General features: G+C 36.8%; 31 protein-coding genes, 1 long non-coding RNA gene and 1 pseudogene across 115 annotated transcripts; 13 read left to right on the plus strand and 20 right to left on the minus strand.

Moving 5' to 3' along the window:
• Positions 1-5,354: 5,354 nt before the first annotated feature.
• On the plus strand, positions 5,355-19,356 carry htra4 (HtrA serine peptidase 4). Of its 2 annotated transcripts, none has more exons than XM_079871796.1 (9): positions 5,355-5,973; positions 9,926-10,025; positions 10,377-10,581; positions 16,522-16,716; positions 16,817-16,849; positions 17,511-17,625; positions 17,704-17,761; positions 17,850-17,945; positions 18,996-19,356. In XM_079871796.1, the coding sequence occupies exons 1-9, from the start codon at positions 5,565-5,567 to the stop codon at positions 19,159-19,161; spliced, it is 1,377 nt and encodes a 458-aa protein (XP_079727922.1). In that variant the 5' UTR covers positions 5,355-5,564; the 3' UTR covers positions 19,162-19,356. The 2 variants fall into 2 exon arrangements, with proteins under 2 accessions (XP_079727922.1, XP_079727923.1); XM_079871797.1 differs by lacking the exon at positions 18,996-19,356 and adding an exon at positions 18,479-18,517.
• Positions 19,357-20,180: 824 nt separating this feature from the next.
• On the minus strand, positions 20,181-24,163 carry tm2d2 (TM2 domain containing 2). The gene is made up of 4 exons (XM_079871798.1): positions 23,646-24,163; positions 23,436-23,523; positions 22,752-22,867; positions 20,181-20,648 (listed from the first exon to the last, which is right to left on the minus strand). Exons 1-4 carry the CDS (start codon positions 23,912-23,914, stop codon positions 20,435-20,437), a joined length of 687 nt encoding a protein of 228 aa, XP_079727924.1. The 5' UTR covers positions 23,915-24,163; the 3' UTR covers positions 20,181-20,434.
• A 1,517-nt stretch (positions 24,164-25,680) lies between these two features.
• On the minus strand, positions 25,681-29,557 carry tbx3b (T-box transcription factor 3b). The gene is made up of 7 exons (XM_079873095.1): positions 28,999-29,557; positions 28,141-28,408; positions 27,742-27,888; positions 27,546-27,622; positions 26,927-27,060; positions 26,262-26,803; positions 25,681-26,034 (listed from the first exon to the last, which is right to left on the minus strand). The coding sequence occupies exons 1-7, from the start codon at positions 29,289-29,291 to the stop codon at positions 25,723-25,725; spliced, it is 1,773 nt and encodes a 590-aa protein (XP_079729221.1). The 5' UTR covers positions 29,292-29,557; the 3' UTR covers positions 25,681-25,722.
• A 17,281-nt stretch (positions 29,558-46,838) lies between these two features.
• lman2lb (lectin, mannose-binding 2-like b) lies at positions 46,839-52,029 on the plus strand. Its single transcript, XM_079872780.1, has 8 exons — positions 46,839-47,073; positions 47,618-47,736; positions 47,879-47,996; positions 48,092-48,174; positions 48,546-48,707; positions 48,942-49,056; positions 51,266-51,385; positions 51,489-52,029. Exons 1-8 carry the CDS (start codon positions 46,869-46,871, stop codon positions 51,629-51,631), a joined length of 1,065 nt encoding a protein of 354 aa, XP_079728906.1. The 5' UTR covers positions 46,839-46,868; the 3' UTR covers positions 51,632-52,029.
• Positions 52,030-53,931: 1,902 nt separating this feature from the next.
• On the plus strand, positions 53,932-61,566 carry LOC307159420 (leukocyte surface antigen CD53). Of its 4 annotated transcripts, none has more exons than XM_079872782.1 (9): positions 53,932-54,078; positions 56,390-56,486; positions 57,106-57,183; positions 58,860-59,048; positions 59,146-59,220; positions 59,301-59,405; positions 60,304-60,399; positions 60,536-60,619; positions 60,765-61,566. In XM_079872782.1, exons 3-9 carry the CDS (start codon positions 57,127-57,129, stop codon positions 60,831-60,833), a joined length of 675 nt encoding a protein of 224 aa, XP_079728908.1. In that variant the 5' UTR covers positions 53,932-54,078; positions 56,390-56,486; positions 57,106-57,126; the 3' UTR covers positions 60,834-61,566. The 4 variants fall into 4 exon arrangements, with proteins under 4 accessions (XP_079728908.1, XP_079728909.1, XP_079728907.1 ...); XM_079872783.1 differs by having other exon boundaries at positions 53,936-54,231; XM_079872781.1 differs by lacking the exon at positions 53,932-54,078 and having other exon boundaries at positions 55,510-56,486.
• A 1,838-nt stretch (positions 61,567-63,404) lies between these two features.
• Positions 63,405-75,158, minus strand: araf (A-Raf proto-oncogene, serine/threonine kinase). The gene is made up of 16 exons (XM_079872779.1): positions 75,081-75,158; positions 71,234-71,430; positions 70,956-71,059; positions 70,765-70,867; positions 70,143-70,297; positions 69,959-70,057; positions 69,720-69,864; positions 69,202-69,226; positions 68,877-69,004; positions 68,590-68,792; positions 68,234-68,410; positions 67,140-67,186; positions 66,562-66,680; positions 66,293-66,424; positions 65,310-65,444; positions 63,405-65,197 (listed from the first exon to the last, which is right to left on the minus strand). The coding sequence occupies exons 2-16, from the start codon at positions 71,339-71,341 to the stop codon at positions 65,039-65,041; spliced, it is 1,839 nt and encodes a 612-aa protein (XP_079728905.1). The 5' UTR covers positions 71,342-71,430; positions 75,081-75,158; the 3' UTR covers positions 63,405-65,038.
• A 281-nt stretch (positions 75,159-75,439) lies between these two features.
• On the minus strand, positions 75,440-80,187 carry imp4 (IMP U3 small nucleolar ribonucleoprotein 4). 2 transcript variants are annotated; one of them, XM_079872640.1, is made up of 9 exons: positions 80,149-80,187; positions 78,309-78,417; positions 78,137-78,220; positions 77,948-78,057; positions 77,635-77,767; positions 77,340-77,494; positions 76,071-76,165; positions 75,899-75,972; positions 75,440-75,792 (listed from the first exon to the last, which is right to left on the minus strand). In XM_079872640.1, exons 1-9 carry the CDS (start codon positions 80,170-80,172, stop codon positions 75,680-75,682), a joined length of 897 nt encoding a protein of 298 aa, XP_079728766.1. In that variant the 5' UTR covers positions 80,173-80,187; the 3' UTR covers positions 75,440-75,679. The 2 variants fall into 2 exon arrangements, with proteins under 2 accessions (XP_079728766.1, XP_079728767.1); XM_079872641.1 differs by lacking the exon at positions 80,149-80,187 and adding an exon at positions 79,423-79,503.
• Positions 80,188-81,776: 1,589 nt separating this feature from the next.
• LOC307158955 (uncharacterized protein) lies at positions 81,777-83,390 on the plus strand. Its single transcript, XM_079871985.1, has 5 exons — positions 81,777-81,871; positions 81,977-82,273; positions 82,448-82,537; positions 82,662-82,681; positions 82,900-83,390. The coding sequence occupies exons 1-5, from the start codon at positions 81,832-81,834 to the stop codon at positions 82,903-82,905; spliced, it is 453 nt and encodes a 150-aa protein (XP_079728111.1). The 5' UTR covers positions 81,777-81,831; the 3' UTR covers positions 82,906-83,390.
• Positions 83,292-95,780, minus strand: rabl6b (RAB, member RAS oncogene family-like 6b). 4 transcript variants are annotated; one of them, XM_079871971.1, is made up of 17 exons: positions 95,600-95,780; positions 94,682-95,101; positions 94,287-94,421; positions 92,212-92,259; positions 91,610-91,639; positions 90,638-90,690; positions 90,444-90,538; positions 90,197-90,337; positions 89,687-89,792; positions 89,400-89,503; positions 88,540-88,925; positions 87,793-87,958; positions 86,999-87,187; positions 86,206-86,539; positions 85,897-86,080; positions 84,863-84,918; positions 83,292-84,778 (listed from the first exon to the last, which is right to left on the minus strand). In XM_079871971.1, exons 2-17 carry the CDS (start codon positions 94,812-94,814, stop codon positions 84,587-84,589), a joined length of 2,352 nt encoding a protein of 783 aa, XP_079728097.1. In that variant the 5' UTR covers positions 94,815-95,101; positions 95,600-95,780; the 3' UTR covers positions 83,292-84,586. The 4 variants fall into 4 exon arrangements, with proteins under 4 accessions (XP_079728097.1, XP_079728098.1, XP_079728099.1 ...); XM_079871972.1 differs by having other exon boundaries at positions 90,444-90,535; positions 95,600-95,761; XM_079871973.1 differs by lacking the exon at positions 91,610-91,639 and having other exon boundaries at positions 95,600-95,764.
• Positions 95,781-96,495: 715 nt separating this feature from the next.
• tcn2 (transcobalamin II) lies at positions 96,496-102,197 on the minus strand. The gene is made up of 10 exons (XM_079871975.1): positions 102,057-102,197; positions 101,779-101,833; positions 100,307-100,490; positions 99,915-100,084; positions 98,722-98,874; positions 98,122-98,294; positions 97,865-98,039; positions 97,053-97,233; positions 96,803-96,921; positions 96,496-96,670 (listed from the first exon to the last, which is right to left on the minus strand). Exons 1-10 carry the CDS (start codon positions 102,057-102,059, stop codon positions 96,609-96,611), a joined length of 1,275 nt encoding a protein of 424 aa, XP_079728101.1. The 5' UTR covers positions 102,060-102,197; the 3' UTR covers positions 96,496-96,608.
• Positions 102,198-102,350: 153 nt separating this feature from the next.
• On the plus strand, positions 102,351-106,343 carry ccdc117 (coiled-coil domain containing 117). Of its 4 annotated transcripts, none has more exons than XM_079871976.1 (6): positions 102,351-102,550; positions 103,068-103,292; positions 103,392-103,442; positions 103,518-103,784; positions 103,962-104,108; positions 105,236-106,343. In XM_079871976.1, the coding sequence occupies exons 2-6, from the start codon at positions 103,150-103,152 to the stop codon at positions 105,483-105,485; spliced, it is 858 nt and encodes a 285-aa protein (XP_079728102.1). In that variant the 5' UTR covers positions 102,351-102,550; positions 103,068-103,149; the 3' UTR covers positions 105,486-106,343. The 4 variants fall into 4 exon arrangements, with proteins under 4 accessions (XP_079728102.1, XP_079728104.1, XP_079728105.1 ...); XM_079871978.1 differs by having other exon boundaries at positions 102,389-102,550; positions 103,962-104,102; positions 105,236-106,342; XM_079871979.1 differs by having other exon boundaries at positions 102,389-102,550; positions 103,962-104,094; positions 105,236-105,464.
• Positions 106,344-106,346: 3 nt separating this feature from the next.
• LOC307158948 (uncharacterized protein) lies at positions 106,347-118,364 on the minus strand. Its single transcript, XM_079871970.1, has 28 exons — positions 118,345-118,364; positions 116,856-116,910; positions 116,666-116,772; positions 116,505-116,565; positions 116,285-116,386; positions 115,757-116,005; positions 115,121-115,225; positions 114,919-115,026; positions 114,745-114,807; positions 114,431-114,500; positions 113,874-114,015; positions 113,648-113,740; positions 113,454-113,566; positions 113,263-113,335; positions 112,883-113,005; positions 112,557-112,682; positions 112,256-112,444; positions 111,616-111,678; positions 111,423-111,518; positions 111,232-111,333; positions 110,906-111,088; positions 110,320-110,552; positions 109,179-109,305; positions 109,013-109,096; positions 108,650-108,861; positions 107,710-107,785; positions 107,110-107,331; positions 106,347-106,891 (listed from the first exon to the last, which is right to left on the minus strand). The coding sequence occupies exons 2-28, from the start codon at positions 116,902-116,904 to the stop codon at positions 106,826-106,828; spliced, it is 3,237 nt and encodes a 1,078-aa protein (XP_079728096.1). The 5' UTR covers positions 116,905-116,910; positions 118,345-118,364; the 3' UTR covers positions 106,347-106,825.
• Positions 117,758-123,096, plus strand: rnf181 (ring finger protein 181). Of its 3 annotated transcripts, none has more exons than XM_079871982.1 (6): positions 117,758-117,825; positions 118,442-118,539; positions 118,993-119,126; positions 119,317-119,432; positions 119,917-119,991; positions 122,380-123,096. In XM_079871982.1, the coding sequence occupies exons 2-6, from the start codon at positions 118,454-118,456 to the stop codon at positions 122,437-122,439; spliced, it is 471 nt and encodes a 156-aa protein (XP_079728108.1). In that variant the 5' UTR covers positions 117,758-117,825; positions 118,442-118,453; the 3' UTR covers positions 122,440-123,096. The 3 variants fall into 3 exon arrangements, with proteins under 3 accessions (XP_079728108.1, XP_079728109.1, XP_079728107.1); XM_079871983.1 differs by lacking the exon at positions 117,758-117,825 and adding an exon at positions 118,085-118,359; XM_079871981.1 differs by lacking the exon at positions 117,758-117,825 and having other exon boundaries at positions 118,403-118,539.
• A 2,040-nt stretch (positions 123,097-125,136) lies between these two features.
• On the minus strand, positions 125,137-134,243 carry tmem150aa (transmembrane protein 150Aa). Its single transcript, XM_079872854.1, has 8 exons — positions 134,165-134,243; positions 130,283-130,528; positions 130,097-130,144; positions 129,931-130,017; positions 129,771-129,838; positions 128,500-128,627; positions 127,766-127,943; positions 125,137-126,082 (listed from the first exon to the last, which is right to left on the minus strand). The coding sequence occupies exons 2-8, from the start codon at positions 130,345-130,347 to the stop codon at positions 125,784-125,786; spliced, it is 873 nt and encodes a 290-aa protein (XP_079728980.1). The 5' UTR covers positions 130,348-130,528; positions 134,165-134,243; the 3' UTR covers positions 125,137-125,783.
• Positions 134,244-138,008: 3,765 nt separating this feature from the next.
• tango2 (transport and golgi organization 2 homolog) lies at positions 138,009-164,238 on the minus strand. 5 transcript variants are annotated; one of them, XM_079870301.1, is made up of 10 exons: positions 164,106-164,238; positions 162,849-162,958; positions 154,798-154,886; positions 152,559-152,678; positions 150,112-150,226; positions 143,344-143,411; positions 143,033-143,180; positions 141,863-141,967; positions 140,079-141,735; positions 138,009-138,428 (listed from the first exon to the last, which is right to left on the minus strand). In XM_079870301.1, the coding sequence occupies exons 2-9, from the start codon at positions 162,902-162,904 to the stop codon at positions 141,615-141,617; spliced, it is 822 nt and encodes a 273-aa protein (XP_079726427.1). In that variant the 5' UTR covers positions 162,905-162,958; positions 164,106-164,238; the 3' UTR covers positions 138,009-138,428; positions 140,079-141,614. The 5 variants fall into 5 exon arrangements, with proteins under 5 accessions (XP_079726427.1, XP_079726428.1, XP_079726426.1 ...); XM_079870302.1 differs by having other exon boundaries at positions 139,760-141,735; XM_079870300.1 differs by having other exon boundaries at positions 140,777-141,735; positions 143,033-143,183; positions 164,106-164,225.
• A 991-nt stretch (positions 164,239-165,229) lies between these two features.
• On the plus strand, positions 165,230-364,106 carry arvcfb (ARVCF delta catenin family member b). 50 transcript variants are annotated; one of them, XM_079870303.1, is made up of 26 exons: positions 167,933-168,007; positions 192,986-193,091; positions 240,574-240,686; positions 246,917-247,021; positions 248,377-248,610; positions 291,396-291,554; positions 292,549-292,569; positions 295,370-295,480; positions 297,791-298,410; positions 311,547-312,049; positions 318,129-318,312; positions 325,485-325,602; positions 326,918-327,089; positions 329,249-329,266; positions 330,229-330,258; positions 330,614-330,685; positions 350,651-350,778; positions 352,000-352,150; positions 353,198-353,390; positions 355,140-355,251; positions 355,825-355,912; positions 356,056-356,088; positions 357,305-357,358; positions 357,968-358,059; positions 359,937-360,049; positions 361,544-364,106. In XM_079870303.1, the coding sequence occupies exons 5-25, from the start codon at positions 248,398-248,400 to the stop codon at positions 360,036-360,038; spliced, it is 3,174 nt and encodes a 1,057-aa protein (XP_079726429.1). In that variant the 5' UTR covers positions 167,933-168,007; positions 192,986-193,091; positions 240,574-240,686; positions 246,917-247,021; positions 248,377-248,397; the 3' UTR covers positions 360,039-360,049; positions 361,544-364,106. The 50 variants fall into 50 exon arrangements, with proteins under 50 accessions (XP_079726465.1, XP_079726473.1, XP_079726468.1 ...); XM_079870314.1 differs by lacking the exons at positions 167,933-168,007; positions 192,986-193,091; positions 240,574-240,686; positions 246,917-247,021; positions 248,377-248,610 and adding an exon at positions 259,713-260,192 and having other exon boundaries at positions 361,544-364,104; XM_079870325.1 differs by lacking the exons at positions 167,933-168,007; positions 192,986-193,091; positions 240,574-240,686; ... (1 more) ...; positions 248,377-248,610; positions 330,229-330,258 and adding an exon at positions 259,713-260,192 and having other exon boundaries at positions 361,544-364,104.
• A 203-nt stretch (positions 364,107-364,309) lies between these two features.
• Positions 364,310-370,869, minus strand: naaladl1 (N-acetylated alpha-linked acidic dipeptidase like 1). Its single transcript, XM_079872900.1, has 19 exons — positions 370,612-370,869; positions 370,304-370,476; positions 369,998-370,119; positions 368,853-368,972; positions 368,525-368,714; positions 368,350-368,443; positions 368,152-368,256; positions 367,958-368,043; positions 367,626-367,745; positions 367,302-367,387; positions 367,142-367,205; positions 366,985-367,052; positions 366,812-366,897; positions 366,614-366,707; positions 366,439-366,520; positions 366,126-366,299; positions 365,878-365,965; positions 364,896-364,988; positions 364,310-364,748 (listed from the first exon to the last, which is right to left on the minus strand). Exons 1-19 carry the CDS (start codon positions 370,806-370,808, stop codon positions 364,571-364,573), a joined length of 2,220 nt encoding a protein of 739 aa, XP_079729026.1. The 5' UTR covers positions 370,809-370,869; the 3' UTR covers positions 364,310-364,570.
• A 545-nt stretch (positions 370,870-371,414) lies between these two features.
• erap1b (endoplasmic reticulum aminopeptidase 1b) lies at positions 371,415-380,343 on the plus strand. Of its 2 annotated transcripts, XM_079871223.1 has the most exons (20): positions 371,415-371,555; positions 371,689-371,715; positions 372,500-373,014; positions 373,100-373,238; positions 373,401-373,535; positions 373,672-373,792; positions 373,874-374,028; positions 374,527-374,640; positions 374,784-374,915; positions 375,003-375,134; positions 375,398-375,481; positions 375,574-375,731; positions 376,352-376,431; positions 376,865-377,048; positions 377,175-377,331; positions 377,996-378,180; positions 378,293-378,454; positions 378,531-378,671; positions 378,754-378,835; positions 378,941-380,343. In XM_079871223.1, exons 3-20 carry the CDS (start codon positions 372,521-372,523, stop codon positions 379,109-379,111), a joined length of 2,826 nt encoding a protein of 941 aa, XP_079727349.1. In that variant the 5' UTR covers positions 371,415-371,555; positions 371,689-371,715; positions 372,500-372,520; the 3' UTR covers positions 379,112-380,343. The 2 variants fall into 2 exon arrangements, with proteins under 2 accessions (XP_079727349.1, XP_079727348.1); XM_079871222.1 differs by lacking the exon at positions 371,415-371,555 and having other exon boundaries at positions 371,624-371,715.
• Positions 380,344-380,564: 221 nt separating this feature from the next.
• gtf2h2 (general transcription factor IIH, polypeptide 2) lies at positions 380,565-385,633 on the minus strand. Its single transcript, XM_079871224.1, has 16 exons — positions 385,571-385,633; positions 385,303-385,458; positions 385,021-385,098; positions 384,893-384,929; positions 384,703-384,789; positions 384,569-384,619; positions 384,433-384,487; positions 384,231-384,336; positions 383,174-383,264; positions 383,008-383,095; positions 382,803-382,910; positions 382,446-382,509; positions 381,689-381,792; positions 381,493-381,595; positions 381,379-381,418; positions 380,565-381,137 (listed from the first exon to the last, which is right to left on the minus strand). Exons 2-16 carry the CDS (start codon positions 385,356-385,358, stop codon positions 381,027-381,029), a joined length of 1,179 nt encoding a protein of 392 aa, XP_079727350.1. The 5' UTR covers positions 385,359-385,458; positions 385,571-385,633; the 3' UTR covers positions 380,565-381,026.
• Positions 385,634-385,981: 348 nt separating this feature from the next.
• On the minus strand, positions 385,982-393,846 carry oclnb (occludin b). Of its 2 annotated transcripts, none has more exons than XM_079872531.1 (9): positions 393,695-393,846; positions 391,072-391,200; positions 390,269-390,914; positions 389,887-390,054; positions 388,841-388,947; positions 387,356-387,454; positions 387,019-387,190; positions 386,733-386,774; positions 385,982-386,578 (listed from the first exon to the last, which is right to left on the minus strand). In XM_079872531.1, exons 2-9 carry the CDS (start codon positions 391,113-391,115, stop codon positions 386,480-386,482), a joined length of 1,377 nt encoding a protein of 458 aa, XP_079728657.1. In that variant the 5' UTR covers positions 391,116-391,200; positions 393,695-393,846; the 3' UTR covers positions 385,982-386,479. The 2 variants fall into 2 exon arrangements, with proteins under 2 accessions (XP_079728657.1, XP_079728656.1); XM_079872530.1 differs by having other exon boundaries at positions 387,356-387,457; positions 393,695-393,840.
• A 1,207-nt stretch (positions 393,847-395,053) lies between these two features.
• Positions 395,054-399,876, minus strand: marveld2b (MARVEL domain containing 2b). Of its 2 annotated transcripts, XM_079870353.1 has the most exons (9): positions 399,691-399,876; positions 399,206-399,278; positions 398,796-398,862; positions 397,242-398,434; positions 397,109-397,138; positions 396,859-397,031; positions 396,481-396,652; positions 396,128-396,178; positions 395,054-395,780 (listed from the first exon to the last, which is right to left on the minus strand). In XM_079870353.1, exons 4-9 carry the CDS (start codon positions 398,406-398,408, stop codon positions 395,661-395,663), a joined length of 1,713 nt encoding a protein of 570 aa, XP_079726479.1. In that variant the 5' UTR covers positions 398,409-398,434; positions 398,796-398,862; positions 399,206-399,278; positions 399,691-399,876; the 3' UTR covers positions 395,054-395,660. The 2 variants fall into 2 exon arrangements, with proteins under 2 accessions (XP_079726479.1, XP_079726480.1); XM_079870354.1 differs by lacking the exons at positions 398,796-398,862; positions 399,691-399,876 and having other exon boundaries at positions 399,206-399,322.
• A 1,283-nt stretch (positions 399,877-401,159) lies between these two features.
• ak6 (adenylate kinase 6) lies at positions 401,160-403,119 on the minus strand. Its single transcript, XM_079873014.1, has 5 exons — positions 402,875-403,119; positions 402,583-402,675; positions 402,406-402,464; positions 402,017-402,162; positions 401,160-401,674 (listed from the first exon to the last, which is right to left on the minus strand). The coding sequence occupies exons 1-5, from the start codon at positions 402,909-402,911 to the stop codon at positions 401,485-401,487; spliced, it is 525 nt and encodes a 174-aa protein (XP_079729140.1). The 5' UTR covers positions 402,912-403,119; the 3' UTR covers positions 401,160-401,484.
• Positions 403,103-408,284, plus strand: rad17 (RAD17 checkpoint clamp loader component). The gene is made up of 17 exons (XM_079873013.1): positions 403,103-403,238; positions 403,627-403,712; positions 403,888-404,136; positions 404,354-404,431; positions 404,562-404,724; positions 404,913-405,049; positions 405,289-405,341; positions 405,436-405,558; positions 405,731-405,800; positions 405,934-406,045; positions 406,158-406,349; positions 406,485-406,570; positions 406,663-406,809; positions 406,948-407,094; positions 407,190-407,310; positions 407,542-407,599; positions 407,682-408,284. Exons 2-17 carry the CDS (start codon positions 403,668-403,670, stop codon positions 407,926-407,928), a joined length of 2,028 nt encoding a protein of 675 aa, XP_079729139.1. The 5' UTR covers positions 403,103-403,238; positions 403,627-403,667; the 3' UTR covers positions 407,929-408,284.
• A 475-nt stretch (positions 408,285-408,759) lies between these two features.
• ccdc125 (coiled-coil domain containing 125) lies at positions 408,760-414,435 on the plus strand. Of its 4 annotated transcripts, none has more exons than XM_079872076.1 (12): positions 408,760-408,859; positions 409,067-409,361; positions 409,785-409,843; positions 410,039-410,125; positions 410,224-410,301; positions 410,401-410,486; positions 411,247-411,329; positions 411,416-411,528; positions 411,612-411,719; positions 411,869-411,956; positions 412,478-412,590; positions 413,964-414,435. In XM_079872076.1, exons 2-12 carry the CDS (start codon positions 409,076-409,078, stop codon positions 414,264-414,266), a joined length of 1,404 nt encoding a protein of 467 aa, XP_079728202.1. In that variant the 5' UTR covers positions 408,760-408,859; positions 409,067-409,075; the 3' UTR covers positions 414,267-414,435. The 4 variants fall into 4 exon arrangements, with proteins under 4 accessions (XP_079728202.1, XP_079728200.1, XP_079728201.1 ...); XM_079872074.1 differs by having other exon boundaries at positions 408,761-408,859; positions 411,869-412,022; XM_079872075.1 differs by having other exon boundaries at positions 408,784-408,923; positions 411,869-412,022.
• A 493-nt stretch (positions 414,436-414,928) lies between these two features.
• Positions 414,929-417,987, plus strand: fam151b (family with sequence similarity 151 member B). 2 transcript variants are annotated; one of them, XM_079873067.1, is made up of 6 exons: positions 414,929-415,123; positions 415,233-415,358; positions 415,511-415,670; positions 415,828-416,045; positions 416,850-416,985; positions 417,583-417,987. In XM_079873067.1, the coding sequence occupies exons 1-6, from the start codon at positions 415,018-415,020 to the stop codon at positions 417,731-417,733; spliced, it is 897 nt and encodes a 298-aa protein (XP_079729193.1). In that variant the 5' UTR covers positions 414,929-415,017; the 3' UTR covers positions 417,734-417,987. The 2 variants fall into 2 exon arrangements, with proteins under 2 accessions (XP_079729193.1, XP_079729194.1); XM_079873068.1 differs by having other exon boundaries at positions 417,589-417,987.
• A 1,316-nt stretch (positions 417,988-419,303) lies between these two features.
• On the minus strand, positions 419,304-428,397 carry ankrd34bb (ankyrin repeat domain 34Bb). Of its 3 annotated transcripts, none has more exons than XM_079872680.1 (3): positions 428,348-428,397; positions 422,028-422,311; positions 419,304-421,122 (listed from the first exon to the last, which is right to left on the minus strand). In XM_079872680.1, exons 2-3 carry the CDS (start codon positions 422,228-422,230, stop codon positions 419,670-419,672), a joined length of 1,656 nt encoding a protein of 551 aa, XP_079728806.1. In that variant the 5' UTR covers positions 422,231-422,311; positions 428,348-428,397; the 3' UTR covers positions 419,304-419,669. The 3 variants fall into 3 exon arrangements, with proteins under 3 accessions (XP_079728806.1, XP_079728805.1, XP_079728807.1); XM_079872679.1 differs by lacking the exon at positions 428,348-428,397 and adding an exon at positions 425,771-425,982; XM_079872681.1 differs by lacking the exon at positions 428,348-428,397 and adding an exon at positions 422,416-422,458.
• Positions 428,398-429,482: 1,085 nt separating this feature from the next.
• Positions 429,483-433,091, minus strand: dhfr (dihydrofolate reductase). The gene is made up of 6 exons (XM_079870460.1): positions 432,739-433,091; positions 432,273-432,322; positions 432,032-432,137; positions 431,810-431,936; positions 431,274-431,389; positions 429,483-429,716 (listed from the first exon to the last, which is right to left on the minus strand). The coding sequence occupies exons 1-6, from the start codon at positions 432,828-432,830 to the stop codon at positions 429,635-429,637; spliced, it is 573 nt and encodes a 190-aa protein (XP_079726586.1). The 5' UTR covers positions 432,831-433,091; the 3' UTR covers positions 429,483-429,634.
• A 360-nt stretch (positions 433,092-433,451) lies between these two features.
• On the minus strand, positions 433,452-437,937 carry LOC307159461 (uncharacterized protein). 7 transcript variants are annotated; one of them, XM_079872863.1, is made up of 6 exons: positions 437,523-437,547; positions 437,295-437,430; positions 436,798-437,041; positions 436,559-436,725; positions 434,263-435,428; positions 433,452-434,154 (listed from the first exon to the last, which is right to left on the minus strand). In XM_079872863.1, exons 3-6 carry the CDS (start codon positions 437,021-437,023, stop codon positions 433,764-433,766), a joined length of 1,950 nt encoding a protein of 649 aa, XP_079728989.1. In that variant the 5' UTR covers positions 437,024-437,041; positions 437,295-437,430; positions 437,523-437,547; the 3' UTR covers positions 433,452-433,763. The 7 variants fall into 7 exon arrangements, with proteins under 7 accessions (XP_079728989.1, XP_079728988.1, XP_079728987.1 ...); XM_079872862.1 differs by lacking the exons at positions 437,295-437,430; positions 437,523-437,547 and adding an exon at positions 437,861-437,937; XM_079872861.1 differs by lacking the exons at positions 437,295-437,430; positions 437,523-437,547 and adding an exon at positions 437,636-437,876.
• A 3,214-nt stretch (positions 437,938-441,151) lies between these two features.
• Positions 441,152-448,867, minus strand: bco2l (beta-carotene 15, 15-dioxygenase 2, like). Of its 2 annotated transcripts, XM_079870630.1 has the most exons (12): positions 448,519-448,867; positions 447,647-447,818; positions 444,311-444,522; positions 444,027-444,142; positions 443,821-443,923; positions 443,279-443,410; positions 442,888-443,048; positions 442,627-442,797; positions 442,385-442,519; positions 442,116-442,298; positions 441,913-442,023; positions 441,153-441,398 (listed from the first exon to the last, which is right to left on the minus strand). In XM_079870630.1, the coding sequence occupies exons 1-12, from the start codon at positions 448,556-448,558 to the stop codon at positions 441,282-441,284; spliced, it is 1,653 nt and encodes a 550-aa protein (XP_079726756.1). In that variant the 5' UTR covers positions 448,559-448,867; the 3' UTR covers positions 441,153-441,281. The 2 variants fall into 2 exon arrangements, with proteins under 2 accessions (XP_079726757.1, XP_079726756.1); XM_079870631.1 differs by lacking the exons at positions 447,647-447,818; positions 448,519-448,867 and adding an exon at positions 444,693-444,988 and having other exon boundaries at positions 441,152-441,398.
• A 4,327-nt stretch (positions 448,868-453,194) lies between these two features.
• On the minus strand, positions 453,195-464,030 carry LOC307158224 (carotenoid-cleaving dioxygenase, mitochondrial-like; annotated as a pseudogene). Its single transcript, XR_013824063.1, has 13 exons — positions 463,963-464,030; positions 457,603-457,686; positions 456,736-456,907; positions 456,428-456,639; positions 456,140-456,255; positions 455,957-456,059; positions 455,539-455,670; positions 455,170-455,315; positions 454,909-455,079; positions 454,684-454,818; positions 454,405-454,595; positions 454,206-454,316; positions 453,195-453,532 (listed from the first exon to the last, which is right to left on the minus strand). The product of XR_013824063.1 is annotated as a carotenoid-cleaving dioxygenase, mitochondrial-like (transcript).
• On the plus strand, positions 461,940-466,555 carry ela3l (elastase 3 like). Its single transcript, XM_079870632.1, has 8 exons — positions 461,940-462,146; positions 462,259-462,347; positions 462,675-462,772; positions 462,924-463,052; positions 463,671-463,807; positions 463,979-464,124; positions 465,721-465,873; positions 466,450-466,555. Exons 1-8 carry the CDS (start codon positions 462,074-462,076, stop codon positions 466,465-466,467), a joined length of 843 nt encoding a protein of 280 aa, XP_079726758.1. The 5' UTR covers positions 461,940-462,073; the 3' UTR covers positions 466,468-466,555.
• An 86-nt stretch (positions 466,556-466,641) lies between these two features.
• Positions 466,642-471,429, plus strand: LOC307158227 (chymotrypsin-like elastase family member 2A). The gene is made up of 8 exons (XM_079870633.1): positions 466,642-467,030; positions 467,143-467,231; positions 467,559-467,656; positions 467,808-467,936; positions 468,553-468,689; positions 468,861-469,006; positions 470,586-470,738; positions 471,315-471,429. The coding sequence occupies exons 1-8, from the start codon at positions 466,991-466,993 to the stop codon at positions 471,330-471,332; spliced, it is 810 nt and encodes a 269-aa protein (XP_079726759.1). The 5' UTR covers positions 466,642-466,990; the 3' UTR covers positions 471,333-471,429.
• On the minus strand, positions 468,928-470,005 carry LOC307158228. The gene is made up of 2 exons (XR_013821202.1): positions 469,912-470,005; positions 468,928-468,999 (listed from the first exon to the last, which is right to left on the minus strand). It is a non-coding gene; the product is annotated as an uncharacterized lncRNA (long non-coding RNA).
• Positions 471,430-479,471: the final 8,042 nt, after the last annotated feature.

The raw sequence follows: 479,471 nt of genomic DNA on the forward strand, positions 1-479,471 counted from the left end.
GGGGGATGGGGGAGGGTAAAACAATTTGCAACTTGCATGACAATAAGTGTATGTGGTTGTCAAAACATTATTTCAGTGACAACAATGTTTACATGGTTACAAATTTCACGATTTTAATTCAGTTCTTGGGATTTTATTCTGATCTTGATTCTATTAAGTTCAGTAGATACAGATACATGTTAATTTTTCTCAAGAAAAAAAAACTCACCTAATGCTGTGAACATACAGAGAGCCCTGTCAGCTGGTAGCCTATTATTATAAAAGGTTAAAAATAACAACTCAAATATAAATATAATGCGTTTTATTATAATAACAACGTTATAATATTCCAATGAAGTAAAAACATAATAAAAATGTTATATTGTTATACATGTATATTATGTTAACATGTTATACATAATCGAAATTATGTATGAGGCATACATTTCGGTGAGTTGTACTGCATCTTTCAACATAGGCCTATTGTTCATTCGTGTTTATTTACTAGTCTAGTTGTAAAGAGTATGTTTGGTTCACTGTTTGAGCTGAGGCGCTATCTGTCACATTTACAAGCACCAAAACGGCATAATTGTTGAATTTCGTGATAAAATTGACAGAATCTGAGTGCTGAGAATTTGATTCATATCAAAAGTAACCAGCTCTTTCTTGTCTGTTGGTATCATCAGTGTCTTTGCTTCGTGATTTTTCTCCACGTGAGAAATGTATGTGTGGCGTGATAGCGTGTAAAAAGTGTCAATTGCGTGAGTCTCACGCTGAATGCGTGAGAGTTGGCAGCCCACTCAGTATATTCATGTGTGAATTACTTTTGAAGTATAAAGCTGCAGCATCCACATCAAATCTGGAGTCAGCACAACTCACACACCCTGCCGGCAGAGCAAGAGAGAGGCAAAGTGAAATGCTGCTGTAAACACAAGATCAGAGGCAGGATTTTGTTGCTTCAGTAGGACACATCTCTGCACTCATTTACTGTGCAGTTGTTTCTATGTCAGCGGGAGTTAAGTGAACATGCCAAACTTTTCTTCAGGAATACTGCCAGAGGTTGTTCAAGAAGAAAAAAACTTCCCAGGTAGCACTGAATGATGCAATAAGCACAGCTATTTTTCTGAATAATTTGCATGCATGCAATGGTATTAGCCTATACAAAGAGACAAGATGATGCTCGCTGTCGTCTGAAAAAAAGGAGACTGCACAATGTAGCAGTCCACAAAAATATTAAGTTGCACAACTGTTGTCAACTTTTATAATAATATAATTAAAGGGTTAGTTCACCCAAAAATTAAAATGTTTACTCACTCCCATAATTTACTCACCCTCAAACCATAGGTGTATGAGTTTCTTCTTTCTGCCGAACACAACTGGAATATAATAAAAAAATATCCTGGCTCTTCTAAGCTTTATAAATAGGAGTGGATAGTAACTGAGATTTTGAAGTCCAAAACAGCACATCCATCCATCATAAAAGTAATCGGCTCCAGGGGATTAATAAAGGCCTTCTGAAGCGAAACAATGCGTTTTTGTACAACAACAAAAAATATCCATCCTTAGTTATAACTTTATGGACTGTAATCACTTGCTTCCAGTAAGGGCCGTCCGCGCGTTCACGAGAGAGTCGGGTTCCGGCGTATGACGTAGGATGTAGGTAAGCTTAGATGAGTAGTGAGTTTAAGCGCCTCTCGCGGTTAAAATAAATAGGGCTGGGCAACAAACTTAAGCTCCTTCGACAATTAAAAATTCTTGTTTAGTTTGTTCCATCATCTGCGCTTCTGTGTTCATCATATTCCAGTCCTTGATTCTGATTGGTCAATAGCTGTTTTATTCACGATAAAACGGCAATGACCGCTTACACAACACTCTTAGCAATGTAAACATTTTTCAATCTCATTGATATTTTTAATTGAAGCTAAGCTTATAGAGTAGAGTTTGTGAGAGATCGAGTAAGCGAGTTACATGCATTTACATATAGCATCTTCCTTCAGGTCAGTCCTGGCTATATTCGTTATAAAATTATGTCCGCTGCCATATCTTGCCTTTTAACTGGGTTTTCCTGTGCCATGACACTATTCATTTGTCAGTTGCACCTTGCTTCTCTGTGTTCATAAGTTTAGTCCTTTCAATATAAAAGACTTCTCTACGGCCTGACCTACTCATAAAGACAGTATTTGCCGCCATCGAATGGCGAAATAATGTAACTTATGTTGCTGTTCACGGTCAGGGTCTATTTTTTCCAGCGGAAGGAAGGCTTTTAGTGATTTTACTCCATGGAAGTTGCATTGATACATTTTTTGGCTTTAATATTTGTATTGTGTGGTAACCGTTTTCTAAAAGAAATATCATACAAGAGACCATGACTTATTCACGATACAGCACAGCCTCTCTAGTCTGGCTATCACCAGACCAAGCTCAATCTAATTTAACATTAGTCTGGGGAGTCTGCTCTGTATTTTCTACTGCACAAGAGGCGTGATCAACGGGCAGAAGCAGCAATTTTTGCAGGTTGTGCAACAAAAATAAAAACATTACAGTGAGTGGTATTTACACCCACTCGAGCGATTTGATTGCTAAACTAAAGAAGTCAATAGCCGCGTTTCCATTGTCGGGCCAGGGCCGGGCGTGCTAGTGCGTGCCAGTGCCAGTCGCGTTTCCACTGTCACTTCCGGGGCTTGATCGGGGCCTATACTCGGGGCCAACGGCCAGGATTGTCTGGCCTGTCGAATACCTTGGGCCAAAGCGGGCCAACTCGGGCTACGAACAGAGGAGGAGTTTACCTGAGTCTGGAGACGCCAGCGCCGGATGATTCTGTCAGCATTAAAGACTTTTAAAATTAACTCACTCTCATGTTTGAATGCCTTCTGTTTGTGATCCGATGTGGATTCTGATCACCGTAGAAGGTAGAAGTATACGCGATGCAAAAGTCTGTGCACGCTATAATCATTACCATAGTAAACATACTGTAGTAAATATGCTTGAAGATATACGCATAGGAAAAAAACAAAGTGAACGCTTTAAGAAATCAGACAAATCATAATGGCTATCACAATCATGTTTTTATTTCATATGTCAGAAGCCTATATTCTCGTCTCTTACCGGACTATAAAATAAAGCAACTTTTTTTTCGGTAGCTTTCCTCTGTTTCTCTGACTGAAAATATCTGTAGCCTACTGGGAGTTGAGAGAGTGCTAAAGCTCCTCAGGTCATATTTTTGGTGGCATATATATTTGTAGAAATTATCATTCTTTCTAAATGTGATGTAAATATGTCCTGTAGGCTAACTACCAAATAAACGCGACTGAATAAGTGTATCCTCTTTCTTTTGTGAAATAAACCTAACGGTAGGCTAATAATTTATTTCTGTGTGACTAATAATTTATTTCTGTGTGTTTATTTCTGTGTGACATCGATGCTTGGATATTAAATATTCAAGTAAATAACAAAAAATGCCAGCAAACGGTCGCATTTATCATGCTTGTTTTGCGATCACGCTGTTTCCAGTGATTTCTGTCTGATTAGTTTTTTGATAAAACTTCCATTTGTTGGTGAAAAGATGGGTTAGTGTGACGTTGTTCCAGAGAGGCGTGTCACGGGCGTGTTTTATTGAAGCGCTGTGGAGCTTCTGGCCCGACAGTGGAAACGCAGCAGATTTTGGGCCCGGTGCTACTGGCCCGAGGCTATTAGCCCGGCACGGCCCGTTTAAAGCCCTGGCTCGCACTGGCTAGACAGTGGAATCGTGCATCATTGAGAGGTTAAAAGGAATTGGATTGGATTAAACCCGCCAATAGCGCACCAGGTGGATAAGCCAGTTTGTGATTGGTCCCCAAAGCAGGATAGAAGAATGTACAGGTTTCGAGCCTGAGCTCCAGGGCGAAATCAAATCGCCGGCAGATCGGGCTGGGTTTACCCAGTCTACAGCCATAACTTGCTTAAATCATGTGTTGGGTCAGAGTTCACACTTCGGCCGCCATATAGCCTATGGCTTGAGAGGGTGAGTAAATTAAGGGATAATTTTAATTTTTGGGTGAACCCTTTAAAAAAATATATATATATATATATTAGGGCTGTCAAATTTAGCGCGTTAATAACGCGTTAACGCAAAATCATATTAACGGCACTAATTTTTTTAACGCTCGATTAACGCAGCGCGTATTTTCTGTTTGACCCGTGACCCAACCCCTAGTTGGAGAAATGGAGATACACAGTGTTGGCAACTTAGCGACATTGCAGACCCCTTTAGCGATTTTTTCCCTTCAACAAAGCGCCCAAACCTTATTTAGTTTCTGAGAATATAGCCTACCGGTACCGCCGGTACTCCTCTCCCAGCACGCGCGCGCGCCTCTCTCTCTCTCGCTCTCTCTCTCTCTATCTTTCTCTGCGTCTCACGCGAAGGAGCAGCGCTTTAATTCAGTTAAACACAGATATTATGTTGCTTCTCTAATTTCACAAATATAGCCGAAATCAGAGCACGGATGTTAGCTTATGTGTATTTGATTTCACCAGACGACGGCTCGATTATCAGAATTTTTGTGCAGATTAACGTCTTGGAAGGGAGAGCTGGTTATGTTTATTTGGTCGCGTTTCAGTCACCATTTCAAATTCATTCCGTTGTTTGACAACAGAAACAGTAAAATATACGTTTGAGAATGTATTGATAATTTAGCTTCATCAAAATGGGCACAGAGAGAGACAAACTACAATGTAATAATAAATGCTAAATGTACATTTAGCATTTTCAGAAGAGCTGCCCTGTCATGCAAAAATCTAAACATTTTTGTGTTAGTAAATTGCTCAGTGCAAAGAAAGAGAAGTAATGGGAACCTGGTATTTCTTTGTTCTTTCTACATGTGTCTAATAGACATGAACAAGTTCTTTGAAAAACATCTATGACCTTTGAAACATGTCTCGTCTTCATGCTATATTGACTATGGTTTTAATAATAAACATACATTTGCATAAAGCATCTATATTTATCAATGCCCACGTTGATTAGAGTATTACAAACTTGAAAAGTATAAATTTAAGGTATATTTAGAACAAATAAAAAATGTGCGATTAAATGCGATTAATCGCGAGTTAACTCATGACAATCACGCGATTAATCGCGATTAAAAATTTTAATCGATTGACAGCCCTAATATATATATATATATATATATATATATATATATAAAATACTTTTTTTTTTATTGATTTAAAAAAAATAAACTAAGGGATGTAAGGTGAAGTTATCATTGTCACGTGGTGATCTGCTATGAGTTGTTGGGATGACAGGCACAGAGAGAGGTAAACTTTTGAACTCCTCCCTTAATTCCTTTCCTGAAGACCCAAAACACAAAACCTGCGTTCCAGCATGTTGTCCCTTCATAAAGAGTTGTACGTACAACGAGCCGCAACTTTAGCGTCATTATATATGACATTAAAGCAATATGCAACGATTCTTGAGTTTAAACTTGAACATTTTCATTGTGGAGTTGAGCAAGAGGCCGGATAACTGTTGATTTTGTCAAAGCGAAGTTTACTTGAAACTGAAATTCCATTTGTACTTACATTGATTCTCAAGATTATTGTTCATCATGTGGAAACTGTTGGCCTGCGTTCTCATGGCTTCTGAGTTACAGGCGCGTGATTTACGGAAAAGACAGACACTGTGCCCGGATGTGTGCGACCTGTCCCGCTGCTCATCTGCACCCGAGTTTTGTTACTTTGGCGTGGTGAAGGACAGCTGTGGCTGCTGTACGATGTGTGCTGCGGAAGAGGGGGAGTATTGTGGGGAGCGCGGACATGGATTTTGCGGTCAGGGGATGACCTGTGAATATCGCACCTCTGAGCGCGGCACGTGCGTTTGCGACTCCCATGAGCCAGTGTGCGGCAGCGATGGGAGAACTTATCCCAGTATCTGTCGACTGAAAGCTGAGAACAGACGGGCGAAGATGAGCGGCATACCTGCTGTCATTTTCATCCAGAGAGGCCCCTGTGAGACCGGTGAGGGGAATTTTTTTTGTGGATGTTCATAACACCTGACTTGACAGAAGTTAATGACAGTATAAACTGTGCAGTTGTTTTCCCCCCTCACAAAGTTACTTGCGGCGGACGCAACGCCAGATGACAGAAAAAAATAAATAGCCTAAAAAAAAAAAAAAAATTATATATATATATAGGCTACAGTACAGGCCAAAAGTTTGGACACGTTACTATTTTTAATGTTTTTGAAAGAAGTTTCTTCTGCTCATCAAGCCTGCATTATTTTAATATTGTGAATGATATATTATTACAATTTAAAATATTTGGTTTTCAATTTATTATACTTTAAATTATCGTTTATGTCTGTGATGCAAAGCTGAATTTTCAGGATCATTAGGCTACTCCAGTCTTCAGTGTCACATGTGACATCCAGTCTATCACATGATCCTTTAGAAATCATTCTAATATTCTGATTTATTATGAGTGTTGGAAACAGTTCTGCTGCCTAATATATTTGATGAATAAAAGATTAAAAAGAACTGCATTTATTCAAAATAAAAAAATATTTTCTAATAATATAAATATTCTTTACTATCACTTTTTATCAATTTAACACATCCTTGCTGAATAAAAGTATTGATTTATTTCAAAAAAAAGAAAAAAAAAATTACTGACCCCAAATTACTGACCAGTAACGTATATTGTTGTTACAAAAGATTTCTATTTTTATCTTTATTTTTATTTTTTTACTTTTTATTCATCAAAGTATCCTAAAAAGTATCACAGGTTATGAAAAAATATTAAGCAGCAGAACTGTTTCCAACTTTGATAATGAATCATCATATTAGAATGATTTCTAAAGTATCATGTGATAGACTGAGTAATGATCCTGAAAATTCAGCTTTGCTAATAGTAATACTAATAATACTAATAGTAGCCTAATTTAAAGATGTGGTAGCATTGGATCTGGACGGGAAGGATAACTCTGAGTGAGTTGGAAGGGGTGACATGTCGCGATTCTGCCTTCTCACACCGCGAAACAGGTACGTGGATCTGAGTGTCGTGATTTCGGTTTCATATCGCGTCGTTACAGCCCTGGTAGCTACCTGATACAACTATAAAAGAGCAAGATGACTAGTAAAACTACAGCAGACGACTACCCCTGGCTAATTAAAAAAAAAAAAAACTTGCTTTAAGCTTCTTAAGGTTGGAGGTGGAGTCTTTGGACGCTGAAAGGAGGTTGGTTGCTGGCAAGCAGAGGTTGCACTGCAGAGTTATATTTCGTTCTCCCTTCTCTTTCTTTTAATGTGACATGCCGTTTCTCCGCTTCTAGCTCCCGCTGCTCCTCTTCTGACTCCATTGTGACTGAACTCGTGAAACAGAGAAGTATCGTCATGTAATCCATTGATTTCAACAATGTAACTGTATTCTAAATACCAACTATTTAAATTGTAACTAACGGAATACAGTTAGGCCCTACTCATAATTTGTATTCTGAATAACGCTGGTACATGTATTCCGTTACTCCCCTACACTGGTGCAGAGTTACTTTTCAATACTGAGAAGGTGAAAAATCAAAAAAGTCATTCAAGGGGCATATATCAGATATGAGTGAGTACAGCTTGACTTTACAGCTTCATGCAAAATTCAACCAAATCCCCTCATAAAAAGTAAGAAGAGGCATTTATGTGATAATAGATTTATGACTTCAGCCACAAACCTCTGCAGTAAAAGAGGTGCAGCATTTCAATTCTATTTCAATGTCAAAGGAACTTTGATAGCATTCATTTCAGCACATGTCAGTACTGGCATTCAGCTGTTTTACATATTGCAGAAGCAGTGCTTGACTAATGTCAGCTCTTTCTTTCTTTCTTTGACACTTGTTGTTACAAGCCAAATCATGGAACAACATCAATATTATCATAGCATGTTGATTTTATAAATAAACTGAAAACTTGGAATGATATTGCTACCAAAACATGTACCATACCGTATTAGTAGGCTAAAGCATCCCTCCACAACCCCGACTCCTCACTCTTGGCCTGTTCTTTCACAGCCAGGAATACGGGGTTGAGTACTCTGGGTTCGGGACGAATACCGAGCCCGGAGCCCTCTCCTCAGGCAGTACGGCAAATACGTATTTATTCTATCTGACTTATTTGTAAGTGTGAACTCGTGAAATTTGTAACAATAATGCAAGTATTCATACTGTGTTCTTCTCTCATGCTCACAGCTTTGAGATATGATTTGACAGACAAATGTTTGTGTCAGATGTTCCCCTTACATTGTTAGTACACTGAGAAACCATTTTCTATAAATGAAATGTGGTGCAGGCAGTGATGATCATTGTCAATGTGTGAGTTCTCAATCCCACTGACAACAGAATCATTCCAGCTGATGAGAACAGTGTGGGATTTTCTTTTACTTTCAAAGACAAGAAGCTAATTAATGCTTCAGGATGATAAGGAATTGTGTAAATGAAAAGGTTGGTGTATAGTAAATAAGTCTACTTTTTTAAATGGCCCATATGACTTGCATTCTTCCATGGAGAGCCTCTCAGCCGTTCTCCTCTATACAGTAAAAGTGGATTGTGACCAGAGGCTGTCAGGCTTCATAAAAGTGCATATGACTCATGCATTATATTCAAAGTCTTCTGAAGTCATATGATAGCTGTGAAGGAAGAATCTTAAATTTATGTTATTCACAGAAAATCTGAACTTGAATCTCTTGCTTGACAGCCATGGTTTGGTTACTTTTCATTGTATGGAAAAGAGCAATTTTGACTTCTTTTATTTTCCAAGGAAGAAATAAAGTAAGATGGGGTTTCAAAAGTAAATTATTTAATTTATGTATTTAAAAATGAAATAATATATTATGCAACTCTGAACTATTGTTTGAAAAATGTTCAAAAGGTTTTGGGGGAAATTAAATATAAAAAATGTAATGTTCAAATTATATATATATATATACACTAAAATATATACTAAAAACAGATATTCTCAGGTAAGGTTAGTGTTTCAGGTGAACCCCCTGCTTTTATGCATACAAATGTTCTGTGGCTTCTGGCCAAGAGGTTCACATTTATTTTGTTATGACAGATATGCCTTGGGATATATGATTCATCTATGAAAACCATGTGGCATGTTCTGTCAGCTATGCCTTGCCTAATTCAGGGTTCCCAAAGGCTGAAAAAACAGTGTCACAAGCAATTCAGCTCTGAAAGTCGACTCAGTTTGCAGAAATAGTCAAGGGAACATCAATTTCGTCTAGTAGTAACATGTTATGTGGATTACATAACCTTCATCTTGTGCTTTGTATCCACTTCCACTACAAATTTGCATTTATGAAGCTTCAGCTGATTCTGCTCAGGTTTCTTTGACAGAAACGTAAGAGAGGAGATGATTTAAACAGTTATGTCTGTATTTATTTAAACATGTTTTTAACGTGCTGCACCGGTGGTTTAGATTTCTCATTTCCCAATTCCCACAATAGATTTTTTTTTTTTTATGTGTTTACCTGTTGTGGTTCACCTCAGGGAAACCTGTTCATGTAATGTCTGGACCGTGACTTTCTCTCAGAGGAGCAAGGCTGCTGTCAGCTGCCACAGACTTGGAGATAAGCATGTAACATCAATTTATGCAGAGACTTTGTGACAAGTTCTCCCACCAGTGCCATCAGGTAGCAGGGTGAAGAAAAGAGCTCCACATGGCTGTTTGCTTTACTTCAGCTTGTGCCCACATGTTACTATTGTTGATGTGTGACAAAACAAGAGCTACATTGTGACATTTGTAATGCATTTTAGATTTTAATCTTGGGTTGTCAAGCTCTTTTTTTTTTATTCAGATGTTTTGGCTTGGTCTCAATTTTTTTAAAGGAAAATGTTTTCTTATTAAGCTGGCAAGTTTTCCATCCCAGGTAATATATTTTCTAATGTAATTTGTGTCATTTTTGTCTGTTTTCTTTGCTCTGATAGGCTCTCGAAATCCAAGCAGCATGCGCTACAAATTTAACTTCATAGCAGATGTGGTGGATAAGATTGCCCCTGCAGTGGTCCATCTAGAACTGTTTAGTCGGTAAGGACAGATGGTGGTAGTTGTTTAGATGCTGAGCAGAGTGTCACATGCTAGTTATAATGCTTGGTATTCTTAGCTGGCTCAGAATAAACTCTTCATATGTGATTAAATTATGAGAATATAATTGTTTGTTTAGACAGAGGTTCAAAAATGAGAGTAGATTAAGTATGTAAACACTTCTGTTTAGATCAGATTTGGATGTAAAGATATTTAATTTTGCTATAAATATTTGGTGGTATCTTAAACAGATGAAAATGTTGTGATTCAAAACTTAGAAATCTCTCCGTAAATAATAGGCAACCTAAGTTTTTCATGTACTCATACACCAAGGGATTCATTATTTCCTTCCAGACTACCATTTTCCAACCAAGAGGTTCCTGTATCCACTGGCTCAGGGTTTATAGTGTCAGAGGATGGGTGGATCGTCACCAATGCACATGTACTGTCCAATAAGCAACGTATCAAAGTGGAGATGAAAAATGGCATGCTGTATGATGCCACAATTAAAGATGTGGATCAAAAATTAGACATTGCTCTAATTAAGATCGACTCAGAGGTAAGTAGGCCAATGACAAAAACTAACCTCCAGAGGTCTTAAGTGGTTAAAATCTCTTTGGTTGCTTGGTAAAAATGTTGTCTTTGCATGTTATGGCTCAGGTCCTCTGGTTTATCATCAGCGAGTAGCTTCACAGCTGCTGGAAGTAAATTAATCTTGCGGAGGCAGTCCAGCAGATGTTTCTGGAGTCAGCAAGAGCTTGTGCCACCAAAAATTAGATTCTCCTTCTTGACATGGTTAATTTGTTTTCTGATTTTCTCAGGAGAAAATTGGTCAAATCCCAACTTTCTGCCTATTTTCGGTGTGCGCTTGTGACCATGATAACATGTCTGTTTGGCACTTACAGGCCGCATTTGTTAACAGGACCAGCACACAGCCCTGAAAAAAACAACAAAGCCCAACCAGTAAAAATGGCATTTCTATGGAAGCTTGTTTCCGCCACAGAATAAAAAATGTAATTGCGACTTTTTATTAGGGGTGTAACAATACATCGATATGGATCGATCAAACGTCTAACGATACGCTGCATCGATACCACACGAAAAATAACGATATGAGGACAATGAGTTACCTTTATTTGGTCACTCTCCACGTCTTCACGTAACGTCCGTCTATGCTATTCCGCCAAAGCGCACCATATTGTCTGCCGGTGTGTCTTTATATAAAGATAACGTTAAATAACGTTAATCTCCTCATCTGAAATAAACGCCTGACAAGATTGACTGAACCCTAAATACGCTTTGTCACAAAAGCCGGTATTGTCCACTGTCAAGGCATCGCAAGTTCATGGTTTACAGCAGAAACCGACAAGCACCCTTGTTGTTTGTGAGCACAACCCGATAAGTCAATTTTAGCAAATCAGCACGGAGTATTCAGGTCAGGTGACAAGGCTGCTAGCTAGTCTAAGCTGACTATAAGTGACCGAGGATGGATAATTTAAACAAACTCAAACCCGAGATATCTTCTTTTGGGGTTATAACCTTGATAAAGCAGAATGTTACAGTGGTGAGGGAAAAGCTCCCTGTATTGCGTGTAATCACAACAATAAAGTTTGTAAGGCGTCTATGTCAGCTGAGGAGATATAAGTATTTGAACACCCTGCTATTTTGCAAGTTCTCCCACTTAGAAATCATGGAGGGGTCTGAAATTTTCATCGTAGGTGCATGTCCACTGTGAGAGACATAATCGGGAAAAAAAAAATCCAGAAATCACAATGTATGATTTTTTAACTATTTATTTTTATGATACAGCTGCAAATAAGTATTTGAACACCTGAGAAAATCAATGTTCATATTTGGTACAGTAGCCTTTGTTTGCAATTACAGAGGTCAAACGTTTCCTGTAGTTTTTCACCAGGTTTGCACACACTGCAGGAGGGATTTTGGCCCACTCCTCCACACAGATCTTCTCTAGATCAGTCAGGTTTCTGGGCTGTCGCTGAGAAACACAGAGTTTGAGCTCCCTCCAAAGATTCTCTATTGGGTTTAGGTCTGGAGACTGGCTAGGCCACGGCAGAACCTTGATATGCTTCTTACAGAGCCACTCCTTGGTTATCCTGGCTGTGTGCTTCGGGTCATTGTCATGTTGGAAGACCCAGCCATCTTCAATGCTCTAACTGAGGGAAGGAGGTTGTTCCCCAAAATCTCGCAATACATGGCCCCGGTCATCCTCTCCTTAATACAGTGCAGTCGCCCTGTCCCATGTGCAGAAAAACACCCCCAAAGCATGATGCTACCACCCCCATGCTTCACAGTAGGGATGGTGTTCTTGGGATGGTACTCATCATTCTTCTTCCTCCAAACACGTTTAGTGGAATTATGACCAAAAAGTTCTATTTTGGTCTCATCTGACCACATGACTTTCTCCCATGACTCCTCTGGATCATCCAAATGGTCATTGGCAAACTTAAGACGGGCCTTGACATGTGCTGGTTTAAGCAGGGGAACCTTCCGTGCCATGCATGATTTCAAACCATGACGTCTTAGTGTATTACCAACAGTAACCTTGGAAACGGTGGTCCCAGCTCTTTTCAGGTCATTGACCAGCTCCTCCCGTGTAGTTCTGGGCTGATTTCTCACCTTTCTTAGGATCATTGAGACCCCACAAGGTGAGATCTTGCATGGAGCCCCAGTCCGAGGGAGACTGACAGTCATGTTTAGCTTCTTCCATTTTCTAATGATTGCTCCAACAGTGGACCTTTTTTCACCAAGCTGCTTGGCAATTTCCCCGTAGCCCTTTCCAGCCTTGTGGAGGTGTACAATTTTGTCTCTAGTGTCTTTGGACAGCTCTTTGGTCTTGGCCATGTTAGTAGTTGGATTCTTACTGATTGTATGGGGTGGAAACGTGTCTTTATGCAGCTAACGACCTCAAACAGGTGCATCTAATTTAGGATAATAAATGGAGTGGAGGTGGACATTTTAAAGGCAGACTAACAGGTCTTTGAGGGTCAGAATTCTAGCTGATAGACAGGTGTTCAAATACTTATTTGCAGCTGTATCATACAAATAAATAGTTAAAAAATCATATATTGTGATTTCTGGATTTTTTTTTTAGATTATGTCTCTCACAGTGGACATGCACCTACGATGACAATTTCAGACCCCTCCATGATTTCCAAGTGGGAGAACATGCAAAATAGCAGGGTGTTCAAATACTTATTTTCCTCACTGTATGTATATATACATATATATATATATATATATATATATATATATTATAGCAATTACTTGGTTTTGTTTAACTCTGAAACATGAAATGTGGAGTTATTTGCTTTTGCCAAAAAACGACAGTTGAATTTATCTGCTTTTTCTAAATAACACATTTTTAATAAAAAATACTTTCAGTGAACTTTAGTTTTTACCTGTATTTGGTTTTTGAGTTATTATTACTTAATCAAAACAACCCAGCTGCAGTTTGATTGATATTACTTGGAATGCAAAAAAACAAAAAAAAAACATGATTTAATGAAAATGAACCAGAACGGAGTGATCTGTTTTTGCAAATGAACTCTTCTGTTGTAAATGTCTCAATTGGGAGAGGGTGTGCAATTTTGAAAGAGTTTAATTAAAATGTTATACATTTTGGTTGCATTTGTGAGTTAATACAAATTTAACTGGTTGTGTAAACTTGGCACACACTATCTAAATATGTCGAATCGAATCGTAATCATATCACAGAATTTTTTGAGGTATTGGCAAATATCGTATCGCTGGCTGAGAGAATCGATATCATATTGTATCGTGATGAACTGTCCGATTTACACCCCTTCTTTTTATCTCACAATTCAGACATTTTTTCTCACAATTGCAGGTTTAAAGTCACAATTGCAAGTTATAAAGTCCGAATTGCATGATATAAAGTCATCATGTAAAGTCGCAATTGCGAGTTTATACCTCACAGCGTATAACAGTGAAAACATGGATAGCTGGAAAATTCAGTCAATGGTGGGGAAAATTAGAGATTACTCTAGAAAAAATTACTCTAGAATTAGAGTAAATTCCTATACACTACCAGTGGACTAGCCTACACAATAATTCAGATTCGCAGAATTAGAAACATATCTGTTTTATATCAATATTCTAAACAATGTTTTCAAACAGTGTAAGTTTCATAAGACTATATATGAAAAACTGTGTAAAAAAAAGATTATTTAATAGGCTACTCGATCAAAAGGGTTAGCACAACTACAAGCCAAGTATACTTTGAATAGTCTACTTAATTATACTTTTAAGTATATCTCGATCAAAAGATTGAGTACAGGCCAAATATATTTGGACTTTTCTCTCAGTATAAGTCAAGTACACTTAAATGTAATTTTAAGTATATTTTTTGAGAAGTATATAAAATGTAGACTGAAAGTATTCTTTCTTATTTTTAGTTTAAAAGAAGTATACTAATAGAACACTTGAATAAACTTCTTGTTCGTAAGGGGCATCTTCTGCCAACACCGATAACGTCTCGCCATAACCCAGACCATAGCAACAGCATGTAGCACAATGATTGGTAATCACTTTAATTCAGTCCCAGACTGTGTACGGCTACCTGTGGTTTCAGAAAGGAGTAGAAAAGTAGAAGAAATGTGCTGGGGAGGCAGATGGCAATCTGTTATTTTGCAGCGCTCAGGCCCCCAGCAGTAGCCTGCGGAGTCAAGGTTGAGACAGAGTGTAAAGCCGTCCTGCTCTAGAAGCACTGGTAATCAAGCTTGGTGCATCAGCCTGAAGTCAAAGAAATGCCCCCTGCAGAGCGCAGGCAGGCAGGGACAGGCTCAGGCCCAGACTGGCTGCTGGCTTCAAACATTTCACTAAAACCTATTAGACTTTTCTAAAAGGGTAACAGCACAGAAGTCTTTTTTTTTCTTCCTGAACAAGACATGTGACTTGCTATTTATCTAAAATTTGACGCGCTGTATCATGAGTTGGTCCGGAAGTAGCAATGAGCCATTTGTAGAGAATCGTGTATTTTTTATTTTTTTAAAAGTTACCGCTTTCAAATTTTGTAAATGTAATGGGTCTTCCAGGGGTCAAGCCTACAGAATGGAGCTACAAAACTTGTGCTCAGAGAACAACCTGACCCTCAATAGAAAACAACAAGGGGCTAACTTTGGGAGATCACAGAAGTTTTAATATGCTTCAGTCTTTATCAATGGAGACAGAGTGGAGAGTGTGTCCAGTTTTAAGTTTCTGGGCACATACATCTCAGAAGACATCACATGGTCCATAAACACTACTGCATTGATTAAGAAAGCACAGCAACAACTGTTTTTCCCAAGGATGTTAAAGCTGGTTTGCACTCCGGAGGGTTGTCCTGCGAGCACAGAAGATAAAAGGTGTTAAACGAGGTGTTAAAGGACATCTATAGATCACACTGTCTGACGAAAGCTATAACACACACACCCCTATGCCATCACATGTTTGAACTACTCCCGTCTGCCAGGTGTTACAAGGCATTTTACCTCAAAACTGAGGAATATATTTATTCCCAGAGCTAAATATGCTCAGTCTGAACCAAGCCAATAAGCATTCTTTGACTTTTCAACTGTCTGTAACCTTTTATTTGTTTGGTAAAATTAATGGAATGCATAGAGAATGGTGTGTAATTGCTACAATTGTTAGAGGGGTATTTGTCTGAACAATTAATATTATTGACATTGTTTTCTACTTTTTACAGTGGTTTATATGTGTGCTGCTGTTAGCTATCGTCACTGACTTTTCCACACTGGACTGATTATTTATTTTTAAATTGTTCTTTTTATTTAATCTATTTTTCAGCTATTTGTATTTTATTGAATGTATATGCTTAGTGTTAGTATAATTCTTACCATTATTCTTATTATTTTATTACTGCATCTAAGGAAGTTTCGAGTGTAATTCCGTTGGACAGGTGCAATGAGAGTCAATAGCATACAATGACAATAAAGAAATTCAATTCAAAAGTAATTATGAAATTGCTAAATGATAAATGTCATTTGTATGCTCTTTTAGTATGGTGTGACAGATCGCTGTAATTGACTTTACTTTGATTTTAATTTATTTGTAAGTTTTTTTAAGTTTACATTTTTAGTAATTTTAGTATTTTAACTTAAACTTTTTTATTTCAGTTAGTTGTCAAGGCAACATTTCTAATTCTGTTTTATTGCAGCTTCATTTCAATATGCGAAATTTTAACAAATATTTTTAACAGATTTAATAACATTAATAACACTGGCTGGAATAAATCTAATTTGGTCAAAAAAGTCAGAAAATTGTTTATAATCTTGAGCCCTTTTCTCAAAAGTTTTATTTTTACGACAGCCAAAGATATAATTTGTGCTCAAAACTGTGTTTCGGGGTCAAAACAACTCAACATGACGGAGTAGACAAGCTGCAAAAATGAGCAAGCTGGCAAAATATGTTTTAGAGGAATTCATGAAATACAGTATGTCTATGTCTCTCTTTTACACAGACTCCCCTGCCTGTGCTTTTACTTGGTCATTCATCAGACTTGAGGCCAGGAGAGTTTGTAGTGGCTGTGGGAAGCCCGTTTTCCCTTCAAAACACAGTGACCACCGGTATCATCAGCACTACCCACAGAGGAGGTCATGAACTTGGCCTGCAGAACTCTGATATGGAGTATATTCAAACAGATGCCATTATAAATGTAACCATTCTACACATTGACCATATCGTCAGTATAGACAGTTTTAACTGTATGTCCATGTAAATGAATGGAATATAATAGTTGTTTTTTTCTTTCACAGTATGGCAACTCAGGAGGCCCCCTTGTAAACTTGGTAAGAAGCATTTACTCTCCTGTATCTTATTTGGCAATAAATATATTTTGAAAATAATTCTCTCTCAGCTGCTACAGCTCTTGTGTATCTTTATTTGTTTCAGTAAAACTTCCCCCAAGGTTATAACTCTTGTTTTTATTTGTTCATCATTCAGTGATGGTATTCATGGTTCATTACTGTGCAGAATCTACTATTTCAATGTCTGCTTCCATCTGGAAATTTAGTATACCCTGGGCAAATTACCTGCGGTGGTTTATATTATTCTATTGATCTTTGTAAAGGAAAACACAACATGTGTCCTTGAAGAAGCCTCAGGCTCAAGCATGCATCTGGCTCTGCAGTAAAAAAAAAAAAAAAAAATCCATTTATAGTGCACAATAGGAGCTTGAAAATGTGTAAAAAACATTGCACAGATGCATCATAAAACTGGAATCAAACAATGGCTTTTTTCGTACATGTATATATAATATAGGCTTTATAGTTTTTCATATACTTCATAAAAGAATCTTTCATTACAGTTATTTAAAGTCACCTCAGTATTTCCTATTACTGTTCAATTAAATCATTAAACCCATTGACCACCGTCCCTCGTGTGTCTCAAGGTAGCTGTTCATTCATTACAGTGCATTTCAATATTATGCTCCCTGTTTGCGGTTTCAAGGATGGGGATGTAGTTGGCATAAACACTTTGAAGGTTACGCCTGGAATATCATTTGCCATTCCCTCACACCGCATACGGCAGTTCCTTGCAGACTCCTATGACAGACAAATAAAAGGTTTGCAAACAACTTCTGTTTAGCTGTTTGGTTGTTTTTATCTTGTTTGAATTAAGTAGCTGTTTTCTTACACTTCAGGAAGAATGCTGACTAAAAAGAAATATATGGGAGTGCGAATGCTTCAACTTTCAGCTGCGTAAGTTTGATTTATTTGTATTTTTTCAAACATGCTTTGATGACGATATAAAGTTATCTTAATAGTGTTTTTGACATTATTGAATCAGTTTGATTAGGGAGCTTAAGGAGAAGGACAGCAAGTTCCCAGATGTGAGCTCAGGAGTGTATGTGTATGAGGTTATTCCAGGGACAGCTGCCTTCAGGTAAAGGGATTTGCCTACACCACCTCATCTTACTCATTAACTCTTACCGCAGCTCTTTCTTCACTCATCTAGGCCCAGAGGCCCGTTTCATACCATCATAACCTTCAGTCAGATAAAGATTTATATCCTCATCACATATACCACAGGGGCTTTTACATATTTACCCTATGAATACATTTTTTTCCTGAAGCACCTCTGTCCCATGATGAAATTTCCCCCTGTGATATTTTGATTTCATATGATAAGTGTCCGGCATTAGAAACTTAAAAGGATAATCCATCCAAAAATGAATATTCTGTCATCATTTATGTCATTCCAAATCTGTATGACTTACTTTCTTCTGTGAAACCTAATAAAAGATATTTGGAAGAATGTTGGTAAAACAAATGTTTCGGTTCCCATTGACTTTTGTTGTATTTCTTTCTGTTCTTATTGACTTCCATTGTGTGGACAAAAATACTGTCGAAGTCAATGGGAACCAAAACATTTTGAGTACCATCATTCTTCAAAATATCTTCTATTATGTTCCACAGAAGAAAGGAAGTTGTACAGGGTTTGGAATGAAATGGGGGTGAGTAAAAAACAGAATTTCATTTTATTTATGAAGATATTTTAAATAATGTTGTTAATCAAACAATTGACGGAAGCCATTGACTTCCATAGTAGGAAAAAATACTATGGAAGTCAGTGGCTACTGTCTACTTTCTGGTAACCAACATTCTTCAAAATATCTTTTTTTGTGTTGAACAGAAGAAAGAAATTACAGGTTTGGAACAACTTGAGTGCGAGTAAGTGAAGACATTATTTTCATTTTTGTGTGAACTATCCCTTTAGTGGATACAGCTATTGGATTGAGCTATGAACTTTTCAGTTGCATTGTCCACTTGAAAAAACAACAAATCATAAAAAAAAAAAAAAATCATGGGACGGTTTAAATCCAAAGCCTGATCAGTTCGCTGTTGCAGTTAACATTTCATTATTGTACCACAGAACAGCACATATATAAGAGTATCACAAATGTTTCACATACATATTGTGATTTGTTTGTAGTGCTGGCTTGGTCAACCAAGATGTGATCATCAGCATTAACGGACATCCAATGCATTCTACAGAGGACGTGAGTCAGGCCGTGCAGTCGGACGAAGTCCTCTCTTTGGTGGTGCGCCGTGCTAATGAAGAAGTCACACTAACAGTGGTTCCTGACGAAGTGGACTGAGAAAGATTTCTGTTGCTAGTTTTCATCTAAACAATGCATTATCCACAAACATGCTTTATTTGAAAAGGACATTATAATGATAACATATAGTATCATGATGAAGTGTCAAAGCCCAGTGATGCATTTTGATACAAATACACAAGTATTTTATGTGTAGAATGATCTTGTTCTTCTGTATATATTCTCCTGACTGGGTTTAATGTCACGTTTTTATTATTTGTCATTTTTCAGATTCTTTGATTATAAAGTTCAAAAGAACAGCATTTATTTGAAATATTATCTTTTGTAACATTTTCTTTACTAAATCTTACTGACCTCAAATGTTGTAGTAGTGTATGATGGTACTGTTGAAAGCACTTAATAAATAACAGCTTGTACTCTTGCAGTGTTTTAAATTAGAGACTTCTAGTGCATGAAATATTGAGGTTGATGATCTGTCGGGCTGAATTCAATCATGGTCAACAAACACACCACATGTACTTACTACCTGCTGCTTTCAAGTGTTGTCAAGTAAGGAATCATTTCACTGCCACACACCAGTCAAACAAGTCTTTTTATCCATATGATTTTAACAAAAATTGTGAGAACATGTTGTTTTAAAGCAGTAATCGGATGTGAACACAATTGGATGTGTTGCATGCATCATATCCCAAAGTGCTCCTTTCTTCAGTAGATCAACTGTTCAGCAGGAAATAAATCTCATACATAATGAACAAAGAACACGCAATCTGCAAAACATGAAAGAGGAAATTAATGGGTGGGACTTCTGCCAAGGGATACATGTCTAATGGAGTCTATTGTTGTATGTATTTTTTATTGCAAGCTGTTTCATAACATCTGTCCATTGACAGCTCTTTGTAGGTGTTCGGTCTAAAATAAGGTCTGTAATATTTCTGCAGCTGTTTTGGCACAGTCAGCAATAAATTTAACATCATTCGTTCAGACAGATCATACAACAAAAAAGAAACAAAGGCAGAGAAGTGTAGTGTGTATTGAAAATACCAAACAAATTTCCGAGACAACTTTGTTGTATGTTTAATAAAGATTACACTTGGATCATCATACATATATTGATGTATAATGTAAGAGTTTTACTCTTGGAAGATGGCATTTATTTACATCGCTGCTTCACAAACACTTTACAAAAGAAATAAGAGAAACAGTATTTTACAAATAAGCATGGCAAATAAGGCCCATGTAAGCCCACATGCATTCAGTGTATGTAATTTAACTTGCGAGTACAAGAAAGGTGAAAAGCTGCAGTCACTTTATGTCAGTAGAAAGTGCACCAGTTGCTGCTGTCGCTGGGAGTCAGTCCCCCTGTTATCAGGAGAATGAGGTCTACAAACCACCAGATGCCAAGGCCACCCAGGGTAAGCAGCTTTCCCACCGCAGTCCCAGTGTGCCCGAGACAGAACCGATCGACACCAAAACATCCCAGGAAAAATGAGTACAGTAGGGTGGTGATGAAGTAGTGTCCTGTGTATCTTAAAAAATAAAAAGATTGCGTAAACACATGTAAGCTATGCATGCACTGAACACACTGTCGACAGTTAAAGTTCATAATGAGAATAGTAAATGTTTAGTGTAAAGCTTGTGAATTGATGGCCAGATACATTATGCACGTATATACTTCTCAGTGAAAGGAATCTACAGTACCTCACTGCCCTCTTGTGGTAAAGAAATGAAAAATGATGCAATGCTCTCTTGTGAAGCAGAAGTCAAACAACAGGAAACACTTTGTGTAACTGTAACTGGCTGTCATCTCATATTAGTGTTATTTTCTTAAAATAATAAATATGTGAAACGAATGATCAGTAAAAGCTATTATCAAGGTTCCGACGTTTTTGACAAATTTATTTTCCATTACCTTTCTAGTCATTTGTGATTACTGGATAACGATTTTTAAAAAAATCATTATTATTCAGAACAGTTTGCTAATGAATCATTCAGACATTTTGTGAACCATTTTTGTGATTCATTAAAACGAACCGACTCAAAAGAACATTTCGCTTAGAAAACAAACATTTATATGGCTAGCAAGCAAGTTTTACTCTACAAAAGAGCAATAACTAACTGATGAAATATTTTACAGCTAAATCAAGTATAGATATTTCCTTATTTTTTAAGTTTATAATAATATCTATGATTTTATGATATTGTTACGTCCCAGGACATGTTGTTTCTTTTGTTTATTATATTTGGGGATGTTATTAAGGTTATTGCTATGCATATTGCTGTTTTTGGTGTATTTCTCCTCTTTTTTCCCCTCTTATTCCGCCATGTTTTCAGCTAACAGGTATTTACCACTGCCACTTGATCCCAATTACCTTGCTGGTTTCCCTACCGGTTGTGATTGGCAGATGACTGGAAGGAAGTGGTATAAAGCTTCAGTGCTCATTAAGAAGAGGAGAGAGACCAAATTGAGTGTGTTGTGTGGAGAGTAGGAAACCGGGTGCCACCTTTTTTTTATAGTTTTCTCCTGATTTTGGTTTAGTTAGGGAGGTAGGGAAGTTCCCTGTTTATTTTTTATTTTTTCCTTTGTTGACCAGGAAAGTTCATTTTTCTTTAACCATAGAAAGAATTGGATTTTGTTTGTTGTTTTGGCTTAACCCCCTCCTGAGACTCTATGACTAATTCTGTTTGTTCTTTATTTCTTACTAAAATAAAAGACTAAATTTCATTTTACCAGATTAAGTGTCTAGGTTGTAGTGCTGGGGTTGGACACGGGAAAACCTCCTTGTCTTTCTCAAATTATTTAACCTTGTTCGTCATTCCTCCTAACACTCCTTGACCGGGGAGCGATGTAACAATATGAAATAATTTATCTAATAAAATATCAGAGTGTCTATTTACACTAAGTGTAAGACTAAATATGTTGTTGTTATTATTGCATACTGTTTTATAATGTACTACAAAATTGATTTATGCATTTATTACATCAAGGCTGGACTATTGTAATTCTTTATACCATGGTCTTCCTCAACCTTCATTGGCACATTTACAGATGGTTCAGAACGCAGCAGCTAGACTGTTAACTGGTGCAAAAAAAAGTGATCATATCTCTCCAATTTTAGCTTCTCTTCACTGGCTTTCTGTCTTTTTTAGAATTTAATTTAAAATTTTGCTGATTATTTTTAAAGCTCTTACGCACAAGCACCATCTTACATGCCAATAAAGCTCTCCTACACGTCCCACGGTCACGTCTTAAATCGAAAGGTGACAGAGCCTTTATGGAATCCCCGGTTATGGAATCAGTCGCCACCTGACATTAAGAGTGCTCCTTCAAGACACATCTTTACTCTTTTAAATTATGGATTAGCAACTGTTATCTTTGATTTTATGAATATATTGTATTTTGTTTTGTACAGCACTTTGGTCAGTGTAAGCTGAATTTAAATGTGCCCTATAAATAAAATGTACTTACTTACAATACAGACACTGAGATGCAAAAACTGTAGTATCTACCACTATTTGTATTAAAGTATGAATAGCATGTTATACTTTTTATACTTAGTGCAAAAAGAAAATGCTGTTATTTCCACTTGCCAGATTTCCAGAATGTCCACGCTATATTTTATTTCACTTACTTGATGCATGGCTCATTGCCTCTGAGAAACTCCCGTGGTCCAGCACACTCTATGCCATCCAGTGCCGTGCATAACACCTGGGTATGGTTCACATCTTTGTACACTTGACCACCAAACTACAAGAAAAAGTCAATTGTATTTTTTTAGCTTTGCGACACTTACATAAACATCAGCTGGAAGGGATTTTATAAAAATAATTAAATAATTAAAAAGCAAGAGTTTTCCAAGGCTCTGAACTGCAGATTATGGGCGCAACATATCTTTCCAATACAAATGTAGGTAAAAATGTTACAATAGTTACAACTATAAATTATGCATAATTACATGCTACTAACCCTACAACAAACCAAACCTAATTCTAACCATAACCCTTTATATTAAGTACACATAGACCTGGTTTCACAGACAGGTCTTAGATAAAGCCAGAATTAGGCCTTAGGACATTAAAGTGGCTTTTAAAAAACATGCATCTTTGAACAAAACAAAGGCACTGACATATTTTAAGATATTTCAGTACAAGTTGCTTTCAGTTAAAACAGCTCAAACATGCATTTTAGACTTAAGCCATGTCTGTGAAACCGGGGGATAGTTCATTAATAGCCTACTACTCAGTATTTAAATGTATAGGCTAATTGCTCTGTAACAAAGACACCTTAAAATAAAGTGTAACCCAACTGAACTTGCCTTTACACATCCATAGCCCATCTCCTGAAAGGCAGAGACATTTCCTCCGTGATCGACTGGATCTTGGCAGAATATGAATTCCTCTGGTCTAAATGAGATATTAGCACATCGTCATAAACTATAACAGCGCCCACTGAACTGTAAGTCGTCGTTGTTGTTGTTGTTTACATAAAACAGGCCCCGTGCTTCAGAAAGATGAAGTGAACTTACAGGTATCGACAGAGGACGACAGGTGATGGAGGGTTGTACTCGTACTGCTCCGTGTGATTTGATGCTTCAGTAGGTATAACACTCTCCGTCACAAGTGTTTCTCCCGGTTGTTCGCTGAACAGAACTGTTTTGCTGGTCGTTACTCTGTTTCCGGGTGGGTCGGTTGAGTTTTCCGAGTGAATCCCGTCCAGACACTGTAAAAGTAGCACTGTAAAGAGCAATAAGAACTGTCCGCATAACAAAATGTAGTTGACTGAAATCTGCGGCATGATTTCTGAACGGCTAACGTTGGCTGATCTTTCAGCTAATGAACGAGACAGCAGCTACCTAGCGGTGATTTTGCCAGTCGCATCTGTAAATGCCAGTCGACAACATATTACTGGCGGTATTATTTAATATTATGCGACTTGTGTACCATATTGTGACCGAATATGAACCATATTACACTGCTACACAAGCTAAAACTGAGCTGTACAGTAGTCAATATAGGCGGCGCATTGTGATGACGCTATTTGTGTAACGTTACGTCATTTCACATTCATTTTCATCCATTTGAATATTGAAAACGTATGTGAATTCTGTGGCAATGCCAAAAAATTGTAACTCATCTTCTTTCTTTTTTTTTCTTTTTTTTTTAATATATTCAAAAATGTTTTGGTTGGATGTTTCAAATTTCATTTCTAGGTTGTTTGGAACATGTTTACAAATTAATCTGTATGATGTAGTATTTTTTTGTTGTTGCTGATTCCAAAAGTACGATGTGCTTCCTTATACAACTTTTTATTTTACTTGGAAAACATTCATGTGACAAAAATGGACTAAAGCTAAGCCAAGCTTTGAAAATGTTATAAAAGAGATTAAACAATATGGTAATACATTAGATCAAATTAAGAACAAAACAGCAAGAAAAACCTATGAAGCTTGTTTAAATTATTGTGATTTTACCCCTAGCATGACCTATTTTATTTGACATATTCTTATGTATGTTATTTTCTACTTGTTGTGAGGTGTATATGCATGAACAAATCTTTGTATATTTTTTGTTGCATAAAAAAAAACATTCATTTTCAGTAGGCTACTTGGCACTTATTCTGGACTGAAAAACTGAAGGAACTTAATTCGGATTGAAAGATTGAAGGAAACTTAATCTGGACTGAAAGACTAAAGGACTCTGGAGTATTGTTGTGACAATATAATGAATAAATAAATTGAAAAAAATATTTAAAAAAAACATTAATTTATTAATTATTTGTATCAAGAAATGCATCAATATTATTAAACATGTCGGAGTAAAGTTCAACATCAGTTTTTTTGTGGCAAATGTATTATGGGGAACTTTTTTTTTCCCAAGAAAAGTTACTTGACAGGATAGATTTTATGGAGGAATAGTACTGTTTGTGAATAGTATGTTGTGCTCATTAGGGTAGAATCTAATGTGTGACTATTTTATTTAAAAAAGAATAATATATTTAGAAATGTAATAAATCTTAATATGTATCACTGAAGTTGTTTTTAACTCAGTAGCCCAGTATCTTGCACCATAATTTTTTTTTTTTTTTTTTTGCTCTCATGAATACTAAAGGTATGAGGTTGTATGTAAATTTTCTTGAACTATAAATAAAAATTCTCAATGTAAGATTTATTTACATATTATTTAAAAAAAATTGTATGGGCATCTCCACAATTATATATTTGGGACTGTGATATAGTAAAATATGCTTAAGTGAGATGTACTGTAAAGATTTGCCATATGGTTACTATCAATTACAGACTGTTGTTCAAAATAAAAAATTCTTAAAATAGAATGGTGCTTGATATAGTGCAGTTTAAATAATAATAATAATAATAGAAGTAAAGCAAATAAATGGGAAAACAGAGAAAATGGTATGAAATTTATTTAATGGTTGCTCTGCAACTTCATGTTTTTTTATGCATTTTTCACACATTTACACAGCAGATAAAGACTAAAGAATAAATAGTATATATTACTTTTTAATCCAGACCTTCACATTCCATAGACTTATAATGCACATAATTACAGCTCACTAAATTTGTTGTTGTTCCTGTACAGACATCTCTAGAGATCACGACACGTTGTGTTTTGATCCTCATTAGGTTTTGATCTAAACTCAGTTGATGCAGGAGTTGTAATACCAGCGTGCTCATTTGTATCAGTTTCACCATATGGAATAAATACTGGGGTTTGTGGCATTTTTCGGCCATGCACCCACATTGGTATAGGGTAGGGTCTGCATCGGGATCGGTAGCTAACGTTGAGAAAAGGGGTGCGTTGAACCTGGTATGGTACCGCAGAGGAGGTGGCAGCAGATGTAGTCATGTAACTCTGTGGATAAGGTAAGACACTTCCATGCGTCGAAACAAGCACATTCTGTGAAAATTAGATCAAATATATACTGTATATTCTTTATATATTTTTGTTATAATTTACATGCAAGTTAAAGGCTATAAAACAACACAACATATTTCATTTAGCATGTTTTGTGTCTTTTTATATTTTATTATATATGTTTTATTATTTTCAAATCAATCAATTTATTTTAAATTAGATTTATTTTTAGTGATATATTAGGCTTACATCATGAATTATGGACCTACCTGAGAGGTCGTTCTGTGCTGCTGAAAGTAAGGTGGTAAATCTGGCATGCCAGTAAGTCTTTGTGGTGAGGTTGAGACTGAAGTGGTGTGACTTTGACCCTCCCCTTCATTTGACCTTCGAGATAACCAAGGACCAGTTGCTTCAGATGCCAAAAGTGGAAGTGTTCCAACATAATGAAACTGACATAAATTTGACAAGACTTGTGCCGGCACACGCAGCGAATTAATTAGGCCTGGATGGGGGATGTAATAGGGCCGAGCGAGCAAACCCTTCTGAGAAACATCAGTCACGTCAACTGCAAACTTGGATTGTTCAGCATGTTTTTTATCAAAGGGTAAATGTTCAGTAGCCTCCTCCTCACCAAGCTTTTCCTTGTTGTTGGCTTCTATGTTCCAATCTCCTTGTATCTTCTCTTTTGAATTGTCCTTGGACTCTTTCACTGTTGTAGAGATTACTCTGGAATTTTGCTCATGCTGAGAAACTTCAACTTCATTGCTTTCCTTCTCATCTCCATATCCATCAATGTCGCTCTCATTCGTATCTGTTGAATAAATATAATAGAAATATCTCATAAATGTGTGTTAGGAATACCAATATTATTAATAGCCTATAAAATAGAACATAAAAAGCATATATATAGTATAAATTAAATTCCAGTTGAAACCTGTTGAAGTTGATGTAACGACATTAGTTTCTTGAATCAAATAATTTGATGAACTTTGGTCAAAAGATGAGTCGTCTGTGAACACATTGGCTTTTTTCGCTTCCACATCGCACCTCTGATGCAACATTTGTTTCCTAAGTATTGAAAAATAATCATGTCAGTGGATGTTAAAACGATTCTTTTCAGACCGTGCTGTTCATAAGTCCACATTGAACATCTGAGATTCAAAATGGAAATAAAGAGAAAGTTTGTGAGAAATTTAAAACAAAGACAAATGAGAAAGATTGTCACTAATCAAATATGTGAACTCCTTTGTTCCAAAGGTTAATGATCCTTTGTGAATCAATCTCAAATCATGCTGGAGAACATAATCATCAGGTTTTACACAAAGTTGGGTTCACACAGCTCGAGTGCTGCTGTCATTAAAACAAAAAAAGGGCAGACCAAATAGCCTCCGGAATGATTAGGCCTAGTTCAACTTTTCAGTAGGCTAAAGGCTAATCATTTAATTTATCCTGAAAATCAATGAAAATGCTAAATAGAATCATTAAGTGGAATTTTAAACAGGATATTTCTAGGCATATTTATGAAATCTGAAAGGGGAAAAAAAAAAACTGACCTTTTCTCTCGTCTCCCATTTCCGGTATCGCGGAATCCTTTTGCAAATGGATTATTATCGATTTTCAACTGAGTTATCTGTAAGGTTAACGTGTCCATTAAGATTTCACATTGCTTAAGTGTTGTGAAAATTGTTTACAACTTTATTAGGATAATATGTGGTTTCATTGATTAAACATTTGAATCCATCCTGTCACCTTTTCGTTTTGGTATGCCGTAACAGCGATAAATTCAGTCTCAGGAAACACGTATGTTTTGAATGTGCTGTAAGGAAGTTTGAGGATGTCGTTGGCTCGAACGATATGAAACCTCGGCTGATATTTATGCATGGAGTTTAAAATTGTCTGCAAAACAAAATCATATCATTTTTCATAATCATTGCAAACAAATTATTTTTAAACAATAATTTAAAAACATTTCTGTTCGGATTCCACCATTTTAAAAATATTTTCACAGAGCAGTTTGATACGCAACTTGTTGAACTTTCATAGATCAATTTGCCTTTTACACAAGCGTGGTGGCAGAGAAAATGAGTTTAAGGAGAAATTTACAATAAAGGACGTTCATAAATTATGAATCACATATTAAATACTCACAAATCCATGTTTGTCAGATATATTGTTCGTCAGTTTTAGTTTATGAAAGGTGACAGCTTTGGACATCCATTGCTCCCCGGTAGCAGGACTGTCTGGGTGGATGTACATTCGTTTGGGCATTTCTGGATCAGCCTTTCCAGCCACCATCCAACGGGAGTTGTGAAACTTGTATCTGAAGTCGTCAGCCGCCACTATATCCATCAGCAGGATGTACCTCGCCTTCCTGTCAAAGCCGCTGCAGCGCACTTTAAACGCTGGAAACATGCGCCTCAAAGAAGCAAAACTATGTCGTTTACACTCAAATAACAAAAATATGTTCTAAGAATGTTTTGTTACCTAATGTTCAAATATGGAAACGTTATTTGTGATTCTGAATATTCTTTAAAATGTCAAAATTACCAGTTTAAAGAAAAAATGGTTAAGCGAACGTTAAAGAAACAACTTTGCAGACATTATGGGATACTTTTGAATCTTCTTTGAACATTCTGCAACGAGTAGCCTAACATTTAAAATATGTTACATGAACGTCCAACTAAAACGTTCAGGGGAAGAAAAACTGTTATAGGCCTAGTAACGTTTTGAGAGCATTTAGACCTAGGCTATATTGAAGGCCAGATAACTTCGAACGAACATTCTATTAACGTTACTGTAAGAATGTTCGTTCTTAACGTTGAGAGAACCTTGCCAGAACTTCAGTCAAAGTTCTGAAAACCTTATGTGCAAGTGTCCAATTCAGAATTACATAGTGACACTGACACCTCAAAATAAATAAATTGCTTACACATGAATAGCTGAGATCGTCACGCTGAATTTTTAAAAGACACTCACGGGTCTAGTCGTTTTAAATATTTTTCTTACCTTCCAGACTTTGTTATGACCATCTCCGTGCCGCTTTTGTGAAACTGCCCCCACAGTTCCTTGGCTTCCAGGTGAACCACGGGGTCATCTTCAGGTGTCAGTCCGAGGTCTCTCGTCTCCACAGAGAGGTGAGCGGGAGAAGCGGCTTCTTTGAGTGCCAGGCGAATAGAGTTATGGAGAGCGTTCGCAATCTGCTGTTTCCCGTATCCAACAGGAAAAAACTGTGACTGCTGTCCAAGCATCGAACTAATCGTGAAATCAGTGGAACTGGCCGGTATAAAGTGATACGCCATTCTCTCAACTTATATTCACTCCATCCCCACAACTCCTCCCTGAAATCTTCAGCATTCACTCCTTATGTGGAATCATGCTAGTTTCAGTGTGTCAGAAGTTGTAGGCTACTGTTTGTCAAAATGAATCTCGCGTTTTTGAATGAGTCATTCATTCATGCTTTCATGTCTTTGTCCTGTTGAGAGAAAAGCCCAACTGCAGAGACAGTAAAGGTTGTTTTATGGGGTCTCGTGCGCACAGATGAACCCTGGGGACCTTATGCCGGATCTCTAGACAGCATGGTGGTTTCTGGTCGGGACGGGTCAGTCGGGGGTTCTGATTGGCTCCGCGGACACATGCAAACCAATTGTGCTTCATAAGGGCGTGGTAAATCGATTTGTGTAAAGAATCAACTGCAACAAAGGGATTTGATACAAATGGAACATCAGCTGTCCAGAGTTTAGTGCTGCTCATGTTTGTGAAGAAAGAATGTAGGGCATTTAAGGGAGATCGGGGCTAGTTGTCACAAAGGTTGTGTCAAAAGTACAATTACTCAGATCAGGTGTATGTTTTCTCTGCCAGTGATTTTGTATATTCTAAACCCTTTTATGACACATGAACAAAAATTCCCTAATAGTTGAATGGCAGAAGAACACAATAAAATACACACTGAAATACTGTATACATTCAGTCTAGAAAGTCATAGGCCTATCTTATATATCTGACATTGATACATTATATGTTTGTTTATTTGAACACACGGCTAGTCAATATTTTACATTTATACAATTACAATTAATTTGATATTTTTGTACATTAGGCTGCTTGTACCATTTTTGAGGATGATCCTAAAACAGATTGTTAAATGTCAGGTTCCATTGTGAAAACTTAACCCAAGCTATGAAGAAATTGATATTTGGAAACAGATCTTGAGAGATATTCTCTGTCGTTATTCTGACATTACTTGATTAAAAGTATATGTTATAATGGCAGTACTGTCTGTAGAACAAACAGCAGTATATACATGCAAAAATATTGCCCTATAACTGATGCTCTTTATACAACTGTCACATTAAATTACCCACCCACTCACCTCCCACAAGACCACCCATAATCAATATACCCCTGTAATCTGTGCAAAAGCACCTAACAGCACTATGACAAACTATAGTCCAACATGAGAAAGCTGTTTAATCTTATATATGACATATTCGTGAAGCACAACCATCTTATAAGAACACTATTTTAAGGGGGTGTCATTAATTATATGTTCCGTCTTTTCTTGCTCCCAGACTCCGTCCCATAGGATCATGCTGTGATATGAGTGGGAAGTGACTGAGGATTCAACTGATGTATGCTTTTGATTGTCCTGGCTGGATTAGAAAGTGTATTCAGTTACACTTTTCTATTGCAGAAGACTTTTAAGTGAGACCAGCAGAACACAAGCCTCTTGAAACCATCAGTTGTGTAACTTTGTGTTCAACATGTTACCAATCAAATATTCTAAACCTCTCATTCTAGTCATTTGGATATAAGGTTTTATGTTTTTGAAGGCTGGGGCCAAACTATCATGTTGACAATTTGATAGTCCATATACCGTAATGGGGAAGTCCCATCAGACGCTCTTGCTGTTTTTTTAATAAGGATCTATTTCTGTTTCTGCTTCCTCAAGGCATCAGCACTTCAGCAGTGTTTTTCTCAGGGGGAGGCACTAAGAATACATTTCACTAACTGATGAAACTTTTGTGTTGTTTTTGCATTAGTGTATAGTACAGTGTAAAATACCTGACGGCACATTGCTTTAGTATCAGGACAGTGTTGAGTATTATGTCATAAACATTTAAATGCATGCGTCTCTGGTGCCATTTTCCCTCTCTATTATCTCAGAGAAAAGGAGGTATTATAGTAATTTTTTAATTATTTCATAGACTGCTGTTTTTTTAATGATTTTATTTCCCTATATGTATCATAAACAGAACCAAAAAAATAGATACTGCCATTCAAAAGTTTTAAAAGTTCATAATTTTCGGTAAGATTTAAAATAAAATCAAAAAAATCAAAAGATGTCTCTCTCCGGCTGTATTTATTAAAACATTAATATTGTTATTATTATTACAATTTAAAATAACTGTTTTCTATAATGTAATATTTTTTACATAATATTTTGTGTGCATGTGTGTGTGTGTGTGTGTGTGTGTGTGTTTATGATAAAAAAAACAGCTGTTGTATTGACTAAGGGTGGTGAAAACTCCACTCACAGAGATACAGCTTTATTTTGAACATTGCCTTCATTCTGAAGCATTTAAATTATTTCACGCCCTGCTTCTGTAATGGGTAAATCTGCAAATTTATGACAGCGCTCTGCTATGACAGCTTTATGTCCTGTGTTCAGCTGCGCTGCCATGGTGGCTACGAGCACAGAGAAAGATCCAAACACTGGATTATGAGAGATATGCCATCTGCGGCCATCCACTACTGGTGACCCAATCTTTATTGGGCAAGGAGCAACCCTGGCTGTCAATCATCCCTACTTCAAAGGGAGAGCAGGCAGAGATCTGTGGGAGGGAGAGAGAGCTGATGCCAGTCGGATATTTGTGAGAACACTAACAGGCATTGTGTGTAACTTAAAACCAAGGATAAATAGTTGCTTTAAACTGTAACACCACCGCTTGGTTAGAAAGCTGCAAAGTTCTAAACAGGAACACTGTAAAAAAAAATAAAAAAATAAAAAATAATAATTGCTGCCTTAAATTTTGTAAGTACAATCAACTTGGATGTTTAAGTAATTTCAACTTACAGTAAATTACACACTCTAAAAAGTTGTACTATGATTTACTTTTTTTTACACTTACACTTAAAAATATTGATTACATATTAAAGTAGTGAAATCAATTACAATACACTGTATGAACTGAGTAAATGTAAGTAAAAAAATTAAGTAGATCTAAGTAACTGCATCTGGTACATTAACAAATAAAATTGAGTAGAAATAATTGGGGGAAAAAACATTTAAAAAAAACAATATTTATGTGTAATATTAACTGTTTTTATTTTCTCTAAACCTTTGTAAAATAGTATTCCATACAACCACCGGTATACATGACATTGGCCTTTATTGTCGAGGAGTAACGTTACATCAATACAGCATATTTTACACTGTTTAAACATGTAGGCCCTACAATATATCCTACATTTAAACTCATGTAACAAACATTTTAGAAGTAAAAATGAAACATTTAAACATTCAGGTGAGTTAGCCTAATTCAAGTGTAATCAACCGGTCTGTTATCCAATTTCCACAGAGGGTTGCAGGAAATGCACCAATTCTGCGACGCTGAGAAGAGAGAACTGTTCTGGACTGGAGAGAATTCAAACAGCCTGCACTCACTCAACCATTGAGTTGTCACGTCAGAGGGTGAGGGAGGGGTGCATTGTTTTAATTGAGTAAACTTACTCAATTTCTTAAGAGTGTGTTAAATATATTAATGATATTGATTTGAATGAAGTAATATTTGTGGTTCTTGAAACAGATCAGTTTAATTCTCCATTCTCAAATATTTTGATAGAAATTTCACAAATATATTAAGTGTATTACAAATAAATAATTGGTTAATCAAATACTAAATTATTTTAGTGAAAAAAAAACGTAATTATTTTGGTATGTTTAACTCAAACAATCAAATAAATGATATTCAGAGATTTTATTAAGTTAATAAAGTTAAATATTACTGTGATATTTACTAAGCTATATAATTATTTTTTAGAGTGCACTAAACTGACTTAAAAAATGAGTTGAATCTTGTATAACTTATTAAAAAAATTGAAAATTGCTTAATTTATTTTGATCAGTTAAACTTAAAGCAATGTCAAAACATGTTGTCATAATTTATTGATCATATAATTTTTTACATTATTTTGTAATGTTAGTTGAATTTATAATACACCTATTTTTACTATTGCAAGCATTGTGGGATCTTTTAATCAATCTTCATACAGTTTTTTTGTATAGCCTAAAAGATGTTATTAGCAGCATAACAATCAGCTCACGATTCACGAATGCTCCTAAAGAGACAACCTTGGGTAGAGGGTCCTCAACAACAGTAAAAGCATAAAAGTGATTCATTTAGCAGATGTGCACATGAAGGGATTGCGTTTTGAGAATATATCCATGAGGAAAAATAAAGGATAACACAATCACTGAATGTTAGTAATTGAAGTTACTTTCCTCCAGCAATATGTGGCCATCTCTCAAACACCTCAGCTGTTTATTTAGAGGGGCTGTGATGAATAGTCGGCCGCTAACAGACTGGTGTGACTGGACATGTTTGGACTGTGGAGGTGGGAGGAATGTAGTTAAACCGTGGCACTGAGAAGGTGTGAGGAGAGAGAGAGAGGTTGCAAAAGAGCAGAGGTTGAGAGCATGTCATGGTGCTGCTTAGAAACAAAAACAGGACAGGCAGGATTTTTTTTCCCCCGTCTAATTTTTTAATGACCACATTCAAGATTAAGTAAACAGCAGAAATCAGCACATCTCTCAGACAGGCTTTCTGGGAGCAGGTCCAGCAGCAGATGAATGAGCACTGGAGGAAATGAGAGTAAATGACTGATTGTGTCTGCAGTGTAGTCATCAGTCTGATTCAGTTTACATCAATTTACATTTCATGAAGATCATCACTTCCTGAAATATTGTTTATTAATAAATAAATACACTAACATTCAAAAATATGTGGTCAGTAAGATTTTTTTTTTTTTAAAGAAATGAATACTTTTATACAGTATGGATGCATTAGATTAATTAAAAGTGGTGGTAAATACATTTATTATATTACAAATTATTTTTTTCAGATTTCTGTTTCAACTTTCTATTTAAACTTTCTATTCATCAAAGAATCCGTGAAAAAAAACATCATGTTTTACTTAAACATCTGACACTTGCCTATACACCATATGTGATGATTGACATACTAAGCAGTGTTGGGGAAAGTTACTAATTGCGTTACTTAGTTACTTTTTTTTAGAAAAGTAATGCGGTACGTTACTTTTACGTTACTTTTGTGTTACTTTTTTCCACCTTTTCCACCTGGGCTGGGCTTGTTTTTTTATAACAAAAAAGTTATATTTTTGGGCAAATGTAAAGAAGACCCGTTCACACCAAAAGTGAAATAATAAGAAGGAAATGCACATTTACTCCTGTATAGTATAGGGTGCCGCTCAAACAAACAGCTGCTGTTCTAGATAACAGAAGAATAGGATGCAGGAGAGAAAAGTTTAACATGAAAAGAAAAAAATCTATTTTATTTTATTTAACATATTTAGTTATTGGAGGTTTGCTTAGTATTCTGATTCAGCATTTCACTGATTTTATTCATTTTGAGGGATATTGAATCTTTTTTTGTGCAAGTGAGATGAGTATACACGCTCACATTTAGTCTAGAACTAAAATAACCATCATGTTTACACACACACACACACACACACACAATGCCTCTGCACTTCTATTTGTCTCAACATGGGGATGAGGGAGCTGTCAGTCAATAAATGGGAAAACAAAGTAACTTGCGTTACTTATTTGAAAAAGTAACTCAGATATTTGGTTGTAAATTTTAAAAGTAATACGTTACTTTACTTGAAATTACTTGTATTAAAAAGTAATCTGATTACATAACTCATGTTACTTGTAATGAGTTACCCCCAACCAGGCCCGGCGCCACGAGGGGGCAAAAGGGGGCATTGCCCCCTCAGATCTGATTTGTGCCCCCTCAGTTTCATTTTTGTATTTATGGTTACAAATGAAATGTTTAACCTTTTGAGCGGTACAGTCCCATATATGGGATTTTTTTATTTCAGTGCCCCTGAGAGTACGGTCCCACATATGGGATTTAGAATGTTCGGTTACGTGACATAACTACGGTGGCCGAGAGGTGCAAAACAAATCACAATTACAAAAACAAAATAACAATTCAGAAAACAAAATAACAATTCAGAAAACACAACGACAATTTAGAAAACAAAATAACAATTCAGAAAACACAACGACAATTTAGAAAACAAAATAACAATTCAGAAAACACAATAACAATTCAGAAAACACAACGACATTTCAGAAAACACAACGGCATTTCAGAAAACACAACGACATTTCAGAAAACACAACGACAATTCAGAACAAACGGAAAAGGTAGGTATATTTTGAGAATGACGTACTTATCGCTGAATGGACGAGATACCTGTCAATCAAGCCAGAACCGGAATCAAGCGATACTGTCTGGAAGTACCGTTTATATCATGATGTCTATGGTTTATATACTGTCTATGGGAAGTACCGGTAGAAACAAATCGTAGCCTACCCATCAACGTGCCAAAGATAGTTCGGTCCCATGGAGTGATAGGTACGCCTAACGAATCTACGACGTGTCCTTGTTCTGTCCCTGGTGGGTCGAGTTCTTGCAGCAGCCGCATATGTCATCACGTTTAACACGCAACTTCTGCAGAGAAGTAGGCTACTAACCACGTTGTCCGGTAGCCGAACAACTGTCCTGGTCGACGCAGCTTTTAATGTAGTGGTATGTCGAAAAATGAAATAAAAGAGAGCATTGCAGTGAAGGCTTCTTTGTTGGTGTATTTACTCAGAATGAAGCATAAGAGAATATGCATAACAAAAGCTCAAAACATACAATCTCAACATGTATATCACTTTTTTACAGTAATGACCGTTGTACACATTCCATTACACTAGAAGGAAAAATATGATCAACAAGCTATTTAACACTCTCTCTGTGCAGTTCTCATGCTCTAGCTAGCCCCAAAATGACGTGTGACAGCTGGTAGTAACACTCTAATCTCATGCTTTTTACAAACTAAATATGACTGAAACAACATCATGTACTCTCATACACTCATTATGACCAGTTATAATGAATAGCGGGCTATCGCGCTAATCGCGAAACACTCATGCTAACCATGTGCTCAGGCATACTAAACTCATGACACACTATTAATATAGTAAATATTATGTGGTATGTCGCCAGCATGTCCACAATCACGGCACATGAATGTCCTTCTTCAAAGTAAAAGTTTAATGTGTTCTATTTTCGCATAGCAAAACAAAGTTGATCACAAATTTGTTGATTGACAGGTATCTCGTCCAATCAGTGAAAAGTACGTCATTCTCAAAATATACCTACCTTTTCCGTTTTTTCTGAATTGTCGTTGTGTTTTCTGAAATGTCGTTGTGTTTTCTGAAATGTCGTTGTGTTTTCTGAATTGTTATTTTGTTTTCTAAATTGTCGTTGTGTTTTCTGAATTGTTATTTTGTTTTTGTAATTGTGATTTGTTTTGCACCTCTCGGCCACCGTACATAACTGCCAGATTCAAACTGTGCTTTCGCGCGTTGGCTGGCGCTGAGCCAGAGTCGGACGCGCTCAGCGCTGTCATATATCACAACTATGCACAGTGTTTTCAACCTCACAATGTTTATTTTAGGTTTCAGACATTTAAATACACATTAAGCACTAGTAAAACAATACATTTGGAGTTTGTAAAATACGCACTGATGTCTGTGGAAGCAGCAATAACAATCTATTCAAATATAATTTGCCGACGTGTGTTATTCATATCATATCAGACAAACACAGTGGAAGTAACTATAAAGTAGTTTACTCTATTCTTCTATTCCACTTGCTTGCATGTATTTCGGGAGAAATTGATGATTCACAGGATTCTCAGAACTGCGGCGCAAAGAAACAGCCATCTCACGTTATAGGTCAAAATCAAGATTATTTATAAAGGTTTTTAAATGACCAAACACACTCACATACACATTTTTGAGAATCGGAATATCAGATAGTTGATGACATGGCAAGCAAGTTTGTGAGTATTTTGAATAAAAAAGGGAAAAGGAAATAAAAGCGATATATCCGCGGTGTGTCACGTGACAAATACGACGCGTTGCCATGGAAACATTAAGGGGGAACGTTCTAAATTCTAAAATAACAGTCGCCTTGAAAAAACTCAGAGTCAGTTAGAATATAAAAATTAAGCGTGAAAGGGTTAATATATGCATAATAAATTACGCTGGCTTATCTTTTTTTACTAAGCAAGTTATCAGTGTGTATTGTTTCATTGATGGTATAAAGTTAAGCCCCCTTAATAATTTCACATGCCCCCTCAGTCATTTCATTCTGCAGCCGGGCCTGTCCCCAACACTGATTATAAGTGAACCTCAAGGAACATATTTAAAAAAAACATCTGATGACCCCTTTTATAATAAAACGAAATGTTTCTTGAGCAGCAAATCAGCATTAGAATGATTTCTGAAAGATCATGTGACACTGAAGACTGGAGTAATGATGCTGAAAATTCAGATTTGCCAGCACAGGAATAAATTACATTTTAAAAAGATTGCAATAGAATTATTCATTTAAAGTGGAATATTTCGCAACATTATTTTTTAATTTAATTTTTATCAAATAAATGCAGCGTTTGTGAGCATAATTGTGATTACAATTTCTTACCAACATCAAACTTTAGAATGATATATAAAGGTAAATACATAAATATTTAGTCAGAGATCAGAGAGATCAGTCTATAGACTGACTAAATTAAATATTGTAAAATATATTATGATATGTCGTTATGAGAGTTTGTATATACTGTATCACTCTCAGTACATTTCAAGTTCATTGCTAATCTTGTTAAATGATATCTGCATTTTTAAAAAGCTAAATGTTTGTCCTACTTTTTTGTAGATTCTTATAAAATTGGATATATTATTGTCACACCGATCTTTGATGGTTAAAGTATTATTCCCACATTTTAAAGAATAAAAGAAATCAGTTTGAAAATAAATGAGACCTGAGTCTCCTTTCAGCGGAGCCCAGGTGAAAGCTTTTTTATTTTATTATTATTATAGATCATTTTGTGATCCTTGTTTTCAAACAACAAAATCCGTTCTGAAGGTTCTGTGAATTTTCTGAGAAATGCTTCATAGAATAACACATTGTTCAAGGCAATGAGAAAAACATCTTATGTGATTGTACTTGATAAAGAAAGAAATCAATTTCATTGCACATCTGCACTTCGAGAATCAAATACAATTTTCTTGCACAGATACTGATGATGTCAGAAGGTCAATGATAACTGGCAGGGTTGAATGTGCTTTGATTCAGATGAAGGTCAGTCCTCAAGAACCATTGAAACTATTCAAATACTGGCTTTGCTCATACTGGATGGCAACCACAATCTGCCTCATACTGAGCACAAATATATCATCACTATAGTTCTGCTGAAATCTTCTGTCTGTATTTTTGTTTATTCTTTTATGTATGCAAATTAAGCCCTTTGCTGAACAGTCGTTGGGCCCTATTTTAATGATCTAAGCGCTTGGTCTAAAGCGCACGGCATTTAGGGCGTGTCCGAATCCACTTTTGCCATATAGTTTAAAGCAGGGTTTCTCAAACTCGGTCCTGGAGGGCCACTGTCCTGCACAGTTTAGCTCCAACCCTGATCAAACACACCTAGCTGTGAGTTTCTAGTGATCCTGAAGACATTGATTAGCTTGCTCAGGTGTGTTTGATCAGGGTTGGAGCTAAACTGTGCAGGACAGTGGCCCTCCAGGACCGAGTTTGAGAAACCCTGGTTTAAAGCTACACTGTGTAATTTTTTAAGTTGATTCTTAGAAAAAAACACTTTGTTCTTTCAAAATTATATGTGCTCATTAAAGTGTAATTACTTCTACCAACTAATCAAGTATTCTCGTAAGCGTAGAATCTGCCATTTAGAATACATATGAGGCAGAATGTATGGCGGAATGGCGGAAGCCATGTTGCGCCTCCATCTTGAAAATACATTAGCCAAAGAGGGACATACCTGGAAATTAAAGCTTTGCCTTTCGCGTTTTTACACTCAGTGGCACCGTGACGAATGCGAGGGGGAGATTACTCGCGACTGCCGGCAGATTTGAAATAATACGGCCGCCGTAGGAGTCAAAACGCCCTCGAAATAAGAGGGGCTAGAAAGTAATATTCAGTTGGTAGTCATATACAATTTCGCCGCTAGATGGGAGAAAATCTTACACAGTGTAGCTTTAACGACGGGGAAAATGGTTGGCGCGCCCGGCGCATGGTCTAAAAGGGTTGTCCCTATTCTCTTAATGAGTAATGGGTGTGTTTTGGGCTTTACGTGCAATAAACCAACCAGAGTCTCATCCCCCATTCCCTTTAAATGCCAGTTGGGCTTGTGCCATGGCGGATTCGCTATTTACATGACGGAATTTGATAGTGGAAAGACCTAACGCGTCTCCAGAGCGTAAACCATCTACGGGACAAGCCGGATTCCACCATATCTTTATGTACACAATAATAATCTTTTACATTGTAATCCTTTTATTTCTTTAATATTTGCCATGTTTTTGTGCTGCTGCCCTGTGTTTAATAAGCAGAGTTTACGCGGACCCGCCTATAGGCGCACATTACTAATGCACTCTTTAAATAACAAAGAAAAATATTGCGCCATTGACTTTAGACCAGGTTTTTGTTGGTCAATGGCGCAGTCTATTTCAGTTGCCTCAAAATAGCAACGCGCCAACAATGCGCCTGAACACGCCTCGTTTTCAGACCAGCACGCCTATGGGCGAACAGATGGGCGCAAATGCATTTGCTATTTAAACAATGTGGCGCAGGACGTGAAAATGATAACTGCATCAGGCTGAAACTAGCAAAAAACACTTGTGTCACGCCTGGCGCCGCATTGCACCGAGTGTATGATAGGACCCAATGTCTTTTAAAAATGGCTTCTGTAGGTCATGGTTATAAATAAAAACTGAAGCGAAATCAAAATGATTTAATGGGAGTGACTCTGTAGAACTGATCTGGGATCATTGTTGAAGTATTTTTTTTTTATATATAAATGTTTTGAAATTCTTCAGGGAAAACAGGCCCTGAATCTGCTCTTTGGGGGCCATTGTGAGGCTCAGGGGACACGGCTCATTGGAACGCAACTAATGCCATGAACACCCACACCAAAAAGACAGTATTGATGTTTTTGAGCAGTGAAAACCTACTCTGGTAGATTAGGAAGGGTCTGCCAGGCTCAGTAAACCTGTGATTAAAAGCTGTAGTAGTCCTTAGAGTATTAAACATGAATCTGGGTAATGAACACAGAGGGAAGGGGTAAATAAGGGAAGCTTTTCAGTAAATTAAATTAGATGGAAACATTTGTTTACTTTGGAGGTCTTACTTTCGGTATCTGATATTCAGGTTTTTTAATGTAGGCCTATGTTTATTTAGATTTAAAGGAATTTCAAGACTTTTGTTTTTAATTAAATTCAGATTTTTTTTTTTACTGAAAATATTCTGTAAATGAAATAGCTTAAAAAGTATGTACTGTGTCCCAAAGATTATTGTAGTAAGCAGTTACAGCAGTAAGCTATTTTTATTTTTTATTTTTTTACAGTACGGGGTAAAGTTACGTCAGCAAAGGTTTTTACTTTGTGATTTTACTAGTTCTGGGATGGACAAAACCACTGGTTGTCACTGGCATGTAATGAATTCTGGGGTAGGCAAGGCTGTGACAGGTCATCTGTTGTATCCTTCATTTCCCGCGAAACAGAGGGTGCATTTTGAGGCCGCATTTGAAGGAGTCTTCGAAATGGGACAGCCTTTATCGCGCCATGGTGAAACAATCAGCCTTTAAATGCGCCCTTCGAAGGATGCAGCCTCTGAATTGGGATGCAGCATACAGCTCTGGATAGCCTTACAGAACGCACTGATGATGTGCAATGTCTGCGCGAGCAAAAAAAAAAACATTGCCTACCCTACCTTTAAATCTCTTTTGTCAGGTATACCTGGTATATATCAACATTCTACCTGCAAGGAAATTCCTTTAATTCCAACAAATGTGCCTGTGAGATAAATGTTTTTAAAAAATAAATATTTTTAGATATGTTTTATATATATTTTAAATTTCAGATTTTATTATACGCAATAATAAAGTTGATTGTAATTTTAGGATTTAATGCATACTGAATAGAAGATTTTATGCAGTCTAAAAGTTTCTTCAGCGGAGCCCTTGAAGCTTTCTTTGATTTCCATATGTCATCCATTCCTTAATAAGATAATAGCTCTAATGTGTGAAAATTGATTTCCTTCCCTTTGCCTCCTGAATTGTTTTTCTATTTCTGTTTGCTTCAAGCAAGTGATTTACTCCCTTTATATTAAAATGCCTGGATTGATTTTGCAATGCAATAAAGCCAATAAAACGATGTTTATTTAAACTTTGCAAGGGCTTTGGTGTGTTTATTTGCCAAAGTGAATGGGTCAGGACAAAGTACATTGCGAAAGGAGAATCAAACATCAGAAAGGGATAGATAGATAGATAGATAGATAGATAGATAGATAGATAGATAGATAGATAGATAGATAGATAGATAGATAGATAGATAGATAGATAGATAGATAGATAGATAGATAGATAGATAGATAGATAGATAGATAGATATTGTGGTGTAGCACATGCACAAAGGTTCTCCACAAAAGTTTGACCACAGTATTGATCTAAGACCTTGAGAAATGTTTGGAATTTATCATGTCTGCCTGTGAATCTGTCACAAACCTACAATTGTTTCCCAGCATTCAGTTTACTCTAGTTTCAGTCCCTGTGGAGCAGAGACTTTTCTTCCACCCATTGTTGACTCTGAGAGTGTCTCTTTGAAGTGTCTCTCCATAAGATTTTTTGGGGGGGGGGGGGGGGGGGGGATTTTCACAGATGAATTTTAATGTATAACAAAATGATAACAAAATCTTGATTCACAAAAACTTGAAAATATTATATTTGTAAAATGAAAGGATTCATTTTAATAACAATAATAAAATCAAAATATATAACTCAAATGATTAGTAAAGTATAACTAAATGTTCACTGTAAAAAAATCCAACTTACGTTTTGTATGACAAATTCAGTTTTTAAAGTTTATTCAACTATTTAACATGAAAAAATTTGAGAAAAGTTGAGATAACTCAAATACGTAAGTTGAGAAAACTCAAAAATGTCATGCAGCTGGTTGCCTTAAACTTTTAAGTTTTCTCAACTTTTTTTTTTTTTACAGTGTCGTTATCGATGAGATACTGTATAAGTATAATACCTACAAATTGAAGTCTAGGGAAGAATGAGTAAATAGCAGGGCCCCGAGATCTGAAGAATGCCAGAAGCCGATTGCTCTTAAAACCCCAGTGAAAAAGTTGCACTATACTGAGTAGGAGTCCCTTGGGGGCCCATGCATATGTTAGCACTTATCAGTATGTTTATCACCTGTCATACCCTAAAATTCATGATGACCTCGCCAATTTGCAGCAGTTTGGAGCAGAAAAGCCATTGCGGTTTTGACACCTTTAAGAGAATACTGAAGTTTGTGCATTATCGTATGTCTGCAGAGAACACTATTACATGAACATGTAACTTTTCCTGCAAATGTGTACCATGTAGCCAATTCTAAGAAAACACAGCCGGTAACAGAATAAACACCCGTCCTGACAACACAGAAGAGCACAAAAGAAAACAGTACAATATCAGCTTAAAAGAATAAAACATACTGTACATAAAAGAATCATTAATGAATATAATGATTAAAGAGTATTCAAAAGGAATATGACAAATATATGATGAATAAATGAACACATGAGTAAATAGATTCATAAAGAAAATAGATTAATACAATTCTTAAAAGTAATAAGAGACAAATAATTAATAATCAAAACTAATTATTGACCAAAACCAAGTATGAACAAATTTGAAGACAAATATGTATATACGCACTACTGTTCAAAATTTTATGTCAGTAAGATTAGTACTTTTATGGGTTGCATTAACTGATCAAAAGTGACAGTAAAAACAATTATTTGTTCTATTTCATTGTACATTCTATTGTGGCACTGAAGACTGGAGTAATGGCTGTTGAAAATTCAGCTTTGCCATCACAGGAATAAATTACAATTTAAAACAGAAAAAAAATTGTTTTAAATGGTAGTGATATTTCACAATAGCTTTTAGCTTTTTTTTTTTTTTTTTATCAAATGAATGCAACCTTTGTGAGCATTCCTTTCAAAAACATTAAAAGGAATCTTATCTTAAACAAGTTTCTTCCTTGAAAAAAAATTGGGCCAGATATAGTCAGCACAACATTCCGGTATGATGGAATAAATAAATAAATAAAACGAGCAGACGACAGGCTTGCTTTAATGTTAATGAGGCATATTGATCAAAGTCGACAGTAAAAATCGGCAGAGAGATAATGGGTGAGTGGAGGCTTCCTCTGGGAGAAGATGTCAGACCTGGAGTGAATAAAGGCCTTCTTCAGTAGAGGAAGATAGTTTGGAAAATAACTGTTAACCAAAGTGACTAATATTATATTAATATTCTTCAGCTGAACAGCAGGTTTAACAAATAACCATTCCAATTGTCCATTATTTATAAATAATATAAAACAATTTAATGTAAAGAAATATTTTATTAGAACAAAATATATATTTATATCTAATAAAAACGAGAAGAAACAAATGAATTTTTTGTAGACTGTTAAAATGGCAAAAATAAATAAATAAAAACATGCACTTTCACTGTCAAACTGACACTTAAGGAATCACTATTGGTGTGAATTATAGACTGAGACAGGGATTCTGATGAGAATGGCTTTGGAGCAGTGCTGTTTAATTAAGGAAATGTATTCTTTCTCTTCCGCTCCCTTTTGTCAGCACAAACACCTCAATGGAAGAAGAGGCGCACTGAGGACACCTCAGCACAAACAGGCCCATCATTCCTCATGCAGATGCCCTTCCTGCCTGTAATTACGGCCTCGGATTCAAACAGCGTCAAAATGTATGTCTGAAGGTGTTCTTAATGTCTGCGCTGAGATATACAAACTGCAAATTATTCACAGGTGGACCACTCTCAGTGTAGCCTCATACTTTAGAAAAAATATATCTAAAAGACTTACCATTTCTGCAATGGAGATATCCTTGTTAGCTTTAAAATACTTATGACTCCGCTTCATTATAACGTGCTCAACGAATCCAGTGCTGAATGAACAGGTGCAGCCTGATGTGAAATGATCTGTGTCAAATACAGGATTACGAACCCTGAGTAATTGGTGATGGAATATAAAAACAGCAGGTGATATTGACCTCACAAAAATGGATTACACTGAATGAGGGCCAGCGAAGCAGCTGCAGGCAATGGTTAAAACTTGTGTGTGAACATTTATTTACTAGCAAAAGTAGTCATTCAAACCTGTTTTACTCGACTCGTCTGCATTAAAAACATCACATAGGCCTAAATGTGGGGGAAAAACAATTTAATGTAGAAAAAAAGAAGCAATTTTTGGCTAAACTGACTGGATTTGCTGTGTCAGATATCCATCTGTATACTCTGAATTGGAATATCTTTGCTCATAACGGCTTATTATGAATTTTTTTGGTCCCGATGTCCTTACACTTCCTTATCTTGAGTCTAGTTGAATGAAAGGTGCTGACAAAGACAAGACATGTTAATCATGGTGTGGCTAACATAGAAAGAGAAATGGAGAGATCAAAAAGCAAACAAAGATTCATGATCCAAGATTCAAAAGAAAGGTGCATGGCAAACCTTTGAAAGATGTAATATTTTTGGGATATCCTCAAGAACAGCATATTCCACTTTTGTTTTTACATCTGTGATATAATCTACAGAAGTTCTGTAGATCTGTAAATATTTAAATGAAATGTAGCTTTGTTGCACGGAATCCTTAGTATCATTTATTTTAGCTTTATCCACCCCTCATAAAAAACAAAAAAACAAACCTGAGGTCATTTTACATGTTGGAACCTTCCTGACTAGGTGGGCTGTTCGATTTAAAGTATTCAAAATTCCTACAGATTTGTTGTTGTTTTGTTTTTAATAATGTAATGCCAATTGTTAAGGAATAAAAGCAATCGAAATACACGCAGAACTTTCTAATATAATGTCTCAATGGTCAATTTATTATTTTTACAAATTCTAAATGTCTTTGTTGTAAAGTAAAATAAATAAAAACTTACACTTCTTTTGTTGATTCATATAATTTCTTAGTTTTGATTTAGATAAAATTTGTATTATTAGGCTATTTTATTTTTACTGACTGCATTTGATCTCTAACTGAACAAGTTCTTCAGTGCTAAATTTTCCCAAGACCAATTTACTTGTGTAACTGGATTTCCCTCATTAAAGTGTTGGTAATCAAGCCTTCATAAACCTGATAGGAAAACAGTGTGTGGGAAAAGCAGAGGAGGCGACTCAGTGAAGTAACCTGAGCTGGTATAAATGGTATTTTGCCTGATTAGGTATGACATCTTAGGTGTGAACATGTTTCCCTCTGATTATAGCCTAAAGAGGCCATCAAACTCAAAACCACACTTTAGTCCAGCATGCTGTCTACAAGTGTGGTGCGACCTGCCACTGTATACAGTTACAGGTTGGACTCAACAAGGAAACCTAATAACTTCACGAACACCCACGGAAAAGGGCCAGACACCATATGACACCATATCTGGCCCTTTTCCGTGGGTGTTCGTGAAGTTATCGTGAGGAACAAATGGGTGTTCGTGAGGAACAAATCCTCACTGCTTTAAGTGGATCACTGCTTAAGTGTTTTCAGAATATTATTCTGAAAACACTTAAGCAGTGATCCACTTAAAGCAGTGAGGATTTGTTCCTCACGAACACCCATTTGTTCCTCACGATAACTTCACGAACGATAACTTCACGTGGGTGTTAATAATATTCTGAAAACACTTAAGCAGTGATCCACTTAAAGCAGTGAGGATTTGTGTGCAGAGAGTAGAACTAGGCCTATTCCAGTCCTCGGGTGACCTCTAGCGGTGAGTAATTTAAACCGCTGCCAGTATGAAATGTCAAACATCTCAACAAGATGAATTGTATTCATTGCAATAATAACACATTTTATTACAATAGGAGAACACATTATTTGTGATTGACTGTAGAAGTGAGTGTGCTATTTTACTTAGAGCCTGTTTAATCAATTGCTTATTGATTCTTCTGGCATTTAAAGTTATTCTTTTTAGTAGCCTAACTGAAATAAAAAAAGCACAACCCTCTTAAATTGTTATAATATCATCACATTTGTATAATATCTGTAAACAAATCAACACAATAAAACCAAACTGGCAGCTATATATGTAGGCCCACTTAAAAATGTCATCTTATTTGAATGACAAATATTTGCTTAAGTGTAGGCTACTAAACAAACAACTGACCAAGAATCACAAGGCATAGGGTATGATGATTTGCATAATAGTTTAGATATGTAAATTACATTTAAATATTTGGAAGTAAGGTTTAGATTTAGAACGCATATTTAGATGATCATTTTAACATTTAAAATAGTTTTTTAGCCTAATTTTTTTTCTGAGCATATTCTTATTTTATTGGCACACATACTCACCAAACGCAACGCAGTGGAAACGGTGATTGGTCGAAAATGTGATTGGCAATACTGTGAACCAACCATTGCAGTGCACGAATGAAAATAGACCAATAGCGACAAGGGGCGTACATTTTGAAGTAAACGAGGAAAAATGGCGACCACCGCGATGAAGTTGAACGGGACTATTTACACAACTGTAATGAATTTGCCGTACAGTCTGGCAAACAAAATTAGAGTATCTGTGTTATTAGTTTTAATACTCACTTTTGTGAGTAGTAGTTCTGGAGAAAACACATATGAAGATAATGCTTATGAATTTCTAAAGCGAGAGTATTCGCTGACTAAGCCGTACCAAGGTAAGCGTCTATTCCTATTCGCCCGGTTACGTTAAACCGGTGCCCTGCCAAAAGTGGCACCTGTTTCAGCAAAGTCAACTAGCTAAGAAGAAAATTGTTAAGTGAGACCACAAGTTTATTGTTAGGACGATAACTGTCTCCTTTTTTTCTTTTGTTATTTTTGGTTGTCCTTTTCTTGCTCTCGTAAGAGTGGTTGTTTTATTTGGCAACTGCAGTGATTTCTCACGTCGTCCATAGGGCGGAAGTACAGGACAAGTGTAGATATTCCGGTTCATATGCTTTATTAAACAACGTGAACGTGTATTTATTGTAACTTATCATGAACTATCCCTTGCATTTACTCATACAGCTTGATGGAGATAAGGTCATGGTTATCTAGAAACAAAAATAAAACATGCTAAATAAATAAACTGACAAAAATATTATGCTAATGTTAAGATGCTTATATATATATATATAGTATAATATATATTAGTGTGTGTGCGCGTCCGTCCGTGCGTGCATGCATTTACATTTACTTTAAAATGTTGATGAATGTTCACAGGACTGGGCTCCTCCAGCTCCTCACACTGGGAGTTCATGGGCAACACCATGATCATGCCTGAACACATACGGTTGACACCAGACTTGCAGAGCAGACAAGGAGCTGTGTGGAGTCGCATTGTGAGTTTGAATGACAAGAAAACCTGAAACGCCACCTTGGGTTGAATCTAGAGCTATTAGGCAGCTCAACCTATTAGACAAAGAGGTTCTTGAGATAATCTGTAAAAGTCAGGCTTGTTAATCAGTGTGTTTGTGTATGTAGCCCTGTTACCTTAGGGACTGGGAGCTACGAGTGCAATTTAAGATCCATGGAGAGGGCAAGAAGAACCTGAATGGGGACGGCCTTGCAATATGGCTGACTAAAGAGAGAATGCAAATTGGTAAGAAATCATCATTATTACAAATTTTTACAAAATATTGATTTTCCATGATATCATGACTATTATGGGTTTTTGTTCTTTGTGTTTTCCTCTAGGACAAGTGTTTGGAAACGCAAATCTTTTTACTGGTCTGGGTGTTTTTGTAGACACTTATCCGAATGATGTCAAGCAGATTGAGGTATATCGCCACTAAACAAAGTTTTGTTATTTGATACTGTGATGACCTGACGGGGGACTACAGATGTAAAGTAGCCCTATGGGCTAACTCTGGCATATTTACACTGCTGAAAAGCTAAGATGTTCATTAATATGCATTGTCCCTCTTAAATAAACAAATAAATAAATAAATAAATAAATAAACATTAGACAAAAAAACAGAATTACCATAATACATATCATGTCCTTATCATCATGTCATGTCAGCTTTAAAAGTCATGAGAAACCATTTATTAACCAAGAAGTGTTTGTTATATCATGGTGCATATTTTAAAACCCCTGGCCTGCAAGGAAGAAATAATCTAACCTGTTTCATTTCTGTCTCTTTATCAGAGAACATTTCCTTTTATCTCTGCAATGGTCGGAAATGGGAGTGTAGAATATGAACATGACCGAGACGGGCGGTCTACTGATCTTGGTGGCTGCACTGCTCACGTTCGCAACGTTGATTATGACACGTTCCTCTTGATCAGATACATGAAGAACAGACTTACAGTAAGAGACATCTTTACATTCTGTGTTTCTTTATTCAGCCAAAGAGTAATACAATACTGTTGCAGTGCCGCACCAGTTCAGTCTCTTATATTGCCATGATGATACATAAGACATGGGAAAGGTTACATTTTCTTGATCTCGTGATGATACAGATAATGGAAGTATTGTTTAGACAGATGTTGGAAAGCATCCTTCAGTTCCATTTGCACCTTCATTTGCTGTTATGTCTTTCAGGTGATGACGGATACTGATGGGAAGCAAGAGTGGAAGGACTGTCTAGACATGCCTGGAGTGAGGCTGCCACAAGGGTACCACTTCGGGGTCTCGTCGGCCACTGGAGATTTATCAGGTTAGGACCAGTGAAGTGTTCCTTTCACTCCATTTTAGTTCAGCAGATATTCAAATCCTATCTGAACCAAGGCTTAAAGGGTTAGTTCACCCAAAAATTAGTTAGTTCTCACAAAAATTATCCAATCATTTACTCACCTTCAAGCCTAGGTGTATATGATTTTCTTCTTTCAACCATAAAATATATCCTTGCCCTTCCAAGCTTTATAATGGGAGTGAATAGAGCCTGTTTTTGAAGCCGATAAAAGTGCATCCATCCATCGATCATAAAAGTAATCCATACAGCTCCAGGGAGTTAATAAAGGCCTTCTGAAGCAAAGCGATGCGTTTGTGAGAGAACAATTTCCATTTTTAAAACATTATAAACTAAAATAAATAGCTTCCGACAGACTGCTATACGCATCGATTTACAGCGAAAGAGTAACCCCTGACCTGACGCATGATGTATTGATGAACGTGGAAGTGCAGAGGATAGAGTAAAACATAACACCGGTCACGAATTAGAAGTCTAGTTTAAGTTTAAACGAGAATTTTAAAAAAAGAAATTGTCGGAGGAGCTTGAGTTTGTTGCCCAGCCCTATTTGTTTGAACCGCGAGCAGCGCCTACTCTCACCGAAGTTTCTGCTACTCCTACATCCTACATCATATGCCTCAGATGCGACCAATCTAATGACAGACAAAACACAAATCTCAGACATTCGCTGGTGAAAAACTGCGTAACTCCATTTGAGCTTGATTTTTTTTTTTTTTTGTGGCATTTCACGTTGCGATGTTTTGAAATGCGTATGCTTCCAATCGCGAGGGAACAATTTTGCATTGTAGGCATAACTAGGGATGCAATAACGCCACCAACAACAACCAAAACTAGGCTACTCATTGCATGTAAACTATTTGTAACGTTTCATTGTGAATCAAATTAAAATGTTCTTCTCTTTGCAAACGTAGGCAGAGGCATATAGTGATAGATTAATTCAATAATGTTGCAAAGATATTGCATCAATCCATATGTTTCATTAGGCTATAGGCTATTTGTTTTGCCTTACTCTTTATTCATTTAGGCTATTTATTCAGTTATTCATCATCTTCCGTCCTTTGCACTACTTGTGTAGCGCACGCATTCTCAGACCTGTCACTCATCATCGTAGGGGAGGTGTTTGGAATCATTCCCGCATTACAATCATCAGCCAATCAAGGTGGTCACTTCAGTCAAGCTCGTGCATGAGTAATGACGTCATCCATAGCAACGAAGACTCACTCTTAGTTTAGGAGTTGTCATTTTTCTTTACTAAGAGTAGGTCTGAAAGGCATTGTGAATAACTTTTAAGAGAAAACTCCTAGCTAAAATCTTTTAGTGCGATTTAGGAGTACTCCTAGTGGTGAGATAAAATGCTTTGTGAATACGGCCCCAGAACTTTGAAACATGATTTAGTGTTTGTTTATGTTCCTGTTAAATTTGGTTTGTTCCTGCTTTTTGTTTTCATTCCTTGAACCATTTCAGAGCCCTAATGTGAACTGAATTACTCAAACATTTTGGGTCAATCTTAAATTTTATATTAGATTTAATGTTACACCAACTAATAAACATGAACTAATTTATATAATCTATTTGTGTGTTAAACAAGATTTCAGTCAATTCACCCAATAGATTTTACCCTCAAACAATTATCAGAGCAGTATAATATCTTCCTGTATTCACATATGCAGCCAGTGCCTGGAGAGGTTATTTGCTCTAATGTATTTTACATTAAAAATATATTTTTTTTGTTTTACATTTAACCAATTCAAGGGCTCCACATCTTTTTAAATATTAAAAACAACAGATGGATATGATTGAAATAAAGACCAGCAAGCCAAACCGATCACTGCTCGGTATACTTGGTGCTAAATGATACCAAATTAATTTCAAATATTTTTTGTTATGATTCCTACTTGTTCAAAAGAAATAAAGTGGTTTGCAGTCTTTAGATTTATTTCTATTAAAAACTATAGTATTATGTATAGTATAGTATATGGATTTACTGGTCCTGTTTTTAAAATGTATTATCTACTATTCACTACTATTGCAAGTGCTTTACATTCTTTACATTTTATATATACATTTTTAAAGAATGTAAACCACTTTTAGCACATTATTAACCAATAAGAATCATTAGAATATTTTTTAATCATTTTTAAAAATGAATTTTGTTTATGTTTTTTGTTTTTTCTAGATAACCATGACCTGATCTCCCTCAAGCTGTATGAGCTTACAGTGGAACGGAGTCCTGAAGAGGAAGAGGAACAGCAGGAGATCACGTTGCCTAGTGTAGACTACCGAGCGGACCCTAATGGTAATACAGTTACAAAAAGATTATTCCTTCATTATATGTTCCGTATAAGATATTTGGCGGAGGAGTACATTAGCTGTATCTTACAAATGTTTTCTTTACACAGTTTACGTGGAGGATGAAGGAAGGAGCATCATCACCGTCTTCTTTCTCTTCATTGTTTCCGTCGTTGCACTGGTTGTAGTGATTGTGGTAATTATCTTTCTATATAATCGCTATAAAGAAAACCGCCGCAAGCGCTTCTACTGAGCAGATTAAAGAGAGTGTGACAGGTAGGAACTGGGACGAAAGATCCAACGTGAGTGTGACTGGCATTTTTGCAAAGGACCACTTCTGGTCCTCACCTCTGCCACCAACAGGAAGGACCTGAAGGCCAACAATGAACTAAAAAACCATACCTGACCTCTCAAGTGGAAACCGACCACCTCAATCATGATTATCATCTCAAAATCTGTTCAAAGGTATTTGAAAGAGTGTGCGTCTGTTTTTGAAGGTCTCTCCAGACTTTTGTGTATGTTTGCTGTATTTTTGTACCAGTTACACTGACCTTGGCCTTTCACCCTGAGGCAGCACAGTGAACAATGTGTGACGGCATTTACAGAGTTAAACAAACTGTTGTAATCTCAGGTTGTCTATTGCAATGCCACTGCAGAAATCCCCAGAGCCACTATGTTTTTCTTTAAATTAGACAGAAATTGATCAAAAGACAATCTCAACTTTGAAATGTCATGATCTTGGTTACCAGTCTTCAGTAAATAGCAGTGCCAGAAAACCCCCATCTGTTATCATAATCACTTAGTTTTCAGCAGTCATGTTTAACTTGCATCAAGGTAATTTGCTTATCATCCTTCTATAAGTTATACTGGCCAGCTGTACTGTTATAAACAGACAGTAACAACCATCAATGTGAATATGAAGAATAGTTTTCCCAAACTTCTTTTTGTAATGAATATAAGTAAATATTGGTGCTTTGATGTATTTTGTTATATGTGGTCCCTTTTTATGTGTCCAAAACTGCACTGAACTGCTTGGCCACGTGTAGCTTATCCAAAGTTTCTTTGTGAAACATAATTGAACTACTTTAGCTTTCATCTTGTGATAAACCTGTTATTTACATGATGAACTTTTATTTTACATGTCTCCATGGCCTTATTTGAATACCATGTTTAATAATCTTGATATATATAAGAAATTGAAGATGGCATATTGTGAATTCCTAAATCGTAATATCTTTCATAAAGAGGCAGAGATGCACTGCAAGCATTTTTGTCCATGTTTCAGTCTTTTTGCTGCTCTGTGCAGTTAAGCAACATTTGTCCATTGTTTTATACTGGCCAGAGATTGCATTGCTGTTCTCATGAGCTCAGTGATTGAGCAAGCTGCTGTATCAAACTGCTGTTTAATGTTTTCATGGTTCTCACAAACATGTTGAATGACAAAAAATCTAAAATTAAACAAAAAACAAAATTAAGTTTGTCTTATAAATGGATGTTTGGTAACTCAATATTTATTTTGATTGAAAATGTCAGGAATTGTCTTCCAAAAAACATTTTACAACAGTTATTTTTATGCACTCTAAAAACATGTTTTGGCTCAACAAAGAATGCAACCTTTTTGCATCAGTCTTTTAATTGAGTTTGAGGGACTTGATTAGAAGCATTAACAAAATTTGTTAAAAAAAAGTTATTCCAACTAATTTCAACATATTGAGTGGTGGTGGTTGTGGGACCAATTCATATTTTATCTATTCCAGTTCAAATTGACAGCTAGTATGACATGCTAAATATACAGGACCTCATTTAGCATTTAAATTCACTGGATAAGTAAGTCATTAGTTTTCACTGATATTATCACATATGTTGCTTGTATGTATTAAACGTACCTTCATGTAGCAACCCACAACCTAACCACAAGCATTAGGCCTACTCTTCAGAACAGTGCTAACCAAAAGACATCAACATAACAGCATCTCTCGTTACTTATTCGATTGTTGCATATTGACGCGTGGACCTCCCCTTTTAACGCCCCCATATGGGCCAACAATGTGATTAACTCTTATAACTGTACTGTCAGATTGGGTCCATAACTTTAAAATGGTACAGTAACTGTACCACAAACTGAATGATTTCACATGAGTCTCTTCAGATACTGTGCATTTATGAGCTTCCAGAACTTCTGATTGAGGCTGTGTGTGACCTCCTAACTGAACTCCTTTACACAAATTGAACATAGAAAAAAAACAGTATGAATAACCGTTTTCTCTGAGTCTTATTAAGTGCAAACAATACGTGCAAGTGCAACCATAATCAAAGCGCAGCGCACAGACTCTTTATAATTGTTGTGAAATTGCTGTTTTAATATTAATATCTCTCAATATTCGAAGTGCAAACACAAACAGAGACCAAAACAGAGACCAGAGCCACAACTACACAGTCCAGAGACAAGTTTGATGCATTCTACAAGATAAGACATTTATCAGACGACTAGACATGTTGGAGAGATTCTTCACCCTCACGCTCCGTCATGACGATATCGCGAGACAGCTTTTCATTCGACGGGAAATCTCGTCACACCCCTACTAAGTAAAAAGGCTTGTTTGAGATATGCTAAATATGCGCAGAACCGATCACCGGTGATCACCGCGAGATGCAAGCCGGTTAGAAATGTGTCCGAGTGTGGTCTGATGTCATGCTGACGTAAGTAAAAAAACTCTCGCAACCGCAAGGCTGACTTGTCGGATTCTGCGGTCGAGCGCAGTTGCTCTCCACAGACTGCGCTGAACAAAAGCATGATGGGAAACGACTTGCTGACGACACAGCTTAATTCTCATTGGTTAAAACAACCGTGGTGTATGTTCTCTTTTAAAATGTTTGATTTTAAAACTCTGATATCATGTTTTTATGTGTATAAATTATGTGTGTGAATATTCCCAAGCTCTCTGACAGTGCGATCTCTATATGGGTTATTTGATTGTTGTCATAGGCCTATTTAAAGAATATAGGCTATATAAAAATGTAAAACTGTAATTAAAGTACAAATGATTGATGAACACGTCTTTCAAATGGAAAAAAAAATACAGTACTTTGGGTGTCTTGTTCATATATATGAGCGCATGATATCCGCCTTTGATCTCGTTGTCAGATCCACTGGAGAACTGTCAGCCTTGCCTGCACTGTTTTCACTCCTCCCTTCATTGCAGCCACCTACTCTCACATACATTTCAGGCGAGGCAAGGCGCATCTCAAACAAGCCTTTTCTCTTTACTAAAAAACAAACAAAATAACACATTTCAGCATTTATTCTCCTTAGTCCTGGGAACTAGAAATCCACTATCAAAATTATCAAGACAATTTCATTAACTTGCTACAACTTATTTTTGTTGTAGAAATTCCAGTGCAAATCACACACTAGGCTACACACAATACTAAACGATTGTCAACAGAACTAATGGTTGCAAATGTTTTAACCATGTATTTAAGTTGTAGTAACACAGGTCCCCTGAATTTCTTTCTAGTGCAGTTAATATATTCTAAAGGACCTCATGAAATGTTTTGAATCAGTTTCCTTCTTGATTGACAGGTTCATGTCTCATTTCAATCTGAAGAACCAAAACTTGGGACAATTACCACTGTGCTAGCTGGAACTGGTTTCCAGATGTCATTTATTTTACTTATTCATTGAGGCCTCCATTGGCATAAGATAATGTTAGTGTAACGCCTTAAAGTCAAGCAAAGCGTGATTAAATTGCAACTCCAGCTCTGGTCAGCATTTTCACACTTGAAATTGTGAACCACAAGTGTATTGTGTTATGGTGTCAGATTATCTGACTTCTGAACAGTTCTGAACCATGCTTTTTTGCCAATAATTCTGCTGTCTGCAATATCAAACAAGTTGTGAGAGTGTCTAGTGTATCCATGTGTGTTTCTATAAGACAAAGCATCACATACTTGCAATCCAATATTAACTAATACATAGATGAATCTGTTGAGAACGTTATGTTTTAGGGTTGTCACCTAAACCTGAGATTCAAGATGAAATTTCAGCCCTGACAGAAAAAAAAAAAAAAAAAAAAAAAAAAAAAAAAAAAAAATTGTATTGAACAAATATAACAGCAAATACATAGTTACAACTCAAAACAGAATCTAATTAAACAGTATAGACAAAAAGCCAGTAAAATAAACAGACAAAAAAAAAAAAAAAAAAAAAAAAAAAACACACACATTGAGCCAGTAACATAATGAGAGAGAGAGAGACAAAGCATCTCACTGTTTTTTTTTTTTGTTTGTTTTTTGTTTTTTTCTGTCAGGGCTGAATCTGTTTAATTTCCCCTTTTCTACATTTATCACTGTGCATTGGTTACCAGTACAAGAGGATAACAGTAAGGTCTGAACATACAAATTACTCAAAAATGTTACTCAAAACATGATATAATAATGAGGCAATATGTGCAACTTTAAAAAATCCCTCTGTGATTTCCCCCTGAATATATTAAGAATAATTTATTTCTGTCTTCTCGTCAGTGTTTTTGATGAAAAGACTCTTCAGTTTACAGAGATATAGATGACTGGTAGAACATTTTTAACTAAATAATGTAATAGGGGTTTAAATTTTAATGTAACACATAGACTCAAACCGTTTTCAAAAATGTGTAAACACATGTGCTGGTCCATTGTTTACTATCTACCTTACTATTTGATATCCGTTAATACCCAAATGTTTAGAAATGTTTCAAAAAGTTCATGTCATGCTTATTTCTATGGTGCCATTTTATTAGAGGTGCTGTGTGGTTTCAGCATGAAGTATTGCACAAAACAGGTTAGGTTGTTTCTCATGCTTCTCTGAAACAGATATATTTTGGGTACATTCATATAAGGCATGTGGTATAGTGACCGTGAATCATGAACTTTTCATAGCACCTCTTAGCATTAGTTTTCTTCAACACCCCTGCACTGTTAGACACTGCGTCATTGAGAGAGGAAGTAAAACCTGCTGTACTCTTTCTGCCAGTAACAGACTTTAAGAACAACAGTCACAAAGGGTACAACTGTCCAACTGTCTCAATTGAGGATTATTCTTTGGAGCATCTTTACAGAGTAAATTAAGGGTAAGAATATTAAATCTATTATATTTTCTTGACATTTATTTTCATTCTATATTGTGTAAGTAGTACTCACATTGTTGCTTTTGTGTCTTTTTAATAATGTCTTTCATAACATAAATAGGTTTTCATTAAACGTCCAGCTCATGTTTCAAGAAATGTATTTTAGTTAATTTTATATATGTCTGAGTAGTGAATATATGAATTCCTGTTTACCTGACAATCGTTTAAAAATTGGATTTGAAAGAAAAAGAAGAATAGTTTTTCAGGTAATATTTGACCTTTTATTTTAACCCGTCCATGTTCATCTACATTTGTTTATCTGTTTTTATACTGATGAAAATAATTGACTACTGTTGGTTTGCTGGAGGAAGTTACACAGGAAATGCATCACAACCAGTCAAACTCTATATGGGGCTCCATATGTGTTAGATATTCTTCCACTATGTCAGCTCCACCCTCAGATTTAGTACAGGAAATCCATTTTCTGACTTTACTGAGTCAGTGAACTTTATGTTGTGGAACTTTATGTTTATGAATGTTTAAGCCGTTCGGGAAAGAACACAAGGACTTCATGTGAGATAACAGTTTAACCTCAGGTCCGGTGTGCTTGATAACCTTGCAGAACTGAGCGACGCAGTGGAAGATGTCGTGCCTGAAGTGCCTGAAGTACACCATGTGTCTGGTGAACTTCATCTTTTTTGTACGTATCCATTTTCAGACTGTCACATCATGATATATTGAATTGCTTTTAACACAAAATAGTTCATCTCGGGCCATTCTAAACCCTGGGTTAGGCCAATTTTCCTTGCTTCAAACCTTAGCATTCATTAAAAGATATTTATATACACTGTAAAAAAAATAAGTCCTGTTGTTTATACAGAAAAAAATAACTGGCAGTTGTGGTTGCTAGAAACATATTCATAGAACAACCTGTAAATTTCACAATTTAAAACTTCAATTTAGAAAAAATGTATAAACAAATACATTTGTAACCGGTAAATTCAACAGCCCTTTTTTATACTGAATTAGCAAGACCAATGTGCTACTAAAATGTGTTTTATACCTTTGACATATACTGACAACAATCATAATAATACATGTGGTAAAGAGAAAACCACACAACGAAGTAAAGTTCACCACAAGTTGTTTTTTCACATGTTAGGTGCACAGTGTCAAGCACACCATCATGGAAAAAAACAAACAAAGAAAAAACAAGTAATTGCAAGTCATTTAGAGGGGCTTTTTTTCAGCTGCTTCAATGATAGAAATAAAATTTCAAAATAATTTTTAAATCTACAACTTTAACAAGTCTACATAATTGGATGCATTCACAGCACGCAACATGTTGAAATAATGGTCTCGAGCACATCATTGGGCTTATATTGGCCTATTCTGACTGTAGGCTATGGCTGCCATCAATTACAAAAATTACAAAAAAATTACACTTTGCTTAAAGGTATAGCGGAGGATTTTCCCGAATTTTAGAAAAGAACCGCCCTCTCCACTTTTTGAAAAAATGCACATGCGCAACACTACCTGCTCCCGAGAGGAGAGACTATTAAACGTATGCACGAGTTAATCAAAGATTTCATTAACTTTTACTAGCAGTAATTTTAAATGGATTTCTCCAAATAGCATGCCAAACTTCACCTGTCAAGTAGACACTTCGCGACTGAGGCATCAGTGGGAAGCCCAACCTGTTTTTTGAGCGCACTCCATCGTGTGAATCGTGTGCACGAGCAGGTACGACGGCCAGGCCTTACGTAAACATATCACCAGAATGATTGACACTTAGGAGGACCAATAGTCTTGATGATCCACCCGGAAAAAGAACATCCTCCGCTATACCTTTAAACTTCGCTTTTCCCGGAGTTAAAAAGACGCAGTGGAAAAGCCCAGTAGTTAGGCTATAGGCTACTTCACAACTCTTGTCTCTATACAGTAGAATAACAGAGAACTTGCTGTCTAGGTTTTTATGAGAATTTTGTTTGTTTAACCCTCTATGGGACATCGTCATTTATAAATGACGCGAAGAAAAATGCGTTTAAAATAGGCTACAATATTAATGTTCAAAATAAAAATGGAATGTTCAATTTTTTTTTATACTCTGAGACCTTTTCACTATACTTTTCAGATAGTGACAAACAATGCATTTGAATGTGTGTGAAGTTTCAGACAATTTGTCAAAAATAATTTACCCTTATAGAGAAAAGTCAGTTATAAATGATGGCGCCCTTAAAAAAAGGTCAAAGGTCAGGTGTAGAAAACTAAATTTGTAAAAATGATTTTAGTCTTAAATCTGTGTAAAATATAAAGTATTTTTTCTAGATGTGATTTCACATTTAGTCCCATGGAGAGTTAACATTATCATTACAGATCTGTGGAGCTGCGGTCTTTGGAATAGGCATCTACTTGATGACATCCACCAGGTTCTCTTCCATACTTCCCAGCCTTCAGGCTATGAACATAGCTAACACTCTTTTCATCATTGGGATCATTATCACCTGCGTCTCCTTCCTGGGCTTTCTTGGAGCCCTAAAAGAAAATCGCTGTCTGCTAATATCTGTGAGTCTCATCGATCACTTACACGTACTCTCTGATGTCCATATAGTTTTACTTGCGTTCTTTTAATAAAACTCGACATCTCGTTTGTTTTGTTTAGTTCTTCATACTGTTGTTCATTCTAATGCTGGCCGAACTGGCCGCTGCCTGCGTTCTGCTCATGTACGAGAGACAGGTAAGAAAAGATTTGTAGCTATATGGAAGCAGAGCATATGTGAGGAAAAGATGTATCAGATCCTGCTTTTTTACTTACAGATCGAGAAATTCATTGATGAGGATCTTAAGAGTGGTTTACAAAAATCCATAAACGACAGAAAAAACGTCACAGATACAGATGACTGGGACACCGTGCAATTAACAGTAAGTGCCCGTTTACTGTAGATTACTTTGGAAATGTAATATATTACAGATTACAAGTTACCCTATTTAAAATGAAAGAAGCAGTGTAACTATTTCAATTACTTTATTAAAGTAATGTATCTGATTACATTGCTTACTTTTCTATATTTCTGATGAATGTTTTCAACTGTTAATCATTTTCAAATATTTTACATTCAAAAAAGAAAACCAATTAAAAGCATCAGAATAGCATCGTTTTACTAAACGGCCTTTAAATGGCAGGAGGCATTTGTAATCGTTAACATTTACATGTAGCTGTAATTTAATTACACATTTTTTCTCAATAACTGTAACAGATTAGTTACATTTATTTTGAAATTAAATTAAGTAACGCAGTTACATGTTAAAACTAGTTACAGCCCGACACTGATGACTAAAGACTAAACCCAGCATCATCATTACTACTGCTCAGTATTGGACATGAACTGGACTAAAACTAAAACCAGAAAAAAGATTTTCATTACTTGAAATAAAATCAATATTAATCTCAGCTAGATGCCAAAGCACCATTTCTCGTTTTTATTTAGTTTAACTTGGTGTACTAAAGTAACTAAAACTTTTTTTTAAATATGAATACAACTATATAGGCATATTTAAATAATAATGACAACAAATTACTAAAACTTTAAAATTAAAATGGAAATACAAAAATAAAAACGAATTTTATTAAACTATAATAGTATCTAAATCGTACTGAAATACAAAAAAAAAAAAAAAAAAAAAAAACAGACTTACATTAATGGGTTGAACAAAATTCACAAATATTTTGAAGAAGGTTGGTGGGGGACTGTCAGTTTGTTGCAGGCAAACACCACACATTTTCTTCAGTTTTAAATGACTGTTTTTCCTCTAATAACAGTTTCAGTGCTGTGGAATCCATAACTCTTCGGATTGGTTGAACAATGTACCAAAGTCATGCAACAATCCTGGAAATGGAACACGCTACTGGCCTAAAGTAATACAGCACTCATATCAAACTCTATATCTGCTATCTGTCAAAACAATATTAATGGAACATGTAGATGCACATCAACAACCAACACATCTGATTCAGTCTTATAGCATAACATGTATTGTCTTGTTGCGTTTAGGGTTGTTTCAAAAAGCTGCAGGATGCATTTGAAAACAACCTCTTGAATGCCGGGATTGGCGTCATTGTTGTCTGCATTATTGAGGTATGAGTTTCCATGAGACCACATTTGTCTTGTCATATAGTCACCTCAGTGTGGGGAATACTAAAGGTTGATTTTCATTTCAAATGTTGTTTAGCAGCTATTGTATTTTTGTCACTTGACTATACATATTAATCTCTTTTTGTAGGTCTTGGGTATGTGTTTCTCCATGACCCTGTTCTGCCACATAAGTCGATCCGGGTTAGGATACAAATGATCAAAAACATTTCCATAGGAGATCTTCCAGTTTGTGTTCTTAATAATCACCGTCCTGCAAATGCCCCAAGACAGCCGGTAAAAGACAAGATGGCTGGCAGTTCTTGTACAGATGCTTGGTTTTATGGAATGTTTACAACAATCTGTCCTCCTCTAACAGTTAGTGACACAGACCCACAATTATTAAAACTGCAATATTATTACAATTATTTTTTACTTTAACACTTGGTAGAGCAGTTAAACCATAACTGGATCTTTTTTTCTCAGCAGTATTATTTTGACTTTGGCCATCACAGCTTAAATGGAAACTTCCAAGGGGGTTTTAAACACTGAATTCACCCACTTGCATTTGAATGTCAACTCATGATGATGATGGTGTAAGGGAGCTTTTCCATTATGAATCATCTTTACACTGTATACAAGTTATGTTTCTCTTTCATCTCATAAAACTTTAATGTTGAGTTTGACCTAGTATGTTCTTGTAATTAACTTGTTACATAGACTATAATTGTTTTTGTGTACTGAACAATGCAAAGCATTCATTTCTGATTACTTCCTTTTCTGACTTGGTAATGACTAAACCATTTGATTTCCCAGAACACAGGGTGGAAACCACACATACTCTCTCTTGTTATTTAACAATTATACCAGTTGTAATGCAGATTTACAGCATAATTTTGTTTCTTCACTTTTTTTGTTTGTAGACCAATGTAAATTAAAACAATCAAAATGCTTTCCTTTTTTTTTTCTCCTTTTTGAAAAAAAAAAAGACAAACTTGCACTATAGTTGTGGTTGAAAGAGGAAGTACCACCAAAAGCAAATCAACACTTCCTCCTGCAAAACACTATTGCACAAGTGCTACGGTCGTGTTAGGTTGCTTAGTTGGAAATATGCTTTCGGTTTCTAAATTTCCTATAAAGTTCATGAAATATGAAATGTGTGTTGTCAATGGCAGTTGAAAACTTCATAAAACAAAACATCAGAATTCAATGGTTTTATTTTTAGAACAAAATCCTCTCCACAATATTTAAAACCCAAAAAACTAAAAAAAGACTAAGATTTCCTTTACATGTTTTAAAATAATTTTGATCTTTTTAAACCATCACACAAAAAATAGAAACAAATACAATTTAATCTTTTTCTTTAAAAAAAAAAAAAAAAAAAGTAACTGTACACGGCAGAATACACCATTTTTCGCAAACACCCCATAGACCTCTTCAACTATACACACATTATTGCAGTTCACCTAAAATATGCAAAACTAGTTTCTTTAAACAAAAAGTGATCTTTCATTTTATTTTGTGTTCTGAAAAATGGTGGCTTGTATGCTGATCTGAAGTTTCACTCTTTTGCATTCATGTGCAAAAAGCTGGATCTCATACTGATTATCTTCTTTTGGGCTTGATGGAAACTATAAAAGTGTGCTTTGAACAAATGAGGTGCTTAGAAAGATATGGGGAGGGGGGAGGGTGTATTTGTCCCACATGTATCTAGAGGGACGTTAAAGCCATTAAAGCAATGCTGCAAATATCTAAAAATGGTAGAAGTTACAGTTCTAATGACCTAGGACCAGTTATAGTTTCTCATAAAACGAGTAAGGCTGGAATTTGGAGGGAGTCTAATTATATTGAGGTTTCCAGGCTGTAGTTTTAAAGCTATATAATTTGTTTATAGCTTTATGGCCTGGTTCCACAGACAGGGTTCAGATTAAGCCAGGATTAGGCCTTAGTTCAATTAGGACATTTAGGTATCTTTTATAAATGTGCCTTAGGAAAAAAAACATTACTGGTGTGAATCTTAAAACAAAACAATGGCACTGACGTATCTTAAGATATTAAAGTGCAAGTTGCTTTCAGTTAAAACAGCTCAAACATGCATTTTAGTCTGGGACTAGGCTTAAGCCTTGTCTGTGAAACCGGGGGTAAATGTATTACAAATTTAAATAGAACTAGCTGTGCATCCATATCTGTACAAATATAAACCGATAGTCGTGTTTTCTCAACCGTTATGAATAGAGAAGAGCATATAGTGCCATCTACAAATGCTTGACAACTCAATTACCTCCTTTAGTACTGAACAATATTATTACCACTGGTTTCTTAAGAAAATTCTACACTCGGAGAGTACCACATCATCATTCTTCTAGAGGCCAGAAACACTTTACACACAACACACCCTGTTTTATATGTATATATATATATATATATATATATATATATATATATATATATATATATATATATATAGAGCCAGGTTTTTCCGAAACTACAACATATTCATTTCCCCTTTCCAATAGTCATTGAGGGGATGTGAAACTATCTTTCATGAACAAAAGATATAGAATCGCCCAATGAATCTTCCATAGGCATCATATTTGGAATGAGTACAGCTCAATGGGGAACCCAGCCCCATTCGAATATTGCTAGATAAGATCCAAAGCTCTGCCTTTACTACAAGTGTCAGTTATGAAACAATAAGTTACATATATTAAGACTCCATTAAAAGGACAGATGGAAAATGTAGATCACATAAGGCCCCATCATTGTAGGTTTCAGTCAGTCCTATTGAAACCAGCTGATTGGGAGGAGAATGAACTTTAATATTGCTATTAAACAGCACGACTGTTTCAAAAAGACATGCTTTTGAGTTTAGTGAATAAAAGGAACCAATGAACCGAAAGAATACAGCATCCAGAAGCACTCCCTCACCCCATGCTGCCACAAATTCAATTTGAAAGAAATGCTAGAAATGTCTGTTCTTCCTGCTCTTATTAGAGCCCTTAGAGAGCGGGCACTGTGGAAACGAAAGAGCATCTTAAGTTTGATCATCTCACTCAACACTGAAACTGGTCAGATTTAGAGTCGATTAACCAGAGGTCAGCAGCGGGCATTAAGTTAGCAGCCTAATTTAAGAAAAGTTTTTTTGTTTTTCTTTCAAAAACCGCTCGAGGACATCAACCGTAACTCAATCTTAAAGCTGCTGAGTGACTGCAAAATTAAGTATGTGTTCACACAGGAACGCAGAAACTCAGAGAAAGTGACTGTATACAAACATCCAGAAGCACAAGCAACAAAGGCATTCGGTTAACAACGCCATGTGTGAAGTCAGACTGGGATGAAGTGTCAAGTGCTAGTTTACCAGTCCTGCTTATGGTCATTATGTGCCATTTTAGTTTAGTTTGTGAACGGTTACTCAGTTTTAAGATGCAATATTTTAAAACAAACAATCATTCATTTATAAATCCAGAAAGCAAATGTTCTCATTTCAAAGCAACACGAGAAAAAATCGTCAATTATTTCTTCCCCGTCACTTCAGGAAGTGCACTGCTTTGAATATACCAACATGATTTGTTCCTTTTTCTTGAAATGTCATTATGCTACACAATTTAAAGCTGACCAACATACAGAAGAAGCCCAAATGTAAAGCCAAATAATTTTCTTTTTTAAATATCACAAATGCACAGCACAATTGTTAAGGTCACAAGTCACATGTACATCCAACCTAATCTGACACCAGATAAGAGTTTAAGCAATATTTTCCATAAAATGTCCCATCTGAAAAATAACGGAATCAAAAGACGGCAAAAAATTACAATTGGTTTATGACCATGAACTCACAAGATTGTTATCATGAACTAAAAGCAACTGCCTGCAAACTGTGACTGATGTAGATGAATGGAGCCATCACAGTGTGCTGGCGCTGGGAAATGAAGTTCAAGCTAGGAGAACAGGCAGAGAGAACAAAAAGAAACAATCTCTATGCTGGTTTGCTTGTTCTGCAGAAAAAAATGAAACGCTACTTTCATCTCAAAGTAAAAAAGGTAATGTGTAAGCCACCATAACACATTTTGAAATATACCTCAAAAAAGGAGGCTATATTAAGATTGTGCCGATACATTGACGATATGATGCGTGGATTTTAAAATCCAATAAGTGTAGTAAGAGAGCACGTTTATTTCCCGCTTCAGTTTTAGAAAGCAGCTGGTCCAGATAGAATGTGACATGCTCAACAGGGAGCTTTACGGAGGAGCAGCCGGAACCAAAAAAGACGAGAACGGGAGCATGAATAAGTTGATAAATGTGATGTGTGTGTTTGACTATATGTAGGACCAATTAAATAATTAGGGTGCTCTCAGGAATGTGTGGAATAATGGGAGGAACTCAGGATTCCATGCTGGGAATGATGCCATTCGGGAGACGAGCGAATCATCTCTGAGAGTCTAACAGAGGCAGGAAGCCTCGCGTGGTGTGAAGGAAAAGCGGGTTCAGGTCCTCGGCGTGTACAGCACGGTGTAGAGAGGGCTCAGAGGCACTCCGCTCGATTTTTGGCAACAGATCCTGGACCTGCTCGATCCCTACCAAGATCTGAGGAACAGCAGGAATGAAACATGAGAGGCTGTTGCTTTATCTGACATAACAGTGCTGGAAGTATTACATCCACAGTGTGACGGAGATAAGAGCTCTGGTTTATTCTCACCTGTGGGAAAAGAGGCCGCTCATCCCGTTTGAATTTCAGACAGTCGATGATGAGCCTCTTCATTGATTTAGGGCAGTTACTGGACAATTTACTGAGGTCTGGAGACAAGTACCCACGACCCACCATGAAAATAATCTACAGGAAGAGAATAAACGAAAATCAAACACTGCATTTAAAAAAAATACCTTTCACACAAACAACTTCCACGGAAGAAAATCATACAGTCAACATCAGAGTGAGTAAATGATGACAATTTTCATTTTGGGCTAAACAATTTTCAGTAGCTATGTTTCCATCCACCTGTTTTTATGCAAATTTTAGGATATTGCATAAAACAAAAAGCTGGATGGAAATGACAAGATGTGCGTAAATTCTCAAAAAAAATGCATAAAAAAACACGTATGTGCTCAACTGAGACGTGCTCAATTGAAAACGAGTATAAACTACGATGGAAACACATTAATCGAATAAATCCCATTTATTTCGAATTAATCCCGTTGTTGTTTTTTCGCAACAAAAAAAGTCATGTGACTGTCTCATCAGATGATGTAAGTGGATAACTGGACTAACCAGTGGATAAATTTCATCCCACGGCATCTCAAATGTTGGTTCGGTCATTCTGAAATGCCTGAGTCAAAGTTTGTCTTCAAAATAGTTGGGTATAATTACCTCACACGATTGCGCAAGTAATTTATAATGTCGGAAAAAGAGCCACAGTGACCTCCAGCAACTTCCATTATTATTGGATATTTTGCACCGATTTCCCAGGAAGTGATTATCTTGTTCTCTTAAACACATGTGATGGAAACAGCGCTTTATTTGCAAAAATCTTATGCGATTTTCCAATTTTGCACATAAATTTGCAACTTTGGATGGAAACATTGCTATTTTCAGTCTGAACGGAAGGTTTCTGGGCTGTAAATTCAACCTAAAAAGAACAATCTATTAACCTCTAATTCTGAAACTATACACAAATGTCTGACCTGATCGCGGTTGTTGATGTTTGAATAAGGCAAAGTCCCAGACATCAGTTCATAGAGCACCACTCCATATCCATATACATCTGACTGGAAGGTGTATGGGTTAGTGTCTTGCATTCTGATCACCTCAGGGGCCTAAAAAAAACAACAGTTTCACAGCAAGCGGTAAATTTTACTTCACAACAACATATATAGGATTAAACTACGTGAGATAAGATGTAATCTACCAGGTTTTAGATTAATTTATGATTCTGGATGACACAATTTCTTACCATCCACAGGATGGAGCCACTGGGCTGTTCGACCTGCTGAGAGCCACTCCAGCGAGACTTTACCGTGGCCAGCCCGAAGTCACCGATCTTTACAGTCCAGCCTTCGTGCAGGAAGATATCTGACACATGAGCTCAGGCGTATTATGCAGTACACAGAACGAGAGTAAATACTACACAGTTATTAGAACAACATCACTAGGGAGAATGTATCAGCACTATTATTCCAGTAAATCATCAATCTTAGCCTGTATAGAGCAGTTTTGTTTGGCTATATTTGCATTATTAAGTACCCACAAGGCCTATATTAATTGGAGCAGAAATATTAAAACATCCATGAGTAGATATCGATTGTATTGTAACAGTGAGTGTAAACTCTAATGCCTAAAATAATTTTGGTAAATGAGACCAAAGTATTTAATGACTGACAACAGCTTGGCAATCTACTAGGAGATGACAGGATGCAACAGTGATGCCATCTACTGGCAGAAAATGGGCCGAATCTGATCTATCCTGCAAGAGATCTCTCTCACAAACAATACAGGCAAGAACACACTGCTAATACATTATAGAAAGGATACTATTAGATTTCAAGTCCCGATGAATGATATTCTTGGCGTGAAGATAACTGTCAAGGAAAGAAAAATAAAGTACCAAATTATGTACAAAAAATAATTACGTTTCCAGTACCTCCATCTATGCTCTGCACAGCCAAGCTTCACTAATAGACAGTACAATCATATATCACTCGTGGATTTAAGTGGACATTTGCGCTGTTTTCCAGTACGAGTGTGTCCTGTGACTCAGAGCAGAACAAAGAGTGTACTAAGTGTGTTATCTTTAAGTGTGAGAACCTCAAGTTGTTTTTATGAGGTTGCAGGTGTTCTTAGTTAATCAAAAGTCCAAATTAAAAACACTATATCACTATTGGTTATTCAGGGTGCATGTAGTGATCATGCTGATCGTGATCAGTTGGTCTGAGAGTGTAGAGAACATATAATTCCATGTCTGTAAGATAATTATCCATTTTAAATAGCATACACTACCATTCAAAAGTTTTGTGTTAGTAAGATTTTTTAAATGTTTATAAAAGTCTCTTATGCTCAACAAGGCTTAATTTATTTAATCAAAAATACAGTGAAAACAGTAATATTGTGAAATATTACAATTTAAAATAATAGTTTCCTATTTCAATATGCATTTTATATTACCTAATATATTTCATTTTTACATTTCTTGATGGCAAAGCTGAATTTTCAGCATCATCACTTAGTGAACTACATACTACATAGTCTTTAGTGTCACATGATACTTCAGAAATCATTATAATATGCTGATTTGCTGCTCAAGAAACATTTCTTATAAAGCAGCACAACTGTTTTTAACATTGATAATAATATTTTTGTGGAATCAGGATTCTTGGTTGAAAGGAACAAGATATTAAAATAAATGCTATGTCACATTATAAATATAAATTAAATGCATCCTTGCTAAATAAAAGTATTTTCTTATTATAAAAACCCTACTGACCCCAAACTTTAAAACATTAGTGTACATTAACATTTTATAAAGTCTTGTTATATAAACACCATATAATTGGCACAGCAAATACACTACATGTAGGATAGGGGCTAAACTGTCAATCTGAAAATAAAAATAAAAATGACATTCTTACTCCATGCCCTGTGCAGTCTGGCGAGCAACATCGATACGGCGCATGGTGTCAAACTTGGTCTCAGTAACATGCAGGTGGCGGTACAGGCTGCTGCCTTCACACCACTGTGTGATAATGGCAAAATTTGGCTTCGTCATGAAGCCCATGAACAGCAGAATGTTGACGTGGCGTGTTTTTCTGAGGAGCAAGAAAGTTAAATTTGTCATATCTAATAGAAATAAGACGTCTGATTATTTGAAGTAAAGATAAATGTGTAAGTGAAGTAGAAAATTACAGTGCAGTAGAATCACTGCTGATTATTAAAGATCATTGACAGGCTTTGATACCCTTCATATATGATCATGCAGATGACTCACCGTAAAACCTGCATCTCATTTTTAAAGGCCTGGAGCTGCTCCGGCGTGGGCTCTGTCACTTTAAGAATCTTGATAGCCACATCTCCATGCCACTTGCCTTTATAGACGGTCCCAAAAGAACCTGCTCCAATCCTCTTTAACATGGACACCTCCCGTGAGTGCACCTCCCAGTAGTAACTGGAGTCTCTGTAACCTCCCCGGTGCTAAAAACCACCAACAAAACAAAAACACAGATTGTAATGAATCTGAATCATTTGGGCTTCCCATCAAATAAAACACACACTCACCACTTTCTTTTTATCATCAGATGAGGATTGCTTTCGCTCCTTGGGCTCAGAAGGGGATTTGTGGGGTCTTCTTCCTGGTGACCCTAGGTGGGGTGGGCTAGTGGAAGGCTTGGGAGAGGACTCTTGCCCTGTGGACAACACTAGAATATGAGGGCCAGTTCATAAATACACGAAGAGGTGTAGTTAGATGTGTCAGTCAAATCAGTGATGGACAAGAAACAAAAATGTGAGTGTGTAAAAAAAAAAAGAAAAAAAAAAGACATGTGCTCATGTGAGTGATGGGCAGTCAAACTGAAAAAAATATGAGAAAAAAAAAAACACTCACCTGTTGTGCCGATTTTGAATAAATCCTGAATGAGAGTGGGGGGAAAAATGAATAAATACATGCAATGGAGAGATGATCAAGGAGGCATGCAGAACCTCCATAGTCATATTTTCTGAATTAATATTTCTTAATATTTGATATCTAGCCAAGTTAATACTCTAGTAAAGGGGCAGTTCACCCAAAATGCATTTACTCACTCTCTTGAAATTTCAAACCTGCATGACTAACCTTTCTTCCATACAACACACAAGGAGAAGTGTAGCAGCATGTAGACACTGCTTTTTCTCATACAAACTATTTTAATGGTTGTTTTTTTTTGCCATTGTTGTACTTTTGGGCCTTGACAGCCATTTTCAATGCATGAAAAAGAGCCGTGTGAACATTTGGGTTCAACGGAAGAACATTTTAGAGTGATGAGGGTGACTTCATTTGTGGGTGAACTGTTCCTTTAGAACAAAAAATGAGGCAACATAAGATGTAGTATGTGGACTTGATGAGCCTTCAGTCCGGTCTCTAACCTCCAAGAGGCTAGCAGCGCCAGGCTCCAGCGTGCTAACCATGTGGACGTTGGGGGTTGAGGTGGAGCGATGCCTCTGAAGAGACTGACCGTCCTCTCCACACATGATCAAATGGAAGCTTGACCCTGACGACAGCAAATCTCTTCTAAAAAGTGTCAAACATAATGATGATATGTCAGTGCTACATTTCCATTGGGGATGAATGGATACATGTATTTATAGGTGAAGTTCAAAGGTACCCATGAGAATCTGAAGTTAAAGGTAAGTCGCTCTGTGATATGGAATTGGTGGCCGGATATATCAATATCGAAGGGCATTCTTCTGTATTAGGAACACACCTGACAGTAACAGAACACCAGACGAGTGACAAAAATGATGACAAGCGCATATAAACAATGTAAGAAAATGTAATGTGGAACATACCGTTTTGTCATGGTGTCCATGTCCACACATACTGTAGGGACTTTACTGCTGCAGTGCTGGTGAAATTTATACCCACATGTCTGACACCTGAAGCCGTTGAACAAGAACTTGTGGCAGAAGTCACAGTATGCTAACTTAAAGAATGTTTTGCGTACCTGTGAAAAAAAGATTTACAGGTGATGCTGACTGACAGTTTAATGTTCATTATACACTACCGTTTAGAGGTTTTGGGTCAGTACTGATCACTGAAGACTTTATCATAAAATAATGGTAATGTGAAATGAATTATTAAAAGTAATTTTATAGAATTTAGAATGTCAGAGCTATGGTGCAAAATAAAATGTATAAATCAGAAATAAAAAAATTAGTGCCCACTTTAATCCAAGCTTTAGTAATTAATTAAATTTAAACCAATTAAAGTTCCCAGAAATAATGCAAAGAACTGTGCTCAAGTAATCATCATCATAATTATCCAACATACTCTTATACACCACAGAGATTATTTTTTGTATCAATCTCAAATATTTTCTAGAACATGCACAGTACCAAAACAAACTTATAAGGGCCTAAAAATGAGAACCTAGCCTTGCTGACTTTGAGTTTGTTGCGCAAGTGCACTTACAAAGTTGTGCATGGTAAGGGGAACATCATCCAGCACTTCTACCAGAAGCTCTTCCCCTACAAGGGGTGTGATGTCAGTGTCCCATTCTGTAAGTCTCTTCCGGCTGACAAAAGAAGAACAACAATTGAATATAAAGTTCACCAAAGAGAGACATTGTTTCATTTTAAGGCCAATATCTTAGAGACACCTACCCTTCAAGAAGGCGAAAGACAGCACAACAATCCTGGCTTAGGCCTCTGACTTTCAGAGCTTTATCTAGACTATCATAGACAGTTTGCCCAGGCCGAACATTTACCTGAACACATGACCACATTGTGCTATCAGCGTATCATCACAAACACAAAACCTTTAATTACCAATATACACATGCCATGTATACATATGCAGGTTATGTTAGCTATTTCGAATCTTTATGAAGATCAATAAATGACATTTTTAACAAAACGGACCGCAGTGAATGAATCCTCACCACTGTCCGCTGCTTGTTGGGGAGGTAGACACGGATGGTGCCCCCACCTCGGGGCGTGTCATCCGGGCTGGTTTCCCCAGAGGAGGAACAGGAGGAGGTGTTGGACATGGTGTCTCCAAAGGGGCAGTGAGGGACTGGCAGCACTGACACAAGATTTACACACCAGGGCAAAGCAGGAGAAAGCCCTCATCTGGAGCCTGGGATGAATAACAGTGTGTTGGTGTCAAACTCCATTAAACAGTTATAGTTATATGAATGATGACAAGAAGATGTATTGCTGAAAGTCTTAGCACAGACAGCTGGAAAAATCCTTTCTGCTATTTTTTGTACAGTTGCTTTAAAAGAAAGTTCTTTATGGTTCCAGAACACTGAAGCACATATCATACAAACACACAAATGGATAGTGAGGGTATGAGTGTGATTGTTGTTAAATATTTGGCATATTCAAATTAACGTAACACAAATCAGATGTTATTCAAATGTTTGAAATGCATGGTTTTGCCAAAATCTAACTCTATCAATTCTTTGTATAAAAAAAATAAAATAAAAATAATAATAAAAAATGTTTTACAAAAATTATCTGGAATTTACAATGATTTTATTATTGATGTACCAAAATTCCAGCAACCAAAAAAAAACAAAAAAAAAACAAACAAACAGCATAAAGAATAAAATCGGCCGAAATAGTTTTGGAGGCCGAGTCCCTGCGTCAGAATATGCCACATGCCTACTTCCATGCTATACAGTAGGCAAAAAACAGTATGTGAGTCGAGTAGTAGCCTATGTCCGACTTCATAGTATTCATAAAATGGTAGGTAAAAAGTACCACGTTGACCTAGGCCTACTACTTCTGGAGAGATTCTGAAGTGCGCATCAAAAGGACACTTCACTATCCCATGAGACCACGGGAGAGAACATGTGAATGACAGTAAAGTGACGCAACTGATACAGTAGGTCACATGACAATGACAACATGGCGAATGTAGTACGTCTGTATTACATTAATACTACACACATTCAGACTATATAGAAATTTTTTTTTTTTAACGGTGGCGTAGTAAGTTTCAAACCAAATGTAGTACCTACTATATTTTACGCAATTTCAGATGCTGATTATGTGTTTTGCACATTTCACAGTGATGAAAAATTATGCTAAAGTAGCAATGTGTCAAATTTGTCATTGCTGGTGCCTTCATAAAAAGTAAATAGAAGTGCAAGCTGAATGCCATGAACATAATATCCAAACAAATAGTATGCTTCTGAAACTACTTAAAGGGATAGTTCACTCAAAAATGAAAATTCTGTCATTAATTACTCACCCTGATACCGTTCCTAATCTGTAAGACTTTTCTGTAAAACCATTTGAGAGATTTCTGTTTCAAACTACCATTTGTTTAAAAAAAGTTCATAAAGAGATCTTAAAAGGGGTGGTATAATGCCCCTTTTTACAAGATGTAAAATAAGTCTCTGATGTCCCCAGAGTGTGTATGTGAAGTTTTAGCTCAAAATACCCCACAGATAATTTTTTATAGCATGTTAAAGTTGTCTCTTTTTGATGGTGAGCAAAAATGCGTCGTTTTGTGTGTCGCTTTAAATGCAAATGAGCTGCTGCTCCCGGCACAGAAGGCGGAGCTTCATGCTTGTGCGTTAGCATGGAAGCTTCCAGACACGCACCAAAATGTCAAAAACTGTTCTGCCTTTTATGTTCAAACCAGAGTCGGACAATGACGGAGAGACTTAAGAAGTGACAACATGTAGAACGCAACAGGACGTTTCTGAATGGTTAGATGATGAATTTATGTTGCTGATGTGGAGTTAATTAATAATATCTTCAAGTCATTGATAAGCATTTTCTTTCATGATAATCTATAAATTGTTAGGTGGGAACTGTTGTAAGATGCCTACAGAGTGACATGCTATTGCATTTGTGTTACGTACTGTATTGCAATAAATGTGAAAAGACGGATGCGACAGCTTGAGCAGACTTCCAAATGTGCTGTACTTGAACAACTCTATCTTCTCAACACTGCCTCACCCCCTTTGTTGCTTGCGTGCTCCCGGGGGCGGGGTTTATATAAATTTTAGGGTTTGTAATGTCACTATCCCGGGAGGAAGCTCGTGTAGTCCCTACCACCCGATTTCTGTAAAATATAATATCCCCCTTTGCTTTGAACTTTGCAGATGTTGTTTATGCTCAAACAGCAACATTACTTCCTTTAAATCTAATCCATATGAACGGTGTAATCCAAATTTTCTGAAGAGACACAATCACTTTATATGATGAACAGGTTGAATTTAGACTTTTATTCACACATAAATATTGATCAACTCAGACATCATTTGAGGTAAACGCAAGCTCAAACATGTTCGCTTCCGCAAGAATCAGTAAGGTTTATTCTCACGCATTATTTTTGGAAGTGTCAAAGTGGTAGTTCAATGGAAGGGCCAAAAGCTGTCAAATTTAATCAAAAAGATCTTCATTTGTGTTCCGAAAATGAACAAAAGTGTGGAACAACATGAGGGTGTTATTAATGACAGAATTTTCATTTTTGAATGAACTAACCCTTAAAACAGGACAACCTGGTGATAAAGCACTCTAAACTGGTAGACAACTGAATTTCCAATGCCAAATTAAGCACGAAAGCTCTGCAGGCATATCAAACTGTAATTACATTGAGCTGAGAAAAAGCAAACTGTTAACTCAGTCATGTCAGTGGAGCTTAAGTGCCTAAATAAATTCTCGGCCTTGTTTTAACACTGGAGTATTATAAAACAAATCTGAAACCGATGTAGAAGGAAATGCCCCAAATAAAGAAATCCTATGTCTAACTGCTTTTAACATTTTGGTCTATAATAAAAGACTATCATTTAAGTCTTAAGGCTATCAAACTCTGAAATGAAGCCATTTAATCCAGACATGTAGGAACAAGTAGGCCTACTTCAGATTGAACGTTTTATGTTAATTTAAGCAGTATACAATCTTCACAGCCTTAAACCACAAGTATTGTGTAGCCTTTAATGGAAAAATACCACTGCAGTTGTTAAAACTTGACAAATTACTCTATTTTGTGCTGTGCAGTTAAACTACCGCAAGCAGACGAGCATGTAATAAATTTCCAAATGCATATCTTACATCCCCCACTGATTCCAGTTTGAATGCAGTTTATACCAGCCAGAAAGCAGATGGCACACACATAACTACATATTGTTTCATTAATATCCACAACCTTGAGGATGTATTTATAACTACAAAGAATCCATCACCACTATCTAAACAATTAAAAAGGCAAAGTAACAAGCAACACCCCAACAGTTCATGCTGCAGTCTGCAGTATAAAGGCAAGAGGTTATAGAGAATGATCAAGATGATTTACACACACACTCCTGACAGTGTAACCACAGAAATGATCAGCAGCCTGCAGTAAAGATGAGCTGGCTGGGTTTAGTTAAGAGTGATGTGCCTGATCATTTGCTCTGCTCCCTTACTATAACAGGCCATGCACTCTTAGCTTGCTCAATTTATCAAGATATTCGTCAATAGTATGACTTACGTACATAAGTATTTTGGCCAAATATAGACCCCTAAGTCTTGTCAGGTGCCTTTTTTACTGCCGAAAGAGGGAATGCTGTTTTCATGAGGCGGAAAGGGATTAACGTTAGACGACTAGCTGCTAGCTAGCTATTGTTGCTAATGCTGTTTCAAAGTTTAAAAACTAGTCTTAATATTACATTTTCAGCCACGGCGATGTGAAATACAGCGACTTACACCTGCGAGTAATATTTCTGCAAACGACGCAGCCCGTTAACGAGACTCTCTTTGCATTTTTGCTCCAGAGTAAATACTCACCTGAGACAGCCATCTTGAATTCTCTCAGTCTCAAGTCGGATCAGCAAAGAATTTCAGGGAAAGCGGAACAGCGAAATCTCGCACTCTGATTGGTCTAGATCTGTGAAACGCGGCGCTGATTGGTCGTCTATTGTGGTACTTTGTAGCAAGGGAATGAAAAAGGGGCGTGTGCTGCGTGTAACGAATGGTAAAGTTTTTCCAAGCATTAAAGAATCTTACACAAATGTTAAATATGTTCTCAGTACAATTCAAACCGTTTAGGCCTATATGTTTGTTAAACAAAACAGTTTCAGGCAAATACTCAATATAAGCCACTTAAAGATTAGGGAACAATGAAAGCAAAATGCAAAGCCTACAAATGTAAAGAACGTTTTTTTTAATGTCCAGGTGACTTCTGTACAAAATATTTAATTTGAAGAAGGGTCAATAAGCAAACAATACTGAAATAAGCTTTCAACATATATTGAAAGCAATTTCTCTATCCTTTTAAAAGTCACAATTAATTGAAAAAAAAAAAAAAAAATTCACTATGTAGGTGGTATTAAAATGAAAAGGTCCATGCTGACAGAACAAGGCAGGTTTCTGAAGAGTACATTTGGCTATTCCACACTCAAGAATTTCCTCTTTTTGGCAGTGCGCATGTAAGGGTGGTGTCGCCATTCAACATCTGCAGTATTCTCGTTCTCCAGTGTGCCGAGCTTGATCATGTACACTGAAAAGATGAAGTACAAGATATGAACGATGAGCAGAGAGCAACATAAGTGCTCATTCTGCATTAATATCAATTAATCTAAAACCAAAAAAACAGAGTTTCTTACATTTCATTTCAAATCTAGGTCCAACCTCCGACAACTCAACGTTCTTATGGTCGGTTTTCTTGTAGGTGTGGTGTCTGCAATATACAAAGTAATTTCAAAGTCAGTAAAACTAATCTTTTTAATCCCAATTTTGCTCAAAATCTTTACTACAGCAGTTACCACCACCACTCACCTGAAAGAGATGAAATCATCTGTATTTGCAAACGTAATAACACGCCTACTATCCTCTTTGGGTACAGGAAAAAGATACTTTAGGATGTTGGACACCTACAGAGATTTTTTTTTTTCATTATTCATATCAGTCAGAGATTATCTGAAGCTTTTATGATGTTGCATTGAGATGTTAAATAATCCTCAGTAAAGCATAGTCTCTTTCTCTCTTTAATTACATATGACAAGGCAATGATGTTTATTTGATGAGTATCAAATACAATACACTACTGTTCAAAAGTTTGAGGTCGGTAAGATTTTTTATGATTTGGAAATAAGTCTCTTAATATAGTCACCAAGACTGCTTTTAGTTGATCGCAAACACAGCAAAAAAAGTAACATTGTGAAATATTATTACTTTTTAAAACTGTTTTTTATTTTAAAGGGGCCCTATTATGCTTTTTTACATTTTCAACTTTCTTTAGATGTAATGTTGATGTTTAAGCATGAAAAAGGTCTGCAAAGGGAGTTACGCCATCTCTATATCAGCAAGCACTGTTTCTGAACTCCCTGAAACGAAACTTGAGTGTTCTTCCAGGAACGTACACGTCACAATATTTCTCATTTAAATAATTCCCTCCCAAGGCATACACAAAATAGGGGGCGAGGCCTGGTTAAGTTGTGTAAGTAGTGTGTTGAAACTCACGGTTATGGAGAGGGGCGTGACATTTCTGAAACACGTTTGCAGCAGTTGACCAATTACAACACACTGGTACAGCCAACCAATCAGAGCAGATTGCGCTTTTAGAAAGGAGAGGTTTCATAGAGCCTGGAACTAAACAGGGGTGCGTTTCCCAAAAGCATCATTAGCCAACTATGGTCGCAAGTTCCATCGTTATGAGCATAGTTCAACGAGTCAGTGTTTCCCGAAACCATTGTTAAAATGTAATTTATTTGTGATGCATCAGCATCATTACTCCAGTCTTCAGTGTCACATGATCCTTTAGAAATCATTCTAATATGGTGATTTGCTGCTCAAGAATGATTTCTTATTATAGATACTGAAAATAGTTGTTCTGCTTAATGTTTTTGTGGAGAGCGTAATATTTTTAGGATAGACAGTTAAAAAGAACAGCATTTATTTGAAATAGAAATCTTTTAAAAACTGTCTTTACTGTGTTTATTTTTGTTTTTTAAAAAAATGTACTGACCCCAAACATTTGAATGATAGTGTAAGTGAGAAACTGACTTTATAATTGTTTCTAAGGACATTATTTCCTTTATAACTCACCCTTCGGCCAAGACGTGAAGTGAAGTTGTGGAAGATGAGGTGAGGGTAGGCCTCGGACATGGTGCCAATGTCTGGAACATCATGTCTCATTACCACATTGTACAATGTGAAGTAGGCTGTTGGCCCAAAAGGAAGGTGACATACCACCAAACCATCTAAAGAAGAAAGAGACATAAACAGATATGAAAGTAGAGCGATTGGCATTCACAATACACCAAATGCTGACACACTTTGCACACACACTCAAATAAGCATATCCAAAATGGACACACATGAAAACTATAAAAGTCCATACCTGGCTGGCCTCTGGTCTCATGGACAATGACAAGGTCATTGACATTATTAGCTTTGCACGCATGTACTAATGTTTTAACTTCATGGTTTCCTCTGTTCATACGCTGGGCCCCTGGAAACATCAGCTTCATTTCCTGCAAAAAAACAAAAAAATGCCATCTAAATAAACCACAACTACTGCTAGAAGATGGTTTCCCTTACGTCACAATGGTAAAATGAACATACAAAACATCACATTAGAGTAGACGAAGTAAAACTTCTGCATGGCTACAAGCATTCATAATGTCAAATGTGAATAATAAGATTTAACAAACTTTGGCAAACATCTTGAGTCTGGAGCTGGGGTCTCTGGAAGTTGTGACCATAACTTTGGGGTCTTCCACTCCTGCCCACTTGTACTCATCATCCATATGAGAGCTAACACCTATATAATTTCAAAAATGATGTTTATATATGGCAGCAGACAAAACAGGATTCAGATATATGTGACAGAAAAAGATCACCTTCTCCACCCTCATCATCAAACTCCAACAGTTTCTGTAATTCTAAAGCCTCTTTCCGAACCTCAGTGGGTAAAATATGATTTTCTGCAAAAGATAAGAACAACTTAAAATATGACAACATCCAAATATATCATATAAGGTGATTGAGTTGGTTATCTAGCAGGAGTCTCACCATCTAAAGCAGATTTGAGCTTGTGTTTTTTCTCTTCAATAGTGCGCAGTCTGTCCTCCTGGGCTTTCCTGTACAGGTATTCCTTTCTCAGTCTCACCTCTCGCCGCAGCTACATCACAAAATGCAGTTCAGAAACAATATGAATTGTGGGAAATACACTGTTCAAAAGTTTGGGATCGGTAAGAGTCAAAAGTCTGGGATCGGTTCTGTTTTTAAAAGAAGTCTCATATGTTCAACAAACTGCATCAACTTGATAAAAAATACAGTAAAACAGTAATATTGTGAAATATTATTATAAATTAAAATAACTGTTTTCTATTTTAATGTATTTTAAAATGTTATTCATTCATGTGATGGCCAAGCTGAATTTTCAGCATCATTACTCCAGTCTTCAGTGTCACATGATCCTTCAGAAATCATTCTAATATGCTGATTTGGTGCTCAAGAATGATTATTATCAGTGTTGAAAACAGTTGTGCTGCTTAATATTTTGTGGAAACTGTGATACAATTTTACAGGATTCTTTGATTAACTGAAAGTTCAAAAGATCAACATTTATTTAAAATAGAAATCTTTTCTACCATTATAAATGTATTTAGTCATTCAGTCATCAATTTAATGTATCCTTGTTGAATAAAAATATAAATTTCCTATAAAAACAAACAAACTTACAGACCCCAAATTTGACCTGCACAAGAGAAGTAGTTGTAAGCAATGTAATTACTAAGACATGGCAATTAGTGCCCACATTCTCATGGACAACCAACCTGAAAGACTGCGTAAAGTAATTATTGTAAGACACTCATTCATCATCAAACCTGTAAAGACACTCAATTCACAAAACATTCGGAGAAACTGCCCAAAATCTCAACAAATAATTGTACAGTTCTGCAAGTGATTTTTCTATTTTCAGACTAGATGGAAGGGGGGGATCACATCCATCAATCCCACTTCATTATGGAGCTTGCCTTGATCACACTACAACACAAACAGGAAAACAACGACTAGTTCGATAAACTAGGGTTCTATGTACCGCGTTAAAAGATTTACAAGCTAACGTAAAATACGTCTAACAAATTTGAGAATATTATATGTATAAATATGTTGTACTTACCATTTTGAACAACTACACGTGACAATTCAGACTTACGGTCTACTATCACGACTTCCTGTTGGACAACGCGCTCATCCAATCATTGACAACGAACACGAGTGACGCGATCTTTCAAAATAAAAGTTCACAACTGTGGCGATCGGGTGTCATGTCAAATCCATAGACAGTAAAAGAAAAATCGCGTCCACCCTTGAAATCAGGTCTCCCCAAAATGTCAGTTAATGATTATCCTAAGCAGGGCCGTACGCAGAGTTTTATAAATACCGAGGTCCAAAATGTGATCTTGCTAGGGGGGTTCGTGGGCATATGCCCCCCTGAGAAAATATTGATTTTCCTGATCTACACATGCATTTTAAGGTATTTTAAGGCCAAAAAAAAAAAAAAAAAAAAAAGGATAACAGTAGCTTTAAAAGCATGTCAGTGGGCAGTAGCATAACTTATTTGTCAAGCAGATAACAAATGTTACATTTAAATCAAATGCTAATGCAATCCTTCTGTGTCCAGAGGCATAAGCAATTGGTATGAACATCAAATATCAGTTTCAGCTACTTGTTTCTTTACTAAAATAATCAATGTTTTTGGACTAATCTGTTAATGGTTCAATTGTTCACTCATAAAGACACTTAGTTTCCACTGTCATTGGCAAATAACATTAGACAGTAACAGTAGCCTATATCTGTGCTGAATCCAATATGTTAATCTCATTCTGGGCACAGTATGCAATACCTGCTTTTCCTCTCTCATCTCCATCACCTTCTCTCTTTCTCTTCTCTCAGTCTCTTTATCTTGACCTGTATATCTTCCCTTCCGAGCTGGAATTCGCGCTTCTGTGAACTTAAAAACCTACTGTGATTTGATCGGTCATCTCAAACATTTTGACATTGACGACGAGCGGTGTTTGAGTGCTGAAACAGCTCCGATGAGGAGGTCGATTATCGTCGCGATGTGCGAATCATTGCAGCACCAAATTAGAGTTAATATTAGTTAAGTATTTCACAACTTTTATTATACACTCAGAAAAATTTAATAATAATTAATAATAAAACCAATTGAACATAATTTCTTAACTGTTAATTAATAAATAATAAAAGCCTATTAAGTGGACAATTGAGCATAATTTATTTGTTTTATTAATAACTGAAATATGTATACATTTAACACTTAATTTAACACATAATTATTACATTAAAGATAGGCTAATTGAGAATATAGGGTAAGTGCAATTGTGTGTATAAACTAAGCTATCAGTATGCTATTGCTATGCTAGTATATAAGCTAACAAATACAGACATAAATGGTCATTATAACATAGTTGAAAAAGCATTTATCATAACATGATTTTGTTGGAATTGTAATCAGGCGATAGAGAGTAACTCAGAATGCAGCACAACAAACACGAGGTCTGTAATAAAGTAATTGCTAGTAATACAATTTTATTTAAAAATCATTCATATTACAGAGCATACAATATTGTAAAAATGTTGTAGTCTAAATTAATACTTTTATTCAGCAATGACACATTAATTTGATCAAAAGTGACAATAATTGTGGTAATAATAATGTTACAAAAGATCTCTATTTCAAATAAATGCTATTCTTTTGAACTTTCTATTCATCAAATAATCCTAAAAATATAGGCAGCTCAACTGCTTTCAAAACTGATAACAAGAAATGTAGCAGTGTAACATGTGTGTTCTGTTTTGGTTTAGTTTTTTGTTTTTTAGCCCTGCAGTTTCCTCAGTTAATCTCTCCTGCAATCTCCATTTTTTTGAGATTGCGTTTTGTTTTTTGAGTTTTGCATTGTGGATTTAATAAAACAGTTTGTGCTCAACTCCTTTAGTCGTGCACATTATAGCCACTTTGTGACAAGCAGCATATTATTATAGTTATTTTTCATGTGACACTGAAGTTTTGCTATTACATTTTAAAACATTAAAACAGAAAACAGTTTCAATTGCAATAATATTGCACAATATTACAGTTATTACTGCATTTCTAGTCAAATAAATGCAGCCGCGGTGAGCATTAGAAGCATGAGATATGCAACAAATGTTACCAACCCCAAACTTTTAAACAGTAGTGTAAAATAAATTAAAGTGGATAGAAAAAAAAAAGAAAATAAAGAAACAATTCAAGAGTTTCGTATAATTAATAAATAGTGCAATATACCATGTGCAAAAGACAGGAAGTTTAAAGTATAATGTGAAACAGTTTATGAAACCGGTCATGAAATGATTCACTGATGATCAGACTGATCTCTGCTGATGCCTGTTAAGAGAAGTAAAAGACATGTTCCTTCTAAATGTGTTTGTGGTGAGTTATTTCCTGTATGCGTTTCCTCTTCTACAACCTTAAAGACCAATAGCCAACATCCTTACTGACTCAAAGCACTGCCAGTTTTCAGCCATCATGAATCTAATAACAGCATTTCTGCTAATGATCCTAATAGGTAAGGTGAATTCACACATACAGACTAACATAAACACAATCCAGATTTTATACCTGACAACCTCAACTACCATCTCACAGAGGACAAACAAATCTTTCTCCACAGGACACAGCACATCTGACCATCTACAGACAATCGTCTGCCCCTATGAGAATAGGAATATATCTCAGAACAGAAGGGTGTGGTGCAAAAGAGATGTCCAGGATGAAAACTGCTGTACCGGCTTCTCATTCCAGCCAGGCAACAGTGTTTTGGAGGGCGGCAATATGCAAGTGCAAGATGATGGAAAGTCCTTTACCATCTCCGTAAAAACACTCGAACAAGGAGATGGAGTCTACTGGTGTGGGTTCATGACTGAAGACAAGATCATTGTTAAACTGGCCGAGGATTACTTTTCCACTGGTAAGATGAAATGCTACTTCTCTATTTCCCTTTAGGTAGTTTCCTCAGTGTTAGACAGCACTATATGTTAAAAATACTTTCAGCATATTTACATTTTCTTTATTTTAACTTTAAATTCCTAATATCTAATATTAAAAATCGTATGCAATGATAGTTTATTAATCTATGTTACAGCTCCATTTAACTTTGTTTGGTCCATTCTCCGTTGGATTTTATTTCTTTTGCTTCCTTTGATGACCATCTCATTTCACTTTTATTCAAACAGTGAGTGCTCACACAAACCACCTTAGTTTATCATCACAATGTACTGAAAAACGCTTTGAATGTCTTTAACCTCTGTAAATGTTTCTTTTTTATTTGTTTACATATTCTGTTTCGCTGACCTTAGGGAAACATGGAGATGCAAAGGTAAGAGCGCGCTGAAAAACTTAAAAACTTGAGTTCACAGTTGCTGCCTTAGATTTTTAAGTATAATCAAATTGGCTGTACAAGTCATTTCAAAGTAAATTATATTAAACTGACTGAATCTCTAACTTTAATGCTGCAAAAAAAAAAAAAAAAAAATGTTGCCATGACTTGATCAAATCAATAAAATGTGTTTTTAAATGAAACCTTTCATTTTGCAGACATAAATACAATGAAGTCTGATGCCTAAGAAAGGAGGTGTAAGGACGAGGCACATTTACTGAAGAATAAAGAAAATATGCTTGAACGTCAGCTAAGCCATCGGCTGTAAATGCACAATTTCTATTGTTGTTATTCTTTCTAAATAAGTGTTTTACAGCCTGACTAGGTAATTATTACTGAATAGGTAATAATTGTGTTCCATTTATGTAAGTTAATATACTAATATAATAATAATATAACTATTGCATTTATCATTCATGCAAAAGTTAAACTGCTTTGTTTTAGGATTTTTTTTTTTTTTTAAATGTGGATGTTTCCCTCCTTTTAATAATTTTCTAGAGCTTATAAATCATATTTCTTAATATACTGTATACAAATCAAAAGTCATTGCCACGTTGTGTAATGTAACATATAAAGCATCAATGAACAATGTATGACACAATTTTGATGTAAGAATACAGATATAATAAACATTGTCTGTATCAGTGTCTCTGTGAGTTGACCAAAGTGCTGTCTTTACTAACTTACTTTGATTATTAGTACAAGAAAACAACTTAAAAACAAGTGAAATTTACAATACAGCCACGCTGAAAATAAGAGAGAAAAACTGACCCAGTAACATTGCAAAAATATTATAGTATTTTTGTATTGAATTCAGTTTTCAAGCAACAGCAGAGTTTCAACCAATCATGATTTCATTGAAATTTAGAAAAGAAGAAAAACAACAACCTCAGATGACAAATACATCACAGTTCTTTCTTGCAATTTACCATCATAAAACGATAAGGTAGACAAAAACAATGGAGTGCAAAAATTCAAAATGGTATAATAATTACAGACAAAAAAAAAAAAAAAGTAAAAGTAAAACAAGTTTGCATAATGACACAGTAGATAGATCTCATTGCCTTATCCAAGCACACTCATTACTGGTCTATTTGAGTTATTTAAAGTCAAGTGTTGCATTTCACCATAGTTTCCTTTACGGCATTTCCTGATTTAAAGAGTGGTAGAATAGTTATGTCTGATATCGTAACTACTCCGTATCATAAGACTGATCATTTATTGACCAAAATCCTTTACATTCCTAAAATATTTTTTCTTGATATATTTTGGGTAAACAAATAATCCTACCATGATGTACAGTATATCTATTTCAAACACTAAACACACAGCAAAACTACACAAAGCCAAGCTCTCAGAACATCTATTGAGCATAAATACCAATTCATCCACAAGCAATCGAATCAATGAAAAAACATGAGTTGGTTCACATAAGTGATGATGAAAATATTGCAACCATATAAAAGCAAAGCATGTAAACATTCAGAAAGCACAATGTTATGAGTGAGTGAAAATGGTCCATTTCAATCTGAAAAACAAAGTACAAAGGTCAAATTGCATGCAAGTTGTAGCAATTTTGCATGGCTTCTCCACTTATTGCAGTTTGAGCCCAAAGAGTGTGAACTACGCCAGCCATTCCAACCTCTCGAAGCATGGAAGGTGGATTGGGAAGTGTTTGTGGCAAGTGGAAAACCAGTCTTGAGCGTTCGTTTTTTAACCTGTCAGACAGATTACATAGTCAGGTGTTAGGCTGCTGAAGAAATTTTTTTGTTTTTGTGGTTTTTGATGAGAACTCTTTCAAGCTTGTGGTATCAATGCACAAACATTGCTTTAGCAGAAAGAGTGTTACAGTTCCTCATAGTCGCCCTCCTCTCTTTTTGCTAAGCCTTCTGCTCCGGCCAGAAAAGCGTCAAGATCATCTGTTTTCTTGCTTCGTGACTTCCTCTTTTTCTTCTCCTTTTCATCTGCGGTCCCAGCTGCATCATCTCTTTCCTTTTTCTTGTGCTTGTGTTTCTTCTTGCTGCTTTTGTCATCATCCTACGTGAAATACGAAATAGTTATAAAACAACAGTATACAAAATTGAATTGATGAAATGTTGTATATAATTGAATATAATTAACCTCTTTACTCCTTTTTTTCTTTTTCTTCTTTTCCTTGGAATGTTTGCTTTCTTTTTCTATGAGAATAAAAATACAAACATTTTTTAGATGGCTATTATATGCATATATTTACAAATATGCACTTGTGTGTGTATATATATATACACAATTCTAGGGGTATGAATAATTGTGGCCAACCTGTTTTGGAGAAAAACATTTATTTTATAATGTGATTTCCCCCCCCCACTTTCAATTCTTTTACTTAAATGAAAGGTTAGGATTTTGGCAATTTTTTGAATGAAAGATCAAAAGGATAAACGATGCAGATTTATTTTTTACAGCCATTTTTGATCATATTTACCAGGGGTATGATTAATTCTGAGCACGACTGTATATATATATATATATATATATATATATATATATATATATATATATATATATTAGGGCTGTCAAAAGATTAATCGCGATTAATCGCATCCAAAATAAAAGTTTGTTTTTAATAATATATGTGTGTGTACTGTGTATAATTAAATTTGTATATATAAATACACACACATGCATGTATATATTTATGAAAAATGTGTTATTTATATATAAAAAAAATTATATTTATATATAATATAAACTATATAAATATATATACAGTATATGTATGCAAATATTTCTTAAATATATACATGCATGTGTGTGTATTTATATATACAAAATAATTATACACAGTACACACACATATATTATGTAAACACAAACTTTTATTTTGGATGCGATTAATCGCGATTAATCTTTTGACAGCCCTAATATATATATACATATTTCATTACACAATTGTTGAATGTAAATAACTGTTGAAATGAAATAATGACTTTTGTTTTTCTTCGTCTTTAAAGTGAGTGAGTGGATGAATGAATGATTGAATGTGAATATCTATCTATCTATCTATCTATCTATCTATCTATCTATCTATCTATCTATCTATATATCTCCATCTATCTATCTATATATATATATATATAAAGTTTGTTTCCGATTACAAAATTATTCCGGTGACTTGCCATCTTGCTCATCGCTGCTGTCTTTGCTTATGATCGACTTCTCCTCGATTCCTAGGCCAAAGAGGTCACCGTCATTCTTGCTTTTGAAGGAGAGTACAGTAGGTTTCATGGGCTCAGGGATTTTAGCTGTGTTGATGTCATCATCAGATATATCAGGAATATCATCTCTAACTGGGAAAGAGTCCTAGAACAAGCAAGACAACAAAAGTCTTTTCTAGTCATTCAAACCTTCAGTTTGTAAATGATCCAGACAAGTCATCAAAACAATGCCCATCATCATTATCATCATCATCATCATCATTTCAGTACCTTAACCACTTTCTGCATGACTTCTTCCTCGCTCTCAAAGTCAGGGTCATCCATGACAAATGACAGCATCTGTTTGGCCACAGGCACGTCTGTGTCTGTGTCAGAGGACTCTGCCTGAGCCGATCTCTCTTTATGTTTTATGACCCGTGCTTGAGGATCAGCCAGGACTGCTGTGTCTGGCGCTGTCTGCAGCTGTTGAGTAGTGTGTACTGGAGTGGGACTGAGAATGGAAGTCTCTATGTTCTGACTGCTAACAGTCTCCTGGGTCTGGATCACTGGCTCTTTGTGGATAGGCTTTGGTTTGTCCTCTAGTGTTAATGAATCCATAGCCACCCTGGATAACCATATTATTGTTAATATTATTAACAATTAACAGTCTTTGATTCAGGTAATAAACTTATAGCCCACAAGCTTATTTCAGCTATTATTTACTAGTTCATCAACATGCCACTTATCATTTAAGGCCCATTCACATCAGTGATGACTATAAACTATAAAAAGAACTATATTAGCAACCACACCAACGTACAATAATTATGAGCATGTGTTGCAGTTATGTCATCTGCAGCTCTTGAGCTCTTTAAAGCAGGATGGATTCTGATTGGCTGTTTTTATCATTCACCAGCTGGAAAAAATCATTCTGAAAGTGATTCCAATGATATTGATAATGTTTTAATTGTGGTGTGGACTTCCCTATTCTCATAGAAACAATTATTAAAACGTTATAGTTACTGTTATAGTTATAAGCCTTGGTGTGAACGTGTCTTAATGAAAGGAAGGAATTCAAGCTTACAGGTGAGGTTCAGAGTCCAGATCTTCATCCTGAGTTACAGCAGGTTTTGGACCCTCCTCATCACTGGAGAGAGATATATCCAAGCCTTTACTGACAATAGAAGCTCTGGGTTCAAGTTCTGCATCATCAAGGTCCAAATCATCCTGGAACCCGGCAACCATGGGGTTCCCTTCTCTTCCTTCCCCATCACTATAATAAACATGTTACAAGAATGGATGCAAATTCAACTTATTTTGTACTGAACATCAGCTACAATGTCTCACAGATTTTTGAACAGACGAAACCACTAGCTACAAGTAAAAGTACACTTCCATGCAAAAGTTTGGGGTCAGTAAGATTTTTTGAAAATAAATTAATAATTGTATTCAGCAAGGATGCATTAAATTGATCAAAAGTGACAGTAAATACATTTATAATGTTAGAATAGATTTCCAATAAATGCTGTTCCTTTGAATCATAGAATCCTGGGAAAAAAGTATCATGGTTTCCACAAAAATAATAAGCAGAACAAATGTTTTCAAAATTGATTAACAGAGAAATAAAATACATTTTAAAATACATTAAAATAGAAACCAGTTATTTTAAATTGTAAGAATATTTTACAATATAACTTTTTTTGTATCAAATGAATGCAGCCTTTGTGAGCATAATAGACTTCTTTCAAAAACATTTTAAAAATCTTAACGATAGCAAACATTTGAAGGGTAGTGTACACTGACTACAATACATTTTCTAATGAAATAACATATCACATCATTTAAAAAAAAGGCCTCTGTAATCTGCCCTTTGTGTACCTGTCACTATCTGCAGTACCCGCAGCAGAGGGCTGGGTGTTCATAGCCGGTCTTGTGTTAGGAGGCAGACTGTCCTCCAAGAAGCTTTTGTCTAGTCCCTCGTCTGGCACAAAATCATCCACGCTCCGAACCGTAGGCAGAGTCTCTGCAGATACTGGATCTGGCTCTGTGGAAATCCAAGAAGCGTGAGGTCACATGATCTGGGGCAAAAACATCTTACATTAAAAATATATAAACAGCAGCCATTACAATGAGTTCCAAACAAGAAGAATGGTGAATGACAAAAAAAAAAATAGTGCTATATTGATATGCGTTTTACTAAATAACTACTGCTTGATACCCAAGCTCCTTTAGGTGGGGTGCAAGAGCTACTAAACCCTCTCCATAGCTCAGGAATGCACAAAGTCTTGTGATTTTCTATTGATCCACAAAACATCCTTATGATCTGCACGAGTCCTAATCCTCCCCATTTTTCACGGCTTTGTGGGTGTCGCTCGAGGAAAGCTCTCTCTGAGAGAGGATGTGTGTGTGTAGTGTGTGTGAATGAATTCCTCTCAGCCTTCAAATCCCTTTTTTAGTTCATAGCATTAGGGCAGTTATTTAACAATGAGTCACTGAGACACTGAATATTTGATAAGAAAAGGAATAAAAGCTGTTTTTAGTGCCATTAAAAGCTCAGGGTTTCTAACATACATGTTTTCTAATACAATAAGCACACGCAGCTAGAAGCACCATGCTCAAACTCACCCTGGGCGACTGCTGGAGGTTCCTGGGCAGGAGAGGAACCAAAAAGCCTGGAGATGAAGCTGCGTTTCTGGGTTTGAGGAGCAGAGGCAGAAGCCTGAGCTGGAGCAGAGACCGTCGGGCCAGGGTGAGCAGGAGAAGGGGAGGGAGAGGTCACAGGCGCCGGGGTTGAGGAGAGAGGGGGAGGAGGAGGGGACGGAGAGGGAGATGGAGTCTTCAGGATCTGGGAAGGAACGGGAGGCTGCTGGGGGCTACAGGGGCTGGAGCTGCTAGTGGAGCATCCGCTCTGAGGAACGACGGGAGACTGCGTGCCTGAGGAAGGGCTCTGTCCGTTAGCAGGACCGGGAGAGTTGTAGCCTTTACTACGAGAGTCTTTCATTTCCAGGAAACTGAAAGTTATAACAGACACCTACTGTATCATAATAGTCAGATACCACTCACTGCAGTTCACAAACCTATTTTTTTTTAAATGTTTTTGAAGTCTATGGTGTTTAGCAAGGCTGCATATATTTGATTAAAAATACAATAAAGTCATATAGAGTAGAGTCATATTTTGAAATATTTGTACAATTTAAAATAACTGTATTACATTTTAATATATTTTAAAATGTAATTTATTCTTGTGATGCAAAGCTGAAAGAATTTCTGCAGCCATTAGTTCAGTGTCACATGATCCTTCAGAAACCATTCTAATGTGTTGATTTGCTGCTTAAGGAACATTTCTTATTATTAATGTTAAAAACATGTAAAGGATTCTTTTGAATAGTAGTGTAGTTGCTGATATTTGAATTGGAATCATGTTTTGACTGTCCAGATGGTGATATTAAACTACAGGAAGTTTGTGTGGTGTTTTTAGTTCTTACATATCATAGTTCTGGTCTTCTGTCTCCTGCTGAACTGTTAGCTCCTCTAGCGTGGCATCGATGTCCAGCTGATTGGTCTCCAGCTGCCGTAACAGGGTCTCTCTCTGTGAAAGTTAAAAAGAAAGATACCTTTACTACGGTTTCATTTAAAGCTCCAACAACTAGTGCACATGACACAGCTTATTGAGCTTAATATTAACAATTACAAATGACCCTAACTTTTAACTCTGGCTGAGTTTTTTATTTGATTAAACCAATATTTTAGCCTAGAACATTAACCTGCTTACCTGAAGCTGCAAAAATGGAATGTTGAAAAATCTGTGCAAATATTTCAAACCAAAACCATTCTTCATGGAAGATTCTGCATAATGGATGTAAGAGGAGCCACGAGGTCTACAAAATCATAAAGACAGCAAACAGCAATAAAGCTCACAGAGAATAAGTTATAAACACTCAAACTCATTTGTGAACACACTCCATGATTGCCAATCCTAAATTTGACATTAACCCACAAACAATCTGCAGAGAACCGATTATCTCCAGACATTTTAATTTAAACTGATAAATTGTTTGTAATAAGACCAAGAATGTATGTTAAGTCAGTAAAAAGTGTCAGTTAACATGTTTATGTTGACTGTAATGATCTAGAGTTCAAAAGTACAGCACGCACATCCAAAACAGTAAAACTGGGTGCTGGGCAGACAAGTAGTTGCAAAGGTAAACAATGAGTCCGCACACCAGAAAATGCTCCTTAGCGATTTTAATGATTGCTCACCACGTGACTGTAATGATCTAACCTGTTAAGTCCAGCGATGAAGTCACGTATGTCATCAGGCAAAATGACTCTGTGTTCTCCCATGTCCCGGTAATTTCCCAAAACGCACACTGGCACATGAGTGGGTACCTTGGGCAACTCCCGCATAATGTAATTATAAGTCCTATCGGTGCAAACAAAGCACACATTTTGTATAACAAAGAAGAGCTGTGAGTTCTGCATGATGGAGAAGCAGTCTCTGGAGATGCTGATAGTCTTTGTTCACCTACCACTGTTTGGTGATGTCAAACATCAAGACCACACCATTGCAGTTCTTATACACGTCCAAAAACTCAGCATCCAAGGCCAGTTCACTCTCCGTCTGCTAACAGCACAGAGACATTTCCAGCTAAACATTAGTCAATGAAGGGGATTTTTAACTGTCATTACATCTGATTTTGATAGATTATTACTAAAAATTTACCTCTTGAGGTTCATTTTCCAACTTCAAGTTTTCACCTCTCTTTTTTCCCTTTCCTGTAGAATGTCAGTGGCAGAATATTTTAACAGCGCTATTCAAACGTTTGGGGTCAGTAAGGTTTTTTTTTTTTTTTTTTTTTTTTTGAAAAAAAGTAATACTTTTATTCAGCAAGGTGCATTAAATTGATCAAAAGTGACAGTGAAGACATTTATAATGTGACAAAGGATTGCTATTTCAATAAATGTTATTCTTATGAACTGCAAAAAGCATCATGGTTTCCACAAAAAATATTAAGCAGCACAACTGTTTTCAATATTGAAAAAAATAAATGCTTCTTGAGCACCAAAATCAGCATATTAGAATAATTTCTGGAGGATCACGTGACACTGAAGACTAGAGTAATGATGCTGAAAACTCAGCTTTGCCATCACAGGAATAAATTACATTTAAAAAAATTATTAAAATAGAAAACAGTTATTTTAAGTTGGTAATAATATTTCACAATATAACAATTTGTTACTGTATTTTTGATCAAATGCAGCCTTGGTGAGCATATGAGACTTCTTTCAAAAACATAAAAGAATCTTACCGACCCCAAACTTTTGAACAATAGTGTAGATCAAAATGGATGTATGTATGTCAAATTAGTTGAAAACAACTTCAAGTAACTTCAAGAGCATCTAAAACAGGTAAAAAAATGCGGCTTTTTCTTTCTCACAAAGGAAGTGACATTAGTGGTATTAGCAAGAGTTGGTATTCTGCGGTCTCTAGTTGTCACCCTGCACATCATTATGGTCTGTTTTCTTACACTTCTTGTCTAGAAGTGCATGTTAGACTAGATACATTTGTAGTTCAGCCACAATGCAGTCAGTGAAAAGTCAGTCAAAACAAAATGTTTGCACTCGGATAACAGAACAAACAGATCAAGCACAGGCAAGTCACAGCCTAATGTCTACAATCTATTGAGTTTCTCACCTACACCTTCAGGAAGGGGGATTTTTTGGCCTGGTTGGACAGCAAGTAAGAAAAATACCATTAATATTAATGACTGGGGATGAAGGAGGGCTGGGTGAAATGACTTCATGTATGAGCATCAGAATGAGATGGAGGATGTGAATTAAACAATGACATGCAGAACCTGTACACTAAACTTTAAAAGGCATAATAAATTGCATAATGGTTGGAATACACTACATGATTCTAAATCTCAACAGATTGTCCAAAACAGACTTTAAAGTCGCTCTAAACACAACAAACTCACACAGAAACACGTGCCTCGTTGCTAAGAGACAAATGAATAAAATAAAAACAGTGCGTTCTAAAACTGGCTCAAACATGCTTGAAGTTGATATCCTTCAAATGGATGGAATTATATAAAACGTCTGCGTCCATTACACTACAAGATTTTCTGTGAAATCTGTGAACTTTGACTGCATAATATCTGATAATTCAGGCCCAAACTATAAACTACACTGTAGTGTATTCCACCCTTAAGATAAATATGACAGTAACGTCTACAAAGTCACCTGATCAGAATGCTAAGAGAAATGACTAGAAACAGACTGGTGGAAACTCACCTTTATCCACCACATCCCAAACCTCCACCTTCACCACATCATCAGTAGCTGGGAAGAAATGACAAAAAAATTGGAGCGGTTCTGGAAAACTGAGGTCACTTATTTGCATTTATTTCAATACATTTATTTTGCATTGATTCTAAGTTGCAGAAGTCCAAATACAAATTTCAGAGCATCCATTTTTTTTTAACTTAATTTTAAAATTTTACTTTTCTAAAATTACTTAGAATTAAAAAAAAATTAATGAAATATTATATTTAGGTTTTTGGTACAGAAATATATACAGAAGCAAACATAATCTGTTTAATTATAAATACGTTATTTATATAAAATGTTTTTTATTTCAAATAAATATAAATAATTATATAAATACAGATTATTTGTTGAGCTGAAACCTTGACTAACATTATAAGAGTGCTTCAATGCCACATGGAAAACAATACCACAAAGTAATATAATATACAATGATATATAATACTGTTCTTTTCAGAAAGAACAGGGAATATAAAGTATGCTTTTGGCAATGAGCACGGCACTTCAAGTAAAATGTTGAATACAAGTAGAGCCATGCCCACTATCAAATGAAGGAGACTCCTCACTGTAAATTACCGCTAACAGGTTCCACCACGTGATGTGGAGCTGAAAGCTTTTGAAAGATGGATGTACTTAAATAGGAAAAACAAACTCTAGAAATCACTAGATAACATCTAATGTTCGATTCAGGCCATTTAAAGCCATCAATCTAATCTACTTATCCACTACCTGATAGACAGCATATTTACCTTGATGTAAATCTATTTTGCATAATTAAGATGCACAAATGGAAAGAAATAGAAATCATTAGATAATTAGTTCACATCTTTCAAACAAAAGTGCAAAATCAACTTCCTACACACTCTTAAAAATTATGTTTTTGTTTTTTTGCAGTGATGCTATAGAAGAGCCATTTTTGGTTCCCCAAAAAACCTTTAGTGAACAGTTCTTAAAAGAACCATTTTATCTTAGAATCTAAATAACCTGTTTTCACTATAAAGAAATTCTTTTGCCCAGTGGTTCCATGGATGTTAAAGGTCCCGTATTATGCCCCTTTTCACAAGATGTAAAATAAGTCTCTGATGTCCCCAGAGTGTGTATGTGAAGTTTTAACTCAAAATACCCAACAGGTCATTTTTTACAGCATGTTTAAATTGTCATTTTTTGGGCCTCAGAAAAACGCGCTGTTTTAGTGTGTGCCCTTTAAATGCAAATAAGCTGCTGCTGGACGGCACAGGGGGCGGAGCTTCATGAGCTCGCGCTCAGTCTCTCAGGACAATTTCATCTCCCGGAATGATGATAATATCAGAAACTCTCAGTAACGGTGTTCAGTTCGAGTCGGACAATAATGCCTACAGAGTCAGAGTGCTGTATAGAGATGGAACAGGTATAGTTTAGTAGTTTAATTACGGTTATTATAACGTATTTGTCATGCTTGTATGTATCCATTATTTATTAATAGCCTACAAGTCTGCTGTTTCAGACCAGGTCCGAATGATGATCAAATTCAAACATATACTGTTGAGTTTAATAAAGTTTATTGTACATCACACAAAAGATGAAGCGTCAGTTTTACTTCAGAAAATCACCGTAAGAGCTGAGTAAACACAGTAAGTTATAAGAAGTGCGCAAGTACATAAATGAATTTTGGTAGAGATGAGGGAGCATTCCTGTGGGCGGAGGTTAGTCAAAAAACTGTTCTACTGACGTCATTAAAGCAGGAAGTAGAGGGATGTAGTCCAAACGGCCGTTCGCTGTAGGCGACTTCTGTTAAATAAAATATCTCGCTTGGCATTGAACTTTGAGCTTTATAATTTTACAGGTATTATTTATGCTCTAACAGCAACATTACACACTAACTAAAGTTTGAAACATGGGATCAAGAAGAACGGGACCTTTAAAGGTTCTTCATGGAACCATCAATCCAAATAATGATTTTTAAGAGTGTAAGTACTGTAGAAAGATTTCAATAACACTAATTAGATTAATTCTAATCTTAAGATGACAGGAGCTTTGATTTTCATAAAAAACATCAAGCTTACTTTTATAACTCCAGTGGATACTAGTGACCTGGATCTCTTGAGTTGGAATGTACTCTTCCTGGAACTTCCTGCCCTGCAGCCGGTGCCACAGGGTGCTTTTTCCCGTGTTTCTATCTCCTCGAATGACTATCTTCACTGAAAGACCACACATAACATGTTAGAGCTTGTGATAACAACATTATCCCAAGCACACAGCGCTCAGGGGCTCCAGCAACACAGACTTGATTTGTTGTGACATGCTGTATGTGTTACAATTTAGTCCAATAGTATGCAGATGCATCGAAAATCTAGATTTTGTTTTCTTCTATTAAATTTAAACCTGGCAAGATTTTGAAGCAAAGTCAAATTTTAATTAACTATCATTAATTGTACATTTTAGCAGGCATTTGACTTACTGTTGTACTGAACCCCTTTAGCAAATTTTCTCTGCAGACTCTGGTTCATGGACTGTAGGCCAGCAGGGATGTTCTTGTCCTTCACCTGACCAGCCGGCTCAGAGCCCACGAGCTTCTTCAGAGCGGAGAACATCTTGACCAAACTATGCCTCTAGATGGGTATTATAAATATAAAATATTCTTGTCTCAAACTGGCCTCTATGACGCCCCCAGATTGTCTGTCTGTGGGTGGACAGTTTTCTTGCAATGCTCATAAAGCATTTCTACATTAGTTTGAGAGGTGAATGAGTCCTGCTTTGGCACAGCATAACATCTCAAAATCAATTCAGATCTTCATCTCTGGATCCTTTTCCACAGAATGACACAGTTACTGCAGTCCAGCATCACAAGATTCTCATTCAAGTGTTGAATCTGCTTCTGCTACAATATAAAGAAGAAATAAATAACGAGATGAGTTGAATGAAGTTGCAATGCCTTATATGAAGACATGGAGCTGCAGACATATAAAAAGCATCTTTCATGGATTGCTATATTGCAATGCACTGCAGCAACTCTAATTTGCAGGGATGCCTGAATTTGTGTCTCAAAACCTAGTAAGCTGCCTGCATAGACAATCCGTTGGGACACCATAAGTGTGTGGAATATGATGTCCAAAAATGCTGTCTAGTTAGGCAGCTCGCTAAGATTTAAGACACAACCTGACACTGCGATTTCTACTCCAAACGACCGTGATGTTTATGTAATAGAAAAGAGTGTAGCACTCCAAAAAGCAAACACAAATTGCACAGGAACTAACGTACTATTGTGGATAGCCGTTATGTCAGATATTTGACAGCTGCCTGTACATACTAGCCTGCTAACGCGGAACTAACTGTATATTTAAAATTTGTATCAGATTTGTGATGCTCTTGTACTTACAGTGGTTTTGTCGTCTATATTAGAGCAACTGAATGATTAGATCCAACATTCAACATCTTACATTTCTGACCCACTGTGCAGTGTGATCATCTTATAACCTGTACAGCTTATGAATAATGAAATCATTGAAATGCTGCTCTGTATATTTGTGAAGTACGCTGCGGTAGGGTTAGCTACGGTCAAGGTAATTACATTTTAAAATAAAAGTCCCCTCACTAGTTAGCTAATAATTTTGCTAAAAACCTAGAGACATCTATCATCATACATACAGAAAATATATGACTTATTTCACCCAAAACATTATAATTTAATAAAAACATGAACATTTTCTTTTAAAGATTTTTTTAGGATGCTTTTATAATAACATTATTTTTGACCATTACTGTAGTGTGATTTTTAAAAAATAAAATATTATTTCAATTATAAATTATTCATTATAGCAGTATTTGCTGCCCTGCCTTGAATGTTTGAGTTAAAAATGTGTATTATATTAATCAGGGTGGAGGCCATGAAACAGTGTTTTAGATACAACATTTCCTAATAGGCTTCATTTTTGATTTGGGGTGAAATGTCAACCTAGACATGAGATTCACACTTTCATTAAAAAGTAAAAGTGTGAAGTAAATATTATATTACACAACAAATTTTAAAGTTACAAAGTAACATATGGCTTCACAACATCTTAATGAAGCCACACATTTTAAAAGTATTTGTAATATTTATTTTATATTTGTTCATCTAAATTGGTAGCAGCTGCAGTTTCACAAACAAAGATGTTCAATTTCAAAAGATATATGCATATTAAATCTCTAAGTAAAAAAACAAACAACATTGATATGTTCTGATTCTTGTTATCATGAACCTTTAAAGATTCAGGAAGTGAGGTGAGGCAACAATCAGACAGAAATCAGTTTATAACAAGAAAATAAAATCAAAGACAATTATAACAACAGAATTCATAAACGTATTATGGTTTCAGCCCATTAATCTCTTGCATCCAGCGGTGGACTCAGTACCCAGTGTTCTTAATGGTGATGCTTTGAGCTGAGTCGATCTTATAGTCGTTGATACCTGAGGAGAAAAGCACAGCATTGCAGATAAGTCATTATACAAGAGAGATTAAAACTACAAAACAGCCAGAGACATCATGCATGTGCATTGTTACGCCTAGTTTTATTTAAAATGCACGTATTTGTTTCTCACCCTGTGTCAGAGATGTGCCATCTGAGGAGACCTGCCAGTATCTACGATCAGTCTGACGTGCTTGTTCTTCATTGACCACACTGAGGAAGGGTCCCCACAAGCTGTTCTCTGTGCTAAAGCTGTGATGCAGAGAGCAAAAGGGTTGATTGCAAACAAAACCCATACAAATTTGTTGTAATTAATACAGTAAAAAGCAAACAAATTTTTGCTTATATTGTTTTGACAATATATTTCAAATAAAGCATCTCACGTGAAACCAGTTTGTTTGTCTTGGAGAAGGTTGAGGGCTTCAAATAGCGAGGAGCCCTTGGGCACACTGATGGAAAACACTGATGACGCACCATTTGATTTAATAACCTCCACCTGTAGAGACACTTGCCCGTGACTTGGAAGAACTTCCGAGGTGGAGTCCGCACCAATAGTAAGAGTGTCTAAATCAGGAACATTGAACCAGGAGAAAATACACACAGAAAATAAAAAGGAGAGAGAAAAAAACACACACACACAAGTTAAATTAAAATGCTGTACATAAACACTAAATATTAAATGCAAATGTTGTATATAATATATAACATTGAAATACTCTAAAATACTTTGTTTAATATGATAAATAAACATGATTAATTTTGTGATAAAAAAAATAACATATTTTTGGATATAACTTTAAACTTTATTTTTCCCTTTTTCCATAAATATATTTTTTTATTTTAAAAAAATATTATAATAAATAATATATATATATATATATATATATATATATATATATATATATATATATATATATATATATTAATAATAATAATAATAATAATATTTTTTATTTATGGAAAAAAGAAAAAAAGAAAGTTTAAATTTATATGCAAAAAAAATGTTTAATCACAAAATTCATGTTTATTTCTCATATTAAACAAAGTATTTTAGAGTATTTCAATGTTATATATTACATACAAAATATGTATTTAAGATGGCACCTCCCTGAATATTTGGGAAATTAACCGTAGGCCTATAAACACAATTCTGCCGACAGATACTTCATTGAGCTTGCATGTCTGATGTACGTACCATCCTCATTGCGGCATTCTTTGCTCTTCAGATGAAGATAGGATTGCTGGTACAGGGCAGGCAGGACTTGGGAGACTGCCATTGGGTTATGGTATGTTCCTTTCTTAACATCTGCCCTTAAAGCCTCCAAAGCAGAGGCACATTCCTCCATCTGACTGCCCATAGCCAACAAGGCCTGTGAGACGGAGAACCATGAGAACCTGCCACTCAAATAAGGCTTTTTCATTAAGGCAAATATTTAATATCATTATTCTTACCTGCACAGCCAATCCCGTGCTGAACTCGTTGCCCATGTGACCATCAGCTCTCTTAGAGTCAAGAAGCCTCTGCTTAATGGAGGCAAGAGCCCTGTCCAGCTCTGCAGTATCTTTAACAGCAGTTTCCTCGTTTTTCAGACACTGCAAGGCCATGCCTGCCATCGCATGCGTGTCTGAAGGGTGATTTGAATGGTTAGAGACCTCAGCACATGTGAATATATTTCCTTAAATCTAACCAAAAGAAAAATAAATAACAGTGTCCAATAAATTATGCATGACGTTCCAAAATCAGATGACTTTCTTTTCTCTGTGGAACACAAAATAAAAATTCTGACTGTTTGGGAACATTTCTGTCAGGGATACTTTCATGGTATTTTGGTATCACAGTCTTCAACATGTCTTCTTTTGTGTTACACGGAAGAAAGAAAGTCATAAGGGTTTGGATTGACATTAGGACGGGTAAATAATGACAGAATTTTCATTTTTGGGTGAACCATCCCTCTAAATGTACTTTATCAATGACTACTGGGCCCCTCCCCCCCTCCCCCCCTCCCCCCCTCCCCCCCTCCCCCCCAAAAAAAAGAGTCGATTCAAACTCACCGACACATAAGGACTCTCCATGTTTTAACTGTCTGTTTTCCACAGCATGGATGAGCTTGTGGCTGACATGTGTGCTGACTCTAACTCCACTCACACATAGAGCCAGAATGCCCAGAGAGTACTGGTAGTAGTTGGTCTTTGGACGGTGACTAACTGCACAAAAGAATTCATATTAAAATTAGAATTACAGTACAACAAAATTACATATGGGGCAGTAAGATTATATTTTAAGAAATAATATATTATTCAGCAAGGATGCATTGAATTGCCAGTAAAGATATTAAGACTTATATTTTAAATAAATGCAGTTTTTTTTTTTTTTTACTTTTTATCCATCAAAAAATCGTGAAATAAGTATCATGGTTTTCACAAATATATTAAACAGCACTGTTTTCAAAATGTTTTCAACTTTGACAATAGGAAGAAATGTTTTTGGAGCAGCAAATCAGCATATTAAAATGATTCTAAAGGATCATGTGACACTGAAGACTGGAGTAATGATGCTGAAAATTCAGCTTTGCCATCACAGGAATAAATTACATTTTAAAATATATTCAAATAGAAAAAATATATTTAAAATTTTAATAATATTTTACAATATTGCTGTTTTCACCGTATTTTAGATCAAATAAATACAGCCTTGGTGAGTATTAGAGACTTCTTTCATAAACATTTTAAAAGAAAGAGAGAAGGGTCTTCTGCGTCCCACAGTAATACAAACCACGTCCCTACAAGTTACGCCTCCCACAAAGAAACAAGGGTGGACGTCGTTGACTGAAACAATACATTTACTTTATGTTTTATGTATTAATTAAATAATGGTAAGGCTAACTTATATTGCTTTCAAATCTTATGAAGTATGAAATAACAGCTAGTAGTAAAACACAAAATAAATTATACATTTAGACCTATGGAAATTATAGCTAAAAATCTACCCAACCCTAAACCTTACCCTTCAAATAACTAAAAATGTACTGTAGAGTTTCAGAATTAAAATACTTTAAAAACTGAGGAAAAACAAACAGGATGACTTATGGCGTCTGCTGATTTATGTACAAGCTGTATGCCTTATCACTAGGTGGTGATAGTGACGCTTAACAAAACAAGGAAAGTGAAATAGAAACTCACTCAAACACAGACTTGCTGACCCCAAACTTTTGAACGGTAGTGTATTACAAAATAAATGCTCTTACATGCAATGTTCTGTTTCTCTTCCTCCATTTCTTTCTTAAGGTGAGTGAGGAGGGGCTCCTTCATCTCATTATGATTGAGATGTACGCTCTGCAGATCATGACAGGAAGACTTCAAAGCCAAGATGTACAGGGCAAGGCGGCCAACCACCAACTCACCATTTTTGAGAGATCTACAGGCAGATTTTTAGAATATTATATTGAAATGGAACAATAGAGTAGAGTAGAATAGAACGGAATTTCTTTCCATTACTCTTACACAACACTGACAATCCTTCCTGAAGCGACACATGAAAATCACAAGTAATCAAAAATTTTAAGGACCAATAAGCAAATTATTTACTGTTGCTTTAAAGTTTGATATAAAAAAAGAGATGTGAAAATATGCTCCATACTTCTCAATATCATCGTGAAACTCTGTCTTGAGCTGGTTGAGATGTTGGCTCTCCTTAGCTAGGTTATGGTGTGTTGAGAGGCGCAGGGCGATGTGCACACTGGGATTGGGTAGGTTATCTGGTGTATCCACAGAGCGCAGCAGCTGCTGATTGAGGGACTGGAGAAGAGCCTTGTGATCAGATGCTGATACAGAGAACATACAGAAGAAAAAAAGTCATACAGTCATACACACTGATATCAATGTTCTATAATTATAAAACAACCGACTATGATCAACTTTGACTGAATCACTGTCCTCGTTGACCCCTGTTGCTCATTTAAAGTAGCACTGTGTACAAAAACGCTATTTCTCGGAATGGTCACAGTTACAAAAGAGAGGGCAAATAACAGAGTGAGACGATTCCAGGTATTATGAGCAGAACGTCTGCTGACAGGACAAATAAAAAGTACTCAATTTGAATAAGCTGAATGTTACAAATACGATAGTGCAGTATAGTACATTATAGGTTATTAGAGGACAGTATAGGTTATGTTATTATGGTTATTGGATAGACAATATTTAAAATCTTTGTAATGGGATGGAGAATACTAAAAGCTAATTAATACATTTTACAAAAACATCAAAATCATGATATATACGATATACTGTAGTAGTTTTATAGCATTCTTTAAAATACCTGATTAGTATATGAATATTGTAATGATTCAGTATCTTAGTAAACTGTATATTAAATTACCATGTAATTACCATCAATGGTCATCATTTGTGCTGTTTTACTGATACAGGTTTTTTTTGTAAAGGTATTAGGGGGAGACCGGGGAGTGTTGTAACATGGGGTCAGTTGTAAGTAACACTATCAGTTTGCCAAGTCAGAAAAAAACTATGGTAATGTCATCAATATTACACACTTGAGCTCATGGGAGATGTGGCATTTTACTGTGAGCAACATTGTACATTTTATGACCAAAAAAAAAAAGATTTTCAAGAAGGCAAGTCATTTTTTTTTTTTTTTTTTCAAGATTTTTTGCAGAGCAATCATTGAATTGTAGATCTAAAGTAGCTATTTCTCTAGTTTAATTTCATGCTACATTATGGCTGTTAAAGGTGGGGATAGTTGTAAAAGTATAGTAGCCTATAATTAAATACTAGTCACTATTGGAATAAGTACTAGTATTTAATAAATAAGAACTAGTAGCAAATGAATAAGTACTAGTGCCGAATGGATAGATACTGCCGCTTAGTATCTAAAAAATAAGTACTAGTAGCAAGAAAATAGATACTAGTATGTTTTAAGGATTAAATGTTAAAACGGCTTGCCATAGTGTTTAAATTGTTAGGCCTTAACATGATAAGGCATATTAAGGGTCCAGAAGGCCCCTGAAACCTTTTCAAAGAAGAAGAAGAAGGCCTTCGCCCTTACAGGAAATAGAAGGAATGAAATAGTAAATCATTATTCGTACTAAGTCTTACCACACGGTTTTCCAGCAGCCAGTGCAAGCAGCCCACTCGCAATGATAAGAGTAATCTGAGATTGAAAACAGTACAGACAAACGGTGAAATTTGATAAATTAACGAATTACCTAGCATAAGAATGACAATAATCACAAAATGCGATAATAATCCTAAGCATCTTAAAGTTTTATTTGTTAGCAGTAGACTCACTGATTTCTAACATTTGTTGGGTTTTGTGGTTAAGAAGTCTATCATATTAACGAAGTTTCAATTTGTTTAGTTCAAGTGCTTCTTACCATTTTTAGGCCAAGTTAGGTATCCTGCTGAATCCAGTTAAAATGATCAACTGACTCTTTTCCTAAAATATTATGACCTTGAGTAACTTAGAGGAGGAGTTACTCCAGTTAACGTTAACGTTACTCTAGTTACTCATCAACAGAGTTGGTAGTTTTGCAACATCTTTTCGACCTGTGTTCTAACGTTAAATGATTTATCTCAGTTTTCTGTCTTGACTAGTTCTCATTTCTTTACTGGTTATTATGTGAATCAGCAAGAAAAAATGATCCTCCCTCTACCTAAACGTGAGTTTGTTTACTGTTATTTATGTTCACTTCCGGTTTAAAGAACTACAAAATCAAAGGACTACAAGTTCCATGCACCCTCGGTTAAACACTGTTCTAGAAAAGCGTCGTAAATCTAGGCTTTTGCAACTTCTCATGCAAACTGTCTTTAGACATTTTTTCATATTCCAAACAAAACTTATTTTTCCGCTTTTGTGAGCCCGTAAAAGGTAAGTGTTTGTGTTCCTAATGAAAGAGCTGACGAGGTGTTGTTGTGTATGTTGTGGGGCGTATGTCTTGAGGATGTTTCAAGCTGCAGTCAACGAGCAATTCAAGTTATTCTTACCCAGAATGCCACCAAATTTCATCATAGTGAATTATTTGAGATAATTACACATAAAACTGAAATAAATATTTACTAATACAGAGCATAACAGACTCGCATTTCAGTGTTATGGCCTACGGTGTGAAGGAAGACATAAATTTACTAAGTTAGTAACCAGTTTGCTCACTAACTGTAAATGTGTTTTCCCCTAAACAATGGGCATTAATTATTCAACTACGTCAGCAGTGTACTTTCCATATACATATTTATGTATATGTGTTGTGTATAAATGTTTTTTAAAGGTAAAAGGTTTGAGTTTGCCTTCTATACCCATAGTATAACTCATGTATAAAACATGCACCATCTGCAGAACCTGTTCTGAAGTCCAGAATCACTGAGTTATTCATTTTTCTGTTTTCCAGATTCTTCATCTTCTATCCACACTGCTTGACTGCAGTAGTCATTTCATTCTAATGTCTTCAGCTTGTTCTCACCTGGAGACCGATGCAGAGCACCAGGTCAGGAAGCAGCCAGCTGGAGTTCATCATGTTTCCCCCACATGCACACTTCAGTAACCCTGATTTGGTCACAATTAGTGGGCCAACTAGAGGTTCGCATCATCTGACTGGTGGATCAATGCCAAATACGTAAGTATTAAGTGTCTTCTTGTCCTGTTATGCAAGTTTTGTTTATGCAATCAAATGAAGATAGATGCTTATATTATTTGTCTGCATGTTTAAACTTAGAAGCTGGGAAAGAAGATGCATGAGGAAACAGAGGAGAAGGACAGATGATGAGTGAGTACTTTTTTTTTTACACATGAAACTTGCTATATGCGGTGGTGGATTTTTCATGATCCTTTTCCCCTACAGAAGCTGCAGCCCCAAACGGCGAAAACTGATGGGTGCAGGTGAGTATCCAAGTCCTAAAGCAAGCCACAGATGGTCTGCGGACTCTACCACCTCTTCCTCTTCATCTGAGACCAGCCTGGTTCAACTGCAGACAGGACCCAGGACAGATGAGATGGGTCTGTCCCTCACAGTCGCTCCCTCTCCCTCTCCACTATCCAGAGTACCCACAGAAGGCTCAGGCATGGAGGTAGAGGCCGCTCAGAGGAGACTGCAGGAGATAGAAGAGAGGTGAGACCAAAATAAAGAGGTCATTAGCTTGATTTCAAACTGTACATGTGCACGCTGTATCTCTGCTTGTGTTTACAGAGTCATTGACCAGAAATGAGATGTATGAAGGTTCAAAGTACTCCATTTAAAGATTGCGCATTTTTATAGGCAGTCTGGCTGATTTATTGTGTGTTACAGGATAACTTTGGAAGATGATAGCGATGAAGAAGAGCTGGACGTAGAACCGGCTCAGCGCAGGCCAGTGCTGGTGATGTCCGACAGCTTAAGGGAAGGGCTGCAGCGTGGGATTGATGACATTCTACCCCATATGGTAGCACAGTCAGTGTGGGTATTTTTTTTTGGGGGGGGTTCCATGGCTGGTTTTCCCCCCTATTTAATACAACCTATCCTTCTGTGTTTTTGTTATTAAAGAAATGTATAAATTATTAGCTTTTTTTTATTAATACAGTAAATTTCATGCATGAAAGCACAATCCTTTACAAAAAAAAAAAAAAACAACCAAAAAAAAATTATATATATATATATATATATATATATATATATATATATATATAGTTGAAAAGTTTGGGGTCATTGAGATTTAAAAAAAAAAGAAGAAGAAATGAATACTTTTATTTAGCAAGGATGCGTTAAGTTGATCAAAAGTGACCGTAAAGACAGACATTTATAATGTTACAAAAATCTATTTCAAATTAATGCTGTTTTTTTAACGTTATGTCAATCAAAGATTTCTGAAAAATGTATCAGTTTCTACAGAAGTATTTCCTGTTTTCAGCTGTTTTCAACATTGATAATTACAAATGTTTCTTGAGCTCCAAATTACCATGTTAGAGAATGATTTCTGAAGGATCATGTCATACTAACACTAAAACTTCTGTTTTACCATCACATGAATAAATTAAATTTTAAAATATATTAAAATACATTCAGTTTTCTTTTAAAAACAAAATCTTACGACCCCCAAATGTTTAAACTGTAATGTAAATTCATATAAAAAAAAAAAAAAAAAAAAAAAAAAATCAAAAAAAGATACATTTTTGGTCTACTGAACACTTCTGACAAATATCTTTTAACCCATCTAAATAACCCAGCAAGCAACAAAGTAACCAGAATAAATAAATAGCCAAAATAACCTTGAATTTTTTTTGGTTACGTGGTTTTTGCCAAAATACCTTTGCAAGATGTATGATATTACAACATGTAAGCAAATTAAACAGTGATTACGAGGTGTTTGGTTTTATTTCTTTGATGACTTGGGCTGTGATTAGACGTCTATTAAATTTTCATTGACAGCCCAAATGTTAGCCTAGACGTCAGCGCTGTGTTTGGATGGCTATTTCTATTAGAAATGTTTTCAAACCAGCAGTAGAACATCAGTTTCTACCAACAGCACTGAGCTCATTGTACAGGAATCCAGCACTTAGCACACTCTTCTTCACTCACCTCTGCAGGGGCCGCTCTTGTATGGAACTGGTGCTGTGGCGCCCCCCAGAGGACCCTCTCACCCAGAGGCTGAAGGACTCTTTACAAAGACAGCAGCGCAAGCAGCTGGCAGTGAGCAGACAGACTCCCACCCCTGTGCCATCTACCAGCAGCCCCCCATCCCAGCCCCAGTTCACAGCAACCAATGAGCAGACCTTCAGCCCCCTGTTCAGCAGCCCTGCGCTCCTCAACTCTGGAGAGGAAGACATGGAGTTATAGAGGGAAATCCATGACTATATGTGTGATATAAGCTTTGACCTTCATCAGTGCAAATGAGCAATTAGCATAAGTGGCAGAGAGAGCAAGCAATTCACAACAGTCACATGTGATTTTTCTTGTGCCATGTACTTTTTTGTTTGTTTCAACCTGCACGTTTTTTGTAGGTGGGACCATATTTGCACTAGATGAAATGAGAAGTATCCTATGTGAACGTGGTCAGTGATATTTTTTTTCGACTCTGTTTGCTGTCGATCGCTTTACTGGTTAACAATGCAAGAATATTTTAGTTTTGTCTTTATGCAGTTAGTATTATTGCAGTGTACTAGTATTCTGTTTACAGATTCAGAGCGCTTGATTTGTTACAATATGCCACATTTAATATTTTATTTTTAGCAGACATCCAACTGGTCAAAACTTGAGACTCATTTGAATTGGTTCTTCATGGTGTCCATATTGTTTTTAAAGCTGCTGTTGTTATGGAAAGTATGAAATTCAAGCTTGAGTCAGTGAGGAAGGATCATCATGTGCTCTTGAACTGGATATACAGAGACAGCAGCCGGTTTAACCTTCTACACAGACATAAAATGATTCTTGGAAAAGATGCATGGGTATACATATTTAAATCAATCTATTGATTTCAGTCGATTATATTACCTGGCTCAGTTTATCTAGGTAAAGAACAAATAGCACTTAATAGTCTGGCTGTAATACTTAAACAACAGTGAAATAAGCTGCAAATCCATTTTGCATCTGGTTTAAACATTGGCCTAAATTATTGTTTAAATGTTTAATTTTACCTTTTTGAGATTTATAAATTTAGGCAAACTTGTTTTTCAATAAAATCAGTTTGGCATTATAATTCTCTGCTTGTGACCTTTTATTTATGCAGAAAAAACATTCGAACAACATCATGAATTGTCACTGATTTCAGGAATGTTGATCAATTACAATAATTAGTCCTATTAAAATAAATCACATAAAAAAATGTCACATCCTGCAAAGTATACAATACACAAGTGTAAAAGTTATTTGTAACAGTTATGGCCAGTTGTAAATTCTGTAAGCTACATACTAAATGCATTCATTATTTCATAGTAAACTCAAGCAGAATTCTAAGTCCAAGAATTCTGTTAATTTCATGTCAAAGTTCATCTTTTGATCTTTTAACACGCCTGAATTAAACATTCACCAACAATAAAGTGCCAAGTTCTGTCCATGCAGACCATGTTAATCACTTATGAGCTCCACAGAGATGGTACTAAGTTATTTTCTTATACATGGTTTCCCTATAAAATCACCTATTTAATGGACAAATTCTAGGAAAAGAGTTAAAATAAATGTTAACTGGAAATGGTCTTTGCTGGTAAGTGATCCTCTGTCTTATAGCTTTCCTGGGTTGGAGCAATCTGCCAAGATAATGAGAAGTTTGAAACATTTGAAACGTTACTGATAACTAAAATGAAAAACAACTAATAAAAAAAGACAAAGGTACATAAAATGACAAAAAATAATTAATTTGTTAATTCAAAATATAAATTGAAAATATAATAGTATATGGATAATACTAAAATACGACTGCAAAATACTTTAAACTAGGATAATAATTTGAAATTAGTTGATGTACCATGTCCAAATAAGAGCCGCCCAAGTCCCTGGGCTCCCTGTCCCACTTCACTGGGCTGGGGCAGTGGGTCTGGCTCTCGGCTTGAATCTGGCGGATGCGACTCTGGAGGTGCTGCAGCAGTTTATATGAGGTCAGGTCTTGGGTGACTCTGGAGTTTTGGAAGTCTGTGCCACCCTGAAGAGCAGTGGAGGCCAACTGGGATTCGTTGAAATCTCGGCATCGCTGCAGAGGCAGAGAATCAGAGAGATGTACTTACTATGACTTCTACTACAGTCATAAGGAGTGAACATGCAAATGTCGCTCCAAGTATGTTTTGGGTTTATATTTAATCAATATAACACAAAGGAGCTGTTGTTCCAGATATGAGTAATCATACCAGCAACATGATAGCAACATTGCTTTTTAATTATTAAAACTATAAATAAAAATGAATAAAAATAGGGAATGAAAATTAGAAATGTAACTAAAATAAGTTGAAGAATGAAAATTACTAAAACTTATATAAAGACTAAATTAAAGCTAAGCTAATAAAAAAGTGAATTCAAAATATTAATAAATACTATAATAGTATATAAATAATACTAAAATACTGGCATTTACCCCAGTCAGATGTCTCATCTCATTCTCCAGTCTCTCCAGTCTCTTCTGCTGCTCTGCTCTGGGCTTTGGAACTCTCCTGTTTTATACAGTAAAGGTTATGGAGGATAATGAATGTTATTTTTGTACGAGTTATGGTAGTCAATAACCTACAGTGGTGTCTTTAATTTAGAATAGGAATAGGAATAGGCTAAGAATCTTTAGCCGATTCTAAAGATTTTATTGGTCATGTGAATCACAGTACTGATTGCCTACACCAAACCTGATTTCCGCTTAACTGGTTTGCGCCCAGTGGGATTGTTTTCTTTATTTTTTATGAAAAATACGGGAGAAATACGGGAAAATATTTAAACGGTATGATAGCAAGGTAAAATTCGGGAGAATCCTGGGAAAAACGGGAGGGTTGACAGGTATGATCAACTTTCACATCACTTGTGGTAAACTGAAGCTCAAGCATGTTCACTTGACGTGTTACGCAGCACGGCTGAGCTTCCGCAAGAACCAATGAGGTTCGTTCTCGTATGTCAAGCAGGTTCGGTTCAGCTTCTGTTGATGTTTGCTGATCAATGTTTATACTGTATGTGAATAAAAGCCTAAATTCAGTCTGGTTATCAAGTGATCGTGTCTCTTCAGAAAATTTGGACTACACCACTATACACCGCTTTGTAAAGTAACACTACGTGCCTATAGATTGAACACGTAATGCGCATGACATCACCCATTTCACAAATTCTCATTTTTGTAGTTTACAAGGAGATGATAATGGTATCGTTTTCTAAATCTTTCCAAACTTTCAAAAACCCGTTTTAATGTTTAGGCCCCCAAAATGCTGTTGTCGTGCATAAAATGCATAAAACTTTTTCAGTTTTTAGTTGAAAACAGTGTGGTGTAAATGGGCCCTAAGACAAAAACATTCAAGATCCACTTGACTCGTATGACGCACCTCTCCTGCTCCGCGTTAAGCTCCAGCTCAAATTTGTGAGTGAGTCTTGTAGTGGTTTTGTCTTTCCACTGTGCCATGTTGTTCTGCGCCTGTCTGACCTCATCATCTTCAGCCCGCAGCTGTCTGCGCATATGGACACACAGTCTGTCTGTATCATCACTGTTCATGCGCAGCTGGGCTCGAGATAGGCTGCTCATTTCCTCAATGTGCTCCTTAAGTTTACCCATCAATGAACAAAACGAGACATAAACCAAGATTTGAATACATTAATAGCAATTTTGCTCAGTATTAGTTTTACATTTAGATGCTTTTGAAGCTTTTTTTAATAAATCGTACAAACTGTATGTGCGTGTGTCAGTATACCTGTACGAGTTTCTCTTTTAGAGCAGCCAGTGCTCGTTCCTTTTCCTCCATCAGCTGCTCTTTCTGCAGATTTAGCTCTTGCTCCTGAAACACATAAGCATCGTCTGCTCATAGCCGATGAGTTGCAGTGAGTTGATGAGTGTTTTGTTTATAACTTTTCTTGTACCTTTTCTCGGCTGAGTTGCAGTGCAGCACGTCTCTGTGACTTGAGCTCAATTTTTAGATCATTAATAAGCTGTTGAAGGGCCTTTGTGAGGGACTGTAGGGTCTGAAGAGTTTCACTCACTGTAGGACTGAACCGGAAAATGTTTAAATATACACGTTTATAAAATACAATACAGTGTGTGGTGGATTTTTAATGAATAAAATAGTAAACTTTATATCAAACTAATATTAACTCTTAGGCCTAACAAAACGAACACTTTGAAACACAGTGTACTAAAACGTTCTGTCCTGTTTTTGAATGTTGTATGTTGTGTTGCCATACCCCTTTGACTTTGGTTGTGTGAGTGTAAAAATAACAAATATAGGAAATGAAACTAGACAGATGACCAAGTTTGAACCATGTGATTAACAATGAAGTAATCATTAAAACATAAGGAAATTATGTAATGCAGCATGACATTTTTGCCATACCTCCTTATTCTATAAAAACTGTTGTATTTGTGTTTTCCAGTGGGATTCTCAATGGAATTTGTCTGAGATCCTCCGGCCTTGCTTCAACTTGGGGAGATTCTCTGAGAACTGCTCGAGAGATCCTCTGGCCGTGATTAAAGCATTTAGAGGACATTTGCTGAAGTCTGTTTGTCGATCATTGCTGCGCAGCAAGAAAGCTAGTTAGGGAAGCAAGTTAGTTAGGTAGACTATATATTGAACGTCGATTGGATACGTTACGGAACGTCGATTGGAGATGTTAGGGAACGTCGATTGGAGACGACCCAGATAGTTAGGTTTAGGGAAAAATCTACCACAAGTGTCACTAACAGTATAAACTTAAAGGACTGTTCTGCATATTTGAAATACTATAAATACTATTTCTTATTATTATAAATAGATTTATGTTTGCATTCTTATTACTATGGTTATATTTTATTGCTATTATTTATTTGAATGTGCATGTATTTTATTTTTATAAATATATATATACTCTATTCTGGAATGAGGATATGGCATAGGCTGGATTTGAAATTGCATTTCCCACATCAGGACCAATACACAATGTGTGGGGCTGAAGTCACCTTTTTAACACTCAACATGGCATATAATTGTGCGTGTATGAGCACCACAGGGTACTGTATATACTGTACCTCTCTGACGAGTGCTTGTTTTCAACAGTCAGGCCATTGTGTTTAAGGAACTCCTGCAGGCAAACACACTCAGCGTGTATGTCCCGCGCCCAGCGTCTGCTCTGCTGCTCGTGTCTGGCTGTTCTTCTCTGGTGTTTTTGGTCTTTCTCGATGACGGCTGTCCTCAGCTCCTGAAGCTCCTTTTCAGAGCGCTGCAAAGTTTTCTTCAGACATACCGCCTCCTTCTCTGCCTCCTGTAACAAGAAATCAGCAGAAAGTAAAGGGCTGAGGACAGCTTTGACAAATTTGATAAAGTTACATGTAACACTAGAATGAAAAGAAACTTGAAATTATATTTTGCATAAATAAAAAAGAATAAAAAAAATTTGCATTGTGAAAAACTAATCTTTTTTTTATTAATTTAAATCACCATGGTTTAATTGCAAAACATCAAATCATTAAATACTACCATTATGTAGATATGCAAATAAAACTATATATATATATACTGTATATACTGAGAGTATATATATTAAAATTTTGCATCTATTATAATTAAACGTTTAAATGAAAAATATATAAAAAGACGACTTCTGATTCCACTCACTTTCTGAAGCTCAATCACTTTACTCTTTAAGGCCAGTGCGTTCCTTCTCTCTTTCTCCACTTCTGATCTCCCTCTCTTCACTGCCTCCTCTATTTGCTGCTCCAGATTCCCACGCTGCTCTTTCAGAGCCTTCTCTTGCTGTTCCTCCCACTTCCTTTCCTCTCGCTTCACAGCCTTTTGAATCTGTTAGTTCAGATGACAAGAGATGCACTGGTTCTTTTGAGGGAACAAGAATTTTAACAGCGGAGAACCACATTAAAGTTAATTTCCTCGATAAATCTGTCATCAGCACTTCAGCGTGTAAAACAGGATAACAGGGAGGAAACCTTTTCCTGAGTTTGTCTTCTGAGCTCCTCTGCTTGCCCAGTCATCTTCTCTTCATGCTGCTCTAGAGCCTCTTTTAGCCTCTTTACCTCCTCATCTTTCATCTGAAACAGAGAGAGAGTTGAATGTGTATGTAAGACTGAGACTGTGACTGTGTTGTGAGATACGAAGGGCACACGCTATGACAGCTGACCTGGATACAGTTGTGTAAGGAGTCCAAGCTCTGTTTGTGGGTCTGAGCTTGTTCACTGAGAGCTGCTGATCTCAACTCATCCGCCTGCTGATGCACCTGGATTTACACATTCCAACCAAACAGAGTCAGGGCTTCACACTACTGTATGTCTGAATAATCTGAGATAAGTCTCACAGTGAATAAATCATCTTACCTTTTGAAGCTCCTCTTTGTGGCTTTTGGTTAACTGTGATGTCAGTTCCTCAATCTCTTGCCCCTGAGAAGGAATTGATTATCATATATAATCAAAGGATAATAATATACCCTACTGAAAAGACAAGCACATATTGTTCAGACTGGTTTATGCTGACTAGTGACAGGTTAATATTCATGCTTTCATTAACACAGTCTTTATATTTGATGTTGCCACACTGATGTTAGATCATTCAATTCAAACATGATGTGATCGGCTAATATACACTGAGAATATACACATTCAAAAGTTGGTAAGCTTTTTAAAGTTTTAAAGTAAAAAAAATACAGTAAAAACAGTAATATTGTAACCAAAATATTATTAGAAATTTAAAACAACTTTTCTATTTTATTATATTTTAAAATGTAATTTATTCATGTGATGTCAAGGCTGAATTTTCCTTTATGATCCTTCAAAAATCATAAATCGTTTTTCCAGTATTTTTGGATGAATAGAAAGTTCAAAAGAACAACATTTATTTGAAATAGAAACCTATTGTAACAATGTGAAGCCTTAACTGTCACCTTTGATCAATATAATGCATCTTACTGACCCCAAACTTTTGAATGGTAGTGTTTGAAAATGACTATATCTTTCCTACCATATCCTTTTTTGTCCTGTTCTGTATTTCTCTCAGCTTTAAGCTGTGCTCCTCTTTCAATGAACAGAGCTCCAGAAGAAGGGCTTTCTTCGCTTCTCCGGCTCCCTGCAAAAGCAGCTCCTTCTGGGCAACAATTCGCTCCAGCGCTGCAAAACGCTTCACTTGCTGCTCTAGATCTTCCTGTGTGGACTGCACACATATTCTATAGTTATTGAAATCGATAGTGTTTGCAATCTGTCTTTGTATCAGATACTGAAAACATGGTTATTGTAGATTAAGAAGAAGAAACACGAGTGAGAACCTCTTTTATTTGTTGTTTTTCTCTGACCGTATCAGCCAGCTGCTTCTCCAGCTCACTGCATTTCTGTTGGAGAGTCCTGTAGTCCTCTTCCCTCTGCTCCAACTCCTGGTTCACCTCATCCAGCCTCTGAGGGACACAATGACAGGACGATTAATTGAAGGCTGTGTGAATATTCACAATTTGAGTATTTTGCTGACAATACAAAATTTAGCAACACATTAATGCATTTTTTATTTGGTCATTAAGTTTCCTAAAGATTATGCCCACTCATTGTGCCCTTACTTGCGAGCATAAGCGTGTTAAAACAGAGATGTGATCTACAGTACCTCCTGCAAAGAGTCTAGTGTGTGTCTAAAACGCCTCTGTTCTGAGAACAGGTCAGATTTAGCATTATCCAGTAGTCTGTCCATCTCCTCCCTTTCCAGAACAGACACACTGCGGCTTACACACTAACAGGGACAGACATCACATCACACTGAATGTCAAGTAGCATATCTATAATATAAAATTCAGCAAACTGACTGATTTAGAAAATAGTGCATATGTAATCTGGCTACATTCTGCGTGGACATTCATGCATACATACATGTATTTATTTAATTATATATTCATTTAAAGTTACATTTAATCAAAAAAGAACCATGTGGATGTTTAATGAAATCCTAACAGAGCTGATGTGACTTTTTTGTTTCTTAACTAGAGTGACCTGTTGCTCCTGCAGAACCCTGACCTCCTCCAAACACAAGTCCCTCTGGGCCTGCAGTCTGTGTAGCTCATACCTTTAAGACACACATACAGTGCTAGTAAAAAATAGTTGTTACATATAAATACTATATGGAATTTAAGAACAAAAGTGTCAATAAAAGCAAATGGGATTAAGGTGTGAGTAGACCATACGTGATGTTTTGGGCCTGTGCTCTGCTGTCCCTCACACTCAGCTGTAGTGAAAGCTGCTCTCTCTTAGCTTCATCCATTTCCTCTCTCAGATTCTCCAGAGTATGAAGTGTAGCCTGTGGAAAAACACCACTTTTGGTTGACAAATAAGCTTATTAACATTTTGAGAATTACAGAGTGGATCATAGTATTCATACTGTTTTTTGTTGTAGAAGCTCAGTAAGTGACATCCTCAGCTCTTTAAGCTGATTTCCATCTATTCTGCTCTTGTCCCGAGCCCTTTCTGTGCTCTAAAAACAAAAATACTACAAGCATGAGAAGAGTCTCCTTCATAGCTATTTGGAAAAATTCAAAACATAATTGGACAGTTAACTCTACTGATTATTGCAGAAATTGTTTAGAGAATGCACTGAGGTCTCTCACAATGTGGGAGTCATTCCTTCTGCTCTGGCACAAACTCCTCCTCTTCCCTTTCTTGCCAGATGAATGTCTCTTGCTTCTGTAGTACAGCTTAGACACAGCACCTTCACTGCTCGTCTCCTCAACAGTTCTCTCATCATCAGAGCTACAACACACAGAGTAATAGTGAGGAATGGTCATTTTTATTAAATATATATATATATATAGTATAGTTCCATAAGTAGTAGACAATTAACCCAATCATTTCTCCCAGAGATGTCTGAATTAGAAATGTCTGCATAATGTTTCAAATGAACATATTGTGTTGTTAATTTGTTATTTTTAAATGTATTTTTCACATAAAGATGATTTAAATGTAACTTTAGTGACTGGAAGGCACGAATACCTCTATATAAAAACTCCCATTGAAACTATGCAAAGATGGTAGTAATGTAGGGTTTTACTCACAGGTCACTAAAGTGTCATATCATAAATTAAACACCACCACAAAACACATTATCCAAAAAGCTCTTCCTAAGATCGTCTAATTGAACTGCAGTTGTTAAAACGTTGAGAAGTACCTGAAGGACTGAATATTGTTTTGGATGGTTTGTCCAGTACAGAATCCATTGTCTTTGCTCAGATGTAAGGCTATAGTCACACGCATACGAACAGACAAATCCAGTTATGTTAACATGTCATGGACCAATTACAGTTCAAATTTCTAAATAACTTCAAATTTAAAATTTTAAAAGATTTAATAAATTTATTGATATATTTCATCACTGCACATTAAAATAATGCGGTTTCACTGTGTGAAATATGGATAACAGTGAATTCAAATAAAAAAACACCAGGGTGTAGCTTACAAGGAATGTAAAGTAAGATAACATACCATATTTTGGATTATATTCCTGGTCAGAGTTTACTCTGTTAGCATATTTTGCAAAGTGTGTGACTGGGATACAAAATGAAAAAGCATTATAGCACCAGTACAACTGCACATGCATTCAGTACACGAAAAGAACACATGACTTTTGACACACATAAGTTAATATGGTACCTGTACCTGTCCTGTTACTGAGTGTAGACTTCAGGTGCTGTTGAACCGGTTCTGAGCACACTGTGTCCAGATCAGTGTCTATGGTGACTGAATCAAAACTCTGCAATGGCATTCCTGTCAGTGGAAAAAAAACAACTTATTATTTAAATGCAGATCACAAGGAAGATTCGCAAAAAATCTTGAAAGAAACCACACAGCACAGCTGTACCTGCCAGGTGTCTTATTGGTGTTCTGGATGGATGCTGTGGTTGATTTTTCGATCGTTCATCAGTGAGTTCTGCAGTGTCACTGCTGCTAATGGGAGCTTCTGGGGCTGGAGAAGAAATTAATCCTTATATTCAGCAAATACACATTAAATTGATCAAATGTGACAGTAAAGACATTTTAAAAAAGATTTCTATTTCAAATAAATGCTGTTCTTTTGAACTTTTCATTCACCAAAGAGTAAAATTGGTTTCTTTGCACTTTATTTAAACTTTAATTATTAAATATTTTGTATGCACTTTGTGAAGTTGTGCCTGGAGTGTAAAACTAATGTCTGTGTCCACGTTTCAATTGTATCATTTGTCATGACACAATGAAACATACCGAATTGTGCGTTTTTGGCCAAATGGTCATACCAAGCTTGCCCTCATTATTCCCAGACCCAGCCTACAATTCAATAAATCACTATGTGGCAAGTATAAGCTATATTATTAGATGTTATTTTGTGGGTTTTAGTGAAAATGGCCAGATGGAGAGAGCTGTCCTCTGCAACCAAGGAGGAACCTCCAAATTATATATATTTATATATCATCATTTCCAGCATTTTGAGTGTTTACATCTTCTTGCTCAGTTTGAGTACCTGAGGCTGGCAGGACCAGCATTTCCTCTCTGAAGCGTGTTGAGAAGTCCTCAGTGCAGACGCTGTCCATAGTGAATTCATCCTCCTCGTTTCCTATCCCTGCAGCCTCAGCACTTCTCCCAAGAAGCCTCTCCAGCCTCCAACGGCACTGCTCTACCCTGGACACTGAGCTCAAGCTGCCATCGCCCTCAGGACACCACACATCTGGAACTGAGGCTCCAGCCTCCATAATCTCCATTGTCTGATGTTCTGTGTGGTCATATTTTTAACAGGAAATGATAATGATGGATTTTAACAAGACTTTATACTGCTCTCTTTTTTCATATTGATATGTGTTTGTCTTATCATAAGCAGGTAAAAAAAAAAATGTCACTACAGCATTTGTTTTCAGAGCAAAAATCTCAAAGATATAGTAGTACATTGCAGTCATAATATTCCTAATTGTGCTGCTTTGGACAATGATTTGGGTATGATTTGATTATATATTCAATTCAAGTCTATCTGGTGTAAAAATTTAGTATGGACTACCTGATGGAGTCCAGTCAGGGTTGGAGGATGTTTTATCATTGGTTGGAACAGTGCTTCCCAAGCCTGTGTCTTTACTAACAGACTGACTCCGATCAAGATAGCCTGAAATTTAGAGAGCATTAGGAAAATAACTGCACATAAAAATAATAATTAAACAAGATTATACATATATGTATATATATTACTATTATTATTATTCTTTTGCACAAAAATGGTTTACCTGAGAAAGGAAATTCATATCTTTTGGACTTTCCTCCATGCATTTGGTTTTGGCTGTGGATCTGTTGGTGGAGCACAAAATCAAGCCTGAATTTTACCATTACTATGTCAAAATTAATACACCATGGTTATCAATATTTCATCAAACTATAAGTGCTTGACCTGTAGATGACTCAGCTGTGCATCTATGGCGTCCAGAAGTACATCGCAGTGGTCATGGGACAATGCCACAGGTATGAGCCCATAAACATCCACCCCCTCGTCCACATCTGAGAAGAAAAGAGATGTACAGCATTTTCTACTACAGTAGATACAGTGTATAAGCATGAATAGTAATGTCAATTGTTCTAACCTGCAGAAAGCAGTTCATCAGTGTTTTCTCCAGATCCATCATTTTCCATGGTCTTCTAAAAAATACAGAAAAATCACTTATGCATAAGATGTAAAACTATCATCTCTTTGGAATCCAGCGCATTTGAGCAACAATGGAGGCAGACAGTTTAAAGGGGGGAGTTGTTAGTTATGTGGTTGCCTAAGAAACGCAACAGAAAGGGTCCCCAACAAACACTAGGGCCTCTTACATACAAAGAACCTCATAAAGTCTAATAAGAACCAAAATTCCACATATTTCACACTAGGATCATGCAAAGCTGCGTATCTCATGTGTTTATGTACTTATGCTGATAAATAGCTAGGTTGATTGACAGTTGTATTTTAACAGAAACATGCACAATAAATACTTTTGCTGTCCAGGAAGACAATTGACACATATACTGCAAAATGCACATTTATTCATAGCTCTCACTGAATTAATTATTAGTAATTAAAGCAGATTTTGCTTTGTTTCAGAACTCCCATACATATCTTTACCTATGCATTGTTTGCTTCTTTTTTTTAAAATAAGTTTTTACACTTACGTCAACGTATTTCCACTCCTAGTTTTCTCTAGAAACTGGCTCGTACAGCAGAAATTGGTTGACATGAACACATCCATGCGCCTCAGCGTCATGGCAACTACACACACCCACTAACTGCCTAGGAACTTGAGATTTATTTTATGTTTGTTTGCAATGCATTGCATTTTTTATTAGATGTATACATGTATTGCTATGTTTTTAAATAAATGAAAACATGTATATAATTACCAGACAAATACACATATACATCGAATTCGTACATCTTGGTTAACATTCATAAAATGAAACAGCTTGGGGATTTTTTAACCACAATCTGGCAACTCCCGTCATCTCGCAAATATCGCGAGAGTTGTTGTCCGCGCTGACAGTGCAGTGAAAGAAGTTTCCATTCCTGATGATTAAACAGTAGGTCGAATTTAATTTATTATATTTTTTACACTGTTAAACGAATAATGTTATTACATACTTTTTGAGACTCAGTGATGTTTGATAAATTAGATTTACTTTGAATTATTATGCTAACCAGCTAGCAGTGTTATTGTTATAACGTTAGTTGTCAGCAGCTTGTGTCTTTAGAAACACTTAGATCTCTGAAATAATGAAATCCAAGCAGTACTTTATGTCCACATAATCTGATGTCTCATTGTCTGTCAGTCTGGAGAGAGAGAGAGAGAGAGAGAGAGAGAGAGGGAGGCAGGCAGGCAGGCAGGCAGGCAGGCTATCTTACAATTTACCATGGTTGTTCTCGCATAGTAAACAGTTTAAATGTAGTAAATATAATAAGATCATCGTAAAATAATTCTCATAACCAGAGATGGGTAACATTGGTTTTAAAAAATATTAAGAATATGTTGTAAGAATAGTTTTATAAATTCTCCTCTGTCCAGTTCCTGGGCTACTGCTACTGTGTGAGAGTGAACTAACGTTAGCAACCTCACTGTAAGCTTCTGAACATCCTGAACCTTAAAGTAAGCACCGCCCCACCGGTAAATGTCATTCAAATGGTCTATGTGTTCATCAGGTGAAGCAGAAAATGGCCTCGTACTTTGATGAGCATGACTGTGAGCCCACGAACCCAGAAGAGCAGTACCGACAGAACGCCCTGCTGGAGCTGGCGAGGTAACTAACACGACAGTGCCATCTGGAGGAGATAAAAACATCAGAAATATGGTTAGCTAACACGTTATAAAGTAGACCGATATTTAGCATGATATTTAACCCTAAACGGCTCGCCAAAGGGCTCAGTTTCTTTTCAGTGTATAGATGTATATACATTACGTTCAAAAGTTTGCAGTCAGTAAGATAAAAATAATAATAATATTTTTTATTTAGCAACGATTCATTAAATTGATCAAAAGTGACAGTAAATACATTTATAATGTTACAAATATTTCTAAAACATTAATAAACTTACTGACCCCAAACTTTGAACGGTACTATAGGTAGGTACTAAATTGTGTAGTATTAGCGTTAATAGTAGTTAGCATTAAACCAACCTTTATAGTTTTTGTCGGCTATGTGGATGAGAATGTAATAATAGAGCTAACCATTTCAAAATCTTTGCGGCTATAGGTCTCTGATGCAGGGTCTTGACATAGACTCAGGTTCATTTGATTTGTCGGATTGGGACCAGCGTCTCCCCCCTCCTGCAGCAAAAGCTGTGGTTCAAAGTCTCCCTGTGGTCATAATATCCCCTGAACAAGCAGGTAAAAGACTACTCCTTCATAATCATGTACAAACTTCACATTAAAAGAATACATTATTGCACAAAGCAACATTATTAGCTGGAAGTAAATTGGCAATAACTGTAGATAGATGTTTGATTGAATTCAAGGGTCTTAAATCCATGGAGTCATTCTTCTTGAACTTTCCTCAAGCTCTTTCTTCATTTGACAGATAAAGGACTGAAGTGTCCGGTGTGTTTATTGGAGTTCGAGGAGGAAGAGACTGTGAGAGAGATGCCCTGTAAACATCTATTCCACACAGGATGCATCCTGCCTTGGCTCAGTAAGGTATGTTTACTGGTTCAATCTTCTGTATGATCCAGAAGTAAATACACTACCATTCAAAAGTTTGGGGCCAGAAAGTCATAAAAGTGACGGTAAAACTTTTATGTTGTTACAAAAAAAAAATCGTATTTCAAGTAAATTATTTGAAATCTATATTAGTTTAAAACTTTCTATATTAATCAAATAATCCTAAAGTTTCCACAAAAATTTTAAGCAGCACAGCTGTTTTCAGCATTTACAATGCTAAGATATCCACATATTAGGATTATTTCCGAAGGATCATGTGACACTGAATACTAGAGTAATGGCTGCTGAAAATTCAGCTTGGCTTTGAATTACATTTTAAAATATTTTAAAACAGAAAACAGTTTTTTTAACAGTTTTTACTGTACTTTTGATCAAATAAATGCAAATGCAAAAATATTACCGACCCCAAACCTTTGAATTGTACATTGATAATATTTAATGTTTCTGCATAACATTACAGACCAATTCATGTCCCTTGTGTCGACTTGAACTACCCACTGACAATCCAGACTATGAGGAATTCAAAAAAGATAAGGTAAGACTGTGCCATATTTACTGACGTAACCTCGGTTTCCTGAAACGAGGGAACGAGACGTTGCATTCATGCCATGTTACTTATGCTCAGGGTTTTTTTTTTTTGTGACTGGCTTATTCAGTGGAAGATTGTGAGGAAATGCTGTTCAGTGTGTGTTATAGGGGGAGTTTCCCACTAGATTTGCATGCTTGAATGGCATTGGTTATTGCAACGTCACGTTCCCTCATTTCAGGTTATGCCAGTAACCCGAGACATTTTCTGTTCAAAGTCATGCAGTTATTGTTATAACTATTGTTATATAATTCTGCAACTTATTCATGGTGTTTTTCTTTACTGAATGAACACTTTAAAGGAGAACTCCGGTCAATTTTAACATTGAGCTCATTTTTTTTGTAAATTTGGAGTGCTGTCAATACAGAGAACAACGACAAAAATCGGTGTTGCCTACACCGTGTTATCCTCTTTTTAAAATGTGCACCCTGTTGACTTCAATGGGGCAAGTTTTAAACCTGCTTTTAGCCTCTTAACATCCTTGATGTGTCATTACAAGTGCCCACCCATGTGAGTGATTCCTTTAGAGTGAACACGGGTGAATCTGACTGCAGTAGATGTGAAAGATATTAATAAAAATGATGTTTATTCAGCCAGCGCTCATACCTGTATTTATTTCCTGTTTTCGGTCGAAGTCCATAGTAGTCGATTGTCGAGTTCTCCACTGTTGCTTAGCTACCTATGATCACGCGCATGAACTCGACAATCGACTACTATGGACTTCGACCGAAAACAGGAAATAAATACAGGTATGTGCGCTGGCCGAATTAACTTCATTTTTATTAATATCTTTCACATCTTCTGCAGTCAGATTGGCTAAAAGCAGTCTGCAGGCTAAAAGCAGGTTTAAAACTTGTCCCATTGAAGTCAACAGGGTGCAAATATTAAAAAGAGGATAACACGGTGTAGGCAACATTGATTTTTGTTGTTGTTCTCTGTACTGACAGCACTCCAAATTTACAAAAAAATGAGCTCAATGTTAAAATTGACCGGAGTTCTCCTTTAAAGGGGTCATGAACTGGATTGTTTTATTATTTTATAATGTTTCCTGGGGTGCCCTTATAATGTTAGTATGATTTTTACATAAAAAATTGTCATAATTTATAAATAAAAGCCATTTTTCCAAGCCTGATTTCAGGCTCAGATTTGAACGCTCTGTTTTAAGGGGCGTGTCTGCTGTGAGACTGCAGTGTAAACGCCCACTGCTGTGATTGGCTGACATGCTTGCATATGAAATAGCTAGTATTATATGAACTCTCTTGAAAACTTTTACTACGTTTTTACTACAGCTATCGAGATTAACAAATCGTGAAAAGTATCGTTTAAAGCATTATATTTAAATCTATTCCATCACATGAAAGGTTGCAGCATGATGAGCACTGACTGAGCAGATGACAGACAGTCTGTTGATCGCGTGAATAAAGATCTTATCATTGCACCGCAATTTTTGCACTCTCACAAATGCTTACTCCAAATCACAATGTAAACACGATGTGAATACACAGTAAGAGCTTTGTTGTGTAGTGTAACAGTGTCATTATTTCATCACGAGTTTGGTAAGTGTCCAGATAGCTCTCGCGGCTCGCGCTGTGCTGTTTGATTGACAGCTTGGGCGAAAGGGATCGTTCTTTGATCGCTTTCTGTATATAATTTAATAACAGTTTAAAAAGGATTATTTTCATAATACTACGAGAAATTATGTGAAGTTGATCGTTTAGTCACTGATGCATAAACAGTATTGAACGATTTTAAGAGAATCTGAACTTGAATAATTACACAGAAACCACTGATCGCAGATCAGGCATTAGAATACACATGGTTACTTACATGTTGCTGGCAGATCCGTGTCGGGAAAGATTGACTGATGTAATAAAGTTTAACCATGCTGGAATCCGAAGGAAGCTTATGCAGACTGTCTTCTTCCACAAACTGGCACTGCACAATATTTAGTAAACAGCATGTTTATTGCTTGGAAGTAGCTCGATCCGGTTTAGCAATTATCATGTCGTCCTATGTTATTTAGCATGTTTGGGCGAATCGGTGGGCGGGGCTAAACAGGCCGTGTTGAAGTAGGCTTTGATCTTCTTTTGTGGAGGCGGTGTTTTATCCTCTTTGACGTCATAGTTCCCCACTTTGAAAAACGAGTCGTTTGCTGAGCCTGATGTCTATAAAAGCTTTTATTGGACTAACAAGGTAGTTTTCAGTTCTGAAACTTACAGGATATTATTATAGTATGATGATCTCTTATATGTCAAAAGCTCAAGGAAATTTTGATTTCTCAGTTCATCACCCCTTTAAGAATATACCCAAGCATTTAGTGTTTTTTTGTTTTTACAGGAACGGAGAAGACAAAGAGAACACAGATTAGAGGATCTACATGGAGCCATGTACACATGATCTCAACATCTCAAAAACTTGATGCAACTACAAATATATGAGTTCAACTTTCAGTTTGTTGGAAGCGAGTTTACTGCGCAGGGACCACGCTTTGAAATGATTTTGTTTGCTTGTACTTGAAAAAACTATTTTATTGTCATCCCTTTTAAGGTTGATTTTGTATGGCTATGCACTGAAAACTGTTTGTATGAAACTCTAATGTAGCCTTATAAACACATTTCTGATTTTATTAAATGTTTTAAAGCAATTTTTTTTTTTATTGTAATTTGAATTTGTTTGCTTCATTATCTTATATTCATTCATTTTGCTTCCTGAAGAGATTTCTTACTGAATAAAAAGCTGAATAGATTTTATTGTGCTGATAATAAGCAATGAATGCCATAGTTAATGACAATGGTCACTGTAGCCACGACTTGATCAGTGGACTTTACATTGTCCTCTTTCCAGTCAGTAAATTAAACCCTCCTTAGTAATACGGTAGAGGTCTACCTCATGGAAAATGTGTGAATTTTAGCTGTGTTTATGTACAATTATGGTAATGACTCAACCTTGCTGACACAGACTTGTAATGACTATTGTAAATTACTAATGTTGGAGCAGAAAAATTCATAAGTCAAATAGTTTTCCATATTTTTAAAATAAAAAGTGAGCTACTTTAAACATTGTGTGTATTATTAGTTCAAGTGTGTAGAAGAATTTATCTTTGAATGATCACAGACAGAAGTACAGATACACTTGTTTATTTTCCATCAGATGTTTTGGTAATTATTCAATATAAATCTCTCGTCAAAGAAAATCATTGAAATTATACATAAATCTTACTTATTTAAATAAGTAATTTATAAAATAAAAATAATCTTTGCATTATTTTTATTTCGATTTTGGAGTGTGATCCTCAAGTCTTTGTTCCGTTCTCCACAGATGCATTGTGTTGATAAAAAATACTTTGATTACATTGTTTAAAGGCATCAGAAAAATAACTTCTATCTAGAGAACAGCTGCAATTCATGAAACATCCAAGAAATAAACATCATAAAGCAAAAACACATATTTCCATCATTTTCATGTGAGGAGATTCACATAGTCCTCCTCAGTTTTTAAAGTGTGGGATCCTCAATCCTATATATTAGGCTCTTACAAACATTGTCTCACGATCACAGATACATCGTAAAAGTTGGCAACAAAATTCAATGAAAATATCCAACAATTTTCCCATGTGATTTAAGTATTTGACCAAGTCTAAGAAACAAGAAACGATTCTTACACAACCTTTTGCTCTTAGGTGACCTATAAATGACTAACCTATTATTCAGATAATATAATATGCACTATATGCATTGACAAATATTGCATGTAATTTATACCAAATGATATGGCAAAAAAAAAAAAGGCAATGAAAAATGACATCAACATTGACTTAAGGTTTATAAGCTCATTTAAACATGCTTTATATTCCCCAAGATTTTATTCCCTTTTGTTTTTGTTTAAATTACATTTGACCCGTTATATAACTGCAGTTTGGTTTGAGTTGAGTGTATTGTGTAATGACCAAATAATAAATTGTGGAGATGGCAATGAAAAAAAAAAAAAAAAAAAAACCCTTCAAAATGATATTTTATGGATGGTTTCAGTTGTACAGTGCAGCCCTGTGAATCTTCCCTTGCATGCGAAGAGCGAGAAACAATATTTCAAATAGCTCTCCAATAATAGAAGAGTCAACAGAGATAAACATGTATGATGCCTAGAGACCACCTCTAAATTTACAGTCTAATCATTGGCATGAAACTTGTCTGTCCCATTGAAGGGCAGCAAACAAACAGAGACAGTAACTGGCACATTTCTGTGTGAAATTTAAACATTAAATCACAATAAATCTGGAGTTACATTAAAAACAATTCAGACCATTTGATTGACAGTCTGAATTGGAAATATCAAACAAATACGACAGTAACGTTAAGGCCACCATAACCACTCAACCCTCAGAAAGTTCAAACACGGTTTCCTAGGTTCCAGCCTGGAGACCAGTCAATGTCATTCATATAATCGCTTCAAAAGGTGATAATATTGCAGTACTGTCATTTTCTCAGTGGCTATGTGTCCTAATACACAAACAAACACAAAAAAAAAAAAGTTAAATGAATCAAAGGCATATGGTAGATATTTAGCTAAATAAAATTAATCCTTTGGCAGCGGAGAAAAACAAAAACCGATGTGCTGATAACGTAAAATATCACTTTTCACACCAGTTTGATTAGTTATGTCAGTGTGGATCACAAAACTACGCAAAACAATCAGCAAAGATATGTAAGCAAAATCACAATGTAAAACGCTGAATGGATGTGGCATTTTTGGAGTGGTTTTCATGACCTTTGACAGAGAAAAAAAATATATAAAGAAATATTATTTAAAAAATATATATACTGTATATATAAAACGTACAGTCAATGCGAATATACTTAATCTACAACTTTTCAACTGATCAGGAAGGCAAGGTTAGAGCTGGTGTCACCTTACATTACTTACTCCTGCTCGAAATGAAAAACAAAAACCATCCCGTAAGAAAATAAACAGGACAAAAGCAACCCAGCATGACAAAACATTGATCCTACCCACAGCATCATTAAAAAGGCCACCATTACAAAAATGGGTGAATACGACTTAATTTAACAAATTCGATTAGAATTTAAATGTATTTTTCTACTAATTCCAAAATAATAGGTACTCAAATGGCTATAATTCGATCCATACCTTAGACATTCACGATTTCAAAAATGATAATAATACTCGGTTTCTGATAGTCTGCAATCCCAAATAAAAGTGAAAAGAACTTAAAACTACAAGTTCATTCGTTGTGTTACGTGCAAATCATCCATTTGCAACAGTAAGGGTGGGCAAACAGAAGCAAGCTCTAAAAGAGAGAACCCTGAAACATTTGTGCAAGTACAGTAAAAATTGACCCCATCACCCAGTGGAACAGTTCAAGCGACAGCAAAGTAACATGAAAAACCATTGGATCTGTGCTTCCAATAACCTTAAACCTTAAAGTGGAGCTAAAATCCCCCTTCTGTCTTTATCTTTAGAAAAATGCTCATTCTCATCCACAAACAACTCAACAGAAGCTTCTCGCAAGGCAAAAACAAGATGGAAAAAAAGACAAATCTAGACAAAACTCAATATACAACAGTCACACATGTAAACCCGATCAACTCTTAACCTGCCTCGACTCAGACTGGACGGTTCCTCTGAATCACTTTAATCTCGGCCCAAGCGTGGTCTTTAATGTAGAGAGCACCGTCGTGAGGCATCCCATCTGCCAGTATGTGACTGCGTGTGTTCCGATGCATTTAAAGCATTGCGATGTTCTCATGAGTGCAGTTCAGATGAGTGGAGGTGCTGCTTCCTCCCGGAGATTTCAAACCCTTGCTGCTTCCCAGGGCGCCTGTTTGGATGTCGTCTCCGATCATGACACCGGGCCCGTGCGAGAGGTTCCGCTGGAGGCCGGCCAACATGGTCTCGGTTGTGACCGTGCCGAACTCGTAGGTGAAAGTCCCGTAGAACACGAGGATGATTACGGTGAAGACCCACTCACAGATGGCCGCCGCATGTTGTAAAACAAAGCTCTCGTGGATGAAGAATATTCCACCTGAGAGGGACCATCAAGGATTCAAACTGTTTCAAGCTTATATTTGTGTGAGCTGAAGGCACAGCTGGTCTCGATGGAATTGACTTTAGTGTGGAAAGCCATGGATTATTTATGGAGACACTGGTTAATTAGCTGCTCTCAGTTACATTACCCAACAACCCTTTAGCCCCCCTTTTTCCTCCGGTTGGGGAAAAAACTATTCATAAATCATTGACGAACACAGTAGCAATAAAGCAGGAAGGCCGGGAGACTCCAGCTGGGATCATCCGTCTCCATGCCGACATTTACACTGAAGCAATTAGATTACACCTCCACTATAATACGAGTCAGGGGCTTAATGATCGTGACCAGAACCTCAGCAGGAGGACAGACAGATAAAAGCACAGCTCTCCTTGCCCTGATTGTGGCGTGAATTATTTAAAACGACTGATGCTAAATGGTATAGTTCAAAAATGGCATTTCTGTCATCATTTACTCCCCCTCATGTTGTTGCATTCCTGTTTAACTTATTTGAAGAACACAAAAGCTGTATTTGAATGAGAATCTTGCAAACTATAAATATATCATAAAACTAGTTCATATAACTTGTGCACTATACTGCAAATCTTCTGAGGCTATAATAGCTCTGTGTGAGGAACAGGACAAGAAAGTAGCGATAGATATTTTCTTCCGTATTATTACATACATCTAAGTGCAAAAGATTATCGAAAAAGAAAAAAAAAGTAGGGCGGGGTCTTGGTTCTATCCTCTTGTTGATAGGATGGAGGCAGATATGAATGCAAGCTTGCGATTATATGAAAGGGGCGGAGTTTAAGCAGATGGAATGATTGAAAAAGTCCAGCATACTTGACAAGAGGGAAGTCTGTCATTTCACCTGAAGATCGAGTTATGATATTATTAAAAATTAGGTGAAACAAACATTCTCTTGAGTGGGATCTTTTCTGCTGAATCATTTCATAAAACTAGACTTTTCACTCATCTGTTCCTCGAGTTCAACTCACTGACTCACAGAGCTCTCTGGAGGAAAATATTGTCAGTAAGTACATAACTTCATATATGTCTGTTCCTCACACAAAGCAATTGTATGACTTTAGAATTCTTTGAACATATTGCACAAATCATATAGAGCACTTTTATGATAGCTTTATGATGCCTTTGTGTCCTTTTTGAAGCTTAAAGGGATAGTTCTCCCAAAAATTCTAATTCTCATTTACTCACCAAACCTTTCCTTCTTTCTTCTGCAGGACACAAAAGATGTTTTGAAGAATGTTGGTACCCAAACAGTTTTGGTTACCACTGACTTCCATTACACATACAAAAAAACACAGCCATTTCTCAAAATATCTTCTTTTACGTTCCACAGAAGACAGAGAGTCATAGAGATAAAGAACGACATGAGGGTGAGTAAATGCCAGAATTGAAATTTTTGGTGAACTATCCCTTTAAAAGCCAACTATCCCCAACATGCACTCATTGCATGGAATAGAGCAACCAGTACAATTCCTCAGAAACATGTCAGGTTTGGAATGACATGAGAATGAAGAAATGACAACAGCTCTCAAATTACACAGGTAATACGGTCTAAATAAACAAGACAAACAAGTTAAAGCAATCCATCTCAAGACAAATTATGAACACACACGTATTCATCATTTTCCAGTCACACTCAACAAGGAAGGATACTAAGAACCAGTGTGATGAGAGCACCAGTAGCCAGTGCTACACGCACGTGAGCCATCCAGTAGTCCAGAGAGGTGACAGCCACCCGGTAGGTCAGCAAACATTGCAAACACACGAACAGAATGCCCGCTGGGAAGGCGGCACCTGCACCTACATAGTGAAGTGTTTTTGCATGGTCCACCTAGTCGAAAAGCAGTGCAGTGTTATTCAAATAATAATAAATCAAAGCATTGGAAATAAAAGACCAGGACATTGAAACTTAAAACCAGACACACTTGTGTGACATCTAACTTGGTGGACAGAAAAACATTGACATGTCTGATATGTCTTTCTGCAACAAGAAACTTGCCTATTGCACACTCAGCATATGGATGGAAGTGCTGTTAAAGATGAGGGACTGAAATGCCCTCTAAAATCCATTTTGAAGAATGCGACTGTTGCATGCATTGATCAATACTAATCACTTTGAGAACATAAGCCTCTCTGAAACACTCTGATGCTGATCAATGCATCCGTCTGATGCAGTGAATGTACGGCCCATGAAAAGACTGAAGGTGAAGAGTCAGCCCTTAATATCTTCTCATAAAGCACTAACAGATGAACAAAAGCACAATACCATTTTTGGTAAGTGACTGGGGCATGACAATAAAGTCAAGGTTTAATAATGTTCTATTATCAGTCTGCTATGAGATAAATGTGTCAACCAAACAGTGTTTAGGCAGAATTGTGTGACTGACCTGGAAGTTGCCCACCATGACTAGTCCTACAGCATTAGTACATCCAGACACAAGTCCGCTGGTGTTGAGCCAGCAATGGTTCCGGTGCTCGATGATCTGAGCGTACCGTAGCAAACACACCAACGCCACTTCAATACAAAGAAAACAGAAACACTCAGATCACTTCACATTTTATTTTGTTTATATTTCTTCCATAGTGTAGTAGAGCATAGTTTTCTTTTCTTTGCTCTGCCAATATTTTCAATATATATTTTTTATACTATTAGGATATTAAAAACCTCATTGCATTAGAAATATCAAACCAAGTAGTAGCAACTACGAACAAATGATGCTAGAACTTTACTGATAGTCCACTACTTTTATTCAGCAATGACATATTACATTGATCAAAAGAAGCCATATTTATAACGTTACAGAAAATTTCTATTTAAAATAAATGCTGTTCTTTTGAGCTTTCTATTCATCAAAAAATCCTGAAAAAATGTTAAGAAATGTTTCTTAAACACCAAACCAACATATAAGAATGATTTCAGAAGGATCATGTTTTGACTGTAGAAAAGATAATGTGTTGAAGACTGTTTAAAAATCTACCAAAACAGAAAACAGTTATTTTAAATCATAATAATTTAGTTTTTACTGAATTTTTAATCAAATAAACACAGCATTGTAGAGACGTCTTTCAAAAAACGTCAAAAATCTTCCTAACCTCAAACTTTAAAACGGTGCTATAAATGGTGCTTTAAAATGTGTGCTATATATTTAAAATCAATGAAACTTGTCATATAATACTAAAGCCATTTATACATTTTAGTATCCAAATACTTTTTGGGAACCACTTAATTTAGATTTTATATGACTTTTTAGCTGTACTTGCCCACACAATTCTTATGGTTTTTAACTTCTATTTAGAAAGGTCTTGATATCTTACGTGTTGTGGTGTGTTGTGTAAAAGTGTGTTCATATCACAACAACACAAATAGAAGCAGATGACAGCCAACCTTCAACAAGATAAGGACAATCAAACCCCTAATCATATCAACATCTCAATAAACCACAAATGAACCGACACAGGAAAACATTCATTCGTTATGATGCAATAAGTAGCGTGTCCTCTCATGCAGGGACCCGTCTTTGCGGCACCTCTGCCACTGGGACTCAAAAAGCATTAAATGCAAGTGTGCTGAATGCTTCCATTCATGCTTTGTTCTCTGTTATTCGATATGTCACTGCTGGTGTAGAACGTGTGAAAATATGAGAACAAGCGGCCTTACCCATAAAAGCTCCCACATTACCAATGAGACTGAACAGACAGCTCTCGGGAGGGTAAGATCCACATTTACTGAATCAAAGTGAAGACAAAGACATTGTTAGATCACACTGAAAATAAATGCAGACTCGAAATAAAGAGGAAGAGCTCAAAATAAAGGCAACCTGATGAGGGGGATGTCTTGAATGGTGCAGCATGTTTTCTGGAAGCCCGGCTTGGCTGTTTCCTCTGTGCATGTCACATTGTACGACCTTTAAAATAATAGCATTGACGATCAAATGACAAACATCAAATACTCTAAATAAACTGACCGAAATAAGCCCAACTTACCAGTTTTCGACAGGGCAAACATGGTGGTTCATTACAGCCATAGCGTATCTGAGGACAGAGCAAAACATCACTATATTATTGTATATGTTTGCAATTTATGTTTGCTCTGATGTCAACTTTTAGAAACTATTTGATGTGACAAACAATAACGAACATCTTTTAAGGGTGACATCATATTAAACTCACACTATCCATATCCCAGTGATAGAGAAGGCAGCCAGGCTGACAGGCAGTATGATCCAGGCAGTCATTGGTCTGACGGTGAGGCCAGTCTGTCCCAAGCATGAGGGGGAGGAACACAGTGGACTGGAGGGGTGAGACAAGGGGGGGATGACGAGGGGGCACTGACATGCAAGGACACACAGGGAGGGGACATGAGAGGAGGAGAGGGATGCCACGCTTGCCCCTTCTTTCCGGCTGCCAAATCCAGGCCTAAAGCAGTGTTTTTGGAAACAAAGCAGGTAAATATAGGAGAGAGACTTAGATCAAATGATCAGTTCTTTCAGTAAAATAAAACACCTTAACAGACAACTTTAAAAGACATGTCAGAATTCGCAATTCGTTTCACTTCTATAACGTGACATTTTGCAGAGAGAGACTATAGGCTGATATCAGCTGTAAAGCAAATAACTTTCAGGGTGAAGCAAGTTATTACAATTTGATTAGGTTAAATATTACTAAAACAATGGAATAATGTGTAGCATTAAATCATTAACAATAAGACCAGAAATGTGCATTAAATTTGTGATGAAATGAAGTAGCCACAGATCTTTTATTGTGAGTGCAACAAATAATAAAAAAAGTAATAAAAAAACAACAACTGCAGAGCGGGGGTTTGGTTCAATCTGGTTGTTGATTGGAAGGATGGCAGATCTGATTGTGAGCTTGCAGTGGATTGTAAGAAAGAGGTGGGTTTAAGCAGACTAAATGACAGTAAGGGCTAGCGCAAATGTGGCACTTCCGGCGGCATCTCCAGCAGCCAGGGACTGGCACCTGCCGGTACAGCAGCATCTTGCACCGCCACTTCCAGTGGCATCTCCAGAAGCCACAGAATATCTCAGCCAGCTGCCAGTCAATCAAGTGACGTGTGTGATGATGACAACTTCTGAATCATTATCACAGTTATGTTTCAGCGCAGATGAAAGTAATAAAGCACGTATTCTACATGTAGGCTGATTTTTTTTTTATTTAATGCAGTGTATAAAATAGTAGATTTCAAATGCTATTCTCAGTGTTTAAAGGGGTGGTTGATCATGATTTCACTTTTCTAACTTTAGTTAGTGTGTAGTGTTGCTGTTTAAGCATAAACAACATCTGCAAAGTTACAACGCTCAAAGTTCAAAGAAAAGGAAGATGTTTTCTTTTAAAGAAATAGCTTTTTAAGGACTACAACAAATGGCTGGTAGGGACTACACAAGCTTCCTCCTGGGTTAGCGACATCACTAACCCTAAAATGTACATAAACCCCTCCCCCGGGAACGTGATTTATAGATTATCATGACAGAATATGCTAATCAATGACTAGAAGATAACTACACATAAGGTACATAAAATCATCAACTAATCATTCAGAAATGTCCTGTTGCTTCTACATGTTGTCACTTCTTCTTGAGTCTCTCCATCATTGTCTGACTCTAGTTTGAACATAAAAGGCTAAACGTTTTTGAAATTTTCAGTGCATGTCTGTGTGAGGTAAAAGGACACAAGCTGTTGTAGCTCCGCCCCCTGTGCTGGGAGCAGCAGCTCATTTGCATTTAAAGGGACAGACACAAAAACGGTGCGTTTTTGCTCACCCTCAAAAAGTGAAAATTTTAACATGCTATATAAAAATATATGTGGGGTATTTTGAGCTAAAACTCCACATACACACTCTGGGAACATCAGAGACTTTTGAAAAGGGCATTATACCACCCCTTTAAAGCATGACCATTATAGGGGACCTACATTAATGCTTACTGTAGCCTATGTTGTAGCAACTCATAATATTGTATAATAATATTATACATAATACATAATATACATAATATTTAAAATAAGAAAACATTTCAGAATAGCCTACTGCATTATATTGTCCCAAATCCTTGCTTCACCTAGTCTGTAAGATTGAATATTTTAATATTAGAAACGGTGCTGGCAGATATATTATACAGGCCACTCTTTTAAGCTTAATTTATGAATCTGGATAATCTTGAATTTTTTTTATTTTATAAATTAGTCTAAAAAAATGTCTAAAAGGTTATAAATGATAAACGAATTCATTAGCATATGTAAAAAAATCGTCTGAAATTAATAAATAAAGACTTTCTTCCATCATTTTTGAACGAATCTCTTACTGAGTCTGAATGATTCAATAATAGGCCAATATCAAATACATTTCAACACTCACTGAACGCCACCTACTGGTGTAACAATGTAATAGACTATCTTTATTTGGCGTCATTTACTCATTTTTGATCGCGGATGCCGCAATATCAGTGTTCATATCCGGACTATAAACTTTTTACCCCAGCACTTTTGTTATTATTTGATGTTTGCGACTCAGAAATTGCAATAGGCTACATTGAGGTTGAAGTTCAACACACTGTTTGTGAAGTTGTTTCAGACATATAGTTTACATGAGCGATGTTTTCTCTGGCAGCGCGCGAAAGCATGTTTAAATATTCGGATGTGATCGTGATTAAAAGGTTTAATAGACAGCGGATTCATTAGGAATAAGGTCGTGTCCTTGTCACGATCCAATCTGTTAATGATAAATCGTGCATAGGCTGCTTCATACATATAAATAGGCTATAGATCCTAGATATAATGCTATTTCTTTTTTCAAATGTAGTTTTTACAGTAACAATATTACGCTGAATTGTGTAACTGGTCACTGTGGTCAGCGGCAGGTGTTATAAACAGCGGCAGCTGGCGGAAAAGTCCCTGGCTGCTGCTGGAGATGCCGCCGGAAGTGCCGCATAGAGAGGTGTCTGTCGTTTCACTGGAAGATCAGGTTATGACATTTTGATTTAAAATTACGAGGTCAAATAAAAAAAATTAAAAAAAGGAACACATGCATGAATGAATCATTCACAATAAGATCAATAGTTTGCTATTAGAAAATAGGGAGAATTTCCATTCCATGCTGACTTTAAGAAAGGAGATAATCGAGTTTGATATCATGTTTACTTGAGCAGCCAATGTTCATGCACAAATGGTAATGTCAAACTCAGGGTTTTTAGAGCTTATTTCCACTTGCCCTTTTGGCCCATTGATTTTGTAACAAAGAGCACTTCTAGTCCAGAGTCATATCCTGCAGCCGGAGTGTCTATGCTGCAGTGAACTATAAAAACTTAAGCTGTACTGGAATTCTGCACATGACTGCCACATGATGCTGCCTTAAAACATGGCTGGAAAGCAATACTGATAAGTTGTAGCCCACAAATGAGCTTTGGTATGATGACTACTACAATGCTGTCTAGACTGTCGGCCTACAAGGTTTTCAAGCATATCAATCAGAAAATCTAAACCTTACTTTAGGATATAGATTACAAGCATCAGCACATGAAAGACTGTTACTGATGTTGACGACATCAACAGCTCAGGCAGGTGAATATCCGGATGCCTTTATGACACTCATTTGCATTACAAACTAAAGTGTCATACAGGCGACCTTCATTGATCTCACGGTATCTTTTGAACAATCAAACATAGTTTGCATCTTTTCTGGTTCGTTCTAAATATGAGCTGAATGACTGTCTCAGTTCCCAGGTAGCAATTCCGTTAACTAGCAATGAAGCTAACATAGGTTTTGTTTCGAAACCGATTGAGCTGCCTTTTTAGACAGCATTTTGGGAAAACATTCGAACGCGGCAGAGATTTCCCAAAATGCTGTCTAGGTAGGCAGCTCACTCGGTTTTGAGACAGCCATAGAGTCCACCAAATCCTTGAAAAGATTGCTGGCGCCAGAGAAGCAAATTCCTTACTGCTTGTAATTGAGTTAAAGAGATTATTCAGAGTTCTGCTGGACATATCCGTAAATTGTTTATGTTTAACAAGCAAATAATAACCGCATTAATAATTACATACCTCAAGTCCTGCTACTCCCTGCTTCCAACCTCACTCAACCGTGGTTGTTGCTTTAAGATAAGGCACTGTTACTAAACCCGTTCCTCGCGCCTCACTGTAATTGTAGTTATTTGTCGATTGGATAAGAATGCGTTACAAGGTGTCGCAATTTTCAGATGACTACTTTACCCACAATGCCAATGTACGGCGAACGAGGGGCTCAAAAAACCACGTCAAGACTGATAAAGGGTAATACAGCGACGTTCAAAGGCACAACAGCGTAATGAAGAGGTGCATTTAAAAAAATGCTTGCCTTAATTCAATGTACTTAGTTAAATAAAATACTTACAATACTATACTATTATATTTATATTATATTGATAAACCGGACTAATTTGAAACTTTGCAGCATTATCCACTTTTTTTTATGAAATTTGTTTAAAAAATGTTTGATATTTTACATTTATTTATTTGTTTATTTATTCGGGACAGTGCACATATAGAATAGAATAGAATAGAATAGAATAGAATAGAATAGAATAGAATAGAATAGTATAGAATACCACTTTATTGTCCAGCCAAGGCTGGAAAATTTTCTTTGGTCTCACCAGACCTATAAAAACATCATTGTACAAACATAAACATATATAAACATACCAACATCCTATCACATCAGTGCCGTACATATGAACTATCTTACACTCCTGTAAAGACTGTAAATAAGCCAGATTATAGCATAAATGCTATTTTCATCTGTAGTCCTGAGGCAGGAAGACAACAACACAAAAGAATAATATGACAATATACAACACAAAAGAATAATATGACAGTATACAGTATCAGTCAAGAACACATTGACACGCATTCAGAGAAATTACATTACAGCAATAAAATGAGTCAAAATGAGGACATAACTGCATGGGAACTTTTAAGAAACTGTTTAAGATGCTTTTTAAATGTGCAGTAAGTGGGACATTCTCTAATGTTTGTTGGGAGGCTGTTCCAAAAATGACTTCCTCTGATAGACAGAACAGTTTGTCCAAAGGTTGTTTTTCTGTGTGGGATCTCTAGGTCTCCTCTAAGTGAGGCTCTAGTGCAAAGACCTCTGTCAGTCCTTGGTTTAATGTATGTAGAAAGTGGACGTGGGGCTAGTCTGTAAAAAACTTTATAAATTAAACAGCGATTTTGAAAATGAACACATTTTCAAAAATTGAGCATATTGTTTTTTTCCAAAACATTACACTGATGGAATGACAGTGGCTTTTGATCAAATATTTTTTATAGATTTTTTGAATAACATTTCTATGGGTTTTAAAATTGTGTCTCCAGTTAGTGACCAGGTTGTGATGCAGTAATCTATGTGTGAAAATCTAATTTAATGTCGGAACATTTTAGCAGAAGTAATTGTCATTGATGGTCTGATTTGTTTAAAGTTATGTAGATTGAATTTGATTGTGTTTGCTGTATGTTTGATGTGTTTTTTAAATGAGAGTGTTGGGTCCAGTGTGACCCCGAGGTACTTGAACTCTTCTACAATGTCAAGTTCAGGAACACATTGGACCGCTCCAGTTTTATTGATTTTATTGTGAACATCATAGCAACAGTTTTCTTTTTGTTCAATAATAGGCAGGATGTACAGCCAATGCTGTATATTCTCTAGTGCTGATGTGAGGATGGATGATGCTTCCTCTGTGCTTTTAGCAGGTGTAAAAATAACCGCATCATCAGCATACATTTGGAAATGGACTTTTTGACTAACATTTGGCAAATCATTTATATATACAGAAAACAATACTGGTCCCAAAATAGAACCTTGTGGTACCCCTGCTGGACATTCAAGGTAAGACGACATAGTGCCACCAACACTCACAGACTGTCTTCTATTGGACAAGTAAGATTGAAACCAAGCTAGCGCATCTTCTGCAAAGTTGAAGTGAGTCAGTTTAGACAGAAGGGTTCGATGATCTACTGTATCGAACGCCTTCTTCAAATCCAAAAAGACTGCACCAACACAGGTGGTATTATCAAGCAAGGATTTCACTGTTTCTATGAAGGCACAGTTTGCCGTCTCTGTGGAGTGGTACTGGCGAAACCCAAATTGCATGGGGTACAGGAGAGAATGGTCGTGGCTGAGGTGTTTATTCAGCAGCTAAATGTAGGCCTATGTTATTTTAAATTGCTTTATAGGGGGTGATTCTTAGAGAAACCATCAATATAGTGTATAGGCATAGTATATTACACGTATACACTGTATTTATATATTAGCTGTCCCCTATGACTAAAATATCATTGTATCATCATATCTTTTTAATAGCTGTTTTTAATAGCTCACTGATTGCAACTTGCAATATTAATAATAATAAAAAACATTAGCACACATTCAGGCAAGACTATGGATTTCACATTTATATTCAGCATTTAGACATTTTAAACTGCTCTAAATATTAGTTGTTGCATGTGTTTTTTTATGTTAGAAATGTATCCTGTTTATTAGTCATATAATACTTGCAGGCCAGAATGTGTTTTTTGGTGTTATATATATTTTTTTAATTAATCAGAACTAACATTTAATTTTGCTTCAGGATTAACATGCTTTTGAAAACTACCAAAAAAGACACTTGGGCCAAAGTGTGTCTTAATCATGTTTGAGTAAAACAAAAGGGGAATATATATCTAATAATAATAATATTACATCTAATAGGAATAATATTATATATCTAAATATATAAACCCATGACTTTGAGTAACGAGGTGAAGTAATCAAGAAATCCAGATTTGCCTTTACCTAGTAACAAAGGGTTTCCTGAATTATGAAGAACCAATCAGAAACATGATGTAATGAATCATGTCACCTTTCAAACAGGTATTGAAGTACGCTTAGTAGAGTTGGCATGAGATAAATAGAGAATAGAGAATTTCTAGCACATTGGCATTTAACGTTTTGGTGGTTCCATGAAAACTGTTTAAAATTAACTAAAAAGTGTATTATTCACTTTGTACATTTGTAGTAAAAAAAAAAAACAAAAAAACAAAAAAATGTATCCGTGTTTTTATTGTGCACTATGAGGTTGGGTACATTGTCTGGAGTACTTGCATGCTATTTTCTATCACAGTGCTGTAGCAGGGAGTGACAGGTCATTTTCCCCGTCCATCTTAGCTGTTATTGCTGTAAGAATTATTCCTTGTTATTCTGTCAAGCTGAACTCTGGTATGAAGTATTTAAATATTGAGAATGCGTTTAAATCAGTCTGCAAATGAAAAACATGAAAAATGTTTTGTTTTTGATTTATAGTAACGCACATTATGATTGAATAAATAATTATTTTGAGATTACTTGCATTTTTGTGTTTTTTGTTTGGAATCTCAGGGTATTTTACTGATTCAGTGTTTATTATGACTGCCTAAATGCAGCAAATCACATTTCTATATGCCTAAAGATATCATTAATACAGTCAAAAGAAAATGAATGATATGTAGGACTTGTTTTTAGAAGAATTGCTTTTTTAATTTATCTAAATTTACATTTCATAACACTTTTTGGAAATACAGAATGGAAATAGATCTTGAGAAGATTAAATCCAACTAATTTATTACCGTGGCCATGAATGAACTGACTGAACTTTGATGAAATCTAAAAATAGAATGCACAGGATGAAGGAAATGTGATTCTGACCTAAAACTTGAATGATCTAAATAATGTAAAAATATTTGGGTTGTAAAAGTGTGTTTTTGGACTACATGCAATTTCAGTGGCTTTCCTTCTTTGTTCTCATGTTTCTCATTCATTTTTATGTGTGATGAAGGAAATTTTCCTAGTCTAAATTCAATACAATTTTCACAAATTCATTTGTTGGGTTTTTATTTTAGAGTAATCTTAATCATATGGGCATAAAAATTGTTACATGTCCCTAGATGGCAGCAGAACATAATCAGTCACATCCCTATATTAGATGACAGATGCAATAGCTAATGCAACATGCTTGTTTTTATGTTGTGCAGTAACTCATATCTCTGTTAAAGGGGACCTATTATGCCTCTTTTTACAATATGTGATGCAAGTCTCAGGTGTCCCCAGAACGTGTCTGTGAAGTTTCAGCTCAAAATACCACACATATCACATATTATACCATGTTGTAAATCCAATTTTTGAGTGGAAGGAAAAACATTACTGTTTTCGTGCATGTATATTTAAATGTAAATGAGCTGCTGCACCCCACCCCGATTTCCAGAAGAGGGCGGAGCCTGTACAGCTCGTGCCTCGGATACTCTGCCAAAAACTAAAGGCCTGTTCACACCGGGACGAATTTCGCGCGCGCTATTCGCCGACGTTTAACGCTTAGTGACTAAACAAAGGGCGCCAATGTCAGTGTGCACACCGGCGCGAAAAACGCCACGCGTAAAAGCGTCATTGTTTAAAAAAAACGCCTCGGATTCGTTTTTTTGGTTTGACGCGCTGCGTCAAAAACTATCCGACCAGTGAGATTGGCGCTTTTGCTCACGTGTCTGGAGCTTCTGAAGTTACAGTAAAACACAACTTGGGGGCGCTCAAACACAAAACGGTCTTGCCGAGCACACATACGTAACGGCGAAGAAGATATATACCAAGTAGCGTCTACACTGCCGGGAAGAAATAAGACGAGGAAGATGCAAGGCAAGATGATTGTAGAGCTGCTGGTCTCGTTGGTGTCGGAACATAAAGAACTATATGACAAACGCGACAGCGACTACAAAAAACTTGATAAAAGAGAACTGTTATGGAGTGGTTTCTGTTTTACATTAAGCGCCATCTAATGTCAGGGAATGAATTTGCATGTTCACTCGGCTCATCGTCAGCGAAAATCGCTTGGGTGTGAACACAAAAAATGCGTTGAAAAACGCTGGCGAATAATGCGCGCCGATATTCGTCCCGGTGTGTAGGGCCCTTAAAGCACCCTACACACCGGGACGAATATCGGCGCGCGTTATTCGCCAGCGTTTTTCAACGCGTTTTCTGTGTTCACACCCAAGCGATTTTCGCTGACGATGAGCCGAGTGAACATGCAAATTCATTCCCTGACATTAGATGGCGCTTAATGTAAAACAGAAATACCCCGGTACACAAGGTGCAATACCACTCCATAACAGTTCTCTTTTATCAAGATTTTTGTAGTCGCTGTCGCGTTTGTCATATAGTTCTTTATGTTCCGACACCATCGAGACCAGCAGCTCTACATTCATCTTGCCTGGCATCTTCCTCGTCTTATTTCTTCCCGGCAGTGTAGATATGATGTCTATGGTGTAGACGCTACTTGGCGTATATCTTCTTCGCCGTTACGTATGTGTGCTCGGCAAGACCGTTTTGTGTTTGAGCACCCCCAAGTTGTGTTTTACTGTAACTTCAGAAGCTCCAGACACGTGAGCAAAAGCGCCAATCTCATTGGTCGGATAGTTTTTGACGCGGCGCTTCAAACCAAAAAAACGAACCCGAGGCGTTTTTAAAAAAATGACGCTTTTACGCGTGCCGTTTTTCGCGTCGGTGTGCACACTCACATTGGCGCCCTTTGTTTAGTCACGAGGCGTTAAACGTCGGCGAATATCGCGCGCGAAATTCGTCCCGGTGTGAACAGGCCTTTTGGCTGCATCTGAAATCACATACTCTCTTGAGTAGGCACTTATTTTGAACAAGTAATTATTTCACGACCAATAAAAAAAAATTGTTCTATGTAATCTGGACGTGCTATATTCGCCATGTTGTAATTATCATGTGACCTACCAGCGTCAGTCACTTCACTGCCATTCCTAAACCCTCTTCACTGCCATTCCTAAACCCTCTCCCGTGTCCTCATGGAATAGTAAAGCGTCCACTGTATGCACACTTAAGAATCTCGCTGGAAGTAGTAGGTCATCCGGGTACTAATTGCCTACTCTTTTATGAGTACTGTGAATTCGGACATACTTTTTGTCACAAGGTGCGTCCCTACGAACACATCCGAAGCACGCGCACAGAAAGCTGGATGTCAGATGGCGCGATGAGGAGATAAACATGGCGGGGTGTTTACAGCTCACTCAGGGCAGGGTCAACGCTAAGATGTGGGCGAGGCCAGTGGAATGTGACTCTGAAACACTTTTTTGATTTATGGGGATAAAAAAAAAGGGGTGGGTAGATTTTGACCATTATAAGGTGGTTGTGTACACACTGCCGACACACGTTCAAACACCATGTAAAACTGAATTTTGCATAATAGGTTCCCTTTAAGGAGCACAGTAAATGCTTTATTCTTGACACACATGAAGACGAGAAACTGACACAGGTCACAGCACTGAACAGAATACCTGATCTCCCACACTTGATTTCAGTTGCCTTGGTAGTACAATGTTTTTGCTGTCAGTTCAGACAAGGTAAGTGTATCTGACTAAAAACGTATCTGTTTTCTCTGTCATTAACTGAAGAGAAAAAACGCTAACAAGCAAGCCTAAAATAATCAGGGACTTGTTTTGAATCATTAATTCATCCTGAACGTTACTCTCTGTCTAATCTAGGGCGTAAACAACTTTTTCCAAGTAGCATATTATCAGATTCAGACAAGGAGGCATGATAAAAGCTGAATACTAAATTTCAGGCAGTTATCAACTGAAGATGTGACATCAAATGACATGTTCATATCGGATTCCTGACAGCTGACATAAAATGCATTGATTTTAGAATTAAGAAAGCAATAATGGAGATATCAAACCATACAGACTTCAAACTTTACAACACAAAATTAAATCAAAATGGTTTCATTAATATCACAAAAAATGTAGTTTCAATTTAAAAAGATATCTGTTTTAAACTAATGATTGAAAATACTGTTTAATGTTAAAAAAAGAAACTTTTTTTTTTGGGGCAGTAGCTTTCAATGTGTTCCTGAGTGAAAGGTATTACAGTGGATCACTACCGCACCGAATAGCAAGCAAATGTTACATTGTGCAAGATTATGAAGATGATTTATTTTCTTGTGTTTATAATGATTGTGACTGACACAATTATTCTTTGGCAGTAGTCATCTTGCTCCTCAAACGATTCTGTCCAAAAGCATTTCATGCCAATAATAATGATTTCAGAGGGAATCACATGCACTCAGAATTACACCTCATGAGTAGATCCAGACGGAATATGCAGACCTTTGTGCACTGATTTGAGGGAAAATCTGTGAATGGATTTAAATATTGTAAACTGTATGGAAATCTGAGGTCTGTGGTCGTAGCTTCTGTGTGAGACTTCTTGTGAGCCATCGGTTATTGAGCTAAATTAGAAAAAAAAGAAGAGAAAGTGCAATCAAGCTTCCTCTCAGAAGTAACCAATAATTAACTGCTTTCCTGTTTCAACAGGAAAGCCTTGATGTTCATATCAGTAGAAACAGTGGTGCTGCATGGTTTAAGCAGATAGTGGCTGGATAAAGGCACAGCGTGAGGATCTTCTTCCCTTGGCCTGGCATCTGGCATCTGGCCCTCATTCCTGCAGTTTGAAGTGGAAGCTATTTGTGCTCCACTGGGTGATGTCACAGTTTAGCATGGTGCGCTCTGTGAAGCTCACGTTTCCCTCTCGGTCGATGAGGATAACTGTATTGGTCCTGTGATGGATAGACACAAATATGACATTGGTTAAACATCAAAACTGGAGGGTAAAAAAGAGCACTCAACCAGTTCATGCTGCACTTTCTATGGAGAGAGGTAAAAATAAAAATAGCATGATGGGACCTTGTGCCGTATCCCGGTGAGCGTACACACACTGCAGAAAGGGCTCGGAGCATGGCCTTACTGTAGCCCACACCTTGACTCTCCTGCGCGGGGTCCGGGGTGTTTCTGGAAAAGGCAGAGGGGAGATTTATATGACTCCTTTAGTGTGCCAAATCATCCTGGAGTTTTATTGAGAATGCAGAGAAATGCAAGGTAGGCATATATACATACACACACACATATACAATACTGTTCAAAAGTTTGGGGTCGGTTATATTTTTAAATTAAGTACTAAATGTATCATTTAGTAAATGTAATATATACATTGTGAAATATTATTACAATTTAAAAGGTTTTCTATTTTATTATATTTAAAAATGTAATTTTCAGCATTATTACTCCAGTATTCAGTGTCACATGATCCGTCAGAAATCATTCTAATGTGCTGATTTAGTGCTCTAGAAACATTTCTTATTATAATCAATTTTGAAAACAGTAGTGCTGCTTAATATTTTTGTGGATAGTGATACATTTTTTTCAGGATTCTTTAATTAACAGAAAGTACTACATTTATTTGGAATACATTTCTAATACTACCCGATTGCAAAGCTTTGAAAATATGATTTATATTTACTTAAACATCATATCTGGTTTTGAATTTGAATTTAATAACCCTTACTGATGAATACATAATTGTTATGAATGCAAATAGGTTCATAATGTCTAATCAGATGTCTCGGTTTCATTCTCATAAATTATCTAAAAGGTCATTGCAGACATGGGTAGGCTACCTGTCTGTCTCTGATAAAGTGATGAAATAAAAAGGAAATGTTTGATAAAACAGTGAAAAACAACTATGCTTAGCTTAACATGGATGTAAGCTGTGGATTCATCCGATGGGTCTCTGAAGGGTTGCTTTTTAATATCGAATTTCATTATGATATGCTGCCTGCATTTACTTTATAAAACCTGAGGAAATAAAAAAGGCTTCAAAAATCATGCTGCTGGTGCTTCAAAGATTCTATAATGTAATTGTCCAGAAATCTACTTGTTTTGTGTCTCAAGTGCTTCTTGAGGATCAAAAAGGATGGATGTTGGTTTGATTGTTTAAGAAAGATAAAAGTAGATGGAAGATAAAAAGAAAAAGCAAGAGAATAGTGGTTTTCATAATGAAGCAGCATGCACACTTACAGCTCCTCATTGTTGAGGATATGGAGAAGTTCCTGCACTAAGCCATCAGAGGGCAGTGTTTTACTAACTACACTGGTGAACAGTTGTTTGCCATGCTGCAGTTTTCTCCAAGGAGTTTCCAGAAGAGAGTTACTCAACCCATAGATTCCTGCTGAAACAAACACAATCATCCATCACTTCCTGTGAGTTTTGAGACACACCCACCAATCTGGTGCTGAACGAGTTGAAAGTGGTCTGTAATGCAGACGGTAGGTGCTTTATGCAAGACCACTGGCGTCTGAACACAGAGCTGCTCATGGGACTGAACAAACCTGCTTTGAGATGAATGGGCTCTGAACTGTCCTTGTTTCCATAGTAACACAATGTGTCTTCATTGGCCCTGTATTCAACAACAGCGAGAAAAAAAATAGTTAGTGCTCACCGCTAAAAGACAATCAAACACATATTTATATCTACATTACATCATTTTCTTTTTACATTTTTTGATTTATTCATCCAAAATGCGACAAATTCCGTGACATTCTGCATTATACAGTAAATTCCATTTTTATGAATGGATTCTGCGATCCTGTCCACGTTTTCTGCATCCCTAACTTAATGCCATGATATTGAATTTAAGACTTTCTGCTCCAATGTAAGACATTTTTAAGTCCCTAAATTGTGGAAGGTCGAATTAAGACTTTTTAAGACCCGCAAAAAACCTGATTATATATCTCAGACAGATAGATTTAACGATAGACAAAGACAGACAAGAATATAACAATTGATAAGATAGAACAGATAGACAGGCAGAACAATAGATCAACAGAACATTGGACAGATAGATAGATAGATAGATAGATAGATAGATAGATAGATAGATAGATAGATAGATAGATAGATAGATAGACAGAAAGATAGAGAGATAGATAGATAGATAGATAGATAGATAGATAGATAGGACATGTTCCTGATTTCATACACATTAAAATAGTGGATGAATCCTCAATGAAGCTTATTACTCCTGATGGAACTACGCTGTGTTTAAGAGGACAGAATCAAAATTTTATTGGCCCATGAGACACAGGAGGATGTCTATGAAAAGAGAAATGGCCAATTTAGGGGTTTTCAAAGACTTTGAGAGGGACATCAATAATGCTGGCGGAACTATTTGGCAGCGATGGCAAACCACGACGAAGAGAAAGACAGACAGAAAGGAAAGGACTTCAGAAGCCTCAGAACTCTGGAGAGCCTGTTGAATAAGTACTCGGGTTAAAATAAGTATGCAGAATGCAGACTTACAGTAAAACCTGTTAATCTGTTTTAGGAATCTTCAAATGAATGTTTATTAATGGCATTTTGCTGAGCTACATTACTTTCTTTAGGAGGATTAAGGGCACCATGGAAATGTGATTACAAGTGATTACAAACGTTTTTATATTATATACTTAGTTCAAGATAGTTGAAGATAACTGACAGCACATACTTAATTGATCTATATCTTTCACATCTTCTTGCACTTGAACGAACAATTTCACACAAAATTGTGTCAAAATGTCCGTCTTGGCGTATAGTATCCTAGTAACTATAAAAAAAAAAGTCGGTTATGTCTTAAGTGAACGTAAAAAGTTGAGAAAGAAAACGCATGTGTACAGTATCAATACATTGGATCCATGCATTATGTCTTAAAGTGACAGCAGCATAATATTCCTGCTGTATATTTAATGTTAAACAGACTCACTGCAAACATTTATATCTGATTACTTTATTCAATTTCTGTACCTAATCTACCTAATCTGTATCCAACTACTATATTAAATAGATATTATATACTATATTATATAGATCTACCTATAAAACCTGAAAAGCATTGTGTTTATTTGTGTTATTGCTTGAAGCTTGATTATTTGTTCTTATTTTATTACAGACCGTTTACTTAATTTTATATTATATTTATGTAGAATTTTTTTATTTGCATTCTTGCATTCTTTGTAAAAAGTCTGGCGAGTAAAATAAAAAATTTACTAGCCAATGGCGACTCGAGCTTCAGTGTGTCCGTAGAGGGTTGTTAAATATACATAACTCCCCCAACATGTCATCGGGGTCTATAAAAAGAACTTACTTTGAAAGCCTCAAACTAAAGATCTTTTAATAATGGTCTTATCTATCTCCACTAATGCATTCAATTCATTGAAAGACTCTAAACATGGGGGCATAACAGACAAATAGTCTTCCAAAGATGTATTAATGCAGTATAATAACTAAAGTTACAAATTCATTTTGTACTGGAGGCTTCGGTACAATCGGAACATATGCTGGATATTTTCACTTATATTATCTTGCAAAATAAATTCAAAAAGTCAACTTTTTGTTGACCAGTTTTAACCACTATGCCAATGTGATTTTGCTTTGAGATTTGGATCAGACAGACCAAGCATTACACGGCTAAAACATTCGGTCAACTAGTCAGATTTAGGGTTACACACCCAACTATGTTTCAAGAATCTATTTTTAACTACACCCATAACAGTAACACTATCCAACTACACCCATGCATGCCACACATAAAATGACCTCAAGTCTTATAATATACAGAAACAAATTCAAGTTAAGGTTTAAACACAAGTTTAAAGATTTATCAGGTCATTTTTATCATGATTTTTTTATATATATTTAGGCCTATTTGTATTTCTCCCACACTGTAAAAAAAATATTTTCATGATTTGTAATCACAACATTTTTTCTTTTGTCAAATCACCTTAGATCATTTATGTGGTTCAGATAACATAATATTTTGAGTTTCTGATGATTAAACCAATCTCCTTCGTTGTATTAACTCAATTTTTCAATTTTAATGAACTTAAAATTTTAAGGCAAACAGGTTACTTGAAAAGTTAAACCAAGAATATTTTTACATAGCAGTTTTAATACCTTTTCCTTATATCCAGTTGTAAGAATGTTTCTAAAGTTTTATATATAAATAAAGTGGTCACTGCTGTGCCTTCAATGTAAATGCCCTACCCGCACATGAAATTAGAAATAACATATATTCGTGATCTTCCGGTTTGCTGTCGGCTCCAATACAGTTTTTAACAGCTCCATCCTTTAAAGTAGCCTCTGTTTTGATCCTGTCAGAATGTAATTCAGGCTTTGCACAATCCACACTGAAATGTGCCACTCAAACTGTGAAGTGAAATCATTATATTAGCCACTCTTTCCTAAAGTTGAGATCTTTCAGAAGGATACAGACAGCTAGGAAGACCACAAGGAAGAGCACAGACAGTACCTATCCTACTTCCTCTGTATTACGCTACCGTGATTGAAAAGGCGTTGTTGACATGTAAATGATGCAGGTCACATGTGGATCTGTACAACTGAACTAATCTGCCAGACACCAGAAAGTTGCAGAAGTACAGAACGGGACATTTTTTGTAATTCCGTTTTAGTAAATGGTCTTTTCTCACTGGGGAGGAAGTTCTGAAATTAATAAAACGAACACTTTAATCTCCAAAGATCAAGGACAATTTGATTCCTCATAATATGAGCACTTGAAAAAATCTACACAATCATTCAAAAGTTTGGGTCTGTAAGATAAAAAAGGGATATTCTGCAGGGATGCATTAAATTGATCAAAAGTGACCTTAAAGACTTTTGCATTGTTAAAAAAAAATGCTGTTCTTTTGAACTATCTATTCATCAAAGAATCCTGAATTTTTTTAAACGCGGTTTCCACAAAAGAATTAAGCAGCTCAGCTGTTTTCAACATTGATAACAAGAAGAAATGTTTCTTGAGCACCAAATCAGCATATTAGAATGATTTCTGAAGGATCATGTGACTGATGCTGAAAATTCAGCTTTGCCATCACAGATTTAAATTACATTTTATAATACACTCAACAATTTTAATTCGTAATAATATTTGACAATATTACTGTTTTTACTTTTTTTTTGACCAAATAAATGCTGCCTTGGTGAGCATAAGATACTTATTTTAAAAAAAATTACAGAATGCACACGTTAATCTCCAAAGATCGAGGGAAATTTGTTTCCTCATGAAATTAGCCTTTGAAAGAATCTATACTCTATTTATGAAAGCTGTGAGCAACACTCTCAAAGTGGAGTTTGAATACCAAACCTGATAAAACAAGCCGGGAAATGTTTCAATGGGCTGAAATGCCATATAAAACATAAGGCTATTATCAGTGTTGTCAGTCACATCCCTGTAGACTAGAGGAACAAACAAAATCTCTTTATTCTTTTGGAAAGGCCGTCTCTATTTACAGAAGACAGCTGTATTGATTTCAGCACAAAATGCCCATTGTAATTCCTCAGAGTTTATCTGGACATGTATCATTTTGTTCTTTGTGGCTGAGGAAAGAAATGGAGAGTATGATAGGCCCAATAATGATCTTGTTTATTAAAAGGGTAAACAAATGAATAACACTCCCCATGGCTATCGCTTTCTGTTCCATTACAGAGTGTGGGAGTTCGAGTGGCGTTACAATGTATTTTCCGTTCATAAATACAGGCTTGAGGAGACAGAGACGAATGGACAAATATTATCCCTCCATCCCCTCAGATGACAGCATGGACTTAAGTAATACATCACTACATTAGCAGACAGCCTTTCAGCAAGCTAAAGGATGGGGTAATGATGTCTTTTTCTCTAGTGCACGGCTAACTGCTGTCATTAATGTATCTCCTTAAAATTTCTCCTGAAATTATCCTGAAATGATAATAGTCACAATATAGAGTAGGCTCACGTGTCATTGTGAATGTATCTTCAGGCAACAAGTTTGTTAATGTAAAATAAGCATAGGCATCCTCTACAGCACTGAACCACCAATATGGTATTACACATAAAAAAACATGAATTATTTCAATAAACGTCATTATTTTTTAACTTTAATATGTGGAATCATGAAACCTCATCTTCTTAAATCACCTCAAATGACTATGCTCTGAGAAAGTCGCGCTGCTGGAAACACGCCATCTGTTCGGACTATATTCTAAATAGATTTCTTAAGCTTCGGTATATAGAGAGCAGGTGGCGGCACCAGAGCCTACTGTCCCTTTCAAGGACTCCAGAGATTCAGTATCATCACTGTCATGTCATCCTCATTACAAATGATAAAGAAAGTGAGGCACTTCACTCTTAGTTATTTCTAAACAGGCTTGATGTGTGATGTCAGCACCAAGTGGTTATAATTAGTGACAAGTGGTTTTTATTAGTGAACTGACAGCTGAGAGGTAAATTATTTAAAGGGTTAGTTCACCCAAAAATTATGTCAGTAATTACTCACCCTCATGTTATTAAGACTTTCGTTCATCTTCGGAACACAAATAAAGATATTTTTGATGTAATCTGAGAGCTGGCTCACTCCTTCATAGGCTGCTAGGTAATCGATATCTGCCACCCCAGAAAAGTTAGTAAAGACATCATTAAAATAGTCCAAGTGACTACAGTGGCTCAACCTTCAGTTTATCAAGCGACGAGAATACTTTTTGTGCGCAAAAAAAAACAAAAATAACGACTCTGAGTGAGTTCACGTAGTGTAACAGCGCAGCGCTTCTGGGCCAGCATTACACGCATCATACACATGACCAGCGTCGGCCAATAGTGAGCCTACGTTCTGACGTACAACCCAGAAGCGCTGCGCTGTTACACTACGTGAACTCAGTCAGAGTCGTTATTTTTGGGTTTTTTTGCGCACAAAAAGTATTCTCGTCGCTTGATAAACTGAAGGTTGAGCCACTGTAGTCACTTGGACTATTTTAATGATGTCTTTACTAACTTTTCTGGGGTGGCAGATATCGATTACCTAGCAGCCTATGAAGGAGTGAGCCAGCTCTCAGATTACATCAAAAATATCTTTATTTGTGTTCCGAAGATGAACGAAAGTCTTAATAACATGAGGGTGAGTAATTACTGACAGAATTTTCATTTTTGGGTGAACTAACCCTTTAATTGGATTTAACTGAAAGATTCTATAAGAATACATCACATTATAATTGTTTCTTTACAACAGTAGAAACAAAGGCAATTCAGGTTTTATTTGACAGCATTGTGTAGATGTAATAATGAATAAGCTGATTTTATCAAGATCATATCATGAAATATCTCATTTAAATTATCTTTTTAAATAGAGTTCGATGTACTATGTAAACTTAATTATGACTTTATTTTCCACCAAAAACCTTAACAAGTATAACAAGTTCAGCTCAGAAAAACAGAACAAAACAAAATTTTAGAGAAATCACTAACAGTAAACATTTAAGATTGTCAACATTTTCACCATTTAAAGGAGAACTCCGGTCAATTTTAACATTGAGCTCATTTTTTTGTACATTTGGAGTGCTGTCAGTACAGAGAACAACGACAAAAATCGGTGTTGCCTACACCGTGTTATCCTCTTTTTAAAATTTGCACCCTGTTGACTTGAATGGGGCAAGTTTTAAACCTGCTTTTAGCCTCTTAACATCCTTGATGTGTCATTACAAGTGCCCACCCATGTGAGTGATTCCTTCAGAGTGAACACGGGTGAATCTGACTGCAGTAGATGTGAAAGATATTAATAAAAATGATGTTTATTCAGCCAGCGCAAATACCTGTATTTACATCCTGTTTTCGGTTGAAGTCCACAGTAGTCGATTGTTGAGTTCACGCGCATAGGTTTAGTACGTACAATCATGCGCCCGAACTCGACAACCGACTACTGTGGACTTCAACCGAAAACAGGATGTAAATACAGGTATGTGCGCTGGCTGAAATAACATCATTTGTATTCATATCTTGCACATTTACTGCAGTCAGATTCACCGCGTGTTGACTCTGAAGGAATCACTTACATGGCTGTGCACTTGTAATGACACATCAAGGACGTTAAGAGGCTAAAAGCAGGTTTAAAACTTGCCCCATTTAAGTCAACAGGGTGCAAATATTAAAAAGAGGATAACACGGTGTAGGCAACAACAATTTTTGTCGTTGTTCTCTGTACTGACAGCACTCCAAATTTACAAAAAAATGAGCTCAATGTTAAAATTGACCGGAGTTCTCCTTTAAGCAAAGAACCAAGCAAGATTTGCCTTCCACCACTTACCTGAATTCAGCAGTGAGGAGATTAAAGCCATTATATAAATTAGCTTCTGAAGACACTTTACGGAGGTACGCAAAACTGTCCAGGTTATCCGTCAAATAGTTGGACACCAGGAAACCTGAGTAAAAATGATCAATGAAAACAAGCATGTATCAATAATACAACCATGGATTGTAAAAGATAAGGAATCAATTGAGAACTGCTTGCAAAATTTCATTTCGTCCACTCTGAAATACATGCATAAAATGTTTAAGGTAGATTTTGAGAGCTAATTGCTGAAATTAATAAAACTTGTTGAACAAGATGCACTGAGCCATATTACTCCAGATCTTACACACAGCTGTTGTGTACAACCATCCAAATAACAGCCGAGCTGTGTGCATTATATTTAGTGTCATGGCTTGGGAACAGAGGGGTGGGGTGTGTTCGACATGCTTTTGATGGTAAGTGCTAGTGAGGTGTCAGCCTATAAAGAGGCATAAACAGACATTGGAGTGATGAAAGTGAGAAGTCTAGTTCAGCTGAGTGGAGATCGGCAGTGAACAGGTGCTCGCGGATCTGGCCTTACCACCCATACCACGTGCTTAAGTGAATATACAGTATCAGCAGCAATCATTAAGAATCACACAATTTAGGCAACCCTACTTGATTAATTTCTTCAGCATTGTTATAAGTAAAGACCTTCCAGAAAGAATGTTAACACAGTATACAGACACAAACTATATAATTAGAATAAGGGTCATCTTGGAGCAATGAAACTTAAAAATGTGGGTGAAAATAAACATAAAAATCTGCAATGATGTTGAAACAGGGGTCATTTTAATCTCAACTGATCTGATGAAACATCTAATAAACATCGAAGTACTCTGGTGGCACATGTGGATAGAACTTTCTTCTTTTTATTTCTTTGTACAATGTTACAATTATTATAAGTGGTTCTTGCAAAGACAAGTATTGCTCTGGGTGAGAAGTTTGTTCTAAACCTCTGATGAAAGATACTTCAAATAACAGTTTTAATTTAGCACTGAAGTGTGCCATGACTTTAAAAATCCTCATAGACTTACATAAAAAGAGGAAATTGAGTCCTATCTAGGAACAAGAGACTTTTGAGGATAATCTAGCAACCAACCAGAAGACGCTAGAAACACTTTAGCAATATCCAAACAACCACCCAGAAGACCCAAACTAAAACAAAGCAACAAGCTAAAAACAACTCAGAAGGCCTTAGCAATACATAGCAACACCTTGATAAAACTGGAAAAGTATTTTTCACAAGCCCCTTTGGGCTGTTTTTACTTTCTCAGGGTCAGCATTTCCATTCTTTGGTAAAAAATGGTTTCAGCTTTACACTTGTATATTATAAGCAAATCATTTAAAAAAAAGATTATTTGGAGGTGTGCATGTGTAGAGGTGCTGGTTGCAAACTAGATCCTGCCATCATAAGATTCTGATCAGAATGTTCGTCTATGGTATATTTTTGCACAGAGCAAATGTTTTTGATAGACTTGATCTACTTGAGCTCTTTTTCTACACAGTCATCAACATTTGAAGTGGATCAAAAAAGTTCATCAAAGTTGTCCTAAGACAAGAATGGGTATTGTTCAAAATTCATGTATAACTTTGATGAAATGTTTTGATCCACTTCAAATGTTGACTACTATATACACTGTAAAAATGGTTTTGTGTTGAAGTAAATACTTCAGAAAAAAACTATGTAAATTACATGAAAAAGTTAGTTCAGGCAAGAATTAAAAAAACTAAGTAAATTCTATATTAGTACTCAATTCAAGCGTGTAGAAATTAAAGCGTAACTATCAACGACATAAAATTAAGTAAAATTACTCAACTTTTCTGATATTGGTGTTCCCATCATGCACTGGGCCTTGGATAATTAATGAGGTTGATTTGTCACTGTTTTCCAGCTGTATACACTGTTTTATCATTGTTAGGATTAGTAACTTGCCATTTTGTGACATTTTCTACTCAAAATGACACATTCAAACACAAAAACGATCCATCAAATGTTACCATCATTGTGTATTGTCTATTAAGTTTTGAGGTCTCTGCGTTCACTGATACTGTATGTAGATATGGTGTCTCACATATACTTTACTCACATATAAGTAAAGTATATACTTTAAAAGTGTGGTTTAATTCAATGTTATATTGTTTGAGTGAAATGTATTGCAAAGGAAACTTCAACTAAATAGATATTACTCAACCTTTTACTAGCCAAGTTACTTTCACTTAACTTATGGAATTAAGTAAACTCTACTTAACTAAGTTAAATTTACTTTAAAAATGCGTGTGAAATGTACTTTTTTTTAAATTATGTGAATTATCTTACTATTAAGCATCATTTGTCTGAGTAACACATTGATTAAGTGTGCCTAGTCAACTGCCCAGTAATAGTGGTACATTAATACAAATGGGTGAATAATCAGCACTACCTCTCCCCTGGGAATCTGGATTTTGCCGTGCTTCCAGGTAATTGGTCAGTGCCGCCAGTTTTCCTCGTTTGCTAATTCCCAGCCATGAACCACCTTCCTTCCCCTCTTCCATGTCCAGACCTAAAGACAGAAAACAAAAAGTCACACTGTTATTTAATGTCAAAGTGACATTAAATCTGGTCTGCTGGCTATAATAATCAAACCAGCAGGAGATCAGATTTAGATGTAACAAACAGCTCAGGAGTGTTCAGTGAGAAAGACCTAGACTGAAGGTACAGAATAATATTTTTCATCTTGATTTTGAAAGAAAACAGAACTTTATAGGCCCAAGGACACTGATCTGTCTAGAACAGACTAGTGCTTTGAAAAATGAGAAATTCTCACAAATTCAACAGTGCTGCTAGATGGCTTCACACAAAATTTCTCTTCAGACAGATAAGGGCTTCTTCCTTGGCAGCAGAATTTATTTCTACCACTGTCATAAAAGCACCCATCAATCAAAGGCCATCCAGTTCTTTCTGACCCCAAGATTGAAGGGGGGAACATGGACAGGAAAAACAAACAAATAAGCTTCATGATCTTCTGCAGTTATAGGATAATGAATGATTTCTGTTCTGAGAAGTATTGTTTTTTAGACTGTGGGTCATCAGTCAATTGAACAATTCTTAATCCTTGAGGGTGGTCAGCTGAATCCTGTCAATGGAACACTTAACAATGGAACACTTAATCAATCTGACATTAAGAGAGGAAAAGGTAATCATTCATGTTTGATTATGATTGAATTACAAATACTGAGGCATGGATGCAAGAGACTCAAGAACAAGCTTCTCTTCTAAATAATTCCATGTTTCCTCAGGAAATTAATCTTCAATATTTCTCTCTAGACATATAATTGAAAATACACCCAATGCAAACATCCAATATATCGCAAAAACGTTTTTACGCTTGGTTGAGGTGGTTTTTCAGGAAATTCGAAAAAGGAATATTTTGTGAAACTGTTTTTTCCCTCCGCATTTAGAGTTCACCTGGCGTACATTAAAAGTCGATCATTTAAAGGTGGTGTGGTATGTTTGGACAGACAAGACAGAGTTCTTTATTAAATTCATAAAAGACAAAAGAATTACGGGAATACTGGATTCTGAACAACAAGGAAATGCCACAATTTATCAAGACCTCGAAGCAGATAGAAGGGAGAAATACCTCATACGTGGCCATTCCCAAATATAAGGTGCGCTCCCAAATATAAGGTCGCTTACGTCTCCTTCCATTAAAAAAAATAGCTAGTGCTATGGCTGTGATATATGTAAACCTACCAATATCCGTTGCCAACTTGCCCTGATTTTTGGAATGACTTATTACGAGAGGAAATGGAAATGCCTTCATTTCGAAAGTTTTTAATTGACATTTAAAAAAAGTTTTGCGCAAATCTGTAATGGAAACCCGGCTACTGACTCACTGGATGACAGTTTAAACCAGTATGAAGCAGTTTAAGGAATTGGGTTTTCCATTTTCTGGTGGCATCAAATCTATGAACTGTAAAACACATAGTAGTAAATAATCTAGATACCCACAAGCTACATTTTCTCATATTTTCTGAATTAAATAATAGTTAGCCTTTTAAATACGGCTAAATAGTGCAAGATCTGCCTCTTGAGTTCAAAAATGGTTCAAAAAGCTAAAATAAAAATTAGGGGAAAAAAAATCAAGATAAACTTGTCAAACACACTACTTGACTAGCTAGTTAGTTGAAAAATAAAGTATTAAAGTTCAAATTAAATAATGAGATAAATTAGCCAACCAAGCTACATAAATTAGCCAACCAAGCTACTCAACTTGTATGACAAATACTCATTCTAATCCATCCCTGCCCGTAAATGGCACATAACCCCCCCCCCCCAAAAAAAAAAACAATCAGTGCGTGGTCACTTAACATGCCAAACAGTTTCGTCCTGTCTTAGTGGGCTGTTATTCTTGACCATAACATGCAACATAGGCTAAACACAATGCCAGTCAAACGTCTTGCTATAAAAAAAAGGCTCTTGAAGAAACTCGTTCATCTTAAAATGTAGGAACTCAAGAACTTTTCACAATTATATAGAGTTCAGACAAACTGTGTTGAAATTGAAACCAACATCTGAATTCCTCAATAACACAGCAAAGTCTAAAATACTGGTGTGATAAAGCTGGACTTTGGATATGAAATATTTCTCTAATATTTGAATAATAAGAATGATTTTACCGCTGAGGATCTCACTGTTGCTGCCCCAGAAGTCTGCAGCCTTAGACGGTCTGCTGTAGACCTCATCTCTGTTAGCAGCCAGAATAAGCCTGCATACAAAAAAGATGAAGGTGACTTCACACAATCTCTTTCACAGTATCCTTACTATACAATCATATTAATAACATATCATTTCTATAATAAAACACATCTCTATAACAGACCACCTTTAGAATCAACCATATAGTCTCATAAATGTCATGCTGTGCTTTGTAATGTGCTACTCATGGGTAATGGACATTGTGTTAACCAATAAAGGGCAGATTTTCAGTCAGACCTTCTGTTAGAGGGGGAGAGATTGAGGCTGGCACTGTTGAATGGGCTCAGAGGTCACATGTGCACCTAAATGTGTTTATCTCGCTGATCCCGAGAGAGCGCTGACTGCTGTGCCAGCTACACACCTAAGGCCCAGAGAAGGCTCAGCTGTGATGCTGAAAGCTGCTGTGTGTGGCTTTATTGTCCCTGCTCAGGTCTGATGCTCAGTGGATGCCTCTCTGTAATTAATATTCAGTGTAATGGAATATTTGTTTATATCTTAGCATTTTGGAAGTAATTTGGGCTCAACCACACATTCTGCAATTTTTTAAAACATAATATAAAGCATAAATCAAAAGGCAACTAGGTGAAAGGACTGTAAGTTTATGGTAAACACTTTTCAGTAGTGGTCAATAGATATAATTTTTTTTAATTAAAATTAAAAGTTGTCTTTGTTAATATTATTTAACAGATATGAACTAACAATGAACAGTTGTATTTTTATTAACTTACATTAACAAAGATTAATACATACTGCAAGAAACACATTGCTCATTGTTAATGTTAAGTAATGCATTAACTAATGGGTCCATATTGTAAAGTGTTACATTATACCATTAAATAAAATAAAAAAAGTAAATAATGCATACTGCAGTTAAATACATATTTAAAATTAGAAATAATTCGAATTATTTGATTAAAAAATATTGTAAAATTAACAGGATGACACAGATATGCCACAAATATAGTTGCTGGATAATTTTCAATATTATTGTATGTGTAGTATATTAACATGATGCAAATACTTAATTTTTTTAATATCACGGTTATGATCAATACAGTGTTTTATGACACTACTAATAATACAGCTCTAAAATAACTCTAAATTCATAAACTTTTACTGGAAAATGATGGCATATGATGCAGAACATTACTGTTTGTAGCTTTAAACACAATGATCAAGGGCAAGGCCATCACAAATCATTTATGTTATCCCGCTAGATAACATTATCTTGGGTAATAAATCAGTAGAATTTGCAAATATAATGCAGAATACATCACACAATCAAAACGTTTAAGTTTGCAAGGCATGAAAATGGATGTACAAGATCAATGAATGTCAAATTTTGACGAAGCAGCGACGAGGTGAGATTTTTTGCCCAAAACTCTCAACACTGACTCCTTAAAAAACTCTGTCAAACTCACCTCTTGAATCATTAACCAAACACAGTTGGTTGAGTAAATGTAAACAGTCAGGACATAGAAAAACATGAGTCAAAAGATCCGTGCATTAAGCCTTCAAGATGAAATGCAGCTCATTATTTCCTTGGCCATGCTTACAGCGAAGGTACAACTTGCACTAACTGCTTAACAACAGCATGGAGAGTCACACGTCTACTGCACTTCCAGCTTGTGGAACCTGACGGGCTGACAGAGAAGAAGAAAAGAAGAGAGACAAAAAGTGATGCAGTATCCTGAGGGCTTTGCAGATTGATCTGCAATGGTTGATGCACCCCAGCAATATGTGCTCTGTACTGGAGACAGCTTGCAAAGCAGAAAAACTCCTCTCCATCTGAAAACAACTTACTGGCTTGACAATGTCAATTACGCCAGACCTTGGGCAAGGTTATTACCCTCTTTGTCAGCCCAAATGGAGAGAATTCTCACAAATTCTCACTGAAACAAAAGAATGGCAAAAGGATGACTGGACAAAGAGAGAGCTGAAAAGAAGTCAAGGGTAGATTAAGAGGCAGTTTTGGGAGAGCAGAAGGCAGTGATATAGACAGAGAAGCAAACTCTTTCTGTATGTGACAAAAAATGTGGATTGTGTTGGACGTTCAAATTCCTTTATGATAAAATCAAGTCTCGACTCCTCCCAACATTTGTTTCTCACTGAATATCTTATTTCATTCTGAAATACACTACGATTCAAGGTTTAGGGTCGGTAAGATTTTTTTTAATGTTTTTGAAAGAAGTCTCTTTTGCTCACCAAGGCTGCATTTATTTGTGCAAAAATACAGTAAAAATATTAAAGGGATACTTCACCCAAAATCAATGGGGAAGTCAATGGGGTTCTATCAACATTCTACCAAAATATCTTCTTTTGTGTTCAGCAGAAGAGAGAAATTCATACAAGTTTGGAAGAACTTGATGGTGAGTAAACGATGACAGAATTTTGATTTTTGGGTGAACTATCCCTTTAATATTGTAATATGCTATTACAATTTAAAACAACTTTTCTATTTTAAAACGTAATTTAGTCCTTTGATGGTAAAGCTAAATGTGTCAGCACCATTACTTCAGTCTTCAGTATCACATGATCCTTCAGAAATCATTCTAATATGCTGATTTGCTGTCCAAAATTTTTTTTCAATTTTTTTGATGAATAGAAAGTTCAAAACCACAGCATTTGTTTAAAAATATATTTTTTAACAATGTAAAAGTTTTACTGACAATTTTGATCAAATTCATGCAACCTTGCTAAATATAAGTATTAACGTTTTTCTTTTTTTTCTTTTTTATCTTTTGAAACTTTTTAGTGTATGTGTCACATTATGGAAGTAAAATGGGTTGAGAACAGCAATTAATGCTGTTATAGACAAAAATAATGACACACCACACCTTTAAAGGTAAAGGTGAAATTGAACATGTATTATATATAGTATATTTCAATCTAATCCTTTTATGTCATGAATTGCATTGCACACTCACACTCACACACTTTCAATTTCTTAATCTTCCTTTACACACACACAAACAGTAATGCCCTCAAGTTCAGTGTTTGGCCTATATTTCATTTCAGTTTGGAGGCAGCAGGTCATCACAATGATCATATGATCAACAAATAATCACATTTTCTACATCCATGTCATCAAGAAATAAAAAATGTGCACTATGAAAGTGCTAAAATGTCAAACGTAGGAGTTTTAGATGATTTGATTTCTAGCCTACATTTGAGACTACGCTGTATCTCAGAGACTTTTAACATCTCTGACAGGTTCCATCTGTTCCAAAGATAAAATATTAGCGCTAAGTGGATCCATTTTAGTGACATCAAAGTCATCATGGCCATATATAAGTAAAGTGACACAGACCTCCGGCCTGTTTTCTCTCAAAGGGATTTCAGAGCTGCTAGTTGTGAATGTGAGGTCAGAGGGTAACATGATGAAGGTGAAATGGTTCCAAAAAGAGGCGTTTATATCCACCAAGCGAGTGCGATGGGAGGCAGGTTGGTTTTGAACTGTAATGTACTTTGCAATAATTGTACACTTCTTCTGGGTATTGAGGCAGAAACCCTCATTAATCTTAAAGGCATTTCTGTTTTTAAGCTGGATTAATGCAACTGACCTGAATGGGGTGAATCATAGAGCAAGAGGGCTAATGATACATTTTTTTATGCCAAATTGTATCCTCTGTCAGTAAAATATGCTCCAGAGGTCAGTGCTAATGATATGACATTACAGTTGTAGCCTAAAGTATGTCAGTGTTTTTCCAGTCTTTTTATCTTAAGTACCTCAAAACCCAAAGAGTAAGGCTCCATTACCATCATCAACATCAAACTTGAAATTAGGGATATGGATATGTAAAACTACATATTTTCAAAATCAAGTATTCAGTTGGTTGCTAAAAATAACCCAGTGTGAGACGTAACTTGTTGGCCAAAGATGTAAGGCTGAATGTTTATCAATGTACCAGAGGATGAATTTAAAGACTATCAAGAGAGGGTTTTACGGTGCTAAAAGTACTAAAAAGATCAAATAAACTAAAACTACCATTCAAAAGTTTGGGGTCAGTAAGATTTTTTCAAAGATATGAATAGTTTTATAAGGCAAGTATGCATTAAATAGATAAAAAGTTACAATGAATATAGTTATAGTGCTACAAAAGATTTCTGTTTCAAATAAACACTATTCTTTTGAACTTTCTATTCATCAAAAATAGATTACCAAAAATGACCAAATCACCAAACTAGCATATTAGCATGATTTCTGAAGGTCATGTGACACAGAAAACTGGAGTGCTGAAAAAGTTCAGCTTTGCCATCACAGGAATAAATTATATTTTAAAATATATTAAAAAAGAAAACAGTTATATTAAAATGCTAATAACATTTCACAATATTACAGTTTTTTTACTGTATTTTTTCATCAAATAATGACTTCATTCAAAAAAAAAAATTAAAAATCTTATCAACCCCAAACTTTTTGAATGGTAAATGTATCAAGACGTTTTACACAGGATTTTCTTAAAAAGAATTCATAGGTTTTGGCTTGACAACAAAAAAAAAAATCCTGAGATAAACTAATTAATTATTTGAAACTTTAGACAGCCTTAATATTAAGTCACATTTCTGTTTTATAGGCATAACAATTCACTAAATGAAAATCACTGTAAATACCCCCTAAATCTGCTAAAGTACCCTCCATACACCTTGTTGGAATTCACTGCCAAGTGGATCCAAGCAAGTTGCAATGTTGCTAGGTTACAGGAGGCAAAACCAGCAGAAGTGCACTCTATAAACATCTGTTTATTCTGTAATATGGTTTTCACATTTACCCGATCTTAATTATAGTAGCCTACATCTCTGCGCTGTTTTGTAAACAAGGTGATGCTACCCTAAATCAGAGGAACCAATGCAGCGCAAGACAACCTTCAAGACAGCGTCACTGATTAGATTGCACATCCTGGGTTGAGTCATCTGTGACGCTAAACCACTGTGACTGACTCAATATTAGATAATCAAATTACAGCTTGTGGGGTAATAATCCTGATTAGCGTAGCATGTTACAATCTGACAGCATTAATGGAGGTAACCTCTCTGTAGTGAAGGGGAAAGAGGACATAGATTACTAGTCCATGCAATGTCATCCCATACACATGATTCAGAGCTCATCAGGCAACAGCTTTTGAAAAAGAAAAGACTGACTCTTGGCTCTCTCTAGCTCTTTAGAGCCTGCTCACATTCAGAAAGCCCTGACCTAGGGACATTTCCTTTAGGGACTGAGAGCTTAAAACAGTGGAGGTCATCAGGACCAGCTTGATCCACACAATAGTTGTCTACACAGTCACTGCTATAATGGCATTTTACAGTGAGTGCACACTACAAATTAGAGATTTAGACTAAATGGCATGATACTGATACAATGAAGTAACCTGGGATTTAATGTTACATTTATGTAAACAAAAAGTTTTTTTCTAAACAAAAATGTACACTACCATTCAAAAGTTTGCAGTCAGTGAGATTTGTTTTAGAGAAATGTATCCTTTTATTCAAGGACATATTAAATTGATCAAAGGAGACAGTAAAACTTTTTTTTTTTCTATTTCAAATAAATGTTGTTGTTTTGAACTTTCTATTATCAAAGAATCCTGAAAAAAAGTTTAATGGTTTCCACAAAAATTAAGTAAATAATAATAATAAAATAAGCAGCACAACCACTTTCAACATTGATTATAATGAGAAATGTTTCTTGAGCACAAACTCAGCCTATTAGAATTGTGACACTGAAGACTGGAGAAATTCAGGAATCAATTACATGGTAATATATATAGAAAAAAATAGAAAAATGGTTATTTTGAATTGTAATTATATTTCACAATATAACTGTTTTGTGGTTAAATAAATGCAGTATTGGTGAGTTTAAGAGAATTCTTTAAAAAAAAATGTTTTACATCTCACCGACCCAAACTTTTGAACGTCAATAAACAGTAAAACAAAATTGTAAAACGTTTTACTGATCACAGAAATTAACATTATTTATGACACATGTAATAATAAAAGCTGTTTTATTATACATGAGATCACATGACCAGCTGAATAATACCCACTCTTTTCCTGGACACTTTTGCCTATGGAATAAATTTCACATTTGCCAGTGAAAAATTTATCATGACTCACTGTGAACATTTATACAATGTCATGGGTAACGGAAACCGTTTGCTTAGCATGATTCAGCATCCAATGGACGGTATCAAGTGCACCTTTAAAATCTGAAATATGGGCCAACGATTTTGCTTTGGTTTAGATGTACCTGAACACTTCATACTATTTAACCCTCTGGGGTCCTTCGTTTAACAGTCACACTTGGGACCTTCGGGTCCAAATGGACCCGGAGGGCGGGATTAATATATATATAAAAAAATCTTAATATTTTTTTTTTTACTTGTTTTTTATAATATTTTTTCTTTTCTTTTTTGGTGTTTTGAGATAATTTTATGATTTATAATTAATATTTATGCAATAATTATGACCCATTTTTTCCCATTGAATATAATAGAAATTTTTTATATATATATAATTTTTATTTTATTTTTATTAAAGCTGTATTTCATTTTAGAGTCAAGCCTAGGCCTCATGAAAGCAATTTTTGAAATGAGATGGGCGCCAACTGGTGGACACACTGAGCATTTTTATCACGCAATAGCACATTTTTACCACTAGTGGATTTACAGCTCTCTGTAGAAAGGCTTGCGAATTCTAGTGATTTTTGCCTGAACAGATTTAGTCTGTTTTGCACTCTTGATGTTTTAGAGATTCACCCCTTCACTGTTGAGTCCTTTTTTGAGTCCTTGGCTGATTTGTAGATTGTATGCACAAAAAAACTCTGTTTTCATATTTTTGACAATTTCCCATTCATTTCCTATGGGAGTCATTTTTGACCAAAGAGCAGAAGTGTGATGACCACTTAGCATGCTTGGATCATGACCTCAATATTTTTTGTGTGTTCACATACCTAATACCATAAAAGTCACCTAGTTTCGTAACATTCCGATGAAGCTGTGATTTTTAAAAATTCAAAACAGATTTTTGTAATCTGAATTTATTAGTGTGTATGTGTATAAAAGTGTGTTTGTGTGTGTGTGTGTGTGTGTGTGGATGTGTCTGTTTTGCACTCTTGATGTTTTAGAGATTCACCCCTTCACTGTTGAGTCCTTTTTTTCTGCATCCTGGCTGATTTGTAGATTGTATGCGCAAAAAAACCTCTGTGTTTTCATATTTTTGACAATTTCCCATTCATTTCCTATGGGGGTCATTTTTGACCAAAGAGCAGAAGTGTGATGACCACTTAGCATGCTTGGATCATGACCTCAATATTTTTTGTGTGTTCACATACCTAATACCATAAAAGTCACCTAGTTTCGTAACATTCCGATGAAGCTGTGATTTTTAAAAATTCAAAACAGATTTTTGTAATCTGAATTTATTAGTGTGTATGTGTATAAAAGTGTGTTTGTGTGTGTGTGTGTGTGTGTGTGGATGTGTCTGTTTTGCACTCTTGATGTTTTATAGATTCACCCCTTCACTGTTGTGTGCTTTTTTTCTGGATCGTGGCTGATTTGTAGATTGTACGCACAAAAAAACTCAGTATTGTCACATTTTTGCCAATTTCCCATTCATTTCCTATGGCGGGTCCATTTGGACCCGAAGGTCCTGAGTGTGACTATTTTTTTTACAACCACTTAGACTATTCAAATCCTGTCCCCAATTTTTTTGGGTGTTCATATACCAAGTACCAACAAAGTCACCAAATTTCGGATCATTCCGATGAAGCTATGATTTTTTACATTTTTTTATTTAAAGGCTTCGGGTCCATTTGGACCCGAAGGACCCCAGAGGGTTAAAAAATGTATACAATGTTTTTTTTTTTTTGCCAGTATCAGACAACACCTTGTTCCCACACACATGTGCAAGAACTTTTCATATCCCTATTTGCATAACACATACACAGTAAAGCTTCTGGGAAAAGGTGCACTACCTGTAGGCATTTTTGGATGCAGGCCGAGGGTCAAACTTCAAGAAGATGATGCACATGAGGAGGTCACTGATGGCAGTTTTCAATCACAGTGAGGTCAGAGCTGCTAGGTGCTAGAGGAAGAGATGGAAGAGAGAATGAGACAATGGCTGCATCCAAATCGCACACTTCCCTACTATTTAGTTAGCGAAAAACTGTATGTGACAAAAGAAGAATGTCCGAATTCACAGTATTCATAAAAGAGTAGACAAAAAGTACCCGGATGACCTACTTCTTCCAGCGAGATTCTGATGAATTGTGTGCATATGATGGACACTTTACTATGCCATGAGACCACCTGAGAGGTTTTATGAATGGCAGTGAAGTGACACAACTGATACTGGTAGGTCACATGACAATGACAACATGGTGAATGTAGTACAGTACATCCAGATTACATACTACACACATTCATACTATATAAAATGCACTTTTTTAGTGGTTGTGAAGTAGCCTAATTACTTATTCAAAATAAGTAGGCTAACTATTCAAGAGAGTATGCGATTTTGGACGGAGCCAATGGATTTTGGATAAAAAGGAGACAAAAGTAAACTAGTAAGCCAGAGGAAAGCCTTGGAGGGTATCAATAAAACAAACATTATTCCATCAACTATTCTTACTTAAATCATACAAAACCTCAAACTGAAGATAAATCAAATGAAACTGGTATCGATTAGACAGATAGTGCAGCTATTAATATTTCAGACCACAGGATGACACTACAACCATTGTCTCCTATCTGTCTTACAAGACATATTGTGCTGAACAGAAATGAAGACATGAAATACACATTTGTTTTAATGTGAAAGTAATCATTATAATAGAACATAGTATAATCCTGACCCTGAACATATGTCTTAAGGACACTGTATACATGAAAAAAATCATAAACATGACAAATCTGACAGTTCGAGTTCAGAGTAAGTAACAATAAGCGTTTTAAGATACTAAGTTACTATTATTATTATTAGGTATATAAATGTATTACGTTAGACAGATAACTGCTGTCTTTGTTCCCCAGTGTGCTTTATTCGCTGAGAATGATCCAGTAGATTTAATGTCAGGCTTGTGTCAACTGAGAGAGGCTGATCTGACAGCAGGCTAGCAGTAGCATAACAAGCTTGCTAACTGGTCGGATAACTTGAAGACAGCGAACAATAACGAACAAACATTTGAGTTTGTTTTCTCTTTGGTTTATAACAGATATGATATGTCACTTACGGATCCATGTGTTGTCAATGATCACAATTGGTTATGCCGCTACTGTGAGAGCTAACTTTGAGCACACTCAGGCTAATTCTTCACTGTACAAAGGGCTAAACCAACCTCGCTTTGACGTCTTCAGAGAAATCCGGCTGTGATTGGCTAAAACTGGACCTGAAAGCGAGGACTGGACCCCACCCACAGCATCGCAACCGTTTAGGGAACAGCGTTTTTTTTTTTTTTTGGCATTTAAAGCGTAAACATAAAACCATAACTGATAAGAATACTAATCGAGCTCTCTTGTTGTCAGCTGTAAAAAATATATTTTTTATGAGTTTCTATTCTATTCTATTTCCATATTAAGTTGTTTATTAAACATTCACATATTATTAAATTATTTAATATTAATTAACAAATATTATTATATCTCAACAAGAATGAACTAAGTTTGCATTGTTTTTGGTCATCGATTTTGAATTCTAAAACACTTGATTAAATATATTGACAGCGATTTAACAATCGCAGGAATTTGCCAATAAATAGGGACAACTTAAATATTTTCCCCAAAGACTGAAATCGAGATTTTATTAGGACATTTCAAATAGTAGGCTACTGAAACCTCTTAATTATATTGCTAATGATATTAAAAGTGCCTCTTAGGTGTGGTCACGTGTATTTTGTTGGTGGCGCTGGCATTACATGGAACACACAAAGCCATCTCTATGGCTCTGTGAACACCAAACCAAACCAACCAATAGGAGTAAACTGACCACCCTCCCTTATCATACTGGAAATCGGAATGAAATAAAGAATTATTATTTTAGATTATAGCATGTATTAAATAGCCTAAATGAGTTAATAAATAAATAAATAAATAAATAAAAATCACCATTTGTGTAAAGATTATGTTTGACCTATGATATTTATTTATTTGCGCATTTTATTGTTTTTCATTGACATTTCGTAATTTGTTTATTTATATATATATATATATATATATATATATATATATATATATATATATATATATATATATATATATATATATATTTATTTGTTTATTTTTGCTGGTTGGGTCTTAATAATAATAGACAGATTTGTCTTTTTAAAAAACGTTGCACTATCTCTGTAGAGTCTGTATCAGAGAGTATTGCTCTGTACTGTTGTAGTAGTGTGCAAAGCCATCCTCGGAAGAATCCAATAACACTGACAGGGTTTTGGTTGTTTAGATGGAAAGCATCGTGGCATTTTACACGTCCACTATTTACATTGACGATGAGACATATCCTTTGAATAATAACACGGCTGATTCGAAAAAGTGCGCAGTGAGTTTTCTCGCGGAGATGCGTGAAGCTAACCGTGGAATCATCCGCTGATACTGTTGACAAGTTGAACTGCTGCTGCTACTGCTTCTGGTGCTGCTGCTGCTGTCCCTACACAACTCACAGAGAGGATACAGGTAAGATTACTCTTTCTTTTGCGCAGCAATATTCTTTATCTGTGATCATTTAAACTCGACATTATAACTTATTTCACAAACCACTAACGTTAGGTTATATGTGTAGCCTACAACTCAATTCGCGTGTACGCGTATCTTAACTGATCGAGCGATTCGCGTAGGTTATTGACTATCAATTGAGAGCAGTTGCTCGGCTCTAATTGCACAAACATTACATACATTTTTGTTTTTGTGCGTTTGCAGATATCTCATTATGAATTCGTGATAGTTTACTTTAAAGCATTTGAGGACGTATCACTTGGCTACAATTGGTAGGCTATTTGTCTTCGTTGTTTTGAGGCAGCGCGTCATGCTTGATAGTAACACGCGCGCTCGTGAAATGCAGCCCTTTAATTCGATCGTGCTCGTTTTTGATTATGATTATGATTGGGGAAGCGCACGAGGAAGCGTTTATCAGTTTTCTCACACCCAGAGCATCAAATTAAAGGGAATTATTTGGAATTATGCGAACAAATATGAATAAAGTGTTTCTGGTTTGGTTACTTATGAGAACTGAATTAGCCTTCATTTCAAGGCTTTTTGCATCTGTCAGAAAGGGGATTCCTGGCAGCGCATATGGCGCGATTTCAGGTGTAACAAAGATATCATTCTAATAGAAGAGTTATCTTGTTCTGTTTTATGCTTCAAGTAGAGTAGTAACGATCTTTTAGAACGGCTTTTTATTTTAATGTATTAGAATAGGCCTAAATCATTATCAAAATATTGTAAATTATAAATTATAGGGACTTGTCTGGGCAAGTGTTTGAAATGGCACGTTTAAATAGAAATTTTCGCATCTTCTGGTTGAATCCCAACAGGTCGACATTATGATTTTTTTTTGACATTATATAGGCTACTTTTTTCCCCTTACATTTAAGGGTTTTTGAGGATTTTGAGATGTGGGGGTGGGTCCACACTGCCCAAACGTTAGCCTGCATTAGTAAATAATCATGGTGAAATTTCACACTGTTGGCTACTGTGAATTTGTAAACAGTAAAATAACGTTCTTATTTGCATATTCATGAGGTCAGTAACATTGATTGGACGAACACACTCAACACAGCTGACGTGCGCGCGACCTGTTTTGGGAAGCGATTGTTTGATAGAATGTGAAATGTAAGTTAGACGCTAAATCTAAACAGCGTTTGGAAGTTTCTGCTACAGTACAAAACGTATACATTTTTAATGAGGTAAGCGATGCTAAGTTTATTATTGAGTGGCTGATGTTTAACAACTCACTGTAACCGAAATATTTCACTCTGTATAACGTTAGCTACCTTTGACACTGCAATTCTATGCTAACTCAAAGGATTCAAAACCAAAGTCTTTGTTCAAAACCCAGTGTTAAGGCCTGTTGTTCACAAGAAGAACAATACGGTAACTATAATGATAAGTATAAGCGTCCACACCAACGGACAAACGTTTTGTTTATAATAAACGCGCGCATGTATATTCTCTGCGAACACAATTGCAGCGCGCGCTTTAAAGTCCGGTGAATTTTGATTGGCTGTCTATGTTTTTTTTTTTTTCGTTCGTCAAAATGGCTGCGATTCCAATTATGTCGTTCTTTTGTAAAAGGGTTAAACCTATTTTTTTACAGTCTATGGGTTAAACGCAGTGTGAAAAGATAGCTGGAGTGAGATGTGATGTGCATTTGCAGCGTCTTATGAAGTAATACAACTATTCATGATCAGTTTTTTTAAGGAGATGCTTTCATGTAATAAGCAATGTGCATATCAGACTAGTGGGTGAGTGATCAAGCCTCGTATTCATTATCTCTTCATCCTTTAGTTAGGTTTAGTTTGATGTAGCCTATATATCTGTGTAACTTTGCATGTTGGCTAATTAATTCTTAACTTGACAATGACATTCACTTTACTAGCTGTAGTAGGCCTACTGTTTTATTGACAAAGCTTAGTGTCATATTGATAACATGTTAACACAATTCTGTGATCTATTTAAGTTTTCCTGTTCTTTAAACTCTTTTACCCCAGTTGAGATGGGAGCTTGTTAAATTAGGCAGTGCTGTCATTCATGGCACACTGAGCAGCTTTGCTTGTCAGGAGAATTTCAGATCTATGCAAAGAGCTACCCTTTGTTCCATTTTATAATTTAAATAAGTCATACATGTTTTTGAAAACGTTGTTTTAATGTAATTCAAGGATGGATGCTGTCACATTTGTTTTGCTGCTTCTTGCATCAGGAGGAGAGAATTTGCTGCATTTATAGAGCTTCATAAAGCAACAAAACAGTGTTGCAAAGCAGGCCAGTGGGGAGCATATGCTTATGTTTTATTGTTCTTCAGCATTTTGCAGTTCATCACATTGTGATGTTGCTTCAGTCAGATGGATGAGAGCTGACAGAGCTGAGCTTGAGTCTGCAAAAAGGGCTCTCGTACAGAGAAGACAGGATGAGCCTCAAGGTACGTTCCCATTGGCTGGTAGTTTCCTGCGAAGTGGACTTCACAGGGTAGGCTATTCGTCAGGAAGTGGGTAGGGAATTTTAAATATCAGTTATTTTAAGCCATCAGAAGGACAAGAAATTTGGCTCAAATAAATAAAGTGATAAAGAGTTGAGGGTCCAGCAGCATAATTGTACTCAGTTGTGGTTCCTATGCGATAGTTCGTTGGTATAAATTGACGGTCAATGTTGAAAATTGTTATGCTGCTTACAATTTACAATTAAAACTGAAACACTTGAATTTATTATATATATGTGTGTGTGTATATATATGTATGTATATATATATTAGGGCTGGGCGATATATCGCATGACATTGTTAGGCGCATCTCGTCAGTAAAGCCGGTTCCTTGATTAGTAGTAAATCGCCATCACCTGCTTTCAGATGGAGCGCCATTTACTACAAAGAGCCGTAGTTAACTGACAAGCTGAGCCATATCACAGTCACCAGACAACCCAATAGAGCATCTTTGGGATGTGGTGGAACGGGAGCTTCGTGCCCTGGATGTGCATCCCACAAATCTCCATCAACTGCAAGATGCTATCCTATCAATATGGGCCAACATTTCTAAAGAATGCTTTCAGCACCTTGTTGAATCAATGCCACGTAGAATTAAGGCAGTTCTGAAGGCGAAAGTGGGTCAAACACAGTATTAGTATGGTGTTCCTAATAATCCTTTAGGTGAGTGTGTATATATATATATATATATATATATATATATATATATATATATATATAAACATTAAATTACTGTGAAAGAACAGTAATTTAATGTTAGTTTTTAATAAATATTAATATAAATAATATATATAATATATAATAATATATGATATAATATAATATTTACTGATGTCCACTGTTTAGTATATGGTATGTTGCAGAGACTTCTATATTTTATTTAGCCTGGGGGGTCAGTTGCCTTTGGGGTCCATATAATGAGAGGGATTGTGTGAAGGATTGTTTTTTTATCAACTTTTCATATCTCACTTGTAGAATATGGAAATCATTATGAAGTTTTCGAGTTTGAGCTACTTTGATGGGAAGTCTCTAAAGCTTCTCTTTTTCTCTCGCCATCTCTATTTTCCATGATTGTCTTGGCCTTGACTGTAAAGCCCCTGTTCTTTGGAACAATAACTATGGAATGTAAATTCCTCAGTGCCTCCTGCCTGGAACTCAGAGTCATTTCATGTTAATGAAGTGTCTTCATTATGTAAGCTTTTCTTTGACTGAATCTCAACTTAGGGCTGGTTCTGTGATGTACACACATACACTAAGGCTTTGTTCACAGTGCACACAAATCCATTTTGGTTTTCAAATCCGATCTTTAGGTCTGATGGTCCTTACTGTCATTTTACATGTGATTTGATTCACTTGTTCAGACAGTGTTGTTTAGCCTATACCTGGTGTGTCTGCATTGGTTGCTATAGTAATGACGTAAGAGTCAGCGTGATGCTGAGGAAAACTGCTCATGTTTATCATGACATCTCACCACCACAGTGCTGAACTCATGAGATGCATGAGAGAACATAAGCGATTTAGGCATTTTGCCCACGTGTCTTAAACCACTGACTAGTTCACTATTCACTTCACTACATAGTGAATTTTACACAGTGATCAAAGAAAGGGTGTATTCTGACAGCCCAGAACAATATTGCATTGTACTTTGAATGGTTAAAAAACGGCTTTTTTAAAGGGTTAGTTCACCCAAAAATGAAAATTCTGTCAGTATTTACTCACCCTCAGGCTGTTCCAACACCGTAAGACTTTCGTTCATCTTCGGAACACAAATTAAGATATTTTTGATTAAATCTGAGAGCTGTCTCACTCCTCCATAGGTGTAATTGAAACTTGCCGGCCCAGAAAGTTAGTAAAGACAATGTTTCAAATAGTCCAAGTGACTACAGTGGCTCAACCATAAGTTTATCAAGCGACGAGAATACTTTTTGTGCGCAAAAACCCCAAAAATAACGACTTTATTCAACTATTAATTTTCTTCTGTGTGGGCCTCAGAGTGAGTTCACATAGCACAGCGCTTCTGGGTTGTACGTCACGCATCATACACATGACCAGCGTCGGCCAATAGTGAGCCTACGCTCTGACGTACAACACTGAAGCGCTACGCACGCTGTTACACTACGTGAACTCACTCAGAGGCCCACACAGAAAGAAAATGAATAGTTGATCTGGCAGTTTAGACCGTGATGAAAAATGGATTTGTGAAAAAATGGATTTCATAAAAACGTTGTATGGTAGCAAAAAAGTCTCTTATTTTTAAAAAACATTCTTTATCTGAATAAATATATAAAATGCTTCATGTCTGATCAAAGCCAATTAATAGTGTTAGTTTGCACTTTGCAGTCATAGTAAAATATATTAAGCAAATCATAGCTGTGGCAATAGTCGTACCTAACAATTACTTGTTATACGTACGTCGTGATCCGGTATGATAACAGTGAATAGTTTTGTCGGTTTGTTTGACCAACTTTGAGCGAAACGGCCATTGGATGAAAAGAAGAGACAGTGAGAGGTTTCCCTGTGAGGGTGAATGACTCTTTATGGCCACACACCTGCTGATAGCTCTGCTTGCCCCGTCTCTCCCAGGCCATTTGGTATGCTGCAAAAATCCACGACTGGGTGATACTGACTCTCCTTGGCACAGTTTGTGGCACCTGCTCTGAATAAACCTTCCTGATAAATAGCCTTTTTTGATGGCATTTCAGAGCAGAGCATCAATGTTTTTTTGTCCTAAATAACATTATTCTAGGTTTATCAGCTGATAAATCATGTAAAAGAATTTGTACACTACACATTTCCAGGGAGCAGAAAATTAGTATAGAGCACATATATCTTTTGTTTGTGCTGCTGTGGGACTGTTTGTTGGATTGTGAAGGTCTAACAAATGTCAGGCCTACCTCAGGTTTGAGTGGTGCGGGCATACGTTTTGCTTCTACGTCTTCAAAATGAGTTTTCATTGCTCATGCAATAGTTAAGTAGCTTGTTTAAAGATTTTATCAGCATCACATTCAAAATGCATCTGAAAATAAGCCTAGTTTTCAGCTTTGAATGCTGTCAGGTCTTAGTTAGCTGTAAAATGATTTGTACCCTTTGATAGGGTATTGGCTTCCTCCAGTCCTCTGCCAAAGGTGGTTTTGTTAGTTTTATTTTGTTCTGTAGAACTTTGGTCAGCCTTGGTTGTTTTTAAATGTGCTTTATAAATAAGTATTGTATTGTATTGTTTTAAAAAGACAGTCCCAGATTAGTTTCTTTATGTTATTCTTTTATGAAAAAAAAAGATCTTCTTTCTTTTTTTTTTACAAAGAATGAATGGTTAAAAATGATGCACAATTCTTTATTTAATATTTGTTATTTGTTACAGTAGGTATATAAATAGTGCATATATTTTTTTACATATAAAATTGACATTTTATGTCATATGAGGATTCACCTTACACAGGGATTTTGTTACGAATTGTCCTTTTACAGACTTGTTCATTGTTTTCCATGTTGTGTGTAGAGCAGCGATGCAGATATTTACAATGTTTACAGCTAAAGTGTGTAGTTTTTTTTGCATGTAATGTCACCAGAAGTTATGATTCTTTACAAGTTTCCCAACATTTCCCCATTTTCAGTTGATTATAATACACAAACTCATAGCATTGGAGCTGTAATGTTGGCACTGGGCAGGACATAAATGGTATAGGTACTTACTAGAGTTTCTGAATATTAAGCTGGTACAGGAGAAAATATTGAAAAATTACACACTTTATCTTTAATCTGTGGCACAGCGGAAGTTAAGATGTTCAGAAGTTTCATTCTGAACAAATACAAATAAAATGTCCCTCGTTAACTGTTGAGTGATGGGAAGCCACTTTCATTTGATGCACATAAATGTCACCAATGAGCACAGGTGGTTACAGTACATGCTTCAGATTGTTGTTTTTCACCATGGACCTTCCCTTGATAGCGCAAAATGCCTTTACCTCTCTTGAACTAGGCTAGATATGATGGTGGGCGTATCTGACAATAATCTGATTATGTAATTTTATTGACTCAGTGGTGTCTTGCTGTGAAGCTATAAGATAATACAGTGAGATTCTTTAAAAATGCATCAGTCAATCATTTGATATTTTCTATTCAAAAGAATCCTGTTCTGAATAGCACTGTCATTTTAGACTTCCCCAGCTTCACTGTTCTGCTCTTGCACAGCAAAGTCACCATCCATCTGTCCTCACGTTCTCGTATGAATGATATTGGATAACATTTTAACTCCTGTGTTTGGGCTGCACCCAACTAATCCTCTTTTCCCAATCCCTTCTGCTCTGCACTGTGCTGGGACAAGGGCTTGATTTATGAAAATGTGATCTGGTGGAAATTTCCAGTCATTTCCCAATGCCCTTCTCATTTCCCAACCCTTTCTCCCGTCACTCGCTCCACATCCTACTTGGCTGAGGAGACGCTTCCTGTCATACTTGACCCTGTTCCAATGACACCGTCCAAGCAGGCTGGTGGGACTTGTCCTTCGGTGGATGTCATGGTGTGTGTGGATTAACCCTGGCTTGATAAGAGCTGCTTAATTGTAATCACTGGAACATCCAGAGAGGTTAAACACTGCACTGTGTGCCTCAGGACAGGAACTAAATAGCTGATGCTAGTTCACCTGGCTATACCAGAGAGGGCACCTGCAGAGTGGCATATTTGTGCAAAGTGCTGATATTGCAGGATAGGTGACGTTTGGAATGATCATTTACTAGTTCATAGTTTATTTTAGTTCTACATGATAAAACTGATAACCATCTTGATGATTTTGCGCAAAAATTATAACCATGATTATTGTCATTTTAGAATTTTCATAAGCACAAATCCAGAGAAAATTTACTTTACCTCAACTAGTTTCCTGATGTATTATTTATCTGATAAATGATCACTCTTTTAATTATGAAACCTGGTACATCTCTTCAAAAATAAACCAGTGAAATGCCTAATATTAACTCCAACAATTCCAAATTATGCTAAGGTTTTTCTATTAAAACCACAACAACAAAAATGACTTTCAATTGAGTCTTTGTATAGTCTAGATTCATGTTCAGAAGTGATCAATAAGGTTTGCTTGCAGATTTATTTGCGCAAATGACTCTGTGGGAAAGAAAACTGACTGGTTGTATTACGCTTTCATTTGAGCAAAATGCCACAGTAGAGAAGATTGCATATGTTTGCTGGTGTTTTCAGATCATCTGTGTTTATTTTCCCCTCAGTGTGGAGAAAGTGCATGCGCAGGGTTGCCATGTTGCGCAGAAACATTGGGAAGTAAAACACTGGGCAGAAAATAAATCCATTTAAGAGAAAAGCTTTGATTGGGGAATTTAAACTCTTGACATCTGGCAACCGCAAGCATGAAAGCTTGTTACCAATGCAAGATAACTTGAATGCCAAATGAAAATTAAATAAATAACCAGCTAAAAATCATATCATTATCACGATATTGTGCAATTCTAGATTGTTTCGTTATTTGTAGCCTATTATCCAAAATGCTGGTCAGCAAAACATATTTTATTATATAATTATATATTTGCATATGTTGCCTGCAAACCTTTTATTTCAAGAATGAATTTTTGAACCCTTAAACCAAAGTTTTACGTGGCTGAGTTGAGATAAATTGTCTTTTTTTTTTAATGATGTTTGTATGCGTTGTCTGTTGGAGGAGAGGCTGTGGGAAAGGAATGTCCTAATGATCCAGACTGCTTTGTTGGAGCATGACCCAGAGCCCCAGTGTGGCATGCCTGATCTCTGCCCTCTCTGAAATGGATCTTCTCTCTGAGCTCAGATGAGCGGAGCCGCTTTCAGTGCTCCCAATGGTGTGCCATTTGGATATCTGGCCAATAATTAGTCAAAACGTACTTTCATGTTTTCAAGTTTTATCATTATTTATAGCTGGTTTCTCCTCCTCCTTGAGTACCGAATGCAATTATGATGTGAGGAATGACTTTTTGGAAAGGTTTGTTTAATTAGCAGTGCCCTGAAAACACTCTGCTCAACATTGCAAAGCCACGCTCTCTCCAACTCACCACAGCCGTGCCAGAATTGCTGGGGATTAGCTAAGACTTTATTTTGAATACATTTCAAACACCAGCTCTCCTAAAGAGGTCATTTCACAATATATTTATTTATTTTGTTAGTCAAGCTTTTTTTGCGCCAAGTACAATCATGATTTTTCTCTCTTTCTGACACTTTAAACAAAACAGGCTTTTTTTTGCTGCTGTGCCTTTAGGACTTCTTCACCTGTGAAATGAGATATAGTGTTTTGCTGTGCTTACTAATGGTCTGGAGGTTTGCAGTTGGGTCAAATATAGATGGCCTTGGCCTATATTAGTCACAGGCTTTCTATGCAAAGCCTTTGACAGGTTCATCCACACTAAAATTAGCCTAATAAGTCTGAAATGATCAGGGGCCTTGTTTAAATAAATAGACTTCAGGTGCTATTTCCTTAATTCTTGACTTCCTCATTAATTCTTATCTCTGAATAGGTGGGAAAAAGTACTTTAGTTTTGAAGCTTAGCTTAGCTTATGTGTGTACTGTCGAACACGCAGCCTTTCAAATGATGCAAAAATCGTTTGTATTAGTTTTTTTGTTGTTCTTGTTAAAACTAGAGTTGCGTGTCTCTTAACTCCCTCAAACAAGCGCTCGCCAACGTGGATGCATTGTTGCAGTCTCAAATAATTTGTTGTTCTTGTTTTGTCTTCTCTGTTTCTCTTTTGAATGAAATAAACTTAAGGCACATGCGTGAGTTGAGCGTACAAAGTTTGCACAGTTAGAAAAATGCGGCTCTGTGCACAGTACACATTAGTCCTTACACACATTCACACAGCAATCCTGGTAAAATACCATAAAATTACCAGAACATTTTTTCCTGTAAATACACAAATGTTCACACAAGAAACGATGTTCTGTTTTTACTGGTAAATCAGTTCTGTCAATTTCCTGATATCAGAAGTTGTAACATTACCAGTCCGTCTAGCGCATGTTTACATAGAAAAATCTGTAAAAGCAGCAAAACTTACCGCAAACAGCTCCGACAGAGCTATATGATTTGCCTAAAGCAAACTTCTTGCGTCTATGGTATTTTTGTAAAGACTGTATTCGTGAAAGGAGCTGTTATACAAACTATGGGCCTTAGTTTTAACAGATGCTATTTTTTGACTGGAGAAGTTTTTGCGATGCAATAGACACAATTGTTTTCTTTGCATTGAAGTTTTGAAAGTGTAAGAATTTGATTTCTCATGAATCAATACAGATGTCCCGATTCGATTCCGATTCACAAGATCTCAATTCAATTAGAGATTTTCAATTCAATGATTCAATTTTTCACTGGCCCCACCACAAAAAAAGTAATAAATGTATAAAATAGTTATTAAAATAGCGCAAGGTAAATATGAGGATGGCATCTAGTGGACAAGACTAGTAATCAGATTAACATCAATCAGATACTATGTCCAATGTTTGCGGAAATATCCTATATGGAAAAAAATATCGATTTGCGGCTTTTGAGAATGGATATCGAATCGACCACATTTTAAAAAACGATTAATAGCCCCAATGACCAGGATTTTTTGCTTGTCTTTGACCCCCCCTGCATAGTGCACAAACAAAACATTGTTTTAACTGTAACATCTTATTGCAGCCTCTCTTTTCTTAAAAATGCATCTATTGAAGGTCTGAACATTGCTTGCCACACATTAAATCAATATTTGCAGAAAGTAATTTTTAATGAAAGGATGTTTACCGTATCACTCCCCTGTTGGATCTGTGGCTTCCCACTGTATTTCAGGGACATGAAGAGCTCTTGATGGCCATTGAAGTCTTTTAGCAGGAGACAGGATTGCTGAGCTACATGCAGGTTTGCCTGAATGGCCTCATAAAGAAGCTGTCAGATAAATGCTTTTCTGCTAATGCTTAAGACTGGGCAGGAAATGAAAGGAAGCCTCTGTCAGAGGCTGGATGTGGCAGGATGAACTGCCAGCTTTCTTATCACTGTGTCTTTATGCATGTACCGGTTTCCTTGGCAAACTCTGAAGCCTGGTCCAGTGTGTGCTGAGGAGAGGGGGAAATGAAGAACGCTGGACCAGCTGGACATGAATACTAGTGGACGACTGGATATAGAGGTGTCACATCTGTGATTGTGAATTTCCCCCTACAGGACAGTGTGTGCTGACGGTGTAAACCTGGCAGGACTGGGACAGAGTAGAGATGGGCAGATCAATCTTGAAATATTGGTACTTATAAGATAGTGATGTTTCATTTAGAGGTTTCTCAGATGAAAACATTGATTTTAAGTGTTTATTCTTTTTTAATTAAGGAATTAATTTTCATGCAGCTTATTTCAAGATTATTTCATATAATCTTTAAAGTAAAAATAAAGTTTATTAGCAAATGGCTGAGCAACTATTTGTCCTTCCGCTCATCTGAACACAAACAGAAATGCTGAAAAGCACAAGCTGTCACAGAAACGGAGAGAGCGGTGCCTGCCAGAGGTCATTACAGGGAAAAGAAACATTATCTGACTACCTAGCTAAATGTTGAAGTGAATTTTTGCTTGGCTAAACAAGGATTAAATTAACACAAAAATATATCAGATAAAACACTGAATCATAATCACAATATACACTACTGTTCAAAATATTTTTTACATTGTATATATTTTAAATATCATTACAATTTTAAATAACTGTTTTCTTTTTATATTTATGTATAAATATAAAAAATGTTATTTATTCCTGTGATGGAATCCATTTTCAGTGGCCAGAAATCATTCTAATATGCTGATTTAATCTTGACTGTATTTTATTGACCCGAAACTTTGAACAGTAGTGTAGGTAAATGAAATTATAAAAAGACATCCATATTTGGGAAAAAGTTTGATACCTATTGAAATGAGTTACTTAAATCATTGGCTTTGTCTTGTCTTAATTAGTCTAATTGTCTTGTTTCTGCAGAACTCAACTGTGAATTCTGGTTAGTGGAAGTAGATCATAAAGTTGATGATCTGACTGAATTGTGGATGAAATGTGACATTTTATCAGACTAATGGGTTTTTATGGTGTTTGATTTAACTTTAGACTTTTTAGATGATTTTAAATGAGTGCACACCTTCTATAATTGTTGTTAAGAAAAGGAGAGCCAAAAATTATAATTTGCAGTCTATTTAATGTCAATGTTTTTTTTTTAATGTTCAGTGGACATAATTATCTATTTTATCCTTATAAATCATAATTTTTATTTAATTTTAATAGAGACAATTGATAGTTTGATATCGGACTTGATGGTGCTTGATATCAGATTGAAAAGAAAGTTAGTGGTATCATCCTTCACTAAAAGACAGATGTGCACATAGGAAGAAAGAGACTCAGAGAGCAGGTTAGAGAGCTCATCTGTCATGCTGCCACAGGAAATGACTCTTGCTTTCTGGGGTTGCAAGACTTTTTAAGCTTCTGTCAAGCTGACCATGTTCCCAATGTCGGATGTTTTAGCCAAATCCTCTCTGATTCATTTGCATACTGTTTCCCTTATTTACTGCCAAACCAACTAAAAGTCTGTTACTTCAACACTGATGAAATGCATTTTGGCTTTTACTGAGGCATGCTAAATTAGAATGGAGGAACACTATATATGCGCATGTGTGCAGATTCAGACCATGAATCATAATATAGTCTGCCATCAGCCTTTTTTTGTGCACAGGAGTACATATACTGGACACATCTAGGACATAGTTGATAGTCTTGCAAGTGTGTCAGTATAGGAACAAATATAATACTCACAATATCAAAGTGAATGTGAATCTAATTTGAAAAGTCTGTCATTATTTAATCTTCTTCATGTTGTTCCAAACTTGTGTTATATTTTTTTGTCCATGGAAAACAGAAATATTTGAAAACATCATTTGAGCTCCTTTGAAAAAACTATGGGATTAGGACGAAGTAAAGGTGAGTAAATAATGACAGTTTTTTTATGTTTGGCTGAACTGTTCCTTTAAGAAATGTTTTATTTGTTCATAATATAAATGCAGCACCATCGATTGTAGCACGACTTGTGAATCCTGCATCTAGCTCCTAGCTTTTGCATTATGTAAAAGTCAGCCCTAGTGTGAACTCATTCTCCTGGCATTATTGAGAGAAATATTGTTTTACGGCCAGGATAATATCTTCACTTTTCTGTTCTATGTGTTCCAAAGGCCAGTAGCCAATTCACAAGTCTTAGGGCAACATAGCTCAGTTTACTCCCAGTACGGGTGAAGGATTGTTTGGGAAAGCTTCCCAATCAGAAGCTTTCTAACTTAAACTCACAAAGCCGGGTAGAGAAGGGAGGGCGAGAGGGACAATGAACAGAACAGTGAATCAGTTGGAGCAGGAGAAAAACAAATAAGGACCAATCACAATGAAAGACCAATTTATAATGAGGTTTAGCATCATATATAGTGCTAATGTTGCCATAACCACGGAGCCAGCTGACTACAGAAGTTGCTCAGCATGACACTTCAGTGTGTAACTGCAGTGTTTGCTTTTCTAACATATCTGTAAACATGCCTGGAAAACTTTCTTCTCATGTATGCATATTACACTATGCATGTATGTAAGGTATTTTTGAATCTGACCTCTGAAAGTAGTTGGTTTACATGGCAAAAATCTCTCTCTCTCTCTCTCTCTCTCTCTCTCTCTCTCTCTCTCTCTCGCTCTCTCGCTCTTTCTCTCTCTCTCTCTTTCTTTCTCTTTCTCGCTCTCTCTCTCTCATTATAAATTATATTTATATAGATATAAATATCCACATTCTGCTTTCATCTGTTGAATGGAATATTCCATCAGTCATCTTATTGTATACATGATAAAAGCCTTTCTTTTATCTGCCATGATGAGATCTTTTTATTTATATTAGCTCGAACATGTGTGCTGGTAAAATGTGCCAAAGCTTTCCTTAGAACCATTTGCACAGATCTTATAGGAAGATAATCATTACAAGTCTGTGGTAATCTAGCCTATATGGATATCTTTCTTTCCCACTCATGAATGTCATCTTTTGATATATCATCTCTGTCACCAGATGTTTTCTGTATCAAAATCAGAATGAGCTTTATTGCCAAGTACGCTTACACAATATTTGTTTTGGTGACAGAAGCTTCCAATGCACAGACAGAATGACAGCGACAAGAAACAGACAATAAAAATCAAATAAATAAAAATAAAAATACACAATATGTAAAATAGACAATATATGTATGTACAAAATAAGGTAATGTGAGACATGTTGAGCCCTTTTTTCATGGCATTAATTTGTAGGGTGCAGCTATGTTTTTTTCTGTCCTATATTCTGCCCCGTCACCCCATCGGAGACGTGTGTCATCGTTTGAATAAACCATGCTGCATAAACAGGGCAAGAGCGCAGCCCTTTGAACAAATATGCATCGAAAGCTCGGAGGAGCCGTCAGATAGGATGGGACTGTTACTGAACTCTCCAAGGCTGTCTGCGGCAGTGGAAAGCATTACACGCATCCCTTTCCATGCGCCCCTGGAGGAAGTCAGCAAGCCTGAGGCTTTTATGAGCATAACCCGTGACATATCGGTGAATAATGTTACGGGGCTCATTCAGGCCAGCTGTGTGGCATACTGGAAGCCAGATGTATTGTATTGAAGCTCTGATCAAACTACTGCCGTTTCCTCCCACATTTGCAGTGCGTCTGCGATGCAGAAGATCTGTGGAAATGACGAAGGTCTGACCCCCTCATGTTCACCTTCACCTCACAGTCTTCTGTGAAACAGTTTGTCTCAGATGAGAGAGAAAGGTTGATTGGAAGTTTTGTGAAGGGTTGAAGCCATTTTTAGCATTCAGGCTGTTTTCTCTTCAGCTATTACGGAGACTGCACTTCATATCTGTGGCGGAATAGAGGTAAATAACTTGGAATGGAAAATTCTGGAATAAACTCAAGCAGTGAATTGTGAATTTTAAACTTCAAGCCTAATGTATTTTCTGTGATAAAGCTGTTTGTCACGTCTTCCCAAATGGTTTTTAAATGTCCCTTCTATTGTAACGCAGTTCAGTCTCTTTTAAAAGCTCACAGATGACACAACGGTTCTAAAGTTAAATGGATTTGAGCCAGTTTCAGGCCTCCAATTTTTCCAAGATTCTCAAATAATTTCAAATAAACTTTCTGAATAAAAATTATGAATTTCCTCAACTCATTTGTCATTCTTCTCTTACTTTTATATTCTCTCAATTATCTTTGCTAAAATCTCTGACCTTTGAAAGCCTCAGAGGGTAAGAAAAGAGTTGAATAAAAACTGTCTGGCATGATTTTCATATGAATACACTCTTGTTTGACCTTGTAGGGTGGCATTAATTCAACAGTCTTCCACTGCTGCGCTAATAATCCGCTCCCATATGCTGCAAATCCCTCGCAGCTTCCACTACAAACAATTCTCCCAGCAGTCTTTAACGCTCGACTCCCCAGCCTCTGGTCCAGATGTTGCTTTTTAATATTCAGGAAGTGGATCAGAAAATAATTAAACTCTGCGACAAGTGATGTGACCCCAATTACCTCGTTCCGTTGTGGTCGTGACAACATGGGCAAGATGAAGGGGAAGAACAACTGAGCTTTTGGTTTGAGGAATGAACATATTTAAGGGTGTAGGGGAGGAAAAGGGAGTGAGAGTGCGGGTGAAGAAACTCCTTGTTTTTTTTCCTGTTTTAATTCTTGCCCTTGTCAAAATGGTGCTAGAAAGAGACGTCAAAGCGAAGCGAATGAGTATCTGTCAGTCGGCTTGTTTTAGATCTGTGACACTTGATTCCTCAGTCTTGACATGATTAGGATGACATGAAATAGCTTGTTACTGTTACTGCAATATGTGTAATGCTTTCGTGTGCACATCTCAGGGCTGTTGGCTTCACTACTTCCTACTTGCCCTAACTATGTGGGATGCATCAGATTTTGAGTGTCAAGTTATTTATTTTACTTGTTCTCACTCACAGCCAAATTCATGGTGAAACTGATGTAACCAATCCAACTTTGACTTTAAACCAGTGATATGTCACACAAGAAACCAAGCATATGTCAGAATGTCATATTAAAGGGAATATTCATCCAAGAATGAAAATCCTGTTCTCACCCTCTTGATGCACCAAACCTTTATTTCTTTCTTATCTGGAACACAAAATTAAAAGTTTAGCACGTGGTCCGAGTTGCTCTCTTGAGTACAGTGACAGTTGATGTTGACCAGAGGCTGTCGAGCTCCAGAGCCCCCCCCCCCCCCCCCCCCATAAAAACATAAAAAATAGTCCACACATTACTTATGCACCATGTGCCTTTAAGTCTTCTGAAGCCATACACTAGCTTACATGGAAACAGACTGAAATTTAAGTTATTTACTGAAAATATTGTTTGAAAGTTGTGGTCACCATTCATTGTATGCAAAAAATCAGCTTGGACATCTGCTATAAATATCTTCTTTTGTGTGTTCCACAGAAGAAAGAACAGAAAGATAAATAATGACTTTCATTTTTTTATGAGTTATTCCTTTAAATCATTTTAACATGGAAAGATCACTTTTGACATTCAATTGAAGTTGTATTGCACCTAGTTTTAATGTTTGGAATTGATTTGTTTAGGTATAATCTTCAAAAGCAATACCAGTAGCCACTTCTCCAGGATGCAAATGGCTGTCCTCTTCCTCTACTTCCTCTGCACAATCCACACTTCTTCTCTCGCTTCTAAGCTGAGCTCACATGGATGCCTCTGGCATTTGCGGTGTGCGCTCCAGCTCTAGCATATGGTGAAGAGAGGGAGAAGCCGGGAGATTAAAAAGGGTTTCTCTTGTACTTTCTCTCCTAGTGTTCTTTGATCCTCTACGTTTTTGTGGCATATTTGGGATTGTGCACTCAGATGGATAGAGATTGATGCCTGTACTCATTCGTATCTCACTGGAGAGGCAGGTATCATCTCTAGAATTTTTATGTTTATTTCTTTGCTGCTGTCCTTAAAGGGGTGGTATAATGCCCCTTTTTACAATATATAAAATAAGTCTCTGTTGTCCCCAGAATGTGTATGTGAAGTTTTAGCTCAAAATACGACAGAGAATTTTTTACAGCATGTTAAAGTTGTCCCTTTTTGAGGGTCAGTAAAAACACATTGTTTTGTGTGTGTCCCTTTAAATGCAAATCTGAGCTGCTGATCCAAATGAGGAGCTTCAAGAGCTCTTGTGTTAGCAGTTCCGATTACCTCATGCAGACAAGCACTAAAATGTCAGAAACTGTTCTGCCTTTTATGTTTAAACTGGAGTCGGACAACGATGGAGAGACTCAAGAAGTGACAACATAAGAAGTGACAACATGTAGAATACAACAGGATGTTTCTGAATGGTTAGTTGATGAATTTATGTTGCTGATGTGGAGTTAACTATCTATATGTCTTTGATTAGCATTATTCTGTCATGATAATCTATAAAATCGTTCGTGTGGGAACTGTTGTAAGATGCCTACAGAGTGACATGCTATTGCATTTGTGTTACGTACTGTATTGCATGTAAAAACACGGATGCGACAGCTTGAGCAGACTCACAAATGTGCTCGACTACTACAACTCTTCCTCTTCTCAACATGGACTGCGTGTTCCCGGGAGCGGGGTTGTAGTAGGAAGAGGCATTATTACTGTATTCATTGGTGTATGTATATACTATGCGCGTAACTGTTCTTGTAAAAAAATCGAACTGTACCGTTCGGCACGCACTTGCACTACGGTTCATCTTAAATCTGAAGATGCATCTATATGGTTTGTTGAAAATAATGCGTAAGACAGACACACAGAGTTCGGCTAATGTATGTTTCTGTCGATGGATGTGGCATTCTGGCTTCCCAATACATTACATTGATGATAAAAAAAAAAAAAAAACGTGGACAAAACAGTCACTCTTATAATATATCTTACATATCTTCTTATCTTACATTATAATATGAACAGTCATTTACGCCGCCATCACCTGGGTGTTGATAGCATCCAAGCACATGTTGCTATCTGTGTTTAAACTGGACTCATTGAAGCCTTGCCAATTTAAATGTTCAAGCACAAGAAGATGCAAAAAATAACTTGTGTGTGTGATGTGAGAATATTTGTGTGTGCTCCACTGATCTCTATTGAGAACTGGATTGCTCATGACGTTATAAAAAGTGAAGCCTAGAATATTGGTATTCCCTAGTATTCCCTCACATTCTATTGAATTATGGAAATCATCTGATTTTAATCATCTGAACTTTTCCTAACAAGTCAGCGTCTCCCTGTACATGCTTACAACCAGTGTTGTCAAAAGTACCGACTTCGGTACCAAATCGGTACTGAAATGTGACGATACCAGCATTTTCCTCTAGCATTTTGAGCGCTGTTGAATGGATCCTTAAACACCTCTAAATTGGCCAATGTGTTCACGCACTCAACATATATTTCACTGATTGGCCATTGTGTTTACGCGCTTAACACTTGACACTTAACACATTTACGCGACTTGACTTGACAACATGGCCTCTATTTACAACAGCGCCATAACCAAGTCAAAGGTCGTATACTGACCCAGTTGCATATCTTTTAAAAAACTAACCAATCAACAATTTTAAGCATCATTTTCATTCTCAGTGACCCAGAATTAGTAAAGTTTGACTACATTTATTTCAGAAGCATTTTGGCTGTAGACCAGTGATATCAGAAAATTCCCAGTTCATCTTACATTTGCCACCATGGTATCAACATCACAGTCAAATCTAGATGTTACTTCAAAATTGGCTTTGTAAGATGCCAGTGAAGCTAACATTTCCCGTTTTACTCACTAAAAGGAGGTCTGCACTGGGTTTTTCAAGTAATATTATCTATCCACATATATTTCCGAGGGGTAGCGGACCAGCATGGCCTCTGCTCAGTCTTGGTAGAGTGCCCTGTGAAATGGCTGTTCTCTGATGGCTGGTGTCTAGGGAGCCTGTTTTTGCTCTCATTAGAGCCCTGCAATTTATAGCATGGATGGCCCTGAATTTCATGCTTCAAAGTGAAGGAGAGTCTGTGGACGTTCTGTAAATTAGCCTTTATGACAGGGGGGAAACATGGACCTGTTAGTGAAATCTCTCTCATTTACCCTCTCTCTCACATGCTCTTATCTTCCTCTCCCTTTTATTTGCTTCCGTTCCGTTAACTGTTTTACCGTAGACTCACGTACTATACTGTGGAAACGGAAAGACTACTCGATTTATGAAGTAGCCTAGATAATACATAAATAGGCAAGGTGCAAATTAGGCCTACATAGTGATTTACATGAGGAACTTAATTTTAAATTTAAGTTTAACAACAAATTTTCAGTTGTAATCTGTTAGGGTTTTCGATTCAGTAAGAAAACATAATGATATACTGATGCTTTCAGTAAAGATATCTGTGTATTATCTTTTTTTTTTTTTTTTTTTTTGCCTGTAGTTGCTTCAGAAATCCATAAGTTCTTTGTGATTTTCCTTCTGTTGCGTTATGGGTCTTTTGTATTTGTTCTAAGACACGTCCAGATTGATGATGTGCGTCTGTCTGTACTATGTAATTTCAGCCCACCGCTCACCAGATCTGAGCTATTTTGTAAAGTCCATTAAAAAAATTATTGCATCAGCCTCAATTATCTCAAGTCAAATGTAAAAGTTGATGGTCCACCCGGCACTTTTCATTAAAGGAGGCCGCCTTGCCTTTTAATTACCTGACATATTTTTCTCCCTGAGAGTTTTAATGGCATCAGAGTGTGTTAAATGGAAATTTCTTTTAGAAACAGTGTTTAGTAATAGGTGATCCGTTACAAAGAGTAGAAGCAATGTGAATTCATGGGTATTTGTGTACGCAGACTGTAGACTGATTATAACCATGTAAATGAATGCATTTATGCAGTGCTGATTTTTGGAATAGCTTTAGATCAGAGCTTGTCTGGGCGGCACGGTTTCGACTGCCTAATACCTGTGTCTCATATCTCATTCTAAATACATTGGACTGCTTAAATTTGCTGCTTTATATAATTCAGTGATGTGTTTTATCATGGAGACAGCAGCACCTCATGCATTATTTGGCCCCCATCCCTCCGCAGTCTCGGCAGTAATACAGTATGCATATGCTAATAGGTTTCTATTCATTGAGTTTGCTGTGGGCTGATGTACTGAGGGGATAGAACCCTGAATGTGTGACCTTCTCCTCCTCCTCTGAATAGATTTGATGGATTTATAGTCAGATATAACTGCTCTCTCAAATGCTGAATATTTCAATCTTAGTTCTCCTGAGACACAGAAGACTGGCAAGACATTGACAGCCACAAAATGTGTGTGGTGTTGAGGCTAGTATCAGTCTTTGTGAAAATAATTTGGAGGAGAATTTCTAATAATAGAGTAAATGGTAGAAATGAAATAAAACAACATTGTGAGGCAAACCACGTAAGTCAAAGCATTAGGTTGCAGTTAGGTAATGTCATAATACAATGTTTTAGAAGCAATGTTTTTTTGTGAAACTGTGGTGGGTGGACCAACCTTTTTGTGAGTGAGGGCTCCCTGAAGGGATAAAATAGTCTAGAGGGCTACTTGTTTGATATAGGCTACTCATGTATATATACACACATACACTACCAGTCAAAAGTTTTGAAAAATACAACAAAAAACAGTAATATTGTTAAATATTATAACAATTGAATTTATAATTATAATTTATTCTTGTGATCAAAGCTGAATTTTCAGCATCATTACTCCAGTCTTCAGTGTCACATGATCCTTCAGAATGATTTGATGCTCAAAAAGCATTATTTATTATCAATGTTGAAAACAGTTATTTAAATTTTTTCAGGATTCTTTGATGAATAGAAAAATGTTCAGAAAGATCTTTTTATTTTTTTGCGGAAAGCCTTTCTTTAAAGTGAATTTCGTTTTGTATAAATTGTATCTTAATTTTAATCAATGTTTCATCAACCAGTTGCCTGGATTTAATAAATAAGAAGCAAATATAGCAGACAATATAATCAGGACATGGAGGCACTGGCGCGATTGCATTACTTGTGAAATGGAGCTCGTCTCATAAATGAACCGAAACCCAGTGTATAAGCTGCCTCACAGACATGAGAAATGTATATATATAAATATAGAAAGCTTGAAATACAAAACAATTCAAAATGAAAAGAATTAGACTACTCTCTGCTTATGTAATCCGTATGAAGTGTGCATTTCTCTTTATATGCACGTTCACTAAAGCGAAGATGGCGAGTCAGCATCATCAACTGACATTGACACAGAAAACACTAGTTTATTAATAAACAATTAAAATGTCTCCTTGCTATATTTGACGCATTCATAATCATTACTTTTGCTGGTTCTTTGAGACAGCTTTTAGGTGGGTTATTGGCAGCGTCACCCTCTGGTTACATGAATGCGTCACCACTGCATCAGCACCGAAAACATGGGGATTTTTTTTAGACAATATTCGCACAACCTATTCGATATAATTAAATCAACTAATCGAAAATTTATATATATATATTTTTTTTTTAGGGGTGTCCCCGACTATGGATTCTCATAGTCGAATCAGAATCGTCAAGTCTTGCCTATAGTCGACTAATAGTCGAATCATGTGTATGGGGGTGGGGCTGGGGGCGGGGCTTTAACATTTCAAAGCCGCGATATACAGAAAATCAAAGATATAGAAGAAAATGTATAAAAACATTAGGCCACACTGCAGACAGGATTTGCATTTCACATGCAAATCAAATTAAATCGGCTAAATTACCTGTGCGAGCAGGCTCTAAGTACAGCACAACATCGATGCACCGAAAAAATAAACAATTAATTTACTAAATTAAATTAGAACAGAATATAGCCTACCTTTCTAATAAATAAAAATACAAAACGAAATAAATCAGAATCAAGTCACAAGATGAGGAGCAAATATGTGCAAAATGCCTAAAGTGCAGGGGAACATATATTCAACACAAGCCACAAATAGTTAGATTAGATAACCCTGACAGATCAATAAATAAAATAAAAATAAAGAAATTATTAAAATAACGATAGAAGCCAGAATTTTCAACTTTGTCTTTTTAACTGCAGAAACAACAATAAATGCTAAACTGGAGTGGCAGTCTTTTTAGCTAAAAATGTTCACAGCATCCAAAAATCAAATTAGAACCAGCTGAAAAGTTTTGAAATCACTTGTACCCTACCTGATCGAGAGAAAAAATCCAGTCTTTCACTCTGTCTGTGTCCGTTGGATTCTTTTGTGCGTGCGGATAAAATACATTCTAAAACACTTAATGTGAAAAACGTTTAACGACTTAATCTCCTAAAATAGTTAAATTAAAATATCAAATTATGTAAAGAAAACGCTTTACTATAGGAGGAACGCATTGCGTTCATATTCTGGGTTCATCTGCTTATATATATATGTATATGTGTATGTATTTGTATGTGTATATATAAACTCACTCACACAAACACAGATTCTCTCCTCTCAACCACAAATGAGTTTTTGTTGGTTTAAATGGTAATTCAAACCTCTTTTTTGTTTTCATATAGTCTACATTACATTACATTACACTACATACTACCACTACTACTAATAATAATTTTATAATATTATTCCTATGACAGTAATAGTAATAAACAATAATTTATGTAAATAAATTCTACAGGAAAAATGCTGTTATTGTCAAATATACAATTATGAAAATGCTTAACTTGTGCCTGCTACGTTCACAAATGCATGCTAAACTTAGCACATGCACAGATGGAGTTCCCTACATTCATGAACCGGTATTTGAGAATCAAACCTGTGGAGCTGATCATGTGAGCGAAGTTCACACTTCTCTTTGCGCAGTGCACACAGACAGTCTTTTGATAAGGACACAAAATCTTATTGTATATTTGATTTTAGTTTGTTTGACAGCAATGGCGCAAAACACGACCTTAAAGACCTTTTGTCCTGGTTTCACAGACAGGGTTTAGATTACGCCAGGATTAGGCCTTAGTTCAATTAGGACATCTAAGTATCTTTTATAAACGTGCCTTAGAAAAAAAAACATTACTGGTGTGCATCTTGAGACAAAACAATTGCACTGATGTATTTTAAGATATGTCAGTGTAAATTGCTTTCAGTTAAGACCGCTTAAACATGCATTTTAGTCTGGGACTAAGCTTAAGGCACTGTCTAGGGCCGCCACTGTCAATGAATGGGAAGCACTGAAATCTATTTGTGGCGGTTAATGTTGATATTGTGGGGTGCACAGCACCACAAATAAATCAATGTATGGGAACATTGCACTCAGAAATTCAAACGTCTACACTACAACCCATCAAAATAAATGTTTGGTTTAACTTGATGAAATTATGAAATATATTACTATTGTACAGTAAAATGTACTTCTCAAATTAATAACAATAATGAATCACATAATAGCACTTTTTTTTCCATCTGTTTTCATTAAAACCTCTGTTGTGCAGCACCAAAAAGTGAAAAGAATCGTTCACGTTTCATTTGATTACATAAAAGATTAATCAAAGTTTTATGCATTTATTTTATTGCCACCATTTTTGATAATACATTGTCATAAAATATGAAAATATAGAATCCAGAAAAAATAAAACATATTTCATTATTATTGTTGCCGCACCATGGACTGTGTGCGTGTGTGTGTGTTTGAGGATTTTTTAGGCTGTGTTGAAAAGAGAGTCTTGCTGGGGGTGGCAGCCTCACTTTGCTCTATTTAGCCTATGCTTTCTGTCACTCCTTACAAGGGTTGTAGAGGTGAGTGAGCACCTGACCCTGAGTTGCTTTTAGGGCTGTCAAGTTGAAGGAATTTCCCTTCCCTTCTTTTGAGTGGCTAAATATCGCGATATTAACGTCATTTACATTATTATAATATTTTTTTAATATATATTTTGATTCCTGCTGACCACATCGTAAAATGTATTTATATAGCAAAGATGAAGGAGATTCAAAAACAAAACAGGCTAAGGCTGCACAATATAGTATTAAAACAATAAAAAATATATAGCATAGAATAGTGCTATCATTTATGAACCTGCACTAACTCTTACAGCAGTATGTTTCTTATTATGCAAACTGTTGTTCATCGCTATTTCAAAATATAAGTTTAAACCCTTGCCCTTCCTAAGTTACATCCAAATCAGTCAAATCATGTAACGTGACTGTCGTAATATACATTCTCCTTCTGGACTTGCTCGATGCAAAAAAAAAAAGCTAATGGAGTTGTGAAGGTGGCTTTCTGAGTGCGCACTCCAAGACAGAGCTAAACACAGACAAGTATAGGCTACTTTGGGCATCGGGTGTTCGCTGAAACGGACAAATAAAAACAAAAATGTGTCAGAATGTTCATCTTGGGGAGTTTTTGGGGAGAAAAAGAAAACTAAAGGACACCGAAAAGAATGTCAAAATAAGGGTCCAGATAACAGAACATAAACCTAACAATAAAAGCTCATTGGGCTATTGTTTGTATAACAGTTAGTTCTGATCCTTGAATCTGACTGGACGAGAGGCTTTCTTAAGACTGCTGATATTTCACCAGTATCAGCTCTGCTTGTCTCTACGCGTTCCAGACACGTCCCATAAGTCTCTGTTGTCCCCAGAGTGTGTATGTGAAGTTTTAGCTCAAAATACCCCACAGATTATTTTTTATAGCATGTTAAAATTGCCACTTTTTGGGGGTGAGCAAAAACAAACCATTTTTGTGTGTTTCCCTTTGCAAATGAGCTGGTGCTCCCGGCCCCCTTTCAAGAAGAGGGTGGAGCTTCAAGAGCTCATGCTCCAGAGGCAACAAGACAGTCTCACACAATAAAATGTCAGAAACTGTACTAGTGGTGTTCAGTTCGAACCGGAGTCGGACAATGATGCCTACAGACCCAGAGATGCTGGGAGATAGAACAGGTATAGTTTAGTTTAATTACGGTTATAACTTATGATGCCATCTTGCTTTTATCCACTATTAGTACAAGCCTGTTGCATCGGTCCCAGTCCGAATGATGGCCAAAACTTTACTGGTGAGTTTTATAAAGTTTATTGTACATCACACAAAAGATGAAGTGTCCGTTTTCACTTCAGAAAACCACCGTAAGAGCTGAATAAACACAGTATAAGAAGTGTGGATTAAAGTCTTTTAAAGAAGGGAAACTCTCTCTCCCTTGTATTATCATCAACATACACAGCGAATTACACAAAACCACTCGTTATAACTAACATTAAACAAATATATACAGACTTTATGCCTTTTCGGGGGGTGCTTAATAAACTGTTAAACTTTCTATCCATAAAACAACTCTGTTGAACTGTAATAAAGTGCGTGCTCTGCTCTCCCTTTCATTACTGCAGTGACTAGTATCACTCTGGAGACTAGAAGCTGGATCACGAACAGTTGTTGCTTATCCATCCTTCAGTAACAACTTTTTAGCAAAGCCTGTGTTTTGTATTGTCCCTTTGTATTGACCCTCGTTCACAAAGCAGTCTGGAGTGAAATGATTTGGGCAGACATAAACGAATTTAGATATATTTTGTGGGGCGTTACCATAAAAAAATTAAACGAATCCACTGTGTCCTCAGTGGCTTGGATGATGGGAGAAAATGAAGACTCTTATGTTCACTCTTACATCCAACAACAGAACACCGGGATTTCTTACGAGACATTGTCATTACAGCTGCTCGAGCGCAGATAAAATGGCGGATAGTGTACAACTCACTGAGGGCAGAAACCATGGTAATGCAGGACTGTCAGTCAGCGGCTGTGGGCGGGGCCTGATCAGTATGTCACACTGCTCAGAGAATCAAAACGGCATGTCTTATGAGACTGCTTTGGTTTAATGGGGATTTAAAAAAAGGAGTGGGTGGATTTTTATCATTGTAGGGTGATTATGCTCACATACTGCCAACACACATTTATGTCCAAACACAATATAAAAGTGGATTTTGCATAATAGGTGCCCTTTAACTATGAGTGCCTTTTATCCTTCCATGGCTCCTCCATGGGACTTGAGAACGGTGTGGTACGCAGGTGACGCTCATTAACACTTGCACCACCGGCACTCGCTCCATTCCCACAGTTCTCGGCCCCGTCCTGCTTGCCACAATCATTATTAACTTATTTAACATTCAATACACATGCATGAAGTGTAAAACAAGAAGGGCATAACCTTATGGGAAAAAAAACAGAAAATGTGATTAATTAATTAATTAACCACCAACATATTCACACACATTCTGCAGCCTGATCCCTCTCATCACTTGTTGTTATGAGTGCAGGGATTCATGAGTGTCTATTGCGGGTCACTTAGCTCACCTCTACTCGCAGCTTAGTTAATTACGTGGTGATGGGTAAACTACCTGTTTCTTATTTTTGTTTTGTTCTGGGCAGAAGCAAGCAGTTGGAATGCATGAATAGAATTGTTTTTTTGTTTTATTTTTTTGCAGAGAATGAGAGATTAACTCAATATTATTATTAACTTAATTATAGACTGTCATAAAGATTATGCATTCTTTTAGCTTTTTAGCTTAAAGGGGCATTCCACCCATTTGAACATTTGTTTTTTATTTAAAGTGGGTCATATATGTAGTCGAAATGTAAAATAAATTTTGAATTTGGTGCCTTCGTGACCGAGGAAAGACAAAAAATAACTTCAGGACGCATTTGTATGAAAGACAACAACTCCCACAATGCACCACATTGCACAGCTCCGCAAGCCACTCCCACTAATCCAGAAAGCGCATATCTGCCTATAAGAGAAATCACTCTTCCGTCTACAAGGCTAGCTACCACCAGAGCTTGAAATTCATTTCACATTCACACAAAATGTCTAGTTAGTTGGCGAACTCATTAGTGCATTACTCCTCGTTTGTATTTCTTTCGAAAAGGTGAATTATTGCATGGTACCTGGATGTTCAGTCAGAACATATGCGGTGCGAAACTAGGATAGTTCTCAACACAAACGTCCGTGTCCTCGTCTGATTCAGAGATTTCGTCCAGGAGAAATTGTCATCGTTGAAATTCTTTGCCGCAGACGGACTCTATCTCTGTGTTCGTAGTTGCATCTTACAGTCTATGAGTTGCATAGTGAGATCACCGGCGCCACCAGTCCGCCCTAACTCGAGCCAGTCCGGGCTCCTCATCCGCGGCAGGCAGGTCTTCTGCCTCGGCTGCTCTTCGCTATAATGCGGCTTGTAAAGGTAGCCTCAAACACCTGATTCAAGCATCAGACTTCCGAAATCCACTTCTTCTATATCATATTGAGCACTCTCCTCCGCTATTGTCATTACTTTACATCTGTCTCCACAGCGCCTGTTAGCTTAGCTTCAAACAAGATGGAGGATATTGCTTTCAGTTTCAGAGAGTAAAGTCCCACCCACTGATCTGTAATAGGTCTGTAGCGTGAGCGGGTCCCGGCCCCTGGGAAAGATGAGGAACTAGTGCTTGTAGTCATAGATATCATATAAAGGCTTTATATATGAACACACCGATAGATAGATAGATAGATAGATAGATAGATAGATAGATAGATAGATAGATAGATAGATAGAAAGAAAGAAAGAAAGAAAGAAAGAAAGAAAGAAAGAAAGAAAGAAAGAAAGAACTTCAGGCCTGGGATAATCTGTTCTAATTGTAGCTTTGATGTATTCGCATACTTTTTTTTCCACCACCATTAAGATAAGTTGTAGGCCTATCTGTATTGATGTACAGTATGTGAAAAAATACATCTCAATTTTACTTAATACTTTAAGTTTAAGTTTTTATTTCAATGTTATGTAAAAATATGTGAAGAGGGTTCCTTTAAAATTAAGCTTTAGGTTCTTCAGCTTTGGTTGTAGTTAATATTGTATTTTTTGTTTAACACATTTTTATTTTTATTTTTTTATTTTTTTTTACTAGGTTAGGATTAAACGATAATTGGCGGACCCCATGCAGTGCCTCCACAGACCCCTGTAGGGTTTACTGACCCCCTGTTGAGGATCCCTGCTGCATGCGCATGATTACAGTTGGGTAACAGACTTTTGACTTCTGAGTTTTCACTTTTTTTTTTATTTAGCAATCCTTAGTCTGGTTACCACATTATCTGAGTGTCCCCACATACATCCTCCTTCCAGATAAGAGAATTTAAAGGGCACCCAATTACATCTGAATCCAAGGTTATTTCCTATTAAGATCGCTGCCTCTTTTACCTCAGGGATTTTTAGGTTTTGTTCAGATTTCACAAGCCTCAGAGGTCATGCAATCTGGAGGGGAAAAGAGGTGATTACAGAAAAGTTGACCCTTTTCAACTCTGGGCAAAGATGGGAGGACTTTGTTCTTTATCTTCCTTTTTTTTCTGTTGACAAAAACTGCTATAGAGTTTTATGGTGTCTGATTTTACATTTTGCATACTATAAATGCAAGTATACAATTATCTTTGATGCTTAAATTGATTTATATTCCGTTTGGTCTGTTTGTTTCTTGGAACAAGAAACAATAAGGAACAAGGTATAGCCAGGCACATTTGTGTGTATTCTTATCTGGCCACAGTGAAATGGATTTTATGGTACTCAAAGAACCTATAAAGTGTGTGTGACAGGGCGAAATGATATATTAATAAACCAAGAATTCACCAGAGACGAGGTCCTCAGAGACTGCAATAATATGATATGAGTACATTGTAACGACAAATAAGACCCAAAGAGCAGAATAAGAACTATACCTTGCACAAAATGTTCATGTTTTGAAATTTGTTGTGTAAATATCAAGGTTAAAATAATCATTAAATTAATGTAAATTAATTGTATTATTGGCACTCAAGTAACAAGATGACCTGCATACTGTAAACAGAGAAAAATATTTGTATTCTGTGTATATGCACATGCACACTTCGAATTAGTCTTTTTAGTCAAATGAAAATAAGCATTTCAAATGATAACTAATAGCAGATGTAGACGGCACATACTCTATACCGCATGCACATGCCTTCACATAAGACGCAAGTTAAGTCCGGTTTATTTAGCATTATTATTATTATTTTGAGCAGAGTTATTGCACTGTGCCCCACAAAAGCTCATTTTTTTTCTGCACTCAGTGCTCATAAATGCCTCATTGCAGGAGATCATTGCAAAGCCTCCATTGATTCTTCTCTTTTCCCATGGCCCTACTGGCCTGTTGACTTCCTGCCTGTAAACATATTTTTGTTTTAATATACATTTTTTTTATTCAGTTATTTTCAGAACATTACCATAACATAAAGGTCAGCACTCACCATATAAACACAGACCAATTGAAATCCAGCAAATGTAGCTTCCCTTGTAAAAACATTTTATAATTCATTCTGCCTTATAGCACCTTTTTTTCTTTAAAGTGTCCACAAGGTTGTTGATATTTTCCCAGAAATGCGTGACAAATTACCACCACGTTGAGCATGATTGTAATCTCTCGTTGTACAGTGACATATTGTACAGTTAATAAATATAGCCAATATTCTGATGTCAAAATGGTAGGGCACAACCATGTGGTAAACAAGACTATAGAATTGCCTGACACTAGTCCTTTTCTTGAAAGCTGCAACCTCTAACAAAATTTTGTCACACCGTCAGGAAAAGAGGTCGCAAAATGTCAAGAGCAGGGGTCGGCAAGTAAGTTTGGCATCAGGCCCAAAAAATATTGTGCCACTAGATGGCGGGCCAGAACATAGTCAAAGGATCATTTAAGAAATTAATTGATGAAAAATGACAGACTGTTACAGTGTCTTTTGTAAATGGTAGTGAGTTGTTACTCTATGTTAAATCCTTAAGTAGGACAGTCATTAACAAAAAGCCACATTTGTGTGGCGGTGTTCGGGTTTTACACTGGATGAATTAATAAAGCAGTAGTGACACAGAACCTGGCAAGTATCTTCATCCACCAACTTGCAACACAGACCGCCTTGCTAAAACACACATATGTGGGAGATACGGAATGGATAAAAATAACTAAAAAAATAAGCCCATTAATGGGAAGTTTGAGTCATGCTCTTAACAAACTATGTTTTATTTCCTCTTTCCATATTGTGAATAATAAATGTGTATCATTTTAATTTGCTTGTTACACAATGGAGCCTAACTTATTGTAATAATTATTTGAAGTAGCCTACTTTTACACTCAGAATTATTCCTTGGCATCCTCATGTACTAAACTACATTTTTTAAATTGTTTGTGTGCTGGAGGTATGCAATTACGTCGTGTGCAGAGTGATGTTAACATTTAAGCTAGGTGTGAGAAAATGGCACTATCAAAGAGTCTAAAGAGGAATCTTGACAGCGAAAATAGGGCATACAAAGAAGAATGGAAAGACAACTATGCGTTCATCCTACCTTGTGAATGCAAAGCAGATGTGTCTTATCTGCAATGAAGCGATCCACAGACTCTATTGAATGCCTTTCAGAACTTTTCAAATAAAAAGCTCTCTATTCATCTAAAAATAAAACATTGCTGCAAAAACGTTCTCGTACTTTTATTTTGAAGGCAAAATCACTAAAGACGAAGTGATTGCGAGTATCTGTTGCTGTCATGACAAATCTATTTCAGAACCAGCCGCTATTAAAAAAAAAAAGGCTGCGACCGGCCGCCTGTTGCTGAACACTGGTCTAGAGCCCTGTACCTAGAATTTAAAATTATCATTTGAAATCATCCTTAATAGTAAATTGCCATTACCCCTGTTTAGCAATGACTTATTTTAGCCATCAGTAGAAATGTGGACATTTACAGTATGGATTTGTCAGTTTTTAGGGGTTAAAGGAGAAGTTCACTTTTAAAATGAAAATTCTGTCATCATATACTCACCCTCATGTTGTTTCAAACCTGTATGAATTTCTTTCTTCTGATGAACAGAAAAGAAGATATTTAGAAGATTATCAGTAACCAGACAGTTTTTGGGTCCCAATGACTTCCATAGTAGGAAAAAAAATACTATGGAAGTCAATGGGACCCAAAAACTGTCTGGTTACTGATAATCTTCTAAATATCTTCCTTTCTGTTCAGCAGAAGAAAGAAATTCATACAGGTTTGAAACAACATGAGGGTGAGTATATGATGACAGAATGTTCATTTTAAAAGTGAACTTCTCCTTTAATTGAATGGTTGTCTGCTTTATTTTAGGATGTGGAGGTTTTGTTTTTGGTCATTTTGCCACTTTATTTGATGTTGATGTTGATGTAAGAGAGAAGACTATACATTATTGGGAAAGAAAGAGGAGTGTTATTGGGACATGGCATGACATTTCTTGTTAATGTCTGAAGAATGTGCACTGCCAAGCCATGGCTCCAGCTATATTTAATGTTTTAGGTTCTGTTTTAATTGCTACTGTTAATGCAAGTCTTGGAATGAATAAGGATGAATAAGAAAAAGCCACATGGCAAGTTCATCTAATAAAAATCTCCTTATGTTCACATTTTGACTTTATAGCCTCTTTATAGCCTCTTGTGTAGCCTTTTACATAACATTTTAATCAGCTTAAGTTTAACATTATCACTCCACTCTCACCCTCTCAGCCCTTAGAACTGGCTTTTGCCCAGTTATTTAAACAGCTGAGTTTTTAAAGGGAATCGTGGCTCTATTTAACAAGAGAATAAATATCAAGACTCTATATGTTAATGTCATGCATGCTGTTCCGGCCTTTGAGAGACTGTGGATAGCGGTCTCCATCTCTATGCTTCCTGCTCAGCTGTAATAGGCCACAGGCTCTTAGGTTATCACCACTCTAAAGGCCACAAATTAATACTCGTCATGGAATTGAGATCTGGCTTTTCATAGAGCACTGGACGCTTGTTAAATGCCCATCTACAAGCCGTTAGTTGTTCACAGCAAGCGTGTTAATTGGCAAATAGATGCTAAAATTTTTTTTCAGTGGTCTGCTTTGGTCTTATAAAACTTTGTAGGTTTTGTCTGGCATTTAGATTTGGATTATGGAACATATCAGAGAATAGGTCAAGAGTTTAATACGACAGAAGAATGTCAGACAGTGATGAATCCGGCGCGGCCTTATTATACACTGCTGTCAAAGTATCTCAAGCAAAACTTGCGTTACTTACTGTACTATAAATAAGCAATTCTAGACTTTCCGATATTCGGGTGGTTAGAATAGGATAGGATAGATTGAGAGTTTTGAGACCTTTTATTTCATAATCGCCACCATTTTATATTTCAAATTTGTTTCTATAATTGTGATGCTTTCTCTACAATTTCTCTCAATTGCAATTTTTATTCCAGTTTTTATAGCAGGTCTTTATTTCTCTTTTTCTCTCTCTCTCTCTCAAAAAAAAAAAATGCCTGTGGCAACATTTCTGAAATATGTTTTTTTTTTTTTTTTCAGGTTTTTTTTTTTTTTTTTTTGTGAAGTGAAATGTCCAGTGAGTGGTGCTAAAAGTGCCTTCATTTTAATCCCAAACAGATAAACATGATTCTTTTTTACGTATTGTGGCAGTTTGGTGAGCTACTGAACATTTACTGCATCAGAAGAGCCATACATATGGAACTGGTTACGTGATGCAAACATCAAAATGTATTAGTTTAGAAATCATCATTGTGCGAAAATAAGTCATTATTGTAATTGGTAATCTGCCCACTGTAATCATAATATATGTAAAAAGGAATTGTATGCATGATAATATAATAAAATAAGTGGTTAGATAGATATGTGAATAAATAAATGAATGGATATGTACATGAAACACTGAATGAATATGAATCTGTTATATGCAGCGGATTTCAGTGGTTTGAATGTGGTTCTGTGTTTTGATGATCTTTAGGGTCTTTTGCATCGGGTAGTTATAGGAATTCATATTCACACCATCTGTCAAACTTAGTGGCACCAGTGCTACTGCTCTCAAATGTTAGTCTGGAGCCCTGGAATCGAAATGCACGTGCCTTATCGAATTCCCGGTTCTTGGAAATTTGGAACGGGTTCAAAAATGAAACCTGTTCTCGATACCCAACCCAACTCTGAAGTAGCTAAGTTAGTCCCCCAAAAGGCATTCCTAAAACTAAAATCGTTCCCAGTTCCTGTGGTACGAACATGTCAAAAAGCGGGTACTTCCGCCAACAGTTATAGAAAACGTTCCTCCGGTGCGAAAGCCACTTTTGTTTCACTCACCTCTCTTTGATATCCCCACTAAATCACTTTCTTATTTCCAAGTATGTAATGGCCAGCCCAGTGTTTTTGAAATGTATTCCACGTAATAACAGTGTATTAAAAAGCATTATCGTCAGTCAGAGCTGGATTTAATGTTCACCTGATCCTCTTAAATGTCAACAACACTTTTGTGGCCTTTTTAAGTCTTTTTATGCTTATTTTGTGGGCTAAATCTGCTGAGTGTGGAGGTTTTTGAAGTGTTTACCTAACTCCTGTTTTAGACAATGTTCCAAAGTGCAGAAAAACACAGATTCCTTCCCTTTGAAGCTGTGTGCTGTGAAGAAAGCTGGTAGGCAGACTGGAACACCAGCCTTGACCAAGCGGACAGGTGGAGGAGTGGCTCGCTGGAGTTCATTTGGATTAGGCATTTGGCGCTGCAGTTGAGGCATTTTCATGGTACTTTAATATCCCACACAATTATTCACAGAGCTTTAATGTTTCCGTGTGAAGCGCTGAAGGCATGTGGACCGGGTGAGGTTGTAGGTACAGCGGTTCTCTTCACAAAACCGATACGTTAAGCTGTTTTTGGAGGGAAATTCTCAAAATAGGCCTTTGTTTTTTGCGGTTGCAAAAAGTGCGTATTTTCAACCAATACAGACCAATTTAAAAAAAAAAAAGTTAATCATTAACACTATTGAAACTTTATAGTTGATTACTTTTATAGTATTTGCAACTAAATAAGCTTCTGAAATTGTTTAGACTGCTGTAACACTGTTTATCTTTGACTTGTGCATCTTTGACATGTTCATGTTGTTCACCTCCATAGCTCTGAAAACCCCTGCAAAAAGCAGAAAGAACAGCAGATAGGACAATTCTTGTCAGCAATGAATGTGTTCAACCATCTCATAAACAATAGGATGTTACTGGTATCATGTCTGCCTGCATAGCTCTCCAAAAGGTGACCAAAGCAATTCAAAACAAATAGTAGTACAAACCATTTTAAGAAACGTTTTTAGAAAAGCAATTTCCGAGATGTTTTTGAGTTATAGAATTTTGGGATTGCTGCTGTGTAAGTGCGTACTTGAGTATCAATGTTGGTGTTTTTGTAAGGCAAAGACATTCAGCAGAGGATAGCGATTAAAAGCAAGAAAGACTGAATAGCCAAACTCGATAGAGTTTTATTTAGAATTTTAGAAAGGTTCAAGAGCTATCGTTGTATTATTGCAAGGCCAAAACATTTTTTTGTAAAGATTTCTTTGTATTTTGTGAATTGTACATTCTTTTGCGTTTGTTGGGGGAAAAAAACATCGGCATCAGAATTACACTTTTAATGTCTGTTTGCTTTGGTGCCTGGCTGAATGGTTCTCTTTCAGCATGGTGTTTTCAGACCTGTCTGCATGCCTTTGGCCTCCTGGATGTTTGTTAGTGACTTTCTCACCTGTGTGTCCTCTCAGAATCTCTCTGTGACAAGAGGTGCTCTCCGCTCAACAGATTTAGAGAGAGAAAAAGAGATAGAGAGGATGAGAGGCCTCGTTTGACTTCCCTCCCAGCGCTGAGAGCTTGCACAGGACCATCCATCACTCAGTCGCTGTGCCAGCAACTGTGTCTTCCCATCCCTCCTTAGCACATGTTCTATGCTTTCTATACTAAATAGAGGCATCTCAACAACTACAGTCCAATTTTAATTTTCAAGGATTTTAACTGGAGTACGAGTTTTGGTTTAGGACATGTGGGATGCTTTTTATACGTTATCCAGCTTTTCCCTAAACTCAGAAGTCTTGCCCGACTCATAACGGAATTACCCTTTACATTTCCTGTTCCGGTGTTTCTAATCAAATAAGCAGATTTTCCGAGCTGATAATATAACGTTAAACTTATTTACTTAAGTTTGTAATGACATTTTGTACTTTGATGTATTGTAATCATTGAAAAACAATGTTTATTTTTTTGCCTCCAAGTAAGCTAGCATCAGTTTTGTTACATTTTCTTTTTATGGTTTATCTTTTAAAAACATAATCTGATTAATCATAATCATATACCCATTTGCACTTGCTTTCCTGCCAGACCCCACAACCTCTTTTGAGGCTGTTTCTACAATTCTACCCTACAATTCTGTTTCTGCCCTTCAAAAAAAAGTGTCTGGAAGTGAAGTGGAGCTTTTCAGGAGCTGAGTGATTTAATTGACAAAAGGCTTGTAAGTGAGCTGATACATGCTCATAGCTATCGACCTGATCCCAGGCTGGCGGGACCGGGGCTCCTGGGGCATGCTGGTGTCTCTTTCTCTTACAGGCACTCCAGAGATGTTTATTTTTAAAGCCCTCTTGACAACCTCTAGCCTGACCAACCAGGGATGGCATGCAACACATTTGACATGTGTGCAGCAGTGGAATTCTCTGACTCAAACACACATGCAGGCGTACATATACTGTAACTCACAATTTCAACACACAACACAAACTCACTCTTACACTCCCAAGTTGCTCTCGGTTTAGCCCTCTCACTTCTTAGGACTCCCTTTGTTCCCTTCATGCCCTTCATTTTTCATCCATTTAAAGACCCTGAAAATCAAAATTTGTGCTTTTTGGCTGTTAGCCCATGTATATTCCATAGCGTTCTCTTTGTTCACATGATCTGGTGTTTTCTTCATCTCAGAACAGCTCTGTTGATAGTGTATGCAGTGATATCAATCTACGTATGTGCTATCAGTTTAACACATATTTGGGAACGCATTGGGCAACAGTTACTAAATATTTTCACATTAGCTTAATTTTCAACATTTTTCTTGACATATTACAGCATTTCACTAGGGGTTTCACTATGAGACACCGTTGTAAACCTGTTTGCACAAAAAAATTAAGTTTTCCTCAAATAAAAATATAATAAGCTTGTGCAAGTGAATAAAATCAAGTGAAATGCTGTAATATGTCAAGAAAAATGTTCTTCACTATGAGACACCGTTGTAAACCTGTTTGCACAAAAAAATTCAGTTTTCCTCAAATAAAAATATAATAAGCTCGTGCAAGTGAATAAAATGACAATAGTATTGTATTTTTCCTACTGTACTGTAAAATAAAATTATATAATTTTAATTTTTGTTTCATATTTATTTTACAGTGCAGTTGTATTACAATAGTAAAATATTACTGTTTTATGGATAATAATATAAAAAGACGTTTGAGCCCAGGTACAAGTCAATGCAAAGACTTTTCACTGTGTTCAATTTGGATGATGAAAATGGGCTGGGGCTTTACATTTTGAACTTTCGAATTGCACTAGATTGATGCAATTAACTTTAAAATGTACAAAATTTTGCATTACAAAAATCATTCCCTCAGACCCCCCTACAGCGAGATTCACCCACCATAGTCTCAAAACATTATGTGGGAAACACTGTATGCATTTGAAATATGTCAGTAAGTCAGGAAAAACGAACACACACACACACACACACACACACACACACACACAAACAAACAGTCACCTTCTCACTCACTTCAGGCTCCAGGTCTGAGCTGCCAAATGGCTCCTGTCAAGGTGACAGGCATTAGTGTGGCAAGCATAGCAGTGCGATAAAGGCTACTAGTGAGTTCACGCTACTCCCATTGGCCTGTGCCTGTGTTCCTGCAGTGGTCAGAGCAGCAGTGTATAAATGTCATTAAGAGCCTGTCTCTCAAGGGCTTTCGACCACATTCCTGTGGTGTCAGCTCCATCCCGTCATTACACTGTTTGTTGACCCCCGCCAGACACTTCGGTTGGCATGATAGCTTGTGATTTTTTTGACATATTTGTGAATTCACTCTTTTATAAAGCTTATCAGTATACGAAAAAAATTCTTGACATGAAATTTTAATTAAACTTTACTTTTCAGATTATGTGCTCTTTCACAGACACCTCAGTGACATATGATGTACTGTAACCCAGTGGGTATGATGTGCTGAGACGCTTCTTTAACTTGGAAAGCTACAAGCTATTCATAATTTAGAGTAGTAGTTAAAGTTCTTAAACTATAATTTAGACACTAGAATGATGATTCTTTTGGAATGGTTGATTTTCATCTGAATGGTTGAGTCACAAAAAAATATTAGTTTTTTAAACATTAACATGTTTAATTGTTGATCGTTCAGATGTAATGCTGCATGTGACATTAAAATAGCGATTAAGCTTTTTGTCATCGGTATTTTGGCGAGTGATCGGAAAAAATATACTATTTTGAATATGCCTGAACTACTGACAAAAGTTGTTAATTTAAGGCTGGAATACACTACACAACTTTTGCTCAGATTTTTGCCTTGATTTGCAGTTTGTAGTCAATGCTAGTTGGCGAAAGTCATAGCCAGTCTGCAGATTTTGGGCTGTTTGACTGATTTCACTGAAAATTGCATAGTTTAATAATGGGCAAAGACTCCAATTTTATTTTTTTTATGATTCCATCCAGTTGGAGGATATCAAATGCGTATTGTTTTTTTTGCTGTGCATCTTCTAGCAGCTAGGCACATGTTTCTGTGTGAATTTGTTGTGTTCAGATCGACTTGAAGTCTGGTAATGTGTGATCCGCAGTTGTTTTGTGTATGATGCCCAGTTTATTTTTTGATTTTATGATGCCTAGTGTTTTAAAATATGTTCCCATTTTAAGTCATGTAGTGAATTCCAGCCTTATATGCTCCAAAACAGTACGTAACCATTTAAAATACTCAAAATCAAGTCTATATTTCATTACAGACCTTCTCCCTTCATCTTTCTTTCATAGAGAATACATATTGCGGTAACACTTTAGTTTAAGGTCCAGTTCCCACTATTAACGGTTTGCTTATTAGGATATTGGCTGTTTATTAGTACTCATGAAGCACATATTAATCTTCTTCTGCATGGCCATATTCTACATCCCTTAATCCTACCCAATACCTGAACTTAACAACTACCTTACTAACTATTAATAAGCAGTAATTAGGAGTTTGCGGCAGAAGTCATAGTTAATAGTTAGTTAATAGTGAGAATTGGACCCTAAACTAAAGTTTGACACATATTGCTCTAAGAACAGTATCTAGGTACATTAAAAGCCCTTTAGTTTTCTGGCTGATGTGTTGATAATAATAATATTAATCTATGTGTAGTCTGTACTCTAATGTGGGATTTTACTCTGCCCTCACACCACGAGGGGAATTTTATGGAGCCCTACCACATCTTGGTATGCAAATGAGTCTGGGCTTGTGCCAATTTGTGCTCTATTTTCCTCCCTCTCTTCCTTTCTCTCTTCTGCTCTCCAAAGAGAGGAGCGCAGCTGACAGCTCTGGCCACTCATCTGTTTAATCATTGGCACTGCATACATGCTGCTGAATAACGATGCTCGCTTCACGTCCGATTGTAACAGTGATTGAGAATTCGCTCTGTATTTTGAAAGTATAATGCTTGACAAATCAACACTACAAGAGAGCATCTCACAGCTGCATGGTGTTATCACACGCATCTTTAGTTTGTTGACATGTTTCGAAAGCTGAAGACTGACACATTTAATGAGCTTGTAGATGGATATTAAGAAGTTTGATTGATATACTGCTAATTATAAGAATTGAAAGATGACGTGTAATTTCTGTGTTTGAAAAAACATATACTGTCAGAGTATGCACTACTTGTTTCTTGACTGTTCTAAAAGTATGCATAAACTGTACACTTTCATTCAAATGTTTGGGATCATATAAGACCCCCCCCCCATTCAAATACATTGAAATAGAAATGGTCATTTTAAATGGTAATAATAATTCACAATATTACTGTTTTTACTGTATATTTGATCAAATAAATGCAGCCTTGGTGAGGAAGGAAAGAGACTTATTTTTAAAAAACGCACAAACTTTTGAACGGTAGTGTATGTAGTATGAATAAAATCTGGACATGCTACATTTGTCATGTTGGCATTATCATGTGACCTATGATGTCAGTCGTGTAACTGCTCCATGTTATTTATGAATATAAGGACTACTCTTTTATGGCCTTATGGAATAGTAAAGTCCATTGGAGGCACACTTCAGTGGTAGTAAGTCATCTGGGGATTTTCATATGCTGTTTTATGGATACTGCGTTATTGGACAAACTGCTTGTGTGAAAATCAGTGTGTCAAATAGCATACTATTTGACACTAACAATAACAATATAACAATAATGGATTTAACATCGAAACTTAACTTCTAATGCTAAAATGTATGCTTTTAATGTAACCTTCTTTTAAGTACTTTGGTCAAGAATTATGTATGCAATTTTATATTATTTATTTGAAAAAATTAAAAGAGCAGTTTCATGTCTATCCTTGTATTGTACAACTGGTTGAGGTTGATATGGGATTTAGAAAGTAATTAGTTAAGTAATGCAATACTTTTTAGAGAGAGTAATTAGTACAGTAATCTAATTACACTGTTGAAGATGTAATTAGTTGCTAGCAATTAATAACTTTTAGAGTAACTTATTCAAATGAGGAGAATTACTTTTTGCAAACAGCTCTCCCATCTTTTCAAAAACATATCAACCCTCAGATAGCCATGGCTCTCATATGCCTCTCACTTTATATAAATATATAATAAAATGTAGAAATTGTTGTGGCTTGCTAAACTTATAGTTGGCTTTGCATATTAAACTGAGAGACAAGAACATATTTTAACATGCTTCAGCTTTAACCCAGTTTTTCGGTGGCTGGATTTTCGGTAGAAGCCACCCAGAGGTTGTCCTACATCATCCCAACTGAACCACAGCAACCCAAAAAAGCCTTTTTATTTTCTTGCAACGCTTCTAATTGCAGCTCCATACTCATTTTTGAAAGCGTGCAGTGTACTAAGGACTGTCTGTTAAGCTCTGTCAATCTATAACAGAAGGCATTTCTATTTATTTCTTACCCTGTCTGTCTCTTTTTTTCCGTTTTTTTTCTTTTGCTGCTGAATGTCGAAGGAATGTGGATCTCACAAAGAGCTGAAAGAGCAAAGTAAATAGTGCTGCTGCTGGTGGATTTGGGATGAACACACACACAATGTTGTGTAGGCTCTGATTGTAAGCACATTGATCATGATACTTAACATTAAGAATGGCCTCATTACTTTGTAGATGCTGGCTAAAATGGAAGTGTGGTGAAGCGTGTACAAGTAACGGTAACTCAGCAAGAGCTGTTAAAGCCTGATGACAGCAATAAAGTGTAATACATTTTTAGTTCTTTTTCTGTATGCATGTTTGTTTTGAAAAAGGCTATATAAGTTAATATACAATGATTAACTGGGTTCTTTTTTAAGTTAGCTGCAACATCTTAGAATTGGGAGCACCATTTATTCCTTCCCTGCATTTCGTTTTTTCACCCATAGGGGTCAGTTTCACTCTCTGTAAGCTGTTTTTTTCTTTCTTTATTAAGGATGCTGAATGGGCTGACAGTACTCTGGTCAGTGGTCTGTTTCTTTCAGCAGTGCCACAGTGCGAATCCCAAAATAAATCAATGTGTTTCCCTCTTAATCCTGCTGTATTGTGAGAAGATAGATAGCAGGACCCTAATGATGTTTAACATCAGCTGGAGCTAATGGAGAGGATACTCCAGCCATTTATACTGAGAGAAGGATCATGATCAGAAGTGTTTATATACACTACCGGTCAAAAGTTTGGATTAATTAAAAGGAGGTCATGAATTGCTTCTTTTTTTTTTTTTTAAGCTGCATTCCGTAACTTTTTTGGGTTAAAAACGATCCAAAATAAATTTGAGCAAGTACATAACCAGCCAGTGTTCAAAACTATCTGCTTGCCTTAGCTCGATTCAAAACGATAAGCTTGTAATAATGTTTTTAATTCCAGTGGTACTGGTGGATTTCCACGGGAAATTCGAGCATGTCTTTGAGTCATTACATCACATCTGTACACATACAGAAGGTGTCTCGGCGAGTAGGCTATATTGCGTGTGAGGATGTTGGATGTGGAGATTTATAGCCTTTTCTCACAGCACTTGATATAATTAAACTTATCAATTTGATGGCGGATCCAGAAAGGTTAAAACGACAATCACTAGTGACAACTGGAGATTCACCCGTTGTAAAATGCAAATGACTTCGGAGTGGCTAAAGAAAGAAAAGAGACTGCAACCGGCCCATGCGAAAACAAGGATAAATATCGGAAGGGCATTAAATGAAGTCACGCAATGCTGATGTTGTTAACATTAACAATTTGAGAACAAAGTATAATTTGCACGGTTTGGTGTGATATGATAAGCGATCGTTAGATTTAATCAGCGCGATTAACTGCAATGCTTTTTTTCCCCTTAGTTGGTCAGAACAAAACTGCATGTTACTTGTTCAGATGACATTTTCCGGTGACAATTCTTATGTTGGTCATACTTCCAAAAAGTAGAATTTGTGATTCCGAATGTCAGTATCCACACCAGCGCTGTGACTGACAGCTGCACATTCTCCTCAAAACATTGGATTCATCCGCGCTGTGCCGTGCCGAGGCACAACCCACGTAAAGTTGATAATTGCGTGAATAACTGCAATTGCAGATTTCGAACAGAGATGGCGACAAAGAGGAAAAACTACGGACTGCAGCTTTAATTATTATTTTAAAATGTTCCCTGAGTGCACTTATAATGCTAGTATGATTTTTACATATTTTTTTTTTCATAATTTAGAAATAAAAGGCTATTTTTTTACTACATTTTTAGTATTACAGCTGTCAAGATTAATTGTGAAGTGTTGCTAGCATTATTTTTTAGATCTATTCCCATCGCATGAAAGTTTGCAGCGATGAGCAAGATGACAGTCTGTTGATCGCATGAATGCAGTGATCTGTGAATGCAGTGATCAGTTTCTGCACTCTCACCAATGCTTTCATCATAACTAACAGTTCAAACACAATGTAAATAAGAGTGCAGATAACGTCATTGATTATAAGGGGAGTTTTGGCGAGAGCCCAGACCTCAGTCACTGATAAACTTGCGATGTGTGATTGACAGCTCCAGCGATTATATAGGGAGGGTTCTTTGATTGCTTTCTGTATATATTTTAATCACAATATAAATAACAGATTATTTTCATGCTTCTAACAGTGAAACAGTGTGAAGTTGATCATTTCGTCAGTGGCTTGATTTACTGACGCATAAACAGCAGCTAAAAACAATTTTGAGACAAAGAACGTCTGACAGACGATTCTGCAGAGACTGTGGCTGCGTTTACACTTGGCATTAACATGCGATCACCGTGATCCGATCAAGCAGTTCGGATCATAAGCCAATCAGGACACGGTGCGTTCACACCTGTCCACATCAAGTGGCTTCTGTATCTGGATAACAGATCGGATCCCGCATTCCCGCGAAAAAAAAAAGAAAAGAAAAAAGAATGGCTCCAGTACAAAGTCAACCTGAAATGGTTGGTTTTCTTTTAAAAACAGTTTTCAGTCGGGGGACGTTTTACAAACCTTGCAAAATGAGGAGGATGAAGAGGCTGCAAGTACTAATACTGTGGATAGATGCCGTAATGGAAACAGTACAGAGAAACGTATGGATCAGAGAATGTTGCCAGCTCTGGTGGGAAAAATGTGCGTTTTTTACAAAAAAATAATGGTTCTGCAACTTTCGGGTGAGAAAGCATTTCAGTATATTTGCGATGTACATCACACTCGACTGAATCGCAAAACCACACAGCTCTCAGTTCCGGAGAGAGGAGGGGGAATAATGACAGTGGACGGGGTTTTGTGTGACGTCCACCTGTGAATGCAGACATGACATGGATTGCGTTTACGTTACACTGAGATCAGATATGCAGATCGGATAACATTCCGATCAGAAGTGCATTTACACTTATCTTTTCAATGTGTATGTGGACAACATCCGGATACAGGTCGCATGTTAATGCCAAGTGTAAACGCAACCTGTCTTTCGTTGCTCTATTACATCATAATGTGACAAAATTCTAAATGAGTTGACTTCGGAGCTTGGTTTGAATAAAAGCTGTTTTTTGGACTAACTAGGAAGTTTTGAGTTCTGAAACTGGTTGTTACAGTACAATGACCTCTTACATGTCAAAAGATCAGGTACATTTTAATTTCTCCTTTCATGACCCAATTTAAAATGACTGTTTTCTAGTTTAATATATTCTAAAACATAATTTATTCCTGTGATGGCAAAGCTGAATTTTCAGCATCATTACTCCAGTCTTCAGTGTCATGCGATCCTTCAGAAATCATTCTAATATGCTGATTTTGGTACTCAATTATTATTAATTATTATTGGTGCTCAATTATTGATAATGTTTCTCATTATTATCAATGTTGAAAACGCTTCATATTTTTGAGTAAACAGTGATAACTTTTTTCAGAATTCTTTGATTAGAAAGCTCAAAAGTACATAATTTGTTTGAAATAGAAATCTTTTTGTAACATTATAAATGTATTTTGCTGTTAAATTGCTGTTTTACTATATCAAATTTTGATCAAATAAATGTAGCCTTGTTGAGCACAAGAGACTTCTTTAAAAAACTTCAAAACCTTAACTATTACAAACCGTGTTTGTAAGCGAGTTATAGAATGCATGAATGACAGTCATTCTTGTCGTTCAGAGGGTGTATGTGAGTCTGATTGACTGTAATTACCACATACTGTGCTCTGAAACGTACTCAAGCTCATAATAAAACAACAGTGTCACATTATTGCCCAGCATCCTCCAGTAATGTCTCCAACTGCTGTGTTGGCCTGTTAATCTGCATGTACTCCCATTCACTGGCCTCTTTCGAAATCTCCATGAGATAATTATTGAGTTATCTGCTGTTCCAGCAAATCTGACTTGTCAACTTTTATTAATTTCTACAATATCACAAATTAATGCGCAATTGCCAGCCTTATGAAAGCCGGCAGGAGGAGATTTCTGCAGGCCAATCCAGATATTCAATGGCCTCTAACTTAGAAATTTATACTGCACTGCAGATTAATTATGCACAACGAACTGGATAAATGGAAAGTGGGGCAATCGACAGCGCCATTAAGGCGTACTCATCGCTGAGACACTGAGCAAAGAGAGATCTATGAGGCTGCTTTCTCCAACGGCAGGAGAGGAAGAGGAAAGAAACTCTTCAACTTCCTGGGTTGTTACTGCTTCCTCTCATTCTCTCATGCTGGAAGCAGAGGATGATGTTCGTACAGGCACTCTTCCGCTAATCAGAGTACCTGTGCACTGTGGCTCTAACAAGTGTTTTGAGTTAAAGTTGAAGGGAGAGAATCAGAAACCAAACATAAACTAAGGAAATGGTGTTCCTAGCTTCATTTTGCTCTGTTTTTCTTACTTGAACCGCTTTTAACGAAGCACGGTCCCGTCTGTTTCTCCATCTTTCTCTCTCTGTATCTTCAGCTACCAGTGTTTTAAGACTGTATCTGTCACTGCTGAATAAAAGCATCACTCATTAGCATTTCCTTCCTTGCTCAACTCTTATTACTCTGTGAGACGCTGTCTCAGGCCTCCACAAATGCAGATTTGACACGGTGCATTGTTTATATAGAGTTAGGAGACACCATTGGCAATCTCCAAATGAAGCTGTTTGGATGCATAGCATCGACGGATCAGTTCGGGTTTGGATCGCTTTGTGTGAGCTCTCTGAGAGTGAGTGAGAGTGTGTGGCTGTTGTGGATTGTCTTTGGGGGACGGGTGCAGGGTACGTGTGGGTGGGGATGTTTGATCTCCCATTTATGGCTTGAGTTCATATATAGAACATTTTTAAATTCTACATATTACATATATAATTTGTCAACAGGATTTTTAAATAAAGTACAGTATTTTCACTTGGTGTCAATTGTAAGGAACTGTAAATCCACTACTACTGTAATACACACATTCATAAATGTGGGGTCAGTACATTTAAAAAAAAAGAAAATCACATTTTATTAGGCAAGGATTCATTAAATTGATCGAATGTGACTGTAAATACTTACATTTTCACAAAACTTATATTTCAAATAAATGCTTTTCTTTTGAACTTTGTATTTATGAAAATATTCTTGGGCTGTGTGCTTAATCAAAATCGTAACGAAATCGCATTGTGAGCATGCACAATTGTTAAAGCACAGAAAACACGATTTTTCCACCAGTACCGTCTGTGTGCAGCGCGAGAACAGAACAGATCGTGTTTACTGTTACGACATGGAAAAAAAGCACAGAAACAGGGAAGTTGAATTCAGGGCAGGATAAGGATTTAGACAAAAAAAGATCAACATCGTGATTTGGGAATATTTTTGATACAGAAGAGATTATGTATCATAGAGCCAGGTAATTTGCAAGACCTGTCAAACTATCGTTGTGGCAAAACAGTATTCACACAGACCAGCAAACTTTTTTTTAAAGAACTTGAACTTTTTTTGCCCTCAGCACCGCGTAGAATGACGTGTCGTGTGAGCGCAATGGTTAAAAAACGTCCATTTAGCATGTTTACATGCACATGTTTGCAAAAATTGATTATACAGGCATTTGCGAATTGCACAACATATGAAAAGAGTTCAAAAGGCATAAAGAAATAACCAACGCTGTCACGTATAATTTATGCAAAGATATTGTGCCCGCAATAATGCCGGCTTCCAAAAGATTATGCAGACGATTTTTTTTTTACCACTGTTTTTACAAAAATATTAAGCAGCACAACTGTTTTCAACATTGATGATAAACTGAGAAATGTTCCTTGAGCTCCAAATCAGTTTATTAGAATTATTTCACAGGAAAATTGCATTTTTAAAATGTATTAACATAGAAAAGAGTAATAATATTTCACTATATCAATGTTTTACTGTATTTTTGCTCTAATAAATTGGTGAGCATAAGAGACTTCTTTCAAAATCATTTAAAAATCTTATCGACCCCAAACTTTTAAACACATTTTCTATAAAATATAATTTCCCATTCATTTTCTCCATAAAGAAATTGATTTTCAACAATAACTTAAAAACAACAGGCCTACCATGGATTAGCAATGTAGTTCTGTAGAAGTCATAAATCAGTCTTTATATATTTGAATATTTGCAATAAACCTCAAGTGATGGTATTTTATACTCCTTGTTAGTGACTTTAGTTAAATAATTAATTTGATGCATATCTTTCACAATTCTTCATGGGATGAGTAGTTCATTCCCTTATAATCAATGTCAACTGCACGGTCTTGTGCCTTTTGTCTTTTTCCAGATTTTCAAATACCTTAGAACTCTTTTTAATCAATGCAGAAAGAGAAAATGAAAATTGGAAATGAAAGTTGTGTGCACAAGAATGTTACCATAGCAACAGTAACCTTCTCAAATTCTTTCCATTAGAATCAGAATGTGGATGATGCATTGATAAATCTTAAGTACTGTCATTACTTAGCACTTTATTAAGTCACGTGTATTACAAAAATAAAGCCGGTGTTTTGTGGCGACTGTGATAGAAAACGCAATATGATCCCCAACAGATTGTGCCAAATATTACCAATTATTTAAAAAAAAGTTAACTGACCTCTGAAATATGATTTGTGCACAGGTCTGTGTGTGTAGGAAGGCCAGTGTATAAACCTCTCTTGAGCAAACTGCTGTTTTGGTTCTCAGTCTGCCCGACAGCCTACAGTATTATAATTTATCATCATTTGTTAAATTCAATATTTTTGTTCTATTTGATTTGTGGAGGCTCTTTTGTTTACAATGGATGTGGAATGAAGAATAGCAGTGTTGTAGAGGGCTGGGTGAGAGTTCATGTGAGGTAAAGGACCGTGGCTGAGCCTCATTCCAGAGCTCATTAGGCATATCTGACCGTGTTGAATTCAGCGGTTGTGTCTTCGGTCATGCATCAGCTGGTCTCTGCAGATGCGAGAAACTAAGATCTAAACACACACACACACACACACACACACACACACACACACACACACACACACACACACACACACACACACACACACAAATGTCTGGCATCTTTTGAAAAACTTGTGCTCTGTTGGAATTTGTATTTCATCCTCCTTCAACTAGAATGTTGGACTTCTGAGGAGGAACATGCCAAATTTGATTATGAGCTGAATTTGAGCGTTACGGTCTAAAAGTTTCTCCCAGGTCTCGTCAGTGGATAACGAATGCAAGCTGTTAAAGTCTGATGTTGAAGAAAGTGGAGGATGGAGAGGAAAACAGAAGGGTAGAGTTAGTTCAATGTGGATCACTGCCAGTTTTAAACAATTAACGTTATAATTTGTTTTTGTAGTGTTGAAAGGTAATATAATTAACCAGTGAAACTAATCTCTGTTCGCTGCCAGACTGAAACGCTTCTGTAAATGATAATAGCAGTTGGTCCAGTGGGCTCATGGGACTGGATAAATCTGCTTCCCCCTTTGCTCAGAACTGGCATCTATTCAGTTAGTCCTGTGTGTAGAGGGACCCATTGAAATACTTTCTGTAAGCCCATCTGTGTGTGTTTGAAGTGTTCAACACTGTTCTGTGACAAAGCACAAAGCTGCAGTTCTCGCCCGCTCACAGTGACCAGTGCGGTTTCACTGTGTATCACCACACCAGTCAGTCAAGATTAACCCACCTCACCCTTGCCATCAGCTTTGAGCTTTATTAAAACCCTTTAACTCTGCCCTCTGTCCCACACTTACCTTTTGAGCACAGAAACAGTTCTCCACACTTTGAACAGAGCTCTCTTCAGCCAAGCACTTGTCTTGCAGCCAGTTAGATTGCCACCTTCACAAAAGAAAGTATAAAATCCACATGGTCACAAGTTGTATTTCTCAGGTTAAACACATCTGTGTGTTTTACATCTGAGACATTTCACCCCCAAATCAAAGAAAGCATTAAAGTTTTTGTTGTTGTTGTTGTTGCATTTTGAAATTTTGATGTTATTGGAGAGATTCATAAATGGAGCAGTTACCCCATGGTCCAGTTCCAATAGGGTGTTCGTCATCACCTCTCACCCCGCTAGCGACTATACCCTGCTCACTTGCACTGATGCTTTGACTCTGAGTGGCAAAGTACTGGTAACATGTGAGAAGTGCCGGTATGCAAGAAAAAGTAAAGGTATGATGCCGACCCAGTTCGAGCACTGATCATGTTACAATGCAGAAAAATCTATAATCTTATTTTTTTAACTAATTATTTCTAAATAATAATATTTCAAGAAATGTATTATTTCAAATGATTGTTTATTTGAAAAAAAAAATGTTTTGGTGTGAAATATGTCTGACCATGTTCTTGAATTTTTGTGAGAATCACTCCATTCACCTCCAGTTGGAGGGGTTCATTTCACATATGGGCCAATGAGGTTTTTGTCTGGCTGCTGGTGTCTGGTCTACATGCATGAGCAGCTCCCAGTTGCTTACCAGACTGTAACAATGTTTGCCAGGGCTTCTGCCCCCTCTCTGCTCCATCTCTGTTATTGGGCTGTCATTTTAACAATACATGGTCAGACCGTCAGAGCAACTGACTCTAATTGATTGATGCCTCATAAATGTTGTGCCCTCCCCCACTTCCTGAATCAGTTCCACCCAGCGGCCCTGACTTCTCGACGTCTTTTTCACCCGCTCTCATTTCTGTTCACCTACCCATGTAAGGAAGTGTGGAGGAAGTCTCAGTTCTCCTCAGGCTTAACCTTTGAGCCGAGGAATATGTGTGTGTGAGTTAATGTGTGTGTGCATCAATGCATCCCAGTGGAGAAGAATTCTTCAAGTCTGAATTTTCATTCAGTTTTGTTGCCCAAAAATAACATGAGGGACCACAGACTAGCAGAAGAATGCTGCTCTGTGTGTACGGTGCTTGAAACTTAAGCTTCCTCTGTCGACCGGGCCTCATATTTCTCTTTCTTGGCTTTTTAAAACCTCTCATTCGATCTTTGAATAATGCAAAATTGCAAATAACTGCATATAACACTAAAACCAAAAGATTAAATTTGTTCTCTGCATTTTGGCTAAAATTGTCCGCCCTGGCTTGGTCTTTTTCTCATCTCTGAAAGAAGCAGCGTTTTCAGTGAATAAAATTAAATAGCTCTGTTATCAAAATATCACTCTAAATGTTTCAAATAGCAGCAATTTTAGACATTTGAGATGGTATTGAGATTATATGTATTGTGCGGCAATCTTTGAACAAGGGCCCTGTTGTTCCTGTTGCTTATATCCTTTATTATTTTCGCTGCCATTGTAAATGTCATCACATTTAAACAAAGGTGGCATTTTTATCTTTAACCGCAAATGAGATAATTTTCTGTCTGTGTTACTTCCCAGAATGCAAGACACTTAATACTCTTCCATTTGGCATTGTGGGAGATTGAAAGTCAGGAATTAAATGATTTGGTTCAGCTCTAAAATGCTGTTTCTCTTTTAATCTGTACCACTGCAGACCGTGCTTGAGCTTAACAGATGTGCGTGATCCACCCTCTGTCCACTTTGCATGTGTTTATAACTGATCTGATGACCCAATAAGCTTGTTTGAGGTTTGCAGTACAGCAGAATGTCTGTCCTATTGACACACACTGTAGTACAGAGCTGGAGCAGCTAACAGATCAACAGGAAGTCATCAACTGCATTGCATGTGTCTTTATGAGTCAATAAATATGTGCCAGAATAGATTGTATTGAGTGGATTTGTGTTAATTACCCACAGTCTACAATCTTTAGCTTGTACTAAATGAAGAACTGGGGCAAATGTAACACTCAATAAAAGAATCTTCAGTGATACTGTAACGCACTGAATCCATTTAATCTCTGCAATAAAAAAAAAAAAAATCATAATTTTCCTGTCTGCATGAATGTAAATGTAACTGTGTCATCTGGCCTTTCTGGCTCTCCCTACTTCACATTTCTAAAAGGATGTTTCTTGTGGAACGAATTCAAGAATTAATAATAAGTTAGATTTGTCTGGATATCCAAAGAACTCCATCTAATGCGACTGATAAACCATTACTATATGTGTGAATATATTAAAATGTCTCACTTATTATATGGCTTTATCAAATAAATAAATAAGTAGACATGGATTATTGATTTGAAATTTGAATGTATTATGTGAAGAATAAAGAAATGATGCAGAGTGACTTGAAGCTAGGATATTGGTTGCTAAGGACTGTGCTCATTTGTATAGTTTAGCATAGAGGGCTCTATTGGGATTGGGATCCCACGGGACCCAACGATATATAAATCTCACGGGAGTTTGCGGGGTGGTCAGAAAATACAGCATGGGTCCCGCAGTCTCACGATTTGCCGCGTAACAAGAAAGGAGTCAACTAATGAAGTTCACCGCAGTCGATCAGTAACATTCTCTTCCTCCATAGCAGGCTAGGCAAAGTGATTCATTATTTATTTAATTTGTTAAATATGTTTCATGTTTATTAGTATTATTTAGTCCTATTTTCTTTTTGCTATATGTTAATTAGCTAGGCTACTTAAACACCTGTGATATATGTGAGATTTTTATTTCCTATTTATTTTATTTTTTATTTTATTTGTTTTATAAACCTGGCAGAATGTGTTAGCATTACTTTATCTTGTAATCAAACGCAATGTTTTATTTCTGTTATTCTGAACATTTAGCATAGCCCTTACATGTTTGTGTAATTTTTTTCACAGTTTCTACAAGCTGTAACAGAATGTTTGCCGGTGCATACAAACATTGTGGGAGCGGGCGGTAATGGTCAGAATTTAGCGGGAGCGGGATTAAGAAATGTTTAGCGTTTATTAAACATTAGCATATTGACGTTTTTGACCTCAGCATGCTGCAATCCAATCAGAATGAAGTAATCCAGAAAATAATAATGTGTTTAACCTATCTGGATTGTGTGAATGCAGCTGGGTAATGGTCTTTAAACATCCCTTATAATGAGGAAGGAAATTTTCCTCTGGAGCAACATCAAGATGTTATCGTGTTGTGTATCTCACATACACCATTAGTCCAAAACAAATAGATGGTCTGCTCAAGTAATGCAGGGTAAATTAAATCCAGAGACATGGGGATATTAATTACGGTTTTGTGAATACCCAGGGAATCAGTCTTAATCGTTTTGTCTTCTATTTTGTGTTTCAGGTGTAACCGTTTAAATAGAGGTCCATTGTAGGACATTTTATATGGGCCTTTTTCCACATTTAAAGGTTAAAAGATTCTCATCTTAGAAAGTTCATGATCTATAAGGGCTCCTATACTCTTTCCCCGCCATTGACAGAGTTTTCCAGCTTTCCTTGTTTTCACTGTTATACAGTGTATATGACACATCTTCTGAAAGAGTACAGAATCTCCTGATCAAAACTCAGGCTGAAAAGAAGCAAAAACAAACAGCATAACTCAGCATAGCAGTAAAATAACGCGATCATCAACATTAAACAGTATATAAATCAAAACTGCCTAATGTTACTGAATGAAATGTCTGTGGTGGGTGGACCTTGTTCCCTCTTCCCTCAAACACCGGAATTTATAAAGGTAATTTTGGAACAGTTAAGTTGCAAAAAATAAATAAAATACTGTAAGACTTAAGTAACTTTTGTTTAGGAGTATGCTAGACTAGAAGTCAGTTCGAACTGCAAACGTCTATGAGTGTGCAACAGTTCATTCATGACTGATGCGTATTATAAAGTAACTGTGTATTACTGTGCCTGTTTTTTATAATATACAGTACATATTCACCTGTATATGATACCTGGCTATGGCTTTTGGTTGAATAAACATATCACTGACATTGACCTTCATCATTTCTGTATACTGTAAAGTGTGTACTGTAAGTGTGCTATGGAATAATTAAAGTCTTTTTATGGTCTGTTTTCTTTGAATTGTTTAAAGGCTTATTTTAAAATGTTTAGCTGATCTGCTCCAACATTGTGAAAAAGAAACAGGATACGTTTGTTTCAAATATGTCATTTTGTAGTTTTGCTATAATGTGTTACCATTGTTTAATTGTATATGGTTAATGTAATTTTAGACACATTTGTCTGTGGTCCTTGACATTACCCGAGTTTGCTTTCATTGAACAAGTCTTAAACATACTTTTAAGTTCCATAATTGAAAACCATAATATCAAGGATGAACTTAATGAAGCCACTTATTCTTATTTTGAAATATGCTTTTGTATTTTAGCTTTTCATTTTGATAAGCAATAATGAATTGCTCTGTTTCGCAAGATGCTTGTTAATTATTTTGGCTTTGGCTTTTTTAAATAAAATCCAGTGTTAACACTCAACCATAGTAAAAACATGTTGTTGTCACTGCACTTCTAATTTGAGGCTTTACATCTGGTTCTTATTGATGTAATTTATTAACACTGGAGTCATGTTTCTGATATTTCTGTCCGATCCTAATGCATTTAGCTTGTCTGGATTTACAGTATATGTCATTACTGGGATTTGATGAAGTAGTTATGGAATTAAATTTGGAATGCAATTCCAACGTTGCGTTGCAATTAAGAACAACTAAACTGTGGCTTTCTGTTTCATGTGCCAAAGTATGTGTTAAGTTTCCTAGTGATATCCATAAAATGTACAGTATGAACCCTTCGAAGATTATTTGGTCTAATAATGGGTATTCCTTATAAAATTATTCATATTCATCAGGGTATAAAATATAAAACACTTCTAATGTTAAGAAAGTTTATACACATAAGTGCTAGGAGTATAAATAGGACTAATCAGTGTACTGTGGAACAGAATTTTGTTAAAATAAAATGGATTTCTTAGGTCCCTACAATGGCAACAAATTTAACATGTAAACTGTTACCATTTATTTATACACACCATACATCTATAATATATACACTATATTGCCATGTCTCTGCTTAAATATGTTGTAAATGCTGCTGTATTTCCAAGTAGGCTATGTTTAAAAGATATCTCCATGTAATGGCTTTCACTTTATTTGACTGTGGTGTTATGAGAGAATAGCTCTTTTTTCTCCCTGAGTTCTTGTTTACTGGAAACTCTTTTGTCTGTTAGTTTGCGGTAAAGGGCTACGGCTAACTCTCAGTGGTATGTGGACTTAGTTACTTTGGCGCACTCATTTATTTTCTAAAAAGCACTGTTCTTACTGTAGCTGTCTCCGAGGCACATAGCTGAGCCTCTGCCATATACTGCACTTATGAAACTGCATGGTTTCTGTGGTGCCCATGCTGTTGTGAATATGAATGCATTGGAATGCAGGGCAAGCTGAGGGTTAGAGCAGCATGACTAATACTGGGATCTCCTGTGAAGTGTGTGGTTGACTGGCTCGGGCTGTCCTTCACGCCTGGATGATGAGACTACATGCCTAGCGTCCTCCCAGCTTGCTGGGTTAGTCCGTAGAAACATGTCAATGAAAAAGCACATAGCTGGCAGTGAAATGCGAGCAATGCAAAAGTAAACATTGCTAGGCTGTATCAAATAGCCACTTAACACATTGAACTCTTATTTCAAAAGAAACATCCTGTTGGAAATTAATGAACGTGAGCAAGATGTGGTTAAAGGGCACTTTCAAAATATGTGGTTTACTGTGAATTCAATTTCTTTCATGTCTGCATTGATTTAGCAATGCTTATCAATTTCAGTTCCTCATTTTAATGTGCTCTTTCTCCTCAGTGTTTCTGTCTAGAAAATGATCTGCCTCTTGTCCTTTACTAACCATGTACAACAGGAACAACTTCAGTATTTAAAACTGACAGCATAGGAGCTGGAACCTGATGAACAGAGGTGTTTGTTTTCAGGTTTATGTACCATCATCACTAAACATTTGTCAAAAAAGACTTGAGGGTGTTTTTAAATGAATATCCATTGTGCTGGTTTTCCAAGCTGTTTTATCAGTCAAAACATGGCCAATGCACACAGATGAAATATTCAGAAATCCAGAGAGGCATCAGTTCTTATGCCAAGCCAAACAACAGCAGAATTATGCATTAAAACGTGCATAGTTGGTGCGCCTGTCTTATTTATATATATATATCTATATATATATCTATATATATATATATATATATATATATATATATATATATATATATATATATATATATATATATATATATATATATATTGGAATTAAAATAGCCCCACATCATCACATAGCCTTCACCATACCTAGAGATTGGCATGGGGTACTTTCCATAAGATCATCTCTCAATGCAAATCAAACCCAGCTATTAGGCTAACTGAAATAAAACCATGCCAATCTCTAGGTATGGTGAAGGCTATGTGATGATGTGGGGCTATTTTAATTCCAAAGGCCAAGGGAACTTTATCAGGATGCATAGTATCCTGGATCCATGAAGTAACTGGCCTTTAAAAATAAAAATCTGCCTGCCTCTATGGGAATTTAACATAGGGGTGTCCAAACTTATGCACCCTGTATTTTAAGGAAGAACATTTATTTATTTACGATATATTATTCATTCACAAAGAAAATTGGTGTCCTTAAAGGTTGGATTTTTCCTAATTTTTTAAATTAAGGCATTAAGTTCAATTTCCAAAAGATAATTTTTTATTTCTCTTTTTAGTCAACTTTAGCATGGGTGTCTAAACTTATGCATAGCACTGTATATCTTAATGGCTGTTGTAATAGTTTTATGACTTTCAAAGTGTCTTTTGTACATACTTCCAATCTGTTTTAATTTTACGACTAGCCATTGTGGCTTATGAGCGCCGGACAGTGACTCTGATTTATCAGCTTGTTCTGAAGGAGAACATTGAAATGACCTTTCTAATAGTCATTTTCTTCAATCATTAAAACTCTTTAATGTTAATAATGTCCTCTTGTGAACGTGCTGAACAATGGCACTGCTTCATTAGTGTAAAAGGAGGGAAATGTGGATTTATTAGCGTGTCTGGGTAAAGCAGCTTTGCTTTGTTTCAGATTAACAGGTTTGGAGACATTCCTGTTGCCTTCTCAGCGAGAGTTGAATGGGTTTTGTTCCAGTATGTTTCATTTTGGTATTGATATGCTAATGTTTTAAATTGGCAGGGTGAGACAAAAATAGGATTGCCCTGTAAATACATTAAAATATGAAAATATTTCTGCAGGAAAATTGCTGATTACTTCTTTGTGTGTTCTGTTCTGTTAGTTGAAAGAGCTGTCCTTGGCATCCTTTACAGTTCTAGAGCAATGGTTCCAGGAGCCCACTAGGGGGGCTCAGACTTGTTTCCCCAATTAGCCTTACAATTATATAAAAAAAAAAAAAAAAGATATTTACATCATCTTAATAAAAAATGCTAGAAACCACTATTAAGATATCCAAAATTAAACCGACATAATTCTGAGTTTATTACAACAGAAGTACCAGAGGTACATATCAGCTTAGATAGAAGCATTAATTCGGCTAACTATGTGACATTCGTATTAATATTGCTATTGGTTACTTTGGATTAGATATTTACCTGGCAGCTTCACCATTAATACATCTGTTTTTCTTTATATTTGTCTGTCCCCCTTCAAGGTGAACCAAGCCAACAATGAGATCACTGAAGAAATATTTTAGGTCTGAATTCATTTCAGGAATGTGCACAAATCTTGATTTATTCTTCTTGCATAGCAACATTTTATGTCTTAGACTATTTTAGCATTTTACAGTCGCCCTAAGACTTAATGTGTGCGCATGTGTGTTTGTGTGTCCAGAGGAGAGAGTCTCCTGTTCTTATTTAGGAACTATGAAAGTGTTTGAGAATGTTAATTGGTATGACAAGGCTGCTTTATAGATAACACAGCCAAAAACCACAGCTGGCTTTTTCTTTTTTTTCTTCTTCTTTTTATTATTGGTCTCAATGACACAACCTCCATAAAAAGAAACCACATCATTACACTCTTAAAGCAGATCAATATGAAAGCACAGTGAGATCACAACTAAAACTGATACAAAATGATGACACATCTGCACCACACCTCAGAATCTGGCTCTTATCTTCTGTTTGGAAAGAGTCAGCATAATCTTGCTCCAAACAATCGTATGACTGGTGTGAGTGGTTTCAGAGACTTTTCGGCTATATTTAAATGTTTCCTCTGTATCCGTCACACCATGTGGATGGTGTTGAATCATCGAGTGGTAGCCAACATGCTGGAATATACAGGTAGCTCATGGCTGTGTGGCTCACTTTTTAAACCATTTGTATGTATCACACTCTATTTTTACTACAATAACTAGGTCCACTGATTTTTGTGTGTGTTATGAACATTTATTTATTTACTTTTATTATGCCTTAAATGTGAAGATTTTGTTTTTGTTTTTTAATTGATTACTTATATTAAAGTAAAACTTAAAGGGGGGGTGAAATGCTCATTTTCACTCAATCTCCTGTTAATCTTGAGTACCTATAGAGTAATATTGCATCCTTCATATCTCCAAAAAGTATTTTGTTTTATTATATTAATAACAGAAAGATAGACTGTACCGAGTCTTTCCGGAAAAAAACGAGCGGCTGGAGGCGGGCCCTGTGGGCGAAGCTTAGCTGTGCTAACGCGCCGAGCTAGTGACAACACACAGAGACATTTGTTCAGTTCAACAGTTTTACTCACCGTCCGGTTCCAACGCACGACCGCGAATCTTTATCATTGCGACTGCTCGATCCTAAGCATTAGATGATCTGCAAATCCGTCGATCTGGGCTTTGTTTATAAAACAATCATCGTCGAAATGCAGGGAACAAACAGTCTTACACAACTGGGAATCTGTGCAGGGTTGTCTTGCCCTGGCAACCAAAAACACACTTCTTTGGTGACATTGACTTCCCAAAAGCCGGGCAGGGCGCTTTGATGGCGAACTGCTTTCGCTCTCTTGCTCTGGTCTAAGAGTGCGCGCGCGGCCGCGATCTTACCGGAGAAGTGCCCTTAGGACCCATATAAGGAAATTCCGTTACATCTGACGTCACACATACCCATACTCGAAAAAAACTTTCCGAAACTTGTGACAAACCGGAAGGAGTATTTTTGGAACAAAAATACTCCTTCAAACGTACAACTTAGTTTTTGAAACTTTGTCCATGTTTAGCATGGGAATCCAACTCTTTACCAGTGTAAAAAACTCAGTATGCATGAAATAGCATTTCACCCCCCCTTTAAATTATTTACTTTAAAACAAGTAGGTCATTTCAATAATCAGCATTTAAAGTGGACATAACACACACAGTTTCTGCCAATCTCATGTTAATCTTGAGTACCTGTAGAGTAGTACTCCATCCTTCATATCTCCGAAGAGTCTTTAGTTTTATCAGATTTATAAAAGACAGGTACGCTGTGATTCTTTCCGAAAACAGCCGAGGATTAAGCGTATTCATCTTCTCTTCTCCGCAAAGTAAGTAACAGAGATATGGAATTTATGATCCATATTGTTAGATTTTTTTAATTTATGCTTAAACATACCCAGTCACAAAAAACATTAAAGCTATACCATGACTTTATATCACTTTTTCCTTTTAACATGGTAAAAGGCTCATACTGTCCCTTTTTTCTAATTTTGGCCTTCATTAACATAATTGTTTTTACATAATCAAATGGAAGAGACACACTGTTACTCTAAACTCAATTGTGTATTTCAGATGCTGTCACGAATCATAACCTCATCACCTGCAGAGAGAAACTGCTCAGAATATACACATAATGAAGCACGTAAAGACATCATAGGGGATTGTGAAGATATTTCACTGGAACTTGGTCTTCATTACATCTATATCTTGTTCAATGTCAATTGTTATTTATTAATGTATTCAGCTAACCTCTGTTGTTAGCGCACTGTCATTTGTGCTACAATCTGCCATGTCAATACAAAATAAAAATACCTAATTGACACAACATGCTGTTTAAAAAAAAAAAAAAAGTAAAATCCAAATAGAGGCAACAATATATAAGACCGGGCAGATAGAGGGCTAAAAAAAACAATATTAATAAATCATTTATAAAAAATAATATGAATAATAGTTATATTAATGATATGAAGATACTAATATACTAATATTAATGAAGATAAATATCATTGAAAAGGTTATTTATAACACCAGTAAGGTTCTATATAGCACTTTCAAAGCATGGTTCTTTATGGAACCTTATAAAAAGGTTTCTGCTATTGTTACAAGGCGAAGAACCCTAATTTGGTACTGTTTAGAACCATTTTTCTTAAGAGTGCACTTCTTTGGTGACATTGTTGATTTCGTAGTCTAAAAACAAAATGACAGCGCTGCCAATGGCTTCCGTAACCTGAACAACTCTTCGTAACTCTTGCTCTGGTTGATGTGTGCACGCGCTCTTCCTGGAGAAGTGCCCATACAAGGAAATCCGCCCTTTATGATGTTACTTACATACATACATTTACATAGATTAAATATTGAAGAACAGGTTAAATAACACAATGAATATGCAATATAGTGCATATATTTAGCGAAATGCTGCTCTCAAGAGTTAATTTTTCTATCTGACTAATGAGTTTATGGACATTGAATAGCTTTTCTAAAAGGAAAAATGTAACATTACGTGACATTGTTTACTAGCTGCTTTATTTACGTCTTTCTGCGGTTGAAATACTTATTGAGTGATTACATGAGACATTGTAAGGATATCGGTAAGTTGTACTGTATCTTTTAACATACAGTCTGATGTTCATTTTCATGGTTCATGTTTATTTCATGCTATAACTAGTAGTAAAGAGAAAGAGACTAAAAGATTGACTCTTGAGATTTAAGAATCAATATCGGGTTATCTTAAAGGGAATAGATTAAAACCGAGAAATCTATATTTTTAACCCAGCCCTAATAAAAGGCTAGCTAGCGTTAAAAAACAGCTTTGAGCAATATCAGGATTATGTCTCTGAGCTGTAGCCTAAGCTTTAGGAAAAAAAATGTTTTTAGGCAAATTAGGCTGGTACATTGTTGGTGTTGTATTATGATATAGTAGTTAAATATTGCCCCATTGTAGTGCTGAATAGTTGTGATGTAGTGGTGCCTCATTCATTACTTTTTAAAAGTATCAGGCATTCTCTTCTCAGAGACAGGTCACATTCAGACCACCTTCACTGCAATCATTTTGTGAATGGTGCCTGTACAGATAGTAATTTCTCTGTTCACTGGGTTGTTACTGTAATGCCATCTAGACCCCACGGAGGACCACCCAGTCTGCAGGAAGAAAGGTGTCTGGGACCCAGCTCACCACGCACTCATCCCTGACAATTCATTCTCGGCTTTGCCTCTTGTGTTCTGACCTTGACTCTGTAGGATTCTTTTTCTGGCAGCTCTCCCCCTCTTTCTCTCTTTCGATCCCTCCTTCTCTCTGTCCTTCCCTCTCAGGAGCTCCATCTGATTGATCTGCCACCTTCAGCACCTTCTCTGTGAAAAGTGGGGTGTGTGAAATGGTGAAAATGGCAAATAGTTGGATGATTATTCTCAAGTTCTTGAGCTGTAGGGCACAGAGAGGAAAATTACACTCTTATTACACCCTTGGTTATATGAAAAGACCAAGTTACAGGATTAGAGCCAACAGTGTGGAACACACCAAAAAAACTAACGTCCGACGCTCAAAACAGCGGCCCGGCATTGCCCGGCGGCTGACCTTGGTGTGTACCGGCCTTATGAAGGAATTACTAGTGCTCAAATTCGTGTTTATTATATACAATACTTATTCACGTCAAACTAGGGATTGATTGAGTTGCTCACTTCTTTCTTCTTTCTTCAGTCTTTCTGAAGCAATGATGTCATCATCTCTAACAAGAAATCCATAAATTACTTCACAAAGATAAGAGAAAGAGAATAGGGGTGTTCATTTTTATTGAGAGTTGGCAGCAGCCTTTGGCAATGCATCAAAGTTTAGTAGTTTAGAAGTTTAGTAGTTTAGAAGTTTAGTTGAACTTTATGCAAGTGAGTAGGAACAAAAGGCAGTGACTACCACCATTGTTTATGGCAGGGATTCCCAAACCTTTTTTGGGGGGGGGTCAGCTGAACTTCATGTAACACATTCTTACTTTAGGTCCCAATTGAAATTAATATTGCAATAATTTAACAACAAATATGCATATTCATGGCTCTCTAATGGACACATGACATGTAGGTAAACAAAAAAACTTCTTATTTGTATCTTTTTAAGTGTTTTAATTTGATTATAATTTTTTAATTTTTTTTTAATGTAAACAATTATTATCTTGCACATCCCCTGCAGTTCCCTAGTTTGGGAAATCCTTTTCAATGGCAACATACCAGTGCTGTTTTCAAATGATACCATTTTGTATCACCTAGTCACCATGATTTTGCGTGATTTTGCTTACTTTTACAAGTTAGAAATGTTCCTGGATCAACATTTTTTGTTGATCCTGGAACAATATTGCTGTCTGAAAACATAGTCCTAACCCTATCATTACCCCTGCCCCTAAACATAATCCTACCCATATATTATCCCTAATGTCAGAGGGAAATGATAGATGAATAAGAATGGTGTAGAAGCTCCTAACTTAGTGATCTCAAACTCAATTCCTGGAGGGCCACAGCTCTGCACAGTTTTGCTCCAACCCTAATCAAACACACCTGATCCAGCTAATCAAGGTCTTCAGGATTACTAGAAACTTCCTTGCAGGTGTGAGTTGGAGCTGGTTGGAGCTAAACTGTGCAGAGCTGTGGCCCTCCAGGAATTGAGTTTGAGACCACTGCCCTAACTCTTGTTGTAAGCCAAAACTTGACATTAACTGAAAACCTGTCCCTCAAATCTGATTGCCTGTTTGGAAAGTTGTTCCAGGATCAACAAGGATGTTAATCCAGGAACATGTTCTACTTGTGAAATCACGTTCACCTGTATCAGCCCAAGTTTTTCTTCTTTTATGACATCAAGTCGAGGTCTTGATCATCCCGTTGAGGTTTATTTTGCAAAGATGACCAGCTGACTGTACATTTATCACTTACTTACTTCCTCCCATCCATCAATATAGTTTAGGGTGTGTAAACAGACTATACAGTAACAGTTGTGATATTGTATTATGTATCTGTGCTCAGTTCTTGTATTGTAGCTGTTAAGAACTCCAGGAAACAATGACAGTACATAGCAATCAGGGTTTTGTTGTTTTCAGAGATGGCCCTCCAGTTTATCTCAGGTAGCAGTTGTTCATCACATGTAATTTCATAAGGGATAATTAACACATTTTTTTGTAATGTTTGATTTAGCCAGCAGGTTCGTTCCGAACTCAAAGAGAAATATCATCATGGTGGGATTTAATTATAGCAGTATCTCCACAGGGGATTTGCAGTTGTTATTGTATACACACTTACAGGCATAAACATACAGTGCAGTATACTAGAGCAAGACACTTCCATAATTAACAAATGCAAATTTCTCTCATTCCCACATACTGTGCAGGTAAATGTGTGCATTTCCAGCTGGCATTGCCAATGTGTTTGCATTAGACCAAAGAGGCTTTTGAGTATAGACCAGCGTAGAGCATGCATTATGGCATTTTGTTTTTGATTTAGTTTGGTCTTGATTTTACATTCATAAATGTATTGTGCAAACATTCATTGATGCTCAAGAAAGCAACACACTATATTAAAAACCAATAGGATGTAAACTTTTGAACAGGAAGATCAATGTAAATTGTCTGTTTGTCCTAACAGAAATATGTAAAAGGTTTGCTGATTACTTTACTACACTTTGTACCTCTTTGCTATGCAGATTATTTCCTCTAAGGCCATGTCAGCGTAACATGTATGTTCTGTTTTGGTTCTGTTTTCCGTTCTGGTTTTCCTGTGTCCCCTAGTTAAGGCGGGCATACACGGCAGGTTGTGAGATATTGCACACGTTACGAGTCAGTTAACTTGATAAGCGCGTCAAAGCAGCTGGTACACGGCACGACTGTCCTGCATGAATTTTATCCCGAGCCGGCGGCAATCACGTGAGCTTTCGCGCTAAACACATTGTGTGTGTGTGTCTAGGTGTGTGTTTGAGACAGTGTATGCGCACGCTGTATGGTTGCTGCCACTGAGCTGTAGCCCCATTGATCTATCCTGTGACGTGGTTGTGTATGATTTGGCAATAGGGGACAGTGCTCGGTTCGGCTCGTAATTCCTCTCACACGCTGTGAGCCGCGACCGTGCGAGCATCACCGATTTCCACGCAATCATCTGCGAGCTCGTAAAACAGCAAAAATCACACCGTGTACGCCCGCCTTTAGTCTCCTTGGTTGTTAATTAGTTCCACACACCTGTTCCTGTTTACTTTGATTACACCTTAGCTGCATCCGAAAACTGATAAATGCTGCCTTCGGAGGATGCATTCCAAGGTCATGAGGCATCAAGGCACATCCGAATGCAATTTTAGTTTCACTTCCTGTCTCTTGAGATACCTTCATCTGATCGATTTTTGAAGGCAGCATAGATGTATCAGAATCAGAATCAGAATCAGAATCAGAAAGAGCTTTATTGCCAAGTGTGCTTGCACCCACAAGGAATTTTTCTTGGTACTGAAGCTTCCAGTGCACATATACAAATACAAATACAGCAAGAACATAGTAATACAAATTCTAAGAATGAAAATATATAAAAAATAAATAAAAATAGTATAAAAGTAAAAAAGTAGGGTCACAGTTGGGTTTAGTCTGAATAAACACAGATTATGAACATATTCACAGTATTTTGAGTAGTATGAATAATATAAATATCACCTGAATTAGAGAATATTACACTAGACAGTGGGAGTCTAGCGCATGTTACAGATTATAAACATATTTACAGTATTTTGAGTAGTATGAATAATATAGATATAAATATCACCTGAGTTTATTGCACTAGACAGTGGGAGTATTGCACTTACAGGCATATGCTTTGGGGGGCATGTTAAGTGTTCAGAAGGGAAATGGCCTGTGGAAAGAAACTGTTCCTGTGCCTGGAAGTTCTTGTGGCCAGTGATCTGTGTCGCCGTCCTGACGGTAACAGTTCAAACAGGGGATGTCCAGGGTGAGTGGAGTCTGTGATGATTTTACCTGCTCTCTTCCTCACTCTGGAAGAGTACAGGTCCTGGAGGGTTGGCAGGGGGGCACCAATAATCCTCTCTGCAGTCCGGACTGTCCGTTGTAGTCTCCTGATGTCCGATTTGGTAGCTGAACCAAACCAGACAGTGATGGAAGTGCTTAAAACAGACTCAATGACGGCTGAGTAGAACTGGATCAGCAGCTCCTGTGGCAGATTGAACTTCTTCAGCTGGCGAAGGAAGTACAGTCTCTGCTGGGCCTTTTTCACAATGGAGTCAATGTGATTTGCCCACTTCAGGTCCTGGGAGATGGTAGAGCCCAGGAACCTGAATGACTCCACTGCTTCCACAGTGCTGTTCATGATGGTGAGAGGGGGGAGTGCTGGGGTGTTTCTCCTGAAGTCCACGATCATCTCCACTGTTTTGAGTGTGTTCAGCTCAAGGTTGTTATAACTGCACCAGACAGCCAGCTGTTCAACCCCCAGTCTGTAAGCAGACTCGTCACCATTTTGGATGAGACCGATGACAGTGGTGTCGTCTGCAAATTTCAGGAGCTTGACAGAAGGGTCTTTAGAAGTGCAGTCATTAGTGTACAGGGAGAAGAGCAGTGGGGAGAGAACGCACCCTTGGGGGGCGCCAGTGCTGATGGTGAGGGTCCTGGATGTGAGTTTCCCCAGTCTCACTAGCTGCTGCCGGTCCGTCAGGAAGCTGGAGATCCACTGACAGATTGTGGATGGCATGGAGAGCTGAGTCAGTTTGGCTGTGAGAAGATCAGGGATGATGGTATTGAAGGCCGAACTGAAGTCCACAAATAAGATCCGTGCATAAGTCCCAGGTCTGTCAAGATGTTGCAGGATATAGTGCAGTCCCATGTTGACTGCATCATCCACAGACCTGTTTGCTCTGTAAGCAAACTGAAGGGGATCCATCAGGGGTCCGGTGATGTCCTTCAGATAGGCCAACACCAGTCTTTCAAACGACTTCATGACCACAGACGTGAGAGCGACAGGTCTGTAGTCATTAAGTCCAGTGATTTTTGTTTTTTTGGGAACCGGAATGATAGTGGAGCGTTTGAAGCAGCAGGGAACTTCACACTGCTCCAATGATCTGTTGAAGATCTGCGTGAAGACTGGGGCCAGTTGGTCAGCACAGGCTTTTAGACAAGCAGATGAGATGCCGTCTGGGCCTGAAGCTTTCCTAGTCTTCTGTTTTTTGAAGACTCTGCTCACGTCCTCCACACAGACCTTAAGCTCAGGTTGGATGGCAGAAGGGGGGAGGAGAGGGGTTGCAGGAGGTGATGGTGGATGTGTGAAGTGCACATCAGGGCGGGTGTGAGGTGTGAGTCTGGGCTTCTCAAACCTGCAATAGAATGCATTGAGAGTGTCAGCCAGTTGTTGATTCTCCACAGATGGGGGGGATGGTGACTTGTAGTTGGTGATGTTCCTCAGGCCTCTCCAGACTGATGCCGGGTCGTTGGCTGAAAACTGGTTTTTCAGCTTTTCAGAGTAGCTTCTTTTAGCAACTCTGATTTCCTTTGTCAGTTTGTTTCTGGCCTGGTTATACAAGATTTTATCCCCACTTCTGTAAGCATCCTCTTTGGCATGACGAAGCTGTTTGAGTTTCCCAGTAAACCATGGTTTATCATTAGTGAATGATAAGAATGTCCTGGTAGGAATGCATGTATCCTCACAGAAACTGATATATGATGTTACAGTATCTGTGAGCTCATCCAGATCGGTGGCTGCAGCTTCAAAAACAGTCCAATCAGTGCAATCGAAGCAGGCCTGTAGATCCTGCTCTGCTTCGTTGGTCCATCTTTTTACAGTCCTTAATACAGGTTTAGCTGATTTCAGTTTCTGCCTGTAGGTCGGTATAAGATGAACCAAACAGTGATCAGAGAGCCCCAAAGCTGCCCGTGGGACGGAGTGATACGCATTCTTTATCGTGGTGTAACAGTGGTCCAATATATTACTGTCTCTGGTAGGACATGTAACATGCTGTCTGTATTTTGGCAGTTCACGGGAGAGATTTGCTTTGTTAAAATCCCCAAGAATGATTAAAAGAGAGTCTGGGTACCTTTGTTCCATTTCAGCTATATGTTCAGCCAGCTGTTGTAGCGCCGCGCTCACACACGCGTCTGGGGGAATGTAAACATTCGCGAGAATGAATGAGGAAAACTCCCGCGGCGAGTAGAAAGGTTTACAGTTTATGAAATGCGCCTCTAAATTAGGAGAGCACATCTTCTTCAGTGTTGTTACATCTGAACACCAACTTTCGTTAATGTAGAAACACAATCCACCACCTCTCGTTTTCCCCGTTAGTTCCGCGATGCGATCCGCTCGGAACAGCTGGAAGCCCGGCAGATGTAGTGCGTTGTCCGGTATGGCTTCACTCAGCCAGGTTTCAGTGAAGCACAGAGCAGCGGAGTTTAAAAAATCCTTGTTAGTGCGGGTGAGGAGAAGAAGTTCGTCCATTTTGTTAGGAAGAGATCGGAGATTCGCAAGATGAATACTGGGTAGTGCAGTGCGGAGGCCGCGCTCGCGGAGTTTAACCAGCGCGCCGGCGCGCTTCCCGCGTTTGCGTCTGACCGCGCGTTTTAACAACACCGCTGCGCCTCCAACGAGAATGTCCAGTAAAACGTCTGAGTAATCAAAATCTGTAAAAAACTTGTCTGGTGTGTGTTTCCTAATGTCCAGAAGTTCGTCTTTGGTGAAACTGATAGGAAAAGAATGACTAAACGCAGAACAAACGAACAAAAACAACACAATGACTGGAGAGCTCCACACCGAGGCAGCCATCTGCGGCGCCATCTTGATCGCCATGAACTGCGTATCCTTCCCTTCCTTTGATATCCCGCAATCCTGTGCTATCCATTCTGTGACAGTTGAGCTAGAAAAATAAAGATGGCGTCTGAAAGTTGTGGCTGCCTGCAAAGTCAATGCCTGATAGGGCAGTGAGGCAACAAGTCAGCTGCCTATGTTTTCGGACGCAGCCCTTTCAGTATTTAAGCCCTCAGATCTTTCAGTTCCCTTGTCCGGTATATTCAGTGTTAAACCTGGTTGTGTTTATTGTTTCCTCCTGCTATTTCCTGAATTTTCTGTGTGGATTTAATAAAGACTGTTTTTGATATCTACTCCTTTCGTCTTGCACTCTCTACAACCAGTGCATTACAGTCAGGGATTTATTAAAAATATGTAGATGCAAATCAAAATGAAGAACTAGACCAAAATTAAGATGTGTAATTCTATCTATTACTTCAACCAATTAGTCCCATTGAAACATCGTAATGACTGAGTAATGCTCAGTTTTATCTAATTTTCCAATTAATCTTAGAATCATTAAACAGTATAACATATTATTTGTTGTCTCTATTCTACAAAGTCTAATGTATAATTCATTATGTTTGTTGTATTATTTTTCTTTTTACTCAAATTGGTGTCAAAATGTCCTCAATTAATGTGTAAAAAACATCCTGATGCTCCAGAATAACCTATTCAAGACATTTGCATACACTTGATTTGTAATACTGTTTGTCAATCCATGACTTTTTCTTTTGTAAAAGTTATTCAAAGTTTGTACTAAACAGTTAAACTGCCCACTGTTCTTCAGATTTTTATGACATTTTTTATGATCCCTATTATATTGTTACAATTATTAACATTTTGCAGATTCCGAAAGGTTTATGTAAACATTTCACTGCAACTGAATATCCTTAAGTTGATAACATTGTATCAGGTCTACTGTTTATATTGTGTTTATTCCATTTCCTTATGCTGTAGCTGCCCATCCCCCCCCAGACAGCAAAACAAGTGTGCTTTGAGTGTGGTATGCACTGACCCAGATAACGGCGTCCTCCACTGGAGTGCGATTGATACTCTCCATGCCCCCAAAGTGGCTGGGTCAGTGTACCAGCCTGTAGACCGGGCTCTGAGCTGACACCAAACACATTGCTGAGGCCAGTGGAGATAAAAGTTCAGATGGGACGTTTTGATACTGTCTAATGCAGTCTGTAATAAAGCACTCAACTTCACTGAAGGGATGTGTGTCCTGCAAATTAGCAAATGCAATGACTCTGAATCGCTGATGGTGAGAATTTAGCCCTAGGTAGTATCATCTGTAATGGAAATGTACATTTAGTTCAAGCAATGGTATTTATGATTGACTGAGGCACTTAAATTCTATTTCAATATGAGATGCTTAGCTGGATGAATAGATGCATGACAGCGATAGAGTGCTATTGATGCTCATGTTTTAAGGCTAAAATATTAATGCCTGTTGGTTCAGTTTCCCTGCTATTTCAGAGTAATCACAAAGAATCACAAGAAATTTATTTAACTTTGGATGTTTTAAAGTTGAGTGTGTTAAAAATGAAAAAAAGTTGCAATCAGGGCTTGACATTAACTTTTTTGCTCACCAGCCACTGTGGCTAGTGGTTTTCCAAAGTTACTAGCCACTCAGTATTTTCACTGATCACAACAATTTTGACATCGATACCATTGGGAAAAACTACCATATAGATATTTTTTATATTATCTCATAATTTGGCAGCAGTTCTATTAGGCTGCTGTCACTTTAAGACCTGACTGACACACAGATCCATTAGGGGCCGTTCACATATCGAGTCTAAAAACGCGTGGAAAGTGTGGCCGTGCCGCCTGTCGTTGCTATGCAACCATGAACTGCGCTCTCCATGATGACGAGGAAGTATCAGTAAAGGATTAACTGATTTCTAGCCCTTGCATTATCTCCATAAATATAGTAGTAAAGGTGAGAAATAAAAACCCGCCCTGTACAGTTATGATCAGCTGTTCGGCCGAGCTTTTGATGTTGTTACGGAAAGGCCGAAGCTGATCGGTTGGTTTTTGTTACATGACTTGTGGTGCGCTTGCGGCATTCTGAAAAGTTTAGATGTTTTCATCTCGCCACAGCATTGGCGCGCCTGGAAAAATTTGAAATAACTTCTGCCTACATTTGAAATAACGAATTTGCACGCACAAAAAACTCTATGTGAACGGCCCCTTATATGGTTACACATGCGTTTTCTTTCTCGACTATTTAAGTTCACTTAAAACTTAACTGACTGCATTTACTTGAAAACTCGCCAAGACCGGCATTTTGACATTATTTTGTGTGTATTTGACTGTTTAATCGCAATAAACAGCAAAAAAGAACTCAATTTAGTTCTGAGGGGCTGCTTTATGTGTGTGCAATTTGGGTGTAAGCACAAAATCTGCGGGATTGAGTAAAATTATGCACAATACGAGCAATCCTATGCCGAAATTCAAGCCCTAATATTCAAGCCTCAAAATGACAATTTGTGCATTTTAATGTGTTTGAAAGACAAATATATGTATACAATTGTATAATGTCTATATCTAAATGTACTGCCTGCTCAGTGATTGGCTTATGAAATCTGACTTCTTGAGTATCTGATGTTGAGTTAGAAACATAATGAAGTGTATTCTTATCCCTATCTTTCTCTCCATAAAGACCCCAACAACTTTCCACTATCCGAGACAAAATCCCTCGTAGCCATTGCATGAAATAATCTTGATGCAATATTAATGTTCCTTACCTTCATTCTCTTTCAACTTTACTTTTTCTGAGATTTTAGCTTCAAAGCCTGTTGTCCCTCATCACAGTCACAAAGAGTTGGTGGGGAAATACAGTTTGAAACTCTGAACATTAATACTTTATCCGCCTATTTTAAGGCTTTGAAGGTGGAGTGGACCCACACTAGCATATTCTGATATAATGGTCTCTGCTGAAGCATAAGTAATGCTCTTTAGCTTTGCCATTTCAGGTTAGTTCAGATCAGTAGTAGGTTATATTATTGCTTCTATAAGTGTTTCAGTGAAGTCACATTGTTTTCCATCTGTTTCCTGTATTTCTAGACCCATTTCTCAGCAGCTTAGACCCTATGATATGGTGCAGCATGATGTAATTGTGTCGCAGCTATCTGCAGATAAGGTAAAATGGATTTTATTAAAGAAACCCTTTCTTTTGTGCACTTTTTTTGAAAGAGGAATTTCATTATTGCACTCTGCTCTTGAACATCTCAGGATAGAAAGGCAGAGCTCAAATAATTGAATGTGAAAGTATCCCTTGAATTGCCTTTGAGCCTCATATAAAGGGGATTTTTAATGAAAGAGAAGAGTTTAGACTTCAGTTTATCTGAAGAGAGGAGAAAAAGGGCCCCAGCAAGTTTATTCCTGTCATCTAGAAGAAGCCAGTAAACTACACAGCTCAAATTTGCCAGACTGTCTTATGTTGCCTAATTCAGGACATTTTGTAAATAGTTACCCTTTTTGAACCAGAAAACTGGTACTCAATTAGTTTAGAAACAGTTCTTTCTTTAGTTTAGGTGTAATAATGGCCATAAGAAGATTTGCAGAACCTGCCAATATGACAGGCAAAGTGAGTAGCATTTTATGAATGGGTGAGTTGTCTACTTCACTGCAGTGAACAACAGTACATTTAATAGCTCTGTACTCCTACAAAATGAACAAATACATTTTAGAAAGTATCATATTCTGATGTTTTTTGTACATTTGAATTATTACCTTGGTCTTTGTAAGCCTTGGTTTTAGCAATGGATGGGGTTCTATGAAATTCACAATATTTTTTCTTAAATTATTTTTATTGTCAAATTAAAATAATGTCTCAATTTAATGAATTTATAATGAACTTAATAAACAAACTTTAAAAATGTAATAACATTTTTTAATTAAGCATAATTTTACTTGGTTTGTTTAATCCAAAACATGTCAAATGAGACCTGGTGTGTGTCAAATATTGTGCACTACAACTAATGTTCTGTAGAATTAAACTGAAATGAAACTGATTATTACTAGACCTCCATGATATTTAATATGTTAATATAAGTGCACCTGTAATGTTTAAGTAGGCAAGTAATAACCTCTAGTGGTTAATTCTCATTAGCACCATGACAAAGACCCCTCAGGCTGCTTTTCAAACCTATTTCCCTGATTGTTTCTTGTAACATTTTTTTCCTCCTCTCTCTCTCTCTCTCTCTCTCTCTCTCTCTCTCTCTCTCTCTCTCTCTCTCTCTCTCTCTCTCTCTCTCTCTCTCTCTCTCTCTCTCTCTCTCTCTCTCTCTCTCTCTCTCTCTCTTTAACTAGGTTCTGAATTGTGTTCACTTGTAGGTTTTTGATGAGGAGGAGCATCAATCCCAGCTTTCTTCTAAAGGTTTTACATAAATGATCAGTACATGGTTTAGGGCGCTGTTCATTTTCTGATCCTTCTATCTTTTATTCAGTTCGGCGGCCTGTGGAAGCTCTGAAAAGTTGTAACACTCCATCAGAGAAGTGGATATTACTCATCCAGACCATGTTTAACTATTAGACCTGAATTCACAATTAGTTTCTGTTAGTCTCCCTCTGTCCATTCGTCCATCAATTGTTTGTTCGTTCGTTCGATCGATGATCGTTCGTTTTATATCTATCGCTCTGTTGTTCTGTCTGTTGTTCTCTCTATCAGTAAAAGGTTGACATTGCCACAGATTTGCATGTTCACTCCACAAGAGGGACAATGACATTTTCAGCATTGTAAGGGATGCTTTTGGCCGACATTTGGGAGCAATTTTATTATTTGAATGCATGCGACTCAGTTGGGTCTTAAGACTCATATGGCTTCGTGTCTGCTAATATTTTTTTATATGTTAAAAAAGTCAGAGGATGACATACAAGGCATAGTGAATTAGCTTTTGATGAATAGGTCATAGACAGGTTTTAAAGTTACAGAAGTGGTCGTGGCTCCAGATGCCGAAAGATACATATTCTAAGACAATTCTAGCCTGCAGATCTGTGGGTTGCTGAAAATTTAGCTCCTGAAGCTTTCCAGGTAATATTTTTCGCTGGAAGGATGCTAAGACTTGAAGGGCGTACATGATGTAAAGTTCTGAAGTGGTTTTTTTTTTCTTTCTTTTTTTCATTGCAGATGGGGGCATTATAAAGGTCAGACTGGTCTTGAGTGCTTGCCGCTTGCAAATTTAGCCACTTTGGAAGATTATCACTATCTTGAGAGGTCTAATAATGATAGGTAGTCATTTTCAATAGCGTTTCTCAATTAGCATCCTGGCCCTGCTTGTGGGCAGCAAAGAATGAAAGGGCATTTCAACAAAATGCATCTTTGACTTTGCCTCTAATTAGAGCAGCTAGAGGACTGGAATACTGTGATGTGTGTACTCTTTAGCAAATAGCTTGTTTTTTTTCTTGCCACTCTGATTACATGCCATTTCAGACCCTGATGGTGTGAAGTAGTATGAGGTCACAACATCCCACAAGATATTTTTCCTGGAAAGTGGAAATGTTTGCCATTTTTATGGAACAGTGCCATGCTTTGCAGAAATGCTTCACCGCTGAAGAAGTCGAGGATGAAGCAACACAAGCTACTGAACCAGACAACAAATGACATGCTAAATATAGAGAACATCACAATTCTTACCGTAGTCTAGCAAAGTTAGACTTTTAAAGGGTTAGCTCACCCAAAAAATAAACTTTTTAAGACTTTTCATTGTATTTTCAAGAAACAAAAATGAAGATATTTTAAAGGCACACTATGCAGTTTCCGTTTTTTCTCAAACAGCGACCCCTAGAGTCGCTGTGGAGTACTTGTATTTAACGTTACTGTCGTAAATACCACTTACGCAGAGCAGTCTCTGCACTCTTCCGACTGCGCTTTCTTCGTTTTCTTCGCCGACTCTGCCATGATTCACGTCTGAAATGCGTGTTAGTGTCTTCCATAGAGGCTGCTTCATATGTTGTTGATGTATGTGACGTCGTGCTGTAAAGCAAGTTGTGATTCTTGCGTGATTTGTCGGGAAGCCACCTCTCAAACTTGCATTGCTGGTTTTGCCAGCGTCAAATCCCCCACCCCCCACCCCGCTCTTTGCTATCGGGATGATTCGCCCTACTACGAGTTCGTTTACCATCGACATTATTTCGAAGCTGTTATATTAAGGTACAAATCTTGCATAGTGTGCCTTTAAATGAAATCTGAGAGATTTGTGTCCCTACATTGAAAGTCCACGCAACTACCACTTTGCCACTTCAAAATGTTCATAAAGAGATCATAAAACTAATCCATATGAATCGAGCAGTGTAGTCCAAATTTTCTGAAGAGACTCAATCGCTTTATATGATGAAGAGATTGAATTTAGGCATTTATTCACATATAAATATTGTCAATGGAGGGACATTTTTCATAAAAATATCTTCATTTGTGTTTCGAAGATTACCGAAAGTCTTACTGGTTTGAAACGACGTGAGGGTGAGTAAATGATGACAGAATTTTCCTTTTTGGGTGAACTATCCCTTTAAGTGGCATAAACTCTCAACCTAGGCTATGATTTGAGCAAAAGTAGCTATTGTTAGAGGTACAAGTAAATAAGCCATAAGGATCTTGGCAGTAACATTCTTTATACTTAAAATTTACTTTTTATAATTATGCCTTTTTGTAGTTTTGCAGACTGGAAACAGGCATAAAAGGCAAAGTAATACCGCTAACAATGAGTAAATTTTGACAAGACCTTGACAAAATAATTGGTTAAGAACCGCTGTGTTCAATGACATATAGCCTAATAAGTTTCCTTCACATTTAGTATGATGAAGGAGTGCGAGAGATACGTGACAGCTGAAAGTTTACAATTGGGCATTTGAAGTCTCACCAAGTGTCAAACTGCAAAAAGTCAAAGCAACATAAAAGACAAATTTTGAAGGGTGTGCGAATGTTACCAACTGCTAGTGAGAGTTTGTTATCATCATTAGAGAGCAATTGACTTTGACATTGGATGACAGTTAGACTTGATGACTTGAAGATGTGTTTAAAAAACGAATTAATAATGGATATTTTGAGTTTTTGACCCTTTCAAATCTTTGCTTTTTAAGAATTTTCTTTTATAGCGACAATAGCAAGAGGACAGGAATGGCATCAACACATAAAACAGGCTGTATTCAAACCTACAACACCTATGTGAGCACCATAGCTCAACAACTAACCCCTATGGCCACAGCTCTAACAACATGACTTTTGAGATAGCCTAGTCTACATTTAACAAGGCATGAGTACACATTTTAAACCTATTCCAACTTCTTCAGCTGAGCTTGTTAAGCCACATTCTACACTTTCTACGGATGTTTCCGGTCGGTCTGACCTTGCCACCTCAGACTAGAAGAGTTGTTCCTTTGCAGCAGTTATTCAGACTCCCCACAGTACAGAGTCTCTCTCTCTTTCTCTCTCTCCTCTAATTAAGATGCTCCTGTGGGCATGCTGCCTGTATTACTGCCTAAGCGCTCTTCCCTCCCCTCACTCCTTGGAGAGGGAAGATACATTGTCTGCTGCTCACACAGGTTATGCCTCAAAGAGAAAAATCCATTCCTGGGCCAATCTCTTTGAAGACACTGCAATCAATTAGATCTTCCCTAGCAAGAATTCTACGAAATATTGGCGTATTACGTGGTTAAATTTTACATTTTTTTATTTTTTTTATTTTTACTAGTCATGAGTCTCTGATGTGACCTTAATATGGTGATGATGGTTCTAGATATTTACTTGCCCAGCACAAGGAATTTAAAGGGTTAATGCCAATATTTACTTACTCGCATATCATTCCAAATCTATTTTCTGTTAAGTCGAGCACAAGTATACATTTTTTTTAAGATTCGTCACTAGTGAATTTAACTCTTCTGGTTCTTATTCAGGTTCCATTAACAATTGTCTCTAACTATATATTAAAACATTTAACACATAAGAATGTGGTAAAATATTTCATTTTACATTTTTTTTTTTTGGTTCACTAAAAAGAACTAGCTGATTAATGTAACAATGATTTTTAGCACTGTGGATTCAGTAGCAGTCTGGCTTTTGGATACTTGACAGATGTGGTTACAATGAACTGCTTAATTAAAGTTGCTTCAAAAATTACTACTTTTCTGTTCCACATGAAAAAAAATAAAAATAACAGCATACTGGTTTGGAACTACATGAGGTGAATGATGACAGAATTTTCATTTTTTGGTAAACTGTTCCATTAAATAAATATTCTCTGGTTTCTTCTTTACTTTGGCAATGCATTTCTTGCCCTTAAGTCATTCAGCTCAGAAAATGATGTGACATCATCTACTTGATTGTTCTAATGAGAGAGGACTGTATTCCACAGCAGTTAATAGACTGTATTAGCTCATTACTTATGGTTTGGCATGAATGGTATCAAATGGTACCGTCCTGTATAACATTGTCCTGATTAAATACTATATTCATGTAGTGTAACATGGTATTTACACATGGTATGCCGGGGTATTTTGAAAAAATATAATGGCGCTTACATGTTAATTTCCAAAAAGCCATAATAGTACCATGGTACTTTTTCTTATTGTTTATAGGATTAATATATATGCATTAAGATTCTGTACATTATGTACTGTAAAATAAATCTATTTTTGATCATGAGAGTTAAAGTTTTGTGAGCTTTGTCATTTACATCATCTTTGTTTAAGTTCTTTGACATGAACTAACTGCAGACATTTTAGCTGCACGGGTGCACGCTGACATGGATTTAACACAACACACTATTGCATAGAACACAGTAAGCTCAGTTCAGACAGAGAGAAAGAGGAGCCTGATAACAAATGTATTCTGACTTAGCTCACCTTTGATGTCAGTCCCACAAATCCAAGGTGCTTTGAGCATGTCTGTCCTTGAAGTCGAAGCAGAGAAGAGTCCCTTGTGGGAAAGATATTGTAATCCTTAGCCGAATAAGAGTGTTGAAGAATTGTTTTGTGAAAAGAGTTTCAGAAATTACCCCTGAGTCTTTGCAGTGCTGCTCGAAGATCATAGAGAAATAAAGAAAATATGACAACGAAATTAAAATATTTATTTTATTTTTTAATTATTTTTTTTTTAAATGGGTTTGTCTGGGTTTGCCTTTTAAGTTGCTGATGTTGACATTTAGATGATTTTGACTCAAAAATCAAGTTGTTGATGCCTGTGCTTTTGCCTGCGTGAACTGAACATGCTGCTTAGTTGAAGATTCATAGCTGCTTTCACACTGAAGAAAAAACAAACTCAATGAACCTTTTTAACCAATTTATAAATTGACAGGGAAACAGGACCTGTGGGATTGGGACATGACACAAGTGAGATTCGATCTCGGGTCACCTGCAAAAGCGGCGCTGCACGTGTCTTAGCTTACTCGCTTACCACCAGGCCACATTTCTTACTAAATTCCTTCATGAATAGAGGTTCAGCATTATGCAGATCTTAATTTGTGGAACGCGTATGAATAAATACAATGCTGTGGCGTTGCTCTGTAATGAGGAGAAGAGAAACTATTTATAACACTGAAGTAAACAATCCAAAGCCATGCATCCCAGCTCTTCACATTCTCAGCTTGAACCCTGAGGGGGGGAGTGTGTGGTTGCACAGACTCACAGTTGTAATATGTAAATAAACCTGCTAATGATGCAGCGTGGATTGGCCCCATCGCATGTGTTTGATGCATGTGTGTTGTCGTCTCTCTTGCAGCTGCTGTATCAGGCAGAGGTTCTTGGGAGGAGAGCTCCAGTTCCTGTCAGCCCTCTCTAACAGCCTTAACCACCTCGTCCACAAGCACACCAACTGCCTGGCCGACATCAAAGGTACCCTCCCAAACGTCTGTCTGCTTTTCACTTTCTCCCCTTCATTACTGCACATCATTTCGCCAGTCACACCACTTTGTCTGTTCCTTCATCATCGTACTATGAAAGGGGATGAATGCTTTTCTTTTGCAGCTTTGACTGCAAAGTAGTCATAATGCAGTTAAATGTATCAGTATATAAAAATGCATACAAAATATGTTTGATGATGCCATATCTTAAGGTATATAAGGGAGGATGTTGGTCTTTATTGGCATGTATGTGTTGGAAACAATTTATTGGTTTCTTTCATCGTACATGTATACTGGTGTTGAATGAACGGATATGAGTGGGCGTTATCAATTCAATCTCTATGAGGGGTGAGTGGCAGGATCGCACAGGGGATTGTGGGATTGACAGGGATTTTGGGATTGATAGCGAAGTGTCGGAAAGTTTGAAAAACTCAGTTGTATGCAAATGACATGCAAAAATGATAGATAGTCAATTTATATGAGTAACAGGCAGTGGTGTCTGTCATAGTTTTATATATATATTGTTTAAGCTGTTTTAACTGAAATCTACCTGCACTGACATATTTTAAAATTTGTCATTGCAGGCAGCTTTCAGTTAAAACAGCTTAAACATGCATTTTAGTCTGGTACTAGACTTGAGCTTAAACCTAATCTGTGAAACCGGGGAATAAAGTTTAAAATGTACTTCCTGTTTTAGGTTTGTAGTCTAAAGGATATGGCATGCAGTTAACCTACACAAAATGTAAATATTATTCATTTAAATTAATAATTGTGAATGTAATTTCAATTCAAATTTTTGTTATAAATGTGACAGACTGTTTTGACTAGTGAACATAGCGTGATGTATCTTTTTTTTCTCATTTTACTTGCCTCCCTATTCTCTGAGTATAATCAGTTGGTGAAGATGTATAATTCTGTGTGAAATGTGTATAGCCTACTCTCTGTTAATAAGTACAATGAAGATGCATCCTCTTTGAGAGGCGTTACAGTATGGCATGCCTTTGATTTATTTTACCTTTACTATAACGCACTGTATTATTTAAGGACTTGGAACCTGAGCGTTGCTGAGGATGTTTTTCTAACTCTCTCGATGCTGGTTCATTCCGAGAGGCTTCTCACATCCTTAGTCAGTTCAAAAAACAAAGACTTGGAAAAAAATGAGGGATAAACAATGGCTTTATTTTTCCGCTCTCTCCTCCTTCTTGAAAACACACATAACTCTTCAGCATTTCTTTGTGCTAGCTGCTTTGAATGCCAAATTCAAGGCAATATTGACTATGACAGTATAGATTTTCACAGCAAAATGATGAAGCAGTTTTCAGTACACTTTTAAAATATACTTTATTAAGGATCTTTACAGTTACAACCTCTAAGATGTTCGTTCATTTTCAAAACGCAAATTAAGTTATTTGAATGAAACCTGAGAGGTTTATGTCCCTCCATTAAAAGTCTATTCACCCAAAGCTTTGGCACTACAAAAAGTTCATAAAAAGATTGTGCATGATATTTGTACATTTGAAAGCTATACGGGTATATGGCTATATGGGTTTGGCATGACATGAGGGTGAGTAAACAATTTTCATTTTTGAGTGAGCTACCCTAGTTAAGTTCTAAAAAATGTTCTGCTGTTTTTGTATTTTTAGCTTGGATTAGGGAGCTTCGGTCATTCATATACTGTAAATGAGAGTTACTGTATAATTTGAATTAAATCTCTTGCGCACTTAATCCACAGTAAATCCTAGAGATCTTCTGTAAACTGTAATATACTGTACAGTCTTTAAATTCTAACGATTTTTCATTCCCTCTTGGCTCCCCTTTTGACAACGTTGTGCTTGGAACAAAATATATTAGATTACCGAAAAGCACCAGCCCAGAAATTCATCATAAGTGCCGTGACATATAACGCAGCACGGCTCAACCTTTGAGGTTGTTAACGTCCCTTTGTTTAAATATGAGTGATTGAGCTTAATACACCCCTAATTTGATATCTAAACTCATTTGGAGAGGAGCCAGATGAGTGTTAAAATGGGACCAGGTGCTCTTGAGGGCCTAGTCTTTGGTCTTCTTTACACTTAGCTGGAGCTCTTGGTCCAGGATCAGCCTCCCTCTACCCAATTCTCTGCCCAGCACACTTTGAACGTGCAAAACTGATCGCTGAACAGCATCAAATGAGGAGTTTCATTACTCTACGGACCCTGCACACACAGATGGGCCTCAGGTGGAGCTGGACTGGTGATTTATTTATGTAGGACCTCTGCCCCCAGAGGAGAAATGAGAGGGTTTATCTTTTTGAAGAGGGGATTGGCTGGGGTTAATGAAATGAGAGGGGGGGGGGGGGTTCTGTTCCCACCAGTTTTTTGTGTAGTTGCCCCCTCCTTATTTGTCTGCAGCAACCATGCGTTAGTTTTGCTTGCTGTGGAGGCACAACTCATCCCTTTTTTTGCTACAGACATGAATGATAACATGAAAAATGCAGCTTCTAAGCATTTAGGCTTATTATGTTTGTTCAGAAATCATCAGGCCAACTCCAACATTGTATAGGCAAGTTTTGGATGATACAAATCTAGTTAATACTTTCTGGGCCTTGTTATATATCCGCCTTTCTCTGTGTTTCATAAGCTTTGTATTGTTTCAGGTTTTTTGGGGTTGAGGTGTAGCAGGTCTGTGCACTGTAAACACAATTGTCCTAATGTTTTCTCACCTTAACAGAAGCGAAGTTAGTGTTTCCTGTGTTGGCTATGTACCATAGGTGTTCCCCAACCCCGGATGGATTTGTTGTTGAGGATTTTTCAAGCCAGGGTTTTTAAATGCTCTGTTGCTGCTTCATCTCTTCTCTGGAACCACGCAGAAAGCTCCGACTGCGTTTGTAAATTTATTACAAAGCTATTTTTAGCACTGGGGTTTAATGTATTTATCCCTGAGGAAAAACACTGTGCCAGCACAAGCACAGTTCATGTGACTGTGTTTATTCATCTCCAGAAATAAAAAAACATTTCTGCCCATTAATAATTGCTACTAAATCCTATATGTATTGTGTACTTTTTTTATTTAGCCTATTTATTTTGTTGACACAACCAATTACAAATTTGTCAATTATCAGGCACTTTTAATCAAAACAGTGTTACAGGCACCGTCTCCCTGTAAGGACATATTGGTGATAGTTCAAAAAGCGATAGTTCACCTAAAAATAAAAAAAATTCTGTCATTATTGCGACTCACCCTTATGTCATTTCAAACCTTTATGACTTTCTTGCTACTGTGGAGCGAAAAATAAGATTCTTCTTTGCAATGAACGTTAGGCCTAATTGGTTTCAAATGTAGTTTGGACCCCAGCGTTTGTGTTCCGCAGAAGATAGAAAGTCGTACAGGTTTGGAGTATAGTAAATTACATAATTTTCATATTTGTGTGTGCTATCCTTTTAAGTTTAACTGCCTTGTTGGCAAATCGGTACATTCATCTTTGTTAATCTGTAGTACAATCATTAGATCAGGTAACCATATTGCCATCAGTGCAGTAAAGCTCTCTGTAAGGTTAATGCAGCATACAGATGGGATATTCCTGCAGGAACAGTTAGCTGTCAATGAACTGTTCTTTTTTTCCCTCCAGACTATTAGCAAAACCAGCTCCAAACCAGACGTGGAATGCTTCACTACTTTTAAATATTTTAAGTGCAGTTCAATGGCTGGTGGTCGTAAGAAGTGCAGTGGGCATGTCTGACATGCTTGCCATTCTCCTGCAGTTATTCAGAGAGGCAGAGACCTATTTCCCATCTGCCTCTGTACTCCCTGAAATAGGGAGTATGGGAGAGGCAGCTTCTGTAATCCTAAAGCAGGGGTTCATCATCATAAACGCCTCATCATCATAGCTCAGTTAATCCCATGATGAGAGCACTGTGCCCCTCTATACACTGTGAAGATTTTGATAGCTGGTCTTAATTGAGGGTTTGGGCAACATCTCATTTACTTTCTCTGTTTGATTTTGAATAGTATTATTATATAGCAATAAAGTAATTCACATATACATTGTTAGTAAAGCTCTCAAAATGTGTATTAGTTGTCAAAATTAAATAGTTGTGTTTGCTAAGGCAAGTCATTAATGCTATTGTTTAGAGCTGCACGATTATTTTTGTTTGTGGATTTTTTCTTTTGTTTAAAATAGAGATTACGATTCTGAATAGACAACTAATCAAAATAGCATGTTTACAAGAGGTTTTGACAAAATGTTAATTGCTGCATATAATTGTAAGATATTTATTAACTTGAATGAATTACTCTATTTAAAAAATGGGTTGAAGGAATAATTCAATGATTCACTCATAAAGACTTCCCTTGTTTCACTACTGGATGAAAAAGAGTTTTTGAACAAATCTCTTGAATGAATGATTCAATGACAAATACATTTTTTAACAGTCACTTGTCTCCACCTACTGGTGCAAAGCCTGGAACACACCAAGCCGACGGTCCGCCGTCGGGCAGTTTTTGTGCGCCGGCCGACTAAGTTTCCTCAGTGTGTTCCGCACCGTCGGCTGAAATTGGTCCTCGTCGGCTTTTTTTCGGCCGATTCAACATGTTGAATCGGCGTCGGGCCGTCGGTGAAAGAGGGAACTCTGATTGGCTGTTCAGCTTAGTGAACGAGTCAGTGCACGAGAATAATAGCAAAACAGCGAGCAGTCAAAACGGTACAGATTAGAAGGCTGTTCTAATGTTATGTCATCTTACCTGAGTGTTCCTTGGCGAATATTTCAATATTAACACGAGAGGAGTGGAATAAAGAAAGTGTTTAGCAGGATTGATATTCAAAACGGTAAGCATGCACTGCTTTGTTTATGGTTTGTGTATCTGCAGCCGACAGCATCGGTTTCCTTTTTTGAATGACGAATATAGACGAATATATCTGCAGAAATAGACAGTTGTCTCATTTACACGCAGGCGCAGAACGCGCTTTCTAGCTAACAGTCGGCTGTAGTTCTCTCAGTGTGTTCAAGTGCAGCTTTTTAACCCGACGCGAGGCGACAACACAGTCGGCTTTCATCAGCGCTAGTTCGCCGGCGTCGGCTTGGTGTGTTCCAGGCTCAATGATGTAAGGCAAGCAAGTTTTTATGTAATAAACAATCTTAATTTTGAAGCATCAAGTTACTTTCAAAAGGTGATTTACTCTGTTGATCGCTACCGTAGACATCAGTGTTTCAGCGTGTGCTGCAGACATGAAAATTGTGAATTATTATTTTTGAGTAGGGGTTTTCTGTTGCTTTTCTAAGCGATTAGACTGAAAATTTCATTGGGCAGACAGAAAATGGCATAAAAAATAATTGACTTGACTTGAGGGATGGATGACTTGAAGGATGGATCCAAGCCATACTGACAGACAGGCAGATAGATAGATGGATGGATGGATGGATGGATGGACAGATAAGTAGGTACTAGATGAAATTCAGTAGACCAGGCTGGCAGAACAGCTCATTTCCTAAAACAGGCTAAAATGTATCTGTTGATCAGATCTTACTGTTTACATCTCAGATATCAAATCTCACATTTTTATTGATTGGAATTTTTCATGATAAGCTATCACATTTGTGTAAACGTGTCTTATCTAGCAGATAAATGTAATCTCGGGTTATTTTCCAGAGGCAGGAGCAACAGCAGAGGCAGATCAGCTCGCTCCCTTTGCTAGACCTCGAGTGGTCGCTCTTTATACCCAGAACAAGACTGTGGTACAATGCCTTGACGTTAGAGCTGTGTCAGAATAGCTCTTAAGATAAATAAATGATCAGCCAGAAACAAACATCAAAGCCTGTGTGTGTACTGTGCTGTGCTTCAAAGGGAATAGGACCTTCACACCCACTGTTCTATAGAGAATAGCATGTTTGTGTTATTGTGTCTCCATTTCTGGTTTTGGTTTAATAGAGAACGAAAAACAACAACTGAATAATGCTTTTAGTAAATATTAATATGCACCGGCCCTCTTTTCCCGTCTTTACTCCATCCGGGCCACTTTGTCTCCGTACACCTGTCCCCTGACAGCCCAATACAATCTACTTTGCTCAAAGTCAGCGAGTGAGGTTTCAATAGTCATTTATCATTCTCTGGCATCTTCTCATTTATTTTTTTTATCTTCATCCTCTTTAAATCCCCAGCAACCGAAGCAGAATTCTGTCTATTATGTTTATAATGTCAGAGTGTTATCTAACCTGTGATTTCTTCTGTCTTTCGTTCCCTCTGCAGCCAGCTCTCGCTCTCTCTTTACTCGCCGCTGGGCACATCTCCTCCCGTCTGTCCTTATAGGGGGATGTCTCTCCTCTAACTGCCTCTCTCTCAACTAACTGCTAGGTGTGTATGCAGGTGAATGGTGATTTAGAGTCTGGCATGCCTATTTGTATTGTGTGGTGGTGAATTTAGTTCTGGAACTATTTGTATGTTTTGTGTCATATGTATCACCCTTCCCATAAAGGACTGTCTGCTCTAAGTATAGTGCAATTTGACCCCTCATCTGCAGCATGTGGAGTTACATAGTCTGTATTAAAGGGATAGTGAAGCCAAAAATGTATATTTTGAATTGATTTACTCTCCATCCTGTCATTCCAAATAAGTATGATTTTCTTATGTGGAGCACAAAAAGAGATCAAGAAAATGGTTTCACTTCCAAACAGTGCAAGTGGAGGACCAGGGGCTGGCAAAAAAGACAAAAAAGCACCATAAAGGTGGTCCATACGGGGCAGCACTAGGGGTTGGCTTCCGGACCTAAGCCTATTTTTAGTAAAACTCTGAAGCCCGGTTTCACAGACAGGGCTTAGAATAAGACAGGATTATAGGCTTTAGTTCAGTTAGGACATTTAAGTAGTTTTTATAAATGTGCCTTTACATTACTGGTGTGCATCTTGAGACAAAGCAATGGCACTGACCTATTTTAAGATATGTCAGTGCAAATTGCTTTCAGTTAAAACTGCTCCAAACATGCATTTTAGTCTGGGACTAAGCTTAAGCCTTGTCTATGAAATCAGGGGTAAATGTTTTTATTCTGATTATTATAATAATTATATTTTCTCTTAATAAAAACATAAAGTTTTCATGTCAGGTACTTTCAGTGCTACAATCTGCTCTAAGAATTAGACATTGTTTAGCATAAAGTTTGTTTTATATTTCAAACTATTACAAAACTACGCTTATATTTTGACAACAACAAACCGTAAAGGGGCAAAACCTATTGTGTTTTTCTAGTCTTTTTATTTATTTATTTTTAAATCAGCACTGCATTTTAAAAGTAAATGTTTGACTTGTTGGAGGCTGGGATAGTTAGTTGGACCTTTTAGTTTTATCCCTAGATCTATTCAAAAAAGTATACCTTGCCGATTTTATAGACTAGAACACTCTAATATATTTAACAATTAAAAAAAGAAAATGTCTCCACATGCATCCACTTAACCCTGAATATCTCCTGACCCTAGAAATCCCCCTGAAGATGTTAAATTCCTTAAATGACAGTTGTGGTCTCCATTTGCTTTCAAATTATGGAAAAGAGACATTCTGCTGTAAATAACTCCTTTTATGTTCCACGAAAGAAAGGAAGAAAAGAGCGTGTGTAAATGATAACAGAATTAATTTTTTTTTGCTGAATTATCCCTTTCAATGGTTGTTTCTTTTGTCCCGGGTCCTTCTCTCTCCTACTTGCCCTGCCCTGTAATCAGCATATAATTTTGGGCGCTGCTATGGAAGAATATGACGTGCCGTCAGCCGCCAGTATCCTGGCATCAGTCAAAGAGCAGGAGGCACGCTTCGAGCGTCTGACCAGGGCCCTTGAAGAGGAACGCCGCAATGTTTCCTTGCAGCTGGAACGCGGCAGTCTGCCCTCTGATCGACTGGTGGGCGGCACCACTGGCGGGAGCAACCAACCGCTGCCCTGGCAACAGATGGTCATGCAGGTAAACCATTCCAGCTTGGCCAGTCATGCGTCAGTCTATGTGAATGAACAAAGCAGCCGCCAACCTCCCTTCACGCTGATGGTGCTTCATATCCATTGTTTTCAAAAAATCAGTCCATCTGTATCTCATTCAGCTTCAGCTGTGTTTGGCTGTGTCGAGTTAGTGCTCTGGATGTGTTGTCCTGCAGTGAATCATCATCAATTCCCAGGATGAGTCGTCTTTACACTCTTCTCTCTTCCCATCTCTCTTCACTATGTGCTTTCTCATGTTATCTCATAGACCTTCCCGTTTGCTTTGAGTCCTGTTTGGTTATGGTGCTGTGGCAAATGTGTGTCTAACATTCTGGGGTAAACTAAAGTCAATATGAGAGGAAATAAATGTCAAATGAAATTAACAAGAAAAACAAAACACTCACCATCACAATACAAATTGTTCACTTAAGTAGAAGTATTGGGGAGTTAAAAAAGTAAGTCAATAGAGTCTCAGGTTTAAATTTTATTTGTTTATGTATTTTATTTAGAGGAAATTCGATCACAATCTAAAAAAAGTATACATTTTGCCTTTTGGTGAGACACTGCCCATTTGTTGCCCACCACCTGTTTGAAAGTTGTCTAATACCTTTCTGACTTCTGTTGTTCTGAACTGAGTAACATTTGCAAGATCCTTTCATCCATCAATTTGAGTACCACTGGACTGCGTAATATATGTAATCAATAGACGTTCACCACTGGATTGCATCCAGATCAACAACTGATTATTTTTTTATTGTATTTTTTTAACACAATTTAGTGAGGTTCCTATTCAATTACACAAATCGAGCAATTTAGCCCGAGTCTGTGTGGGATGCTGTTGGGAAATGAGGCTGATGAAATTCTTTCTGTTTCTTTGGTGATCAGTAGTGGAGAATTTCAGGCTAGTAGAGTCATACTACATGTCTTTATGAATGCAACACCACATCATTTATTTCTTACTGGAGGTGCATATGCAGTGTTACTTCATCGTCATCCTTCAATGGTATCTAAATGTTTTCCTCTACATTATTGTTGAACTTTTTGTTTGTTTTAAAACCAGTTAAAGAAAAGTTTGATTCTCACAGAAAAAAGCCAGGTTCATTGTCACTGCTTATGCTCGGATTGTTTGCATCTTCCATTATATGCCCTCCAGATGGGAGTGGAAAGTTTCCATAATGACCAACGCAATCTACCAAGAGCAGCGCAAATTAGTGTCTGGTTTATGACCTGCTTTTTTGGGCATTTAATAATGCCGCAAATACCACTAAATTGACCAGCGCAAACCTTAGTAAATCACCTTGCATGATTAATTTAAACACTCTCCTCCCATGAATTTTGCGTCTGGAAGGGAAACTCCTACAAATGCATATGCAGTAAGGTCAGCCTCAAAAAAATAACTGTCCACGTCTTTTCAGCGCTAGTTTTTCACTGCATGTCTTTAGTAAATCCTGACAGTAGTTTTTTAAAGCCAAAAGGGGGTTTGCGCTGGAGCAAGCTGTTAGTAAATCTAATTCCCAAAGCAAGAAAGCACTGACCTTGTGCACTGCTTTATCTTGGGTCTGTTTACGGGGGGGAGATATTGATTTATTTAGTTTTTGAGCCTTTATTATTCTACACAAGGCCCAAAAGGTCACAGAGTGACAGAGACACACAATAGGACTCTGTTGATGGCAGACCTTGTCTCTTTCACAGCAACTCTGACACCGTAGACAGCTTTTCTTTAAAGTAACCTCAACTGTCCCACATGTAAGTAATGTTGAGGGGTCATGACCCGAGGCAGTTCGAGGAACATCACAGCTACTACTTCCTGGAATCTAGAACATAATTTAAAATTCAGGAAGTGTGCCTGGAGGAGTGAACTGATGCTTGGTTCCTGTGTCTGAACTTTGCTAGCTTTTTTGAGTCTGAAAGGCTTGTGGAGAGCTTCGGAAGAACAGTTGCTGCTTTGATCAATGCTGTCTGTGATAAGGAACAGATATTGTAGGATACACCTCTGCTCAGGTTCCTCAGTCTTACCGTATACCTGTATGTCCACTGGTGTGGAGTGAGAGGAGCTCAGCCAACGCTTTCAGTTTGTTTGTTTTTTGAGAAAAAGGTGAAAAATTCCAGGCTACATTTTTAAAGTATCTTTATATCTAGTATATACATTTTACTTTTATGTAAAATTGTCCTCATAAAAATGATTATGATAAAATTTTTTAATATTATTTATTATTATTTTAAATGTAATTCATTAAATTTATTTAATCACTTTATCCCAGTATGTTTTTATATGATCTTATTTTCCCCACAGTTAGCTACATGTATATACAGTACACTACCGTCCAGAATTTGTGGTCAGTACGTTTCTTTTTAAAAAATTTTTTTTAATATTTTTATTATGCAATTAATCAAAAGTGGCGGTAAAGTAATTTACATTGTTAGAAAAAAATTCTATTTCAATTAATTTAAGTTATTTTAACTGACTTTAAAATGTTTCCACTGTTTCCATTATTAATATGCTTTCCAAAGGATCATGTGACTGAAAAAATATTTCACAATATTACTGTTTTAACTGTATATTTGTTCAAATAAATAACACTTAACACTTTACAATAAGGGTTTCATTAGTTAACTACTTTAGTTAACAACTAAGAATGAGCAATACTTCTACAGCATTTATTAATCTTAGTTAATGTTAATTTCAGCATTTACTAATACATTATTAAAATCAAAAGTTGTATTGGTTAACATTAGTTAATGAACTCCGAACGAACATGAACAAACAATGAAGAACTGTATTTTTATTAACTGATATTAATAAAGATTAACAAATTGTGTAACAAATGTATTGTTCATTGTTACTTCATGTTAGTTAATACATTAATATTAACAACTGAGAGCTTATTGTAAAGTGTTACCATGCAATCTTAGTGAACTTACCATCCCCTGAATTTTGAACATTAGTTTTGATGATGACTTTATTGACTGTGTACTGAAATCAGTAATAGACTATACACACTGTCTGTACTTTTACAGGCGCACCCCCAAAACAGCCTATCTTGAGGGTTTTGGGTGGATTTCCTCCATGCCCGTAGACACGTTGGGTTAGCCACAAAACACAAGGAAGCTCGCTACGGGAAAAAGCCTGGGAGGCCCACAGTCTTGTAAATCACCTGCTTAACAATGACTTTCTCACCCTCCTCCCACACACACAATCTCCCATGCCACCTCACTTCCAGTGCCATTAGGAAAAGTCAAACCTCTTGTAAAACTATAATTAAAGCAGCAGTGAACCTGCCTACATTGCTTATTTTCTCTCTCGCACCTCTCATAGCTCCTTTTTCTGCTTTCACACATATATAGTGATACTTTTTTTTTCCTACTGAATATTTTTTCCTTTTAGATTCCAGAAGTTTTCCTTTGAAAAAAAACAACAAATGTGACTAAAAATATGGAGCTGTCAGAGAATATGGAATGGTTTGTGTGAGAAACACACACTTTTCTGCAAATATATAAATCCAATTTGTTCACAATTATTAGTGATTGAGATGTTTTGTTGTTGTTTTGCCTAAATGTCTTCTTTACACCAACAATGCAATGTCACCAGTAAAAGTGCACTATTTTATCTTAAATAGGGAAAGTAATGTTGAAGTTTGCATTAATTGAAAGCATTTTTAGTAGTTGATTTGAAAGTTTGACTTAAAATTCAGGATATGGTATGTAATAGTCACTGGTGTCCTTTAAATGTGCCTCACAAAGCTGCTTGGAAGAAGTTACCCGTTACCTGTAGTTACCTGTTGGAATAGAGAGTAAGTGCAGTCCAGTGAAACTGCTGTGGATGAGCGATGAGAAGTGGAGCGTGAAGCTCTAGGTAGTTGTCTGTAAAACCTCTCCAGTATGTCATATATCACGATCCACTTTTGGTGATATCATGGCTATATTTCTTTCATAATACATAAAAATTGTAATCCTGTGAGTAATCCCCATTTTTGATATGCCTGCAGGTGTTAGAAAGGTGAACCTGCTCACATGTTTCCTAATGCTGGCACACTGAAGGACAGGAGCTCTCACTGAGGAGTGGGAATAGCTGCATTCTTTGTATTCAGAGCAGCTGCAGATGCCCACAGCCATTCATATTCTACAGAGGGCTGTTCAGACCGCTCTCATCCCCATTCCACAATCCATCAAATGATTAATCCTCTAAAAGCCCTAAAATACACGGAGAACTTTTTCTTTTCACAATGTTGCTTAATCTTTTTCTCACTCAAAATAAGGTTGTGTCTAGCATTTCCTATGTTGTAATCCAAGGGCTGGTTGATATATTTAAAGGGAAAAAATTTCTGTCATTAATTAGTAATTACTCACCCCCACGTCATTCCAAACCCGTAAGACCTTCGTTCATCTTCGGAACACAAATTAAGATATTTTTGAGAAAATGCGAGAGGTTTCTGAACCACCCATAGGCAGCAACGTCATTGCAACTTTCAAGGCCTAGAAATATAGTAAAATAGTCCATGTGACTACAGTGGTTCAACCTTAATGTTATGAACTATATGGACTATTTTAACGATGTCTGTACTACCTTTCTGGGCCTTGAAAGTTGCAATGATGTTGCTGTCAATGGGTGGTTCAGAAACCTCTCGGATTTCATCAAAAAGGTCTTAATTTGTGTTCCGAAAATGAACAAAGGTCATACGGGTTTGGAATGACATTAATGACATTTTTTGACATTAATTTCATTTTTGGGTGAACTAACCATTTAATGTTTATCTCAATAGTTGCAGGGCTCTACACTTACTTTTTGAACAAGGAGCACTGGTGCGCCTAAATAAAAAAAATTAGGAGCACAGACAAATATTTGGGAGCACAGTCATTTTTGTTGTATAAGTTTATCATTATAGTTTTATTATTAGAAATATTCAACAATTAAATTTACAATGCTCATTGTAAGGTTAAGAACATCAGACCAAAACTTTCAAACAAAAGATTTTCATTTTATTCTATTGGGGGGGTGTAGGGATGTCACCACTTTTGAATAAGAAACAATCAAGACTATAAAACTCGTCAAAACTCCGCAAATCACAACAAGCATATCAGTGAGAAGAACACTCGTTCAAATAGCGCACACACTCAAACCTGACTGCACATCACATTTTTGACTTTATTGATTAGCTTTATTCGTAATGCAATGGACCGGTTAACGGGACATAAATTAATCCTTAAAGGATGGGAATTTATGGGACATTTGCACAAAAAGAATACATAACTTACCGTAGCCTATTTTATGTCGCTCCGGAGTCGCATATCAGTCAAAAAATGCGCCACAAAACATATAGCCTAAGTCGCACTGGACTAAGTCGCATTTTTTTAGAAATTTATTTCACAAAAAAAAAAAAAATTGTTACAGACAGTTCTCCGTTACGGACGTGAGCGCTCCAAAGCGGCACTAAACAAATGTTTTAAAACTTTCACAGAGACCTCAAACTGAAAGCACAAAGCCTGTCTTTAAATTTAATTTCGTTTTGTATTAATTGTATCTTAATTTTAATCGATGTTTCATCAACCAATTGTCTGGATTTAATAAATAAGTAAATAGGCCTATAGGCTATTAGAAAATAGATAATCAGGACATGGAGGCGCTGGCGAACCTGGAGCTCGTCTCATAAATGAACCGAAACTCAGCGTAGGGCTATAAGGTAGCCTATTGCCTCACAGACCTGAGACATATAGATAGCTTTAAATGTCTACTTTTAAGCAGAACAATTCAAAACGAAAGAAAACAGACTGCGCTGCTTATGTAATTCGTATGAAATGTGCATTTCTCTCTGGCGCTGCAAAGATCGCGAGTCGTCAACTTCATCTGTCTAGCCGACACTGACATAAAAAATAACTGTTTTATTAGTAAATAATTAAAATGTCTCCTGCTATATTTTACATATTTGCCTGTTCCTTACAAAACACTGACAGTGGGGTTTTTGACTTTTTTTTTTTTTTTGAGCAGCTGCGGACAAATTCTTTCGACACACACAATATTACGTAACACTCTGCGCTTATGTTTTAAAAACATAATTTAACATATAAATAACAATTTTTAAATAGCCCACTTAAAGTGGTTATTACAAATAAATGACTAAATGCTGAAAATTAATACATTTTAAAATTTATACATTTTTAGGCCTACTTGTTTATATCAGAGGATGTTTTAAGAGCGAATGAATTCGCGCTGTTTTGAAATAGTTCGTGTGTGGGCACTGTAGTTTTTTTTATGAGGCTACAGACTAGCTACTGAAGATTTAGGCCTAAATAACTGATCTCCCGGTAATATAGTGTCCTACTCTGCCCCTCCTCATGATGATATATTTGCAGCTGTTTCTATAGAAAAATGCTGTGTCACTCGCACGAGTGCGCCCAAATATTTTTTCACGTTCGCACGCCGAAATATTTACTCGCATGTGTGAGTGAAATGGGCGTACTGTAGAGCCCTGAGTATTTATATAAAAGCTTAAAAGGATGACTAATATAATAAGAATATATATTGTATATTGAACTTATAAGTTCTGTTCTATAACTTAAGAAGAAATGTTTCTTGAACCTCAAGTCAGCATATTAGAATGATTTCTGAAGCATCATGTGACACTGAAGACCAAAATAATGGCTGCTGAAAATTCAGCTTTGCTATCATTAAGTTTATATATATATATATATATATATATATATATATATATATATATATGTGTTTTGGAGAAAAACATTTATTTCATAATGTGATCTCCCCCCCCCCCCCCAACTTTCAATTCTTTTACTTCAATGAAAGGTTAGATTTTTGTCCATTTTTTGAATGAAAGATCAAAAGGATAAACGATGCAGATTTATTTTTTACAGCCATTTTTTATCATATTTACCAGGGGTATGATTAATTCTGAGCACGACTGTGTGTGTGTGTGTGTGTGTATATATATATATATATATATATATATATATATATATATATATGTATATATATATATATATATATATATATATATAACACCAAATAACCATTGTTGAAATGGTCTGACTGGTTCTTTAGAAAAAAACAAAAAAAATAAAAATAATAATTGGTGGCAAACAGGGCATCACAACTCATTTAATCATAAACTGTCCAAATAAAAATTACATTAGGGATACTAATATATCATCAGCAAAACATTGTGTGTAAATATTGTAAATATTCAGTATATCACCCTGCCCTAATCAATCATGGATACTATTAGTAGTCTACTAGTTGTCTATAATATGAACTATTTAACTCATCAGCCACTGAATGTGGTTGAAAGTTTCCTGATTATAAGGTAGTCTTAACCATACCAGCAGGATTGACTCTGGAGACACTTAAAGGACCAACTGCTGTTCACTCAGTGGATCCTGAACTCATGTGTTTAAAATAAGAATCTCTTGCTTTATGAGACCCCTGAGTCACTCCAGGAATGTGACCCCTTCACATTGCATGTTCATATATAACCAAACAAGTCTGTGTGCTTGACCCTCTTATTGGGAGCCTAAATTGAAAACACTTGAAATACTTGTTTGGAGGCTTCAAGACACTGACTTTTAATGGTAGTTGCCTTGAAGTGGTTTAGCATCACGGTTTAATAATGTATGTACAGTACTACAAATTTGTTGATGGGTAACAACTGTACAGTAGATATAGCTGATGATTACTTGTGCATCTCTACAAAGATGGTGGATTTAACAACCTATTCCAATATATACGTACAGATAGAAATGTTGTTTAAAAATACATTTAAACAATCAAAGCAAATAGCATTGATATTTTCATTTGACTTTCTCTTAAAGGATTCAAATTGTCGTCACCCTGTGTGGCAGTTAACACAATATAAGATCAGCTAAATTACATTGTTTTATTCTCCTGTTGTTTTCCCATTGATATATACATATTTATATTAGGTTTAATATTTCTGTCTGGTCTTTGGTGCCTTTATTGACTTTGTGTGTGAGTGGATAGACTCGTTTCTGCTCTTTATATTTATCTAGAGATTGGTATGTGCGTCTGGACTGTCAGTCGCTTACCTTATTACCAGGGCACTGGTCTATTTACACGTTGTGTCATAACAAGACTTTATGTGAGCAGAGGACTGTATAATGAGCTTCGAGTTAGTGAACATTTGGAGAGCAGCTACTGAATGAGAATGTTAGACACAGTAGGACAGCTCAGACTGAAAGCAGAACTGTAGAGTTGATATTTAATGTTTGTAAAAGATGATATTCACCACAAAATGAAATGTATGTGTAGTTAAAAGAATAGATCACCCCATACAGTAGTTTTGTCATGTTGCTCGGAACCTGTACGGCATTTTTTTTCAAGCTTCAAGATGACAAAAATACCACAAAGTATCTGTAAATAAGTGGTAAATATGATTTGGGCAGCATATTCCAAGTAAAAGACATATGACAGCTTTGTGTGAGGAACAAGCCAAATTTAAATTATTCAATGGTAATCTTAAACTTGAGAACTGAGTCAGATTCATTCAGATTCACACCTGTTTTGTGAACTAGGTCAATTGATTCATTGAAACAATCCAAATTAACACATTGATTCTTTATGGATCTGAAATCGCTGCTTGTAATAATATGAAGATACAAAATGCAGATTATTATTGACTATTTTGGTTTGGATTCATAAATCATGGAATATTGCGCATGGGTCATATTGATTATTTTGTGTTATTCCTTTTTTTGCCATTTTGGAGCTCAACTTCTATCCTCATTCACTTTCATTATATTGAAGGGCCAGGATATCTTTCAGAAATTCTTTTATGTTCCACAGAAAGAAAAAAAGAAGAAAAAAAACCCCACAAGGGTGAGTAAATAATGATTGATTTTTATATTTTTGGTGAAACTTATTTCAGTGCTATATACATTTTATGTTCTATATTTCCCTTTTAGTTCAGATTTTTTCATATATTCTCTCAGGATCTCATTTACCAGATCTGTGTTGTTGATCAGCATCTCCGTTATGGAGAAACCCAAGACTCACATTTTTGTATTTGATCATGCAAATCAAGAGAAACAACATTGTATGTTTATTTCCCAGTCTGCAGTCCCACTTTTTTCTTTTTTTTACCGTAATCAGTGCTCGTTTACAGAGGTTATGCATTTAAAATGCGATATTTGCTGAGTCGCCACCTTTGAAAACTTCTAATGATGAAATTCATTACATTCCAAATTTGAGAGTGCTGCAACCCTAAGTAAACATCATACATCCTCTGGAGCAAAAGCCGTTTCAAATATTCAGTGCTCATAAATATATTTATGAGACTAGAACAGTCGCACGTACATTGCATATCTTGCTTATTCTTTCTTGTTCGTTTCATTATGTGTAGTTTTCTCTTTTTGTCTTTCTCTCCGCAGTAGTCCACGTTAACCTTTCACGGCACCTGTTCCATCGCACTACTTCTTCAGGCCTGGATCCACTAAAAAGTTCTGATTACTTTCAGTGTATTTATTTATCAACACTTTTTCTGTTGACATGTTTATGGTTCAGTGACCACAGGGCGTTCTGCAGTCGTTTGGTGTCAGACTCCATAGTAGAAAAAGGAGCGAATTCATTCAGGCCGACTGCAAACAGATTCAGGCTGTTACTGCTAGATAAGACATGATGTTCTTCAGTGTGGGGGTGTGTTTGTGCTGACTGTTGTTCAGAGTTTGAGAAGATTTTGTTTTTAAGTAAAGACATGAGTTGCATTTTCAATACCTCAGCCTCCGAGGTGGAAAATCTTCAGCTTTGACACTTTACTGATGCGTTTCTACTTGTCCGGAATTGCTCTCAAATGTGGATTTTTTGGGTCAAATAAGTTGGTAAAGTTATGTTTGACTGTGGCGTAGGCTTGTAAATAGAAATTAGCTGTATATTTATTTTATTAAGCCTAAATTTGTGTTTGGGCAGGTGTACACATTGTGTACTACCAGTCTGCAGTGTCACATGATCCTTCAAAAATAATTCTGATATGCAAGAAAGATTTCCTATTATTATCAATGTTAAAACCAGTCGTGCTGCTTAGTATTTTTGTGGAAACTGTGATTTATTTTTATTTTTTTCAGGATTCTTTGACGAATAGAAAGTTAGAAATATGCTGAAATAGAAATATTTTGTAACAATGTAAAAGTCTCTACTGTCACGTATTTTCAATTCAATGTATTCTTGCTAAATAATTAAATAAGTTTAAAAATAATCTTAATTAATAAATCTTACTGACTCCAAACACTTGAATAGTATGAAATTAATAAATTACAAATGCACCATTTAATTGTAACCCCAGTGTAGGTTAGTGAAGCATGCATAATGTTAATTCGAAACTTTTTTTTTAACTCCACGAGTGCACCAATGTACAACAAATAAAAAAAAGTTGTCCCACATCCGTCCCACAACCTAAAATGAGTTTGACACCCTGGGTGTAAATTGCCCATCCCTGAACTCTCCCTCCTTCCGGCTTTGTGTTAAAGCCATTCATAGATTTGGATTAAAATTCTTTCTCACTATCAGTCACTGAATGCTGTCTGAAATCATTCTGCAACCTCTTTCCTTTCCCTTCTCATATTTAGCAGGCTGGAAGGACAAAAGGACAAAAGCAGAGAGAGAAAAGAACAGGCCGAGTGAGAGCGTAAGGGTAAAAAAAGAGGAACATAAAGTTTTGTGAAGCTTTGCCCCCTCTCAGGGCTCATGCTCTTTTGGCATGATGGCTGGGTGGAGTCTTTCTCTCTCTCTCTCTCTCTCTCTCTCTCTCTCTCTCTCTCTCTCTCTCTCTCTCTCTCTCTCTCTCTCTCTCTCTCTCTCTTCTCTTTCCACTCCAGCTGCGTCTGTCTGTCAGCCCCCTCCCCCTCCAATCCGTCTCACCCTTGTCTGCATAGATGCTCGGTGAGGAGAGGGAGAGAACAAGAGTACAAAACTCTACACTGTGAACAGGGCAACTGCCTTCTGGGAAGATTCTATTCACTCAAACACGTACACGCCCCCCCCTTACCCTGTCCTCTACGCCCGTCCACCCCCCTCTCTCTTAGTCTACCCAGAGGGTTTTGTTCCTGCACCGGGTAACTTTTTTTCCCTTCCACTTCTCTGTGTGTGAGCTGTTTTGTTTTGGTTCTCTTCAGCCGGATTCCTGAATTTATTGAAGGATTCATTGGACTGTCTAAAGCATCTCTCCTCATTTTGAAATCATTATTCGCCCCAACGTTTGCAGCATCCTCGCTCGCTGACGGTGGAGGCGGGTTTCTTCTGTCCCTGAGAGGATTACGAGCATGTGTTAGAAAGAGCGTGTGTGTGAGAAGGAGAGAGAGAGAGAGAGAGAGGCACACGCAAGAAGACGTGAGAGACGGAGTATATTCGTGCATGTGACCGTGGGGAAAGGATGGCTCTGTGGCTGTGAGCTGTCTCGGCTCTCACAGGACATACTCGCATAATAAGGAACGAAAGACTGTCTGACTGACTGACTTACAGACAAACTCCACTCACAAGAGAATATTGTTCTCGTTGCGTTTCTCCCAGAGGCTTAACCAAACAGGATTTCCGTGATGCCGGCTGAAGTGAAGCAGGTCAGTTTGAGGATTCACTAGCTCTCATTGACTCCTTGCGTGTGTTTGTTTTTTAGATTTCTTATGTACATTATCTCCCATTTTCCTGCTATTTAATGGTCAGGTTTTTGTTGTTCTGGATGTGAAGGTCTTTTCTCAAAGAAAATCTTTTCTGATCTCACGCTTTGCTATAGAGTATCAACACGTCGTATCTTGAATACTGTTGTGGTCAGTCACATGCAACGAAATGTCAACATTCATTATGTCTAGTATTCACTACAAATCTTTCCAGAGGTTACTCTTTATTCAGATTAGGTTTAAGCAAAGAAGTATGTCTCAGTAATATTTCTGTAATGTTAAGCAGCATGAGGATGATTCCAACAATTAAGATGAGGTAAACAGGAGGATTCCTTCAGGATCTGACAGAGAGAAAATAGTCAGATGGATGTTGAACACAACAAATATGTGCTTAAAGTTTATAAAAAGAAGCTGGGATAGAAGATTTAGTGCTTTGCTTCCTCTGCTCCCCCCTTCCTCCCCAGCACTGGACTCATCAGAGGTCACCAACTATTTGTTTTCTTTGTTTTGGAGCTACCACATTGCCTGGCAAAGCTGTGAGGAGATTAAAGGAATGTGCTTTTTATCAGCATGCAGGGATTTTCTAAAGCTGTGTTCCCAAAAGAGTGCTGTGTCATTCCTAACCGTAAAAATGTGTCAGGTTGGACAGTTAGGACATGTAAATAACAAAGGGGGACAGGCTTTGAAAGAAACAAGCAGTCTTTGTGCTCAGTTGTGTTCTGAGCTAATACTTTTTTTAAAGACATTCTTGCGACCATCCATTTGGCACCGTTAATCTGTTCGCGGCTGTCTCATGGATGATTGCTGTGAGATAACTGGCACAGGAGAAGCAGCTGTATTTTTCGACATGCTAAGCAAAACAAATTCTGAAGGTGTCGAATTTGTCGTGTCTTCGTCCGTGAACCCCTACCTCCACGGGACGGACATTCCTGTCATTCTTTGGGGTGCGCCGCACGCTGTATCTAACCTTTTCTAACATCACAGCATTCCTTAAGACTAGCACCTGCTTCGGTAAGGTCAGACGTGTCACACGAGGGCATGGAGATCAAGGGGCTCTGCTTTCTGCTGGAGTATCTGACATGGTTGATGCTGTTGTCTGTCATCTTGGTTGCTGGATGAAGCCTGTAAGTGTGAGGACATAAGTTCACTAAACAGTTGCACCACCTTTTTTTTGCGTTCAGTGTTTCAGCACAAAAGCTCATCTTATTTAGAAACCATTCACAACCACAGATTGACCTCTTGGCTCAACACATACTTCAGAGTTGCAGGAATGTCGAAGTATATGATATATATTTAAAAATTTTAATGAGTCATAATCACATTGTTTGTGATTTCTGATATGTTAGAGGCCCTAGTGTGTGCAATTTTATCGTTTGTGTCTGAAGAAATGTTGCATGCTCAAAGTCTACTGTGACCACTAACTTCAGGCTTTTTCTACGCTTTTGGTGAAATATGATTTTTTTGTTTTAATCAAATTTTTTTCCTACCTTTTAAGTTATATGTGAACAGATTTTTTTTTTTTTCAGGACTGTAATTGCTTTTCCTTTGATTGCCATAGTAACCATACAAACTTCTGTTTATTAGCCATGTGTGAGATTTCAGCAATGGATGTTTCACCATTGATTGGTTTTCATTAGGGCATTATTTAAATCTAAACACATATATCGCAATGGGAAAAATTTAATATGTTGTGTAATGTCACATTTTTTCCTTTTTGTCCATACAATTAATATCAGTGGGGTTCAGTGGTGTTTTGAACCCTATAGGCTTTCGTTATTCAAAATATTTTCTAATTTCTTTTAGAGAAGTTGTTTTCACTACAAGTGATTTGTGACCAAATCATATTTTTTTATACTGTATACTGAATTTTTTTTTGGGTGCATTTACTGCTTTACAGTCCCTCTAGGCCAGCAGCTCATAGTTTATGGAGGCCCTTCATCTTTGATGCTCTGCAATACATCTTGAGTGTGAAACCAGACATCATTGAAATGCATTCATGTTCACACGTCATTGATCATTGAATCGGACAAGACCATTAGCATCTCTCTCAAAAAAATCACCAAAGAGTTTCGATATTTTTCCTATTTAAAACTTGACTCTTCTGTAGTTACATCGTGTACTAAGACCGACGGAAAATGAAAAGTTGCGATTTTCTAGGCTGATATGGCTAGGAACTATACTCTCATTCCTGTGTAATAATCAAGAAACTTTGCTGCCGTACCATGAGTCCAGCAGGCGTAATGATATGACGCAGCGCCTGAAAATAGTCCCCAGCTCGGTAACTTCCAACGTGACCGGGACTAAGTTTGTCCAACCTATTAGACCTATTTCAGGCGCTGCATCATATCATTACGCCTGCTGGACTCATTATGCAGGAATGAGAGTATAGTTCCTAGCCATATCAGCCTAGAAAATCGCAACACGATGTAACTACAGAAGAGTCAAGTTTTAAATAGGAAAAATATTGGAACTCTTTGGTCATTTTTTGGTGGTACCGCCAGACTCGGAGATCGGCTGAATGGATTCGAAAACAGTAAAACTCAACTTTTTAACTCTGGGGGAGTTGTAAAATGAGCCTATTTCCAAAAAAAGTGGAGTATCCCTTTAAAGACATGAGACCATAAGGAACTGCCTGCAATGTCTTTCCCTAACCAACATGCATTGCGGCCATGTTACAGTGACTCCCAATCCAGCGGAGCTTACCATCCTCAACCCTCAATTACTGTGGGGTGAATCAGCCTACCCGAGTCTGAGTTAAATATAACGCCTGATACTTCAGCGGAGGGAGGCAGTGCCATTACTGCAAAAGAGATTTAGCCTAATCAAAACTGAACCAGCCATCTCTACACAGAAAAATCATTTCTGTTTCAGAAAACCATTTACATTTCATTTAGGCTGAGTCTATTGACTTCGACCGCAATTGTACAGTTTGCTTATCCCTGGTGAGTTCTTATTTTAAGTTTTGCTGGTGCTTTCAGAAGTTATTTGACTTTTTTTTTTTTTGTGGTGGGGAGGGATGGGTTTTCAGACTTCAGTGAACTGTTTTAACCTCCATTAGCTCTGTGGTTCTTTCTATTCCTCTTCATTCACCTTTCTGTCAGGCCTCTCTTTTGTGAAGCCTTGGCCATTCACTGTACCATGGCATGAATCCGTATTTGAAGACATATAGAGCAGAAGAAGCTGATTGTGACTGTGAGTGGTGCGGTAAATGTCATTGACCCAAAAGAGCTCGGGGTAATTGTGCTGGTGCTCATTTAGACTGTCAGGTTGGTGGAGCAGGAGAACATGGTGAAGAGGCTCCTTACTGGAACTGTGCTGCCCAAATCAGGCCATTTCAGAATCTCTGGCATGACAGAACAATGATTTGCTCCACCTCTCGAGACGGAGTGGGTGCCAGGGTTTTGGATGAGGTGATGGCTTTAAGATAACAGCCGGGTCCTAAACACTCATCTCAGCTAAGTATCTGATGCCCTTCTGATGCCAAACGGGCGGTTGATTTTGGATTAGCAGCCTAAGCCGCACTTGTGTTGGTTCATGGGTACCTGTGTAATGCTGGACGTGCCGTGAAAGCTTGGCGTGCTATCAGGACGTCCATCACATTGCGCTGTTCAGTAACCCATTTGGCATGCTGACTGCGTGCCCGATATAGACCTGCCTTACTTGCCTGTGTTTTCTCATGCAATGCAGAGCAGCACCAGCTGACCCTCCCATAACACCCCTGTCAAACTGCCTCTGCTTCTTGGCTGCCCCACTCAGCCTTTTTCAGTCAGACACCTTCTCAGATGGATGCCTGTCCTCACACTCAGTAAGCTGTTTCCAAAAGTGCTAACGGAGAAGATTGTGTGTTAATGAAATGAATATTTGTTAGCATGAAGTGTTTAGCCTCTATACCCCTTAATGGGCCTATAATATTATTATATATTCATTCTTTGCTTCAAAAAGTATTGTGGAATTGCATATTCATTGTTAGGCCAAAGTAAGATTTATCCAGTAAATTATATTTTATAAGAACAGTATCTTTTTATCTATTTTTGTACAGGCATTTATTTAATGTATATGTATTACTAGATATATACAGACCTAGTAGTACCTTTTTTTAAATATATTATAAACGCTCCACTTATTTATTTTTTATTTTTGTTTTGTATTGGGAGACGCTCAGGAACCGGAGACAGTGTTTGTGCATGTGTGTCCTGGAGGATAACAGGTGACGACACAGGATTAGCGGGAATAGCCCTAGACTGCTCGCAGATTGCTTGGGTTCTCCTATATCCAGCTCTGCCGTATCTCTTCCTCTCTCAGCACTGAGTGAACGACTGATAAAGAAATGATCAGGATTGTTTGTGTGCATGTAACAAAGAGAACAAGACTGGGATGTGTGGGTAAGGTCAAAGAGTGGGTATATGGGTAAAAATGCATGTGCAAAGCAGTATTTGTGTATGTTTTTCCTTTTTTTATATTAACGGCTGCAATTGGCTGGTGGCCAACCAGTGAGGCCATAGGAAAGAGGGAAAGGTGCATATGTGACACTTTTGTAGGGTCTGCCATGGCAACAGGACTGGATGAAGAGCCCTCTGCCCCTGGATTTCATGATTAATGACATTGGCCTGCTGGATGTTGGCGGACAGCATTGTACCACTGTGTGTTTGCTTTTGTTTCATTAGTTCACTGAGAGACTGGCAGTTTTTTCGGCCCTTCAACTGAAATTCGCACACACATAATACAGTTCAGCCCGGCTTGGATGGTCATGGCGGCTCGGGAAAGAGGGGATGAAGAATTATCCACTGGGGAAAGTAATAGTGATGTTGACGATGGAATAGATTTTTGTGTTTTCAGCTGTGTAGAAATATATTTTTACAGCACGAATGCTATTCAAAAAAGATATGCTGTATGTAAACAGCTTACTGAATGTGCTTTACTGAGAAATCCTCTCACACACTGAAGCTGTCGTAACTGCCTCGGATTGATAGACTAACTGTGCTCTGCGTCCTTTAGGGGACATTATCCTGCTGTTGGCCGCAAGGATCGATTAAGACCTTCGCTGCAAGTTCAATGCTCCCCTTACTTTTCCATTTACTTCCTTTAGTTCACACTTGTCCTTCTTAAAGTCTTCAGGCTACTTTGATGGTTATGTATAGACTGTTTTGCACCCCTCTGATAAGGTAAGAGGCCCTGAGGGAGAGGTCATGTCCCTTAAACTCCGCCTCTGTCCTCCTTCCTTATAGCATCTGCAGTATTGTGCTGTACTAAAACAGACCATGTGTCCTTTGGATGAGAGGCGATTTGTGTCACTTTCTGGTCTGTTTCATTTGCAGCTTTCTTTAGGAGGTTTATGAAATAACTCTCTATAATGGAAAGGTTGGGTTCGGGGTTTGAGTATTGATCTAAAACACTTAGTAAAGATCTTTTATAATGTATTGTTCCAGGACCAGCTTCAGCCCTTTTCAGTTCTGTTCTTTTTTATGAGAAATGAGACCGCGAAAATGGTCTCCGCTCGGTGAAAAAGTGGCTTGCTGGTTCTCCATCACGCCATCTGTCTGCGATGGTCCTGAGGGATTAATGATGTCTTCTGACAGCTCTTTAGCGTGTGCTAGTCTCCACATGCAGACATGCCAGATTAGCGCTAACAGTTTGGGGAGGGGTGGCGATTTCCTGGATGTTTTTCTGTTTGTTCTGGAGTCTCATGCTCTACAACATCTTATCAAGATTAAATCAGATGAATTCAGAAAGTTTCCTGTTCATTTACATTCTCGTTAGCAAAAACACAAAAACAGCTCATTTAGAAAAAGAAAAATACTCATAAATTTGGTTAATTTTTTTATTTATGCATATTCATTTTAGCAGTTAAATTATTTTAGTTTGGTTCCATTTATTTTATTTTATTTTATTTTATTTTATATTATATTATATTATATTAATTTTATATATATTTTAGGTATATTTTAGGGTTGTGCAAGTTAATTAGTTAATAATGCAGTAATCTGACAGATTTACCAAATGTTGTGTATATATATATATATATATATATATATATATATATGTGTGTGTGTGTATGTATGTGTGTGTGTATGTGAAATCTGAATATAATATCTGAATGTTGTTGTTAATGTTAGGGAAAACTTAGGGAAAGTAATCATCATCATAGTGATTTAAACTGCTCTACTCGATTCACTCTAGAGAGTTTCAGGGTTTTTCTACAATTCACAGAAACAATAGAGCACACAGGTTTAATAATAGTGTTGTCCAGATCGGCAGGGGGAAGCTGTCATATGCTGTTAGCTGCATTTGCTCAGTATTGTTACTCATGTCATCTATTTCTGCTGTAGATGTATGAACCGTTTGTTCTCACTAGGGTTCAGAAGGAACAATAGAGCAAGGCACAGCGTTGACACAAAGTTGTTTAATGAACCTCGACTAGATATGCACCACTGAATGATGTTGCCGGGCTAACAGCCGTTTTCTTATTTGTTCGTTCAGCAGGCTTTTTTATTAGCCTTTTCATTACCATTGCTCATTCTTAGTCTAAATATTAAACTTAAAGGCAGGGTTGATGATTTGTTCCAGGAACATTTTGTGTTATGCTGGTTGAAAGTCTATTCACATCCTGATAGCAATCACTAAGTTAAGTGGTCTAAATGTATTTATATGTATATATATCGTCTATGGAAGGTGTAGGACCATAAAATGTTCGTCCAAACCATTTCCATACCTCCGTGCACCCTGCTTGCGCAGACGTCATCAGCACATTTCATGCTACGTTAGTTACCAAGCACGCCACCGTTTACAGTTCTTCCTGAACCAAAACAATGAGCTTGTGCGGCGTTCAAGACATAACTACCATAATTTGGAAGAGTTGGAAACCCATGATGTTATACTCGGTTTGTGACTCGAATGTATTTGTTTCAATGGCAAAGCTATCAACGGCAAAATGAATCTGCAGCAGTCAGGTGGTACAGGTCAGTGCTCTTTGAGTTGTTTATGTTCATTATCATTGTAATGTTATGTGCTTTGAGACATGAGGGAGTTTAACGCCGTCTCTCGTGACGCTTTGCTCGTACGCGTGCATATTTTTTGGAGGAGGCTTGGCTTTCGAGAGCGCTCTGAATGGAGGGTGGGATCTTATGCTTTCAAAGCTAGCTCGCTATTGCTAGTCTCTCTGAAAATTGCCTACCATACCTTTAAACTCGGGTTGTGCTGTGGATGTGATATCTCAAAACTGGGTGGCTTGTTGAGATGTGTGCTATTATTTAGCTTAGCAGATGATAAAATATGCAAAAAATTAGACAGCCATATAAAGACTTGAGGTCAGTAATTGACCACCCAGAAGGCTCTAGTGACCACCTAGCAACGCCTATTAACTGCCCAGAACTCCCTAGCATTATGGGGGTTACTTTAGCATAGGCAAGCATCATAAATCTACTACTATTTCATTCTTTTCTTTTCTCTCATCCCTTCTGCATTTGTTTTCTTGAGTTTAATGGGCTCCTGAGTACAACATCATGTTTTGCTCTTGTTTATATGAAAAAATGAGGAACAGAAACTTTAATCTCTGCTTCTAGCCATGGATGAAGTTTCACACTTTGATATGAAACTGAGGAAAAATCTTGAGATGAAAGAAAATCAGTGCCATGTATAACAAGCATTCTCTCACCAGGCCCGAAAGACCCTTCCACCTCACCATATGAGGTTCGAATTTCTCCGCTTGATTGTTTAGGACCTTCAAATGACATTAAAGCCCCTTTGATCGCAGAGAGGTATGTTTTGTTTCTCTCTCAGCCTATTGTTTGTGGTAACCCACAGCAAGGCAAGCCAATCCAATCCACTCACTTGGCTGTCCAAAATTAAAGGTTGAGAATGTGCTTTGTGTGTGCTCGTCTAGAGTTTATGGGGTTGGAGAAGGGCTTGAGTAAGGATTTAGTGAGGATTTGTCAAGCACAGAGTTCAAGAGGCAAACAGCAATATTTTTCTTCAAAATGCAGCGTGCGCAAGTTCAAGGCCATGCTGAAGTTCTCAGAGTTTATAAAAAGTACAGTTCACGGACCTTCGGTTTCTCTCAATCACGCTGTAGCACAGAAAGATTTGATCCCGTAAGAACACTCTCTGCTTTGAAAGAGAGAGAGACCTAGGTGAGCCATATTGGTTTGCATTACTTGTCTTAAAGAGTATAATCCATTCTTCTTCTACACCTCCACCTCCTGCCTCAACACATATTAAACCCACTGTTCCGTAAGAGGCTGTTTGGATCTAATTGAGGCCATAAACTCTGGTAACGGTGGTGCAGAGAGACAGCGTGAATGACCTCTTGTGCATGTCGTGCCCTGCATCAGTCTCTCTTGGCTTGGTGCTGTGAGTCGCAAGAGGTGCTCTTCTATGTTCTTACTTCAGTCATGTTCTTATATATATATTTCTATATTTCGAATATGTTTTACAAATTTTATTTATTCCTGTGATGGCGAAGCTGAATTTTCAGCATCATTACTCAAGTCTTCAGTGTCACATGATTCTTCATAATTCATTCTAATACTGATTTGGTGCCTAAGAAACATTTATTAGTATTATCAATGTTGAAAACAGTTGTGCTGCTTATTATTTTTGTGGAAATCATGATAATTAGTTTCAGGATTCTTTGATGAACACTCTCAGAAAAAAAGGTACAAAAGCTGTCGCTGTGGCGGTACCTTTTCAAAAGGTACACCTTTGTATCTAAAAAGTGCATTTTAGTCCCTCAAAGGTACATATTGGTACCAAAAGTGTACATATTAGTACCTAAATGGTACATATTAGAACCCTTTTGAAGGGTACTGTCCCAGTGACAGCTTTTGTACCTTTTTTTTCTGAGAGTGAATAGAAAGATCAAAAGAACATTGTTTATTTGAAATGTAAAACTTTTGTAATATTAAATAGGCCTATGTTGTATCGAGTGTATTGTGTTTCAAAGCTTTAATCAAAGTAGGAAATGGAACATCCCTTGAATACTGTCTGTTTTTTCACCATACTTGCTTTGGTCTGCTCAGTCCACTCCTGTGACAAAAGAGCACACTGTTCAGGTATATATATTGATTCAAAAAGTAGAAATCCATTTTGAAGTATCTCTTGCTTGGAGATACGTATTAACATATATTATTCATGTGTAATCATCACCTATACATAAAGGACATATCATTTCTTTGATTAGGCTAAAGAGAGATGAACCTCTTTGGAGCAGCCAGAATAAATGTAAAGCTAATGAGAATGAATAATGGATGCAGTTGAAGAGGGCAGAGTAATGTGCGTACTGCGTACACCTCTACTGAGGTACAGACAGTCCCAGCAGGCTTACGTTTTCCCACTGGAGGTCTGTGCTAAATGATTACAGCAGTCAGAAAGTGTCTTCTGATTGGTGCTTTGTTGTTCTTGGGTGCTTGGGAGATTTGCATTGCATTCTAATCTGAAAGTAATAGCTATGTTATGGTATAATTATTCTGACCCACCTGGTGGAACTTTGTCGAACAAATGCGTTAACCTGTAATGATCATGCCACTATATTTCTGTTCATTTAGTTTGCATGATAATTGTACTCACAAGATCTATCAGTGTTCTAAATCACACACTTGATTATCATTTTTAATTAGATGCTTTTGTTGGATAGGTAAAATACAATGAGGATTTATGGTCACAAGAAAAATATTTGACATTCCTTTTGGCATGTTGGTTACTATTTTTGCAATGGTGCTTGTCACCATTTACGTTCCTTCTTTTACATTGTGTCCGTTGTGTGTATTGTGGTTAACAACCTGGACTGGTTGTAGGTCTGACCTCTTCAGAGTCAATCCGTGACCTTTCACCATGAGCAAAGCACAAAGCTCAAGTTTCTCCAGTGGGGCTGGCCCTGTAAGAAGTGTGCTGCGGTGTTCTGACATTTTCTTGATGTACTTCCTACATTTTTATAAGTGAATGTTTCAACAATTTTGCAACACATTGCATGTTCACAGTTGTCTGATGTCAGTTAATGGTCACATAAAAAAAAAGTAATATTTTTTATTTGTTTTATATTTGTATAAATATTGTTATATGCTATATTTTAATTGTTACAAAACCCCCTGCAGTTTTCTCACGAACCGTATTTGGGATACCCTGTTTTAATAAATCAAACAAAAAGACAGAAATCGTAAGCTATCAGTTTGAATCAGTCTGGCAAATTCTTTGCTGAATGAACTGTATCATTATAGAACCGTTTTGTGTATTTAAGGTTGGTGAAGCTTCTTTACTGACTGGGTGTTCATTGTTCATACTGCAGAGTTACAGACACATTTATTTTTAATTTCAATGAAAATATTTTTTAATATTACTTTAAATGTTACCAAAACAGTTCTGTTCATTTTTTCCATCTTATTATTCAGAAGAGTTATTAATATAAAACACTCTGCAGATGTGTAGTGTTATGCCATGCTATACCAGCATATCGATGCCTGTGTGTGTGTGTGTGTGTGTGGGATGAAGTCGACCCACAACAGTATTGCCTCTTGCCTGTGTTCAGTTGTTCTCATTGTTTAGGATAACATGCAATCTCCCCTAAGGTAATCTAACCTGCAATCTAAGGTTCTAGCGTAAGACTATTTTTAGCATCTGGTATTGTAAGCATATTGAAGCTGGCATATTCATATTCAGTTTTCAGAGAACTTTATCTGCCCTGTTTTTTAGTTTCTCGTCATGTTTCATTGATATGAAGTGTACAGAAGCCGGCAGATACATGAATGATATGGCTTCTAAAAGTGTGAGGGGTTTATACTGTATCTCCTCTAAACGATTGATTATTCAGTGATTAACACATATGACACTTTTTTTTTCTTGGTAAATGCAAATGCCCTTAGCTTTTGAAGCAGATATGAAACACTTTTCCACCTGAGTTGCTTTTTATTATTGCACGTTAATGATTTGGAAAATACAGTTTTACTAACAGGATGTCGAATGTCAGACTGTGTAATGCTAAGAGATGTAGAATGAGGTTTGAATTGATTTTCCTTTGTGAGCTGTGTTATACTATATGCTGTAGTATGGAAGAGCCCGTGGTGGAGTCATGAATGAAGAATCCAGTTTCTGAAGTAGATGAGAGCTATTTATAGTGAAATCCTGTGGGGTGTTTTCCACTGTGTGCGTTGTGCAAGACATTTGAGACGATTAAAATTCACCCATCTGAAAAACAGATAATGGCTGCTCACTATTCTCTTCTCCACTTGTCTGTCAGAGCTTATGGCTAAGATAAGGAGTTACATTTGATTTCAGCATCCCTACCAAACTTGGAGTGTTGAAATGATCCAGACAGGTTCACTGATGCAAGGCTTTTCCAGCAGCATCTCTCAAACTGATCACACGGGTTAGACAGTTCTCCAGCAAAAGGAAAGATCCCTTTCATGCTTTCTGAGCCTTGAAGGTGGATCCAGACTCCATAACTCCTTTAGATTTTCATCAATGGTTTGATGAATAGACTTTATGAGTTTTTATTCCTTGAAAAGGGGAGTTAGGTAGGGCAATTTGAAGGGTTTAGCCTAAAAAAATAGGCAGTAGTCTTTAGTTTACTTTACAACACTGCAAATTGCAATTGGTATAGTTGATGTGAGGTTATATTAAGAGGGAGATTGTTATACTTGGAGAGATTGAGGGAGAAGTATAACAAATACATGGGTTTAAGGATTGCAGAAATTTGTATTTGTGTTAAGATTTTAAGTTGTAATTGATTGTGATTATTATAATAAATTGCAATCCATTATTTTTATTATTTTATTTTATTTTATTTTATTTATTTTATTTAATGCATTTATTTATTTTTTTATCCACTTTTTTTTTTATTATTATTTAAATTTGCCATTAGATTTAAAGGAGAACTTGGCAACTTTTTTAACTTAATAAAACTGTCTAGAATTCATTTGGATGGTTAAACAACCTGTTCTGGTGATATTGGTGACTTTCCCCGCTCCCCCCAGCGTTCCCAGGCGGAAAACCAACCTTGCAACTTGGGGACTACCGTCCCGGCAAGATAGAAATTGGAAGTCTCGTGAGAAACGAGAACGAGAACAAGCGCGAAACACGAATTGCTTTACGGCAATTCGACATAAACACACACGCATGTATGATGTATTACCAGATTACCCACCTCGGTAGACATAGCTCCACACGATACAGTTGGCTTGCTCCGATCAAAACAAACGCACATGAGCAGCGGTAGAGAGGGGGAGGAGGCCGCCGCAAGTGAGTTTTTTACGACCGTGTTGTGAAATATACGCCCCCCCCCCCCCCCCCCCCCCCACAGCTGTAGGGGGAGCTCGTGGGGAAAACATGCGAAACAAAAGGAAAAATCAGCGAAGAAGTGACTAGAGTTCGCTAGAGTTGCCGAGTTCTCCTTTAACTTGATCTTTGTAGAGGTGTTTGTTGATGCTTTGCAATAGTTTGGATCTAAGGAATTGGATAATGAAGATAAAGAAAGATTAAGGAAGTAAGAGAGACCTGAGTCATTTTAATGTAGGACCTGACAGAGGAACTAATGATATTTCTGTACAGGAATGTGTCAGAATAGATCTTCGGGCACATGAAAGCTTGGCCTTTAAAAAACATGTTTACTTCACAACCCAGCAAAACAATGATGTGCTACTTACTATAGTTAGTTAGTATGAGGTTGTATTAAGAGGAGGGAATATTCTTCTTATAATTTTTATTAATATTATTTTTCTTTAAAGAACCTTGTTTAGAGGCCTGAGTCATTTTAATATTTGAACTTACAGAGGAACTAATGATTTTCCTGTACCAGAATGCTTCAGAATAGATCTTAGTTCCTATGTGTTCCCCAGTGTTATTTTAATGCACTATGAAAAGGCCTTCTTTATGCAAACTAATCATTCCTAGAGCACAAGGTAACTACCTATTTCCTAGTTTAATCCATGTCTGTGCCATTGATGTATGTTTAACTGAAAATAGACCGTTTTTCCTTTATCTCATAGAGACAGGTACTCCAGTCTCTTGGCATGGCATGTTAAGCCCTTTCAGACCGAATAGAGGCAGGCACCTTGTAGCCATATGGAGCAGGAATGCCACTGAAGAGCCTCTTAATCTTCTCAACATGGATTGAATTTGAGGGTCTTGTTTTCAGGCACAAAATAGGAGTCCAGTGTGGCTTTCTGCATAGCTGTTGATGCTGCGCTTTTGGCTTCCACTGCACATCGGGCTTCTTCAGTAAATGAAGGCAGGGCGAAAGGAAGAGAGTGGGAAAATCGGTTCTGGCTGTCCTCAACCAATAAGATGAGCGAGTATAGATATTCCTCCCTTGCTTTTGAGTGGGATTAAGACCAGCTACTGTATTGAGTTGCCTTTACAGAAGTGATTTGAGCGCTGCCAGTAGTTCAAAGCCGCCTTTATCCTTGGCTACACAGACCTTTTCCAGGCCTAATAGCATTTTCATAGCTTGTTTTTAGCATTTGCCAACATTATTCATGTTGTGACAGCTCATTCAGCGCCTAATGCTTTGCTGTCAATGCAGTTAAATTCCAAGGTTGCTGTTGTTCTGTGTTCACGTTCTCCAGTGCAATTCTATGATTATTATTTAACAGCCTTTTATCATCACACTTTTAGTTATTTTCAAACACTATTGCTTTAGTATCTTTTATTGCATGCGGTTGGTCATCTTCCCATTTAAGCCCTGTTAGCGAGAAGGCTGTCTGAGAGAACCTTGACAGAATATTGGATTTATTCAATATGATGCCAATATGAACTCTTTCAGTTTTGATTGCATGTGTAGTTCTAGTTTCATCTTACAAAGCTCACCGATATTGTTTTTTGTTCTGCTAGAACAAACTTTGGCAAATCTCATTGGCACATCTTGTATGCCTGTCGATTTCAGATGGCCAAGGGTTATGAAAGTTCCATGATCCATCTATATCATAACAAAGCACTGTTTTCTTTTGTCTATATAATTTCAGACCGTGATCTAAGTGAATCCGAAATTTTATGCCATTGGATTTTGGCTGTGCTGCTTGTCCATGACCATCCCACTGAGTCGCCTGAAGCTTTTGGGAACATTCCAAGAATTAAGACTCCTTCAGTAAACATTTACACCCCCGTCACTCTTAAATACAGCTGCTGTGGTTGGAAAAACATTTTTCAAGTGTATCTCAGTCTCATTTTAGAGCCATGAAGATTGATATACTTCAAACTCTGGCTTGGGCTATTTCCTCAGTGTCCCAGCCAACAATATGCTGTTTATGAAATGTTCATCATGTTGGAAGAGTTCAGGTAAGCTGCAGATGTACTGAGAATTTAGTAGATTCTCAGACTGATAAACGTATGAGTGTCTGAGGGGCTACAAAAACAAAGCCAGTTTTGTGTGCTCTATCCGATCTCATCTAGCTATATTAGCTGATGTATGCTTGCCAAACAGCTAACTGCACGCAATCCACATACCTAATAATTTAAAGATTTTTACTCAAGGACACAGTGTGGTACTTTGTCAATTAATTCAATAAAAAAACAACGATTTTAAGTTATTATATATATTTAAAATATTTTTCCTAAGTTTAACATGCAAAGACATCTTTTTTTTTTGTCAAATGAACATACAGAGTAAGTCATTCATAAATCTCAAATTCATAAATTGAATAAATAAATAAACTTGCATATAGATAGAGCAGAGGCGGACAGAGTACACAGCTTCATTACTTGAGTAAAAGTACAGATACCCCTTGCTAAATTTTACTCAAGTACAAGTAAAAGTACTACAGTCAGATGTCTACTTAAGTAAAAGTACTAAAGTACTTGTTTTTAAAAGTACTTGAGTATCAAGAGTACAAGAGTACATTTTCTAAATATTGCATTACTACTGCCACAGTGCTTACATTGGTAAACACAGCAAACACGAAGCGAAAACTATCATTAACTTGTTCAGAAAATTGAAATAGTCTGGCGAGGTGGGGCTACGGCTTGGCACATTCCCGGGATGCGATATTTTTTTTAGGATGGTAGGGGAAGACTCATGAATATTCATTAGGGAAGTCATCCCTAATTGGTCTGATGACCTACCCCTAACCCCACCCCTAAACCTACCCATCCATAACCCCCCTCCCCTAAACCTACCCGTCACTGGGGTTAAGACCAATCAGGGATGACTTCCCTAATGAATATTCATGAGTCTTCCCCTACCATCCTGGGAAAAAAATATCGCTCCGGGATGGACCTGCTGCGTCTTCATCCATGGTTTCGTCTCTTATCTAAATTTGACCATGGAGTTGACTTGATTGAGGTGATTGCTGATAGGCTGTCCCAATCAGTGGCGCCTGCACAATCCAATCACATTTGAGAGGGTTTCCGAGATGTTTCTTTTTCCTTTTATTTTTTATTTTTTAGAAGATGTAACGGGTACTCACAGTTATGGATAGAAATGTAGTGGAGTAAAGAGTACAATATTTGCCTCTCAAATGTACTTGAGTAAAGTCATGAGTACTCCCCAAAAATGATACTCGAGTAAAGTACAGATCCCTCAAAATTGTACTTAAGTACTGTACTCAAGTAAATGTACTCCGTTACTGTCCGGCTCTGAGATAGAGATACATTTTTTTAAATATAGATGTATAAAGAGTGTTTAATTAATTAGAAAAAGTTAAGACGTAATTGATTCTGTCTGTTTCACACTGATCTTTCACACTAGGGTTGTCACGATATCAGATTTTTCACTACATGATTATTGTGGCCAAAAGAATTCACGATAACGATGTATTAATATAAATTGTGAAAATTAACACTGCGTCTAAGGTGTACTGAGGGACAGATGTTTGAAGAACAGACTGTGCCACTCGGGATGTAACATCAACATAATCATGTCAGTGTCAGTGCAATGAGAGGGGACAGACAGGACGCACTCCACATGTTGCTGTCTGTCTCAAAGCAGGTGGACCTTTATGAGAAATCAAATTAGTTTCGTGGAGTTCACCACCCACAATCCCCACACATATGGTGCACATATAAACACTGTCAGAGAAGACGGCTGTTACGTCTCGTGTGACTTAACTACCCGACATGGCCCCATGTCAAGTGTTAGACATGATGTGGCTCTTCTCTATTACCTCTTCGTCCTGTCACGTCTGTGCTGACATATAGACTTTATGTTTGTGAGTTCACATTCAGACTCCTGAAGGGAATAAGAGTGTGAGAAAAACAATACAACAGGAAATGCGCTTGTATGGTGAAAGAGGAACTCTTTGCACTTCTCGCTGTTGAAGTTCTTTGATTGAGGCTGAATTACTGTAAGACATGGTAAGAAACGCTGAGCGAGATTGTTTTGCAGTGCTGTGCATCTCAAAACTTTATAAGAACCTTCTCTACTTTGACCTCTCTAGTCCCTCGTTTATATAATCCTTTCTCTATTCTGTTTAGTGTATGATGCTGTATGTGTCCCGAACAGACAAAAGTTTTAGAGAAGGTCAAAATTGTGTTGGCCGTACATTTCAAAGAAAATTAGAGAGGGCCTCAGACCTGATTTGCACATAGATTGGATTTGCGCCTTTAATTTGGACTCCAGCCCATTCAGGTTATTAAAGCAATAGTTCAGTCAAAAATGTGAGGGAAAAATCTCATCATTTACTCATCCTCATGTCATTTCAAAGCTGCATGATCTACCATATTATTTTGGTTTTAATATAATGACAACAGTATAAAAAGCCACTTACTGTATTTTTATTTTATATAAGATATAAAAGAATGTTATGTATAAATCTATCTATCTATATATATATATATATATATATATATATAAAGTTATGATATAAAAGAATGTCTTTATGATATCACACATACTGTTTTTCAGTTATTAGATAATTTATGCACTAAAGTTTGGGGTCAGTAAGAAAATGTTTACTTTTATTCAGAAACAAAATGCATTAAATTAATCAAAAGTGACAGTAACGTCTTATGCATTATTACAAAAAGCTACTTTAAATAAATGCTGTTCTTTTGAACTTTCTATTCATCAAAGAATCCTAAAAAATGTATCACAGTTCCCACAAAAATAATTTGCTGCACAGTAGTTTTCAACATTGATAATATTAAGAAATGTTTTACACCAAATCAGCGTATTAGAAAGATTTCCGAAGGATCATCACAGGATTAATTGACATTTTAGAATATATCAAAATAGATTTACTGCGTTAAGTAGTTTTACGTAGTTCAGTTAGGATAGTGTGCTATGGTGATGTACAGTAGCAGTCCTTTAATTCTGCCAAAACGTGTTGCAGATCTGCCAGCCTGCTCTTACCTCATTCACTATTTAAAAAAAGACATGTCAGACAGACTAATGACTAATGACTAAACTCTCTAACCACCTTCCTGAATTAGTCATCACATTTCAGAATAAACATAGATGTACAATTCTAGCGGTAGTTCATCAAAGCTGTTCAAATGTTTGTTGTGACTATCCTATAGTGAGTCATTTTGTTTATAATTTACACTCTCATTACACTGAGATTAACTGGCTTCCTCTTCAGCAGGGGTGGAGCTGATTTCCAGACTGTTAGGACAGAAAGCCTTGAGTGTTTCTTAGTATTTCCTTCCTGGACTGATACAATGCTCTTAGTCTTTCTGGGTTTACACCAAAGCTCCAGCAATAGCATTTGCTATTAGCAAACAAATTTACACTACTGTTCAAAAGTTTGTGATTTTTTTCTTATGCTCACCAATTATGCTTATGCTGCATGTTTTAATCAAAAAACAATATTGTGAAATACTATTACAATTTGTTTTCTATTAATTTCTGTGGTGCAAAGCTGAATTTTCAGCATCATTACTCCAGTTTTCAGTGTTACATGATCTTTCAGAAATCATTCTAATGTTGATTTGCTGCTCAAGAAAACAGTTGTTCTACTTAATATTTTTGTGGAAACTGTGATAAATATTTGATTAGGATTATTTGATGAATAGAAAGTTCAAAAGAACAGCATTGATTTTGAAATGGAAAAATAAAAGTCTTTACTATAATTTATCTTTTAAACAATTGAATGTGCAATTGCTGAATAAAAGTACTGATTTAAAAGAAAGAAATCTTACTGAACCCAAACTTTTGAATGGTAGTGTAAGCATATTTTGCATTGTTTTGGTTTAATTAATGTGGTGGTATTTCAGTAATGATTGATTCTTAAGTGCTACGGATGTTTTTATGTTACTTGGCTGATGAATGGAGAGGTGTTGACGTGATTTTGACTAAGTGATTTTGGCAGCTGTATGGATGAGCTGTTTGGGTCACTCTCTTCCAGGAATCCAACTGTAATTAGATGGAGCATGCTGGATATCTCTGGACATGACACAAACATGGATGCACGCAGACACACTCACCAAAACAAGCCATCTCTCTCAGTACTGCCTCTTCCTTCCTGTATTAATGAGGGTTTGATATCCGGCTGGCTGTGGGCAGCTGTGATATCTCCTATTCTGACCCTAAAAATAATTCAAATCAGCTTAAGTTGCCCACACAACATGTTTAGCTAAAGTATTTTCTGAATGAAATATGATTTGCACAATGCTGTAATGTTCTATTCAGAACATAGTGTTTCTATGCAATTGTTAGGATTTTTTTCACACAGACAGCATATTATGTCTAGTCACACAATTAAATAATACAACTGTAAAAATGTTGATTAAAATCATTTTAATTAAACATTATTATATTTAACATTGAATAATATTGTTTTTTTTTATGCTTAATGAATAGTCATAGGAGAAGCCTCAGTGCTCAAAGCTCCATTAGATATTTAGAGATCGTACGACTATACCAGAATAACTGGTCTATCTCACCTTAGCTTCAATTATAGATTTGGTTTTGATTTTACAGAGACGATTGTTGCCTCTGGAGTCTCTTTGGCACATTTCCGGCTTGTTACAGAAGTGTTTGGTAATCGTCCTGTAACTTCTGTGAGCTGCAGCTAAAACGATAATTTATGATGAAACTAGATTCAATGATACTTTCATAAAGAGCATGTTTTACAGGTCACGGTTTGTACAGTACTTGTCAGAGACTCGTTGATTGTTATAAAAGCAAGTCACGCACAATAATGCCCTTTGTTTTTGCTTAATGAAAGAGCAGTCTTTCTCCATAGTAGAGTAGGGGGAATGAATTAGCTACGCTTCAGCTATTGGTTTATTATCCACAAGCTCTTTTGTTGTGTGCCATTAATCTATGATTAGAAATCCAAACAGGCAATTAGGAGGCAATATTCCAGAAATCAAAATCCAATCTGCCGCTAATCAAACACACCTTCGTAGTGGGCTGCTGAAATTGAATGGCAGTGGGCTGGAATACATTAGAACTAATGATGCCCCAGTATCACTCTCTTTCTGTTTTATTCTCTTTCTCTCTCTCTGTGTATCTCTTTATAACTCGTCCCTTTGCTTTGTCTTCTCACATTTTTTCTCTATTTGATGGACACTATATAACCCACTTTTAGAAGGCTCTTACCTTCTGAAAGATGCACAGTTCACACAGGAAAAAGTTATACAAGTTAAATTTAGTATAATGAATATTTTTTCTTAATATATTTCTATATTACAGTTTTTCCAAAGAGTATATTTCAGAGAAAGAGCAAGATTCTTTGAATTTAAGGCATTTATATATATATATATCAATTTATTCAAATAATCAGTGTTTAATAAACACACTCATTTAGAATGCTGAAAGATACCTAAAATGTCTTGTATCATAATATACAAGCAACAATAGCTGATGCTGATGAGCTTTTCTCCTCCGCTGCCTCCAAAGCCCCAAGGATCAGATCCAGTTTCTTTATGTAGCTTGTGCTTTTAGGGCTCATATGGATCCTAAGAGAATATTGCTTACAGATGGGCCTTTCACATGAGGTATGAATAGCCACAACATCTCGGCGGCACAGACAGGACCGGCTGGGTTTCTAATGGATCATCCGGCCTCTCCTCGATTTCACAGGACCGTCTCCGTGACGCCGTACCGTGCAGATGGTGGATCAAGCTCCCAGACGTTGTTCTCGAACGCTTCTGCCGCGCACTGCATGCATACACGGAACAGCGCTGCAATGCATTAGTCAATGGGCCATGAAATGCCAGTCGCTTTTAGCATTTGTGAAGTATAGTTCAGGTGCTGAGAGCCTCTTGAAGTGCATAAGTAATGTTTCTGCAATGAGATGGATGACTACAACCCCAGTTCACAATGGCTATTCGTTATAAATCTATGTATTTGGCTTCATAAATATAGAATTGTGAAGAATATAACCACCTTAAACAGGTCGAGGAGCAGGATAGATTGCCTTGAGCCCAGAGCTCTTTGTGTACGTCTCTCAAGCACTGCGCCTTAAAGGAACACGCCACCGTTTTTTGAAATAGGGGTTATTAATATACAGATATTGACTTGGAGCTATATTGGGGTGAAAAATGCGTTTGCCCACCTATCTAAATGTAGGGGAGACGGTGAATAACCCCTATTTCAAAAAACGGTGGCGTGTTCCTTTAAGTCACTGGATATATTACACAGCCTTTATCTCACTGCACAATATAAGCCATGCTGTTAATCAACAAGGGCTTCCATGACAACATGCCCTTCCTCTTCCTGAAGCATGTGCTATAGAGGCAGCTCGCTCACTGGTGTGACTTTGTGACCACTTGCTCTCACACACAAGCAATCATAAAGTCTATCGCTGATTTAATCACTTCTGAGTGGCTGCGCATTAGGACAAGATAAGGATGTGATAGACAGAAAGTGAGAACGGCGCAATCACTCATCCCAGACTGTTAAAATGTCCATGACAGGCCACCGCCGCTATCCAGCCCTCTGAGTGACTGTATTTCAGTGTTGTGCTTCAGAGGCAGGCTGGTCCCCTAGGCCTGATATTTGATCTGTTAACAGCTGGACCTTCAGTGGCAGAAGCAGCAAACAGGACAGCGGGAGCCAGAGCAGTGACAGGGGGAAGTCAAACACATGTCTTTCCTGCCCTGCCCATGGCCGCAGCCCGGAGACCCTGCATGAACTGATCTCTTGGCAAAGGTTCCCTGGCTTTCCCTGGAAGAGACCACATTGCTGACTCGCAGCCAGAAAACAGTATTTGCGGTGCGTGCTGTTGTTGATGTACGTCCATATGGGCCTTTGCCCTCCAAAACCCTGCAATAGCAATAGCCTGAAGTTGCTTCACCCATTTCATGCAGTGTTACTGTGTATTACTCCCTCTTTTTGGCATCCTCTAGTAAAACAAACAACTCCCACAAGGTCATTGCACCTCCCATAGCCCGGTGTCATCAAAGCAAAGTTATTCTGTTGGTTGAAATTTGTAATAAATTATCTATTAACCTAAATCCTACAAATTAATTTCACTTCTTTTTTTCTTCTTTTTTGAGATAAAAATAACAGATTTTGTGGTGGTAATTTCAAGAAATGTGCAACAATTTTATTTTATTTTTTTTTGTAATAAGGATACCACCTTTACTATTTTATGTATTATGTTGATACATTTTAACTTTTAAAACCTATACCTATGGACATTTTTTTTCTGACTTAGAAAGGGGGATGTTGAGTGTGCTGCACAGCCTTGCCCAGAAATGTAGTAATAATAATAATATATTTTCAAAATTGTTAGGCTATTAGATAGCTAGCTAGGCTAGCCTAATGGTGTACTATCTAGCTTTAATAACATGATTACTGAGAATGGGCAATATGACCAACATCTCATAATTAAACCACAGCAAAACAAATACTTGCCTAATAGAAGTAAAAAGTTCTCAACTAGTCTATTTTAAGTAATCAGCTAAACCGCCAGTAATAAAATAAGAACAAAGAAATGAATGCAACATAAAAGATGCAGATACAAACAGTGCTTGATTAACATTAACGACACAGACAGCATCCAGTTTAATAGGTTGCTTTCACTTTAAGACTTTAAATCACGGATCTAATACTGACACACGCCCAAACTCTTTGTTCACTTAAGACATAACTGCAAAGATTGAAATTTTTACATAATTTGTGTGTATTTGACTGTTCAAGTGCGATAAGCCTAGAAAGAGAACGCACAATTCGGTACTTTCACGCTGACAGGCGAAGTAATCTGCAGCCAGTCTGACATCGGTCAGTACGTCAGTGGAGTTATTTACATGATCTACTGTGCTTTTAATAAATCTTTTAGTATTGTCAAGCTTATCATACTTTTTTATTTTGTCATTCATCCATCTTAATCACATTGCCCAGTTTTTGGCACTTGACAGCAGGTGAGAAAGGTTCGCTTTCATTTTGTTTCGCACAGACCACTGACATCACGTACACAACATCTGTATCCTCGTGAAAGTGATGCATTACAACTTTAATTAAATTAGGGATAATTCAATTAGATTATTATAATATATATATTTTGTGAGAAATTTTGTTTTTATTGCGCTTATTTTGCGGTGAAATGGCGAATTATGCTGGACTGCAAAAAAAGCTTTTATTAAGCTTTTAATTTGATTTACGACCAATTCGCCTAACATCGTAGCATACCATTATTTGATAAGCCTGCTAACTAATTATTAGTTATGATTTTTATTATTGTATTGTACAGTTGGAAGGTTTTAGGTTCCTTTTTTTGACTGCTGTTTTCTTCTTACTGTGTTTACCTAGTTTTATAGGAAAACAGGATTGATATATGCTCTGACTGTGTTGTCAGGGTTGCATTCCAGAAAGGGAGCGCTGACCGTAAGCTGAATTATATGAGTGAAAGTGTGAGAGTGCGGGCAACTGTGTGCTTTTTCAAGCCCTGCTGTAAAGCCACGCCATGCCAGAAATCTTTCAGAAGGGTGTAACTTGGATACGTGACTAATTCTTTCCAGATGTTCAAAATTACCGTCGGAAAAATATTTTTCATCTAGCGAGACTGGTGGGGGGTAAATGGAATCACATAGATCATGTATTTTTATTAATTATGCAAACAAAGCTTGAAAACTTGTGCCAGACGAAAAGTTGTGCTTCACTGAGTAAATACTATTTTATTTTTTATTTTTTCAGAGAGAGAGAGAGAGAGTGAGTGGTGTTTTTTTGAGGCTTTTGAGATTTGCCATTTTTCATTTTTTGTTGTTTAGACCTGGAAATATGGAACAAAAGAACAAAAGGGGTAACCAAGGGCACCAGTGGAGAAAGAGAATGGCTTCTCAAAACTGATGTTAAAGAAACGGATGCGGCCAATGTGTGAGGAATGTCTAAAAATGAGGCCCCCGTGTTCGTAGATGATGAGAGGACAGAGATTTGGCACTGGATCACTCAGGAGGACAAAGAGATTAGCAGAGCCATTACAGGCCGCTAGCCTCTATTCCTCGCCTTTTCTCTTTCATCTCTCGTCCTTCCATCCCTATTTTAGTTAAGTTAATCTGCCAGCCGTCGTCTCTAAATGCATTTGACCATCCGTTATCTTTGGAATGTTCAGGCCAACCCCTCCCTTCCACCCACCCCCCATTGGGACGTATCTGTCCATTGGTTTGGGCCTTTGGCTTGAGAGTCAGACTTGAATCTTCAGCTTCTTTCTTGTCACTCATCGTGTCCCCTCCATCCAATTACCCTCCATCCATTTTATTTCCACTCAACTTCCCCGGGCAGTCATACAGAGAAGATCCGTGTGCCCTCTTCTCAGTTATTTGTTTTTTAAATTGTCTGATTTATTTGCTCAATTTTCCACAAGTACAGCGCAGTGAAATGAAAGCTAATTCCCGCTTGCTGTCACATCCTGGCATGGCGGGTGTGACTCTCGGTCATGAAGATGGATGCGGGAAAAGAAGCAAGTTGATGGGAAACTCTTATGACCCAAGGTTATACAAACGCTCTTGGCAAATGGATTAACTGTGTAAGATCCTACCGATGATTGCTGCTGTGAGGTCTGACTGAAATCCTGTTAGCCAGAGCACGATGCATTACTGACGGCGAGGCTGCGTCCCAGGTGATGCATGGCAACTGTAATGAACAAAGTGGAGGTACGAAAACTAATCTTCTCTGTATCTTGCAGACCTTCTCCAGAGTGATATTAAGCTAGTTGATGATGTTTTGTTCAGTTTTCAAATGGTTATGAAGCTATTAATCAGACACAAATGAATCGAAAGAAAATCGGAAACACTTTTCATTCAGAGTAGTGCTGGAATGGAATGCTATGGGATACTGCACAGTATACAGTGTATACAGCCTCAGCCCGGGGTTTTTTTTATTTTATTTTTTTAATAGTTGGTTAAACAGTAGTGAAATAGGAAAGATTAATTGGAGACAAATTAATCTAAAGGCTGGAATAAAAAAAAATGTTATTTGTGTATTAAGACTTTTACTATTGCTACGGTGTATAGTATGTGTTTTCTGTATGCACACTATCAGGGAAAATTGTTTTAGTTTTAGCTTCTCTCTGAGGCAGAACCCTTAAAGGTACACCTTTGTGACCTAATAAAGGATGCATATTGCTACCTTAAAGGTTTAGTTCACCCAAAAATTAAAATTATCCCATAATTTACTCACCCTCAAGTCATAGGTGCATATGACTCTCTTCCTTCAGCTGAACACAATAGAAGTTATATTAAAAAAATATCCTGGCTCTTCCAAGCTTCATAATGGGAGTGAATAGTAACAGGGAGTGAATTTGAAGCCAAAAAAGCGCATCCATCCATCATAAAAGTAATCCATACGAATCCAGGGGGTTAACAAAGCCCTTCTGAAGCGAAGCAATGCTTTTTTGGAGGAAAAATATCCATATTTATAACTTTATAAACTAGAATCGCTGGCTTCCGGTAACAGCCGTACGCGAGTTGAGTTCTGGCCAAAGAGTGAACACTGACCCGACGCATGATGTATTGACGAACGCGGAAGCGCAGAGGATTGTCACGAATTAGAAGTCTTAAATGTGAATTTTCAAAGAGAATTGTCGGAGGAGCTTGAGTTTGTTGCCCAGCCCTATTTTTTTGTTCTGCGAGAGGCATCTACTCTCACCTAAGCTTATGCTACTCCTACATCTTACTTGACTCTCTCGTGAACGTGCGGATGGCCGTTACTGGAAGCTAGTGATTACAATTTATAAAGTTATAATTATTTATATTTTTCTTACAGAAACTTTTCGCTGAAAGAAAGGATGGCTTGAGGGTGAGTAAATTATGGAATGATTTTCATTTTTGGGTGAACTAATCCTTTAAGGAGTATCAGGTACAGAGGTGTACCTTTGAGGGTTTTGCCCCAGTGACAAGCTAAAGGTACAATTTTTGCACATTTTGTCTGACAGTGTGCATCTAGAACATTTATATGAAAACTCTTCATATATATATGAAGTGCCATCTGAAATTTTCTTCTAGAATGATCATTTTTATCAAGCTCGTATATTTAAGTTCAATAATTTCACTTAAATAGCAATGCAAATTACCTATTAGCCTAATTGTCATTTAAGTGAAATTACTTAACTTAAATATACAAGCTTTATAAAAAATGATCATTCTAGAAGAAAATTTCATATGGCACTTAGAGGCTTTTGCATCTGAACTCTTCATATATAGATAGATAGATAGATAGATAGATAGATAGATAGATAGATAGATAGATAGATAGATAGATAGATAGATAGATTATGCATCAAAGGTGTATAAAAAATACATCCTTAAAACAAAATTAGAAAGGCTTTAGATGGTTGTTGTGTTTGAGGTGTGAAGTGTGGAGAGCACAAATGTTGATCTCTCAGCTTTACAGACGGGTGGTCTTTTTATCCAGTAAGGATCAGGAGCAGGCCTGATAGCAAAGTATCTCCACTACTCAGAAGCTTTTTAATTGCCAATGGTTTTTTCTCATTTGCCTATCTGCTCTATTTGCTCCAGCTCACCTTATCTTCTCCAGCTCTGTCTCAATTTGCCATTATGGAAGACTGATGTTTATCTCACACACCTCACCGTCGCTCCTTTCAGGGAAAAAGGTGAAATTAAAACCCACCTGGTATTTCTTTTGCATAAGAAACCATGCTGTGCAATTACCAAACCCTTAATTATGTGCAGATTCAACACAAGAGGTTTTGAAACGTGATATAACACTCATAAAAAGGCCTTGGTGAAACTCTTGGTGAACTGCGCTCTTGTTCTTTCTCTAACTTGTTTCCTTAACAAAGTTAATTTTGCTAAGGAACAACTGACTCTCCCACAGCTTTTAATCTGTTCTCAATGCTCAGAGAGTTGTTTGTTAAAGTATTTACTACATGTATAACTTAGAAAGAAGTGTAAAGAAATCTTTGGGTAATGTATTAGACATGCCCTAACTATCATCAGTCTACTGTCTTTGTCTGGAAGAAAGGAGTTTTACTGTAGGTGTTCCTTTCTTTCTTAAATTAGAACATCTTAAATCATTTTCTGAAGCCCGCAGGGTTGCCCAGAAACTCCCGTCTCAATTCTGTGAGACATGCTATATGCTAGCACACTCGCATAAACACACAAACGTGATGCGGGGTTCAGGAGTTCACCTGTGTAATAGTTGTCATAAAGGAAAAGCTGCTATCTGTGGCAGCAGATTTCCCCCATGCGACACGGATCATCCGTGATAAAGACACCACTGAATGATGCTCAGGTTGGTGGCAAAATCCTCAGCCTGTCTTTGAGCTATATCTGTCAGGTTTTGGGTTGCGAGGACTCAAGTGCAGGAAACAATGGCTTTTTATTAATAATAAAAATAAAACAAAATACAAACAAAAACTACCCCGAGGGGGAAAACAACACTGACTGGACTGGACAACACACAGGAGGAACATAACAGGGTAAAGTTACAACGACGAACCAGCACAGGACTACTTCTACTGATTTTTAATGGCAGTTGGCAAACAACTTTTTAGTGTGCATTACCGCCACCTTCTGAAATGGAGTGTGGATCAAAATAGCCTACTTTACCCACTACAAAATAAATATATATATATTAAAAAAATCCTTTGATTATGCTTTTAACTTCCGCCTTACTATAATTTCCTGCCATATTTACCTCTGTTTTTTTTTTTTTTTTTTCACTTTTTGCATATTTGTCTGCCAATTAATTTCCAACTCCTATCAATATATGCTCTGGAGTCCAGATAAATTTCACTATTACTCCTACTTTATTGAATCTGTAAACCGTTTGGGCTATTTCCAACATAATGTCCTGTCTTGCAGTTTTTGAAACTATCGCACTTCTTGAAACTGACCCTATTAACACTTTACTTGGCTTATTTTTTTCTACCCACTCAAGGGCTAAAAGAATGGCCAACATTTCTCCTGTAAACACTGACAAATTATCATTAACTCTTTTATTTAATGAACGCTCCAGCACAGGTCTGAAAACACAAGGAGAATAAATAGGGAGAGCAAACAAAGCAGGTAACGAGGGAGGACAGGTGGGGTAAATGAAACAATAATCAGGTAACAAGATGGGCGGGGTTAGACAATGGACAGGAGAGCACATGGCACAAGAAAACATACATGACAAGCCATGTGCTCACACCAAACATGACAAAAACACAAGCACATAGCCAGTAAAACAAATCGCAAGCCATTTGTTCACACAAAACGAGACATGAACATGCAGCCAATGAGAACACTCATAAGCCACGTGTTCACATAGAACATGACAACATGAAAGCACACAGCTAGTGGAAAACGCAAGCTGTGTGCTACACAGCACAAAACAAAACATGACGTGAAAGTATACGGCCGATGTAAACACGAACCACGTGCTACATAAAACACAACACACGTGGACAGAAGAGTGTATGGCCAGAGCGAACTCGAAACCGCACACTCACCTGACAAGACAGAGCGCACGAGAACGAGCGTGAGCTCATCCTGTGCGCTCACAACAGAGGACAAACACGCGGAGCATGAATGTCCGAATCCCGACACAGAACCGAAACCAAACTAGACAGATGTGCCGGGATCCAAACACCACGCCCCGCACATGTAACAAGGCATACAGGCAAGAGAACGCTCGAAGCCGCGCGCCCACACAAAGACATGACAAAACAGGAGTGTCAGAGCTCTGTCACAAAACCAAGAAATAAACTAGACAGAAGTGACAGAACCCTGACAAAATCTCTGTCCGGCTGACTGAGGAGACTTTTTTGCACAAAAAAACGTGCTCATGAGTGCTGTAGGATTTTTTTATGGGTTTATGCCCCATCATTTAAAGGTAATTTTCACTGGGAAAATAAACTTCATGGATGGCTGGTGAACATGAAACTGTTTTGCATACTGTGTGTATCCTGAAAGGTATTGATGTCAGGGTCAGGTGTTTATTTTTATACTGTAAATAAACTACATCTGGCTCCAGCTCTCCCACAGATCTGATTTTGTTTCTGTATATTTCTAGGGTTTGGGTAAGGGCCAGTGCTGTGCTGATCATGAGGTTCAAATGTGAGGAACTTTTGTAGTAGAACAAAAAATATCTATCAGTGGTTTTAAGGATTTGTAGAAAATGTAAAAAAGAGAAAACCAATTCAGCATGTGGATCTTGTTTTCCGGCAAGAATATCTGAACATCCTGAAAAACAAGGTCAGTTTAGTTTAGAAGCAAAACCTCATCGGATGTCAAGACTTAATTTCAGAGAATGTATGTTGTGTATTAAATAATAAAGTATTTTAGTATTTTTCACCAGCAGTTTTTTATACACTATGAAAAAAAGTGTGTATATTTTTATATTCATGATACGTTCTCTTCATGTTTTCAGTGGACAACAGGACAGTGATGTACAATATCTGATGCTTTTTACTTTGGATGCAATAGAGAATTAATTTATTTCCCGTAAACATCTTTTCACTCCTATTTGTCTTAAACACTCTTCTGCTGAGCTTCTGAACTCTGTAGCTCCTACAAAGTGATCGTTGGCCTCTCTGAAGCTGCTCCCAAGAGTATCCTCCTCCGAGCAGAGAGTTTTATGAGACGACCTTTGATGTAGCCTCCGTTTCATGATAATTTAACCAATAATGTCCCCAGAGATAACAACATTGGAATTTATTTTAGTCTTCACAGCTTTTCACAGCTGTCCTTCAGTATGGAAATGATCCCTTAATGGATTTTAATAAAAAAAATCTTGTAAATTTCAATTTTAATGATTTACAAATAATGGACAGTTACAAGAATTTTATAAAATAATTAAAAATGTATTAGTCTGAGAACTAAACCAAATCTCAATATAGATTTTGTAATTGTATACAAATCTCCCTTCAGGCTGCCAAGAAATGACCAAGAGGTGCAACCAACATATGTGAAGAACCAAGACCCAGTTTCAATTCCTATTAACATAAGGCCATTTAGAAACAGACACATTTAGTGTCCATTTCTCATGTTATGCCATGATTCCTATTTAAAAAATTCATGTTGAAAAGAGCCATATTTATCTGTGCTTTCACAAGGGAGCTAATAGGCTTTTTAAAAGTATCTCATTACTTTCTCATATTGTATTCTGCTCAAGCTTGCTTCTTGGCTGTCAGAAAGTTAATCAAAGCTTTGTTTCTGTGTGGTACGCCTGCATAATCCATGTGGCACTCAGCTATTAGGAGCGAGGCACTTCAGATAAGATGTTTTTATCCTCATCAATCATCGGTTTCAGTCAATTCACTTATACTGACACCCCTGTCTTAGACCAATTAATGGAACAATTAAAACGAAATCACTCCAGAAGGAAGAAAAAGTTTCTTTTGACTTCAGTTTCTCTTAGAAGAATGCAGTTCTGAGGTTGGACAGGCAGCCGCTCAAACTGCCAACGCAGAGGAATGATACTGACACATGAAAAGCTAGAAGTCAATGATTAGTGAGATGGGCTACGGATCAATTTGGCCTGCCACAGACTTTGAAGCCTTCCGCTATGCTAATCAATGAAAAACTGCCTACTCGTTAATGCCTTCAAAGATGGATGGAAAACAAATGGCTACCTCTGGCATCATCCCTCATCAGCCCCCCTGTGCTGCTGCCAACACACACACACACACACACACACACACACACACACACACACACACACACACACACACACACACACACACACACACACACACACACACACACACACACAGTTCTCCCCAGTCTGATTGTTCCCTCAATGTTTGCTGTTGTTTCTTTCTGTGTCATTTACAGTTGCCTCAACCACCTTTGCTTCATATTTTCATTTGAAGCAAGTACTAGCTTCAGGACTTTTGATTGTTTGTTTGTTGTTTATTTACCTTGTCTGATAACACAAGGTCTCAGGGGTGTTCTGTTTCTTCTCTCTCAAGCATTATTGTACCCTGTCCCTGAAGATTCAACTCGCTCTATAATATAATATAATATAATATAATTCTGTTTTTGTTGCATAATACAGTACATGTTGTGTACACACAACTGACAGTGAAGACTTTTACATAAAGAGTTATATTTATATTTTTATTACAAAAGATTTCACTCATAAGAAAAAACAATCCAAGTCACTTGAATATTAGTTTTTAGATAAATATAAAAAGCCTTTATTATTTCATGGCTTAAATTTTAAAAACAGGTGACAAGCCTAGATTTCTATTTCAAATAAATGTTATTTTGAACCAACCTCTATATATTTATATATAGACACCCTCTACATCTCTCACATTATCACAGTTTATTCACTACAGTTTATCAAATCAATTGATATTTAACTGGTTTTGTCCATCCTTCTGTTAGACTGTCTCTTAAATGAATTAGGTCTAATAGCTGTCAGCTGTTAAATTTAAGTACACAATTAAATAATACCAATTTATGTCAACCAATTACCAAGCAATACTTAATTTTGTTCAGTCTGTGGTGTATAAAGGTCACATTAGCAATTAAAGAAAAAAACACTTAAGCAAAACATGGTCAGGTCAGGTGTATGTACTGTATGTATATGTGTTTGCATGTATTTGTTATCATATATAACAACCTGAAATATTACTTAAGTTTCCAAAAGTTTAATTACATACAAAATGTGTTGCTTTTGTTTTGAGACGGACATCACTGAAAAGTTTGGTTTAGGGTTAAAGTTAATGAGTGAGTCATATTTGCTTTCTTACATGTAGAAAGGTTTACCAAAATTCAAATATTCCCTCATCTATAATTTAAATCTGTAAAAAGGTTTCCTTGAATGCCCAGCTAATCCCACAGGAGTGACATTTGACATTGAACCACCGCCCTCTGCTTGTCCCACAGGAGCAGAGCCCCAGCAACCAGACATCACTGGCCATGATGCAGGAGCCCCAGGAGGTTGTGGAGGAGACTGTCACTATAGAGGAAGACCCCGGCACACCCACCTCTCGTGTTTCTGTGGTTACCTCAGAGGACGGAACTACACGCCGCACAGAGACAAAGGTACTCCTGCTTACAACTGCCACATTTTAGAAATATCTTTGTTTACATATTATGTTATTATTAGCTATGCAAATGCTCATTTATGCTTACAGTATCTCACAGTACATTTACATTTATTTACAGCAACTTACATTTCTGTTTTATTTACATTACCTCAAGTTTATCAGGCAAAAATCTCCCTCTAAGAGCTGTTTTATATTTAACAAAAGACTTAAAAAGTAGTCTTACTTAATATCAGAAATCACTGTATATATCATGCATTGTAAATGTGGAATTATAGAAGAAATAACGGTTTTTACATTTAAAAAAATCAGTATTTTGTTTAAAACGGTGTTCTTTTAGTATTATGGTGTTTATTTATATTTTGAGGTTACATGTATTGCATTTTTTTCAATTTTAGTTAGTTTTAGTAGTTTTGTTATGTTTTTTGCCATTCTTATTTGTCTTTTTTAAATATTTCTATTTAGTTTAAAATGATTTTATTTCAGTTTTAGTAATTTTATTATGTCAATTCAACTTATTTTATTTCAGTTAGTTAACAAAGCAACATTTCTAACTTTATTAAGTTTTTGTAAGTTTACGTTTTCATCTAATTATTTACATTTTATTTTATTTCAATTATCAAGTTTAAGTAAAAAATAGCACCTCCTGGTAAAAACCTTTTGTCCAGATTAGTGGAAGGTGTTGATGTGGTTTACAGTAGTCAGTGGGTTTAGCCAATCAGCTCTTTAGTGATGAGACAAAGAGATTAACAGACTAGTGCCTCTTTACCAGTCACACACAGCTGTTTTCAACCCGAGAGAGCATTTAGCTATAGTCTAGGCTGGAAAGTTGAAAGAATTCAACATATGAAAATGTTGCTCCTGATATGCAAAAGAGAAATTTAGCACACAGTTATAGCAGTAGCTCTGTTTAGATCAAACCATTTATGTTGTACTTTTGTAAGCCACACAATCTTGATTCCCCTTTACTTTTGTTTTGTTGTTTATAAAAGGACAATGTGACTAATATGAAGGTGAGTTAAAATCTCTCTCTCACATAAGCTTTCTCACACACGCCAGTCACCATTATTTGTGCCCATTGAAGCTCAACAATGCATAGCATCTCAGCGCTGGTGTGAAATCACTGCATAAAGCTTCAATTGGCAGAGCGGTCACCTCTTAACGCCCTTTACTGCTACTGTCCTGTTCGTAATCGTAGGTTTACATTCCCCTTGCAGATTCTGCTATATGTCTATCATTTTTTTAAATTTGAAGGGATCATGCAAATTTCCCTTTTTTAAATGAAATACTGCCCTGATGAAGCTGTGGTTACACCAAATTGAATGAGCAAAGTTAGTAACTTGAGAAGAAAGCTGTTTTGGCATATTGTTAGGTGCAGTATTTAAACTTTTGAACAAGATTTGTGTTATCAGTTTTTTTGATTTATACTTAAAAGTCGGCATGAAATAAAATTCACACTCGGCATGAAATAAAATTCGCACTCTCTATTTTCTAAATGCATCACATTGAATTTGTTGCAACTGATTCAACCATGTATGTTTAATTTGATTCCTTTTTCATTTTTTAATCAAAATGTCATAACCAGTCTCCAATTATTTAGCCCACTTAAACCCCATTCCATTCTTACAATCAGTTGCAAGCTCGCATTCAGATCTGCCTCCATCCAATCAATAACAGATGGAACCGAGTTTTCTCCCCTACATTTGTTTTCTTTTTCGATTATCAATTTCACTTATATGTACGTCACAATATGGAAGAAAATATCTGCCACTCCTTCTATCTCACTTCTTCTGGGCAGTACAAATTAAACAGCTCTCTCTTACTTTTTAAAAATGCTAAACATATTACATATTCTGCAAAGGGCATGTACACTTATGAGAAAAGGATCATGTAAAGTGTACAACCCATATCACATATAAAAAATAAACAGCTATATGCATGCACAAGCATTAACCAATGTGCACATAGAAACAGCCCTGTTCTGCAGTGTAACACAAATGACTGTTGATACATAGTGGAGGGAATTGAAGGGTAAAGAATGATCTTACTGCTGCACTGTTTCTCACCATTAGACCGCTCACACACGGCCAAACTTATGAAGCACACAAAGGAATAACATCACAGTTTGTGAGGTGTATGTGTGCACAGATGTATGGGTCCTTCTGTCACATGTTAGTGTGTTTCAGCTGATATGGGGGTTGTGGAGACAAGCTTATAGTCACGTAAATACATCACCTCCAGCCAGTGTAGGATAAATAGCTCTGGGTCGAGACTCGAGAGCAAAATCCTAGCGCTCTATTACTTCCTGGATGTGTTTGAAACTTATGTTCACAGTCAGCATAAATGTACTTCCTAAAGAAATTGGCACCATAACATCTTATCTAATGCTCTTAAACAAATTCATCCAGAGATACCCAAGGAAATATTACGACTGCACTGCTTATTTCTTTGTAGAAATTAGGGATGCTCCGATCGATCGGCCGCAGATCGGTATCGGCCGATAATCACATTCTCTGACTTGATCGGTAGTCTCTAAATTTGTCCGATCTCACAAACCGATCGCAATTTGAATGCAACATAAAACCGAAAAAAGTTGCCGCTGACGTGCATGCAAACTAGACCGGCTTTTGCGCCACATTCTGCTTTGTAACTTTGCAAAACATTTGTATTAGGATCTCGGGTATGGTAGGTATGGATGAACGATGTGTCAAGATCAATCGAACAATGTTGAATGATCGGGATCGGTATTGGCCGATCATGATGACAAGAAATCAGTGGTCGGTATTGGCTACAAAAATCCTGATCGGAGCATAGTAGAAATGGAATTATTTGAAAAATATTTAAAAATGGATATTGATGAATTGATTCATTCATATGCTTCATCAGATGCCATTTTTATTCTTTCCACCATTGAATCGCATACACAGCATTGTGGGATATCGTAGGCAGCATAAATTTACCCCATAATCCTGTGCTTACAGAACAAAAACCGACTAGAGGAAGGCACTTTAGTTGACAGGATGTTGAAACATTGAATACAGACATACCTGTAGACATACTGTATACTGCTTATGAAGGCATCATTTTGCTGCCTTTATTTTCATCCATTGGTGTACAAATTAACTTTGCAGGGTTATTTTAGAATAGTGAAAATGTTTATACATATTGATAGGGATTCTATAATTGTATAGATTATAGTAGTAGATTAGAATGAGTAGATTATAGACTAGAAACATTACAAACTGACTCAAAGATTACTTATAATTGTATCTATGAATAGCCAAAACATAATTTATAAAGAATAAGAAAAATATTATTAATGAAAGAATATTGAATATTAAATAAATAACATGAATGAAATATTATTGCCATTCTTTTAGTTTAAAGAAAAAAAAACAGTTTCCATGTAGAAGCCTCAGATAAAATAATGTGTTTCTCTCGTATGCGTCTTTCTCTGCTTCTGTGTTTTCTCCTTTTGGAAATCGTCCAGCTAGAGGAACATTCAATTAAATGCTGAAATTACTCTTTTGTGAAGGACAAAATGAGACAATAAAAATATTTTGTCTCAAAGGCATTCTCATGTTTTCTTGTTTAGCCAGATAATTCATATTGAAATTAATTCTCTGGCCCAGTTTGTGTTTTGGAATATTCTGGACTATTTACGAGGCTTCATGGGAAGAGTCCAATTTTTTTTTTTTTTAAACAGGCTTTCATTTAACTGTTTTCCTTTCATTCTTACAAGGCTTAACATTTCTATCAATACTATATCCTTTTCTGACTAATGCTTCCTGAACTGACATACTTTCACTGTAGGTGACCAAAGTGGTTAAAACCATCACACGACGAACCTTCCAGCCAGTGGTCCTGACCCAGTCCAAACCATCTACTCCCATTCCTCCATCTACACCATCTGAAACAAAACCAGTAAAGAGTGCTTTTGGTCGACATCTCTGCCTCCCGTCTTTCAACTCACTAACTGTGTCTGTAACCCACAGCTGGTGTGGCAGTGGTCTGTAAAACTAAATACCAGGGAGATCATAAAACCCTTATAGAACTGTAAAATCTATGGCCATGACGCCTGCATGCACCTTTTAACAGGCAAACATTAGTGTAAACAGCCATTGCTGTAGATAGACACCTTTCATTAGAGGCAACAGTAGCCTTGGTGGTTAAGCTTAGTCTAAATATAAGCCTCAGTGTTCTTCTACCTTTTAAACTTGCCCATGTTTCACATTCAATTTTTAATAACCCTTTTAAAATCAACATGAAATGCTGCTTGCGATTCATTTTATGTAAAAAAATAAAATAATAATTTTTATATACATACTGTAATATGTAAATTAATTGAGTAAAAATGCATGTTTTTCACCAGTTTTTTTCTAAATAAACACAATTAAGCATGATATTTCAATAAGCAAGAAAATTTGTTTCAGGAGAAGAACAAGTAGTTATTTTATTTTTTTATATATTTGAAGCAATGTGCGGCAGCAAATCACATTCACGTTATTCATTCACAATAAGAACTATAACTATTTTTTCAAGCAAATTTTTATAGGTTGACTTTAAAAGAGATTGGTGTATGTTTTCACATAATATATGTTAACCTCATGTGTGGGTGTTAAGGAGTGTTCACACTGACAGCGATTTGTAGAGATGGCGCAGCTTAAAGTTGGGACGGCATGAGCAACAGAGACAATTGGCGATGCAACAGAGAAGCAACACTGGCAACAACCAGTAGGAGTGCAGACAGTCAGTCTTACAGCTACATATGTAATTCACCTTATGAATACAGTTGGATAATGCAATCGAGTGTAAATGCATACTTGCAAACAGTACAGTAGTTCAGATGACTTCCCCCAATTAAATTGACATGGTTTTTTAAATTTCATGATTGCTGCATTTATCTTGTCTATCCGTTTGTCAAAATCAACAGCAGCTCACCAAAATAGCTGTGTACCCCATTGGTAAAACTTACACTGGAGTATACAAATGTGAATATTTGTGACTCTTTTTGTGGTAACAGACCTCTATAGACATAGACACATCCCTTGAGATATTACACACTGACAACTGGCCATGTGGCTTGTAAGGGCTCACACACAAATTCAAGCAGTCATGGTTCATCTTCAATGACGATTAATTTTTATCAAGCTCATTAATTTCCAAGATGAATTTACAGCCATGGACAAAATAGCCAATTAATTGCTCTGCCGAATTCACTGAGCAGCAAATTGGTTTCTGTATCAGCATTGAACCTTCAGCAGCAGCAGCACTCCATCCTCTTGACAGGCAGACATTTTTGTAGAATAAGGGACTGGATTAACACTCAGAGGGGAATAGTGATTTATTTAAGTTGAGTCATAAAGACGTCAATGCCCAGTGATAGACACAGAGAACTAGAACACCATTTAGATCCCATGTAGTCTTGTGGCAGTTCTTATGTTGATTGATTTAGCGTTGTCATACAGTATACAGTACGCTGCTCTCTCTTAGTAACATACTGTATGTGGTAGTGGTTTCCTTTGTAAGGTTCCTCAAAGGAGTGTGTTTAAAAGTCCCTTGTTTAGTAAAAAAGTTGATCATATTTACTTACATTGCTGATCCCAAACTTTTAAACAGCAGTGTATTTAAATGTATTTATTTATTTTGTTTTCCAAGATTATAACTGAAGAGAACTTCAGGTTGACAAGTGATGACAAGCTGAAAATTCCTGTAGCAGTAATGTAGCATTTAAAATGTTTTCTGTAGCAAAACATACCCTTAGTCTCTTAGTTTAACTAGTAAATAAAGCTGGTCCTAGGAAAACTAAACTGATAGCAAAGTTTTCTTTATGATGAGAAACTTTGTAACGACTACTGAGAATGTTGTTGAAATGTGTCCATATATTTTCAGTTCCAGCTGTTTCATTACTGATGAACACAAAGCATTTTAAGGGACTGGAAAAGATCTTCAGTCATTTTACTGCTACTCAGCCAGCTCACAGTGTGACACCCACTTCCCTGCTGATGTTAGACCACTAAGTCAGTGTGCTACATTTCACTCATAAATGCCTGTGGTTGTTTTGGCTGCTATGATTTGAGCAATCTGACATAATGGCTTCATTTTGAATGGCCCTAATCCTGCATAAGGCATTTAAGACAGGGAACGACTCACTCTAGACTCACTCTGCATAAAAAGCACAAACCTTCACTTCTGACACAAACTGATTCTGTTGCATTTTTTGCATCATCTTAGGTCACTAAGATGGTCAAGACAGTGACAACACGGACGGTTCGACAGGTGCCAATGGGTCCCGACGGTCTTCCTCTTCCAGAGGGCTCATCTCCACTGGGGAGCTACACCGACTCCATTGATCGGCGTTACATGAAGAACGGCGAGCGCTTCATCACACCCCAGGCCACTTCCACCCTCACACGCTCTTACAACAATTACAGCGACTCCTACAATGACACTCCAGACAGTCAGTTTCGCCATTACGGCCTTCACGATGGATATGGAGACATGCCCGAGAACTACGGAAGTCTCTCACGCGGAGTCAACTACAGGCCCTATCGGCCGTACATGCCCACCGGTGGATACCGGCCTGAGAACAGCTACACTCTCCCCATCCGCAAGGAAGACTATGGCCATGTGGCCCAGCCTCAAGTCCCTATGGGAAGTAGCACCGTGGATCTTAATCGTTCTCAGCCTGAGCGCTTCCAGCCTGAACCCTATGGCCTGGAAGATGACCGCCGCAGTCTCGGCCCAGACGACGAAGAGGCGTACGACCTAGAGCCTGATTATTCTACGGCTAACCGCCGCACACTGCCCGGACGTACCATTCGAGAGCCGCTACGCAATGGCCCCCGTGTGAGGTAAGAATCATGCAGTTGATTTGGTTTGTTTGCTTGTGCTGCGGCTATTTTGATGATTGTGAGCAGCTTTGATGTGATTGCCTATTGAAGGGATTCAAATGCTCCGGCCCTTGAGAAGCACATAGATGCAGGTTCTTTTTTCACATAATGGAAGGTTATTGCTAAGCAGAGCTATATCTCAATGCCAAGATATTAAGGAGCACTGATAAAATACATTATTTTTGTGTACATAAAAAAAGTCTACAATTGTTCATTAATTATAATAGTTTATAAAAATAAATAAATATTTGATTATTCTGTCTCATACTAATAAATGGCAGGATAGGTGGCATGAGACAAAATTATCAAAATGCTTATCCCTAATTAATACAGTCTAACTAGATGGAAATACATAAAAAGTATTATATTATATATAGTTTTTCTATAAATATAGTGTTCTATAATTATATCAAACTATTATAAATTATTATACATAAAATGTACATTTCATCTTTAAATATACATTTAAATTTATATTTATATTGTATTATTCTGTCTGATACTGAGAATGGCATGATAAGTGACATGAGACACTGACACTATCAAATTGTTTTATCCTTAACTGGTACAGTAAGATACTGGATGGATGAATGGATGGATGGAAGTGTTGAAACTAAAGATTGCATACATTTCTTCATTTTCATTCAGTTTTGCTAGCAGTGATTGATTTCCCTAATGGTCGATTAAGTTTTTTAAAAAGTTTAATCTATCTTCAGAGAGATAAAAAGGAAAGGATGATGTTATCTTAAACTTTTTTTCCTTGTCATAATTCTCCAGTCAATATCAGCGCAGTAGCAGTTTTGACAGGGAGCATGTGTTGCAGAAGCAGTTTCTTTTTAATTAGGGTACACAGACAGAGACACACACACACACACACACACAGAGTAGTCACAAACTGCATTCACAACTTTTTAGGCCACTTCCTGTTTTTCAGTCCATAATGTATTTGTGTACATCCAGAATTATAGTATAATTAGCAGAGATGTCACCCCTCTTATTCCAAAGCCTTGCATTTTGCATCCATCATTAGCATTCCCATAATAACAGATGTTGACAAAAATCTCACTAATGAATGTGTAAAACAAATATGTTAATTAGAGCTTATTGCTTGCAGTTTGGAATCGTGCAATTATAAAACAGCCAAAATTGCTACATTTAGCATAGAAATGGTTGCCAATGCCATGTTTCCATGGATTAGACCGTTACCGTGCATTAAATTTGTTACCCAGATTCGAGGTCTCTTCTTTATCTCTCTCTTCTTTATCTTTCTCTATCTCGGTGGAGCTGTTGTTGTCAGGGTGATTAATAGTCTCTGGTGAACACTGCCAGACAAAGGGGGCGTCTCGTCTCCAGCCATATCTCTAATGGTTCTGATCCTCCCTGCACCTGCCACCAGTGCCACAGCAGAGCAGCCATAGGTCATCATGCAGAAATCTCCCTGGAGACCACCAGGAACCACTTCCTCTATGTGCTCAAGCTGAAACAACATCAGTTTATATTGGCAGAAAGGGAAAAACATCCCATCCTTTTATCTAGAAGTTGGTCATGGAGACTGAAAAATTGTGAAAAGAGTGGAATAGAGTTATTATTTAGAATCAGACAGCATGGTTTTCACACATGTATTCTTCCTCTGATGCAGGCGGAATACCATACTAAAATACCCGAAATTTTTGTCAGTGTAGTCTGATTCCTGAAAAATATATATCTTGCGAGACGATTCTTTTTAGTGAATCAAAGACATGCAGCACAACCAGTCAAATTCCCGAACAAATTACTCTGAGTCGGTTCTTTCTAGTGAATCAAACACATATTGCGCAACCAATGTAGTACCTGGCCCAGTGTGTTGTGAGTGGCAACGTTTAGCACATATTCGGGAAATGTCCCGCCCCTTACCATAACCGTGAGCTCTACTCAAATGTAAATATTGACGATGGCATCAATTTCAAACCAATTCGATCCCGATTCAGACCCTTCTAATGTTAACAACCAAGAGGATCGTGCAGAACGGATTTCATGCACGGATTTCGCAAGCACGGATTTCACAGGACAAGTGGTATGTTTTTTGTTGTTGAATTTTTCTTATAGATAGATGTTATCCACCATTTAATCATATTTGTCAGAAAACTATGGTAATGCAAACAGTAATCTATCACACAATCTTCAAAAACAAGTCTTAAAAAACAAGAGCTTACAAAAGCTACAGTAAATACTACATCAATACTGTAATGTTAGTTTTCAGGCTAGCAGAGGCAAAGCTTTGCCCTTCGTTTACATCTATTATAGTAATTACATATAGCTTTTAATTGGAACTGTTAATAGAAAACACAACTACAAATAATAAAACATACTTACGATCATACTTAAGTTATGATCCATAAAAAACAGATTCTCCCGACAAAATGGGAATGGCTACGTCTTTCAGGGGAGGCTTTTGTGCGTATAGCCTGCAATTTACTCTCTTCTGGAAGCTGTTCTCTACGAAATATGTGCAGCACACAGACAACATTAAATAAAATATCTCCCTTTGGAGTGGACTTTGACCTTTGTAACCTTGCAGATCTTTTTTGTGCTCAAACAGCAACAATTAAACACTGACTAAAAGTGAAAAAGCATAATAGGACCCCTTTAAAAGTACTAAAATAATCATTAAAGGGGTGGTTGATTATGATTTCACTTTTCTAACTTTAGTTAGTGTGTAGTGTTGCTGTTTGAGCATAAACAACATCTGCAAAGTTACAATGCTCAAAGTTCAAAGCAAAGGAAGATATTTTCTTTTAAAGAAATAGTTTTTTTAAGGACTACAACAAACAGCTGGTAGGGACTACACTACATTCCTCCCGGGTTAGTGACATCACTAACCCTAAAATGTACATAAACCCCTCCCCCGGGAACGTGATTTATAGATTATCATGACAGAATATGCTAATCAATGACTAGAAGATAACTACACATAAGGTACATAAATTCATCAACTAACCATTCAGAAATGTCCTTTTGCTTCTACATGTTGTCACTTCTTCTTGAGTCTCTCCATCATTGTCTGACTCTTTGTTTGAACATAAAAGGCTAAAAGTTTTTGAAATTTTCAGTGTATGTCTGTGTGAGCTAAAAGGAAACATGCTGTTGTAGCTCCGCCCCCTGTGCTGGATTTGCATTTAAAGGGACGGTTCGTTTTTGCTCACCCTCAAAAAGTGACAATATTAACATGCTATATAAAAATATCTGTGGGGTATTTTGAGCTAAAACTTCCCATACACACTCTGGGGACATCAAAGACTTATTTTACATCTTGTGAAAAGGATATTGTACCACCCCTTTAATGGAACCATTAAACATCATAAACTTTTCCCCACACTGTGTGACAATAGATGTAAACTAGAGTTATTTTTAAGTAAAATTTGACTCCCAGCATATTCAAAAATGTTATTGGTGTATTTCAATTCAACATAAAGCCAATCCAGTAATTGCTTAATACATTATAGTGTAATGTACAGTATGTATGGTATCTATACATATATATATATATATTGGGGGATTTGAAGTACTGTGCCTTACAGTATAACAGCAAAAGCAACTTTTTTATTGTGATTTAAAACCAATATAATTTATTTAATTTAAATAAAATGAAAGGTTTGAGTCTGTTTTCTCACTTGTTGTAGGTACAGAATCCACAAATAATTATTAATCCACAAGTAATTGCTCATTATAATGAGTAATTATTCAAATGAGCGATATCGCAATACTGTGAGACTCTTGGAATAATATGAGACTCTTACAAATATGCTAATGTTTTCCCGTCTCTCTCTATTTGGAGGCAAAAGCATTTATCCAAAAAATCTAAAAATAAATAATTCAGAGAAATGACATGGCAGGAGAACAAAATGGATGTAGTAATGGGCACATAACTATGTGCTTTTTGCTGGCAACAAACAAACACACTCACATTTTTGGAACATGAAGAACATTTACATTTGGCTAATTTTGGAGGCATAGTAGCTCCTGTTATAACTTCAGAGCATCACATCTAGTGGAAGCCCATCATGTGTAGTCAAAGTGCTTTTCATGTGTTATCAATACACTCCTACATACAATGGCAGCAATTTAAATGCAAATCTTGACATTCCCATCTCCTAGTCATCAGGATTTAGCATTCATCTGAACTGTCTAAATAATTTCAATTGGCAAAGCCCTCAATGTGCGTGTGTGAGAGAGAGAAGGAAAGAGATGAAACTACCTGTATAATGGCAATGTTAATGATGAATAATTTTGAGCCCTCTCATTGTCTCACAGTGATATTTTCTTCTGGTCATATCCATTTTCAATCTGCACCTGACACCATTGCGCCATATTTTTAATGAGTTCTGGCAGAAGCTTTTTGGCAGAAAATAATTTTTGACTGAAATTCATTATTTATTCACCATGATCTTCCAAACCCATAACATTTTCTTTTGTGGAACAAATTTAAAAAAATATATTTTTATGTTCTTGTCCCTACAATTATATTAATTGTTGCCATGGATGTTAATATCTCCTTTCAAAAAAAGAAAAAAATCATGACAAAAGCAGTCAAAATAGCTAATAGCATCATAGCTTTGTGTGAGGACCAAAATTAAATTTATCAAAAGGTTCACTAATAATCTTCCTCTCCAGATAGCTGTTAACTCAAAAGCTGCTGCAAATGGGTCATTGAATCAATAATTTGAAAGTCTCTCACAGAAAAAAAGAACCAGGTTTGGAACATCATGATGATAAGTAGGTAATTATTCATGAACTGTTCTTTTAAGAGGTACCTACAGAATAAAAAAAAAAAAAAAAAAAGCTGTCTGGCATTGATGCAGCAAAGCAGCTGGTTTTTTATTTTGGATTCAGCATATGTCCACTCCTCCTTTTTATTTCCGGTTACATTCACAGCTTTGGCAGTCTAGGAAAAACAGCAGAAGAAACTCTGCAGGCAACATCCTTATTACCACTCTTAATCAGTGTCTTCTGAGTTTGATGTTGCGACAGCTCCTAGCTTACCCTCTATTTTCTGTCGTAGAAGTTGTAGACACAACACAATCTTTTCGATCTTAAACCTCTGGGATCGGCGGAGGCGCTTAACCTTCTGTGGTTGGGCTAGAATTCAGATCCTTTGTTATTAGCGACACCGGTGGCCGTTAAGTGAACTGCAGCCAGCAACTTATTGCTCGTACTTGCATTTCTGCACATACTCCATAACAAGGCCCCGATATACTTACGCCAATGTTCTTGTCTGTTCTTCACTTGAAGTAAAAAGAAGTCGAAAATACTTTTTCAGTGTTATACTGTTGACGAACATGCTGAGAGTGACGTTTAGATGAATATGTAAATATGTACTTTATGCTTTTCTCTCAACACAATAAACGTAAACGAAAATGTCAGCGGTGAGAAAACAGCAGTTAAGAAAGCATCAGATCATAGCGATGTGGATATGTTTGCACCAGCTCTGCAATTCACCAGCATCATGTTGACAGAGTATGTAATAAAAATTACACTGTTATGATAGTTTGATTATAAAGTATAATTGAGATTTTAGTTTGAATTCATTCCTTTTCTTTGGATGACACATTGGCATTACAGTACAGAATAGCCCTTTCAGCATTGTCCTGTACTTTGTATAAGCATTAATTTAATTCGTGTCATTGAACACAAGAGAGGCTTTCGGGAACAGGCGTAAAAGTCACATCCCTTTGATTTTCCTGGCAAAATGTCCCGAGTCATTACATGAAAATTCTTACATATAGCCCCTTTAAGCTTAGCTTTGTGTGAAAAGGACTTCAAATAAGATGCTACTGCAAGAGCTATTTTTAGTCCAGTGCCTAGCTTGACTGGTGGATGTGAGAAACGTCTCAGGCCCAGTCAAACAGCTCTCTGCTGTTTCTAGAATGCCTTGGAAAGACTTTAGTATAAGATGTTTTCCGTGTGTGAATAACAAGATGAGATGACTCCCGGCCTCAAAAACATAGCAATAAGGGTTGGAAGAGATGCTGCCTGTAACTCACTCTGTAAATCGCATTATGTACTTGGTCATACACACCATCAAACATGAGTCATGCTGGTTAAGCCTGTGTGCCCTTTCTATATTAGTTGTTCTGGTTAATTATTTGCATCAGCATGAGTCTTGTTGGGAAGAATATTGAACTGTTTTAACTCAAGTAGAAATAACGTATCCTGAGCTGAGTGCCAGCCGTGTTAATGTTGGTTTGCTCCCTATAGGTCTTGCACTGGTCATCATTCAGACATTACGTCAGTTAATGATTGTTTCATCATTCTGAAACTGGATGGCACTTGGATGGCTTTTCCAAAGCAATAAAACGCTTCCAAATGTATCATGTGGTCAGTAACCACTCTCTTAATTTGCATGAAATCTATCCATATGTTACAATAATAAAACAAATGGTGATGGTAATGAATACTGAATACGGCTACACATTGCAGCAGATGTTGCAAACTGATACTAAATTCAGAATTATGTCAAAATCCAGTAAGTCTGTTTGTCAGTAGTCAGTAAGGAAGTTTGTTCACTCAGTGGCCACCTTGGAGATACCACATGACCATTGCAATTTCTCCCTTTAGCTTTTCCACAAGTGGCTTGTCTCCTCCTCATACTGTCTCTGATTATATTTGACGAAACATAGGCTATAGAACTGTATTCTCTAAAAATAACAAATTAACTTAATTCAATTAAGGAAAACATTTCCACATGATTGCATTAAGCATTTTAAATAACCAACAATTTATTTAAATTAATTTCCATCGTGTTGTACAAACTTCCCCATTAAAAAAATCCCATTAGATACAATGAAAGTGGAAAACACGCATACATTTGATTATGGCCATTGGCCAATAAAAATGATTTCTGTAATCTCAATGCAAATGAATTAAGTAAACTTTTTTTTTTTTTTTATATAAACGTATTGCATGCAACCATAGTTCCAGTCTTCAGTGTCACATGATCCTCCAGAAATCATTCTAATATGCTGATTTGGTGCTCAATTGATTTGGTGCTTCATGGCCATCTCTTTAAGATGTCAGATGTATGAACTGTTCATTTAAAGCTCTGCCATGTAACAGCTTGCTGAGACTTCCTCACTCTGTAATGTGCCCCCAAATCACCTCCAAAGTTGCAGTACATAATTAACATAAAACTCTCATTAAAAGTGCATCCCGCACAACCGCCAACATTCTCAGCTGTGGCCCATTTTGTCGATTCACACATCAAAGACTTTGTTCACACTGTGCGTAAATCCGATTTGTTTTTCAAATCCAGTGTTTAGCACTGACTTTCTGCACTTTCTAAGTTTTCTCATTTTCTAAGTGATGAAGTCTGATCCATTTGTTCAGAGAGATATATATATATATAGATGAATTTGCAATGTGCTGTTCAGACTATAAACAAAGCCAAAGATTAAGATCAAACAAACATTTCCTCTGTGGATTCATGAATGCTGTCAGATTATAGTGATGTATCCATATTTGCACATATGGTCCTTAGTGCTTTGAATTTCTGGTGCACCTTGTTTTTTCCCACTTAGAATGAGATGAGAACAGAAAATAAGCTAGAAATGGAGTGAGAGAAAGAGTGATTGTGAGTAAGTGTCACAGGGGTTTAATATTTCTATGCCAATTTATGAGTAGCACCACAGGGACATCTCTGTTTTGGTCACACTGATAATGAAGCATGCTGAGACTCCTATCTGAGATTGATGTAACCTCCCTGTTGTGTACAGTACAGCCCTAGACATGTTATTTCCAACTTCTGCTCTGTAGAGGAAAAGAACTGCCTCAGTTCAGAAAGCAGGAGCCTCCAGCCACCTGCTTTCTGAACATAGCTGCAGAATAGAAAGAATGTTTATGTTAATAAAAGTTATTATACATTTATATAGTGATGTAATATGGGTTGGTTCTTTTTGAATAACAAACAAAATCGGTTTCTAATTTATTCATTATTTGAATCTATTGGATGTGTAACAGTTATTGAATATGCAGCCTCAAGCCTATAACGCAACACTTTAGACTTAGAAATGTGATTACAGTGAAAATACCAAGCAGACATGTCTTATATGTCTTAAATTTTTTAAATGCATAGTTGACCTCAATTAATAATATTTAATAGTGAGTATAAAGTAATAGTGAAAATACCTAGCAGACATGCCTTATATGTCTTATATTTTTAAAAACATAGCTGACCTCAACTAATAATATTTAATAATAATAATAATATTATTATATAATTGACCATAAGTAATATTTGACATTGATTTAGTAACTGCTGATTCAGCTTATCAGTATAATTGAAAGCTATCAATTTTAACATTTATTATAGGCTTTAAAAATAACAACTTTTAATTTAAGTGAATGTAAAACATTCTCCACATAAACCCATTATAATAAATGTCACATTTAACATTTACCTGTGCCCTTCGGTATATCATGGCTCAATTCTTTCTATTAGCCCAGTCAAACCAGTCCAGATTTTTACTTGCCCTGTCAAAATGCACAAAAAAATAGTTGTTTTTGTTGTTTTTGACCCATGTAACCCTGTAAACAGTGCTTTAATATTTTTAGGTAGGTCTAACACGTCAGATATATACAGACATTGAATAAAGTTATCAAACACTTCACAGTCTTCACTGCATAAATTATAAATTAAATATAGATTATTCCTTATTAAAGCTACAAAAGTTATTCCGTCAAAAGCAGTAAGTGAGTGAGTTGTCTTTTGTTCTTTGATTATCTTTAATGACAGACAGCAGCAGGTTTATCACGCTGCTGTCACTTTAAGACCTGCCATACCACACATGATTTGGATCTGATGCGCATCCCATTTTCTCACAACTCTACAAGTTCATTTAATGCCTGGTACACATTGTACGATTTTGGGCTGTCCCAGGCGAAAGATGACAAATCGTGGCAATTTCTGTGATTGTGCCTCCTCGACGATGGTAAAGTCAGAGAGGTTCAAGGATGGTTGTTGTCACTGTCTTGTGATCAAAGATAGCCTGCGATCATTTTTTGACAGTGTTAGAAATTTAGCATGATTATCTTACAGTTTGCTTGCTGCTACAACCTATGTCTACTGACTAGCCAATAAAAATGCAACATGAAATGACGTAATGATCAACAGGACATGGCGCTAAAGCTTAAAACTACTTATCTCAAGCTCCATTTACAAAATTGGTATGCCAATCCTGGTATCCTCAAAGTGTGATTCATTTTGATCTATTTGTTTGCCACTAGCGCATGCTGATGCCGTTTTATTCATCGTACATTCTACATACATGTCCTACCCTAGTTTATTAGATCCATGTCCCAGTCAGTCTGACACAGACGCAAGTTAGTGCATGTTAATTTTGACAGCCCTTATATATAGCCTATGTATATATATATATATTATGACCTGATACTCTAGCGTTTCATTTTTACTGTGAGTTTTGCTTTGCTGAGCATTTTTGTGAGCATCTTTGCTGAATAAGTATTCATTTATTTAAAAAAAAAATCTTACTGAAATCAACTTTCTGGTTTACACTGTATATTTTATGTTTTTTTTAGAAGTCAAAACCCTGAAAAACTTAAGGGTTTGTGTGATGCCTCAGAGAAATGCAAATCTCTTGCTACCAGCTGTGGAGTAGTGGGTCAGTGTTTTGGAAATGAGAGGTCTCAACCCCACATACAGCACATTTTGGTCAGTTTCAGCTCAGTTTAATGAAGCGATACAACAGCTAATTTCCAGGGTGCCTGAAGTGCCAGGAAATGTTCCCATTGATCATTAGTTTGCAAACAGTATTTTTAATGTATAGTGCTCTTCAGTTGGCTAAATGGCTATTCCATGTTGTGTTTTTTCCTTTCCATGTTGGGCTTTTATGTCTTACTTTTATTGCTCTTTCCAAGGCAGCATAAGCAGCTTCAGATATTAAAAACATGAAATGACAACCCTCTACAATGAAGGAAATCACTTGCATATGTGAGCAAATTTCACAAGAGACGACTAAAAATTTAATTAATTTGCCAATGGCTTGTAAATTTTACGACTCCAGTCGCCTGTAATTTAGTTAGAGGCAAAAAAAAAAGTTTAGCTCAGATATAATTTCATTTCACCGTGAGAGAAAGAGAGAGCACATGCAGGGCTTGTTGACTGAACTGTCACTGTCTCAATCAGACCAGTGCTGTGTCATTATAAAAGTTTAACATTTGCATGCTTTTTTAAGCCTTGCCAATTTAAACATTCAAGCGCAAGAAGACGCGAAAGGTAACGCATGCTGTGTGAGAAGTTTTGTGTGCGCAAACTGCACATCCGAAGCACGCGCCCAGAAAACACAGCATCTGACAGCATGTGAAAACTGAATCAATCTCTCTTTCAAGTCTTCTTGCGTTTGAACGGACAATTTAACACAAAATGATGTCAAAATGTCCGTCTTGGTGTATAGTATCCTAGTAAACGTAGTCGATTATGTCTTAAAGGTGCCGTAGAATGGATTATTTTATTATTTTATAATGTTTCCTGGAGTGCCCTTATAATGTTAGTATGTTTTTTAGATCAAAATTTGTTATAATTTAGAAATAAAAGGCATATTTCCTAGCCTGATTTCATCCCCTGATTTGTACACTCTGTCTGAGGGGGCGTGTCTGCTGTGAGACTTCAGTGTTGTTGCCCACTGCTGTGATTGGCTGACATGCTTGCATATGAAATATCTGGCATTACATGTAGAGCTATCTGGAAAACTTTTACTATTACAGCTTTTATACGTTTTTACTATTACAGCTATCGGGATTAACGAATCATGAGAAGTTTTTTAAGTATTTAGATCTATTCCCGTTACATAAAAGTTTGCAGTGATGACCATTGAGCAGATGACAGCCTGTTGATCGCGTGAATGAAGATCTTATCACTGCAACGCGATTTACTGATGCATTGAACGACTTTGAGAGAAAGATTATCTGTCTGAACTTGAACAATTACACATCAGAAATTCACATAACCCACTGGTTCTCCAGAGGCTCGGATGAAGGAGCTAAAAATATATTTTTGTGTTCATTTGTACATCCAAACACTGAGCAACTGCCATGCTTCGTTCGCTCGTTTGCAAGCCACGATGTCTCTCGAGGAAAAAAACAATATCGCGCTGGATCTAGATAACACAGTGTAAATTAACGTTAATAAAATCACTACTTACCGCTTGCGGGAATATAACGTTAGTTGAAATTGCCCCCTTCGTCCGTTTGAGACGCCAAGAGATGCCTGGCTGCTTGATATTGTTCCAGGTTAGAAAAACAGTCCGTGGTGAAACGGGCAGAGCAACTAACAACTTCGAATTAAACTGTAACGGTATCCGATTATAGATAGATCTGCCATTTTCCGTATGATCCTCGCTTGTTTCTTCACCTGCAGAACTTCTGATGATTCGGCTGCGCAGTTTCGCCTGGCACTGAGCATGGGCTGGCATATGCAAATTTTTAGAAGCGTACATATTAATGATCCCGACTGTTGCGTCACAGTCGGTGTTATGTGGAGATTCGCCTGTTTTTCAGGGGTGTTTTTCAAAAATGAGATTTAAATAAGAAAGAGAAAACTATGGTGTTTGAGACTCACTGTATGTCATGTCCATGTACTGAACTCTTGTTATTTAACTATGCCAAGATAAATTCAATTTCACATTCTAGGGCACCTTTAAGTGAACGTAAAAAGTTGAGAAAGAAAAAGCATTTGTACACTATCAGTTTATTGGATCTGTGCATTATGTCTTAAAGTGACAGCAGCATAATATTCCTGCTGCTGTCTGTATTTAATGTTAATCAATCACTCAATGCTCTTGACTAAATAACTTTTGTAACTTTAATAAAGATTAATCTATATTTAATTTATACAGTGAAGATTATGCAGTGTTATTTTATATTTGATGAAGCTACTTTATTCCATTTCTTTACCTAATCTATAGAAATGCACACTGATTATTTCATTTCCTATCCCAACATATTGATTGCTTGCTAATGACTAAAGAGGAGGCTCTCAGAAAAGTCCAGAGCAAGGATTCTCCCAGTGGGAGTGATGCTGCTGTACTACTGTACACTGTCCTGTATTCAGATTATTACTTCTAGGAAAGCCATTCTTCGCTCCCTATCCATCTCTCTCTCTCTCTCTCTCTCTCTCTCTCTCTCTCTCTCTCTCTCTCTCTCTCTCTCTCTCTCTCTCTCTCTCTCTCTCTCTCTCTCTCTCTCTCTCTCTCTCTCTCTCTCTCTCTTTCTCGTTTCCAGTCTATATTTGCTCTGGGCCCTGCAGGCTCTCTGTTTTCCCTCATGCTGTATCCCATCCATCAGTATTTAAAGAAAGAACATCACTGTGTCCTGACAGACATAATTATTAAGAAAATAGCAGCAGTTTTTCTTATTGACGAGTGCTGTGGATTCTTTAACACCATGGTAAATAACTAAAACAATCACTTTTTTCTCTGTCTCTGTCTTTCTAAAGCTGGGAACACACTTAACGACTGTAAGGCTGATTATGAATGTAATTTGATACTTATTGAAACTTGAACATTCTATAAGTTGTGAGAATAACAATTTAACTGATTTATAAAATATCCCTTTTGTTCAGTAAGGATGCCTTAAATTGATTAAATGTAAAAGTAACAGAAAAAATTATCACAATTTCCACAAAAATATTAAGTAACACAACAGTTTTAAGAAAAAAATAGGAAAAACTTTTTCACATGTGCTTTTTTCATAGCTGAAATCTCAGGCCCGGATCACACAGAACACGTTTTTGTGGTGTTCACAGATCGGTGGAATAAAAAAATGCAGAGTCTAGGGATCCATTTTTTTAAACGTTGAACTTCTTTGCATTCTTAGAATGCGGTGTCATGAGCAAGTTGCTGCAAAAGATGTGGAGTGAGCGCAATGTTTAAAGATGTCCATCTAGCGCATTTATATTGAAAAACAATGGAAAAGTAGCACAGTGGAATGCAAAACACATATAATTTAACATTCAGAGTTTTCCACTCTTTTCACTCTTTTTTTTTTTTTTTATGGCTGATGTTAATCCCATTGGTTGACTGTCTCTCTCTTTCTCTTCTTCGTCACAGAGGCTACGAGGACCCCATAGAGGCTGAATTGATCGACGAAAGACACCCCTACATCCATGGCATGTACCCGGCACCTCTTGCCCAACCCGAGAGGGGCAGCATGGCCAGTCTTGACCGCATGGGGGGCCGTCGCTCCCCCTCGATTGACAGCATCCGCAAAGATCCGCGCTGGAGGGACCCCGACTTGCCTGAGGTCATCGCCATGCTAGGTCACCCCATCGATCCGGTCAAGTCCAACGCCGCCGCCTACCTGCAGCATCTCTGCTATGAGAACGACAAGATAAAGAAGGATGTCAGGCAGCTGAAGGGGATCCCAGTGCTGGTGAGCTTGCTGGACCACCCTAAAGCTGAAGTTCATCGCAAGGCCTGTGGGGCTCTGAGAAACATCTCGTATGGCAAGGACCACGATAACAAGGTAGCCATCAAGAGCTGTGATGGGATTCCTGCTCTCATCCGCTTGCTGAGGAAAACCAATGACATGGAAGTTCGGGAACTCATCACAGGTATGATATGATAATCTTCAGCTGCGCCATTACATACTGGAATTTAGCACTGTGACCGTAAAAAAATATATTGTAAAATAGGTTGTATAGGGGCGTTGTGTAGCCTGGGTTTCCCCATGCTGCCTTGAGCGCAGCGCGATTTTATTCACGCTGCTAGGCAGCCTGGACACCATGGACCAGATTTTCCCCTCAAAAAGGGAACCAATCACAGAACGGGGAGGGAGCAGCAAGGCGATGACGACGTCTATGCGACACACCGAAGCAGTTTGTTTATATCTATGGATCCAACATGGCATCAGACGCGAAGTTACCTTTCGATGCAGCCTTAGATAGTGTTCTAAGTAGTTTAGAACGCAAGTTTATTACGTCTTCTTCCTCGTCGAATTTCTGCCGCTCTACATACGTCATCTGGTATAATATAAACGATTGGCTATGAGCTATGCACAGGCGCATTTGATAGACATTCATAGCGCCCAATAAACGGCTCTGGGCATTCGTAAACCACGCCTCAAATACGAGAAAATGAACATGTGGTTCCCAGACCACGTCTCAATGAGAAGAGGTCTGACGTTAGCCAGGCTAGGCGTTGTGCACCTCATTTTGTAGTTTTCTTTTTGGGTCATAATTTTGGTGTTATTAATAAGACATGACCGAAGAAAGTTAAAAGTAGTAGTTCAAGAAGTGTAAGATGTGTTTGTCTGGTAGAATAGTTTTTGTTTAAAGTTGATTGAAATGACCAAGACATGTGAGTGTATGACTTCTGCCACAGCATTTTGTGCAAACTTAGTTTTTATGTCCTGCAACTTACAGTAACTATTAAAGATAGCTGCATTTATTTGACCAAAAATACAGTAAAAACAGTGATATTGTGAACTATTTTTTTAATTCCAGGAAAATATACTTTTTTAATGTACATATGTTTTAGTTTTAGTTTTAGTTTAGTTTTTTTTTGTTTTAGTCTTCAGTGTCACATGATCCATCAGAAATCATTCTAATATGCTGATATGCTGCTCAAATAGCATTTATTATCAGTGTTCAAAACGGTTAGACTGCTTAATGTTTCTGAGGAAACTGTTAAAAAAAATTCAGGATTCTTTGATTAATAGAAAGCTCAAAATAACAGAATTTATTTGAAACCAATTTTGTGTAACAGTGTAAAAGTTTATGTCAGTTTTAATCATTTAATCGCTACAAATTGTCACTTCTGACCACTATAAACTGAAATTTTAGAGGGGGATGTTTATGGTGGATACGGTGCGTGTCGAAATTCAATTCCAGATAAATCAGGCTTTACCCTGTAAATAAAAGTAATATTCAGGCCAATGACAAAAATAACCTTCCATCTTTTTAGCTTGTTCGTCCTAAATCTTCTATGATTTTATTCATTTGTATTTTTCTCATTTTATCTAGTCATGCTTGGCAAGCATCCTTCTAATACTAGCCACAGGCCTCTCGCCAAGTTTTCACATTTAAACACCAAATGAGTCCAGACTGATGTTGACTGAATCCAGGTCAGTCTTTCAGCGGGACTGCAGAGCAGAGTCTTGCATGTCACTGTAAGAACACTCTGAGGTTTATGTGTCTCCTGGGACCTTAATCCCACAACCTGACATACATTTACAGTACTATATCATGGAGAACGCAAAAGAGATTCGGCTTCAGACCAAACACACACAAAACACAGGGGCCAAAGAAGCCTGTTTGCATGCATAGATATTTTATTACTGGAAGAGGGAATTCATGTCACTGACAGACAGTGAGTGATTTACAAAATCTTAAGAAAAAAAAAAGAATAATACAAGTTTGTATGAAATAGTTACACTATGCCATTCAAAATGGAATCTAATTCCATTAGATTTAGAATCTAATATGATTGTTTCACATTTTTGAAAGAAGTCTCTTCTGCTCACCAAGGCTGCATTTATTTGATCAAAAATAAATATTAATATTATGAAAAATGAATTATTATTTATTAATGTATTTAAACGTTTTTGATATATTTAAAAATGTAATTTTTTCATATGATGGCAAAACTGAATTTTCAGAAATTTGTTATTAACATCAATGTTGAAAACGAATTTTCAGAAATTTGTTATTAACATCAATGTTGAAAACAGTTGTGCTGCTTATTATTTTTGTGGTAGCCATGATAAAAAAAATTCAGGATTCTTTGATGAATAGAAAGTTCAAAAGAACAGCGTTTATTTGAAATAGAAATATTTTGTACCATTATAAATGTATTTACGGTCACCTTTGATTTTTTCTTTTTTTTTTTACTAAAAAACTTTTGAACGGTGGTGTACTGTATATGCTTTTAAAAGTGCAGATTTTTCCTCTACTAGGGTTGGTGAATCTACTGAAAGAGAAAGTCTTTCTCATAATGACCACAGAAAAAGTTTCTGTGTGAATCCTTGTATTGCTGGAGTGTGAAAGTGACTTATAAAGGCCTCAATGATTATCTTTACAGCACAATGTTGCTTTCAGTCTTTCAGTTAAAAATAGCTTCTCCTCTACAGGATGGAGGGAATATAGTGTGTTAGTTCCAAACCGAGCCCTGGAGAGCCGTATGGTTTATCTTCAAGGCCCCTATGAAAACACTGCTCTCACAATGGTCTTTCACCAGCCTGGAAAATCAGGAATGTTTTTCTACAATTAAAAATAATTGTAGGACTTTAAAAATAGGTTCACCGTGTGGTCTTGAATCTCATGGTTGGTACCCCTGTATTGTCCGCAGCACCATTTGCACCCTCATCCTACAACCTCATTGTGTGGATATTGCTAGTACTTTTTTCTTTCTGCTTAGAATTTTTCATTACCTTTTCCACTTTTCAGCATTATTTTTAATTAAACTGTCCGTTTTAATTTGGTGACCCTGTGTCAAATGTTCTTCATGTGCTTTGAATATTTAGCAGCTCGTATTAATATCTTTAAATTAAGGTGGTCAAGACTGATACAACTTCAAAGCAGTATATTTCCTTTTCAGAGCTCTCCATCTTAAATGTTAAAACTTGTCTTTTGAACTAATTTATCATTTAATTACAAGTGAACAGCTACAGCAGTATGTTTATACCAGTGGCTGTGAAGCGTCACTTCCTTGTCTGCGTTCTGTTCTGTTTGTATCTGACGCAACTCTCCAACTTGCTCTAATTCTCTATTTCTCTTTATTTTCTCTCTGTTTTGCCCTGATTGCAGACAATATCTAGCTGAAACAGATTTATACTCTAGTTCCTCATTCCGTAACCCATGTGTATGTTCAGCGACCTTTTCTGCTAGTTTCATCATTACGCCAGTAGGTGGCGACAAGTGACTACCTTTATGAGGGAGTCAGCGAGTCATTCTCCTTCGATTTGTTCAAAACTCTGATTCATTCAGGAATGAAACAAGTGACTTTCACACAAATTTGTCACTTGATAGAACATTAACAGGTTGTGTGATGCGTTCTCATCCTCGAAAAATTTACACAAAACTGTGGAAGGTAAAATAAATATCTAAATTACATTAAGTAGAGCCATTTAGAAACCAATAATAAAAACTAAATGATTGATTTTGATGACTTTTGTACTATAAACCAATTTGATACTGTGTTGGATATCACAGTTGGAATGATTCCTTGTTCATGTTCAATACTGTTTGTGTCATTTCACCTAATGATATTTTTAAAAGGATATGTAAGGACATTAGAAAAGGCCACTAAACGTAGCTTACAAAATTACATTTGTTCAGAAATTCCAGAAGTCCAGAGTATGGTGGCATTTCTGAGATGATTACCTCGTTTACCCTTCTTCCTGTTTCTTTCCCTCTGACTCGGATGTCCAATCAGTGCATGATGAATGGCAGGGGGCAGGATGGGACTGTAATAACCCTAAGTGAATGGCCTGTTAGAACAGCATGTCTGCTGCTCCCAGGAAATTGAATTAGCTGGGAGGCTCCAATGACAAGCAGGAAGGAGTAAACTCAATCAGGCTGCACCTTTTGCGAGGTTCAGCTTCCCTCATGTGGGTTTCATTGGCTCCTTTTTGTATTAGATTTGTGGGATATCCAGGAACCTGTAAAAGATGGCAGGGGCACCAAACAGAAACGACACCAGATTACATAGTTTTTACCACTATATGGTGTGTGTGTGTGTGTGTGTGTGTTTGAACAATTAGTATTAATATATTATTATTTTGTATAAATATACACAACTGAGCCAAAACATTATGACCACCTACCTAATATGCTGTTGGTCCTCCACATGCTGCCAAACCAGTGCCGACCCACCGAGGCATGGACTCTACAAGACCCCTGAAGATGTCCTGTGGTATCTGGCACCAAGACGTTAGCAGCAGATCCTTCAAATCCTGTAGGTTGCGAGGTGGATCGAACTTATTGTTCCAGAATATCCCATAGATGTTCAATTGGATTGAGATCTGTGGAATTTGGAGGCCAGGGCAACACCTTGAACTCTTCGTCATGTTCCTCTAAAACCATTCCAGATTCAGATCTTTATTCCTGCCAATTTCTCCTGCATCCAATATGTTGATTACGAGAACTGATTTTTTGCTTACCATTTAATCTAGTACCCAGACCTTAATATGTGGCCTTGTTAGGAGATGATCAGCGATATTCGCTGTGACTAGTCATAATGTTTTGGCTCATCATTATATGTCATTATATGTGGAGATTTAAATTTCATATTAATGTTATATATTAATATTTTATATAAATATCTATAAATTGTTATATATAGGCTACTTTTTATTAATCGTGTAGCTTAACTGGTAATACATCAACATCAAATAATGGTAAATTCAAGGTATAAAATGTATGACAAAGTCAATTGGCTACAATTTGCAGGAGCTAATTTATTTGACCAAACATGCAGTAAAAACAGTAATATTGTGAAATATTATTATAATTTAAAATGACTGTTTTGTTCGTGCATTTTAAAATGTAATTTATTCTTTTTCCTGTGAGTAATTTCTTAATTTCTTAAAAGTAATTTCTGACCGTGTCCGTGTACATGATTGTAATCACTGGTTAAAAAGGCCTTTGAGTGCTCCAGCTTGCTCCAGTTGTCTGCCTCCTATTAAAGCCAATGAAGTGAAGTTAATCAGCATGTGCTATGTATAGACCTCTACATCTCCTCTGACTACAAGCCTGTCTGACTCAATAGCACATGCACGAGCGCATGAGCTGGCCGGTAATGATCCATGCTCCTTAATGTTCCACTTTACCAAGTAGATATTCCCAGGTACAGCGAGGGCCATGTGTACGACATCTGTTATCTGGGCTTTAACCAGGGTCTAATGGCTATTCAGCACCTACATGTAAGAGGTGATGGCAATGAAGCCTCCTTGCAGATGGCAGTACAAATTTGTTTATTATTAGAGGGTAAATAGATTTATTTTGGGGGCTGAAAGAACCCGAGCCCTCATTACAGCGATCTATGACATGTTTATAGACCTCTTGTCTCCTATTGTAGTTTTTGTCTGCAGAAATGGAACTGGAAGTAATTGCAGGGTGATAAGAATGATGATGTGTATGAAGGGCAGGAAAATAGATTCAGAGTTGTATCAGGATGTATATTTGTATGAGTTCGTAGTCAGCTGTGTAAACACTTGCTAGTTCTGTTTTAGCGAAAATGCCCTCCGGTCCAGAGACTTCATTTTTGCTAACCCAAGAGAAGACAGTTTATTTATCCACTCTACATTTCCAAGGGTTGCAGTAGCTGAACGTTGCTTGCCAAGTTAATAAAACAAAGGCTAGTCTTAACTGTAGGCGTATATACGTCTGCTGGCTTATAGAACAAGCTTCTGTTTTATTGTCTAGAAAACAACAGCCTTGCCGCTTCACATTGTTTACTCTGAAAGTTTTCTCAAACTTTACTTCTCCTTACCATTTTTTCCTTTCCAATCCTTCTTCTATAATGGAGGTTCCTGTCTGTAAACTCCGAATCGATGCTTTCATAATGTGTGGTGCATGTCAACAGATCTAGCAGCAGTGCCACTTTTTGTTTGTAGCTCTTGTGTCATGTTAACAGATCCTGTTTTCTCATTTCGCTCTCCTGCTTCTTTTCTCATCTCATTGCACCTGTTAGGAACACTTTGGAACTTGTCCTCCTATGAGCCACTGAAGATGGTGATAATTAACCACGGGCTTCAGACGATGACTAATGAGGTCATCATCCCTCATTCGGGCTGGGAACACGAGCCGAACGAGGACTCAAAGCCACGAGATGCAGAGTGGACCACGGTCTTCAAGAACACATCTGGATGTCTTAGGTACACTGGTCTGATTGACAGCCTCTTCACCATCCTCGTCAGCTGACCTAGAACAATGTCAATGAATCCTATTAGTCTTTTAGTTTTTGCAAGTTTCTGCAAAGCCTTTGACCCATGTAGTCTATGCTAATTGGATTGCTAAAAGGTTTTACATGAACAAAAGAAATGAATTTGTGTTTATTAAGATGGTCTGTCTCTCTCAGTGGTATTTTAGTATTATTTATATACTAATATAGTATTTATTAAAATTTTGAATTAGCTTTTATTTTTATATTTTCAGTTTTCATTTGAATTTTAGTTTGTTTAGCACTTTACAATAAGGTTTCATGTGTTAATATTAATTAACACATAATCTCAGTATTTACTAATACATTTCTAAGATCAAAACTTGCATTTGTTAACATTAGTTAATGCAGTCAGCGCGCCGACATGTAGCGCCGTTGCACTCGGGCGGCCCGAGTTCGAGTCCCGGCTCGTGGACCTTTCCTGATCCCGTCCCCCATCTCTCTCCCACCTTGCTTTCTGTCCACTCTATACTGTCCTGTCACAATAAAAAAAAGGCAAAAATCACCAAAAAAAAAACAATATTAAAAAAAAGTTAATGCACTGTAAAACATGCATTTTTTATGAACTAACATAAAAAAATATTTTGTTCATTGTTAGTTCATGTTAGTTAATGCATTTAATGTTAACAACTGATACCTTATTGTAAAGTGTTAACAGTTTTGTTTAGTAATTTCTTAGCATTTAGCAATTTTATTATTTTCTGTTACACTACTCGTTATATCACTTTTCCGTTATACCCCACAAAATTGGACAGAATCATAATTTCTATTCATTTTCTTCTAAATTATTTGATCTGGTGAACATATTAGTGGCTTCTAAAACTGTCTCTGTGTTTTCACTTCCACAATTGCTGTTATGAGTCAGCGTAACATTATTAACTGCACTCTGTCACAACTCTCACTCATATTATGTGTTCATAACCCGCCTTGTCTCTTCCGATGACGAAGTTCCACTACACTTTCGTTTTCTTTTAGGTACATACTAACCCAGAGAAACATTTCATGAAACATGAAGCTAATAAAAATACGATTACGACAAGCAGCATATGATTTGTATGTGATTTTCATGTAATTTGGGCTATTTTTATAAGAATAGAGGATGTTTACATGAGAAATGCTAAGCAGGTGTAGTAAATCACTTATTCTAAAATGCTACAAATAAACAAAAGTCTGTCTCATCATTTGACCAAAATCCACGTTAGATCGCAATCGGAAGTTATTACAAACACCCGAGGGTATTTTACAGTGAGTTTTGAGTAAAAGCATGGTATTAATCTCATGAATTGTCATGTGTAGATTGATGCTAATTGTAGCTATAATTCACCTGTTACCCAGATACAGTTATATTTCATGATGAATGTTGTCAAAAGAATAAACATAAGTTGGAGAATGCGCAAGACATGTAATGCCAGAGTAAAGTAATGCAACAACTTACATTTGACAACGGCATTCTTGTCATCTTTTCTCCCTATAAAATCGAAGTAATGTCAATATTTCCAGCCGCTGAATGTAAGATTTTCCATATTGCAAGCTAGCTTTCTGCAGTGGTGACATCATGTGCACGTGTGAGTTGTGAAGACTATGTAAATGAATCTAGGAATGATTTGATTTCAAATCAGTAGTGTTTGAAGCAACAAAAATTACATGGTAATGAGCTATTTTAATGGATGGTAACTGTAATGCTATTACTGAAATCATTAGTAAGTTGTTACACTACTGATTACTGCAGAAAGTAATGTTATTATGGTAATACTTTACTGCCCAACACTGATTATAACTAGATATAGTTTGTGTTCTTGGGGTAAAAGAGCCAATGTAAATGTTTAGCTTAGAGAAGATGATCATTTTTGTCCATGGGAACAGCAGTTAAAATGAGCTGTTGCCAGTGTTGGGAAGGTTACTTTGGAAATGTAATAGGTTACAGATTACAAGTTACCCTATTTAAAATGTAATGCGTAATATATCTATAAAAATAAATACATAGTAACAATCTGCATGCTATCCTTTTAACCACTATGTGTGTGTGAAGGGAAAACATTATACCATATAAGGCCTAATATTGATTTCTCACTAACAGAACAAAGAATAGATTCTAGTTTCATACTCACTGGCAACCCAAACAGATTTCCCCAGTGTAGCTCTCATAACATGCATGTTTTTTTTGTTTTTTTTTAAATAAGGTTATATTCCACCTACAATATTGTTTATACTCTGTGACCAATCGTCGTGTAGTTAAATAGCTCTATTTTGCAAGTCAAAACAGCAAACTAATAGAAGGATTTGTCCATTCGTTCACTACGCTTTATGTTAATATTCATCATAGGAGATACTTCCTCTGGATCGACATTGAAACCTTCATTGTCGATAGCATTTTAATAGCATATTTTGCACTGTTATATTTGTGCCCTTTTCTAATTTCTGGATGAAATGATTTTTACATTTCCACCACTGGAACGCATTTTTATCACTCACCATAGTGGCAACTCTCAGTCAGGTTGTAGCCTAACGCTTTCAACGGCAATGTGGATTGATGTAATTGGCAAAGAGCCAATCAAAAGCATCAGAATAGCATCGACCATACTAAATGGCCTTTAAATGGCAGAAGGCATCGTGCACATCAAAAATAGGCAAAGCAACACATTTATATTATTCAAAATATCCTAGCTTTTTACAGAAAATACCCAGATTTAACCCCCTTTGTAATCGTTAACATTTTCATAAGTAACTAATTTAATTACACTTTTTTTTTTCTCAGTAACTGTAATGGATTACAATTACATGTAACTCCTTTACATGCAACTAGTTACTCACTCCCCGACACTGACTGTTGCTATATGAGAGACAACCGATATAAAATATGAAACTAATATAAAAGGAAAGGGGGAATAGACAATTTTGTATAGATTGAACTTATTTGTCTTCTGACAAACTCTATGAAAAAGACTATAATAACTAAAGGCAAAAATCAATAGTGTCTGTTCTATATTTAACCATTATTGCTCTTATGTTACAAACCTCTTTGTAGACACTGATCCTTTCCTCTGGGGGTCATTGAAGCAGCTCAGCTTTTGATTAAGATGTCCAGTCACTAAAGGGCTTTATATCACCATGGTTACCATGCATTCTACCACAATAAGTGGAGTTCATTTTTTTTTTTCTTGCACCCACTTCTGTCTATAAAAGGCAAGAGAAAATTGCTGTATAAGAGGTTGATTTTACTTTTTATATGAAAAGGATGTCTTTTTTCCATTCAGTGTGGTCTTTGCGTGACTCAGCAATTATAACTGGGCCATGGATCCATATATAATAATAAATGTGTTTTGAATCTCTAGCTTAAACTGCAATGTCTTGGCCATCACTGTCCTTGGCGAAACAGCCCAATGATTGACATGAATTGAGCACAACTCATCAGATCATGTTACCTTCCTCCACTGATGTGATCTTGGGCTCAAACAATGTGATATAGTGCCATGACAATGCCTTCAGTGATCCTTCTTTTCTAGGATTCACATATTGTTGCACTCCATGTTGACATAGTGGCATTAAATCAGTTTATTGTAGCCTTGTTTGGCTGTGACTCTCCTTGTTTGACCCATCTAGACTTCCATGGCAATGGCGGATAAGCCTCCACACACAGGTCTGATTGTCTAAATCAGCTTGCTAGTGGCAGAAGCAGGTCATTGTAGTTCAGTTTCATGACCTCAAGTGCTCCCTTTAAATCCTTAATCTTGTGAGTAGGTACTTTGAACACAGTGTTGTGATCTGGTTGTCCTTGATCATAAAGGGCGATATCTAAAATGTGCATGGTGAGGGGTTGATTGATGCGATCTGTTGTTATGTGATGAGGTAAGAGGTATGATTCAGGTATGATTATATCCATGTCTATTCCTTACCCCACTGTTGATTCTACATGTAGCAGGGGTCTTTCAGAAGCAGGATTTGGATGCTACAAAAACTTGTCGCAGAAATTGTGTGTGGTATATTTCACCACTCTGTCTTCTTCCTTTAATTCCTCCCTCTCTTCTCTTATTTAAGCTGTGTCGTGTGTGAGCTCAGCATTGAAGCTGTGTTTTCCTCTCTAGCAGCCAGGCCTCTAATCTCCTGCTGCTACTGCTGGTTGTGCTGCAACCTGCTGGGCCAAGTCCAAATTCTGCTTGCCTCTCTATGTGTGACTCTACCTCCCTGCCTTCATCCGCCCTTCTTAGCCTCTCAGTCTATTCCTTTACTTTTCAAGTATACCATTTCATAGAACATCAGATATCGGCAAAAAAAGAAAGAAATATAGGTAGGAAGCATGCATGGACATAATTGTTTATTTATATATCCATTACTTATTGAGTTTATGTTGATGTCAACTAATATTGGCCCTTTGAATAGAAAAAAGATAGTAAAAACCATAACATTCTGAAATAATGTTATACTGTTTTCTATTTTAATATATTTAAAAAAAAAAATTTATTCCTGTGATCACTCCAGTCTTCAGTGACATATGATCCTTTATTTAATCATTCTAATATGCTGATGGTGCTCAATAAACATTTCTTATTATGTCAATGCTTCTTAATATTTGTTAAAAATTATTCTTTGAGTAGAAAGTTCAAAGAACAGCATTTAGTAACATTATAAATGCCTTTACTGTCACTTTTCAATTTAATGCTAATTAATGCTGAACACAGTTATTAAAAATCAGCATTATTAAAAATCATATATATTCTTTTTTTTCTGATTTCTGCAAAATCCAGTATTGGTCGACCTCTTTCTTTATCTTAAATTTTAAGATGAGGAACATCCAGGAATGTGTCTTCTTGAAAGTGATATTTCTCCTTGCTTTCTTTTCTCTCTTTTACTCTTTCTCAACCTCCTTATCTCTCTTTAGCTCATTTTCATTTGCCAAGGCTCTTGCTGGCTATTCCCCTGTGACAGGTCAGTCAATATTATCAGGTTAACTAGTGCCTCAGCGGGTCTAAAGGCTGCTATAGGGAGAGGTGGTAGTTCAGCCATCATGGCATCATGTGTTTCCACATGCCACCTTTCAGCAGGTCACTAGCACACATCATTGCAGACATGCGGTTGTGCACAACGCCACTCCATCCTCATCCTGTCTTTTTAGCCTCAGCTCAGCCTGTATCCATGGAAACTGTATCCTGTGACATCTGTTGCCTAGTAAGCTGCTTGGAGGCAGAGTTTTGTTTCCTGTCTCTCCTTGGCAGAGGGAAAGCGCCCTTTATTTATTTCTTTGTCCATTGTAACAAATGTGCACATTTGTAATTCCTGATTAGTGTGTCCATGTCCAGTTTAAACTTGAGATGTTTGGAGGTCTTTGAAGTCCTAACACAGAGCAGAACTAAGTGATAAAGTGTTTATCAGTAAGATATTCACTTTATTTCACAAGATTTTGCCAATATTTCCAGGATATAATTTCTTGCATCAGCCACTGAATCATGTTATTGTACTATACAGAACTATATTAGGGCTGACAATTTAATATTTTAAATAAGATTATTTAATTAAGAAATTAGAAAACACACACACACACACACACACACACACACACACACACACACACACACACACACCCCTGACCTGTACATACATTTCCTGGCATCTGAGTAAATAATGCTTAAACTGCCACCAAACACATAATATTATTATTATTATTATTATTATTATTTATTTATTTATTTATTCTTTTTTTTTTTCACTTTTATCTGCCACAATATAATGTCTTTAATTCTCAACCTGGGATTTAGGTACAAGTAATTGTAGGCAGTATTCAATATTGTGCTGACAGTACTTCAGTCATTAGGGAGGAAAAAGACAGGTAGCTGTAAAAATGCAATCCATCTCTCTTATATCTGGATTGCAGCCACAACAGATGTACAGCTGGAAAATGTCACATTCCATATGGGTGTTATACTGCAAATGGGTTTAAATTTCTAATACTGGAAATGGACCCATTTGTTTGGCAGGGTGTTAGTTTAATTTATGTTTTCTCCAGTTGTCATTTGATAGTGATGACTGTGGAGTGAGGCTTTTTTTTATGTGTAGGATTTTAGCTTGGCAATCTAGTTATAAAAAACTGCAGCTTGAACAGCTGGTAGGAAAAAAATTTAGGGTTAAGAATGAGGAACCCAGATGGCTCCTGGTGCCTGCTCAGGCTGTGGACACAGAGGAGGTTCTTTTCATTTTTTCTTATATAATGCTAACCTTGTAACTTTCTAATGTAATCTGTCCTCCATCAGGACACTGGTCATTTTAGCAGGTCTGAGATCATTAATGATGGATAACTGAAAGTACCTCAGCAGAATGAGGCTTGAATGTCGGTTTAATTGGATACAAAAAAAATGTATCACATAAAAATTATTGCACACAGAGAAGCACATTTCAGATAGCATGTGAACCGCAAATTAATTCCTCTTTCGCATCGGACATATGCACACAAAATGATGTCAAAATACCAGTCTCAGCATGTATTCTCGTAAATGCAGTCGGTTATGTATTAAGTGGACGTAAAAAGTTGAGAACGAAATCAGATGTGTATCATTATATTGGATCTGTGCATTCGGTCTTAAAGTGACAGTAACAGTAACCTGCTGCTGTCTAAGTCATTAATGTTAATGAAACTACAAAACAAAGATTGATCTATATTTAATTTATACAGTGGACACTATAGTGTTTTTGTTTTTTTACATTTAAACTGAATACACAGTTAGACCTTACTTTATTTTTAACTTTGTTATATTGTATTTATCAATGCTTGTAATTAGTGTATTTGATGTATATTTACTGACTCTTCACCTGCCTTTTAATAATGTTTGAACTGTATTAGTTAGGCTAGTAGTTTTGCTGTGACATTGAAATAATTAAAGTGTGCTTTAAGTAATAAATGGAAGATATTGGTCCCTTCAATTCCTTAACCTCTTTTTACCAGGAGCTTGTATTTACTTTTACAAGAGCAGTTTGACTAAAGTTTAACTAATTAAATTAAGATTAGTTTAGCTTGGCAAGCTAGAGTTTCAAAGTAGCTTCCTCAACAAAAACTTCAGCTTTTGATGTATAATCAGTAAAAATACTTGCGCTTAATCATGCTTTTGCTATTTGCCGTAGGAATGTGAGCTCAGACGGTGCAGAGGCGCGCAGACGTTTGAGAGAGTGTGAGGGGCTGGTGGATGCCTTGCTGCATGCTCTGCTGTCTGCTGTAGGAAAGAAGGACATGGACAACAAGGTGAGTGTCTTTAGCAGAAGCTGGAGCATGGATCCATCTTTGTTTAAACATTATACCATTTCTGTCTTAAAATGACATGCTTTAGGTCATATGCAAAAAATAAATAAATAAATAAATAAAAATCAATATATATCAATATTATAATCTATATATATAATATTGATATATTTTTATCAATATTGAAATCATGGCATTAATATTTTGATTAAATATTGCATTCAATAAAATCATGCTGCCGCATTCCATCCAGAGCACCTTCTTTTCCTTCACAGTGGCGTGCTTTCGTTCCTCCCTAAGCCAAACTTAAAGGGATAGTTCCCCCAACAATGAAAATTTTGTCATCATTTACTCACCCTCAAGTTGTTCCAAACCTGTATGAGTTTCTTTTTTCTGTTGAACACAAAAGTAGATATTATGAAGAGTGTTGGTAACCAGACAGTTACAAATGCCGTCTACTGTTGCTAAACTGTGGGACGTGCTTGATAATGAACAGTATTATTAAAAGCACATTAACCGAGAAAGAGATACTGTTCCCTAGTCGGCTTTCTGTGCGCGAACTCCGAGACCTATTTCTGTTGAAAGCTATTACTTATCTCAATACCACTGTTAGTATATCTTCCTAAAAAACCTAAAGCACTGTTTAGTTAATTTGTATTTTTGTTCTGTTGTATTTTTGTTCTGTCGGTTTGGTTTGTTTCTTTATTCTTATTGTTTTGCTGACTGTAACTGTTTTGAGGACTTAATACTTACTTTAATTGACCTAGTATTAGTTTTTGCTGAAGTATCGATAATTGTCATGAAATAAGACTTTGATCACCAATAATCATGTTAAATAATCGTGATTTCAATATTGACCAAAATAATTATGATTTTTTTTCTATAATCAAGAAATCTAGGATATCTACTTAGTGGATATGTTTATGCCACTGGTCCCATGATCTTAACTTGAAACAGAGGGATCTTGTATCATCTTGACAGAGTGATAATTTGTGATAATGACTGCCTTGCTGCACATTATCCCACTTGTTACTTGGCTACTTCTGAAATAAATAAATAAATGAACACAAAATATTGATCTGAGTGTAAATAGTTGATGAGACATGAAACCAGCACAGTTACATTGTCATTGTCATTTTATTATTATGAAATTATTATTATTAAAATGTTTATTTACTCTTTATTAGACAAATGGTCACCTTTATACTACACTTTTATTTTTTTATATGTTTTAACATATCTTTTATATTATAAATGTTTAAGGTCTTTTCCCCTCTATATTTCATTCTTTCAATATTTCTCTCTTGCTGTCTCTTAGTCTGTGGAGAATTGTGTTTGCATCATGAGGAACCTGTCTTACCACGTGCACAAGGAGATTCCAGGGGCTGAGAAGTTCCAGGACCCCTCGGCTCTTCAGGGTCCCGGCTCTGCTGGCACTCAGAGGAAGAAGAAAGATGACGCAGGCTGCTTCGGAGGAAAGAAGGCCAAAGGTCATTATTGAATTCTTCTTCATCTCATCTATGTGCTTTATACTTCTAAAACAGTATTGAGCACCTTTATATCACTGAGCCTTGATCATCAACAGCCGGATTCTTCAATCAGCAGCAGGTCCATGGAGGGCAGTACGATCCTAGCATTTACACAACATCCTAAATAGCAGTGCAGTCAGATAATAGGAAGCTAAATGATGCTTGAGTCTATTTGTTTGGCCTGTGCTCTATTGTGGCTCATGATTCATAACTGGAGTGTGTGTCTGGGGTATCAATGTTGAATCAATATTCATCTTTAAATGGATGTGGGTGTAGGTTCAGTGTCTGTGGTGCTACACTGTCTGAGATGAATCAGTTCTTCCAGACGATGTGTTGTCCAGGTACTCGTTCTAAATACTATGCCAGGAGAGCTGATTGATTTCCAGGTTCCAGCTATTTCTTGGATTAGTTATCCAGATTTTTGTTCTCTCAAATTAACTGATGAGAGACCTCTTGAATATATTAGTGATCTGAATTAGCGAATTGATTCTCGAACAGACCTACAAGGGAACTCATCAAACAACCTGAAGGAGCAAAAAAGCAAGAATGTGCTTAAACCACTAAGATGACAACATTGATGTGCCTCATGAGGTTTGTTTATCTGTCAGTGGCCCTGCAGATGTACTTTGAAAATGCAATTGACCTATATTTGCACCAGAAAACAAAAATTAAAGAGATGTTTTCCCAGCAAGCTATTAAGACAGATCCCTGGTCCCAGCAAAATCTTACCTGAGTTAAAAGGCTTCATTTAGTCTTGTTCTCAAAACATATAAAGTTTATGTTGCCATGTTAGCTTACCGCAAATTTAAGCAGAAAGTGTGTCGTTTCAGCACCACTATCATGTTAGAAATGATAAAAAAACTGGTTTTCACTGTATTTACTCTTAATTATTAAAGTGTGTTAATCTCATATAGATTACACTGGCATTCAAAAATTTGGGGTCAGTATTTTATTTTAAAGAAATTAATGATTTTATTCAGCAAGGATGTATTAATATGAGCAAAAGTTACTGTAAAGATATATATATATATATATATATATATATATATATATATATATATATATACATATACATATATATATATATATATATATATATATATATACATATATATATATATATATATATATATATATACATATATATATATATATATATATATATATATATATATATATATATATATATATATATATATATATATATATATATATATATATATATATATATGAGCACACACATATGTACATGCATGTCTCATCATGTCTCATTATATTATTAACCTTTTACCAAAATCAAGATCAAATAGAGTTATAAGGTTTTTCACCAGCAAATTTCTGAGAATTTCAGACATATGTGTTTTGTCAGTCATTAGAATGGCCACATCCGAGGCAGTAAGTGCATCGCAATGTTTTCATCAACTTAGGTCATAAAGATATTATTGCAGCTACTGTAAATTGGCACTCAAGTTTTGTTTTGTTTTCTCTAATGCTGAGAGAAAAAAACATTTCACAAACATTTAATAAAATTGTACTGACCCCAAACTTTTGAACAGTAGTTCTTTGTTTTCACTTAGCAGTAATGATCGTCAGCACTCAGAGGTGACAGACGTTCATAAGACTATGCTATTAAACTGAATGAGTTGATTTTCAGGTGGTTAGCTGAATATCCTGACTTTGACATCAGTACATTTCTTAGCCAGATTTTCTTGAAAAAGTTTATCTACCATCACAGTAGTTGACCTGAAAGAGAAAACTGTCTGTAGAAGACTGATTATGCAAATGCCCACTATAGCAACTCAGCAGCAACTCTGAGAATGCAGTGCTCACTTGTGTTACATTATGAATTGTTCTGACACATTGCAGAACACAATGGCGCATGGAATATTCTAACTTTCTTGTAACCATTTAGTGAATTTGCTCCAAAGAGCTGGGCAACATGAGAACTGATGGAACTGACTCTCTCCTAAACCTTATATATTTTTTAAACACTCTATTCTTTCCTATGTACTTTTAAGTGGTTCACAAATAAGTTCTGTCTGCTTTAATACACACACTCTCTGAATCTCCTCTCTTCTTCCCCTGCCTGCTTTTTTTCCTTATTGGTATTGCTGCTGTAGAGGAATGGTTTAATCAAGGTGAGTGTCTCTTCCTGCTTTTCCGCTGTCTGTCTGTTTCTCTCAGCATACACTCACTAATACCTCCCTATATCTTTATCAGAATAAAATTGTCATCGCTGGCCCTTTTGCAGTCTTTCAACTTTCATTCTTAAACATTCCTCTCTTCAAGGAAATGTCAAACCGATTTACAGATTTAGCCAGATGGCATAGATGTCTGCGTGTCTTTTGTAATCTGTTAACGAGGCCTGGCTTTTACATTTTTTCTTCTTGCCCATTGCTTAAAAGGGATAGTTCACCCAAAAATGTCATTATTTACTCACCCTCATGTTAATCTAAACCTGTATGATTTTTGTTTTCTTGCATAGAAGACTAAAGGAGATGTTTAACATGTCAAACACGCACAGTAAAAATGTAAAAAAAAGTGCCATAGTGCAGTCCATGTGATATTATCTACAAAAGGTGCATGCAATATCTTTGTCTGAAAAAAAAAAATTTCCTATGCTAAATGAGCTCTGTATTTTGTTTTATTTATTAGTTAAAATATTTACAATCTTTAAAATTTATTTAATGAGAATCAACACTGCATAAAATATTAAGACTTGTTTTCAAAAATTGCATCTTGTCTTGTGCACAGATTTTTAAAAAAGATTTTAGGTTTTGAATAAATCTTTCAGTATCTTAAGTTGCTTCTCAAGTAAATTTATCTTGTTTTTGGAATTTTTAAAGGAAAATAAATATAAAAAATATGAATTAATCAATGTAATTCATTCCTTCATTTAATAATTCATTCAGATACTAAACATTCACTAAAATATTAAATTTGTAGAAATAAGATGTTAAATGCTTCAGTGAAAGATTTTCACTGAAAAATGGCTTTGGTTTTGGTCTTTTCCTGTAATATTGTGGCTTCAGAGCACTTAATATGTAGTGTGTTTGAATCATGAGGACTATTTTTAAAATGCTTTTTGTTGTTTTTGGAGCATGTCAAATATGTTTGGAACAATATGAGGGTGAGTAAATAAAAGCAGAACGTTCATGTAGATTAACTGTCCCTTTAACATGTTCTCTGTGTGTGATAGTGGAGTAGTGTTCATTACTTCACTCCGTCCTCCATGACAAAAGTTTTGCATTTTTAATGGGGGGGTTCCACTCTTGGGAGCTGGTGTCAAGAGTTTGTCTCTGCATATCTGTGTAGTAGCTAAATTTATGTGTGGCACGTCTGTAACTGTGTATGTTTCTGAGACTTGGGTCTATTTGACATTTTCATACCAGTAAATTCCGTCTCTTATAGAGTGACACTTACAACTGCTCTCTCTGTCTCGTTCTCTCACGCTCTCTCACTCTGCCTTCTCCTTCTTCACTTAGGGAGGAAAAACGGAGAGCATGACAAAAACTATGACACGTTGGACCTACCCAAGCGCACAGAACCCACTAAAGGTACGTCTTTATTTGACAACACCGAATTATTACATCTTTAAGCTGCCACTCTTCTGAAAAAGGGACAGGAAAAGACCTGACTCTTTAGTCTCTCTCAAAAAGAGAGAAAACTAGTCATGAAAGGCAGGTGAAGTGAATTCCAGTAAGATACAGTCTAAAAATAGCCCTCTTTAATATAAACTGTACCGAGGGTTGTACTACACAAAATTATGGGAAATTAAGCTCTTTTCCAAAACTTAGTGAGCTGCAGTATTCTAAGGCATCACAGGCACACTACTGTGAAATAGTGTTGTCAAAAGACCCGGTACTTCGGTACCAAGTCGGTACTAAAAAAAATTTAAACGTCACGGTACCAGGTTTTCTCAAACCCGGTACTTGATGCGCGTGCAGTTGCGTCCTCTTCATAAAAGCGCTGAGACATGGCGATGGCGGTGCCGCTGATGTGGTGCTGATGTTTTTGCGCGTGCAGATAGTTATTTCAAATGCCGCTCTGCAAGCGCGCTCATAATAGAAGCGGCGCGCTCGTTTTTCCATGCGCGCCTATGTTCATGGATGCATAGCAACGACAGACGCCACGGGAGAACAAGCGCTTGTGGAAAGGAGAAAGCGGTGCGAACTGCGCTCTCCATGATGATGAGGAAGTATTAGCAGAGAATTAATTGATTTCTAGCCCTTGCATTAGCTTTACTGCTAAATATATATTTGGAGATGAGAAATAAAAAGCCGTCATTAATATCAGTCCGTCAGAAAAACAGTTCTAGTCTTATTCTTAGCAGGTTTAAAAAGCCCTTTTAAAATTAAATATGAATGCAGTTTTGGATTAAATAAAAGTACAGTCAAGTCAAATAAAACACGTTTTATCTCCTGTATAGTTTGGTAACACTACAATAAGATACCATTCATTAACATTACTTAATGCGTTATCTAACATCAACACATTGAGTGAACAATATATTTTTACAACATTAATTAATGTTTGTGAATGTTATTTAATACAAACACTTGATTGGTCATGTTTGTTCACTTCAGTCGTTGTGCATTAAATAATGTTAACATAAATAATGTTAACTTTTGATTTTAAAAATGTATTTTTAAATTAACCCCAAGGAGAATAATTGCGACAGTATATAACTATTGTTTATTGTTAGGTCATTTTATCTAATGTTATCTAACAAATGGAATCTTATTGTAAAGTGTTTTTAATACTACAGTTTCCATCTTTGTAACTGTGATATACACTTTAATATAATTATGTAAATTTAATCTAAATTAAGCTTTGGTACCGAAATTGGTACCGAGAACCGTGGATTTTCACTGGTATTGGTACCGAATACTGAAATTTTGGTACCGTGACAACACTACTGTGAAATCTGTTCCAAAAGTAAGGCTTCTTAATGATACCTTGATCTGACAAATTTACTATAAAGGCAATCCCAGAATGCATCATGACAAGCTCAAAAATTAGAGAAGTGCACTACCGTTCAAAAGTGACAGTAAAGACCTTTGCTTCAATGCTACGAAAGATTTTTATTTCAAATAAGTGCTGTTCTCTTAAACTTTCTATAAATTACCATTTAAAAGAACGGAAAATTTAGCATTTTATTTTTAGCATTGTGTCATTACAGCATCAGAAACATTTTAGAATATTTAGGATCAAGTTGACATGCGTCTGTTACATGCTATTTGTTTGTTTAATGAAGATAATCGTTGGTGCTGACATGGCATAAAATAACAATATATATATTAAAAAGACAACATCTATTGCGCTAGAGCTGCTGCAGATTCCAAATAAGTCACTTATAAGGTTCCAAGTCTGCTCGGATGCTTCATTAGTAGGCTGTAGGCATTGAGCTTACTAGGTTTTGAAGCAGAGCTTCGGTTTGCACAAAGTGCATTGAGTGCACATAAGCATACAGAGATCCTCTGGGAATCCCAAGTATCAGGTAACAATATTCTTCTGCCTAGGCCTTTTATCATTATGACAAACACAGCCGTTATCCTCAGTGGCAGAGTGCTAAATAGTCAATGTATTCTAGTGCAATTGTATCCTTGACCAAGTCCATCCAAGTAGAATGAGGCTGATTTACACACCAGATTGAGACCGTTCTGGTTTAAACCATCTGTGTGTGAGATGGATATTCAAACCTTGTATGCAAATTAATCATAAGGCATGCAGGTTAAGGGAGAATTTAGACAAGATGTGTTGCAGTGTAGTGAAACAGAACAGGGGTCTCGAGACTAGACTTGATGTCTTAAACCCTGAAAAACAGCAGTCTGTGTGGCAACGGCCATAGATGTCTGTCTCTATTTACACCCCCTCAACAGTCATCAGGGAGCCACTCAATACCTCTTTCCTTCTGACAGACTGGGATCTAGGATCATTTTACCTTTGAGCTCTACTTAGTGGGAGAGGAAAATGTTTTATTGAGGCTCATTTTTTATGTATTACTATAGATGAGCCACAAAGAGGGATGAAAAATGAATCATTTTTAGATGACCTGATTTATTTTTCTATGAGTCTGTGAGGGAGATATTTGCTTGTGAAGACATCCCATTAAAGAGGAGAAATACTGTTTACTGATCTCCCACTCATGAGAGGACCATAATTTGTGTTGTCGTGCTGTAAAAGAGAAAGATAAAGATGAATGAATAAATAGGAATAATGCTAAATCAAATGTAGTCATCAAGCTTTAGTAGAGAGGTTCACATGTGTTGTTGGTGGAATGTTTTGTTTGCCAGAGGAAGATCAGTAGCTCATGAGCAGACCCATGAGGAATCTGCAGAGTTTGTCTGCACAGATTTTGGGGGGAAATCTATGGAATTCTTTGGTCATTCTTGAGTCCATGAGAATGGATGAATTATCAAACAATTTAATACATACATTTGTATATAATATTTATTTGGTCTTTCTTGAGTCCATGAAGATGGATGAATTATCAAACAAAGTTATATGTACAGTTGTATTTAAGATTTGTGGCTGAGAAATGGAATATAAACAAAAAATGTAAAGCTCTTTCATTTGGTCTGTAAGATTCTGCTTTAAATGGATAAATAGTGACAGTAAAGAAAAGTAAAGTAAATAAATATTTCAGTAAAGAACAAGTTATGTCAAAGAAATTATTTTGAACTTTGTTCATTAGAAAATCCCCCCTAAAAATGCTTCAAAGTTTATGTAAGAAATGATTGACATCGGGCCGTTGAATTGTTTAAAAAATAATGCACACACGTTTACAAGTGATAATGCGTGAAGCAGCAGAGCGGCCGTTACTAGAGGTTCGGGTTTGTAACTAAAGAAAAACGAAAGAAAAAATATATACAAACACAACAACACGGCATCAGTGAGAGGAACTTCAGTGCAGCTGGACTAACTTTTAATCAGAGGACGGCGCTGAAACCATCAGCTGTCGATGCCACTCTCTTCATAACTCGGACTGAGAAGGATATATTTGTGTAAATAGTTGTGCAATACTTGAAGATTCGAAGTTTGGGATCCAAAAGGAATTTATGTTACTGTTACACCTGTTCACCCAGCAAACTTTCATAATTGGTAAGTACTGTACGTGCTTTTTCTGTTTTGCTTCTGTGTGCTGACTGCTGAGGGAGCCGCTGTGCTTTGATGAAACTGTGTTTATTTACATATATTTGATTAATGACTGTTGCATGCAATCCTAAAAATACAGAATTTTGCAAAAAGTTATTTGTTGTGAGAAACCAATTTCGGGTTCGGGTCTGGTTCGTTCTTCAATTTTAACAGTTCCATTCGGGTCGGGTCCAACCATCTTGGATACGGACCGGGTTCGGGCTTCAGTTTAAAGCCTGTGCAGACCTCTATCCATTACACCTCAGGTGTGCATAATTCTTCTAATAATTCAACAGTCAATTATTCCGCTTATATTAGAGTTGCCACACCTCAAGACATTAATATGTTTTATTTCAAGACATTTATAAGGTTTTTGTACTTAAAACCATCTTGTGTATCTAATTTCTTGTGTATCTTTCAAAATGAAGCTTGGCCATTGATATGCAGACCAATGCAGTTATTAGAGAGAGAGAAAATAATTAAGTGCATGAATTACCAGTGCAGCTCTCAACAATGTTTGGCAGCAGCGTCTCTACTAAGTAAGTTTACTAAACTGTAAGTTTAACTGCTTCAAGAACAGCAATGTTACTACCTCGCTACTGAGAAATGTCATGTCATGCGCTGACAACTTTCTGTGTGCGTGAATGTTTCCATCTGTGTGTCTGTACTGTATGTGTGTGCTTTTGTATGGGAGAGAGAGCGTGAGAAAGAGAGTGTGCTTTCCATAGATAATTAAACTCAATTTTGTGGGAAATATTTAGTCATTTTTACCCTATGATCCATGTCTTTGTGGATTTCAGAATATTACTGTTGCATTGTATCAAATAAATGCTGTATTGGTAAACAGGAGACTGGCTTTTGAGTAGTGGTAGAGTACGGTTCTACAAATATTTAGGTTTAAAACACTTTAGTACATCTTGACTCCATAGGTGTTCCAATCCTGCGGAAATCTTCAGTGTTCTCTGTGGACACAGATTCTGTGAGAGCCTGCTCAAAGGTTTGTGTGTCTGTGTGTGAATGTGCTGACTACTGCAGAACTACTAGTAGTCTACTGGTGTGTGTTTTCACTTTTCTCACACAGCTTTGAGTCCATTTGACCCTCCAGATACAAACAACAGTCATGTATTAGTTTGTAAATATTTTAAGGGACTTTGTTTTCGCAGAACGTTTGATATTGAGTGTTGCACAAAGTAAATAATAGATGCTGGTCAGGAGATTGAAGGAGCAGTTTCAGCTGTTCAATAGCAATAGCATTTTCATGTCTCACTTCAATTAGCCTCTATCTCATTAACATGCAAAATGGGGATTACTGATCTAGATTACAATTCATTTTGATGGTTTATCGATGTAAGCTGATTTGACCTTTTTATAGCAAGTCAAGCAAGCATGAGCTTTGCGCCACAACTTATACTTGCGCCACAAATTATACCTAAAGTATGATTCAGATGGGACGTAAATCAAAAACCCTCTCCTCATCCACTTTGCATAGTTTTAATTATGTCCTTTCATCACACCTATTATATTCTGTAAAAAACATATTTATTAGCATTTATTTATAGGCATCTGAATTCACTGGGCTTTGTGTTTCCTGTAGACATAAGACTTAAACCTGCACTTGTTTGAACAGGAAAAATAATCTCTTTGCTGAGAAGTAATGAATACACAAGGATTCACATTTGTCCATGAGAATAGGATTAGGGTTGAGAAAAGGCAGGAGATCAGATGAATAGTAAGTCTGATCTGATGTCAGATGGGGATTAAGATGCAATAAATAGAACAGGGTAACTGAGTTTGCATCTATTCTGAGCCTCTCTCTCTCTGTGTGATATATCCATACATCATAACCGTGTGCTTGAGAGGCTGCTGTGACAGCTAAGAGTATTGAGGGATTTTGGTCGCTTAGCTAAACCTGAGACGCACAGCCATGGTTTATTCACTGAGCATCTTTGTTGCCTTTTATGCCTCGATAATTTGATTTCAAAGAGGACCTGTTGGAAAACTACACGCCATTAAAGAAATAAAGGCTTCTCACTGCATGGAAAAAGAGACAGGAGAGAATTAATTAAGGATTCTCTGAGGGAGATAAGAATGACAGTGAGGGCACAATGGGTTTTTTTCCAAAATACTATGAGCTCGCTGTCTACTGCCTACATAGGCAGCTGACTTCCGAGGCTGTATCCTAATTGTGTTGTATAATTGTAGTGTTATAGATATCTATAATATAGATTTTTTATTTTTTTTTTATTACATAATGTTTCCCACTAAGCTCACTGAAATGGAATGCTGTCCTACTGTCATTTCAGTACGAATGCAATCAGGGATTTCATGTTCAAATTCAAGTTGGTCACATGGATTAAGTGTGTTGACCAACATAAAGCTGCTTGATTTGAAAGTGACTCCTGTATGAGCTGTGCTTCATACATTGCTACAATACTGACAGTAGGCAATGGACCTTGATGTGACCTCTAGTGTCATGAGTGTGCCTATGATCCTTTTAAAGCAGTTCACTAGGTTGTGGAGCAGAGCTAATGAGTACATGTTCTTTGGTGTTAACTGAAATGGCATTTACTATGCTCTAGAGGTTACAGAAGGTGACTATTAATACGCCTATTGTGTTTCTTAGCTCTTAATTTAAACAATGCAGTGAAGCCATTGTAGCATTCCATAAAACCACCATAACAGAGTCTTGTGAGAGATGAAGACACTGAATTAATTACATGTCATTTTTTCCCCCTTCTCTGGCTTATTGCTTTTTTTAAGCTCTCTGATTCCCATAACATGGTGACATCAGGTGGAGGAAATGATGATGAATCATGTTGACTGTGTTCCGCTGTGGTTCCTCCTGCCCCTGAGCAGCACGCTTTACACAGAGTCCAACTTGTTTACAGATGTCTGCTCTTTAGGTGGATACTTAAAGGCAGTATCCTATTCAAAATAGTACATTTTAAGTGACTGATTTGGAAACAGCTTGCATGAAGCGCACTGGTGACTAGACTCACAATTGAATAATTTTTTTTATGTTAGCATTTTGCGACACTAATTACTACACTATAATGACCATAAAGGACACAAAAATGTTGTGAAATAGTCAAATTTCAATTATAATAAAGTAGATGCTTTATAGATAAATGAATGAAAGCTTATTTATGATTCTTCTATACTTTTCACCTTCGAAGGATTTTGTTTTCATGTTCATAATCGTGTAGCTGTAAAAAAATTTTTTTTTAAAGTTGTACATAAAACAGATTATTGGATTACATTTTACAAGAAAATACTATTGCAGTCTTTCTACCTCATAATTGCATGTTTAATTCAACGTGTAGATTGCCGTTTCTTCGTAATTATTTGTCAAATTTTGCAATTTTTTGAGTGAAAATTGTTTCAAAGGAAAACATACACCAAATTTTGTTTAAATTAAAACTTTCCGCCTGTTTCACTGTTTCCGCATTTAGCACCTGAATTGTTAGTGGTTAGTGCATAAGAAAGATTTTGTGTTGAAACTGAAGTGGCTGTTTAGTGAAGTTGCTTAGTGCCATCTCAGCAGCTTCTAATAAATTCATACTTTGTGTATTTGCCTGTTGATTAGAGTGTAGTAATACCTTTTAGAGCTCCCTGTTCAAGACTTTTTAATTATAGAGATTAATCTTTTTTTCATTGTAGAATTGTCATCACAAAATATACATGGGGTTGTTTGTACATTAGACTAGTTCTCCCGAGGTAATACAACACATACAGGCCATACGCTTTCTTAGTCTTCTCCTGAAGAGATGTGTGTGCCTTTCATTGCATTGCTCCATATCTCATTTAATTTGCCTCTGTTGCCTGTTGACAGCTCGCCCGGTATGGAGATTTACGTGTTCTCCAAACAGAGCTGAGCGGTACAGACGGCTCACTTATGAACAGCATCTTGCCATCGTGCCTGGCGGCTGTGTTGTTGAACCCACCATTGAATTTAGAGAGCTTCTTAACAAGAACAACATTCTTAATTGGGATGTTTTACAGCAATCTACACTTGAGAAATCCATTTGTGTTATCCGTTCGAGTCCTCCATTAGGAAACTGTCTCTGCTGGGATTAGATATTCTGCTCGAAATCTGAAGCTGCCATATTTTTCACTGATGTTTTGTTAATGAACTCGAGCTCTCTACCGATGTCCCTGTTTATCAGAGCTGTACATTTCACATTTATGCTGACATGCTTCATCTGGCCCTCGTTCTGTCAACACTGTCTTTCTCCCACATGCTGTGAGACGCCTCGGTGACTTTGAAATAAAAAAGAAAATCTGAAAAGTACTTCTGCACTGCGTAAAAACATTTTCTCATATCAGTATAACATATATAATGATAACATCAGTATTTCAGTCTTGTTTTCCAGTAAAAATGTCTAAACATCCTATGTTTATTCATCTTTTTTATGTATCTTTTTTCTTGTAAATTACTTAGCAACTTGTGTAAGGTAAGATTAATTTTCACAGTATATATCTTGAAATATTTTTTTTATTTTAATATCTTTATTTAATAATTGTATTATTCTTGCCGGTTATCATAAACTACCCTCATTATGAGTAAAATGTGTGCTTATAACAAGATTATTCTCTAAAAAAAAACTCATCTTAATATGCTTCTCAAATAAATGTATCTTTTTTAGGGATATTTTGATAGTTTTCTTGAAAATTAACTTTAATACTTACATTTTTGCAGTGTAAATCTCAAATATGAAGACTTGACTTTGGATTGGAATGGATTAAGTTAGTTTGAAAGCATTTTAATTTAATACAGAGAACAAGTTGTATTGAAAAAGGACAATCATTCCACCCCGTCTGGGTAGTGTTAAGTTTCCATCCTCTTGCAGTATCTTCATCCGCCCATGTGGAATGTAGCAGCCAGATCATGTCACAAACAGTACGGTGTCAAAAATCACATACTCTTGATAGTGGACTGTGAGTAAAAACAAAATCGCACGAAGATGACTGCAGCTGCTCATCATCATAGTCTAGTTGGAGACACACACCGAAATGCTTACTTTAGTACTCATTAGGTGGTCTTAATATAGTTTAACAGTTACCCAGTTCTTATCAAAGATACACATATCTTGGCAGCTTGCCTTTCATGTTCTGAGTCTGGGGTGATGAAAAAAAATCTGAATTTTCTGGGTGTACGCCAGAGATGCCACCCATGGAGGTGCCAGTCTATGTAAGAAAACTGGCAGTGGCATCCTGTCGCTTGCCAATCATTATCCCACCCGCTGATGACAATATTGATTCTATTGTACCACAGCTCGTGATCAACAAAAGACCAGCAGCTTTTATGTGGCATGGTGCTGAGAGGCAGTACGAGACAGAGAGAGTCAGTCGTGGAAAGAATCAGGATGTTTTCAAAGCCTTTCTGAGCAGAAATGCTGATCTTTGAACTGTCTTTGAATATGAAAGTTGTGCAGGTTTGCGTCATTTGTATTACAGTGATGAGGGGAAAAGCAGACAGTGGTTGCTTTGATTTTAAATTCAGAATTAAAATTTGATAATTGGAGGGACCTATGACCAAAAGGGGCCTGAGTCCTGGTGTTGGTAATTTTCATTGTCTTAGTGATGACCAGGCAATATCACACCATACCTGGGCCTCTGGGTCACCAGGACTTTGTCCAAAACATGAGAAATTATTAGAAAAAAATAGAAAAATATGATGTTTTTTTTTATCCCAGTGTTTTAACCGCTATAAAACTCTTTTGTTTCTTTGGCTACAAGGCTATCAAACTCCTACTGCAAGGAACACGACTGTGTGATTGTTATTGATGTGGGTATCTTGTTATGCAGCTTCACCTGTATTGGCCAAAACAAATTTCCCTAAAAAACGGATTGTTATTATGTTAAGTTATGTTAAGATATCTTCAACTGATTGATTTTTGCAATCAGCATAGATCCATCCTTTACTGCCAATGGCATCCCACTGTGTGCAGATCAGTGGTTGGTTGGTGGAAAGAATAAAAATGTGATGGAGTTTGATGGCGCTGTTGAAAGAAAAATATGAATTCATAAATGCCAATTTTTCATTATTTTCAACTTATGATTTAGACAGTTATGAAAAATATTTACAATTTCTACCAAGACATAAGCACTATAGTCATGAAATATGTTCTTGGGAATATCTAAAGCTCACTTGAATACAAAAGTCTTCAAAGTCTATAAAACTTGTCTGTTAAGTCATTGACTAACTAAAAGTTTTGAACGCAGCCCCAGTGCATTTCAAAAGTTTTGGGTATAAGAGGTTTTAATGTTTTTTAAAGAAGTCTCTTATGCTCACAAAGGCTGCATTTATTCATCCTTGCTGATTGAAAGTATTAATTTCTTCTTTAAAAAAAAACGGTTTTGAGAGAAGTAATAGCAGTAGGCTGAATTCGGAACAGCATACTATCATACTACTCTTACTATATCTGCCATATAAAATGTACAAAACTTAACTTAAAATACTCTCATTTTTTGCAGTGTAAATCCCAAATATGAAGACTTGACTTTGGATTGGAATGGATTAATTGAAAGTCTCTTATGCTCACAAAGGTTGCATTTATTCATCCTTGCTGAATGAAAGTATTCATTTCTTTTCTTTCTTTTTTTTAAACTCTTTGAGAGAAGTAGCAGCAGTAGGCTGAATTCGGAACAGCATACTAGCATACTACTCTTACTATTTCTGCCATATAAAATGTACAAAAAAGTAGTATTTTAGAATGCTATTCAGCCCTAGATTGATGGTAGCAGAGGCAGGGAACAATAAGGATCAGGTGCAAGGATCAAGCTCTTCCAGCAGTGTTGTCACACCTCACTTTTTGGCCATTGGACTTGAGTCATCGATGGACATGCAGGGTCTATTATGGTTTGAGTGAATTATCTATCATGGCTCCCAGATTTTGGATTTGGGCAATCACCTGATCCCAGATCAGACTAATATCTTGAAAGAGCTGGCAAATAGCACTTGCCAAAAGGCCACAGACAGCTTAATGATGGATGTAATAGATGATATGCATCATTACGCGTGTGTTATTGTTTGTGAAAACAAATCCAGCAGACAGTGTCTAATAGGTACGTGATGGGTCCAGGTACAATGCATGGGAAAATGAGCTAGGCATTGTCCACTGTAAAAACTCATCAGTAAATTATTTGTTTGGGCTTGTTTTTCAATGTCTATTATTATGAAAACCTATTAATAATAGTTATGTTTATCAGTTTTGCTGTTCAATTATTGTACTATAGAGTCTAGCTGAGTAGACGAGGGCTTGTGCATAATATTGCCCAGCGTATGTACATGATGCAGAAAACCATTCTTCACTGGCCTAATGGCTTAGGCAATAATTACAGGGCTGAATTAAACTACCGGGAGGGAATAGAGTGAGATTTACCCTCCCATCAGGGCCTTTGTGTGCTGCTTTTCAGCCAGAAGAGGATGTTTCTGTTTCTCAGAGAGATGCTTTACACACACACACACACACACACACACTTGAATGCAATTAGGCACAGATTACTAGGCAAACCGTCAGTGGCGTCTACATAAAAAGAGCTGCCAGCCTTTATTGTTTCCTGTTTTGCAAACATGCCATTTTATAAATGAACTTTTTAAAGTGAAAACTACTGTCATTTGCAAAATGCTGGAGCGAGAAGAGGAAGACAGAGCGTGTCTGAGGACTGGGCTTTATTCCTGAGATTATAATTTCTGGCATACACTGGCCATGTTTCTTTGTGCCAGTGAAAAATGAGGCGTCAGAGGACTTGTGGATGCGAGATGAAGACACAGGGAAAAAAGAAAAGATGTAGAGCATGTGAGAGAGAGAGAAACGGGGAGCGTGTGATTATTTATCATGTGCTCGAGTATGGGATGGCAGGAAGGTGGGTCGTGAAGAATGGGATATGACATCAAGCCTGCAAAGGGACATCCTTCTCCAGGCAAAGCAGATCAGACACATCATCCGCTACCGACATCCCTGCAATGACTCAAACAAGCCTAACAAAGACACTATGCAGCTAGAAAGAGAGAGAGGGTGTAAGGGAGAAACAGAGAAACAGATGAAGGTTTGAGGAGGAGGATTGCAAACAAAAAATAGAGACTGCAAGACTGCTGCTGTTGCATACACACAATTTAAACTCTGTTGCTCTGTTCCAAAGGTTAGTAAGCTGCCTACAGAGTCAGCATCTTAAGGCATCATTTGTGCGCTTCCAATGCTGTTCCAAAAGTAAGCAACTTAATTATGCTGCCTCCTAAGATAGCCAAATTTTAAAACAGCATAATAATGTATGTATCCTTCAAAACAAAGTAATCCCAGAATGCGGACAAGACAAATGTAATCTATTGAGGAAAAGAAAAGAAATTATAAAAAAAATGCGACTATGATCTATAAATATGATTTAATTATAAGCACTATACATGATTAAATGCAGATTCTAATGTTTAAACTATTGATAGGCCTACTTAAATTTGTATATATTCCATTAAAATATATTATAAACAAACTGTTTTTATATCTATATATAACTGTATTGACATCATTTGCAAGTCAAGTTTTGTTGCATAAGGAGTTTCATATGTAAGGCGTTCCACATTGGTCACTCATGAAACTTATATGACAGTTAGGATGCTGCCTTAGAAGACATATGTTGGCAGCAAGGCAGCTTATAAGATTGTGTGTATCTATGGTCCTGGTAAACCCAACATCATGGGGACAAAATGTCTCCACAAAGATGCCAATATTCGAAATCCTTGTATTTGTGGGGACATTTTTGGTCCTCATGAGGAAAACAGCTTATAAATAATACTAAGTGATGTTTTTTGAAAATGTACAAATGCAGAACGTTTTCTGTAAGGGTTGTGTTTAGGGGTAGGGTTAGGGGATCGAATATACAGAAAAAAAATCCCAAAAATCTAGATGGGAAGTTCCCAATGGAAACCCAACATGCGTCTGTGTTGTCTGTATGTAGTCATGAGCAGCATCAAAAAATGACAGATGCCATCATGAGAATTCATAGCAGACTGTTCAAACAACGCTTGAGTTTTGTCTTGTTCCAATGAAACTCAGTGTTTGTTTCAGTCCTGGGCGTATTGGCTGTCAGACTAGATAGACGATTGAAGAAAAATATGATCTGTGGAAAAATTTTGACAAAACTGTTTTTTCATAAAATCACAATCTACATCAGCCATGTGTTTTTAGCCTGTAGGCATCTCTCTTTCACCGATTTGACATCAGTATGTATAATGCCTCTGTCCTATTTAATCTGTTAAATTTATTCATGGTGTATTCACCGGGCAATTTGTACTTTTGTGTTGCTAACCATTTGAATTAGTTGTGTCATTATCATATAGTGAGATCATAACAACAGTGGTGTGAGTTTGCAGCACACCTCACAGCACGTCTCATGTTAAGTGCTTTAGCTGTGCGTTCTGCATGCCTTCTCTTTCTCCCTTCATTCTCAATACATTGCACGAGCTGCCACTTGTATCTGTGTGAAAGTTAAATGATCCTGAGCTCAAGGTGAACCCCAAAAATGGCTCTAAAGATGTGAGACTTAGAATGTAGCCTGTAACCTTTTTAAAATAAGGTTTTATTGTCCTTAGCTTTTTTTCCCCCAGGATGCTTTGGCATAGCCTTCACGCTAGCCTCTCAATTTAACAGCAATTGGCAGCAACTACCCACCTAGCGCTTCTTATATGTACCACACAGGAGACTTTAATAAACATAAAATACACATTTACACAAATATTGGGTGAAATATTTATAAAATAATTTAAAAGTTTGCTGTCAGTAAATATTTTTATTAATATATTTATTCAATCAAAAGTGACAGTGACATTATATCCATCACAGGAATGAATAACATTTTAAAATATATTTAAAAATATAAATTAATTATTTTAAAGTTTTTCAAAATCTAAAAATATTTCACAATATTAAAGCAACACCAAAGATTCTTTTGTACCTTAAAATAATGTTTCCATAATCGTTTCAGTGGTTCATCAACTCGTAACAGGGTGCACGGCACTTCTGCATTCGCTCTGCGACCCTCTATCGGCTATAACCGCACTATGCAAGTTTGCCAGATCGGGTAGCGGATCTGTAGTTCGAATGAGACATAAGAAACTACAAATTTGACTTGCTTTACGGCAAGCGTTACAATAGCAACAAAAAAAAATAACAAGCAATGTCATTATTTTGTTTCTCTTCGTTTCTGATGTCGCAATACATCATACTTTCATAAAACCATGCAACATACTCTACCTTGTCTGTGGACATCGTTATTTCCAAAGCCGGTGCTGGATAAACAAATAGTATGCGTGCGACGGTAGACTAAATTATTTATGACAGCGGTAATTGACAATTCCGCTTCCAACCTGTAGGGGGACTGAAGAGGAAAAGTGCTTTGGTGTTGCTTTAATGTTTTCAGTGTTTAATCTAATAAATGCATAAGGGACTCAAAAATATATGAAATATATAAAATCTTAACTACCCCAAACTTTTAAACAATAGTGTATATAGTAGGCACTTCTCTCGTCTTGGATACGTTTTTTCACATTTTTACCATTCCACTCCTGCGAAGGATACATGGCATGCTGCCTTAGTACCTGACCAAAATTGGGCTTTTTGAAAGTAGCATAAAGTTGCCTGAAAGTACTTTTCAAACGGCTTTCACATCCAAAGTGCACCTCTGTCTGATGCCTTAAAATACTATCTAGGTAGAACTTAGTAGGTTTTGGATCAGAGCTAAATGAAGCATCTATATTCTCTATTTACTGTCACCTAGATGTTTGTCTCTCTTCTTGTTTACTCTCTCACTCTTTAATGAATAGATTTGCTGGTATGGTTGGACGGTTGGTTGCCTGGGAGATTGAAGCGATGGTTGTTTTGAAGTGCTGGTGTGTGATCATCTACTCCTCTTCCTTTTTCAGCTCGACTGTTGAACTTTATACATAGAGCAGCTTATTTCCTTGTCTCCTACAATGCTATTCAATCCTATTCAATCACACACCTCTACCCTGGGCTATCTAACTATTGTTTAAAGAAGAGGCAGGGTTAATTCAGGGCTTTATCTGACCTCTAGATCTTTTATAATTCAATGATGCAATTCAATTTCCTCTCCCTCGCACCGATATCTCAATGAATCTCTCAGAATCAGTTTAGCAGCTACCGTTATTTTGGTTCATGGAAGATTGATCAAGGTTTTGACAAATTCAACCTCTCAGGGTTTTTAATCTGGAAAATATGAAATTAAGGATATCTTTTTCATAATTTCAGACACAAGATTCTCATGCCAGTGTCTACTCTATCACCATCTACACGTATAAACATGGATTATTACAAGGACATTTATTCATTCACTCCACAGTGCATTCTTTTTAACAATTCTTTAATAGATAGCCACTAAAAAGGTTTCACAGCTGTTAAAAATCTAGTCTTGGCAATCTTTGTGCCTCAAATAAACAGAGTTTAAAGGCCCATCGAGTTTAAAACCCACAGGAACCTGGAGAAATAATGTGAAGTGCATTATAGCTGTCGGTCGGTCCTGGTAAGGATAGTATCTTCTAGTTCAATACTACAGTCTCAACATTATTTACATAGAAAAGTCATTAAATCTGGGGGGTTTTGTAAGTTGAAGGATGGTGTGAAGGGAGTGGATGAATAGAGAGGGAAAACCTCAATATTAAGGGCAGTTTGAAGACTGACACGCCACATAATACAATTCATGAGGACAAGCAAAGCAAAAAGACCTCCTTGGGTGAGCTGTGACAAGCTGGTTTCAGCAGCCGGTCTGGTCTGGGATGTCACAGTGAGATTTGGCCAGCCAGAGTACATAGATGAGAGGGAGAAGCCACTTTTAGGAATCAACCAGACCATTTTAAGTGCTGGCCAAAGGCTCTCAACCTATAAAGAAGCATTTCCAGAGGAAATAAAATATTTGACAGGCTTGTCCATTCTGTTCCAGTGGCCTGTGGAGGGATGAGGGGTTCAGAATGAAAAAGAAAAGAAAGGTGCTTTGTTGGTGCATCCTATTCCCTGCAGACTACCCTACTTCCTGTCTCCACGGGCAGCCCGTATGAGCACGGATGCTGTGATGTTGACTGCAAGCCATTACCACCTTCCTTTTGGTGCTGTCTGTTGGCATTTGAAGTTCCTACCACTTTGTTGATTCAATAAGCCATCACATAAAGCGTAAGTGTGGAGTCTGTTCCAAAGGTAGACTGTCATTCAGGCCCGCTTGTTGTTGAATGGACATCATTTTCCCTCTGGAGACGCATCAGGGGAGAATCCTTTCTTTCTTTCTTTCTCATCATCTGCATTCACAAATTCAAGTATATACCTTTGTGTTTGTTTTTTTTGAAAACCGAAAAGACATATACTATATCCGGTACAGTATAACCGAGAAGACCAATTTTGTATCTCTCACAACAGCTAAAGGCTGAGCAACATCTTGCATTTTTCATTTATTTATTGTGTCCTTTATTTAATGATGTGGTGAATACCTCTTTTATGTCCACTCTAAGGTTATTAATGTATATATTATTTAATGTTCCATCCTTCCATTCTCCATACTGCTTATCCTCTCACGGGTTAGGGTTGTTTCTTGGTATCACTCACTAATTATAGTTGACCATTATTGACCCAGATTATCATTGCAAAAGCAAGAGTGTGTCTCTCTGAATCATGCTCATGATCCCTTTCCTCTTTCCCTTGGGATTGCAAATTACATACGTAATAAGGCACCAGGGTGACATGTGGATGTTTCTTTTATCCGTTTGTGAAGCGTTTATTTTATGTGTATAGTGGCTTGGACGTTTATGTTTATGACAGCTCATTCAATGTATTCAACATTAAAGCATGGTTCTCACTTTGTTCAAAGAAGTAGATGTTGGATCCTGACAAGATTCAATGATATTTGCAGAGCTGAGATATTTTATCTCCTGCTGTTTTGATCTCTCTCTCTCTCTCTCTCTCTCTCTCTCTCTCTCTCTCTCTCTCTCTCTCTCTCTCTCTCTCTCTCTCTCTCTCTCTCTCTCTCTCTCTCTCTCTCTCTCTCTCCATCTCTCTCTCTCTCTGAAGGAGGAACGTTTTTTTCCAACTAATCCCTAATCACAGCTTAAAGTGTGCTGTTTCGTAACTACTACTCAGAGGCAAATCCGGCCTCCAAGAATTGTGCGAGGAGGGGAAAGTGGACAGACTCCCGGATATCAAAGGGCTGTCATGGGTATGACATGAACTTTGCGGTAGGGTTTAACACAGACGCCAGTCATACACAGAGAACAATCTCCATTTGCAGTGATAAATCTGTCCGCCATTTCCCCACAAGGCAAATCTGATTTAATTAGCTGATTTTGTGTTTATTGACTGGCTTGGGTTAAAGCTAAACTAGCAGGCAATCATCTTTCCACAATATGAAGCATTTAGGTTTTTCGATGTTAACTCAATTTTGACAGAGAGATTAGGGAATGCAATTGTTGTCAGAGAGAGTATACAGCTCTGTATCTGAATGACTGTGACTTATGACTTTGTGTTAAAAGGCATAAGACTGATGTAAACACATGCCTGAGCTAATCCATACTGTACATACTCTCTATGGCTTCTCTGCTGTCTTTTTGCTTAGTACAGTAACACACTCCAGAGGAATTTTAAAGCAGTGGGGAGGAGAAACACTTGAAATAGCCTTAAATGGTAATTGAGGTTGTGAATGTGTGGAAACTACACACACACAAAAAAGCTGAGGACAGTTATTTCACTCAAACCATCAGTCAGACAGAAATAAAAATGTATAGTGAGCAGCCCACATCCTGCAGGCCACTCTTCCCTCTCTAAATTATAGGTGTTAGGTGCACATTTAGAAAGTGCAGATGGGCCAGGCAGTGACTGAGCTTTTATAATGCAGTTGTACACCAGCAAACATGCATTAGTATGTCAGCTCTTCCATCTTTTTCTGCTCTCCACCACAGTGCATACTCATTTCAGACGTGTTACTGAGTTACACCACATTGCTATTTTGCTGCCTTTGTATGAATATCATTATTCAGGTTTCTTTGAACTTCTCCAGACTCCTCTATCTTGACGTGGCAGTGAAAATGAAGACTGCCTGTTGAACCACCACACATCTGTCATGCTCAGCCTTGGTGTAATGCTTGCCCAGGCCAAGTCATGGAGAGAGTTCATGTGCACTTTATGACGAGCATTACACCAAGACTGTGCATGATGGATGTGCGGTGGCTGCACAGTTGAAAATTTAAACTAAATGGTTATTCTCAGACCCAGACATAGAACTAAAATGTTGAAACTCTCAGTGGGTATTTATTAATATCAAAGGGATAGTTCACCCCAAAATTAAAATTGTTGTTATTTATTCAGCCTTGGGTTGTTCCAAACCTGGAACCAAACCTGGAACACAAAAGAAGATACTTTGTAAGATTTAGTTTTAGTTTAGTAAGTTTATTTTTTCCATACAGTGAAACTCAGTAGGGTCCAATGCTGTTTTGGACATGTTTTTTATTTTGTTTTATTTTGTTTTTTTGGTTGCATTGTCTGGACAAAAACATTTGAAACATTCTTCAAAAAATTTTTATCTGTGTTCCACAGAAGAAATACAGACATAAAGGTTTGTAACAAAGTGATGGTGAGCAAATCAGGGTTTCTGCTGGTCTTACAAATATCTTAAGTCTTATTGACCCATAAACAAATTAAGGCCTTAAATCAGAGCAGAAAGTCTTATTCATAATGTCATGGCATTAAATGTTGCATGCATTGCAAAAAAATGTATATCTTCCTCAGTATTCTTGTCCTATTTTCCAATACAAATATCTAAACATCTTTGAATCAAGATAGATTTTCTTGAGATGCAAATGTAAAAGTGTGCCTTGAAAAAATAAACAAAATTAGGTGTAGTGTAGTTTATGTAAAACAAGAACAAATATCTGTTAATGATTTATAAACTGACTTTTCTTTGAATTAAGTTGATTTTTCTGAGCCAATTGGCAGATATTTGTTCTTGTTTTAAGCATAAACTCACTTAATTTTGATATATTTCACAGAAAAAAATATATTTCATATTTTATGTCATTTTGTATCTCCAGTAAATGCATATTTCTTTAAGAATCTTTTGTCATTTGCACTGGGAAACAAGACAACTAAATTGAGGAAGAACTTCCCTTTTTTTTTTGCAGTGTGAATTTGTAAAAAGTAATGGATATCTGTTAGAAGTTGTATTTTCAAACTTTGATGTGTTGTTTATACAACTCATTGGCCTGGTTTCACAGACAAGGCTTAGATGAAGCCAGGATTAGGCCATTTAAGTAGCTTGTATAAATTTGCCTTAAAAAAAAAAAAAAAAAAAACATTTTGGCACTGACATATTTTAAGATATTTCAGTACAAGTTGCTTTCAGTTAAAACAGCTCAAACATGCATTATGGTCTGGACTTAAACCTTGTCGTGAAACCGGGCAATTGTGTTTCTCCCTAGACATTTACATTTAGAGAACATATTGACATATTACATTTTCTTTACTTGGTCTTCAAATTAAATGAATATATATATATATATATATATATATATATATATATATATATATATATATATATATATATACATTTTTTTTTTACAGTAAACAATTGTGGTACTGTTTTTAGTCACCACTTAGCATGTCCAGTGTGAAACCTGGTCCTGAAGCGAAACCACTGGAATATACAAGAGGAAAAACTTTCTCTAATTCTCTATATACGTTTGTGTTTGTTAGATGAGTAAATCTTGTATTGCAGTACTAACAAGTGTGGCTTATGAAAAGGAACACACACACACAGGAACGGTCACATCCCGGGAGTAGCATACAGTGATTCGTAGGTCCGCCGGCATCATTTAGCATTTAGACAGGAGGAACCTAATTATCCACTCCCTACTATCTCTGCAAATGTCTCCAACCTAACTGGGTATTCTCAAAATGTCCAACAAAATTGTGTTGGAGGAACTGACCCTGAATCAGCAAGAAGGAGCTTCTTCTTTTGGGTTTCTGACCTCAAGTTATTTTTAATGAAAGACTCCCTGATTACATTGCCTTACACTGGGGTGCTGCTATCAAGAAGCCAAGCGTCCATCAGGCTATTGGCTTTTTTAGGCAGTTTGTCTATTGAATTGCTCAATGTATCTGTGAAAGTGGAGTGACTTTGATTTTCCGTCTCTATATATTTGTCGTGATAATCATGCGTTTGTCCTACCCTGCTATTTTGTCCACTTTTCATTTCGCCAGGTGCATCACAACACTGGCAGAAGGAAATGTAATCAATTTTTACCACCCCATAGCTAATCTGTGTGTGTCTTATGTTCAACTGTTTACACCAGTGTTTTATCTGTAATTCTGTCTTGTGTCTGTCGTGTACGTGTGCAGGTTTTGAGTTACTGTATCAGCCGGAGGTGGTCCGACTCTACCTGTCTCTGCTGACAGAAAGCCAGAACTATAACACGCTAGAAGCAGCGGCCGGGGCTCTACAGAACCTCAGCGCTGGACAGTGGACAGTGAGTGTCTTCTCATAATCTTCATGTACATAACAAATTTTGAAATACCAGGAATTGGAAACTGATTATTATTTAGATCCATAAAAAAAAATATATATTTTCATGATATTCAGTTCCATTAAAGATTCTGGTTAGTGTATTCTTATGCTTATACAGATGGAAAATCATAATGAAATATAGAAATAGAATATACAATAAAATAATCAGAGCTGTTGTCATGATGACATCACGCATATTATTTTCTGTAATCTTTGCATGCGAGTCTTTTGAGAACCTTTGAAAATATAATTATTTATTCAGATTTAAATATACCATTTTGTGGTATACACTGCATTTTGGGGTTGGTACGATTTTTGTTTGATCGTCCTGAAATCTGATATTGTCTCAATTTCCTCTGTTGACAACAGTCTTCTGCAAATCCATAAACCTTCATTTGGGATGTTTTGTTTCTGTCTGCTTGAAATGAACCTTGAACACATTTCCTAATCAATACCTAATTACAAGTATGACGTGTCTGTATCACAGTGTCATGTGTGGGGCTCTGTTCTCTCTTGTGGCAGAAGTCAAGAGGAAATGCCTCTAATAAACACGTCCCCCTACACCTAATGCAAGAGTAAATCCCATTAAACTGCACTGCCCTGACCCTGCTTCCTTCTCCATTTTGGACATGAAGTGCAGCCATGCATAAGCTCACAGCTTTTCTGTGTGGTTACTCCGCTTCAAACCTGCCTCATCTCTATGCCTGGTGACACACGCATGCTTATGAACCCAGAGTCCCAAGCGCATCACAAACCCCTGCTGTAAGGAGACAGACATGTCACATCTGTAGTCTATAAGAGGATTTGAGAGCTTTTATTTATTAATTTATTCTTTTCCCTACTTTTCTTGCAAATGTGTTTCTAGGCTCACTACCATCTCCTAGTGGCCATGGTGTGGTTTTGCAACAACTTGGGGCACTGGTTGAGAAATAGAGATTTCTTGTGCCACACAAAGGTTTTGTGATTCATTGGGTTGGAGTGAAAAATGCACACAACTCTAGCAGGGACAAATGGCTATTTACTGGATTGCAGTTTCCCAGAATAGAGGAGCTTTTTCTTGCGCACATACTCAAACAGGCATATTCCTGTTATGAAAGATTTGCAGAGCTGCTTGACTGGCTTAATGAAATGAGTGCTGTGGAAAAATGTCTGATCAGAATGTATGATCCTCTCATTTCTACAGTGGTCAAACTATATCCGGGCGACAGTGCGTAAGGAGAAGGGGCTGCCAATCCTTGTGGAGCTCTTACGCTCAGACTCAGACAAGGTGGTGCGAGCTGTGGCTATCGCTCTGAGGAACCTGTCCATCGATCGCCGCAACAAAGACCTGATAGGCAAGAGCAGCATTTCTTGATCATTTCTACCTATTGTGTAAAACATATACTTACATAGTACTTGCCGTCAGATTTTTTCTAATTAATAAATAGTACTTTAGGAAAAAAAATGTTTCAAATCATGTACACAAATCACAGTAGCCTGATAAAAACTTTTTTATTTTATATGGTAGTAGCAGTACCTTCATGTGTCTGACATGTTGAGATCACATGACCAGCTTAATAGCACTTGATCTCTATAACCCCTCTTATATTGGCCACCTACACTTCCTTTCAAATGTTTGTGGTCAGAAAGATTTTTAAATGCTTTGAAGGACCAATACTGCATTTATTTGATCAAAATGCAGTAAAAACAGTAATACTGTGAAATATTATTACAATTTAAAATAACTGTCAGTTTTTAAATATTTTAAAATGTAATTTATTCCTGTGATGGCAAAGCTGAATTTTCAGCAGTTTACTGTGTCAGTTTCACATGATCCTTCAGAAATCATTGCTGCTCAAGAAACATTTCTTATTATTAATGTTGAAAACCGTTGTGTTATTTTTGTAGAAACTGATATTTTTTTCAGGATTCTTTGATAAACCGATATTTCAAAAGAACAGCATTTATTTGAAATATATATATTTTTGTAACAATGTAAAAGTTTTTACTGTTGCTTTCGATCAATTTAATGCATCTTTGTGGAATAAAAGTATTAACTTATTTAAATAAAAAAAACTTACTGCCCCCAAACTTTTGAATCATTAGTGTAGCTTGAAAAATAAATGAATCATGGCTAAATGTGAGTAGTATTTGTACAACAAAATTGGTAAAACAAAAAATGTAATAAAAAAATAAACTGTTACTCTGTGCTCTTAAATTATTTCATTAGATTTTTACCCAGAAGGCAACAGTTAATGTTAATGAACCTGATATGTAGAAGATTATGAATACAAATCAGTGTTTACGCTGTGGCACAATTATATTCTGCTTCTGGGTTTCTGCAACTTGTTTTGCTCTTTTCCAGAGCCGAATCTATCATTCTTTTGTACTATCATCCTCAGGGAGTTACGCCATGAGGGACTTGGTCAGCAACCTGCCCAGCGGACAGCAGCGGCCAGCCAAGAACCTGGAGGAGGACACAGTGGTGGCCATCCTCAACACCATCCATGAAATCATCACTGACAGCTCTGAGAACGCCCGCTCTCTCATTACTGCACAAGCAATCGACAAACTTGTGGCCATCAACAGGACCAGGTAGGAAGTGAATGGAGCACTGACCATGATGCAGTATGGTTTCTTTTTTATCACATAAAGGGCCCTATCTTGCACCCAGCGCAATTGACTTTGTACACCGACGCATGTATCATTCCTATTTTGCACCCGCGCACAGCAGACTTTTCCCTCCACAGACGCACGTCGGTAAATTAGGGAATGAACTTGTGCTCCCGGGGGTGGTTCAGTGAAAAGAGGAGGTGTGTTCCGGCACAAATGTTCCCTGGTGCTATTTTGCAGTTTCAGAAAACAATTCCTCCACAGACCAGGAAAAACCTAGTCTAAAGTCAGTGGCGCTTTATTCAGATGCTATTTTAAGGGCGCATGCTTAGCCATAATGTAGCATGTGCACAACGCGCATACACTTTGCTTCTCTCATCTACACAGACGCAGCAGTTGCCATTTTTGCAAACCATACATAATTACAAGGAAAAATATTCCACACAAGGGAAATCATTGTGGTGTCCATGAAGATGTGAAAAAATAGGCATAAATCTAGCTTACACATTTACCCAAATTATTATATGCCTGTTTCACCGAAGCTAATTTGGGTGGATTTCTCCCATCCCCATACAATGTCACTTCTCTGTCTTTTACGGCCCTGACGAGAACGTTAGTCTCCTCGGCTGTGAACCGCTCCTGGCGTACGCCTGGCAAATCCGCCGTTATTATAGCAATCCGCCATGGAACAAGCGCGCCTGCTTTTAAAGGGAATGTGAGATGTCGCTCTGATTATTTCACGTTACGTCCAAACCACACCTATGAGTAATGTAGCTACTTCAGACCAACCCATTTTTGATTTGCGTCGGGCGCAAGAGTCATTTATCCCAGCGGTATAATACCAACAGCGCCCGAGATCCGCCCACAAAGTTACTTTCGTTTCGCGTTTGATACTTGCGTTTCAGATCGTTAAAATAGGGCCCTTAAGCTATATTCACACTGTAAACTCCATTCTGATTTCTGCTTAAGTTATTTTTAAAATAAAAATAAGAGTATATTTAATAAGATTATAAAAAGAGTAAGAGCTTAAGAGTATAAAATGAATCAAGCCAACTATCTACAGTACATCCTCTTCAAGCAACTATGACTTCTTAAGGCTCACTTAGTGATGTGTGTACACCAACAACAGGTTTTTGATCTGTGCAAACATCTTCCATTAATTTGGGTCCTCCTCAACTCGCAGAGAAAAACAGCAACAAGAGTTGCTGCTCTTTGAAGTGTCTTATTTTTATCACCACACATGTCATCTTTAATATATGCATGTGAAAAACTGAATATTAAATGGTGTAGTGCTGTAGATATCAAAAGCAGCAAGAACAGAGAGTAAGCCATATGTTAAACAAACCTCCTCCTTCCTTTCCACGTGTGACCTCATTTAAAACTTCACATCATTTATACTGTGATTTTACCCAAAACTAAATATTGATTGTGAGAGATTAACTTTTTAAAGAGTACATGCTTGACTGGAGAGTGGCTACACTGCTTCTATCCTTCTCTTTCTGACTCTGGAGATGTGGCTTTGAAGTCGGAGGCTCCTGGTAATTAAGTGAGGATCACAGGAAAAGCTAATGAAGTGAAAAGAGAGAAATCTGTGGCCACAGGGGTTGGAGATTGGTGCCGTAGTGACTTCACGATGCTGGAAGGGGAATAGATGACTTTGAATTTGAGAGTTATTCCGATGGGCTCTGGCTTCCTCATAACTCTCTTTCCCTGCATGTTTATGCATTGCAGTCAGTCTGCAAGGGAGACCAAAGCTGCTTCCCATGTACTACAGACGGTTTGGAGCTATAAGGAGCTGAGAAATGGCCTGACCAAGGATGGCTGGAATAAAACGCACTTCCAGGTAGAGCGGAGCACTGATTTCTCACTTATTCTAATGCCAAATGGTAAAGTATTGAAGAGTAAATCAAATGAATAAATGTCCGGTTTGCATTTCACTCCAAAATCTAAAGAAAAAACTGTAATAAATGAATGAAAAAATAAAAAAGTATTTCTGTTTGGAGTTTTTTTTTAAATATCAAATTTTATAATGTTGCTAATGTGCCATTATGTATACTTCATATATATTGTATTTTACAAATCTACTTAAATTCTATTGTATGAATGCACTAATTTTAATGTCTCGTACATAAGTACTTTTGTTGTTGTTTTTGCATGAGAATTTGAGATAACATGTGCTTTAGTTTTGTGCCTAGTTGCCAGGAAAATTATTTCATAATGTCATTTTTTTATTTGGTTCTAATAATAGATTTCTTTTCCTTAATGCACAACACAATTTTCTTAAAGAAGTTGAACATCACATTTCTTGACAGTTTCTGCGAGATTCCTTTGCATCCCTTATCTTTATATTTTATTACTTGTTACTTGTTACTTTGGTCCTATATTTCTGAAACATTGTCCTCTTGATCCTTCTCAGCCGACAGCAACTGGCACCCCCAAAGGATCCAAGAGCTGCAAGCCTGGCTATGACGACACTACACTTCCCTTGATGGAGAAGAATCAAGGTTAGCGTAAGACCCCAAACAGAGACTTTACACACTATGGATAACAGCAAATCTGGCCGCTCAGGGGAGTTCTGGAGGTTCAGGTGCACCTGAGCGAGCATATCTTCTAAACTCTACTACTTTTGTGTTTTAACATGTGGCAGAATGCTTGATCTTTCACCCCCACTGCTCAGCTGGTGAGTGCAGCTGCCGCATCTCTTGTGCTTTAATCGGTCATTTGAGCAGTTCATATGATACAGAATGATTTATGAGGATCAGACAGAAAATGAATGGGCCTCAGTATAGGAGCTCGTTATTCATTCACTCTCAAGTAAAATGATGGTAAATTACTGAGCACCATCCGTCCACCCGGGCACATCTCATTGAGAGAGGAGTTAGCATGACAGCTTTGGCTTTTTTTCTGATTTTATTACTGCTGTTAGCATGGATGCTCATGACAGTGATGCATTTGATCACATCCATCAGTCCCTTACCATTCCCTGCTTGCCTGAATGTGGAGAATAGAGCACAACAGTGACCGCACAGCTTTTCAGCAGCCTTTGTTCTGTTAGGATTTTTCTCATTAATTTTCTCCATAACTGAAACCAGCCAGCATCCATGAACCATTACAAATGATGTTATCAAATCAGCAACAGCAATAAAATATGAAACTGTTAACTTAAGATCATTATTTGGGAGTATAATATTTTAGAAGTCTATTACTAAAATATACACTACCATTCAAAACATTAGGGTCAGTAAGAGTATATTATGCTCACCAAAGCTGCATTTATTTGATCAAAAATACAGTAAAAACAGTTATATTATGAAATATTATTACGAATTAAAATAACTTTTCTATTGGAATATCTTTTAATATATCATTTATTCCTCTGGTGGCAAAGCTGAATTTTTAGCATTCTTTAATCCAGTCTTCAGTCACATGATCCTTCAGAAATCATTTAATATACTGATTTTGTGCTCAAGAAACATTTATCGTTGTGCTGCTTAATATTTTTATGGAATTTTATCCAAAAAGAAATCTTACTGACCCCAATTGTTTTAACAGTAGTGTATACATACATACAGATAAGTTTAGTGAGAGTGTAAAGTGACTGATTTGATTGTCATTTCTATGATTTATGGAAGTGGGCAGTCACTTTTCACTTCCTGTGTCTCCTCGGATTGGTGGCTTTCACTTCAGAATTGTGTGTAGTGAAGTATTTCAGAGAATTATGTAATTAAAGTATATTTTCCACATTTAAGCCTTTTTAAATCAGTTTCTCAATAATGCAAAGGAATGAGATTTTACTCTATATACCTTGAAAGCTACATGGAGAGATTTTCTACTTAAATTCATTTTCTAAAAAGTGTTAGTGCCGTGAAAAATCCAGCCTGTAAAATGCTTTGCAGGCAACAGAGGGTGTAGCGGTGGGGATATGATACCTATGGACGAACTCGGTCCAGGTAAGACCATTTCGGCATGCCCTCAAAAACAAACCCTACAGACTAATATGGTTTTGTGAGAATACAAAACCATAATCCCTCTTAATTTGCGAAAAGTAATGAAATTCTTAGTGCATTTTTCTTTCCCTGTAGAGTTTCATTCCAATGCTGTCTGCAAAACCCCTCTTTTAATAAGATTTGTAGTGCTGTTGTGTTTGGTGTGTATGGGCTGATGGAAATTTGAGCAGAAGCTCTATTGCTTGTTCACTACAGAGTACCACCTCTTCATTATGGTGCCGTCTCTCTGATCTTCTCCACTGAAGCAGCATCCTCTCCAAGCCTGACTGACAATTATTGGACAGAGGCTGAAGATGGGGTGCTGTTTGAGTGGCTGGAAGGAAGTCAAGAAATACACACAGCATTCATGCACACATACACAAACCCGCACAGTAATCACACACATCACGCGCTCAGCTGCGAGCATGAAAACATCTGTGAACGCAGCACGTACGGGATGCTTCCAGCTGAAGGTTGAGGGATCTGTCGCTGCTTGTTTGAAGAGCCATGCTGAGGGTGCTGACACACCAATCATGATAACAGAGTTGCTCTGCTTTCTTTCCCTCTCATTAGATGGCTATTCGACGATTGACCAGCGAGACAAAGAATCCAAGTACAAAAGCAGCGACGGCTCGTCGGATCTGCAGGAGCGGGAGCCGTTAAAGGTCAGATCAGAAGTGTCAGAAGTGAGACATGTTTCTACATCTGTTTAATCTGAGAAGGCACTCTGTGTGACAGTGCTGTCTGTGGTAGTGTGGTAATAACGTCTCTGTCTCGTTAGTTGCTTCAGGCACCAACACTGCAAATTTATATATTAAGAGTGAATTTGTGTCGGAGCCATGGTGCAGAAGTTACTGTAACTAGACAGCATCATAGCATATGGTCTGAGGGAAAATAATCAATTTGGTTCACCAAAACAAGCCAAAATGGTTTTCATACTTGGGAACTGTGCTACTAAGGAACTATTTCTATTTCTATTTCACAGGAGACAAAAAAAAATAATTTTCTGGCTTTTCTCAGTCTAGAAGGCACCGACTTCTAAAATAATTTCACATTTCTGCTACATAAATGACTCAATTTAAATACACATTCATCTTTCCAGCGGTGAAATATCCCTTTAAGGCATCATAGAAACCCCCAGTACAATTGTAGTTGCAAACAACATGCAGAAATATAAATAAAAAAAAATCGACTGGTAAATCAGTTTCCATCATTAAAAATCAGTTTTTCAATAATGCAAATTAATGAGATTTTACTCAATAGACCTTGAAAGCTAGATGAAGAAATTCTATATTTAAATTAATATTCTAAAAATGAGCATAGACACCCCCAGTACGATGGTAGTTACAAACAGCAGGCAGAAATGTTATGCAAAATACCAGACACAGTCAAGAGAAATGTTGATGATACTTTTTATCCAGAACTGAAGTGTCAATAAAAATGTTTAAATCTAATTCTTTTTTTACATGCTGGGGTACAAAAGTCTGAGACCACATTGATATCCTGAGATTCAAAATCTAATTTAAGCTTGTGAAATGAAAAATTGTAAACATGTTTATTAACATTTGAAACACTATATTTTGAGCTAGGTCACTAATTAAATAAGTAAATTTGTGACATTGATCATGTGACCCTTTGGTCAGGTGTTGGTCAGGCACACATTTTCAAATCATAACAGAGAACAGGATCATCAGGTTTGACAAACTTGAATCACAGTGTCCATATCTGTATATTTGAGATAGTAAACTTGACTTCCCCTCATACAGTCTTAAATGCATAATTAAACTTCAGCTTCATGATATTAAAGTCATTAATGTAGAGATGATTAAGAAACTGTCTGGTGCTGCTATTTCCCCCTGTGACTGGCATCTGTAAGAGAGGTTGACTTGCATATCAAGTGCTTCTGCAACAGTAGATTGAGTTCTCTTACTCCCTCTTCACTTATATGAAGTCATCTCATATTATAGTGTTATCACAGCCCAGCGTGAGAGTGATTTGCTTTACTGTGTGTCTGCGTTTGAAAGAGGCCACACTGTGCTCATAGATGAGCGTGTTCGTGGACACACTGCATTATTGACGACTACATTTCTGCACCATCTGTAGTCCGTCTCAGCATTGTGACTGGGCTTTGTATCTCAACAGCTGCCTGCCGTATTTCATTGTTAGGCTTTACAAACGCTTTGATTGATGTCATGACAAATTCTGATATATGTTGCTGTGACTGTCAGAATTCTGTCAGATCGTCAGATTATTTTTCATTGTCAGAATATTAGGCAGATAGTAAAGAGAGTTATTTTCCTACTAATACAATGAAGTTGCTCCCTCTAGGGGTCCTTGTTGGCACAACATGCTTTTGATACATGAATATCACGTCGAATGTTTTCGGAATGGTTCTTTATTCTGTTCTGCATGCTTTCTCTTCTATAATTTCTAACTGTTTATTTTCCCCTTGAGCTTCCCTGTTGCGAGGACTAACTCTGCCTTTCTCTGTGTGTTTAAACTGTTGGTTTTGCTGATTTGAACCCCTCTCCCACTGCTGCAGAATGACACAAATAGGAAACACTATATCAGGAGCAACAGGCCTACTGTCAGTCTGGTGGATGCTTGTGATGTTAAACCTCAGCCTGTTGACTCCTGGGTCTAAATGCATGCATGGTAGGTCTTATGTGTTTGATTTGGATGTTTTTTATCAGTAGTTTTGTTCTCGCTCGTTCTGTTTATGAAATAACAACCACCCTATGTTATCATTTGCTCTGTCTAACCCAGAGAAGTGCATTGGCTGACAAGTGCATGCTCAGATATTAAAAAAATATATTTTCTCTGTGACACTACTAGTATCATGAGGAGCATGATTCAGAATAGAGAAAATAGGACCTTTTTTTGAGAAGTGGAGCATGAAAAAGTGTCTATTGCATGTACACTACCGTTTAAAGTTTTGGGTCGGTAAGATTTTGGAAACAAATTTCAAAGAACGGGACAAGGAACAATGTATATATACCTATATACATACTCATATCTTTGGGTCGTCATATTTCTCACTGATTTTGTCTCGTTCTAAATCATATATAAAGTAGCACAGTAAAGATTACATTTATATGAATGCATTAGTGAGAGAGCGATTGCGTGTGGATTAATTCTACCTGGCAGCGTCTCGCTAACAGTAGTGAAGCTATGGGTTTTGTGGGTAGAAATATATGCTACAACTTTTCAGTTTCCAAGCTATTTTATTGATAAATCACAGAACAGTGTTGACTAGACATTTCTGCACTACTGAAAGTTTCTGTGTGTAAAGAGCACATATTCTCATGTATACCCAAGCATACACACACACACACACATACACATAGACACAATGGTCAACAGGTGCAACATATATTACATTCATTAGTATTTAGGTTCCGGTAATATTCTACAGTACAACATGTACAGATGCATTTTTTACAGGATTCTTTGATAGAAAGTTCAAAAGAACAGTATATCTTTGAAATAGAAATATTTTGTAACATTATAAATGTCTTTACTGTCACTTTAATTTAATGCATCTTTGCTAAATAAGTGTTTGTTTTTTTACCGACCTTAAACTTTTAATTCGTAGTGTATTTAATTAGTTTCCTGGTGGAAAGTGGACTTCATTGACCAAATGTTATTGTGGGCAGTGCTGCCTTCCCTGGGTTAGCTTCTCCATCGTCTGTTTTTCACTCTCATGCTTGGCAAACATCTACTCATCATTCACGCATTCTTAATCCCATACTAGATCTGTCTAGCAGAAAACCATTATCAGTTCAATCCTGGCCTTTGAGACATGTAGAATTCAATCATGTCTAGAGGATCTTATTAGTTTGTCATTCATGAAAACAAATTTGAATAAAGACAAAGTTTTGTTTTAACATAATATCATATTTGCTTTTGGCTACATGGTTTAGATCTGGTAAGTTATGTAGAGAAAAAATGTCCTTAGTTTCAACAAATCATCCATCATTCAATCAACATGCTCACTTCCATTTTGCAAACATTATCATATGCATGTCTAATGTAATCAGGAATTAGTTTTGTGACCATAATAGAAATATCTCTCAATAGAACACATATTTTCATTTAGTCTGATGATGTCTTCTGATATCTGTGGCTGTCGTGCCCTCTCCGCTGCAGGCTTAGCTTTCCACACAAGGATTTCACGAGTCACCACTGCCATTAACCGCAGAACTCACCCTGATGTGGACTCATCTGAAGACGTTTGCCTAAAAGAGCGAGAGATACAAACTTTCATTCAACAGCCAGTATTTTCGGATTTCTCAACAAGTGAAAAGAAAAAAAAAAAAAAAAAAAAACTTCTCATGTGTACATTCCCACTGGACGTAGTGTACCCAGAACTGAGGATTTGCTGGAATGATGGAAGGATTGAGTGTACAGGAAGTGCTGTCGTGGACGTGGACGTGCATTGGAAAGAATTGGATTGAGTGCAAAGAGGAAATAAGAAAAGAAACTATTTTTATGTCAAAACAAAAAAAATATAATTTGCCTATATTATTTTTGTTGTACGTTTCTGCCTGATTACTGTTTGTTTTGTGGATTTGTTTTCCCCAGAAGTGCAGTGAATTGTGACATTTTTTTTGTTTGTTTGTTTTCATTTTGTAGAGTTTTAATGAACGTTTGGGTTATCTAAAATAGTGGAGGACACTTGTGAAGGAGGAAAAGGAAAGTTTGTTATTTTTGTCGTTGTCCATTACAGCGGTGTGGGGAGTGGGGACACATGCAATGTCCGGGGGGGTCTATATTGAAATGCACGCTTTGCGATTTCTGTGTGCTGGCTTCATAAAGCAACTTTAAAGACATGTTATCACTGTGTTTGTTTCTTCTCACTGAGAACACTGACATCTGCTCATAGCGAAGCTGAAGGGAGGAGACCTGCTGCGCTTTCAGTGCTGATCCTGTATTCCCCTTGACATGTCCAGCAGCAGAGGCATGCTGGGTAACACTGGCACTTACCAGCTTTTGCTTTGGTTTATTTAATAAGGGGTAAAGATGGGGAAAAATCTATTTGTTAATATGTAGATTGTGTTATGAGGGATAGTAGGGGGATTCAGTTGCTCCTGTTGTCATAAAAGTAGATTTTAAAACATTTTATATTTTTGTTGTTTTATAAATGTATATTAGGTTGCAAAGATAAAAAAGAGGGGGGTGGGATCACAATGTTCTTTATAACATTGATAGATGTGAATCCATAACAGTTTGTTCAGAGCACATTCAGTATTCCGTACATAAAGCATGGCCATGTTTGTATAAAAATTAATAATAATATAATAAAAAGATCATTGCTTTAGATAAATGTTTATCGAAGGCTGTAGAGTCATTCTCATTGTCTATTTTATATTTTTTACATCTTGCTTTGTTAAATGGAAGCATTTATTTTCAATGTTCTTTTTTTTTTTCAATTGGAAAACATGTTCAAAATGATCTGATTGGTTGACAGAATTTAAGTGTTCATCAGGAAAGACAAGGAATATTACAGAAGAGGAATCAGGGATAGACACTACCTTTCATTTCAGCTGTTATGCAAGCCAAAATACTTTTACATAAAAGTGTATCTCTTGAGTATAACAAACAAGCATGACAACGTTTTAATGTTGTTTTCATTCATTTAGTTTAATTTATTTGTAAATTGGATATTACAATCTGGACACTCAGATGAGAAAAAAGCAAATGCTGTAAATGTTCCACCCGTCAATGTAAAGAAATCCTGTATTTTACATATAATTTTACTCATAAACACATAAAAAAGGGACAAACACTGACATACCAAGTAGGATGACAAATTTTGTTTTTATTCCAGGCAGTTTCCATGTAATGTGAGGCAAGCAACACGCGTCTGCTTTATCGTCTGATTTCTGTCATGTGACTCTATATAACTCTCTATAGCAAGGATTTTTTCATAGACTTCTAATAACAAAATAACTGTGTAATAATTTTCACTTTTGAAGATGAAATGTTGTGTACATTCACATCGAGATCTTTAGCCTTGTGTAGGTTCATTATTAATATTTGACTGTCTGTTCCTAACTGCCTTTTTGCAGAATACAACCAAAGGATTTTGGTACCATGTAGTACGAGAGGTTCCCGGAGTGTGAATTTGCATCAGATTGTATATTTCTAGAACAACGGATGTTGAAATGGATTTAAGAGAAACCTACTATTGTAGATATCATTAATTCAGAGCATCAAAATTCAGTACGTGTACAACTTGGTAGCAAATGTGTTTGTAACTATCATGTGCCTTAACCTTTTTTCCATGTTAGATGAAAAAGATAAGTGTGTTTTATATGTTTTATTGGTCCCTGACTGCTCTTTCTCTCTCTCTTTCTATCTCCATCTCTCTTACATACACACACACACACACACACCCCTCCTCTCTCTGGCTCCTCCCACTTTCACTCACTCTGTGTTCTCAATGTAGTCTAGACTGGTGGTGGGTTTTGCCTTGTATTACATTGTATTATAAACTTTTAAAAGATATAGACATACAGTAAAAGGGTTTGATTATATAGTTGTTAATGCTTTCCTAGCACTCAAGAACAATGCCACAGTGACCGAATGTATTGTTAATTTTACTAATACCCAGAAGAGAGAATTGCTCTTGTTAAAGAAAAATCCAGGTTTGTAGAGTATCATTTTGGTGTGTTTTCAATAAATCATGCCTGAAAAGAGTGAATTCTGTCTGCTTTTGTTTCTTTTCCTTTTCATTTAGGGATATTTTGTTGTTTTGGACTCCATTGACGTTCAGTGTATGGATAAAAACAGTTGTTTGAAAATGTTCTTTCATGTTCCACAGAAGAAAGTAAGTCATACAGATTTGGATAGCATGTGGGTGAGTAAATAATGACAGTAATAATGGTTTTTTTTTTTGTTTGTTTGTTTTTTGGTGAACTATCCCTTTAATTCACAAAGAACTTTCAGCTTTCATTTCAGGCGAATTATGTTTTTACTGCAAACAACTTGTCAAACCATTTTTGTACATGATTTAAAGGTTGATACTCCCTTCGCACTCCCTCTGACAGCGCAAATATTCATTTCAAAGTCAAATGTCTAGGAATTTCATTCGGTTAAAAAACAGTAAAATATTTCTCCTTCTCTCAAGAAGTTTCCTTTGTGGAAATGTTAAAGTCTGAAGTTCAGCGTGCATTAAATCACATCATCCAGTGTGTGTGCGGCTCCTGCGATGGCCTGTGTGACGATGGATAAGTGTTTGTGAGCCTGATCCCAGTCTTCCTTCAGGTCAGTGCTCTCAGCCTTCTCTACTGCATCTGCCAGGCCGGGGAAGGTGGGCACACTCGATGACCTCGACGCCCATATCACGTGCCTGTGTGATGCCAGAGAGCGGTAGAAGTGATTGCGAACAGGTGTGACATCAGCATGAACAAATGAAGGATGGTCAGTGGAATGCTAATTATTATTTATAAGGGACTGGTCATTAGTAGCAGGATGTTTTAATAATGCTGCTTCATACCTGAAACCATATTGTTCTGGGAACGCTAACGGGTCAAGGAAAGCCCTGTCCAGCAGCATGAGCTGATCATTAATTCTGCGAGTCTTCAGAGGCCTGTTGTGAAGACAGAAGTCATATTTATGCTGTTGTGTACCCCTGACAACAGAGCAGGTGATTTTTTTTTTTTTTTTAAACATCATTTTAACCCTTTAAAGCCTACTGTATCATATTTGAAATGCACATTTATAAGGTTTCTAAATGATCAACATGAACAAAACATTTCTGAAAAACCTGTTGAATAGAATCTATTACATGCCTTCTGTAGTCTGGTTGACAGATTATATTTTATTAGCAAGAAAAAGGCCTTTTTAATATCATTTTAAAAACGTACCCCTTCAGGTTGTGGTACACATGTCTTTTTGCTGTGAAATCTTTTCTGATTTTTATAAAGTTAACGTAAAGTATAACTTTTATGTTATTGGTAACATTTCAAGATGAACACTATACTGGACTGAAGCAACTTAGGTTTACTTGTTTATCCAGAGATTGGCACAGGCATTTTTTAGGAAAACCATGTTAAAAATATGAGTATGAAATATGATTCATCAGGATTTTGAGGAACGTTTATTTTGTGCATCTCTCAAGCATCACTCTGTTGCAATGGATTCTTTGTTGAAAATAACAAAAACTACAGAGCTTTGATCATAAAATGAAGCATTAAAAATATCATCTTACTAAGACACATTACTGTGATTTATAGAGATGTTTACATTTTATACATTTTTTGTGAGTAGTCTGCTTTTGCTCAGTTTGGGCCTGTTTTTTTCCTCAAGCTCCATATTCTCCTCCTATATGAGCCATAAAAACCTGATTTATAAAATGTTATACTCAACATAAAACACATATGCAAACTTGTTTTATACATACATTTTGCCTAAAGGTTCAATAAACAGTTCCATATTAACTATTATTTCCTATGTCATGCTTTACAGGGTTAACTTACGTTTCTTTTGCGAGATCTGAATCCCTGATCAAATGATCCAGTTTGGTGGCTGTATCTCGGAATAACTGCACAGCTTTCTTCAAGGATTCTGGGATGGGAGAAAGTGCTCATTGCCACTTTGACTCTTACAGTACATAACTCCCATTGCTCTCACCTTGTATTAACTTTTAGTTTGACAGAATTCAGTTACGATTAGGAAAAAGGAAGCATTTCCCTCATCCAAAGCAGTTTGAATCTTGTTAACTCACCCATAGAGATTCCTTTAGCCGCAAGTTTTCCCTCATAGGATGTGACCGCCTGACTGAGGTACTGCTCCAGGCTTTCTGCATAGTCACTGCAGTTAAAAGGCAACAGAAGACTGTCAGCCAATCGCACCAGCACATTCCCTGCTGTCCTGGCTACTGCCTGGTGACTTGTGAAACCTGCATAAGGGAAAGTCATTTGAACTTAAAATAGAACAGAGGAGGACAGGCTGATAAATATGTTTTAGTATTAAAAGAGGTTTCATAGTAATTAGTAAATATATATCGTCTCGGTTGAGAGCCTTAGTATTCATTTCACCTGGATCAATGAACGTAGATGCATAGTCAAAGGTGTCATAGGCCGTGTGGTAGGCTGGGTAGATGCGCGCTCTTGTTTTACTCTGCAAAGTGATCAAGAATCTGTTGTTATTATTACTCTAATAACATTATTACCCTAACGTTTTTAATTGATTGCCTTAGCGCTGACCACTTACCCGGTCATAATAATAGGAAATGTCCATAGAAGTTATTCCAAGGTAGTGCATAAAAGCAGCGTAATCACTTCCTGCTCCTGTCAAGAAGCCCACACTGCAAATACAATTGACAATATTGAGAATTATTACTTTACCAGTCATGGTGCTATAATCCCCTTGTGAACCATGAGGTAGTATTGTGGAATAATAAGAGCGTACTTTGGTATAATCCCATTTGGACTGGTTCTGTTGTAATATTTTATCCAGTTCTCATAGACTGATGTGGTTGTTCCAGGTGCATTAACCTGAAAGCACACGACTCATAAAAGTCTTATGAAAGACATGAAAGTCCCTCTTCAGGGAAGGGAGTGGATACAAGGCTTGTTCCTCACCTGTTTGGAGGCTGTAAAAAGCACGCTCTGTGCTGCTGGAGAAGCAGAAGCTCTGAGAGTGGCGTTAGCTGTGGTGGACATCAAGAATTTCAGCAAGTGGAACACGGGATGAAATTAATATTGAAAATATTGAAAGAGGAAAAACATCAACCCGTACCAAACACTGAGATGTCCACGTTGATGTACGCCACAGTGCGTTCACTCAGCTTACTGAAGTACTCCTGAGGATGGACAATGCTTTCAACACCGAAACGGTTGAATCTTTCATGCTCTAATTCCAGTTTTTAGTAATTCTACTAATGTCTTTATTAACAAACCTCTGTGTATTCTGCAGATCCAATAAGACCAAATTCTTCAGCTCCCCAACTGCCAAAGATAATGGACCGCCGAGGTCGCCATCTCCCTTTCGGGAATAGAGAATTAGTGTTGGATTTTCTTTGCTTGTAACTAACACTAGAATTGTATAAAGCACACTATATGCACTATGTTATATATTTCCTCTGTATTGCAGCTTCCTGTTGTTTTCATTATACCTAGACCACCTTGTCTCATAGCAAAGTACTTCATTTGGGTCACTACAACCAGCCCTAGTCACATTTGATGTCAAATTCAGTTGTTGTCTGGATGTCATTAGGCCTCACCTTCCTTCACCATCTTCCCCAGGACTCTGGTGATCTCTAGCATCACTGCTGTGCCGCTGCTGGGGTCGATGGCTCCGTGCACCCAGCTGTCCCTGTGGTTCCCATAGATCACATACCTGTCTGAACAACACGCATACAAAAATACAGTTTGCAAATGCAATTTATTCCTGTGATGGCAAAGCTGAATTTTCAGCATCATTACTCCAGTCTTCAGTATCAAGAACGATTTCAGACATTTTAAGTGTGACTTGGGCATCCAAATAATTTCTGGGGAATGTGTATATTAGAACAGGTATTTCGTGCTTTTTAACACTATGACAAATATAACTTACCTGGCTCCACACTGCCTCTGATTATTCCCATGACATTCGCTGAATATTCCAGCCTCTCAGTGTTATAAATGTCCATGTGTACATTGCTGACAGACAAAACAAAACATTATTTTCATTCTATCCTACATTATATCCTTCCAACACACTTGTTCAAGCATTGGAAGATATATTGGACACAAATATGCAGCATTTACCTGTTGTTTAAGGGAGACGTGGGTTTGAACCCTGGCCCTCCAAGTTTGTATGTGCATTTAAGTGAGCCTTGCCATTCAATAGGGGCATCGTCCCCATCAAGCTCACTGTCACAGATAATTCAGTCAGAATTAGAAGGAAACATTCTGAAGAAAGTATAACTAAAGAAATAAAAAGTATATTTGAACAGGTACGCTTACCAGATTAAGCTTTCAGCATCCTCAAACCCTATTGGCTGTGCTGGAATTGGTGGAATACCTGTTATGTCTTCTTTTGGTCTTCTGTATGTATCATCTACAAATGAAATCAATTGCATATGTTGTTGTTTATGTGTCGTACGTAATACGTGTTTTCATGTAAAAAATCACCGGTTACCTTTTGCAGCTAGGTAAGGCGTTAACAAGTCTCCAAAGTCAATGTTGTATGAGCCTCGCTCGACGCCAGAGGGTGGCAGGTACCAGGAGTGAGGGTAGGTTTCACTTTCCGACACCAGGCCATCATTAATGTCATATGGATCGGTATAGACCAGCACCCCAACAACGCCGAACTTGGCTGCATTTATAGCCTGTTATATTCATGTCACCGGAGAGTAAACATGTATGCATTCAAGGTGATGAAACTACAAATAGTCTTCTAAACTGATACCTCATACTGCATTTGCCTTTTCTGCTGTTTTTGAGAGATTTAACAAGTGTTTTCTCACTTTTTTTGATCTCCCTTCTCCTCCGTATCTGGTGATGGCGATGGTTCCCCTCAGATCCAGTGTTCTGTTTAACAGCTCGAAATCACTCATTTTACCTTGGTTTGCGTAGACAAGTTCTCCCTGCATATAAAACACAGATGAGTCAATATTGGACCATATCACAATTTTAATCAGACATAAATTTCACCTCCATAATATCTACAATTACACAATCATATAAGCTTTTCATAAAGATATGATATCAAGATATGCTTACAATAAACTCTTGTTTAAAAGTCATTATAGTGGTACAGTGAAAGAAAAAAACAAATAGCTATCAGTATAGATGACTTTACCACAGTGACACGTACTGTGCGATAGCCACAAAGGTCATTACGGTTTTGTTTCTAAAACAATCAAGTGCGATAAAGACAATCGTTGTCTTCTCTTGCTCAGATATGTCTTGAGTTATGGCTGTCATTATGTCATAAGATAATCGGCTTTATTTCATGATAACATCTCCATCAGAGGAGGCGTTTTTACAAAATGAAAAAACTGATCAGAGACAAGGAAAAGTAATTATTAATTGAAAATAAAAAAGTGATGTAATTATAAATGTATTAAATGTACACTGCCTTTCAAAATTGTGGATGTTTTTGAAAGAAGTCTCTTATTCTTACCAAGGCTGCATTTATTTGATCAAAAAAATATAATATTGTGAAATATTATTAATGTTTAAAATGTAATATATTTTAAAAATGTAATTTATTCAGTGTCACATGATCCTTCAGAAATCATTCTAATATCCTGATTTGCTGTTCAACAAGCATTTCTTATTATTATCAATGTTGAAACTCTTTAATATTTTTGTGGAAACCGTAATAAAGTTTTTCTTTAAATAGAGAGATCAAAAGAACAGCATTTATTTGACGTTATAAATGTCGTTACTGTCACTTGTGATCAATTCTATGTGTCCTTGCTAAACAAAAGTATTAATTTCTTTCAAAAAAAGATCTTACTGACCACAAACTTTTGAACGGTAGTGTATTCTCCTGCTTTACGAATCAAATGGATGGATAATGTCAGCAAACTACATATTTATTTAAAGAATAAAATGTAAGCGTTCATGAATTGTGAAGTATATTAAGGTGGTGAAGGCTGCACACCTTGACATTTCCTGCAGGGGAATATGCTGCGAACGGCTGGACCACCTCTGGGTCGTCCTGTTCTGGTTTGTAGGCTTTCTCTTTCTCTCTTGCCGTAAACAGGACTCTGTTTTCTGGATCAACTAAGTAAAACAGAGTTTCTTCTTAAGTTTCCTATACATCGTTTAACATTTTTGGATATGATTTTGATCTCACTCATTGTGTTGAAAGCAAATCAGAAAAATGTCTCAAACTTGAAGGTGTTCTGAAATGAACTCAGAACTAAAAATGTTATGCTTTGAAAAGATATTCTATATGCTGTCTTACCAACAGAGACTTTGTTGGGGTTTGTTTTGTCAGGGAATGACAGATACACCTTGTAGTCCTCTCTCCATGCATTGTCCAAGCCTGTTTTGGGGTCCTTCCATCTCTTCAGCATAAACTCTACGGTTGCTTCATCTCCAGGGGTGGTGGCCATGTGGGGAACCTTAGTCAGCTCCCTTTGGAGAAACAACACAAAAGTAAATTCTTAAATCAGCTGAAACAAACAACTCCATACAGACTGATGTTCTATACAGCTGGCCGTTTCATCTTTTAGAATCTCATACTTGTGTGCTTCAGAATAAATGCTTCACCTGAGGTTTTCTTTAATTTCATTGGTGTCCAGTTCTGCAAGGAATTTCTCAATGATACTTTCATCCACATCACGAGATGCATCCCGGACCCACTCTGGCACCGAACTGCCCTTATCAATGGCGAAGTGTCCCAACAGAATCCCTATAGTAAAAAACACTGCTCCTACAAGGAGACCCAACAACACCTCCTTAAGCATAATGTCTGTGTGGTAGAGCTCTAAATGCACCTTCTGAATGGTCAACCAGCTCTATCCTTCTAAAGCCTGTGACGAGAGTGGTGAGATAACTGTGAAATAACTGTCAAGATCATATGGATGAAATTGTTTTGTCCTTCTAACTGCCATTCCGAGATCCCTATTCCTGATAAGAGGGATTTAACTGAACCATAAAGTTTACTCATTAATGGTTTTTTTCGAAATGTCATGTTGGACTTTATCTCCTGGCACAACTGTAAAAACTATGTTTAAGTCATACATCTATAAATGCACACTGAGTTTATAAGCATTGATAGACACACTTTATGACCACTACCACAAAAAAAAAATATATATATATGCACTAAAAAAAAATGTAAAAATAAGAACTTGTATGGTGCTCAAGGTCCCATTCTGCTGTTTTTCTAGTTTACAAATACAATGTGTCCTAAATGTATAAGGACTATCCACATTAAGACAGAATGACAACTACAAACATGATTTTTTTTTTCTCTCCATCAAATTCTTTGGTTTGTTTGTTTCAAACTAAATCTGAGTATTTATCATCATCTGTTGGAGGTTCAGTTTCACAGACTGGGGAACTGAGGCAGAGGATCTGGCAACATGCGTCCGCATGGTTACCACTTTGTATGCAACATACGCTACTCGTTGTAGGATGTTTTTTTTTTTTTTTTTTTCTTTTTTTTTTTCTTTACCTTAATTTGACCTTTTTAATCCTACTGTTACTCGGTTAGTGCAGCTTCTTTAATTAAAATAAAAACTGCTTCCCATGATGCAAATGTTGAAGAATTGTATTTTCACTTTCACATTCATTGATTCGATGTGATCAGCTAAACCATAACTGGTTTCTTTTTTTTAATAGATCGAGGATTTTACCTGAAAAGTAATCGTAAGTATTCTATGATATAAAGATATACTTGAACTTTATCTCTTGCACGTGACAATACCGTGCTTATGTTATGACGTTGGGTTATGTGTGTTGAACTTGCACGCGCAATGCCGTTTCAGTTTACACACAAGGTGTTGTGCAAATTAAGCCCATCACCGAATGCCGAATATCACATTGCATTCGCCGTGTCCGTTCTTTTGAGTCGGATCTTTTCATTAAATTGGTTCGGGAAAAAAGCGAGAACCGTCTCTTTCGGACACGCGCGACTAACGTTAGTTGAAAAACGGTGAGATGATTTAGAGCATTACGAACTGGAAATATTTACGGCTTGACTGCAGGACATGAATATTTTAAACCCGGAAGACGAAATAGCGCTAATAAGTTCCAAATGTTCTCACCTGATTCTACTGTCATTGTGTACTTATATATTTTTGTTGCCATGTTGTTTGTACATGACATTGTTTAATAAAAATAAAAAAGGTTCCAAATGTTCTTATACAATCAAAATGAACAGGTGCTAAAATGGTCTTTTAAGGGTGCATTTACAATATACACAGCCTATACTTCTGTTAACATTTCAGAAAATGTACATTAGTTGTAAATTATTTTATGAGCATATCTGCACATGTGAATTTACAGTAAACACCCTTATTAAGCACCAAAAGTACCAAAGTTTTAGACAAGTTTTAAACAGAAAACCGAACTCAGTCTTTTTGATGAGCTCATTGGCTTGTTTTGTATGATCATTGTCTTTATAATACATGTTGACCTTTACCTTTTACAGAACTTCCAAGTAGTACTAGACATGAGTCGCTTTGCTCTGCTTGTGAATCTCATAGCCCTACCCATCGTTCACCTTTGGGCTGCAGTCACTCAAGAGCCCACTATATTCCCCACATCAAGCAATGGAGAACCATTCCCATGGAACAAAATGAGACTTCCAGACACAGTATCTCCCCTTCATTACCATCTCCTTATCCACCCCAACCTCACAAGTTCAGACTTCACTGGATTGGTACAGATCCAAACTGAGGTGCATCAAGACACCAAATCTATAATACTGCACAGCAAGGATCTTCATATCTTCAATGCAAGGTTGCTAAGATCAGATATGAGTCAGCAACAGCCCTTAAAGGTGCTAGAGTACCCATACTTCCAGCAGATTGCACTTATATCTGATAATGCTCTGCTGAAGAGAGGCCATGTATATTCAATTGAACTGGAGTTTGCCGCTAACCTTTCTGAGAGCTTTCATGGATTTTACAAAAGCACATACCGCACCATCAAGGGAGACGTCAGGTGAGAAATCTTATGTAAACTCCTCAACCCTTTTATTTATTTATTTTTAAATAATAATCTGTTATTGTGTCATTCACATTCTCAGGGTTGTGGCTTCCACACAGTTCGAGCCGACTAGTGCCCGAGCAGCCTTTCCCTGTTTTGATGAGCCTGCCTTCAAAGCAAACTTTACCGTGCGGATTCGCAGAGAAGCAAAGCATATTGCCCTCTCAAACATGCCTAAGGTGCCGTAATGTCTATAGAACCTCTGTTGATCAATCCCTCTATATTACATCTATAAAACTTGAATAAATCATACTGCGAACTATTAACTATTAATCTGCCAGGGGAAGACTCTGATTCCTCTGTTAAGCATACTCTTCTTTCTTTTTTTTTCTTTACTCCAGTTGAGAACATTAGAGCTGCCAGGCGGCCTGTTTGAGGACCAGTTTGATGTGAGTGTAAAGATGAGCACATACCTGGTGGCCTTCATTGTCTCCGACTTTCTCTCTATCAGCAAGACCAGCCAGCATGGAGTCCAGGTTAGAAGATAATCCGTCTCAGATCATTATGACCACTGAGTTAATGACAAAGCTCTGATGTACTGTAAGATCCCACCTTCATCATTTTATCACTTTTTGCAATCCTGCTAATAACATTTATTTGATGTGAATTCAGATTTCGGTGTATGCTGTGCCAGAGAAGATCGACCAGGCAGAGTTTGCTCTGGACGCTGCAGTGAAGCTGCTTGACTTCTATGATGACTACTTTGACATTCCTTACCCTCTACCCAAACAAGGTTAGCTGCACATTCTTGTCTACTACTTAACATGCAAATTACAGATTTCTAGATTCAGAATTTTTATAATCTACTCCGTAGATCTTGCTGCAATCCCAGACTTCCAGTCTGGAGCGATGGAGAATTGGGGTCTGACCACCTATCGGGAATCAGCCCTTCTTTTCGACCCCCACAAGTCTTCTGCTTCTGACAAACTGGGCATCACAATGATTATCGCTCACGAACTGGCCCATCAGGTGGACTTATGACATGAATTAACTGTTTTGTGTGTGTGTGTGTATGTTTGTGTGTGTGTAATGGGGATATTAAGGCCTGTTCACACCAAGAACGATAACTATAATGATAACTATATTTGCATTCACACCAGCGGATGATATCTTTCTATTTATTCTAAGCACGTGGTTCAGTTCTATCGTCTTTCCCTTTAAATGCGCAAGCTCTTTAAAGCAGGATAGATTTTGATTGGCTGACAGTGGTTTTATTGTTTATCAGCTGGGGAAAAAATAGTTCTGAAAGTGATTCCATGATATTGTTTCTCGATGCTGTTATCGTTATAGTTGTGGTGTGGACTCTGCTATTCTTTTAAATTCAAAACGATTTTTACAACTATCTTTATCGTTATCTTTATAGTTATCACTCTTGGTGTGAACGGGCCTTTATAGTAATGATTCTAGTAAGTGACCTGTTGCTGTGGTTAATCAGTGAATGGCTCATTCTGTGTCTGTACTTGTCAGTGGTTTGGTAACCTGGTGACCATGCAGTGGTGGAATGATCTGTGGCTGAACGAAGGATTTGCCAAGTTCATGGAGTTTGTGTCTGTTAACATCACCAATCCTGAACTGCAAGTTGTAAGTTTTTGTAAAATTGCTGGCCCTTGTTGAAGGTCTATCTTTTTCATTTGAGCTCTTGGCTTTTTATTTCCATAATGACCATATTAAAAGCACTCAGCAAGAGTTTGATGAAGATTTGTGCTCAAATGTTTGTGCAACAGGAGGATTATTTCCTGGGGAAGTGTTTTGAGGCTATGGAGGTAGACTCCTTAAGCTCCTCTCACCCTGTGTCCACGCCGGTGGAGAACCCTTCTCAGATACAGGAAATGTTTGATGATGTTTCCTATGACAAGGTGCATTATAAAACCAGTGAAAACTTTTTTTCTTTCTTGTTTTTCAAGCTTTTTAAAAGCATGTTACAGTTGTGAATGTCATTTCAGGGTGCTTGTATTCTGAACATGCTGAGAGAGTTTCTGACCCCAGAGGACTTTAAACTGGGGATCGTGAGATACCTGAAAAGCTACAGTTACCAGAACACAGTCAATACTAACTTGTGGGAAAGTCTGACCAATGTGAGTAAAAGTTGCACGCGTAATGCAAATGCATACAACTCTGCAGTACACAGTGTGAGCTAATACATTTACTGTTGTTCAGCAAATTTCCACATGCGAAACCCAGTCATTTCAAAGAGAATACGTGCAATCAGGAATTTTATATAAGGGAAAATGATTTCTCCACTGAGATTTCACATAGAGTTCAAGAACACCTTCAGAGTACAAGATCCAAATGTCTTAGGATGTATTGTGTTGTGAGTGTTTCAATGTCTCTGTTATAGGTTTGTGACTCTGATGGTCTGGACGAAGGCAGACTGAAGGGTGAAGAGTCTTGCCGGCGCTCAGTCTCACAGCCTGGAGCTCCTGTGAGTTGATTGGTCACATCATTAATCTAAACACTTTATACACTGTTTTTAACTGGTGTTGTGATGTATTTCTGTGATGATGTATCTCTTAGAAATGGCACTCTGAGGATGAGCTGGATGTTAAGGCTATGATGGAGACATGGACATTGCAGGAGGGCTTCCCACTCATTACAGTGGAGGTCAAAGGTCGCGAAGTCAGACTAAGTCAAGAGCGTTACCTCAAGAGTGACGACCCCTCACAAAAATCCAGGTTGTTATCAAGTATCTACATTGTTTTCTCTTCCTGTTTAAACTGACAGTGATATTTTTAGGATTTATTTAGGGTTTCTATTTTTGAAAATGTGATCACAATGTATTGCAAGTCAAAATAAGATGTCATTCTCTTCTGACAAGCAAGCAGTTTTCTTGCTGAAAAAACAGCAGTGAATAATACATCATATCATGAACAAGATGAATGATTATCAATGCATGAATCCCAAGTCACTCAGAATGTTGACTATTTTTATTAGTCACACATCATTTTTTAAAATGATATCCCTGAATGTGGCCAGAGATAAATCATTTACAAAGTGGAATCACTCACAGTGACACAAATGTCTCCTTTAGGAAGGTTATTCGACAAAAGTATCTCACAGGAGACACACTGGATCTGTACTAATTTGCATAGTTACATTTTTCTCAGCTGTCACTGTCACTCATGTTTACCACAAATCATGAACTCTCATTGAAAATGAAAACTTACATGCTTGTTCACAGGAAGTTGAATTTTTTTCGGACTCTTCATTTTCTTTTTTTAGTTTTTTTTTTTTTTTTTTACACTTGATTGTAAGTTTGGCTTAATCTTTAGTTCCTGATGTTTTGTTGTTACAGCTTCCTGTGGCACGTTCCATTGACTTACATTACCAGTGGCTCAACGACAGTGCACCGCTTCCTGCTTAAGACCAAAACAGGTATTTGCTGGAAAACCATTATTTGACAATATTATTAATTTTAGTAATGTTATATAATATATTGTTTCATAATAATTTAATTATATTATTTTTGAAAATTATGACTTCATGTCTCTAAACAACACAAGCACTGAAGTATATGTGCAACAGGTAAAACACTGTACACTCTTAAAAATAAAGGTTCTTTATTGGCATCTATGGTTCAATGAAGAACCTAAAACATCCATGTAACCTTTCCTTTGCACTAAAGGTTCTTTATAGTGGTAAAAAAGTTTATTAAAAAGTTTTTCATACCAAGAAAAAAAAATGGTTCTTCCCCGAAAGGTTCTTTGGGGAATCCAGAATGGTTCTTGAATGGGATCACTGTGAGAAAACCCCTCTTTTTACGAGTATAGCGCTGAATTCTGACAGATTGTTGTATATGTCGTTATAGACGTGCTGTATCTGCCGGAGGAGGTGGACTGGATCAAGTTTAATGTGGACATGAGTGGATATTACATTGTGCACTATGAGGGCTCTGGCTGGGATGACCTCATCAGGCTGCTCAAACACAATCACACAGCGCTCAGCAGCAATGACCGGGCCAGCCTTATCAACAACGCCTTCCAGCTGGTCAGGTCAGTCCTCCTCTTCTATATCATATCCATATCAAGAGTCAAACAAGTGATCAAAAGTACTGTACAATAAAAGTGTTGGCAATTTATCATGCCCTGGTTGATTTAAACACCTGGTGTTTTGGACAGTGTTGGTCAGCTTCCTCTGGATAAGGCTTTAGACCTGACCCTGTATCTAAGCAAAGAAACTGAGATTATGCCAGTGACACAGGGCTTCAGTGAGCTTGTGCCTCTGTACAAACTGATGGAGAAAAGAGACATGGTGGAGCTGGAAAACCAGATGAAGGTCAGTGAGCCGTCATTTATATTTGATCTTCTGGCTTGTGGATTCATTCTTTTATGATTCAGGCTCGAAATCAGCTTCTAACCCTGATGATCTTCTTTTTTTGGGTGAACTATCCTTTTAACAGGATGTCATTTAGTACAATCTCAGTGCTGTCAAATGGAAAGTTTAGAGGTCGGAAAGATTTTTTAATGTCTTCAGTGTCACATGATCCTCCAGAAATCATTCAGATATGCTGTTATGGTGCTGAAGAAACATTTATTATTATGATCAACATTGAAAACTGTTGTGCTGCTTAATATTTTTGTGGAAACTGAAAGGTTCATGGAAAATCTGAAAAAGATTGTGATTTCAGGCCTAAAATAGTCCTGGAAGTTCAAAAAATGTGATAAAATGTGAAATTTCTGTAGTAAAAATATATATATTTTTTTGTTATGCTAAGCTGTAAAAGATTTAAATGACTAGAAATTGTTCTTTGTAAGTACCAGTCTGATAATGTGATTTTTAAAAATCCAGTAATCATGATTTTTTTTTTGGTTTGTTTGTTTTTGTTAACTCTCTATTTATCTTTAAATTACCATTGTGAATGAAATGAGTAATAAAAATGAACTCTGCATGCTGTACATGTGTACGTGTAACAGATGTTGGTTCTGTCTCTGTGGTCCAGGGCTACATACTGCAGCTGTTCAGGAAGCTCATAGACCGGCAGTCATGGACTGATGACGGCTCTGTGTCTCAGAGGATGATGCGGAGCTACCTCCTCCTGTTCGGCTGTGTGCGGGGTCATCCTCCCTGTGTCAACACCGCCACCCAGCTCTTCAACAAATGGAGGGCCTCAGATGGGAACATGAGGTCAGAGGCCATCTTTGTCTTTCCCCTTCTGAAACACTTTACACTCTTACCATTAAGAAGATCAAGAAAACTTTGGACATTTTATTTTTTTGTCCATCCTTCCATCCTCTAGTCTTCCCAATGACGTTACTATGGCTGTGTTTTCTGTTGGCGCCCGGACGGAGGATGGCTGGGAGTTCCTGTTTGAGAAGTACAAGGAGTCCATGTACGTCTCGATCAAGAGCAGGATCAAGATGGCCCTCACGACCAGCCCTCTCGATCACAAGTTAAAATGGTAAGGCATTTATATATACACATCAGCTTAAGAAAATAAGTACAAATCACTAATGTCATCTTTTTCTTTCTGTCAGGATGATGGAGCAGAGTCTGATGGGAGAGGTGATGAAGACTCAGGATCTGCCGTATGTTGTAACCTCAGTCAGTAAAAATCCTAAGGCCTATAAACATGCATGGGACTTTTTACAAGCCAACTGGGACTCCCTGATTAAGAAGTGAGGCACACACTAGTGGTAAATAGTCCACTATATAATATTGGTATATAGCCCTTTCATGACTTCAAACATCTGTTTGTAGGTTTGATCTTGGCTCACACTCCATAGCACACATGGTAGTAGGAGTGACCAACCAGTATTCCACCAGAGAAATGCTAGCTGAGGTAGGTATTACTCTTTATTGAACCCAACAAGTATTTAGGAGCTTTCATCAGTTTGTGATCAGAAAACTATTGTATGACATAGAGCGTGTTTCTCTACTCCGTCAGGTTCGTAGTTTCTTCAGTTCCTTGCGGGCTGAAACTGGAGCAGAACTGAGATGTATTCAGCAGGCCCTGGAGAATATAGAAGAGAACATTCGCTGGATGGACAAGAACCTCCCACTACTGAAGGCCTGGCTGCACAGATCAGCAGACCAGCACAAGAATACAGAGTTGTGAAGCACTTTTACTGTAAATGTCTGAGGTGTAAAAAAAAAATTGTTTGATAAGAACTTTGGTGTGCTAAAGCGTGTGATTCTGAATTTTCTGAATACAGGGTAAATATTTTTGAATAGCTGTACCATTTCTTAAAAAGGTAGAATTAAAAATTTTCCTCCGCCCCCAACCTGTAGTATTGAAACTTAAAGCATATTGGATTGGATCCCCTTTGTTATATCTTTTATTTTGTCATTAATACAGTTTTGTCCTTGCAATGACTTAATTCTTGAAAACATAACTTTATGCTCCAACACTTAAAATGTATAATACCAGCAATCATTCATACAGTTCGCAAAAATAAGCCATGCAAGTCTGTGCTGTTTTAGTTTTTTTTTTAAATTGCTTTGGCGCAATTTTCACGTTACATTTTCAAAACTATTCTTACTAATATCACAATAGATCATAAAAGTGCTTTTTTTTCAAACATTTCAGCATGTTTTCAATTATGTTAGTACAATACAAAAAATCACAAAGTATTCTTTTACAACACAAAATAAGTGTTTCTGATCTTAATGGTTAATCAATGAATCACTTGGTACATTTATAGAACTCTTACTTAGATACTTTCTACTTGCAATTTTCAATAGAGATAACCAAATGCAATGAATTATCTTTACATTATAAGCGATTTATCTTAGATAACTATGATGTTCTCTGTGTGTGTGTGACAGATTTGCAATTTGTGAATATAGAGCAGGATAGAGTACAAGGGAGAGGAAACAGTCAAGGACTGTGTAACATCAGATTGATCAGATGCATCCGAATGGAGACAGATGGCATCAAATACAGAATTTACGTTACAGTATGCCATGTAATACTGTAAACAGATTACCATGGTAGAGACTGTCACATTACTGTAACTCACTCTTATAAAGGTCAACTAGTCAACAACAGGATTCAGTCATATGGCACAGAGAGAACATTTACTGTATTGGCAGCATGCTCTGTTCTAGCACAAAACCTCATGGCCGTGTCATACTTCATCACACCTTTTAACAAACGGAATAGATACTATTACAAACATGTATTTAAGTTATGCAAGTTAGGTAATGTAAATGTACTTTCTAATGTGGCATCTGAAGCCTGTGTTACTTTAATTATTTCTTCAACAATTATGATTTGTTGAGAAACATGTATATTGCATTGTTTCCTATTTAAAGAACTGATTGTTAAAAGTACTAAATTGAAAGATCATACTGTTGTGTTTCGGTGATTAGACCAAAGGTTCTCATTACATATTAGAATAAGCATGTGTTTTGAAACAATGATTATGTGGACTGAAAATGTGTATAACTGTAATGAAAGCAAGGGATCGGGTTTTGAAAGAAAGACTAGCTGTGTTACAAGTGTGATCCGTTTAAACTTTAGAGTTTTGTACGAAGAGTTTTGAAAAAGTACACCTTGTAAAAATAGTACCAAAGCGAATAAAAAAAAAAAAGTTTTAATTAGTTTAAACAGATAGTCTAAACTGGTCATGTACAGGTTTGCTCATAAATTAATGAGCACAGGCAAGAACATTAACATGGCATATAAGGTACAAAATACAGAAACAGCTGTCATGTTAAGTCTATTACAAATACAAAATAGGACACTGGAAAACAGCACAAAAATGTTTTTCTCTGTAGTTTCATTTGGTCCAGTGAGACTCTTTTCCCCATAGGGGGCGCCCCTACATACGGTTACAGCTTGATGCATGTAAACAGAGAACCAAAGTAACATGATGCCAAAGAACTGACGATTGTTGGCTTTCATTACCGTAACCCTCAAAACTGACAATCAGTGAGAGTCTAATTCTGTGGCTGATGGCTTCCTTCATCTCTCAGTTTCTATTTGTACTTAAATTCACAGAGATGTCTTGTAGTCAGGCCATCTTGCATCAGGACATCCCGTCGGTCTGCATGCAGCCGGGACAGGAGTGCAGCGTGTCATGTATGAAGAGATCACACTCCACACAGAACACTTTTTTACATGCTAGACAAGTAAACACCTGCAGGGAGGAGAAAACAATCAGGCGGAATGTTATTTTAATCCCAGACTAAAATGCATGTTTAAGATGTTTTAACTGAAAATATCTTAAAATATGTCAGTGCCATATTTTGTCTCAAGATTCACACAAGTAATGTGTTTTTCTAAGGCAAGTTCAATTGAACTAAGGCCTAATCTAAACCCTGTCTGTGGAACCAGGCCTTAATGTTCACATATAAAATATTTGAAATGGAAAAACCTACACTTTTGTCCTTCAACTCTCCTTGGCAAGCTTCACAGAACCTGAAAAGACAGAGATTAACGCTATGAAATGGACTGAAACGAGACAGACCGATCACAGTGAGTGCAGAGCTCACCTCTCTCCCTCATACTCCTCCAGTGAGGTCTCCTGGAAGGCCTCCAGGGGGAAGAGGTGGTGGAAGGAACGGGCCAAGTGTGGAGCGGAAACTAAAGTCAGACCTGCAGCAGAGAGAAGAAAGACTGAGAACTGAACACATCGATGCTCTGAAGATTACTGTAAAGACTGAAGAACAGGGACATGCTGAGACCCACCACACACTTTACACTCCACTGGCAGCTCAGTGTATTTAGCTCTGCACTGTGGGCAGTAGTAGCCGCCGAGACTGAGTACTGGCTCACCAGTGCTGTCTAGGTGCCTGAAATATTACAAAATAAATTTGTAATTAAATATAATTATACATAAAATCTGAAAAATTATACACCAAATCAGCATATTAGAATGATTTCTGAAGGAACATGTGACAATGAAGACTGAAAATTCAGCTTTGCCATCACAGGAATAAATTATATTTTAAAATGTATTAAAATATAATATCAAATTTACCCCTGGTTTCACAGACCAGGCTTAAGCCTAGTCCCAGACTAAAATGCATGTTTGAACGGTTTTAACTGAAAGCAACTTGTACTGAAATATCTTAAAATATGTAAGTGCCATTGTTTTGTCTCAAGATTCACACCAGTGATGTTTTTTTCTTAGGCACGTTTATAAAAACTATGTAAATGCCCTATTTGAACGAAGGTCTAATCTAAGCCCTGTCTGTGGAACCAGGCCTTTGTGCTCACTGTATTTTTGATCAAATACATGCAGATTTGGTGAGCATAAGAGACTTCTTTCAAAAACATAAAAAAATCTTACACACCCCAAACTTTTAAACATTAAATCTAATTGATATTATATACAGTACTATTACACTATGGTAAAACAAATGTAACATTAAAAACAGATTTAAAATGATAAATAAATATAAATGTAACATGATTAAAAAATGCATCTTTAATCTTTACTCACGACATGCTGAACGAGGGTTTGGCATCCTGATCAGACATGGAGGCTATGACATGCTGGGGGAAACCTAAGCAAATTATTATGTGCATTAAAGATATTGTAAAAGAAAATGATACAAATTATATATTGTAGCTTACGCTGATACATTATTTCATAGAAAAGCTTTACATTAATGTGCAGTGAAGACTAATATAAACAAATTTCAGCAGAACATTCACAAAATTCTACACATTTATTAAGTACTTAGGCTAATTTGATTACACTTTCAGCAACCAGCAATAATACTTTTAATTTCAACTCAGTGTAAGACGTTTCAGCATGTTTAAATGGTTTAAATATGGTGAAAATGACAGTGATTACCCATGCGAATGAGGGAGCACTCAGAGGAGGAGCTGGCAGGAGGAGGCTTCACATGCTGCATCAGAAGCTCTTTAAAATGACTCTCATCCAGTATCACATTGTATGTTCCTGTTGGGCAAAGCAAAATAATTGTTTTGTTTTTTGTTTTTTTTAAAAACCTAGACAAATGAAACCTGTAACTGTATATAAAAGTAAGACTACCAACCTCCAGTTTCTCTTGTGAGAATAGTACACACTCGAACCTCTGCTGACAGGCCGATCACAGACACTCTGATCTTCAAACCATTCAGAGTCTGTTGATATATTAAAACACATTCAACAAATCTTACAAACCATTACAGTAAGCAGCCATTCAATTCATTCAAACTCACTTTGATAAGCTCATAGATGTTGGCTGGGTCACAGGTAGTGAGACTGCTGAAAATAACCAGGATCTCTTTGCTTGTATGAGCAGGCATGTGTCTGCATGAAAATAGAGATATGAGATATTACTGTGGTAAAGGGACATGTAGATGATCAAGACAATGTGTATATGTTTGTACAACTTTCAAGCATACAGCTGTGGGTACAAATCCAGTACTACAAGTAAACTGTAAACAACATATAAGGTATATTGCAAAAAAACAGGTAGATAAAAACGCCAGGATGCGCACAAATAAATTGAAAAATGTATGCGCTCAATTGAGGTGAATCTTTTTCTTATTCGATAGGAAGACATGAGTATAAACTATGATGGAAACACAATTACGGAATAAATCCTTCGATGCGTGTCTTTGCCTCAACAGTGGATGATCATAAGTAATTCTGAAATGCCTGAGTCTATCATCAAAATGGTTGGGTATAACGATTGTGTTCCCAAACACCAGACATCCGAATGCAAGATAACATGACAAAATGTATTGCGTTTCGTCTGATTTGAGTCATTTATGATGTATGAAAAAAGATAAAAATATTTTGCACTAATTTACAATTTTGTCTTCTTGAACACAGGATGGAAACAGTGCTTTATTCACGAAAGTTTTATGCGATTTTATGCATAAGTTACAGGTACACTATGTAACTTTTTTTGTTCAAAATGTAAAAAATTTATATAATGAGCGAGTACATCATGATTCCATCTTCCAAACCGTGTTTTTTTTTATTATCCTGAATGACTACCTTTAATAAGTGTTTATATTCTTCGGACTGTTTTAGACAAGGTGGGACGACAACCGCTGCACAGTAGCTCAGTACCTGCGTGACTCGTCATATACATAAATAGAAGTAGCTTCGGCTACAATGCTCGTCCGCAAGATGCATGTTTTGTTTATCAACTGCTATAGTTCTAAAAGTTACATAGTGTACATTTAAATGTGCAACTTTGGATGGAAACATAACTACTGAGTGCACTGCACGCCCCTATAATCTCTCTGCTGATATGTGCCTTACTTCAGAGTCTGCATAGCCACGTTGAGAGAGTTGTAGAGGGACGGTTCCCCGACACATGTGGAGTCCACAGCTTTCTTCAGAGCTGCTATATGCTTCTTAGGGTTCCCTAGTAAGAGTAAAACAATGTGAACTGATGATGATGATGATGATGATAATAAAGAACACTTCTCAAAACATGCAAACATAACACTAATGTATCAACCTGCAAGATCAGTGAGCTTCTCCGCCCTCTTGTTCTTGGTGGCAATGATCCCTATCTGTGACGATACGGCACAGTTAACAGAAGCTGCACACTCTGTGAAAACTCACAGACAGATACACAGAGTCAAGTGCATTACCTGACTGATTGGATTCTGGTCAAAGTATTCCTCCACAAAATACTCCATCAGCTGAAGAATGTAAAAGAGCAATTTTGACAGATTTCATATAATGTTAGCCTTCCATACTTCACTATAGATGCAGTGCTACTAACCTTCAGGGTGGAGGTCAGTCTGTTGGGCTTAAGGTCTTGATCTTCCATTGATCTAGATGAGTCAATGATCACAAAAAGGTGCCGCATCTGGGTTTGGAGGAATTTAATGTGGTTTTATGATCAGTAAACAAAGATAAATAAATAGATAAAATAGTACGATAACTATGGAGGACAGTAAATTGCAGCTTACCATCCCAAGACGAACTTGTCCATGACTCTCAAACACTCTGCAATGTGATAGACAGACTGTAAGTGAGTATCAAACCAAGATACAATAAGCTCAAACTGATGTTTATGTTCTGAATTTGAGTGCTGAACCTTTTCCTCTTTGCCTGGAAAAGAATGTCCTCCACAGTAGCTTTGAGAGATCCAGACTCATCCTCCTTCAGCACCTCCCTGACAGAGACACGGGTCAACTGGTCATTACAGAATATGTGCTCTCTCATTTATTTTAAAAATACAACGCTTACCTCAAATAGCCAATGAATCAAATGCAATTTCTGTAGTAACTGATATTTTCAGTGAAACTATGGCAGTGTTATTTATTAAAGTGCATATTTTTAATTAAGGCACGCATAAAGCAATTTCAACGTCTCTCACCATGTCCGTTCGTATCCTCCTTCCCAGCGTTTTGTTCTCTCTGGTTCTTCATCCATGATGTAGAATTTTTACAGACTGTCAGCTTTCTTTGGGGGGAATGTTGTCAGAACTATTCTTCTGAAACTCTCTTACGTTGTATAGATTTTCGAAATGTACCTTGTAACATCAAATAGAACAAAATGTCTAAAAACTGGATTTTTGTATTAACGACATACTGTAATATGTAGCTTGCTCAGTGAACTATAAAAACAACAGTTCACGGTATTACCAGAGAATGTCGGGCTCTGGTATTACTTTCGTGCAACCCTTGTACGTCGATTTGTTATGTCCCCCGGTACAAAGTGCAAACACTGGTTCCGAGTTGTGGGAGATCCTACGTGTTCCACATAGATCCATAAAACGTAGGTTTGATTGTTATAATTAGCTTTTAGTTGTCCCCTTTAATTAAATGTATAAGCTGAAATGAATACAAAAGACATTTTGAAATTGAATAGCTTTACTTTCCGAACACAAATACCAAAAAAAAAAAAAAAAATACTATAGGCTGCATTCAACATCATTGCCTGCCACAATAAAATGGCTCAACAATTAATTTTTTATTTTATATATATATATATATATATATATATATATATATATATATATATATATATATATATAGTCTGAAAGAGGCTAATTATATAATTGTAATTTAATTCACACCCGTTCTCTAGGTGTGTACTTAAACAACAACAACAACAACCAGGAATATATTCTGGTGACAGATAAATCAACAAGTTAAAACAAAACTATCAAAATTATAACAAACAACTTGTATTAGAATGTCTTTGCTTGGAGATCCCTAAAACTACAACAAAAAGTGGTCACAGTCTTGCTCATATTTAAGATACATTTACCTTGTCTTGACTAAAATTACTACAGCAAAAAGACAAAAGGTTAAGAGACAACATCATCTAGCTTTAAAATAAAATAAAATACTTCATAGAAACCACTATATTTTTTATCAAGTTTAGTTTGGCTCAAAGGCAAAAACCTGTCTTTATAAAACAGCAGCCATACATTTTCTGGATAATAATACAATGACACAGATTTTTAATACAGATATATAGATAAAGTCCAGATAAAAAAAAACATCATGTGACATAATGTGCCTTGCTGAGTTTCCAGTGCCAGGTTTTTATTGTCTGTGGTCATAGTCGCTGACCCTTCTTTTGATGAGGGAGAGTCTTCTCTTTAGCAGTCTACACCTTTTCTTTTTCATCTGATAGTCTTGAGACTGTGAGAAAGGTAACAGGTCAGTATTTATATTTACACCTATACACTTCTATCATAATTATTATCTGCAAACTTTATTTTAACAGCTGTGACAAATCATGCAATTATTCTATAAATATTCTAATCTGAAATTTTATGAAAGATGAAGATTTTACCTTCTTCAAACTTTTGAGCCTGTTGTATTGATCCATGGCATCCTTTTTTAGAGAATAAAAGCAGGAGTAATATATATTAATGTAACATGTTTTTAAAGGTGGACGAGATACTGTGAAAAATAGAGATTAAGTGACATTATACTATAAGACTTGCCACTCATAACCTTAGGCATTTGAATTATTGTGACAGAGCTCAGTAGATCAAGCAAAATCTGCATATTAAGAGTCAGAAGAATGAAAGAACCAAACTTTAGTAGAACTGTTTTCACTTTTATAGATCACATACCAGGAACTGTGGGCTGCCTTCCTGTAATCTGTCCAGCTCTCGATCTGCATCTGCCAAGCCCTGATTAATATCATCTAGCTCGGCTTGAAGACGCTTATACTCCATGTGATCTCTGTCAAACTCTCTCTTGTACTCAAGCCTCTCCTGCTCATTAATGATGGGAGGATACTCACTGAGAGCATGACAGCATGGAATAGAGGTAGAGGGGAAAATGGGACAAGAGTGATACTGATTACATGGTCATAAATGCAGAGTATTTATAAAAATAAAAAAAATAAAAAAAAATAACAAAGTACATGCTCCAATACTACTAACTATAACTTAAAGATTCTCTCACGTTTCATGATCAGTGTCCAGCTCATCTCCAGACTCTCCAGTGTCATAATTTCTTAGTTTGCCCTTCAGTCCACTCAAAGAGCTGGTCAAGTCAGAACCACTACCAGAAAAAAGAGATGTGTTTAATTAAAAATAATAATATCAATAGAACTTTTGTTAATAACTTGGGTGTGATGTTACAATTTTCATTGCAATCAACAGAGTAAAAAAGCTTTCTGTAATTTCAGTCAGTTCACAGTTGTGGAACTGGTTATTCATGTTCATGAAAAACAAAACCCATCAGGTCCCATTCATACAGGGACAAGATTTCCTGGATTCCTTTGCTCTGTGGCATCTAGTCTAGTGACAGGCTAAACTGACCTAGGCCAATCATTGTCTGTGCTCGCTTTGCTTATTAACAGAGATGGTCATTTGCCTACAACATGTGACTGTGTAATTTTTTTTTTGCTATCATTAAATTGCATACATTTGCATAATGATAATGTCATTATAACAATTGACCAATATTAAAGGGGTGGTATAATGCCTCTTTTTACAATATGTAAAATAAGTCTCTGTAGTGTGTGTGAAGTTTCAGCTCAAAATACCCCACAGATTAATTTTTACAGCATGTTAAATTTGTCCCTTTTTGAGGGTCAGTTAAAACGCGCTGTTTCGTGTGTCCCCTTAAATGCAGATGAGCTGCTGCTCCCGGCACAGAGGGCGGAGCTTCAAGAGCAGTTCCGATTTCCTCATGCAGACAAGCACTAAAATGTCAGAAACTGTTCTGCCTTTTATGTTTAAACAGGAGTCGGACAATGTTGGAGAGACTCAAGAAGAAGTGACAACATGTAGAATGCAACAGGACATTTCTGAATGGTTAGTTGATGAATTTATGTTGCTGATGTGGTGTTAACTATCTTCAATTATCATATTCTGTCATGATAATCGATAAAATCGCTGTTGTGGGAACTGTTCTAAGATGCCTACAGAGTGTCATGTAATTGCATTTGTGTTACGTACTGTATTGCATGTGAAAAGACGGACGCGACAGCTTGAGCAGACTCACAAATGTGCTCGACTACAACAACTCTTCCTCTTCTCATGGACTCACCCCCTTTGTTGCATGTTCCTGAGGGCGGGGTTTATGTAAATTTTAGGGCTAGTGATGTCACTAACCCAGGAGGAATGTCATGTAGTCCCTACCAGCTGTTGTAGTCCTTAAAAAACTATTTATTTAAAAGCAAATATCTCCCTTTGCTTAGAACTTTGAGCGTTGTAACTTTGCAGATGTTTATGCTCAAACAGCAACATTACACACTAAATAAAGTTAGAAAAGTGAAATCATAAATCAACCACCCCTTTAATAATTAATATCTACAGTATATAACCAATCATATTCTAAACTGGTCAAGCCCAATCCAGACACAAAAAAAAAATCCATTGAACAAAGTCTACAGAAAAACGATAAGTAATGTATTTTCTGCTCTTCACTGAGAGAACCTACCTTGGAAGGTAAATTGGTTTCTGGCTGTAAACCATTGGCTGTGCAACACCGGTTTGGTCATTGGAGTCATTGACAAAAGCCTCTGGATCTCCAGACACATTATTAACCTAAAGAAAAACAAGGAAAGACTGAGTTCATATCTGGACATTTTTAAAGAAACTTTACTTCAGGCAAAAACACAGCACGATAAATATTTAAGAAGTATTCAGTTCACCCTTCAGCTGTTTTTTATATTTAATTTTGTTACAACTTAGAAACATAATGTCCATTTAATGTGCTATTTTTAGAATATGCACTAATCAGTTTTTTTGCATAAAAACCAGCATGACAACATTTGCCATCTCAAAATATTTTCACCCATCATTTGGTAGTCTGTAACTCATTTAAGTGTTTTGCTGTCTGCCTCTTTTACTTCAGCGTCTCTGTTTCCCCAATGCAGTCAGCCTTTTTGTATGGTAAACAGTCTGGACAAACATTAAAAGGCAGGCAGAACCGGTTCCACCACTTCCACAAATACCATCATGACCTAAAGGACGAAACTACCACTGCTCACACAGTGAATTGTGTAAGAACAAAGCCAATGGAGTGACCTAACAACTCTAGAAGATGGTCTTTTCCACCTACCAATTCATAGACTTTTAAGTCACCGTTAAGTTTTCCATGCATTTCATCATGAAATTTTGGATCATATTTATGCTTTCCATCAAGTGAAAGTGCATAAGAGGACACACCCAGAAACTAGACATGAAAAAAACTCTTTGTGTCTTCCTCTGAAACTTATCTTCTTAGAAGAGTCTTAAATAGCAATGCTCTAGTGTAGACCAGCAATTCTCCTAAAATGGTGGAGCAATTATAGGCACCACATAGCAACTCTTGAAAACAAGACAAGCATCAAGAAGCTTTCTGGGCTATATATTGCAGTAGTACAACCCAAGTACTACAAAAAGTATTAAATTTCATGACCTCATGAATCCATGCGTTGTACTGAAAGATTAAATTCCCAAACTAAAATGAACACAACAGGTGAACAAATGAAACTTTCTTACCCATTCCCCAATGCCTTGAGAAGTGAGGCCATCAGTGATGGTCTTCACATCATACCACAGAACGCGGTCCCTGCCATATCTCCTCATCTGCCCTCGGGTCTTCACCGCAAACACAAGTAGGATGATCAACCCAACCACCACCAGAAATCCAAGAACAACGGCAATAGCCTTGTAGAGAAGAGAAAGAAATAACACTTTAAATAGCATCAAAAATTAGATCACAAAATAGAGGACAATGTGGCAGATATATTCTATATTTGCATAACCAAAAAAGCTGACTCTCAACTTGCATTTTTGCACAATAGAAAGGAATTAAGTTGCATCTGATAATAACCAACCTGAACTGAACAAATACTAGATTATGAAGACTGCCCATGCTCACCTCTTCAGGCTCCACTACACAGTAGTGGTATAAATATTGATTGAGGAAGATCCCAGAGGCCTGATTTTGGTTCTGGTATTGTGCACACAGCTGCAATATCTGGCTATACATCATGGATCCAGATGTCTGAGAAGTGGGGTTAATAGCGACCAGGTACACGATGCTAGCGATGAGCATGAGTACAGCCAGGATGGCACAAATGATGATGGAGGCCAGATAGAATGAGGGAGACTGTGCAGTGCTCTGCCTCGACACCACCAAGATGAAGATGATGAGCACAGTGATAAAGGTGATTCCCGCAATTGCGATGATGAAGCCCTTGCCTGATTTCGGATCCATGTACGTGCCTCCTCCATAGCCTCCGAGACCCCCACTGCTACCATAGCCTCCGACACCCCCACCAATTCCTCCGACACTCCCACCATAACCTCCGGCAGAGCCACCCATCCCAAGACCACCAAGCCCCATGTTGCCTGCATCATAGTCCCATGCAAGTGTGGAGGCCACGCAGGCAAACATAGCCACACACATAATGATTATGATGATGCACAAAATCTTCATCACACCTGGGGGTGATGTCCAGCGGTAAAAGTGAAGCATTTCATCGGGGTGGTAAGAATGGGTGCGACGGGAGGTTCTGTGGTGACTGAACGGATAAAGCGAAACAACATGGATAAGTAAAACGGAACATTATCTGATTGTTTTTTAATAAAAATATCATAATACCATCAGTAAGGAGTCATTGAAGAAAACTTGTCTCAACTGAAAATTTATGATTATAAACACTCTAAAATGCGACTTACTGTCTGCCGCCATATGGGGGAGGGCGACTTGATTTTTTCGGCATGATGTCAGCTTTCTGAACAAACTTCACAGGGTGATCTATGTGAGATAGAAGCCAACAGAAGTTTTGCTTGGACACAGAGGTGACCCTGCAAGAAAGCAAGGTAAATTAATTAACCCAAGTGTTAATGACAGACACATGTCAGTACAACTGATACTAGGGGTGAAACGATACCTTCGTGTCACGATTCGATGCATATCTTGATACTGAACTCACAATACAATATTATTGCGATACTCCAAGACATACAGTAAAAGGTTAACAAAAACTGTTGATTAAAATGCTAAATTTGGTATTACAATGGCGGTGGAAACAAATAGGCTTAAAAATATATTAAGAATATATATATATTCATGATTCTGAAGCTAAAAATACAGAATTATTTTAGACAAATATGTTTGCACTTTCACTGACTAGATATATTTAAAATAATGTAGGCCTATTTTTACTGGTAACATCAGACATTTGGCATTATCAGAACACACAAATATTCCCCCATTGCATTATATATAGTAGTTTAATGTAGTATTGACACTAAAACTCTTTAAAATTGATTTTTTTCTCACAGTAATTTTCATTTTGGCTGAACTATGCACAATACAGAATTACAGATTGCCACTATTCATTTTTGTATTGTGATATATTGTGAAACAATATATTGTTACACCCCTAATTGATACTAGTCACTGATCACCATAACATATTCAAGACTCTATATCCATACAAGTCAGATACCAAAGCATAATCATTACTGGCACATGATGATAAATCTCAAAAGGAAAGATTTGAAGGAAAGCATGGGCTATTAAAAAGACAAGCTCAGGTTTGTGTAATTTTATAAATATTTACAAGACATAGCCTAACCTACAAGAATCATGTTCAGACTTTGTTTCGCTGTAAATCTGGCAGTCCATTTACAGAAAAAAATTACTGTCCCAAATGTTTTTCCAGTCATGTTTGGATCTTTGGAAAAAGTGTTCTGTTTGTTGAAAACATGAATGCCTTTGGCTTTGATATCAACACACATAGCACTTGTCATACTGGTTGTGTGCTTGCTTTAGAATGTGACTTGAGAGAACTCCATGACTCTGTAACTTAAGGATCAAAGCCTGAGTTGACAGAGAAAGTTGATGATCAGCATCATGGTACCAACAAAGACTGACTAAATTGGTTTGGTTTTGTCAACTTGAAATGAATCCTGAGTTTGTTCAACTACCATCATGGTACAAGCCCCTGGTCTCAAGAGAAGTTTTACACATAGTTCCAAGTTGTGAAAAGGAAATAGTTTCAGTGTTTCTGAGAAGCTTATTACAGATATATTTTCACCTTCACCAACTCAATCCAAAGAACAAATAAATACAAAATATTAATGTTAAAGGTGTTGATATAAGACCACTTCACATAATTTCTTTAATTTTTTTTTTTTTTTTTTTTTTTTTGGTAAATCCAGGGTATAAACTTGTTTAAAATGACTTTAAACTTGATAATATTGCAACTTTGCAATGTAGAAAATAGATTTTAATATATTTAAGTAATATATATATATACTTAATAATATATAATATAATAATATACTGAACACGTTTGTTTTTTTGTAGTGCGTACTTTTCCTTAAATTGGTCAAAAAACAGCACATCTCTGACACAAATGTGTAAAAGAATCTTAACTGTGTTGGGAGAAATAACACGGGTTGAGCAAGTAACAAAATGTGTTGTCCATGGAGATAAGAACTAACACAGGGTGTGTTGTTTTTAACACATTATTTTTAAAAGTATACAATTGTAATTATAGACATACAGCTGATCTTAATTGAGATTATTTTAATTTATAAAATGTTTAAATTTTAGCCCTTACAATATCCCTAAACCTAACCCTACCCATAACAAGGGGAAATTACTGATGTAGAAGCACCTAACCCTGGTTGTAAGCCTAAACTTGACATTAACAGTAAACTTGTCCCTCAAATCTGATTGGTCAATTGTAATGTTGTTCCAGGATCATCAAAGATGTTGATCCAGACACATGTTGTACTTGGTGAAATCACATTCACCTCACACCCTGATCGTGTAGGACAGGGTGTAGAGACAACACCCTGACTATCACTGTATTTTTTTGTAATTTACTGAGTGTAGGGATTAGTAGCAGATTTTTCTAAAATTCTTTCATTTGTATCAAAGAAACATGAGAATATTATAATAACGTTTGAGATGTAATGAACAATAAATATTCAGTTAAGCAAAGTTTGTTAAAGCACATATCGTCAGTACTGCTGTTTGATATGCAGATTCGAAAAAAATACCTAAATATAGCCTAACTGAACCTGGCACCTGGAGTTTTGTAACCCAATAACCACAAAAAATAAAAAAATAAAAAAATAAAATAAAAAAAGTCTAAGGAGAAAACCATGTTTGCCAAAGAACACAAATAACAACTATTTTCATCTCTAAAAATTAGTACCGCGAAACATAATTGTGCGTAGGCTTATCAGTAAAACACATTTAACAAACCTACAAGTCAACTGGAGCTACTTAACAAACAAAATAGATATGAGTACATAAATTAATCGTATCGAGGAGACTCACCTCCTTCCTTTCGAAAGCACTCAACGCTGGAAAATATGTTTATACCTCTTCCTCGCTCTTTACAGACGCTCTTTATTTCTCGGAGCTGAAAGCGCTCAGCCTCCTTCAGGAAACGCCCGCTGAGAGTTTAATTGACCTGCCGTCTCTCTAACAACAACACATCACTGAAAGCACAGGTGTAGCCACGCCCTTAATGTGTGACAGATGCAACACGAGCCCGTTTCATTTGCATATTGATTTTCACAACATACAGGGTAGCTTTATTTTATGTTAGAAAATAGGTCTAACATAACTAGTAGTTTTTAGACAACAAAGATGGGATTTCGGCCTATAATGCTTTAGGACATGGGTTTTCAAACTGTGGTCCGAGGACCCCCAGGGGGCCACAAGGAAGTTCTAGAGGGTCCGTGGAAAGGTTTAGAGAAAAACTGTGTAATAAAATTTACAAATAAATACATAGATAAAATAAATGAATTACATTAAAATAGATAAAAAAATTAACATTTAGCCTACAGTATATAATAAAAAACAAATGTTCAAATAATGTAACGTAATATAAATGTAGAAAATATTTTCCACAATTTTTTCAATTTTGTTATAATTTTATTTAAAAAATAAATAAATAAATATTTGTAATAAGTATGTCTTCATACCAGACTTTATACCATACACTAAATAAATGTATTTAATAAAAATGTTCTTATTTGGGGGTTAGGGTGGCATATATATATATATATATATGCTAAGTATACCACATTTGTAAAATATAATTGCAGTAATTAAGTAATAAAATGCTTGAAATTTAAGAATCTCAACATTCAGGGAGTTCCTGCTCCAATTTGAAAACTAATCTTCTACGTCATATGCACGAGTTGAAAGTGATGTAGAACATGATTTTTGACTGCCCAAATCATAAACCTGTAAATCTGGAATGCACTCCAGTCATCTTTAATTAGAAATAAACAGTTTTTGGTTTTAACAGCTTTGCTAATGGTCTGAGTCTCTTGTTTTTAAACATGTGGCTCAAAAGTATAGTGTAATTATGGTTTTACACATAATTATTCTAGATCATTATTCTAGATTATGACACACGATATTCAGTATTTATGAGACATAAAGTGTGGACAAAAATGTATATGAGCACCTTTTCTTCCTGGAGTCCACTGCAGCTTGTAACCTGATACCTTTAGAGCTGTCAAGCCAGTAAAAGCATTGTTTCCTTTACTGCAGATCTATAACTCAGATCTATACAGATTAGGCTTTGAGCCACGCTGTCTACCGTAAACAAACAAATGAGAGGTGGTATGTTGCCCTGTGTATAAACTACTAGTTCATTATTCTGTCAAAAATGGAACCTTTGCCATTGCAATGTGGAGGCAAGCCTATTTATTTTTATCTACTTTCACAAACAGTTTAAAAATGCTGACATTTGAAGGTACACGAGATAATACAAAATGTACATAAAACACACGTCTGTATAAAATACACAAAAGTGAAACTATTAATAAACTAAAAAAACAACTATAAATATACCAAGCAATTCAGGATCATTACAGAGATATTGATAGTTCAACAAATACCACTTTAAGGGCTGTTTACATGATATTCTCCAATTAACTGCAGGAAGCTCAAAGATTCCAGTGATTTCCTACTTCTAAAATTATATATACATTGCAATTTAAATGTTGCTCCACATGACATGTTAGTAACATAGTAACTTGCATTTGATGGATTCATGTAACATTCATGTTCACTGCTGTGCTTTAAGTTGTAGATGTCCTTCATTATACTTCTTTGCTCTATTGAATTCAATATGAAATTATCTCAATACCAACCGAGACCAAGCCAAACACACTGTAAATTCCTGAAGATATAGTCATGGACATATTTGTTTCTGCCAGTCACTTCTTTTCTAGGAACCTCTGTGAAGTTCATGATAAACGTTGAACGTATATTGGAGTTCTGTTTAGCTGTAACCATCATTCCAGTCCATGATTTTGTCATACTCCTGAATTTTCTGCTTTATGTGAGCAAGTTTGTTCTTCAGATATTCACATCTCTCTTTTTTCTCCAGGTACGTTGGATCCTAAAACCAGAAACAGGGAAAGTAATGTTTGCCGAGCACTCTCACACAGACAGAAAGTATGTAAACATGTCAATAGCTCCATTTACGTCCCCCTAACATTTCCAGTTTTTCAGTTTCAGCTGTTTGTGGAACTCAAACAGTTGATACCGTCATTCTTTTGTAATGGCTAAAGAATGTAGAAAGGCAACAGGCAGATGATGAAGGGTTTAAAATGGGTCGAAGCAACTTGTAGAACATAGGTCATAATTAACCTTCTTTGGGGAAAAAGGAAAATGCCTACGATTTATTCTGTTTATCAGTTTTAAATGGATAGAAGTAGAACATATAAAAAGTTAAATAATACTTACAGTCTTTTTTCTCGTATACTCTTGAATAACGCTTTTGATTCTCTCTTGTTCCTACGGGAGGAAAACCAAGTTTGATAAAACAACATCAAGATTTTGGGTTATAGAAAATGTATAACAGAATTGTCTTTGGCTACTGTGATCAGTCACCAGTTTTTAATCATTTTTAAATCATCTTTGTGCATTCACTAATTAATTGTAATTGTCATGTGGTATGACAAATGAATTTTTAAAAGTACAAATATTCCATGTATTTACTCAATTAATATGAGCTCATAAAAACAGTGTATAATAATTGTGAAAGTTTGCAAAAGTTTGTGTATAATAATTGTAAGAATTTGCAAAATCACTATTACCATTTGGCTGGACGGCTGTTGTGGTAGATTCCTCATCAGATTATCCATTTCATCAAACTTCTGCGTTAAGACCTGAACCTCAGCATGAATCTCTTTATACTCTGCATACTGATCATTAAACACAGCCTTGTATCGCTCCCTCTCCTCATCAGAGCGGATTGTGGGATATTTCCTGTGAGGAGAAAAAAAGACAGAACATATTAGGTATAGTCATATCAGATATAATCATTACAAAAGGGGTGATGGATAAAAAAAAACCCTGCATAAGGCAACTATAACCATTACTAAATATGTGTGCTAGTTTCCAAACAGTTTGCACTTTATATATTGTATAAAATGTCTTGAATTAAATGTCTGAAAGTATTCTTTGAAACTCACGCCACATAATCTGCAATGACAACAGGTTTGGGGATGTGGCCAGCAGGAATATGACCCCTTAATATCTCTGGTTCCATCATAACTGGAGGGACTGGTGTGCCATCAAATGAATCTGGATTAGCCATTACTGGAGCAGTTCGGATGGGCACAGAGACGCTTGAGCCAGCATCAATCTGAGATTAAAAATGGGAGATTACAGCAACAGTTTTTAAAATCTAAAAATGTTCTTCTTCAAAATTCAACTGCTTACCATATTAAGTGGTAGTGCTGCTGATTTCATCTAAATACAAATAAGAACAGAAAAGCAAGCAAATTAAACTTTATTAGTTCAGTGTGAGTTATTAAATTTTTTTATTTCAAAGAACAAATGATTTGAACTTTACATCTAGTCCCAGTCTTTCTCTGCGCATCCTTGCAGCTTCATGTCTCCACAGCTTTAGACACACGCCTGCTCCCACAAGATACAACAGCATGTTGAAAAAGAGGAAGATGATGGCAGCGTTCTGCCCAGCCTCCGTTCGGCAAAACCCCGCATTGGGCCCAGCGTTGAAGTGTGGATAATAGCAGAGACCTCCACGGAGTGTGTCTCGCACATACACAATTGCACCTGTCAAGTAGAGCAATCCTAATGACAAGTTTATCACACACTCCGTGATTGGCCACCAGCTGGAGTCGAGTAGAATGGTACGATAATACATGGTTATTCCTAACACTAATAGAATGACAGTCACTATCCAGGCCACTCCAGCCACCACGATGACAAAAGGAGTCAAGGGTCCTGAGTACGAAATCCCAGTTCCTCCATACATCCCACCCATTGTTGATCCTCCATACGCTCCCCCATACAACTGCTGATTCGAATAACCAAACATATTAAACCACTCATTATCCTTGTGCACGTATGCACAGACGCAAGCAAAAACAGCAGCCCCCAAAAGCAACTCCACGCATCCCAAAATACGCAAAAGTCCGGCCCAGGACTTCATGTACGCGTAGCGCAGATTGTAATCCTCCACCTTCTCACTATAAGTCATAGCCGTCTGCAAAGAGCGTCCTGAAACTGATTCCAGTGGCTCCCCTAATAACATCGCCTGCTCCTTCCTTGAATTGTAGCTGCCTCCGGAACCTCCAAAAGGGTCTAGGTAAGAGCTGGGGGCTGTAGGTGACGGTGGAGGGGAGCACGGGACGCCTTCGGAGGTGGTGTTCACATCAGGTGGAGGTGGAGGAAAGGTCCATTTCTTGCTGCCTTGGTTGCCACTGGCTCTGAAGAAATTCTTCACAGAGTCAGGAATAAAGCGTCGGATGGGTTTGATGTCCATAGCATCATCCACCTGGTCTTCAACATCACTCGGGTAGAAATCTGGCCCAACAGGAGGGTTTTCGGGGAGTGGAGGTGGTGGTAAACTGTCATAGCTTGATTCTGCCACTTCACCACCAAGAGGGTAAGGAACCTGCTGACCCCACGGCAGTGAGCTGATGGGCACCTGATCGTAGTGAGGCATATCTCTGACCCGATCAAAGCGGGACGCTGACCCGTTTCCAGCTGACATGTGGGTGATCCTAACAGCTGACTGAACTGAGGATCAGAAAGTTGATTAACATATATTATAATGCCTGGAGTCACATACTGACATCATCTTTTACAAACATAAAAGTAAGGATTCACTGATATTAAATTACTGGCTCACACTAATAAGGTAATACCACGTCATGTTTTATAACCAATAAATGGTCAAAATTAATTAATAAGAAATAAATACATTTATTACACACTAAAACATGTTTAAAAAGTCGATGTAGGCTTTACAAAGTTATGATCTACAGTGTGAAAAATGCACAAATATATCGTTCACCCCTACATAAAAGATAAAAAAAAAAAAAAAAAAACATTGCTTTGACTATATACTACAAAACCCTGAAATCAATGACTGTCTTACCACGGTACAGTAGTTACATTGCCTCACGGGGTGAATTTAAAATCGTGTTTTTCCCTCACAAAGCTCCCTGGAATAAAGATAGACAAGTGTTACATACACACTGGCGAACAGGGCTCAAATGTCGAGAAATAAAAATGTAGCAAAATGACTATGGTGACGACAGAACATCTACATGATCTTTGCGAGGTTTGAAACCTGCCAGTCAACAAAGAACAAGAAAAAAAAAAATGAAACGGAACGAACGCATACAGGCTACACCTCAGCTCTAAAATAAGCATAAAAAGGAATACACTAAATAACCTAATTTCGTACTGCGAGTGAATATAATTGTCTACATACATTTAATATGAGACTACAAGCTATATAATTTAGTCTAAAAGACATATTTAAGAAAAACATCGGTCTCATACCTGGACTGGGTATCGATACTTTCACCTGTCTTCCGCCAGTGGTGCTACAGGTGAAGGGGGATCGATCACGTGACTTGTCCAGGGCCAATGTGTGATGTCACAATAGAAACCAGTTTGACAAGAAAACACTGGGTGAAACAATATGTACACACACAAATGAAGAAAGAAATTTTTTTTTAAACTATCGACACAAATTGTGTGCGGGTTTTTTCAGGATGGCACTGTGTATGTACCAAGGTTATTTTCGTAAACGAAAACTGAAACTAAGACTAAAACTATTGGTCAAACAACATTTTCGTAAACTGAAATAAAATAGAAATTTCAACATTAATGAAAAACTAAAACGAAACGAAACTAACAACAGTTACTGAAAAACTACCTGAAACAAAATAATAATTAGCAGAAATAATAATCGTTTTCGTAATTAATAAGCTCTCCTAAATAAGCCTACCGGAAAATCACTTTTTTCCATTCCACTGCCTTACTTTATTTTTCAATGTAGCCTATGACCGTTGCGCTTGAGTCTCGCGTCTTCTGCAGCATCACGTGCATGACACGACGCTCTAAAAACGCGGCACTCAAGTTAAATTAAGTTCAACTTTTAAAAGACGCGTATCGAGACCTTGCGCTTTTTCCCCACTGTGCCCGCGTCTTTTTCCGTTTTTCAAAGCAAAACCGCTTTCTGTGTGAACCAGCCCTAAGACGAAAGGCCCAAATAAGTATTTCCACCTCATGCAAATACAGCTGTACCTTAATTCCAGGTATAAGAAGATAACCATCTCATGTGAAACTAGCCTTAACAAGATAGGCCCATACTATACCACACATATTAGACAAGATACCACACTGAGCAGAAAACGGAAAAAACAAATAGCATGTCCATAGCCCAGAAATAGACGTATATTTGTCAAAGTAAAAGTATACTAAATGTCTGGTCTGCTGAGAACATTTGAATATGTGTATAACTATGAGTATATGATTTTAAACAAAAAGCATAAATGGATCAATACAAGAATAATGTTTGAAAGGATTAATCATAGAAATAAACTTAAAGAATAATCATAATAATCATACGCATATCTTTTTCTTTTTCTTATACACCACGTTTAACAAGATTTCATTTTTAATATTATATAATTTTTACTTTTTAGTTGCATTTGTTTGGTTCATCCTCAAACAATTATTTTATTTTTATTATTAAGAGGTTTTCACAAGAGTTAAATGTAAACTGCAAACATTAAACTTTGCTGAAATTAAATGTCTTTAACTGGAAGTGTTCTGTTAACTCTGCTAAACTATAATTACTAAAACTAAAACTGAAACTAAATATATGAAAACTAAATAGAAATGTGTTCACAAAATAAAAACTAAACTAAAACTAACAAAACCATGAATGAAACTAACTAAAACTAAACTGAAATTTATAGGAAATTTGAAAATGATATTAAACTAAAAACTAATTTAAAAAATGCAAAACTATAATAACCTTGGTATGTACTAGCTACATATGGTCATTAGCAACAATGGTCACTAGGCTACTTATAATTCATAAAGAACAAAACAGCTTAATTTTTTTTATTTTGGAATGAACTTAAACATCTTGCTAAACATACAATTTTAGAAGTAGTTGGTTGGATTGTTGACAGAACAAGAGGGGAATATAAGCAATATATATATATATATATATATATATATATATATATATATATATAATAGCAAAAATAGAAATGGCAATTTGAAAGGACGAATTAAAATGAATAAAACAAACTCTACATCATGAGTGATTTTTTTTCTTGCTGTAAACACTTCTATCAACATTCCTTTCTCAGTTTAAAAAAAAAAAAAAAATTACCCAATTTAATCTAATTATTTTAAGTATAAACTTATTATGTACTTATGAACCTTATAATCATCTTTTGAGGAGAAACACCCAAGCAATTTAGCCTTATTTTTTGTGCATTAGAGTTGATCCTACCAATTATATTGGTATTTGGTGGCAGCTAAACAATAATAGATCATTTATCAAAGACTTTTAATTAATCTTTGATGATTTATCAAGGCAGACCAAGACAAATAAAGTTAACAATATAAAAATATTTATTTTGGAATTGTGTTTAACTTATTTCAAATAGAGTAATTATTAACAGCCTCACACATTTTTAGTGCTCAGTGAATAGAACCATCCTCTGTCTGGGGCCACAATAACTATGAAATGTGATGTCTATCTACTTTGACATGAACTCAAAAGTGCTTGAGCCTTTCACATATAATGTCCCATGTCAATTGTTGTCTTTCATCCATTGTTCAATCCACTGAACAATTTGATCCAGATTCCTCTCCAGGTCCTCAGGAGTATTACTGGGGAGCTGGTGGACTATCTCCTCCTTGTAGGCTTCCATGGCTTCCTCAAAGATAGTCTGGAAGATCTCACACTGCACATTGTCCTGGAGCTTCTTTCCTATGTACCCTCTGAATATGAAAGATATGAAGCTAAATCACTACAACAGGAAGCATACAGCCACACAGTATTTAAACAGATTTCTCAACTATACATTGGGCTCTTAATCACAAAGACTGAATATGGTATATGGGTGATTCTTCAATTAGGTGAACTTTTCTGCCCGTTAGGATGATTCAAAAATGCTTTTACTCATTTATAGTGTTAAAATTGTTTCCTTGCGTTACAGAATTTTCCTGTTTTGCTCAACCCTATCCCAATCTATTTTCAAGATTTCAAGTAGTCAAAAGTGCCCCAAAATAAAGTATTACATGCTATAAATGTTATTGTAATCCACTGTAATAAACACAAACCTGCTTTCAAGACGATTGTAGAGGTTGGTGTTGTCTGTGCGGAGGACAAAAACAATTTGAAACCAGCGTTCAGGAAAGAAATCACAGCCATGGTAATCAATTATGACGCCTCCGTCTCCCATTTTGTCCTCCAGTTCATCCACAACCTAGAATATTAAAATGATCTTTACATTGGTATATTATTTGCAGTTTGTTGGATTTGCTTTTGAATGGTGACCAGTGTGGTTTCAATAACCGGCTGAATACCTTACATCTATTTAATAGAATGTATTATAAAATGCATTTTGTTCAAGATTAAGTTAAACAAATTCTGTGAATATAAATCATCCAAATAAAGGGGGACTACTAAACTAAAACATGCCAATTAGATCCATTACAGTTGTACATACCCTGTCCTCATCCAATATAGGGCACTGGTATTCTTCATCAAATCCATCGAACAACTGACCTGAATAGATAATAAAAATGTAGAAACTATCAAAAAAGTCGCAAAGTAATAAAAAAAAAAAAATCCACATTTTTAAAAAATGAACGATAAAATATGACTGCAATGAACAGCAACTTACCCTCCTGTGCCAAATCCCCAACATTGACATAGGTTAGTCCTGTTCTCTGAGCCAACTCTTTGCCTAGAGTGGTTTTTCCTACCCCAGGGGTTCCTGTCAATTCATGAGGAAGCATAGCAATGTTTACATTTTTATACACACTAAATACACTACGTTTGAATGGCAGGGAACACTAATACATCATCAGCATGTCGTTTCTTTTAAAACACACAACTTGCATTCGTTTATTTATAACATACGTCTATACGTTTGTATAATCACCTAGAGAAATGTTAAGGCAGACTAACGTTACCTGTGAGAAGAATGTTTGGTCTCTTCATGATTCTCATTGCAAGGTATCACACGTGGAAAATTTTAATTAATACCACAAATCGTTTTACACAAATATCACCCGGATATTCAGAATCAATAAGCAAACAAAAACATGTGATATTCAGTTAATGCGTTGGTCATATCTTCTTATGTGGCTAACATAGATCAACATAAAAACGTGTTCAAATGGTTGGAGCGTAGTTGATGACGCAATCATCGTGCGCCAGCGGAGGGGCGGTTCATCACAGCTTTAAAGGGATAGTTAGCGCGATGTTACTTGTTACTTGCAACAGCGAATAGTCGGCATTGTTATACTACAAACATCATCTGTAGAAATGACCAGGGTGAGTTTGAAATGTACTGCCTAAACAGTGTGTTAGCTACGATTCTGATGTTTGGCCCGATAACTTGACAATGATTGCTAGCATTCGTAATATCAAGCTAACGGTCAGAAGCGAACTTTCTGAACTTGACTAGTAAGTTTAGTCAAAATGCCCGACAAAGCTTTTATTAAATACGAGATTAGAAGTATGAGATTGTTTTTATAATAAAGCTTTCACTGGTATCTTGAAGCAATTTGTCTATTTGAAGAGTGCTTTCTGCTCCCCATGAGTTTAAAGATAGATGAAAGTCAACATTTACCACGCTCGTATTCTCATTTAAGCCTTCAGAGGTAAACCACATCATCATGCAGTTTTATATGTTATGTGAATTATTTGGTTTTCATCCCAGCGCAATTTTGCATGGAGTAACTGAATGGGACGTCAGAGCTGATGATGTCAAAGCTGTCTCTGGGAGGAAAGCAGTCCTCTGGAAAAGTATGTAACCTCTATGAAAGTTCTTGATATCTTGATTCTTAATATCCCCAAAAGCTGAATGTTTTAAATTACATACGTTCTTCATTTAATCTGCACACTGAGAATGGATGTAGATGCTCTAAATCTATTGATACTGATGTGTATTATATATGTTCTGTTGTTATTTGCTGTTAAGATAAACAACTGGGTTGAGCCATCATTTGGTGAACTTTTGGGAGGAGTGAATAGGACACTGAAAAAGGGGCCACTCTCAGGGGAAAGCAAAACTACCAGGTGGCCATCAACTGGGGACCAAACTGAGAAAAAATCGAAGAAGAGGAAAGTAGGTCCTCATGTGTCCAACAACCAGATCAGTGTGTCAAGTGAAGCAGATAAACTAGACCAGGATGAGCCCTGGGTGGATCTGCATGCACCCCAATCACAGGTACAGAAATTGTGCATCTCAGGGGTGCTCAGTACAGATTTTGGAAATCTACCTTTCTGCAGTTTAGTTCCATCCCCTTTTTAACACACCTAGCTGTGTGTTTGAAGTGAAGCTAAACTTAATATAACTAGTTCAGGTGTGTTTTCAACTCTAGTCTAGGTCACACAAACTCAATTTACAAGCATTATCGCTTAAAATGCTTCTTTCTCTCTGATAGGCCGAATTGGCAGTCCACAAAAAGAAAGTCGAAGAAGTTGAAAGCTGGTTGAGAGTTCACTTGGACAAATCAAAAAAGGTCTGAAAAGTATGACATGCATGTTGTGTGACGTATGTTTTAATAATTTGGATATATTTCATATTATATCAATAATATATTTCCTTTTTTTATTTCATTTTATGTTGTATTTGTTGCTATATCTCCACAGGGTGGTGCCATTCTGTTGCTCACTGGTCCCTCAGGATGTGGGAAGACAGCTACTGTTCAAGTTCTTGCCAAGGATTTGGGTTTTCATATTCAAGAATGGTCAAATCCCTCCACCACCTCTCAGTACAAAATGGAAGATTTGTTCACACAAAGCTTTGATCCAGGTCAGGAGTGTTTTCTTCTTACTAGTAATGACTAGTGTACATGTAGCGAAACCATGCATTATGTCTAGTGAATGGGAATTATTTAGCAACCCTATTTTTAACATATAGCAGAATCATTTTTAGATGAAGTTATATCTCAGTCTCTTTGTTTTTGCTAGCTTGTTCAAATGACTTTTTTATTTCAACAGATTCAAGGTTTAACCGTTTCCATGGCAGCTCACAAACAGGGTTATTCCAAGAGTTCCTGCTAAGAGCCAACAAATACAACCGTCTACAAATGAGCGGAGAGAAACTCACTGAAGACAGGAAAATAATTCTTATAGAGGTGCTGCACAGAACGGCTATTCAAACATATTACTATGATGTTAAATATTTAGCTTTGTTTGTTTGTGCACATAAAATGCTGGCATAAAGCTAAAAGAAATTTTAGAAAATAGAAAGCACTTAGCAAGTAAAACAACAATTTTTACTTTCACAAGAATGATTAAATGAGCAAAAATGGAATGAAAATCCAAAAATAAACGCTTAATGACAATTTCTCATTGGTTCTTTTCTTTTTTTCAGGAATTCCCAAACCAGTTCTTTAGACAACCAGTGTGCTTGCATGATATACTTAGGTGGGTACAAGTACTATATTTTGAAGTATTTTAATGGCAAGATGTCACTGGTGTCTTGCATTCAATTTTCCTTGCTTTTTGCTTGCTCTTTCAGGCAATTTATTAAGACTAGCCGGTGTCCATTGGTCCTGATTGTGTCCGATAGTCTCAGCGGGGACAAGAACTCCAGGCATCTCTTCAAGGATGTTCTGCATGAACTCGAAATTCACAACATTAGGTACAAACAAAAAAAAACTTTTTTTTTTTTTTTTTTCATATCTTTACTTAAAAGTATTCAAACCCAAGGTTGTCAGGTAAAATATTATTTACTCTGAACCTTCAATAAGACTTGAAATATGTAAGAGTATCCTGTCCTGGGGTCTGTTTAGTTAATTATTTCTCTCTTTCAGTTTTAACCCTGTGGCCCCCACCAGTATGATGAAGGTCCTAAGCCGTATTGTGACCATTGAAGTGGGAAAGGTAGGTTGTGTGGTTTGTTTTTCTATATCTATAATATATATATATATATATATATGCCTGCTTAGCAGATATTTATGACTCTGAGATATCCCATTGTTCTCTCAGCACTTTCTTATCTAAACGGTCTTTGCAGAGTTCAGGCAGGATCTCTGTTCCTGATAAAGCTGCTCTAGATCTTCTCTGCTCAGGAAGCTCAGGAGATATTCGCAGTGCCATCAACAGTTTGCAGTTTTCTTCATTAACTGGTAAGTAAAGCTTTACTGACCAACAGCTTTATATAATATGTTATTATGGTATTAAGATTTATAAAATAAAGATTTTTTTTTAAATTATGCAATCATTCATTTCAATTCTCAGACAATAGTCTGGAGAGGAGACTCTGGGCTTCTAAGAAAGGCAAGTCCGCTTCAGCAAAACCTGCTGTAAGGGCAAAGGGGAGGAGCAAGTCTTCAAAATCAGCAGACATGCAGGTTGAAAGCCCAGCTATTGGAGGGAAAGATGCTTCACTCTTCCTTTTCAGAGCTTTAGGGAAAATCCTCTACTGCAAACGTTAGTCCATTTCACTCCCATTTTTGAAACTTTCTTGCTGAAATGTTATTCTATGATGACTGTGTTATAATGTGCATGATGAACTGCATGTAAATTAATTTGTATTTATGCAAATGGATGGCATGTGATTTTTAGGTGAAAGCTATGACAGCTCTCAAGCACCCAAACTGCCTCCACATTTAACAGATCATCAGAGGGACAAATTGCTTGTTGATCCAGAAGTAAATATTAATATATATTACATGTTACAATATATATATTTTTAAATTGCTTTAATGTTCTAACAATCTTCTGATTATAATATTTTCCTCAGCTTGTCATTGAGCGTTCTCATATGTCAGGTGAATTCTTCAACCTTTACCTGCATCAGAACTACCCTGACTTCTTTTCGGATGTGGAGGATATAGCACGGGCCAGCGAGTACCTCTCTGATGCTGACTTCCTGACAGCAGAGTGGAGTGTGAGTGCAAATGCTGTCAGACTTCCATAACAACACGCATAGGGATATGTCGAGTTACTCTGATTGTACTGCACATTTGATCCCAGAGGATTACAACAACAACTTTGTTTTGTTGTTCTGGTGTTCCTCTTTTCACAGTCAAGGTCGACTATGTTGGAATATGGCTCATCAGTGGCAACTAGAGGCCTTATGCACTCAAACTCTTCTCGAGCAAAAGCCAACAGCCAGTCCACTGCCGGTTTCAGGCCTCTTCATAAACCGCATTGGCTTCACATTAATAAGACGGTATTTTTCTTTTTTTACTTTGGTACATTTACATTATTCAGCATTTTAAAGAATTGTTGAATTTTTATATATTTTTACTTTTAATTTTGTGATAGTATCGAGAGAATTACCTGACCGCACAGTCGCTCTTCTTAAATTTCTGCCTTACCCCTGTGAGCCTCCTGACAGAATTGGTGCCTTACCTTGCAAAGCTCACCAACCCAATGAGAAATCAAGGTGAACATGTGACCTTAGCATCTGCAAAATATACAAATATACAATTAAATGTTTAAATTGAATCAGACTGCATAGCATAATCTTTAAAGTTAAACATGTTTATTATTTTCCTGCCTCCTACACATACATGCAAGACTTTTCAAATTGTGGGGCATTTCTCTTCATACTTTTTTTAATATTTTTTTTTTTTATATAAGTGATTTAATATATTTTTTATCTTTGTCATATCAGCTCAAATAGCCTTTATCCAGAATGTTGGCCATCTTTCGCAAAAGAGGGTTCCTGGAAGGTAAACAAAACTTTGAATTGTTGTCGCATTTGAAATGTCTAAAATATTATTGAAATTGTTTAATAAATGGCTTTATTTGCAGGTTGAGACTTGAAGCACTTGGTGACAAAGACCCAGGCATTTTAGATGCTGACAGTGAAAATGAAGAATCTTCTGCTGCTCAGCACCTTGAACCAGGTACTACACCAGGGAATGCCACAACTGAGTCCAACTTGTCAAATAGCCAGGATCCTCCCGGAGAACTTTCTGCCAGCCAGCCCCAGCCTGCAAGCACTGAAGCCCTTTTGGATGAGGAAGACCTGTTAATTGAAGACTATGACAGTGATTGACTGATCACAAGTTATGGATTTATTTAATATTACTTGCTAGCCTGATGCAATTGTTGAACATTTAGATAGTTTTTTGTTTGTTTTTAAGATGGTAATTATTTGTAGATATTTATGTGCTTCAACACAGTATGTTGATGTTGAAAATTGTTCATATGTTCTTGTTGAAATGTACTTGTTTTGTACATTGTTTCAGCAGGTTTTTTGAAAGTATCTCTAAAAAAAATAAAACAGAGACAATTTACAGCCATAATTTAAGTTTAATGTTGTCACGGTCTAACAGTGCTCTGGGACTGAGAGGTAGATAATCTATTCTTCAGTCAAGGAGGTGACTATAATAAATCAATGTTTGCAACTTTGATGGCTGTTTTTGTTATTTATTTATTTATTGGAAAAATCTCTGAATCAATATTAGTTACTGTAAAGCTGGGGTCTGTGAAGATGCAGGAAGTCCATGGAATGTGTTATATATTTGTTTTTATGTTTTAAAATGACATTAAAAATGCTTCAAATATTTTTTTGTGATTAACCTCATAGCTTTATTTTCAATTGTATTATTTTATCATGGTTAAAACAAACAACCTCATCTCTGCAGTTGCTCCTCTGTCTTATTTTTATTTCATGTCTTGGGTTGGAGAATCGTCCAAAGGGAAACGCAAAAGAGGAACGTCAGGATAATACTTGTAGGCTAGTGTTAATAAATTATTTTATGAAAGTTATTATTGTTATTGACTTAGCCCTGGCACTGTAAAGCTTGAAAACCCCAGTTAGAGCGTCATTTCTTGATCTACAGTACGTACTTTTGTATTAAAGCACCTGTCAAGACAGACACGCCCCTTACAGAAGTTTCACTTCCTCATAGCGGAAAGATATTGATGTGGAATTTCGCCGTTGTTCTTGTCGGCGAAATACAAAAACATCTCCCCACGGACAGGTTTGTAATGGTTATGTATTCTTCCTCTACACTCAAGGAATGCTAAAAGTTTCGTTTTACGTAGGTAAGTTTACAGTCTGCTGTTTTGACTATCAAACATTTAAATAGATGTCACTTTTAATGCATTTAAATATGGGATACGTAGTACTCAACATGCTTGATATACTTCGTTTTGTCTACTGCGCTCACTCTTTTTTTCTTTAATAGTTTGTTGTGATGCAGGGTGAGGGTTCATGCCCTCAATGCCTCACAGAAGATGACATGGCAGAGGGGGATCTGGGTGATGGCATGGGGGCCAGATCCAGAGGACATCATGACCATCTCCCACAAATAAAGAGCAGGGGGAGGTTTCTGGACTTCTTGTCCCAGTCACGGCCAATCAAAGGGGGCAGCGAGAGAAGCAATGGACCATTCTCCTGGACATCATGCAGAACTATGTATGCTGCTTTTAGGGAAGAACTGGAAGCTGAACGAGTTGCACAGCGGGAGAAAAGACAGTCTGGTCAGTTTTCTGGACTTTCATTTAAAGTAATTTAAACCTGTCAAACCTCTTTGATTCTTTCATGGACACGGAGCAGACTAATCTATACTGTATGATGAACCACATAATAAGTGAGTTATGTTTAAAAGCTTTACAAAGAGGATAATTTCCTGGTAATGTACTCCAAACTCTGTAGGGGTTATTATTTGCATGCTCTGTTGATTTGTGGTGTTTGGTGAAGTTAACACCTGCTATTTCTTATCAGGGAGTTGACTTTGTGTACTCGCTTGAGCAATTCTGTACTTAAACAAATATTCAACAATAGTTATTTGAGAACCACACTACTACCAGGATATGATGTGTTGGCAATCCTAGAAAACCATGTGCCGACATGCAAAAAACAAAAGTATCTTATTTTCTAAAGTTAACGGCATTCTTTTGTAGAAAGCTCCTCTGAGGACACAAGTGAAGAGCTGCAGAGAAGACTACAGGAGGTCACAGAGGTAAACTCACAGATTTGCACTAATGAGTGTAATAAATATAATAAAAGAGCAGACACAATAATTTGCCATGTCTCACACATTAGAGTCACAGAAAAGTGGCTCCTTTATGAGTTTTTTTAATGGAGTAAAGAAAAGATTTATCTTTACATATGAACATGTCTCAGGTGTATGCAAATCTTCTTCGCTCTATATCAGGAAGTGGAGCTGTTACGCACCGAACTGGAGGTCACTCATCGCCACCTGGAGGGGAAACATGAGGCTCTTAGGATCTTGCAAGGACAGGTATTTAAAAATATTATAATTAATTTCGTTATTGTTTAATTAAGTCTAATTTATTAGCCTAAGTCATTTATGAAGTGTGCTACATTTTGTCCTCGAAGGCAATCTTGGACAAAGCTACCTGTCATAGTAAAATATTGCTTCAGAAGAGTGAAGAGAGGACCAAGGTCCTAGAAAAGGTGACCTACTCAAACAACTACATCTTTTAAAAAATTATTTTTAATTCAAGCATATTCCTGAAAATAGGGTCTCATTCCTGTGAAATTGTTTCCACGCAGGAGGTTAATGCACTGCAGTGGGAGATCACCTTCAACCAGGTGCAGTTCAAGAATGTGGAAAACTCATGGAGTTTAAAGTATGAGAGGTATACCCATGCAAAAAGACTATCAGTTATTTTGTAAATGCATGTTATAGATGTTATGAACAATTCATCCATGTTTCATTTTTTGACCTTGCAATGTTTCATCAAAATGTCATAACTGGACCTTCCGACGTCTTTTTGGTGACAGGACTTCTCCAAATATTTAGTGCACTTGCAAGCCCCTGCAAGCTTGTGTCCTGTCCATCTGTCTCTACTTTTGAGGGCAATGCCCACACCTCAAAATCCAGTCAACAACTAATGGATAGAACCAAGTCCCTATTCTACGTTTTTTCCCCCAATGATCTGTTACCCTCGGATATACGTCACAATACAGAAGAAAAGATTTGCTGCTACTTCCATTTCATTCAAGGTTGCCAGGTCTGCGTAACAAAATCAGCCCAACTGTTATTCAAAGCCCACCAATTCACAGCCAAAACTAGCCCAATCACGTTTCAGTTGGGTTTCCCCATAAAAATCGCGTTTTGGGGGGTAAAAAAATCGAGTTCCAGGGGGACCAGCAGACTAAAAAACAAACCCCGGCAACAGTGTAAAAGTAGCCCAATTCCACGGGAAAACCGCAGACTTGGCAACACTGATTTCATTGCGTCTTTATAGTCAATGTGAAATGCCATCTGCAAATTATTTTGCTTTATTTTGAAAAAAAAAGAGTCTTTTTAATAATGTATCCATTAAGACTTTAAATATGCATTAAGGAACTATAGAAATGCCCACATCTCATTGGTTCATGTAAATACCACCTCAGGGTGTTGGCAGAAAACGAAGCCCTAAAGAAAGCACTAGAGGAGAAAATGAAAGAGCACCAGGAGCAAAGGACAGAGAATGCATGTAAGTCACATCCTATTTCCTACTTTTTTTTGATGACCCAATAACTGGTTTGTTCCCAGTACATATTTATGTGTTTTGTGTCTTAGCTCTGAGCCAAAAATGTCTGGAGCTCCTGTCCATGCTTAGTACTAAGGAAAGAAGGGACTTCCAGAGTACCCAGCCTTCCTGCAGCCTCAGAACAGACGGTTCAGCTCTGGAGGTAATGTTGGTGAATTGTAGTCTGTGTTAAATAGCTCTGTTCTGTAGTAAACAGCTCTCTTGTTCTCTTATCTTGTTGTTAAGCTGGCAGTGTATGGGGCATGCCAGTGTAACTCTAATGGGGGCAAGCCATGCTCTTGTGCTAGAAGTGCTGCTGCAAGTCGCAAACAGGTTCTCCAGCTCAAGCAAGAGGTACTCATCTTGTATTTGTCAATACTTCAGTTCCATTACCTTGTAAATGAACCCTCCTATTCAGCCAATGCATGTATTAACCATTACAGGGCTGGCTTTGCTCATTTGTCTTTGAGGGTCTTGTAACACAGTGCATTTGTCTGCATTAGCTGGAGGAGCAGCAGAAGAGGAAGGAGGAGGCTTACGTCATGATGGATGCTTTCCGTATCGCCTTTGAGCAACAGCTCAGGAGAGTCGGTGAGAACGTGCTCCGACAGGCTGAGACAGACAGACACCAGCCGCATTACCAAAGACATGAGAGGGGTAAAGGGCTGCTCAGTTTTATAGCTAAAACCTGAGGATGGTGCCAAATCATGCAGTGCAACGTATTTCACCTTCATTAAAGATGTCCACCGAAATCTTACCTAAGATTTAGTGTCAGTAAAATGTCAAATCACCAATCAAATCTGACAATGATGGTATTGTAAATTGTGCTTTTTTTTGGCTCAAGTGAAAGCCCAGTGTTATTTTTGTATTATTTATATACTATTGTAGTTTTTATGAACATTTTGAATTGGCTCTTGTTTTTATATGTTCAGTTTTCTTTTTTTATTTGTTTAATTTTTTAGTAATTTTGTAATGTGCTTTTGTTATTTTTTAGTTTTCTTTTTATTAAATATTACTATTCAGGTAATTGCAGTGCCATGTGGCACAATGCTGTAATTTTACAATGGGATTCTTTTTATTTCCAGTAATTCGTTTTTTGTTTTTTTTTAAAGGAAAGCGAGGGTCTCTCAGTGTAGGTGAAAGACTGAAAAAATTTCTGCCCACAACAAGCGAAGAAAAGATAACAGCCGATTCAAATGAAACACTGCATATGCTGCTTGATCTGGTCAGTATACTATATATATATATATATCTTATATATGTATATGTATATCTTCTCAATGGACAATACTATAGAAATGAAACTTGGATATATTTTAGAGTAGTCAATGTGCTGCTTGTATAGCAGTATATATTTAGCCTGACTACGTCAGACTTCCTACTTCCGCTAATTTCATTTCGCTCCTGTAGTCAGTCTGAGATAGCAGCGTATCTTTCAGTTTTCCACCGGCCTGAAAACAGCCGGGCCAATCAACGAACAGAGGGCGGGCTGAGAGCCGTGACGTAGACGCTGATTGTACCGTGGTGGATGCGTACTTGCGTAGATTTACTTCACATAATCTGCAAAAGTCGTTCACAGCCATGTTCACTCCGGTATTTCGCTCGATGGTTTAGTTTTTGCATCATACATGTGTTTACAGTGGAAGTTAGATGCGGCTGAGCATGCGCATAACACACGCCATAACCAAACGTTATGTGATTGTCTTATGGGTAACCAATGATTTTAAACTTCAGACAAGCGCCCCCCCGCGAGAGAGAAAACACTTCTCTATTATGCTATTCCAGACTCTCTCTACGAAGCAAAGTGAAGTAGCAGAGTCTGGTATTACCAGGCTAGTATATATTTACTGTCCTCTGAAAATAACTCAACATACAGCCATTATTGTCAAAATAACTGGCAACAAAAGTGAGTGCACCCTAAGTGAACATGTCAAAACTGTGTTCAAAGTGTCAATATTTTGTGTGAGCAGCATTGTTATCTAGCACTGCCTTAATCCTCCTGGGCATGGAATTCACCAGAGCTGCACAGGTTGTTGCTGGGACCCTGGCCTGTACTGTTATTCAGTTTTAGGGTGTTACCAATCTTCTTATAGCCTAGGCCATCTTTGTGGAGAGCAACAATTCTAATTCTCAAATCCTTAGAGTTCTTTGCCATGAGGTGCCATGTTGAACATCCTGTGGTCAGTATGAGAGAATTGTACTCAAAGCACAAATTGTAATTGCTCTAATACAAGATACACAAATTTATATGGTCCTGTCAAGCAGACAAAAACATGAACATGATGAATAGGACACGTGGCTTTGTATGGTTAAACGACGTACAGCTATTATCACTTAGGGTGTACTCACTTTTGTTGCCAGCTATTTTAACAATAATGGCTGTATGTTGAGTTATTTTCAGAGGACAGTAAATATATACTGCTATACAAGCAGCACATTGACTACTCTAAAATATATTCAAGTTTCATTTCTATAGTATTGTCCCTTGAGAAGATATACTAAAATGTTTGCTGAAATGTGAGGGGTGTATATATACTCTACATATTCCCTCACATTAGATTTTCAGTTTACTAGTTTTTAGTTGTCTTCCTCCTTCAGTTAAATGACAAAGAGGAGGCCTTGGCACATCAGAGGAAGGTGAGCTACATGTTGGCACGAAACACTGAAGACTTGGAAAAACGTCTCCAGATGCAGTTAGAGGAGCTGGAACCCTCACACAAAGACAGTAATACAAAAACAGAGGCTTCTTTGGAGAGTGAATGGAGCAGAGGAGACGGTATATACTCAGATAGCCGTGGATCACAACATCTCACTGTCCCTGACAGCCCTACAGCTGATGATGAGCAGACCTCCAAATCCACCAAAATGAGAGAAACTAAACCTGATAATAAAGATGTTTAAAATAATGAGAAAAGAAGGAAGTTTCATGTTGTATTTTTTCAAAAGTAAAAATGCCTGCATTATCTTCATATTATGTAGGCCTACTACTAAACTAGGACACCAGGTAACCCAGACCAGAGAATAACCTTCGATAACAGAACCAAAATTACCCAGAATTCTAAGTACAAACTTGCAATAAAAAGAGTTGATAGGATCTAAGATCCATAATGCACATCTAAATGGATTAGAAAAATAAATCGATGCATCAAAAGCATACAAACAAAAAATCTGAACTGAATGATACTGCTAACAAAAATTGCTACTAATCTTTCATTTTTGTCTCAACAGCGAAACAAAAGTGAACATTTTGTAGTAAAAGTTTGGACAAACTTGATTGAATGTATGCTTTTCAATTAGCCTAGTAGCCTACCTTTTGATCCAACAGCTTATGCTTGCAATTAGTGTTTACAGATTAAAAGTGCCTGTGTATATTTCTTTACAAAAAAAAAAAAAAATCAATTTCAACAATATTTTGCTATATTTACATTCTCATTATTTCAATTTTAAAATTACATGTATTTAAAACGTATCTTCATTATTATTATTAATATAACAATTGACGCGGGAAAGACGAGAACACTTGTTGACGTCTGTGAAAGCGCGACTGAATAACTACATATCCCACAATGCTTTATGCTACCGGTTTCCGTTAGCTGTCGTAATGTAATGCAAATGTTATGTTCGCAAAAAAAGACATTATTTATAACAATACATGGGTTTGGTTAGACATAAATGGTACCGTTTTATCTTATGTGGCACAGTTATCGCATCTTTGTTCGTTTGCTACCTCAAATTACAGACACTGTCAAACTCCAAAGGTAAGAAAGCTAACTTGCTTGCTGTGTCACTGCATTGGTCAAATAAATAAATAATAATCTGTGTAAATTCAGGACTAGGACTAAACTTGGTAATGTTGTATATTCGTAGGATCAATGAGTGAACACACACTGGAATATTTCCTCAACAAGGGGACGATAAAAAGAAAAGATGCTGCTGATATTGAGTGGTATCATGCAGTAAACAGCAAGAGCAAACTCATAGAGGCTCTTCGAGGTGAGTATGCATTACAAAGTATGAAGAAGCATTTACTTTGCTCCTGCACTACTTTACCCTTAGGCTTTTCTCATGACAACGTATTGTCGAGTTTGAGTAATAATACGTGTTATGATCACGTTTTCTCACTCTTGCCTTTGCTCTTCATTGAGGTTCTGCACAGATGATTGAAGCAGATGTTCTTCTCAGGGGTCAAGATCCAAAAGAACCCATTATGGCTCACCCACCTGACAATGACAGTGATATAACTCTGCAGGACTGGCTTAAAGAAGTTGTGAAATCAGGCAAAGGAATAAAATTGGACTTCAAAAGGTGATTTTTCCTTTTTAAATAGCACAGCGTTTTTATTCTTAGATTTAATAATGCTTATTTTGACAGTAGTCATAGTGTTTGTTTGGATTGATTTCTCCCACAGTGACCTTGCTGCTTATGAATGAGTGACAGATCAACTTGTCATTTTAATTCACAGTCTCGCAGCTGTATCCCAATCCATGATTCTACTCGAAGAGGTCCGAGATCAGCTGCAGGGACCTGTGTGGATCAATGCTGATGTTCTTCCTGGCCCTGGTGGCAAAGCCACCCCTTTGGACCCTCATGTTTTTCTACAGGAAGTGGCTCAAAGATCAGAAAATGATGTTCTCTCTTTGGGTTGGACCACTGGATGGGATGTAGACGTAGACAATCGTGGTAAGAAGATTGTTACTACACCAAGGTGAAAAGCACTTAAGTTTTGTTTTTATTGACAATCAGTGGTGTGTGCTATATATATACAGTGTATACTCTACTGTTCAAAAGTCTGGGGTCAGTAAGATTTTTTTATTTAAATAAAGTAAGACTTTACAGACATCAGAAATGATGCATTAAATTGATCAAAGGTGACATTAAATGCATTTATAATGTATCAAATAATTTCTAAATCAAATAAATGCTGTTTATTTGAACTTTGTATTCATCAAAGAAGCCTGAAAAAATGACTGAAATCATGGTTAACACACAAATATTAAGCAGCACAACTGTTTTTAATGATAATAATTAGAAATGTTACTTAAGCACCAAATCAACTTATTAGAATGATTTCTGAAGGATCATGTGACACTGAAGTAATGATGCAGAAAATTCAGCTTTGCTATCAGAGGAATAAATTACATTTTAAAAGAAAATAAAATTGAAAACAGTTCTTTTTAATTGTAATAATATTTCACAATATTACATTTTTTTACTGTATTTTTTATCAACTAAATGCAGAATTGGTGAGCAAGACTTCTTTCAAAAACATTAAAAAAATCTTGCAGACTCATTTATATACACTAATATTCTGCTATGTAGTGTTGACATGTTACCTCCACAGACAAATTTGTTTGTTAGCGTCTGTTCTTGTATAAAACATTTTGTTTTTTTTGCTTTTTGCCACCAGCCTTTTGCTTTGACTTCCTTATAATTCAGACCTTGATTAGTATTTGCTTTCTGTCTTTGTGTTTTTCTGAGAAATAGGCTATAGCTGGGAGATGGTTCATCAGATGGAAGAATTATGCAGATCCCTAAAGCAACCGGTCACATTTCCAGTCCGTGCAGCTCTCATTCCTGTGTCCTTCCCGCAGTTCCAGTGGCTTTTAGAGCGTTCAGACCGGTGAGAAATTAATCAGTCTATTTAAATGTATGTCCAGATTTACTATTATAGATGCTATTAAGCCACACATCTTTGTGAAGGAGTCTTTTTATTACCTCGGAGATTGATTCATATTATATAAGCAAGGACACAATTAAGTTCATCCTAATGCTTTGTAATTTCTTGCTGGATAATTTGGTTCTGGCTCGTCTATTACACTTGTTTGTGACTGGAATAGAAACTCATTGCTTTATCTGAAGGATGGTGTTGAGGTATTACAGGATGTGAAGGGAAGGTTTAAGCCTCCTCTACAGAGATAGTGCTCTTCACCAGTCTTCTCCCTCTCTTAAGTTAGATTTTGAGGGTGATTGCAGTCACTCAGAACAAGTTAAGGGGAAGTAAGGTCATTATTAATTCTGTGAAAAAGCATAGTTCCTTGTGTGGAAAAAAACAAGTTCCTTAAAAGCGCAATGTTAATTGACACTTTCATATTAAAATGCCAAATTAAAAAAGCACCATTCATACATTTTTATTCACTGGTGAAGATGATTGAGCTTTGCCTTAATGTCAGCCTTAATGAGATTCTGTTTAACATCTTGTCTTCTCTCTCTCTCTAAGGTACAGCCTGACTGTATGGACAGGCAAGGATGATGTTCTTAATGTGGAAGATCTGTTGCCCTACAGACAAAACTTCAACAAAACCAGGATCTACTATGATCTGTTAGAATCACAGTTCAAACAATTTAAGGGACTACCTGGCTACTCCTAAAAAAATCAATTAAACTTAAGTACATTAGCTATGCTTCCATCCGCCTATTTTTTTGCCTGTTTTGGTATATCACATTAAAAAAATGCTGGATGGAAACGGCAAGATGAGCATAAACGTAAAAAAATTGCATAAAAACATGCTCTCAATTGAGGTGGATACATTTTTTATCCGATAAGAAGACATGCTCATAAACTATGATGGAAACACTTTTACAGAATCCCTTGATGTGCAACAAAAAACTCATGTGACTTTAACTCAGCAGAGGATGTGATTGGATAACTGGACTGGGCAATTTCATTGTACAGCATCTCAAATGCTGGTTTGGTCATTCTGAAATGCATGAGCCAAAGTCTGTCATCAAAATGATTTGGTTTAATTACCCCCCCCCCCAGAAGCATCTCACAATATTGCGTTCCCAAACACCAGGCATCCGAACACAAGATAACATGACAGTGGTTATTGCATTTCGTCTGCACGCTCTGAGACGCAAGTCATTTACAATGTAGCAAAAAGAGCCCCTGTGGCTTCCCCAATTGCAGCAACTTCCGTATTTGTTACAGATATTCTCCACCAATTTTCCAGGAAGTGACCATTTTGTTCTCTTGAACACATGGGATGGAAACGCTGCTTTATTTGCAGATGTTTTATGCTATATTCCAAACTGCCGTCGGTGTATGAATGAGTGAGTGAATGGGTGAATGTGAGGCTATGTAAAGCGCTTTGGTGGCCATAGGTCTGTGAAAGCGCTATATAAATGCAGTCTATTTACCATTTGTGCGCATAAGTTAAATTCGCAACTTTAGATGGAATCAGCTATTGACTTAGCAAAGAATAACAGCTAAACACAATATACATGTACTGTAACATGTAAATAGATCCTATGTACTCTGTATCCCAGTCTTACTTTCTACATTTGCATTTTGTAACATTTTGTATATTTAAAGTTTGACATTACAAATGAATAATAAAAGAATGGGAAAAAATGCTTATCCTTATTATTAATATGCACTACCATTCAAAAGTTTGGAGATTTTTAAAATGTTTTTAAAAGAAGTCTCTAATGCTCACTAAGGCTAAATTTATTTGATCAAAGATACAATACAAAATATTACTTGCAGTGTAAAATAAATGTTTTCTACTTTAGTATAAAATGTATTCCTGTGATGCAAAACAAAATTTTCAGCATCATTACTCCAGTCTTCAGTGTCACATGATCCTTCAGAAATCATTTTTAATATGCTGATTTGGTGCTCAAGTAACATTTCACACGTGGAAACTGCTGAATAATTGTTTTTTTGGTGTGCGTGTGGAAATTTTTCAGCATTCTTTGATGAATAGAAAGTTAAAAAGAACAGCATTTATTTAAACAAAGAAATCATTAATATTTGTTACTGAGTACTGACCCCAAACCTTTGAGCAGTAGTGTATAACAATGAAAAATGCAAGAACGCGAAGTGTTATCTGTTACATTGTTTCTGTTTAATTTATTAATGCAGTAAATTAGCTCTTAATATGTCCAATGATACTGAATGCTATTATACAATGCTTAATTGTATATACTGTATATATACGCAAGAAACTGAAAGTGTTGTTTTATGCAGTCAATGGATAAATACAAGTCACAAGTCACAATTTGTCTGTTGTAAATACAAAGACATTGCAGGCATAAATCCGGTTTAAAGAGACAGCAGTACATTAAACAGCAGCAACGTTTCAGTATTCTGATTCAGTGCACTAATGAGTGAGAGTACAAAGAACAGCAGTAAAGTGCAGCAAGTTTACAATAGTCAAAATAAACATATTACCACTGTCCAGTCTGGAAAGTGCATTTTAGAATGTGGTTTATGTTTATTATGATTCATATTTAAAATGTATTCTGTTCAGATTTCAGACTTTGACAAATGAAATTTCTATATTTACCACAACTTTCCTATGTTTACTGACCAAAGATTTCCTCAAAATTGACCAGCTGCTTGATCTGCTCAGTTTGCATGGAGTGTCGTCTTAACAGGCTCTTCTTGTTCTTGAGATCTCTGGGATGGCTCGGGGCAATGGGGACAAAAGGCCTCAATCCAGGAACAACGGGTGAAGTTCCTGCCACAGGCTTGCTTCCACTGTTGACGCCAACTTTGATATCTGGAATGGGCGCATGCGGATTAAGAGGTGGCAGATAACCAGGGCGGGTTTGTGAGATATGGTCTAGGAGTAGGGCTCCAGATCCCCTCCGCTCCAGCATTGCCGGGCTCCTCCTCTGAACAACACTCTCCAGAGACTCTCTGGATCCAGAGAGAGTGGAGGAGCGGCTTGTAACAAGCTTACGTTTCTCCGTCCCCCCACTTCCTCCTCCTCCTCCTCCTCCTCCAGCCTTCACGAGGTCTTCAGAGGGTTGGCTCCCAAATTGAGGCAACTGAGAGTCAGAACTGTAGTGGTCCATTCCGAAGTTGCGGCGACGAAACACATTGCGCAGGCTTGAAACAGCCAGGTTGGGAAGGCATTCTGGGTCCCGGTCCACAGTAGCAGTATCTGAGATGGATGCCTGCTTGAGGTTCTGATGTGAGGAAGAGTGCGGTAGCAACTCACCATCGTAGGACATTTTTCTACTGAGCCATTTCTGTTCTTTTGTTAGTTCTCTTTCACCATCAGATGTTGTCTCAGAGGCTCTAAGCAGACAAGTAGAGTCTTTGACGTCAATGCTTTGGTGCCGAGCTACCTTCGTTCTCAGTAGAGGTCTGCAACCATTGTACCCAAATGAGAGCTCCTCTTCGGGGGTGATATCTAGAAGTTCCTCGGTCAAGGATGAGGACTTGCTTTGCTGTAGGAGCAGAGAAGGAGGGATCTTCAGCCAGGGCTCTGAGTTAAGCCTCTGTAGATGCAGCAGCTTCACCACACTAGCCGCTTGCAGAGGGCTTGAATCTTGAGTCGGTGATCCTGCCTTGGATGTGGGAAGTGTTGGAGTGGATCCCAGGGTCTCAGATTGGTTGTTGGTGGGAGGTGAGATATGCGGGGTAAAAAGATTCATTTCAGAGGGGCACATACATGACGCAGAGGCACAGTGCAACCGGTCCTCAAGATTTGGAGGTGGTGGTACGTTCAGATACTGTTTGGTCATTTGTCTTCCAGAGGGTAGTTTGTCTGTTGTAATGATGATGACTTCTTTGCCTCTGGCCTTGCAGGCATCCAGTAGTACTCTCAGTGCATCCTTGTCTCCAGCGTTAACTGCGTAGACCAGAGCAGAGGAACCATTGTGGTCCTCTAAACTAGGGTCAGCTCCACTGGAGAGCAGAAGCGACAGCACCACATCACCCGCCCGCTCTATGCAGGCATGCATTAGGGCTGTCTTACCAGACTTATCCTGAATGTTGGGGTCTGCACCATTTTCAAGAAGATACCTGTTGAGAAGAAGATTGCTTCATTAGAGTGAGCTCATAGAGGAAGTGATCAATGACAGAGTCAATCAGAGTGTCCACAATAAAAAAATCTTGTAAATTATAAATATAAGTAAAAATGTAGTATAACACATGTACCAAGATTGATATACTCATGTGATTTAAAAAAAAAACTTTTATGCCATTTTCAACATTGGATTCAATGACTCATGTGGTGTTACCATCAAGTAAAAAGTGTAAACATCTGATCCAAAAAAAGTTTGTTACACTACCATCCAAAAATGTAGAATAAGATGTTTTTGAAAGAAGTCTAATGCTCACCAAAGCTAGATTTATTTGATCAAAAACACACAAATAGTAATTTTGTGAAATGTTATTACAATTTAGAATAACTGTTTTCTATTTATCTTTTAAAATGTAATTTATTCATGAGATGGCAGGAATTACGCCAGTCTTTTTAATGAGTCCTTGCTGAATAAAGGTATTACTTAATCTTTTAAAGTAAAACTTTTTTTTAATTTTATTTTTTAAATATATTCTTTGGGGATTCCTTATATGATCTTGTATTATAAAATGGTCAAATATTCTGATATCTTAAGAGATTTATTGACCCTCATGCAATTAATGAGGGTCTGTGGAGAAGCAGTGTTGTTAGAATATTTTTTTTCCAAAAAATAAATAAATAAAAATGATGCCAAATACTTCAGCGATTTTTTTTTTGTGATTTTTTTTTTACAAATATCAAAATGATATTAATTTCAGAAATTAAAAATATGCATTTTTTTCATCATTTATCACTCATCATTCAAGAGTCACTGTGTGTAAGAACTGCATTTTTATGTATATTAAAAAAAACTAATATATAAGTTTCATTGTACAATCACCTAATCAACTTACAGGAGACCCACCTGATGATCTTGGGTTTTGGCACACTCTGAGCATCGGCATGGTGACTTTTGCAGGCCACCATCAGTGGAGTTTCTCCTCTCTCATTGCTTTCATTAATGTAAGCCCCTCCTTCCAGCAGCAGGCGCGTCAACCTCAGGCGGCACAGATACACTGCTTTCAGCAAAGAGTTTCCACCCGTGCGCACCTCTGTTGAGTCCTCCATGATTAAGTGGTGGTGTGACCGTTGAGAGGCTAATTTCGGGTTGGCTCAGTGGGTCATAGAAGCTGATTTCTTTATTGGCTTCTGTCAGGGAAGAGAATGAGAGCATACTTTTTCATAAGCAGAGTTTTTCAAGGTTTTCACTTAAGTGTTTGCTTTTTATCCAATTCATTCGCATCAAAGCAAACCTGATGTCTTGACATTGAAATGTTCTCTCCCTCTTCGCCTCAGAAGAATATGCTAAAGAGATTTCCTGCTCTAATCTAGTGTCTCTCGCCATTCATCGGGTAGACACTAATGTGAAGATGTTTGTTATGATGACTAGGTAGGTGGCATGTCTAGGTGGTACTTGACAAGAAGACATAAGAAAACTGAATTAGTTATCTAATCCTGTTACATAATATTAATTAATCTTTCTTTTATATTCTTTTAATTTTTTATTTATTTATATTTTTGTTCCTAACCTGCAATTATGCAACATAGTTTATTACAAGTTAAGCTCAATCGACAGCGCTTTTAACATCATGCTGATAAACAGAATAATTGATTCCAACCTGTGCCTCCTTTTCTTTACAACACAAAAATCTGGTTTACAGTGAGACAGTGAATGGGGCCAGTTTGTAAACTTTTACTCAGCCAGAGTTATATTATATTTTACTTCATTGCCATGACAACATAACACTTAAAACACCAAATGTCATTAAAATGAGAATAACTTTACTCTTCAAACAACAATTATAATACGTTTTAACAGAAGGATCAAGTGTTTTTATAAATCTTCTAAAAACCAGCCCCATTTACTTCTTCACGAGTTCCTTTGCTTGCCCATATAATCTATAAGCTAATAAGGTTAAGCGTATTTGGCTTGCTGTCCGCAGTGGAGGGACTCGAGAAGCAGCTTCAACTAGAGCTTAGATATACCCCCCAGTGGGACTATTAATGCTTGGATGATGAGTATGGTAGCAAGATGCTTAAATTATATTGGTGGAGTTGGGGAGGTGGAGGGATGCCAAAACAGCTGATGCCAGAGCAAGGTGAGCGGCTGCTTATATGCTGTTAATTGAAAGATTAGATGGGTTCTCTCCTCCCGAAGTTATGTTGTGAACTTCACTAAGTGCATTGCTGTAACCTTGATTTCTGCTTTTTTTAAACAAAAGGACAGAGATGCTTTGAAATTACTATGCTGTCGATTAAGCTTAGTTTCTACAGTACTTTCATGTACTTTTAAATTAGCATGTGTAGTATATGTCATCTCTTAAAGGGATAGTTCACCCCAAAATGAATTAATTTAATCACTCTCAAGTTGTTCCAAACCTGTATAAATTTCTCTTCTGCTGAACACAAAACTGAAGATGTTTTGAAGAATAATGGAAACCAAACAGTTGATGAGCCCCATTGACTTCCATAGTATATGAAAAAAATACTATGGAGGTCAATGGGGCCCATTTAAAATGTTTGTTTACATACATTCTTTAAAATATCTTCTTTTGTGTTCAGCAGAAGAATGTAACTCATACAGGTTTGGAACAACTTGAGGGTGAGTAAATGATGACAGTTTATTTACATTTTTGGGTGAACTATCCCTTTAAGCATGTAAGCCTTCACCAGACATGCACAGTCTGTTCTTAAAAGAGAAATAGCAGTGTTTTTGTCAGTAGGTTGAAATTCAATAGCTTGAGGCAATCTGTATTTGCCACATAGAACGAAGACATTCCTTTATAAAGTCTATTGTGCATGTGGCCTTGTTCTCTCAACTCAAAGTGCAGTTGCAGTGCACTCTTTATTTAACAAACAGCGAGTGCGAGACTGCCTCACTCAGGTTTATAAATGAGAATTCACTGGAGTTGAGTAAGGAAATTAATCTTTTTGTGTCCTCCAACAAAATGAAAAGGATGAAAACCTGGGCTGACACTCTCATGGTAGCTTTTCTTAGCTGTGAAGGCTGCATGTGACAAATGCTAGATCAGAGAGTGCGTCAGCACCGTGGATAAATGTTTTCTTTAAAAAAACACACACATGCGGATTATAATACCTTTATACCTAACTTTAATAGCCTTAATTATGTCTGCCTTTCCTGAACAAGAGCCTCCTCATCTCTTTCTTTCTTTGCGTGTCATGTTTATTATGCTAATAAAACACTTTGTCCTGACAGTTTGGCTTTTGAAATCAAGTTGTACAGACAGGCTAGAGTCCTGATTGGTCTGGTACAAGCAAACTGCCTGATGCCTGCATGATATCTCGGTTCAAGCTGCTAATTCCTACAGCTCCCTGGGCTGGCATTTAAAACCACAGCTTTGTGTGTCATTCCCCTAGTCTTCAATCGCCCTTGGGAACAGAGAGAATTTTTAATGACAGGCCTCTCTCCCTCTGTTGCTGCCTTGTGCTAAAAAACATGGAGCAAATGAGGCCCAAAACAGATGAGGGTGGTGATTGTTGCAGCAGCAGTACTGAAGTGGAGCACCAAACAGACCACTCCACACACCTGTGTGCATCTGTGATTCATGCCAGATCACGCAATGCTTAATTCTCCTCGCAAATGGTGAGCTGAATTTGTCCCTCTTAAAACACCTGCAGGGAAAATGAAAACGCACTCTCTGTGACATCGACTGATAAGTGGATAAGAATAGTTTTTTGTGTGTCTTGATTAATGAGGGTAATGTGCTTTCGCGGTTTGCCAGGAGAATAAATTATGAGCTTCCTCAGCTGATATAAAGATAAATTTCCATGTCCATAGTATAGATTCATATGCTAAACAGTGAAAGCAGCAAACGGTTAATTTGGAAATTAATTATTTGCATGATGTATTTAAAGCTGATTTATTTATATTTAATTTAAACTACATTTGTAGTGTAATATAAGATTGGTTTAAAATAAATGTAATTTTATACCCAATCATTTGTACTTAATGCGTGATATATTTTTTAAATATTCATATATATTTACTATATGCGTGATAAAACAATATATTTTTAATTAAACGCAAATGAACTTTACTTGAAATCCTCCATATATATATGGAGGATTTTCAAGTAAAGTTATATATATATATATATATATATATATATATGTGTGTGTGTGTGTGTGTATGTGTGTGTGTATGATAATAGAGATGATTTTCAGAAACAATGGACATTGTTGTTGTTTTTACACACACACATATATGTGTGTATATATATATGTATATATACACACACACACACACACACACATATGTTATATACATCTGTGTATATGTGTACATTTTTCACAAACAATGTCCATTGTTCCTGAAAATCATCTGTATTATCATCTAAAGATGCTATTTCATGTGAACTAGTTTTACTCTTATTTTATAGAACAGATCCAAGGTCAACACTAATAAAAAAGCTATATTCACTCACAACATACCGTAAGCCATACCAACAGCATCACAAATCTAAAAAAGTCTGCAAGAAAACCTTCATATTAACTCAAATTTCATTATACAACATAAAAAGGTAAAGTTTTGTATTTTACATAAAAAAAGTATGCATATTTTTAAAGGAGATTAAATGATGTCCTTACCTCTTATAAACCAGTCGCTGCTCTAGATTTCTAATAGCTTGTTCCTGTGGCATGTCATCTTTGTAAATAGACGAGTAATCCAGGGGTGAGACTAAAGCTGGAGCTTGAAGTGGGAGATGAACATGTGGAGATGTGCACTCACTGAAGGTGAATCAAAGAGTGGCACAGATACAGGAGAGAGAAAGAGAACAAGTGCCTGTGCTCAAGCTACCAAGCTCACCACAGACCAGGAGGACAGTCAAGCTTAATAGAGCAAGGTGACGCCAGTCCCAGCACATCCAGCGTCAGTAAGTGATAGCTCCATTATTCTCACATTGCGAAGGAGTTATTGAACTCGTATGCAGAGGTTGTACGCAGACCCTCATTTGTTCCTAACTCTGATGTCAACATGATCGCACAATGATGGCACCTATTGTCCAATTACATCATTATGACACAACTGTCTCGCCTTTGAGGCAGCAGTTTAGCTCCTGAGGAGTGTATTGATCCGTTTGAGTGATGCAGTCACTATTTTTAAAACTGCAATGATGGCACTGAAGGGCCAATAATAAGACTCCTAACAGATTAAAAATAGGAAAAAAGTTTCATTTGATAATAAAAACTAGAAGTATTATACAGCCCTCCAACTGCTCTCTTTTACCTTTTAATCTAAATGGCAACTCGCTTGCATAAGATAATGAAGTGCAAACCCTTGTCAAGTCTCTAGATACTGTTCGTACCCTGAAAATATATCTAAGTGCTACTTAAGGTGCATGTGCTGGGTAATTGGAATTCCAGTCAGGTTTGTTTCAGCCTGGCCGTAAACATTTGTAGTACATTAGGCTGACATATCAAAAACAATCAGCTTAAAAAAGGTTGTGCCTGATTGCAGCATTTGGCTTTTTTAAATAGGGGTCATGAAGGAGTTTGTGTGGGTGAGCCTGAAAGCTTTAGTATTGTAACCCTTCTCTGAACTATATGACAACCTTTGTCAATCAGCCAGTCCGAGGATGAAACACAACATGCATATTCATGAAGCAGTCAGATCTTCAGACGGGCGTAATAGCATACACTTCAGTTGCTATTGGATATGGAGATGAACAGGTTGTCTTTTGCAGTTGGCAAGATGGAGGAATAATTAAGTGGATAGCAGATGTGGAAAAGACGATTTATAACTATCAAATTTAGGTATGTTGTTTTTTGAATATCTGAAATTATAATGCAGAAACACAACCTGATACAGATAAAAGAATACTTATTGTATTGACTGGTGGCCAATCTTCACTGATTTTACATTCCATCAGTAAGAGCAGAGTGTAAAGGTTGAAATAACAGAGCAATGGCACATCTGTAAATAAAAGATTGCAATTCACACAACATAATGTGAGACATATCAGAGTTCAAAAGAGGACACATTTTTGGTGTGCGTCTTTCTGACTCATCTGTGTCCAGGACAGCCAGTCTTTGTGGTGTATTGAGAGCTATGGTATGCAGGGTAATGATATGATATAATACTTTATTGTCAGACAAGTCTTTCATGACAGTATCTATGTTTACTACAATCAACATCCAATAAACACTGACATACACTTGATCCACACAATAGGCTCTCAAGAGGCTGACCTTACAATCCTTGAGCAAATTTTAATTGTATTAAACAACTTTGTTTTTAGCATAACACACAAACTCTCTACCATATGGAGTTGCAATATTGCAGTATACTCATTATCACAATGCACATTATCCACATCCAGCAGGACGCAAGAGGAAACTGTCTGAAAGGGATGTCCAGGTATTAACCCGGATTGTATCCAAAAAACATAAAACCACAGCTGCCCAACTCACTGCAGGATTAAATTAAATTCACACCTCCACTCTCCTATTTTAACCAACACTGTTCGACAGGAGCTCCACAGGATCAATATGGTCAGGGAGGGCTGCAATCCAAACCTTTGATCACTCGTGCCAATGCCAAATGTCGGTTTCAATGGAGCCAACAGTGCAAATCTTGGGCTGTGGATAATGTGAAACATGTATTGTTCTCTGATGTGTCTGATCTGTCTTTCCCACATCCGTGGGAGAAGCCCCGAAGAGGCTTAACACCTGGACTGTTGCGTGCCCAGTGTGATGCCTGGGGGTGGACGGTGATGGTTTGGGATGCAATATCATAGTATTCCCTACCATGCTTGATGGGCACAGTGCCAAGGACTACCGAACCATTCTGGAGAACCGTGTGCACCCTGAAGGTGGGGCCATGATGATGCACCAATACACACAGCAAGACCTGTGACACAATGGTTTGATGAACATGAAAATGAAGTTGAACATCTCCCGTGGCCTGCACAATCACCAGATCTAACTATTTTTGAGCCATGTGTCTTCCTCCACCAGCATCACATAGTGACCTGGCCACTGTTTTGGAAGAAAAATGGCTCAAAATCCCTCTGGCCACTGTGAATGACTTGTATCTGTCATTCCCAAGATGAATCGATGCTGTATTGGCCACAAAAAGGAGGCCCAATAACAGGGTTCTTCAAATCCAGCCCTGAAGGGCTACTGTTCTGCAGTTTAGCTCAAACCATGATCAAACTCACTTACCTGCAGTTTTCTACTAACTGAAGACCTTTGCTGTGTCCTAATTCCAAGGCTACATTGTTGAAAGGCCGCAATTCAAAGACTGATTGCGTCCCCATTGTGCGATGAAGGCTCCTTCAAATGCGGCCTCGAAATGCGCCCTTCGTTTCGAGGGAAATTAAGGCTACAACACATGGACCCCAGAATTCATTAAGCGCCGGTGACGACAGGATTTTTTGTTAGATAAATTGTCTGATTTTACTTTTAAATTTTAGCACTGGGTTCTAATTACTCGAATAATCTAATTTTGTAAAAATAAAACATATATAGAGGTAAATTCAGGTTGATTGGGACACTTTTCCCCACTCATCTCAATGGCAAAAAGTGTCCCAAACAACCTAAATTCAACCCTAAATAAAGCAGCTCAAATATTGACTTTTATCTTACCAAGAAGTGATTTTACATAGTTGACTTACCTTATTATGTACATAAATAGGCAAAGGTGAACATTTAGACAGGTTGTTAACCTTGTTTTGTTTTTAGGTGGCTGGATATAACTTAAGTCCAGTAAACGTTACTGCCGCTCTTCAACGGCAGTTGTCAGTTGCTAGGAAACAAGGACAGTTTTCCGTAGGCTAGAGTGTCCCATTTAACAACAGTCAAACCTTAGCGGTCATCGAAGGACTGCCTTTGAAGTCCGAGTCCTTAGAAGAATGCAGCCTTTGAATTGGTACACAGCCCTTGACTAGCTTGTTCAGGTGTGTTTGATTAATGTTGGAACTAAACTCTGCAGGGCAGTGGCCCTACAGGACCTAGGAGGAACCATGTTCCTCAAAAATTAATTATTGTGGTCCAAAACCAGGCGCTTTAGATTCATTCTTCAACCTCATATAAATCATTAAGAAAAGGCCAAAAATCAGCAGAGACTTAGCAGTCAGCCCCTATGCAACATGTTGAGATATTGTGCTCATGGGAGATTGAATCCAGCTGATTTTACCCCCCTTACACACCCTCTTTCTTCCCATGATTTTCTGTCTACTTTTCACTTTGTATATAAAACTGCAAAAGCCCACACATAAAATTTCAAAAGAACAATCATGGAAGTAACATCATATCTTTTAATTGTCCTGGAATCACAACATATTTTGGGCTTTTGAAATTTTTATTAATAAGGAAAGTGGACATGAGATATGAAGTGATAGAGAGAAGAAGGGATGAAGGGGTCAGGAAATTACAAGCATAATTAAAATGAAAACTACTACATCATGCAACATGTCAGAGCCCACGTCTCCTACTTAAAAGATTTTCTTCTCAGTGGTCGGTACTCTCATACACTTCGAACACATACTGAACGCCATTCTCATCATGTAAGCCGGTGGGCACACCTGGGAATCTGACCAGAAGGAAACAAGAAAGAAAAAAAAACAGAAGGAGCAATAAGACATTTCCAACTTTTAAAGTCAGGACTGATTGAAAACCTTTAAAACAAAGCATAATACAGACACAACATGATTGCATAACATGCACAACACAACATAGCCTTTAACAGATACAAACTTTCATCTACTTGGATGATATAGATTCTTGTTAACTTCCAATTAACTGCTGAAAATAATCAAATGAATTTGAGAACACACATAACAAAATCCATTTTGCTCTGTCAGAAGTGACAGCAATCAACATCCTGTGTGGATTTAACTTCTCTTTAAATGCTTACTGTGAGCCTGAGAGGCGTGACATTTGATGCAATCCACCTTTGATGCTAGATGCCATTTTTACATAACAAGAGAGCTCTTTTTTTCCTCATTGATGCAACTCTCTTCACTATTCTCTCTGGATACACAATACAGCATGTCTGTTCCAGTGCCAATAAATCCATCTACTTTATTCAAGGATACGACAGGACAAATACTCCTAAACATGTACTGTATAAATGAAAGTGTTTCAAACTGTGCCGTATTAGCATTAGCAAATGGCCTTTTTGAAGTTTAACACAAATATAAGTTTAATATCGCTCCTACAAATCATTATGACACAAATTGTTTGCAACAGTGTTCGAAGAAGAAAAAACAGTGTGTGTGTGCGTTGGTCCACCTCAGTTTAAATCGAGTTCAGAGTGTGAACGTGAGAAATGCCGGTAAGCAAGAAAAAGTGCCATACTCTTAAAAGCAATACAAAACTTTGGGGTTACTATGATTTTTTAAAATGTTTTTGAAAGAAGTCTTTTATGCTTAATAAGACTTAACATTTATTTGCTCAAAATACAGTCAAAATAATATTGTTAAATAATATTACAATTTAAAATAACCATTTTCCACTTGAATACGTTTTAAAATATAATTTATTCCTGTGATTCGAAAGCTGAATTTTCAGCATCATTACACCAGTCTTCAGTGTCACACCATTTTAATGTGCTCAAGAAACATTTAAAATTATTATTAATGTTGAAAACAGTTGTTGCTGCTTTAACAATTTTGTAGTAACTGTGGTAGATTTTCACAGGATTCTTTGATTAATAGAAAGGTTAAAAGAATAGCATTAATTTGAAACATAAATCATTATAAATATCTTTACCATAATTTTTTTTAATCAATTTAATACATCCTTGCTGAATAAAATAATTATTTTTTATTTATTAAAAAAAAACAAAAAAAAAAAAAAAAAAAAACCTTACTGACCCCAAACTCTCTAATGGTAGTGTTCAGTGTATCTTTCCTTGCCTGCTGTCCATGACATCACAGCATATACACCAACAGATTAGTTGCTAATGAAAGACTTCAAAGCAGCTCTAGAGAAATTAATCACATGGCATTTACGGCTAAGGTGATTGGCTAAAAAAAAAAAGAAGTTTGAGCTGAGCAACTGCCTTTGTGATGAACTGCAATGCTAACCTCTCTCCATGTATTACAGACCTCAATGTAAGCATTCAAACAACTGTACAAGCACTCACTCAGACAGGAGCTTGTACTTGTCCATTTTAATATCAGGTATAAATGTGTCACAGTCAAACTGCTTGAGGACCCGTGTTACAAAAAGACGCCTGGGACCAGAACGCTCCATCACCTCCTAAAGAACACAGCACAACATTCACAAACAGTGTATGATGATTACATTGTACAAGATATTAACAGAATGAAGAGGAAGGAGTATGCCTATGAAGGAAGGGAGTCTTTTGTGCATTTTGCCTTGAGGCAGTTTCCATAACAACTGATTATACAGAGATCTGAACTACACTGAGCTGTAACTATAACAAAGTATAGGTGGGTGTAAAATGTATGTTGTTGCACGCACACTGTATAACCGGTGAAACAGACAATTTTACCCCAAAATTAGGAAATATCATATTACTTTACAAAACAAATATAAATAAATGTCATGAAATTGGAGGAAATCAAAAATAGAAATATAAGAAGTAAATGAAAAGGTTGCAGTGACGGGACGGTTTAGAGATCAGTGTTTGGTGTATGCAGTCAGTCCTGTACCAACCTTGTACAGAGCACTGCCACCAATTATCCAAACCTGGTCCACTTGTTTTTCGACCTCAGAGCTGTCTAACAGATGGAGAGCTGAACTCAAGTCTGAAGCAAGGTAGTGAGCTCCCTCTGGGGCTGTCCTATGTAGTTAGTGATAGAAAAATCAAAACATTTTAAATTTCTAAGTGGTAGCAGTCTACTGTAAGGTTAAATAAAGTGCAAGCATTTAGATTACTTGAGCTCTCTGCTGAGAACTATGTTGATCCTGTTCTTTAGGGGTCTGTTTTGTGCAGGAATAGAGAACCAAGTCTTTCTGCCCATGATGACCACATTCTTTTTACCTGTCAAATGACATACAGAGTGAATGCAAAAGACAACAATATAGAGATTTGGTTAAAGATCTGACTAATTTCAGAACAAACAAATAAAATATACAGACAATAAGAGGAATGACAAATATGAAAGCACTGTATTACCCTCAACTGAAGGGGTCATGGTCATCTTCTGAAAGTGCTTGAATTCATTACTAAAAATATAAGAAAGAAGAATGTATTTTGAAGCTTTCTTTGTGTAAAAGGTTAGGAACATGTCAGGTGTTTTTTTTTTTTTCCTGCAGGACAAAGTTCAAGCTCTTACTCAAGACCTGTGAAATCATAAAATATTCGATTTCATATGGCTAATATTCTTGTTTCTACCATTCTGTCTCAATGATTTTGTAAGACGTTTTCATTTTATTAATTTGTGAATAGTCATTATGAAAAACTGTCACAACATCGATTTATATTAAACATATCACTGCAAACGAGTAACAACTTATAGCTGTTGCAAAATACGAAACTCATAACACGTTGCCCTGGAAAACAACCAACACGTTTTATATTATTGTATCAATATAGCAGAACATGGAGAGTTAGCAACAACAACGATCGGCTTCTCGCTCACCTTAGTCTTATTGGATGCCATGGTAGATTTCCATTTTTCCCTATTCCCATATCTGGACAAACTGCTACTATACAGTTGAGTATTCGAAACATAACTATCCTGAATGTAAATAATAATTCAAACTTTACCTAGTACTACGCATAGACAGGTACTGCGCGCTGTCTGGTCTTCCCGCCAGAAAATGAATGAATGTAGTACGTAGAACGCTTGGCTCATAAATATGAATGACGTTACGTGACGCTCGTAAACTGATTTGCTGTAGGACTGGCGCTAGCATAGACGTCTCTATATTATAATATCTATGGGCGCTAGTACATTGCAGGTACATTGTCCAATGAACTTATTCTAAAGGAGTCGCTCTTCCTGTCACGTGTATTGAAAAGTAGTCCATAAAGAAAAAATGCACAGACTGAAAGCAGCGTTTATACGCGGATAAATATATTACACAACACAAATGAACACATATGAGTACAATATTTTATTGGTACATATGTTCTTTTTTGCTAAATAATATTTTATTGCATTTTATTACACATTTCCCAGCGACATCAAAGGATTGTGACAGAAACATTTTAAATATGATTTTTCCTTGTTCTTATCCTAGGATATTTGCATAAAAACAGAAGTATTCAAATATAACAAAGTGCATGACACTTTTTTTTTAAACTTGACAAAGCATGTAATGAACAATATGGTTAAAAAACACAACAAAACCAAACAAAAAATTTTATATGGGTCCAAAAATACAGAATGTGGTAAACAATTTTAAAACACAAAGGCCAAAATGGGCTTATATGGATAGAAAATGGACAATTGAAACATTTTATTTCATTGTATCAAACAATTTTATCCTTGCATCTTTGATGAATGTTGTTCATTATGTATTATGTATAATTTTATTAAATGCATATTATATTTATACATATATTTCCTAGAATATCCCAGTTTTAAAGAATAATCCCACAAAAATGATACTGACAGTACAACTATTTTTTAATCTCAGCATGGCCTTTTCTTTCCCCAGCTCATGTCCATGTTATTTGCAGTGTATGGCGCCTCCTTTTGGTTTTGCATTGTAACTTTGTGATATTGTTTAAAGTCATTGCCCAGCATCCACTCAAATCCAAATGGGACAAGCGCCTACAAGTGTTTACAATATGTACTACAGTCTCCATAGTGATATCTGAGCGGTTCAGACTAACAGATCGAAGGCAGTGCAGTGGGGGACTGTCTAGGGCCCCGAGGGGTTTGGCCGGATGGTTTAGGACAAGTCTAAATACAGGGTCCAGTCGACAGGGAACAGCGATTAGCGAGAGCTTCCGAAGGAGTGAAGCACCCCTGAGCAGTGCCCACAGCACTCCCTTCAGAGACCTCCAACACAATGCAGGCTTCATTTGCCGTTCATCCAATGAAAAACTGTTGGGAAAAAAGAACACTGAATGGAAAGCAGTATATAGCACATTTGATTTAAAGGGAAAAGAGCATCAGCATGAAGTTTAGCAAGAATGACAACATTTGACTTACTTTAGTGTTAAAGAGTGGAGGTGTGGAAGGCATGGTAGATTAGAAAGAAGGCCTTCGTCTTCACCCTCCTCCTCAGCATCATCATCATCATCTCCATTCAAATTAGTGCTGGGCGGGTCTAAATGAACAGTGAGAGAGTTGAGTCTGGGACAGGCATGGATGAGCTCCAGAAGAGGAGCATGTCCATCAGCTCTGATCCCTTCCAAGGTGAGTGAAAGCAGGTGTGAGCCTGAGGCTCTCAGGGCTGGAACCAAATCAGACAGAAGACCAGCAAACTGTAGAGAAAGGCAGTGTAGCTGTCCAGAAAACCTACTGAGTCCTCTGGCTAAAATGGTTGCCTGTTCGAAGTTGTCAGCATTATGATGAGCATTACTCTGGAGACAGTCCAAAGACAGGGCATGCAGGTCAGGGCAGATCTTCCCTACTGCCTCCAAAGTATCCAGAGACAGTCCTTGTACATCCTTGAGAGATGTTGTCACACTATCCCTTCCATTACAATCCCTACTTCTACCTCCATCTTTTTTATAACCCTCTCCTGAAGTCCCTGCCCATTCATTTATCTCTGTAGTATCACTAGCATCCATGTGACTCTCCTCTATTGATAACCATTCATCTATTTTTCCTTCCAAAGTAAAACTCTCCTCTCCATCTGCGCTCAGTAAACTGCTATCTTTCAAGTGGTCTTCCTGTGTCCGCTTTGCCCACATGTCTTTAAGATGTGGCACACCTTCTCGACGAGTGAACTCCTCTGTCACCTCAAACTGTCTGTTCTGTATGAGAACACAAGCCTGTCCCAGTCCCTCCACTGCCAACCTCTGAAGACCAGACAAGCTAAGCAGGAGGAATGCAACTGCCGCTACTGCATCGCTCTCATTTTCTGCTAAACCGATATCCAACGCAAGCAGACTGCTGAAGGTGTTTGCATTCAAGACAAGGGGTTCTTGGTAGGCCAGAGGCAGAAGGCCTGCAGGGGTGAGGTGAAGGCACCGTGACACATCCAGGTGTTTCAGCTTGGAGCATTGGCGGCAAACCACCGTTATCACTCTCTGATCACAAAGAGTTCCAGCCAAGGAGAGGAAACGGAGATGACGTTGGCTGCCTAGGAGCTCACACAGCACTGATGCAGATATATTCTGTGCACCACTAAGATCCAGAGACTGAAGATTCTGTGCGAGACAGAGACAAGTGAATGAAAATAAGAATTGTAAGAGCTTTGCATGTATTGTCAGGCAAGACTAACAACATTCACAATTTGTTGGCATGTTTTTACAGTGTTTGCAAGGCAGCATTTTACTAACATTCTGGTTTGGGTAAATAAGGGTTTGTTCTATTTTATTATGTTAATTACAATATATACACTGCTATTCAAAAGTTTTTATTAAGCAAGGATGCATTAAATTGATCGAAATTGACAGAAAAAACTTTTACATTGTTACAAAACAAAATTCTATTTCAAGTAAATGCTGTTCTTTAAAACTTTCTATTCATCAAATAATCCCAAAAAAGAATGCATCACGATTTTCACAAAATATCAAGCATAACCGTTTTCAATATTAATAATAAGAGGAAATGTTTCTTGAGCACCAAATATTACAATTATTTCTGAAGGATCACGTGACACTGTAGACTGGAGTCGTATTTTAAACTGTAATATTTCACAAATATTCCTGTTTTACTCTATTTTTGACCAAATATATGATACTTTGGTGAGCATAAGATACTTTTTAAAAAACATAAAAAAAAATCTTAACAATTAATATTATATATATTTTATTATATTACTATTATATAGGATTTGATTATTTACTAATTATTTAATTGTTATTTTTTTCATAAATATTATCTGATTTGTCACATTTAATCGTTAAAGTTGAAAAATATCGCACTGATGTATGATAGATTGTTCAGCATTCAAAATGTAGCCAACAGTGATGTTATTTTAATATTTGCATACTGAATTTTTTATCCTCCTTGCACATATTTAATAAATTAGCAGGGAAGGCTTCCACTGCACAATGACTGTGATAAATTTTGTGTGCAACTCACCGTAAACAACAACAGTATATTTATTATTCATCAAAGCTTACCTAAAACTTAAAACACTATTCTTTTGCTGCTTTGCTGGCACTGATATTCACCAATGGAAATTCAGATCTAATTGGCGTATCTGGTATTTGCTGTCTGATAAGGGTGACTTTAAAGTTCACTGAAGCCTTACAAGCACATCTGTATGTTTGCGCAAACTGTGTGCAAAAAAACGAATATACCCAAGTTAGAAGGGGTGTGTGTGTTTAACCTGGCAGCGTATCTGGATAAGAGAGCAGAGGTTGGCATTGACAAGGCTGCATGCAGATGAGAGGGACAGACAGCTCAGCTGCGGGAGGAGAAGGAGGTGCAGGGCAGCACGTGTCAACAAATTACGCGAGGACAGGATGCACAACAGCTCTTCCAACAACTCCGTAGCTGAAAGAGAAACACACAGATAAGATAAATACTCACTCACACATGCTACACATGTATCTTTTCAATACTCACGTAATGAGCTGAAAGGACCCATGACGTATCTGAAAAAATACTGGTCCATGTATTTTTGGGCATAATCTTTCACCCACATATCCTTCATGTTCTCAGCTAGGCTTTGAAGACAAAGACCAATCAGTGTGGAAGGTTTGTCCTCATCCTCAGCCCATTCATTCTTGCATTTTTTCTTCTTCCGACTTTCCCTCTCCGGTGTGGGCTCGATTTGCCGGAACAAGGGCATATTTGATACTGACAGTTACTGACATAGATAAAGACAATAAAAGCATTTATCATGACATGAAGCACAGTGGCCTTACAGAGCCACACCTCACCTGTAAAGAGATGTGCGCACTGCTCAAGGCATAGTTTAATACTCATAAATATAAGAGAAAACCTATTTTAAAATATACAATTGACCAAAATACAACAAAATAGCAGGTGTACTGAATCATAAACTGAAAATATCAGTGTTAAATAGTAGTAAATTAAGTTTACTAAAAAATAGGTCTTACCAACAGTTGAAGATCAGTTTTGTGTTCCTTGGCAAAGACATTACCTTAATATTCAGTCTAAACACAAGTCCATAAGTTTGAAGCCCATAAATGTATTATTGAGGTAATGTCTTTGCCAAGGAGCACAAAACATTACCTCAATAATACATTTATGGGCTTCAAACTTATGGACTTGTGTTTAGACTGAATATTAAGATAATATCTTTGCCAAGGAGCACAAAACATTACCTTAATATTCAGTCTAAACACAAGTCCATAAGTTTGAAGGCCATAAATGTATTATTGAGGCCGTAGTAACGACAAATCACTGACTATGTAATGTCACTTACAAATGAACTAACGTTTCTGTATGTCAACACGACAGACCTTTGCTCTAAACGTCTAAACACTTTCCTCGCTCCAGTTTGACAAATTTAGCAATTGTGTATAAGCAAACAGTTGTCAGTTGTTTGCAGAAAATAAACAATTTCTATTTCTCCTTCTCCCGTTTGTTGAGTGATGAAGAGTCAAATTCAGTTGAAGTTGAAATCAAATCAGCACTTCCGTGTAGCACGAGCGCCACCTACTAGTGTTTTGGAGATCATTTCTTCTTCTTCTTCTTCTTCTTCTTCTTCTTCTTCTTCTTCTTCTTCTTCTTAATGGCGGTTGGCAAACAACTTTTTAGTGTGCATTACCGCCACCTTCTGAAATGGAGTGTGGATTAGAACCCGCCACAAAAATAACTAAATAAATACCTAAAATAACTAAATAAAACTATTAATAATAATACATTATTATTTCCATCATTATATACACAATTTTAATAATAACTAAACTCTATATCCTTCTAATAAGCCCATTTTTCCCACAAAAATAAATAAATATTGCTCTATACCTACATGCCCTGAATCCAGTTGTAATATTTCCTTCTTTTCAAATCAATTTTTTTTCTCTACTTAGCCTATCTTTCAGAATCATCCTTTCCTGCTTGTACCTATAGGACAATTAATAATGACATGTTCTATTGACTCTGTACTATTACACTGCTCACACAACCCAGTTTCATGTTTCCCTATTATTTTAAGCGTATAGCCTACTATTTAATCTAGTATGCCCAAATCTCATTCTCAAAATAATGTCCTCTTCTTTTTTATTTCTTTTATTTTCTCTCATTCCTCCTACCTTCTTCTGGATACTGTAGAACATTCTTGCTTTTGTTTCCATATTCCACTCCTCCTGCCACTTCTTTTTCATTTCTGCTTTGATTATGCTTTTAACTTGCGTCTTACTATAATTTACTGCCATGTTGTTTTTTTTATGTTGCTTTTTTTGCATATTTGTCTGCCAATTAATTTCCAACTCCTCCTATATGGGCCAGATAAATGTCACTATTATTCCTACTTTATTGAATCTGTAAAAAGTTTGGGCTATGTCCTGTCTTGCTTCTGACTGCATATTTTTTAAACGCACTACTTGAATCTGACCCTATTAACACTTTACTTGGCTTATTATTTTCTACCCACTCAAGGGCTAAAAGAATGGCCAACATTTCTCCTGTAAACACTAATAAATTATCATTAACTCTTTTATTTAACATCACATTTAATTCTGAACGCAGCTACTCTATTATTATCTGTTTTTGATGCATCACTGTATAATAAATATAGAATAATGTTCGTCTAAATATCTAATAACCTGAATCCTGTCTATACTTCTCTATTTTTTCCACTCTAAAAGATGCGTATCTACCCCTAACTCCCCTAATAGCCAAGGTGGGACACTGGATAATGGCACAGTGGGGCTTAACATTATATTGACTGCATCTCCTATTATCCAACCAAAGCTTATAATCTGCCGTCTTTCCTTTCCTTGACAAGGTTGTAACACCTTCTGAGTCGGGTGATTTTCCTTATGTCCTTTTAAGTTTACCCATTACGTTAATGCTATCTGATTTCTTCTAATATTCAATGCATTCATTCATTTCTACTTGTAATGCTGCTACTGTTGCTTTAAAAGCACCACAGCAGAGTCTCAAAGCCTTATATTGAATTACATCCAACTTTTTTTGTAATGTTCTCGAAGCAGACTGATAAATTGTACATCCATAATCAAGAACTGCCCTAATTAATCCAATGTATACTGCTTTCAATGAGATCCTTGCTCCCCATCCTCTACCTCTCAAACATCTTACAACATGTTGTATTCTTTTACATTTTCCAATTAATTTTTTTTGTCAAACCTTATCCCGAGATACTTAAAACACTTCACTCTCTCTACATTTTTTTCCATAAAGTTTAGGTTTGATCTGTTCCTAAATTTTCCTTTTTGAAAAACAGACTACTTTGGTCTTTGCCACTGAAAACCTAAAACCCCATTCTATTCCCCAACACTCTACTTTCCCTATTGCCTCTTGCATTTTCCTCACTATATATTCTATATTTCTTCCCTTTTTCCACATAACGCCATCATCTGCAAATAAAGCAACACTTATAGATCTATCAACTTTACTAAACACTTCATTCATCATAACTGAAAAAACTGGACTAACTATACTCCCTTAAGGAGTTCCATTTTCTACTAAATACTTGGTACTAAATTCTTTCCCTATTCTTATTGCTATCCACCTTTCAGTTAAAAAGTTTTTAATCCAACTATACATTCTCCCTCTTATTCTGAAATAACTTAATAAGTTGTCCTTGTTTCCACAACATATCGTATGTCTTCTCTACATCAAAAAATACAGATATACTTTCTTTATTAATTTGAGCTTTTTTAATTTCACTCTCTAAACATATAGAGCTGGGTCTATTGTCCTTCATCCCTTTCTAAATCCGCTCTGGTAATCCTTTAATAGTTCTTTTGTCTCTAAATAATACTTTAATCTTTCATTTATCATTTTTTTCCATAATTTTCCCTACATGTGATGTCAAAGCAATTGGTCTATAACTTTCTGCCAAACTCGGATCCTTACCTGGTTTATTTATGGGGACAATAATTGATTCTTTCCAGTGTTTTGACAAACACCCCACTTCCCATACCTTACTATATAAATGTAATAATATTTCTTTACTCCTATCATTTAAATTCTTTATCATACAATAACTTATTTGATCATTCCCTGGCGTTGTTTTTCCTGATTTTCTTTTAACATTATTCAATTCTCCTATTTATAGCACTTTCACTGTCCTTATCATCCTATTTTGCATCTACATTTTCTCTTACTGTTTTCTCCCTCTGTATCTTTTAAAAAAAATATTTTTTTTAAATTACCATTACTATGTATTTTAACAAAGTCCTTGCCAACAACTCTGCTTTACCTTTGCTTTCTATTACTGCTTTCTCTCCATCTTTCATTATAGGATAACCATACTCTTTTTTTATTGCCTGACATTCTCTTAATCATACCTCATACTCGATCTAATGATGTACTTCTTCCTAAAGATTCACAATACTTCCTCCAAAAACTATTTTTAACTCTCTGTATTGTTTTCCTAACTACAGCCTGCTTTCTTTTATATTCAATTAAATTCTGAGAGATGTGTTCTTTTCAAGACTTTAAATGCCTTATTTCTATCTTTAATTACCTTTGTGCATTTTTGCATCCACCAAGGAACTATTTTCCTTCTATTTCTACCACCTCTTTTTGGTATCAACTCTTTTGCTGCTCCTAGAATAATACTACTTATTTCTGCATCGAGATCTTCAATTCCCTGATTAATACTAACCTCCTTTAATTTTCCTTCAGTTAATATTCTATACTTGTTCCAATCTGCTTCCTCAATCTGTAATCTCTCAGTGAACAAGATCCTAGAAATACACGCATGAAAGCAAAATGTTGTTTACAATATAAAAAATATAGTGTCAAAAACCAGACATGTCAGTTTCTCCAATGTATTTAATGGGAATTAAATCAAGAAAGGATGAAATTACGCTTTCAAAAAAGGTGCAGAATAGTTTGTTCAATGGTTTCACTCTTATGAGTTGATTTGAGCTGGTGATTTTCTATTTTTAGCTCATCTCATTGAAGAGTCCATGAGTGCCATATGGGATGTCCACTGGAACTTCTGCTCGTCCAAGCTCTGTGAAGGTCTTGGCATCAAGGACAAGGAGGAAACTGCTGTTTTTCTAAAGAGAGTTACATGACAATATCACATCTGTCGCAACTGAATTCTTTGATTGAATTTTGACCAAATTATGTATCTTATGTATGACTAAAATTTTGAAACAAATTTAAGCCCCTTTGCTCTCCCGGGGCCAGGGGTGATCAAATGTGATATTTGATCACATTTGATCTAAGATCATTTCTCAAATGTGCGTACATGTGATTCAGAAAAAATGAACGTATGCAAAAAAAACAACAAAAAAAAACAGTATACAGCTCTCTTCCAGATGTGAAATCTATAAATCGTGAATCTTGAAATTGTGCGCAGTTGAAAGGTTTCAGATCTTCATCTTGTAAACGCCACCTAATTCCATTAGCATATAAGAGCACCAGTCAACTTCCAAATCCTTTACTTGAGAATGGCAAGCGGCAAGTATGTGTCAAAAGGAAACTAAATACTAAATTCTTAATATTAATGTCTCAAGAGGAAGCCAATGGAGCTAGACAACAAGGGTATGATGACACCATGAAACTCACCTCTCTTGGTGTAATGACCACAGACATGACCACTCCATCGTCCTCATCCTTAGCATCAGGTGCTGGAACAAACACTGGTTCTGATGGGAACAAACCAACATGGCGCCACACCTACATACAACAAAACAGATCAAACATTATATTCCCAATTGAAGTGAACAGTTATAAATCTCAAATAAAAGTATTTTCATTTAAGATGGTACCTTTAGCTTCTTTCCTTCTAGATCCATCTTAAGCAAAGAGTCACCAAAAAGGTGTCCAAAGCCACAGGCGTAGAAATAGCGATAAGGACGAGCATTGTAGTAAGTGTAGTTTATCTGTGGAAACTCAAGACCACCGTACTGCAACAGGTCATCATTGTAGAGATCTTCATGGGTGAGGAACACCTATTATAATCAAAGAGAAATTACTTTAATTGATATCTATTAATATTATTTTTCCAGTCCCCCCTCTCTACATCTTGTTCACTTACCCCAGTTTTAGTCTTCACAGCAGAGGCAGTGGTGTACGGCAAATTGATGAGGTTGTGGTCATTGGGCTCCTCTTCCATAACGTCCAGAGGCAGTACATATCGGCGTGGTAAGTTTGTACACAATGAATTGAAGAACTGGAAAAGCCAATAGATACACATTGCATTAAAGTTACTTTTTATGAAGCTGAAAAAGAGGTCAATATTGTCGATGTTTGACATGTATTGGATTGTAAAGGTATTACCTTGTCAAGTTCTTCCCCGGATGCCCGATGAAGTTTCTCCATCGTGAAGTCACCAATCACACTGCCATCATCTCCACAGCACATGTCCATAATCAAATATCCATTATCCTCATATGCATTAATCTGGTGCAGGGTGAACATGGCACTGCTGTAGTATTTTGTCTTGATGAGCTGCAGGGATGAAAACAGAGGTGAAGTGGCAGAAATACACAGTGCCCACAATTAGATGTCAGTATGATGTTGTTATAGACTCTGCCTTGCCTGGCCAGTGCGTTTGTCTGCCACATGGAAGATGGTGTCTAGATCTGGGTTCCAGGACATGACTTTACTAAAGCTCTTTCCAGCAACTCTGTACAGCATGAATTTCAGCAGGTCTAGCTGGATCGGCTGCTCAATGAAGACTATGTAATTCTCCGACATGACTGCAAACAGTAATGCAAAATAAAAAAACAAACATAGAAAACAGAAAATTATTTTTCATCTGCTTGTTTTGGTGGATAATACTGGACAATCTCCAGGAACAAAGGTGTGGCCCATATTTCCAACTCTATGTAAATAGATGCAAAATAATTCTTGTAATATTACAGATGGATGAAGAAGCAGAAAGGCAGATCAGATGATCTAAAAATGCAAATATGTTAGGCAAATTTACCAAAACTGTGGTAGTATGATGGTTTTCTGGGGTTAGAAGCAGGAATAGAGCAAAGAATCTCAGCACCAGACAGATCAGCAATATCGTTCGTTCCTTCACCTGGTGGTACTCGGAGGATATGGTAGAAAAAGCCTTTGAGAAAAAAAATAGAAGGTGAAGTGCCTTTTTTGTTGTTAAAATATTATTTTAATATACATTTGTTGTTAGAAAATAATATATATATATAGGCCCATGTGTTTGGGGGTGGGAATATGTGTTTGACTGTTGGTAGATGGGAGGAGTATTTCGGTTTGAAACAGTTGTTTGCGAGTTCACACTTACATATAAATCTATATGGTAAAGAGTATACATATTTGGTATGCTGTCCAAGGGGAGGGCCCAGAGCTCGGATTTTGGCCCGAACCCAGAGTACTCCCCTATCCCTGGTTGGAATAGGCAACAGTTAAGAGTGAGGAGTTGGGATTGGTGGAGGGATGCTGGAAAACTGACAGGAGACGTTAGAGTTTAATTGTGTTTTAAAAAGCAAAAATGAGCCATCTCACCTTTACTGCCATATGAGTTTCCCAAGTTGTAAGTCGCTCCTTCACTGTCATAATGTGGATGAGCTGTTGCTGCATTAATTGCAATATATTTTGACCAATCCACCTTTCAAAACCAAAATCACATAGAGATAACTGTTCATTTTAGGAAAACACTGTCCATGTTATCTCACTTAATTACTGTATCTGTGAAACATTGTCATATATACCTTCTCTTTGGTTTCCAGGCTCACAGGGTCGATTCTACGCATGAAGTTGGTCTCTGTGCTTACGTAAAAATCTCCTTTGTACTTAACAAAGCTCACTCCTGCATTATCAGTCGCCTCTGTTAATCAAACACAACTGATGATTAGAATGGGTTCAGATGAATGTTTTGGAGTAATTGCAATAAATTTGTCAAGTATAGATAGGCCTGATTAGCTAAAGTGTTCTGTCTGAATTTCTGATCAGGTACGCAAGCCACATTCACCTCCAACTGGCAACTGATGCTTACTTGGAATCTGAAAACGTGAAAAGAACCGAACGAAGAAGTTCTTGCATGGGTCAGGTGTTGCCAGGGTGCCAAATTCAGACACCACAATTCGGTTGTTCTCTGCGTTCTGTACATAAGAGTCACTGCGCAAAAAACGGCTGCTGTAGGTCACCTGACCATCTTTAATGTGGAAACGATGCATCAAGGCCATGCCATCAAACCAGTGGATGAATCTAAGGAGGAAGAGATGAAGCCATAAGCAAAGAAAACAACCAGATAAAAATAAATTGATCTTGCTCTGGTTATAGTACAGTTTTTCTCGATTGCTTAAAGGAACACTTCGACTTTTTGGGAATTTGGCTTATTCACCTTATACCCCAGAGTTAGATAAGTCCATACATACCTTTTTCATCTCCGTGCGTGCTGTAACTCTGTCTGACGCACCCACCGCTAGCCTAGCTTAGCACAAAGACTGGAGGTAAACGGCTCCAGCTAGCATACTGCCTAGAGCCCTGCACGGGGCAAAACATCCAGCCCTAACCGAGACCTGGCCCGTGGTGTTCAAGCCCTAATCCAGCCCCAGCCCGAAAACGTCTGCAATTTTTCAGCTCGAACCCAACCCGAGACCAACATCACTATCACTTTGAGCTCTCTCTGACGCACGCTCGCTGATGCGCTGTCTCTGCTAGACGCACACACAAGACGCACACACATACACACACACACACGCTACTAGGTAAAATTTTATTATAGGCCTCAAACATAACTACCACCACCGACTATTATGCCCACAAATATTAATACAGACTGTCCATTACAGAGAAGCATAAGCATGCATTGCAGATAATATTATATAGCCAAATGTGATCCAGCAGTAGCCTAAATAAAGATTTATGGCCTACCTTTTTTTGATGTGAAGTAACTTTACTGAAGAGCAACGTTTTAAAGAACTTTTCGCCAACTGGCTAACGTTAAATAATAATACAAATATAATAAAGAAAAAAAAAAATCCGTTGAACTGAGTAGGTTCATTCACTGTTTATTTGTGATCGTTGTGAAGAAAAAGAATAGCATCCACTGTTGAAGGCTTCAGGCTTGGTAATCAAATCAAAACTCTTTCAAAATGCAGCTTTTCCTGAAGTATTGGGAACTTTTAGTGACTCTTACGCTCCAACTTCTCCCTGATGATCTGCATGGTCAACTGTCACCTAATGCACGCGCGCCGCGTTACTCGCGTGATCGCATATTGCGTTATAATATTAGCCTATCAATATAACAATATTACATACAGTAGCCTGCGCTCTGCACGTATATTATGGGCACGATGAAAGGAGAAAAGCTAAATGAGCCCGAGTCCGACCAAAGCCCAATCTGTAAAAAAAAAAAAAAAAAAAAATTGACCCGACTGCTCCCAATAAGTGACAACATAACGCCAACATTTTCCTATTTACATGTTGTGATTTGTATAGTCACAGCGTGTAGTACAAATAACATGGTCACATATTCTCAGAAGGCACTGCTAACTTGGGCGGAGTGATTTGCTCGCAGCGCCTGAGAAGCCCCGTGGTGAGGAGCAGAGTTCGCTCAGAATTGGAGTAAATCACTCCGCAGAAGTAACAGTGCGTCTTCTGAGAATATAGTTCCCAGTATCTATACGGTTAAAAGATGGTTGTGTCTCATGTGACCTTGTTATTCGTACACGCGGTGACTATACAAATCACAACATGTAAATAGGAAAATGTTGGCGTTATTTTGTCACGTATTGGGAGCAGTAGGCTAGCTGTAGCCGTTTACCTCCAGTCTTTGTGCTAAGCTAAGCTAGCGGTGGGTGCGTCAGACAGAGTTACAGCACGCACGGAGATGAAAAAGGTATGTATGGACTTATCTAACTCTGGGGGAGAAGGTGAATAAGCTAAAGTCCCAAAAAGTCGAAGTGTTCCTTTAAACACATTTCTTGAAACTATGCCTCGTATTCTCAAAACTATAAACACAAATCCATAACGTCTCACCCAATTCCCCAAACATCCTATTTTCAGGTCAAAATGAAGCTCTACACTCAAAACCATTCACTCTAGCTGAAAAACCCAACTTTGCCCTCAGACAGGACACACAAGCCCTCAAAATCACACACACTACAACATAGTCTAACACACTGGTGCAATAAATTCAAAACAACATTTCCAAAACTGGTAAGTTATGTTGCTTGTGGTTCCCCCATCACAAACCTTTTCACATGATGAACACAAAAGACACAACCAGTGGATACATTGGCACATTTTTATTTATACACAGAAAACACACACACACACAAAAACATTTTTTTTTTCCTGTTTTACTCTTTTTTTTTTTTGACTCTTTTTTTTTTTACTCTCTCCTCTAAATTTTTTTTAATATTTACTTACAGTAAGATGTGTGTGACCAACATATGACAGTAAAAGAGCACACACAAACCTTATTCTAATATGGAATTGTATTGGAATGGTAAAGAGTGTTGGGACGTGACAGGAGGGCCTCCACTCAAGGATACAATATGATGGACACGTCTAAGAATGTTCCACATATGTTTGAAATACCATCATTTGCCTAGAAAGATAACATTCTGGGAGTCAAAACTATAAAGGAGAAAGGATGCCTTCACTGTCACACTCTGCAGCCACACTGTCTGACTGTACGACTGCTGGCCTTTTCTTGCAAGAAAATAAACCTCATCAAAGACTATTGGAAATGTTTGTCTCTTATTCAGTGATACAATTTTGTTTGCCACCACACCTCCCTGAAGGTTCTCGAGGCGACGGTAAAGCGACTCAAATTTGGCCTTACTCGTAGCCGAGCCTCCCTCATAGTCATACCATTGATAAAGACATGGGCAACTAGAGTGGCTTGAATTTCATCTGAGACTGCTTGTCTTCTTGTCCTTGCCCTTCCTCCTCCTCATTCTTATCCCTCTTCCTTCATGTCTTTCTGGATCCATTGTTCCAAAACGCAATAAAGTGATTTGTGATCTATTCAAGGTTCTGATTGATGTGTGTTAAATTTTGACTCTTAGTGTGTCCACTTGGGTAATTGTGTGCTAACTGAGCTGAAGCTGTGCTGACTTGAGTGAACAATATTGAATGCTGGTGCTTTCTAAATGACAACATGGTCTAAGCAATGAGAAATGAAGGGATTTGTGTGTAGAGTTTTGCAGTGACAGTTCAACAAATCTGACTCATGTGTCAAAACAGGGAATAGTGTTTATAGTTTAGTGAAATGGGTGTGCTTTTTGATAAATGGCATTATGGTTTTGAAATTTTAATTCAAAAGCCTGGTTATAGTGTTTAAGCAATCGAGAAAAACTGTAATATTTTGCCCTCTTACTTGCTTTCACCAAACTCAAATTTGCCAGGTCCATTCCTAAGGAAGCTGCCAGTGACCCAGGAGGGAATTTGACCCTTAATAACTGTACTGATGGGGTCTGGGGTCTCCTCTACAGAGCTCACAAGAGGACCAATGAACTCCAGACCACTGGCAGATGGCCGTTTTTTGTTAGCTGAGAAGAAATCACAGCATAACAAATCATGAGAGCTGTGACACAGACAATGTGGTGGATGATTAGACTGTACAGAGTTCTGGAGGACATCAGAGCTAGTAAAGAACAATTGTATCTTAATCATAAACAGAATGAAATGCATTAATATAGAGAACGTAAAGAAATAAAGTGTTGCAAAACTCAAATTGCTTTTGATTATCTCTTCTGTGTGTGTTGCCTTAAATATTCCCTAGCCTTGACCCACCAACCACGATGATACACCTCATTACTGTAGACTATCACTAGCTTTCTAAGTACAGGATTTCATAGATTTGAAGGAATAGTTCAGTTTTAGAGCCCTGTCTTTAAAAAAGAAAGAAAAATAAGTCTTCAATGAATACTGGTTTGCCACAATAAAATAATTAATGCACCAGTTTCTTTTCAGGAACAGTAAAAGCCTTAGCTAGCTTAGCCTATGGGCAATGCACATAACTGATTGTTGATTTTCATTTATCTCTAATCATAGATCAGACAACAGAACAGATGGTGTAAACTATCAGCTCAGATGTGCTTATCTATGTTAGTGTAATTTCTAACAACAAAAGTTATGGCTTGACAAAATACAATGCGCATTCATGTGGCAAAACATTAAATAAAGGCCTGAAAGATGATGATTACATAACACACTGAGATGAGACTAGTAAAGCATAGAAAGGCTTACCTGGCACTTTATACACTGGATCCTGTGCAGGCTTAGACATGACTTTGGCTGTTTCTTGTTCTTCATAACATGAAACACTAAACTGAAGAGGTCGAACAAACACTGAGATCTGACAATAAAAGACTGTCCCATAATCACATGACAGGGAGGGATGGGCTAAATCTAAAGCGAACTGGACCTTGAACAGAGCCAAAGCAACAGAGTGTGCTGCTGTTCAGTTGACAGATAACTCTCGGTTTCAAAGACGAGGCTTAAGCCTAGTCCCAGACTAAAATGCATGTTTGAGCTCTTTTAACTGAAAGCTACTCGCACTGACATATCTCTTTAAGTACGTCAGTGCCATCCATTGTTTTGTCTCAAGATGCACACCATAAGGTTATTTTTTTCTTTCTAAGGCACATTTATAAAAGCTGGGGGCTGTTTACACGACACATGTTTTCAACTAAAAACATTAAAAAAGGCCTTTCGTTTAGGCCTACACAACAGCGTTTTAGGTGGCTGACAACGCAAACTTTTGAAAACGGGATTCAAAGTGCATGTTTTTGAAAATGGTCTTCGTGTAAACAACAATAAAAATGTGAATCTGTGAAAAAGATGACGTCATGTACATGCCAGTCTAGTGTTTAATCGGCATCTGTTTAATCGCAATCCCACTAATTTGATCCAGCTTCTGACTAAACTATTTTGCTTGGAAAATTAATTTATATTAATAGGCTATGCAATATTTTATAACACCGGAAATATATTCTAAGTATAACCATTTATCTTTAGAAAGTTGGTTAAGTTGCGGTGAACTTATAGCTCATTACACTCAGGCTATATTATACTTGTAAAATAATAATGCTATTTTTTTGGACAGAAGTAGGCTAATTCAGGGAAGAAATTTTAAAGAAACCAAATATAATAAAGATGGGTATATAGGACCTATGCTACTTATAAAGATGAGTTATACTTATTTAGAAAACCGAGAATTACAGCTTTTAAAGCAATAACAAAATTTCTAAAGGACACTATGGAGAGGATAACATGAAATTAAGAGCAAAATAATACATTTTGAAAATATATTGGCACCTCTAAAATCCAAGAATATTCTATAAAATAAAAGAATACATATTACATTAATTACCTTTTTTATATAACCCTCCTTCGCTTTGAATTTACTTATTTATTATTTTATTTGTTTACTTGTTTAATATTATTATTATCATTATTATTTGATGTTTAAATATTACTTTAATTACTTATTAGGAATTATATGTCATTATAAGAGTTTGATATAAATATGTGAATGTTTCGTTTTTTATTAATATTTATTAATATATATTTTTATTTATTTTTTGTATTTTTTTCCCTTTTTTCATATGTTAAAGTGTCTAACTACTTATTGGTTATTGTTCTAACTGTGTTTTTTTATGTGTTGGTGGCGGGTATTATCACAAAAGGAAACAAAATAAAGGAAAAGAAAGTAGAAGGAAAAATAAGGAATAATTATTGGGGAAAAATATTGTCTTCAAAGGAAATGTCCATTTGTATAATTGCGTTAAATGTGTTTGAATTGAAAGACATAATAAACTATATATATATATATACATATTTATTTATTTATTTATTTATAGGCTAATATACTGTAGGCCAGTTACTAAGTTCAGATTCTTCTTACCAGTTAAAATTTAGTCTGTGCTTTTGTTATTATTTATTTACATTTACATTTATTCATTTAGCTGACGCTTTTATCCAAAGCGACTTACAATTGCTATATATGTCAGAGGTCGCACGCCTCTGGAGCAACTAGGGGTTAAGTGTCTAAAATAAAATAAAATGCTTTTTAAAGCAGAAAAATCACACAATTAAAAATTCAAATAGGGGTGGTGTGGAGACCCGGGTCTCTCACACCAAAGGCATGTGTCTTATCCACTGCGCCACACCACCCCTATTTGAATTTTTAATTGTGTGATTTTTCTGCTTTAAAAAGCATTTTATTTTATTTTAGATTGTAATGTTCTAATGTTCTTCTAATAACCATAAAATATATCTAAATAAATATTGGGCACAAAAGTTAACATAAACATTACATTTACAATATAATTGTACACATTTGTAGGTCTATATTGTATCATTTATCACTGTAGCCTTATTTAAGTTGATTTTCTGTGTAATGTATATTTATTTTTGGAGTGATAGTGGTTAATAAAGTCAAAAAATGGTTAATTTTTTTTTATAAAGTGTTACTGTTGGCCAGTGTTAGTGGAACTGTGTAACAACTCAGGCTTAGCCTGACAGTTAGCCTGCCCTGGACCAGGTTAGTTTCTCAGCATAATTTACCTGTGTGACTGAGCTTGAGCTATGTTAAATTAGCTTTATGAAACCAGTGAAACACTGAGTCAGACTAACTGAAATAAGCCTGGCTTATTTGGTAAACTTGTTTTATGAAACAGCCCTACATGCTTAACTGCTTAATTATTTTGTTAGAGAGATGAAGGTTCAGCTTCTCACTCCTCTTGATAAAGTAAGATGAGAGCTGAATTTTGTTTCATTTTATGATTATCACTGTAAAAAGTGATTGTAATGGCAGTTTTTAATTCCAACCCTCTTTTCTGCCATCTAAAGAGTCATATACAGTCATACATTTGTAGAATATATTACAGTAATTTAATCTTTATAAAAATTAATAAAACTATTTACACACCGGAATAGGAAGAAATAATGTTTTCCTAGAAACAAATATAACTCAAATATAATCTAATGTTTATAAGTTCAAAGATAAAGCTTTTGAAATGTTAATTTTCTGAATGTAAACATTCTTATATTTAGGGGAAAAGGACGGAAATGATAACATCATGGTGTAACATCTAATCAGTCTCCCGTCCTCCCAATAGGGGAGCCCTCACCTGAATATTGAACTGTCACTTCCTCTTCCTGCCAGATCAGTTACTATCTTGTCATTTCCGGTCACCCTGTATTTAAGCGATGTGTTCCCACTGCCATATTGCCAGTCCAACTGCCCATACTAAGCATGCTTCCATTGTTGTTGATTACTGTTATGACCATTTGTTTTAGCTCTTTCTAGATTTCTGTTTTGGATTTGTCTGCCATTGGATTGTTTTGCCTGTGTTTTTTGACCAAAGCCTGTGACCTGACTATGAATTGTAACTATTGTTTGGATTTTATGCTCAGATCCTTTAATAAAGACCCGCTTATGTAATCCAATCGGCCTACCTCTTCCTTACACATGGCAAAATATAACATTAAGTTACAGATATGTGAATGATGCGTTTTCTCTGGGGCTTTTAAGGAGAACATTCATAACATTATCCTTTGAATAAGAAGAGGGCAACTTATGCAACAGTTCCTGTGAGGTTGAATTCTGAGTTTGTATGTGTATTATAGGTGTCACATTAAATGTTCAGCCGAAATCAGATATATTTGTGTAATTGCATTTAAGATCTACATCTTAACGTAAAACAAACTTGATTGCAATCGTAATGTGTTTAGAGAAAATGCTTAGCTTAAACCATGTTTTTTACATAAAAATGTTCAAAGGGAAGACATGCTCATTTTGATTCATTTTTTCAAACACAAGCTGGGGCCTAAATATGTTTATATGATGACTTTACGCCTGACAACCATCTTACTTTTATGCCATACAAAGTACATAAATAACCTACACAGCATATAAATTCCGAGGAGTGCTCAGTGCGTTCAAAGGTGCGATATCCTTTTGCTGAATTTTCTGACCCCAAAAAACTACAAGAACGCAGATACGTGTCAATCTTGCTGCTAACCTCGTTTCCCTGAAAATTTACCATCTGCTGTGCTGAACACACTCAAACTTGACCACAGGTTATACCTAAGTACATCTGTTATAACTTTATATTTATCAAAGAATCCTAAAAAAATGCATCAGTGTTTCCATTTCCTGAACACTAAATCACCATATTCAGAAAGATTTCTGAGGGATCATGTGACTCTGAAGACTGGAGTTATGATGTTGAAAATTCAGCTTTGCAATCACCAGAAATCATGAATGTGTTTTTTAAAAGTGTCATTAATGTAAAATACTAAATCAACTACTCTATTTACAATTTTATTTTGACAATTTTGAATAACTGATGACAGACCAAGCAGAATCCCTGTAAAATTATTAATTATTCTATGACTTGCATACATGTATATGAACATCTAAATATTTAAATGCCATATTTTAAATGAAGATATGTCATAATAGAAACGCCGCAAAATCAAATTAAATGATTTCACTCAATTAACCTACACTGTAAAAAGTGAATAGTTGGATCAACTTAAAAAAATTACTTCAATTGGTAACACCTAAAGAAATTAAGTTTTCTCAATTTAAATTATCACGTTTTTCATGATAAAACATGATAATTTAAGTTGAGAAAACTTAATTTCTTTAGGTGTTACCAATTGAAGTAATTTTTTTAAGTTGATCCAACTATTCACTTTTTACAGTGTATAGGTTTTAGGTCATTTTACCCCATGCATAAAATGTCCATGAGCTTTTCCCCGTCAGTATTAAGATTTTTGGTTCATTTTAATTAATGCAAAGTGTATAACTTTAATTTGTAACTGGATACCACTTCTTTTAGGTTTTTAATCATTTTAAAACACATTTACAACTTCACTTTTTTTAATGGTCCTGATGCATGAATTATTTGTATAATATAGCAAATATAGCGTGTCAGCTTTTTCAAAGTATTTAATGTCAGATACAAATACACAGAATACATGTAATAAACAAATAATAAAAAAAGATTAATTTGATACAGCAATTACATGGCTGACTCATTATACAGTTCTTGCAGGTCTCACAAATTTCAGAATAGTTTGTCGAATGGTTCCACTCTTATGAGTTGACTGAAGTTGTTGATTTTCTATTTTAGCTCATCTCATTGAAGAGTCCATGAGTGCCAAATGGGATGTCCACTGGAACTTCTGCTCGTCCAAGCTCTGTGAAGGTCTTGGCATCAAGGACAAGGAGGAAACTGCTCTTTTTCTAAAGAGAGTTACAGAACATTATCAGGCCTGTCATAACTGAAATCTTAGAGTGAACTCTGACATGTAAAGAAATATAATAATATTATTATAATAAATAAATCTTATTATTTATCTTATACTTATTCAGCCCCTTAGCTCTCCAGAGCATTTGTTAAAAAGGAAACTACATACTAAAATATAGCTGCCAGCAGCCATGACACGGCCAAGCCTTTCCAATGGCTCAATGAGCTTAAAATACTTTGGTTTTTAAAGTTACTTTTAAAGTTTTGAATTGTCCTATAGTTTTCATGAAGGGTGATATGTCGTCGAAATACAAAAAGAAAAGATGTTGATATCTGTAAATTATTTAAAAAATATGTTTTGTCAGAACATTGGTAAAATGGTTCATGGTGCTAATGGTGCTATAGTTAGTCCTAGATACCCCAAAGTTGGTCAGATTTCTATTCATTACCATCACTACAAGTGTGCCAATTTTCATCTTTTCCTACTTACGGTTCATAGGGCGGCCATAGACTCCCATTCGGGAGGAATAATAATAAAGAAAATCAACAATTCCAATAGTGCCTACAGTCCCTTCGGGGCTTGGCCCCTATAAGTTTTAATATTAATATGTCACAAGAGGAAGTCAATGGAGCTAGACAACAAGGGTATGATGACACCATGAAAATCACCTCTCTTGGTGTAATGACCACAGACATGACCACTCCATCGTCCTCATCCTTAGCATCAGGTGCTGGAACAAACACTGGTTCTGATGGGAACAAACCAACATGGCGCCACACCTACATACAACAAAACAGATCAAACATTATATTCCCAATTGAAGTGAACAGTTATAAATCTCAAAAAAATTTTCATTTAAGATGGTACCTTTAGCTTCTTTCCTTCTAGATCCAAAAAGTTTCCAAAAAAATCCCGTTTTCAAAAAGGTGTCCAAAGCCACAGGCGTAGAAATAGCGATAAGGACGAGCATTGTAGTAAGTGTAGTTTATCTGTGGAAACTCAAGACCACCGTACTGCAACAGGTCATCATTGTAGAGATCTTCATGGGTGAGGAACACCTATTATAATCAAAGAGAAATTACTTTTATTGATATCTATTAATATTATTTTTCCAGTCCCCCCTCTCTCCACAACTTGTTCACTTACCCCAGTTTTAGTCTTCACAGCAGAGGCAGTGGTGTACGGCAAATTGATGAGGTTGTGGTCATTGGGCTCCTCTTCCATAACGTCCAGAGGCAGTACATATCGGCGTGGTAAGATTGTACACAATGAATTGAAGAACTGGAAAAGCCAATAGATACACATTGCATTAACTGAAAGAGAGGTCAACATTATTGCAATTTGTCATGCACTGGATTGTTAAGGTATTACCTTGTCAAGTTCTTCCCCGGATGCCCGATGAAGGTTCTCCATCGTGTAGTCAGCCATCAGATTGCCATCATCTCCACAGCACATGTCCATAATCAAATATCCATTATCCTCATATGCATTAATCTGGTGCAGGGTGAACATGGCACTGCTGTAGTATTTTGTCTTGATGAGCTGCAGGGATGAAAACAGAGGTGAAGCGGCAGAAATACACAGTGCCCACAATTAGATGTCAGTATGATGTTGTTATAGACTCTGCCTTGCCTGGCCAGTGCGTCTGTCTGCCACATGGAAGATGGTGTCTAGATCCGGGTTCCAGGACATGACTTTATTAATGCTCTTTCCAGCAATTTTAAGCAGGTCTAGCTGGATCGCCTGCTCAATGAAGACTATGTAATTCTCAGACAAGACTGCAAACAGTTGGGTAAAAAAAATTAACAAACAAACTGCAAAAAAATTATAATTGTTTTCCATCTGTTTGTTGCAGGAGATTATAATATACTTGACAATCTCCATGAACAAACGTGTAGCCCACTTTTCCAACCCTATGTTAATAGATGCACAATTATTCTCATAAGATTATATATGGATAAATAAGCAGAAAGGCAGATTAGATGAACTAAAAAAAATTACCAAAACTGTGGTAGTATGATGGTTTTCTGGGGTTAGAAGCAGGAATAGAGCAAAGAATCTCAGCATCAGACAGATCAGCAATATCGTTCGTTCCTTCACCTGGTGGTACTCGGAGGATATGGTAGAAGAAGCCTTTGAGAAAAAAAAAATAGAAGGTGAAGTGCCTTTTTTGTTGTTAAAATATTTTCTTATATCCCAGTATAATAAAGAAAAATATATAAGCCATTTCTATGTTGATTTCCTTAAAAGTGTGGCTTTGAGGTGCTGTCAAAACATTGGTTCATGTGTTTGGGGAAGGGAATATTTGTTTGGCTATTGGGAGATGGGGTTTGAAGCAGTCATTATTTTTGAAATTCTGTTTGGTCTGATTTTTTTTTTTACAAAAAGGAGCCATTAAGGGTTTATATCTGCATCCCACCTTTTTGATTGCATGAATTTCCCAAGTTTTAAGTGGCTCCTTCACTGTCATAATGTGGATGAGCTGTAGCTGCATTAATTGCAATATATTTCGACCAATCCACCTTTTAAAAAACAAAAATCACATACAGATAAGTGGCTATCTCATTTAATTTCTGTATCTGTGAAACATTGTCATATATACCTTCTCTTTGGTTTCCAGGCTCACAGGGTCGATTCTACGCATGAAGTTGGTCTCTGTGCTTACGTAAAAATCTCCGTTGTACTTAACAAAGCTCACTATTGCATTATCAGTCGCCTCTGTTAATCAAACACAACTGATGATTAGAATGGGTTCAGATGAAGGTTTTGGAGTAATTGCAAGTACTGTACTTTTGATCTAATCTTTATAGATAGGCCTGATTAGCTAAAGTGTTCTGTCTGAATTTCTAATCAGGTACGCAAGCCACTTTCACCTCCAACTGATGCTTACTTGGAATCTGAAAACGTGAAAAGAACCGAGCAAAGATGTTCTTGCATGGGTCAGGTGTTACCAGGGTGCCAAATTCAGACACCACAATTCGGTTGTTCTCTGCGTTCTGTACATAAGAGTCACTGCGCAAAAAACGGCTGCTGTAGGTCACCTGACCATCTTTAATGTGGAAACGATGCATCAAGGCCATGCCGTCAAACCAGTGGGTGAATCTAAGGAGGAAGAGATGAAGCCAAATAAGCAAAGAAAACAACCAGATAAAAATAAATTGATCATGCTCTGATTATAGCAATATTTTGCCCTCTTACTTGCTTTCACCAAACTCAAATTTGCCAGGTCCATTCCTAAGGAAGCTGCCAGTGACCCAAGAGGGAATTTGACCCTTAATAACTGTACTGATGGGGTCTGGGGTCTCCTCTACAGAGCTCACAAGAGGACCAATGAACTCCAGACCACTGGCAGATGGCCGTTTTTTGTTAGCTGAGAAGAAATCACACCATAACAAATCATGAGAGCTGTGACACAGACAATGTGGTGGATGATTAGACTGTACAGAGTTCTGGAGGACATCCGAGCTAATAAAGAACAATTGTATCTTAATCATAAACAGAATGAAATGCATTAATATAGAGAACGTAAAGAAATAAAGTGTTGCATTTGATTATCTCTTCTGTGTGTGTTGCCTTAAATATTCCCTAGCCTTGACCCACCAACCACGATGATATACCTCATTTACTGTAGAACATCACTAGCTTTATAAGTACAGGATTTCATAGATTTGAAGGAATAGTTCAGTTTTAGAGCCCTGTCTTTAAAAAAAAAAAAGTCTTGTTGAATGAATGCTGGTTTGGCACATTCTATTTACGCAACAGTCCCTTTTGACCAAATGGCAATAGGAACAAGAAGAGAATTAGCTAGCTTAGCCTATGGACAATGCACATTTGACTGATAAAAAAAAAAAAAAAAAGATCTCTTAAAAACGATCATACAACAGTTGATGTCTAAGCTATCAGTTTAAATTTGCTTATCTTAGTATTATTTCGAACAACAAAAGTTATGGCTTGACAAAATGCAATGCGCATTCATTTGGCAAAACATTAAATAAAGGCCTGAGAGATGATGATTACATAACACACTGAGATGAGACTATAGTAGTAGAGCATGGAAAGGCTTACCTGGCACTTTATACACTGGGTCCTTTGCAGGTTTAGACATGACTTTGGCTGTTAAGATTCTTGATCTTAATAATATATGAAACACTAACAAGAACAAGTAGAACAGACAGACAATGAGATTCTAACAATACAAGACCGTCTTATAAACACATGACAGGGTGGGATGGGCTAAATCTAAAGCAAACTGGACTTTGTTAGAGCCACTGTGCCATACAGTGTGCCACTGTTCAGAGTTGACAAATTAAATGTTTATCTGCTGCTTTATTTATTCCTCTTGATAAAGACGAAATATGAATTTTGTTTCATTTTATGTAGGCCCTATATCACTGTTAAAAGTGATTTTGGCAGTGTAATGGCAGTCTTTAATACCACCCTTCTTTTCTGCCATCTAACGAGAGTCATAAATTCGTAGAACATAATCTAATGTCAAAACTAATAAAGATGTATTTATACACAGGAATAGGAAGAACTAATTACTTACAGACACAAATATCATGTTTATAAATTCAAAGCTTTTAAACTGCTAATTTCCACTGTTAAACTCCAAATTTGAACATTCTGATACATTCTGGAAAACAGACTAATTACAATGTCATGCAAACATTCAACATTAAGTTACAGATAACATGAGATAACAAAAGCCTTAACCTGATCAGCGGTAGGGTGACGCAACAAAAGCATAACAATCAGAGACTTATGATCTCCTTGTTATCTTCTCTTTGACAGACTTCATTGCTATCCTGTCATCTAAATGATTTAATCATCTCAATGTAGCTGATGTTAATGATTCGTTTTCTTCAGGGCTTCCTGAGTTTGAGATTTATGTTCAAAGAAATAGCAGTACGTTAATAAAAGTGAATGAAGTGCAAATATTTTTTAATATCTTTCATTTCCATATTTCAAACCCAGTGGAAACATTACACATTCAAATCCAAATCAAAGCATTAATAAATGTTATCAAGTTTGCATTAATTTCAGGAAGCAAAGAGAAGGAATATTAATCTGTTAAATAAACAACAAAAAACAACAACAACAAAATTCTCTTCAAACTTATAACTTCAAACTTTTTTAATTTGTTTAAGATTCTTTAGTTGCATAGCCACTGTTTTTGATAACAGCTGTGCATCATTGCATTGAGTCAACCAACTGCACCTAGAAACAGGTATTTCAACCCAGGATGAACAAACTATTCATGTTTCAATGTTCCTGTGAATTTTTGGGTTTTGCTCCAGAAACTGCATTTTTAATGTAAACCCACAAGTTTTCAATGGGGTTGAGGTCAGGGGATTGAACTGGACAGTGGCCACTCAATTATCTCAATCCTTTTTGTCTGAAAACAAGATGCTGCTAGTTTACTTGTGTGTTTGGGGTCGTTGTATTGTTGAAACACCCATTTCAAGGGCATTTTCTCTTCGGCATATAGGACATATAATCTCTTCAAGTATTTTGATGTTTTCAAACTAATCCATGATCCCTATAGTATATAATAAATAGGTCCAACACCATAGTATAATAAACATCCCCATGCCATGATTTTTACGGTAACATGCTTCACTGTCTTCACAGTGTACAGTGCTTGACTTCAGTACCCGGGGGTCGCATGACATTCTGTCAATGACCACAAGACCCAAAAAGAACAATTTTACTCTCATCAGTCCACAGAATGTTACACCATTTCTCTTTGGGCCAATCGATGTTTTCCTTGACTTAAATGATTCTGCACATGCCATTTTTTCTCAACAATAGTGTTTTACGGGGGCTTCTTGCTGATATTGATCAATGGTTTTCTGACAGTAACAGCTTACAGGTATTTTTAGATTAACCTTTGATCTTTCTGGAGGTGAATCTTTGCCTTTCGGACTATTCTTTAATCCGTTTTAACAGTAGACGGTAGTTTTCTTCCGTGTGTTTCAGGTTTTTGTTGCCATTTTAAAGCATTTGAGTTCATTTTAGGGGAGCAATTAACAATCACCTTTTTAATCAAATTACGTTGTTCCTCCGAACAAAAACCCCTTTCACACATATAGTCTTCTGTTGAGATCATGTGTGAAACGCATGTTTGTGTATTTACCAGTAAAGTCATTCTGGTAATTTTACAGTAATTTATTCATAATATGAAAACTTTCCACCTAATTCACAACACGTGCGTACATACATGATTTTTTTTTGTGTAAATTTAGAATACATTTTAGAACGAAAGTTATTGATAAATCATGATTTGTTCAAAGCGTTTATACGCAGATTTCACGCACAAATTCAGCATTTGCATGCTTAGTGAATGAGACCCAATGTGTGGAACGGCCCATCTTACTTAGCAATTCAGAAGGAGAGACATTTTATAACAATGTTTCAATCATTTGCTTCCCTTTTTCCTTAATACACAATCTATGACATCTGATTTTTCACATAATTAATTCTCTAATTACACTCCATTTTTATGGAGTTTATAAATGCTATTATCTGGAACGCACCCCTTCAATGAATGAGTCAATTAATCAGAACACGCAGCGTCCATGTCATGACGTGGGTCTGTTGTTTTTCTATTATCTACAAGTAAATTGTAGATTGTACAGTGGTTCATCAGCTTACTGATGTTGTTGTATTGCTGTTTTTTTTTAACACAACATATATTAAACAATGTAAATAAACTTTATTTAACCCCCATGTCAAAATGCAAGCCAACACATGACCATTCTGCTGCAACTGTCTTTGAGCAACAGATCAGCTCTGTCAGTGTTGACCTCATATTAGATCTTAATGAGGAGGCGATAAAAAAACATTTATGTTACAAAATTACATTTTACTGGTTGTTGTTGTTTTTTACGTTAAAATATTTAAGGGAAAGATGTGCTTTTTTTTCAATCAATGCTTGATTCAATGCATGATTAAATAGAGAGTTATTGGCCTGAATGTGTTTTTATGATATGATGACCTTCAGTCTGACAATGACAGAGGAACCATCAAACCATACTTTTATGTCATACAAAGTACATAAATACACAGCATAAAAAGTCTGAGGAGTGCTCAGTGGGTTCAAAGGTGCGATATTATTTGCTGAATTTTCTGACCCAAAAAAAGACATTGATACAGACACGGGTCAATCCTGCTGCTAACCTCGTTTCCCTGAGAACTTACCATCTGCTGTGCTGAACACTTTCAAACTTAACCACAGGTTATACCAACTGTACATTTAAATGTAATATTGTTCACAGCTGCTAAAAGGGGGTTATACATGTATTAGAACGACATATGTTAAAATTTGGGGGAAATAGAGATTAATTTACACTACAGTTCAAAAGATTATGGTCAGTAATTAAAAAAAAAGAAATTAATAGTTTTATTTAGTAAGGATGCATTACATTGATCATAATTGACAGTAAAGAAATTTTTTTAACTATATTGTATATAGCGAATTGTAAAATCCCAGAAAAAAAGACAGTTTAGGAAACTCACACCCACTTGACAAGTTGATCAAATATAACACCAAATGTAAACTTAAAAACCTATTTCCTTCCAAATGATGCTCTTTCTAATGTAAATGCTAAATTGTATGTTAATATATATAAATGAGTTTACCTCAGGTTGTGTTTGGGGGATTTTGACCCGGAGAGGATTTTATTTTTCCTGAAAAGTCTAGTTAACGTTATCGCATTATACTAAAACTTACTGACTTTACTCAGTTTGGGTATAACTACTTCCCAAAATTTGTTTCCCCACCACCACCACCTTCACATTCTTGTTGATCTGAGCTTATGCACCTCAGTTTTCGACCAAGAAAAAACAACAACATTATTTGTGGGTAATTTGGGCAATTTTTTATAAAATTAAAAAATATTCTGTACAATTTATCACACTAGTGTGCTTTAATGTTTAACCAGGAAGTTAGGCCTTTTTCTGACCGGGAACACCACAAATGTGACTTTGTCCCATTTTGTACAAAATAAAAGCATTTCAAAACAAACTTCCTAGTTAAACATTAAAACACAGTAGTTTGATAAACAGTGCAATTTTTGATTCCGTATTTGGTTGAACATTGACGAAATGTATCCACAAATAATGATTTTTTTCACTCAAAAACTGAGGTGCATAAGCTAAGATCCATGAGGCCTATACGATCAATCAGTACAAAATAGAAATACAAAACCTGTGCTAATTGACAGAAAACAAGTTGACAAAAAGATTGAATCCAATATTTGGTGATAATATAGCATAACAAGCGATTTACGAGCAATTTTTAAAAGGCTGGTTATTTTTGACCGGGAACACAAAAGGTGTAACAGGGTTTTTGACACAGCACAAGGGTTAAGGGAACTGAGTCAGACAGAGGTTTATGCATGAAGGCCATGTGAATGGATTCATGGAAAGCAGCTGTTCAGAAACTGATAGGTTTTTCCAGGCAAAACTGGTGGAATGCTTCACGCAGCACCTATTTCATGTGACATCACTAATAAAGAGGGTTTAAAAGTGGGCAATGCCAGTGCTCGGACAGCTGACCAGAGTCAACATGTTCGCCCTCATCCTAGCATCAGTGCTCATCGCAAGCGGTAAGAAGTATGCACACCTGAACAGAAGTGTTCAGGAGATTTAGACCTAATATCCTGCAACATAATGATAGAGATGTTGTTGTAAAGGTTTTATTCTGAATTTCTACTGCAGCCTTTGGTTGTGGAAAACCACCCATTGAGCCTCTCATCACTCGTGTGGTCAATGGAGAGGAAGCCAGACCCCACAGCTGGCCCTGGCAGGTATGTAGCACCATTTTGTCTGCCTTTATTTCTCATTTCCTCTCGTTACCACCTCCATCTCACAAACAGCCACCCTTTCTGCCTTTCTGATTTACTTTCCACACTTTGCCTTTGCATCTGTTCCCTCTCTTTCATTACATTTCATTTACATTATAAAGCAATTTACAACATTCAAAGCTTACATTTCATCAGTTCATGCACTCCCCGGGAATCAAACCCCTTATTTTGACATTGCTAGTACAAAGGTCTACTGTTTTAACAGTATCTAAATTGTATTTGTATGTTTAACATAATAGTACCATGCTTAATTATGTTTCCCATGATTAGATCTCTCTGCAGTATCAGAGCGGTAGCTCCTGGTATCACACGTGTGGTGGATCTATCATTGCCGAAAACTGGGTGATGACTGCTGCTCACTGCATCAGGTATAAGAGTCCAATCCAGTGTTCATCTAATATATTAATCATTGGTCAGTGCAGAATCCAATTCCTTTTCAAATGTGTTAAATGTTTTTAACATGAGGAATTCAATAGCTTTCAACTGGATTTTAACCATCATGCATTTTCTCTCCTGTAGTTCTGGGCGCAACTACAGGGTGCATGTTGGTAAGCACGACCTGTCCACATATGAGGACGGCTCAATGACCATCAGTGCTCAGAAGATCTTTGTACATGAGAAATGGAACTCCATATTTGTGGCTCTTGGGTAAGTATTATACTTTGTAGATCTTTACATAAATTCCGTAGAATTTACCTTTCGGAATAGAAAGGTAAACATGTCTGGTCAATACGTTGATAGATTTTAAACTCACTGAAATACTTAATTAGGTTATTAGAGCAAGTATTTTTGTATAACGACCACTATAATGTAGAACTGACTGCTTTTAAAATGACAGGCAAACAATTTTCAAAATAATTCTATCCACTTTATTTTTAAATTATGTTGCTTGATATGGCAAACGGTTTTCATATTTTTATTTATCAATCATAAACACATTGGTCTGAGCAGTGAATAATGTACTGTTTACTGCACTTTGTTATTCTTATGGGCTATAGTGGCCAATGAATCAGAAGGCTCACACATTAAGAGAAAATAGCTTACTTCGGTGTTGATAAATAAGGTGGATTATAAAATCATGTGAAAAATCATTATGTAAAACTCAAATCAGTTTATATTTAGATACAGTAGCTACAGTCATCAAGTCATATATGGCTTCACATCCCGGTCCTGATCACCCTGTCGGGTTTATTTTGTGACACTGACTGTGGACTTCAACACAGTGAGTGTAAACAACAGCTCTCACTTGTGATTGTGCTCATTCAGAAATGACATTGCCCTGATCAAGTTGTCCCAGCCTGTGACACTGAGTGACACTGTTCATCTGGGCTGCATTCCTCCTGCTGGCTCCGTCCTCCCAAACAACTACACCTGCTACATTACAGGCTGGGGAAGACTCTCCAGTAAGTGCTTGTGTGCACACAAGACCTGACATTACTACACGCATGTAATAATAACTGAATTCTTTGAATATTCCTAAAGCATAAAACAAACCCTTGTCATCATGTTTTAGTGTTTATGTGAGGTAATCTGTACAGAACAGTATTAATAAACATACTTTGGTTGTGTCCCAGCTGGAGGCTCTCTTCCTGACAGACTGCAGCAAGCACTGATGCCCGCTGTGGACCACGCTACCTGCTCCAGGTCTGACTGGTGGGGCTCCTCCGTCAAGGAATCTATGGTCTGCGCTGGGGGAGACGGTGTTGTCGCTGGCTGCAATGTGAGTAAAGTTATTCGGTCTGTGTCTGTTCAATAGCAAGTTGGCCTATGTTGTGTAGAGCTGCACGATTAATTGCGATCTCATTCCGAGATGATAACGATTCGCCTGTGTCTATTAAACTTTAAAAAAAAAAAAAAAAAAAAAAAAAAAAATCACACTGGAACATTCAAATTTGCGTTGGTGCTGGCTGACCCAGAGAGAGCAGTTATATAGGAATGAAACAGCTTCACAAACAGTCTTTTCAACATCACGATATCGTTATTTCTGTGTTACAAATGTTTATTTATCACATGGTAGGCTACTGGGATAAAAGTGTAGGCCTATAGTTTGAATAAACACGGATTTGATCAAAATCGAGCAAAATCACCAAGTAGGCCTAACTTCAAATAATGATTTTGTCGATTGTATAATACGCCACCCAGATGACCATATATCGACAAATAACTGAAAAATGACTTTTTTTTTTGTCATAGAATCATTAATTTAAGAGATTTATTAAAAATACGGATTCATACAGTAATGAAAGGCCTACTGATGGGTGAGTCAATGAATCATTCATTCAAACCATTTTTTTAAAAAACCTTTCACTCAGATTAACTGAACAATTTAAATGGACTGCAGCAATTAACATTTAGTCAGAACAATTACATTTTATTTTGTTCAGTTGTCAGTTCAGAATCGAGGGAGAATCTCAATTAAAAAAAAAATTAAACAAAATAAATCGTTATTCTCATTTTATCCATCGTGCAGCTCTAATCTTGTGCCACTTCATTTGTGAGACATCTAGGCTATTTGCTGAAGTTTACAGAGTAACTTAACGCAACTCATTTAAGCAATATCCCTTGGCTCCAGCAAAAGAGCCATATTGCTCCAAATGTGCTTTTATACCATAGTGCAGTAAACAAACAGTTAATATTGAGTAACTTACTTGGCTTCGTCAACAAATAATGTATAATTCCAGACGAAGCCACAAAAGCAACCGCATGTTGTTTTGTTACTGAATGATTCAGTGTTTTAATCGAATCGGTTGAATGAATTATTTAATGACTCACTCTTAAGCCCTACTACGGGACTTGTTTTCTAGGGGGACGTTAGATAAATTCGTCTTTCACAATCATAGGTTATTAGGCTAGGCTATAGGCGATTTTAATCGCGTCCGAATCTGCCAAGTCTGTGTTTTCTCACACAACCTCTGTAAAAATTCCATCGAAAATTACCTGTTTTTCGCCAAACTGGTGTTAGTCCTGTCCGAATCTATAGACTAGCTACATGAAATCACAGACGTCGAGATAATTGTAACTCATGCGTCTTTTAGAAAAATAGTCCCATCCGAATCTAGACAGAAGTCACTTGCCGCCACTTAGGCTACTGGCGGAACAAAGTAACTCGCAGAAAGAGTCACTAAAAGCTTTTATGAAAGTTGAATAAAAATAAATAAAAACAAGTCACTTAAAAGCTCTTGTGTAAAAAAAAGTCAATCAAATTCAAATACCGGGACTATTTTTTGTATGATAAAAACTGCTCAATGCTTTTGTGTGTGAGGACAATATATGACAATTAGTTAGTTAGTAAATTGCTTTTTTTGTGAACATGCAGGGTGACTCTGGCGGTCCTCTGAACTGTAAGAACACTGGCGGCATCTGGGAGGTGCACGGTATTGCCAGCTTCGTTTCTGGTTTGGGCTGTAACACCGTGAGGAAGCCTACTGTTTTCACCCGTGTGTCCTCGTTTAATGACTGGATCGACAAGGTACTATAATGCTTTTGCCGAAATAATGTATTCACAACACTGTGTACGATTTAATGGATAATATGCATGCACTGAATATTGAAATTTAGTTAAACTAATAGCCTACAGTTCTTTAAAGGGACAGTTCACCCAAAATTTTAATTCTGTCATCATTTAGCTACTTACTCTCAAGTTGTTTTAAACCTGTATAAGTTTCTTTCTTCTGTTAAACACAAAAGATGATATTTAGAAGAATGTTGGTAACCAGACAGTTGGTGGTAACCATTGACTTCCATAGTATTTTTTTTTTCCTACAATGGAAGTCAATGGCTACGATCAACTGTCTGTTTACTGACATTCTTTAAAGTATCTTCTTTTCTGTTTGACAGAAGAAAGTAACTCATACAGGTTTGGAACAAACTGATGGTGAGTAAATGATGCCAAAATGTTCATTTTTGGCTGAACTATCCCTCTAAGTTCTGTCTAAAGCCATTATGGTTAACACATCGTTGAGCTTTGGAAATGACCCAAATACATTTAGAGAGATGTGCATTAAACAAATTAATTAGATTTCCTTTTTCTCTTTGCTCATTGAAGGTCATGATGAACAATTAAGACGGACCAAGGATGCTGACCTTATTTTAATTCCAAAAAAACAACCCACCAAGAAAACATTAAATAAATACATAATGGTTCAACAAGGGATCAACTTCTTCCATCAGTTTTCTTTTCTTTACCCACTCTCCCACACTGATTCAACACAAACTGCCAAATGCTTGCCAAAATATTGATCCAATTCCAAACTCCAATTAGCTGATTGAAAGTGTCTTCTGATTAAGCACCTGAGAGTTTAAGGAAGGCAGCTATGTTGCATCTGTCAAACATGATGAATGCAGCAGATATGAATGTCAGATATGGAATTTTAAAGATTGCAGTATACCTCAGAGATAGATCATTTGGCCAAAGGAGGTGAGGCTATCTATGATCGCTTCCCACTCAAGTGTAGGAGGAAAGGATGATAATCATGACCTACTGACATGCAACAATATCATGTGAAAACAGCACATGATCAGTGCTGATCAGTGCCTAATAAAGAGGGTTTAAAAGTGCACAATGCCAATTGCTGACCGGAGTCAACATGTTTGCCCTCATCCTAGCATCAGTGCTCATCGCTAGCGGTAAGAAGTCTGCACACCTGAACAGAAGTGTTCAGGAGATTTAGACCTAATATCCTGCAACATAATGATAGAGATGTTGTTGTAAAAGTTTTATTCTGAATTTCTACTGCAGCCTTTGGGTGTGGAAAACCACCCATTGAGCCTCTCATCACTCGTGTGGTCAATGGAGAGGAAGCCAGACCCCACAGCTGGCCCTGGCAGGTATGTAGCACCATTTTGTCTGCCTTTATTTCTCATTTCCTCTCGTTACCACCTCCATCTCACAAACAGCCACCCTTTCTGGCTTTCTGATTTACTTTCCACACTTTGCCTTTGCATCTGTTCCCTCTCTTTCATTACATTTCATTTACATTATAAAGCAATTTACAACATTCAAAGCTTACATTTCATCAGTTCATGCATTCCCCGGGAATCAAACCCCTTATTTTGACATTGCTAGTACAAAGGTCTACTGTTTTAACAGTATCTAAATTGTATTTGTATGTTTAACATAATAGTACCATGCTTAATTATGTTTCCCATGATTAGATCTCTCTGCAGTATCAGAGCGGTAGCTCCTGGTATCACACTTGTGGTGGATCTATCATTGCCGAAAACTGGGTGATGACTGCTGCTCACTGCATCAGGTATAAGAGTCCAATCCAGTGTTCATCTAATATATTAATCTTTGGTCAGTGCAGAATCCAATTCCTTTTCAAATGTGTTAAATGTTTTTAACATGAGGAATTCAATAGCTTTCAACTGGATTTTAACCATCATGCATTTTCTCTCCTGTAGTTCTGGGCGCAACTACAGGGTGCATGTTGGTAAGCACGACCTGTCCACATATGAGGACGGCTCAATGACCATCAGTGCTCAGAAGATCTTTGTACATGAGAAATGGAACTCCATGTTTGTGGCTCTTGGGTAAGTATTATACTTTGTAGATCTTTACATAAATTCCATAGAATTTACCTTTCGGAATAGAAAGGTAAACATGTCTGGCCAATACCTTGATCGAATTCACAGATTTTAAACTCACTGAAATACTTAATTAGGTTATTAGAGCAAGTATTTTTGTATAACGACCACTATAATGTAGAACTGACTGCTTTTAAAATGACAGGCAAACAATTTTCAAAATAATTCTATCCACTTTATTTTTAAATTATGTTGCTTGATATGGCAAACGGTTTTCATATTTTTATTTATCAATCATAAACACATTGGTTTTGAGCAGTGTACTGTTTACTGCACTTTGTTATTCTTATGGGCTATATAGTGGCCAATGAATCAGAAGGCTCACACATTAAGAGAAAACAGCTTACTTCAGTGTTGATAAATAAGGTGGATTATAAAATCATGTGATTATGTAAAACTCAAATCAGTTTATATTTAGATACAGTAGCTACAGTCATCAAGTCATATATGGCTTCACATCCCGGTCCTGATCACCCTGTCGGGTTTATTTTGTGACACTGACTGTGGACTTCAACACAGTGAGTGTAAACAACAGCTCTCACTTGTGATTGTGCTCATTCAGAAATGACATTGCCCTGATCAAGTTGTCCCAGCCTGTGACACTGAGTGACACTGTTCATCTGGGCTGCATTCCTCCTGCTGGCTCCGTCCTCCCAAACAACTACACCTGCTACATTACAGGCTGGGGAAGACTCTCCAGTAAGTGCTTGTGTGCACACAAGACCTGACATTACTACACGCATGTAATAATAACTGAATTCTTTGAATATTCCTAAAGCATAAAACAAACCCTTGTCATCATGTTTTAGTGTTTATGTGAGGTAATCTGTACAGAACAGTATTAATAAACATACTTTGGTTGTGTCCCAGCTGGAGGCTCTCTTCCTGACAGACTGCAGCAAGCACTGATGCCCGCTGTGGATCACGCTACCTGCTCCAGGTCTGACTGGTGGGGCTCCTCCGTCAAGGAATCTATGGTCTGCGCTGGGGGAGACGGCGTTGTCGCTGGCTGCAATGTGAGTAAAATTATTCGGTCTGTGTCTGTTCAATAGCAAGTATCTTGTGTAGAGCTGCACGATTAATTGCGATCTCATTCCGAGATGATAACGATTCGCTTGTGTCTATTAAACCTTTACAAAAATAATCACACCAGAACATTCATATTTGCGTTGGTGCTGGCTGACCCAGAGAGAGCAGTTATCTATCAGGAATGAAACAGCTTCACAAACAGTCTTTTCAACATCATGATATCGTTATTTCTGTGTTACAAATATTTATTTATCACATGTAGCCTACTGGGATAAAAGTGTATAGTTTGAATAAACACGGATTTGATCAAAATCGAGCAAAATCACCATGTAGGCCTAGCCTAACTTCAAATAATGATTTTGTCGATTGTTACGCCACCCAGATGACCATATAGCGACAAATAACTTTTTTTTTGTCATAGAATCATTCATTTAAGAGATTCATTAAAAATACGGATTCATCCAGTAATGAAACCATAGGCCTACGGGTGAGTCATTGAATCATTCATTCAAACCATTTTTTAAAAAAAAACAACCTTTCACTCAGATTAACTGAACAATTTAAATGGACTGCAGCAATTAACATTTAGTCATAACAATTACATTTTATTTTGTTTAGTTGTCAGTTCAGAATCGAGGGAGAATCTGATCTAAATTTTAAGAAAAATTAAACAAAATAAATCGTTATTCTCAATTTATCCATCGTGCAGCTCTAATCTTGTGCCACTTCATTTGTGAGACATCTAGGCTATTTGCTGAAGTTTACGGAGTAACTTAACGCAACTCATTTAAGCAATATCCCTCAGCTCCAGCAAAAGAGCCATATTGCTCCAAATGTGCTTTTATAGCCTACCATAGTGCAGTAAACAAACAGTTAATATTGAGTAACTTACTTGGCTTCGTCAACAAATAATGTATAATTCCAGACGAAGCCACAAAAGCAACCGCATGTTGTTTTGTTACTGAATGATTCAGTGTTTTAATCGAATCGGTTGAATGAATTATTTAATGACTCAATCTTAAGCCCTACTACGGGACTTGTTTTCTAGGGGGACGTTAGATAAATTCGTCTTTCACACTCATAGGTTATTAGGCTAGGCTATAGGCGATTTTAATCGCGTCCGAATCTGCCAAGTCTGTGTTTTCTCACACAACCTCTGTAAAAATTCCATCGAAAATTACCTGTTTTTCGCCAAACTGGTGTTAGTCCTGTCCGAATCTATAGCCTAGCTACATGAAATCACAGACGTCGAGAGATAATTGTAACTCATGCGTCTTTTAGAAAAATAGTCCCATCCGAATCTAGACAGAAGTCACTTGCCGCCACTTAGGCTACTGGCGGAACAAAGTAACTCGCAGAAAGAGTCACTAAAAGCTTTTATGAAAGTTGAATAAAAATAAATAAAAACAAGTCACTTAAAAGCTCTTGTGTAAAAAAAGTCAATCAAATTCAAATACCTGAACTATTTTTTGTATGATAAAAACTGCTTAATGCTTTTGTGTGTGAGGACAATATATGACAATTAGTTAGTTAGTAAAAGTAAATTGCTTTTTTGTGAACATGCAGGGTGACTCTGGCGGTCCTCTGAACTGTAAGAACACTGGCGGCATCTGGGAGGTGCACGGTATTGCCAGCTTCGTTTCTGGTTTGGGCTGTAACACCGTGAGGAAGCCTACTGTTTTCACCCGTGTGTCCTCGTTTAATGACTGGATCGACAAGGTACTATAATGCTTTTGCCGAAATAATGTATTCACAACACTGTGTACGATTTAATGGATAATATGCATGCATTGAATATTGAAATTTAGTTAAACTAATAGCCTACAGTTCTTTAAAGGGACAGTTCACCCAAAATTTTAATTCTGTCATCATTTAGCTACTTACTCTCAAGTTGTTTTAAACCTGTATAAGTTTCTTTCTTCTGTTAAACACAAAAGATGATATTTAGAAGAATGTTGGTAACCAGACAGTTGGTGGTAACCATTGACTTCCATAGTATATATTTTTTCCTACAATGGAAGTCAATGGCTACGATCAACTGTCTGTTTACTGACATTCTTTAAAGTATCTTCTTTTCTGTTTGACAGAAGAAAGTAACTCATACAGGTTTGGAACAAACTGATGGTGAGTAAATGATGCCAAAATGTTCATTTTTGGCTGAACTATCCCTCTAAGTTCTGTCTAAAGCCATTATGGTTAACACATCGTTGAGCTTTGGAAATGACCCAAATACATTTAGAGAGATGTGCATTAAACGAATTAATTAGATTTCCTTTTTCTCTTTGCTCGTTGAAGGTCATGATGAACAATTAAGACGGACCAAGGATGCTGACCTTATTTTAATTCCAAAAAAACAACCCACCAAGAAAACATTAAATAAATACATAATGGTTCCACAAGGGATCAACTTCTTCCATCAGTTTTCTTTTCCTTACCCACTCTCCCACACTGATTCAATACAAACTGCCAAATGCTTGCCAAAATATTGATCCAAACTCCAATTAGCTGATTGAAAGTGTCTTCTGATTAAGCACCTGAGAGTTTAAGGAAGGCAGCTATGTTGCATCTGTCAAACATGATGAATGCAGCAGATATGAATGTCAGATATGGTATTTTAAAGATTGCAGTATACCTCATTTGGCCAAAGGAGGTGAGGCTATCTATGATCGCTTCCCACTCAAGTGTAGGAGGAAAGGATGATAATCATGACCTACTGACATGCAACAATATCATGTGAAAACAGCACATGATCAGGGATCTGTGGGTTTAAATAAAAATGTGTATTTTTCATGGCCAAATTCTTAAACATAATTTAAAGATAATGTTAGTGGAAAAATAAAACTGCGGCTGTTAAGGAAAACAGATGAGTTTAGTTTTTGAGTGTTACACTCATTAATGTGATTAGATGGATGCTTATGTATGTTACCTGGTTTTGCTCCACTTGAGACTTATTGAAATTCTGAAATTCAAAAAGAGTATGGGGAACAAGGATTGCCTGTTGGCTGTTTTGTGACGCGAGGTGTAAAAATAAATCTCCATAATTATTTCTCATTCCTGGTTTTCTACAAGGCATAAAAATTCAAATTAGAGATAGGAAACTCTTTGCTTCTATATCTCAAAGAGTGACATTCGGGTGAAGCTTTTCTCTCTGCAGTACTCCTAATGGCTCCATGGGGACTCCTGACTCGTTATTGGTAAACCATAAAGGAATCATTTAATAGCTGCTCTAAACTGCATTCTTCAGTACAAATGACTTTTATATTGTATTACATTTATAAAGGAGCACGCAAAACAGCAATAACACACAGAACTGTGACCACCATAGACATTGAAAGGGGTACGCACATCATTTGTTTTTTTGTTTTTTGTTTTTTCAGTGACTAATTCCTCAATTTACATACATTAGTCCCCCACATAATAGACCATCGTTCTAAACTGGGGCCCGGGACCCACTTTTAGATCCCCCTAAACTTTCAAGGGGGCCATTCAATGAAATAAAATTTTCTAAAATAAAATGTTAAAATAATTATTTTAATCATTTAATTTAATTTGATCAGATTATATGGAATCTATATATATCGCTATCTGGAACAATTTCAAGAAAGCCGCTTTTGTATTTTTATCCTTTTACATGTTGTTGTTGTTGTTTTTAATTAGTCATAGTCATGCATAATAAGTTGAATCAACAGCCAGCTCCCACAATACTGAATATTTGGTTACAGCTTTAAATATACACGTGTACATTTTAAAGGCTGATAAAAATGATTTATCTTTAAACACGAAGCAGTTCCCTCCCGACTCCACCCGAGCCTGCCTTCCGAGTCCGGACAGTGCGGGGACATTCACGTCACCTGGGATCGCTCCCGTTGTCATTGGTTAGCGGAGTTTAACGTTTGTTTTCGTTCTCAGAACAACACCACAATGACAACCACGCCTACAAGGCACAGTCAGGGTCAGGCAGTGACTGCAGGGAGACTGAGCTCTAAGCTGCTCTGAATAATGCCTCTTCATCTGCATATTAGCCACACTCGAAAAGTAAACATTGCGTAAGTAAATGACTGATGAGATCTCCGAGCAGCTGACGCTTCAAATCAACCTGATTCACTGGATGCTGAACGCGGTCAGACACGGACCCCGTCTGTTTCGACGTCTCTTGTTAAGCGAAAACTTTTTGATCTGACTGCACATCAGGGCATCAGCTCATTTGACTTGTTTCTTGTAATTAGAAGTACTTGGCAATGCCAGTGTAAAAGATGCGGGTAAGTTCACTTTGCAAAAGCAGCATCGCCATAACAGCAGAATTTACGATCGGGATGAATAGAGAAACTGCAGCGCGGCGCTAGACGGGTTGCATCGCATTGTTTTGAATGGAGAACCATCTTCTCATCTTATAAAAAGGCAAGTTTATCCTTTATTGCTTATGTAAAAATGTTGTAAAGTCTTGGATAGCCGAACCATTTTTCTTACTCATTTGAATAGTCTTATCTGCTGTATGTAGTAGGCTATTCAGCAGCAGTCAGCTGTTGTGCTTCCACATAGTGTTGGACAGACAAGTGTTTCATTGTTCCCCTCATGTTTCATTTAGGGGGGTAGGGCTGTTTTTCTCAAACTAGTACTTCAATTAGTTCTTTATAACGCTGGTAGCCTACATTATGATTTTGTTTTTGAAAGGCTGGATGTCAGCTTGAATGGTTTTTATATAGGAAAAACCTAATCATTTTGCATATTTTTATTTATTTATTAATGAACACCCTATTTTTGACAAGAAAACAACAATAATTGAAACTATTTACCCTGAGGACCATATCACTATTTGAGTAGACCTATAATAGAAGTATATTAAATTGACATTATCATGAGTTATCTCATGCTGCACTGTAGTGCTGTGAACACTTGGCAACTTCTTTGCAGTTCCTCAAATAGATATGCTCAAATATCCTGGCCATGCAAACATGTTGTTTCATCTGGAACCGAAGCAGAGGCATATATGCATACTGCCCACAATAAGGTCAGCAAAATAAGATATGTTTCATGCGTCTTTCTTTCTTTGCATTTCAAAGCAAACTGACAAAAAGAGCAATCACACTTGTATTTGTGGGTGGTTTTATTTGAGCTCTTTATGTTAACTTTTCACCTCTCTCATTTGACATAACTGTCATCTCATCAATAAAATTGGAGGCGTTGAGATGGTGTAAAAATTAGCATCCATCCAGTCTCCAAACTCCTTGTCTTGTGTAGGAGTGCACGGAAAATGATGTTGTTTTGTTATTATTTATTTGTAGTCCTATTAAAACAAAGCAAAATAAGAAACAATCAAGTAAATATTAAACAAACAAATACAATCATGCCATAGTATTGTTTGTAAACAAATATCCATGTATGAATCAGGAAGGCAGCAGTATTCCTAAATCAGATCCCTAATGTTCATGTTAGACTGTGGCTCATCAATTGCTTTCAGCTTGTTATTGATCAGAATGTCACTGATTCTGACTAGCTCAGCTAAGCCTAACTACAGAATACACAGTATGTACGTCATAGTGCAGTTTACATTTTCAGACCTATATATTACATCAGTGGGACCCTTTTTCCACGAGGAGAAGTTAGACATTATGTCCTCTCTACAGAATGATCTGGTATGCATGCAAATAGTGTTTAAAGAAGCTCTACTGTAGTATCAGCCAGGTCTGCATTATTCAACAGAATATGCATTCTGAGCTGTGATAATAGAAGCTGTGATAATAGAATTGGAGAGGGGAGGGTATTTGTATCTGGGGAGGCACTTAAAAACATATTAGAAGTAAAATGATATTGTGCCTTCGGTACTCAAACAGAGAGTTTGATGTTCATCAGTCTTGCCCATGTGTCGTCTCACTTCAAGCCGGGGCTCTTAACTTGAGTTTGATGTGAGTGGAATTGCTCTGGACTAACTGACCCTCTAACAGTAATTTGAGCTCTGAACAGAGAACTGACCTAGGGTAGAGAAAACAACTGGAGATGAGGTTAGAAACAGATTCAACATGATGAACCATCTTGGTTTAGATACATGGATGTTTAAATGTGTAGTATACAAAATACTTGTAGTATAGTTTTACTTAGTAGTACTTTTTATTATTGTTTCAACTTGAATTACAATTTCTAAATTAAGTTTCAGGATTTCGAAAACTTGTGAATTAGTGAGTAAATTTATAGATTTTTTAACATTGTTACATTAAGAAAATGTTGTTTTCTCTGTTTTTCAGGAATCATTCAGAGGCTAAGGATGTTTCCCTAGGGATCTGGCTAACACAGTCCGCCTTTGCAGAGATGCAAACCTTTGATCAGTTGATCACTCTTACTCACTGAAGGACCAGATGGTGTTGTTGGCTCTTTCAAGAATCATGTAAAATGGCAGCAGAAATTGAAACACAGTAACCCATTGAGATGAACTGTGATTTCACGTGCCTTCCCCTTTCTTGAACATCAGATCCCTGAGGTCAACTTACCATGGAGACAGAACTAAGAGCTGGGCTGTCTGCAGCTGCCATAGTGGCCATTGTGTGTAACTCAGTAGTAGCTGTGCTTATTCTCATTCTCTTTGTTATACTTTACAAGGCCTGCAAAATTCCCTCCTGTCCGGAAAGGGCTCCGGTGCTGGCAGAGACTCGGGAGCCACGGATAACTGAGCAAAAATACTTATTAACTGCAGCGTGAAACTGGAAAACGTGAATACAGGGCTGCTGCTTAAATGCACTGGGGCTTGAAGAATCTTTTTATGGTTGAGCCCCCAGAGGAGCGCTTTTCGTCACAGGGCCCAGGGCATTTCTGATTGTCCCGCTAAATGTGAAATGAACATGTTAAATGTTCATTTGCATGCAAAGTTACCCATCAAACATCTAAAATGCCTGATTCACTTGTGGTTTTACTTTGTTGCATCTTTTTACAATTTATATTTGTACAATTCTCTCTATGGTAAATCTGTCAAAAATCATGCTATTGTCAATTGGTGAAAGACTAAAATATTTTTATGAATGCAGAGCTTGTGTTGAAATGCATGTAATGCGTTTCACTATTTTAACATGTTTTATACTAAAATAAATGTCATAGAGACTCGCTGGTCATTTGTTTTTGTTTTTGTCTGAAATTAAGGATGAAACAAAGTTATAGATCATGCACACTGAAATCAATCAATGATGTATGCAGTATATTGAAACTGAAATGTATTTAGCACCAACTTTTCCTCATATAGATCTGTATGTGTTTGCTTGTGTGTATCTTAAGTCTTGTACTTGTTTGTGTGTTGGTGATTTGCAACTGGAGGATCATTACGTAAAGACAACAAAGCCTCTTATCTATTTGACAGTGCTGGACACAGTCCATCTGTTAGTCTATTTATTGCTCTTCACTGGACATCTAGTCACATTGTGCTAGTCTTAGATCAGTTCCCTGTTCTCTTGCCCAAACCTAACTAACAAAATGGGCCTAACGTTCAGCAAAGGGCTATGTGTGGACTGCTAATCTCCAGTTCAAGTTATAAACTACAGTATAATATCTCACATAAAAAAAAAAAACATAAATGACCAAGAAAATGGGGAAATTATTGTGTGAAAGAGAGTAGCAGAAGTAGGAGATAGAGAAACTGTGAGGAGAGGGAAAATACTAATATAAAGTTTTAATTTGAGCATGTTTATGTTGCCTGAAACCTCACAGGGCACATATAGTCTTGAGAACTGTATTGGGCTTTGGCTTTAACCTCCTCTATTGTTAATAGGTCAGTAGGGTAAAAAAACAACAAAAAAGAACAGCCAACAAACACGTTTCAGCATACAGGTGTTGTTAAGGAAGTTTTTCTATCTCAAAGTTTCTGTAGCTTTACATCTCATACAGCTTATGGGACACTCCAGGAGGGCATAAGAGCCAGGGTTGCCAAGACTGTGTAACAAAACTAGCCCAATGAACCCTCGGCAACAGTTTACAGTTTTTTTTCCAACTGCTTACACACATTTTCAAAACTTTGTCTCTTTTTTTCCCCAAAACTTTAAACACAAATCCAAGAATTGCACACACAAAATGCCAAATGCTTCACATCTCTTGCAAAATGAAGCACTGCATTCAAAATATCATAAACATCTCAAAAGCAAACATTTGTCTTGCGTTGCAAACACCTTTGCCATAATGTTAGATATATAATATACACACAGTTATTCAAAACCCAAATCTCTTCTTTCATAAGCTCCTATGAGCTTTCTGTACAAGATTGAAAGTAACTGGCAGAGAGATGTTGAAAAATTCACGGTAAACATGAAAGACAGATTGAAACCAAATTATTTTATTTTTTTACTGTAAGAATTTGTGGTTTTGAGTACAGTATTACACACACCGTTAAAAATTTGCTGTAGTTTTGCAGCTGTTTGCCAGTAACTTACTGTAGATTTAAATTTATGTTATTTACTGGCAACAGTTTGTTCAAAGTTAAATGAACATTAAACATTAACAAGTCTTTGTCTTTAAAGAATAAAATTATAAAATAACAATCTAATGCAAAGCATTCTGGGAACCAGAAATCTTCATCATCCTTTTTCTGTTTTTTTCCTTCAGATTTTGGTTCCCAGAATGCTTTGCATGAGGATGTTATTTTAGTTTTATTCTGTAAAGATAAAGACTTGTTAATGTTTAATGTTCATTTAATTTTGAACAAATTGTTGCCAGCAAATAACATAATTTTAAATCTACAGTAAGTTACTGGCAAGTAGCTGCCAGTAATACTGTAATTTCTACAGATTTTTCTAACAGTGCAGTCCAAAAAAAACCTATAAGTTGGCATTTGGCCTATTTATAGGCCTATTCTAAAGCCATGATTGGTTGGTGTTAAGTAAAGCAATTAGTGTTTGCACATGTGAGGAGTTAGTGTGAGGCTCTGGTGAATTAGTGTGGCATTTTGATAGGTTGTGTTTGAAAAAGGAAATCAAGATTCTTCCTGTTAGATTTTAGATTTGTGTGTTGTGGTTTGCAAAAAGTGTTTTATGAAATTGAAAACTGAGTCAAAGGCCATGAATTTGGTGTGTGGTTCTGGTGTTTGGGTGTCAGGTTTCAGGTTTCAGAGATTGTGTGACAAGTAAGGATTTTGTGTGTAAGCAGTTGAAAAAAACTGTAAAAAGTAAACCGTGGTCTTGGCAACCCTTAAAGAGCTCAGCCATGTGAAAGGTCAATGGTAAAATTTACCACGATTATAACAAATGCAGCACACCAAATGATTTTTACTCTGTCAGATTGTCAGGGTACCTTTAGCTTGTCATTGAGTAATACCCTCAAAGATGCACCCTTATACACTGGTGTTAATATGCCCTATTTCAAATGCATCATTGTATGGTATAAGTGATGATCAAATGTTACCAAGTGTTTTTTTTAGATCAGATTTAGGCTTTTTTTCTTCAGAAATAGTTTGACGTAACTGCAGCTTCTATGAACGTAAAAGCTTAAATGTCATGATTTAAAGATTTAAAGCAAAGTTGAGACATTGCACTTTTATTGTGCATTACCAATTCAAAATAATTACTTTGAGGGCCTGATGTTCAACTCTCCATGTTTTGTTTTCTATGGACATGTGACTGGACTTTCAGAAATATATATATATATATTTATGTAGTAGCTTTAATTGTCACTTCAAAGACATACTCAAAGTAGTTTTGTTATCCACACAAAATTGAGTTGTTTTCTTCCTATTTTTTTTATATTATTATTTTTAATTACGACTTCATTCTTTTGGTGTGGTTTGCAGAATTTGATTATTCCTGTGATTATTTTGAAGGAAAAGACTGTGTAGTAATGACACACAGTAGCTTCAGAACTGATTTGCCCTGAGGTAAAGTAAAATAAAGAATTACATAACAACATTACGGGCAACTGGAATAAAATCCAGATTACTAATGAACCATAATCTGCATCGCCATCTGTGATGTCATGGTTGCATAACCTATGAAACAAACATACATGATACATTTGCCCCTGAATTAAAGGGTGTCTTTATGTGACAACTGACATGGATAAGAGCAAGCATATATTTATTTGTAGAACAAAGCTTTTTTTTCATACAGAGAATCTGTATCAGAGAGTCTGAACAGCTGTTCATATGGGGTTTCACATGGGCTATTATTATAGATTACCTCTTAACACCTTAGAGGTTTTCAAAGAGATAATGAAATCCAAAGAATTATCTCACAATAGCAACTGTTATTCATTTTCTTTTTACAATGGTGTTTGTAATGTTCATACATCAATTATTGCATTTTTCCCCAACCTACAGTATAATACAATTTCAATCAGTTATGCTATTTTATATACTTAATAGCCATTAGGGAACCCCATTATTACATTTATCGTGATTATAGTTTTAAAAGTATAGTTGTAAAATGCAGGAATATATTTAAAATGTACATTTAATTCTATAAACTTAGTAACACCTCTGCAGTGTTTAAT

This window comes from Squalius cephalus (genome assembly GCF_949319135.1).
Source record: "Squalius cephalus genome assembly, chromosome: 5".
Taxonomy (NCBI): Eukaryota; Metazoa; Chordata; class Actinopteri; order Cypriniformes; family Leuciscidae; genus Squalius; species Squalius cephalus.

Excerpts from the sequence above, each read along its gene's own strand:
- htra4 (XM_079871796.1), top strand. The coding sequence starts at position 5,565 with ATGTGGAAACTGTTGGCCTGCGTTCTCATGGCTTCTGAGTTACAGGCG. Across the intron at positions 10,026-10,376 it reads CATCTAGAACTGTTTAGTCG|ACTACCATTTTCCAACCAAG; the intron begins GTAAGGACAGAT and ends ATTTCCTTCCAG. Across the intron at positions 17,762-17,849 it reads ATGCTTCAACTTTCAGCTGC|TTTGATTAGGGAGCTTAAGG; the intron begins GTAAGTTTGATT and ends TTATTGAATCAG.
- tm2d2 (XM_079871798.1), bottom strand. The coding sequence starts at position 23,914 with ATGCCGCAGATTTCAGTCAACTACATTTTGTTATGCGGACAGTTCTTA. Across the intron at positions 23,524-23,645 it reads GTCGTCCTCTGTCGATACCT|ACCAGAGGAATTCATATTCT; the intron begins GTAAGTTCACTT and ends TATCTCATTTAG. Across the intron at positions 20,649-22,751 it reads GGCAATGAGCCATGCATCAA|ATACACAGGACACTACTTCA; the intron begins GTAAGTGAAATA and ends TTATTTTTTAAG.
- tbx3b (XM_079873095.1), bottom strand. The coding sequence starts at position 29,291 with ATGGCGTATCACTTTATACCGGCCAGTTCCACTGATTTCACGATTAGT. Across the intron at positions 27,889-28,140 it reads TATCTGACAAACATGGATTT|ACAATTTTAAACTCCATGCA; the intron begins GTGAGTATTTAA and ends TTTGTTTTGCAG. Across the intron at positions 27,623-27,741 it reads CGGCATACCAAAACGAAAAG|ATAACTCAGTTGAAAATCGA; the intron begins GTGACAGGATGG and ends TTAACCTTACAG.
- lman2lb (XM_079872780.1), top strand. The coding sequence starts at position 46,869 with ATGGCGACCACCGCGATGAAGTTGAACGGGACTATTTACACAACTGTA. Across the intron at positions 47,737-47,878 it reads GAGCTGTGTGGAGTCGCATT|CCCTGTTACCTTAGGGACTG; the intron begins GTGAGTTTGAAT and ends TTGTGTATGTAG. Across the intron at positions 51,386-51,488 it reads CTACCGAGCGGACCCTAATG|TTTACGTGGAGGATGAAGGA; the intron begins GTAATACAGTTA and ends TTCTTTACACAG.
- LOC307159420 (XM_079872782.1), top strand. The coding sequence starts at position 57,127 with ATGTCGTGCCTGAAGTGCCTGAAGTACACCATGTGTCTGGTGAACTTC. Across the intron at positions 60,400-60,535 it reads GAACACGCTACTGGCCTAAA|GGTTGTTTCAAAAAGCTGCA; the intron begins GTAATACAGCAC and ends TGTTGCGTTTAG. Across the intron at positions 60,620-60,764 it reads TTGTTGTCTGCATTATTGAG|GTCTTGGGTATGTGTTTCTC; the intron begins GTATGAGTTTCC and ends CTCTTTTTGTAG.
- araf (XM_079872779.1), bottom strand. The coding sequence starts at position 71,341 with ATGTCCAACACCTCCTCCTGTTCCTCCTCTGGGGAAACCAGCCCGGAT. Across the intron at positions 69,227-69,719 it reads GCGCTGCTAGCCTCTTGGAG|GATTTATTCAAAATCGGCAC; the intron begins GTTAGAGACCGG and ends ACTCTCATTCAG. Across the intron at positions 65,198-65,309 it reads AGCGGCCTCTTTTCCCACAG|ATCTTGGTAGGGATCGAGCA; the intron begins GTGAGAATAAAC and ends GCTGTTCCTCAG.
- imp4 (XM_079872640.1), bottom strand. The coding sequence starts at position 80,172 with ATGGAGATGAGAGAGGAAAAGCAG. Across the intron at positions 77,768-77,947 it reads GACTCAAGATGTTTGCCAAA|GAAATGAAGCTGATGTTTCC; the intron begins GTTTGTTAAATC and ends GTTTTTTTGCAG. Across the intron at positions 75,793-75,898 it reads ACCTAGATTTGAAATGAAAT|TGTACATGATCAAGCTCGGC; the intron begins GTAAGAAACTCT and ends TCATCTTTTCAG.
- LOC307158955 (XM_079871985.1), top strand. The coding sequence starts at position 81,832 with ATGAATCTAATAACAGCATTTCTGCTAATGATCCTAATAG. Across the intron at positions 81,872-81,976 it reads TCTGCTAATGATCCTAATAG|GACACAGCACATCTGACCAT; the intron begins GTAAGGTGAATT and ends CTTTCTCCACAG. Across the intron at positions 82,538-82,661 it reads ATTTCACTTTTATTCAAACA|GGAAACATGGAGATGCAAAG; the intron begins GTGAGTGCTCAC and ends CGCTGACCTTAG.
- rabl6b (XM_079871971.1), bottom strand. The coding sequence starts at position 94,814 with ATGTTCTCCGCTCTGAAGAAGCTCGTGGGCTCTGAGCCGGCTGGTCAG. Across the intron at positions 92,260-94,286 it reads TATCCACTGGAGTTATAAAA|CTACTGATGATGTGGTGAAG; the intron begins GTAAGCTTGATG and ends ATTTCTTCCCAG. Across the intron at positions 86,540-86,998 it reads CTGGACTCTGAACCTCACCT|GGTGGCTATGGATTCATTAA; the intron begins GTAAGCTTGAAT and ends ATGGTTATCCAG.
- tcn2 (XM_079871975.1), bottom strand. Across the intron at positions 98,295-98,721 it reads TGGAGAGTCCTTATGTGTCG|ACACGCATGCGATGGCAGGC; the intron begins GTGAGTTTGAAT and ends ATCACCCTTCAG. Across the intron at positions 98,040-98,121 it reads GCACGGGATTGGCTGTGCAG|GCCTTGTTGGCTATGGGCAG; the intron begins GTAAGAATAATG and ends TCCGTCTCACAG.
- ccdc117 (XM_079871976.1), top strand. The coding sequence starts at position 103,150 with ATGCAGAGCACCAGGTCAGGAAGCAGCCAGCTGGAGTTCATCATGTTT. Across the intron at positions 103,443-103,517 it reads AGGAGAAGGACAGATGATGA|AAGCTGCAGCCCCAAACGGC; the intron begins GTGAGTACTTTT and ends TTTCCCCTACAG. Across the intron at positions 103,785-103,961 it reads CTGCAGGAGATAGAAGAGAG|GATAACTTTGGAAGATGATA; the intron begins GTGAGACCAAAA and ends TGTGTGTTACAG.
- LOC307158948 (XM_079871970.1), bottom strand. The coding sequence starts at position 116,904 with ATGGAAAATGATGGATCTGGAGAAAACACTGATGAACTGCTTTCTGCA. Across the intron at positions 115,226-115,756 it reads GCTGGTCCTGCCAGCCTCAG|CCCCAGAAGCTCCCATTAGC; the intron begins GTACTCAAACTG and ends TTTCTTCTCCAG. Across the intron at positions 112,445-112,556 it reads AAAAACAACAAATAAAAGAG|TCCACACAGGAAGATCTAGA; the intron begins GTTCTCACTCGT and ends ATATGTGTGCAG.
- rnf181 (XM_079871982.1), top strand. The coding sequence starts at position 118,454 with ATGGCCTCGTACTTTGATGAGCATGACTGTGAGCCCACGAACCCAGAA. Across the intron at positions 118,540-118,992 it reads GCCCTGCTGGAGCTGGCGAG|GTCTCTGATGCAGGGTCTTG; the intron begins GTAACTAACACG and ends TTGCGGCTATAG. Across the intron at positions 119,992-122,379 it reads AGGAATTCAAAAAAGATAAG|GAACGGAGAAGACAAAGAGA; the intron begins GTAAGACTGTGC and ends TTGTTTTTACAG.
- tmem150aa (XM_079872854.1), bottom strand. The coding sequence starts at position 130,347 with ATGACTGCCTGGATCATACTGCCTGTCAGCCTGGCTGCCTTCTCTATC. Across the intron at positions 127,944-128,499 it reads TCATGGTGGGCAACTTCCAG|GTGGACCATGCAAAAACACT; the intron begins GTCAGTCACACA and ends CTTTTCGACTAG. Across the intron at positions 126,083-127,765 it reads TCTCATCACACTGGTTCTTA|GTGGAATATTCTTCATCCAC; the intron begins GTATCCTTCCTT and ends GGTCCCTCTCAG.
- tango2 (XM_079870300.1), bottom strand. The coding sequence starts at position 162,904 with ATGTGCATCATCTTCTTGAAGTTTGACCCTCGGCCTGCATCCAAAAAT. Across the intron at positions 150,227-152,558 it reads TCCAGATTCCCAGGGGAGAG|GTTTCCTGGTGTCCAACTAT; the intron begins GTAGTGCTGATT and ends ATTTTTACTCAG. Across the intron at positions 143,412-150,111 it reads CTCCTCACTGCTGAATTCAG|GGCCAATGAAGACACATTGT; the intron begins GTAAGTGGTGGA and ends TGTTGAATACAG.
- arvcfb (XM_079870303.1), top strand. The coding sequence starts at position 248,398 with ATGGAAGAATATGACGTGCCGTCAGCCGCCAGTATCCTGGCATCAGTC. Across the intron at positions 298,411-311,546 it reads CGCAATGGCCCCCGTGTGAG|AGGCTACGAGGACCCCATAG; the intron begins GTAAGAATCATG and ends TCTTCGTCACAG. Across the intron at positions 358,060-359,936 it reads AGGAGCGGGAGCCGTTAAAG|AATGACACAAATAGGAAACA; the intron begins GTCAGATCAGAA and ends CCACTGCTGCAG.
- naaladl1 (XM_079872900.1), bottom strand. The coding sequence starts at position 370,808 with ATGCTTAAGGAGGTGTTGTTGGGTCTCCTTGTAGGAGCAGTGTTTTTT. Across the intron at positions 368,973-369,997 it reads CCCCTGCAGGAAATGTCAAG|GGAGAACTTGTCTACGCAAA; the intron begins GTGTGCAGCCTT and ends TTTTATATGCAG. Across the intron at positions 368,044-368,151 it reads ACGTCTCCCTTAAACAACAG|CAATGTACACATGGACATTT; the intron begins GTAAATGCTGCA and ends TTTGTCTGTCAG.
- erap1b (XM_079871223.1), top strand. The coding sequence starts at position 372,521 with ATGAGTCGCTTTGCTCTGCTTGTGAATCTCATAGCCCTACCCATCGTT. Across the intron at positions 373,015-373,099 it reads ACCATCAAGGGAGACGTCAG|GGTTGTGGCTTCCACACAGT; the intron begins GTGAGAAATCTT and ends TCACATTCTCAG. Across the intron at positions 378,672-378,753 it reads TGGGACTCCCTGATTAAGAA|GTTTGATCTTGGCTCACACT; the intron begins GTGAGGCACACA and ends ATCTGTTTGTAG.
- gtf2h2 (XM_079871224.1), bottom strand. The coding sequence starts at position 385,358 with ATGGATGAAGAACCAGAGAGAACAAAACGCTGGGAAGGAGGATACGAA. Across the intron at positions 384,930-385,020 it reads TTCCAGGCAAAGAGGAAAAG|AGTGTTTGAGAGTCATGGAC; the intron begins GTTCAGCACTCA and ends ATCACATTGCAG. Across the intron at positions 382,911-383,007 it reads TCTCACAAGAGAAACTGGAG|GAACATACAATGTGATACTG; the intron begins GTTGGTAGTCTT and ends TTTGCCCAACAG.
- oclnb (XM_079872530.1), bottom strand. The coding sequence starts at position 391,115 with ATGCCGAAAAAATCAAGTCGCCCTCCCCCATATGGCGGCAGACA. Across the intron at positions 390,055-390,268 it reads GTGTAGTGGAGCCTGAAGAG|GCTATTGCCGTTGTTCTTGG; the intron begins GTGAGCATGGGC and ends CTTCTCTACAAG. Across the intron at positions 386,579-386,732 it reads GGCTCAAAAGTTTGAAGAAG|TCTCAAGACTATCAGATGAA; the intron begins GTAAAATCTTCA and ends CCTTTCTCACAG.
- marveld2b (XM_079870353.1), bottom strand. The coding sequence starts at position 398,408 with ATGTCAGCTGGAAACGGGTCAGCGTCCCGCTTTGATCGGGTCAGAGAT. Across the intron at positions 397,032-397,108 it reads CAGCACTACCACTTAATATG|ATTGATGCTGGCTCAAGCGT; the intron begins GTAAGCAGTTGA and ends TTTTAATCTCAG. Across the intron at positions 396,653-396,858 it reads GTCATTGCAGATTATGTGGC|GAAATATCCCACAATCCGCT; the intron begins GTGAGTTTCAAA and ends TTCTCCTCACAG.
- ak6 (XM_079873014.1), bottom strand. The coding sequence starts at position 402,911 with ATGAGAATCATGAAGAGACCAAACATTCTTCTCACAG. Across the intron at positions 402,676-402,874 it reads ACCAAACATTCTTCTCACAG|GAACCCCTGGGGTAGGAAAA; the intron begins GTAACGTTAGTC and ends ATGAATTGACAG. Across the intron at positions 402,163-402,405 it reads CTATATTGGATGAGGACAGG|GTTGTGGATGAACTGGAGGA; the intron begins GTATGTACAACT and ends TTAATATTCTAG.
- rad17 (XM_079873013.1), top strand. The coding sequence starts at position 403,668 with ATGATGTCAAAGCTGTCTCTGGGAGGAAAGCAGTCCTCTGGAAAA. Across the intron at positions 405,050-405,288 it reads GGAAAATAATTCTTATAGAG|GAATTCCCAAACCAGTTCTT; the intron begins GTGCTGCACAGA and ends TCTTTTTTTCAG. Across the intron at positions 405,559-405,730 it reads CTCGAAATTCACAACATTAG|TTTTAACCCTGTGGCCCCCA; the intron begins GTACAAACAAAA and ends TCTCTCTTTCAG.
- ccdc125 (XM_079872074.1), top strand. The coding sequence starts at position 409,076 with ATGCAGGGTGAGGGTTCATGCCCTCAATGCCTCACAGAAGATGACATG. Across the intron at positions 409,844-410,038 it reads GACTACAGGAGGTCACAGAG|GAAGTGGAGCTGTTACGCAC; the intron begins GTAAACTCACAG and ends GCTCTATATCAG. Across the intron at positions 411,720-411,868 it reads TTCTCCAGCTCAAGCAAGAG|CTGGAGGAGCAGCAGAAGAG; the intron begins GTACTCATCTTG and ends TGTCTGCATTAG.
- fam151b (XM_079873067.1), top strand. The coding sequence starts at position 415,018 with ATGGGTTTGGTTAGACATAAATGGTACCGTTTTATCTTATGTGGCACA. Across the intron at positions 415,359-415,510 it reads ACTCATAGAGGCTCTTCGAG|GTTCTGCACAGATGATTGAA; the intron begins GTGAGTATGCAT and ends CTCTTCATTGAG. Across the intron at positions 415,671-415,827 it reads ATAAAATTGGACTTCAAAAG|TCTCGCAGCTGTATCCCAAT; the intron begins GTGATTTTTCCT and ends TTTAATTCACAG.
- ankrd34bb (XM_079872680.1), bottom strand. The coding sequence starts at position 422,230 with ATGGAGGACTCAACAGAGGTGCGCACGGGTGGAAACTCTTTGCTGAAA. Across the intron at positions 421,123-422,027 it reads CCAAAACCCAAGATCATCAG|GTATCTTCTTGAAAATGGTG; the intron begins GTGGGTCTCCTG and ends TCTTCTCAACAG.
- dhfr (XM_079870460.1), bottom strand. The coding sequence starts at position 432,830 with ATGTTTCGAATACTCAACTGTATAGTAGCAGTTTGTCCAGATATGGGA. Across the intron at positions 432,138-432,272 it reads CATGACCCCTTCAGTTGAGG|GTAAAAAGAATGTGGTCATC; the intron begins GTAATACAGTGC and ends GTCATTTGACAG. Across the intron at positions 429,717-431,273 it reads AAGTACAAGCTCCTGTCTGA|ATTCCCAGGTGTGCCCACCG; the intron begins GTGAGTGCTTGT and ends CCTTCTGGTCAG.
- LOC307159461 (XM_079872862.1), bottom strand. The coding sequence starts at position 437,023 with ATGCCCTTGTTCCGGCAAATCGAGCCCACACCGGAGAGGGAAAGTCGG. Across the intron at positions 435,429-436,558 it reads TTATCCAGATACGCTGCCAG|AATCTTCAGTCTCTGGATCT; the intron begins GTTAAACACACA and ends TGTCTCGCACAG. Across the intron at positions 434,155-434,262 it reads CTCCACTCTTTAACACTAAA|TTTTTCATTGGATGAACGGC; the intron begins GTAAGTCAAATG and ends TTTTCCCAACAG.
- bco2l (XM_079870630.1), bottom strand. The coding sequence starts at position 448,558 with ATGTCTAAGCCTGCACAGGATCCAGTGTATAAAGTGCCAG. Across the intron at positions 447,819-448,518 it reads TCCAGTGTATAAAGTGCCAG|CTAACAAAAAACGGCCATCT; the intron begins GTAAGCCTTTCT and ends ATTTCTTCTCAG. Across the intron at positions 443,924-444,026 it reads GCCTGGAAACCAAAGAGAAG|GTGGATTGGTCAAAATATAT; the intron begins GTATATATGACA and ends TGGTTTTGAAAG.
- ela3l (XM_079870632.1), top strand. The coding sequence starts at position 462,074 with ATGCCAGTGCTCGGACAGCTGACCAGAGTCAACATGTTCGCCCTCATC. Across the intron at positions 462,348-462,674 it reads CCCACAGCTGGCCCTGGCAG|ATCTCTCTGCAGTATCAGAG; the intron begins GTATGTAGCACC and ends TCCCATGATTAG. Across the intron at positions 463,053-463,670 it reads TCCATATTTGTGGCTCTTGG|AAATGACATTGCCCTGATCA; the intron begins GTAAGTATTATA and ends GTGCTCATTCAG.
- LOC307158227 (XM_079870633.1), top strand. The coding sequence starts at position 466,991 with ATGTTTGCCCTCATCCTAGCATCAGTGCTCATCGCTAGCG. Across the intron at positions 467,657-467,807 it reads ACTGCTGCTCACTGCATCAG|TTCTGGGCGCAACTACAGGG; the intron begins GTATAAGAGTCC and ends TCTCTCCTGTAG. Across the intron at positions 467,937-468,552 it reads TCCATGTTTGTGGCTCTTGG|AAATGACATTGCCCTGATCA; the intron begins GTAAGTATTATA and ends GTGCTCATTCAG.